General features: G+C 43.0%; 2 protein-coding genes across 4 annotated transcripts in view; one reads left to right on the top strand and one right to left on the bottom strand.

Annotated features, from left to right (window-relative positions):
- Nucleotides 1-217,374, top strand: part of CACNA1S (calcium voltage-gated channel subunit alpha1 S) — a 960,893-nt gene extending 743,519 nt beyond the window's left edge. The window contains exons 38-45 of the mRNA XM_075853532.1: nucleotides 2,057-2,153; nucleotides 84,468-84,570; nucleotides 103,462-103,563; nucleotides 161,198-161,322; nucleotides 161,414-161,545; nucleotides 184,093-184,295; nucleotides 184,449-184,539; nucleotides 217,178-217,374. Coding sequence (XP_075709647.1) covers nucleotides 2,057-2,153; nucleotides 84,468-84,570; nucleotides 103,462-103,563; nucleotides 161,198-161,322; nucleotides 161,414-161,545; nucleotides 184,093-184,295; nucleotides 184,449-184,539; nucleotides 217,178-217,207 — 883 coding nt within the window. The 3' untranslated portion in view covers nucleotides 217,208-217,374. The remainder of the gene's footprint in view (nucleotides 1-2,056; nucleotides 2,154-84,467; nucleotides 84,571-103,461; nucleotides 103,564-161,197; nucleotides 161,323-161,413; nucleotides 161,546-184,092; nucleotides 184,296-184,448; nucleotides 184,540-217,177) is intronic.
- Nucleotides 217,375-257,514: 40,140 nt separating this feature from the next.
- On the bottom strand, nucleotides 257,515-497,669 carry GGNBP2 (gametogenetin binding protein 2). Of its 3 annotated transcripts, none has more exons than XM_075853530.1 (13): nucleotides 497,332-497,667; nucleotides 460,125-460,205; nucleotides 435,856-436,109; nucleotides 397,735-397,833; nucleotides 392,724-392,837; nucleotides 388,221-388,424; nucleotides 386,107-386,281; nucleotides 370,550-370,744; nucleotides 361,426-361,585; nucleotides 317,886-318,011; nucleotides 317,625-317,764; nucleotides 258,634-258,840; nucleotides 257,515-257,776 (listed from the first exon to the last, which is right to left on the bottom strand). In XM_075853530.1, the coding sequence occupies exons 1-13, from the start codon at nucleotides 497,422-497,424 to the stop codon at nucleotides 257,573-257,575; spliced, it is 2,052 nt and encodes a 683-aa protein (XP_075709645.1). In that variant the 5' UTR covers nucleotides 497,425-497,667; the 3' UTR covers nucleotides 257,515-257,572. The 3 variants fall into 3 exon arrangements, with proteins under 3 accessions (XP_075709645.1, XP_075709643.1, XP_075709646.1); XM_075853528.1 differs by having other exon boundaries at nucleotides 388,215-388,424; nucleotides 497,332-497,666; XM_075853531.1 differs by lacking the exon at nucleotides 257,515-257,776 and adding an exon at nucleotides 284,323-284,387 and having other exon boundaries at nucleotides 258,749-258,840; nucleotides 388,215-388,424; nucleotides 497,332-497,669.
- Between the last annotated feature and the right edge of the window lie 79,047 nt (nucleotides 497,670-576,716).

Here is a 576,716-nt window from a genome sequence, read left to right as displayed (position 1 = left end):
GCGTTTTTCATAGTGTTCAATAGAAAATCAGCTCCAAAAAACGCCTCAAGAAGTGACATGCTACTTCTTTTTACGAAGCGTCTTTTTACACTCCGTTTTTTGACAGCGAAGCGTAAAATAAAGGCTCGTGGGAACAGAACATCATAATTCCCAGTGAAAGCAATGGGCAGATGTTTGTAGGCGTATTAGGGGCATTTTTTCAGGCGTAATTTGAGGCGTAAAACGCCCGAATTACGACTGAAACCACTGCGTGTGAACATACCCTAAGTGGTCATTAAACTATGTGTGGGACACTATGGGGGTATTATACTGTGTGGGGGTCACTATGGGGGCATTATACTGTGTGTGGTGAGGCACTATATGGGCATATACTGTGTGGGTGCCACTAAGGGGTCATTACACTGTGTGGGGGCATTATACGGTGTGGCGGCACTATGGTTCGCATTATACTCTGTGTGGGGGCAGCTATAGGGCATTATACTGTGTGAGGAGGCACTATAGGGGCATTATACTGTGTATGGGGCAGCTACGTAGGCATTATACTGTGTTGACAGGAACTATAGGGGCATTATACTGTTTGTATGTGTGTAGGGGGGCAGCTATGGGGCATTATACTGTGTGTGACGCAGCTATGGTGGTATTATACTGTGTGAGGAGTCACTATAGGGGCATTATACAGTTTGGGGGCATTAAACTGATTGGGGGCACTATGGGACATTATACTGTGTGTGGGGAGGCACTATAGGAGTATTATACTGTGTGGGCGCACTATGGGGGCATTATACTGTGCTGAGGCCACTAAGGGGTCATTATACTGTGTGGGGGCCAATATTGGGGCATTATATTGTGTCGGAAAGCAGGGAAAGGAAGTTAAATAAACAGCATTGTTCGCTATGCTACGCTGTTTCCATTATGCACATTCACTTCTATGAAAGTTTACAGAAACAGAGTAGCACAGCAAACTACACAGTTTATGTAAACCTGACCCTGCTGGATGCACCCCTGCAGTTGTAAACATGAATTGGGGGGCCCACCGGATTGGGGCCCACTCAAATGTGTTTTGCCCCCCATTGCTAAACCCCGAACTATGACAATGTCTGGAATTCTATGTAATTCCAAAGCATTATACAAGCGATTCAAGAATCTCAGCTTCAAGTCCAATAGTGGGCCAAAAACTTTATAAAACACAAAAAGGCTCTACTAAAAATTAAAAAAACAATTCTTCATTAATATTTTATTGTTTAAAAAATGTATACTTTTTTTTTTTTTTTTTAGATATATGTACTCAAAATTAGTACCAAAAAGCACTTTTTGCTTGGTTTTTAAACATTTCCCAGATTAGGTACCCTATACCCGTTTGACTATGCAATTGACATCATATTTTCTGATTACTGTGATATACTTTTGTATGTGATATACATCGTTGTGCTATTTATGACCTGTAGCCCCTATACAGTTAATCTTGTTTGGATCTCCTGTACATTTTATATTCCCAATTTTTGGTGATTCGATGAAATTGAGATTTTCTATTTTTCATACTAATAATAGTGCATGACTTCTTGTTCTCTTTTGTATGTATATGGTTGTTCAGAGTTTCTATTTTTGTTACTACCTTTTTATTATTGGAGGTGTAATACCGTATACAGGAATCACGAGCCAACAATTTACCTGTCCTGTGAGACATGTGTTTATGCTGTTTAGCATATAGTATTAATAATACGCTAACTTTATTATGGGGGTCAGTATGAATACTGTGATATCTAATTTATATAGTTTTTTTTTATGTTTTAGTACTTTTGCAGAAAAAGTCGACAGAAAAATTAAATAAAAAGTCATGGTTATTGAAATGCAACGATGCAAAAACTAAAAAACTACCTCGGTCCTGAAATCCCAAAATAGACTGGTACTTAAGGGGTTAAAGTACAATGTTAGAGCTGAATTTAATATTCAGACATTTTTTTAATTTTTTTTTCAATCGTTCACTAATAATTCGGAGAGGGATATGCAAGTGAGATATTCCAAAATGTAATGACTTTCTTTCCAATCCTTCACTAAGGGGACGAATCAAGCATTTAGATGTTGTTACTCTTCTGAGAAGAATTCAGCCCCCTCTAGGTTTTGGAAAATTCTGCCCTCATCGTGTAGCATGTAAGGTAAGAAAAAACCTTTTTTTTTTTTTTTAAATTGCAGCATAGATTAGGTATAGGAGGTGCGTATATATATGTATAATAATATGTGTACATAATTATATATTTGGAGCACTTATGATATCTACATGTTCTGAGTATTATTAATATCCACATATTTAACTAATGTGTGAGGTTAGTACTTTAATGCAAGTATATTTATGCATATATATATATATATATATATATATATATATATATATATATAATGTACGTATATTTACAAAGTAGTTTTGTCGTTTTGTTGTAATTCCGCTGTTACTTGGACTGATGGCTGTCGGGAGCTCTTGAAATCACTTTGAAACATTATAAACAATTATTAGATTCAGTATTTCTCGTACCTGTGTTGAAACTATCTTGACACATACTGGTGATGTGCGCATGCGCATACGTTGTGCCGGAAGCTGTGAGAGTTTGGGGGAAGTGTATATGATGGAGATTGTCTCCCATTGTACCGACGCTCATGATGTGGAAGGCACACGCGGGCCAGCTTTGTGAACCGCTATGTGCCATTGGTCACTGACACACAGGATTAGTATTTAAAACCCATGTCCACTACACTTTGTCTCTCCTGATGAAGGGTGCGAAACGCGCGTCGAGGCGTTTTTCTCTGAGACCACTGACAGCCATCATGCCAGCTACAGGTAATTGAGGTCATCCTATGTCTCTGATTATTGTGTGTATATACCGCCATCACAATATCATTGTATAAACTGTGGATTTTATTAGGGGGAGTTGGGATTGAGTCATATCACATGCTCTCTCTGGTCTTAAAGCTACTATTTTAAGTATGTTTTAAATTTTGTATGTACATTTGTTCGGTTTTTCTGGGGGGTATCCATATTTATGGAATAATAAAGTATATATCTCTTGGACAAATACCGTATTTTTCGAACTATAAGACGCAGTTTTTAGTAAGAATTAATCTTGCTAAAAAGTCCCTGCGTCTTATAGTCCGCAGTCAAGGGACCCAGCATCGCTATGACCGCTTCATTACTTAACCCCTTCCCGACCCATGACGTGTCAGCACATCATGGAGCAGGGGGGGGGATCATGTGTGGAGCGGGCTCATGCGCTGAGCCCGCTCCATACACTGCAGGTGTATGGAGTTTTTTAGGGGATACATGTGTGATCGATAAAGAGAACGGGGATCGAAAGTCACCAAGAGCGCTGCATAAGAAGTTTTGACTTCCGCGTTCTGTGTCCGGCAGCTTCATAGAGATCAATAGGATTCTTCTGCTCATGCGCAAAAGGCTCTCCATTGATCTCTATGGAGCTGCGGAACAGATAAGCCGGACACAGGACCGGGAAGTCCAGGCTTCTCATGTAGCGCTTTGGGCGACTTTCGGTCCCCTGTTCTCCTTATCGCTGGGGGTCCCAGCGGTCAGATCCCCAGCGATCTCACATGTCGTCATGGAGTTTAAAAAGAATAAAATATTAAAAGTTCAAAAAAACAACTTTTCAGATTTTTCCTGATGTCTCCTCTGCGGTCTGCTGTTGGACTTTATTTTTTGCATCAACCATATGAGGCTGTTGTCTGCTATGTTCATATGTAGAGAATGCCGTCTGTTTCTTTTCCTTTGTGCTAGGTGGATACTTCTGGATAACAGGTTGGCCACTTGCTGGTGGCCGATTGCTACCGATGGGCTATAAGATTTACTTCAAGATTCACTTTACTTCAGATTTACTTTATTTTTGTTTGCCTGTATGTACATTTATGCTGACAATGAATGTATTTAGGGTGGTTCTTTGTTGGGGTTTCTCTACGTTCCTGACCATGCCATATGCCATTTGTCATTTATCTTTGGATATAATCCCAAATATCTGGGTTTATTTTCCTTTTTTATTTTTTATATCTTTATTCAGCTATGTTTCATATTATTGCTGGGTTGGGGGGTGTGGGGCGCTGGCTAGACATTGTCCTGACACTTCTCCTCTTAGGGACACACTGGTTGTATCCGGTGTATATTGGATTGTTTCTCCTTGATTAGATCAGGGAGTGGGTGATCATTTCGCCCGTTTGTTTGTCTTTGCTGTCGTGGTTTCCCTTCCTTGTTCGTCTTGTGTTTTTCTTCGCTGCTTTAGTGCATATTATTGGCTTGATTATTCTGAGTGCAGTGGAGATGGCACAGTTGAAAGTCTGTACCTTTAATGTTAGAGGGCTTAATGTCCCTGAAACTTTATTCTTATGTCTCTGTAACATTTTCTACAGCTTGAATTTATTGCACTGCGTGCAAACTTTTGAAATTTCGTGAGATGTTTTATATGCGCTGTTTTATATTCTAATAAAATTGTTGATAAAGAAAAGAAAAAAATTGTGCTCCGTGTGACCTCTGCAGCCTACATGTATTCTAGTACTGTACATAGCGGCCTGCAGAATGCTGTTTACAGTAAAATCTGTTAGACTGATGGCTTGTTCTCTAGCCTATTTCTCACCTCTCCTGGACCAGCTGCATGACTGATTTATGAACAAATCAACTCAAAGTTGTCCATAGCCTTCAATATCCTCCTTCATTGCTATTCTGTCTCACATTGCAATCCAAACTGTGAGAAATATCCCCCAAAATTATCCTATTTGTATCTGAGATCATCAGCCATTCTCCCTCTTCAAGGGGTGTGTAATATCTCCATGAAAGGTAGGCACTTAGGCTGGATTTACACGAGCGTGTGCGTTTTGCGCGTGCAAAAAATGCGGCGTTTTGCGCGCGCAAGAGGCACTTAACAGCTCCGTGTGTCATCACCATATGATGCGTGGCTGCGTGATTTTCGCGCAGCCACCATCATTATGACACTCTGTATGTTTGTAAACAGAAAAGCACGTGGTGCTTTTCTGTTTTCATTCATATTTTTACTGCTCTTGCGCAAATCACGCGCGTCACACGGAAGTACTTCCGTGTGCTGCGCGTGATTTTCACGCACCCATTGACTTCAATGGGTGCGTGATGCGCGAGAAACGCACAAATATAGGACATGTCATGCGTTTCACGCAGCGGACACATGCTGCGTGAAAATCACGGACTGTGTGCACGGCCCCATAGATTAACATAGGTCCGTGCTAGGCGCGTGAAAATCACGCGCGTTGCACGGACCTATTATACGTTCGTCTAAATAAGCCCTTAGAGGTAAGATTTAAAGAGGCTCTGTCACCAGATTTTGCAACCCCTATCTGCTATTGCAGCAGATCGGCGCTGCAATGTAGATTACAGTAACGTTTTTATTTTTAAAAAACGAGCATTTTTGGCCAAGTTATGACCATTTTCGTATTTATGCAAATGAGGCTTGCAAAAGTACAACTGGGCGTGTTTACAGTAAAAGTACAACTGGGCGTGTATTATGTGTCTTACATCTGGGCGTGTTTACTTCTTTTACTAGCTGGCCGTTCTGATGAGAAGTATCATCCACTTCTCTTCAGAACGCCCAGCTTCTGGCAGTGCAGATCTGTGACGTCACTCACAGGTCCTGCATCGTGTCGGCACCAGAGGCTACAGTTGATTCTGCAGCAGCATCAGAGTTTGCAGGTAAGTAGCTACATCGACTTACCTGCAAACGCCGATGCTGCTGCAGAATCATCTGTAGCCTCTGGTGCCGATGTGTCCCCGCTCGTCTGACACGATGCAGAACCTGTGAGTGACGACACAGCGTGATCTCTCGAGAACACGGCTGTGTCTGCACTGCCAGAAGCTGGGCGTTGTGAAGAGAAGTGGATGATACTTCTATACACAACGCCCAGCTAGTAAAAGTAGTAAACACGCCCCGATGTACGCACATAATACACGCCCAGTTGTACTTTTACTTTTCAACACGCCCAGTTGTACTTTTGCAAGCCTCATTTGCATAAATACGAAAATGGTCATAACTTGGCCAAAAATGCTCGTTTTTTAAAAATAAAAACGTTACTGTAATCTACATTGCAGCGCCTATCTGCTGCAATAGCAGATAGGGGCTGCAAAATCTGGTGACAGAGCCTCTTTAACAGCAACTTTGTTAATTCCAGCTCACACATCTCAATATTCATCCATCATCTCTCAGTTTACAGTAAACCACAGTAAGCCACAACTCCTCTTCCTGTACGCTGCCCCATGTGCTCTCTTCTTAAAGAGCCAGGGATGCTTAGTATATAGTCAATTCACCACCTTTATTTTTTTTTTACATTTTTTTAACAAAAAAACATTGGTTAGAGAACACATGGAAAAAAAAACATCAAAATATCACAATCATCGATAGTCTTATAATCCGCAGTCAGGATCCCTAGAATGACTTTGATGGCTACTCAATTAGTCTTGATGGAGCTCTTTTTCTCTTACTGAATAGCATCTTGAAAAACTATTTTCTGAAGGGCGAGTTACTTCCTGTTGAGAACCACCACTCTCAGTAATGGCTCCATCAGACAAAGGGTTCAAAACCATTTTCTGTTGGTAGTGCTTTGAAGTGTGGGGCATTCCTGGTTATAGATTGTCCAGGTTGTTCAGCTGTAAACATATTTTCTTTCTTGGCTGTTACATAGTATTCTTTGGCTATCTCATTCACTGGACATGTCTTATTGTTTTGCCTGTATAAATAATGGCTGGAAATGTCGTCTCTTGTCTGCATACTGGTTAATTTTCTCCTTGTTGTTTGGTTCTGTTGGTCATACAGTGGACTCGACTAGTAGTGCATGAGAACTCACATCAGGAATACGCATACCGGGTGTTCTGTTGAACAGTAGCTGGGCAGGAGCAGTATTTGTTAATGAATGAGGCGTACTTCGGTAGTTGCGTAGCAATTTGGATAACTCTTCTTTCAGTGGAATGTGCTCCAAATGAGCTGCTTTAACTCTTTCCTAAAGTGTGCATGAATCTTCCCACGATTCCATTTGCTTGTGGCCATCAAGGTGTAATTTTCCTGTGGGTAAACCCAAGATATTCAGAAAATTGTGCAAATGCATGTCCATTAACCCCTTAATGACCAGCCTGTTTTAGACCTTAATGACCAGGCTATTTTTTATGTTTTTCCATCTTCGCATTCCAAGAGCTATAACTTTTTTATTTTTGCGTCGACATAGCTGTATAAGGTCTTGTTTTTTGCGGGACAAGTTGTATTTTCTAATATCACCATTTTGTTGTACATATTATTTATTGATTAACTTTTATTAACTTTTTTGGGGGGGGGAATATAAAAAAATCTGACATTTCGCCACTCTTTTTTGCGTCCTAAATCTACACCGTTTACCGTGTAGTATAAATAACACAATAAGTTTATTCAGCGGGTTGTTACGATTGCAACGATACCAAATTTGTATAGTTTTTGTATGTTTTACTACTTTTACACAGTAAAAACGCTTTTTTTTCAAAATGATTTGTTTTTGTGTCTCCATATTTGAAGAGCTGTAACGTTTTTATTTTTTCACCGATTCAGTTGTATGAGGGCTTTTTTTTTGCGGGAAGACTTGTAGTTTTTATTGGTACCATTTTGAAGTAGATGCGACTTTTTGATCACTTTTTAATCACATTTTTTTAAAGTCAGGATTCACAGAAAGCAGCAATTTTTCCGTCGTTTTTTTTTAAATTTTTTTACGGCGTTCACCGTGCGGGTTAAGTAATGTAATAGCTTTATAGTCGGGGTAGTTACGGACGCGGCGATACCAAATATGTGCAACTTTTTAATTTTATTTTGGTTTTTTAATAGTAAAGCAGTTTGTAAGGGGGAAAAGTGGGTTTTTTATTTTTTTCACATTTTTTTTATTAACTTTATTAAACTTTTTTTTTTACTTTTTGTTTAAAACGGACAGGCATCTGCTAGGTCATGCCTGCGGCATGATCTAGCAGGCATTCATTACAGGCAGAGTGCCAAACGTTGAGAAAATGTTTTCCAACTCTGGTATGACACTAGAAGCTGAGGTTGAAGTGATGAATGCAATTGCAGGGTTTCTTGAATATTCATCAATTGTCACCAGAATGCCCATTAGGCAGTGGACCATATAATTCAAAGGCTACTTTCTCGCAGACAGCTATAGGTAGAGGAGACATTTGTAAGGGCTGAGGTTTTGTTGAAGGGGTGAACAGCTGGCATGTTGTGCAATGTCTTATCATGTCTTCCACTAGCTGATCCAAGTTACGGTTCCAGCATTACCCAGATGGCCTTCATGAGCAATCTGTATTACTGGTTTACGCACTGCCTTAGAAACAACTAACTTGCTTCCTCAAAAGATGAGGTGCTCGTCAGTGACTGGCAGATCCAATCTCACACTTGAGAATTATTTTGACTCCTTAATGTTTGTTTCAATATCTGGAAATTTTGCTCTCTGAATCGCTTGCCCTTTTCCACGCTAGATAATTTGCACTAAGGCACAGAGTTTCTTGTCATTGAGGTTGCTGTCACAAACCGATCAGCTGAAAGTATCTTTACTACCGAATAACTTGTAACAAAATGGATGTGCTCTTCAGTTGATATTACTGTGATCTACGTTTGTCGGATGTCTTGAAGTGTAGTCAGCTGGATTTTCCAGGCCTGTGAACAATTTTGTAATCATAGTGTAAAATCCACGTGGAATGTGGACCCAGTGGGCTACTCCGTGTAATGAAGTAGCTGCTGGCCAGGCAAGCATATAACAATCACTGGTCAATGTTACCTTGATGGCAGGCTAGTCCCGAATTACTGGAAACTGGTTTGTACCGGATTATCGAAAGCTGTTTTGTGCCAGATTATCGGAATCTGGTTTGTGCCCGATTATTGGAAGCTGGCTTGTGCCAGATTATCGGAAGCTGGTTTGTTCTGGATTATCAGAAGCTTGCTTGTGCTGGATTCTCGGGGTGAACTGGTCACAGACATTGGACTTGTCACGGACACTGGACTTGTCACGGACACTGGGCACGGACACTAGGGTCGTCACGGACCCTGGGGTCGTCACAAACACTGGAGTCATCACGGACACTGGTCACGGACACAGGTGTCGTCACAGACACAGGAGTCGTCACGGACACAGGAGTCATCACGGATACTGGGGTCGTCACGGACACTGGGGTCATCATAAACACTGGACATGGATACAGTGCTTGGCACAGACACAGGACACAAAATACAGGACTGGACACGGATACTGGATAGTCACAGACATAGGTTTCAGGGAATTGGAAACTGAACATTCGCAGACTAACTCTGGGTTAGCACTAACATTGCTCAGTCACTGACAAAATGGGCAGAGTTCCTTAAAAAGTCCAGGGTGTGGTGGGATAGGCTGGGAGCAATATTCCTGGTGCATGCGCTGGCCCTTTAAGAACGGAGATGAGCACGCGCACCCTACTAGCATAGACAGGGGAAGTGGGAGAGAGAAGAGCGTGCTGTTATCCCTGAGGAGAGAAACTCCGACGCAGAGCACAGGTAAGCTGGTGGCCGCTGGGGTAAGTAAGACCTGCGGTCGCCGGGGCTACAATCCCCCCCCCCCCTTACACCTCTCTTCTTAGGTCCAGAGCGTAAGATTAATTTTTTGATGAGCGCAGCGGCTTCAATGTTCTCTTCGGATTCCCAAGATCTCTCTTCAGGACCAAACCCTTTCCAGTCCACAAGATAAAAGGTCCTCCTTTCCAACTTCTTGAGATCCTGGATTTCCTTGACCTCAAAAACATCAGCCACACTCCTATGTGATGTAGAAGAATCAGAAGACTTGCTGTAACGGTTGAGGACTACAGGCTTCAGGAGAGAGCGTAGGGTTCAATGGTAGTTTATATGACACAGGGTTGATTTGTTGCAAGACCTCAAATGGACCGAGGAACCTGGGAGCAAATTCATAGGAGGGGATTTTCAAGCAGATGTTCTTTGAAGATAGCCATACCTTAACCCCAGGAAGGAATTGATGAGGCGGGGTTTATGTAATAAAGTAAACTGGCCCCTGTTACTATAGTAATACCACTATACTGGATGGTGTCGGGACATCCGCTGCACCGAGCTGGGTAAATGTAACATCATTATTGCCTGCTGGGGTCCTGTATCTAAGCCTGCCTTGTAATAAGCTTAGATACAGGGTCCAACAGACAGCATCACACATGGGCTTAGATACAGGGCCCATGTGTAATACTGTCTGTTGGACCATGTATCTAAGCTTACCACAAGGCAGGCTTAGATACAAGACTCCAGCAGACAGTAATCTTATACTGTATAAGATTACTGTCTGCTGGGGCCCTGTATCTAAGCCTAACATGTGGTAGGCTTAGATACAGGGTCCAACAGACCGTATCACACATATGCCCTGTATCTAAGCCTACCACATAGTAGGTTCAGATATATGGCCATGTATGATACTGTCTGATGGGATGTGTATCTATGCCTGCCACATTGTAGGCTTAGATACAGGGCCCCAGAAGACAGTAATCTTGTACAGTATAAGATTACTGTCTGATAGGGTCCTGTATCTAAGCCTGCCTTGTGGTAGGCTTAGATACATGGTCTAACAGACAGTATCACACATGGGCCCTGTATCTAAGACTACCACCTGTGTTACTAATGGGTTTTTTGTATGATTGTAGTTTTTTACATATTTGGTTGTTGGACTACGTCGGATTCGAGGGCTACTTCGATGAGGGCTTTTTTTATTTTCAATAAAATGGTTAATGAGTGTTGTGTTGTTTGTTTGTTTTTTGTTTCAATGAAACATATTTTTTCTATGTCTTTGTATTTTCTTTTAAACTTCATTACTACCACCTTATAAATGGCCGGTGGCTGATTGACAGCGTCCATTACTAATGCAGGGCTTAGTGTTAGCCGATGCAGATACACTAACCCCTATTATTACCCTGGTACTCACCGCCACCAGAGATACCGGGAAGAGCCGGGTACGATCCAGTATCCGAACATCTGTAGCGATGGTCGAACACTGGGGCGGCCTCAGGCTGGTATTATTAGGCTGGAAAAGGCCAAAAACAGTGGCACTTCCCACCCTGGTAATGCTAGGCGGCTGCTGCTGTATTGTATCTGGCTGGTTTTCAAAAATGGGAAGGACCCCACGTCATTTTTTGTTTTTTTAAATGGAATAAACATTGTGGCCCCCCGATTTTCATAACTAGCCAGATACAACATAGCAGCAGCAGGTTAACATTACCAGGGTGAGAAGGGCCACTGTTTTTGGCCATTCCCAGCCTAGTAATACCAGCCTGCGGCCGTTCCGGTACCCAATCGTCACTACAGATGGTCGGGCACTGGATCATACCCGGCTGTTCCTGGTACCCCTGGTGGCGGTGGGTACCGGGGTAAGAATGGGGCTTAGCCTTTTCACCGGCTAACACTAAGCCTCACCTTAGTAATGGACATTGTCAATCAGCCAGCAGCCATTGCTAAGGCGGTAGTAATAAAGTTTAAAAAAAATCCAAGGACATAGAAAAAATATTTTATTGAAATAAAAAACCCACACATCCCTCATGAAACATTTTATTGAGAATAAAAAAGCCGTGAAGATTTTTATCTTGACTTTTACCGCATTAAATACAAAGTGTCAAGAAACTTTTTTTTTTTTTTTACCATCAATAATTTTTATTGAAAATTTTTTCAAGATAACAAATATAATACAATAACACAATAACCACAAACACACGGTTGTACAAAAACGCATTATAGCACATAATATACTTAGTACATAGAACTAGCCTAGTGTCGTAAATTGGCAACTCAGAATCATTCTAAGCACCCACACATTTATACAAAGTACTAACCATGTGGAGTGAGAAAATACATAAAATCATGTTGCATGTGGTCAACACACACAAAAAGGCCCTGAAAATAGGCAAAAGAATATGTACAGAAAACCAAAAATAGAGAGTTTCAGGTTTAAATATATCGGTTTCAAACATGTATTATGGGGATATACAATTTTGAGAAAAAAGATGCCAATTCTTCCAGGTCTCTACATACTGCGGGTATTTGTGATCTTTATATGCCATCATTTTTTCGTAAGCACATGTAGTATTTAGCATGTCATATATTTCCCCAACAGAGGGAAGGTTCACACTCTTCCAATACCTAGTTATCCCTAATTTAGTAGCCAAAAGGATATGTGCCACAAGTACCCTATTTTCTATAGGTACCTCATTTATTCAGAGAAAAAGAAGTGCTAAAGATGGTGATAGCGGAATGATCCTATTGCACAACCCGGAAAGCAGTTGAAAGATCGATGACCATAGAGGAGCAAGACAAGGGCAAGACCATATTATATGTATGAGAGTACCTCTGTGCCCACAACCCCTCCAGCAAAGATCAGAAGAACCCGGGTACATACGGCTCAATTTATCGGGTGTATAATACCATCTGAGGGCTGTTTTGATAGCGGCTTCATAATGAGATACACATTTAAAAGTAGAAACAAGGAATTTCAAGGAGTATGTCTATTGGGATACAGCGAAGGTCTGGCCTAGGTCCCTCTCCCAAGCAAGGAGGGGGGAGGTTTTAACAAACGAGGATTTAGAGCCAATTACAGAATAAAGGGGTTTAAGGCGGACCGGGGTATCTGATGGAGCTGGCCATATTCGGAATACGTCCGCATTGGCTAAAAGTACGCTCAGATCCATAGTAGGTAAGAAATGTCTAATTCGTAAGTACTTATAAAAAATCTCTACGTGAAATACCATATTTATGGGTCAGTTCCGAATACGGGACTAACTTCCCGCCATCCAATAGATCCGTTAAGTATACTATACCTCTCTCTTTCCAAGAGTCCAGTTTCATGTCTAGAAGAGCAATGTGAAATATCTCAATAGGCGTTACATGCTGCTAAGAAATTTGGGAAGATTCGCTACCAGAGTGAAATTTTTTCCAGTAAAACAGAGGAGTAGACAAAAAATAGGGAAGACGGGCTGGTAAAGCTATTGTAGTCAGAGCCGCTATCAATAAAGCCCTCAGATTTTGACCCGGAGCTAAAAAGGTCTCTGTGTATCCAATGTTGAGACACATCCCCAATCCACCAATTCCTTAATAACGATACTTGAGTTGCGTAATAATAGTCTGAAATGTTAGGCAAACTTAAACCGCCAAACTTTTTATCTCTGTTAAGGATTGAAGAGGCAATTCTAGGTTTGCCCGGTTTCCAAATGAAGTTGTTTAACATTTTCTGTATTTTATTAAAAAAGGAAGCTGGTAGACGAATAGGGACGGTTCTGAAGATATACAAAATTTTGGGCAGAATTAACATGACTGGCCTAAGTAGAGTCATGCCATGTTTTACCTAATGAACGTGTTCCCCTTTTTCCTGCCCATCTCCCAATAACGACACGTGACAACCGAGGTTGGATATGAAATTGGCCACAGCAGCCGTTTATTTATTTACATTATTTAAATGCAATTTAATCCGAAACATTCGGATAACTCCACTTCCAATTCACATGACCCAACATGGGTCAGAATCAGAATTAACCATAAACATATTTTAATACTTTAACAGAGCAGGGGAAGTCCTTGAAGCCATTTTAAAACCGAATCTTTTTCCTTTTTAAATTAGCCATCTGCAAACCACCACCAAACTCTTTACCTCCAGCCGTAAACCAGCTCGGAAGCACCGCTCACCTCTGCAGATGGCTCCAACCACCAGAAGACCACTTCAAAGGGATAACACCCGATGAAGTCTTCAAATGATATACTTTCCACCAGAAGACCACTTCAAAGGGGTAACACCCTATGAAGTCTTCAAATGAACCGTTTTGGGGGACGCATACCCCCGATGCGACCCCCCCACCATTTTGTACTGACCAACCTCAAGGACTCCCCCCGCCAGCTGCCATGACATCCGAACCTGCTCAAAAGAAAATGAGAAACACAAGTTATGAAATTATACAGCATAAATCAATAACAAAACATAACACCCCGATCCCCAGGCCAACCCCTACTTAAGGGCGGGAGGGTGGGAGCTCAGCTAACTACCTGTTGTTCCTCCCGCTGCTTCCGGCTCAATGCCGAAACAGCGGGAAGAACAGACAACTCCCCCCCGTCCCCTCCCCTCTCCCAACTACCTCATCCCCTATTGGTTCTCTTCCCTCCTATGGCAGTCATGGAGGCTTCCCCTTAAGCCCTCCGTGCTGCCGTCCAGCCTCTTCTTGACTGGCCTAAGTAGAGTCATGCCATGTTTTACCTAATGAACGTGTTCCCCTTTTTCCTGCCCATCTCCCAATAACGACACGTGACAACCGAGGTTGGATATGAAATTGGCCACAGCAGCCGTTTATTTATTTACATTATTTAAATGCAATTTAATCCGAAACATTCGGATAACTCCACTTCCAATTCACATGACCCAACATGGGTCAGAATCAGAATTAACCATAAACATATTTTAATACTTTAACAGAGCAGGGGAAGTCCTTGAAGCCATTTTAAAACCGAATCTTTTTCCTTTTTAAATTAGCCATCTGCAAACCACCACCAAACTCTTTACCTCCAGCCGTAAACCAGCTCGGAAGCACCGCTCACCTCTGCAGATGGCTCCAACCACCAGAAGACCACTTCAAAGGGATAACACCCGATGAAGTCTTCAAATGATATACTTTCCACCAGAAGACCACTTCAAAGGGGTAACACCCTATGAAGTCTTCAAATGAACCGTTTTGGGGGACGCATACCCCCGATGCGACCCCCCCACCATTTTGTACTGACCAACCTCAAGGACTCCCCCCGCCAGCTGCCATGACATCCGAACCTGCTCAAAAGAAAATGAGAAACACAAGTTATGAAATTATACAGCATAAATCAATAACAAAACATAACACCCCGATCCCCAGGCCAACCCCTACTTAAGGGCGGGAGGGTGGGAGCTCAGCTAACTACCTGTTGTTCCTCCCGCTGCTTCCGGCTCAATGCCGAAACAGCGGGAAGAACAGACAACTCCCCCCCGTCCCCTCCCCTCTCCCAACTACCTCATCCCCTATTGGTTCTCTTCCCTCCTATGGCAGTCATGGAGGCTTCCCCTTAAGCCCTCCGTGCTGCCGTCCAGCCTCTTCTTGACTGGCCTAAGTAGAGTCATGCCATGTTTTACCTAATGAACGTGTTCCCCTTTTTCCTGCCCATCTCCCAATAACGACACGTGACAACCGAGGTTGGATATGAAATTGGCCACAGCAGCCGTTTATTTATTTACATTATTTAAATGCAATTTAATCCGAAACATTCGGATAACTCCACTTCCAATTCACATGACCCAACATGGGTCAGAATCAGAATTAACCATAAACATATTTTAATACTTTAACAGAGCAGGGGAAGTCCTTGAAGCCATTTTAAAACCGAATCTTTTTCCTTTTTAAATTAGCCATCTGCAAACCACCACCAAACTCTTTACCTCCAGCCGTAAACCAGCTCGGAAGCACCGCTCACCTCTGCAGATGGCTCCAACCACCAGAAGACCACTTCAAAGGGATAACACCCGATGAAGTCTTCAAATGATATACTTTCCACCAGAAGACCACTTCAAAGGGGTAACACCCTATGAAGTCTTCAAATGAACCGTTTTGGGGGACGCATACCCCCGATACGACCCCCCCACCATTTTGTACTGACCAACCTCAAGGACTCCCCCCGCCACAGCGAAACAGGCCTTGACTACCTTAAGCCTGTGAGTTCCTCCACACCACCACCGCCCTCTCAATTCCTTCTGCTAAGGCCAAGCTCCACAGATCAATTCCAACCTCGGTCAAATGCACCCCATCACTACGCCAATAGTTCCCAACCCCGGACTCCAGATCACTGTGACGAACACAAATGCCCCCATTCTTAGCAACGAATCGTGACACCGCCCGATTCACCTTAATGCGGGCCTTGTTGACCCTTTCCACCGACCGTGCCAGGCGCCAAGCCTTCCTCGGAACTATGTCCGACCAAACAATCATCAAGGACGGATGAGACGCCCACAAACACAGCAAATCATGTTTTATATCCCGCACTAGCTCACGAAAGGGGCGTACCCCTAGATCATTCCCCCCAACATGTAACACCAAAACTTCCGGGACTCTATCCAGGCGAGCATATGTTTGAAACTCGGCCAATACCCGGCTCCATAACATACCTCGAAATCCCAACCAATGTAACACCGCATCCTGACGCGGAATGCGAAGCTGGCGGCCATCAGGGCGCACATCCGCCCGCAGTGCCCCCCAGTGCACAAAAGAATGTCCTAACAGCCAGACCAAACATGGGCGATGATCTGAAAGAAAGGCCAAGAAACTCACATATCATCAGAAACAACATACAAATTATAACAAATGAGGGCGCACGTAAGACCTAAACCTATTGGACTCCCAGCGGCCAATCCGTCGCACGCCCTCATCATCCAATCCCCAACGCCCAGCTTCCGTAGCCGCGCCAATTCTGAACGAGTGAGACGAGTAGCACCCGTCCCCCACCCCGACCACAGCCAAGCATTTTTTGAATATTGCATCAAATTGATACTTAGACAAAAACGCGCCATTCTCATGACGGAGCAATGGCGCCTCCGGCACCCCTCCCCCCGGCCTGAACGCACCCATGCAAGCGACCGGACACATCATTGAACCAGGGAGAGCAAACAACACTATCCGCTTACCGCGACCCAACTGATCAGTCTTAGACCGCCGCACCAACAACTCAAGTCTATCCCGATAGAGACCAACATCCGCCTGTCGCAACCCCCCAGCCTTAGCCTTACTAGGAGAGACCAACTCCCCTATTCGGAGCGCCCCAAAAAACGCAAGGGAAAAGGCCAACCTAAACAACTCTACCTCATAAGGTGACTTGCAAACCGCCCCCAGCGATGCGCCCAGTGAACCAAGGAGGGCAAAAGACACCGGTCGCCTCTGATCCGCTTCCGCCCTGCCTCTCCGCAATCCTTTCAACGCCTGCTTCACTAGAAAATGCTTGGATACATCATGGAAACCCCGTAATTTGAGACCGAACGCCAGACCTGCCACGAAACGATATACCTTAGCCAGCGAAAACCCCGCCTCCCAAGCATCACCCAACCAATACAACAATGCCACCAACCTGTCTTGCTCCGTACGTACGTTGCCCAATACTCTTACCCACTCCTCCCATTGCTGCCAACAAGCCGCATAAGCGTTCCAAGTCGCCTTAGCCAGCGACCGCTCAATCAACCCTTCCACGGGACCGAAACCAGCTCCCAGAGATGTTCCGGGCACGCCAAGCCGGACGCATCCGCTCCCGGTGCCAATTGACGAAAGCGATCCCACTGTGAGCGAGAAAGAGCATCAGCAATACAGTTGGACACCCCTGGCACATGCACCGCCACCACCCATGCGTTCAACGACAAGCACAACAACACTAGATGACGCAGCACCTGAACCACCGGTGGAGATGATGCCGATAAGTTGTTAATTGCTAACACCACTCCCATGTTATCACAATGAAAACGAACCTTTTTATCCCTGAGCCTGTCCCCCCAAATGGTCGCTGCAACCACGATGGGAAACAGCTCGAGCAGGGCCAGATTTCGTGTCAGCCCACTGCTCACCCAGCTGTCCGGCCAGCTCCCCGCACACCATTGACCCCCCGCATACGCGCCAAAACCCCCGGACCCTGCCGCATCCGTAAACAACTCCACGTCACTCATTTCTTGCACCGGGGACATCCACAACGATCTACCATTATACTGCCCAAGGAACTCATCCCATACCTGCAGGTCTGCCTTGTGTTCCCCACCAAGCCTCACAAAATGATGGGAAGCCCTGATACCCGCCGTCGCTGCCGCCAAGCGCCTACTAAAAATCCTGCCCATTGGCATAATCCTACAGGCAAAGTTCAACTTCCCCAGCAGCGACTGGAGTTCGCGCAACGTAATCTTTTTCAGTTGGCAGGCCCGCCTCACCTCCTGCCTCAATGGACGTAATTTATCCTCAGGCAGCCTGCACTCCATAGCGACTGAATCAATCGCGATCCCTAAAAAACAGATGGTGGAAACTGGGCCCTCAGTTTTTTCCGGTGCCAACGGAATCCCGAAATCCCCCGCAACCTTCTGCAAGCAATACAATAGGTTACCACACACCGCAGAACCGCCAGGGCCAACACACAAAAAGTCATCCAGATAGTGTATCAACGAGTCCACCCCCGCTACACCCTTCGTCACCCATTCCACGAAACTACTAAACGCCTCAAAGTATGCGCATGAAAGAGAACACCCCATTGGAAGACACCTGTCGACGTAAAACCCCCCGTTCCAGAAGCAACCAAACAACCGTTGGCTTTCTGGATGTACAGGCAGCAAACGAAAAGCCGCCTCAATGTCTGTTTTTGCCAGCAACGCCCCTTGTCCCGCCTCTCGCACCAACGCCACCGCTCTATCAAATGACGTGTACACCACCGAGCATAAATCATGATCAATCCCCTCATTAACCGATGCTCCCCTGGGAAACGACAAATGGTGAATCAAACGGAATTTATTTGGCTCCCGTTTCGGCACGATTCCCAAGGGGGATACAACCAAATCCCCAACCGGAGGCTCGACAAAAGGACCGGCCATGCGCCCCAACGAAACTTCTTTCAACAATTTTTCTGAAACCACCGACGAGTGCAAATAAGCCGACTTAAGATTACGCCGCGTAACCGGCACCTCATACGGAGGAGGGGGAATAACAAAACCAAACGAAAACCCCTCCCAAATTAACTTGGCCGCAGCCCTATCCGGATATTCAGCTAGATACAATGCCATTCTTTCCACCCTCACTGGGGACCGACCCTTGACCAGCGGAGGATGAATGAGGACCTGACCGTTTCCCTTTTCGCATAAATTTTGCGGCCCCATGATAGGACCCGTTACACTCCGAACAGACATGTTTACATTTGCATGCGGCCCCGAACTTACACTGGCCCTCATTGAACTGCCAGCAGAAACCCAGCTTTGAAGCTGAACCCTGTCCGGACTGACCCGACTGACCTCCTTGGCCAACGCTCCCGGGAAAGGACTGCTTAACTGGGGCCGTAACCCTTAACCACAGCGCAATATCTTTTTGATCCCACCGGATCGCCGGCCGAACCGCTTTTCGCTGCCGAAATTGCTCATCATACCTCAACCACGCCTGCCCACCATACGCCCTATACGCCTCTCCAATAGCATCGAAATAACAGAACAACGCCGAGCAGTTTTCCGGCGCCTTCTCCCCGATCACGCTCGCCAGAATAGCGAAAGCTTGCGACCAGTTCACGAACGTCTGCGGGATAAGCCTATACCGCCGGCGTTCCTCCTCCTCTTTTTTACTCTCGTCCCGCTTGCTTTTATCCAAATTGAACTTTGCAAGCGGCAGAAGAGAAAATATCTCCACATATTCATCATTCCAAATACGGTCCCTCACTTCCTGCTTCAAATGAGCACCTAACGGACCTTCAAAACAGACATACACCTCCCCCCGTGCGCGATCATCAAGCCTAATTCTAACCCCATCCTTCTGCGCCTCAGTTTGAACCGACACCGCTACCGCTTCTCTTGACACCCCCGCAACATTACTACCCACGGACCGCGGCAATACATCACGCTGACCTTCCCATACCACCGCCGGGGACACTACAGGAACTACAGGGGCCGCTGCCCTATCTAAACGCCCCACTAACTCGCGCAAACAGCCCACCAAATCAGCTAAGCCATCGCGCCCGACTACACCACTATCAACAGCCGCAACTTCCGCGCTTGCTAACCCCCCCTCACAACCCGACATGAAAATTGCTGGATACGGTAACGTTGGAGTTACACACTCACCGGGCTGCCCAGGCGCTGTATTCCCGCCAGCCGGACAATCCTGACCGCGCTGTGTCTCATCCAGCTCTCCATCTTCCAAATCTTCTCTTGTTGCTGACTGGTTCTCACACCGACATCTACGACATGGAGACCCCGACATGCTGACCGAAGGGCCGGCCACCTGCCGCCCGACTGTAGGGATCCAAACCTCCGACCGAACTTGTTGCCTCGACGTCGGCGTTGATCTTGTCGTCCTCCCTGATGATCTCGAAGCAGCCTGCCCCCTGGCCGGTACATCACCATGCGGGGCGGCCGTGGATTGCACACTGCATACTGTGGCTGAAGGCGGGGGTGTAATCGGGAGCCCGGCCTGCGGCTCCCTGTTAGCCGCCAAGCCCCGTCGCGGCTGGGGATTCCTGCCAGGACGCAGGCCCTGGGAAGAGGCGCCCATCCCCACAACCTGGCCTGCAGCGTCCTTAGAAGGGCTCCCCCTGCGACGCCGAGCCCGCGGGGCCATGTCTGGGCTCAAACGCTCTGGTGGACGGGACCGCCGAGAGCGGCGTGGTGACCTGGCCTGAGCCACCGCTCCCGACGACGCCACCTGCTTTATTATAGCAGGGGCCGCGGGGATTATCTCTCCCCCTGCTGTGGTGACATTACCGTCCGTTAAAAGAGTGGGGGAAGGGGGCGCCTCCCTGCCGGATGCCGACAAAGAGCGCGACGGGCCTGCCTGAGGGATCCGGGCCAGCCCTGCAACAGTTTCCTCCAACCAGCCCGGATCATGAAACGCTGCTGCAGCCTGCAGCTGCTCAAGCAATGCGGCCGGGGAAGCCATTCTAACACTGCCACGGGAGGTAAGAAAACTAACAGTGGGAGCTCAGCTAACTACCTGTTGTTCCTCCCGCTGCTTCCGGCTCAATGCCGAAACAGCGGGAAGAACAGACAACTCCCCCCCGTCCCCTCCCCTCTCCCAACTACCTCATCCCCTATTGGTTCTCTTCCCTCCTATGGCAGTCATGGAGGCTTCCCCTTAAGCCCTCCGTGCTGCCGTCCAGCCTCTTCTTTTTGAAGGCTGCTATACGACCCACCCATGAGATTTCAGATTTATTATACAATTGCATATCTTGTTCTATAGTTTTCAACAAAGGGATGTAATTATATTTAGATAAATCCTGTACCGAGGTAGTGACCTCTATACCAAGATACCTCACATGTTGTGACTGCCAATCCATCGGGAATTTACATTTTAGCGAAGCCAGTGCTTCCGCCTGGATATTAAAAGGCAAGATTTGGGATTTATGCTCATTAATTTTGTATAGGGAGAGAGATCCAAATTCCTTAATTACCGCCATTGCTACCTCCAAGGATGTCTCCGGCTGCTCCAGTGTCAGCAAGATATCATCAGCAAATAGCGAAATACAATGCTGTCTATCACCTATCCGGACCTCTCTAATTTCTGAGTGTGACCTAAGCGCTTGGGCCAATGGTTCTATAGACAATACAAATATCAAAGGGGACAAGGGGCACCCCTGTCTGGTTCCATTCGTTATATTAAAACTCTCAGATAGTGCTCCATTCACAAAAACCTTTGCAGAGGGTGTAGAGTATAGTGCCCTTATAGCTCTTAATATTCCATCCTGTATTCCTATTTTTTCCATCACCGAGAAGACAAACGACCATCGCACCCGGTCGAATGCCTTCTCCGCGTCAAGAGTCACCATTACCAACGCCCTACCTGAACTTTGTACAAAGTCCATAATGTTAAGAACTCTCCTGGTATTTTCCGTGATTTGTCAGCCTTTCACAAAGACCACCTGATCTCCTCCTATCAATGAGGGTAATAAAGGTGCCATACGATTAGCTAAAATTTTCGCATAAATTTTTACATCCGTATTTAACAACGAGATCGGTCTAAAATTTTGCGGGGCATCAGTAGATTTCTCAGGTTTTGGGAGCGTAACAATCATTGCTGAAAGCATTTCCCTTGGAAATGACCCTTCATTAAAAGCATGTACTAGAGTAGAATGCAAATGTGGGAGCAAAATATCCAGGAAGGTTCTATAATAGATATTTGTTAGTCCATCTGGACCAGGAGCTTTCTGCATAGGTAGGGCCTTAATTACATCCTCTATTTCTAGCTTTGTAATGGGAGAACTCAGGGTCTCCCGTTGTTGTTGGGAGAGAGTAGGGAGGCTTAGGTTACTCAGAAAGTGCACTAGAAGGCGCAGGGTCTCTTAGAGAACCATTCTGATCTAAATTATATAGGTCGGAATAAAATTCCATAAATTCCTTAGCTATATCCTGGGGGTCATATATTTTTGACTGGGAACATTGACGAAAAAGATACGGAATCCTAGTTTTGCACTCCTTTTTTAAATGTCTAGCCAACAACTTGCCTGCTTTATTATTTTGCGAATAGTATTGGGCCTTAACCTTGGTCAAGGATTTTTCCTAAGCATATAACAAGCAATCTTTCAACTGAATACGAAGGTCTCTAAGCTGTGACGATTGAGCAGGTAGGACAGAAGCTTTATTTAACGTTTCCAGAGATCTTATTCTCTGGAGGAGATCTCTCATTTTTTTCTCCCTTTCAACTTTAGCCCTATGCCCTAATTTAATTAAAAAAAAACTAATGAAGGCTTTGTGAGCATTCCGCAGTGTAAAGGGGCTAGTGACAGAATCCACATTCAGTTGAAAATACTCCTTCAAAGCTGATTCCAATTCCTCTTTATAGGAGGTATGGCCTAACAAATACGGATTACATCGCCAGAGAAACACATTGGGCGCCACATAAGACTCCTCTACGTGCAATGAGATGGCGGCGTGGTCCGACCACTTTATGATATCAATGGAGTTGTGTTTGATGTTCTGCAGCAGTGATCTATTTACCAGAAACATGTCTATCAGGCGAAAAGAAGGTATAATCTCGTTCTACATCATGATGAATGCGCCAAATATCATATAACTCATTTGAGTGCAAAAATTGCCCCAAAGTTTGGGAAGATAGTCTGTTTGCTGCTGTAATGTCAAGTGTACTGTCATGAATGTTGTTAAAATCCCCGCAGACCACTAGATGGCCCTGTTGCTCCTTCTTAATTTTCTGGATAAACCTACCCAAAAAGTTGATCTGACGTTGATTAGGAGCATACACCACCCCTATAGTATACAAAGTGTTATTTAGTTTACAAACATGAATGATATATCGACCATATGGGTCGACTACGGTCGATATAGAAGTATGAGCAACTGAATTTTTAATTGCCAATAGCACTCCACGCTTTTTTTTAATGTAGTGCGATTGTAAAATATATGGGAACTGAATATGCGTGAGCCTGTGAGCATCTGTAGTTAGAATGTGTGTCTCCTGTGCACAGAATATATCTCCTCCAGACTGAAGTGCTTCCCTCCACATAAAGGACCGTTTATGAGGACTATTCAGACCTTTAACATTTAATGAGACAAATTTAAGAACCATGGTAATATACAAAGCTTGATGTCATGAGGATGCTATGATGTCTATATATGATTATGGAAAATGCTAGGAGATCCGACTGTGTATTCTCGGATAGTACAAACTTTAGCAAATAAGAACCCTTCAGGAAAAATGAAGGTGATATCTCACTTTCACAAAAGCCCCCCAATGCATACATCCTAAAAAGAAAAACTCTCAATACATAATAAAAATAAAATAAAAATATAAACAAAAAAAGCACATACAGCTGAAAAAGCTGTATCCCGTTAAAGGGGTTACCACTCACGGTGTCTCACCGGGTGAAAAAGAGTTCCTAAGACACCATTCAAAGGTGTATCCATCAATGCTTGGTTCTCCTTCCAGGTGTAACAGTGCGCCATTCTGGGTCCACTTGAGATGAGACCCTAGGATTGTCCTCCATCTTCTCAGGCAAAGGTAGATTCCATCTTCGTAGCAGGTTAGTGCCATCCTCTAAAGACGACACAGAGTGCATAGTCCCATTACGCAATATCAGGATCTTCACTGGGAACCCCCAGCGGTATGCAACTTTCTGATCTCGCAGTATAGTCGTGATAGGAGCAAGAAGTCGTCTCAGACGTAACGTAGCAGCCGATAAATCAGCAAAAAGCTTCAACTGGTGGTATGGAGAAGGGAGTTCTTGCTTCCGCCTGGCTATATCCATAAGATATTCCTTTACGTGAAAATTTTTTATCCACGCCAGAACGTCTCTAGGTGTTGTATCCGGTAGATGTTTTGGACGAGGAACTCTGTGAGCCCTATCAATAATGATATCCTGAGGTAAACACATGGGCATCATAGCTTTAATAAATGCTTGTAAATAGGGCTGCAGGTCTGGCTGTGCAATATCTTCTGGAATACCTCAGAATTTGATGTTGTTCCGCCTGGAACGATCTTCCAAATCATTTATTTTCATGCGTATCTGCTCGATGTCATCCGTGAGATTATTGTGTGCGTCCACCAGGTTATTGTGAGAAGAGGCAAAATCCGTCATTTTAGATTCCACATGGTCAACTCTTAATGCAATCTCAGTGACTGTACTTTGTAGCGGAGATAACAACTGTGTGAACTCTGTGTGCATAGATGCACTAAATGCCAAGAGCATATCTTTCAATAAATTGCCAGAGGCTGGTGCTTCTGAGGTTTGAAAGCCTTGTAGGGCCGTAGTAATAGGAAGCGGGGGAGGGTTTACCTCATGTAGTGCACATGTTGAATCCTGAGATTTCTGCTTCACTGAACTCGTAGCAGCAGGTGATGCAGAGGAAGGCATCCCCCATCTCGTGTTACATGAATCTGTCTCTCGAGCAGAGACCTGTGTGGGAGAGTCAGCAGGAGTAACCTTCCTCCCCACTCCCTCCACGCTTGATGGATGCTGCTGTCCAGACGATGAACCTGACAAGGGGGAATGTGCCGTCTCTGATAGTGTGGAGGGGGGGGGATGGAGACGCTGCTGATTTTGCGCCTTTTACATCCCTTTCTTTATCAAAGAAAAATTCCAACTTCCCTTGCTTCTGGTGCTTCTGCTGTTTGCCTCGGGTCATCATTGGGTCACCTTAGGACGCTCACACGGAGAAGGTAAATGCCTGGAATGCGATAAAATTGCTGTCTGCAGTCGCTTAGTGCCGGAGCTCTCTGCTCAAGCAGCCATCAGTCTCGGCTTTAATTTGACATTTTCAATGGCGTTTGTTGTGTGATGGATACATCTGTAGTCCAACAACCGAACCTGTAAAAAACACAAATACACCCAAAAAATTAGTAACACATACAAAAGCAAAGCAATTCTTATACTTACAGTCCCTGGGTCTAGCGTTGGAGCCGCAATGTCAGCGAGATGGTCCCTATGTCTAATCCTATCATGTGTAATACTGTCTGCGGAGCCAATGTATTTAATTCTATCCATAGCTATAGGGTCGTAGTGCTATAGATATTCTGTCTCCTATATATGAATATATGTATATATATATATATACAGTGCCCACCAAAAGTGCGGGAACACCCTCATAAGTTTTGAACAGCTCGAGGTACAGGGTAGAGGGTTGAAATTTGGTGGGATTTAATGGGGTCATAAAATCTACCAGTTAACGCCAAAAAAACACCCCCACCCCCTTGGGGGCGGGGGCACCAAAATCTTAAATGGCACAGGGGGGGGTCGAGTGGGGGCTCATTTGAAAAGCTCTTTTTAATACAAAAACAATGCTGCAAATGATTTTAAGATAGGATCGCTGAGATATTTCATTTTAAAGTTATCATCTTCATTATCGGCTACCGCCGGTGTTAGCATTACCCAAAATGGACCGCGCAAGTAAAAGCGTAAATGTGTGTGGACCCGTGTGCGTGTGTCTGTGAGCTTGGGAATGTCACATCAAGGTGACTTTAAATTACGGATTATTACCATCGGCCTCGGCGATACAAAACGGACCATGTCTACGATTATAGCATGATTTTAACTGTACACATTTCGGTAGTCTCTTGTTGTGCACCATTCGAGACAAATGTATGAGGATTATCATGTACAGTGAGCAGAACATCTAAAGCATTTTCATCATTACTAGCATGTTTGGGTCTTCCGGATCTTGGTGCGTCTTTAATTGAACCGGTTATTTTGAAACGATGAACAGTTCTTTTAACAGTTGACAATGAAATTGGATCACGGATAGGATAAGTGGCATTGAATAAAGCCGCTACTTCTCAATAGGATCTTATTTTTTCTTCGCCATACCCTCTCATCATCAATAAAGTGATCCTTTCCGTTTCGGTCAAATGCATTTTGTGATATGACAATAGAAATGTACGAAAATGAAAATTACTCTCCGAATTAGCGCTCTCCAAAATTCACAAGCTTTAGATGTTCTGCTCTCTGTACATGATAATCCTCATACATTTGTCTCGAGTGGTGCACAAAAAGAGACTACCGAAATGTGTACACATGAAATCATGGTACAATCGTGGACAAGGTCCATTTTGTATCGCCGAGGCCGATTGTAATAATGCGTAATTTAAAGTCACCTTGATGTGACATTCCCAAGCTCACACACACTCACGCACACGCACCCACACACGTTTAGGATTTTACCCGCGCGGTGCAATGTGGGTAATGCTAACACTGGCGGTAGCCGATAATGAAGATGATAAATTTAAAGTTAACTATCTCAGCGGAAAAAAAATCCTATCTCAAAATTGATTGCGGCATTGTTTTCGTATTGAAAAGAGCTTTCAAATGAGCCCCCAATAGACCCCCCCGTGCCATTGAAGATTTTGAGTCTCTTTGCCTAACAACATTCCCCAAACTGCTACATATGGATGAAGACGCGGGCATCCTGTCTGCACTAGTTCTTGGCTGCTAGGAGCAACGACAGAAAGAAACACTTCCAAGAGCAAGCAGTGAATATATGTCCTGTTTGAAAGCTGCTACCCTGATGTCCAGACCATCCGCCAACATGGAGGAATTAATCCAGCAGCTGGTTCAGGCCAATGTGCAGCAACAACAGGCTCATTCTGATGCCATGCAGGCCCAACATCAAACCAGCAACCTGCTCTTGCAGCAACTGGCAGCATTACAAGTAACTGGGACTGTCCAACAGGCCTCCTCTCAGATCGTTGCTCAGAGCAACCCCAAGAAAGTGGTGCAGAGGGCAATGCAACGGATGGTGGAAGGAGAGGATGTTGAGGCCTACCTTTCCCTGTTTAAATGTACTGCAGAAAGGGAACATTTGCCGGAGTCTCAGTGGGCTGAAGTCCTGGCTCCGTTACTAGCAGGTGAGCCGCTGAAAGCTTATTGTGACTTGTCTGCAGAAAATGCAAAGGACTATGTGTTGCTTAAAGCCGAGATACTCGCACGGCTGGGTGTTTCTTTGATGGTTCGTGCACAATGGGTACACCAGTGGCAATATAATGGCAATAAGCCTCCCAGGTGCATTACCTGAGGAATCTGATCGATAAATGGCTTGAACCAGAGAGATTCTCTCCGTGGGAGTTGGTGAATGGGATCATCATTGAACGCCTGTTTTGCGCACTCTCCAGGGATTTACAATACTGGGTGATGCAAGCTGATTCCCAGGAATTGCAACCATTTTTCTACACAGCCTCCTCATTTCAGGGGCTCAATAGTAATTGGACAAATTAACATTACCATAAATAAAAGAGAATCCTTTGCAGGCAATGACTGCCTGAAGTCTGGAACCTATGGACATCACCAAACGCTGGGTTTCCTCCTTTGTGATGCTTTGCCAGGCCTTTACTGCAGCGGTCTTCAGTTGTTGTTTGTTTGTGTGTCTTTCTGACTTAAATTTTGTCTTAATCAAGTACAGTAAAAAATAGTGTAGTGCGTCTTAAGCAAGTGAAATGCATGCTCGATAGGGTTGAGATCTGGTGATTGACATGGCCATTGCAGATCATTCCACTTCTTTGCCTTAAAAAATTCCTGGGTTGCTTTCACAGTATGTTTTGTGTTATTGTTCATCTGTACTGTGAAGCGACGTCCAATCAACCCTGCTGCATTTGGTTGAATATGAGCAGAAAGTATATCCCTGAACACCTCAGAATTTATCCGGCTGCTTCTGTCTTCAGTCACATTATCAATAAACACTAGTGACCCAGTGCCTTTGGCAGCCATGAATGCCCATGCCATCATACTACCTCCACCATGTTTTGCAGTGGATGTGATGCATGAGCCATTCCAAGCCTTCTCTATGCTTCCTTACTCCCATCATTCTGGTACAGGTTGATCTTCGTTTCATCTGTCCAAAGAATGCTGTTCCAGAACTGGGCTGGCATCTTTAGATTTTGTTTGGCAAAGTCTAATCTGCCCTTTCTATTTTTGAGGCTGATTAATGGTTTGCATCTTGTGGTAGACTTAGATATTACATAGTTACATAGTTACATAGTTAGTACGGCTGAAAAAAGACACATGTCCATCAAGTTCAACCAAGGGACGGGAAAAGGGAAGTAAAAAATTTCTACACATAGGAGCTAATATTTTTTTGTTCTAGGAAATTATCTAAGCCTTTTTTAAAGCCATCTACTGTCCCTGCTGTGACCAGCTCCTGCGGTAGGCTATTCCATAGATTCACAGTTCTCACAGTAAAGAAGGCTTGTCGCCTCTGCAGGTTGAACCTTTTTTTCTCCAGACGGAGGGAGTGCCCCCTTGTTTTTTGAGGGGGTTTTACATGGAACAGGATTTCACCATATTTTTTGTATGTGCCATTAATATATTTATATAAATTAATCATGTCCCCCCTTAGTCGTCTTTTTTCAAGGCTAAATAGGTTTAATTCTTTTAATCTTTCCTCATAACTTAAATTCTCCATGCCCCTAATTAGCTTCGTTGCTCTTCTTTGTATTTTTTCCAACTCCAGGGCATCCTTTCTATGAACTGGAGCCCAGAACTGAACTGCATATTCTAGATGAGGCCTCACTAATGCTTTGTAAAGTGGTAATATTACATCCCTGTCCCGCGAGTCCATGCCTCTTTTAATACACGACAATATCCTGCTGGCCTTTGAAGCAGCTGATTGACATTGCATGCTGTTATTTAGTTTATGATTTACAAGTACACCCAGATCCTTCTCAACAAGTGACTCCCCCAGTGTAGCTCCCCCTAGGACATATGATGCATGCAGGTTGTTCATACCCAGATGCATAACTTTACATTTATCTACATTAAACTTCATCTGCCAAGTGGATGCCCAAACACTCAGTTTGTTTAAATCCGCTTGTAATTCATGAACATCTTCCATAGACTGAACTATATTTCATAGCTTGGTGTCATCTGCAAAAATAGAAATAGTGCTATTAATCCCATCCTCCATATCATTAATAAATAAGTTGAATAATAGTGGTCCCAGCACTGAACCCTGGGGTACACCACTTATAACCGGGGACCATTCAGAGCAGAAATCATTGACCACAACTCTCTGGATTCGGTCCTTGAGCCAATTCTCAATCCAATTACAAACTATATTTTCTAAACCTATAGTCCTTAATTTACCCATTAGACGTCTATGAGGGACAGTGTCAAATGCCTTTGCAAAGTCCAAAAACACTAAATCCACAGCGGCCCCTCTGTCTAGGCTTCTGCTCACCTCTTCATAAAAACAGATTAGGTTAGTTTGACAACTTCTGTCCTTAGTAAAACCGTGCTGGCTGTCACTTATAATGCTATTTATTGTCACATAATCCTGTATATAGTCCCTCAATAGCCCCTCAAACATTTTCCCCACGATGGATGTTAAGCTTACTGGTCTATAATTACCCGGGGAAGACCTAGAGCCCTTTTTGAAAATAGGCACCACATTTGCCCTGCGCCAGTCCCTTGGCACTATACCAGTCACTAGAGATTCTCTGAATATTATGAAAAGGGGGACAGAAATAACTGAACTAAGCTCCTTAAAGGAACAGTGTCATCACAAATATTTTATTTATATGTTAAAGATGTTAGTGCCTTAATATAAACGTTTATTTTCATTTGTGTGTTTGTGTTTTACTGTTTCTTTTTTTCACACTTTTTCTTCCCTATGGGGGCTGCCATTTTTTGTTCCATTTCTGTGTGTGTCGATTAACGACACACACAGACATGGAATACGGCAGCCACAGTCCCATAGGGACTGCGAACGGCTCCCGTCCCATTGACTGCCGTGTACGGCGTCTGTGTGGGAACTGCGCATGCGCCGCTCCCACACAGTCCTATTCGAAATTGGCGCCGTCCGGCCCCATTTTCCTGTGGACCGGAAGTCGCGGCCGGACAGTAATATTACTACTTCCGGTCGCGGCTTCCAAGTGCACATGGAACAGCGGCAGCAAAGGGAGCGGACGGGCCGCGGCGGCAGGAGCAGGTAAGCGATTTCAATGTATGTTAGTGTTTGTGTGTGTTTACTACTGCATGTAAACCTACTACACTGTGGGTTACCTCAAAAAATGGCGACACACAGTGTAGGAGGTTAAACCTTTCAAACCCCTCGTTTATCCCGGCACTAGCCAGGATAAAGGAGGGGGGGGATGCTGAGCGCTCACTAGAGCGATAGCTTTTAACCCAATGTTGCAATGCTGCAATTTTGGGAACTAGCTCCAAACAGCTCCATCTAGTGACCAAAAATGGGTAGTATTATAAATTTGAAAAAATTTATAATATTTCCTGACTCGCGAAAAAAATAAAAAAAATTTGAACAATGTTTTATCACCCACACACTAAATGTTTAAATTTTAAAAAAAAAACATGTTTTTGGGGCGACACCATGCCTTTAAGAACTCTAGGGTGTATCCCATCTTGTCCCGGGGCCTTGTGCACATTTATTTTATTTAATTTAGCTTGGACCATATCTACATTCATCCAATTCATTATATCAACTGATATATTAACAGCACTGGCACCGGCTACATCGGCTGCTCTTTCTTCTGTTGTATATACAGAGCTAAAGAACCCATTTAGTAACTCTGCCTTCTCTTGATCCCCTGTGACCAACTCCCCATTACCACTATCTAGGGGTCCTACATGTTCAGACCTTGGCTTTTTAGCATTTATATGCTTGAAGAATTTTTTGGGATTTGTTTTACTATCCTTGGCCACCTGCCTTTCATTTTGTATTTTTGCTAATTTTATTACATTTTTTCAGATTTTATTAAGCTCTTTATATTTTACAAAGGCTACAGCTGTACCCTCAGATTTGTATTTTTTAAATGCCCTTTTTTTGTCATGTATTGCCCCTTTCACAGAAGGTGTAAGCCATGTGGGATTTAATTTTAGTCGTTTATACTTGTTACCTGTAGGAATAAATTTTGCACTGTAATAACCCAAAGTAGATTTGAAAATCTCCCATTTATCATTTGTCCCATTATTTGACATTAGTTCTTCCCAGTCTATATCCTGAATTTCAGCCGTCATCCTGGGGAAATTGGCTTTCTTAAAATTAAATGTTTTTGCCCTCCCAGCCTGCGTTTGTTTTTTACAGTATAGGTAAAATGTAACTATATTGTGATCACTGTTACCGAGGTTTTCACGAACATTGACGTTCCCAACAAGCTCTGCATTATTAGAAATGACCAGATCCAACAGAGCTTCACCTCTACTTATAAACATATGTCTCAACAGGAAAATGGTTATAAGGGCTAGGTCACCAGCATGTGCGGATTTAGACCTCCCTATTGTCAGAATAGAAACTACAAAATAATTATGAAAAACACTAAGAACAAAAGGAGTCATGCACTATTGTAGTAGTTTAGAGGTAGAAAAAAACGGGACCACCGGCGCTGCTTGGATCTTAGATCAATATAAGTACACAACCAACATGGGGTTAAATGTATAGAGTATTTATTTGATAGGCTACGCGTTTCGACGTCGGACTGACGTCTTCCTCAGGCCAATACAGACTGTGCGGTTCCTGCCTTATTTAAGCATCTGGGCCAGGAAAAAGACCGCCAGTTGTTAAAGGTCAAAGGTCACATGGGTTACAGAAAAAAAAAAAAACAACACAGAAAAAAACAACACAGAAAAAAGAAGCAGCATTAAAAGCATTTTACAAGTATCATAATATAATACAAATAAACGGGATTAGTAGCATGTTGGAAGCTGTTTTTTTAAAAAACTCAGTTGTGCTGACAGATCGGTAACGTATTTTCAAAGTGAAATTTCTATAACAGCAAAAACCTTTATTTATGTATAGGACTGTGAATGAATAAACAATACTATATTAAATAATTACTTGTGTCTGAGTTTTTATGTGTTTTAACTAATGTTTAACGAAAGGACCAAATGGGGTCCACAAGATGCTGAGTCATAGCGTCCTTGGTTACTAGGAGTAAGAGAGGACTACGGGGAGCTGAAGGGGAACAAAAAGGTTTCAGTGGACCGCATATTTGGACCGCACGGGTTTACAATAATGGTTGGGAGCGTCCTTGGTTACCGGTTGTCATGAGTATAAGGATGTCAAGGGGGAAAGAAAGGGATTCTGCTGGATCGCACAATAAGCTGCATAGGGTTGCGGGACTTCGCGCTGGAGAACCTTGAAAGAGGCACCCGCAACGGAGCTGGTGAGTGACAGGACGTCATGTTAATGGGATATTGATTACTAGCAATTCTTATGGATCTCTTCTATTAATATCCGATTAGGTAGATGGTTATTATTTAAGAACCATCTACAAGGTTACTACGGTGGCAATTATGTCTGAGTTGGTAACAATTAGATTGATTTTATATGTCGCTCCCATATATTTTCTTTAAGAAAAGTTTGCAGATAAGCCGACAATTTCTTTTATACAATAAAATAAAATAAAATAGAACAACATAACCTTTTAAGAGAATTTGTGCGTACAATGAGGAACGGGGATCAGTCACATTAATATTATGGACTGAAGTTACTCTAATCATAGACGTCAGAGGTAGATAATTAAAACACCTCTTACTATTGCGGTAATGTTTGCTGATTGGTTTTTTATTTATTTTTATTGTAATTTTATTTTTATTCTAAAGATGACTCAGTAAGGTCATTCAGACCATTTGGATGTAGGGTTTCCAATTTAAAAATCCAATAATTCTCCCTTTGCTTAAGCTTAACAAATCTATTTGGTAGGTCCACTGATATCTGTTCGATTGGGGTGACTTTGATCTCGGAAAAATTGCACTTATGTTTATACAGACAGTGACGGGACACACTTTGTTTTATAAAGCCCCTCGTGACATTAAACCTGTGGTTATTTATTCGTTTCCTTAGGGTTTGCGTGGTTCGGCCCACATATTGCAGATTGCAAGTGCACTGTAGTAGATAGATGACATAGGAGCTACCGCAATTTAAAAACTCTTTGATCGTAAATTTTTCCCCTGTTTTTATTGAGTGATAATCCCTGCAATTGTTTGAGATGTTATTACAACATAGGCATCTATTTTGGCCGCATCTAAAGGAACCTTTAGGATTTGGGAGTAAACCGGGATTTATTATTTTGACATTCCGTAGTTTGCTCGGGGCTATTAAATTTTTTATTGTTTTAGCCCGTCTATATGTAATAATAGGTTTCTCTGGTATTAGGGGTTTTAGAAGAGGGTCGTTTGTTAAAATATGCCAATGTTTTTAAAAAAAGGTGGCTATTGTCTTACTCTCTTTATTGAATGTAGTTATAAAATTGGTTTTAGCCCTCTCACTACTCAATTTTGGCTTAGTATTTGTAAGTTTCGGTTCGATACAATCTTTCTGTGTTAGGCTTTGGGCTTTTATTTCAGCACCTTTGATAAGGCTTTTTGGATAACCTTTTTCATGGAATCTCTGCTTTAAAATCCTACATTCCTGGTTAAAAGTTGAAATATCTGAGCAGTTCTTTCTAATTCTTCTATACTGTCCGAACGGGATATTTTTGAGCCACGGGGGGTAGTGGGCACTTTTAAAATCTAGATAACTATTCACGTCCACCATTTTAAAATGTGTTTTGGTTGTAAAAAGGCCATTTTTCTTACCAATTGTCAGATCTAAAAAGTCAATATTTGTGTCTGAGAATTTATGAGTGAATGAAAGGCCAAAAACGTTATTATTTAAAGCCTCCATAAAATCATTGGCTGTACTGACGTCGCCGTTCCATATAAAAAACAGGTCATCAATGAATCTCTTATAAAATAAAATTCTGTCTCTAAAAGCATGTTTACTTAGAATGAGGGCTTCCTCGAAAGCCCCCATGTACAAGTTTGCATAAGAAGGTGCGAATCTTGTTCCCATTGCACATCCCTTTATTTGTTTATAAAATTTCCCATCAGAAATAAACGTATTATGGGTTAATATAAAATCTACGCATTCTATGATAAAATTAATTTGTGTATTTGGATACCGTAAATCGGTTGCAAGGTAGTCTAGGGTAACTTGTGTACCCTGTGTGTGTGGGATATTGGTGTATAAAGATGATACGTCTGCCGTAAGAAAGTTGATATTGGAAATATCGTAGGTTGACTGTAATTGGAAGAGATCTCTTATGAGGTGTGTTGAATCTTTTAAAAAGGATGGTAATTTGGAAACTAAGGGTTGGAGGTGGATATCTACGAAATGTGATAGGTTACTTGTCAAGGAACCTAGATGCGGCCAAAATAGATGCCTATGTTGTAATAACATCTCAAACAATTGCAGGGATTATCACTCAATAAAAACAGGGGAAAAATTTACGATCAAAGAGTTTTTAAATTGCGGTAGCTCCTATGTCATCTATCTACTACAGTGCACTTGCAATCTGCAATATGTGGGCCGAACCACGCAAACCCTAAGGAAACGAATAAATAACCACAGGTTTAATGTCACGAGGGGCTTTATAAAACAAAGTGTGTCCCGTCACTGTCTGTATAAACATAAGTGCAATTTTTCCGAGATCAAAGTCACCCCAATCGAACAGATATCAGTGGACCTACCAAATAGATTTGTTAAGCTTAAGCAAAGGGAGAATTATTGGATTTTTAAATTGGAAACCCTACATCCAAATGGTCTGAATGACCTTACTGAGTCATCTTTAGAATAAAAATAAAATTACAATAAAAATAAATAAAAAACCAATCAGCAAACATTACCGCAATAGTAAGAGGTGTTTTAATTATCTACCTCTGACGTCTATGATTAGAGTAACTTCAGTCCATAATATTAATGTGACTGATCCCCGTTCCTCATTGTACGCACAAATTCTCTTAAAAGGTTATGTTGTTCTATTTTATTTTATTTTATTGTATAAAAGAAATTGTCGGCTTATCTGCAAACTTTTCTTAAAGAAAATATATGGGAGCGACATATAAAATCAATCTAATTGTTACCAACTCAGACATAATTGCCACCGTAGTAACCTTGTAGATGGTTCTTAAATAATAACCATCTACCTAATCGGATATTAATAGAAGAGATCCATAAGAATTGCTAGTAATCAATATCCCATTAACATGACGTCCTGTCACTCACCAGCTCCGTTGCGGGTGCCTCTTTCAAGGTTCTCCAGCGCGAAGTCCCGCAACCCTATGCAGCTTATTGTGCGATCCAGCAGAATCCCTTTCTTTCCCCCTTGACATCCTTATACTCATGACAACCGGTAACCAAGGACGCTCCCAACCATTATTGTAAACCCGTGCGGTCCAAATATGCGGTCCACTGAAACCTTTTTGTTCCCCTTCAGCTCCCCGTAGTCCTCTCTTACTCCTAGTAACCAAGGACGCTATGACTCAGCATCTTGTGGACCCCATTTGGTCCTTTCGTTAAACATTAGTTAAAACACATAAAAACTCAGACACAAGTAATTATTTAATATAGTATTGTTTATTCATTCACAGTCCTATACATAAATAAAGGTTTTTGCTGTTATAGAAATTTCACTTTGAAAATACGTTACCGATCTGTCAGCACAACTGAGTTTTTTAAAAAAACAGCTTCCAACATGCTACTAATCCCGTTTATTTGTATTATATTATGATACTTGTAAAATGCTTTTAATGCTGCTTCTTTTTTCTGTGTTGTTTTTTTCTGTGTTGTTTTTTTTTTTTCTGTAACCCATGTGACCTTTGACCTTTAACAACTGGCGGTCTTTTTCCTGGCCCAGATGCTTAAATAAGGCAGGAACCGCACAGTCTGTATTGGCCTGAGGAAGACGTCAGTCCGACGTCGAAACGCGTAGCCTATCAAATAAATACTCTATACATTTAACCCCATGTTGGTTGTGTACTTATATTGATCTAAGATCCAAGCAGCGCCGGTGGTCCCGTTTTTTTCTACCTCTAAACTACTGCATATCGACAGCAAAACCTCGTTTAGCTGTGGTACGGACCTGGCTGCAGCTTCCTAAGTTTTGTCGACACCCCTTTGGTGTCCATCACCCGAGGTGAGCGGAATTGTCTCATTGACCCAATTTTATTACACATTTATCAGAACCTGATTTGCGGCGCCGTGTTTCTTTTTTCTACCTCACCTAGCAATCTGGCTGGACGGGGACACGCAGTCCTTTGAAGTGTCCGTGCCGGCAATCGAGTTTTCCCACATTGGACACAGTATCCTTACTGTTCGGGAACCTCGGACATTGGCTGCCCTACTACTCCCGTCATTTCTTTGCCACCTACTGGTGTATCGAATAGACACTCTAGACAGTGGTTACCACAAAGCTCTTCCCTACCTGTGTTAGTCATCTTACACACCAACGAGGATGGAATTAATATCGGAAAGGACTAAATCCCGTGAATCCCTGCTGTCTGAAATGACCAATAGGAATTCAGTAAAGGATATTCCGACTAGTCTGAACAACCCTTTTAATGAGGAACAGACTAGAACTATGACTGATCTATTTTTACGTTTGGAGGACGTCCTCAAAGAAGAAGCTTTCCAGAGCATTGATTGTCATTTTTTAAATGTCTATGTATGTGAGGGAATAGCCCCTAGAGGCCTCAGAATAATTTTTGATTCCCCCTTCCCAACAGATATTGATTTTAGCAATAATTGGTTCAAATATTTGGAAAATTGTAACCTAGGTTTTATTGACCGTTTAATCTATAAAAGATCAGAATTAATACTATCCCTAGCATCCACTATCGAAAGTCTCAATGACCAACTTACTCCTTTCCTCCCACACTCAGATTTCAAGAAACTTGAAATATCCACATTTGATCGTTTGAAACTATTTGAAAAAACAACCATCACCAAAAAATTGCGAAAGCTCACAAGAGATAGAAATGATTACACTATCAACAAATTTGGAGGTTGGACATCGATTCAACCTCAAAGTAACAGTAATACCAATTCGACTAAAACAACCTTTCTCCCACTACACTCTACTAGATTAACATCTAGGTCCAATGTATTACCCAGGAATCTCCTGGGCACACAATCCGCTATCCACACTCCTATACATCGTGGCCCAAACCCACCCATAAACAATGCTCATCCAATTACTTCCAACCCACTATTACCCACCCAATATAGGCCACCTACCAGAGTCCCTATCACCCCTTTACCTCCGACCTTCGATTCCCCCCAGATCATCACACATAAACCCCCAGGCCCTATCCCACAATTTGCCTTTAAATCCTGCGATCTAGATGCACATCTCCTTCTTCACAACCTCCTTCCCCCTTCCCCCCTGGATAGCTCCCTGAACCAGTCCTTTTTTAATGTATCTACCAACATAACCATTACTCCTGACCATTCACTCTCTCTTTTGGATCTAACCACCCATTTCGTTGGATCCTCCCCGGTCCTAACCCCCCAAATGCTTCCTCCTTCCCCAAGGTCCACTATTAGCAACCCCCTCCCTCCTTTTTTAGACTGTCCTCATGCCCCTACAATGCCTCCCATCACGTCCCTTCGCCAGTCCCAAGAGAAGAACCCCACTCCGTCCCAAACCATCCATTCTTATTTTCTACCTATACCAAGAACACAATCAAAAAGAAAATTAGGGTTAGATATAGAGGGTGTAGAGGAGGTAGACACCACACCAAAAATTCCACCGCCATCACTCAAGAAAAAACACAAAATAATCTAACCAAAATTTTTAATCTATCCAAATTTGTCCCGAATATAGACGAAATTAGCCTATTATCTAAGGGACTGTCCTTTTGTCCCACTTCATCACATGACAGTTTCGATCTATTTATGGATCTAAATAAATTCATAAGGAAAATAACCCTACTACGTCATTTTGCCATCACCCCACCAGCAACTGCACCAGATCAAATTATTTCAGATTGTGCTACACCAATTATAACTGATCTTCGCCCTAAATCCTCCTTCTATCCCCTCCATCATAGGGGTCCAGCCATAGAGACTTTTTCCAACCTGGTAAGCTCTGATTTAAAAACCATCCAACAGACTAACACATCAAAGGATAACCTATCCTTTTCCCAACGTAAAGCTCTAAAAAATCTACAGAACAACCAAGATATAGTAATTAGGTCCGCAGACAAAGGGGGAGGCATTGTCATACAAGACCGATCCGATTATTTGAAGGAAGCACAGAGATTAATATCAGACACTTTATATTATGAGGAACTTAAACATAACCCAATCCCTGAATTTGAAATAAAATACAAAACCTTGATCGAAACTGCATTCACCGAAAATTTGATATGTAAAAAAGAAAAAATGTTTCTGACCGTTCCGTTTCCATCCATCCCATTCATGTATCATCTCCCCAAAATCCACAAATCTCTTCACAATCCGCCAGGCCGACCAATAATTTCAGGAATAGGTTCCTTGACAAGTAACCTATCACATTTCGTAGATATCCACCTCCAACCCTTAGTTTCCAAATTACCATCCTTTTTAAAAGATTCAACACACCTCATAAGAGATCTCTTCCAATTACAGTCAACCTACGATATTTCCAATATCAACTTTCTTACGGCAGACGTATCATCTTTATACACCAATATCCCACACACACAGGGTACACAAGTTACCCTAGACTACCTTGCAACCGATTTACGGTATCCAAATACACAAATTAATTTTATCATAGAATGCGTAGATTTTATATTAACCCATAATACGTTTATTTCTGATGGGAAATTTTATAAACAAATAAAGGGATGTGCAATGGGAACAAGATTCGCACCTTCTTATGCAAACTTGTACATGGGGGCTTTCGAGGAAGCCCTCATTCTAAGTAAACATGCTTTTAGAGACAGAATTTTATTTTATAAGAGATTCATTGATGACCTGTTTTTTATATGGAACGGCGACGTCAGTACAGCCAATGATTTTATGGAGGCTTTAAATAATAACGTTTTTGGCCTTTCATTCACTCATAAATTCTCAGACACAAATATTGACTTTTTAGATCTGACAATTGGTAAGAAAAATGGCCTTTTTACAACCAAAACACATTTTAAAATGGTGGACGTGAATAGTTATCTAGATTTTAAAAGTGCCCACTACCCCCCGTGGCTCAAAAATATCCCGTTCGGACAGTATAGAAGAATTAGAAAGAACTGCTCAGATATTTCAACTTTTAACCAGGAATGTAGGATTTTAAAGCAGAGATTCCATGAAAAAGGTTATCCAAAAAGCCTTATCAAAGGTGCTGAAATAAAAGCCCAAAGCCTAACACAGAAAGATTGTATCGAACCGAAACTTACAAATACTAAGCCAAAATTGAGTAGTGAGAGGGCTAAAACCAATTTTATAACTACATTCAATAAAGAGAGTAAGACAATAGCCACCTTTTTTAAAAAACATTGGCATATTTTAACAAACGACCCTCTTCTAAAACCCCTAATACCAGAGAAACCTATTATTACATATAGACGGGCTAAAACAATAAAAAATTTAATAGCCCCGAGCAAACTACGGAATGTCAAAATAATAAATCCCGGTTTACTCCCAAATCCTAAAGGTTCCTTTAGATGCGGCCAAAATAGATGCCTATGTTGTAATAACATCTCAAACAATTGCAGGGATTATCACTCAATAAAAACAGGGGAAAAATTTACGATCAAAGAGTTTTTAAATTGCGGTAGCTCCTATGTCATCTATCTACTACAGTGCACTTGCAATCTGCAATATGTGGGCCGAACCACGCAAACCCTAAGGAAACGAATAAATAACCACAGGTTTAATGTCACGAGGGGCTTTATAAAACAAAGTGTGTCCCGTCACTGTCTGTATAAACATAAGTGCAATTTTTCCGAGATCAAAGTCACCCCAATCGAACAGATATCAGTGGACCTACCAAATAGATTTGTTAAGCTTAAGCAAAGGGAGAATTATTGGATTTTTAAATTGGAAACCCTACATCCAAATGGTCTGAATGACCTTACTGAGTCATCTTTAGAATAAAAATAAAATTACAATAAAAATAAATAAAAAACCAATCAGCAAACATTACCGCAATAGTAAGAGGTGTTTTAATTATCTACCTCTGACGTCTATGATTAGAGTAACTTCAGTCCATAATATTAATGTGACTGATCCCCGTTCCTCATTGTACGCACAAATTCTCTTAAAAGGTTATGTTGTTCTATTTTATTTTATTTTATTGTATAAAAGAAATTGTCGGCTTATCTGCAAACTTTTCTTAAAGAAAATATATGGGAGCGACATATAAAATCAATCTAATTGTTACCAACTCAGACATAATTGCCACCGTAGTAACCTTGTAGATGGTTCTTAAATAATAACCATCTACCTAATCGGATATTAATAGAAGAGATCCATAAGAATTGCTAGTAATCAATATCCCATTAACATGACGTCCTGTCACTCACCAGCTCCGTTGCGGGTGCCTCTTTCAAGGTTCTCCAGCGCGAAGTCCCGCAACCCTATGCAGCTTATTGTGCGATCCAGCAGAATCCCTTTCTTTCCCCCTTGACATCCTTATACTCATGACAACCGGTAACCAAGGACGCTCCCAACCATTATTGTAAACCCGTGCGGTCCAAATATGCGGTCCACTGAAACCTTTTTGTTCCCCTTCAGCTCCCCGTAGTCCTCTCTTACTCCTAGTAACCAAGGACGCTATGACTCAGCATCTTGTGGACCCCATTTGGTCCTTTCGTTAAACATTAGTTAAAACACATAAAAACTCAGACACAAGTAATTATTTAATATAGTATTGTTTATTCATTCACAGTCCTATACATAAATAAAGGTTTTTGCTGTTATAGAAATTTCACTTTGAAAATACGTTACCGATCTGTCAGCACAACTGAGTTTTTTAAAAAAACAGCTTCCAACATGCTACTAATCCCGTTTATTTGTATTATATTATGATACTTGTAAAATGCTTTTAATGCTGCTTCTTTTTTCTGTGTTGTTTTTTTCTGTGTTGTTTTTTTTTTTTCTGTAACCCATGTGACCTTTGACCTTTAACAACTGGCGGTCTTTTTCCTGGCCCAGATGCTTAAATAAGGCAGGAACCGCACAGTCTGTATTGGCCTGAGGAAGACGTCAGTCCGACGTCGAAACGCGTAGCCTATCAAATAAATACTCTATACATTTAACCCCATGTTGGTTGTGTACTTATATTGATCTAAGATCCAAGCAGCGCCGGTGGTCCCGTTTTTTTCTACCTCTAAACTACTGCATATCGACAGCAAAACCTCGTTTAGCTGTGGTACGGACCTGGCTGCAGCTTCCTAAGTTTTGTCGACACCCCTTTGGTGTCCATCACCCGAGGTGAGCGGAATTGTCTCATTGACCCAATTTTATTACACATTTATCAGAACCTGATTTGCGGCGCCGTGTTTCTTTTTTCTACCTCACCATGCACTATTGTAATAAAGTTTGCCAATGGCATAGAAAAATAAATTTTATTAGGACAATACAAAATACATAGAGTTAAAAAAGACTACAAATCCGAAGACTGTACACCTCCCAAGTGGCGAAGATGAACCTAAAGGAACCACTCCTTATATTGGCAGCTACAGGAAGAAAAAGCTTATCTGACAGATAATGAAATACCAGCTAGGACTAGGGTAGAAAATACAGTAAAGTAGCACTAGGCATAAGAGCCAAGGTGTGTAAATTTAAGTAAATTGCATCGTACATACAGCCAGAGTCATAGAGCTATTGAAGGTAAACATTGTGGGTGGATTTCAATCAGAGCAAAAGGTGCTCACAGAGAATCCCCACAGAGCAGACAGATCTTCACAGAGTTTTATCGCCACAGGAAAGGAGCAAGTAAAAGATGTAAAGCACAGCATAAAGTGTTACTGACCCATGTGGTTCCTGCAATTCAGTATCTTCCCGAGTACGGAGAGACCCCGACGCGCGTTTCGCGTAGATGGCTTTTTCAAAAGGGGTATACCTTACACAAACTGGCCCATAAAATTTTCCTGCAACAGGTTGAGGAAATGTCTCCCCTTTGCAGTTGACGCCAAACCATGACACCAATTAATAACCCGGAAATTAAAATCTCCCATTATCACTACAGTACCCGCCTGTGCAGCCCTCTCCATCTGTTTATATAGCTGACCCTCCATCTCCTCAGTTATATTGGGGGGTCTATAGATTACACCAAAAGTAATTTTTTCAGTGTTTACCTCCCTTTGTAATTCCACCCACAAGGTTTCAACCTCCTCACAATCTTCACCCACTATTGTCTCTTTCACACTTGCCTTCATATCATTTCTCACATACAGACATACACCACCACCTTTCCTATTTGTCCTGTCTTTCCGAAACAGTGTAAAACCCTGTAGATTTACAGCCCAGTCATGTGAAGAGTCCAGCCATGTTTCAGCAACACCAACTATATCTATATTTTCTTCCAGTACCAAGGCCTCCAGCTCCCCCATTTTGCTTGCTAGACTTCTGCCATTTGTGAACATACACTTTAACTTGCCTTTCAGTTTTTCACTTTTATTATCAGAAATGTGATTTGACATTATTTGGGCATTTTTATTTACACTGCTGTTCTGTAACAAAAGGATCTCCTTATCCTGTTGTCTAGTCCTCTCCCCACATTCTGTTTCTCCCCCCACCAATATAGTCTGACCCCTCTCTAACCTGGCTACCCCTTTTTTTTCTACATTGACCTCCCTCCTCAGCCCTAGTTTAAATGCTCCACCACCCCAGCTAGAATTCTCTCCCCCAGCACAGTGGCCCCCTTCCGTTTAGGTGCAAATCATCTGCAGATTGATACACCTACTTCCAGGAGAGTGTTCTTCACTTGAGTAAATGTTGTGATGGGGGTTTTCTTCATCAGGAAAAGGATTGTGTGATCATCCACCACTGTTGTCTTCCGTGGACGTCAAGGTCTTTTGGAATTCACGAGATCACCAGTGCGCTCTTTTTTTTCAAAAATGTACCAAACTGTTGATTTGGCCACTCCTAACATTTTTGCTATCTCTGCTGATGGATTTTTTTCATTTTTTTTCAGCCTAACGATGGTCTGTTTTATTTGCATTGAAAGCTCCTTTGACCTCATGTTGTGGATTCACAGCAACAGCTTCCAAATGCAAATGCCACAGCTGGAATCAACTCCAGACCTTTTAGCTGCTTAATTGATAATGGATTAACGAGGGAATAGCCAATGCAGCCCATTAAATAGCTTTTGGGATAATTGTCCAATTTCCTTTGGTCCCTTGAAAAAAGAGGCAGCTACATATTAAAGTTCTGTAAATCCTAAACTCTTCCTCAAATTAGGATGTGAATACATTAAATTAAAGCTGGGAGTCTGCACTTTAAGCCCATATTGATTATATAACTGTTGTAAACAGTCAGTAGGAAGACTGGTAGAGGGTAGGTATGTGCCACTGAGATTTGTTATCTCAGTGGTGTAAATCTCTGGGAAGTTCGTTGCTCAGCAAGGTTAGTTGGTGAGCAGGAGTATTTTTAGGCTGGATTTCAGGGTCCAGGATTTAGGAATGGCTGTAGAGATTCTGGGTGGGATGGCCATTCCCATACCTCCACTCCAGGTTTTGATTTCTAGAGGTTCTGAGTCTCAGCTGGCCCTGATTAAAAGGCAAGCTGACAGTGTGAAGAGAGAGAGAGTGAGGAGGAAGGAGGTTGTTATTCCTCCAGAGAGACTGCTATGACCGAAGCACCTAACAAAGGGGATTTGCACAATCAGGTGGTGGCTGCTACAGGGTGAGAACTTTAAAGATTATTTTTCAACAAAGTTATATTGTTATGTTGGTTGCTTTACCCAGTGGACGCAAACTCTGTACAAAAAGGATCTGTTTGTTTGGTGCAATTAAAAAGTACCCGCTGTATCTGTTTTACCCTGTTTTCGTGTGCGTGACTGCCCAATACAGCAACCCAAGGGGGACGCCAGCTCAGAAATGGTGGAGAATGCAGGCATTGCGCTAAGGGTAAACGCACAGTTCCTTAATTTGATTGGACTTCCCGTATGTCCTGGGTAAAAGCAGCAACAGGATTGGAAAAAGAGACTGTTATGGAAGAGTTGGTAAAACAGATGATGCAGGCAAACCTGCAACAGCAGCAAGCGATCACACAGGCTATACAGGTTCAACAGGAGACCAACCGCCTGCTGGGTGAGCAAGTTTCCGCCCTAAGAGAGACGGTCATGGCTCAATCACAGTTACCACGGGAAACAGCCACCACCCTGATAAATGTGCGCAAAACAGTGCAAAGCACCCTGCAGAAAATGACTGCTGCAGATGATGTGGAGGCATATATAACCATGTTTGAAAGGTTGGCCAAGCGAGAGAAACTCTCTGAAAGAGTGGGCAGTGGTCCTGGCACCATTTTTAGTGGGAGAACCACAAAAGGCATACTTCGACCTGACACAGGAGCAAGCCAGTGACTATCATCTATTGAAAGCAGAGATACTGGCTTGGTTGGGAGTTACCCTTTCTGTGCGGGCTCGTCGGGTTCATGCTTGGTGGTACGAGAGGACTAAACCACCGCGATCCCAGCTGTTCGATCTCCTGCATCTGGCACGCAAGTGGCTTCAGCCCAAAATCCTAAATCCCAGGGAGATGGTGGAAAGAGTGGTGATGGACCGCTACATGAGTAGCCTGCCAAGAGAGTTGTATCGCTGGGTTGCCCAGGGAGACCCCTAGACTCTAGACCAAATGCTTTCGGCAGTCGAGAGGTATACCTCTACTGAAGATTTTCTTGCCCCTGAACCAAAAGGGCGACCTCCTGAGCGAAGCTATGAGGTACACCCTGCTGCGGTCGGAGCGAATCCGGTCCCTAGGACCAGAATGGCAGAGTTGCCACGAGGAGGGAAACTAAAGTTTAAACCCCTAGCACCAGGCACCCGACAGTTCCAGTCTCCAATCCGGAGTAGACCTGACTTTCTCTGTTGGAGGTGCCAGCAGCCGGGCCACATTGCGGCCCACTGTCCCCAAAACACGGAACCGATGGATGGCAGTGCCACTCGACAATGCTCCCTGTTTGCCCATTTGGCCTGCAGTGCTGGTACCCGACAGGAGGAGGGACTACAGGAGCGACAAGTTCTTGTGAATGGGGCTGTTGTCACAGCCCTCCTGGACTCAGGGAGTCTGGTCACACTCTTGCGGGCCACCCTACCACATGTACTGGTTAACCCAGAAAGGCGGGTGGGGGTGATATGGGGACACCAAGGACTACCCGGTGGCCAACGTCACTATAGAGACTGACTGTGGGTCTCAGGCCCATGAGGTCACGGTTGAAAATAATTTGATTCATGCCTTTATCATTGGCCGTGACTTTCCCTTGTTCTGGGGGGGGGGGGCAGGATTAAGGTTGATATTTTGTCTTTGCACCCTGTTCCTTTAAATGAGGATGGGCCCACTGAGGCAGTAGCGGTAACAGAAAAGGGGGCCGACAATTTTCCTCTGGCGGTTTTAGCAGGAGAAGAGGGTGAGCCTGCAGGTCCCTGAGGCAAGTCCCCCTGATCTTGAGGTATCCCGGGACAACTTTGGAACGGCTCAACTGAGAGACCCCACCCTAAAAAATGCCTTCGGAAATGTGACCGTCATTAATGGTGTTCCACAGGGTCCTAATGCGGATAAATGTTTTCCCCATTTTGCTCTTAATGGGGATCTACTTTATCGGGTCACGCAAATAAGGGAGACCCTAGTTGAACAGTTGCTGGTACCCGCCCCATATAGACGTATGGTACTGGACATGGCTCACACCCATGTGCTATGTGGTCATTTAGGTACAGATAACACTCAGGAAAGGATCCTACAAAGATTCTACTGGCCAGGCTGTTATAAAGAGGTTGCGAACTATTGTAAATCATGCCCAACCTGTCAGTTAACTACTCCGGTAGCCCACTTTAGGAGCCCGTTAGTTCCCCTGCCTATAATTGAGGTCCCGTTCGAATGAATCGCGATGGACCTAGTGGGACCGCCCAGGGCCACCAGTATATTCTGGTGGTGTTGGACTATGCCACCAGATACCTTGAGGCTATCCCCCTGCGAAACACCTCCTCTAAATGTATTGCTCGGGAGTTGGTGCACATATTTTCGAGAACTGGCCTGCCAAAGGAAATATTGACACATCAGGGAACCCCTTTTATGTCTAAAATCATGAAAGAGTTATGTAGGATCTTGAAGATCAAACAAATAAGAACCACTGTCTATCATCCTCAGACTGAGACTGACACCCAATTGAGACACTTCCTTGCGTCCTTCGCTAATCCATCGGTGTACTCGCGAGATAGCTCCCCTTTTGAACTCTTATGCACGGGCACGGTTCGTCACGCATTGTCTAGACTCTATGCTCTCCTGATCTCTCCCTCCACTTTGTCCACACCTTCTTACCTGCTTAGTTGGGAAAGGGACTTGTTTCTCACATTCACCTCAGTACACAAGGATCGTTTGTTCCACATGACGCATAAATCCTCCATGGCTAGCAGATTTCAGGAGGCAGGGATTTTGTCTCGCTGGTATAGGGTGCCTTCCAGATTGCATGCGATGATACCGGCGGTTTCGCCGTTGTGTTGGAGATGTGGCGACCATGTGGGTACTCTCGTACACATTTTCTGGGACTGCCCCCTGTTGACGGATTTCTGGTCTGAGGTATGGCGCATTTCCTCTAAATTTACGGATTTCCCCCTCCCGCGATTACCGGGCCTCTTCCTGCTCCATCTGTGTGAAGTGCCTTTATCTACTTATCGACGGTCAGTGGTACGCCACCTAGTGAATGCAGCCAGAGCGTGTGTTCCCGCGCTGTGGAGACAATCTTGTCCTCCGTCTGTGGGCATGTGGTTCGGTAAGATCCAGGAGATCATGAGAATGGAGGACCTCACGGCATCAATGAGAGGATTCCACGCCACCTTCCTCAAAACATGGCGTGAATGGATTCGATTTCAATACCCCGTGGAATACAAGACCGTTATGGCCTCTTGAGCTTACTCAGTGGGTCCAGTGGGTCAGGTCAGTTCTTTCCCCTTTCTCTCTCTTTTCTGTCTTCCCTTCTCTTTCGTTGCTCTGTAACACTTTACTGTTCTTTCTTATGGTTTATATGCATGGCTGCGGGTTCAGGGTGCATACCAGAGCTTCTCTAGCCTTATTGATCTCAGCGATATGTGATATGTTTCCGTGATCTTTGTAATTTCCAGTTGTTGGCCTGTGAGCCGATGTTAGTGCTGCATTGGTCTGCACCATGATATTATGTTCTTTTGAAAACGGAAAATAAAAGAATTTAAAATAAAGACAAAACATTTTTATTAAAATTTTTTTACTTTTTACACTTTCTTTTTTTTACCTGCAGCTCTGATTGCTGCTAGAAAACATTACACTACCTAGATAGTGTAATGTATTCCAACTATCAGTGTGACATCACAGTCACTGACAGTAAGGGTATGTTCACACAGAGTGTTTTCAGACGTTTTTCGGGCTGTAAACGTCCCGAAAAACGTCTGAAATATCGGAAGCAGAATGCCTCCAAACTTCTGCCCATTGATTTCAATGGGAAAACGGCGTGCTGTTCCGACGGGGCGGTTTTTACGTGGCCGTTTTTTCAAAACGGGTGCATAAAAAAATATGGCCACGAAAAAGAAGTGCATGTTGGAGCCGTTTTTCATTGACTCTATAGAAAAACAGCTCCAAAAACGTCCGTTAAAAATGCTGCGAAAATCTCGAGTTTGATTAAAAAACATCTTGAAAACAGCTCCGTATTTTGAGCCATTTTTAATTTTGTGTGTGCACTTACCCTAAGTCTACGAGGACCAGTCAGAGGCTAGTCCTCATAGGCTTCCATACATGGCAGACCCGGAGGCCGTTGCCTGGCCTCCGGATTCCATCACAAGCATCAGCAACCCCCGCAACTGCACGGGCTCTGCTAATGTGCTACAAAACTCCTTAATGCGGCAATCGATCGCCGCATTAAAGGTGTTAATTGCCAAATTCAGCGGCGATGAGCAGCTGATCGGCAACACTGGAGTGTCAGCTATCGGGGATAGCTGACTTCCTGGTTCCCTCCCGATTTACACTCTCGGTGATAAGGGAACGACACAGTGACTTCCTGTCACTCTGACAGGAAGCCTATCAGGGCCAGCCAGAGGTTGTTCCTGATGGGCTTCCGTCCATGGCAGACACGGAGGCCAGGGGTCTGCCGATATGCTAGAAACCCCTAAAATGCTGTGATCGCAACCGATCTTCGCATTTAAGGGGTTAATTGCCAAAATCGGTAGCAAAGGACCGCTGGCCAGTAAAAGTGGAGTGTCAGCTGTCGGCGACAGCTGACTTACCGGTGCACACTGTCGCCGACAGTGTGCACCGGAAACAACTCAGTAACTATACGTCCTTGTGCGGGAAGTAACCTCCCACGACGACGTATAGCTACTGACTCGTGCGGATAGGGATTAATAGGAATAGGAAGAAAAGTGGTACGGATAAACAAAGTGCATGTATACTAATACCAGAAGCCTCAAAAACAAGATTGAGGAATTAGAGTTGATAATGCTGGAGGAGAATTATGACATACAGTAGTGGGAATAAGGGAGGCATGGCTGGATGATCGGTATGACTGGGCTGTTAATTTGCAGGGTTACAGTCTGTTTAGGAATGATCATGCTGATCAGAAAGTGGGAAGGGTTTGCTTATATTTAAAATCCTTTTATGTACCCATCCTGCATGATGTTATCTATGAGGGAAATGATCATGTGGAGTCCCTATCGGTGGAAATATGGAGGGGGAGAAAAAAATAATAAAATACTGCTTTAGATCCAACAACTTCTAGACCTAACTTTAACCCCTTTGGGACGAAGCCATTTTTTTTATTTTTGTTTTTCACTCCCCGCATTCCAAGAGCCATAACTTTTTTATTTTTCCTTCAATAGAATGGTGTGAGGGCTTATTTTTTGCGGGAGGTGTTGTAGTTTCTTTTGGTACCATTTATAGTTCCATATAATGTACTGAGAAACTGAGAGAAAATTATTTGCGGGCTGAAGTTGGAAAAAACTGTGATTCCTTAATTGTTTTTTGGGTTTTGTTTATACGGCTTTCCCCGTGCAGTAAAAACGACAACGTATGTTTATTCTGTGGCTCAATACGATTACGGTGATACCAAATTTATATCGTTTTTTTTTTATATTTTACTACTTTTATTGATAGTAAACTCTTTGTTAAAAACAAAATGTTTTGTGTCGCTAAATTCTGAGATCCATAACGTTTTTATTTTTTCACCGATTGAGCAGTATGAAGGCTGTTAGTCCCGGGTGTCCGCTGTGACACGCCCAGCGCGTGAGCATGCTCCAAAAACCAACCCCCGCACCCGGACGTAATGGCACGTCCGGGTCTGCGAAGGGGTTAACCAATGGACCAGACAGCATATCAAAAGTACAGGTTGGGTGTCACCTAAGTAATAGTGACCACAACATAATAAGTTTTCATGTATACTTTATTAAGATGTTTGGTAGTGTACCTAAAATAACTCTAAACTTCAAATTTTCATGGGCTAAGGCATGACCTTAAGGGCATAAACTGGGACAATGTCCTCAAAATAAAAATACACAAACTAAATGGGACGTTTAAAAAAACAAAAAACACGTAACTACATCTTATGAAAAATATTTATGCTATGGGAATAAAACAGCTAGGGTGAAACCGATGTTGTTAAATAAAACAGTAATGGGGCAATAAATTATAAAAAGAAAGCGTTCAAACTACCAAAGAAAGTTGGTAGTAACGTGGCATTAAATAATTATTATGAAAAAAAAGTTGTGCAAAAGACAAATAAAGGCAGCAAATATTGAAATAGAGAGACTCATTGCCAAAGAAAGTAGAAATAACCCAAAAATATTTTTCAAATACATAAATAATAATAAACTGAAAACTGAAAGTGTTGGCCCTCTCAAAAATAATCTGGGTATAATGGTGGAGGAGGATGAGGAAAAGTCCAATCTATTAAACGCCTTTTTCTCTACTGTATTTACACATGAAAATCCTATGTCAGACGATATGATTAGGGAAAAAAGTAAATTCTCCATTACATGTCACCTACTTAACCCAGCAAGAAGTGGAGCGCCGTTTTAAAAACACTAAAATAGATAAAGCATCGATGGTATACACCCCGCATTTTGCAGGAAATAAGTACCGTGATAGACAGACCCTTATGTCTGATATTTAAGGATTCTATCATGAAATGCTATTCTCGAGAATCTAAATGCAAATAAACAGCATCAGCATAGGTTTATGAGCGATCGGTCCTGTTAAATCACTCTGATTAGCTTCTTTAAGGAGCTAAGTTCTAGATTGGACCTGAGTTAGGCCTCATGCACACGAACGTATTTTTGTCCTCCCGTAAATACTGGCGTAAATACGGGTCCTTGTTCACCCGTATTCGACACGTATTGCACCAGTATTTACGGACCCGTGCCCATAAATACGGGTCCGGTGTCACCAGTATTCCACCTGTATTTACGGGCATGTTTTCGCTGCAAAATTGCACTGCACTAATTGGCAGCCCCTCTCTCTATCAGTGCAGGATAGAGAGAAGGGACAGCCCCTTCCGCAGTAAAAGTGAAAGAAATTCATACTTACCCGGCCGTTGTCTTGGTGACGTGTCCCTCTTTCGACATCCAGCCCGACCTCCCTGGATGACGCGGCAGTCCATGAGACTGCTACAGCCTGTGATTGGCTGCAGCGGTCACATGGGCTGAAACGTCATCCCAGGAGGCCAGACTGGAGGAAGAAGCAGGGAGTTCTGGGTAAGTATGAACGTCTTTTTTTTTTTTTTTACAGGTTGATCTATATTGTGATCGGTAGTTTCTGTCCAGGGTGCTGAGAGTTACTGCCGATTGTTTAACTCTTTCAGCACCCTGGACAGTGACTATTCACTGACGTCACCTAGCAATGCTCCCGTAATTACGGGTGCACACACGTAGTCACCCGTAATTACAGAAGCCCCATAGACTGCAGATGATTTGCACCTAAATGGAAGGGGGTCTGCTGTGCTGGGGGAGAGAATTCTAGCTGGGGTGACGGAGTGTTTAAACTAGGGCTGAGGAGGGAGGCCAATGTAGAAAATAAATGGGTAGTTAGGTTAGAGAGGGGTCAGACTATATTGGTGGGGGGAGAAACAGGCGGTGGGGAGAGGACTAGGCAACAAGATAAGGAGATCCTTTCGTTAAAAAACAGCAGTGAAAATAAAAAAGCCCAAATGTCAAACAATCACATTTCTGATACTGAAAGTGAAACATTTAAAGGCAAGTTAAAGTGTATGTTCACAAATGTCAGAAGTCTAGCAAGCAAAATGGGGGAGCTGGAGGCCTTGATATTGGAAGAAAATATAGATATAGCTGGTGTTGCTGAAACATGGCTGGACTCTTCACATGATTGGGTTGTAAATCTACAGGGTTTTACACTGTTTCGGAAAGACAGGGTAAATAGGAACGGTGGTGGTGTATGTCTGTATGTAAGAAGCGATATGAAGGTGAGTGTGAATGAGACATTAGAGGGTGAAGACTGTGAGGAGGTTGAAACCTTGTGGGTGGAATTACAAAGGGAGGTAAACACTGAAAAAATTACTTTTGGTGTAATCTATAGACCCCCCAATATAACTGAAGAGATAGAAGATCAAATATATAAACAGATGGAGCGGGCTGCACAGGTGGGTGCTGTTGTGATAATGGGAGATTTTAATTACCGGGATATTAATTGGTGTCATGGATCGGCTTCACCTGCAAAGGGGAGACATTTCCTCAACCTGTTGCAGGAAAATTTTATGGGCCAGTTTGTGGAAGACCCGACTAGAGGTGAAGCTCTGTTGGATCTGGTCATTTCTAATAATGCAGAGCTTGTTGGGAATGTCAATGTTCGTGAAAACCTCGGTAACAGTGATAATAATATAGTTATATTTTACCTATACTGAAAAAAACAAACACAGGCTGGGAGGGCAAAAACACTTAATTTTAAGAAGGCCAATTTCCCCAGGATGAGGGCTGCAATTCAGGATATAGACTGGGAAGAACTAATGTTAAATAATGGGACAAATGATAAATGGGAAATCTTCAAATCTACTTTGGGTAATTATAGTGCAAAATGTATTCCTACAGGTAACAAGTATAAACGACTAAAATTAAACTCCACATGGCTTACACCTTCTATAAAAAGGGCAATACGTGACAAAAAAAAGGGCATTTAAAAAATACAAATCTGAGGGTACAGCCTCAGGCTTTGTAAAATATAAAGAGCTTAATAAAATCTGTAAAAAGATAATAAAATCAGCAAAAATACAAAATGAAAGGCAGGTGGCCAAGGATAGTAAAACAAATGCTAAAAAATTCTTCAAGCATATAAATGCAAAAAAGCCAAGGTCTGAACATGTAGGACCCTTAGATAGTGGTAATGGGGAGTTGGTCACAGGGGATCAAGAGAAGGCAGAGTTACTAAATGGGTTCTTCCGCTCTGTATATACAACAGAAGAAAGAGCAGCTGATATAGCCGCTGCCAGTGCTGTTAATATATCAGTTGATATACTGAATTGGATGAATGTAGATATGGTGCAAGCTAAATTAAATAAAATAAACGTACACAAGGCCCCGGGACCAGATGGGCTACACCCTAGAGTTCTTAAGGAGCTTAGTTCAGTTATTTCTGTCCCCCTCTTCATAATATTTAGAGAGTCTCTCATGACTGGTATAGTGCCAAGGGACTGGCGCAGGGCAAATGTGGTGCCTATTTTAAAAAAGGGCTCTTGGTCTTCGCCGGGTAATTATAGACCAGTAAGCTTAACATCAATTATGGGGAAAATGTTTGAGGGGCTATTGAGGGACTATATACAGAAATATGTGACAATAAATAGTATTATAAGTGACAGCCAGCACGGTTTTACTAAGGACAGAAGCTGTCAAACCAACCTGATTTGTTTTTACGAAGAGGTAAGCAGAAGCCTACACAGAGGGGCCGCTGTGGATATAGTGTTTTTGGACTTTGCAAAGGCATTTGACACTGTCCCCAATAGACATCTAATGGGTAAATTAAGGACTATAGGTTTAGAAAGTATAGTTTGTAATTGGATTGAGAATCGGCTCAAGGACCGTATCAAAAAAAATGAGGTCAATGATTCCTACTCTGAATGGTCCCCAGTTATAAGTGGTGTACCCCAGGGTTCAGTGCTGGGACCATTATTCAACTTATTTATTAATGATATAGAGGATGGGATTAATAGCACTATTTCTATTTTTTGCAGATGACACCAAGCTATGCAATATAGTTCAGACTATGGAAGATGTTTGTGAATTGCAGGCAGATTTAAACAAACTAAGTGTTTGGGCATCCACTTGGCAAATGAAGTTTAATGTAGATAAATGTAAAGTTATGCACCTGGGTACGAACAACCTGCATGCATCATATGTCCTAGGGGGAGCTACACTGGGGGAGTCACTTGTTGAAAAGGATCTGGGTGTACTTGTAAATCATAAACTAAATAAGAGCATGCAGTGTCAATCAGCTGCTTCAAAGGCCAGCAAAATATTGTCGTGTATCAAAAGAGGCATGGACTCGCGGGACAGGGATGTAATATTACCACTTTACAAAGCATTAGTGAGGTCTCATCTAGAATATGCAGTCCAGTTCTGGGCTCCAGTTCATAGAAAGGATGCCCTGGAGTTGGAAAAAATACAAAGAAGAGCAACGAAGCTAATAAGGGGCATGGAGAATCTAAGTTATGAGGAAAGATTAAAAGAACAAAACCTATTTAGCCTTGAGAAAAGACGACTAAGGGGGGACATGATTAACTTATATAAATATATGAATGGCACATACAAAAAATATGGTGAAATCCTGTTCCATGTAAAACCCCCTCAAAAAACAAGGGGGCACTCCCTCCGTCTGGAAAAAGAAAGGTTCAACCTGCAGAGGTGACAAGCCTTCTTTACTGTGAGAACGGTGAATTTATTGAATAACCTACCGCAGGAGCTGGTCATAGCAGGGACAGTAGATGGCTTGAAAAAAGGCTTAGATCATTTCCCAGAATAAAAAAATATTAGCTCCTATGTGTAGAAATTGTTTACTTCCCCTTTCTCATCCCTTGGTTGAACTTGATGGACGTGTCTTTTTTCAACCGTTCAAACTATAACTATGTATCCTGCTCCCAGTATTCCCATGTCCCGTATCTCTATCTGTTCCTGAGCTGTATCTAATGTTGGAGTCGTGTTGTTCCATCTGCAACGTCCCATGTCATTTGCCCTGTCCCGTGTCATCTGCCACGTCCAGTGTCATCTACCACACCAAGTATTATCTGTGCCAAGTGTCTGCTACACCACATGCCTGCTTCTCCGAGTATCTGCCAGATCATCTTCCCAGGTACTCTTACCCCAGAGACTGGTATTGACTATTGTTTGGCCAGCTTCTACTCTGTTACGGCACAGCGGCCTAGTGGGTCCACATACCCCACAGTCGTGACAGTACGCTCAGGCCATGGGTCCCACTGGTCTACCTAAGGCGGCGATTCAGGTGATGCAATTGGAAATGCGTGACCTGCGGGCATGTCAAGATCAGCTCCTACAGGCTGTCAATTCGATAAGTACCCATTTGGATTATCCTACTGCAGCTCCTCTGGATGCTTCCGCTGTTCCACTTCCTGTTAACCCTCCTGCCTGCCCTGGATCTACAATTTTTACTGCCTCTACCTTCTTGCTACGACGGGGATCCTAGGTCCTGTAGAGGCTTCATCACTCAATGATGGACTTAGATTGTCCAACCAGGAAAGACAACGCAGACGATCGACTGGATTGTGTCTGTAATGTGGCCACAAGGGACATTTCGTGTGCCAATGCCCTCAGAAGCCAGGAAAATCCAGCACCTAGTTTTGATTGGAGAGACTAACCTAGGTGAATCACTCTCTACCTCTAAATTCTCTCCCAAATTGTCTATTTCTGTGTCAATTGTCACCAGTGAAGGAGCGGCTGCAAATTTTATCCAGCAGGACTTGGTTGATCGTCTCCATTTGACCACAGTTCCTCTGGAGAAACCCTTGGTGGTCGCATCTGTAGATGGACAACCTTAGACAGAATCGGGTCAGGCAATCACCAAACCACTGAGGCTATAGATAGGAGTCCTTCATTCTGAGCTGATTGCTTTGTATGTCTTGTCCAAAGCTATCAACAAAATCCTACTGGGATTACCCTGGCTCCGTAACATTCTCCAGTCCTTGATTGGATCTCCGGAGAGGTCCTTCAGTGGAGACCCTGATGTCTGCCTCAAGTTCATCCCATTCTTTCTCCACTGCCTCAGTCTCTCTATGGATTACCACCACAATATGCCAGCTATGTGGATGTCTTCAGCAAGAATAAGGCAGATGTCCTTCCTCCTTATCGTCCATATGACTGTCCTAAAGAGTTGGTTCCTGAAGCCTCTCTCTCCCTAGTGGACGGGTCTACCCGATTTACTTGCCTGAAACCCAGGCCCTGTCGGGGTACGTTAAGGAGAACCTGATGAGGGAATTCATCAGGAAGTCTACTTACTTCACCAGCCAGAGCTGGATTCTTATTAGAGGAGAAAAAGTATCCCTCTGAAAATGGGTCACTCTGACCGTGCATCGACTACTGTGGATTGAACCAAGTCACAGTAAAAAGTAAGTACAAAGCATTACCCCTTGCTGCTTATGTCTGAGCTCTTTGACAGAATTTGTGGAGTTAAAGTGTAGCTAAACGTTCGACAAATTTCTGACATGTCATAGTGACATGCCAGAAGTTTGGATTGGTGGGGGTCCGAGCACTGAGACCCACACCAATCGCTAGAACGAAGCAGCTGAAGTGCTCATGTAAGCACTCAGCTGCTTCGTTTCTGTTTGGCTTTTTCCGGAAAGCCGATGTATTGGAGTACGGGCTCATAGACTTTCTATTGAGTCCGTACACGATACAATTATTTCGGGGAAAAAGCCGAACATACACGAAGCAGCTGAGCGCTCACACGAGCACTTCAGCTGCTTCGTTCTAGCCATTGTGGGGGTCTCAGTGCTCGGACCCCCACCAATCCGAAATTCTGACATGTCACTATGACATGTCAGAAGTTTGTCGAACGTTTAGCTACACATTAAGGTGTTTACTAAGCCGGCTCTACGCGGCGCCTATAACCGCATTTAACACCCAAGATGGTCACTACGAGTATCTTATCATGCCCTTTGTTCTGTGTAACGCTCCAGCGGTGTTCCAGGAGTTCGTAAACGACGTCTTCCGTGATCTTCTGTATGTCTGTGTGGTGGTAGATCTGGACGACATCTTGATCTACTTACCTGATCTGACGACGCATCGGAAACATGTACGCCAAGTCTTGTTGCGGCTAAGGGGAAATAAATTATACGTAAAACTAGAGAAGTGCGTATTTGAAAAGAGTTCCTTGGCCTTCCTGGGCTATATTGTCTCCGATCTCAGTCTTCAAATAGACCGAAGAAGGTGAAGGCCGTCTTGGAGTGGCCACGTCCTCAGGGTCTTCGAGCAGGGCCGGCATTAGGAGGGGGGCAAACTGGCCAATTGCCCAGGGCCCTAATTCCCAAAGTGCCCCCTGCATCAGGACTGCTGTTCAGCTTCCCGTCCGAGGATGCGTGCAGCTTAAAAACAGTGAAGAGACTGTGAGCCCAGCACCGCGCTCTCTCCGCTGACATCACTGTATAGTAGCAGAAGAGAGGAGGTCCTGGCCACCGGCAGACTCGGCTAGTTGCTCAGTCTCTGTCAGGTCCTGCATCACCTCCCTCTCCTGCCTCAGCCTGGCCTGTAGTAAGTTGTTAGCATTTAGCAGTTGTTCCAGAAATGAGGGGGCGGGAGACTGCAGACACTCAAACACAAGAGGTTTCCTGTACTGTAATGTCAATGCTCTTCCACACACCAAACTTCATCTGCAGAAAAGGACTATGTGTAACGTGCATGCATAATGTGCAGATATGTTATGTGTGTAGGTGATTGTATATATGTGCTATGTATGTATGTATGTAATATAATGTGTTTAATATGTATGTACAGTATATATGTTTAATGTGTGTAATATGTATGTTTATACAGTATGTGTAATGTGTATGTATATATGTGTAATATAATTTGTGTTGTGTATGTAAATACTGTATGTGTATAATGTGGAAATATACTATATGCATGTAATGTGCACGTATATGTGTGTGTGTGTGTGTATCTATATAATATATAGACACACACACACACACACACACACACACACACACGCAGCACTCCAGACAGTGAAAAAAGTGATTCCTGGTGGGCCCAAAGTACCCCAGAGTAATTTGTTTCAGGGCCGATCCTATGGAATCAGCACAGAAATGTGTTTCGGTCCAAATGAAGTCACCATGAAAGGCCCTTAATAGCCCTGTCAGAGTCAAACAAAGAAATCGGGGCATTTGCGATTCCACAAAAATATAAATATAAAAAATACCACCTCCCCTAGTCTTTCGTAGCGACGTGTACCTGCCGGCAGGTGAGATGATGTAGCGGTCACATGGATCACATGGCTCACATGGATCACATGGCTCACATGGATCACATGGCTCAGCTACGTCATCTCACCTGCCAACCAGAACGCGTTGCTACGGAAGACCAGGGGAGTTGGTGAGTATGGTCTTTTCTACACTTTTTTGTTCTATAACCTACAAAGTGGAGGCTGATGATTTGTGCGCCGAGAACTTCAAAGGTCTTGGATTACGGCTACTCAGAAAAGTTTATACAATTTAGGCCAAATTGAATTTGTGCCAAATCGGTTCACTTATCTCTAATATTTACCCTCCTGGTTCTTATGTTTCAGCTTGGGTGCCGCTGTTCTGTGTTCTGACACTGTCGTACACAACATTGGAATTATTGATGGCGTCAGGACACAGTACAGTGGAGGCCGGAGCTAAAGAGAAGCCATAGCAGGGTAAGTAAGCAGCAACAGTTTGTGAAGTTTAATGAAATTTTAGTGCGCAAAAGCAGTCCACACTTGTGTGACATTACGGTGTATACAAGACCTATATCATACACTAATCGCCGTGTATAAATGAGAGGAGCTGAGTGGCAGTAGAGAGTAACAGGTCATGTGACCTCAGTCGCAAAACAATAGCGCCACTAGATTTGGACTTCCTCTCCTTTCTACATGGCAGTCAGTGTTTGATAAATGTCCTCTATAGACCGAAGCCTCACACACGTGTGGACTGATTATACAAAGTAAAACGTAGTCACTAAAATAAAAAGTTATGTGCATAGTTGTAATTTATATTCATAATAAGACAGAACCTCATGCCCTGAAAAAATAAATAATGAACCACAAAGAAAAGTAAGGAAAATATTAAAATGTAACCTCTAATAATACAAATAACAATTCTTATAAAGAAAGACTGTCCCTAATAGAGAGGGGGAAAGTGCTTACTTTAGTGGGGCAAGCTTCTAGTGTAATTTTATAAAAAGGTGGCCGTTGGTAAGGGTAATTATTCTGAAAATGTATTGCAGTGTGACCGTGGGGATTGTTGTTCCTGCAGAATATGACTTTGGTAATTGTCTGCAATATACCCTTGTATTAAAGGGGCATTCCTATCTCAGACATTTATGGCATATCCACAGGACATGCCATAAATGTCCAAAATATGGGTCCCGCACCTTTCTCTAGAACGGGGCCCCCGTCCTACCTTCTGCCACGGTTGCTGGGCTAAAGCCATTATCTGACGAGGTGGCTGGATTTTTTGGAGACAAGAGAGCACGTACTGCTACTCTGTTTCCAATGCACAGATCTCCTGCAGACAGTGGCCAGAGCCCAGTGAGCTGTCCTGTGGATATGCCATAAATGTCCAATAAGGGGATACCACATAAACATGTGTTCCACCTACATAGCGAAATTTGTCTTATCTGCCGCTGATGAAGCGGTAAAAAACAATACTAATACTTGTCCGTATAATATTTCCAGATTTGGGGCCCCACTTTTAATTTTGCCGGCCCTGAATCCAAGCTATACAAAAATTTCTGTCCGTTCATTCCAAATTTCTCGTCCCTTACTGCTTACATCTCAGCTCTCACCAGAAAAGGAGTAAACGCTAAGGAATGGACTCTTGAGGCAGAGTCCACATTCTCCACCCTCAAGAACGCCTTAACTTCTGCTTCTGATCTTCGTCACCGTGATATTACTTAGTGGGTATGTGGACTCACTAGGCCACGCCGCCGTATCAAAGTAGCAGCCGGCAAAACAACAGTATACCAAGTCTATACAAAGTCCAAGCACAAGGGTACCTGTAATAGTCCAGACCGTTGCAGAGGCTTAGGCACAGATGGAACTTTGATGGTAGATGACGCCACATGTGGCGGATACTAGGCGTGGCAGATGACACCAGACGTGGTGTATAACAGCAAGCGTAGCAGATGGCACAACATGACTCCAACACTAGAAAGCGCATAGAAAAATTTGGGAGATGGGGGAGATACTTGAGTTTCTGGAGACTATTCCATTGTCAAGACTTAAACAAGAACAAATGGATATGTAGGATGCCCCAATCACAATGATGGAATTAGAGGGGGTTATTAAGAACGCCCCTGGAGGTAAGTCCTCTGAGTTGGATGGGTTGCCCTTTGAGGTTTACGCACAATATATTGAGGCATTAGGGGCTAGACTTATGGATCTATGGAATAACTTACTAGGGGAAGGGGAAATGTCTGTTTCTATGAGGGAGGTGTTGATTGCACTTATTTTAAAATCAGGGAAAGACCCTATTAAAATGGAGTATTATAGACCAATCTCTTTCATTAATTACGGATGTTAAATTGCTGGCTAAAATTTTGGCAAATAGGTTGGTGAGGGTTAACCCTTATTTGATTCATAAAGACCAATGTGGCTTTATGCCAAACAAGTCTACGTCAGATAATATTAGGAGGTTGTGCGTGAATCTCCAGGTGGAGCCATCTAACACAGGGGAAAGGTCGATTTTGTCCCTTGGTGCTTGCAAGGCAGACACTGTAGAGTGAAATTTTATATGGGCAGTCTTCGAGAGGACGGGTTTTGGCTCCAGATTTATTTAGTGGATTAAACTTTTGTACGCAAACCCGAAAGCTCGAGTAATAGTCAATGAGGTAGTCTCCAGAGATTTTAAGATTGAACGGGGTACAAGACAGGGTTGTCCCTTTTCACCTTTGCTCTTCTCTTTGATTATGGAAACCCTGGCAGTAATCATACGTGAAGATAGGAGTATAGTTGGCTTTGAGTATGGAGACGTTGTCTTATAAATATCTCTTTACTCGGATGATGTTTTGTTATATATGGGTTCTTCCCACTCTATAAATAGAGTTATTGAGATATTTGAACGGTATGGATAATTTTCAGGGTTTAAAAATTAATTGGGACAAATCTGCATGTTTGATGATTGATAAAATGGATAATTTTTTTCTCGGGCAAGTGTCTGTTGTTCGAGATGACCAACATATAAAATATTTGGGGATTTATTTCACTAAAAACGTAATGGATTTTATTAAATTAAATATTGAAGGAGGCGTGGCTTGCTGAGCCTGTAGAGAGTCGCACGTTTCTGAGCTCCTGCAAGAACTCCTGAAAAATACCCGAATACTTTGCCTGAGGTGACATATACTTTCCTGAACTGCTGTATTACCTGACGTCCTCGCTTGCTGCGGTGGTTGCGGGTTGGAGGTGTGCAGAAATGACCAGAAGCAAGGCAAGATTCTCTCAGAGGCCCGCTGAGCGAGACTCACAAGATGGCGCCACGGAGGAAATGCTGGCTTTTTGGCTATCAACTACTGCAAGTCTACGCTTTCTACTTTGAATGTGAAGGTGGGAGCCATGAAGGAAGATATTGCCATTATTAGGCATGATATGCAAAAGGTCAACGAGCGACTTGGTGAAGTGGAGGGACGGGTCACAGACCTGGAAGATAATATGTTTACTACCATGAAAGACTCTAAAAAGTAGACTCATGATATTGTGGCTTTGTTGAACAAAACGGACGACCTAGAAAATAGGTTACGTCGTAATACTGTTAGACTGATTGGAATACCGGAAAAATCAGAAGGCTTGAATTGCACAGAATATATGAAGAAATGGCTGCGCACTTCTTTTGGGGAAGACACCTTCATCCCATTATTTGCTATTGAATGGGCTCATCGTGTGCCGACTCGCCCTTTACCACCTGGACACCCTCCGAGGCCTATATTGGCCAAATTACTGCACTATAAATATCGGTATATCATTCTATGAAAAGCACGGGAATGTCCGGATTTGGCTATAAATGGCGGGGAAGTCTCCATCTTCCTGGATTACTCAGCGGAAGTTCAGCGTAAAAGAGTGCGTTTTCAAGGTGTCGAGAAGCGACTGAGAAATTTGCAGGTGGCGTATTCTATGCTGTACCCAGCGAAGTTGCGTGTTGCAGCTCTAGGAAGAACTCCTCCTTTTTTTGAAAATCCGCACATGGCCATGCAGTGGCTTAATGGACATGAGAGGCAACTGCGTGTCAAGACACCCTGAAATATGGTTCATATGTTTTATCTTCCAGGTTATGTATTCTGGGACTTGTACTCTGATTATTGATACGTAAAGTAGTGAGTATGTGACCTGACTTGTTGTTATTCATTGGTTACTCAGGCAGCACTTATGGGCTTTATGCCTAGCAAGTATATTGTTATGTTGAAATGCAGGATATATGTTTTGACAGAATGGTGGTATGCTCTACACAACTTTTCTGTTGTTCTGTACATTGCACTAGTAGGAATTTCAACGCTCACTCTCTCAGAGAGAGAGGTTTACTATGTTTACACTGGCATAGCTATAGGGGTCGCAGTGGTCGCAATTGTGACCGGGCCCTGAAGCCAGGGGGGCCCACGGCCCCCCGCACCACATCAATAAAAAGTTACTATAGTAACTCGGGCCGTGGGCCCCTGTTACTATAGTAACATACTTTACTTACCTTCCTGGTTCCGGATCGCAGCATCGAGAGGACAGAACTCCCGCCGCGGCCGAAGAGGAAGGTAAGGTTAGCCCTGACTGGCGGGGTCCGACTCCCAGGACCCGCCAATCAGCTGTTTTGAAGGGGCCGTAGCACTCGTACGAGAGCTGCTCCCCTTCATTCCTGTCACTTCATTCCGGTCACACTGTGAATCTGTGTCGGCGATTCACAGTGTGAGCAAGTAGTGAAATGAAGGGGAAGCAACTCTCGTACGAGTGCTGCGGCCCCTTCAAAACAGCTGATTTGCGGGTCCCGGACGACACATCAGCTATTGATGGCCTATCCACATGATAGGCCATCAATGTTTAGGGACTGCACAACCCCTAAGCCTACGATGTATCAGGCTTAGGGGGCCCATGAGACAGGATCACAGATTGTGTGATCCTGTCTGCTGGGCCCTGTATCTAAGCCAATCACATGGTAGGCTTAGATACATGGCCCATGCGTGATCCTGTCTGCTGGGCCCTGTATCTAAGCCTACCACACTGTAGGTTTAGATACAGGGCCCCAGCACACAGTAATCTTATACTGTATAAGATTACTGTCTGCTGGACCCTGTATCTAAGCCTACGTTGTGGTAGGCTTAGATACAGGGTCCCACAGACCGTATCACACATGGGCCCTGTGTCTAAGCCTAACACATGTGTTACTAATTATTTTTTGTGTGTTTTCTTACAGGTTCGGTCGTTGGACTACGGCGGATTCCAGGACTACTTCGATGACAGCTTTTTTTTTATTATCAATAAAATGGTTAATGAGGGCTGTGTGGGTTTTTTTTTTATTTCAATAAAATATTTTTTCTATGTCTTTGTGTTTTTTATTAAACTATATTACTACCGCCTTAGTAATGGCCGCCGGCTGATTGACGACGTCCATTGCTAAGGCGGGGCTTAGTGTTAGCCGGTGCAGAGGAGAACACTAACACCTTTATTACCCCGGTACCCACCGCCACCAGGGGTGCTGGGAAGAGCCGGGTACGATCCAGTACCTGACCATCTGTAGTGATGGTCGGCCACTGGGGTGGCCGCAGGCTGGTATTATCAGGAGGGGAAAGGCCAAAAACAGTGGCCCTTCCCACCCTGGTGATGCTAGGCTGCTGCTGCTTTATTGTATCTGGCTGGTTATGAAAAATGTGGGGGACCCCACGTCATTTAAAAAAATAAAAAAATAAAAATAATTGGAAAGAACGATGTGGGGTCCCCCCCAATTTTCATAACCAGCCAGATACAACACAGCAGCAGTAGGCAGCATTACAAGGGTGGGAAGGGCCACTGTTTTTGGCCTTCCCCAGCCTAATACTACCAGCCTGCGGCCACCCCGTCACTACAGATGGTCGGGTACTGGTTCGTACCCGGCTCTTCCCAGCACCCCTGGTGGCGGTGGGTACCGGGGTAATAATGGGGGTTAGTGTAGCCTCTGCACCGGCTAACATTAAGCCTCGCCTTAGTAATGGAGGTTGTCAATCAGCCAGCGGCCATTATTAAGGCGGTGATAATAAAGTTTAAAAAGATACAAGCACATAGAAAAAATATTTTATTGAAATAAAAAAACACAACCCTCATTAACCATTTTATTGAGAATAAAAAAAACGCCGTCATTGAAGTAGTCCTCGAATCCGAAGTCCAACAACCGAACCTGTAAAAAAAACACAAACACACAAAAATAATCAGTAACACATAAAGAAGCAAAATTATTATTCTTACCTATCCTGGGTCCAGCGCTGGAGCCGCAATGTCAGCGAGCTGAGCCCTGTATCTAATCCAATCATGTGTGATACTGTCTGCTGAGCTGTGTATCTAATCCAATCATGTGTGATACTGTCTGCTGGGCCCTATATCTAATCGTGTCTTGTTTGATACTGTCTGCTGGGCCCTATATCTAATCCGATCATGTGTGATACTGCCTTCTGAGCCACTGTATCTAATCCTATCATGTGTGGTACTGTCTGCTGAGCCACTGTATCTAATCCTATCGTGTGATACTGTCTGCTGAGCCATGAATCTAATCCTATCATGTGTGATACTGCCTACTGAGCCACTGTATCTAATCCTATCATGTGTGATACTGTCTGCTGAGCCACTGTATCTAATCCTATCCATAGTGTATAGGGTCGTAGTGCTATAGATATGCTATGCTGTCTCATATACACACTTTTTTTTGGGGACGGACACATATGTATTGGGGCTATTTCCCTGACATTTTAAGCCCTGAGGGTATGTTCACACGGCAGCGTCCGTTATGGCTGAAATTATGGTGCTGTTTTCAGGAGAAAACAGCACCGTAATTTCAGCCGTAATGGCATGTGCAGGCGTCTTTCGCTGCGTCCATTACGGACGTAATTGGAGCTGTTTTTCTATGGAGTCAATGGAAAACGGCTCCATTTACGTCTGAAGAAGTGACAGGCACTTCTTTGACGTGGGCGTCTTTTTTACGTGCCGCCTTTTGACAGCGGCGCGTAAAAAAAAAATGACCGTCGGCACAGAACATCGTAAGACCCATTCAAATGAATGGGCAGATGTTTGCCAACGCTTTTGAGCCGCATTTTCGGACGTAATTCAATGCTAAAACGCCCGAATTCTGTCCGTAAATAGGGTGTGTGAACCCAGCCTTAGTGACGCCCCCGGCTGCTAGTGCTGCATTGTTGGGTCACTTAGGAGACCCAGCGATGCAGCTGACAGCTGCGGACCATCGGCCATGAGAAGGGGGGGGGGCCAGTAAGAATTTTGCATCGGGGCCCATGAGCCTTTAGCTATGCCCCTGTATGTTTATATGTGTTTTTGGGGGGGTTCTGGGGTTAAAGTTGGCACACACTTGGATTATATGTAAGTGTAAAATAGATGTACATCCTTGCTTAAAGAGGCTCTGTAACCACATTATAAGTGCCCTCTCTCCTATATAAGGAGATCGGCGCTATAATGTAGGTGACAGGAATGCTTTTTATTTAGAAAAACTATCTATTTTAAACCACTTTATGAGCGATTTTTAGCTTTATGCCAATGAGTTTTTACTTTAGACCAAGTGGGCGTTGTACAGAGGAGTGTATGACGCTGACCAATCAGCGTCATACACTTCTCTCCATTCATTTACACTGCACTAGCGATATAGTTATATCGTTATGTGCAGCTACATACACAAACATTAACATTACTGTAGCATCCTGATAATGAATATACATCACTACCAGCCCTCATACCACTACGTCTATGAAAAAATTAAATTAGTTAAGGCTTCCATAAGTCAGGAAATAAAAAATATGCAGTTGTGCAGATCAGAGGGGAACATTTAGTCTGTTTCAAGAGGCGATTTTATCGGGGCCCTAAAATTAGGGAACCAGGAAGGGGGGGCCTAAACATATCTGCTAGAAGCGAGGGTGTCCGTATTATACCAGGACAACACCTCCTAGCAAAATTACGCAAACTGCAAAGGTGCGGAGTGTGGACCAAAAGGGGGATAAGTAAAGACAACGTTTATCAGTGCGACACCGGCCTGTGCAAAAATTATTGCTTCACAGGGCAACATACATCTATGGATTATTTAATTTTTTTACCCCATTATTATACCCCCTGACTATGCCCCTGATGTACTCTATCCAGCTTACATATGCCCCACATTATAAACTGAAACACCAGTAAAACTCCAAACAAAACTACCACCAAGCAAAATCCACGCTCCAAAAGCCAAATGGCGCTCCCACCCTTCTGAGCACTACAGCGTGCCCAAACAGCAGATTACTTCCACATATATGGCACCGCCATAGCCTGGAGAACCTTTTTAACAATTTTTGGGTGTGTGTCTCCAGTGGCATAAGCTGGACATGACATACTTGCCACTGAATTGGCAATTCTGGGGAAAAATGTTAATTTTTACTTTGCACCATACGCATTTATTTATGGATGCTCACTACACCCCTTAATAAATACCTTGAGGGGTGTAGTTTCTAAAATGAGGTCACTTCTGGGGGGTTTCTTTTATTATTTCCCATCTGAGCCTCTGCAATTGTGAACCAATTCTGTGTAAATCGCCAAATTAGGCCTCAATTTCGCATGGTATTCTCTCCTGTGCCCTGTCAAATGTCCAGGCAAAAGATTAGGGCTTCATGTAGGGTGACTCTAAAGCCGGGAAAAACCGCATAATAATTAGAGAGCTGTCTTGTTATGGTGGCACAAGTTGGGCACCATATATTGGCATATCTATTGAAAAATCCCATTTTTATTTTGCAATATCGAGTGCACACTCATTTATGCAAAATACCTGCGGGGTTAACATGCTCACTACACCCCTAGGTGAATACCTTGAAGGGTGTAGTTTCCAAAATGGGGGTCACTTTTGGGGGGTGTCCACTGTTTTGGTCCCACAGGGGTTTTGCAAATGCTACATAGCGACCAGAAACCAATCCAGCAAAATCTGTAGTCCGAAAGCCAAATGGCACTCCTTCCCTTCTGAGCCCTGCCATGTGCCCAAAAATTAGTTTATAACCACATATGGGGTACTGCCATACTCGGGAAAAATTGCTTAACAAATGTTTGTTTGTTTTTTCTGCTTTATTTTTTGAGAAAATGAAAAAAATTTCACTAAAGCTACGTCTTATTGGAAAAAAAATTAATTTTAATTTTAATTTTTATTTTCACTGCCCAATTCAAATAAAATCTATGAAACAGCTGTGGAGTCAAAATGCTCACTACACCCGTAGATTAATTCAAGGGGTGTAGTATCACAAATGGAGTCCCTTTTGGGTAGTTTCCACTGTACTGGTACCTTAGGGGCTTTGCAAATGCGACATGGTGTCAAGAAACCAATCCTGCAATATCTGTGCTCCAAATGCCGCTCCTTCTCTTCTGAGCCCTGCCGTGTGCCCAAACAGCAGTTTATCACCGCATATGGGGTATTGCCGTACTCGGGAGAAGTTGCTTTACAAATGTTGGGGTTCTTTTTTTCCTTTATTTGTTGAGAAAATGAAAAATTTTGCGCTAAACCTACATCTTATCGAAGAAAAAGGATTGTTTTTATTTTAACTGCCCAATTCCAATAAATTCTGTGGGGTCAAAAGAATCACTACACCCGTAGATGCATTCTTCAAGGGGTGTAGTTTCCAAAAAGGGGTCACTTTTTGGGCATTTTCGTTGTTTTGTCCCCTCAGGGGCTCTGCAAATGTGACATGGCCTCCTCCAACCATTCCAGCTAAATTTGAGCTCCAATAGCCAAATGGTGCTCTTTCCCTTCTCAGCCGTGCCGTGTGTCCAAACAGCCGTTTATTACCACATATGGGGTACTATTTTATTCGGGAGAAATTTCTTTACAAATTTTGAAGTGCTTTTTCTCCTTTAGTCCTTGTGGAAATGAGAAACAATTAGCTAAACCTACATTTTCTTTGAAGGAATGTCATTTTTAATTTACACTGCCTACTTCCAATCATTTCTGCAAAAAACCTGCGGCGTCAAAATGCTCACTATACCCCTAGATAATTTCCTCAAGGGGTGCAGTTTCTAAAATGGGGTCACTTGTGGGGGTTTCCACTGTTTTGGTCAATCAGCGGCTTTGCAAATACGACATGGCCTCTGCAAACCATTCCTGCTAAATTTGAGCTCCAAAAGCCAAATGGCGCTTTTTCGCTTCTGAGCCCTGCCGTGTGTCCAAACAGCCGTTTATTACCACATATGGAGTACTATTTTATTCGGGAGAAATTGCTCTACAAATGTTGTGGTGCTTTTTCTCTTTTAGTCCTTTTGGAAATTAAAAAATTTAGCTAAACCTACATTTTATTTGAAAGAATGTAGATTTTCATTTTCATGGCCTACTTCCAAAAATTTTTGCAAAAAAACTATCCGGTCAAAATGCTTACTATACCCCTAAATAAATTCCTCGAGGGGTGTAGTTTCCCAAATGGGGTCACTTTTGGGGGGTTTCCACTGTTTTGGTACAACAAGAGCTTTTCAAAGCTGACATGGTGCCTAAAATATATTCTAATGGAAAGGAGGCCCCAAAATCCTCTAGGTGCTCCTTTGCCTCTGAAGCCGGTGTTTCAGTCCATAAGCACGCTAGGGCCACATGTGGGATATTTACTAAAACTGCAGAACCTGGGCAATAAATATTGAGTTGCGTTCCTCCGGTAAAGCTTAAAAATTAATTTCTGCAACAACAAAAAATGAAATTTGTAAATTTCACCTCTAGTTTGGTTTAATTCCTGTGAAACGTCTAAAGGGTTAAGAAACTTTCTAAATGCTGTTTTGAATACTTTGAGAGATGAAGTTTTTAAAATGGGGTTTCTTTTTGGAGGTTTCTAATATATAAGGCCCTAAAAGCCACTTCAGAACTGAACTGGCCCCTGTAAAAATAGCCTTTTGAAATTTTCTTGAAAATGTGAGAAATTGCTGCTAAAGTTCTAAGCCTCGTAACGTTCTAGATAAATAAAAGGATGTTCAAAAAATGATACCAATCTAAAGTAGACATGTGGGGGATGTTAATTAGTGACTATAATGTGTGTTATAACAGCCTGTCTTACAAGCAGATACATTTACATTTAGAAAAATGCTAATTTTTGCAATTTTTCGCTACATTTTGGTGTTTTTCACATTTAAATACTGAATGTATCGAGCAAATTTTGCCAGTAACATAAAGTCTGCTGTGTCACGAGAAAACAGACTCAGAATCGCTTGGATAGGTGAAAGCATTCGAAAGTTATTACCACATAAAGTGAAACATGTCAGGTTTGAAAAATGAGGCTTTGTCAGGAAGGTCAAAAGTGGCTAAAGAGGGAAGGGGTTAAAGTCCATAATAATTACTTTATTTATTTGCATTATAAGTTGATTTTGTGCTGCTTCCATTATACTTGTAGACTTATAACAAACACCTATCACAGGGGCGTAGCTAGGGGGGCAGGTGGGGCATGTGCCCCAGGCGCAACTAGGTGGTAGGGAAAGAGGGCGCCGAAGAGCAGCTGATCGCTGCTGATAGGCGCCCCGTATGTCGGACACCTGCAGCAGCTTTAGGAAGAGCCAGGAAATTACGGCGTTCTGACTGGGGTCTGTGACGTCCAGGGAGTGGACCAGTCCGGTCACCTTACCTGTCACCTGACCTCACGTTAGTGACATGAGGTCAGATGACTCAGGTCAGGGGACAGGTCCACAGCCCGTCCTGACCTGTCAGCAAGGAGACATGATGAGTGTCTGTGTGTGTATATGTGTGTGTGTATACAGTGTGTGTCTCTGTCTTTGTGTGTGTGTGTGTGTGTGTGTGTGTGTGTGTCTGCATGTGTTTGTCTCTTACATCTACTACATTATCTGTACTCGGAGAGTTATCACTGCGTTATCTGTGATGTTACATAGGACTGCAGGTAACATGACTACATTATCTGTACTCAGAAAGTTATTACTGTGTGTTATCTGTGGTGTTAGGACTACAGGTAACACTACTACATTATCTGTACTCAGAGAGTTATCACTGTGGTGTTACATAGGACTGCAGGTAACATCTACTACATTATCTGTACTCAGAGAGTTATCACTGTGTTATCTGTGGTGTTACATAGAACTGCAGTTGACAGAACTACATTATCTGTACTCATAGAGTTATCACTGTGTTAGCTGTGATGTTACATCGGATTGCAGGTAACATAACTACATTATCTGTGCTCAGAGAATTATCACTGTGTTAACTGTGATCTTACATAGGACTGCAGGCAACACTACTACATTATCTGTACTCAGAGAGTTATCACTGTGTTATCTGTGTTGTTATATAGGACAGCAGGTAACATCTACTACATTATCTGTGCTGTGTACTTATGTGCCTGTGTGCGTATATATGGGTCTGTTTGTGAATGTGTTTTTGTGCTTGTATATATGTGCCTTTTATGTATTTGTATATGTTCCTGTCGGTGTATTTATCTGCCGGTGTGTGTGTGTGCGTATATGTGTCTGTACGTCTATATATTTACCTGTATGTATGTATTCCAGAATGTGTGTATGTATATTTGCCTGTATGTCTAAATATCTGTCTTTATGTATGTAGAGTATATATGTTCCAGCATGTCCATATATGTGGTTCATTTTTGGTTTGTGTAGGGGGCGGCAATAGAGAGTCCCGCACAGGGTGCCATCAAAGCTATGGCCAGCCCTGGCTGTCACCAACCCTAGTCAGAAGGAACTCCGCCGCTGCCTGCGCCGCATGACCTCCTTGGCTCCTCCGGTAAGTCACACCAGGCAGAGCGGAGAGTGGTAGCAGTAGGCTACCGCTCACCGGTCTGTTCACTGTGTGGCGCTAAGTACAAGGGGGGGGGAGTGTGGCGCTATTTAAAAGGGGCTGAATGTGGCACTATTTACAAGGGGGGGAGTGTGTCGCTATTTACAAAGGGGCAGTGGGCTGTGTGTGGCACTATCTACAAGGGGGGGAGTGTGCCGCTATCTACTAGGGGGGAAGCGGGCTGTGTGTGTCACTATCTACAAGGGGGGCTGTGTGGCGCTATTTATAAGGGGGGCTGTGTGTGCGCGCTATCTACAAGAGAGGGGCTGTGTGTGGCACTATCTACAAGGGGGGCTGTGTGTGGCACTATCTACAGGGGGCTGTGTGTGGCGCTATCTACAAGGGGAGCTGTGTGTGGCCTCTTTAATTTATTTTCTTTTAATTTATTTTTATGTTAATTATATTATAGAACTATATCACTTGTAAAATGTAGAAATGCTTTTATACTCGAGTTACATTAAAAAAATTGTGAAAAAAAAACTTACACCTCATTGATTGGTAGAGAAAGCAAACATGGCGAGGGGGAAGGAGATGTCGGGAAATAAGTTGGGGGGCGCCAATCTGAATCTTTGCCCCGGGTGCAGGAGAACCTAGCTACGCCTCTGCATATCAGTATTTTATTATTCTTTCTCTCTCCTCTTATTTCTGCCCAAAGAGACCCTACATGATCGCTTCCTTCACATATATGATCACGCAGAATAGGCTTTAGGCAGAATTTTACACATAAGCATCTCTTTAACCTTTTCTTATTAGCACAATCATTTCTGAATAGACTGTAACCCTGCAAATTAACAGCATAGTCACAGCCGTGTATTGGATATGACCACTATGTCATAATTCTCTTCCAGCATTAGCAACTTTTTTTTTTTGTAAATTCTTTAGTTATGATTTTAAAATGGAAGAGAAAGGGAGGGGGGGTTACAGAAAGGAATGGTATGGGTAGGGAGTTATCAATGTGAGTAAACATAACATAAACAAATGTCTTTGCTGTCTGCTACATGTCAATGAAAATTGAAACATACATAGTTGTATTAGAAAATAAATGTCAGAGCAAGGTAAATTAACAATTAGGTGACCAAAAATTTTGGGGGTGTAAAAGGAGACTGGAACATATTATAATAATCATAAAAAAGAATCTGACGAAGGTTGCGAAACGCGCGTCGAGGTGCTCGGTGTCCAGGTGTATCATTTCCTCCATCATGTCCTCTGCAGGTATAGTCTACTCATTGTAGTTGATATTCCTTCCCTTTTTTGACACAGTGCTTTTTGCTTTACTTACATCATTGCATCATTGGCACTGGAGCGACTTGTTATTGCAGCACTATCCATATCAGTTCCCTTGTGCTCTGATGCTGGTCTTGCATATAGATATACACATGGATATGCATATAAGTACTTGCATATAGATATACATATAGATATGCATATAAGTGCTCTTATATCCTTCTTTAAGGGTACATGCTTTTCTGCATGAGGACTTGATACCATTATACTCACCATACTTACCATCTTTATTCATCATAAACCTGGCACATATTTTATGTTATTTTAATTGTCTATAGTATATACTTGGGAGGGGGGTTCAATTTTTGTATCTTTACTTAATTATTTTTGTATTTATGTGTAATTAATTATTTGTTTTGATTAAATAAAATTATTTTGATTAAATATTATTATATCAAGATTTCTTTTTTGGTTTAGTATACTAGACAAGTGGATGTCAAAGCCAGCGATTTTCCTCAGGTGGATCTACCTCAGCCTCTGACGCTGTGCTATCAGCATTAAGCTGCTTCAAAAACAGTCTGAGAGACTGGGGCTGGAGGGAAGGGGGATCTCTTAAAACAGCCATATCTCAGGGATATCTCTATCATCTGTGGACCACCTAGACCAATGGTTCTGGTGGCATATGAAAGATGAGATTTTACTCTTTCATATTGCACCAGGATCGCAGTTCTAGCTGTGAAAGAACCAGAGGTATCACCAGTTGAAACCACAGTTGGGAATGTACGCTGTATATTATATGATCAGGCTGTGTTGCTGGGCTGGGAAAAGGAGAACTGTATGATGCTGATTGGACAGCGTCATATAGAAAACATTACACCGCCCAAAGTGAAAAGAAAGCGTGACCTTCCCTTTGGCAAGTGTATCCAAATTAGAATATTCAGAAAAATGCACATAACTTTGCAAATAATGTTTTTGAAAAAAAAAATACACTGTAGTTATCAGCATCATAGGTGCCTATTAGATTAGTTAGGAGATAGGGCATTAATAAACTAGTGACAAATCCTCTTTTAATAACGTTTTTTAATATATATAAGAAAAAATATTAAAAGTTCAAAATACCCCCCTTTTCTCATTTTGCCATAAACACATTGTAAAAAAATAAAACATTAACATAACTGGTATCGCCTACATAAAAGTCGAATATAACATTATTTAACCTACATGGTGAATGGTGTTAAAGATAAAAATTAAAACGCCAGAATCGCTGTTTTTTAGTCACGTCATCTCCCACATAAAATGGAATAATAAGTGATCAAAAAGTCTCATGTATCCCAGAATGGTGCTAATAGAAACTACAGCTGGCCACACAATGAGCGCTGTCTTAAAGCTCAACCAACGGAAAAATAAAAAAGTTATGGCTCTTAGAATATTATATGGAATATTTTTAACAGTTCTTTTCCGTTTTAAAAGTAATAAAACATAAGAAAAACAGTATAAATTTGGTATCGCAATAATCATATTGACCCACAGAATAACGTTAACATGACGTATTTACTTCACAGCGAACGCTGTAAAAACAAAAGCTCCCAGAAAATGGAGGAATCTCTGTTTTTTTCCCATTCCATTTTCTCATTCTACCACGCAAAGATTTTTTTCCAGTTACCCAGTACATGATATGGTATATTTATTTATTTTTTTTCATTTTTCTCAGTACATTATATGGTACAATAAAATGTGCCGTGACAATCTACAACTTGTCCTTAAAAAAACAAGCCTTCGTATGGCTATATCGAGGAAAAACCTAAAAAAGTTATGGCTTTTGAAAGGTGGGGAGGAAAATATGAAAGTAAGAATCCGAAAAATGGCTGCTGAGGGAAGTGTTTAAACGGATTTTCTTCATCCATTCAAAAATAGATGGTGGTTTTGTCTCCCAGTGTCTTGTTGTTTTTGTTTTAGCAGCATTCAATAAGTAAGCGTTGCTGGATTTCTGATTTAAAATCTGGTAAGAGGTATCCAGGTTTACCCCTAAGCGCACCACCACATAATAGCATGTACTGGTGCAGGGGGTGATATATAGAGAGGGCTCACGTGCTGAGCCAGCTCCATGCGCTGCGTGTGTCAGCTGTGTATTACAGCTAACACCCAGGACTAACGGCCAGGAACAGCGATCGCGCTATTCCTGGCCTTTTAACACCTTAATTACAATTGCTGGGTGCCGATGGCTGTAACGGCAGCCCAGGGGCCTAATGAAAACCCCTAGGTCTGCCTTAACTCTGCCTCTGGTAAGCCATTCCTCTAGCAGGGCTTAACAGAAGCCTGTAAAAATGACAATATACTGCAATATATTAGTCACTTAGGCGTTTCATAAAATGTGTAATTAGCTCTCACATTTTTTTTTTATAAGAAGTGATCAAAAAGTTGTATATACCCAAAAATTGGTAGCATTAAAAACTACAGCTTGTTCCGCAAAAAATAAACACACACACTGCTCATTCGATGAAAAAATAAAAAAATTATGGCTGGAATATTTTTTTCTGTGTAAAAGTACTAAAATATAAAAAAAAACTATATAAATTTGGTATCACCGTAATTGTATTGAGCTGCAGAATAAAGTTACGTTGTCGTCACCGCACGGTGAAAGACGTAAAAACTAAACTCAAAAGACAATGGAGGAACCGCAGTTTTTTCCAATTTCAGCCCACAAATAATTGTTTTTCAGTTTCCCAGTACATTATATGGTACTTAAATGGTACCAATAGAAACTACAAAACCTCGCACTAAAAATAAACCCTCACACCACCCCATTGACAGAAAAATAAAAAAGTTATGGCTCTTGGAAAGCGGAGAGTGAAAAACGAAAACTAAAAAGCAAAAATGTTCTCAGTCCTGAAAGGGTTAAGTAAGACAAGTTCTAGGGTTAATGTAATTTTTCATTTAGTAATGTGATTATAATTGTCTGAGTCTTTATCCAAAAAGGTTGGGTTAGATCACACTTGAACCAGATAAGCGACAAATTTCCTATTTCTTTTATACAACGCAAGCAAATTGAAGAGTGATTAGGGTCAATTGTTTTTAATGCAAGTCCTTCTCAATGAATTAGAATATCATCAAAACGTTTAATTACTTCAGTAATTCAATTCAAAAAGTGAAACTCATATATTATATAGGGATTAATAGCACTGTTTCTATTTTTGCAGATGACACCAAGCTGTGTATAATTGTTCAGTCTATAGAAGATGTTAGTAAATTGCAAGCTGATTTGGACTCACTGAGTGTTTGGGCATCCACTTGGCAAATGTGGTTTAATGTAGATAAATGTATAATTATGCATCTGGGTACAAACAATCTGCATGCATCATATGTCCTAGGGGGAGCTACACTGGGGGGGATTCACTTGTTGAGAAGGATCTGGGTGTACTTGTAGATCATAAACTAAATAACAGCATGCAACGTCAACCAGCTGCTTCAAAGGCCAGAAAGATGTTGTGTATTAAAAGAGGCATGGACTCGCGGGACAGGAATTTAATATTACCACTTTACAAAGCATTAGTGCGGCCTTATCTAGAATATGCAGTTCAGTTTTGGGCTCCATTTCACAGAAAGGATGCCCTGGAGTTGGAAAAAATACAATGAAGAGCAACAAAACTAATAAGGGGAATGGAGAATCTAAGTTTTGAGGGAAGATTAAAAGAATGAAACCTATTTAGTGTTGAAAAGAGATGATTAAGGGGGGGGGGGCATGATTAACTTCTATAAATATATGAATGCCACATACAAAAAAGTATTGTGAAATCCTGGTCCATGTAAAACCCCCTCAAAAAACAAGGGGCCACTCCCTCCATCTGGAGAAAAAAAGGTTCAATCTGCAGAAGCGACAAGCCTTCTTTACTGTGAGAACTCTGAATCTGAGGAACAGCATACTGCTGAAGATGGTCACAGCAGGGACAGTAGATGGCTGCAATCGAGCGCGATACCGCTAGTTTAACTCGTTAAATGCTGCTGTCAATATTGACCGCAGCATTTAAATCATCAGAAAGAGGGGGGCGACCCCCTCTAACAGCTCATCGCGCCCCCCGCAACGCAATCGCGGAGGGGTGATGGTTGATATGGCTGCCTGAGGGCTTAATGAACGCCCCCAGGTCTGCCATCTTTGTGCACCTATTAAGCCCTGCCTCTGGCAGGGCTGAATATTTGCCTGTCAGAATCACGATATGCTGCAATACATTAGTACTGCAGTATATCGTGCAATCGATCTAACGATCACTGGTTGAAGTCTCCTAGGGGGACTAATAAAAAAATTGAAGAATCGCTGTTTTTTTCATTTTCTACCCCACAAATAATTTTTTCCCGTTTCCTAGTACATTATATGGCAAAATAAATGGTGCTACGAAAAACTACAACTCATCCCGCAAAAATCAAGCCCTCATAGTACTATATCGATGGAAAAATAAAGACGTTATGGCTTCTGGAATGTGGGGAGGAAAAAACGAAAATGAAAATCTGAAAGTTGTTTAAGACGGGAAGGAGTTAATATTGGGTAAAACTTCAAGATTGTAGACTCTCAAGCCACTCATGACCCAGAGACAACGTCAGAAGTGTCTTACCTGGGCTAAGGAGAAAAATAACTGGTCTATTGCTCAGTGTCCTGTTTTCAGATGAAAGTAAATTTTGCATTTCATTGGAAATCAAGGTCCCAGAGTCTGGAGGAAGAGTGGAGAGGCGTCTAAGTTGCTTGCGGTCGTGGAGTTTCCACAGTCAGTGATGGTTTGGGGAGCCATGTTATCTGCTGGTGTTGGTCCACTGTGTTATATCAAGTCCACAGTCAGCGCAGCCGTCTACCAGGAAATTTTAGGGCACTTCATACCTCCCTCTGCTGACAATCTTTATGGAGATGCTGATTTAATTTTCCAGCAGGACTTGGCACCTGCCCACACTGCCAAAAGTACCAATACCTGGTGTAATAACCACAGTATCATTGTGCTTGATTGGCCAACAAACTCGCCTGACCTAAACCCCATAGACAATCTATGGGGTATTGTCAAGAAGAAGATGAGACGCCAGACCCAACAATGCAGATGAGCTGAAGGCTGCTATCAAAGCAACCTGGGCTCCCATAACACCTCAGCAGTGCCACAGGCTGATCGCCTCCATGCCACGTCGCATTAATGCAGTAATTCATGCAAAAGGAGCCCCGACCAAGTATTGAGAGCATATACTGTCATGCTTTTCAGTAGGCTTACATTTCGGTTTTAAAAATCATTTTTGAAATTGGGCTTATATAATATCCAAATTTTCTGAGAGACTAAGTTTTGGGTTTTCATTAACTGTTAGCCATAATCATCAACATTAAAATAAATAAATGCTGGAAATGGATCACTCTGTGTGTAATGAATCTATGTAATATCTATGTAATATATGAGTTTCACTTTTTGAATTGAATTACTGAAACAAATTAACTTTCCGATGATATTCTAATTCATTGAGAAGTACCAGTATATGGCATACTGGGAGAACCCACTTAACAGTTTATGAGATATTTGTCTGCAGTCGCACAAACTTGGCACCACATATTGGGCACTAAAATCGCATATCAGTGGAAAATTCACTTTGCACCATCCGCTGAGCGTTTATTTCTAATAAATAAAAAACCCTGTGTGGTCAAAGTGCTCACTACACCGCTTATAGATAAAGTGGGCAATTGCCCTCCGAGTCAATACAATTTCATTATACTGTAGTAGAAAAAGCCACACTAGGTATACACCACCGATGATAATGTCAAAATATACAAGGGGAAGGGGAGAGGGGAAAAATTGTGTGACTATTGAAAGATAATGACAAATAAAATAAAAAAGGTTTATTAATAAAGTTAATTGAAATTCAATGTAATATACCCAAGGAGTGCAGATGTCCCCTATTTCTGCACTCTGGACCGATAGTTCCGTGTATGACAAGAGCCTGTTCTATAAGTAACCCTGTACGTCTGTTGTGCAAAAGGAGGTGCCCCCTTCCCTTATACTCTGTACAGAGAATTGGAGGCTGTCTAATCAGTTCCTATCTATTCAGTAAACTGCACCGGTGCTGTTATGAAAATATAGACCTGTTATGCAAGCACGATTGCCCAGAAAAAACCTCTGTTGTATTAACTGCTTGTAAAGATCGCTAATCCAATACTGAAATAATACACAATGTACCTACAACTGGTGCCTGCTATGAAACCAGGTCTCTTCACGGGACTGTAAATTGAAGCCCAGCATTGAAGAGGCCCCGCTAGACAGTGATAGGATACACTGCAATCATCAGTGTCGTCCGTGTTCGGACATGCATAGGAACAAGCAGATGACGTACCTCGCGACAGATGCCGACCAGCTCACCACCTGCACTGCTGTGAGAAGGTGGCCAGAAAACAGACAGGAGGAAAACAGGAGGAAACAGTGGTAAGTATTCACCTAGATGCCGTCAACCATGCTCCACGGAACCTGGTAGCGGCGGACGTGGAGAACAGTGAGTGCATAAGCCAGTGAGTTTAAAAAAACTCACAAACACGGTTATAGATGATAAACAATAATTGTGTGGTCACTATTCATATTTCCCTAATGAGTGGGGTAAAAACAGACTCTGAGAGGTATGTATTGGAAAGATAAAGTTGTTACCAAAAACCCAATGCCCATTTCAACTGCATTTCCAGCTTCTTCCAGGGGTGGCGACCGTCATATAGGCGGCCCTCATATAGGTGTAAAATTTGATTGACAGATCAATATGCCAATCACAAAAGAAAATGCTAATTGCATTGTGTCTGTGTTCTGTTTAGAAACTGAATGATTGACAAGATCTCTAGTCAATCAACGGGAATTCAGTTGCTAAGGTTGTATCTATGGAAAGACAACGTTGTATACAATTTATTCACTAAAACAATATATAGATATATACTGAAAAAATGTATTATAATCACCATACCAGTCAGTCCACAGGTTGTTCTTGTTCATAAAAGCATAAATACTTATTTAGGTATTGTGATACAGAAAGATTCCTTATAGGCTATATCCCAATAATCATTCCAAAAAATGATAATTTAAAAAAATGATATTTGAGAATTGGATAAATGAATCCATTTTAGAGAATTGTGAATAGCGAAATAAAGTGTTTACAAAAAACAGCCAAATTTAAAGCTTTCATTTAAACCGTATGGGTTGACGGAGTTCATGCGGAAAATAAACTGGCTCTCTCTTTTCAAGGGAACCTCATCCAGACTATTACCCCTAATGCCCAGGCTCATCTTACAGATACCCTAACCTCTGAGAGTGGTCCAATCCAAATTATGTCTCTTCTTAAAATGCCTGGCAATCGGTGTAGGGGTGAAGGATTTGTTGCGAATTTTGCTGTCATACTCATTTTTATCGAAGTTGATAATGGATCCCACGTGTTCCCTAATACGAACCCTGAGTTCTCTTGTTGTCTTACCCACATACTTTAGGCAACATGGACATTCCAGACAGATTTTTCCAAAGCCATCAGTAAATTCTTTTGTGCTGTTCAGGACTGTACATGCTTTGCACATTTTGCATGAAAAGAAACCAGGGGTCAACGTGTGTTTACTAATGTCATTACGAGAGAAATGTCTAGAGACAAGTAAGTCAGATATGCTTTTCCCTTTCTGATAGCCTGTTGGGACCTTATCACCTATAATTTTAGTAAGGTCTGGATCTGTTTTAAGAACGTGCCAATGTTTGTTCAAGATGTTTAACATAACATTCCATTCCGCATTAAAATTTGTTATAAACCTAGGTTGACTTGGGAACGGTTCAGCTCTATTCAATGATGGAACTTGGTTAGTTATGTCCTTATTTTTATTTTTATTTCGAATGAGCAAAGTCTCTCGATCAGTTTTAAGGGCTGCATTATATGCTTCCTTGATATTTCTATTAGAGTAATTTATATCTTGGAGTCTGAGTTTCAATTCTGCTGCTCTCTGTTTGAAAATAGGTAGTGTAGAGCAGTTGCGTCTCAAGCGTAGAAATTCTCCCTTAGGGATTGCTCTTATAATATCTTTTGAATGTGCACTGTTAGCAGCCAGTAGACTGTTTGTAGAGGTCTCCTTTCTAAACAGATCTGTGTGTATGTCTCCCTTCATATCGGTGTATATATTGACATCTAAGAATGGAATCAGATTATGATTATAGGTGAGAGTTAGTTTGAGATTAAATTCATTGTCGTTTAACTATTGGATGAATTTATGCAAATCTGGTATTGTTCCTCCCCAAATTACAAAGATGTCATCTATATAACGTCGCCAAAGGCTCATATTATCGGTAAGATTCTTCATGTCTTTAGCAAAAACAATTTCTTCTTCCCACCACCCAAAATAGAGGTTAGCAAATGTCGGTGCCACGGCTGACCCATGGCAGTATCCCTAATTTGCAGATAGTACCGTCCGTCGAAAAGAAAATAGTTACGCTTCAGAATAAATCTGAGGACCTGGAGCATGAAATCCTTCTTATTGGGGTTAAGAGTTTCATCCCTGGATAGGAAGAACTCCACTGCTGCGCAACCTATGTCATGGTCAATGCTAGTGTTTCATCTTCAAAGACTAATTCCAATAAATTTGCAAAAAAACCTGTGGGGTCAAAATGCTAACTATACCCCTAGAAAAATTACTTGAGGGGTGTACTTTCCAGAATGGGTTCACTTTTGGGGGGTTTCCACTGTTTTGGTCCCTCTAGTGCATTGCAAACGTGACATGGCACCAAAAACCATTCCAGCAAAATCAGGGCTCTGATATCCAAATGGCATTCCTTCCCTTCTGAGCGCCGTGGGTCTAAACAGCAGCTTATTACCACATATGGGATATGCCGTAATCGGAAGAAATTGCTTTTCAAATGTTGGGTTGCTTTTTCTCCTTTATTCCTTGTAAATATTTGACAATTCTATGTTTTTCTGAAAAAAAAGTATATTTTCATCTTCACAGACTAATTCCAATAAATTCAGCAAAAAACCTGTGAGGTCAAAATGCTAAGTATAACCCTAGAAAAATTCCTTGAGGGGGTAGTTTCCAAAATGGGGTCACTTTTGGGGGTTTCTTTTGTTTTTGTCCCTCCTCCAATGCGTTGCAAACGCGACATGGCACTGAAAAACCATTCCAGCAAAATCTGCGCTCCAAAATCCAAATGGCGCTCCTTCCCGTGCTGTGGGTCTAAACAGCAGTTTATGACCGCATATGGGGTATTGCCGTATTTAGGAGAAATTGATTTACAAAAGTTGTGGTGCTTTTTCTCCTTTATTCCATGTGAAAGTTTTTTCATAAAAAAAAATAAATTTCATTTTTACAGACTGATTAAAATAAATTTAGCAAAAAAACTGTAGGGTTAAAATGCTTACAATACGTCTAGATGAATTCCTTGAGGGGTGTAGTTTCCAAAATGGGGTCATTTTTGGAGGCTTCTACTGTTTTGGCACCAATAGACCTCTTCAAACCTGACATGGTGCCTAAAATATATTCTAAAAAAAGGAGGCCCCAAAATCCACAAGGTGCTCCTTTGATCCTGAGGCCTGGGCTTCAGTCCATTAGTGTACTAGGGCTACATGTGGGATATAAAAACTGCAGAATCTGGGCAATAATTATTGAGTTGCGTATCTCTGGTTAAAGTTTCTGTGTTACAGGAAAAAATGTATTACAAATGAATTTTGGCAAAAAAAATGACATTTGTAAATTTCACCTCGGCGTTCCTTTAATTCCTGTGAAACACCTGAAGGGTTAAAACACTTTCTGAATTTTGTTTTGAATACTTTGAGGAGTGCTTAAGGGGGTTTCAAATATTTGGGCCCCTCAAAGCCACTTCAGAAAAATAAAAGGATGTTCAAAAAATGATGAAAACATAAAGTAGACATGTGGAAAATATTAATTAGTAACTATTTTAGGTGGTATAACTATCTGTTTTACACGCAGATACATTTAAATTTAGAAAAATCATAATTTTTGCACATTTTCTCCAAATTTTGGTGTTTTTCACAAGTAAGCAATGAATTTATCGACCACATTTTTCCACTAACAAAGTACAATATTTTATGAGAAAACAATCTCAGAATGGCTTGGATAGGTAAAAGCATTCCAGAGTTATTACCACATAAAGTGACACATATTTCAGATTTGAAAAAATGGGGCCGATCCTGAAGGCCAAAATTATCTTGGTCCTGAAGGGGTTAAACTGGAAACAAACACCATATGCAGCCTCCTGTTCAGGAGTTTAATTGATGAATAAAGTTTTTTTTATTTTTTATGATACATAAATTGTAACTGACACAGTTTGTTTTTTTTTTTTGTTTTTTATGAAACTAGACAGACAAGAGATAGCTGTTTATGGTGAACAAATTTAAAAAGAAAATATACTTTATATAACGTTTCTGACTAGGGAGTAGATTTTCTTGGAAAACACAGTGACAATGGCTTAAAAAATTTAATGTGACTCGCATTTAAAATCTCACATTATTTGTACAACTTTCTGTGATGTCACATCACTTAAAGGCTATGTAAGGGTATATTCACACAACCTATTTTCAGCCATTTTTCAGGCCGTAAATGTCCCGAAAAACAGCTGAAAAATGAGAAGCAGAAATACGGCGTTCTGTTATTTTACGCCTCATTTTTAAATAACGGCGCGTAAAAAGGTGCCCCGTAAAAAGAAGTGCATGTCACTTCTTGAGCCATTTTTGGAGCCGTTTTTCATTGACTCAATAGAAAAACAGCCGTAAAAAAATATAAAAAACGCTGCAAAAAACGCTAGTTTGATTTTAAAAAACGGCGGAAAATCAGGAGCTGTTTTCCCTTGAAAATAGCTCCATATTTTCAGACATTTTTTGTTAAGCGTGTGAACATAACCTTAACCTTTGAAAGGCATTTTTTTTTTTCAATAAAAAGTTCAATCAGTGTGATTGGTGCAACTTTATAAATTGCTTTTATTAAATATAATTTTTACTTTTTGAGATGCAGCTGCTCCATATTCTCTATACAGAATAGCTGTATCGTTCGCAATGACCTGAATCCGTCAGTCTACGACACGCAGGATCCACCTGTAATCTATCGCATCTAAGTTATGAACTTAGATGTGATAGATTACAGGTGGATACTGTTTGACATGCTTTCACTGAACCTGTCAGTCCCGCTGACCTGATGGGAACAGGATTTAGCGAAATTAATGCGCAGCGGATGGTGCAAAGTGAAAATTGCAATTTTCCACTGATATGCCATTTTAGTGCACAATATGTTGTATCCAGTTTGTGCCACTGCAGACAAATACCTCATAAACTGTTAAGCGAGTTCTCCCGGGTTTTGGAATGCCATACATGTGGATATAAACTGCTGTTTGGGCACACTGTGTGGTTCAGAAGGGATGAAGTGCCATTTGGCTTTTGGAGCGCAGATTTTGCTTGGTAGTAGTTCTGTTTGTGGTTTTACTGGTATTTCAGTTTATTTCAGTGGGGGCATATGTGAGCTGTGCAGAGTACATTAGTGACTAATAAGAGGGTATAATAATGTGGTAAATCAATAATAATCCACAAATATGTGGCCATTGTCGCACTGATAATGGTGCCCAATCTTATCCCCCTTTTGGAACACACTGTGCACAATTTGTGTTATCATATTCTGAGAGCCAGAACTTTGTTTTCACCAACGGAGCTGTGTGAGGGCTTATATTTTGTGGAACAATCTGTATTTTGTATTGGTACCATTTTGGGGTAGATGTGACTTTTTGCTAATTTTTTTGAACATTTTTTGGCAGTGTGCACCGTGGGCTGTAAATGAAATTTTTTCTTTATTCTGTGGGTCGATACGATTACGGCGATACTATATATTTATATATATATATATATATATATATAATATTTTTTTTTATGTTTTACAGTGTTCATAATAAAATCACTTTTTTAAAGAAAAAACATTTATTAAAATAAGAGGAGTGAGGTCCCTGCTCGCAAGAGCTTACAATCTATGAGGAAATAGGGGTGACACAAAAAAGAAAAAGTGCTTGTGTTGTACAATGGTCCAGCCATCTTTTGCAAAAATAGGGTAGTCCATATAAAGCTGCATGAGCCAGTCACCAGCAAATATCTGTGAGTGACAGATATAAAGTGCTTTAGGGTGCAAGGAATGTGAGGGATACTGTTGAATGAAGGGGACAGGTTCTGATGACGAATGTAATAGGGGGCAAATGAAAAGAATCAGAAAATATTTTTTACTGCACATTTAAATCTATGTGGGGAACTAATTTGATTGTCTAAGGTAGGCCATTCCAGAGCAATAGTACAGCTTGAGGAAAGTCTTGAGACAGGTGTAATAGGTGTGGATTATGGAGGATGTTACTCTTAGATCGCTGGCAGAGCATAGAGCACGGGTAGGGTGGTAAATACAGATGAGGGAGGAGATATAAGGAGGTGCAGGACGGTGGAGAGCTTTTTGGGTGAAAGTAATAGGTTTAAATTGTATTCTAAAGTGAATGGGCAGCCAGTGCAGTGACTTCACAGGGTAGAAGCTTTGGTGTAGCGGTGGGTCAGAAAGATGAGCCTGATTGCTGCATTCAGGTTACATTGGAAAGGGGAAAGTTTGAGGGAAAAACTGATTAGTAATGAGTTACAGTAGTCAAGATGAGAGTGAATCACAGCGAGAATAAGATCTATTCAATAAGATAATTAGCAATTCTGGTACAACTTCTTTAAATTAGTTGCTATGCAGCTCGAGCCTAAGAATGAGAGCAGAACTGTGGTATGGAACTGATTTTATATCCCAGTTGTGTAGAAATAAAAATATGTACTGTATGTTTGATAGATATCATAATTAATAGCACATCAAGTTATTATAGTCTTAATTATTTGGTAATGTTTTAATAAGTCTTATTTGTTTATATATTAAAACTATCACACAATTTCTGTTTCTTTTGTAGCGGTTAGTCAGTATGAACATGCCTTTAAATAGTGATGGGACTGTTACATTCAATGCAACTTTATTTTCACTTGTGAGGACCGCTTTAAAGATAAAAACTGAAGGTAAGATATTTGTGGAAAACTTTTGTTCTCTTCTAGAACTTTTTTGCCATCTTCACTAACACCCCTCGACTATAAATTAACACAATTTTCCTTGGCATGTCCCTAAACACTTTGTCACTGTCCACTTTGTCACTTAGTCACTTTGTCACTGTCCATTCATGGTATGGTAAAATTTAGTTTTCAATTTATTTATACATTTCCATATGATAAGACTATAAAGGAAAGGGAGAGAATATCTATTCAGCTATAGATACCTCAGCTTGTCATGAGACATCTGAAGATTTGTTTTAAGGGCTGGTATTTAATGGAATTCACTGGCTACTGTCACCCACTCTTACAACCTCCTTTTATTAGGGTCACTAGGGTTATTCCTAACACCCCTACGCTTTCTTTGTATAACGCTTATCTATTTGCCTTGCTACTAAGTGTGTGTGTGTGTGTGCGCGCGCAGGGATTCACGACACAAGTATAGCAAAGATAGGTTTATCACCAACACAAATCACACTCGGTTATTATCCCCTTCCCGCTTCATGCCGTATATATACGGCAAACGGCGGGTGGGGGAGCATGGACAGTGGTGGATTAAGTAGACCATAGGCCCTGGGCTGTTCCACAAACTTGGGCCCCCCTTCCCCACCGCCGCTCTGCCGTGTCTATAGTGAACACCACCTTTTTGTGCGAGTATTTACAAATGGTTGTTACGATTCCTCTTGTTGAAGGGCTGTGTCCCTACATACTGACAGTCTTTAACCATCACTGATAGTATAAAACTGTGTAGGGACACATCCTCCTGACAATGGGAATGGTAACACACATTTGTCTATTAGTCCTGGGTAAAACAAAGACTTTATGTGGAATACAAGGATTTCCTACAACAGACATGTCCGGAGAGGGGACAGATCCTCTATAGATCCCGTGACTCACAGGTAGCGTCTTCTCTGATGGGAGTTGTTATCTTTTCTTCTCCATCTGACACAGACTAGTTTGGTGAATTCTCCTGATGAGACATCTTTGCTCCTCTCTTCTGCAGCCATTTCCAGCCTTTCTAGAAACACAAAAATTCAGACACCAAGGCCCAGGACCATACATTAAAGTCGTTGTCCGGGCATGGATTGTTTTTTAATAGTGATGACCTATCGATGTGCCCGGACAACCCCTTTTATTCAGACTAATAAATTAGAATACATACAGACCCAAGACCTTTTAAACTATTGCCGTCCCCAGACCAGGCCAGACCCCCCCTAAGCAAATACAGACCCCAGAACAAGCATTCTAAATACAGACCTCGGACAAGACCCCTAAATACAGACCCCCAGGCCAGACCCCTAAATACAGACCCCAGACCAGACACCCTAGATGTACAGACCCCAGTCCTCCTAAATACAGACCCCAGACCAGACCCCTAAATACAGTCCGCAGACCGATTAAACTAATACAGACCCCCTAAATACAGACCCCTTAAACTAATATAGACCCCAGACCTCCTAAATACAGACCCCAGACCAGACCCCTTGAATACAGACCCCAGAACAGACCCCCTAAATACAGACCCCCTAAATACAGACCCCAGACCCCTTAAACTAATACAGACCCCTAAATACAGACCCCATAAACTAATACAGACACCAGACCACTTAAATACAGACCCCAGACCAGACCCCCTAAATGCAGACTCCTAAATACAGACCCCCTAAATACAGACCCAGACCACTTAAATACAGACCCCAGACCAGACCCCCTAAATGCAGACCCCTAAATACAGACCCCCTAAATACAGACCCAGACCACCTAAATACATACGCCAGACCAGACCACCTAAATGCAGACCCCCTAAATACAGACCCCCTAAACACAGACCCCTTAGACAAATCCATTGTCCCGTTATACTTACCTCGCAGCTCACCTCACCTCACCTCACCTCGCAATCTTCTCTCTTGCTGCTGGTCTAGGAGAGCGGTCATGTGACCAGCAGGTCTCTAATCAGTAACAAGAACTGCAGACATAAGGTCATGTGACCTTTACGTCTGAAGGTACTTTACAGGACATACACAGTGCTGTTCTGTCACGGTTTTTGCCACGATTCACAGAAAAATCTCGGCAATCACGCATTGTACTTGGGGCGACCATGGGTCCCCCGGGATCCTCGGGCCCCGAGCGGCTGCCCAAAACGCCCAATGATGATCCACCATTGAGCATGGACTGGGCTCATAGGCTGAGCCTGCTCCGTAGGACGAGTGTGTCGGCTGTGTATTACAGCCGTCACTTCCGGGTAATGAGCGGGATCCCGCTCGCTTAACCCATTAAATGCCATGGTCAATAGCGAATGCGGCATTTAAATGACTGAAAACAAGGGGTCGACCGACGGTAAAGTTCCAACGGCCCCCCGACGGCAAGATCAGGTGGTGCCGTTGGTTGGCATGGCAGCCTAGGGGCCTGAGGAAGGCCCCCAGGTCCGCCGTCTTTGTACTCTTATAAAGCCCTGCCTCTGGGTATACCATTGCAGTATATCATCCAACGATTGCTGGTTCAAGTCCCCTAGGGGGACAAGTGAAAAACAAGTAAAAAACTGTGAAATAAAGGTTTTTTTTAACAAAATTACAAAAAATTAAAATGAAAAGTAAAAAAAAAAAAAAACCTTTTCCCATTTTCCAACAAGCACAATGTAAAAAAAATAAATATTAACATTACTGGTATCAACACCTGCGTAAAAGTCTGAACTATTAGAATATATCATTATTTAGTCCACCCGGTGAACGCCATAAAAAATAAAAATTATAAACCTCAGAATTGCTGTTTTGTGGTCATTGTGGCTCCCCCAAAAAATTAAATAAAAAGTGATCAAAAAGTCACATGTCCCCTAAAATGGTACCGATATAAACTACAGCTCGCCTTGCAAAAAATAAGTCCTCATACCGCTAAATCGACAAAAAAATTAAAAAGTTATGGCTCTCAGAATATGGCGACAAAACTCTAATTTGACTTTTAACAATCATTTATTTTCTTGTAGTAAAACATAACAAAACTATATACATTTTGTATCGCTGTCATCGTATTGACCTGCAGAATAAAGTTAACATGCCGTTTTTACCGCATGGTGAATGCTGTAAAAACAAAACCACCCAAAAGATTGAGGAATCGTTGTGTTTATCCTATTCCACCAACAAATATTTTGTTGGCAATATTGATGGAAAAATAAAAATTTACGGATAATTTAACGAGGGAAGGAAAAAACTAAAGCGAAAATTCAAAAAATGGCTATGGCGGGAAGGGGTTAAACACAAAATACACAACACGGTATAATATCAGTATACCGCAATACACATAGTAACTTAATATGTATTGAGTCCAGTGACACTACACGTGGCACAGTGTTACAACAAGATATCAACAGTACTATCTTAAAGTGAATGTGTCAGAAATTAAACATTTTTTTTTTAGTATATTATAACCCCTTCAAGGACGCAGTATTTTGTCATCTAATTGTGCCCGCACAGTATTATGCCCCCTAAGTGCCACACACAGTATACTGCCCCCTGTAATGCCCATATACAGTATAATGTCCGCTTAGTGGCCCCCACACAGTATAATGCCCCTATCCCCTGGCTGCCACACACAGCCCCTCTTATAGATAGTGCCCCCCTGTACATTGTACCATACAGCCTCCCTGCAGACAGTGCCCTAATCCCCCACCCCTTCCATGTAGACAGTGCCATTAAGCCCCCCACCTCCCCATATAGACAGTACCATAGAGCCCCCGACCTCCCCCTTGTAGACAGTGCCCCCAAACAAACTGAACTGCTCCACAACGCCGACAACGGATCCTTGTGTAGGCTGGCGTGATCCTGTAGCCTAGTACAGTTTCCCAACCTTTTCGGACTCAAGGTACCCCTGGAAAGAAAATCAGCCCCCGCTCACAGTAAAATGACCATCAGCCCGCTACTCACGTTAAAATGACCATTGGCCCGCCACTCACAGTAAAATGACCATCAGCCCCTCACTCACAGTAAAATGACCAGCAGCCTGCCACTCATAGATGCCCCCTGTAGATAGTGCCACACAGCCCCCAAGTATGTATGCAGTGCCATACTGCCCCTTGTAGGTAGTGCCACACAGGCCCCTTGTAGGTAGTGCCAGACACCTCCTTGTAGGAAGTGCCACACAGCCCCTTGTAGGTAGTTCCACATAGCCCCTTTGTAGGTAGTGCCACACAGCTCCCTTGTGCATAGTGCCTCACAGCCACCTTGTAGGTAGTGCCACACTGCCCCCATTTAGGTAGTGCCACACTGCCCCCATTTAGGTAGTGCCACACAGCCACCTTGTAGGTAGTGCCAGATATCCCCTTGTAGGTAGTGCCACACATCCCCTTTGTAGGTAGTGCCACACAGTCCCCTTGTAGGTAGTGCCACACAGCCCCCTTGTAGGTAGTGCCACACAGCCCCCTTGTAGATAGCACCCCTTCCTTCCTGTCGATAGCGCCACTGTAGCTCCCTGAATCAGTGTAATCCACCTGTGGCCGGGGATTCCGCTACTAGACGGTATAAGGACAGTGACATCCGGGGCTTCTCCTGGAGTGGAATCCCCGTTCACAGCGCCGGCAACGCTGTGGATGGGGATTCAGCTTTAGGAGTTGCCCCTGATGTCACTGTCCATGTATGGACAGATAATTCAAGCACTCCGTCCATGAGCGGAATCCCCAGTCACACGGGGATTCCGCTCCTTCAGGGAGCTACGTGGCACTAGTAGATAGCAGACAGGGAGATACCGACAAGCGGTATGGGCGCCCTCATGCCTGGTGTCGCCGCTGGCAGCCGCTATGGCTGCTACATCGGTAGCGACGCCATTGAGAGAAGAAGCGCCCAGGAAGAAAGGCAGCTGCTGAGTCGCCGGGCCAGGGCGCTCTTTCCCTTCAGAGCCCTGCCATGTGTCCAAACAGCAGTTTATGAACACATATGGGGTATTTCCATACTCTGGAAAAGTTGCTTTAGAAATGTTGGGTTGGGTGCTTTTGGGGGTTTCCACTGTACTGGTACCTTAGGAGCTTTACAAATGCAACAGGGTGCAGAGAAACCAATCCAGCAAAATTTGCTTTCCTAAAGCTAAATGGCACGCCTTCCCTTCTGAGTTCTGCCGCTTGCCGAAACAGGAATTTATGACCACATGTGGGGTATTTCTGTACTCTGGAGAAGTTGCTTTACAAATGTTGGGGTGCTTTTTCTCCTTTATTTGTTGAAAAAATGTAGAATTTTGAGCTACATCTTATTGGAAAATAATGTGTTTTTTTATTTTCAATGCCCAGTTCTAATAAAATCTGTGGGGTTGGGGGCGTGGCTAAGACAGCAGAGCGAGCGTACGCAACTTTCGCTGCGCTCCGGCTCCCACATAAAAACCCGCCGTCATCCGCCTACCAAGGACCTCCCCAGTTCGGGACGATCACTCCCATCACTTTTGGGGGTGGAATGAGGTGTTTCCCGTTCACGGCCTATACATGCGCCGGAGCCGCGGCCTAAATTTTCAGCTGGACGGAGGTCCAGCGCGAACAGAGGTGCTGCCCAGACAGGTAAGATCAACCCTCAGTGCCAATGACTGCTAAGGTCCCCTCGCTCTACCCCTCATCTGGACAGTCGAGATCTAGACTTACAGGCCTCTGAGGCCTACTTCACAGGCTAAAGCAGCGGCCTAGATTTTCAGCCGTCTACACGGCCGGGCCTGAGGTGGCTCCATACCGCTTTCTGAGTGCCCTGGACCCACCTTTATTGAATACATACAGCACCCTAAGGTAGGTGCAGAAAAACGGGCTTACACCAGTAGGATCCTCTTGGCCCTAGCCAAGATAACACGCCAACCCTGTTTGTGGGTCACCTGCAAACGTACTGTCCTTTGCCGACCTATCCAGAGGGCCCCCCTGCCTGATACAAACCCACTTGGGTCCCTGTCCCATATCCAATCCTGTGTGATGTAACTCTCTAACATTGTCTGGGTGCTGAATACCCTCCCAGTGGTCTAACTACACATTGGTGCTCCATACACCTGTACTCACAGCTACTTACCTTTTAGTCATGGTGCCCCCAAAATCGCAAACCAAATCCACTGCCAAGCTGGACCAGTTTTGCAGAGCGGAATCCTTGGCATCCACGCCTTCTTTCTCACAGGTCGCTTACCCAACTCTGCTGGATTCGTACCAGCCAGCTTCTGCTGTATCGGACTCTAATCCGAACACTTTGAAGGTATTGCCATTAATACATGTCAAACCACCCTCACCACACATATTGAGGAGATTAAGGTTGATATTTCTCTTCTACGCCAAGATGCACAGCACACCAGAGAAAGGGTGACGGAGGTGAAAAAAGTCAGTAATCTGGATGATCAAGCCCCGCCACTCACCAGATGTCTTGGTGACATTGAACAGGGCCTGACCAGATTACATCAGCACCTGGATGATCAGGAGAACAGACTGTGGTGCTGTAACTTTTGCTTTATAGGCTTGCCGGAGGGTTCGGAAGGTTCCTCTCCTGAATCCTTTTTGGAAAGCCTGCTTACTATCACCTTCGGCAGGAAATATTCTCAGTTATGTTTTCAGTGGAAAGGGCGCAACGCATTCTGTCCAAACCTCTGCTTCCTGGAGCTCCGCCATGCATGTTTATTGCTAAACTCCTCAACTGCCGGGTCAGGGACACTATCCTTAAACTCATAAGAGAAAAAGGATAAATCCTGTATCAGTTTACCCTGATTTCTCTATTGAGGTCCAGAAGAAGAGAGCCTTGTTCCTCACTGCCAAGAGAAAGCTTAGGGAACTGGATCCCAAATACGTAATGTTGTACCCAGCATGGTTGAAAGTTCTGGTGGATGGCAGATCACATTTCTTCACGACTCCACAGGAGGTCCTCGACTGGCTGGATACTCGTCCTCGTGATCAAGCAGGCTCTACTCATCGTCCGGATGCTTAGTTGCTGACATTTGTAGCTGTGTAGTTCCACTCTCCCACGGTTCCAAGCTGCTAGATCACTTCTTGTCTTTGACATCCTATGATGGATCTGTGGACTATCCGTTCTCCGTATGGACACCGTCATTCTTCAGTATACTTTTTCTACTGGGAGGGTAGCACCCTTCCTTTTCATGCTTTTTGATAACTACTGTTGGTAATTTGTACTATTGTTGTTACGACTATTTATATTTTTTTAAGGGTTCCAAGACTTCATGCGTTCATGGTGAAGGGATTTGTTTCCATCTGTTTTTTGTTTTTTTTGCTTGTTTGTTTCCACAATGCATATCTCACTGCTAATTTTTACAGGTTTCAGGTATATTATGCTGCTCATCTACTGATATGTCCTAAGTGGTCGGGCCTAGATTTGTACTTTTGCCTTCTGCCAACTTAGTGTCCTTTTTAACGTGGAATGTGAGAGGTCTTAACGACCACATTAAGAGAGCCCTTGTGTTACGGTATTTACAAAAGCATGACTGTGATATTATATGCCTTCAGGAGACACACATGATGGATGACAGGCTCTGTTTCCTAAATAGACCCTGGATTGGATGGTCATACCATTCCACATTCACTAATCTAGCTAGGGGTGTCTCACTATTGATAAAACACTCTATCCACTTTTGCCTGGTAGATATGTTTTTGGACCCGAGTGGTAAATTTGTTCTGATACACTGTCTCATTTATCATAAGCCATTTCTCCTGATAGGGCTTTATGTTCCCCCTTCTTTTTCACTTGCCACTATTCATGCCATCCTGTCATTTATAACCAGTCACCCGTCTGTGCCCAGTATCTGGCTGGGTGATTTTAACTCCAAATGGGATAAGCATTTAGATAAATTCCTTCACCCTGGCCAAGTTCTGGTAGCTCCAGGTCCCTCCTCCCTCCAGTCTCTCCTTTTAGAGTTCAATATTACGGATGCCTGGAGAACTACAAATCCTCTTGCCTGGCAATATTCTTGCTTTACTCCTCAATTTGAGGCTTTATCCCGTATTGACTTAATGCTAGTACACACCTTCCTCCTGACGGTTGTGGATTCTACAGAGTATCTCACCAGGTCTGTCTCGGATAACTCCCCTGGCTGTTTATGTATTAGACTCCCCAATATACCCCAAAAAATAGATGGCGATTGAACCTCTTTTGGCTGAAAATTCTTCCCTCACTTGACTATTTCCAGGCTAAGTGACATTCGTTTTTTTTTTTTAAATAACAGAAGCGCTTCTCTTTTAGTGGTGTGGGACTCCTTCAAGGCATATGCACAGGGGGGGGGGGGGGCACACTCGGTGGCAATTAATGACTTGAAAAGGGGTTTGGCATAACAAACTCCAACTGGCTAATGATGCTTTGGCGGCCGAACTCCAGTATATCAATGATCCGACTGGGGATCATAAATCGGAATGGCTTTGCCAGGTCCGATTGTTACACAACTTGAATTTAGAAGGCTCAGAAAAAAAAGCTTTCTTTTCCAAGCAATCATAACACGGTGAAAAATTTGATAAACTTTTAGCTTGTATAGCCAAGGGAGATAGGGAAGCCCCTGTGATATCATTTTCTTGAAGTTCCAGATGGTACCCAGTCTTCTGACCCACATGTAATATTATCGGCCTTTCGCTGATATTATGAAACATTATATTCCTCGGACATCTCTGCATCTTCCATGGAAATCTCTGAATATCTAGAGCAGATTTCCCTCCCCTCGCTAACGCCTGCCCATAGGGAATATTTAGATGGCCCCATTACTGTACAGGAGATTCTGGAGTCCATGGCCTTCTTCCAGATGTCTAAAACACCCGGTAGTGATGGCCTGCCTATTGAATTTTACAGGGCTCATGCAGATATTTTGGCTGCACGTCTCTGTGGGGTTAAAATGCTCACTACACCTCTACATTAACTCCTTGTTGGGTGTAGTTCCCAAAATGGGGTCTTTTTCGGGGGTTTCCTTTGTTTTGGCACCACAAAACTTCTCTAACCTGACATTGTGCCTAAAATATAATCTAAAAAATAAAAAAGGCCCTAAAATCCTCTAGGTGCTCCATTGTTCCTGAGGCCTGTGTTTCAGTCCAGTAGCACAGCACACTAGGGCCACATGTGGGATATTTCTAAAAGGAGTAAGGGCAATAAATATTCAGTTGTGTTTATCTGGTAAAACCTTCAGTATTACAGAAAAAAAATTAATAAAATGGAATTTCTGCAAAAAAAAAAAATTATTGCCAAATTTCCCTTTTCTTTAATTCTTGTGAAACGCCTAAAGGGTTAAAATAGACTTTCTAAAAGCTGTTTTAAATACTTTAAGGGGTGCCGTTTTTTTAAAATGGGGTGATTTGTAGGGGTTTCTAATATATGGGTCCCTCAAATTCACTTCAGAACTGTACTGGTCCCTAAACAAATAGGCTTTTGAAATTTTCTTGAAAATGTGAGAAATTGCTGTTAAACTTATAAGCCTTGTAAAAATAAAAGGATGTTCAAAAAATGATGCCAACATAAAGTAGACATATGGGAAATGTTAAATAGCAACTATTCTGTGTGGTGTACCTATCTGTCTTGCAAGCAGATACATTTAAATTTAGAAAATGCTAATTTTTGCAAATTTTCTCTACATTTTGGTAAATATTGAATTTATCTACCAAATCTTTTCACTAACATAAAATACAATACGTCACGAGAAAATAATCTCATAATCGCTTTGATAGGTAAAAGCATTCCAAAGCTATTACCACATAAAGTACCACATGTCAGATTTTTAAAAATGAGGCTCTGTCATTGTGGTCCAAAAGTGCCTACGGCGGGAAGGAGTTAAAGAGCTTAAGAGAGGCTATGGCCGTCGAGACTTCCGTAATAGTAACAGGGGCTGACAACACTTTGAGAGTGTTAGTGTCTATTGTGGGCAGGGGAATTGAGGCCAAAAATGAGGAGATCTCTTGCTGGGTGGTCTGGTGAACATTCGGATCCAAAGATAAATTGTATATACATTCATAATATTGACGAAAATGTTCTGCTATTTGTCTAGAGTCAATTATATTATCACCTCATTCTCGTTTCAGATAGGCTATTTTAGAATTATTCGAGAAACTTTTGAGTCCACGAGCCAGAAAGGCTCCAGCCCCATTGCTATGGAATGTATGGAGTTGAGCTGGTATATTTTCAAAACAAAATCATATTTGGATGCCAACTGTAGACGTAGTCGTAAACCATGGATGGCCCGTGAACGATCATTTAAAGAAGACTATTTGTTTAGGGATTCAAGTTGGAATATGTTAGCTATCGTGGCAGTTACTTCTCTCTTACCCTGGCGCGCTTGGCTTGTGGGTTAGAAAATGAGGGGGAATTAATCTCGAAGTATGACACCAGATCATTTTTTAAGCGTTCTTGTATGTCAGGTTGTGATAGGATAAAATCATGAAGTCGCCATTGAGATGGGGGGGACACTAAATTTTTCCGCAACTATAGATACAGGAATGGGGTCAGACCAAGTAATAACCCCTTAAGAAGAATACTTTGTTAGAAAGAGAGTATTCCTGTCCGTCAATAAGAAGTCAATTCAAGAGTATGATTGACCTGGCGAGGAAAAGAAAGTATAATCCCGTTCAGTACCGTGCTGGCATCACCGCGCATCAAACAGGTCCACATACAATATCTTTTGAGAGAGAGAATCATCATATCTTCTAGCATTGGTGAAGTCCATATCCCTGTCCAGTGTTGAAATGAAGGCAGGGAAGTCATGGGTCTCTGGTCCTTGTCTCTACCAGATAGGGTTCGCCCATGCAAAAGCCTTGCCAGTGAGGAGAGAGATGATAAAAGCAACCTAGCATACAGGTTGAAGTGGGTCTGGCATTGATTAAGAAAACCATGACAGGTACTTGCTTCTCCATCATAGCGGTCAGGAAGTGGCAAATAAACACGTGGGTCAATACTGCCAAGAGGTGTAGTCTGAGGATCAACATTACTAGGAGGTGTAGTAGGAGGAACGGCAGCTTGTGTTTCCTGCCGACGTGCACGAATGTTCAACGCCTGGAGGAGTTGGTCCTGTCGAGACCGGAGGTCCAGCATATCCGCTCGCATCTCCTGTGACGTCGTCATAGTCTTGAATCGACCAGCAGGGTCCATGGCCTGAGCGTACTGTCACGAAGGGTCTGTGGACCCACTTGGCCGTACCGCCTTGGTGGTAAGTCAGCTGGCCAACAGGGAGCAGGTGAGAGTCTATTAGTTCTATAGGTACCAGTGGCAGCTCAGACAACAGCAGGGCAGGCTTGGCTGGGACAAGGTAGCAGGTGGACATCAGGCGAGGTGAAGCAAGTCAGACGTGGATGAAGCACGGCATAACTTTGGCACAGCTCAGTGCTAGACCAGGAATGAATGGATTGCTAGGAACAGGAACTGGAAACAGGTATAGGTACAGGGACAGGGACTGGAACAGGGAACACACTAGGAGGCCATCACATAGACAAACTAGGGAACACAACAACGCTCAGGTTTAGAACTAGGAGGCTGGACCCCTCTTATAGTTCAGGGTACTCACGGGTCAAAGTTTATCAACGAGGTCCGGTGCGTGCGCTGCCCCTTTAAGAGTGGGCACGAGCGTGCGCACGCACCCTACGGGATCCGGCTGAGGTGAGTGGACACGAGCGCTGGCATCTCCTGAGGAGGAGACTGGGGCCAGCGCTTGCCGACTCGCGGCTGTCAGGGGGAGGTTGGAGCTGACAGCCCGCAGCCACAGATATTGCACATCTCTTCTTATCATGTTCTGTCTTATGTAACAGAAGGTTGTGGAGGGCGTGGTCTTGAGTCCCCTGTTTTTTCCTTAGTCATTGAAAAAGTCTTTTATTCTTGTCGAGTAAATTTTTTTGTTATTCAGCAAAGAATTCCCTTACACAACGCAGAAACACATTATTAATTTCTCTAGGCATCAATTTTATATTGAAGTTAAAATGGAAGATCAAACAACCAGACAAAAAGGTGGAATTAGTTAAATTCTTTTACAGTGGCTGCCTCCCGAAGAACAAAGATCAGTTTGCAGGAATCTATGATCTGCAAACTGTATTTGTTCTAGTGAATAGGCCAGCCACCTAGCAACAGCATTTACCTTCCTATCCCTGATGTTAGGCTAATAATGCGCTTTATTCTATGCGCCACTAAGAATCAGAAGCAAACATCTCTTCAAAATACTTTGTAGGTCAAGAAATGATGCCTTGAGGGATAGACCGCATGAGTTGATCAGAAAACTCATATGATGATTTCTGAAGTAAATTTTTTTTTTTAAATGTGTACATTTATTATGGTTATGATAAAATAACTACACAGTTGTAGTTTGAAATATCTCACAGCTATTAAAATTCACTTTGAAACATGATCTAGCCTGCAGAACACAGGGTGGTTCAAAAAGGCTGGTGCAAAAGTAAAGGCTTGTAGTTAAATGGCCAGTAACTAATAATCAAAGCAAAACTGGCTTAGTGCCCATAGCAATAAGTCACAGCTTCATTTTCAAGAGCCAAATTTGAAATGTGCTTACATAGTGTGACATAAGATGGCGACATCGAAGCAATAAAAAGCTTTTTGCATGTTGGAATTTGCAAGAACGGGATCTGTTGTGACAGTACAGCGAAACTTTCAGAATAAATTTGGTAAATGTGCTCCGCATAGAAAATGCATTTCATGTTGGGTGAAGCAATTCGAAGCCGCTGGGTATTTATGTCATGGGAAAAGTCCAGGATGACCAAAGACTTCACAAGAGATTGTGAACAGGATTCGTGTACAAGTGTAGTCCTAGAAAGTCGAAAAGGGAGACTAGTATGGAACTACAGGTACCACAAACCACGGTATGGTTTATCTTACAAAAACATCTGCGTTGTAAGCCATACAGATTACATCTTCTTCAGGAGCTGAAACCACACGACAAACCGAAACGCCGTGACTTTTGCATTGACTTGCAGGGCCAATTGGAAGAGGATGTATTCGATGACAGGCTGATATTCAGCGATGAGGCTACATTTCACCTCATTGGGAAGGTCAATCACCACACCGTTAGAATTTGGAGCTCAGACAAACCATGTGCCCTTATCGAGCACATGAGGGACTCACCTAAAATAAACATGTTCTGTGCAATGAGCAGGCACATAGTCTACGGTTTCTTCTTTTTTGCCAAGAATACTGTCACTGGCCACTCCTACCTGGACATGTTAAAGGAATGGCTTATGCCACAGATAGAGGAAGATCTGCCAAACGTAGTCTATCAGCAGGATGATGCACCTCCACATTTCCATTTGAATGTTCGCCGATACCTGAATGAAACTCTACTGAAATGTTGGATCTGCCACACTGGAAACAACAATTCACCAATATTGCGCTGGCCTCCAAGATCACTAGATTGTGGGGCTACATCGAGGACTCTGCCTCCCCCAGCCACAGGATCTGAACGACCTGAGACAACGCATCACTGAAACAGTTGAGTCCTTATCCAAGGAAATGCTCGTACGCATCTGGACAGAACTGGACTACAGCCTAGACATCTGCAGTGTCACCAATGGAAATCCCTTTGAACATTTTTAGTGTATGGATAAAACTTGGATAGATAGTGTGTCTTTACATGTTAATAACTTTGTATTATGTTCTCCCAGTTTGCACCATCGTTTTTGAAGCACCCTGTATTTTACCTTTTTGTGGAGATATAATTAGATATTTTACTTCTAGTAACGAAGTCTTTCCACCGAGCCTCTTTGAAAAATTCTAAGGTAATCCCATGAGCACGTGCAACGGGAGTACCCGATGTAACCACACTGCTACAACGCATCGGCACCCCCCGATCCCTGTGTAAACCACTTAGATGCTGCAGTCACTATTGACTGGGGCATCTAAGGGGTTAAAAAGCCGGTCATTGCCATGGGAGCCCAGCTGAATATTACAGCTGAAATTCACTGTGTGTAGTGCGGGCTCAATTCCTGAGCCCACGACACCCGCATGCCGTAACTGTATGGAAAATCATGGGAATTACTTCCCTTCCAGGTTGTACCCATACATTCTGGAACGGGAAGGGGTTAAAAGGACATGGCCCTTTTAAGACATTATGTCCAAAAAGTAAGTGAAAGAATGAGCGTGTTGGAGGATAAAGTGAGCTCCATAGAAGACAAGCTGCCCCCAAAAAAGGGCAATGCAAAATGTTAATATGCTACTTAGCTTGACAGGTGACCTGGAAAATAGGCTCTGTAGAAGTAACATATGACTGTTCAGAGTACCAGAAAAGGCTGATCAATTCTGTAGTCTTCTTTAAAGCCTGGTTACTGTAGCGCCCATGGCCATGGACCGTCGGGATTACTCACCCCCCGATAGCCGTAGCCATGGAACAGTGCTGGGCTGCATCTCCTCCCCTGGACCCAGGAGATGCCAGCGCTCACTTCCGTTCTGTTCGGCTGTGTCTCGTAGGGTGCGCGCACGCATGCTCACGCCCGGCCTTAAAGGGCCAACGTGTGCACATGAAAATAATTACCAGTGAACCCATGACCACCATGGACTTTAAGAAGGGCCCTGCCCCTTTACTCGTTGCCTGAGCGTTGTTGTGTTTACCTATGTTAGTCTTGCAAATGGTCCCTTAATGTTATCTTGTTCCCAGTGTTCCCGTACCTGCTACCTGTATCCTCTATCCCGTGCTACCGTTGTTCCTGTGCCTTTAGAAGTTGGAGTCGTGTTGTGCTTCTGGTCACGCCTCCTGTGTTACACCACACCTGGTGTCATTTGCCACGCTTTGCATCATCTACCAGCTGAATTACCATCTGTGCCTAGCCACTGCGACTGTCTGGACTATTCAGGTACCCTTGTGCTGGACTTTGTATTATTGGGTACTCTGTTGTTTGGCCAGCTGCCTCCCCGCTACGGCGTTGCGGCCTAGTGGGTCCACATACCCACAGATCGTGATCGATACAAAACACCTTTGGAAAAGACGTAGTTTCTCCTCTTTTTGCCATATAGTAGGGTGCCAACCCATCCTTTACCACCTGGTGCATTACCGCATCCTGTCTTGATTAGGTTACAACACTTTAAGAACGAAATCTCCATCTTGTGAAAAGCAAAAGACCATCCTACGCTTAGTACTGAAGGAAAATATCAATTTCTACAAACATAAAGCGTATTTTCTGTACATCAAGAGATAGTTAAGAGTACCATACTTAATGTTGTACCCGGCAAAATCTAGTGCGTCAGCCTTTGACAGCGTCAAGTGCAATTTTTTATGGGCTGTATTGAAAAAGAAGGGGTTTGGGTCACAATTCCTCTCATATGTTTTATTACCATACAAAATGTCAACTGCTATAATATGAGTTAATGGTCATCTATCCAGACCGTCTGCTCTAAGTAGGGCTACCCAGCAGGGTTGCCCTCTGTCGCCCCTTCTCTTCACCTTGACAATTGAACCATTGGCTTGACTGCTGAGATACTTCCCTGTAATAATTGAATTAAATGGGGTACACTGGAGGATCATGTATCTTTATACTATATGCTACTATTTATGGGGGAAATTTGGCAAATTGTCGGGACTATTAATTAACTGCGACAAGTCTGTTCTCCCAATTGACCGTCTTCCTTCCTCTTTTTCTTTAGAACATACGCAGGTATAATTAGTGAGACAATTTAAATATTTGGGTATTACAGTGACTGCTAGACCAGGATTATATCGCTTCCAAACTATCCCCATTTTTGAACAAAATCGTATTAAAAATAAAAATCTGTGTGACGTCTGCCAATGACGGTGATTGGGAAAGGTAACCTAATTAAAATGGTTCTTATGCCTCAGCTACTGTACATATCACATAACACTCCAATATGGATACCTCCATAAGATTCATAATCAGGGAAAGACTCCATTCCGAACACTTGGCTATATTACATTGCCTTGCAACTAAAACATCTGATGGGTTGGGGCAGCAGTACAGGGTTGGTCTCCCAATTGTCATGCTGGAACTATCCTATGTTTCTGCTTGTAGCTGTTATAACCATTTTACAAGGTTTAGCATAGAGGCAAAAGTATTCAGGATATTGTGGGCACAATCCCAAACTTCTCTGTTGTGTAAATTGAAAGACTTCGACTCTTGGGGAAAAAAAGGTATTTACACTATAGCCCGAATTAGAAATGGAAAAATATTTAGGACTTTTTAAACAGCTTCAATCTAATTTTGCTATTCCTCTCAGATGTTTTACCAACAGTTACAAATCAGACACTCACACATGGCTCAACTTAGGAAATTGTTGGTTTTCATTTGTCATGTCTCAGGTCTTGTTATAAGTTAATGAAAATGGAAAATGAGTCACAGTGTTTAGCTTATAAAAAAGAACTGATAAAAAAAAGTTAAAGGCATAGTCATCATTAGATAGCATCATACTATAATGGGTTTCACAAACTTGCACTAACCAGGATAGAAAGAGAAGTGGGAGGCCCTTTTGTTTCACAGGAATTAAAGCAAATTGGAGGTGAAATTTACAAATTAATTTTTTTTTAAGAAAATCTGTATAAATTCATTTTTATCTGTAACACAGAAGGTTTTACCAGAAAAACGCAATTCCGTATTTATTGCCCAGGTTCTGCCGATTTTAGAAATATCCCACGTGTGGCCCTAGTTTGCTAATGTACTGCAACACAGGTCTCAGAAGCAAAGGAGCACCTAGAGGATGTTTGGTCCTCCATTTTATTAGAATATATTTTAGGCACCATGTCAGGTTTGGAGAGGTCTTGTGGTGCCAACACAGTGGAAACCCCCCAAAAAGACACCATTTGACAAAGTACACCCCTCAAGGAATTTATCAAGGGGTATAGTGGGCATTTTAACCCCAAAGCTTTTTTGCTGAATTTAGTGGAATTAGGACATAAAAATGAAAATCTAATTTATTTCCAATAAAATCTCGAAATCTTCAATATTTACAAGTCATAAAGGAGAAAAACCACCCAACATTTGAAGAGCAATTTCTCCTGATTACGGCAATACCCCATATGTGGTAATACACTGCACAGCAGGACTCAGAAGGGAAGAAGCACCATTTGGCTTTTGGAGCTCAAGTTTTGCTGAAATGGTTTTCAGGTGCCATGTCACATTTTCAAAGCCCCTGTGGGACCAAATCAGTGGAAACCACCAAAAGTGACCCTATTTGGGAAACTACTCCCCTGAAGGGATTTATCAAGGGGTATAGCGAGGATTTTGACACCTCAGTTTTTTTTGCTGAATTTAGTAGAATTAGGCTGTGAAAAATGACAATTTACGTTTTTTCTAATAATATGTGGTTTTAGCTCAGGTTTTTCTGTTTTCACAATAAATAAAGGAAAAAAAAGCACCCCAACATTTGTAACGTGAATTCTTCTGGGTACAGCAATACCCCATATGTAGTGATAAATTACTAGTGCTGTTTGGACCTAGGGCAGGGCTCAGAAGGAAAGACGCACCATTTGGCTTTCAGTACTCAAGTTTTGCTGGAATGGTTTTCGGGTGCCATGTTGCATTTGCAAAGCCACTGAGGGACTAGAACAGTGGAAACCCCCCAAAAGTGACCTAATTTGGGAAACTAAAACCGGGAAGGTATTTATCAAGGGGTATAGTGAGCATTTTAGTGAATTTGTGATTTTGTGAAATTGAAAATTAAATTTTTTCTGACAACGTGGAAATTTTCAATTTTTACAAGGAATAAAGGAGAAAAATCACCACAACATTTGAAAAGCAATTTCTGCCAATTACGGCAATACCCCATATAGGGTCATAAACTGCTATTTGGACACACGGCAGGGCTCAGAATGGCAGGAGCGCCCTTTGGCATGCAGATTTTGCTTGCTTGGTTTTTGGGCGCCATATTGCATTTCCAAAACCCTGAGGTACCAGCGTACAGTGGAAGCCCCCAAGAAGTGACCCCATTTTAAACACTACACCCCTCAAGGCAGTTATCATTTGCCTGGACATATGACAGTACTCAGAAGTGAAGAGCACCATGCGCATTTGAGGTCTATTTTGGTGATTTTCACAGCATTGGCCCACAATTGCAGGGCTCTGAGGTTAATTAGTACAACAAACCCCCAAGTTCTTACTAGAACATGATCTGCAGCCACATACACAGCGATTCTGCTTGATTAACATTAATCCAGTGTCCTGATAATGAATACACATGACCATCCAGCCTGGACGTCATGTGTATTCAGAATCCTGACACTTCTGAATCTTTTCTGCGAGATTACAGCAACGGATACGAAATCTCACGAGATTACGGAGGTAAATGAGATTTCGTATCCGTTGCTGTAATCTCGCAGAAAAAATTCAGAAGTGTCAGGATTCTGAATACACATGACGTCCAGGCTGGATGATCATGTGTATTCATTATCAGGACACTGGAATAATGTTAATCAAGCAGAATCGCTGTGTATGTGGCTGCAGATAATGTTCTAGTAAGAACACGATTCTGCTGTCTAAATGAATGGAGAGGAGTGCATGATGCCGATTGGTCAGCGTCATACACTCCTCTGTACAACGCCCACTTGGTCGAAAGTAAAAATACGCCCACTTGGGCATTAAGAAACTCATTTACATAAACCAAAATCGCTCCTAACGTTGTGAAAATAGATAGTTTTTTTAAATAAAAATCATTACTGTCACCTACATTATAGCGCCCATCTCCTTATGTAGGAGATAGGGCACTTATAATGTGGTGACTGAGTCTCTTTAAGCTTTGCTTGGCTGGGGCTTCCTTTGCTTACACTGCCTCGCCATGTCTGGCACAATTTCTGATTTAACCATTGTTCCCTTTCCTTCCTATTTCCTTTCTGTACCCTATCCGAAAAATGTTTAATAAAAATAATTTTGAAAAACAAAAAAGTAATAGTCACATTGGTATGTGAAACCGAAAACAGATGCTCATTTTATTTAACTAATGTAATTTGGCCTCACATTTCTTTTAGGTAACTTTGAGCAGAGCAATGAAGAGCTACGAATGATTATAAAGAAGATTTGGAAAAGAACAAGCATGAAGCTCCTGGATCAGGTGATCCCACCAATTGGAGGCAAGTATGCTTACACTATTATATACTGTATCTCATGTGCAGTTGTTTTTTAAAAAAACAATATTTTAACATATATGGACATATCAATATTTGATCTTAATTTAACCAGTATAAAGGTAATGTCATTAAACAAATACAGACATTTCCTACTATGGAAAATGGAAATACACCCTTTTTATTGTTTTGTGGCATTTTTTTGGCTGTGATTGTACAATAATCAAAAGTACATATAAAGACACACTGCATTTTTGGTTGCGTAATTTAGCTGTGTTGTTTTGCACGATTTTTGGTTAAATATTCTGTGGTCAAATGTTAAATTAAAGTCCACATACACAGAATTTGGATTTTTGAAGTATTTTAGGGGTGAGTTGCATTTTTATAAAAATTCAGTATTTGTGGCATTTTTTTTTTTTATTGCATTTTTTTACAGGTTTTTTAACAGGTGTTCAAAAACACCAGGAAAAAAGGCATGTACAACATTTCTCAAAAAAAAAAACCACTACCAAAAAAGCTTGTAAAAAAAAAAACACCATTAAAGGGGTTTCCCAGGGACACAATTTTTTTTAACTAAAACTCTATGTAAATATTGAATAAGGTTCCTAATATACATTCTGTATTAAATCTGAACACATTTCTTCCTATTCATCTACCTCTGCCCGGCAGGAAGTTCTGCTTTTCATCTGTCTTTTTTATCTTGCACGAGAGTTAGAAAACACACAGCCCTGGGTCAATACTTCACTCACTTACGTAACGACACAGGTGTCACGATGCGGGGTGTGGACCCACTGGGCCGTACAGCGTAGCGGGGATGGCAGCTGGCCAAACCGGAAAGTATACAGTTCAATGGTTCAGCGAGAGTACCTGAGGCAATCGTAGGCAGTGGCGAGGCGGACACGTCCAGAACCAGGCGGCGGGAAGTCGTTCGGTGAGGCGTAGCAGGGCAGCGTAGACTGTAGCACAGCATGGTAGGTAGCACAGCACGGCTATAGCACTAGGTAGCACGGAAACAGGATACGGGATACGGGATACAGGAGCAAGGTACACTGGGAGGCTGGAAGACACTGGGAGACCATAAGCAAGACGAACAACGGGAAAACTAACAACGCTCTGACAAAGGGCAAGAGGGCAGAGCCCTTTTTATAGCCCAGGGCATCCTGGGCCAGATTGCAGTTTTTTTCAAAAACGCGCTCACTGGCCCTTTAAGGCCGTGCATGCGCGGGCGCGCACACCCGCTGGAGACACTCGGAATCCAGAAGAGAGTGCCGGCGCATGACTGGGGGACGACGCTGCAGGCAGGTAAGCTGTCCATGGCCACGGCCGTCGGGGTCAACGACCGATCGACGGGCCGTGGCCATAGACGTTACAACAGGGCTGTTTAGTAATTATTCCGCCCCCACTATCTGTCTATTGGCCCTCCCCACTAGTTCTCCCTTCCCCTTTTGTTTATCCCGCCCACCAGCTTTCTCTACGTGTGGTCACAGAATCACGTGACAGCACCTGAAATATGTAATGTGATCCCCATTGTCACGACGTGGGGTTTGGACCCACTGGGCCATACCGTGTAGCTGGATAGCAGCTGGCCGAACAGGTATAGGCAATGTCTATAGTTCTGGAAAGGGTATCTGAGGCAACGTAGACAGTAGTGGTGGTTTCAGGCTGAGATGAGGCTCCGGCAGTAGGCAGGCACCAGGCGGGGTGCAACATAGCAGATGCGGCAGAGATCACAACACGACTCCAACACTTTAAGGCACAGGGGTATGGGGTACAGGAAGCAGGAACAGAACACTGGGAACTGGGAAACACTAAGGGACCATTTGCAAAGACAGGCTTAGAGTAACACAACAACGCACAGGCCATGAATGGAAGGGCATAGGACTTTTTATTGTCCAGAGGCATTCTGGGCTAATTTGCAGATGTTCTGTATGTGCGCGTACTGGCCCTTTAAGATCGAGCACGTGCGTACCCTGTGGTAGCCAGTACCTAGGTGTGGATGTGACTCCCAGGAGGGACATGCCACCCGGCACTCACTCGTCCATGGCCACGGCCGTCAAGGGGTAAGTCAGGACGACGGTCCGCAGCCATACATGTTACAGTATCCCCCTCTTACGCCCCCCTCTGCTTTGGGCCAGAGCGGGAGAGAAACTTCTTCACGAGGGCAGGAGCATTGATGTTCTCCTCTGGCTCCCTGGACCTCTCCTCTGGACCAAATCCCCTCCAATCCACTAAATAAAAAGTTCTTCCTCCCACTCTCTTGTTGTCCAAGATTTCCTTCACCTTGAATGTCTCAGACGAACCGCTTATATTTTTATTAAAAAAAATTAAGGCAGGATTCACAGAAAACAGCAATTTTTCCATTGTTTTCTTATATTATTTTTTACGGTGTTCACCGAGCGGGTTAAAGAGACTCTGTCACCACATTATAAGTGCCCTATCTCCTACATAAGGAGATGGGCACTATAATGTAGGTGACAGCAGTGCTTTTTATTTAGAAAAACGATCTATTTTTACCATGTTATTAGCGATTTTAGCTTTATGCTAATTAGTTTCTTAATGGACAACTGAGCGTGTTTTTACTATTGACCAGTGAGGGTGCCGTTGTACAGAGGAGAATATGACGCTGACCAATCAGAGTCATACACTTCTCTCCATTCATTTCCTCAGCGCATAGGGATCCTGCTAGATCAGTATGTGCTGTCTTATAGTGACACATTAACGTTACTGAAGTGTTTAGACAGTGAATAGACATTCCTTCCAGCCAGGACGGGATGTCTATTCACAATCCCGACACATCGGTAACTCGGAATCCGGAAGAGAGTGCCGGCACCTGACTGGGGGACGACGCTGCAGGCAGGTAAGCTGTCCATGGCCATGGCCGTCGGGGTTAACGACCGATCGACGGGCCGTGGCCATAGACGTTACAGTATCCCCCCTCTTACGCCCCCTCTTCTTGGGACCAGAACGAGAGAGAAACTTCCTCACGAGGACAGGGGCATCGATATTCTCCTCTGGCTCCCAAGACCTCTCTTCTGGCCCGAACCTGTAATGGCAGGAAGGAGGTGAAGGGAAAGTGAGCCCTAATCTACCCACAGCCCTGTCCCTGCCTACTTGCAACGACCCGCCCTAGGCGACGGGGTACAACTGGGCGGCGGTCCCTACGCTGTCTAAGTGCACGGGAGAACAAACAGGGAACACGCAAGGGAAGGGGCAGAAGCCCACGGAACGCCGCGAGGAAACGGAGCGGTGAATGAGAGTCAGGACCAGGATGAAGTGGAGTATACCAACGTGACCACGGAGAAGGAAGCAAGCCAGGGGCAAAGCGAAGCAGGTTAAGCGGGACTGCAGCAAGGCAGAAGCACGGCAGAAGTAGGCTGGAGCAAGCAGCAGTGGGGCCAGGAATCCAGAAGAATTACAAGCACTGAGGAAGAGAACACGGCAGGTAATAATGGACAGGGGGCGGAGCTAACTCCGACTGACCAGGCCGCGATAGGCTCTCCCACTCCTGAGCCTGCCACCCTGGTTGGTGGGAGCCGGTGTCAGTCTTAGAGGTCTGGCCTCAGGTGTGGATTGATTAATCCCAGGAGTATACCTAGACGTAGTACCTGGCAGATCCCTAACAGAACCACCTCCAGTCCACCAAATAAAATGTCCTTCTTCCCACCTTCTTGGTAGCCAGAATCTCCTTTACCTCGAAAGTCCCAGATGGGCCGCCAGGAACCACTGTGGGACTAGGAGTCCTGGAGTAGCGGTTCAGGACCACCGGTTTTAGCAGGGAGACGTGAAAGGAGTTAGGAATCCTGAGAGTGGGGGGGAGCCGCAGCTTGTAGGATACCGGGTTAATTTGTAGCAGGACTTCAAAGGGACCAAGGAACCTCGGGGCAAATTTGCATGACGGCACCTTCAGCCGGATATTCCTAGAGGACAGCCAGACTTTAGTCCCTGGAAGGAACTGCGGAGGCACCCGTCTTCTTGTATCTGCCTTTCTCTTCATGCGGTCCACCGCCAAGAGGATAGAAGATCGGGTCTGTTGCCATATCTGTAGAAAGTCCCTGAAGGTGGAGTCGGCTGCAGGCACCTGGGACATTGTAGAAACAGGAAGAGGTATACGAGGATGTTGGCCGTAGACAATGAAAAATGGACTGGATGTGGTCGACTCACTGGTGTGGTTGTTATAGGAGAACTCTGCCCACGGGAGCAACTGCACCCAATCATCATGGCGCCTGGACACAAAGTGACGTAGGTAGTTCTCCATAATCTGGTTAACTCTCTCGACTTGCCCGTTGGACTGGGGATGATAGGCCGAAGAGAAGTCCAATTTCACACCAAGGAGCCCGTAGAGTGCTCTCCAAAACTTCGAGGTGAACTGGACACCTCTGTCCGAGACAATATGCAGGGGCAAGCCGTGCAGACGGAAGATGTGCTGTATGAAGAGGTCAGCCAATCGCGTAGCAGATGGCAGAGCGGTCAACGGGATGAAGTGAGCCATCTTGGAAAATCGATCCACCACCACCCAGATCACACTGCAACTCACAGAAGGAGGAAGATCCGCGACGAAGTCCATAGCGACATGTTGCAACAGGCACAGGCAGTGGTTGGAGCAGGCCCGCAGGTCTGGAGTGAGCAACAAAGTCCATGACATCTTTGGGCAGCGTGGGCCACCAGAACTGACGGGTGATTAGATCTTGGGTCTTACGAGCACCCGCGTGACCTGCCAGCTTAGAGCTGTGACCCCAGCGAAGAATTCTTCCTCGGTCAACCAGGCGCACAAAAGTCCTACCCGGAGGAATGTCTCTGACTTGCAGGGGATTCACAGAGAAGATACAGGATGGGTCAATGATATTCTGTGGAGATTCCATGGCGTCCTCGGTTTCGAAAGATCTAGACAAGGCATCGGCCCTCACATTCATGGGACGGTAGTGGAGTTCGAACCGGAACCGAGCAAAGAACAACGACCACCTGGCTTGACGAGGATTCAACCGCTGGGCCGTCTGTGTAGGTAGGTCAAATTCTTGTGATCCGTGAAGATCAGGATAGGATGAACCGCGCCTTCCAGTAGGTGTCTCCACTCCTGAGAGCCAGTTTGATGGCCAGTAACTCCCGGTCCCCAATCGAGTAGTTACGCTCTGCGGGAGAAAACAGCTTGGAATAGTAGCCACATACCACGGCCTTGCCTTTCATTGCACCAGCACCCACCGAGGAGGCGTCCACCTCTAACAAAAACTGTAAGGATACGTCCGGATGGTGCAGAATGGAGGCAGATGTGAAGGCTTTCTTTAAGGATTCAAATGCGGCTTCAGCCTCCGGGGTCCACATCTTGGCATTCATACCTTTCTTAGTGAGGGTGGAGATAGGTGCTGTCAAAGATGAGAAGTTGGGGATCAAGAGTCGGTAGAAGTTGGCGAATCCTAGAAAGCGTTGGATGGCCCTTAAGCCTTGGGGGCGTGGCCACTCCAGTACGGCCTTTACCTTCTGGGGATCCATCTTGAGGCCCTGATCGGAGATAATATAGCCCAGGAAGGATAGAGACTTCTTCTCGAACACACACTTCTCCAACTTGGCGTAAAGTCGATTCTCTCTTAGACGGAGCAACACCTGGCGGACATGACTTTGATGAGTTACTGGGTCTAGGGAAAAAATCAGAATGTCATCGAGATACACCACAACACAAACATACAGGAGATCACGAAAAATGTCATTGACAAATTCTTGAAATACTGCGGGAGCGTTACACAGGCCGAAGGGCATGACTAAGTATTCGTAATGCCCATCACGAGTATTAAAGGCAGTCTTCCACTCGTCACCTCGACGAATCCGGATCAGTTTTTAGGCCCCCCACAGGTCCAGTTTAGTAAAAAAATTTGCCCCCCCCGTATGCGATCAAACAGTTCAGAAATTAAAGGCAGAGGATACCTGTTCTTCACCGTGATCTGGTTTAAGCCTCGGTAGTCAATGCAAGGTCGTAATGATCCATCTTTCTTTTTAACAAAGAAGAACCCTGCTCCGGCCGGGGATGAAGATTTACGAATGAAACCCCTCTCCAGGTTCTCCTTTAGTAAACTTTCTGTTTTACTTTTTTACTAGTCCTACTAGGGGACTTTAATATGCGATCCTCCGATCGCATTTATAATATACTGTAATACTTTTGTATTGCCGTGTATTACTGCCTGTCCGTTTAAAACGGACAGGCATCAGCTACAGGCAGACCTGGGGGCCTTTATTAAACCCCCGGCTGCCATCGGAGACACAGACACTCGGCGATCTTATCGCCGGGTGTCGGTGGGAGAGAGAGGGAACTCCCTCCCTCTCTCCAAAACAACTCCGATGCGGCGCTCGCTATTGAGTGCCGCATCTGAGGGGTTAAATGTGTGAGATCGATACTAATATCGATCTCACCCATTCGAGCAGGGATGCTCCCAGCCCTCAGCTACCTCTGGTAGCTGAGAGCAGGGAGATTTAACGGCTCCCTGCACTGTTTATTTATTCTGATGCAGCGCCGTGAAAAAGCGTATGCATCAGAATAAAGCCTATTAGTGGCCGCCGTGTAAAGGCGTATTGGCGGTCACTAACGGGTTAAAACAATTGTGCTGGTTTCTATATGTGTTAACGATATGAGTATATGATGCATCTCACTTATATAATACTGATTACTTTCACTGGTTCTATCATGGCTTCACTGGTTACCCCAGTAACGCTCCGAGAGCATCATGTTTTTGGATCTTTGCATCCTGCTCTCTAAGAATTATTTGTTGTTTGGAGGTTGCATGTGAACATACACTAACTAGGTTCGGTTCTTGTGATCAATGTAAATGATAACCCTCCAATAGTTTTCTACACTCTTCTAGCGCTAACTTCATGGCTAGGAGCTCTCGATCTCCAATGGAATAGTTCCTTTCCGCAGAAGAGAAGAGTTTGGAGGAAAAGCCACAGAAGATAGCTTTTCCCTTAGAGTGTCTTTGGAAGAGAAGTACTCAAGCACCTATGGAAGAGGCGTCGACCTCCAACGAGAACTGTCGAGAGACATCTGGATGATGTAGAACAGAGACAGAAGTAAAGGATCTTTAAGCCCTGTGAATGCAGATTCCGCTTCAGGGCTCCAATTCTTTGCATTCGCTCCCTTTTTGGTGAGGGCAGAGATGGGAGCAGCAAGCGGAGAAAAATTAGGGATAAATTGTCGGTAGAAATTTTCAAAACCTAGAAACTTCAGTATAGCACGGAGACCTAGAGGACGAGGCAAATTTAGAATGGACTTTACTTTTCCCGGATTCATCTGGAGTTCATGATCAGAAACAATATAACCCATGAAGGGTAGTGATTTCTTTTCAAAGGTGCATTTTTCCAATTTGGCATACAGGTTGTTCCCCCTGAACCACGACAGGACTCGGTGAATATGCTTCCGGTGTCATCAGATCAGGTGAGTAAATGTCATTCAGATAAACCACCTCGCAGACATACAACATATCCCAGAATATGTCACTCACGAATTCCTGGAACACAGCTGGAGCTTTACACAATCCGAAGGGCATCACGAGATACTCATAGTGACCATCTCTGTTGTTGAATGCGGTTTTTCATTTGTCACCTTTACGAATACGCATCAAGTTATAAGCCCCACGAAGGTCCAGCTTAGTGAAAATCTTGGCACCTTGAATACAGTCGAAGAGCTCAGAGATCAGTTGTAAGCGGTACTTGTTTTTGACAGTGATCTTATTCAGACCACGATAGTCAATGCAAGGCCGGAAGGATCCATCAGTTTTCTCTACAAAGAAAAATCTGGCTCCGGCAGGAGAAGTGGACTTCCTAATAAGCCCCCTCTCGAGGTTCTCCATAACATATGCCAACATGGCTTGGGTCTAAGGTAGAGAGAGAGGATATACCCGTCCACAAAGAGGTAAAGTCCCAGCAAGCAACTTGATTGGACAGTCGTATGGACGATGCGGAGGCAAGGTCCCAGCCTCCTTCTTGCTGAGCATGTCTGCATAGCAGGCATACTGCGGAGGTAGACCGGGGAGAACTGAGACACTGGAGGTTGGGCAGGACGAACCAGAGGCAGACAGCTGTGTTGACAATGGTGTCCCCACTGAAGAATTTCTCCAGAATTCCAATCAAGGATGGGAGTGTGATTGCGAAGCCAGGGTAGTCCCTGCAGAATTGGATTAATAGCCTCAGGTAGAACGTAGAAAGCTATTTGTTCTGAGTGTAGAATACCCACTCGTAACTTCAATGGTTCCGTAATGGATATAATTGGGTCTGGCAACTGATTACCATTCAAGGAAGGCACCGCTGGAGGTTTCTTTGGAGGAGTCGTGGGCAAGTAGAATGGTCTACTAAGGCCTGGTGTATGAAGTTCCCAGCAGCTCCAGAATCCATATAGACTGAGACAGAATGCGAGGCTACACCAGCGAGGATTGAGACTGTAATCAGAGTTTAGGAGAGAATTTTACAGATGGCATTGGTTCACCTAGGGTAGTCTCTCCTATGCCTAGGCGCTGGAGTTTCCCAGCTAATGACACTGACAAACAAAATTACCCTTTCTCCCACAGTACATACACAAGTTAGCAGCACATCTATTCTTCCGTTCAACATCCAATATACTGACCCAGTTAACCTGCATAGGATCTCCAGATGCAGTAGTGGAAGAAGGAAGCAGAGGTCTTTGAAAGCTAGACGTCAGTTTAGGGGACTTTCTCTCTTGGAAGACTTCATGGTGGCCAACAGAATCAGGGCATCCAGAGTAGAGGGGAGATCACGACCTGCTAGCTCATCCTTGCCAGAAGGTTGCCACCAGAGCCTCGTTGTTCAAGGCAAGCTCTTGTGCTAGGGTCTGAAATTGTATGGCGTATTCTCCAACAGTCAAACCTTCTTGACTAAAGGACAGTAGGGAAGCAGTGGCTGAAGATATACGGCCAGGTTCTTAGAAAACAGTGCAGAAGAGTTGAAAATTAGTAGACTCTGGTCCCTCATGTTCCCAGAGGGGGTTCACTCATGCCAAGGCCTTGCCAGACAACACAGAGATGATGAAGGCTATCTTTGTCTGGTCTGAAGAAAACAGGTTGGCAATTTGAAGTGGATCTATCTTGCACTGATTGAGAAAACCTTGGCAGGCTTTAGAATCACTATCAAAGCGGGGTGGAAGAAGAAACTGGATTCCGGCTCCTGAACTAACTGGAGCTACTGCTGGCTGATGGGTAGGTGGAGCTTCAGCTTGTTGGGGCAGGAGTGATGTACAGAATATTAACAATTGCATTAACAGCTTGCATTAGCTGATCCTGGCGTAGACGGAGGACTCGCATATCCTCCTGCATGACCTGACAGCAGTCTAGTATTTGCCAGCGGGGTCCATGGCCTGAGCAAACTTTAACGTCCAATGGGGTTGTGGGACCACTGGGCTACTCCGCCGGAATGAGTAGCTGCTAGCCAGACAAGTTTTAAACAGTCACAGGTAGATCGTACCTTGGTGGTAGTTGGATACAGGCAGATAGAAGATACAAGCTGGTCCTGGACAACTGGAAGCAGGCTGGTGCCGGATTACTGGAAGCAGGCACAGGGTACAGGACACAGGATACCGACTGGTCATGGACACGGACTATTTTGCTGAACAATTTTTTGTTCCTGATAAATGGTGATACTTGTATTTTCCATAAAATTCTAGTTGACATGGATACTTAAAGATCTAAAAGTTTTTTTCAATTACTGGACTTTGGTCAGCTATACGGATGTAATATATTCTAAATTTCCAACTTGTCTAATGATATGTATAATCTGGGCATACTGTAAAATAAAAACAGTTAAATGTTGACTCCTCATTAGTGATAAATTCACTATGAGGTAATTTGGACCTTCAGACCCTAAGTCTTTTAGGCTGTGCTAAGGCCATGGAAAAAAATTGGAATGATATTAGTAAATGATCTCTGTACAGATGGTAAAATTAAAACATTAGGCGAAATGGTCCAGGATTATGTTGTACCGAAGATATGGTTTTTAAAGATATTTAGATTAGCTCTGCTTGCCGGGCACTTGGATATAAAAAGAAACTTAAAATCAGTAATTTTCCCGTTTTAAAACTTGTGTATAGACTTGTATAAAAACACTAAATTTATAAATTACTTTATTTGAGGTTTTTTACTGCAATATCCTCATAGATCTATGCACAAGTGGAATAGAGATATGGTTGGTCTGTCTAGAGAGTCAGGGATACAATGTCTCAGGGACATTTCTAAATTGTCACCTAGTCTAGTCCTCTAGCTATCACAGCTGTTCATTGTACAGCAATTCTATTTGACTCCTAAAAATCTTGTTAAAATGAACTATAGAGCGGATAGTATATGTCCTAAATGTAGGAGTCACGGTCTGTGGGTATGTAGACCCACTAGGCCGCACCGCCGTAGCGGGGAGGCAGCTGGCCAAACAACAGAGCACCCAATCAATACAAAGTCCCGCACTAGGGTACCTGGATAGTCCAGACAGAGGCAGAGGGTGGGTGCAGCAGGTTGCACCAGATGTGGCGGATGACAGCAGACCCAGCAGGTTGCGCCAAACGTCGGATGATAGCAGGTGCAGCAGGTTGCGGCAGATGTGGCGGAATGGCAGCAGGTTCAGCAGGTTGCGCCAGACGTGGCGGATGACAGCAGGTGCAGCTGGTTGCGCCAGGCGTGGTGGATGACAGCAGGTGCAGCAGGTTGCGCCAGACGTGGCGGATGACAGCAAGTGCAGTCGGACATGACTCCAAACACTAACTAGGCTCAGGAACAAGTTCACAGCACGGGATACAGGATACAGGTAGCAGGGCACGGGTGCAACAGGAACAAGGTAAACACTAAGGGGACACTAAGGGACAATTTGCAAAGACTAACATGGGAATACTAACAATGCTCAGTCAATGAACAAAGGGACAGGGCCATTCTTATAGTCCAGGTTGATCATCGGATAATTGCTGATGTTTTACATGTGCTTGCACTGGCCCTTTAAGGACTGGCGCAAGCGTGTGCGCGCGCACCCTACGGGACCCAGCAGAGTGGAGCGGAAGTGAGCGCTGGCTTCTCCTTGGGAGGAGATGTGGGCCAGCACTCACCAGACCATGGCTGCGGCCATCGAGGGGTGAGTAATCCAGACGGTCCGTAGCCATGGATGTTACAGTAGGACAGAGGAAGCAGATTGGATCCACCCTCTATGGAGAGGTCCAAAATTCTATTGTTTTTGGGTAGACTTTACGGAGGCTATTAATATAATGGTATAAATGGTTCTCTAAGTTTGATCTTCGGGGGGCTTATAACCTTATCCGAGTCAGAGAAGGGGATGAGTGGAAGACTGTGTTTAACACGCCCGAAGGTCATTTCGAATACCTCGTCATGCCCTTTGGGTTGTGTAATGCTCCCGCGGTCTTCCAGAATTTCATAAATGAGATTTTAAGAGACTACCTGGGGGTATTTCTTGTAGTGTACCTTGATGACATACTTGTGTTTTCCAAGGACTGGTCCTCCCATATTGAGCATGTCAGGAGGGTGCTTCAGGCCCTTGGGGAGAACAAACTCTTTGCTAAATCCGAAAAATGTGTGTTTGGGGTGTAGGAGATACCATTTTTGGGTCAAATCCTCACTCCTAATGAATTCCGCATGGACCCTGCCAAGGTTCAGACTGTGGCTGAATCGGTCCAATCTGCCTCCCTGAGGGCGTTACAGTGCTTCCTGGGGTTTGCTAATTATTACAGGAGATTTATTGCCAACTTCTCGGTCATCGCTAAGCCTCTTACGGATCTTACACGCAAAGGTGCTGATCTCCACTGGCCTCCGGAGGCGGTCCAGGCTTTTGAGATCCTTAAAGGGAATGTGTTGCCAGCAAAACATGTTTGTTTTTTTTTTAGTTAAACAATTAGTGTATAGGTGATTAAACATTGTTCTAATTTTTTTTATTTTTTCCAAGAGTCAGGAAATATTATAAATTGGATTCAATTTATAATATTTCTCAGCACTGGTCACTAGATGGAGCAATTCCCAAAATTGCAGCATTGCATGTGGTAAAGCAACCACATTGCTTTATGCTGAAAAATTGGGAAAAAATCTCTCGCTCTAGTGAGCTCTCAGAATCCCCCCCTCCTTTATCCTGGCTAGTGCCGGGAGAAACGAGGGGTTTGAACGGTCTAACCTCCTACACTGTGTGTCGCCATTTTTTGAGCTAACACACAGTGTAGAAGGTTTACATACACTAGTAAAACACACTGAAACACGAACATACATAGAAATCACTTACCTGCTCCAGTCGCCGCCGCTCCCTCCGGTCCGTCCGCTCCGTCTGCTGCCGCTGCTCCATGTGCACAAGTCCGGAAGCCGCGACCGGAAGTAGTAATCTTACTGCCCGGCCGCGACTTCCGGTCCACAGGAAAATGGCGCCAGACGGTGCGCATTTCAAATCGGACTGTGTGGGAGCGGCGCATGCGCCTTTCCCACACACACGGCGTACACCAAAGTGGATGGAACGGGCCCCGTTCGCAGTCCCTATGGGACTGGAGCTGCTGTATTCCATGTCTGTATGTGTCGTTAATCGACACATACAGAAATGGAAAAAAAAATGGCAGCCCCCATAGGGAAGAAAAAGTGTAAAAATAGAAAAAAAGTAACACACAAACACACAAATAAATATAAACGTTTTTAATAAAACCCTAACATAAAACTGATATAAAAAAAAAATGTTGGTGACTCTGTTCCTTTAAGAAGTGCTTTATCTCTGCCCCAGTGCTGATTCAGCCTAACCAAATGGAGCCATTCATCGTGGAGGTTGACGCCTCACCCAGGTCCCTCACCCATCTCCGTTCCTGTGCCTACTTCTCCAGGAAGTTCTCGCCCACTGAGAGTAACTATGACGTGGGCAACCGCGAACTCTTAGCCATTAAATGGGCATTTGAAGAGTGGCGCCACTTCTTGGAGGGGGCTAGGCACCAGGTAACGGTCCTTACCGACCACAACAATCTGGTCTTCCTAGAATCTGCCCGGAGGCTAAACCCGAGACAAGCTCGATGGGCCTTGTTTTTTACTACATTCAACTTTGTAGTCACCTATAGGGAAGGGTCTAAAAATTATAAAGCTGATACACTGTCGCGTAGCTTCATGGCCAGCCCTCCTTCGGAGGAAGATCCTGCTTGTGTTTTGCCCCCAGGTATAATAATATCCTCTGATTCTGACTTAGTCTCCGAAATTGTGGCCGATCAAGGATCAGCTTCCGGGAACCTTCCTGAGAACAAGCTGTTTGTTCCCCTGCAATTCCGACTAAGGGTACTCAGGGAAAATCATGACTCTGCACAATCTGGCCATCCAGGCATCCTGGGTACCAACCAAGCACCTCATTGCTAGAAACTATTGGTGGCCTGGGTTGCCTAAAGACGTTAAGGCCTACGTCGCCGCTTGTGAAATTTGTGCTAGGTCCAAGACTCCCAGGTCCCGACCAGCGGGCTTACTATGTTCTTTGTCCATTCCCCAGAGACCTTGGACCCATATCTCCATGGATTTTATCACCGATATGCCTCCATCTCAAGGCAAGTCGGTGGTGTGGGTTGTAGTAGACCGCTTTAGTAAGATGTGCCACATTGTGCCTCTCAAGAAACTACCCAATGCCAAGACGTTAGCTACCTTGTTTGTCAAACACATCCTGCGTCTCCATGGGGTTCCTGTCAATATTGTTTCTGACAGAGGGGTACAATTTGTTTCATTATTTTGGAGAGCTTTCTGTAAAAAGTTGGAGATTGATCTGTACTTCTCCTCGGCCTTCTATCCTGAAACTAATGGCCAAACTGAGAGTACTAATCAGTCTCTAGAACAATATTTAAGGTGTTTTATCTCTGACTGTCAATATGATTGGGTCTCCTTCATTCCCCTCGCCGAATTTTCTCTTAATAACCGGATCAGTAACTCGTCAGGGGTCTCCCACTTTTTCTGTAATTTTGGGTTTAATCCACGGTTCTCCTCCTTTTCACCTGGTGGTTCCAACAATCCCGAGGTAGATGTCATTCATCGGGAACTGTGCACAGTCTGGGCACAGGTTCAGAAGAACCTAGAGGCATCCCAGAGCATACAAAAGACTCAGGCAGATAGAAGACGTTCTGCTATCCCCTTGTTTGTGGTCGGGGATCTGGTGTGGCTGTCTTCAAAAAATTTGCGCCTTAAGGTTCCGTCCAAAAAATTTGCTCCCCATTTTATAGGGCCGTACAAGGTCATTGAGGTCCTTAACCCTGTCTCCTTCCGGCTGGAGTTACCCCCGTCTTTTAAAATACACAGCGTATTTCATGCCTCCCTCCTGAAACCCTGCTCCCCGTCCTTGGTTACCTCGAGGAAACCTCCGATCCCTGTTCTCACCCCTGAAGGGGTAGAATTCGAAGTGGCCAAGATTGTGGACAGCAAGATGGTCCAAGGCTCTCTCCAGTACCTGGTCCATTGGAGAGGATACCGGCCTGAGGAGAGGACTTGGGTACCCGCCCAGGATGTTCACGCTGAGGTATTGCTTAGGAGGTTCCATCTTCGGTTCCCCAATAAGCCAGGTCCACCTAGGAAGGGTCCAGTGGCCCCTCATAAAAGGGGGGGGGGTACTGTAAAGGATCTGCCAGACACAGCTTCTGTGTCGACGCCCGTGGTTAATCAGTCTGCATCTGCTCCTAGGTCTGATAGAGTGACTCGATCTGCTACCACTCAGGCTGGTAGGCTGAGGAGTGGGAGAACCTATCACAGCCTGGCCAGATGGTTCTAGCTCCCGCCCTCTGTCTATGTATACCTTCATTTGCTTCTTGTCTTTGCCTGTGATTCTGTCTTGTTTCCTAGCTCTGCTGTTCCTGCTTGTACAATTGACCTCTGCTTCAAATTGACCCTGGCTTTTCTGACTACGCTCCAGCTCTGCGTTTGGTACCTCGTACACTCCTGGTTTGACTCGGCTCGTTCACTACTCTTGTTGCTCATGGTGTTGCCGTGGGCAACTGCCCCATTTCCCTTAGCTTCTGTGTACCCTTGTCTGTTTGTCTATCGTGCACTTATTGAGCGTAGGGATCGTCGCCAAGTTGTACGCCGTCGCCTAGGACGGGCCGTGTAAGTAGGCAGGGACTGAGTGGCGGGTAGATTAGGGCTCACCTGTCTGTCTCCCTACCCCGACATTACAATTGCCCATGACTTTCAGGAGTTTGGGGCCCATTTGGGCATCCAGATAAATTGGGCTAAATTTATGCTTCTTCAATTCTCTCAAACAGGGTCGGTTATTGATTTGGCAGGAGGCCTCACGGTTACATAGTTGATGAGATTGAAAAAAAGACACTGGTTCATCAAGTCCAACCTATAATCCTACCAAGTTAATCCATAGGAAGGCAAAGCCCCATGAGGTTGATGCCAATTGCCTCATTAGGCAAAAAATTCCAACCTGACTCCAAATATGGCAATCAGAACAAATCCCCAGATCAACGCCTCACCTCCAGAATCTAGTTCTCATAACTTGTTCAGAGAATCAACCATCACAGCATGTGGCAGAGATTTCCATAGTCTCACTGCTTCCACAGTAAAGATTCCACGTCTGTGAGGATGGTGAAATTTTTTTCCTCTAGTGGTAGAGGATGCCTCGTTGTCCTTGTTACAGGCCTAGGTGTAAAAAAAATCACTAATGATCTCTGTTCTGTCTAATTATGTATTTGTACATTGTAATTAGATCACCCCTAAGACATCTTTTTTTCTAAACTGAAGCCCCAAGTTTGATAACCTTTCTTGATACTGCAATCCACCCATTCTCTTAATTACCTTGGTCGCCCTTCTTTGCATCCATTCTAGTTCAGCCATGTCCTTCTTATATACACGTGCCAAAAATTGTACACAATATTCCATGTGTGGTCTGACTAGTGATTTGTGTAGAGGCACTGGAGCTGGCACTGGTTCCTAAAGGTATATGTACTGTCCACCAATATCCCTAAGTCTTTTTCAGTAGCACTTTAACCCAGTGTTTTACCATTTAATGCATAATTGTAACATTTGTTTCCTCGGCCCTAATGCATAACTCTACATTTATCCACATTAAACTTAATTTAACATTTCTCTGCCCAATCCTCCAGCTTTCCCAAATCCCTCTGTAGTGTTACATTATCCTCCTCTGTGTTGATTACTTTACAGAGTTTAGTATCAACTGCAAATACTGAAATTATACTCTGTAAACCCGATACAAGGTCATTAACCTCTTCACGACTGCCATACGGCTATATACGTTCCAAGCAGCCTGGAACGGGGTTTAATGAGTGCAGTGCTGCTTCATTGTAAGATGCTCTGCAGTCTCATGTCTGTAGGGGCTTTGAGAGCCCCGGAATAAACACCCCCTATAGATAGCACCACAAACTCCCTCTAGGAGAAGAATCACCGGCACCACCCCTCCTGTAGATAGCACCCCCTCTAGATAGCATCACCCTCCCTGTAGATAGCGCCAACTAAGCTCCCTCTAGGAGCAGAATTCCTGGTCAGAGTGCTCTGGCTGGGGATTCTGCTCCTAGACGGAGCCCCTGACGTCTCTGTCTCTATATGAACAGTGACGTAAGGGGCTCTCTATAGGAGTGAAGTCCCTGGCCAGAGCGCTCTGACCGGGGATTCTCTTCTAGAGGGCGCTATATACAGGGGGGATGGTGCTATATACAGGGGGGGGAAAGTGATATCTACAGGGGGGAAAGTGCTATCTACAGGGGGGGGATAGTGCTATCTATAGGGGGGATAGTGCTATCTACAGGGGGTGGTGCTATCTACAGAGGGGATGGAGCTATCTACAGGGGGGATGGTGCTATCTACAGGGTGGATGGTGCTATCTACAGCGGGGATGGTGCTATCTACAGCGAGGATGGTGCTAACTGCAGAGGGATAGCGCGGTCTACAGGGGGTGTAATTAACTGCAGGGGGTGGCCCTATCTACAGGGGGTGTGGTGCTATCTACAGGGGGATGCTATATACAGGGGGTGCGTGGCACTATCTACATGAGCACTCACTGTAGCACTATATGGGCAGTACCTACAGGCAGGGCCGGCCTTAGGCTACAGGGTGCCCTGTGTGGAATTGCCCTTTGGTGCCCCCCACTTCCTTTCTCATTGTTATGTATTGTAGGCATTTGGTGCTTTTGTTTGTGCGTTTGTCACACCGAAAAACGCGTAAAAAATTATTGGTTTAAGCGTCCCATTGGCATCAATGGTATAGTGCGCCGTTAGTGCATACGACACGTTTCGTTTAAAAATGTGTCGCGTAAAAAAAGTAGTGTCAGGTCAATTCTTTGGCACGTAAAACGCACCGAAAATGCGCAAAAATCGCACCTAATTTCTATAGTCAGTGGGAGTCTGATTGAGCGGCAAAAAACGTGATGAATACGCGCCAAAAGCGCCTGTAGTTTAAAAAGAACTTTACAAAAACACTAGTGTTTTTAAGGGTATCTGCATGCACAAGATAAAAAATTTCTCAAAATACAGAGCTGTTTTCAGGGGAAAACAGCTCCTGATTTTCAGCCGTTTTTTATTCAAAGTCGCGTTTTTCGCTGCGTTTTTAGAGCTATTTTTCTATAGAGTCTATGAAAAACGGCCCCAAAAACAGCTGAAGAAGTGACATGTACTTCTTTTTCGTGGCCGTATTTTTCCGCGGCCGGTTTTTAAAACGGCCGCTTAAAAAACGCCCCGTCGGTACAAAACGCCGTTTTCCCAATGGGCAGATGTTTGGAGGCGTTCTGCTTCCGATTTTTCCGCCGTTTTTAGCACAGTGTGAACAAGGTGTAAAGGATCTGCCAGGCACAGCTTTGGGGTTAACTCCCAGAACTAATCAGTCAGCACCTGAGAATACATCCCTGAGACTGACTCCTGCTTCCACCATTCAGGCTGGCAGGCTTAGGAGTGGGAGAGCCTATCGTAACCTGGCCAGACTCAGCTAGCTCCCGCCCTCGGTCTATTTAAGCCTGCCCTTCCTGTCCCTCGGTGCTTGTGATTCTTTCCTTGTGGTTTCCTGGCCCAGCTACAGCTCCTGCTATTTTTGATCCTGCTCCATACAGACCCTGGCTCACCGACTACTCTTCTGCTTTTCGTTTTGTACCTCGGACACTCCTGGCTTGACTCGGCTCGTTCACCACTCTGGTTGCTCACGGTGTTGCCGTGGGCAACTGCCCCTTTTCCTTGCTCGTGTTCCTTTGTATGTTTGTCATGTTTGTCGTGCACTTACTGAGCGCAGGGACCGCCGCCCAGTTGTACCCCGTCGCCTAGGGCAAGTAGGCAGGGACAGAGTGGCGGGTAGATTAGGGCTCACTTGTCCGTCTCCCTACCCCCTGCCATTACACAAGGCCTATGTTTTGGTAAGGCTGTTTTCACATTACTTCCTGCCTGTCCATTTATCATATGCGGCGGAAAAGCTCCTGGCGCATACATTAAATGGACACAAAAAACATGCAGTATAATTTTTTTTTACTGGACGCCACTGCTTAAAATTGCGCAGTCCCACCCGAACTGAGGCTTTTTTTAACCTCCATCAGATGTATGGGACTGTTTACCATACGTTCTGGGAGCTTTCCCGGCGCATACATTACAGGGATAGGCAGGATGTAATGTGAAATTACCTTTATGCTGAGTTCAGACAAGCCGGATACGCTGCATAAAAGAACGCAGTGTATCCGCCCTGTGCACTGCAGGGAATTTGGGGCCAAAAACCGTACCAAACTGTGGGACAGTTTCTCGCCTGGAATGTCTGCTGCGAAAAACTGCAGCACTTAGCCAGCCTGTTTGCACGCCAGCCTCCTGGGATGACGTTTCATCCAGGAGGATAAAACACAGATTCCTAGGTAAGTATAATATATTGTTTGTTTTCTAAGTGGCGTATTTTGCGTCGGGATCGCTGCGAACCCGCCGCAAAAAACACAACAACTGCTATTTGTTGCGGAATTTACCTCCCATTAAATACAATGGGGAAAACCCTCAACAAATAAGACACGTTTACGCAAATACAACTAACATGCTGCAGAATAAAACTCTGCACCGCTGGTCAGTTTTTTTCCGCTCAGTATTTACGCAGCGTGTGGATGAGATTTATTTTATCTCATCCACTTTGCTGCTACTGTATTTGCTGCAGATTTTCTGCAACGAATTCCGTTGTGGAAAATCAGCAGTATTTACGCAACCTGTGAACTGGCCCTTACTCCGTTTACTCTAGTGGTAGAGGATGCCTCGTTGTCCTTGTTACAGGCCTAGGTGTAAAAAAAATCACTAATGATCTCTGTTCTGTCCAATTATGTATTTGTACATTGTAATTAGATCGCCCCTAAGCCATCTTTTTTTCTAAACTGAAGCCCCAAGTTTGATAACCTTTCTTGATACTGCAATCCGCCCATTCTCTTTATTACCTTGGTCGCCCTTCTTTACATCCATTCTAGTTCAGCCATGTCCTTCTTATATACACGTGCCAAAAATTGTACACAATATTCCAATATTCCAATATTCCAATATTAAACTTAAAGGGAACCTGTCACCAGCATTTCACCTATTGAACTTTACTTATCCCTCACTGGCCGCTGCTATAAAAAGTTCATTGCCGTTATCCCCTCTCCGAAACTCCTCCTTCGACTGTAAATAACGGTCTGCAAATGTTTCACGCCTTTTATCGTAATAATCCGGTGTCCCTTTGTGCGCACACACCAGAAGAGGACATCAATACACAAGCGCAGGATTTTGTGTGCTGGGGGAAGGCGAGGAGCTGTCAATCAAAAGTAAGAAGGTAAACTCGGAAAGACTTGAGGAATGAAGATATGACTCTTTTCAAACTAAGATTTGACTCTTTTATGCTCATTAGCATACGGTGTGGGAACACTAAAAAGCTGAATACTAAAGCTAAAGAGCCGACTAAGAATATAATTCTAGGTTATATAGAAATGATTTTTCACCCACTACCACCTGGTATTACTGGTTTAATAGGTGAAATGCTGGTGACGGGTTCCCTTTAATTTAACATTTCTCTGCCCAATCCTCCAGCTTTCCCAAATCCCTCTGTAGTGTTACATTATCCTCCTCTGTGTTGATTACTTTACAGAGTTTAGTATCAACTGCAAATACTGAAATTATACTCTGTAAACCCGCTACAAGTTCATTAACCTCTTCACGACTGCCATACGGCTATATACGTTCCAAGCAGCCTGGAACGGGGTTTAACCCCTTAAAGGGAATGTGTTGCCAGAAAAACATGTTTTTTTTAAAAAAATTAAACATTTAGTGTGTGGGTGATTAAACATTGTTCAAATTTTTTTTATTTTTTTCACGAGTCAGGAAATAGTCAGGAAATATTATAAATTAATTCTAATTTATAATACTACCCATTTTTGGTCACTAGATGGAGCTATTCCCAAAATTGCAGCATTGCAACAATGGGTTAAAAGCCCTCGCTCTAGTGAGCTCTCAGCATCCCCCCCTCCTTTATCCTGGCTAGTGCCGGGATAAACGAGGGGTTTGAACGGTGTAACCTCCTACGCTGTGTGTCGCCATTTTTTGAGCTAACACACAGTGTAGTAGGTTTACATACAGTAGTAAACACACACAAACACGAACATACATTGAAATCTCTTACCTGCTCCTGCCGCCGCGGCTCCCTCCGGCCCGTCCGCTCCGTTTGCTGCCGCTGGTCCAAGTGCACAAATCCGGAAGCCGCGACCGGAAGTAGTAATATTACTGTCCGGCCGCGACTTCCGGTCCACAGGAAAATGGCGCCGGACGGCGCCAATTTCGAATTGGACTGTGTGGGAGCGGCGCATGCGCAGTTCCCACACAGACGCCGTACACTGAAGTCAATGGGACGGGAGCCGTTCGCAGTCCCTATGGGACTGTGGCTGCCGTATTCCATGTCTGTATGTGTCGTTAATCGACACAGACAGAAATGGAACAAAAAATGGCAGCCCCCATAGGGAAGAAAAAGTGTAAAAATAAGAAAAAGTAAAACACAAACACACAAATGAATATAAACGTTTTTAATAAAGCACTAACATCTTTAACATATAAAAAAATAATTTGTGATGATACTGTTCCTTTAAGGAACGCAGCCTAGTTTGGGCCTTAAGGCTCAGATCCCATTTTTCAAATCTGACATATTTCACTTTATGTGGTAATAACGTCGGAATGCTTAAACCTATCCAAGCGATTCCGAGATTGTTTTCTCGTGACACTTTGGGCTTCATGTTCGTGGTAAAATTTGGTCGATATATTCAGTCTTTATTTGAGAAAAATTGCAAAATTTAGAGAAAATTTAGAAAAAATAGCATTTTTCAGAATTTAAATGCATCTGCTTGAAAAACAGACGGTTATACCACCCAAAATAGTTACTAGTTCACATTTCCCATATGTCTACTTTAGATTGGCATCGTTTTTTGAACATTATTTTATTTTTCTTGGACGTTACAAGGCTTAGAACATAAACAGCAATTTCTCATATTTTTAAGAAAATTTCAAAAGCCTTTTTTTTAAGGTACCTCTTCAGTTCTGAAGAGGCTTTGAGGTGCCTATGTATTAGAAACCCCCATAAAACACCCCATTATAAAAACTAGACCCCTCAAAGTATTCAAAACAGCATTTAGAAAGTTTTTTAACCCTTCAGGCATTTCACAGGAATTAAAGCAAAGTGAAGGTGAAATTTGCAAATTTCATTTTTCTTTCTGAATTTCAATATTATTCTATTTTTTTTCTGTAACAAAGAAGCTTTTACCAGAGAAACACAACTAAATATGTATTGTCCAGATTCTTCAGTTTTTAGAAATGTCCCACATGTGGCTCTAGTGCGCTCGTGGACTAAAACACAAGCCCCAGAAGCAAAGAAGCACCTAGTGCATTTTGGTGCTTCTTTTTTATTAGCATATATTTTAGGCAGCCTGCCAGGTTTGGAGAGGTGTTGAGGTGCCAAAACAGTAGGAATCCCCCAAAACTGACCCCATTTTGGAAACTGCACCCCTCAAGGAATTAATTTATGGTTATTGTTACCATTTTGACCCCGTAGTTTTTTCACAGCGCGTATTTGAATTGGGCTGTGAAATTAAAAGAATGACAATTTTTCCAATAAGATGTCATTTTTGATCAGAATTTCTTATTTTTACAGGGTACAAAATGCCCCATTTTGTTTCCCAATTTGTCCTGAGTGCGGCAATACCCCATTTGTGGTGATAAACTGCTGTTTGGGCCCATGGGAGGCCTCAGAAGGAAAGGAGCGCTATGTGTTCTTAGGAGTCCAGATTTTGCTGGATTGGTTTTCGGGTGCCATGTCGCATTTGCAGAGCCCCAAAGATATCAAAGCAATGAAAACCCACCAAAAGTGACCCCATTTTGGAAACAAAACCCCTCAAGGAATTTATTTATGGGTGTTGTGACCATTTAGACCCCACAGTTTTTTCACAGAACTTATTTGAATTGGGCTGTGAATTTAAAAAAAAATACTTTTTTCCAATAAGATGTAGTTTTGGCTCAAAATGTCTTATTTTCACAACGAATAAAATACCCCATTTTGTTGCCAAATTTGTCCTGAGTGCGGCAATACCCTATTTGTGGCCATAAACTGCCGTTTGGGTCCATGGGAGGTATTAGAAGGAAATGAGCGCTATGTGTTCTTTGGAGCCCAGATTTTGCTGGATTGGTTTTCGGGTGCCATGTCGCATTTGCAGAGCCCCAAAGGTATCAAAGCAATGAAAACCCACCAAAAGTGACCCCATTTTGGAAACAAAACCCCTCAAAGAATTTATTTATGGGTGTTGTGACCATTTAGACCCCACAGTTTTTTCACAGAATTTATTTGAATTGGGCTGTGAATTAAAAAAAAAATTATTTTTTCCAATAAGAGGTAGTTTTGGCTCAAAATTTCTTATTTTCACAAGGAATAAAATACCGCATTTTGTTGCCCAATTTGTCCTGAGTGTGGCTATTTGTGGTGATAAACTGCCGTTTGGGCCCATGGGAGGGCTCAGAAGGAAAGGACCACCATGTGGCCTACTGGGAATTTTCTGGTGCTAAGTCGTGTGTGCAGAAGCTCCTGAGGTATCAGTACAGTTGAAACCCCCGAGAAGTGACCCCGTTTTAAAAACGACACCCCTTAAGGAATTCATCTAGAGGTGTAGTGAGCATTTTGACCCCACAGGTATTGTGTAAAAGATAATGCGCAGCAGATGGTGCAGAGTGAGATTTGCAATTTTCTATATATATGCCATGTCAGTGTCCGATATATTGTGCCCAGCATGTGCCACCGGAGACATACACCACATAAACTGTAATGTGGGTTCTCCCGGGTACGGCAATACCCTACATGTGGCTGTTATTAGCTGCCTGGGCACACGGCAGGGCTCAGAAGGAAAGGACCACCATTTGGCCTACTGGAGCTTTTCTGGTGCTAAGTCTTGTACGCAGAAGCCCCTAAGGTACCAGTACAGTTGAAACCCCCAAGAAGTGACCCTGTTTTAAAATCTACACCCCTTAAGGCATTCATCTAGAGGTGTAGTGAGCATTTTGACCCCACAGGTATTGTGTAAAAGATAATGTGCAGCAGTTGGTGCAGAGTGAAATTTGCAATTTTCTATACATATATGCCAATTCAGTGTCCGATATATTGTGCCCAGCATGCGCCACCGGAGATATACACCTCATAAACTGTAATGTTGGCTCTCCCGGGTACGGCAATACCCTACATGTGGCTGTTATCAGCTGCCTGGGCACACAGCAGGGCTCAGAGGGGAAAGATGAGGAGGGGTAAGCTGTGCGAAGTGGATCAGAGCGAGTAAAACTGGGGTAAATTAAAAACAAAGGGATGGATGATAAATTTTAAAACACTCTTTCATACAGAGCTCTGGTTTTTCGGGACACGCGTCACATTGATATATTGTGTCCTTCCTTATCCCCCTCTTATAGCAGACTCTGCACCTCTTTTGACTTTTTCCCTTCTTGCCAGTTTGGGGAACTTCTCCTAAAAAGTGTTGCCCTGGTACGATGCCTGTGGCCCCGCTTCCAGAAGTACTGTAAGGCTTCAGGACTTGATCTGACAAGTCCACCCCTCCCATGTACCTATTGTAGTCCAGGATGCAGTCTAGTTTGGGGGTCCCTGTACTGGTACCTCGTACAGGTACATGGGTACTGGTGTGGCATCTCCCTGGTCTTGTACTTGACACACAATATGTTGCTGCTAGATTGTGCCCTGCTCTCACCCCTTCTGAGTGTTTGCCCAAGCAGAGTCTTAGGGAGGTCTCTCAGATTTCTTCTAGCTGTTCCACATGCCGCAGGACTTCTGTAAGCGAGGCAGTTGAAGAGTGGAACGCTGGTATAAAAATTATCCAGGTAGAGGTGGTAACCCTGGTCCAGCAGTGGGTGCACCAAATCCCACACAATTTTTGTATTAACTCCCAGTAAGGGGGGGCATTCTGGGGGCTGAATACTGGTGTCCTTCCCTTCATATATGCTAAATTTGTTGGTATACCCTGATGCACTCTCGCACAGCTTATACATCTTCACGCCATACCTTGCCCTCTTACCCGGCAGGTACTTGCGGAATTGAAGCCTCCCTTTCAAATGTACCAGGGATTCATCTATAGAAATACACTTCTCGGGGGTGAATGCTGGGAAAACCGGGCACTGAAATGGTCTAATAGGGGTCTCCGTTTATACAAACGGTCAAAACTGGGGTCATCTCCGGGTGGGCACGGCTCATTATGAGTATAATGTAAGAAGCAAAGTATTGCCTCATTTTTATTTTATTTTTTAGTTTCCAGCTCAGTTCTGAAGTTGCTTTGAGGGGCCTATATATTAGACACCCTTATCAAACACCCCATTTCAGAAACTAGACCCCTCAAAGTATTCACAACAGCATTTAAAAAGTTTATTAACACTTTAGGTGTTTCACAGGAATTTAGAGCAAAGTAGAGGTGACATTTAATTAATTTAATTTAATTTATTAGGCACCATATCCGGTTTGAAGAGGTCTTGTGGTGCTAAAACAGTGGAAACCCCTCAAAAGTGACCCCTTTTTGGAAACTAGAGACCTTGAGGAATCCATTGTAGTTTTCTTGGGGTGCATGCGACTTTTTGATCAGTTTTTATTCTATTTTTAGGTGGCATGGTGACTAAAAAAACAGCAATTTTACTATTGTTTTTTATTCAATTTTTTTTACAGCGTTCACCGTGCGCTATAAATGACATATTCACTTTATTCTGCGCGGCGATACGATTACGGCGATACCAGATGTTTGTAATGGGGGTACCAGCCTCCTGCACCCTCATGACATGATAGGGGTCGCAGCCCCCTCGCCTCCCACCATCTCCACGAGCCTTAGGTGTCCATTTGTGCTCTCAGCCCCTTCTGGGCCTCGTGTTTTCCCCCGTTTGTGTGACGTCAGGCCGCTTGCAGCAAAGGTTAGACATATGTCTTAGAAACAATGTGTAGAAACCGTAAAGTTAACAATGACCACTGGGGGGCAGTGGAACACAGCAGGAGTGAGAAAACAGACAGGCCATTAGGACAGAAAAAGGGAGGAACAAAAGCACAGATGAAGAGAGAGGGAAGGGGAAATTGGCAGGACCCCAGGAAGAGGAAGGAGGAGGAAAAAAGGGAGGAGACTTGGGGAGGAGAGAGGATGCAGAGCGGAGTGGGGACAAGAAAAGAGGACTTGCAGTGTGACAGAGAGAGAGCACAGTGACCAGGCTGCCGCCATTTGTAGGAGAAGTATCCTTGGCTCAACGTTCCTAAAAGAGGACTAGCTGGACATTCACTACAGCTCAGCGGTGTCAGGAGACACAAGGGAAAAGACGTCATCTTCATCAACAGAGGAGCAGAAATCGGAGGTAAGGGTGGTATGCCGCGTGGTAGTGAGTAGCTCTCACTCTGACCCGCGGAGGCGCACGCGGTAATATATCCGCCGGACTCACGCCGTAGCCAAAGGGCGAGGGGCATAGCTTCCACCTTTGGGGATTCCGCAGTGTGAGTGGTAGCACCACAGTGATCCGCGGAGACGGCCCATTCCTTCTTGAGACCCGCCGGGCCGGGTCAGTGAGCGCCAGGCGCAGCCACCCAAGGGCGAGTGGGACTCCCACGAGGGCGAGGGCCCCAGCTACTGAGAGACTTGATTTGAATACTGCATTGTTTCTATTTGGCCTGTTTGAAATTGTGATTTTTCAGTAAACCGTTGATTAGAAAAGAACTGAGTAGTGTTGTGGTGTCCACGTTTAGTCTTACCTAACATGTTTATAGTTTTATTTTATGTCTTATGGCGTTTGCACAATAAAATAAATTTTGTAAAATATAATTTATTTTTTGTGTTACCTTATTCTAAGAGCTATAACTGTTTTATTTTTCCATCAGGAAAGTCGTGCGAGGACTTATTTTTTGCGTAACGAACTGTAGTTTCGATCAGTACCATTTTTAGGTACATGCGACTTTTTGATCTCTTTTTATTCCATTTTTTGGGAGGTGAAGTGACCAAACAATTGTGATTGTGGTACGGTTTATTATTATTTTCTCTTACGGCGTTCACCGCGCGGGATAAATAACGACATCGTTTTGTAGTTCAGGACGTTACGGACGCAGCGATACCAATTATGTATAGTTTATTTGTTTATTTATATATTTTTATTAATAATAAAGAACTGATAAGGGAAAAGGGGGGACTTTTACTTTTATTACTTTTAAATCTTTTATTTTCTTATTTTTACACAACTTTTTTTTACTTTTTCACACTTTTTTTACTTTGTCCCACTAGGGGACATGAGGGCAGGAGGCTCTGATCGCTATTCTAATACACTGCACTACATACGTAGTGCAGTGTATTAGAGCTGTCAGCTGTTCGCTGACAGCAAGCATAGTGGGTCCTGACTTTGTCGGGACCCACTAGGCTTCCGTCGATGGCGTAGCCAGAGTCCATTGTTAGGATTCTGGTTGCCATAGTAGCCATCACAGCCCGCTATCGTGTAGCAGGCCGGCGATGGCAGCTTAACCCCTAAGAAGCCGCGATCGCTATTGAATGCGGCTTCTAAGGGGTTAATCGGCGGGGACCACCGCGATCGGTCCCTGCACACTAAGCTGTGATAGCCTGCTGTCGGAAACAGCAGTTATCACAGCTCAAGCACGCGCCGGGATTAAATGGCGCCGTGTTTACTCAGGTCAGTACTATTACTGACCTGAGCGCGAACGATGTACTTAGCGCGACGTAATAGTACTGACCTGAGCGCGAAGGGGTTAATGAGTGCAGTGCTGCTTCATTGTAAGATGCTCTGCAGTCTCATGTCTGTAGGGGCTTTGAGAGCCCCGGAATAAACACCCCCTATAGATAGCACCACACACAACCCCCCCCCTATAGATAGCGCTATCTAAACTCCCTATAGGAGCAGAATCACCGGCACCACCCCACCTGTAGATAGCACCCCCTCTAGATAGCATCACCCTCCCTGTAGATAGCGCCACCTAAGCTCCCTCTAGGAGCAGAATTCCTGGTCAGAGTGCTCTGGCTGGGGATTCTGCTCTTAGACGGAGGCCCTGACGTCTCTGTCTCTATATGAACAGTGACGTAAGGGGCTCTCTATAGGAGCGGAGTCCCTGGCCAGAGCTCTCTGACCGGGGATTCCCTCCTAGAGGGCGCTATATACAGTGGGGATGGTGCTATATACAGGGGGGGAAAGTGATACCTACAGGGGGGGAGAAAGTGCTATCTACAGGGGGGGATAGTGCTATCTATAGGGGGGATAGTGCTATCTACAGGGGGTGGTGCGATCTACAGGGGGGATGGAGCTATCTACAGGGGGGATGGTGCTATCTACAGGGTGGATGGTGCTATCTACAGCGGGGATGGTGCTATCTACAGCGGGGATGGTGCTAACTGCAGAGGGATAGCGGTCTACAGGGGGTGTAATTAACTGCAGGGGGTGGCCCTATCTACAGGGGGTGTGGTGCTATCTACAGGGGGATGCTATATACAGGGGGTGCGTGGCACTATCTACATGAGCACTCACTGTAGCACTATATGGGCAGTACCTACAGGCAGGGCCGGCCTTAGGCTACAGGGTGCCCTGTGTGGAATTGCCCTTTGGTGCCCCCACTTCCTTTCTCATTGTTATGTATTGTAGGCATTTGGTGCTTTTGTTTGTGCGTTTGTCACAACGAAAAACGCGTAAAAAATTCTTGGTTTAAGCGTCCCATTGGCATCAATGGTATAGTGCGCCGTTAGTGCATACGACACGTTTCGTTTAAAAATGTGTCGCGTAAAAAAAGTAGTGTCAGGTCAATTCTTTGGCACGTAAAACGCACCGAAAATGCGCAAAAATCGCACCTAATTTCTATAGTCAGTGGGAGTCTGATTGAGCGGCAAAAAACGCGATGAATATGCGCCAAAAGCGCCTGTAGTTTAAAAAGAACTTTACAAAAACACTAGTGTTTTTAAGGGTATCTGCATGCACAAGATAAAAAATTTCTCAAAATACGGAGCTGTTTTCAGGGGAAAACCGCTCCTGATTTTCAGCCGTTTTTTATTCAAAGTCGCGTTTTTCGCTGCGTTTTTAGAGCTATTTTTCTATAGAGTCTATGAAAAACGGCCCCAAAAACAGCTGAAGAAGTGACATGTACTTCTTTTTCGTGGCCGTATTTTTCCGCGGCTGGTTTTTAAAACGGCCGCTTAAAAAACGCCCCGTCGGTACAAAACGCCGTTTTCCCAATGGGCAGATGTTTGGAGGCGTTCTGCTTCCGATTTTTCCGCCGTTTTTTAACCTCCATCAGATGTATGGGACTGTTTACCATACGTTCTGGTAGCTTTCCCGGCGCATACATTACAGGGATAGGCAGGATGTAATGTGAAATTACCTTTATGCTGAGTTCAGACAAGCCGGATACGCTGCATAAAAGAACGCAGTGTATCCGCCCTGTGCGCTGCAGGGAATTTGGGGCCAAAAACCGTACCAAACTGTGGGGCAGTTTCTTGCCTGGAATGTCTGCTGCGAAAAACTGCAGCACTTAGCCAGCCTGTTTGCACGCCAGCCTCCTGGGATGACGTTTCATCCATGTGACCGCCGCTACAGCCTGTGATTGGCTGCAGCGAAGGTCACATGAGATGAAGCGTCATCCCAGGAGGATAAAACACAGATTCCTAGGTAAGTATAATATATTGTTTGTTTTCTGAGTGGCGTATTTTGCGTCGGGATCGCTGCGAACCCGCCGCAAGAAACACAACAACTGCTATTTGTTGCGGAATTTACCTCCCATTAAATACAATGGGGAAAACCCTCAACAAATAAGATACGTTTACGCAAATACAACTAACATGCTGCAGAATAAAACTCTGCACCGCTGGTCAGTTTTTTCCGCTCAGTATTTACGCAGCGTGTGGATGAGATTTATTTTATCTCATCCACTTTGCTGCTACTGTATTTGCTGCGGATTTTCTGCAACGAATTCCGTTTACGCAACCTGTGAACTGGCCCTTACTCCATTTACTCAAAGGCTATCTTTTGTATAACAGGAAAAAATCTTAAAACTGCTGTCCACGTGGGCAATGTTGATACTTTTCATTACGTCTTATTTAACTCAATGTGAAGGCCGTAAAAAAAAGTAAATAGCCAAAATCGCTGTTTTTTGTTCACATTAGCTCTAAAAAAAATCATAAAAAATTATCAAAAAGTTGCATGTACCAAAATATTGTACCAATAAAATCTACAGCCCGTCCCGCAAAAAATAAGCCCGCAAAAATATAAAAAAAGTTATGTCCCTCAGAATGTGGTGAAACAATTTTTTCTTTTTTTTTTTCTTTTAACAAATAGTTTTCTTTGTAAAAGTAGTAAAAAAAATATATATATATATATATATATATATATATATATATATACATATATATATATAAATTTGGTATCACCGTGATCGTATTGAGCCGCAGAATAAAGTTACGTTGTTGTAAAATCGAAACCCAATAAACTATGGAGGAATCCGTTTTTTTCTAATTTCAGCCCACAAAGATTTTTTTCAGTTTCCCAGTACATTATATGATACTTTAAATGCTACCAATAGAAACTACAACTCCTCCCGCAAAAAATAACCACCATCCTATTGACGGAAAAATAAAAAAAAGTTATGACTCTAGGAAGGCGGGTAGTGAAAAACTTAAATGAAAAAGCAATAAATGTCTCAGTCCTGAATGGGTTAAAATTAGAACGCAGCCCATGCTTAACTCTCTCTTCCCAGACGTTCCTGCGTTGGGGGCTCCCGTCACCTCTGTTCTCGGTTTATATACAGAGCGGCTTCAGTGGTGACATCACGTTGACAGTACATAACCGCTGCAGCACTGGCATAGCTATAGGGGTCGCAGCGGTCGCAATTGCGACCGGGCCCCGAAGCCAGGGGAGCCCACAGCCCCGCACCACATCAATAAAAAGTTACTATAGTAACTCGGGCCGCGGGCCCCTGTTACTATAGTAACAGACTGTACTTACCTTCCTGGTTCCGGATCGCAGCGGAGGTCCTGACGTCAAGCGCTGTGCGAGGCGCATGACGTCACAGCGCTATGCGCCGCGGACAACATCGAGAGGACAGAACTTTCGCCGCGGCTGAAGAGGAAGGTAAGATTAGTAGCCCTCACTGGCAGGGGACGGTCTCCCAGGACCCGCCAATCAGCTGTTTTGTAGGGGCCGCAGCACTCGTACGAGAGCTGTTTCCCCTTCATTCCAGTCACTTAATTCTGGTCACACTGTGAATCGGTGTCGGCGATTCACAGTGTGAGCGAGTAGTGGAATGAAGGGGAAGCAGCTCTCGTACGAGTGCTGCGGGCCCTTCAAAACAGCTGATTGGCGGGTCCCGGGAGACCGACCCCGACACATCAGCTATTGATGGCCTATCCTGAGGATAGGCCATCAATGTTTAGGGACTGCACAACCCCTTTAAGCCTACGATGTAGCAGGCTTAGAGGGCCCATGAGACAGGATCACAGATTGTGTGATGCTGTCTGCTGGGCCCTGTATCTAAGCCAATCACATGGTAGGCTTAGATACATGACCCATGTGTGATCCTGTCTGATGGGCCCTGTATATAAGCCTACCACACGGTAGGTTTAGATACAGGGCCCCAGCACACAGTAATCTTATACTGTATAAGATTACTGTCTGCTGGTCCCTGTATCTAAGCCTACCTTGTGGTAGGCTTAGATACCGGATCCCACAGACCGTATCACACATGGGCCCTGTATCTAAGCCTAACACATGTGTTACTAATCATTTTTTTTGTGTGTTTTCTTACAGGTTCGGTCATTGGACTACGTTGGATTCCAGAACTTCTTCGATGACGGCTTTTTTTTTATTCTCAATAAAATGGTTAATGAGGGTTGGGTGGGGGTATTTTTTATTTCAATAAAATATTTTTTCTATGTCTTTGTGTTTTTTTTTAAACTATATTACTACCGCCTTAGTAATGGCCGCCGGCTGATTGACAACATCCATTGCTAAGGCGGGGCTTAGTGTTAGCCGGTGCAGAGGCTTTATTACCCCGGTACCTACCGCCACCAGGGTTGCTGGGAAAAGCCGGGTACCATCCAGTACTTGACCATCTGTAGCGATGGCCCTTCCCACCTTGGTAATGCTAGGCTGCTGCTGCTTTATTGTATCTGGCTGGTTATGAAAAATGGGGGGACCCCACGTCATTAAAAAAATATATAAATAATTGGAAAGAACGATGTCGGGCCCCCCCCCCCCCCCCCCCAATTTTCATAACCAGCCAGATACAACACAGCAGCAGCAGGCCGCAATTACCAGGGTGGTAGCGGCCACTGTTTTTGGCCTTCCCCAGCCTAATACTACCAGCCTGCGGCCACCACGGTGTCTGACCGTCACTACAGATGGACGGGTACTGGTTCGTACCCGGCTCTTCCCAGTACCCCTGGTGGCGATGGGTACCGGGGTAATAATGGGGGTTAGTGTTGGCCTCTGCACCTGCTAACATTAAGCCCCGCCTTAGTAATGGAGGTTGTCAATCAGCCAGTGGCCATTACTAAGGCGGTGATAATAAAGTTTAAAACGATACAAGCACTTAGAAAAAATATTTTATTGAAATAAAAAAACACAACCCTCATTAACTATTTTATTGAGAATAATAAAACGCCGTCATTGAAGTCCTCGAATCCGAAGTCCAACAACCAAATCTGTAAAAAAACACAAACACACAAAAATAATCAGTAACACACAAAGAAGCAAAATTATTATTCTTACCTTTCCTGGGTCTAGCACTGGAGCCACAATGTCAGCGAGCTGAGTCCTGTATCTAATCCGATCATGTGTGATACTGTCTGCTGGGCCCTATATCTAATCCAATCATGTGTGATACTGTCTGCTGAGCCACTGTATCTAATCCTATCATGTGTGATACTGTCTGCTGAGCCAATATATCTAATCCTATCATGTGTGATACTGTCTGCTGAGTCACTGTATCTAATCCTATCATGTGTGATACTGTCTGCTGAGACACTGCATCTAACGGTATGTGCACACACACTAATTACGTCCGTAATTGACGGACGTACTTCGGCTGCAAGTACCGGACAGAACACAGTGCAGGGAGCCGGGCTCCTAGCATCATAGTTATATACGATGCTAGGAGTCCCTGCCTCTCTGCAGGACAACTGTCCCGTACTGTAATCATGTTTTCAGTACGGGACAGTAGTTCCACGGAGAGGCAGGGACTCCTAGCATCGTACATAAGTATGATGCTAGGAGCCCGGCTCCCTGCACTGTGTTCGGTCCACTACTTGCGGCCGAAATACGTCCGTCAATTACGGACGTAATTAGTGTGTGTGCACATACCCTAATCCTATCATGTGTGATACTGTCTGCTGAACCACTGTATCTAATCCTATCATGTGTGATACTGTCTGCTGAGCCACTGTATCTAATCCAATCATGTGTGATACTGTCTGCTGAGCCACTGTATCTAATCCTATCATGTGTGGTACTGTCTGCTGGGCCCTATATCTAATACAATCATGTGTGATACTGTCTGCTGAGCCACTGTATCTAATCCTATCATGTGTGATACTGTCTTCTGAGCCACTGTATCTAATCCTATCATGTGTGATACTGTCTGCTGAGTCATTGTATCTAATCCTATCATGTGTGATACTGTCTGCTGGGCCACTGCATCTAATCCTATCATGTGTGATACTGTCTGCTCAGCCACTGTATCTAATCCTATCATGTGGGATACTGTCTGCTCAGCCACTGTATCTAATCCTATCATGTGTGATACTGTCTGCTGAGCCAATGTATCTAATCCTATCGTGTGATACTGTCTGCTGAGTCATTGTATCTAATCCTATCATGTGTGATACTGTCTGCTGGGCCACTGCATCTAATCCTATCATGTGTGATACTGTCTGCTCAGCCACTGTATCTAATCCTATCATGTGTGATACTGTCTGCTCAGCCACTGTATCTAATCCTATCATGTGTGATACTGTCTGCTGAGACAATGTATCTAATCCTATCCATAGTTTATAGGGTCGTAGTGCTATAGATATGCTATGCTGTCTCCTATACACCCCTTTTTTTTTTCGGGCCGACACATATGTATTTCCCCTGACATTTTAAGCCCTGAGGGTATGTTCACACGGCAGCGTCCGTTACGGCTGAAATTACGGGGCTGTTTTCAGGAGAAAACAGCACCGTAATTTCAGCCGTAAAGGCATGTGCAGGCGTCTTTCGCTGCGTCCATTACGGACGTAATTGGAGCTGTTTTTCCATGGAAAACGGCTCCATTTACGTCTGAAGAAGTGACAGGCACTTCTTTGACGCGGGCGTCTTTTTTACACGCAGTCTTTTGACAGCGGCGCGTAAAAAAAAATTACCGTCGGCACAGAACATCGTAAGACCCATTCTAATGAATGGGCAGATGTTTGCCAATGCTTTTGAGCCGCATTTTCGGACGTAATTCGGGGCTAAAACGCCCGAATTACGTCCGTAAATAGTGTGTGTGAACCCAGCCTTAGTGACGCCCCTGGCTGCTAGTGCTGCATTGTTGGGTCACTTAGGAGACCCAGCGATGCAGCTGAAAGCTGCGGACCGTTGGCCCTGAGAAGTTTGTGGGGGGGCCCAATAAGATCTTTTGCATCGGGGCCCATGAGCCTTTAGCTATGCCCCTGCGCTGCAGCTCCTCTGTATACAAAAAGTGAACAGAGGTGGCGGGAGCCCCCAGCGTAGGAACGTCTGGGAAGGGAGAGTTAAGTATAAGTTAATCTTTATTTTAACTTCTCTACTGCTTCAACAGGATTTCTTTTTAACCACTTTAACGTAATGTGTACAGGATCTAAAAAGGCAACAAATGGCAAATGTGCACTATGGAGCAACTGAACAATGTGCCCATCTGCCATTTATTAACAGTGTCGTTCAGTGCCACCATTTTCCACTTATTTCCCCTTTAGTGTCCTTATGTTCAGTGCCCCCTTGATGCACATTTGCCATTTACTGCCCCTTTAGCACCCTCTGTCACAGAAGAATAAATGGGCAATAAATGGCAAATGGGCATTGAAGGGGCACTGAACAGGACAATAAGTGGCAAATAGGCACCAAGGTGGCATTGAATCCTCTGCCCATTTGCCATTTTTAGACCCCCCCATACAACCAAAGCCCACAGTCTGACTGACCTGCTGGGCTTCTTAGGGTATGTGCACACGATAACGACCATTACGGCTGAAATTACGGAGCTGTTTTCAGGAGAAAACAGCTCCGTCATTTCAGACGTAATTGCTCGTACTCGCATTTTGCGAGGCGTCATTGACGGCCGTAATTTGGAGCTGTTCTTCATTGAATTCAATGAAAAACGGCTCAAATTACGTCCAAAGAAGTGTCCTGCACTTATTTGACGAGGCAGTCATTTTACGCGTTGTCTTTTGACAGCAACGCGTAAAATGACAGGTCGTCGGCACAGTACGTCGGCAAACCCATTCAAATGAATGGGCAGATGTTTGCCGACGTATTGGAGCCGTATTTTCAGGCGTAAATCGAGGCATAATACGCCTCGTTTACGCCTGAAAATAGGTTGTGTGAACCCAGCCTTACAGTGCACTGTGCCCACTGATCCTGCTGGATCCCTGGGAAAATAGTCAGAGCAGGACCGCATGGTAAGATAGTCCGTTCCCTCTCTTGCGTCCTGAGTGATGTCATCACCCCTGATCATCACTGAGGAGGGTGAGCAGGGGAGCGGTAGTCGTGGCGCGGGGAAAGCAGTAGTGAGGTCAGTGAGTGACACCTGACCCGCTGGCGCCACCTTACAGCATGGCGGCCGGCGCCCTGTGAGACCGCACATGTGGCACGTAGCTAAGGCCGGCCATGCCTACAGGGGACACTGTGGCGATATCTACATGGGCATTGCGTGTGGCACTATGTGGACACTATCTACAGTGGAAACTGTGGCACTATGTGGGCGCTGTGGCGCTATCTATAGTGGGTACTATCTATGTGGGCACAGTGAGCAATGTGGAACTATCTACAGGGATATTGCGGCACTATCTACATGGGCACTGTGGTGTTTTCAGGTGGCTGGGACAAAAAAAATAGATTTTTAGTCGTTGGGGTTTTTTAATGGCCATGAAAAACAGACGGCAAATGGCAGTTAAAAATCATCAGATGGCCAGGAAATGGATTAAAATCTTGAGACACACAGCCATGAAAAACTGCCGGATGATCCGTTGTCAACTGCCCTTTTTTTCACGTCGTGTGAATATAGCCCTTTTCACTCTCCCCTCACAATGATCCAGGCTGACAGAGAGAGAGAAGATGACTGATTGTTATAGAGCTGCAACAGCATATAGATATACGGTATATATATATATATATATATATACAGTGGAGGAAATAAGTATTTGATCCCTTGCTGATTTTGTAAGTTTGCCCACTGTCAAAGTCATGAACAGTCTAGAATTTTTAGGCTAGGTTAATTTTACCAGTGAGAGATAGATTATATATAAAAAAAAAAAAAAAATCACTTTGGCAAAATTATATGTATTTATTTGCATTGTGCACAGAGAAATAAGTATTTGATCCCCTACCAACCATTAAGAGTTCAGCCTCCTCCAGACCAGTTACACGCTCCAAATCAACTTGGTGCCTGCATTATAGACAGCTCTTACATGGTCACCTGTATAAAAGACTCCTGTCCACAGACTCAATTAATCAGTCTGACTCTAACCTCTACAACATGGGCAAGACCAAAGAGCTTTCTAAGGATGTCAGAGATAAGATCATAGACCTGCACAAGGCTGGAATGGGCTACAAAACCATAAGTAAGACGCTGGGTGAGAAGGAGACAACTGTTGGTGCAATAGTAAGAAAATGGAAGACATACAAAATGACTGTCAATCGACATCGATCTGGGGCTCCATGCAAAATCTCACCTCGTTGGGTATCCTTGATCCTGAGGAAGGTGAGAGCTCAGTCAAAAACTACACGGGGGGAACTTGTTAATGATCTCAAGGCAGCTGGGACCACAGTCACCAAGAAAACCATTGGTAACACATTACGCCGTAATGGATTAAAATCCTGCAGTGCCCGCAAGGTCCCCCTGCTCAAGAAGGCACATGTACAGGCCCGTCTGAAGTTTGCAAATGAACATCTGGATGATTCTGAGAGTGATTGGGAGAAGGTGCTGTGGTCAGATGAGACTAAAATTGAGCTCTTTGGCATTAACTCAACACGCCGTTTTTGGAGGAAGAGAAATGCTGCCTATGACCCAAAGAACACCGTCCCCACTGTCAAGCATGGAGGTGGAAACATTATGTTTTGGGGGTGTTTCTCTGCTAAGGGCACAGGACTACTTCACCGCATCAATGGGAGAATGGATGGAGCCATGTACCGTCAAATCCTGAGTGACAACCTCCTTCCCTCCACCAGGACATTAAAAATGGCTCGTGGCTGGGTCTTCCAGCACGACAATTACCCGAAACATACAGCCAAGGCAACAAAGGAGTGGCTCAAAAAGAAGCACATTAAGGTCATGGAGTGGCCTAGCCAGTCTCCAGACCTTAATCCCATCGAAAACTTATGGAGGGAGCTGAAGATCCGAGTTGCCAAGCGACAGCCTCGAAATCTTAATGATTTACAGATGATCTGCAAAGAGGAGTGGGCCGAAATTCCATCTAACATGTGTGCAAACCTCATCATCAACTACTAAAAATGTCTGACTGCTGTGCTTGCCAACAAGGGTTTTGCCACCAAGTATTAAGTCTTGTTTGCCAAAGGGATCAAATACTTATTTCTCTGTGCACAATGCAAATAAATATATATAATTTTGACAATGTGATTTTTTTTTTTTTTTTTTAATATAATCTATCTCTCACTGGTAAAATTAACCTAGCCTAAAAATTCTAGACTGTTCATGTCTTTGACAGTGGGCAAACTTACAAAATCAGCAAGGGATCAAATACTTATTTCCTTCACTGTATATACATATATATATATATATATATATATATATATATATATATATATATATACATATATATATATATATATATATATATATATACCAAAAATTCCAAAAAAGTGTGTTTTTTTTCATTTTTTGGTGGTTTGTCTGCTAATAATAAAAATAGTTGTGATATTCAAAGCAGTTGCAAAGATATTATCGTTTAATCCGTTCCCGTCGTAAACAATTTTCAGATTTTCATTTCAATTTTTTCCTACCTACATTCCAAAAGCCATAACTTTTTAATTTTTTCCGTCTGTATAGTCCTATGAGGGCTTGATTTGTGCCGGACGAGTTGTAGTTTCGTGCCACCATTTATTGTGCCCTATAATGTACTAGAAAGCGGGAAAATAATTATTTGTGGGGTAGAAAATGAAAAAAAACAACGATTCCGCTATTGTTTTTGCACTTAGTTTTTATGGAATTCACCGTGCAATTAAAACAACATGTTAACTTTATTCTGTGGGTCAATACGATTATGGCGATACCAAATTTATATAGTTTTTTTTCTATGTTTCACTACTTTTACATGGAAAAATCTAAGTGTAAAAAATAAAATGTGTTTTGTATTGCCAAATTCTGAGAGCCATAACTTTTTTATTTTTCCGTCGATTAAATAGTATGAGGGCTTATTTTTTGCAGGGATAAGCTGTAGTTTTTAATGCTACCATTTTGGGATACATGTGAGGTTTTGATCACTTTTTATTTCATTTTTTGTGGGAGTTGAGGTGACCAAAAAATAGCGATTCTGGCGTTTACATTTTTTGTTTATTACGGCGTACACCGTGCGGGTTAAATAATGATATATTGTAATAGTTCAGACTTTTACGGATGCAGCGATACCAATTATGTTTATTTATTTATTTTTTACAATGCTTTAGTGGTAAAATGGGATAAGGGGGGTTTTTTGAACTTTTACTAATTTTTTTTTTTTACATAAAACCTTTTACTTTACAAATTTTTACCTTTTTTCATAACTCTCCCTAGGGGACTTCAACCAGCGATCGTATTGCAGTATGTCGTCTTTCTGACAGGCTTCTATTAAGTCCTTCATTAGGCCCCAGGCTGCCATAGCAATCATCGCCACCCCGAAATTGCATTGGGAGGAGCAATATCAGCTGCCAGGGGGGGTCGCCCCCTCTTTCTAACGATTTAATTGCCGCGGTCGCTATTGACTGCAGCATTTAATGGGTTAAACTAGCGGGATTGCGCTTGAGCTCGATCTCGCTTGTTACTGTGAATTGTCAGCTGTTACATATAGCCAACACCGTATCGTATGGAGCGTGCTTACTCCGTGAGCTCACTCCATACTTCCCCTACCCGACTATGTCGTATCCATACGTCAAATGTCGGGAAGTGGTTAAAGAAATGAATTTCAGAAATGGAAAATTTGACCTGTACACAGGGGCATCAATGACACTTGATCATGAAAGGTATTAAAAAGAGGTCCCAATAATGACCACTGTGGTACCCCACTGGTAAACGCGACCCACTCTGAGGATGTACCATTAATAACCACCCTCTGTTTTCTCTCACTGAGCCAGTTGTTAACCCAATTACACATATTTTCCCCCATTCCAAGAACTTTCATTTTATAAACCAACCTTTTGTGCAGCACAGTATCAAACACCTTTGAAATGTTTAGATTCACCACAGCCTTGCCCAGGTCCTGTCCAAAACGTATCTCTGAATCTGATCAGATTACTTTGACAGAACCGATCCCTCATAAACCCATGCTGATGCTGCATTATGTTTATTTTCATTGAGATACTCCAGGATAATATCTCTTAGAAAACCCTCAAATATTTTAACCACAGCGGAGATTAAATTTACAGGCCTATAGTTTCCGGGCTCACTTTTTGACCCCTTTTTGAATATTGGCAACACATTTGCTATGCGCCAGTCCTTGGAACAGACCCTGTCATGACAGAATCCTTAAATATCAGAAACAAGGGTCTGTCTATCACCGTACTTAACCCCTTCCCTCTTTGGCCACTTTTGACCTTCCTGACAGAGCCTCATTTTTCAAATCTGACATGTTTCACTTTATGTGGTAATAACTTTGGAATGCATTAACCTATCCAAGAGATTCTGAGATTGTTTTCTCATGACACATTGGACTTTATGTTACAGGCAAAATTTGCATTTTTCTAAATTTAAATGTATCTGCTTGTAAGACAGTCAGTTATACCACACAATTAACATCCCCATATGTCTACTTTATATTGCCATAGTTTTTTGTACATCCTTTTATCTTTCTAGGCTGTTACAAGGCTTAAAACTTTATCAACAATTTCTCACATTTTCAAGAAAATTTCAAACGGCTATTTTTGCAGGGGCCAGTTCAGTTGTGAAGTACCTGTTAGGGCCTTATATATTAGAAACCCCCATATTTGCAATGTATGGGAAGCGCTATGGGTAGCAAAATGTCACCCCAATATGCTAACCTGTTCATGGCCAAACTAGAGGAGGAGTTTTTATCAACCTGCGCAACTAAACCTCTAGCATATTTCAGGTACATTGATGACCTGTTGATAATCTGGACAGGCTTTGAACATGAACTAGGCCTCAATCCAACACCCGGATTTATGAGCCACTACATGGACACACGTCACATCCCCCATCAGACTGACTCCAGATGCCTTTACTCCTAAGTCATCACCCCTATAACCTCAGTTTTATTGCCCCGGCTTATCTTAATGATGTATCACCTCATGTACTAATTGTCTTTGTGTAACATCTAAATGTTGTGCTTTTTTCAAGACTGTGCGCATACCAGCATCATGTACAGGCCAGGGTGGGTTTACCTCAACCACCTTAAATAGTTAGACCGACACCAACTTAACTTTTAAACGTGAGTTGACACGAGGGTCAGCCACAGCTTTATGAATTATTTATTATTGCAATATTTTAAAATAAACTGTTGACCGCTTATACCCGTATGCCAGCCTGCCTAAGGCAGAGCATGTAGGTCCCTTCTTTTAATAGCAAAAATACTGCCACGAGGAGGATGCGCATCCTTAACTGCGCATACCTCCTCCCCCCGACCCCCGGTCAACCGGAAACAAATTCCATCCTGTAGTCCGGACAAAAAGATGTCCAACCCAATATCAGTGAGGTGTACCCCATCCTGCAAAAGTAAACACCTGTTATCTCCTTCCAATTGCCTATGCCGAATAACCACCCCTCCACCGGCTCTGACATACCTGGAGACCCTGGTGTTTAACAGGCGCCTCCTCCTTTCAATGGCATGTAGGTCACGTGCACCTTGCCACTCCGCCCGGGGAATTACTTCGGACCAAACTAGAACCAACTGCGAGAAAAACTAAGTGAACCTTTCCAGGTCAGATTGAATCAACGCTATCAATTCACCTAGACGGATGGAACACAGGTCGTTCCCGCCAACATGGATCACCAGCACCGTGGGAGTCGCGAGTTGCCTGCTAATAGCTACCACTTCAGGCAATACCTCCAACCATCTCAGGCCACGAACTCCCCTCCAATGAACATCAGCTCCCAACACACCCAACGAGAGACCTCCCGGTCGTATAGAAGCCCTTCGAGTGCCCGAGGATCCATATCACGGGTCGAGAACCTGCAATGAACAAACAATGTCAATGTAAAATCAAATCCAGACGAATATAACCAGCAAAACATTCAGAGCGCCACCGCCCAATGCGGCGGACCTCGCCGTCGGGCAAGCCCAATTCGCTGGCCGTAGTAGCAGCCCCAATACAAAAGGAATGGGTGCCAAACTCTTTGGGGCGGAAACCTGCACTAGATAGAGCGGACCTGAAAACCGCCGAAAACTGGAACCTAGTAAGAGGTGTCCCGTCTGCATGAGATAGAAATTGGGAACCAGACAATCGTGCCCGCGAATATTGTGCAACAGCCTGCACGGGGCAGGCCGGCCCGGGTACCAACAACCTTTACGAATACGTCCGTCTTGGACTTCCTTATGCGGAAACGGATGCCAGTGCTGGATAAGACAACATCGTTGACTAAAAGAACCCCTGGGCGGGCGGCTGACATGGGAACTAATTCGGAAATGCGTAGGGCACCGAAAAACGCCAAAACAAAAGCCGCTGCGAATGAAGAAATTTCAGAAGGGGAAGAACAAACCCGGGCTTACCCCTGTAACAACTTTAGGAGGATCGGATAAGAGACCGGGCACCTGGACTCCCGCCTAACTGCAGATTTCTTCCAAACCTTCAGCGCCTGGGTTATAAAAAAGGATTTAGTAACATCCGGCCAAGAGCGCAACTTAAAGAAAAAAGCCAGGCCTGAAAGTCGACGCTGTGCAACCGCTCCTGAAACCCCCCCGCTCAAATAACTTTGACAAGTAAGATAACACGTAAGAACTAAGGGTAGCTTCATCAGGCCCCAGGACCCGCTCGCCAACAACATCCAGCCACTCGTTCCACGCCTTACCGTACGTCGACCAGGTGGATGGGTCAAGAGATGATCTCACGAGGGGGACCAGTTGAGATCCAGCATCCTCCACAACGAATCCGGGCAGCTGGCCCCCACCATGTCCGCCTGCGGGCAAAGTGAACGGAACACCTGCCAATTAAAACGCGACAAAGCATCAGCAACGTTATTACGGACACCGGGGATATGACGAGACCTGAATAGAATGTTGTGTTGGAGACATCTTAACACCAGATGCCTGATCAACACAACCACGGGGGGGGGGGGGAGAAGAAGTTAAGTGATTGACTGCATGAACAACACTGGAATTGTCTGACCAGAACACCACTGATGAATTAGACAATCTTTCACCCCATAGCTCGATGGAAACTATGATAGGAAACCTTTCAAGAAGCGTCAAATTCTTACCCAGCCCCGGTCGCGCAAGGATTGTGGCCAGGGGGCCGCGCAGCACGAAGAGCCGAGTATAGTGCCAAAGCCAGCGCAGCCTGCCGCGTCCGTGAACAAATGAATCTCGTGGTTGGGCACCGGGGGTGCCCTCCAGCATGTTTGACCGTTATACTCGGCTATAAAATTAAACCACACCTGGAAGTCACACCTAAGGGCTGAAGTAATGCACTCGTGGTGCGCGGGGGACCAGGCGCCGGCCGTGGCTAATGACAAACGGCGCGAAAAATACAACCCATGGGCATAACTCTGCTGGTGAACACCAACAAACCCAATAATGACTGAACCTGCCGGAGCTGCAGCTTTTTGGCCACCATGGCCGAAGAGAGGTGAGACCTCAACTTTAAAAACTTGTCGGCCGGCAAACAGAACACCATTTGGACGGAATCAATCTCGATTCCTAGGAGAAACAAAACCGTAGTCGGACCCTCAGTTTTCTCTTCCGAAAGGGGGACGCCGAAACGGGCGGCCAAACTGCGAAAGGAATTAAGTAAAAATTGGCAACGTGTCGACGTGGAGGGGCCTACGAAGAGGAATTCGTCCAAGTAGTGTGTAGTGGTAGCGCAACCCGTTAAGTCCCTCAAAACCCATTCTAAGAAAGAACTGAAAACCTCGAAATAATAACAGGAAATGGAGCAACCCATGGGTAAACACATGTCATAGTACAATTGCCCCTCCAATTGGCAGCAGAGTAAGTGATAACAATCAGGGTGAACAGGTGACAACCGAAACACGGACTCCACATCCGATTTAGCCATAAGGGCTCCCCGACCAGCCTGGCGGACTAGCTCAACTGCAAAAGAGACGTATGAGACAGCGGACAGGTCCTTATCTATACCGTCATTAACTGAACTTCCTTTTGGGTATGACAGGTGGTGTATTAAACGGAATTTGCCGGGCTCCTTTTTGGGAACTACACCTAAGGGAGAAACTCGCAGGTTGGGGAATGGCAATTTCGAAAAGGGGCCGGCCATCCGGCCCAGCTCCAACTCCTTGGCCAACTTAGCTATGACCACCGCTGGGAAATCTACCACCGATATAAAATTTCCTGAAAATGAGGGTGACGGGTTGTAAACGAAAGGGATAAAGAAGCCAAATGAAAAGCCCTTTCTAAGCAGGGCGGCTTCCCCCATCTTGGGGTACCGGTCTAGCCATGGCAACATCTCTAACACGCATATTGGGGTCCTCAACCCTACCCGTATTATTGGGACGCGGGCCTTGGGAGCTACGACGGGTGCAATGTACGGCTGGGTGGGCAGGCCCGCAGGAAGAGCACTCGTGCTTAAACTTGCAGGATGCATAAAATTTACAGTGGCCCTCGTTGAACAGCCAACAGGAACCATTACGCTTAACGTTGTGGGCCCAGACCCCTGCGGGAGAACTGCCAAATGCCGGTGGGGAAGGAGCCGCTGGCTGAAAGGGGTGCTGCGACATCATAAGCCTCAGCCATACATTGGTAGCTTTAGTATCCCAACCCACCTCCGGCTTTTGCGCCATACGCCTACGAAACTCCTCATCATAACGCCACCAAGCTGAACCCCGTGGGACTTGTAAGCGCTAAAAACAGTATCTAGGTACACAAAAAGCTGGAAAGATTTTTCCGGTCAATTCTGGGAAGCTACGCAACCTAACACCGCAAAAGCCTGCAACCAGTTATTAAAAGTTTTTGCCACTTTTGGCTTAGCCGGAACACCCCTTTCGAAACGTCGTTCCCTGTCGACAGTCGCCGAATCCACTGACACCAAGAACCAAATATCGACGTATTCATTACCTTTATCTTTTCCCGGGTATCGTCGGACAAGTGAGCGCCGAGGGGGGGGATACCACAAAAATAAGTATCCCTGAAGGCAGGCAGGGAAGGACCTGCCATAGACGTCGACGCCTCAACTAGCGTTTTCCCAGCCTCCACCTGCGAGGCCGGGCTAGCAGAGGCAGCAACCTTGCCCGTCAACAGGGATCGTAACACATTAACTCAACGTCTGATGCAACCCCTGAACCCCAAGCCCGAAGGCAATCACTGCGTCCAGATGCCGTCACTGGGACCAGGGCCGTCGAAGGTGGAGGGGGAGGAGCAGGTGCAGGAGATGCTACTGGCACCTCTCCCATCCTTGATCTTGTGGACCAGCGGCGATCGGATGCCCGTGTGCTATGGCGACGCCCGTCATGGCTGCCCCTAAGAGTGCCGTGGTGGGATGACCCAGTGCGAGAGCTTGACGATCCTGAACTCGAGAATGAAGGTGATCTTCTACGTCACGGACGTCGACTGCTCGCACGCCACGAGGAGCGGCGTCTGGATGACCGCCGAGAGCGTGATCGAGCCAGGTTGGTGCCCCTGGAGCTTACTGATGAAGACCGATCCATGTTGTCCGCTACCACGAGACAAGGGCCTGAACCAGCTGGAACTACCAAAGTAGTAATGGATGGGGGAGGTGGGGGTGGAGGTAGTGGCGCCTGTTGCATCACCCTTGGCGGATCCTGGTCACACTGGAAGAAATCCTCTTCTCTATCTCCCAGTGATCCGTCCTCCCCCTCGTGTGATGGGGGAGGTGACGTTTCATGCAACCCTCCAGTAACTATACCTGGGGGGACGTGCTGTGGGACCGAGCCCCTGGTGCTGTTTCTAGTGCCCATCACGCGACCTGGTGGAAGGGGGACCGCTGCCGTACTATACTGAGTAGACACAACTGTGTTCCTTGCAGCTGCTGAGCGAAGCCTAGCTCTCCCCAGTCCGGTTGAAGTTGTCAGGCCAGGAGACGGAGGGATCACGTCCTTCTCAGGCCGGTCTCGCGAGAGTTGCGGCGCGGTACTAGACTGCGCATGCGCGACCTGTCTAGAGGTCTCGGAGCGGACTCGGTTGCTGGAGGGGGACAGCCGCACTGGCGGCCTAGAGCGGCGCACAGAACGCTGTGTGGGGAGCTGACAGGGCAAGGAAGATTCCGGTGCCACAGTCTCGTCCAAAAGAGACTGCAGCCATACAGAGCCTTCGCTCTGAAGACGGAGGCGGATAGTCTCATCAAGCTCTTGCCGGTTCATGCTTGCAACAGGTAAGTGTACTCACTGCGACACTGTGTATGAACTGTAGACAAGTAACGGCCAGAAGAGGAAGATGTCTGCCCGCCCTCAGCTTATAAAACCCAGAAAAGGGAGGGTGGGCAAGCCCGCCCACAAGACTGCCCCCCAAAACGCCCAGTGGGGCTCCTGCGCTCCTACTGCCTAACCTAGAAAGGCCCGCCCTAGCCATCAATGTCCCTCCTTTAACCCCTTCCGTGCCACACAGTCATGAGCCCAACGGCTAGTACGCCTGAGGGCTTCCAGAGACATTTATTTGTAAACTGCCTGAAGAAGGAGCCTGTGTGCTCTGAAAGCTTGCATATAGAACTTTTATGGTTAGTCAATAAAGGTATCATACCTTCTATACTTTCGTACCATACCCTCCCAAAAGTTCCCGAGGTTGCTGATTACAGCAGCACGCCTCTTAATTCCACTATATTGGAAGTCAACAGAAATCCCATCAGTACTGCATTGGGTTTCCAAAGTAGAACAAATATCCAGATTGGAGGAACTATCTTTTTGGGAACTCCGTATACATCATAAATTCACTCAGGTGTGGAAAGAATGGAAAATACAGAAACCCCATATACATAGATTGATAAGCGTCCGCACGCAGAGGCCCTGACTCTTGTCTGTCTCCACCACCCCTCATGTTTAGGGCAATTATCCTTTACCTTTACCTGAACAGTTTGTCGTCTTCTTTCTTGATGTTTCTTTTCCCATCCCAGCTTGTGATGTCATAACTGTTTTGTCAGAAAATAATTCTTTCAGCCGCAATCTGCGGAAGTATTCCTCCACGTCACTGCAAAACTGGGCTCTGTCAAGTGATTCTGTGTACAAGGTGCATCAATAAAGGAATCTACATTAGGGAAACCATACAGAAACTACAAACCAGGATGAATCTTCACAGACATACAATGCAACAGGAGGTGGATACACCCATGGGAAAACCTCATGTTTATGGCAATTATCCTTAGCCTTTACCTGAACGGCTTACCTCCAGTCATTAACTAGAATGCTGAGCATTTAGATATATTTACATATTGGTTTTAGTGCTCTCTTTTTCAAAAGTGGCTCCACTCTTTTGATTGACATTCCTATTGTTTCCCCCCTTTCTCTCTCATTACGTCTACTTATTAGGGTATGTTCACACACTAGACTAAAAACGTCTGAAAATACGGAGCTGTTTTCATTGGAAAATAGCTCCTGATTTTCAGACGTTTTTTAAGTCACTCGCGATTTTCGCAGCGTTTTTTACGGACGTTTTGGAGTTTTTTTCAATAGAGTCTATGAAAAACAGCTCCAAAAACTACCCAAGAAGTGTCCTGCACTTCTTTTTCACGGCCGTTTTTTTAGGTGGCCGTTTTTCAAAACGGCCGCGTAAAAAAACGGCCCATCGGAACAGAATGGCGTTTTTCCCATTGATTTAAATAGGCAGATGTTTGTAGGCGTTCTGCTTCCCATTTTTCGCCCGTTTGTCGGCGTTTACGGCCTGAAAAATGGCCGAAAACAATCTGTGTGAACATACCCTTACATTCATCTGTCGTGTCAGTACCTGATTCACTTTCACATGAGTGTTTTCACTTGAAGACTGCGTTCCTGCATTCCTCTGATTACATACTTATCATTTCATGTACTGAACGGTATTGTGCCTTATTTCTATGTGTATATGTCCTCTGATTAAGGGTATGTGCACACACACTAATTACGTCCGTAATTGACGGACGTATTTCGGCCGCAAGTAGTGGACCGAACACAGTGCAGGGAGCCGGGCTCCTAGCATCATACTTATGTACGATGCTAGGAGTCCCTGCCTCTCTGTGGAACTACTGTCCCGTACTGAAAACATGATTACAGTACGGGACAGTTGTCCTGCAGAGAGGCAGGGACTCCTAGCATCGTATATAACTATGATGCTAGGAGCCCGGCTCCCTGCACTGTGTTCGGTCCGGTACTTGCAGCCGAAATACGTCCGTCAATTACGGACGTAATTAGTGTGTGTGCACATACCCTAAGACTGTTTCAAACTGACTTGACCAGCTGAGTTTTTCTGTTATGTATTGTTGATAAAATTCAATAAAAAGATTTTAAATAGAAAAGAAGCAGACGAAATGTTCCCCTCTGATCTGCACAACCGCATATTTTTATTTCCTGTCTTATTGCACCTTAACTAATTTTATTTTTTTCATAGACATAGTGGTATGAGAGCTGTAGTTATTATTGGTACCATTTTTGGGTACATGCAACTTTTTGATCACTTGTAATCCTATTTTTTGAGAGGCAAGGTGACCAAAACATAGTAATACTGGCATAGTTTTTTAGGATTTTTTTATACAGCGTTCACCATGCGTTATCAACTACATGTTAACGTTATTCTGCGGGTCAGTACGATTCCGGCGATACCTAATTTATAGAACTTTTTTATGTTTTACAACTTTTTGCACAATAAAATTACTTTTGTAAAAAGAATGTATGTTGTGAGAACCATAACGTTTTAATTTTTTCATCAATGGAGCGGTATGAGGGCTTGTTTTTTGCGAGACGAGCTATAGTTTTTATAGGTTCCATTTTTGGATACATGCGACTTTTTGATCACTTTTTATTTAAATTTTTGGAGGGCAAAGTGACCAAAAAACAGAAATTCTTGCATTGTTTTTTGTTTTTTTTTACTCCGTTCACAACAACATAACATTTTTATAGTTTAGGCCGTTACGGTCGCAGTGATACCAAATAAGTATGGTTAATTTTATTTTTTTCAATAATAGAACACTTGGTGAGGGAAAAAGGGCGATTGTGTTTTATTTTATTACTTGAAACTAGGGATGCACTGTGCATCGAAACTTCGATACTGTTTCGATACTGTGCATCCCTAAACGGTTCGATACCGCTATTTCCTGTATTTCGATACTGAGCTGCGCAGCCGCACAGCTCAGTATAGTAATACATGAATGTATGGGAGCGCGGCTGCGGCTGTGTAATTCAGCCACAGCCCCGCTCCTGAGTCATGATAAGTGCGCGGGGTCAGGATGATGCGATGCGGCCGGCGCTGCACTAATGAGCGGCGGCACTGGAGACAGAACATGGCGGGCGCTCTACAAAACACCCCCATGTTCTGTCCTCAGTGCCTGAACTGCCGCTCATTAGTGCAGCGCCAGCCGCACCTCCTCATGCTGACCGCGAGCGCACTTCCTGTCAGGAGCGGGGCAATGGCTATATTACACAGCCGCAGCCCCGCTCTATAACGGCGGAGATCAACCTCTCATCTCCGCCGTTATTCCCCTGAATGCTGCGATCACAGCGGACTGCAGCATTCAGGAGAAAATGAGAAGGGGGGATGCCCCTGGCTCGCGTCACAGGGAATTCCTGTGATGCGATCGAGGGCCATACCATATATGGGCAGACAGCCCAGGGTCTATTGACAGACCCCAGGGCTGTCTTACCATATTTCCGGTTGTTAGGACATACCCAAGTATGTCCTAACAACTGCCTGTGTGCTATCTGTCCACAGGCTAATGTACTGGCACATATCTGATATATGTCAGTACATTAAAGTTTAAAAATAAAGTAAAAACAAAGTATTGTTAAATTTAAAAAAAAATACATACACCTTTTTTACAATAAACATTTAAATAAGTCTCAATACATAAAATATACACATTCAGTAATGGCGCGCACAACAATGTTTTTGCATCATTTATGATGTGTACGCTGTAAAAAAATGAAATAAACACGGCTTTCTATCACTTATTAATGTGAGGCGCGAGGTGCGATGAATTTAACCTCCATGTTCCTCACATTAATAGTAATTAACCCCATCATGTACCTCACACATTAACCCATTATGACTGAGAAACATGATGGGATTAATTACTATTAATGTGAGGCGCGTTCAAAATTCATCATCACACCTCGCGCCCCACATCAGAAAACTGAAGAATTTTTTTTTTTATTACTGTTGGCAAAGTATCGAAATTGGTATCGAAATCGCAATACTAAACGAAGTATCGGTATCGAAGTCCAAATTCTGGTATCGTGACATCCCTACTTGAAACTTTTATTATATTTTTTACAAGTTTTTTTAACTTTTTTTTTTTTACACTTTTCTTTAGTCGCACTAGGGGACTTGAAGGTTCAACTATCAGATTTTTTTTTTCTAATACATTGCACTACCTATGTAGTGCAATGTATTAGATCTGTCAGTCATTCACTGACAGCAAGCCGATTAGACTTTGCCTCTGGGCGGGACCTAATCGGCTTCCGTAATGGCAGACAGGAGGCCATTGTTAGGTCTCCTGTTGACATAATAGCAGTTGGCAGCCGCGCGATTGCAGAGCACAGCTGCCGATCTGCTAACAACCACAAAGATGCAGCGATCACATCCGATCGCTGCATCTGAGGGGTTAATGGCAGGGATCAGAGCTATTTCCGGTACCTGCCATTACAGGAGGATGTCAGCTGTAACATACAGCAAACATCCACCGCTGATGTCGGCTCAGCTCCTGTGACGGCGCCATCTTGCCGGCGGCTGCGGAAGCCTTTCAGGCCCCGCCTCCGGGCAGGGGGCTGAAAGCTTTCCGTGCTCGGCACGCCGGGAGGACAGTGTTAGGCCTCCGGATGCCATTGCAGCCACCGACACCCCTTAAATTTAGTTGCTGGGGTTTCGATGAGCTGCAAACACCTTAAATGCAGTGATCGCATTTGACGGCTGCATTTAAGGGGCTAATGGCGGGGATCAAAGCTAACTTCGGTCCCTGCCATTACAGCAGGCGGTCAGCTGTCAGATACAGCTGATATCCAGGGATGATGGCACCGTCTCAGCTTCTGAGCCGGTGCCATGCATTGGACGTAAGTATACGACATTTTGCGGGAAGCACTGGCCTTCCATGACGTATACTTATGACTTACTTAAGAGGTTAAGGTGTTTTCCCATCAGAGACATTTATGACATATCCACAGGATATGTCATATTTGTCAGATAGATCCGGGTCCCATCCTAAGGCCTCATTTACACAAACGTGATATACGTCCGTGAGACTCGCGTGCTTTTCACGCGGGTTGCACGGACCTATACAAGTCTATGGGGGCATGCAGACAGTCCGTGAGTTTTGCTCAGCGTGAGTGCGCTGAAAAAAACTCACGACATGTTCTATAATCGTGCGTTTTTCGCGCATCACGCACCCATTGAAGTCAATGGGTGCGTGAAAACCACGCATGCCGCACGGAAGCACTTCCGTGCGAACTGCGTGATTCGCGCAAGAGCTGTCAAACTGAATGTAAACAGAAAAGCACCACGTGCTTTTCTGTTTACAAACATCCGAACGGAGTGTCTTAGAGATGACCGAACCGAACTTCACCGGGTTCGGCCGAACTCGTTTTGACCGAACCCGGCAGGAGACAGTCACTGTCCAGGGTGCTGAAAGAGTTAAACTGTTTCAGCACCCTAGACAGTGACTTCCGATCCCAATATACGTGAACGTGTAAAAAAAAAAAAAAAAAGTTCTGACTTACCGATAACTCCCGGCTTCTTCCTCCAGTCTGACCTCCCGGGATGACAATTCAGTCACAGTGACAGCTGCAGCCAATCACAAGCCAAGCACAGGCTGCAGCGGTCACATGGACTGCCGCGTCATCCAGGGAGGTGGGGCCAGATGTCAAGAGAGGCGCGTCACCAAGGACGCATCACCAAGGCAACGGCCGGAAAGTTCTCGGTAAGTACGAACCTCTTTTTTTTTTAAACAGGTTACTCGATATGGTGATCGGAATTCACTGTCGAGGGTGCTGAAAGAGTTACTGCCAATCAGTTAACTCTTTCAGCACCCTGGACAGTGACTGACGTCGACTAGCCTCATCTCATCACGCAGCCGCGCATCATACACCGATGACACACGGAGCTGTCAAGTGCCTTTTGCGCACGCAAAACGCTGCGTTTTTTTGCCTGCGCAAAACGCACACGCTCGTGTAAATGAGGCCTAAACCCCAGTCTACCTTTTTCTGCTCCTTTGACCTTCCTGGCCACTTCCTCACTATATGGTCGGGAGTTAAAAAAAACAGCGTAGCTCTCTGAGCTATGTTGTTTCTATAACTCCCATAGTAGTGAATGGCAGTTACGGAAGCAGCATAGTATGTGAGATACGCTGTTTCCGTAACTACCGTTCAGTTCTATGGGACTTACGGAAACCACGTAGCTCAACGAGCTACGCTGTTTCCTAAGTTATGGTCGGAATTCACCTGATTTTGACGCAACACAGAGAGGTAGAACAGGGTTAAGAGGGCCCTGTTCTAGACATAGGTGTGGGTCCCAGAGGTGGGACTCACATCTATCTGACATTTATGACCTATTCTGTGGATGTGTCATAAATGTCTCCCACGGGAAAACCCCTTTAATTCCCGCAGAACGCGAGGGTGCATACCATCTGGACCAGGTGATTTGTCTATTTTAGTGTTTCTAAGGCGGCGCTGCACTTCTTGAAAGATTAAGCAGGTGGCATTTAATGAAGAATTTTACTTTATCCCTAATCATGTCGTCTGACATTACATTTTCATGTGTAAATACAGTAGAGAAAAATGCGTTTAATACGTTGGACTTTTCCTCATCCTCCTTCACCATTGTACCCAGATTATTTTTGACAACACTTTCAGTTTTCAGTTTCTTATTATTTATGTATTTGAAAAATATTTTTGGGTTATTTCTACTTTCTTTGGTAACAAGTCTCTCTATTTCAATCTTTGCTGCCTTTATTTGTCTTTAACACAACTTATAAGGAAAAAAATAATTACTTAATGCCTCGTCACTACCATCTTGTTTTAGTAGGGGTAATATTACAGTGCCCTAATACAATGCCAGCCACAGTGCCTCAATACAATGCCAGCCACAGTGCCTCAATACAATGCCAGCCATAGTGCCCCATAACAATGCCAGCCACCGTGCCCCATAGCAATTCCAGCCATAGTGCCTCAATACAATGCCAACCACAGTGCTCCAATGCCAGGCAGAGACCCAATACAATGTCAGCCACAGAAATACAAGATATTAGCTGCAATAGTGCCCTCACCCTCCCCTGAACTCACCAGACATCAGAGGTATGGAGTGGTAGGGGTTAATAGCAGAGGCGTAGCTAGGTTCTCCAGCACCCGGGGCAAAGATTCAGTTTAGTGCCCCCCCCCCCAAACCTCTTTCCCGACGTCTCCAAAAAAACAAATTTTATAACTGAGGCCAATGAGACTATATAGTGGCATAATGAACAGCCTCCCCATGTAGATAGTGCCACACACAGCCCACCTGTAGATAGTGCCATACACAGCCCCCCTGTAGATAGTGCCACACACAGCCCCCCTGTAGATAGTGCCACACACAGCCCCCCTGTAGATAGTGCCACACACAGCCCCTCCTGTAGATAGTGCCACACACAGCCCCCCTGTAGATAGTGCCACACACAGCCCCCCTGTAGATTGTGCCACACACAGCCCCCCTGTAGATTGTGCCACACACAGCCCCCTTGTAGATTGTGCCACACACAGCCCCCTGTAGATTGTGCCACACACAGCCCCCCTGTAGATAGTGCCACAGTGCCCTCTATAGATAGTCACCCTCCTTGTAAATAGTACCACACACACCCTCCTGTAGATAGCACTACACCCCCTCCTCCCTGTACATAGCGCCATTGGGTCTACCTAGAGAAGCCTCTGAAGTCACTGTCCATATATGGATAGTGACATCAGGGGCTTCTCCAGGAGCGGAATCCCTTGGAAGAGCATTGGCAACGCTTTGGCCGGGGATTCCTCCATTCCTCCCAACTTTCAAGTATCACAAAGAGTGACAACCGATGTGGCACGCGTAGCAACACAGTATAATGCCCTCTAGCTGCCCTCACACAGTATAATTCCCTCTAGCTGCCACCATAAAGTATAATGACCCCATAGCTGGCACCACACAGTATAATGCCCCCATACAGTATAATGCCCACACAGATGTCCCCATGCAGTATAATGCCCACACAGATGCCCCCATGCAGTATAATGCCCACACAGATGCCCCATGCATTATAATGCCCAATCAAATTCCCCCATACAATGCCCCTATAGCTGCTCCCATACCACATAATGCACCTATAGCTGCCCCATACAGCATAATGTCCCCATAGTTGCCCCATACAGTATAATTCCCAATAGTTGCCTCATACATCTTTATGCCCCCAAAGCTGCCCCATACAGCTTAATGCCCCCATAGCCGCCCCATACAGTATACTGCCCTATAGCTACCCCATACAGTAGAGTGCCCCCACAGCTGCTCCATACAGTATAATGCCCCTATAGCTACCCCCATACACTATAATGAGACCTTAGATGCCCCATAAAGTAAAATGCCCCCATAATTGCCCCATACAGTATAATGCCCTTTTAGATGCCCCTAGTGCCAGTGCCCACATAGATAGTGCCCACAGTACCCATGTAGATGGCACCAGTGTCCCCTGTAGATAGTGCCCCTGCATAGTGCCATAGTGCCACACCCACTTGAAGATAGCACCACCATCCCTGTAGACAGAGCTACCCCCTTCCTCCACCCCTTGTGGATAGCGCCATTGGGACTCCCTCTAGGAGTAGAATCCCTAGCCAGCATAGGCTGGGGATTCCGCTCCTAGATGCTACTGTTCATATATTGACAGTGACACCATAGCATCGGCAATGGGGATTCCGCTTCAGAGGAGCCACTGACATCACTGTCCATATATGGACAGTGCCGCCAAGGACTTCCCCGGGCACATCGCTGTAAGTAGCACTGTGCCCAGGGAGTCCTTGGCGAGCGAAGGAGCTCCCTCTGCTCTTCTGCTCCAAACTAATGCTGAAGCAGGGAGCTTACTGTTCCTTGCTTCAGCATTAAGTTCAACTGTATCTGCGTCCTGAGGACGCAGGCCCACCTGGGAAGGATAGGAGGTATGATTCCTCTCCTGGAGGAGGAGCACCTGTGTCACTGTCCATATATGCATAGTGGCGTCAGGGGGGATTCCGCTCCAGGAGGAGTAGTCAATTGTACCTGTGCCCGGCGACTCCCCCCTTCCAGCCTCTTCAAGTTGCACCCGGGGCACATGCCCCGCCAACAGCCCTAGCTACACCCCTGGTTAATAGTGATGAATCTGCTCTTGCTACTGCTTCGAATGGGGCGTGGTTAGAAGGTCCTTGCAGAATCCGTACCTGCACAGATTTACTGTGCTGTGTGTACAAATGTCTGAACAGTGAGATTTGACAGAATTCTGGGTGTAAGAAGTGACTGTTCAGTGAGCAGATAACCCAGAGATTTTTTTACACACGGCACAGGCCATGCTGTTTCCATTACACTGCACTGCAAGGACCTTTGAAGCTCGGAGCTCAGTCTCCTGCTTCTTCTTACACTGGCAGCTGCGTGCCTTCAGGCTAGAATATGCAGCACAACATTACAACACAGTTTCGACTACAAAAAGTGCATCTTATAGTCCGAAAAATACTGTAAGAGGCTTTTAAAAATGTCTTATTTAGTTTGTGTATTTTTATTTTTGTGAACACTGTCCCGGTTTATGCCCTTAAGGTCATCCCTCATAATAATAAACCCTTCCTGCAATTTCACGTAACTAAGTCTTGGGATGCGGTCTGTTGCCGCATCCCCATGTACGGTTACGTGATCGGTTTAAACTGCCGCCGCACTGGTATGTGCAGCGGGAGTTCAGTGAAGACAGTTGTCTGTGGCAGCCTAGTAACTAGGGATGCCTGCCGAGGACCAATCACAGCAGTGTACGGCCACCGATCGCTGTGATTGGTCCATCAGTGCAGATGGACCAATCACAGTTTAGCATGTCAGTTGGAAGGGGGGTTTATTATAGTCTCCATCTCTGATCGCTTCACTTCGGTCAGGGAAGCGATCAGAGACTGAGCTTGTGTAGATTCATAGCTATAAAAGTGCCACTGACAATTTAGTGCCCACAAAGTACCAAAATTAACCCCTGGATCACCTAGCAGCCAGACTCCTGTGCCCCATATACAGGTGTCCTGTGTCCTATATAGGTTTCCTGTTCCCTATACAGGTGTCCTGTGCCCATCACCAGCCATCTGTGCCAGAGAACAGTACCGTTGGTGCCCCATCATAAGACTGGCAGCCTCCTGTGCCTCATCCAGCCTCCTGTGCCTCATCCAGCTTCCTGTGCCAATGTTTCACTGCCCAGTGTAAAAAATGAAAAAAATTGGGCAATAAAGGGGTCAATCACCACACTCCTGTGCTGCTTACCAGAATCTTGTGCCTGATTGGCACCGATACCAGCCTACGGTGCCTCATCCAGTCCCATGTACCTAATTCAGCCTCATGTGAACCAAGGCGCCTGTCACTGCCCAGCATATATAGGATAAAAAAATAAAATAATAAAAATTAACCCCGTCATTGACCCATTGCCAGTCTCCGGTGCTTCATACCAGCATCCTGTGCCTGATTGGCACCTATACCAGCCTACGGTGCCTCATTAGCATTCTGTGCCTCATCCCCAGCCTCCTGTGTCACCTGTAATTCAATTCCCAGTGACGTGTGTGAGTAGTGGGCAAAAAATAAATTAACCCCTTAATTTCTTCATCGCTACCCTCCTATGCCTGATTGGCACCAATTAGCCTCATCAGCACTCCATTATGACCTGTAATCCCTATAATTCACTGCCCAGTGACATGTGTGAAAAGTGGGGTGTAAAATAAAAAACAAAAACCACAGAAAAGGTGTAGAATTTGTTCAAGTAAAGGAATTAGGAAAGACACCACTCACTACTCTGTGACCTGTCCCTCTAAACCGGGACACTGCATCAGAGAATGCTTCCGTTTATATCACACTTCTGTTAATATTCATTGTCTAATTTGTATTCCTCCGTTGACATCACACCCATTCCATTCATTTCTTAAATACCCCCTGGCCATTTATTTTCCAAATTAATTTGATATTCTAATAATACCACCCCCGCCCCCAAAGAAAAAAACTAAACATTCCCATTATACCCCTAGATGAATACAGTGCTTTGAAGGGTGTAAATTAACTTCCTTTATGTTCTGGAACCTCTGGAGCCTCTGCAAACATAAACTGTTGACAAAAAATCTGCCAATTAAAATGTAGACACTAAAAATCTTCTGGAACTGTGTAAGAGTCATACATGGAGTATTATTCCGCACAGAATGTATATCTCCAGTGGCACAAGCTGAGCATAGCATATTGGGCCCTGAAATGGCATAATTGTGGGAAATTTGAAATGTTCACTTCGCACCATCCCCTGCGCATTAAGCTCTTGAAAACACCTCTGGATTCAAAGTTCTCCCTACACCCCCTATATGAATTACCTGAGGGGTATAGTTTCCAAAATGGGGTGACTTTTTGGAGCTTTCTATTGTACGTGTACCTCAGGGGCACTTTTAAATGTGACATGGTGCTCACATAAAATTTGTGCACCAATGCCCAAATGGCAGTACAATTCTCCATTCTGAGCCCTACCGTGTGCCTAGACAGCAGATTACAGCCACATGTGGGGTATTGCCATACCCGGGACAACCCACATAGAAATAAACATGGTGTATGTCCCTAGTCGCACAAGCTGGGCACAACATATTGGACGCTAAAATGGCATAATGTGGGAAATTTGCAATTTCACTTTGCACCATCCAATGCACATAAAATTCTGGAAAAGACCAGTGGATTCAAAATGCCCACTAAACCCCTTCAAGAATTCCTTGAAGGGTGTAGTTTCCAAAATAAGGTCACTTTTTTGGACTTTCAACTGTACTAGCACTTCAGGTGTACTGCGAATGAGAGATGTGCTCAAAAACCATTTGTGCAAAATCCATGCTCCAAAAAACAAAGTGGTGGTCCTACCCTTCTGAATAACCTTGTGCCCAGGCAGCAGATAATGGCCACATATGGGGTATTGCCGTTATCAGGAAAAATTAACAAATTGTGGGGTGCTTTTTCTTTTATTACCTCTTATATAATTGAAAAATATGGGGATAAATCGATGTTTTATTGGAAAAAATGAAATTTTTAATTTTCACGGCCATGTTTATAACTTTTATGAAACACCTCTGAAATACAAATGCTCACTACGCCCCTAATGTCTTGACTATATTTTCTAGTCATTTTGCAACTCATTTGATAAATATAAGTGTGAGTTTTCATGGAAAACACAAATTTGTCTGGGTGACCCCAAACTTTTGAACGGTAGTGTGTATGTATGTATATATATATATGTGTGTGTGTTATTCAACATTTCTTTTTTTCCTTTACTTAAAAGATGATGAAGTGACTGTTGGAAAGTTTTATGCCATCTTCCTGATACAAGAACATTTCCGAAAGTTTAAGAAACGTCAGGAGGAATATTATGGATATCGACCTAAAAGAAATGACGTCGAGATCCAGGTAATTTAGTGGATTTACACCCTTCCTAGTTTCATGTTAAGATGTACAATAGAGGTGCTAAGACCTGTGTAACTTGTGTAATTTGCTACAGGCTGGTTTGCGCAATGTGGAAGAAGAGGGAGGAGAAAGTGAACTAAAACGTGCAATATCTGGTGATCTTACTCCTGATGAAGAATTGGAGAGGGCCATGGTTGAAGCAGTAATTGAGGATGGAATTTATCGGGTGAGAATTGCCTGTTTCAATTATTTCCAAAATTAGGAGGAAAAAAAGAATGTTAATTTGTAATTTTAGTGTTTCATTAACTCTTCTAAATATTTGTTCTTCTGTATCATACATGAGAAGCTGTAAAGTAATGTAGCAGTATTAAACCTAGACAGCAAGGAGAGGTGACTTACTTGCTGCTCTACCTGCTTACTTGCTTCCCAACCTGCTCTACATGCAGGTTAGAAGTGGCTCCGTTTTTGGATTTATGCCGTTTCAATACAATGATTTTTCACACGAAAGGCAATAAGAAAAATCTAGTAGAGATCTGAAACAAAGCTACAGTGAATAGATCATGTTGCCGTTTAAAAAAATGCCCTGGAATTTACCATAACATCCGGTCACTGCAGTAAATTACTGCAGCTTTTAAAAAGCTAAATATCTGATATGTAGGAACAAGGCAGGCCTTAGGGTGGATGGCGCCCTGTGCGGGACTCCCTATTGCTGCCCTCCACAAACCAAAATTTAACAACATATATAGACACTCGCATACTGGAACATAAATACTGCACATACAAAAGAAAGCATATTTAGACATACAGGCAAATATATACATACAGACATTCTGGAATATATACATACATAAAGGTAAATATATAGACATACAGACACACACACACACACACACACACATAAATACACTGAGGAACATATATAAATACATAAAGGCACATATGTAGGCATACCAGAACATATATATATATATATATATATATATATACATACAAAGGCACATATATACAGTGCGTATTCCGCAACAAATATTCAACGTACGAACCTGGTCTTGCTGATTAAGAATTGGATTGTTTTGTCCTCAAATGGGCTAAGTCTGTGTATATATTCTCACTGAATCTGCAGATACAGTACCTTCCAAAGCAAAAGCAGAGCTTTCTATATAACCTTCGCTCCTTTTCCTTTATCACCTTGCAGTAGATTGCCTCTACCTTTCTTTGGAATTAACACAGCTCATCTTCCACTTCCTAATCTGGGTTCACACACCCTATTTACGGACGTAATTCGGGCATTTTAGCCTCGAATTACGTCCAAAAATACGGCTCCAACGTGTCGGCAAACATCTGCCCATTCATTTGAATGGGTCTTACGATGTTCTGTGCCGACGGTCATATTTGTTACGTGCCGCTGTCAAAAGACGGCGCGTAAAAAAGACGCCCGCGTCAAAGAAGTGCATGTCACTTCTTGAGACATAATTGGAGCCGTTTTCCATTGACTCCATGGAAAAACAGCTCCAATTATGGCCGTAATGGACGCAGCGAAAAATGCCTGCACATGCCATTACGTCTGAAATTCCGGAACTGTTTTCTCCTGAAAACAGCTCAGTAATTTCAGCCATAACGGAGGCTGCCGTGTGAACATACCCTAACTCTGCAAGCCTTCAGTTTTGACCTAAAAACCTACCTCTTCAGACAAGAATACATTCTGTTATAACCTCCACTACCTAATTAGGTTAATTGTCCACATAGAGTTTGTACACCTCTAACCTCCTTTCTCACTAGTTACTCTGGATTGTAAATTTGTATTGAAAAGGGCTCTGTCTATTGATTCTTATTTCTGTTGAATTTAAATGGACACTAACTTTTCAAATAGCTTATGCTGATCTAATAGTATACCTAATATATATCGACTTTGTAATTTACTTAATGTTAATATTTAGTAGTTTTATCCATGCAAATGATGTGTGAAGTTACTGCCACTACTTGTCTCCCTTCCTGTAATCTGCTATCCACACCCTGTTGTCAAGCAACCTCTATCCCTAGTCACAGACAGACTGAAGAAAGTGGGGTGTGTCTCTTCACTGCCTGCAAATAGAAGTCTATGGAGGGGGAGGCGGGAGCAGGAAGAGAAAGAGACACAGACATGCTGCCTATTCAAGTCTAGGAAAAGGGGAAAAGGGAGCAGGAAGAGAAAGAGATAAATACACGCTGCCTATACAAGTCTATTGAGGGGGGAGCAGAGTAAGAATCCAGAGTGATTTGATTATCAGCTACACTGCTCATTACTGCTGTATAATGTCCTCCATGCTGCTGCATGTATAGAAGACATGTTAGCTGTTAGGCTCTGCCCACTAGCTCAGAGCACACTGAGAATTAGAATTAGAGCCTGCAAAGGGAAACTGCTAAAAAATGCAGAATACATGTCATATAATGGCCAGAAAAAGTGTTATTCCTCATGTACATACAGCTTAAAGGGAACCTGTCACCAGCATTTCACCTATTAAACCAGCAATACCTGGTGGTAGTGGGTGAAAAATCATTTCTATATAACCTATAATTGTTATCTTAGTCGGCTCTGTAGCTTTAGTATTCTGTTTTTTAGTGTTCCCACACCGTATGCTAATGAGCATAAAAGAGTCATATCTTCATTTGAAAAGAGTCATATCTTCATTCCTCAGTTCATTCCGAGTTTAACCCACCTCCTTACTTTTGATTGACAGCTCCTCTCCATTCCCCAGCACACAAAATCCCGTGCTTGTGCATTAATGTCCTCTTCTGGTGTGTGCGCACCAAGGGACACCAGATTATTACGATAAAAGGCGCAAAATGTTTGCAGACCGTTATTTACAGTCGGAGGAGGAGTTTAGGTGAGGGGATAACGGCAATTAACTTTTTATAGCGGCGGCCAGTGAGATATGTAAAGTTCAATAGGTGAAATGCTGGTGACAGGTTCCCTTTAAGTGCAGTGATAGAAAGACCCTTATTTCTAACATTTAAGGATTCTATCATGACAGGGTCTGTTCCACAGGACTGGTGCATAACAAATGTGGTACCAATATTCAGAAAAGTGTCAAAAAGTGAGCCTGGAAACTATAGGCCTTTAAGCTTGACCTCCATTGTGGGTAAAATATTTGATGGTTTTCTAAGAGATGCTATCCTGTAGTATCTCAATAAAAATAAACTCTTAAACTCATAAGCATGGGTTTATGAGGGATCGGTCCTGTCAAAATAATCTGATTAGGTTCTATGAGGAGCTAAATTCTAGAATGGACTTAGGTAAGGTTGTGGATGTGGTATATCTAGGCTTTTCAAAGGCGTTTGATACTGTGCCACATAAAAGGTTGGTATATAAAATGAAAATGCTGGGACTGGGGGAAAATATGCGTAATTGGGTCAACAACTGGCTCACTGATAGAAAACAGAGGGTGGTTATGAACCCCTTCCCGCCACAGCCCTTTTTCAGATTTTATCTTTCCGTCGATATCGTCCTATAAGGGCTTGATTTTTGCGGGACGAGTTGTAGTTTTTCGTAGCACCATTTATTGTGCCATATAAAGTACTAGGAAACGGGAAAAAAATTATTTGTGGGGTAGAAAATGAAAAAAACAGCAATTCCTCCATTGTTTTTTGCGCATCGTTTTTACGGAATTCACTGTGCAATTAAAACAACATGTTAACTTTATTCTGTGGGTCAATATGATTAAAGTGATACCAATTATATATAGTTTTTTCTATATTTTACTACTTTTCCAAGTACAAACCTAAGTGTAAAAAAAAAAAAATATTTTGTGTCGCCATAACTTTTTAATTTTCCAGTGGATTAAGTGGTATGTGGGCTTATTTTTTGCGGGATAAACTGTAGTTTTTAATGATACCATTTTGGGGTACATGCAACGTTTTGATCACTTTTTATTTCATTTTTTGTGGAAGATGAGGTGACCCAAAAATAGAGATTCTGGCATTTACAATTATTTTTTTGACGGCGTTCACCGTGCGGGTTAAATAATGATATTGTCACGGCGTGGGGTGTGGACCCACTGGGCCGTACCGCGTAGCGGGGTAGCAGCTGGCCAACTAGGTACAAAACAATGTCTATAGTTCAAAACGGGTACCTGACGCAATAGTAGACAGTGGCAGGATCACGACTTGGCTTACACAGCAGGTGACGCCGCGGATTCAGCGGGAAGGCACGACTTGGCTTTCACAGCAGGTGACGCCGCGGATGCAGCGGGAAGGCACGACTTTGCTCTCACAGCAGGTGACGCCGCGGATGCAGCGGGAAGGCACGACTTGGCTTTCACAGCACGTGACGCCGCGGATGCGGCGGAAGACACGACTTGGCTTTTACAGCAGGTAACGATAGTACGGGATACAGGGTGCAGGCAGCAGGAACGGGCAACACTGGGAACTGGAAAACACTGGGAGACCTTTAGCAAGACAGACTAGGGTATACAACAACGCTCAGGCAAGGAACCAGTGGGCAGAGCTAATTTTAATAGTCCAGCAGCCATTTGGGCTAATAACTGATTACTGGCAGCTGGACGCGTACTGGCCCTTTAAGGCCATGCATGTGCGGGCGCGCGCGCCCTGCGAGGAACGGCGTGAGGACCCGGAAGACAGTGCCGGCGCCTGCAAGAGGGAGGAGGACGCCGAGCAGAGAGGTGTCCATGGCCGGGATCGTCAGGGGGTGAGTTAGAACGGCGATCCCCGGCCATGGACGTAACAGTATCCCCCCTCTTACGCCCCCTCATCTTGGGACCAGAGCGGGAAAGACATTTTTCACGAGGACCGGGGCATCGATATTCTCCTCTGGCTCCCAAGACCTCTCCTCTGGACCAAATCCCCTCCAATCCACCAAGTAAAATGTCCTGCCTCCTACTTTCTTGGTGGCCAGGATCTCCCTCACTTCAAAAGTTCCGGATGAACTGCCAGGAGCCACTGCGGAACTAGGAGTCCTGGAGTAGCGGTTTAGAACCACGGGTTTTAGCAAGGAGACGTGGAAGGAATTAGGGATCTTGAGGGTAGGAGGCAGTCGAAGCTTGTACGACACAGGATTGATCTGCAGCAGAATCTCGAAGGGTCCAAGGAACCTGGGGGCAAACTTGCAAGATGGCACCCTCAGCCGGATATTCCTGGAAGACAGCCAGACCTTTGTACCTGGAAGAAACTGGGGAGGTTCTCGTCTTCTAGTGTCTGCCTTTCTCTTCATGCGGTCCACCGCCAGCAGAATAGAAGACCATGTCTGCTGCCATATTTGCAGAAAGTTCCTGAAGGTAGAATCGGCTGCAGGCACCTGAGACATAGTAGAGCCGGGCAGGGGTATTCGAGGATGTTGGCCATAGACTATAAAGAACGGGCTGGAAGTGGTGGACTCACTGGTATGGTTATTATAAGAGAACTCCGCCCACGGAAGCAGCTGCACCCAGTCATCATGTCTTCTGGAAACAAAGTGCCGTAGGTAGTTCTCCATAATTTGATTAATCCTCTCAACTTGCCCATTGGACTGAGGGTGATAAGCTGAGGAGAAGTCCAACTTTACCCCGAGTAGGCCACAGAGTGCTCTCCAGAACTTAGAGGTGAACTGGACCCCTCGATCCGAGACAATATGCAGAGGTAATCCATGCAGACGGAAGATGTGTTGCATGAAGAGGTCAGCCAGTCGAGCGGCAGAAGGCAGGCCAGTCAGGGGAACAAAATGAGCCATCTTTGAAAAACGATCCACCACCACCCAGATCACACTGCATCCTGCAGAGGGAGGCAGATCCGTAACAAAATCCATAGCAATATGCCGTCAGGGGGCCTCGGGCACCGGCAGTGGTTGGAGCAGACCGGCTGGTCTGGAGTGGGAACCCTTGTTGGCTGCACACACCGTACAGGAGGAGACAAAGTCTATGACGTCTTTGGGCAGCGTGGGCCACCAGAACTGACGGGCAATCAGGTCTCGGGTCTTACGGGCACCCGCATGTCCTGCCAGCTTGGAACAGTGACCCCAGCGAAGGATTCTTCCTCTGCCAGCCGTATGAAAGTTTTTCCTGGGGGAATGCCTCTAACCTGCAGAGGGTTGACAGGGTAGATGCAGGAGGGATCGATAATATTCTGTGGGGGCTCCACAGTGTCCTCTGTTTCAAAAGACCTAGACAAGACATCGGCCCTCACATTCTTGTCGGCAGGTCGGTAGTGGAGTTCGAACTGGAACCGTGCAAAAAACAATGACCATCTGGCTTGACGAGGATTCAGTCGTTGAGCCGTCTGTAGATAGGTCAAGTTCTTGTGGTCCGTAAAGACCAGGATAGGATGAGCTGCGCCTTCCAGTAGGTGTCTCCATTCCTGCAGAGCCATCTTGATGGCCAGTAACTCCCGGTCCCCAATCGAGTAGTTGCGCTCTGCAGAAGAAAACAGCTTGGAGTAGTAACCACATACCACCGTCTTGCCTTTCGAACCCCTCTGGTACAATAGAGCCCCGGCACCAATAGAGGAGGCGTCCACCTCTAATGAAAACTGCAGAGACACATCAGGATGGTGCAGAATGGAGGCAGACGTGAAGGCTTTCTTTAAGGTTTCAAATGCGATCTCCGCCTCTGGAGTCCATACTTTGGCATTCATACCCTTTTTAGTAAGGGTGGAGATGGGAGCTGTCAGAGAAGAGAAGTTGGGGATGAATAGTCTGTAGAAGTTGGCGAATCCCAGGAAGCGTTGTATGGCCCTTAAGCCTTGGGGACGTGGCCACTCCAGGACAGCCTTGACCTTCTCAGGATCCATCTTGATACCCTGATCAGAGATAATGTAGCCCAGGAAGGGAAGAGACTTTTCTTGGAACACACACTTCTCCAACTTGGCGTAGAGATGATTCTCTCTTAATCTAAGCAACACCTGGCGGACATGGCCCTGATGAGTCACAAGATCTGGGGAAAAAATCAAGATATCATCGAGGTACACCACAACACAGACATAGAGGAGGTCACGAAATATGTCATTCACAAATTCTTGAAATACTGCGGGAGCGTTACACAGGCCGAAGGGCATGACCAAATATTCGTAGTGTCCATCACGTGTGTTAAAGGCAGTCTTCCACTCGTCTCCCTGACGGATCCGGATTAGATTGTAGGCCCCCCGCAGGTCAAGCTTGGAAAAAAATTTCGCCCCCCGTATACGATCAAAGAGCTCAGAAATCAACGGCAAGGGGTACCTGTTCTTCACCGTGATCTGATTGAGACCCCGGTCGTCAATACATGGTCGAAGGGATCCATCCTTCTTTTTGACAAAGAAAAACCCGGCTCTGGCCGGGGATGAAGACTTTCGTATGAAGCCCCTCTCTAGATTCTCTTTAATGTAGGCCGACATAGACTGGGTCTCTGGCAAGGAAAGAGGGTATACTCTACCGCGAGGAGGAGAAGAGTCAGGAATCAAGTCGATAGGACAGTCGTATTCTCGATGTGGTGGCAATATCTCTGCCTCTTTTTTGTCGAAGACATCAGCGAACTGAGAGTAACAAGGAGGTAGCCCAGACAATGACTGAGGCGAAGAAGGCTGGGATGGAAGGACATGACCCAGACAGCGGTCTAGACACTTGGGACCCCACTAAAGAACCTCTCCAGAGTTCCAATTCAGGACTGGGGCGTGAAGACGGAGCCAAGGCAAGCCCAGCAGCACGGGGTTGACGGCCTTGGACAGGACATACAGAGAGATCAGCTCGGAATGAAGAGCTCCCACCTGGAGTCTCAACGGCTTGGTCACAGACAATACTGGGTCAGGCAAAGGCAGTCCATCTACCGAGGCAACGATCAATGGTCTCTCCAGCAAAACAGTGGGCAACTGAAGGAGATACACGAGGTCTTGACAGATTAAATTGGCTGCGGAGCCAGAGTCCAGGTAGGCAGAGACTGGATGAGGTATCCCGCCAGCGACAATGGTTACAGGAATGAACAGCTTGGACGAGAATTCTCTATCAAGTGCAGTAGCGCCCAGGGTTGTCTCTCCAACCAATCCCAGACATTGGGGTTTCTTAGGACTCTGGGGACACAGACGCACGACATGGCCAGCGAGGCCGCAATACAGACAGAGTCCAGAGGTGCGCCTGCGCTGTTTCTCCTGATCAGACAGTTTAAGCCGATCCACCTGCATCGGGACCTCGAATGCAGCAGAAGAACAGGGCAAGAGGGGTTGCTGGAAGTTGGGCGCCAGTTTAGGAAGCCGTCTCTCCTGAAGAATCTCTTGGGATCTCTCTCTGAGCCTTATGTCCACGCAGCTAGCCAGCTGAATCAGATCATCCAGGGCAGCTGGGAGATCTCGAGCAGCCAGTTCATCTTTGATCTCAGGCGATAGGCCATGCCAGAAGGATGCTACCAAGGCCTCATTATTCCAAGACAATTCTCCTGCCAGAGTCCGGAACTGGATGGTGTATTCGCCCACGGAGACGTCCTCCTGACGCAGGTTAAAAATAGCAGTAGCAGCCGATGAGGCTCGTCCAGGCTCCTCAAATACGGAACGGAACAACCGCACAAACCCCAGGAAGTCTCTGGTCAGGGGTCCCTGTCGTTCCCAGATTGGGTTCGCCCACGCCAGGGCCTTGCTGGTGAGTAGGGATACAATAAAGTCGATCCTGGCTCCGTCCGAAGGAAATGCTTGGGCGTGCAGAGTGAAATGGATTTGGCATTGGTTCAGGAACCCCCTGCACGAACTTGCATCTCCATGAAACCGTGGTGGCAATCGCAGCGAGAACAGAGAGTCCGAACTGGAGCTGCCAGGAGGTGTAGCTGGAGGGTTGATCGGAGGAGTTTCACTAGGAGCGATGACGGAAGAAACTAGTGCACCAAGATGCTGCGCCATGGAGTCTACTGCCACAATGAGTTGATCCTGTCGCGCTTGCAGATCCTGCAGGTCTGCCTGCATGGCTTGGTAGAATTACAGACTCTTGACTTGGCCAGCGGGGTCCATGGCCTGAGCGTACTGTCACGGCGCGGGGTGTGGACCCACTGGGCCGTACCGCGTAGCGGGGTAGCAGCTGGCCAACTAGGTACAAAACAATGTCTATAGTTCAAAACGGGTACCTGACGCAATAGTAGACAGTGGCAGGATCACGACTTGGCTTACACAGCAGGTGACGCCGCGGATTCAGCGGGAAGGCACGACTTGGCTTTCTTAGCAGGTGACGCCGCGGATGCAGCGGGAAGGCACGACTTAGCTTTCACAGCAGGTGACGCCGCGGATGCAGCGGGAAGGCACGACTTGGCTTTCACAGCAGGTGATGCCGCGGATGCGGCGGAAGACACGACTTGGCTTTTACAACAGGTAACGATAGTACGGGATACAGGGTGCAGGCAGCAGGAACGGGCAACACTGGGAACTGGAAAACACTGGGAGACCTTTAGCAAGACAGACTAGGGTATACAACAATGCTCAGGCAAGGAACCAGTGGGCAGAGCTCATTTTTATAGTCCAGCAGCCATTTGGGCTAATAACTGATTACTGGCAGCTGGACGCGTACTAGCCCTTTAAGGCCGTGCACGCGCGAGGACCCGGAAGACAGTGCCGGAGCCTGCCAGAGGGAGGAGGACGCCGAGCAGAGAGGTGTCCATGGCCGGGATCGTCAGGGGGTGAGTTAGAACGGCGATCCCCGGCCATGGACGTAACAGATATATTGTAATAGTTCAGACTTTTATGGACGCGGTGATACCAATTATGTTTATTTATTTATTTTTTTACTATGCTCTAGGGGGAAAATGGGAAAAGGTTTTTTTTTTTTACATAAGAAAAACACCTTTATTTTACTAATTTTTACTTTTTTTATTAGTCCCCCTAGGAGACTTCAACCAGCGATCGTTAGATCGCTTGCACGATATACGGCAATACTAATGTATTGCAGTATATCGTAATTCTGACAGGCTTCTATTAAGCCTGGCTTAATAGGAGCACAAAGATGGCGGACCTGGGGGCCTTCATTAGGCCCCCAGGCAGCCATAGCAACCATCACCCCCCCCCCCACACTGGCATCGTATGGAGCGGGTTCACCCCGTGAGCCCATTCCATACTTCCCCTACCCGACTTTGGCGCATGGATACGTCAAGTGTCAGGAAGGGGTTAATGGTACATCCTCCAAGTGGGTCACAGTTACAAGTGGATGTCCACACTTTGGAGATTGCATGGCTGTGTTCTTGAATTTTAGACTTATTAACACACAAGCCAGCCAATTAGACTCATTTACTTCACAGTAAGGCCTCATGCACACGGACGGACGTGCCCGTAATCATAGGCCGCGATTGCGGGTACGACCGGCCGCCGACTGCTGTGGACATCCGCCCGGATTTTTGGCCCTTGCTCCCATTCAAAGTATAGGAGCACGGCCCGTAAAAAGCAAAATATAGGACATGTTATATCTTTTGCGGTACACTTCTACGGCACGGACACCTATCCGTAGCAATACGGAAAGGTGTCCGCAGCCAATAGAACTGAATGGGTAATTGTGGACCGTATTATGGTCCGCAATTACAGAGATTTTTTACGGTCATGTGCATGGGGCCTTAATGGCACAAAAGAGACACTGAAAAGGTAAAAGATTTCCTTAACCCAAATGCCCACAAAGAAATATGTCAGAAATATATTTATATATTGTGATTACACTCCAAAAATTGGTGACAGATTCTTGTTAAAGAGGCTCTGTCACCACATCATAAGTGCCCTATCTCCTACATAATCTTATCGGCGCTGTAATGTAGATAACAGTGGTTTGTAGTTTGAAAAACGATAAGTTTAGACAAAGTTATGAACAATTTTAGATTTATGCTAATTAGTTTCTTAATAGACAACTGGGTGTTGTGAAGAGAAGTGTATGACGCTTGACCAATCAGCGACCAATCCGTGTCATACACTTCTCATTGTTTCAGCCCAGCCTCTTTCACTGCACAATCACAATGTAACAATGGGCTGGAACAATGAGAAGTGTATGACGCTGATTGGTCACTGATTGGTCAGCGTCATGCACTCACTCCTCTGTACAACGCCCAGTTGGTGAAAAGTAAAAACACGTCCAGTTGTCTATTAAGAAACGAATTAGCATAAATCTAAAATTGTTCATAACTTTGTCAAAAATGATCGTTTTTCAAAATAAAAACCACTGCTGTTATCTATATTAGAGCACCGATCACATCATGTAGGAGATGAGGCACTTATAATCTGGTGACAGAGCTTCATTAAGGCACTCAGTTTGTTAAAAGGACACTACTTATTTTCCCTTATTTTAGGCAAGTGTAAAATTTCTGTATATTATTTGAATGTAGTATATTATTCTTTGTATTTGGTCGATCTTCTGTGCAATAGTAATACAAGCAACTCCATTATCTATGTGTGTTTGGTGCAACTTTCTAATTACTGTTTTAAAAAAAATATTTATTTCTTATTTTTGAGATACAGCTGCTTTGTATCCTGTATACATAGAAACCTGTATCCGTCAGTTCAGTGGGACTGACACGCAAGATCGAGCTGTTACCGATCACATCTAAGTTCATAACTTAGATGTGATCGATAACAGGTGGATCCTGTAGGACCCACTTTCACTGAACACGTCAGGGCCGCAGACCTGAAGGATTCAATTCTCAACCCACGATACAGCTGTTCAGTATACCGGATACAATGCAGGTGTATCTCAAAAAGTAAAAATAATTTTTAATAAAAAGTAATTGTAAAGTTGCTCCAAACACACTGAGACACATTTTTATAAAAAGAAAAAGAAAACTTTTCAAAGGTTTACATATTTAATTTTATTTATGAAGCCATGAAGATATATCAGTATTAACCCCTTAAGGACGCAGCCTTGTTTTGGCCTTAAGGCTCACAGCCCATTTTTGAAATCTGACATATTTCACTTTATGTGGTAATAACGTCAGAATGCTTAAACCTATCCAAGCAATTCTGAAATTGTTTTCTCATGACACATTGGGCTTTATGTTAGTGGTAAAATTTGTTCGATATATTCAGTGTATATTTGTGAAAAATTGCAAAATTTTGAGAAAATTTTGAAAAAATATAATTTTTCTGAATTTGAATGCATCTGCTTGTAAAACAGATGGTTATACCCCCCAAAATAGTTACTAGTTCACATTTCCCATATGTCTACTTTGGATTGGCATCGTTTTTTGAAAGTTTTTTTTATTTTTCTTGGACGTTACAAGACTTAGAACATAAACAGCAATTTCTCATATTTTTAAGAACATTTCAAAAGCCTTTTTTTAAGGTACCTGTTCAGTTCTGAAGTGGCTTTGAGGGGCCTATGTATTAGAAACCCCCATAAACACCCCATTTTAAAAACTAGACCCCTCAAAGTATTCAAAACAGCATTTAGAAAGTGTTTTAACCCTATAGGCATTTCACAGGAATTAAAGCAATGTGGAGGTGAAATTTGCAAATTTCATTTTTCTTGCTGAATTTCAATTTTATTCAATTTTTTTCTGTAACACAGGAGGTTTTACCAGAGAAATACTACTAAATATGTATTGTCCATATTCTGCAGTTTTTAGAAATGTCCCACATGTGGCTCTAGTGGGCTCGTGGACCAAAACACAAGCCCCAGAAGCAAAGAAGCACCTAGTGCATTTTGGGGCCTCTTTTTTATTAGAATATATTTTAGGCAGCATGCCAGGTTTGAAGAGGTGTTGAGGTGCCAAAACAGTAGGAATCCCCCAAAAGTGACCCCATTTTGGAAACTACACCCCTCAAGGAATTCATGTATGGTTGTTGTTACCATTTTGACCACAAATTTTTTTTACAGCACGTATTTGAATTGGGCTGTGAAATTTAATAAATGAAATTTTTTCCAATAAGATGTCATTTTTGATAAAAATTTCTTATTTTCACAAGAAATAAAATACCCTATTTTGTTGCCCAATTTGTCCTGAGTGCGGCAATACCCCATTTGTGGTGATAAACTGCCGTTTGGGCCCATAGGAGGGCTCAGAAGGAAAGGAGCGAAGGAAAGGAGTTCAGATTTTGCTGGATTGGTTTACGAGTGCCATGTCGCATTTGCAGAGCCCCAGAGGTATCAAAGCAATAGAAACCCACCAGCAATTACCCCATTTTGGAAACTACACCCCTCAAAGAATTGATTTATGGTTGTTGTTACAATTTTGATAGCACAGTTTTTTCACAGCATGTATTTGGATTGGGCTGTGAAATTTAAAAAATAAAAATTTTTGATCAAAATTTCTTATTTTCACAGGGAACAAAATACACAGGGAATAAAATATTTTGTTTCCCATTTTGTCCTGAGTGCGGCAATACCCCATTTGTGGTGATAAACTGCCGTTTGGGCCCATGGGAGGGCTCAGAAGGAAAGGACCACCATTTGGCCTACTGGAGCTTTTCTGGTGCTAAGTCATATATGCAGAAGCCCCTGAGGTACCAGTACAGTTGAAACCCCTGAGAAGTGACCCCATTTAAAAACTACACCCCAAGACATTCATCAAGTGTAGTGAGCATTTTGACCCCACAGGTATTGTGTAAAAGGTAATGCGCAGCAGATGGTGCAGTGTGGGATTTGCAATTTTCTTTATATCTATGCCATTTCAGTGTCCAATATATTGTGCCCAGCATGCGTCACCGGAGATATACACCCCATAAACTGTAATGTGGGTTCTCACGGGTATGGCAATACCCTACATGTGGCATTTATCAGCTGCCTGGGCACAAAGCAGGGCTCAGAAGGGACAGATGAGGGGGATAAGCTGTGCGGAGTGCGTCAGGGTAAGTAAAACTGGGGTAGATTAAAAATCAAGGGATGTATGATACATTTTAAAACACTTTCATACAGAGCCTTAGTTTTTCAGGAAACATGTCACATTGATATATTGTGTCCTCCCTTATCCCCCTCTTATAGCAGACTTTGCACCTCTTTTGACATTTTCCCTTCTTGCCAGTTTTGGGAACTTCTTCTGGAAAGTTTTGCCCTGCATAAACCTATTGGTACACACAGGAAACGATCTTGCTGATATATGTAACAGAAATGAATAACGTTGACCGAATCAAGAGCAAGATCTTAGTAAAACCAAGTAAATCTTGGTGCATTGACCCTCAACATCTAATATATAACCTATAAAGTGTGGGGTACAATTAACACAACTCATATAATTGAAGAAAATACAAACTTTATTCGAAAATCGCAAAGATTAAAAGATGAGTCATGCAAAGCATGAATAAAAACGTTCATCCAATGCAGAGTATATGTGTACAAAATGAGTAGAATAACAAATATAGACAGTGTATAATTGTTTTACTGGAGCAAACAGACTAATTAAATAGATGATCGGAACTATTTATCAGAAAGTTTATTTGTTTATTTATCTTTTTTTATTAATAATAAAGGACTGATAAGGGAAAAAGGGGGATTTTTACTTTTATTACTTTTAAAACTTTTATTTTCTTATTTTTACACAACTTTTTTTTTACTTTTTTACGTTGGCCCACTAGGGGACTTGAGAGCAGGAGGCCCGGATTGCTATTCTAATACACTGCACTACATGTTACTCACTGACAACAAGCATAGTGGGTCCTGACTCTTTCATACAGAGCCTTCGTTTTTCAGGAAACATGTCACATTGATATATTGTGTCCTCCCTTATCCCCCTCTTATAGCAGACTTTGCACCTCTTTTGACTTTTTCCCTTCTTGCCAGTTTTGGGACGCAAAAACATTAAAATTTAGAAAAATGCTAATTTTTGCAAACACTGAATATATTGACCAAATGATACTACTAACATAAAGTACATTGTACTCGGCACACCTTGCTTGTGTTACAAAAATATATATTTTTATTATGGATGCCAGAGGCTGCATGTGCACATGCAGCCTCTGGCATCCATAATAAAAATATATATTTTTGTAACACAAGCAAGGTGTGCCGAGTACAAATTCTTAACCTACACCCGGGTTGGGACCCTACCTCGAGCACCCAAAGAAACCAGTGCCATCTGAACACAACCATATAAAGTACATTGTGTCATGAGAAAACATTCTCAGAATCGCTTGGATACATAAAAGCATTCCAGAGTTATTACCACATAAAGTGACACATGTCCGATTTGAAAAAATTGTCTGTGTCCTTAAGGCCAAAACAGGCTGTGTCCTTAAGGGGTTAAAATAATGAAAAAGTTTGAAAGAAACAAACAAAATTGGCATCGCCATATCATGTCCCCTGTAATTTTTTTATGTGTAAGGTGTCTTTTTTTACATGTAATGATGTCGATTTTATTCATACCATCACTTTTTACTCATTTTTTTTGTGTTGTTGAAGGGGCAAAAAAAGTGTGCCATTTTGACCTTTTCTCCTGCTATGATGCTCACCGTATTGGATAAATATTTTTACGTTTTTATAGTTCAGGCCTTTTCGGACGTGGAGATACCTAATGTGTTTATGTTTATTATTGTTTATTTTTATATGTGATCTAGGGAAAGGGGGTGATTTGAATTTTAATATTTTTTAAAAACTTTTTTTTACTTTTTTGAACTCTTATTTAGTTCCCTAAGGCTATGTTCACACGGAGTATTTTGGGGGAGGAATATCTGCCTCAAAATTCAGTTTGGAACTTTGAGGCAGATATTCCTCTCCCTGCACGCCGATTTTCGCGGCGATTATCGCGCCGTTTTTCGCCCGCGGCCATTGAGCGCCGCGGGCATAAAACAGCGAGATATACGCTTTTTCCTGCCTCCCATTGAAGTCAATGGGAGGTCGGAGGCGGAAGCGCCCGAAGATAGGGCATGTCGCTTCTTTTTCCCGCGAGGCAGTTTTACTGCTCGCGGGAAAAAGACGCCGACGCCTCCCATTGAAATCAATGGGAGGCGTTCTCGGGCCGTTTCTGCCGAGTTTTGCGACACGGTTTCCGTGTGAACATAGCCTTAGGGGGCTTGAACCTGCCATCATCACAATATTGCAGTCTATGGCAAAATTACGGCCATTTTGACCTTTTCTCCTGCTATGATGCTCACCGTATTGGATAAATATTTTTAAGTTTTTATAGTTCAGGCCTTTTCGGACGTGGAGATACCTAATGTGTTTATGTTTATTATTGTTTATTTTTATATGTGATCTAGGGAAAGGGGGTGATTTGAATTTTAATATTTTTTAAAAACTTTTTTTTACTTTTTTGAACTCTTATTTAGTTCCCTTAGGGGGCTTGAACCTGCCATCATCACAATATTGCAGTCTATGGCAAAATCAGTGCATTGCTATTGAGACCTGCAAGCAATCTTCCTATAGCAAGCATAGAAGCGTTCAGAAAGTACCCAGCTGCTATAGGACACCAGCTCCCGCAATCTCGCCGTACGGGCGCCGGTGTTCGCCCCCGAAGTGGAAAAGCATAGTTGCCAACGTTTGAATTTTTTTTCCAGAGACACTTAGGGTTTGGCGTATTTGGTGGGTGTGTCTTTATGGGGGCATGGTTTATCTGATGGGGCGTGGCTTTCCAGAATTTCTGCATACAAATAAACGAACAAAAATTTCTGCACTAGTTTGGCTGACAACTATTTTGGTAGTCAGTATCTCTCTCTGGTTTTCCGGTTGTATACAGGGAGGTGATGTCTCATTTTATCACTACGGCTAGGGCATATGTGCTTAGCCCTACTGGTAGTGTAAAAAACAGCGTAGATAGTGCCACACTCAGTGCCCTTTGTAGATGGTGCTCCACACTGCCCCCAGTAGATAGGGCCACGCACTGCTCCCTGTAGATAATGCCACATGGCCCCTTGTAGATATTGCTACACACTGCTCCCTGTAGATATTGCCACACACTGCTCCTTGTAGTTATTGCCACACACTGCTTCCTGTAGACAATTCCACACACTGCTCCCTGTAAATAGTGCCATATGGCCCTCCTGTAGATAGTGCCACAGTGCCCTCTGTAGATAGTGGCACACATCTCTTTTTTAGATAGTACCACAGTGCCCTCTGTAGATAATAGCACAATGCCCTCTGTAGATAGTGCGACACAGCCCCCCTGTAGATAGTGCCACACAGTCCCCTGTAGATAGTACCACACAGCTCCCTTGTAGATAGTGCCACACTGCCCCCTTGTAGATAGTGCCACGCAACCCCCTTGTAGATAGTGCCACGCAGCCCCCGTGTAGATAGTGCCACGCAGCCCCGTGTAGATAAGACCACGCAGCCCAGTGTAGATAGGACCACGCAGCCCCATGTAGATAGTGCCCCACATCCCCGTGTAGATGGTGCCACACAGCCCTGTGTAGATAGTGCCACACAGCCCCCTGTAGATAGAGCCACAAAGCCCCCTGTAAATAGAGCCACACAGCGCCCTGTAGATAGAGCCACACAGCCCTCCTGTAGATGATGCCAGACAGCCCCCCTGTAGATAGAACCACACAACCCCTTGTAGATAGTGCCACACAACCCCTTGTAGATAGAGCCACATAGCCCTCCCTGTAGATTATGTCACACAGTCCCCCTGTACTTGATGCCACACAGTCTCACTGTAGATGATGTCACACAGCCCTCTGTACTTGATTCCACACAGTCCCCATGTAGCCACGCTTTGGCCGGGGATTCCTCTGCTGGAGGACGTCAGTGACATCAGGGGATCCTCCTGGACCAGAATGTGATGTCAGGGGCAACCTCAGAGCAGGAGTCCTGGAGCAGAGCGCTACTAGCACGCTGCCTGGGACTCCTGCTCTGCTCCTGACATACTGTCCATATATGGACAGTGGTGTCAGGGGCTTCCCCAGAGCAGGAGTCTCGGAGCAGAGTGCTAGTATAATCTCTGCTCTGGGACTCCTTCTCTGGGGAAGCCCCTGACAACACTGTCCTTATATGAATCTGAGTCAGAGCATCGGCAATGCTCTGGCCGGGGATTCCACTGCAGGAGGTGCCCTGCCCTGACGTCACTGCCCTTATATGGACCGTGAAGTCAGGAGCTCAGTCTTTGAGCAGAATCCGAGGCAGAGCATCGGCAATGCTCTGGCCGGGGATTCCGCTGCAGGAGGTGCCGTGCCCTGACGTCACTGCCCTTACATGGACCGTGAAATCAGGGGCTTAGTCTATGAGCGGAATCCGAGGCAGAGCATCGGCAATGTTCTGGCCGGGGATTTCGCTGCAGGAGGTGCCTGCCCTGATGTCACTGCCCTTATATGGATATTAAAGTCAGGGGCTCCGTCTATGAGCGGAATCCCCGGTCAGGGCATCTGCAACGCTTTGGCCGAGGATTCCGGCACTCCAGGAGGAGTGAATGGCAGAGCAGGAAGCGGATAGTTTCCTGCTCTGCCATAGTATTCAATTGTATCTGTTTCCTGTTGAACTTGATGGACATGTGTCTTTTTTCAGCCGTACTAACTATGTAACTATGTAAGGACGCAGATACAATTGAATGTAGCAGTTGCCGGGACAAATCCCGGGACAGTAATATGCCGAGACTGTCTCTGTAAATTCGGGACATTTGGCAAGTATGGAAAAGGCCGTAAAAACGGCATCTGAGGGGTTAAATTCTTGCGATCAGAAATTTTTCTGATCGCAAGCATTGCTGCTGGGACCCTTCTGTGTAACAAAGCAGACCCTGGCGGCTATGGCGCCCACTGTGCTTCTAAAAAGGCGCCACCCATAAACACCCTTTTTACAACGTAAATCTACAGATCAACGACGTGAAATGATTAAGCAACGTTACCAGTCTGGGGAAAGGGAAAAAAATTCCCCACTTGTATCGCCACAATGTGACTTCTTCAGCGGTGTTTGTAATGTGGTAAAGTGTTAAGGCCAAATCACATGTTGCGTAAATACTGCAGATTTTGTTGCGGAAAATCCACAACAAATGCAGTACCAGCAAAGTAGATGAGATAAAACCGCTCAGAAATTGACCTGCCGTGTGGAGTTATATTCTGCAGCATGTCAATTGTATTTATGTAAACGCTGCTTATTTGTTGCGGGACTTCCCTACTGAATTCAGTGGGGATGTAAATCCCGCATCAAATAGCAGTTGTTCGATTTTTTGCGGCGATCCCGCCGCAAAAAAACACGTCAGAATGCAAAAAATATATTAAACTTACCTAGGAGTCTGTGTTTCATCCTCCTGGGATGACGTTTCATCCCATGTGGCCGCCGCTGCAGCCAATCACAGGCTGCAGAGGTCTCCTAGGATGAGACGTCATCCCAGGAGGCCGGCTAAGTGCTGCCGTTTTTATAATAGATTTTTCTTTAAACAAATCTTGTTTGTGTCAGCTAGCTGAATACATGCCTTGCCAAACACCTGCTGGTATCAACCTAAATCTCTAGAGAATATCATGTTGATTTATTCATAGTGTCATTTAATGGATAATACATACCCCATGGGTATAGCAATAAAGTAATAATATCAGCGACACAATTTATGACAACTGATCGACCATTGGGTTGCGATCCCCCATGTGATCTGAATGAAACAGAAAAAACAAAAAACAACAACACCCTTGTGCTAGTGCCAATTGTACATTAATAAAAGCCCTAAACGTGTTTTATTCAAAATAGACACAAATATGTGTATTTGCTACTTGCTCTCATAGTTGACACCCGCCGGGAGGGAAGGTGAGAGGCGCCGCACAATTGGCCCAGTGAGCACTACGTGGAAATAGAAAACATACATATATTATAGTACATATGCAATATCAAATTCTTTGTATATGGAGTTAAATCTTGCTTGGCTTCCCCGGTCTAAGAGGAGATGGTGTTTTCATCTACGGCTTTTCTTTCTTGTCTCTTTGTTTTTGAAGTGTGTTATTCAGAAAAGGTACTTCAGGAAAAGGTAATCGAGGCATAAAGCGTCCATATAGAGTTATTACCTAAGGGTATAGAATCATCTTCATTAGTTATTGTGAACATTTATTTTTACATTTCTAGGACATAAGATTTAAGAACCCTGTTTCATAAGTCTAATGTGCATGAGCCCCTGTGGCCAAGATATATTAAATGGCTGTGAATAGACAGGAAACGATAGAACCCTAAATGAGTGACCGAAAATATAAATATAGTTAAAAAAGGAAAAGTAACGTTTTTTGCATGTGGGTATGAAAGAAATGTATATGTAGTGTAGGAATAAGGGCTTGTCCACACATAGCGGAATTGCCGCGTATTTTACGTCCGGAATTGCGGACGGAAAATACACAGCAGAATACAGTAGCAGCAAAGTGGGTAAGATTTAGCAAATCTCACCCGCACGCTCCGCAAAATGTCTGACCAGAAATTGACCTGTGGTGCATTATTCATACCGCACCATGTCAATTCCTGCTGCAGAAAGTGGACTGAATTGCTGCGGAGAGGAGATGTCACCATCTCCCAACTTATGGTGCGGTTTTTCCACAGCGGAAATCCTGCTAGTTTCAGCAGAATTGCTGCAGAAATTTTCTGCAGAAATTCCGTAACATGTGGATAAGCCCTTAGAGACTTATTAAAAAATATAAAAAAGGAAAAAATATATATTTAACAAATAGGCTGTGGGGTAATCCAAAAATGTGTAAATACATTAGGGATGAGGGAATGGTTATTGCTTTTAGAATCCTGTGTACAAAAGTTCCTTTTTCATTCCCCTTGGGGCCATGCATTTCTGATTACAAATCCATCTGTACTCACATTGTAATAATTTAGAAGTCCACTCCCCCTCTTATATTGCAATGAATGAGGAACTTTTGTACACAGGATTCTACAAGCAATAACCATTCCCTCATCTCCAATGTATTTACACATTTTTGGGTGTAATACTGTAGTGTTAATAGTATCATACCTCCTAACTGCCCCGGATTCAGTGGGACAGTCCCAGATTCCGGGCGGTGTCCCGCTGTCCTGGGTGGCCGGTGGTATGTCCCGGTGTCAACTGTATCTGCATCCTCAGGTAGCGCTATCTACAGGGGGTGGCGCTATCGTTAAGGGGGTGTGGCACTATCTACATGGGTACTGTAGCAATATATGAGCAATATCTACATGGGTACTGTGGCACTATATATGTGGGCACTGGCACTTTAAATGTAGGCACCGGCACTAGGGGCAGCTAAGGAGACATTATACTGTACGGGGGCAGCTTTGGACATTATACTGTATGGGGGCAGCTAAGGGGGGATTATAGTGTATGGTGGCAGCTAAGGAGACATTACACTGTATGGTGGCAGCTAAGGGGGCATTATACAAGTATTAAACTGTGGGGGAGCATAAATGGGGGCATTATGCTGTATGTGACATCTCTGTGGCATTATAGTGTATGGTGGCATCTGTGTGGGTATTATACTGCATGGGGCAGCTATGTGGGTATTATACTGTATGGGGCAGCTATGGGGGCATTATTATGTAAGCGGGCAGCTATGGGGCATTGCACTGACTTGGGAGTGTATGGGCCAGGATTGGGCGGGATTAGAGGCATGGCTTAAATGGAGAAATGGAGAAAAGGCTGTACGTGCCGCAACAGTTGTCCCTCTTTGCGATACTTGAATGTTGGGAGGTATGAGAGTATTACCCCACAGGCTATTTTCTTATATAAATTTTTTCCTTTTCTATAATTTTTGACAAGTCACTTATTCTCACACTACATACTACGCATGCGTGGGGTGCCCCGTGGGAACCAAACGCCGTTTTTCCCATTGAAATCAATGGGCAGTTGTTTGGGGGCATTCAGCCTCTGTACTTTTAGCTGCAGAAAATAAGCCATGTGAACATACCCTAATGCTCGCACAGTAGGCGTGTCTGCAACTATTTTTCCCCCTTCTTTCTTCTGACCAGTCCTTGTCTTTATCAGGGCACTTTAAGGGTATGTTCACACGCTTAACAAAAAATGTCTGAAAATACGGAGCTGATTTCAGAGAAAACAGCCTCTGATTTTCAGGCGTTTTTGAAGCTGAAAATGAAATTTGGAGCTTCTTTTGAGGCTTCTTTTCAGGCATTTTTTTAGGCATTTTTCATAGGGTATGTTCACACGCACTGCTTTCAGACGTAATTCGGGCGTTTTACGCCTACAAACATCTGGCCATTGCTTTCAATGGGTTTTACGATGTTCTGTTCCCACGAAGTGTAATTTTCTGCATCGCTGTCAAAAGACGGCGCGTAAACAGACGCCCACGTCAAAGAAGTGTATGTCACTTCTTGGGACGTTTTTGGAGCCATTTTTCATTGATTCCATTGAAAAACAGCTCCAATAATGTCCGTAAAATACGCCACGAAAAACGCGAGTAGTTACAAAAACGCCTGAAAATCAGGAGCTGTTTTCAGGCAAAAACAGCTCCGTAATTTCAGACGTATTTTGCTACTGCGTGTGAACATACCCATAGTGTTCAGTGGAAAATCAGCTCCAAAAAACGCCTCAAGAAATGACATGCTACTTCTTTTTACGGAGCGTCATTTCAGGCTCCGTTTTTTAAAACAGAGGCGTAAAAAGACGCCCCATCTGAACTAAATGCTGTTTTTCCCATTGATTTCAATGGGCAGATGTTTGTAGGCGTTCAGCTTCCCTTTTTTCAGACATTTTTCGAGGCGTAAATCCCCCGAAATACTCCTGAAAACACTGCGTGTGAACATACCCTCAAGCAGGGTACATGTAAGTAGAAGAGACCAAAGCTCAGAAAGAAGATCAGATGTAGAAAAGAGTCGAACTGGCATATTAAATTAACTTTACATAAATGCAGAAGTAGCAGAGATTTTTGTTTCCACAAAAGGAAGTACAGCTCTATTTTACTTTATTATGGCCTAATGCATTCTGATATTTTTTATATGGTTTGATTATATATATCATTTGATTGTTTTGACTATAAATTCCCCTTTCATCATATTTTGTATTCCAGAGGACAGGTGGACTGTTTGGGCAAGAAGACAGTTTTCACACTGAACCTGTCAGCCCTATTCACACAATTATCACCAGCCAGCGACCTCTGCGCTTTTCTGAAGCTGGTGGCGAGGACCTAGATTCTCCTGTATTTCTACCGGATCCTGTATTTTTCCCACCACCAAGGAGAAATCGCAACACAAACAATAGTAAAATAACAAGGCAAGTATTAGTGGTTGATGTAGCCATTTTTATCTTGACATTTAACGCAAGTTATCAGAGTCAAGATAAAGATGGCTATATCCGTAGTTTTGTAATTCAACATATTTGCACAGCATTTAATAAAATAGGATAACACTGATTTTCATTTTCTAGTGGACTTGATCGCATCCTTATCACACCAAACTCTGTAAAAGCCCAGCAGAATGAAGATCAGTGGGAGACTTTCAGTACCACCAGTCAAGAGGTAAAGTCTTGAAATCTACAAATTGCAAAATAGATAGGTGATACTGTCTGAGACTATCAAATTTATTTAGCAGTCCTAAAAGTTTGTGCGGCCTCAGTAATAACAGTATAGAGGATGTAGTGTTCAATTTTTGCCCAACTTAACTTTCTAATTTATAGAGAAAATCCAGTCAAATATGCAAAATAGGTTGTATACATTGTAGAAGCTTTACTATTTATAAGGGGAAAAATTTCCTCCCCAACTCCAAATATGGCAATCCTATAAATCCCAGGATCAAGTTCTCATCTCCAGAATCTAGTAACCATAACTTGTAATAATATACTTTTTAAGAAAGGTGTCCAGGCCCTTCTTGAACTTGCTTAACCCCTTCCCGCCGCAGTCACTTTTGGACCAAATGACAGAGCCTCATTTTTTAATCTGACGTGTGTTACTATATGTGGTAATAACTTGGGAATGCTTTTACCTATCAAAGCGATTCTGAGATTGTTTTGTCGTGACATATTGTATTTTATGTTAGTGAAAAAATTGAAAAATTCAAGTATCTGCTTGTAAGACAGATAGTTATACCACACAAAATATTTACTAGTTAACATTTTCATATGTCAACTTTAGATTGGCATCATTTTTTTGAACGTAGGTTTATTTTTCTAGGACATTACAAGGCTTATAAGTTTAGCTGCAATTTTTCACATTTTCAAGAAAATTTCAAAATCCCATTTTTTTTAGGGAACTGTTCAGTTGTGAAGTGGCTTTGAGGGCCTTATATATTATAACCACCACAAATCACCCCATTTAAAAAACTGCACCCCTCAAAGTATTCAAAACAGCCTTCAGAAAGTTTCTTAACCCTTTAGGCGTTTCACAGGAATTAAAGCAAAGTGGAAGTAAAATTTGAACATTTCATTTGTTTTTTGCAGAAATTCCATTTTAATCAATTTTTCCTGTAATACTGAAGGTTTTAACAGAGAAACACAACTGAATATTTATTGCCCTGATTTTTCAGTTTCTAGAAATATCCCGCATGTGGCCCTAGTGTGCTAATGGACTGGAAAAAAAGGCCCCAGAACCAAAGGAGTGCCTAGTGGATTTTAGGGCCTTCCTTTTCTTTATATTACAGTATATTTCAGGCACCATTTCAGGTTAAAAGAGGTCTGGTGGTGCCGAAACAAAGGAAACACCCCAAAAAATACACCACTTTGGAAACCACACCCCTTGAGGAATTCATCTAGGGGTGTAGTGAGCATTTTGACCCCACAGGTGTTTCATAGATTTCATTAGAATTGGGCAGTGAAAAATAACATTATTTTCCAATAAGATGTAGCTTTACCTCAAAATGTTTAACTTTTTCAACAAATAAATGAGGAAAAGCACCCTAACATTTGTAAAGCAACTTCTCCAGCGTACGGAAATACCCAACATGTGGTCATAAACTGCTGTTTTGGCAAGCGACAGGACTCGGAAGGGAAGGCATGTCATTTAGCTTTTGGGGAGCAGATTTTGCTGGATTGATTTCTCTGCACCATGTTGCATTTGTAAAGCTCCTAAGGTACCAGCACAGTGAACCCCCCAAAAGTGGCTCCATTTGGGAAACTACTCCCCTCAAAGAATTTTTCAAGTTGTATAGTGAGCATTTTGACCCCACAGGTGTTTCATACACTGGGCAGTAAAAAAATAAAATTAGATTATTTTCAAAGAAAATGTTGCTTTAGCCCCAAATTCATAATTTTCACAAGGGGTTAACCCCTTAAGGACATAGCCTTGTTTTGGCCTTAAGGCTCAGAGCCCATTTTTGAAATCTGACATATTTCACTTTATGTGGTAATAACGTCGGAATGCTTAAACCTATCCAAGCGATTCTGAGATTATTTTCTCGTGACACATTGGGCTTTATGTTAGTGGTAAAATTTGGACGATATATTCAGTGTTTATTGGTGAAAAATTGCAAAATTTAGAGAAAATGTATAAAAAAATAGCATTTTTCAGAATTTAAATGCATCTGCTTCTAAGGCCTTATTTACACGAGCGTGTGCGTTTTGCGCACGCAAAAAACACGGCATTTTGCGTGCGCAAAAGGCACTTAACAGCTGCGTGTCTCATCAGTGTATGATGCGCGGCTGCAAGATTTTCTCGCAGCCGCCATCATTTTGACGCTCCGTTTGGATGTTTGTAAACAGAAAAGCACGTGGTGCTTTTCTGTTTACATTCAGAGAATGACAGCTGTTGCGCGAACCACGCAGTTCGCACGGAAGTGCTTCCGTTTTCACGCACCCATTGACTTCAATTGGTGCGTGATGCGCAAAAAACGCAGAAATATAGAACATGTCGTAAGTTTTACGCAGCGGACTCATGCTGCGCAAAACTTACGGACTGTCAGCACTGCCCCATAGCCTAATATAGGTGCGTACGACACGCGTGAAAAGCACGCGCGTCGCACGCGCGCATATTACGCTCGTCTAAATGATGCCTAAAACAGATGGTTATACCACCTAAAATAGTTACTAGTTAACATTTCCCATATGTCTACTTTAGATTGGCATTGTTTTTTGAACATTCTTTTATTTTTCTTGGACGTTACAAGGCTTAGAACATAAACAGCAATTTCTCATATTTTTAAGAAAATTTCAAAAGCCTTTTTTTAAGGTACCTGTTCGATTCCGAAGTGGCTTTTAGGGGCCTATGTATTAGAAACCCCCATAAAACACCCCATTTTGAAAACTAGACCCATCAAAGTATTCAAAACAGCATTTAGAAAGTTTATTTAACCCTTTAGGCATTTCACAGGAAATAAAGCAAAGTAGAGGTGAAATTTGCAATTGTCATTTTTCTTGCTAAATTTCAATAGTATTAAATTTTTTACAGAAGGTTTTACCAGAGAAACACTACTAAATATGTATTGTCCAGATTCTGCAGTTTTTAGAAATGTCCCACATGTGTCTCTAGTGTGCTCGTGGACTAAAACACAAGCCCCAGAAGCAAAGAAGCACCTAGTGCATTTTGAGGCCCCTTTTTTATTAGAATATATTTTAGGCAGCATGCCAGGTTTGAAGAGGTGTTGAGGTGCCAAAACAGTAGGAATCCCCCAAACGTGACCCCATTTTTGAAACTACAACCCTCAAGGAATTAATTTATGGTTGTTGTTACCATTTTGACTCCACAATTTTTTCACAGCGCGTATTTGAATTGGGCTGTGAAATTAAAAAATCAACATTTTTTCCAATAAGATGTCATTTTTCATCATAATTTCTTATTTTCACAGGGAACAAAATACCCCATTTTGTTGCCCAATTTCTCCTGAGTGCAGCAATACCCCATTTGTGGTGATAAACTGCCGTTTGGGCCCATGGGAGCGCTCAGAAGGAAAGGAGCGCTATTTGTTCTTTGGAGTCCAGATTTTGCTGGATTGGTTTTTGGGTGCCATGTCGCATTTGCAGATCCCCAGAGGTATCAAAGCAATGGAAACCCACCAGAAGTGACCCCATTTTGGAAACTACACCCCTCAAGGAATTAATTTATGGGTGTTGTGACCATTTTGACGCCATATTTTTTTCACAGAACTTATTTGAATTGGGCTGAGAATTAAAACAAAATATTTTTTTCCAATAATATGTAGTTTTGGCTGAAAATTTCTTATTTTCACAAGAAATAAAATACCCCATTTTGTTGCCCAATTTGTCCTGAGTGCGGCAATACCCAATTTGTGGCGATAAACTGCAGTTTAGGCCCATGGGAGGGCTCAGAAGGAAAGGACCACCATTTGGCCTACTGGGGATTTTCTGGTGCGGTCATGTATGCAGAAGCCCCTGAGGGACCAGTACCGTTGAAACCCCCAAGAAGTGACCCCGTTTTAAAAACGACACCCTTAAGACATTAATCTAGAGGTGTAGTGAGCATTTTGACCAGAGACATACACCCCATAAACTGTAAAGTGGGTTCTCACGGGTATGGCAATACCCTGCATGTGACTGTTATCAGCTGCCTGGGCACACAGCAGGGCTCCGAAGGGAAAGATGAGGGGGATAAGCTGTGCGGAGTGCATCAGGGTAAGTAAAACTGGGGTCGATTAAAAATGAAGGGATGTATGATACATTTTAAAACACTCATTCATACAGAGCCTTAGTTTTTCAGGACACGTGTCACATTGATATATTGTGTCCTTCCTTATCCCCCTCTTATAGCACCTCTTTTGACTTTTTCCCTTCTTGCCAGATTGGGGAACTTCTCCTGGAAAGTGTTGCCCTGGTACCTAAAAATTAGTTTCTTGATAACCGCCACTTGAAATTCCAGGAAATTTCCAGTCTGGCCTGTACATCGACGTAGCAAGTACACATTGTACAATGCCATCTATATGATGTGCATGGCCAGCTTCTAATACCACACCGCATGGCGCTGTAGGGCTCCAGGGCTTGATCTGACAAGCCCACCCCTCCCATGTACCTATTGTAGTCCAGGATGCTTTCTGGATTGGGGGTCTCTGTACTGGTACCCCTTACATGTACATGGGTACTGGTGTGGGCATGTATTGTTGTCATCTCCTCTTGTCCTTGTACTTGACACAGAATATATTGCTGCTAGAATGTGCCCTGCTCTCACCCCTTCTTGTTTGCCCAAGCAGAGTCTTAGGGAGGCCTCTCAGGTTTCTTCTAGCAGTGCCGCATGCCGCAGGACTTCCGGAAGCGAGGCACTTGAAGAATGGGATGCTGGTATAAAAATTATCCAGGTAGAGGTGGTAACCCTCGTCCAGCAGTGGGTGCACCAAATCTCACACAATTTTTGCATTACCTCCCAGTAAGGGGGGCATTCTGGTGGCTGAATACTGGTGTCCTTCCCTTCATATATCCTAAATTTGTAGGTATACCCTGATGCACTCTCACACAGCTTATACATCTTCACGCCATACCTTGCCCTCTTACCCGGCAGGTAGCGGTGGAATTTAAGCCTCCTTTTAAAATGTACCAAGGACTCATCAATAGAAATACACTTCTCGCTTTGAGGGGCCTATATATTAGAAACCCCTATCAAACACCCCATTTTAGAAACTAGACCCCTCAAAGTATTCACAACAGCATTTAGAAAGTTTATGAACCCTTTAAGTGTTTCACGGGAATTTAGAGCAATGTAAAGTTGAAATTTACATATTTATTTATTTTTGTCAGAAAATCCTTTTTATACCTTTTTTTTATAACACAAAAGGTTTTACCAGAGAAACGCAACTCAATACTTATTGCCCAGATTCTGCAGTTTTGAGAAATATCCCACATGTGGCCCTAGTGCGGTAATGGACTGAAGCACCGGCCTCCGAAGCAAAGGAGCACCTAGTGGATTTTGAGGCCTCCCTTTATTAGGCACCATGTCTGGTTTGAAGAGGTCTTGTGGTGCCAAAACAGTGGAAACCCCCCAAAAGTGACCCCATTTTGGAAACGAGACACCTTGAGGAGTCCTTGTAGTTTTCAAGAGGTGCATGCGGCTTTTTGATCAGTTTTTATTCTATTTTTAAGTGGCGTAGTGACTAAAAAACAATAATTCTACTATTGGTTTTTTTTATTCTATTTTTTTTACAGTGTTCACCGTGCTCTATAAATGACATATTCACTTTATTCTGCGGGGCAAAACGATTAAGGCGATACCAGATGTTTATAGTTTTTTTATGTCTTATGACGTTTGCACAATAAAATACTTTTTGTAAAAAATAATTTACTTTTTGTGTTACCTTATTCTAAGAGCCATAACTTTTTTATTTTTCCATCAAGAAACCCGTGCGAGGACTTATTTTTTTGCATAACGAACTGTAGTTTCGATAAGCACCTTTTTTAGGTACATGCGACTTTTTGATCTCTTTTTATTCCATTTTTTGGGAGGTGAAGTGACCAAACAATTGTGATTCTGGTACGGTTTATTATTATTTTCTTTTACGGCGTTCACCACGCGGGTTAAATAACAAAATAATTTTGTAGTTCAGGCCGTTACGGACGCGGCGATACCAATTATGTATAGTTTATTTGTTTGTTTATATATTTTTATTAATAATAAAGGACTGATAAGGGAAAAAGGGGGATTTTTACTTTTATTACTTTTAAAACTTTTATTTTCTTATTTTTACACATCTTTTTTTAACTTTTTTTTAACTTTATTACTTTGTCCCACTAGGGGACTTGAGGGCAGGAGGCCCTGATCGCTATTCTAATACACTGCACTACATGCGTAGTGCAGTGTATTAGAGCTGTCAGCTACTTTGTCAGGACCCACTAGGCTTCCGTCGATGGCATAGCCGGACGCCATTGTTAAGTGTCCGATTGCCATAGTCACCATCGCCGGCCGCTATCATGTAGCAGGCCGGCGATGGTAACTTAACCCCTAGAAAGCCGTGATCACTATTGAACGCGGCTTTTAAGGGGTTAATCAGCGGGGACACAGCGATCGGTCCCCGCTGTAGGAGCTGCGGCAACTGCTGTACAAGACAGCAGCTGTCACAGCTCCTGCATGTGTCGGAAGGCCGTTACTCCCGTGACGTACTATTAGGTCATGGAGCGCGAACGATACAGCTACCATGACCTAATAGTATGTCCAGGAGCGGGAAGGGGTTAAAGGAGAAAAAGCACCCACAGTTTGTTGCATATTCTCTTGAATATTTGTTGCAATTTCTCTTGAATACGGCAATACCCAATTTGTGGAGATAAACTACTGTTTGAGCACATGGCAGGGCTCAGAATGTAAAGAGCACCATGCAACATCTGAGGCCTACTACGATGGCTTTTACTGCCCTCTGTCATGAAAACAGAGGCTCTGGTGTAATGTCGGGGTAGGGAGACAGACAGGTGAGCCCTAATCTACCCGCCACTCAGTCCCTGCCTACTTGCAACGGCCCGTCCTAGGCGACGGCGTACAACTGGGCGACGGTCCCTACGCTCAATACGTGCATGACAGACAAACAGACAAGGGTACACAGAAGCTTTAGGAAATGGGGCATTTGCCCACGGCAACACAGTGAGCAACAAGAGTAGTGAACGAGCCGAGTCAAACCAGGAGTGCACGAGGTACAAATCGCAGAGCAGGAGCGTAGTCAGTAAAGTCAGGGTCAAAAATGAAGCAAGGTCAATAATCATAGCAGGAGCAGCAGAGCCAGGAAACAGAAAAGAATCACAGGCAAAGTAGGAGCAGGAAATGCAGGTATAAATAGACAGAGGGCGGGAGCTAGCTCCGTCTGGCCAGGCTGTGATAGGCTCTCCCAGTCCTCAGCCTCCCAGCCTGACTGGTAGACGATCGTGTCACTCTCTCAGACTTAGGAGCAGGTGCAGACTGATTACCCACGGGCGTCGACACAGAAGCTGTGTCTGGCAGATCCTTTACACTCTGGGGTGTCAAAACATTATAAACCCAGAAAAGTGACCCCATTTAGGAAACTAAACCCCTCAAATAATTCATCTAGCAGTATAGTGAGAAGATTTAGATTGTAATGTAACACCTTTCAAGGTATTCAACTAGGGGTATAGTGAGAATTTTTAATTTGTGAAGTGACAACCCTCTAGGTATTCATCTAGGAGTATAGGGAGAATTTTTAAATTGTGAAGTGACAACCCTCTAGGTATCCATCTAGGAGTATAATAAGAAATACTTTAATTTTAGTAACTAAGGAGGACAACCTGGAAAACCTGCAATGGAGGAAGAGGGAATAGCAGGTCCCACTACCAACCTACCCACCATTCCATAAAATCCAGCCCAAAAAATAAATCAAAGGCCTCAGCAAAAAAAGATTTGCTGAGACAACCTATCTCATCTGGATTTATTCTTCTTACCCGGATTTGCAACCTGGATGAGACAGACACTGCCTCGGGTTCTTGGTATAGTGAGAATTTGTAGTTTTGTTTTAGGTGTTATTTAAAAAAAATTAATTGAGCAAATAAAATTAAAAAAATTATTTTTCATGGCCAATATGGGAGACAGAAAAGGTGAATGAAAAATAAATAAATTAAAAATCCAAGGAGGTATGATATATTTTGAAACATTGTTTCATGCACAGGCCGGGATTTGTGGGACACGTCTCACATTGGTATGTGGTGTCACGGCATTTTTTTGTGGGCTTCTGTTTTTTTCAGTGGGGGGGATTTCTGTGGGGAAATGTTGGCAGGGAATTATCCTGCTGACGGAAGAGCCAGATGAACTGCCCTCTCCTATCTGGTCAGCAAATATCAGGGACTTGATGACCTTTTCCTGAAATTGCAGGAACGTATCCCTACTGCTAGCATATCTGCAAAGGACAAAGGCGTTGTATAAAGCCATCTGTGTAAGCTTTTTATACCATACCTTGGTCTTGCGCATGGCACTGTATGGTTTATGACTTGGTCAGACAGGTCAACGCCACCCATATATTTGTTGTACTCCTCTACACAAAATGGTTTGGGAACTTGGGTGGTGGATCCGCGGACAGGGACAAGGCTGCACTGCTGTCATGAATGCTGGTCAGTAGAAGGACGTCCCTTTTATTCTTATATTTCAGGAGCAGCAGATCGCCGCTGCAGACAGCTCTGCTCTCTCCTAATTTTAGTATCTGACCCAGCAAAGTTTTTGGGAGGCCCTTCTGATTTTTGCGGATTATTCCACACGCCAAGGTGGATCTGGACGAGAGAACTTTTAGCAATGGGACACTATTGTAAAAGTTGTCCAGATATACAGTAAATGATATCCTTTGCCGAGCAGAGGATGAACAAGATCCCATATGATCTTTCCACTAATTCCTAGGAAGGGGGGCATTCTGGGGGATCTATATGGGAGTCCTTCCCCTCATAAACCCAAAAAGAGTAGGTGTAACCGGTGGCACTTTTACATAGCTTGTACAGTTTTATGCCGTACCGGGCTCTTTTATTGGGTAGATACTGCCTGAAGTGCAGTCTACCCTTGAAGCTCACTAATGATTCATCTACTGAAATATTTTGTTGGGGGGTATAAACATGGGAAAAACTTTGGGAGTAGTGGCCAATTAATGGTCTTATTTTATAGAGCCTATCAAAATTTGGGGGTGGGCAGTGACTATTGTCATTGTAATGCAGGAACTTTAGGATAGCTTCGAAACGCATCCTTGTCATTACTGTGCGGTAAAGGGGGAGGTGTTAGATAAAATATAAGGGCAACAATAGTCTCTAATACTGGGCTTTTTTACGAGACCAACGCTTAAAGTCGAATCGAGGTTCTGGGAGATAAACTGTTCCACATAGATGTTGGTCTGCTGGACTATTAAACCTAAGGGTATGTTCACACGGCTTATTTACGGACGTAATTCAGGCGTTTTACGCCTCGATTTACGTCCGAAAATGCGCCTCGATAGCGTTGGCAAACATCTGCCCATTCATTTGAATGGGTCTTACGATGTTCTGTGCACACGGTCATTTTTTTTACGCCCCGCTGTCAAAAGGCGGGGCTTAAAAAAGATGCCCGCATCAAAGAAGTGCCTGTCAATTTTTCAGACGTAAATGGAGCCGTTTTCCATTGACTCCATGGAAACACAGCTCCATTTACGTCCGTAATGGACGCAGAGAAATAGCGCCTCAACATGCCATTACGGTTGAAATTACGGTGCTGTTTTCTCCTGAAAACAGCCCCGTAATTTCAGCCGTTACGGACGCTGCCGTGTGAACATACCCTAAAAGGGCATCCGAAAAAAAACTTTAAAACAATCAATGGGGCTGAAACCCGTAGTGTCAATTTGAATGCCTGAGAGGGCTGTAAATTCACACACTTCTGCGCTGACGGGGATGCAGACTCCGAGTCACTGGACACTGATGAAGATGAAAGCACGAACTGTGCTTCACCTTCACTTGCGCTGTCCGCATTGGAACACATAATTTGATACTCTTCCTTAGCTGCGAAGACTCTTTTGGCCATATTGAGTAATTTAGTTCGGCTACTAACTAACAAAAATTTTTAGTAACTTTTTTAAAATAAACTTTTTTTAACCAAAAATAAACAGCGCTACTCCCAACTGGGGAATGAGAACAGACCGGCGACCAACAACCATGTTGTATTCAATGAGTAAGGGTACCCTACCTACCTGGGGAAAAACTAAATGAGACGTGGCATTGCTACCTAACAGGAAACTTGGGCAGTGGGCAATCTAGGGACACAGCAGGGTGATGGCGACCGGGTACTGCGACAGGTGATAGCTGGGCACATATCACAGCATGGCAGAAGGACACTGTGGGTGACAATTATATATTTGATAACCAGAGGGCACCAAAGGGGTGATCACTGGTCAGTGGGCACAAAAGGGGCAGAAAAGGGGCTGATCGCTGGGTTTTGGGGTATTCTAACTCTTTTACTCTGTCTTTTATTCTGTCTTTTCACTGGCTTCCGACTCTGACAAGCTCTCTGACAGAAATTAGCTTGTCAGAGCCGGAGATGCCGGGAAAACAATCCTCCTGCGCTGTGATTGGCCAGTCAGTACTGACTGGCCAATTACAGCGCTTGCCGGCAAGGGACCATTCTGATTGGTCCTGTGCCGTGAGTACTGCTCGGCAACTGTCTATGACAGTTGCGATCAGGACGCTATCACCGTGTCTATTGACATGGTGACAGTTTAAAGCTTTGGCAAAGCTGTACGCCCTATTGCGGGAAATCACTTTGATCGCGGGAAGGGGTTAATGATTCAACCATTAAAACATCTTGTGGCAGAGAGTTCTACAGTCTCACTGCCCTTACAGTAAAAAATCCCTGTCTATGATTATAGGGAAACCTCCTTTCTTCTAGTTGCAGAGGATATCACCTTGTCATGGTTACAGATTATTAGAAAGCTCTCTGTGCTGTCCATTCATATATTTGTATATTGTCATTTGATCTCTCCCAAGCATAACCCCAAGTTTGATCATTTTTCTTGGTTCTGCAATCAGCCCATTCCATTAATTACCTTGGTCGCCCTCCTTTGCACCCGTTCTAGTTCTACTTTGTTCTTCTTATTCACAAGTCCCCAAAATTGTACAGAATATTCCAAGTGTGGTCTTTCTAGTGATTTGTATAGAAGAAAAACTATATTATTCTCATGTACATCTATGCCTCTTTTAATAAATACCATGATTTTATTTGCCAGGGCAGCAGCTACCTGACACTGTTACGTTTACTGTCAAAAAATATCCCCAAGTCTTTTTGAGTAGCACTTTTACTCAGTGTTTTACTATTTAACGCATAATTGTAGAATTCGTTTCCTAGGCCCAAGTGCATAACCTTACATTTATCCACATTAACCCCATAACGGCGCATCCTAGTTTGGGCCTTAAAGAGATTCTGTCACTACATTATAAGTGCCCTATCTCCTACATAATGTGATAGGCGCTGTAATGTAGGTAACAGCAGTGGTTTTTATTTAGAAAAATAATAAATTTTCACCAAGTTATGACCTATTTATGAGCTCGCGAGATCTCTCTGTAAAAGACAGCAATCGTGATCTCGAGTAAGTGATACACATTAACGTTACTGAAGCGTCGGGGTGTTTAATGGACATCGCGCCTTGGCTGGAAGCGATGTCTGTTTACTCTCAAGACACTTCAGTAACGTTAATGTGTGAGTAAGTGGCAGCACGCACTGTGATGAGTACATGAATGGAGAGAAGTGTATGACGCTGATTGGTCAGCAGAAAAAGGATTTTTGAAGCAACACTGATCCCGAGTATGGTGCGGTGCACGCTGTCAAGCCAGGCAAACCCACTCCGGCATGATGTAAATTTCAAAAAAGTAGTAGGACAACAGCACACGTCTTCAAATCATCAAAGTGGTTTTATTGTCAAGACATCCACAAACGACAGGCAACATTTCGACCCATAGTGAGTGAGGGGTCTTTGTCAAGCCTAACATCATGTCTAAAAACATTGTTATAAATAGGTGAATACAAGTAATCACATGGTCCGTTTCAACCAGTGAAAATCGTGAACCCGGTCTCCCAGGTGAAACATACATTAGTCTTAATGATATTCTTCAATTAGTTATATAATCCTCAAAAAGTGTAAAAATGCAACATACAATACATCTTCAATACATCATCAACATCAATATGTCAGTCACCGTTGTTATAATAGAAAAACAAAGGAGGGAAGTTCACCACACTCCAGGTTCCAGTTACGATCCTAAAGCGCTACTGCGCATGCTCCGCAATCAGTCGTCTCTGCTGCACAAATAGAAACCAGCATTTGATCAAAAAGAATCACAATCGGATATATGTAAATATAGTAATATCCTCAATCATGGTGAGAATCCATCGAAATGTAGCTATATATCTAAGTAACTTGAGCCAAACTCAATTCGTGCTATTTAGCTCGTTGTTAAGGACGCCTTCACTAGGTGAAGTCCAGGTATTATCTTATATTCTAGATTCAAGCCTTTGGGGTATAGGGAATCTAATTCAAAGATCCAACGTAATTCCTTCTTTTTCAATAGCTTCTGTCTATCCCCTCCCCTCCTGAGTATCGGTACACAATCTATTGCCCTAAATCTCAATTGATTTAACTGATGATTTTTCTCAATAAAATGCCTTGGTAATGGAAGGTCCATCATTTTCTTCCTGATTGTACTCTTATGCTTATTAATTCTCAATTTAAGCGGCATAGTCGTCTATGTAAATTAATGAACAGGGACATGTAATCATATACACAACGAAATCTGAATTGCACGTAAACCTATGTCCAATATTGAAAACCTTCCCAGTGTATGGGTGCTGAAATTTATTCCCTTTCAAAATGTTGTTGCAATTGCAACAATTTAAACACGGAAAATTTCCATTTTTGGGGGGGCAAAGTAGTGATTGTGTGTTTTTCTTTCTGCTTCCCACGTCTGACTTAACCAATGTATCTCTGATATTCTTAGTCCTCCGATATGACATAATAGGTGGTGTTCTCAACGTGTCGATCTCATTATGCCCCTTCGACACTATTGGCCAATTCTTACGCAGAAAATTGCCTATACGACCACTCAAATTGCCAAAGGTTGAGATGAACGGTATACGTTCAGCTTGTGTACTCTTGATTTTGGACTCCAAACTATTGTCTAGTCTATCCTTATGTTTCTGCACCAGATTCCTAGGATAACCTCTCCTCTTAAATTTATTGCACATCTGGGTCAACCTAATTTGTTTTTGTGTGGTGTCTGACACAATTCTATCAACTCTTAACAGTTGACTCCATGGTAAAGAGTCAATCATGTGTCTAGGATGGTTACTGCTATATAAGAGGAGATTATTTCTATCTGTGGGTTTCACAAATAAATCTGTGGAGAATATTCCATCTTTCCATTGTACCAATGTGTCCAAAAATTGTAACTCTCGGTCAGAACAAACCATGGTAAATTGAAGAGCTGGAATATGAGTGTTAAGTTCCAACAAAAATTGATCTAGACACAACCTATCGCTCTCCCATATGACAAAAATGTCATCAATAAATCTCCACCAGCGGCGGATGTGGCCCATGTAAGAGGAAGTGTAAACATGCTCCTCCTCAAAGGTGGACATGAAGATGTTCGCATACGTTGGGGCCACTTTAGACCCCATCGCCGTCCCCCTAAGCTGTAGATAGAACTGGTCACCAAAGACGAAATAATTCCTCCCTAGTACCAGCTCCAACAGCTGGAGGATGAAGCGTCTACACCCTGGGTCACATCCGGTGCTGGCGAGACATTTCTCTATTGCCCTTAAACCTCTATTGTGTTCAATGCTAGTATACAAGGATATAATATCGAATGATACAAGTAATATGGGACCTCTAGCCTCAATGTTCTGTAATTTATTCAAAAAATCTGTTGTGTCTTTGATATATGACGAGGCCTTCAAAACATATTCCCTCAGGACTTTATCCAGAAAAATTGCAATATTGTTAAAAATGGAACCTCTCCCCGACACAATTGGTCTACCCGGGGGGGGGGGGGCATGCAAATTTTTATGAATCTTGGGCAGTGTGTATAATATTGAAGTGATTGGTTCCTCTACCTTCAGAAACTTTCCTAGTTGTTGGTCACTTGTTCCACTGCAACATCAATAATCCCTTTAATCTCTCTCAGTAATTCTGACTTAGGGTCTCTAGGTAATAATTGATATATCTCACTATCTGCCAGTTGTCTATAAATCTCAGATTCATATTTAATGCTATCCAAAATGACCGTAGCCCCACCTTTGTCGGCCTGTTTTATAGTAATCTCCTTATTGCTCATAAATTCCTTCAAAGCCTTCCTTTCCTTATTTGTAAGATTCGAATTAATCCTTGTATCATGAATGGTGCTCTCTTTCAGTATCCTAATCTCATCTAGCACAATCTTGGAAAATGTGTCAATAACCGGGCTAGAGGGAGGCACTAATTGGTCTAAGACCTAATTTGTTAGACTGAAACATACAATTGGAATAAATGTTATCACAGACAGTATCATTTTCTTTAATCATGAGATCACGCTGTAAATGACAGCAAGCATGATCTAGAGCAGGGGTCCCAAACTCGGCCGGGTAAGTGGGCCGCATATAGAAAAAATGGGAAGTTGACGGGCCGCATTACTTTCAAATTTGATACAATACAAAATTATTGTTAATCAATTAGTTATTTGAACTACTATAACACTATATTACTAGAATAGTAATACTACATTACTATAATAATAGCGCTAGGTTTAAAATTTGAGATATTTCTCCACGTGCTTATTTCAACAATCCAGCTTTCCAGTTTAAATGTTGCTAAATGCAGTCCGGCGGCTCAGTTAGCACACATGTCAAGATTGGGCAGCCCCTTTTTAGATAGTGCCACAGTGCCCTCTGTTGATAATGCAACACACCCCTAGATAAGGCCACAGTGCCCTCTGTAGATAAGGCCACAGTGCCCTCTGTAGATAAGGCCACAGTGCCCTCTGTAGACAAGGCCACAGTGCCCTCTGTAGATAATGCAACACACCCCTAGATAATGCCAGTGTCCTCTTCAGATACTGTCACACACCCACTTGTAGATAACGCCACAGTGCCCTCTGTAGAGGCTGCCACAGTGCCCTCTGTAGAGGCTGCCACAGTGCCCTCTGTAGAGGTTGCCACAGTGCCCTCTGTAGAGGCTGCCAAAGTGCCCTCTGTAGAGGCTGCCCCAGTGCTCTCTGTAGAGGCTGCCCCAGTGCCCTCTGTAGAGGCTTCCCCAGTGCCCTCTGTAGAGGCTGCCCCAGTGCCCTCTGTAGAGGCTGCCCCAGTGCCCTCTGTAGAGGCTGCCCCAGTGATGTCAGGGGCTTGCCCAGAGCTGGAGTCCCAGGCAGAGCGCTAGTAGGCTCTTCCTGGGACTCCAGCTGTGCTCCTGACATCACTGGGACTCCTGCTCTGGGGAAGCCCCTGACATCATTGTCGATGTATGGACAGCAATGTCAGAGGCTTCCCCAGAGTCCCGGAGCAGAGCCGATAATAGCGCTCTGCCCGGGACTCCGCTCTGGGGAAGACCCTGACACACTGTCCATATATGGGCAGCGATGTCAGGGAATTCCACAGAGTCCCGGAGCAGAGCCGACACCAGCGCTCTGCTCGGGACTCCGGCTCTGGGGAAACCCCAGACATCGCTGTTCATATGTGGACAGCGATGTCAGGGAATTCCACAGAGTCCAGGAGCAGAGCCGACACCAGCGCTCTGCTCCACTCTGGGCAAGACCCTGACACACTGTCCATATATGGGCAGCGATGTCAGGGAATTCCACAGAGTCCCGGAGCAGAGCCGAAACCAGCGCTCTGCCCGGGACTCCGGCTCTGGGGAAACCCCAGACATCGCTGTTCATATGTGGACAGCGATGTCAGGGCATTCCACAGAGTCCAGGAGCAGAGCCGACACCAGCGCTCTGCTCCGCTCTGGGCAAGACCCTGACACACTGTCCATATATGGGCAGCGATGTCAGGGAATTCCACAGAGTCCCGAAGCAGAGCCGACACCAGCACTCTGCTCGGGACTCCGGCTCTGGGGAAGCCCCAGACATCGCTGTTCATATGTGGACAGCGATGTCAGGGAATTCCAGAGTCTCGGAGCAGAGCCGATACTAGCGGCTCTGTGTTCCGCGGGCCGCAGATGACAGCCCCAGGGGCCGCATGTGGCCCGTGGGCCGCGTGCTTGAGACCCCTGATCTAGAGTAAGTAACACGTCCTGGTTGGAAGCGATGTCTGTTTACTCTCAAGACACTTCAGTAATGTTAATGTGTGAGTAAGTGGCAGCACGCACTGTGATGAGTACATGAATGGAGAGAAGTGTATGACGCTGAATGGTCAGCGTCATACACTTCTCTCCACAATGCCAACTTGGTCAAAAGTAAAAACACGTCCAGTTGGGCATTAAGAAAATCATTAGAATAAAGCTAAAATAGGTCATAACTTGGTGAAAATTGATTGATTTTCTAAATAAAACACACTGCTGTTACCTACATTATAGCGCCAATCACATTATGTAGGAGATAGGGCACATATAATGTGGTGACAGAGCCTCCTTAAGGCTCAGAGCCCATTTTTCAAATCTAAGATGTGTCACTTTATGTGGTAATAACTCTGGAATGCTTATACCTATCCAAGCAATTCTGAAATTGTTTTCTCGTGACACATTGGACATTAAGTTAGTGGTATAATTTGGTCAAAGTATTCTGTGTTTATTTGTAAAAAAATAGCAACATTTAGAAAATATTTCGAAAAATTTGAATTTTTCTGAATTTAAATATATCTGCTTGCAAGACAGATAGTAATACCACACAAAATAGTTACTAGTTCACATTTCCCATATGTCTACTACACTGTGTTCCAAATTATTATGCACATTGGATTTAAGTGTCATAAACATTTAATTATTAGTTTTTCAATTAAACTCATGGATGGTATTGTGTCTAAGGGCTCTTTGGATCATTGTAATCAATCTCAGACACCTGTGATAATTAGTTTGCCAGGTGTGCCCAATCAAAGGAAAACTACTTAAGAAGGACGTTCCACATTATTAAGCAGGCCACAGGTTTAAAGCAATATGGGAAAGAAAAAGGATCTCTCTGCTGCCGAAAAGCGTGAAATACCTTGGACAAGGTATGAAAACATTGGATATTTCAAGAAAACTTAAGCGTGATCATCGTACTGTGAAAAGATTTGTGGCTGATTCAGAGCACAGACTGGTTCGTTCAGATAAAGGCATAATGAGGAAGGTTTCTGCCAGACAAATTAATAGGATTAGGAGAGCAGCTGCTAAAATGCCATTGCAAAGCAGCAATCAGGTATTTGAAGCCGCTGGTGCCTCTGGAGTCCCGCGAAGCACAAAACCATTCACCGTGAGAAAAGACAGAGAGAGAATTCCATTTTGATAAAAGACACTGTTAAAAAATATCTATACATATACAGTTAGGTCCAGAATTATTTGGACAGTGACACAAGTTTTGGCATTTTAGCTGTTTACCAAAACATATTGAATATACAGTTATATATATCAATATGAGCTTAAAGTGCATATTCTCAGCTTAATTTGAGGGTATTCACATTCTAATTTGAGAAAGGGTTAAGGAATTACAGCTCTTTAATACATAGCTGCCTCTTTTTCAAGGGACCAAAGGTAATTGGACAATTATCTTAAAAGCTATTTAATGGGCTGCATGGGCTATTCCCTCATTAGTCCATCATCAATTAAGCAGGTAAAAGTTCCGGAGTTGATTCCAGGTGTGGCATTTGCATTTGGAAGCTGTTGCTGTGAACCCACAACATGAGGTCAAAGGAGCTCTCAATGCAAGTGAAACAGATCATTGTAAGGCTTAAAAAAAATGAAGAAATCCTTTAGAGAGATAGCAAAAATGTTAGGAGTGGCCAAATCAACAGTTTGGTACATTTTTGAAAAAAAAAATCCACAACAGTGGTGGATGATCGCAGAATCCTTTCCATGGTGAAGAAAAACCCCTTCACAATATCTACCCAAGTGAAGAACACTCTCCTGAAATTAGGTAAATCAGTATCTGTCTACCATAAAGAGAAGACTTCATGAGCGCAAATACGGAGGGTTCACCACAAGGTTCAAACCATTAATCAGCCTCAAAAATATAAAGGCCAGATTAGACTTTGCCAAACAACATCTAAAGAAGCCAGCCCAGTTCTGGAACAGCATTCTTTGGACAGATGAAACTAAGATCAACCTGTACTAGAATGATGGGAGGAAGAAAGTATGGAGAAGGCTTGGAACGGCGCATGATCCAAAGCACACCACATCCTCTGTAAAACATGGTGGAGGCAGTGTAATGGCATGGGCATGCATGGCTGCCAAAGGCACTGGGTCACTAATGTTTATTGATGATGTAGCTGAAAACAGAAGCAGCCGGATGAATTCTGAAGTGTTCAGGGATATACTTTCTGCTCAGATTCAACCAAATACAGCAAGGTTGATTGGACGTCACTTCACAGTACAGATGGACAATGACCCAAAACATACTGCGAAAGCAACCCAGGAGTTTTTAAAGGCAAAGAAGGGGAATATTCTGCAATGACCAAGTCAATCTCCAGATCTCAACCCGATCGAGCTGCATTTCACTTGCTTAAGACAAAACTTATGTCAGAAAGACTCACAAACAAGTAACATCTGAAGACAGCTGCAGTAAAGGCCTGGGAAAGCATCACAAAGGAGGAAACCCAGCGTTTGGGGATGTCCATGGGTTTCAGACTTCAGGCAGTCATTGCCTGCAAAGGATTCTCTACAAAGTATTTAAAAAAAACATTTAATTTATGGTAATGTTAATTTGTCCAATTACTTTTGAGCCCCTGAAATGAGGAGGCTGTGTAGAAAAATGGTTGCAATTCTTAATCGTTTCACAGGATATTTTTGTTGAACCCCTTGAATTAAACCTGAAATTTTCCACTCCAATTGCATCTCAGTTGTTTCATTTCAAATCTAATGTGGTTGCATGCAGAGCCCACATCATGAAGATTGTGTCACTGCCCAAATAATTCTGGACCTAACTGTATCTAAACTTTATATAAATTATATACCTAGGCTAGGTTATCATTAGGGTATTCTAGGGTTAGGCAGCTTTTTGTGTAGTGTACGTGTGTGACGTCTGTTTTATTTTTTTGTGTCCTGAGATTTCTTCTGGATCATACTTTTTTTTTGTGCTACTGTGGGAGACGCCTGGGCCAGGTCGAGGTCCGTGCACTGGATCACTGAAGACTCGGAACACCGGTGTGCTGGAAAAATCTTTTCATTTTACTGGAAGAGGCATATGTCATATTCATTTCTGACTCTGATTAAATCGATACTGAAACCGCATCTCAGGTAGAAAGGTTATCTACCAGTGATAGCGACGATATGAATACGCTTTCTGCAAATGCAAGCGTCTCTGCAGAGTCCACAAGCACAGGGCAAGTCGCAGAAGTACCACAAAAGATGACCCACTCTATTCCCACAGAATCATTTTCCCCTAATATTCCAGAATGTATTGCCACACCAGGGATAAATATTAATGTGGAAAATGAATCGCAAATTTTTTGCTGAAAATGCAACGTCATCCTATTTCAAAGCAGTGGCACCCCACAAATACTGGCGAACGTAAACATTTTTTGAGGCTTACTCTCAACATGGGGTTAGTGAAAAAGCCCTTAATCCGGTCATATTGGGCAACAAGCCCTACACATGCCACACCTGTTTTTCCAGCCGTTATGACCAGTAGCCGATAAGAAGTGCTAATGCCCTTCCTTCATTTTAACGACAATCACCAGCCCCCCCCCCAGTAGTGATTCAGGCCGTGACCACATGTATAAAATAAGGCCCCTGATCAAAATTGTGTAGGCGTCATTTATGTCGGCGTACAACCCCAGAAAAAACCTAGCAGTAGATGAATCGCTGCTAAGTTACAAAGGCAGGCTCTCATTCCGCCAGTACATCCCCTCAAAGAGAGCAAAATATGGGGTTAAAATCTTCAAGCTCTGTAAGAGCGGTACAGGATACACATCTTCCTTTAGAATTTATGAAGGCAAAGACCGTGATATTAACCCCCCAGGATGTTCCAGTGAGCTAGGATGCAGTGGGAAAATAGTCTGGGACTTGATGCAGCCTCTGCTGAATAAGGGTTATCAGTTATACACTGATAACTTCTATACCAGCGTCCCCTTATACACGCACCTGCATGCCGCTGACGCAGGGGCTTGTGGAACAATCCGCAAAAACAGAAGGGGCTTGCCATAGGAGCTGGTGAGAAAACGCCTGAGAAGGGGGGAATCAAGTGGTCTTTGCAGTGGAAACCTTCTTGCAATAAAATGTAATGACCGCAAGGATGTGTTCAAACTAAGCACTGTTCACACAGACACAAAAGGGACAGTGAGGGAACGTGGTGCCACCTCTGATAAAGAAAAGCCGATCTGCATGACAGGTTATAATAAATTCATGGGGGCGGTGGATTTATCTGAGCAGGCTTTACAGCCATACCTGGTGCAAAGAAAATCCCGTGCCTGGTATAAAAAGTTGGCCATCCACCTTATTCAGATGGCAACACACTGCATTTGTAGAGATAACCAAAAGGTAGGGTTACTTTATGGATAATGTTTCACAATTTTTTTTTTCATGTTTAATCATTATATTTACTAAGCGACTCTGATGGACAATGAATTCAAGGACTTGGTCACTGACAAATATATGGAAGATGTCCAAAGGGGTATAATTAGCGACATCCACTTTAATTCCTGGTGTTTCTGACAGTTGCGGGACCTGGGGTGAAAATGAAATTGCAGGATCCCAGAACACGGGAGGGACTGCACCACCAGGCCCTGCAACACTAGGCCCTGCACCACTAGGCCCCACACGTGGGGATTCGACGGCGACGACTGACTCCACCACCATAGGGCAATGGGGTCCAGAGGTAGAAGTAGAACTTGAGTCGTCACTGTCTGAAAAAAGTTCTACCTTTGAAGCAGAGTTGGTGTCACTACCTGAACTGCCGGAGCATAGCAAGTTGTACGCTTGCTCCGCGATAAACATTCTCCGAGCCATTACTTAGGTTGAACTGTAACCGTTAGGCTACTAACTTTTATCACTAGGTAAATAAATAGCTTCCTAAAAGCAGCGCAGAAAAAATGACGTAAAACTGGCTAACAACAGGTAATAACCTGACGCTGCCAGAAAACGTACAGATCACTTGTGCTCACACAGGGGATGAGGGGGCACAAACGGGGTGATCAGGGGCCACAAATGGGGTGATCAGGGGGCACAGACTTGAAGTTTGTGTGTTTTTTCAATTCACTTAATTTATACAGCTCAGGATTTGGTTATAGTGTCTCTCCCTCTCCTCTCACAGATCAACTACAGTGAGGGGAGAGGAAGACACAGCCCGTGTCCTGGCTGTATTTGGTAATTATACTGACATAGATCACTGTGATTGGTATAGCACAGTGACTATGTCAGTAGGGACCACTCAGAATGGTCCCTAGCTGTAACTATTTGCCATATGCTGCCACAAGCAGCATTGGCAATGTGCTAACGGCACATTCGTGCGCCATTTTGATTATCAGGGACAGGGGGTGGGCGGGGTGTGTGATCGGAGGTCTAATAGGGGGTGCTGGCCCTTATTTTTACCATTTCTCTCTTCTCTCACAGAATATATTCTGTGAGAGAAGAGAGCGAACTAACCGCCGCTGTTTTTACAGTGATCGCCGTTATTCGGTGAATAACGGCGATCACGTGACTGGGGACTGGACAAAAAGGTCCTCGGTCTGTGCTCCGAGGCGTCAGCTACATCCGTAGCTGAGTACACAGACTTTAAGCACCTCCTGGGGGCGCTATCTTATGACAAAGTGCCACCATGAAAAGGCGGCGCTCTGGCATATGTAACCTTAATGGCGGACAGGAAAACATGTATAGGCGGTCATCAAGGGGTTAAATGGCGCCAATGGAAACTACAAAAAATAAGCTCTCACAACACTCTATTCACCACAGCTGAGTTGCTGTGGTGAATGACCAGCAGCCAGAAGTGACTACACAGCGTGATCTCGCGATTCAGGCATCATTTACATGAGCGTAATATACGCGCGTGCGACGCGCGTGCTTTTCACGCGTGTCGTACGCACCTATATTAGTCTATGGGGCAGTGCAGACAGTGCGTGAATTTTGCGCAGCGCGAGTTTGTTGCGTAAAACTCACGACATGTCCTATCTTTGTGCGCTGTTCGCGCATCACGCACCCATTGAAGTCAATGGGTGCGTGAAAACCACGCATGCCGCATGGAAGCACTTCCATGCGAACTGCGTGATTCGCGCAACAGCTGTCAAACTCTGAATGTAAACAGAAAAGCACCACGTGCTTTTCTGTTTGCAAACATCCAAACGGAGTGTCATAAAGATGGCGGCTGTGAGAAAATCTCGCAGCCGCGCATCATACACTGATGACACACGGAGCTGTTAAGTGCCTTTTGCGCACGCAAAACGCACACGCTCGTGTAAATCAGGCCTGAAACTGAGATCACGCTGGGCTGTGAAGAAGAGACCTGTATGACCCTGATTGGACAGCGTCATACAGTTGTCTTTACACCGCCCAGAGTGAAAATAAAATGTAACCTATTTGGCTATTAGAGCCAAATTAGCATACCGTATTTTTCTGACTATAAGACACGCCTGACCATAAGACGTACCCAGATTTTAGATAACAGAAAATAGGGAAAAAATTATTTGTTAAAAAATAATTTATTCTGTTTCACCACATTCTGAGAGACAACATTTTTACATATTTTTTTCATCGATTGAGCGGTGTGAGGGCTTATTTTTTGCGGGACGAGCTGTAGTTTTATTGGCACCATTTTTTGGTGCATACGATTTTTTTTGATCACTTTTTTTTTTATTTCATATTTTAAGCACTAAGGTGACCAAAAAACTATTTTGATGTTTTACACTTTTAAACTCACTGTGCACATTAAATAATGGTATATTGTAATAGATTGGACAGTTACGGGCACAGTGATACCAAATTATTTTATTTTTTACATTGTGCTTGGGGAAAAATGGGAAAAGGTTTTTTTTTTTACTTTAATATATATTTTTTTTATACTCCTGAAACATTTTTACACATTTTATTATTTCTCCTAGTGGACTTGAACCAGTGGCCACTTGGTTACATGTGGCGTTACTGAAACAGCGTAACTACCATAGTAGTGAATGGTAGTTACGGAAGCAGCGTAGCATGCGAGCTACGCTGTTTCCGTAACTACTGTTCAGTTCTATGGAAGTTACGGAAACAGCGTAGCTCAGCGAGTTACGCTGTTTCAGTAACTCCACATGTAATCAAGGGGCCGGGAGATCACAGAAAGCTAGAATGGAGTTTAAGGGGGCCCCGTTCTAGAAATAGGTGCGGGTCCCAGAGGTAGGACCTGCATCTATCTGACATTTATTATGTATCCTGTGGATATGTCATAAATGTCCTTCATAGAAAAACCCCTATAAATGCCACAGTCGCTATTGACCATGGCATTTAACTAGTTAAAGGGGTTTGCCATAAAACACATTTATCCCCTTTCCACTGGATAGGGGATACATGCGAGATCGCCGGAGGTCCGACCGCTGGGACCCCCAGCGATAAGGAGAACAGGGGAGCGAAAGTCACCCAAAGCACTACATGAGAAGCCTGGACTTCCGGTTTCTGTGTCCGGCTTATCAGTTCCACAGCTCTATAGAGATCAATGGAGAGCCGCTCGCGCATGCGCAGAAGAATCCCATTGATCTCTATGAAGCTGCCGGACACAGAACGCGGAAGTCCCAGCTTCTCATGCAGCGGTCTTGGGAACTTTCGGTCCCTGTTCTCCTTATCGATCACACATGTATCCCCTATCCTGTGGATACCCCTTTATGTGTTAATAACGCTGGAATGCTTTTACCTATCCAAGCGTTTATGAGATTTTTTTCTCGTGACATACTGTACTTTACGTCTGTGAAAAAATTTGGTTGATAAATTCAATATTTATTTGTGAAAAACACCAAAACACACAATAGTTACTAGATAACATTTCCCATATGTCTACTTTATGTTTGCATCGTTTTTTGAACGTCCTTTTATTTTTCTAGGACGTTACAAGGCTTCGAACTTTAGCAACAATTTCTCACATTTTCAAGAAATTTCCAAAACCAATTTTTTTATGGACCAGTTCATATCTGAAGTGTCTTTGAGGGCCTTATATATTAGAAACGCCCCATAAATCACCCCATTTTAAAAACGTTACCCCTCAAAGTTTTCAAAACCGCATTAAGAACGTTTCTTAATCCTTTAGGCGTTTCACAGGAATTAAAGCAAAGTAGAGGTGTAATTTACAAATGTAATTTTTTTTGCAGAAATTCATTTGTAATAGAAGAATTTCAAAGAAGGTTTTACCAGAGAACACACAACTCAATATTTATTGCCCAGATTCTGCAGTATTTAGAAATATCCCACATGTGGCCCTAGTGTGGTAATGCACTGAAACACCGGCCTCACAAGCAAAGGAGCACCTAGTGTATTTTGAAGCCTCCTTTTTAATACAATATATTTAAGGCTCCATGTCTGGTTTGAAGAGGTCTTGTGGTGCCTAAACAGTGGAAACCCCCAAAAAGTGTCCCCATTTTGGAAACTACACCCCTCAAGGAATTTATCTAGTTGTATAGTGAGCATTTTAACCCCACAGGTTTTTTACTGAATTTATTAGAATTAGTCTGTGAAAATGAAAATCTACATTTCTTCTGAAGAAACAGAGACATTTTTAATTTTTGCAAGGAATAAAGGAGAAAAAGCACCCCAACATTTGTAAAGAAATTTATCCTGATTACGGCAATACCCCATATGTGGTCATAAACTTATATTTGAACACATTACAGCCCTCAGAAGGGAAGGAGCACCATTTGGCTTTAGGATTCAAATTTTGCTATAATGGTTTTCAGTGCCATGTCGCATTTGCAACGCCCTGGAGGGACCAAAACAGCGGAAACCCCCCAAAAGTGACATTCACATCAGAATCCAAGAGAGCAAATGCCTCTTCAGCGGTATATAACTTGCGTGCCATTTTTTTATGTTTTTTTTAAACTTATTTTCTGTAACAATTTTAAGAAAAGTAACAAAGAAAAAGTCCACTAATCAATTGATTAATAAATTTATAAACGACCCTAACAATTAATCAATTAGTATCTTGAATTAATAGAACAGTAAAATATAGGAATAAATTATTTTATCTAAATGTGTGTGTATATGTATATATTACGTATACATATATAATCAATTGAATCTTTACAACTAATCAATTGTTGAACGACTAATAATTAACAACTTTATGAACGACCCTATCAATTATTTGATATGTAGAATTAATAAAATTAATAATTTATATGAATGTTTGCATGTGTATATATATATATATATATATAAAACGTGTGCATATATCTATACAACATTATAGATATATATGTAATTAATTAAATCACAACTAAATTAGGACAACCCTAATAAATAGTAAATTTATGAACAACCCTAACAATGAATCAATGTATTTAGAATTTACAGACGTGTAAAATATATGAAGGGATTTATATAAGATTATGTGTGTATACGTATATATTACATGTACGTATATATCTATATGATGTTATAGATATATAACATCCCTAATTATTAATTTTTAGTATTAACAAATTTCAAATATATGTCTATATATAATATATATTGTGTGTGTGTGTGTGTGTGTGTGTGTGTGTGTGTATGTATGTGTGTGTGTATATATACACACACACACACACACACACACACAGTATATAAATATATATATCTATATGATTTTATAGATATATATACATTTATTATAAGCCCTAATTGATTATTAATTAACTAATTAATTGCCCTAATCTTAGTACTATCTACCTAACAGACTACCTAAACTATAGTTAGCTGCCTACACTAAACTATCTATGTGGAGGTGTTTTTTGTGTTTCACAGTCATTGTGTCTTTATATGAGACACACAGCAGCAGCTCGGCACAGCTTCTTCTCCCCCACTGTCTCAGAACAATCTGACAGGGAGGGAGGAGAAACATTGTAACGAACAGCACAAAAGTTTGTTGCTGCAACAAACTTTGCTGTCAACACCATGATAGCTTTATCATGGTGTTCACGTCATCAGCACCGGCATCAATCCGGTCCTGATGTCTTCTCTCAGCACTTAGACTGCTAGTAGCAGCGTGTGCGGAAAGATTCAGAGCATAGGGAGAGCACTGTGCACTTTGTTCTGACAGCACGTAGATTAACGGGCTGCAGGACAAAAGCCCAGCACTGCAGCCCGTTAGTCTACATGGGCTGGTCGTGAAGGGGTTAAACAAATCACACTGTAATTATCAGCATCAAAGTGCCAATTAGATTGGATAGGAGATAGTGAATTAATAAACTGGTGACAGAGCCACTTTAAATGTATAAAAATGCACATTTTTGCACATTGTCTCAAAATTTTGGTGTTTTTGACAAATAAATACTGAATTTATCGACCAAATTTTACCACTAACATAAAGTACAATATGTCACAAGAAAACAATCTCAGAATTACCTGGAGAGGAAAAACATTCCAAAGTTATTATCACATAAAGTGACACACGTCATATTTGGATGTGCCCACAAGTCCAAAACTGGCTGTGTCCTGAAGGAGTTAAATAAGGGGAGAAGTATTATCTGTCCTTTATACTTTTATGATTCACACCTAGCTTTAGCTCCAAAAACTGAATAAAAAGACATTGGAGAAAATCTGCAGCGTATTAGAGTAGCAGCAAAGTGGGTTCGATTCAAACCATTCTCACCCACATGCTGTGGAAAACACCTGCTGAGAAAACACGCATAAATTGACTTGCGTTGCAGAATTTTTATTCACTGCATTTAAATTTATGCGGCTGAATCATTGCACTTTCGTTGCAGATTTTCCCCATTGACCCGTTAGTGACCGCCAATACGCCTTTTCACCGCGGCCACTAATGGGCTTTTACTACGATACATAAGCCTTTTCACGGTGCTGCATCAGAATAAATAAACAGAGCAGGGAGCCGTTAAATCTCCCTGCTCTCAGCTACCAGCTAGTATCGATCTCACCCGTTTAACCCCTCAGATGCGGCGCTCAATAGCGAGCGCCGCATCTGAGTTGTTTTGGAGAGAGGGAGGGAGCTCCCTCTCATCCCACCGACACCCGGCGATAAGATCGCCGAGTGTCTGTGTCTTCTATGGCAGCTGGGGTCCTAATAAAGGCCGCCAGGTCTGCCTGTAGTGAATGCCTGCTAGACCATGCCAGTTTTAAACGGACAGGCAGTAATACACTGCAATACAAAAGTATTGCAGTGTATTATAAAAGAGATTGGATGATTGCATATTAAACTCCCCTAGTGGGACTAGTCAAAAAGTAAAAAATAAAGTTAATTTAAAAAAAAATTAAAAATCCACTTTTTCCCTTACAAAAGGCTTTACTATTAAAAAAACTAAATAAAGTAAAAACATTGCACATATTTGGTATCGCCACGACCGTAACGACCCCAACTATAAAGCTGTTACATTATTTAACCCGCATAGTGAACACCGTAAAAAATAAAATAAAAAACATTGCAAAAATTGCGGTTTTCTGTGAATCCTGCCTTAAAAAAAATGTGATAAAAAGTGATCAAAAAGTCGCATCCACTCCAAAATGTACCAATAAAAACGACAAGTCGACCGGCGAAAAAAAAAGCCCTCATAAAGCTGCATCAGTGGAACAATAAAAAAGTTATGGCTCTTCAAATATGGAGACACAAAAACAAATAATTTTGAAAAAAATAAGTTTTTTTACTGTGTAAAAGTTAAAACATACAAAATCTATACAAATTTGGTATCGTTGCAATCGTAACAACCCGCTGAATAAAGTTATTGTGATATTTATACCACACGGTAAACGGCGTAGATTTAGGACGCAAAAAAGTGTGGCGAAATTTCAGGTTTTTTTCTATTCCCCCCAAAAGAGTTAATAAAAGTTAATCAATAAATTCTATGTAACCCAAAATGGTGCTATTAAAAAATACAACTTGTTCCGCAAAAAACAAGACCTTATACAGCTATGTCGACGCAAAAATAAAAAAGTTATAGCTCTTGGAATGCGAGAATGGAAAAACGTAAAAAATAGCTTGGTCATTAAATGGTTAAAATAGGCTGGTCACTAAGGGGTTAAGGGGGGGGCGCGAATATCATGAATAGCAATGGACTCATCACCTTCAGCACTGGCATTAAGCTGCTAAGATAAGCTGTAAGTTACTCCTAAACTACTGCACTATAACAAATAAGTGACAGACCGCTGGTATTATTAAAGGGAATGTGTCGCTAGAAATTTTTTATTTTTTTTTAGTTAAATAGTTAGTATATACATGATTAGACATTGTTGCAATTTTTATTTTTTTCCACAAGTCAGGAAATATTATAAATTAGATTCTAATTTATAACATTTCCATGTGCTGGTCACTAGAGGGAGCAATTCCCAAAATTGCAGCATTGGCATGTGGTAAAGCAACCTCATTGCTTTATGCTGCAAAATTTTAGAAGACACACTCACTCTAGTGTGCTCAATTAATCCCCCTCCTTTATCCTGGCTAGTGCCAGGAGAAAGGAGGGGGTTGAATGTTCAAACCTCCTACACTGTGTGTCGCCATTTTTTGAGCGAATGCACAGTGTAGTAGGCTTACATACAGTGGTAATCACACAGTAAAACACGAACATACACAAACATAACTTACCTGCTCCTGCCGCCGCCGCTGCTCCGTCCGCTCCCTCCGCTCCTAGTCCTTGCTTCTGAACACATGTCCGGAAGCCGCGACCAGAAGTAGTCATCTTACAGTCCGGCCGCGGCTTCCGGTCCACATGAAAATGGCGCCTGATTTCGCTCGGCCAAAGACCTTCCTTTTGGACTGTGTGGGAGCGACACCTGTCCTTTAAGTGATTAGTCCCACTGATGAAAAATAATTTTTCATTAGTGATAAATGTTACAGTTGCGTTAACTTTACTAGTGTCCAAGAATAGGACATGAGGTGCAATGCAAATGCAAGCTATTTCCTACCATACAAACCTTTTTCTACATGAAACATAATTTGTGTTGTAATAAATACTGTATATTTTTGTTTATGTCCTGAAGAATGTTTGGAATGTGTGTTTAACCCCTATCCGCACCAGGACGTAACTGTCCGTTCCTCGGTTACTGAGTTTTTCCTGGTGCACACTGTCGGCGACAGTATGCACCGGGAATCGGGAGGTCAGCTGTCGCCCACAGCTGACACCCCCCTCTTGCCGGCCAGCGGTCCTTTGCCGCTGATTTCGGCGAATTAACAGCTTAAATTCAGCGATCGGGTGCAATCGCCGAATTTTAGGGGTTTCTAGCATATGGGCAGACCCCCGTCCGAAATCGTGGGGTCTGCCGATAGATAGTATGGCAAACGGAAGCCAAACAATGGCTTCCGGGTCTGCCATGGACGGAAGCCCATCTGGACCAACCTTCGGCTGGTCCTGATAGGCTTCCTGTCAGAGTGACAGGAAGTCACTGTGTCGTTCCCGATGCACACTGTTGGCGACAGTGTGCATCGGGAACTTGGAGATCAGCTGTCCCTGACAGCTGACACTCTCCAGTGTTGCCGATCAGCGGCTCATCGCCGCTGATTTCGGCAATTAACCCGTTACATGCGGGGCTCGATTGCGATCTCCGCATGTAGCGGGTTTGTAGCGCATCAGCAGCCCCCATGCAATCGTGGGGGCTTCTGATGCTTGTGATGGCACCCGGGGGCAAGACAACGGCCCCCAAGTCTGCCATGTATGTCAGCCTATGAGGATCAGCCTCTGCTGATCCTCGTAGACCAACTGTCAGAGTGACTGTGATGTCACACTGACAGTTGGAATACATTACACTACCTAGGTAGTGTAATGTATTCTAGCAACGATCAGAGCTGCAGGTAAAAAAAAGAAAGTGTAAAAAGTAAAAAAAAGTTAATAAAAATGTTTTATAAAAGTGTAAAAATAAAAGGTTTTGTTTTCCTATAATAAGTCATTTATTATAGGAAAAAAATGAAAACGTTAAAAAAAAGTACACATACTTGGTATCGCCGCGTTCGTAATGACCCAAACTATGAAACTATAATGCTAATTTTTCCGCACGGTGAACGCCGCAAACAAAATAAACTGAAAACTGTCAGCATCGCTATTTTTTGGTCACCACCCCTCCCAAGATATAGAATAAAAAGTGATCAAAAAGTCGCATTTACCCCAAAATGGTACCAAGAAAAACTACAACCCGTCCCGCAAAAAAATAGACCTCCCACAGCTTTTTTGACTAAAAAATAAAAAAGTTACGGCTCAGAATAGCGTGTCTCAGAAAATAAATAATTTTATAGAAACTTAATTTTATTGTGCAAACGCTGCAAAACTTAAAAAAAACATATGTGTATCGGCGTAATCGTACCGACCGGCAGAATAAATTAAAACGTAATTTATTGCGCACGGTGAACGCTGTAATAAATAAAGAATTTAAAGCCCCAAAATCGCTGTTTTTTGGTCACCTTAGCTCTAAAAAAGATCCTGAGGGGCCAAAATGCTCACTATACCCCTAGAAAAATTCCTTGAGGGGTGTAGATTCCAAAATGGGGTCACTTTTGGGGGGTTTCCACTGTTTTGGTCCCTCCGGGGCGTTGCAAACCCGACATGGCACTGAAAACCAATCCAGCAAAATCTGCGCTCCAAAATCCAAAAGGCGCTCCCTCCCTCCTGAGCCTTGCTGTGGGTCCAAACATCAGTTTAAGACCACATATGGGGTATTGCCGTAATCGGGAGAAATTGCTTTACAAATGTTGGGCGGCTTTTTCTCCTTTATTCCTTGTAAAAATGAAAAAATTCTATGTTTCCACAGAAAAATAGGTGATTTTCATCTTCACAGACTAATTCCACTAAATTCTGAAAAAAAACTGTGGGGTCAATATGCTAACTATACCCCTAGAAAAATGCCTTGAGGGGTGTAGTTTCCAAAATGGGGTCACTTTGGGGGGAGTTTCGACTGTTTAGGTACCACAAGACCTCCTCAAACCTGACATGGTGCCTAAAATATATTCCTAAAAAAAGGAGGCCCCAAAATCCCCTAGCTGCTCCTTTGCTTCTGAGGCCTGTGCTTCAGTCCATTAGGACACTGGGGCCACATGTTGGATATTTCTTAAATCTGCAGAATCTGGGCAATAAATATTGAGTTGAGTTTCCCTGGTAAAACCTTCTGTGTTACAGATTTTTTTTATTACAAATGAATTTCGGCAAAAAAAATGAAATCTGTAAATTTCACCTCTACTTTGCCTTAATTCCTGTGAAACGCCTAAAGGGTTAAAATACTTTCTGAATGTGGTTTTGAATACCTTGAGGGGTGCAGTTTTCAAAATGGGGTGATTTATGGGGACTTTCTAATATATAAGGCCCTCAAAGCCACTTCAGAACTGAACTGGTCCCTGAAAAAATAGCCTTTTGAAATTTTATTGAAAATATGAGAAATTGCTGCTAAAGTTCTAAGCCTCGTAACGTCCTAGAAAAATAAAAGTACGTGAAAAAAAATGATGCAAACATAAAGTAGACATATGGGGGATGTTAACTAGTAACTATTTTGTGTGGTATTACTATCTGTTTCACAAGCAAATACATTTAAATTTAGAAAAATGCAAATTTTTGCAAATTTTTGCTAAAATTTTACGTTTTTCACAAATAAATATTGAATTTATCGACCAAATTTTTTCACTAACATAAAGTACAATATGTCACGAGAAAATAATCTCAGAATCACTTGGATAGGTAAAAGCATTCCGGAGTTATTACCACATAAAGTGACACATGTCAGATTTGAAAAAATCATCTGTGTCCACAAGGCCAAAACAGGCTGTGTCCTGAAGGGGTTAATGGCTGGATCTTTAAGTCAATTACTTTATGACATACAGATGTGTACTTAACTTTTCTCCTACTGTATCTCAACATATCCTAAGATGCGTGACACAAGATTACCAGCTTTGAAAATAAACATGATTTTACCATACTTTGTCACAAGATGTCTATACTATGTGTTTATGTCTGGCCACCCAGTGGCTATAAGGTGGATTGCAGCCTGTCATGGGTTTGCTAGAATGTTGTGATACTGTATTGAATTAGTTTCATGAGAAATTTAAGTCCCTTACCAAATTCAAGCAAAGGCAAGGGTGGACACATGTGAATAGCCATATTTACTTTCTAGAATTACTCTATTAATACCATTGATAGAATTAAATGTTAACTAAACGTTCAAGAAACTTCCTGCATGTCATAGTGACACGTCATAAGTTTTGATTGGTGGGGATCCCACCACCAATCACTAAATCGAAAGTGACAGAATCGCTAAGCCGCTTAATTTCTGTTCGGCTTTTTCCGGAAATTGACGTAGCGGTGTACGGGCTCAATAGAAAGTCTATGAGCTCGTACACTGCTACATCGGCTTTCTGGAAAAAAATTAACAGAAACTAAGTGGCTCTGCGCTCACACGAGCACTTCTGCCGCTTCTTTTTAGCGGTTGGTGGGGGTCTCAGTACTTGGACCACCACCAATCAAAACTTCTGACATATCAGAAGTTTGTTACCCTTTAAGATGAGTTTTGCAAATTGTTTAAAAGGAATTCTTAAACATTAATGCAAATCATATTTTTCTTTAGGAGCTGAATCATCATTTCTTGAAAATGTGAAATTACAACTACGCCCTGATTGAAGAAGCCTTGAGATTTACAAACCGACTTTCATGTTTACCATTTTCTCTGCACTGGACTTGCATTTTGTATCACATACCAGTAAATTATTTCCATGTGCTTTCAATCCAGTAGTTAGGTAATAAAATAAAGCATTTTCAAATTCATTATATTTGTTGTGTTTTTAATTTCATTTTGGTGCTATTTAAATCCCTTTGAAAATTAAAGGGCTATTCCCAACTTACACATTTATGGAATATCTACAGGATATGCCATATATGTGTGATAGAGCAGTGGAACGGGAGTTGCCGCATTCAGGCTGAGAATGAATGGAGAGGTGGCCACGCATGTGTGTGGCTCTCTCCATTCAGTTTCATGGGACTTATGGAAACCGTTTTGGTAACTCCCATGGAACTGAATGAAGCATGGCCACCTCTCCATTTGTTTTCTGCTTGGATGTGGTGGCCACATAGGTGAAGGTCTTAGGCCGGGTACCTACAGGTTGGATAAGCTGCGTAAAACTGCGCAGCGTATCCTACCTGGAACCCACAGTACATTCTGTCCGAAAAACTGCACAACATTGTGATGCAGTTTTTCGAGTGGCACTTCGGTAAAAAAAAAACTTTCATGCTTACCACGGCTGTCGTCATGGTGACGTGTCCCTCCTTTGCCGTCAGCTCAGGCCTCCCTGGATAACGCTGCATTCCATTTGACCGTTGCAGTCTGTGATTGGCTGCAGTAGTCACATGGGATGAAACGTCATCCCAGGAGGCCGGAAGGAGGAAGAAGCAGGGAGTTCTGGGTAAGTATGATTCCGCTGCAAAAGTTGCTACATTTGGCCATTCATTCATTCATTCATGCGATTTTGAATTCAATGGGGAAACCTGCAACAGGCATGCTGAAGATTTAATTTCCACACCGCAAGTCAATTTATTAACCTTAGAGATACCTCCCTGCTCTGCCAAGGTGTTCAATAGTATCTGCGTCCTATGGACACAGATAATATAGAATGTGGCGTCACCACCACTGTAGCAGTCATAGTGTCTGCTAGCGGCGCCCCTGGACATAGGGGGGCAGTGCCGGCCCTCATGTCGCAGGCCCCGTAGCAGCCGCTATGGCTGCTACAGCGGTAGTTACACCACTGTACATAACCTTACATTTATCCTCATTAAACTTTTTTTGCCATTTCTCTGCCCAAAACTCCAGCTTCCTCAAATCCCTCTGTAGTACTACATTATCCTCCTCTGTGTTGATTACTTTACAGCTTAGTATTGTGATCGCAATTTGAGTCACGTTACGCCTTGATCTCCATGCAGGTTCAAATCAGGTGGGGGGGGGTGCGAGCTCGGAGAAGCAACAGATACACTGAGACGTTTCTCAAGGTAAAAATCCTTCTGACTTTATTTGCAGAGACACAGAGTTTATATAGTAAAAATATCCCATGAATACGTGCAGACACACATTAATCATTTACATTCTTGTGGTTTCTTCCCTTGTGATTTATGTCACAATGTACATTGTTCTTATATCTAGTTGTTAATCTGGTGTCTAGTCCTTATCTTATCTTGGCTGTATGCCCGAAACTCAAACATCATATAAACAGACTCCTTTGTGTCTGGTAAGTCCTTGTAGGGCCCCAATTTCTACTATCTACAGAATGTCTGCAAATCTATTCCATTACCTTTCAATAATACCCAACATATATTCTAATACATGTTCTTCTCTTCAGCATTGCACTCATTGAGGTCCCAGATACATTATACATATATTTATTCCATAACAATCCCTCCTTTTGTGATTTTACCAACACCTAAATTCCAATGCTACTTCTATCTCCTGATAGCAAGGCTTCGATCCATTTCTTCACTTGATTCACACAGGTATGTAGGTGGGGTAATCTCACAACATTCTTTCATCATAATGTATAGGCCTCTGATTGAATGCTTCCCTTATTTTGCAAAATGCATAACAATTGAAACATGTAAGCAATATAAATAATATCATTAAACAAATCAATGGTTGGAAAAGCACATGCAGTATCTTAGTGGCAGTGGGGGAAAATCCTGTAAAAACGTCATACCAGTGATGGGCACTAGCATCTTTTATTGCTGACGATAAATTTATTACTTCCCTAGCTGCTATTGTAGGCAATATTTTCACTTTACTTAGAGTTACATTATGGGCTGCTATCAATTTCTTTACGTCTTTAGACTTTTGTAACACTTGTTTTAACTCTTCCAGTGGCAAACTAAAATTTCCATAGGGCAAAGGTTCAGGTACCCATACAGTGGACATTATTTCTTCTAAAGTAGGCAAGAACACTATAGTTTGGTTCCCCCAAGTCAAATGCGTCACATTGTATAGACATCCTGAAAATGGTCCTATGAGATTAAACTGGCTAAGGGTCTGCTTGTCGTTAGTTATTAAGCATACATGCTGTGGACCTACTTCAATATAAACCTGTAGGTTAGCTTCTGGGATTATAGTGAGTGCACATACATTATCCTGGTGCTGCATTAGACAGGGTTCATATATCCCTGACTGTTGATTACATACATATCCTTGCTCTGTTAACTGGCACAAATCTATATTCCTTGTCTTATTGTGAGAATCTATGTGTGTTCCTTTCATTTCCGGCATCCAATATTGTCCTAATAATGTCACCGGATCAATCATTACCATTGGCATAACAATAAATTTGCATAAGAGAGTAGGATTTTTCACATGAAATGCTATTAGTCTTCCTGCACACCATTTAGGTGCACACTTAGGCTGTAACAATAACCACGTATCATTTCTCTTTCCTATGGGCAGAACGTCTGTCCATTGCCTAACATGACTACTAAACAATTTATTCTTACAATTATTTATCTGTTCTTGTTGCCACATCGTTTTAAGCGTACATACTGTCCAATTTACAAAAGTTAATACATTCTGTAATGTTCTATATTCGGTTAGCATACTTTCATTAAAAACATTTAGAAATAGTTCATCTATAGCTAACCCTTTTTGCTGTACCTCAAAGGTAGTAGGTAACCATGAGGCACCTATCCTTAATGCAGTAGATGTGTCATCTCCACTGAGTTTAATTTGTTCATAACTGTTTCTAACTGTATACCATTCAATACTCCTAATCCCGTTCCTACCCCTCCTAATAGCGGGTCATACCATTCTCTTTTTTGTCTATGACAGCTGGGGGATTCAGGGAAGGAAATATTGAAGTGTACATTCTTTTTCCGCTGTTGGGTTACAGCGCTCTTACAAGTGTGTGGGATTCTTTCCAGACTTTGTACTGTTATATGTGGCTTAAAACTACCTCTTCAAATTGTTATCAAGAATACAAAATATATTCTATTTCTTATTTCGCTATTATTCATACATAATATCATCCCATCAGTCTCTTTTATTACAATCGTAGAGTTGAGCCTCTCCTTGTTGCATCTTTCATAAGTCTTATTTATCATTTTGTTTCTATTTTTACTGGTTGTATATTTCTGTAGATACTGTAAATCTGGTTCATAACAACAAAACAACAGCCGTCTCTTCTTGTATGTTAATGTTGGCTGTTTTGTCTATGTGAAGGTACACAGTCCCTCCATGTGGTCCTTTTCTCCAAGTCCCTTCGGTTGTAGTCACATTTGTAGTATAACACGGGGCATTGGCCTTACAGGTGTAGTTACCCTGCTTTCTATCACTGTGGCATTCGCCCACCCTGTCCTGAACTGTTCCAGTGATTCTGTACTGATTACGTGTACAGGAGTAGCAGTTCTGCCTTTTTGTATAAGAGCACACGCAACAACCGCCGCAACAACCGCAAAGATCTTCATTCTTCTGGCTGAAGAACCTTTTTACAATGACTGGCGTGAATCCAGCTTGCCTTTCCTTCGAGCTTCACTGAGGTGCTTGTAACGAGTAGGACTTGAAAAGGACCATCAAACCGTGGCTCAAGGCTCTTCCTCACGTGTCTTTTGACAACGACCCAATCTCCTGGTTCTAGCTTATGCGTCCCTTCAACTGAATCAGGATCTGGAATGGAAGCAAAGACTTGTGCATGCACCTTGGTCAATTGTTTGTTCAGCGTTTATACATAATCTGTTAGTCTACCATACTGCATTTGGAGCACCTGTGGAAAATAACATCCTAATCTGGGAGCCGACCCAAATAAGATCTCATATGGGCTGAGACCTGTTCTTTTTGTGGGCGTATATCTTACTGAGAACAAGGCTAATGGTAGACACTCGGTCCATGGTTTCCCGGTTTCTACCATTGCTTTTGGATTTTCAATTTGAGAGTCCCATTTAGTCTCTCAACCTTCCCACTACTTTGTGGATGGTATGGTGTATGTAGGGCTTGACTTATGCCTAGAGCTGACAACACATGGTTCATGATTTCACCCGTAAAATGAGTTCCTCTGTCGCTCTCGATCACCTCTGGAACTCCATATCTGCACACCACCTCGTTGATCAGTTTCTTTGCTGTGGCTACGGCTGTAGCTTTGGTTACTGGAAAAGCTTCTGGCCATCCTGAAAAGAGATCAATACAAACAAGCACATACTCCTAGGTACCAACTTTGGGTAGTTGAATATAGTCTATCTGTAGTCTCTGGAACGGATATATAGGTCTGGGTGTGTGCTTCTGTGGTACTTTTTCAGTTCTTCCAATATTATGTGTTGCACAGATCATGCATCCTTGTGTAAAACTGCTTGCCATCACACTAAACCCTGGGGCATACCACACCTTGTTTACCAAGTCCATCATTGCCGTTTTTGATTGGTGAGTCGCTCCATGTGTTATTTGGGCCATCATTGGGAACATTGTCTTAGGCAGGCACGGTTTATTCTTGCATTGCCAGAGGCCATCTTTTCGTAGCGTTGCTCCTTGGGCCGTCCACTTGTCTTTTTCTTCTTTTGTTGCTTGTCCTTGAAGTTTTTGCAGTAGTTCCGGGCTTACAGCTGGTCTTGTTTCCTCTGGATCTTTTATCTGACATACGGCTGCTAACACAGGTAGCTTCTGTGCTGCTTGCTTTGCTGCTTCGTCTGCCAGGGCATTTCCCCTTTTGTCTCTGGTGAACTCACCTTAGTGTGAGCTTTTATCTTTATTACTGCTACCTCAGTGGGTAACATCAGGGTCTCCATCAAGTATTTTACAAAGTCTGCATTCTTTACAGGTGTACCTGCAGAGGTCAAAAATTGTCTTGCCCTCCATATGGGGCCATAATCGTGTGCAATCCCAAATGCATATCGAGAGTCAGTGTATATATTTGCTGTCTTTCCTTCTGCATGTTGGCATGCTGCTGCCAGGGCCTTAAGCTCCGCTTCTTGTGCTGAGCGGGACGCTGGTAAGGAGGCTGCTTCTAGGACTACATCTTCGGTGGTTACTGCATATCCTGTAAGAAAAGATCCTTCTACACAATACCTTGAACCATCCACAAAGAGTATTAGGTCTGGGTTTTGGAGTGGGGTATCTTTTACATGTGCGAACCCCACTGTTTCCTGGGCCATAAGGGCCATACAATCATGTTCATCAGTTTCAGGCAAAAATTGTGACCATACTTTACCTACGTCTTCTCCCCCTTGCTCCAAAGGCAGTAAGGTAGCTGGGTTCAATGTAGTACAGCGGTGTAAAGTAACCTGCTCAGGAAGAAGAAGTGCACAGGTTAATCTCAAATGTCTTGCTGTTGACAAATGCTTTGGCTGTACTTGAGTAAGAATAGCAGTAATATCATGTGGTGCAAAAACTTGGACTGGAAATGCCAGGACCAAATCTGAGGCCTTGTTTAACATTGAATTTACAGCAATGATAGCCCTCACACATGATGGGGAACCTCGGGCCACAGGGTCTAGTCTAGCTGAATAATATGCTACCGGGCGCTGCTGTAGTCCATGACTTTGTGTGAGAACTGCAGTGGCATGTCCATTTTGTTCAGTACAGTACAAAGTATATGCTTGCGTAGAGGTACTCCGTGGATTGGTGTCACAAGCCGCTACCAAACACAACTCCTCCTCATTCAGCTGATAATCCAGAATACTTTGAGAATCTCACTTTTATCAGGTTCTGCAAATACTTGATTAATAAAAATAAAACATTCCTAAAAACTTTACATCAAATTAACAATGTCCAGACAAGTTTTGTTTTGCCTTCTCCCTCATCTAAATCCATAAAGACTTGTGTGAGTGATGTCACATCGCCTCCTGTGTAACTTTGCTGGAGGGGGATGGTCTCTTACACATAAACCACAATTGTACCTCATCAGTTCCTTCACCCTTCCCCCCTTTGTGGACTCTGCGAGAGTAATGTAGCAGAGTTCAAAACTACATCTCAACATAACACTAATTTAACCCCCTGTAATGTACAACAGCCTGAAACAAAAATGACTTTTTCCTGACAAACATTTGATCTTTACAATGACATAATTTCTATGTGAAATCAAAAATAGAACAATTGTAGTTAGTTATTCAATAAAACAGAAAATATTATCTCTGATAACATTAATTACTGCAAACCAATAAACAGTATATAAAAATTGGGAACGGTGGGGGCACATACATTTTCAAAACCCCCGTGTCTCACAGTATCTGTAGGTTAATACATCTGAATTATCATCAAAACACATGAAATCTGATCACATCATAACACAAATATCGTAACTTTTATAAACAACAGCGCATGCGCAAAAGAGAAGAAATTTATTTCGGTTTGTACACATTACTGATATATATATATCTCAGCAGTGCATATTGAAATCCCTTGGTCTCATCAGCCCTGCAGACTGCACCCAGTCAGCCCCCCTCCTCCTCCCCCCAAACACAGCACACTTTAGGGGGGAGGGAGGGGGGTCACAAACTCACAGCTTCTCACAATCTTAACACTTTCAATGCCGGCAAAACAACATACGTATCTGCAATCATTCATCACACCATTGTATAAGAATTATCTACGTTAATGTTTAACAGTACAATCTGACGGCCACCATCTCTATATTATGATGACGTGTTGTTTCATCAGTGAACTAGACTGGAACTTCTGTAAATAGAAAAAACACTACAAATGACAAAATTAACAAGGTGATTATTTCATACTGATTTGGTTGGGCCGGGCGTGGCCACATCAGGGGCAGGGGGGGCAGCCTCTCCCATTGGAAACACAGTACGCAGGGGGTTTCCCACCAACAATGAGGACACACTCAACATGAGGTACGGACGCCATTACCGGGCGTCGGCTGGTCCTGTTTTCTAATACATACAATATGACACAAAGTCATACAAAATATCTATATCAGCATTTAATGTTGTGTCCATTCATTTCAAGAACAAGATTACATTTCTTATCTCACTAGCAGCTGTTCTTCACCTCCCCCTTCTCTTATCACACTAGTTGATTCTAAATTATACCATATGGGAATTTACTATAAGGTCATTTGCAACATTAAAACAACTACTACTTCTATAATTTCCTTTGCTTTAAACTTTACTTTATAAAATATGAATTTCCTCTGACAACCTCCTGCACTTTTACTTCAGTGTATTAACATTACATACATTTGTCTCTAAAAGATACTAAAAAGATCTATGAAGATAATGAATATACAAAATAACTGAAATTATTAAAGTATATATTCTATACTGACTACTATAAAGATACATTAGGCTCTTTGTTGCTTTCTAAAGATGCTACAATCCATCTACTCCAATCTGCTTTGTCATTTGACTCTGTGATTCTGGATTTACAATCCCCTAGTAAACTTACACCATTTCAACAGGTGCTTGCTCACCCATATGCCATACCTCAAAATTCATCTTCTCCTGTGGGGTCAGAGAAGCCTGAATCTGGTGATCGGCCAGACTCTCGTTTGCCGTGACTGTTGCCCATAGCCCTGCTATGATGGAGGGGACTCATACCCTTCTCTCTCAGTTTTTATCTTCACTAACAAACACTATGGCTATTGGCTGTTAGGGAAAGTCCCACACTACCTACGTACACTCTGTATACACTATCCAACTGAGCCAAATTACAACCAACTAAACAATAATCCCACAAAGGATCTGCTCATTATATCATCTATATTTTTCCAGATCTAATCTTCCCGCTTTTCCCATTCCACATGCCTTCATTAACTGATTCGTTCCTTGCATTGCCTTTTTACCTTCTCTTTCTGCTACTACCTGTTTGGCTGTCAGTCCTTGTGGGTGCTCATCTCGTAATAGGAACACCAAGTTCCCCATTGTTCACTAGTTATAAGTGGTCGCCTATGGGCAGACACTAAGTTACGTAGGGGGTAATTTTCCTGATAGGTGAATTTCTTTCTCACCTATTTTAGACAGTTACTTATCCCCTCGAAACTTCTTAATAGGAACACCAAGTTCCTCATCTTGTGACTGTAAGTGGTGGCCTTTTTTGGCACACCCTAAGTAATTCAAGGGGTAGTTTTCCTGATAGACAAATTTCTTTCTTGCCTATTTTCGACAGTTACTTATCCCCTTGATACTTCTTATTTTGTTACAGATTTTAGCTACTGACAGATGAATTTCTTTCTCATCTATTTTAGACAGTTCTAGTTTCCGTACTTACTTTTCTACTCTGGCCAGAGAATCTTCCCCTTTCACAGTCCTTTTATAACTAGCTTACTTTCCTCATCTGAGACACCACTCAAGGAGATATCCTCCACACCATAAGAGTAATATGACAAATATTCCTAATCCAAATAACAAGGCAAACGTAAAATCAAGCTGTTCATTTGACATGCCGGATTATCAGATTGCAGAAAATTCTGGAATTTTGAGCTGAAAATCAGTGCATGATAATCTCCGCAAGTACCTCAATGCTGTACGCAAATTTTCGGTATTTTGCCGGATTATCAGATTGCACAAAATTTTCGATTTCCGGGCTAAAATTTAGCCTATCATAATCCCCGTAGTCACCTGAAGCATGTACACATGTTTCTGGTAATTTGCCGGATTATCGGAAGTTTTTTCCCAAAAACAATTTCCTTATTCTAAAATGCATTTGTGACACAAAACTGGGTTTCTACAACATTCATACAAATACTGTCATGGAGATCAGGCACTTTATCCTGAGGGTAGGATTACATATAGACTTGACCAGATTTTTACACTAAAAACACCCTCATGTGGCCCCTCTATTCCTCAGGAGTACTACCGGGAAGGTGACCTACCAGACAGGAAGGTGCAGAGCAGAGTTTGTAAGAATTAAGTCTTCCTACCTTGCTGCAGCAGTGGTCTGCACGTTCCTTCGTCCGGGTGGTCGCCATTCAAGTCCCGGGAGATCCCCTAGGTGGGGTGCCGTCCTTCTGGTCAAGTCCCTGTTTCGGGCGCCAATTTCTGTGATCGCAATTTGAGTCACGTTACGCCTTGATCTCCATGCAGGTTCAAATCAGGTGGGGGGGGGGGTGCGAGCTCGGAGAAGCAACAGATACACTGAGACGTTTCTCAAGGTAAAAATCCTTCTGACTTTATTTGCAGAGACACAGAGTTTATATAGTAAAAATATCCCATGAATACGTGCAGACACACATTAATCATTTACATTCTTGTGGTTTCTTCCCTTGTGATTTATGTCACAATGTACATTGTTCTTATATCTAGTTGTTAATCTGGTGTCTGGTCCTTATCTTATCTTGGCTGTATGCCCGAAACTCAAACATCATATAAACAGACTCCTTTGTGTCTGGTAAGTCCTTGTAGGGCCCCAATTTCTACTATCTACAGAATGTCTGCAAATCTATTCCATTACCTTTCAATAATACCCAACATATATTCTAATACATGTTCTTCTCTTCAGCATTGCACTCATTGAGGTCCCAGATACATTATACATATATTTATTCCATAACAGTATCATCTGCACATACTGAAATTATACTCTGCAAACTCTCTACAAGGTCATTTATAAATCTATTAAAAAGAAGAGGGCCCAATACTGACCCCTGTGGAACCACACTGGTAACTACGACCCACTCTGAGGATGTACCATTAATAACCACCCTCTGTTTTCTATCACTGAGCCAGTTGTTGACCTAATTATATATATATATATATATATTTTTTTTTTCCCCCAGTCCCAGCATTTTCATGCGGCACAGTATCAAACGCCTTTGAAAAGTCTAGATACACCACATCCACAAACTTACCCAGGTCCAGTCTAGAACTTACCTCCACATAGAAGCTGATCAGATTGGTTTGACAGGACCGATCCCTCATAAACCTATGCTGATGCTGCGTTAACAGTTTATTTGTCTTAAGAAACTCGAGAATAGCTTCTCTTAGAAAACCCTCAAATATTTTACCAACAAAGGAGGTTAAATTTACAGGTCTATAGCTTCTGGGATCACCTTTTGACCCCTTTTTTAACCCCTTCCGATCACCCCACGTAGATTAATGGGCTGCTGCACTGGTCCTTGTGCCTACAGCCCGTTAATCTACATGTGCTCCTAACAGAGCACACAGGCGCTCTCCGCAGCCTGGAATTTCCCAGTACAGGCTGCTACTAGCAGCCTTAGTACTGGGGGAAAACATCGGGTCGGATCACAGTGGTGATCCGAACCGATTAACCCCTTAAATGCGGCAGTCAATAGCGACCGCTGCATTTAAGTTGCTATAGCAATATCAGCACCCCGCTACGCGATTGCGGGGGGCGATTGCTACGGGGGCTATTGTTATGGCAGCCAGAATCCTAACAAAGGCTTCTGGTCTACCATCTATTGAAGGCGATTTGTCATACAATACAATAGAAGTTTTGACTGCCTAATTACACTAAATTCAGCAAAAAACCTATGGGATCAAAATGCTCACTATACCCCTAGACAAATTCTTTTTAGGGCTGTAGTTTCCCAAATGGGGTCACTTCTGGGGGGTGTCCACAGTTTTGGCCCCTCAGGGGCTTTGCAAATGCGACATGACACCTGAAAACCAATTTAGTAAACTTGAGCTCCAAAAGCCAAATAGTGCTCCTTCCCTTCTGAGCCCTGCCGTGTGTCCAAACAGCCGTTTATTACCACATATGGGATATTGCTGTAATCGGGAGAAATTGCTTTACAAATCTTGGGCACTTTTTCTTCTTTATTCCTTGTAAAAATTAATAATTTCTAAGTTTTATTGAAAAAAGATTTTAATTTTTCCGGACTAATTCCACTAAATTCAGCAACAAACCTGTGGGGTTAAAATGCTCACTATACCCCTTGATAAATTCCTTGAGGGGTGTAGTTTGCCAAATGGTGTCTTTTTGGGGGTGTTTCCACTGTTTTGGCACTACAAGGCCTCTTCAAACCTGACATGGTGCCTAAAATATATTCTAATAAGAAGGAGGCCCAAAAATCCTCTAGGTGCTCTTTTAATTCTGAGGTCTGTGCTTCAGTCTATTACCACACTAGGGCCACATGTGGGATATTTCTAATAACTGCAGTATCTGAGTAATATAATATTGAGTAGCGTTTCTCTGCTAAAACCTTTTGTGTTACAGAACAAAATTGACTAAAATGGATTTTCCAACAAAAAAAAGATATTTGTACATTTCCCCTCTACTTTGCTTTAATTCCTGTGAAACACCTAAAGGGTTAACTTATGGGGGTTTCTAATATATAAGGCCCTCAGAGCCACTTCAGAACTGAACTGGTACCTATAAAAATAGGTTTTGGAAATTTTCTTGAAAATGTGAGAAATTGCTGCTAAAGTTTTAAGCCTTGTATCGTCCTAGAAAAATAAAGGGATGTTAAAAAAACAATGCCAACATAAAGTAGACATATGGCAAATGTTAATTAGTAACTATTGTGCGTGGTATTACTATCTGTCTTACAAGCAGATACATTTCAATTTAGAAAAATGCACATTTTTGCAAATTTTCTCTATATTTTGGTGATTTTCACAAACAAATACTGAATTTATTGATCACATTTTTCCACTAACATACAGTACAATATGTCACGAGCAAACAATCTCAGAATCGCTTGGATAGGTAAAATCATTCCCAAGTTATTACCACATAAAGTGCCACATGTCAGATTTGGAAAAATTTTCTGCGTCCACAAGGCCAAAACAGGCTCAGTCCTGAAGGGGTTAATATTGGCACCACATTTGCTATGCGCCAGTCCTGTGGAACAGGAGACTCCTTAAACATCAGATATAAGGGTCTGTCTATCACGGTAACGAATTCCTACAGAACGCGAGAGTGTATACCATCCAGAACCTGTGATTTGTCTATTTTAGTATTTTTACGGTAGCGCTGCACTTCTTGCTGGGTTAAGTAGGTGACATTTCATGGAGAATTTATTTATCCCTATACTGTAGAGAAAAAGGCGTTTAATAGATTGGACTTTTCCTCATCCTCCTCCAGCATTATACCCAGATTATTTTGAGAGGGCCAACACTTTCAGTTTTGAGTTTTCTATTTATGTTATTGAAAAATAAATTTGGGTAATTTCTATTTTCTTTGGCAACAAGTCTCTGTTTCAGTCTTTGCTGCCTTTACTTGTCTTACCTTCAGAACCAAGCTCAGTGCAGATGTTGTATTTATGTACTGAGCTTGGTTCTGTAGCTGTATATATGTACTGAGCTTGGTTCTGAAGCTGTATATATGTACTGAGCTTTGTTCTGGTATTGTATTTATGTACTGAACTTGGTTCCAGTGTTATACATATGTACTGATCTTGGTTTTGGTGCTGTATATATGTACGGAGCTTGGTTCTGGTGCTGTATATAAGTACTAAGCTTTGTTATGGTGCTGTATATACACTACCGTTCAAAAGTTTAGGGTCACTTAGAAATCTCCTTATTTTTGAAAGAAAAGCACAGTTTTTTTCAATGAAGATAACATTAAATTAATCAGAAATACACTCTATACATTGTTAATGTGGTAAATGACTATTCTAGCTGCAAACATCTGGTTTTTAATGCAATATCTACATAGGTGTATAGAGGCCCATTTCCAGCAACCATCAGTCCAGTGTTCTAATGGTACATTGTGTTTGCTAACTGTGTTAGAAGGCTAATGGATGATTAGAAAACACTTGAAAACCCTTGTGCAATTATGTTAGCACCGCTGTAAACAGTTTTGCTATTTAGAGGAGCTATAAAACTGACCTTCCTTTTGAGCTAGTTGAGAATCTGGAGCATTACATTTGTGGGTTTGATTAAACTCTCCAAATGGCTAGAAAAAGAGAACTTTCACGTGAAACTCTACAATCTATTCTTGTTCTTAGAAATTAAGGCTATTCCATGAAAGAAATTGCCAAGAAACTGAAGATTTCCTACAACGGTGTGTACTACTCCCTTCAGAGGACAGCACAAACAGGCTCTAACCAGAGTAGAAAGAGAAGTGGGAGGCCCCGCTGCACAACTGAGCAACAAGACAAGTACATTAGAGTCTCTAGTTTGAGAAATAGACGCCTCACAGGTCCTCAACTGGCAGCTTTATTAAATAGTACCCGCAAAACGCCAGTGTCAACAACTACAGTGAAGAGGCGACTCCGGGATGCTGGCCTTCAGGGCGGAGTGGCAAAGAAAAAGCCATATCTGAGACTGGCTAATAAAAGGAAAAGATTAATATGGGCAAAAGCACACAGACTTTGGACAGAGGAAGATTGGAAAAAAGTGTTATGGACAGACGAATCGAAGTTTGAGGTGTTTGGATCAAACAGAAGAACATTTGTGAGACACAGAACAACTGAAAAGATGCTGGAAGAGTGCCTGACGCCATCTGTCAAGCATGGTGGAGGTAATGTGATGGTCTGGGGTTGCTCTGGTGCTGGTAAAGTGGGAGATTTGTACATGGTAAAAGGGATTTTGAATAAGTAAGGCTATCACTCCATTTTGCAACGCCATGCCATACCCTGTGGACAGCGCTTGATTGGAGCCAGTTTCATCCTACAACAGGACAATGACGCAAAGCACACCTCCAAATTATGCAAGAACTATTTAGGGAAGAAGCAGGCAGCTGGTATTCTATCTGTAATGGAGTGGCAAGCGCAGTCACCAGATCTCAACCCCATAGAGCTGTTGTGGGAGCAGCTTGACCGAATGATACGCAAGAAGTGCCCAGCAAGCCAATCCAACTTGTGGGAGGGGCTTCTGGAAGCATGGGGTGAAAATTAACAGCTAGAATGCCAAAGGTCTGCAATGCTGTAATTGCTGCAAATGGAGCATTCTTTGATGAAAGCAAAGTTTGAAGGAGAAAATTATTATTTCAAATAAAAATCATTATTTCTAACCTTGTCAATGTCTTGACTATATTTTCGAGTCATTTTGCAACTCATTTGATAAATATAAGTGTGAGTTTTCATGGAAAACACAAAATTGTCTGGGTGACCCCAAACTTTTGAACGATAGTGTATGTATTAAGCTTTGTTATGGTGCTGTATATATGTACTGGGCTTGGTTCTGGTGTGGTATTTATATGCTGAGCTTGGTTCTGGAGTTGTTAATATGTCCTGAGCTTTTCTTTGGTGCTGTATATATGTATTCGGCTTGGTTGTTATAAAGTATATAACTCCAGAACCAAGCTCAGTAAATAAATACAGCTCAGTACATAGAGCATTTGCAAATTCAGTTTAACCCCTACCATATAAGTTTGTACAGCATAAAACTACAGCTCTCAGTACAGCCAGAACGATGGTAAGGATATGCTGGGAGTTGCTATTTCACATAAAAGAACAATGCAGATCATACAGTGACTACAGTACTGATTAGTCACAGGGAGAATAAACATTTATATTTAGTGACTCACCGGTGATGTCTTCTCAGATTCGAGTCACTCTTTTTCTCTTTTCTTTTCCATCTGGTCCAGACTTCTATGATAACGCCCCTGTAGATAGTAGCGTTCCCTGTAGATAGTGCCTCCTGTAGCGTCCCCTGTAGATATGGCCCCCTGTAGTGTTCCCTGTAGATAGTGCCCCCTGTGGCAATCCCTCTAGTGCCCCCTGTAGATAGAGCTCCCTGTGGCATTCCCTGTAGTTAGGGATCCCTGTGGCGTTCCCTGTAAATATGGCCCCCTGTGGCGTTTCCTGTAGATAGGGCCCCCTGTGGCATTCCCTGTAGATTGGGCCCCCTGTGGTGTTAGGGCCCTTATATAGTCACCTATAGTTAGGGCCCCTATATAGTCCCCTGTGGATAGGGGGTCCTATATAGTCCCCTGTATTTAGTGCCACCTATAGTTCCCTGTAGATAGTGTCCCCTGTTTGTCCACTATTGTTAGTGCCCCCTATATAGTCCCCAGTAGTTAGTGCCCCATGTATAGTCCCCTGTAGTTAGTATCCCCTATAGATAAGGCCCCCAACACTGGCCACAGTAAAAGGAAAAAAAAAATGATATGCTTACCTGTCCCGTTCCCGCGCTGTCCTCCAGCGACGCCAGGCCTCTTCCAGCGGAACAACACAGCGGCGCTATGATGACATCGCGCTTACTGCATCATCGCTAAAGCGCCAAATAGCGAGGCATCCTGTGCCTCACCAGGGCAGCGCTAGTCAACTCAATTGAATCCACGTCCTAAGGACGCGGTTACAATTGAGTGCAGGGAACCAGTTCAGGTTTTCCCGCTTCACCCCGATTCTGCTAACTGGCTGTAATTTGGGCAAACCGGCCGGATCCCACCCCTGTGTGGACCCACTAGGTTACTCCACCATAATGGAGTAGCTGCTGGCCAGACAGAAGTTGGACAGTCACTGGTAGATATTAGTTTGATGGCAGGCTGGTGCCAGATTGCTGGAAGCAGGTTGGTGCCAGATTATCGGAAGCAGATTTATGCTGGATAGCTTGGAGTAGGCCTGTGCCAGATTACTGGAAGCAAGTTGTTGCCGGATTATTGGAATCAGATTGGTTCTGGATTACTGGAAGCAGGCTTGTGCTAGATAACTAGAAGCATACTTGTGCTGGATTACTGGAAACTGGCTTGTGCTGGATTACTGGAAACTGGCTTGTGCTGAATTACTGGAAACTGGCTTGTGCTGGACTGGTCACAGACACTAGATTCAGGATACTGGACTGGTCACGGACACTGGACTGGACATGGATACAGGATAGTGACGGACACTGGTTACAGCGAACAGGATACAGAACCTTCGCAGACTAACACTGGGTTAGAAAGAACATCGCTAAGGAACTGTGGAAGTTGGCAAAGCTCCTTAAGTTGTCCAGGGTATGCTGGGATAGGCTGGGGTAATGTTCCTGGTGCGTGTGCTGCCCCTTAAGAACTGGGACGAGTGCGCGCATGCCACCTATGGGCACTGGCCGGGGAGGAAGAGAGAGCAGAGTGCGCCGGCATCTCCGGGCAGGGAGATGCCAGCGATGAGGATTAGAAAGCGGGTGGCCGCTGGGGTGAGAAAGACCCGCTGCTGTCGGTGCTACATTATCCCTCCTCTTAAGTCCAGAGCGTAAGAGGAATTTCTTGTGGATAGCTGGAGCATCAATGTTCTCTTTAGGTTCCCAGGATCTCTCCTCAGGACCAAAACCTTTCCAGTCCACAAGATAAAATGTCCTATCTCCAACCTTTTTGAAATCCATAATCTCTTTAACTTCAAAAGATATCAGCCGAACCTCCAGAAGCAGTAGTAGAATCAGAGGGCTTGCTGTAACGGTTCAGGACCACAGGTTTCAGAAGGGACACATTAAAGGAATGGGGAATTTTGAGAGTAGGAGGCAAACGTAGCTTGTATTGTACACAGGATTGATCTGTTGCAAGACTTCAAAGGGATCAAGGAACCTAGGAGCAAATTTGTTGGTAGTGAATTTTCAGGCGTATAGTCTTGGAAAATAACCAGACCTTAACAACGGGAAGACACTGGGGAGGCGGCCTTCTTTCCTTATCGGCTTACTTCTTCATGCGAATCACTTCCTGCAAGATCACAGATTTGGTTTGCTGCCATTTGAAGAAAATTTCTGTAAGAAACATTAGCTGTAGGAACTTGAGAAGAAGCAGGCACCAGAAGAGGGACACGAGGGTGTTGGCCTTTACACAATAAAAAATGGAGAAGTAGCAGTAGATTCACTTGTGTGATAATTGTACAATATTTCAGCCCATGGAAGATGTACCCAGTTGTCATGTTGTGAAGATATAAAATGACGGAGATAATTTTCAAGCACTTGATTCATTTGTTCAACTTGGCCGTTGGACTGCGGGTGGTACGCAGATCAAAAGTACAATTTCACGTCCAGAAGTTAACACAGGACTCTCCATAATTCGGATGTGAATTGGACTCCCCGATCAGACACAATATGCAGAGGCAATTAATGCAGACAAAAGACATTTCTGAACAAATAGACCTGCCAGACGAAGGCTGAGGGAAGGCCGGACAGAGGAACAAACTGTGCCATTTTGGAGAAACGTTATCAATAACCCAAATAGGGGTGCAGACATCAGAGGAAGGAATATCAGTAATAAAATCCATGCCAATGTGTTGCCAGGAGCTGTTTGGAACTGGCAGAGGTCGGAGATGAAAAATTAGCATACAAAAAATTTAAACATAGGTTCGCTCACCACGTTTTCAGATCCACTTCAAACCATGCTGTAATCTTGCTGGTGCTCATAAATACAGGATATTTTCTGCGCCAGCAGCAGATGCAAAAAGTAGTAGTATTTAGAAGAGGATGTATCTAGCACTCATTTGAATAAAACGTCCAATTTATTGAGTCATATTAAAAAACAAAAGGATTAAAACAATCCTGGGAGAACGCCAACGCTCACGCATTTTGAACCACTGGGGTTCTTAATCAATAAATTGGACGTTTTATTCAAATGAGTGCTTGATACATCCTTTTCTAAATACTACTACCTAGAGGTTGGAGTAGGCCCACGGGTTTGGAATGAGAAATCTTAGTTTGGGCACACTTGGTACAAGAAGTGACTTAGTCCAAAACATCTTTGGGTAGCGTGGTCCACCAATAATGTCTTGAGTCTTGCGAATGACCAGTGACCTGCAAACTTGGAGTTGTGACCCCAGGCAAGAATTCTCCCTCTATCTGTAGGACGAACAAAAATGTTTCCAGGAGGAATGTCTTTGATCTACAAAGGATTAACCGGAATAATACAGGAAGGGTCGATGATATGCTGAGGATCCTCTTCTAGGTCATCTGTTACAAAAGAACGTGATAGTGCATCCCCTTTTAAAAAAATTTCGGCTGAACAGAAAGAGTTGGAAAAATAATCTGGCGAAGAAGAGTGACCACCTGGCTTGACGTGGGTTAAGACGTTGTGACGACTGTATGTGAGGTTCTTGTGATCAGTGTAGATGACTACCGAATGTTTCAGAATCTTCTAACAAATGCCTTCACTCTTCGAAGGCCAATTTTATGGCCAAAAGATTTCCATATCCAATGGACTAGTTCCTCTCTGCTGCAGAGAAGAGTTTAGAGAAGCTACAGGGAACAGCTTTTCTTTTCGCGTTTTCCCTGAAAGAGATTTCTCCAGCACCAATGGTAGAGGCATCAACCTCCAAAGAGAACTGCCTGGAAACATCTGGATGATGAAAAACAGAGGCAGAAGTAAAGGACCTTTTAAGCTCAATGAATGAAGATTCTGCTTCAGGGGTCCAACTTTTTGTTTTCACCCCCTCTTTGGTGAGCAGTCAGTGATGAGAAATTAGGGATAAACTGAAGATAGAAATTAGCAAATCCTAGGAACCTCTGTATAGCACAGAGACCTTGGGGACGAGGCCAATCTAGGACAGACTTTACTTTTTCTGGATCCATCTGGAGTCCATGATCAGAAATGAAATAACCCAGGAAGGGCAAGGATTTATTTTTGAACATGCACTTTTCCAATTTGGCTTAAAGGTTGTTTCCCATTAACTGCAACAGGAATTCGTGCACATCGCGTGTCGTCAGATCCGGTGAGTAGATCAAGCTATCATCCAGATACACCACCACACAGACATACAAGAGATCCCAGGGTCCCCACTGAAGAATTTATCCAGAATTCCAGTCAAGGATGGGTGTGTGCTTGCGAATCCAGGGTAGCCCCAGCAGGACTGGGTTAATAGCCTCAACTAGAACATAGAAGGCTATTTGTTCTCTATGTATCGCCCCCACTTGTAACCTCAAAGGTACTGTAATGGAGGGAATTGGATCCGGCAATGGATGTCCGTTCACTAAAGCCACTGCTAGAGGTTTCTTTAGAAGAGACGTGGGTACATGGAGATGGTCTACTAAGGCCTGGTGTATGAAGTTTCCTGCCGCTCCAGAATTAAGATAGGCTGAGAGAGGATAGGATGTTTCACCCGTGAAGATAGACAGTAATCAAGAGTCTAGGAGAGAATTTTGCAGAGGTTTTTGGTTCTCCTAGGGTAGTCTCTCCTATCAACCCTAGGTGCTGGAGCTTCCCAACTTTTGATAACACTGACGCACAAAATGACCCTTTCTTCCACAGTACATACACAGGTTAGCAGAACGTCTGTGCTGGCGTTCTTGGTCTGATAGTCTGACCTGGTTAACCTGCATAGGCTCTTCGAAGGCACTAGGGGTCTTTTTCTCTTGGAGGACTCCTTGAGAGCATTCCCGGAACCTCAGGTCTATGCGGGTGGCCAATAGAATCAGGGCACCCAGAGTAGAAGGGAGGTCACGACCAGCCAGCTCATCCTTGATCCTACTGGCTAATCCTATCCAGGAGGTTGCCACCAGTGCCTCATTATTCAAAGCAAGCTCCGCTGCAAGGGTACGGAATTGGATTGCATATTCCTACCCTTGAACTTTCTTGACGAAGTGACAGGAGTGAATCAGCGGCTAAAGAAGCACGGTCAGGTTTCTCGAACACAGTGCGTAAAGTGTCCATAAAAACTGCAGATTAGATGACTCTGGACCCTCACGTTCCCAGATAGGATTTGCCCATGCTAGTGCCTTGCTAGACAACAGGGAGACAATGAAGGCTATTTTGGTCTGATCTGACGGAAATAGATGAGCATGTAGCGTGAAATGTATTTTGCACTGATTAAAAAAACATTGACAGGTCTATGCTTTTCCATCGTAACGGTGTGCAAGTGGCAAGGAAATTCCATCTCCGGAGCTGACTGGAACTACGGCTGGCTGAGGGGTGAATGGAGCTGTTGGTGGAAGGGACAGGAGCAATGTCCAGGCAGTTGGCTAAAGTGTTAACTTCCTGCAAAAGCTGATCGGTGTAATCGAAGGTCACGCATATAGTCTTGCATGACCTGAATAGCAGTCTTAGGTTTGCCAGTGGGGTCCATGGCATGAGCAAACTGTGACGTCCACAGGGAAATAGACCCACTAGACTACTCCGCCATAACAGAGTAGCTGCTGGCCAGACAGGAATTGGACAGTCACTGGTAGATAGTACCTTGATGACAGGCTTGTGCCGGATAGCTGGGAGCAGGCTGGTGCCAGATTACTGGAAGTTGGCTTCTGCTGGACTGGTCACGGACACTTGACTCAGGATACAGGATAGTCACGGACACTGGACTCAGGATGCAGGATATAGACATGGACACTGGACTCAGGATGCAGGATAGTCACGAACACTGGCCTCAGGATGCAGTATAGTCACAGACCCTGGCCTCAGGATGCAGGATAGTCACGGACCCTGGCCTCAGGATGCAGGATAGTCACGGACCCTAGCCTCAGGATACACGGTAGTCACGGACCATGGCCTCAGGATGCAGGATAGTCACTGACCCTGGCTTCAGGATGCAGGATAGTTACGGACACTGGACTCAGGATGCAGTATAGTTACGGACACTGGACTCAGGATGCAGGATAGTCACGGACCCTGGCCTCAGGATGCAGGATAGTCAGGGACCCTGGCCTCAGGATGCAGTATAGTCACGGACCCTGGCCTCAGGATGCAGGATAGTCACGGACCCTGGCCTCAGGATGCAGGATAGTCACGGAGCCTGGCCTCAGGATGCAGGGTTTTCACGAACCCTGGCCTCAGGATGTAGGGTAGTCATGGACCTTGGCCTCAGAATGCAGGGTAGCCAGGGACATGGCCTCAGGATGCAGGATAGTCTTGGACACTGGCCTCAGGATGCAGGATAGTCACGGACCCTGGACTCAGGATACGAGATTGTCACAGACACTGGACTCAGGATACGGGATAGTCACGGACACTGGACTCAGGATACGGGATAGTCACGGACACTGGACTCAGGATACGGGATAGTCACGGACACTGGACTCAGGATACGGGATAGTCACGGACACTGGACTCAGGATACGGGATAGTCACGGACACTGGACTCAGGATACGGGATAGTCACAGACACTGGACTCGGGATACGGGATAGTCACGGACAATGGACTTGGGATAGTCACGGACACTGGACTCGGGATAGTCACGGACACTGGACTCGGGATAGTCACGGACACTGGACTCGGGATAGTCACGGACACTGTACTCGGAATAGTCACGGACACTGGACTCAGGATACGGGATAGTCACGGACACTGGACTCAGGATAGTCACGGACACTGTACTCGGAATAGTCACGGACACTGGACTCGGGATAGTCACGGACACTGGACTCGGGATAGTCATGGACACTGGACTCAGGATACAGGATAGTCAGAACAGCTGTATAGTTCGCTTTACACCAAATCCGTCAGTCCCGTGGACCTCACAGATTTAGTATCAGCGGGTCCTGCGTGTCTGACACGCAGGATCCAACTGTAATTTAAAAGTTAAAAATTTAGATGTGATTGATTAAAGGTGGATACTGTCCCATCGACACTAAACCCGTCAGGTCCGCGGAACTGACGGATTTAGTGTAAAACTAACGATACAGCAGTTCTGTATAGAATACAGAACATCTGTATCTCCAAAAGTAAAACAATTTTTTAATAAAGACTAAATACAAAAATACACTAAACAAACTGACTGATCTATTTTATAATTTTTCAAAAAGGTGCCCATACCCTTTAATAAATAACAAAAAAAATAGTTCATCAGTGCAATACAGCCATTAACCCCTTAATGCTCCTCTCAGTACTATTAAAGAGGCTCTGTCACCAGATGATCAAATCCCTATCTCCTATTGCATGTGATCGGCGCTGCAATGTAGATAACAGTAAAGTTTTTTTGTTTTTTTTTAAAACGATCATTTTTTGCCAAGTTATGAGCAATTTTATATTTATGCAAATGAGCCTTTCTAATGGACAACTGGGCGTGTTTTCTCTTATTTCCAACTGGGCGTGTATTGTGTTTGTAATATCTGGGTGTGTTTACTTGTTTTACTAGCTGGGCGTTGTGATTAGAAGTGTATGATGCTGACGAATCAGCATCATTCACTTCTCATCGTTACCACCCAGCTTCTGGCAGTGCACAGACACACAGCGTGTCCTCGCTCGTCCGACGCGATGAAGTTCCTGTGGGAGGAAGTGACGTCACAGCGTGATCTCGCGAGATCACGCTGTGTGTCTGTGCACTGCCCCTCTGTAATGGCGGAAATAAAAGAAACCTCTTGTCTCTGCTAGTAATCCCTTGAATGACACGATCAAAGCCGTCTATGGGATTAGAGAAAAAAGTTAAATTGATAAAAAAGAAAAGTAATGTTAAATAAAAAAATCTGTAAAATAGATACACACAAATTCACATTTTTCACAATTATTAACCCCTTCCCGACATTTGTCGTATGGTTAAGTCATGGAAAGCTAGTGCTTCCTGCATTTTGTCGGCAAATGGATGGCACCGGCTCAGAAGCTGACTCGGTGCCATCATCGCTTGATGTCAGCTGTGTATTACAGCGAAATTAGCTTTGATCCCTGCCATTAACCCCTCAAAAGTGATCGCTGCATTTAAGGAGTTTGCAGCTCATGGGCACCCCAGCAATGGAATTGCCGGGTGGAATTGGCGGGGTCTAAAAGTCTTCTTTAGCCGATGTCAAGTTGACGCCGGCTCAGGAGCTGAGCCGGCATCATCAGCGGTGGATGTCAGCTGTATGTTATAGCTGACATCCAACTGTAACAGCAGGAACCGGAGCTATCTCTGATCCCTGCTATTAACCCCTTAGATGCAGCGATCAAAAGCCATCGCTGCTTCTTAGAGGTTGCTAGCAGATCTGCCGATTGCAAAAAACAAGCCCTCATACAGATCCATCGACGAAAAAATACATTCTTTTTACAAAAGTAATTTTATTATGCAAAAATTTGTAAAACATAAAAAAGTGCTATAAATTTGGTATTGCACTGACCCGCAGAATAAAGGTAACATGTAATTTATAACGCATAGTGAACGCTGTATAAAAAAAAGTATGCCAGAATTGGCACCTGGCTTACCAAGAAATACGATAAAACATGATCAAAAAGTCGCATGCACCCCAAAATGGTACCAATAAAAACTACAGCAAAAAAAACACATATTGGCATATCTATGGAAAAATTCCCATTTTCACTCTGCAAAATCGAGTGCACACTAATTTCTGCAAAACATCTGCAGGGTTAACATGCTCACTACACCCCTAGATGAATACCTTGAGGGTTGTAGTTTCCAAAATGGGGTCACTTCTGGGAGGTTTCCACTGTTTTAGTCCCACAGGAACTTTGCAAATGCGACATAGCGACCAGAAACCAATCCAGCAAAATCTGCACTCCAAAAACCATGTGGCACTCCTTCCCTTCTGAGCCCTGCCGTGTGCCCAAACAGCAGTTTATGACCACAAATGGGGTATTGCCATACTCGGAAGAAATTGCTATACAAATGTTGGGGTTCTTTTTTTTTCCTTTATTTTTTTGAGAAAATGAAAAATTTTGAGCTATAGCTATGACTTATTGAAGAAAAGGGATTGTTATTATTTTCACTGCACAATTCTAATAAATTCTATGAAACAGCTGTGGGGTCAAAATGCTCACTACACCACTAGATTAATTCCTCGAGGGGTGTCTTTTCCTAAATGGAGTCACTTTTTTGGCGTTTTCACTGTTTTGGTCTCTCAGGGGCTTTGCAAATGTGACCTGGCCTCCGCAAACCATTCCTGCTAAATTGGAGCTCCAAAAGCCAAATGGCGCTCGTTCCCTTCTGAGCCCTGCCCTGTGTCCAAACAGCTGTTTATGACCACATATGGTGTATTGTTTTACTCGGGAGAAATTGCTTTACAAATTTTGCAGTGCTTTTTCCCCTTTAGTCCTTGTGGAAATGAGAAAAAAAATTGCTAAACCTACATTTTCTTTGAAAAAAATGTAGATTTTAATTTTCACGGCATAATTCCAAAAATTTCTGCAATAAAGCTGTGGGGTCGAAATGCTCTCTTTACCCCTAGATAATTTCCTTGAGGGGTGTAGTTTTTTAAAAAAAAAAACACGTTACTGTTATCTACATTGTAGCGCCGATCACATGCAATAGGAGATAGGGATTTGATCATCTGGTGACAGAGCCTCTTTAAGTCGAGCTGCCAGAGGCAGGACCTAATAGGTATATATGTTACTAATCTTTGTTTGTTTGTTTAGTTTTCATTTTAGATTCCGTCTTTTTGAACTCTTACTGGCTCCAATCAAGCGCTGTCCACAGGGTATGGCATGGCGTTGCTAAATGGAGTGATAGCCTTCGTTATTCAAAATCCCCTTTACCTTGTACAAATCTCCCACTTTACCAGCACCAAAGCAACCCCAGACCATCACGTTACCTCCACCATGCTTGACCGATGGCGTCAGGCACTCTTCTAGCATCTTTTCAGTTGTTCTGCGTCTCACAAATGTTCTTCTGTGTGATCCAAACACCTCAAACTTCGATTCGTCTGTCCATAACACTTTTTTCCAATCTTCCTCTGTCCAATGTCTGTGTGCTTTTGCCCATATTAATCTTTTCCTTTTATTAGCCAGTCTCAGATATGGCTTTTTCTTTGCCACTCTGCCCTGAAGGCCAGCATCCCAGAGTCGCCTCTTCACTGTAGCCGTTGACACTGGCGTTTTGCGGGTACTATTTAATGAAGCTGCCAGTTGAGGACCTGTGAGGCGTCTATTTCTCAAACTAGAGACTCTAATGTACTTGTCTTGCTGCTCAGTTGTGCAGCGGGTCCTCCCACTTCTCTTTCTACTCTGATTGGAGCCTGTGTGTGCTGTTCTCTGAAGGGAGTAGTACACACCGTTGTAGGAAATCTTCAGTTTCTTGGCAATTTCTCGCATGGAATAGGCTTCATTTCTAAGAACAAGAATAGACTGTCGAGTTTCACATGAAAGCTCTCTTTTTCTAGCCATTTTGAGAGTTTAATCGAACCCACAAATGTAATGCTCCAGAATCTCAACTAGCTCAAAGGAAGGTCAGTTTTATAGCTCCTCTAAACAGCAAAACTGTTTACAGCGGTGCTAACATAATTGCACAACGGTTTTCAAGTGTTTTCTAATCATCCATTAGCCTTCTAACACAGTTAGCAAACACAATGTACCATTAGAACACTGGAGTGATGGTTGCTGGAAATGGGCCTCTATACACCTTTGTAGATATTGCATTAAAAACCAGACGTTTGCAGCTAGAATAGTCATTTAGCACATTAACAATGTATAGAGTGTATTTCTGATTAATTTAATGTTATCTTCATTGAAAAAAACTGTGCTTTTCTTTCAAAAAGAAGGAAATTTCTAAGTGACCCTAAACTTTTGAACGGTAGTGTATATATATATATACAGTGAAGGAAATAAGTATTTGATCCCTTGCTGATTTTGTAAGTTTGCCCACTGTCAAAGTCATGAACAGTCTAGAATTTTAGGCTAGGTTAATTTTACCAGTGAGAGATAGATTATATAAGACAATATCAAAGGTGTTAAAGGTGAAATATAATCACTTACTCAAAGTAAATTATTTTAATAACATGACATATAATGTGATATAGAATATATATGTGTAACTCAAGCATTGTTGCTACATAGTGTGAAACACCAACATACTAGTGTCATTTATTTATATATATATTAAATTTACATATATATATATATATATATATATATATATATACAGTGAAGGAAATAAGTATTTGATCCCTTGCTGATTTTGTATGTTTGCCCACTGTCAAAGTCATGAACAGTCTAGAATTTTTAGGCTAGGTTAATTTTACCAGTGAGAGATAGATTATATATATAAAAAAAAAAAAAAAGAAAATCACATAGTCAATATTATATATATTTATTTGCATTGTGCACAGAGAAATAAGTATTTGATCCCTTTGGCAAACAAGACTTAATACTTGGTGGCAAAACCCTTGTTGGCAAGCACAGCAGTCAGACATTTTTTGTAGTTGATGATGAGGTTTGCACACATGTTAGATGGAATTTTGGCCCACTCCTCTTTGCAGATCATCTGTAAATCATTAAGATTTCGAGGCTGTCGCTTGGCAACTCGGATCTTCAGCTCCCTCCATAAGTTTTCGATGGGATTAAGGTCTGGAGACTGGCTAGGACACTCCATGACCTTAATGTGCTTCTTTTTGAGCCACTCCTTTGTTGCCTTGGCTGTATGTTTCGGGTCATTGTCGTCCTGGAAGACCCAGCCACAAGCCATTTTTAATGTCCTGGTGGAGGGAAGGATGTTGTCACTCAGTATTTGACGGTACATGGTTCCATCCATTATCCCATTGATGCGGTGAAGTAGTCCTGTGCCCTTAGCAGAGAAACACCCCCAAAACATAATGTTTCCACCTCCATGCTTGACAGTGGGGACGGTGTTCTTTGGGTCATAGGCAGCATTTCTCTTCCTCCAAACATGGCGAGTTGAGTTAATGCCAAAGAGCTAAATTTTAGTCTCATCTGACCACAGCACCTTCTCCCAATCACTCTCAGAATCATCCAGATGTTCATTTGCAAACTTCAGATGGGCCTGTACATGTGCCTTCTTGAGCAGGGGGACCTTGCGGGCACTGCAGGATTTTAATCCATTACGGCATAATGTGTTACCAATGGTTTTCTTGGTGACTGTGGTCCCAGCTGCCTTGAGATCATTAACAAGTTCCCCCCGTGTAGTTTTCGGCTGAGCTCTCACCTTCCTCAGGATCAAGGATACCCCATGAGGTGAGATTTTGCATGGAGCCCCAGATCGATGTCGATTGACAGTCATTTTGTATGTCTTCCATTTTCTTACTATTGCACCAACAGTTGTCTCCTTCTCACCCAGCGTCTTACTTATGGTTTTGTAGCCCATTCCAGCCTTGTGCAGGTCTATGATCTTGTCCCTGACATCCTTAGAAAGCTCTTTGGTCTTGCCCATGTTGTAGAGGTTAGAGTCAGACTGATTAATTGAGTCTGTGGACAGGAGTCTTTTATACAGGTGACCATTTAAGACAGCTGTCTTTAATGCAGGCACCAAGTTGATTTGGAGCGTGTAACTGGTCTGGAGGAGGCTGAACTCTTAATGGTTGTTAGGGGATCAAATACTTTTTTCTCTGTGCACAATGCAAATAAATATATATAATTTTGACTATGTGATTTTCTTTTTTTTTTTTTTTATATATATAATCTATCTCTCACTGGTAAAATTAACCTAGCCTAAAAATTCTAGACTGTTCATGACTTTGACAGTGGGCAAACATACAAAATCAGCAAGGGATCAAATACTTATTTCCTTCACTGTATATATATATATATATATATATATATATATATATATATATGTAAATTTAATATATATATAAATAAATGACACTAGTATGTTGGTGTTTCACACTATGTAGCAACAATGCTTGAGTTACACATATATATTCTATATCACATTATATGTCATGTTATTAAAATAATTTACTTTGAGTAAGTGATTATATTTCACCTTTAACACCTTTGATATTGTCTTATTTTTTTCTTGTGACTCATATTTTTAGAAATGAGATGTTGTCGGTCAGAACAATATACATTATATAATTTTTCTTCTTTATATTTACTCTTTTTCTTTTCATTTCATATGACTTTTCTAATCATATTAAGTACACATAATATTTTGAATATTGATACGTAGTACTTCTGGCCGTGCGTTACTTTGTCATGCGATCACTCTCTGGGTTTTTCGCCCTGGCTGTCAATCGTACCTTTCTCCGCCTGTGTGGTTTCCGGAGACGCGCGTGCGCAGTATGGTCTTGACGGCTTGGGGTTCTGCTCTCGCTATATTTCGTATGGCACGCTTGCGCCGCTGATCAAGCATCTTATTGGTTCTCTAGACACCACCTGATTTATCTCACACTGTATTTAAACTGTTCTATGAACACTGCTTTAGTACCCCTTGATAAAGCTAACCACACGAAACACGCGTCGGGCATCTCCTGGGCATACAGGAATAATACAGGAATATGGGTAAGCTACTCTATTCATGATTGTTTTTGAAGTGTGAGGGGTTACTCTCCCTATACGATAGTGCACATAGATGCTTATTTAAGCATGTTATTCAACGTGATCTATTCAGGTGCACGCAATACTTATAATACCACTTCATCTCCTTTATAGACTTACTCTATATGCACAGTCTCTCCTCCGTTTGGTAACTACCTGCCATATATAAATCTTGTATGGCTAGGCACCATATATATGCTTTGAGAATTTTTTTTATAATTACAGCTAAACCTTATATGATGCACTAGCCTCTTATATGTGAGATTCTGTTGCTTTTTTCATGTATTATTGCGCTATATGCAGTCCTTATACAGTTATTGATTCGAATTCTGTTTGTGATATTCCTCCTGCAATATTTTAATAAGTGTTGATATTTCATAAAATTGTGATTTTTTTTCTACTGGCAATAGTATATGACTCCTCTTTTCTGTGTATATACATTAAAAACTATAGATTGTCCTGCAAAAAAAATAGCCCTCAGACAGCTCAGTATAAAAAAATAAAAAAAGTTATGGTTATCAGAATATGGTGACTGAAAAGATGCAGAGTGTGTTCCAAAAAAGGAATAAGATCTAGCAAAATTTATCACTGCGACACTGGCCACACATCTGTGGATTATTATTTATTCACCCCATTATTATACCACCTTATTATGCCTTGATGTACTCTGCCCAGTTTACCTATGTCCCCAGATTATAAACTGAAATACCAGTAAAACGCCAAAACAGCAAAATCCACGCTCCAAAAGCCAAATGGCGCTTCCTCACTTCTGAGCCCTACATTGTTCCCAAATAGCAGTTTATTTTCACATGTATGGCATTCCCATACTCGGGAGAACCGCTTAACAGTTTATGAGGTATTTGTCTGCAGTGGTACAAGCTGGGTAAAATATATTACGCACTAAAATGGCATATCAGTGGAAAACTGAAATTTTTGCACCATCCGCTGCACATTCATTTCTAGCTAAAAACACATTTTGGGTGGAAACACTCACTGCACCCCTTAATGCGCAGGGGTGTAGTTTCCAAAATGGGGTCACTTCTTGGGGTTTGTTTTACTATTTGACCTCAGAACCCTGCAATTTTGGGCCAATGCTGTGAAACATCAATAAAATAGACCACCTAAAATGTGCATGGTGCTCTTTCACACATGAGCCCTGCCATATGTCCAGACAAATGATAAATGCCTTGTGGGGTTTAGTTTCCACTAAATGTGTGACTTCTCAGGGGCTTCCATTGTACTTTACTACCTCAGGGTCTTTGCAAATGCGACATTGTGCCCGAACACCAATCCAGCAAAATCTGTGCTCAAAAAGCCAAATGGCGCTCCTTCCCTTCTCAGCCCAGCCAGGTAATTAAATAGCAGTTTAGGGCCACATATGGGGCATGGCCGGACTTGGGAGAAATTGAGTAACAAATTGTGTTTTTTTTCCCCCTCCTATTACCCCTTGTGAAAATGAAAGATTGGAAGCTAAAAGTACATATTTTTGGAAAAAATTTTTTTTTTCATTTTCACTGCCTAATTCTAATTTCCAAAATGGAGTCACTTCTTAGAGGTTTCAACTGTACTGGTACCTCAGGTGTTCTGCAAATCCAGAAAAATCCAGAAAAAATTTGCTTACCAAATAGCACCCCTGCCATTCTAAGCACTCCCGTGTGTCCAAACAGCAGTTTAAGATCAATTACACATGTTGGGGTACTTTTTCTCTTATATGCCTTGTGAAAATGAAAAAATTCTACATTTTAGTGGAAAAAAAATGAAGATTTACATTTTCACGGCCAAATTCCAATAGTTACATATGTCCATCAAGTTCAACCAAGGGATGGGAGAAAGAGAAGCAATGGGAGAAATTACATAACTTTGTTTGGCCCCTATTTATCCAAAGGAAGGTTTAAAAAAATAAATAAAAAAAATAAACGGTTTAGTGCATGTCAGACATCTTCATCATTGTGCGGGTAGTACCACCGCAAAGTCTACAGGTCTAGTAGCTAGTGGAGTATAAGACCAGGTAAATTACACTTGGTTATGAAGGTTGTATAATACAATTGTCACATAAGAAACTTGCAAGGAACCAGATATGCATGGCGAGGAACACTGCAATAAACGTTATGGGTATGAAAGAAATCCAGTTGAAATATTGAGATGTAGAGAAAGTCCAGAATACACAGTAAATCACTTATCAGAGAGGTGATTCAATAAAAGGAAACAGCAGTGTAGGCCTCCAGTATGATCCTCAGTTTACAGTGAACCAGGTATAGGCAGTTTTAAAATGACGCTCTCTGTACTCAGTCCGATCAGCAAAGAATGTCAGATTCAAACAGGGAAAATCGCAAGAAAAGTAATTGCAGGGTATACAGGGGGGGTTTCCCACTAGCTGTTCGGAACAATAAGCTGGAGTTGCTCACCTCAGTCAACTGATGCAGTCCACGCGGGTCTGGGCCTAAGGTGGTGGGTCCTGTCTAAGATGGCGGCCAAGGCCTGTTCTTTTCTCGCCGTAACACACACATGCCCTACCAGGGATGCCTGAGTGGTAAATCAGGAGCGCGGATGTCAGATCTCAACTCCTCTGGTCCATAATGTGTACACCAGGATCCGGGCGTCGTCTGGCTGATACCGTTTACTTGAGCAGCCCCTTACAGCGGGATGGGGGCTCAATAAGGGATCTCTGTCGATCCTAAGGCTCTGAAGAAGCAGTAACTCGTCACCTTCTTCTCTGTCAAGAAGCAATCAGTGATGGTGTGGCCTCGGTTCTCTAGGTTTTGTCAGGGGAGAGCAGGAGCACCTCTAAAAACGTGGCCACTCTAGTTGCCCAGTCTCAGAAAGTCCCAACACATATTGGGTATTGCCATACTCCGGAGAAATAGAATAACAAATTGTAGGGTGCTATTTCTCCTATAGTCTTTGTTGCAATTAAAAGTTTGAGCTAGGACTACATATTGGAAAAGAAAAATAATTAGCCATTTTCATTATTATAAATTACCTTAAATACCTGTATGGTCAAACAGCTCACTATACCACTAGAAAATTTTCTTAAATCGGTGTACTTTCCAAAATGGGGTCCTTTTGGGGTGTTTCTTATGTTTTGACACCTCAAGGACTTCTTCAAAAATTAAACGGTGCTTAGAAAACACAGAGGAAAAAAAGGGAGGCCCCAAAATCCACAAGGTGCTCCTTCATTTTGGAGGCCTGTGGTTCAGTCAGGTAGCACAATAGGGCCACAAACCTGCAGAATATGGGAAATATGGAGTTGTATTTGCAGTGTTACAGAAAGGTCTTAAAAAAGAATATCTGGGAAAAAAAAATAATTTGTAAATCCCCCCTCCACATTGCTTTTATTCCTGTGAAACACCTAAAGGGTTATACTACATAAATACAGTTTTAAATACGTTGAGGGGTGCAGTTTTTATGAGGGGTTTCTAATATTTTTAGGCAAAGTTACCTCAGGATTGAATTGATTGAAAAATCAGATTTTGCAAGCTTAGTTTAATATTTGAAAACCTGCTATTAAAAACGTAAGACTTATAACGTCCTAAAAAAAGCAAAAAATTAAAAGAATGATGCCTACTTAAAGAAGACCTACGGTAAACCTTATTTTTGTACTAATTTGTGAGTAAGATAAGTGATTTAAAATGAGGGCACTTAGACTCCATATAGAATAAGGGGGTGTAAAATTTTTGTTTCATCCCTTCCCTTTTCCCCATCCCTTGGTTTAACTTGATGGACATGTGTCTTGTTTCAACCGTACTAACTATGTAACGTTATCGTCCTTGAGGATCAATGAAACGGGAGCATGGTCTGACCAAGTTATCCACCCCCCAATAACTTCAAGTAATGCTCTGGTTAGAAGAACAAACAAATAATTTCTAGGTAGTTCGTAGTGGTGAGAAATGTGTGTAACCCCTCTCAGTGTCATGTACACATCTCCACATATCATGTAAATCTTTTTCCGAGAGAGTTGCCCTAATGGAATTGCGTGGTCTACCTCGATAAGACGTGTCAAGGATTGAGTTAAAATTGCCACTAATGAGAAAGGAGCCTACACAAAGTGATCTACCAATATTAAACATTTTGTTAATAGAGGATTTCTGTTTCCTATTCGGAAGGTATACTTTTAATAAAGAATATTTTACGTCATTCATGAGAAAATGAAAAATAAATAGCGGCCTTCTGGATCTGCTAGCTCTGAGTGTAGTTGCAATTCCACAGAATCCTTAAAATCAATAAGGAGCCCTCTCTTCTAAAGCCAACACAAAAAAAAGATTTGAGGAAATGTTAAATGTTTACAATTAGGGGCATTTTTCAATACGAAAGCGAGTCTCCTGTGCAAAGATGATGTCACACTTTTAGGCTAGAATTTCTTTCCACCTAAGAATACGCTTGAGGGCTTATTCAGACGAACGGGATATACGTCCGTGCAACGCACGTGATTTTCACGCGCGTTGCACGGACCTATATTAGTTTATGGGGCCGTGCAGACATGTGCGTGATTTTTACGCCACGTGAGACCGCGGCGCAAAAGTCACGACATGTTCGCTCTTTCTGCGTTTTTCGCACATCACACACCCATTGAAGTCAATCAGTGCGTGAAAACCACGCATGTCACACGGAAGCACTTCCGTGGGACAAGCGTGATTTGCGCAACAGCAGTCAAAAGGATGAATGAAAACGGAAAAGCACCATGTGCTTTTCTGTTTACAAACATCCAAATGGAGTGTCATAATGATGGCGGCTGCGCAAAAACCACACAGCCGCGCATCATATGATGCTGCCACACGGAGCTGACAAGTGCCTTTTGCGCAGGCAAAACGCAGCGTTTTTTGCGTGCGCAAAAGGCACACGCTCGTGTGAATCCAGCCTAAATGGGCTTTTTTAGGCCCTGAACACTAATAGAAGTTTTAGTGTCATGGTAAGAGGTGAGGCGTGGAGCTAAATGTTGTAGAGACAGCCCCTATGCACGGAAAAATAAGTGTGGCTAGATCTGAGGTGGTGGAAACAAAAAAATTTGTATTGTCGAGAAACATGCCATAATCTTCTCCCCATTGGTCTTAGTGTATGTGCATAACTCTAAAAAAGAAGGTAAATACAGAACTAAAAAGGTAGACATAAATAACCAGTACAACCGCTAGGTAAGGGGTTGACAAACCTATTCACTCCAGCTATTGTAAAACTACAAGTCCCATCAATTGCCAGGGTATGCTGGGAATTGTAGTTTTGGCACCCTAGCTTTTGTGAAGGTTGCTTACCCCTGCGTTAGGTTGTTATCAAGTAGGATAAGAGCTCCAGATCACCGGAACATTACAAAAAGTCTCTAAGTTGTAAGATCCTAAGTTAGGTGCTAAAACAAAAATTGGAAAGCAGTGTACACTTTGCCGTTACAGCATTACTCACACTGGGGGAAAGATTCAGCGATCATATAGCGAATACAAAGGAAAAATTGGCTGGGGCTCTAGGACCGTTTGGAGTAGGGTCAAATCCAGGTCTCTTGAACCATTGGAAGATGTCTTTCGGTGTAGAAAGCACATTGGACGAGTTGTCGTAGGTGATTACCAGCTTGGGAGGGAATCTCAATTTAGAGTTGGCACAACAGTCCCTCAGGGATCTGGTGATATCCTGCAAATTGTCTCCTTTGCTGAATGACAGCTGACAAGTTATGAATATGGAGATATGAGAATATAGGTTGGAACGCAGGGTAGATTTGCGTGCCACTTCCATCAGTTGCACTTTTGCCTGGAAATAATGAACTCGTGCATGCACACATCTCTATATCTTTTCCGGTAGTGACTTGGGTATTCTGCGAGTCCTGTAAATGCCCTCGGTGACAAGGAAGAGACCAATTGCCTACAGAGCTTATAATAGTAGCGAGTAAGTCCTGCAGGCAGGATACATTCAGGTATGCCTCTGAACTGGATATTGTTCCTGTGGGACTGTTCTTCGAAATTAGTGAGAAATCTAATATCATCTATCAAAGCAGATGGCCATTGACCAGGTCATTGTGTCCGTGACGTACTCTACAATTTAAGTTTCAATGTGCGCTGTCCTAGCAACAAGCTCGTCCAAATCACTTCGAAATTTGGATCTGTACCTGTGGACATCATTACTGATAGATGTGTAGAGTGTGAAGCATATGCTTCAGAGTTCTCAGTCGCAGGGTTATCAGAGGAGGGTAGCTTGCTCAGGTGACATTCCCCTTCTTGGTAGGCCACACATGGTGTGCCAGGCTTTGGCTTATGACCTGTACTGCGCTTTTTGGTCTGGAGCCCTAGAGGTCGGGGATGTCTCCATACAGTATTGACCACAGGTTCTCAATGGAATTGAGATCTGGGGAGTTTCCAGACCATGGACTCCAAAAATCTATGTTTTGTTCACCGAGCCACTTCGTTAATCACTTTTGCCTTGTGGCATGGTGCTGTATTATGCTTGCTAAAGTATTGTTCATCACCAAATTGCTTCTGGATCGCTGGGTGAAGATGCTCTTGGAGGATGTTTAGATACCATTCTTTATTTATGAAACTGTTCTTAGACAAAATTGTGAAAGAGCCCACACCCTTGGATGAAAAGCAACCCCACACACGAATGGTCTCAGGATGCTTTACTGTTAGTATGACAAAAGACTCATGGTAGCACTCACCTTTTCTTCTCCGGACAATCATTCTTCCAGATGTCCCAAACAGTGGCTTCAGCGCAAATAACTTTACCCCAGTGCTCTAAGGTCAAATCCCAGTACTACCTGTAGAATGTCAACCCATCCTTGGTTATTCTTCTAGTGAAGTGGTTTCTTTACTGCCCTTCTTGACACCAGGCCAGCCTCCAAAAGCCTTCGCCTCACTGTGCGAGCAGATGCACGGACACCGGCCTGCTGCCATTCCTGAGTAACCTCTGTACTGGTGTTGAACCAATCCCATAGCTGAATCCTCTTTAGGAGACGGTCCTAGCCCTTGCTGGACTTTCTTGAGCCTTCTTCACAACATTGTCCGGTTTGCGGACAATTTCCTCATGTCCAAACCGGTTACAGAACTTCCGGTTGTTGTCATTTTTTCCGAGTTTAGCACCCTCTCCAAACGACAAAATTAATTTGGAGATGTCGGAGGCCCGAGGGATCAACGCATCTACCGCCGTGGTTTACCTCCTTGAGTCCAGGTATCCCTTCAAATTACCCCCAAAATGTATCACATACCTGGGAATTACACTTTGTAAACACTAGCTGGATCATCTAGCCTTAAACTATCATCCAGGCCCAGTAGCCTCTAAAATTATTATAAAAGGTCTGATCCTCCCCAAATTCATATACTTATTCCAAATGTTACCCATAGCGGTTCCGCAAGTTCTTTTCGAAATTACGATCCATGCTTTTTCATTATTTATGGAACAATACGCATCCTAAAATCAGTGCAGCTGCACTATCCATACCCAAGTCATTAGGGGGTATCGGGGCCCCTGACTTCAGAACCAACTATCATGCAGCTCTCCCACGCACAGTAGACTGGTTCAGTAAACCAGAAGATAAAATATGGATCAGTTTAGGAATCCCTAACTCCTGTTCCTCTTAGAGCTATGTTACTCGCATCCCCCAAAAAGTTTTTCTGAGCTCACAGTTAAGAATGAGCTCATGAAAACTTTAAATCAACGTCTTTACTTTAAGTAGGAATAAATTAATCTCGTCCCCTTCTCGATTAACCTTGATATCTGACTTGATTGACCTATATCTAAAAGGACCAGGGAGGGGGCAATCCCTCCATTAGGCTTCACAACTCTTTAGACTCACTTTTGATAGATGGTAAATTTTTTGACATTTCAAGATTGGACAGACAGCCATAATCTCCCGAATCTACATCTTCTACAGAACATGTCCCTGAAATAGGCTGTTTCCCCATTCCTTAAAGGTGGATCCCTGGATCGATCTTTGACTGCCTTTGAGTCTATTTTAGGACAAACCAAATGTCCAAAGAAATCCTGTCCCAGGTATATCAAATATTACTGACTGGTGACGTACTGTTGAAAAGTTCCTATGTATCGCTATGGGAGAAGGACCTCTCTCTAACTATCTACACCTGAAATTAATACGCTCTACAGAAACTCACATAGTCCGTCCCAATGTATTAGAATACAGGAAAACTCTTACAAAATCATATCCAGATGGTATACGACACCGGACAAAACACACCTCTAGTATCCATCCATTCCAGACATCTGGAGACACATTTGGTGACTCTGCCCCGAGATAAGAAATTTATGGGAATCTGGTCTAGACCTCATCAGATCTATACGCAACATAATATACCAAATTTCACCAACCACTTTATTTTTTAATATTCCTATTTCGAATCTCTGTAAACGGTCCAGTAAACTGATCCAACATCTATCCGGAGCCAAACTTCTAATCCCCCCCAAACTGGAGATTGACGCATTCGCTTACATTAACACAATGGGTGATTTAAGTAGATCAAATCTATTATAAAGAAGAGAGACAGCTGCCCTTTCTAACCGCTCCCATACTCACTTCTCAGCGTTATGTGAACCATGGACTTCTTTCCAAACCTCAGAACAATTTATCAATTCAGATTGCTTCAGATTCCCAGTGATTTCCTGGTCTTCGGATGTACTATGACTATTACACGCTAATGACATAACTCCCTGTACTAGAAACTTGTCGTTTTAATTATACTTGAAAAACCCCCTCTCCCTCATTATTCCCACCCCTGTCCCGCCCTCTTGCTCTTCATAATTAACTTTACTTAAGGACATTTCAACACTGCTTTGCATACAGACTATGCTAATCCTCTTTGTTTGTTTTCTATATACCTGTGAAGATAGGCGAGGCTTCATTCACATCTGCGTCAGGGCTCCGTTCCGTCAGAGCTTTCCGTCAGAATAGGACCCTGACTGGCACAAACGGAAACCATAGGTTTCTGTCTCCATCACTACTGATTTCAATGGTGACAGATCCGGAGCCAATGGTTTCCGTTTGTCTCCGTTATGCAAGGGTTCTGCCGTTTTGAAAGAATCAATAGCGTAGTCTACTACGCTAAGGATTCCGTCAAAACAACGGAACCCTTGCATAACAGAGACAAACGGAAACCATTGGCACCGGATCAGTTACCATTTAAATCGATGGTGATGGAAACGGAAAACTATGGTCTCCGTTTGTGTCAGTCAGGGTCCTGTTCTGACGGAAAGCTCTGACGGAATGGAGCCCTGACGCAGATGTGAATGAAGCCTAAGAACTTAGTAGGCTGCACAATGTTTATTTTCCTTGTTTACGTTCATTGAAAACTATTTTGAACAAAATGTTTGATTCTTTGAAATGTCTGTAATCCAAGTTTTTTTTTTCTTTTCGTGTTTGAAAATAAACAAACAACTGAAAAGAAAGATTTTAGGGGCAAGCTTACAAGCAACAATGTCCTTGCCTGTAAAGATATTTTGATGCAAAGCAATGAAGACTGCGTGTGTTTCCTTGGAGGTAACCATGGTTAACAGAAGACCATGATTTAAAGCACCATCCCCATTTTAAAGCAACCAGTCTGTTCTTATAATTCAATCAGCATGACAGAATGATATCAGCTGCCTTGGCCTCATTTACACTTTTGCCTGAGCTAACGAGAGGATCACTGAAATTATGTTTTCCCTTCCCTTTCTCCCTCCCATCCCTTGGTTGAACTTGATGGACATATGTCTTTTTTCGATCATACTATGTAACTATGTTAGCAGGTCATTTTGTGGCAAGGCTGAAATGCAGCGGAAATGGGGTTTTTGTGATTTAAGGCTACAGTATGCACACATTTGAGAGCATTTTCTTTTACAATAGTTTAGTCAGTGTATTTAGTGTAACTTTGTAATTAGTCTTTATTAAAAAAAAAATAGTTTTACTTTTGGAGATACAGCGGTTTTGTATTCTCTATACAGAACAGCTGTAGCGCTAGTTTTACACTGAATCAGTCAGTCCCCCGACCGGACGGGTTCAGTGTCGGCAGGAAAAAAATAAAATAAATATGGGAAAAGTATTTTTTTCCTGAAATTTAAAAAAATTAAAAAAAATAATAATAAAAAAAAAATTCACTACTAAGGCCGGATTCACACGCGCAAAAGGTCCATAACCGCTCCGTGTGTCAGCAGCATATGATGCGTGGCTGCGTGATTTTCGCAAAGCCGCCATCATTATAACACACTGTTTGTAGGATTGTAAACAGAAAAGCATGTGGTGCTTTTCGGTTTTCATTCATAGTTTTGACTACTGTAGCGCGCGGCACACAGAAGTGCTTCCGTGTGCGGTTTACACGCACCCATTGACTTCAATGGGTGTGTGATGCGCGAAAAACGGGCAAATATAGGACATGTCGTGAGTTTTACGCAGCGAACATACGCTGCGTGAAAATCACGGACAGTCTGAACGGCCCATTGACTAACATAGGTCCGTGCGAGGCGCGTGAAAATCACGCGCGTTGCACGGACGTATTATACGTTCGTCTAAATAAGCCCTAAAAACAAACTTTTTTTTTTTTTTAGACAGTCTATTAGATCCTCTATGGGACTTGAACCAGCGATTGTTTAACAGACGCAGAGTGAAGGCAGGCCCCTGCCATCACAACCATCGGCACCCCATGACGACGATGTGGGGGCGCCAATGAGCTGTCAAAGTGGGCTGCCCCCTCTCTATAATGCCTCAGATGCTGCGGTCGTGATTAACCACAGCATTTGAGGGGTTAAACTGCCTGGAACAGCGCGATCGCTGTTCCTGGCCGTTAGTGCCGGGTGTCAGCTGTAACACATAGCTGACTCCCGCAGTGCATGGAGCGCACTCAATGCGCTCCATACTTATCCCCCTGCATCTTGACGTGCACTTATGTCAAGGTGGGTTAAGGGGTTAAATAGTGACATGAAAAATACCTTAGTTTTTTTTTACAGAAACTTTAACTCCTTAAGGTCCTTTTACAGTGGCCAATATTCACAAGGGGCAATTGGTTATGTATGGGGACGAGCGATCGTTACTACGATCACTCGTCCCTATATATTTCCATCATGTCGGCAGCACAATCTCTGTTTATCAAAGGTGGCGGGTGCCGGCTGTTTTATACAGCCGACACTTGCCTGCAATGGCTGGGATTGAAGATTACTCCGATCCTAGCTATGTAACCTCTCAGAAACCGCAGTCAAAAGCGTTCCCCGGCATCTTGGCAGTTAAACGGAGGAAGGGGGCTCTTTCTGTTCCGCGATAGTCTAAGCCCCCGACCGCAACAAAATCACGCAATGCTGAGTGGCTGCTATGGCAGCAGGCGGACAAGTGAAGGTCTCCAGGTCTTCCTTCTGTACTTAATTACCAAGCCCTGCCAGTGCTTAAAAGAGGAATTTCCATCTTGGACATTTATAGCATATCCACCCACAGGACATGCCATAAATGTCCGATATATGCGGGTCGCTCCGGGACCCACACCTCTCTCTATATAGGGCACCCTAACCCTCGTGTCACTGATTGACAAGATGGCCTGGTCTCCAGGATTTGGGAATTCCCACAGAAGTAAATGAAAGTTCCAGAAACAGCGTAACACAGCGACCTGTGATGTTTCTGTAACGAAGCACCCGTTGTGTAGGGAAAATTTTAATTTTGTGTTTGGTAGTGTTATATACTTTTTTCTGACCTTTGAAAAGGTGAAATATTAAGTCGACTCTTGATATGCATATTAATAAATATTCTTTATTTTTCAGTTCTGCACATTGAACTTATACATTATCACATCCAAACATTCAGCAACTGGATGTCTTATTTATTAAACTGTATATTCTGTTCATTGCGGATTGGAACAAAAATTACTATTACAATATTGTTTCTTATCTTAAACCTTGTAAGCCTGAGGTTTTAAAGGAATCTTTGAAATAAACCAAAAGAAAAAAAAAAAAAATTGTAAAAGGGTTAAGTTACTTAAGAAAATGACAAGTCCAAAAGTCAAAATGTGCTTTGACCTATGACATGAATAGTACAAAATTAAAGATGAAAAAAAAAAAAATCTGGTAAAATTCTAATTGCAGATCAAATTGTTAAACAAAAAAAAACAAACAAAGTAAACACAGAAAAAGCCAGAAAGTAGTTTTAATAGTTTCAACAAAAAAAGACAGCAGTAGTTTATTTTGTTTAAAATGCTCCGGCTGTTGCCAACCAGCTGCTACATAGAGAATTCCTGTGATCATGTAGAAGACAGTATTTGTTAAATTTCTCCTTTAGATACTGTCTGAACTGCTGACGCTTGATGTAAAATGATTGGTTGTTTGCCATAAAGGCTTGGATTTCATCCTGAGAAAGCCCATCTTCCTCTTCTGATGTGCATTCTGATTCATCCTGATGACAAACATTAAAAAACAACATTTTAAAGTGGATCTCCAATACCCGCAATTAACTACCACTAATTCTACCAGGAAGGTTTATCCTGGGAAATGTTTTGTATAATACATATAAAAGGAGTCAGTACTAGTGCTAAATGCTAGTATTTGACTCTTTGGTGGATGAATTGGGTTATATTCTGCCTACTAAGGATGAGAGATAAGGAACCAAAATGTATTAAATGCATTAAAGGGGTTTTCCCATCAGAGACATTTAGGACTTATCCACAGGACATATCCACCTCTGGGACCCACACCTATCTCTAGAACGGGGCCCGCTAAACCCCGTTCTACTGCTCTGTGTTGTGGCTGAAGCGTGTGTTTGACCATAAATTACAGCGTAGCCGTTTCTGGAACTCCCATAGTAGTGAATGGCAGTTACGTAAACAGCGTAGCATACGAGCTACGCTGTTTCCATAACTCATGGTTTGGAATCACACGAGTCAGCCACAACACCGAGCAGTAGAACATAGTTTAGGGGGCTCTATTCTAGAGATCGGTGCGGGTCCTAGAGGTAGGACCCGCATGTATCGAACAGTTATGACATATCCTGTTGATAGGTCATAAATGTCTCTGATGGGAAAACCCCTTTAATTCGCACAGATTGCTAATTTGCATCATATGCCCTCCAATCAGATAACAGACATTGCATTTTGATGTTTTTTGTTTTTTTCTAAACCAAAAGTTGTAATAGCTATATTATAACAGCCTATATCGCAGTCCTGATAATTAAAAATGCTAACCGATTCCCATATTATTTGTAGACAGCGTAAACAATTCATAATTTCTATGAAAAATGTTTAAGGGAACACTAACCAGGAGTTCTTTCAGGCTTTTTGGTTCTTTTGCTACTGCAGAGCGGTGTAAGGTGCGTGCAGATTCTGATACCCCTCTTCTGTGTTCTGTACAGGATTGTCTGGGGCTTTCGAAAGAACAGCAGCAACGGTCAACCGCAGAATTTTTGGACTGATCAATGTGCACGTTGCTTGATGTTTCGCAAAGACAGATATCTTGTTTTATAGTCTGAAGGAAAAAAAAAATTTGTACAAGTTTAGTGGTTACATCAGTTAATTATAAGTTTAGGTTACATGCAATTAAACAAATCTCAAGGAAAGAGGACAGAACGTGTGGTTTGCGGTGTAACAATTTTTATTTAAATTATTTTGAACAGTTACAAATCTGAGTTTCCTGGGTCTACAGACATAGTGTGAGTGGCCCCCAACTTCACTCCCTGACTGCCACCTAGTGGTCTGTATGGTGTTGTATAAATATAGTACTTTATGGATGTGTATAATTTTTTTAATCAATCACAAGCTTACCACAGGCTGCAAATGGAATGTATTCTGCAGACCGTACACATATAGTATATGCTTGGACAACATTGGAGAAATCCATTTTACTGTAACATTGTTTTACAGAATGTGTCAAATCCACATTTGTGTATTACTGCAGTATGAATAGTACTACATTCATAGCCCACATCATGTAGCACCATGGCTTAATATCTACGGACATACTCAATGTTGCCGAGATGAGCAAACCGAAACAGCCCATAATGTCTTGCAAACAGCTCTCCCAGCAAATTAGGAGGCAGTTTAGGGGTGAGGTCAGAGCAAGTGTAAAAGGCTATGAACCATGCTCCAGCCGCCATTTTAGGCAGAGAAGCTGGGAAGAATATCTCTGTGACGGAGAGAAACAGCGTGAACCACAATCCACAAAACTGACAGATAGGACCAGTGCTGAGCAGGAGAACAGTGAAACAAGCTATTGTAAGGAGAGTTCGCTAGCAGCTAGGGTCTGACAGTGTGTGAGTGTGTGTGTGTGTGTGTGTGTGTGTGTGTGTGTGTGTGTGTGTAGTCATTGCTGCGCTGGCTTTTGTGCACTCACTGACCGTGTATCGCACACAGATTGAAAGTCACATACACATCACACAGCAAAGATACTTTTTCACAACTAGTGTACAGTAATTTCAGTACAGTAATTGGCAACTGCACTGAAAAGCAGTGGACAGAGCGTTCATCGGTTCATTGCCCAATCAATCAATTTCAGCTTAATTTTTACTGGGCAAAATTTAATATTTTGGACTGTTATGCCCATTTGTTTCAAAGACTATACAGAAATCGCAGTAAAAAGCAGTCGCATTGGACATTGTGCGATGTACAAACCACACTAATCAATTTCATATCAATTGTTTCTGCGCAAAATTAAATCTTTCGGCCTGTTGTGTGCCATTTAAAAAAAAAATACTATACAGAAATCGCAGTTAGCACTGCACAGAGCGTTGTCGGTTTTATTTATTTTTTTTAATAAAAATGTATGGTAAAAAACAATGGGCGAGAAAGGACAGAGTATAGGAAAAAACAGTGCTGCCATGTCCAATGCTAGTAAGGATGTTTGTGCCAGTACCACCGCTGTTGGCACCAGCCATGTGCCCAGGCCCCGTACTAATAGCAGCAGCTGTGTGCCCAAGCTTATTCCTAGTAGTTGCAGCAGTCATGTTCCTGGTAGTAGTAGCAGCAGAATCAGTAGCAAGTCAGAGTTGTCCATCTCCTCCAGAGGGTGTGTTATTTCAGAGGATACGACCATTGTGGACTGGTTGGCTCGTGCTCGGTCATCTCAGGAGGAAGTCTGACACTATGGCTTTGAGCCAGTTTTCAGTGGTTTCCTACTCCTCTACAGTTAGGCTGGGTTCACACGACCATGTTACGTCCGTAATGTACGGAACGTATTTCGGCCAGAAGACCCGGACCGAACACAGTGCAGGGAGCCGGGCTCCTAGCATCATAGTGATGTACGATGCTAGGAGTCCCTGCCTCACTTGGCACACTAACAGAGGCCTTTCCCTTCCATCATCTCTGTCTTCACTACACTCCCCCAAGTGGAGCGCCAACTTTTATCCTAAGAGCCAGCACCCCGGATGCTAGAGATAAGGAAGATACTCCACATAGTGAGGACAGTCAGCTTTTGTCGTGTGTTGCGGAGGTGGTGGCCGGGATGCATAGCTGTGGTAGTGGGGGTAGCAGCAGTTATGGAGGTGGAAATGGTGAGGGGGGCAAGGAGCCCATGAGATATCAGAACAGACAGAAGTGGCGGAGATGAGGAGGACAATTATGATGAATTGGTTTTGGACAGGACATGGGAACCAGGTAACGAGGACAACATGACGTTGTCAGACGGCACTGGCAGTGATAAAGTGCTGAACACAGATAGGGCCAGAACATCTGCAAAACATTCCAGGGGTAGGCCTGCTGGTATGGTCCGCTCAGGAGCAGGTGCCTGGGCACTACTGCTGCCGCTGTAGGTTCTAGAAAAAAATCCTGCCAGAAGCTCTGGTAGTGGTGGGAATACTAGCTCTTCCCGGGAATCTGCCGTGTGGCAACTTGCCTGTACCTTCCCGGTGGAACAAAATACGGCACAGTGCCAGATCTGCAAGCAGAAAGTAAGGCGTGGCCAGGGCACACATGTATGAACTACTGGTTTACGTAAGCACATGGAGCGGCATCACAAGGCTACGTGGGAAGTCAAACTGCCCTACAACATGATCAAGACCTTTCTGCTGCTGCTGCTCCGAATCCCTGTCTTCTATATAGTAGCCAGGCCTCATCCATAGGCAGTACAGTCTCTCTGCTCACTGTCAGTGATCCTCCTCCATCCCATCAGTTATCCATAACTGAATCTATGGCCAACAAACGCTTTGTGCCAAGTCATGCAGTTGTCATCCGACTGAACTCCCGCCTTGCCAATTTGTTGGTGGTGCAGTCGCTGCCATACCACCTGGTTGAGTCTACCGCGCCTTTAGGTGACTGATTGTGTGTGTTCAGCCTAGGTGGCGGATATCTAGCCACCATTACTTCTCCAAGAAAGCCGCCCCTGCCTTGCACAATCACGTGGAGAACATCGGCTACTTGTTGCAATTGTCTGTCTGCAGCAAGGTGCGCGCCAGTCGACACGTGGAGCAGCAACTACGGGCAGGGAGAGTACATGTCTTTCACGGCCCACTGGGTCAATATTTTGCAGTACGATGTACCACCACAAAAAGGCCAGGCATAACGAATACTGACACCTCCACGGTTGCGCCGGTCTGGTTAAACTCTGGACACCAGGCGCCTATCCTCCTCCACCTACTCAACGGAAGTCTTCTGGTCCACGACTGGGCAGAGAGAGTAGCCAACATTCCTCCTCCTTCCTTTCACAGGTGCAAAGTGAAGCTCTGCACCTAGATTTGCTGAGCCTGGGCGAGAAAAGCCACACAGGGGAGGTGCTACTGCTCTGCATGAAGTAGAATTCTCAAACTGGCTGTCTCTTTGCAAACTCACACTGGCCAATGTGGTCACTGATAACGGGAAGAACATTGTGGCTGCACTGCGTCCAGGTTACATGACACATGCTCCGTGCATGGCACATGTGATCAATCTGGTTGTAACACGTTTCTTAAGAAACATGTTAGTTTGTTATAGGGTTCTAGTTTAGGGGGGGTAGGGAGGGTACAGGTCTTCCTCCGCTCATGGGATAACTTATTCCCCTTCTGTCACACTATGTGAATTTTGCGCTATTGCTTCCTCTGTAAAGTTTGTATCGTGGAATGCTAGGGGCGCTCTAGGTTTCCAGATGCTGTACCTGCTACTCTGCCAGACATGGAACTGTCCCGCATCGATTTGGTCCCACCAGCTCTGAGTATATTGGGAGAAGTACAGTACTTGGTAAGTTGATTATCTGATCACTCGCCACTACAGGTGTCCCTGGTGTGGTCTCCCTTTAGTAATAGACCGAACGGCCTCTGGAGGTTCAACCCTTACTGGTTAAAACTCTGGGATCAGCATCACCTCTTGTGATATGGGACACCATGAAGGCCTTCCTCTGAGGTACCCTAATCAGAGAAGTCAACTAAGTAAAATCATCCTCTAGGGCCCTTGAAAAAAGCTACGGGGAAGAAGTGCAGGGAGTGGAACAGAGATTAGTGCATGATCCAGGAGAGATGTCAACTGGGACTCAGAGGCTCAAGAGAAACTCCACCAGTATTTGCTGACAATGGCTAGACAAACGCTTGTTACAGAAACAGCATTTTTTTGAAGAGGGAGAAAAGGCAGGATGCTTCTTAGCGGTAATCTCTAGAGAACGGCAAGATCTCCCATATATTAAGGAATTGTACTCGGATATCGGCAATGTGGTTCATACCTCCATAGAGATACTTGAGGTTATGAACACTTTTTATGCAAATCTGTAAAGCTCCAAGACGGACCCCTCCAATGGAGTTAATGGCTTTTTGCAGGGACTTGACTGTCTCCAGAGGATACAAACGTGTTGGATGCTCCGCTTACCTTGACATAATTAGAAGAAGCCCTCGAATCTATGGCTAATAAGTCCCCAGGTGTGGATGGCCTCCCATCTGAGGTATTTAGAACATATAAAGAAACGCTACTGCCACCAGAGCCGCTTGAAGTTTACCAGGAGGCACTCCTTGGGACGCCCCCCCTGCATCAATGACTGATGCGATTATTGTCTTGATTCCTAAAACCGGTAAGGATGTCAGTCAACCTGAATCATACAGACCGATATCCTTATTGATGCTGGATGTTAAGATTTTTGCTAAAATCTTAACAAAACGAGTTTCCAGAATAGTTACAAAAGTGGTACAACAGGACCAGGCAGGCTTTATGTCCAATAGGTCTACAGCCGTTAACCTCAGGAGACTGTTTTTAAATCTTCAGATGACTCAATCAGTTGAGGGCACTAAGGCATTGGTGTCGCTCGACGCAGCTAAGGCCTTCGATAGAGTGGAAGTACCTCTGGACCACATTGAGATGTCTAGGTTTTGGGGATACCTTTATTAAATGGGTCCAGCTTCTGTATGATTCTCCTAGGGCTAGACGTAAAGCTAATGGGCCATTTTATTCTTTCGCACTACATAGACGGACGAGGCAGGGCTGCCCCTTTCACCCCTATTGATTGCCTTGGCTGTTGAGCCTCTGACAGCAGCCATTAGAAAAGATGAAGAGGTGAGGGGCATCCAATATGGGATTCTAAATGAAAAAACTGCCTTATGCTGACGACATATTGCCATTTCTGAACGGTTGGCACATATCACTAGGCAAGGTTATTCAACTTATCAGTGACTTTGGTAGGTTGTCTGGTCTCTCTATTAATTGGACTAAGTATCCTCTCCTTCGGGGGGAGACCACCGACGGGGGACGACCCGGTTTGCTGATAATTTAGAGAAGGCGGGACAACTGCAAATACTTCCTCAATTTAAATATCTGGGTGTCCAGATCAGTGCTAGGGTTCAGGACTTTGAAACTCTGAATATTGACCCGCTAATAATGAGGATGCAAACGAAGACAGCGGCATGGTGCAAACTACCTCCTGGTGTAATAGGTAGGGTAAATCACGCTAAAATGATTTTTATGCCACAAACCTGGTATATCATACACCGTGCCCTGGTGTGGTTACCTCTTAAAATCTTTCATAAGTTTAATGCTATCTTCCGAGATCTCATATGTAAGAAGGGTGTGACAAGGATACGGTTAAAACACTACAAAGATCTAAAGCGGATTGGGGACTCGCTGTACCGAATCTTTGGATATACTACCTGTCAGCACAGCTCCTGCACCTTAAGGGATGGGGTGCGGAAACGTCTGCTGGCTCGGCGGGCCATTTAATTGGATATGTTGTGGGGGAACTGCTACTGGGAGAGGTGGGTCGGGCTCTACCCACTTTACTACTAATAAACAAAATCTGGAATAAGGTGAAGGCCATGATGGGTCTGGTGGGGTACACCAAGTATTCTCCTATTTGGCATAACTCAGGTTCGAGGTGTGAGGGTTATGAGTCAGCTCATTAAGAGCAATGTATTTAGAACATTTGAAGACCTGCAATCGGAAATTTGCCCTTGCCCAACACTATGGATGTTGAGGAGGGACCTGAGGAGATTAATTTGGAAATGGAATCGGTCCAGTTATAAGAAAGGATGGGGTCGAGGCAGACATCCAACATGAAGACCGTGATGATGACCGACCATGGCAGTTTGGGGCAGAGATACAACCAACTAGTCCCTCAGAAACTATGGCTAGGATGGTGAGCTGTATGCTTAGCTGCTTGTGCGCCGACAGCTGTATTGTTAGCATGAAGCAAACAGATGAATACTGGATAGCCACACTTTTAGACCCTCAGTATAAAACCAAAATGGGGGAATATTTTCCACCTTCCGAGAGAGAGGCAAAATTAGCTTATTATTGAGAGAAGCTATGCAGCCAGCTTGCCACAACTTTCAAAACGACTGCCGCAAGCATGTCTGACCGGGGCGGCCACTCTCCGCTCCACACTTCACCAACACTCCACTGCCTCTGTCAGCACTACCACTGCAACAACAGGTAGCAGCAGCAGCTGTTTGTAGAACATGACAAAGTTTTTACATGCAATATGCCGACCTGACAGACATTACCAAAGGGATGTTCACGGCCACCTGAACAAGCAGGTACAGCCCTACCTGGGATGTACCCTTTCTCTGGCAGATATTCTGAGTCCAAACCCCATGGAATTCTGGGCCAGTAGATTAGACCATTGCCAAGAACTGGCCCAGTTTGCAATGGGTCTAAAATCTTGTCCATCCTCCAGTGTAGCATCAGAGAGGGTATGAAGCACGGCAGGTGGCGTAGTCAACCCTAAGCAAACAAGATTGTCCGCCAAAAGCCTGGTAAAACTCACATTTGTTAAAATAATTCAGCCATGGATCGGTGACTATTTTCAAACCCCTGTGCCAGATGCCACTGACTAGATCTGTGGTTAACTCGTTAGTACTACCACCAGTCCTCCACCCCAGTTGCCGACTACTACCAGGCCTGTACAACCACAGATCTCCTGTGCAGTCCATTGTTTTATAACCTGCTGCTGCTGCTCGCAAGCAGATCTCGCAGGATTACATTTGCCTTACTGGAAATCTGACAGAAAAGATTCAGACGTGTCAGGAGTCTGAATACACATCACGTCCTGGCTGGAGGTAATGCATATTCATTATCAGGACACTGCAGTAATGAATGTGTGTGTGTGTGTAGCTGCAGATAGCGATATAGCTATATCCCTAGTGCAGTGTACATGAATGGAGAAGTGTATGACGCTGATTGGTCAGCGTCTCACACTCCTCTGTACAACGCCCACTTGGGCAATAAGAAACTAATTAGCATAAAGCTAAAATCGCTCCTAACGTGGTATAAATAGATCGTTTTTCTAAATAAAAAGCAGTGCTCTCACCTAAATTACAGCGCCGATCTCCTTATGGTTTCAACTGTGTTTTTATTGAAAATTTTTCAACAATATACATATAACTTAGAGCAGCATGAAGGCCCATGCAATTCACATAGTAAGACAGTAACTTTCAATAGACAGACAAAACATCTGGGAAAAAACACAGGGGTTTAAGGGGGTGAGGAGGGGGGGGATAGTCGGAGCTCCACCTACCACCTAATCTTGAGTTCCCTGTATCCAATACTTGTCCCACGGGTCCCACACCACTCTGAACCTGTCCAGTTCATTGTCAATAGAGGCCGTCATATGCTCCATTGTACGTATTTCCCTAATTCTAGTTACTAAGTCGATGTGGGAGGGAGGGGTTGTCTGTCTCCATTTCCATGCTATCAACGTCTTAGCGGCTGTAAGAAAGTGTCGAAAGAGTCGAGCTGGTGATTTCCCCAAAGACCTAGGGGGAACATTTAGGAGGTAATGAAGAGGGTCTAAGGGAATATCCTGCTGCAACACCGCCAATGCCAAGTTCTTAACTTCCAACCAATACTGTTGTACCAGTGAACAGCTCCAGAAAATATGGAACAGATCACCTCTCTGACCTCTACATCGCCAGCAATCCGACGGAATACCCGGATTGAAGCTATGCAGAAAGGCAGGGGTATGGTACCAAAACATAAGGATTTTATATTGGTTTTCCTTATATGCAGTGCAGATGGAGGTTTTAGCTGCTTGCGACCAAATAATCTGCCACAATGAGAGCGGGATGGATTTATTCAGTAAGGCCTCCCACTTCAACATGTATCTATGCCCAGGCGGAGGGGAACCCTCCGGGGATAGCAATAATGCATAAATGGCTGAGATAAGCCCCCTAGTGGTGGTAGCATACCGACATAACCTTTCGAAGCTTGTAGGTGCAGTAACCCGCGTGGATCTAAAAGTTTGCTGCATGTAATGTCTAACCTGAAGATAGTGAAAGAACGCAGCGGAGGGAATATTATGATGTTTTTGAAAGTATGAAAACGGGTGAAGCTCTTGCGTGTGGGGATCAACCATATCAGCCAGGTGAAATACCTCAATTCCCGTCCACAATCGGACTATTCGGGAGGTAGTGCCCCCCGGGATAGTGGGAGTGTAGAGTACCGAAGTCAAGGGCGGGCAACCCGATGCCAAATGGAAGCGGTTTTTACAGGTTTCCCACACCTCCCTTTGAAATCTCATGGGACCCAATAAAGATGCAGTCGGCATTACCAGTGGGTCACCCCATAACAGGGAGTTTGGGTGGACCGGGGCCATCCATAGCTTCTCTATTTCGGTCCATTTATTGTACGCCCTTAAAGACACCCAGCTGGGTATGCGACGGAGGTGTGCCGCCCAGTAGTACTTCACCACATCAGGGACCGATAGCCCACCCGCAGATCGACCCGATAATAAAACTGATTTCGGAATTCGATGTCTGCCGGAGTGCCATATGAACCTGAGGATAGAAGACTGCATGGCCCGCAATTCCTTCATAGGTACTGCTACCGGCAAAGTCTCAAAGTAGTACAGTAATTTAGGGAGCAAGGTCATTTTGACCGCTGCTATGCGCCCAAAAAATGACATGGGAAGAGGATCCCACCTGGCCATTAGCTGACGTAGCTCTACAAACAGAGAGGGGAAATTAGCCTTGTAAACCGACGTATAGGAGGGAGTGAGTTGAACTCCTAAGTAAGTCAGGGAGGTTTCCTTCCAGTTGTAGGTGTAGTTGTGTTTGAGTAGCTGGAGCTCCTGGTGTGGGACATTAAGAGGGAGCGCTTCCGTTTTAGATGTATTAGTTTTATATCCTGACAGCCTCCCATACCTACGGAGAACTGTAGTAAGGTTAGGGAGGGAGGTATGAGGTTTAGTGATAGTCAAGAGGACGTCATCTGCAAACAGGGAAACCTTAAACTCTTTATCTTGTATCTGGACCCCCGCTATATCCCTGGATTTCCGTATTTGAGCTGCTAAAGGTTCTATGCATAGCACAAATAAAAGTGGGGATAGGGGACACCCCTGACGTGTACCATTCCAGATTTGAAACGGAGGGGAGGTGGAGTGTGGGAGTTTAATTGCCGCTGTTGGTTTGGAGTAGAGACCACGCAGTGCTGTCAAATAAGGGCCCGAAATCCCAAATGAATTTAGAGTTTCGAACATAAATGGCCATCCCAAGCGGTCAAACGCCTTCTCTGCATCTAGACTAAGAAGGATCGCCGATTCCTTTTGCTTTTGGAGGGCATCAATGAGGTCAAGGGCCCTTCGTGTGTTGTCTCCTCCTTGCCTAAGAGGCACAAAGCCCACTTGGTCTTTGTGAATCAAAGAAGGGAGCCAAACATTGAGTCTATTAGCTAGAAGACGGGTGAAAATTTTTAGATCCGAATTCAGAAGGGCTATGGGTCTGTAATTGGAGCACTCTGCGTGGTCTCTACCCGGTTTAGGGATCAGCGTGATATGAGAATGCAGGAATGTTTGAGGGATGGGAGAACCCTGTAGGAATTCATTAAATAAGGAAGCCATCCGTGGAACCAAGATCTCTGCAAAGGTCTTATAATACCCATATGTAAAGCCATCTGGTCCAGGGGCCTTACCACTAGGGAGGTCCTTCAATATATCAAACAATTCCTCCGCAGAGATCGGGGCACTCAGGGATGAAAGCTCCTCATCTTTCAGTTTAGGGAGAGCACAGGAAGAGAGATATGCTTGCAGCGTTTCCCTCCGACGAGCCGGATCAGGTGGTAAGGTATTTGGCAGGTGGTATAAGGATTTATAATAGTCATGAAAAAGTGTGGCTATCGTGTCTGGGTGATGCTGGAGTATGCCCGCCTTATTCCGAACCGCCTGTGGAGTACGAACAGTCGCCTGATCCCGCAATAGTCTGGCCAGAAGCGAGTGCGCCTTATTACCTTTGTCGTAATATTTCCTTTTTGTGTATAGTAATGACTTTTCTACCCCCTTCATAGCTAAGTCCTTGAGTTGTGCTCTAGCCTCTATCAATTTCCGTAGTGTCGGGACCGCCGGTTTAATCCCCATTTCTCTCTCCAACTTAGTAATTGTCCGATGGAGAGCCACCCGCTTGGCCCGAGAGTCTCTTTTCAATCTAGATCCCATTACTATGCATTGCCCTCTCATCACCGCCTTATGCGCCTCCCAAAGAGTGGATACTGAAGGAACCGATCCCTCATTAAGTGCATAAAATTCCCGCATATGTCCGGCCAGGCTGTCCCTAAGAGCAGGGGACTTAATCAAAGTTTCGTTTAAGCGCCAATGACATACTCTCGTATTTGGTTTCCCTATCTGTAGGGACACAGAAACTGGTGCGTGATCTGACCAAGAGATGGGGTCTATATTCGCCCCCTGGAGCGCACGGAGGGCAGGGACATTACTAAAAAAGTAATCTAAGCGTGTATGAGTGCTGTGCGTATGGGAGAAGAAGGTATAGGACCTATCACCTGGGTGATCCACTCGCCACAAATCATAGAGCTGGTGCTCTCTAATTAGTTGCCTAAAACGTGTAGAAAGTCCTGTAAGGGTGGGCGTCGGAGTAGAGTGTGTAAGAGAGACCCTATCCATGGACGTGGAGAACGGGACATTAAAATCTCCTCCCACCAGCCATGCCCCCCTAGGAAGCTTCTGGAGTTTAGAAAGGAGTCTACGTAGGAATGGAATCTGTGCGGTATTAGGAGAGTAAACGTTACATAAAACAATGGGCTGTCCAAGCAAAGTCCCCTCTATTATAACATATCTGCCTTTCGGATCTAGATGTGAGGTGTGAACTTGTATGGGGCAGGAAGCTGCTATCAAAATGGCCACCCCCTCCCTTTTGCGACCTGACGAGGCAGAGTACACAGCAGGATACGCCCCTCGGGCAAATTGGAAAGTTCCGGATGAATCTAAGTGTGTTTCCTGCAGAAAAGCAACTTCCGCTCCAAGCGATTTCAACTCCCTGAGAAGCAAGCGTCTCTTCACATTGGAGTTGAGACCCTTGACATTAAGTGTGACAAATTTAACCATGGTCAAAGATGTATGAAAGAGCAAAGAATGATGTGGAAAGTGCGGATGTATACAGCTCACAGTTATGTCGGGGCCAGTCCCATGTCGGTTTCAAAGCAAGCAGTGTTCTACGGCGTCCTTCTACCTTGGAGGTTCTTGGAGGATTCACTGTCGTCTCAAGTGTTATTTCGGATGAAAGTAGGAGGGGAGGGAAAGACACTGGGGTAAAGACGTACCAGGGAGACAATACACATATCTGCAGTGAGAACAAAGAGAAATGCATGAGATCAATGAATTTCAAACACACTCAGAAAATACTACCAGGGAGAATACTATACCCTGGGGCGGGTGATATTAAAGCAAAAGAAAACTGGTAATACAATATTACCCTTTGCAACTCTCTCTAAAAACAGAGGGAGAACTGCAAAACAAATTACCCCTATCAAAAAAGGAGGTCGGGTCTCAACAGTCGAGGAACCTAGTACAAAAGTACGTATAAATACGTACAGGCCGAGAAAAAACAAAAAGGGGGTGAAAGAGCCAAGTGTATCCCGGGCAATCGCGCCCTGCCACAATTTACGTTAACGAATTAAAGAGAAACAACATAAAATCAGAAATATAATCCTAAATGCATTTTTAGCCTAGGATAGTGCAACTGGCGAAGGGAGCAGCTGGTATGGGTGACCAGGCTCCTTCACATATATTACGGAGGTGCCGTGTATCTGCGCAGCGTCCATCAATTCAAATCAGGTCTTGGTGAACTTCGGGTAGACTGTCGTCTTGGAGAGGTCCTCCGCTTATTTCGGACCGACTGCCAGACTGGAGGTGGAGACGAAGGCGGCAAAGGAGTCTCCCAATTCTGCATCTTGGGCGTTGGTATACCAAGGGAGTCACAGAAATGAGGCAAATCCCCTGGGTACCTCAGGGTTGCAGAAACACCATCTCTTCGGGCTGTAAGGGAGAACGGAAACCCCCATCGATAAATAATATTGTGGTCCCGTAGGGCTGCGAGAAGTGGACGAAGCAGACGTCTTTTCTGTAACGTAATCCAGGAGAGATCCGGGAATAACTGAATCGGCATACCGGCATACTCCAGGTCTTTACGCTGACGGGCTTTAAGCATAATGTCCTCCTTAGTGCGGAAATCCTGGACACAGCAGATGATATCTCTGGGCTGAGATGTAATGGATTTTGGTTTCAGTGCTCTATGCGCTCTGTCAAGCGGTATCCGATTAGACGGGGGTGCACCCAAAAGGTCGTTAAAGATAGTCTCTAACACGATGGGAAGATCTTCAGACCCCGAGGGCTCCGGTATGCCCCTTATCCTTATATTATGACGGCGACCTCCGATCTCCTTATGTAGGAGATAGGGCACTTATAATGTGGTGACAGAGTCTCTAAACTCTTCAACTGCATCGATGGAAGTATAAAATCAAAATTTTTAGGTCCAAAATTCTGTGCTGATTCATTTCCTTATAGATATTTTTAGCAATTATACAGAGCTACAAATTCCATGCATAGACATGAATTTAAAAGATAAGTTGGCTACCTGCTGCTGTTGCAAGTGGAAGCCTACTGCATACTGAATTATTATTGACCTCAATGTATAAAAAAAAGGATTTTTGTACTCATCGCAAAACCGCCCGTTGAATTCATTGGGACACACAGCACCTTGGGACTAAGCCCTTGCCACAAGGAGGATGACACTAGGTAAGAAAAGCCTTGGCTCTGCCCAGGCAGGCCATGCTCTTCCCACAAACTGGCTAAATAAGTTTATACAGAAGAGGTAGAAGACAAAAAACAATGTCCTCAGTCCCAAGAGGAAAAAAAAACAACAAAACAGATCCCGGGTGTCTAGAACAAACAAAAAAAGGGATGAATGAGTGTCACCCAACTTGTGTAATTTTTTTTTATGTAAGGTACAAAAATACTTTTTCGCTCCTTAATCCCTTGCCAATATTTGTCGTAAGTATACGTCACGGAAAGCAAGTGCTTCCCGCAAAACATTGTATACGTATGACAAATAGGGAAGCAGTTACTGTGTTAAAATACACAGTAACAAAGTAAAGATGGCTGCCATCACGCAATCCCACCATCAGCAATCACCACAATTGGCCAGTCAATTTAGACCGGCTAATTGCTTCTTTTACCAAATTACTGTGCCAAATGAAATGACCGTGAAATTATGGAGATTGGCGCCATCTAGGACAGCACCAAACCCTGCCATGTATTCATGAGGTGGTGGTGCTAGCCCCATGATCGCTGTGATCGGACAGTTTCTATAGATCGACCAATCATAGCCATGGTGGGTGTCTCAAACACCCTGCACCAGCTCAGACCGCCTCATTCTTGTTAGGAACAGTGAGCAGAGATGGTGCATAACTACTTTGTCATACGGACAGCTTTCCTTAGCCTCTATGCGAGGATCCTTCTCCATCCTGCAGTCTGCTGTCACGCTGTGTGTGTGTGTGATCATAATCAACTGTGATGCCGCGGTTTTATTATTTTTTTTATAGCAGCAGCACCAGATCGGTCTCTAAATTTCCCTGTCCCAGTCCCCACCCGTGCACGTCTAGCGGTCTCTGCATGCTGATCAGTAACCGCCGTAAAGTTTGTTTTTTCTGAACCATCTCCCTCTGTGTGCCCCACGGCCACGGAGTGCTGATCAGTGCCCGCCATTACTGGTTAGCATCCGTGGCGATTTTATAGATGCAGGTTATTTTTTCTTTTTCAACCCACAACTATTTCCTGTGTGGGTCCTGCGGCTGCTGAGAACTGATCAGGGACCGCCATCACTGATCGGATCTGTGCTCATTTTTTGGGGTCTTTTTTTGGCAGAGATTTTAGTTTGTGTACGTTTACAGCGTTATAGTTAGCTTCAGTTAATGATGAACGTTCAGGTTTTTTTTATTTTTCTTCAACTGCGTTTTTATTGAAGATTTTTTTCAATTACAGAAATAGAACGGAGAAAAAAAAGAAACATGTTTTTGACAAATGTATAGACAAAATAGAATAGTAAATGCAGTACAATAATTAAAACCAGCAGGACATGCAGAAAGGCATATAAGCACAGCATAACCAGTACCCCAATACAGCATAAGCAAGTTACATTTGATATGTGGATAGTGGTAGCATATCAGGTGGCATTTAATCAAGGAAAAATGAACCTTGAAAAAGGTACAAAAATGCAACACAGAAGACAAAAAAAACACAAGACACAGGACCCAAAAAGGGGAGGGGGGGGGGAGTGCACAGTTTGAGGCAATTCTATTAACATGGGGACACGTTGAGGAGAGATGTCAGTATTCACAGATGACAAGTAAGTGAAAATACATCCCAAGCATCCCATATATTCAGGAAATAATCCAATTTGTCAAGGATCGCTGCTGTAAGATGTTTCAAGCATCTAATATCTTTAGTTCTAGAATATAAATCTGCAAGTGTTGGAGGATTAGATTGTATCCATGAACTGGCTATGAGGCATCGGTTAGGATGTGTAGGAGGAGTATCAGCGTGGTTTTCCCTAACGGGGAGGGAAAAACATTCAGTAGATATTAAAGGGGATCTAGTGGTAGATGTAAGTGGAGGGTATCAGAAATTAGGTATTTAAAGAGGCTCTGTCACCAGATTTTGCAACCCCTATCTCCTATTGCAGCAGATCGGCGCTGCAATGTAGATAAGAGTAACGTTTTTTTGTTTTTTTTTAAACGAGCATTTTTGGCCAAGTTATGACCATTTTTATATTTATGCAAATGAGGCTTTCTAAAGTACAACTGGGCGTGTATTGTGTATGTACATCTGGGCGTTTTTACTTCTTTTACTAGCTGGGCGTTGTGAATGGAAGTGTATGATGCTAACGAATCAGCATCATCCACTTCTCTTCGTTACCACCCAGCTTCTGGCAGTGCACAGACACACAGTGTGTTCGAGAGATCACGCTGTGACGTCACTCACTTCCTGCCCCAGGTCCTGCATAGTGTCGGACGAGCGAGGACACATCGGCACCAGAGGCTACATTTGATTCTGCAGCAGCATCGGCGTTTGCAGGTAAGTCGATGTAGCTACTTACCTGCAAATGCTGATTCGTGCCAAAAGGGGTGTATTCTGGGGCAGGTCTAAAAAATTTGGAATAGAGACCCCCTGGCGGTTTGACATCTCAAGCACGTAGGCGGTATTGTAGGGTTCAAATGGTGGAGGAATTCAAGAGTATGGTACCAGTGCATAATCACTTTAGATTGGAGAAGGGCTGCCAAGACTTCAGTATGCACAATATACAGGGAGAACCAAACAGTCTTCCACGTAGAATCTGAGATCGGCCTTCCCAGATATCCTTCCCATCCCTGCATGTAAGAGTGTCTGGACGGGTGATCAGGTGTTGGGTTTAGCAATATGTGGTAGATAGCAGAAATAAGTCCTTTGGTGGAGGTGGCCAGCCTACAAAGCCCCTCGAACGCGGTAGGAATAGATACTGGTTGACCCTGGAAGAGGGAGTTGGCATAATGCATGTAGTGGAATTTGCTCTGAACAGGCAAGGAAAATTTGTCTTGGAGCCAGTCAAAAGGATGTATCTTTCGGGTGGTGTGATCTACTATGTCGGCAAAATTAAACAGGCCCTTGTTAAACCAGGGTCTAGATAATGGAGCGGTCTGGCCTTCGGAAAAGTGTGGATGATATAGAAACTGTGTGTCAGGGGGGGGGGGGGGAGTTCGTTGAACTGAGGAGGAATCGTCTAGAGGATGTCTTGCAGATATCGCGGGTGTGGCACATAGGACCTAACAGGAGAGTTTGAGGAGGGGACTATGGGTTGTTGCAGAATAGCGAATTCGGGTGTGTAGGGGCTAACCATAGTTTTTCAATTTCCATCCATTTGATATAGGCCAGAAATGTAGACCAAGCTGGGATACGCCGTAGATGTGAGGCCCAATAATAGAGGATGTTCGGAACTGCAAGGCCCCCTGACTCCCTGTCAGCCATCATGGCCGATCTTGCAATGCAATGTCTCTTTCGCACCCATATGAAACGCAGTAGAGCCGCTTGTATAGCTTTCAGATCTCCCATGGGCACAGGCATAGGAAGCGTTTCAAATAGGTAAAAGTAGTTTTGGTAGCAGTCATTTTGACCGCAGAAATACGGCCAAAGAGAGACAGACAGGCAGTTTTAGCAATTTGTCCAACAAGGAATGTATATTCCTGTACACAGGAGGGAAATTGGAAGCATAAAGTGAGTGATAAGTGGGCTTCAGCAGGACTACCAAATAATTAAGAGAATTGGTTTGCCAGTGAAATAAAAAATTGGCCTTCAGTCTTTGCAAAGACTCAGGAGGGATGTGCAGCGGAAGAGCCTCAGGCTTTGCTGGTATTAACCTTATACACGGAAAGACGGTCAAAATCACGCAATTGGACATGGAGATTAGGGAGAGTGGTATGCAAGTGCATAAGAGTAAGCAAAATATTGTCTGTAAAAAGGGATAATTTAAACGCTTTCTCGGAACTTCACGCCTCTAATGCTTGAATGAGGTCGTATGACAGCAGTTAGAGGTTCAATAGAAAGGGAATAAAGTAATGGGGAAAGGTGACATCCATGACGTATGCCATTTCGGATATGAAATGAACGAGTGGAGATATGTGCAAGCTTAATCAATGCTGTCGGGTTAGAATAAAGTTGTTAGGTCAGACAGGATAGGACCAGACCTCAGGCAAGAGAACACGAAAGGCCACCCCAGGCGATCAAACACCTTTTCAGTGTCAAGGTTCAATAATAAGGTGGGCTCTGAAACTCTATTAGTGACTTCAATAAGGTCAACAGTTCTCAGAGTATTGTCCCCTCCTTGCCGGAATGGGACAAACCCCACTTGATCTTTGTGGATACAGGACGGTAGCTAAACGTTAAGGTGTGCGGCTAGAATTTTTGGTGAAGAGTTAGAGATCAGCATTCAATAAAGCAATGGGTCTAGTTTTTGCAGTCTGTATGGTCCCTTCCCGGTTTAGGGATGAAGGTAATGGAGGAATGTAGCATAGTAGAGCGGATAGGGTCCCCAGACATGGAGTTAAAAAGAGGTAATAGACCAGGTTATAATTCAGAGCTAAATTTTTTGTAGTAAAGATAAGTCAGTCCGTCAGGGAATGGAGATTTCCCATTGGGTAGGTCTTTGATGGCAGAGTCGATGTCCTCAATGGCGATGGGCTCATTAAGGAAAGCCAGCTCCGAGGGTAAATTGCAAGACTCAAGGAAAGAGTTCAAGCGGTCCTCCCTCCCCTCCCTTTTGCCAGGTAGACAGTCAGGCAAGGAACATAGCTTGGAGTAGTAATCCGGGAAGATGCTAGCAATAGCGTCCGGATCATACGTAACCTGGCCATCACCTCCATGGTATTGATTGTTCAGTTTGATCACATAGCGGTTTGGCTAAAAGGGTATGGGGCTTATTGCCTCTTTCATAGTACTTTTGTCTAGTGTAGAGAAGCAGTCTGTTCACTTTGCGAAGTAGTAGATCTTTAATGTGGGCACGAGTGTCTATTAATTGTTTAAGGGTACGTTTGGTAGAGTTAAGTGCCATATTAAAGTCTAGGGACCGCAGCCTAGTTCGAAGCTCAGTCAGTTTAAAGGGTTGAATCTTTTTTAAGACGAGAGGACAAAGCAATAGTGTCCCCTCATGACAGCTTTATGTGCCTCCCAAAGGGTGGATTTCGCTGGGACAGATCAGACATTTAAGTCAAAGAACTGTCGTAGATGGGTGATTAATTCCTCCCTAGACTGCGGTCTCTTGGGAGAGTCGCGTTAAGCCTCCAATGGCACACCCTAGCGTGGGCCTGTGAGGTCTTAAGGGATGCAGTGACTTGAGCATGATCCGACCATGTCACAGAACCCATACGGGCATCCATCATTCGCAGAAGTGCGGTGTTTCCCAAAAAATAATCTATGCGTGTATGGGTTCCATGCACTGGAGAGAAAAAGGAGTATGACTTGTTAGTGGGATTATTAATTAGCCAAAGGTCATAAGTAGAATCTACGTGTACATTTTCTGAAGTCTGAAGTAAGTATGGATTGGTTAGGGTGTGGGGTTCTGCCAGTCAGGGAAAGTCTGTCTACAAGGTCAGAGAATATTACATTAAAGTCACCCCCAAGTAGAAGAACTGCAGAGGGGAGGTTAGCAAACTTATAGAGTAATCTAGAAATGAAGCGGATTTGGGATTTGTTAGGTGCATATAAATTGCAGAGGATGATCGGGAGCCCCGGAGTGTCCTTTGGAGGATGACATATCTGCCTTCAAGGTCAAGTTGTGAGGAGGTAATTTGCAGAGGGCACGTAGCGGACAATAAAACGGAAGTGCCTGCCTTTTTGCGGGCATTGGTAGCGGAGTATGCGGTCGGGTAGTATCTTCTGGCAAAGTTAAACGACTCTGTAGAGTCAAAGTGGGTCTCCTGAAGTAAAGCCACATCAGCTTTCAGAGCCCTAAGTTCATTAAGTCCCAGACTTCTCCTCGCATTGGAGTTAAGGCCTTTGACATTCAATGCAACAGTTCAGCATGGTGGAAATGTGTGCAAAGGACTAACAATGTACTCACACTAGCGACAGTCCACAAGCAGTGAGGAAAACCAGTCTCAGCGAGGGAAGAGGTAGATGCTCGGTTTGCAGTCTGGAAGTATGATGGGAGAACCAATATTCAGGGGATGATGAGAGGAATGGGTCACAATAGGAGCAGGGTAGAGACCGGACCAACACAAGACAAAAAACAGGACAGTTCGACACACATGGACTATGTAACTCTGTACCTGGATAAGGAAAGGAAAGAAATCAGTGGAGTTAAATGTAAAAATAAAAATGTGTATAATGTAGGTGCATATAATATAGGTGCAGGAGCACCAGAGAACAAGAGATTCAGTACTCCTCCAGTTGTGGAGGGAAAAGTAAAAAGAAACTCCTCTGTTGTGGAGGGGTGCCAAAATATAAGAGCACAAACAAATGTAAAGTAAAAAAGAAAATTAAACTTTAGCAAAAAAGTACTTAACCTGTAAAAGAAGATCTATAAACTCTCCAGGGCATAAAACACAATGATGTAGATTCAGAAAGTCCTCTTGAAGGAAAATAAAAGTGGTAGCCATTGGGTGGCTTCGTGGGTACTAGAAGGTAGCATAATGGCTGCGCCATTCTTCAGGGTGGGAAAGTCAGCGCTTAGGTGACGGCCCAGATGATCCTACAGAGGGGGGGGGGGGGGGGGGACGTCGTTTGCTCTGGCCTGGTGTACATTCAGGCGGAGTAGGAGGCGGTGGAGAAGCTATCACCCAATCCGAGATATCTGGAACAGGAATATCAGTATCAGCACAAAAGGTGGATAAGTCTTCATAGGATTTCAGGGTTGCCGAATGACCATTTTTCCAAGCCGTTAGAGCAAATGGGAAGCCCCAGCGATACAAAATTTGGGAGTTCCGCAGCATAGTGAGGAGTGGGCACAGAGGTCTGCGTTTGTTCAATGTAATACAGGACATATAAGGATACAGGTGCAATGGGGCACCATGAAACTCGAAATTGTGGGGGCCACGGGCTTCGGACATGATGCGCTCTTTGGTTTCATAACCATGAACACAGCAGATAACATCTCTAGTATTAGTAACAGTCCCTTTAGGTTTGAGGTCACAGTATGCTCTGTACAAGTTTATACGGTGGGAGGTAAGTTCTCCCATAACGAGAATAAAGATGGTTTCCAGAGTGACCCAAAGGTCTTAGTCTCCCGGTGCCTCAGGCAGGCCGCGTATTCTGATGTTTCTATGGCCTCTATGGTCCAAGTCCTCCAGGTGACGATTAGTGACAAAGTGCCACCGCATGAATGTGCACAGTCTCTTGAAGTTGAGAGCTGTATTGACTGTTATCAGTGTGAGCCTTATCCAGGGCGTCCACCTGGGTAGGGAGTTGTTTGAGATCCTTGCGAACCACCGCTATATCTGATTTACATGCTTGGGTGACCCTAGTCACTAAATTGTCGAAGTCCATCTCTGTGGGTAAGTCATGGAGAAATGCCAGCCAGGGGGGCTGGCAGAGGGAAGTTGGCAGGAGAAGGAAGGATCAAGGGTCTGGTTCAGTGGAGGGACATACCATGTGTCCTTTTCAGATCCATACCTGCTAAAGGATGGAGTAGCCCTGAGTTCGGCCTGCGAATTTGACCACTGCAGGGGGGCCAGTAACGGAGGAGGCAGTTCATGTGAGGGAGAACAAGGGCATACCAATGCAGTACCTGTGGGATCGTTCGGGAGTGGCCATAATGGCGGCTGTGAGTCAGACTCGGATGACTGAAGAGGTGGTGAAATGGCAAAGTGTACCTGGTCTTATGTGTCTTACCCCGCCAGATGGAAGGCTGCTGTTCTCAGAGAGCCAATGCGCGAGCCCCGACTCTCGTAGCAGTGTCTCGGGGGACTCATTCCCAGAGAGAGAGGATGTAGATGCCGCCGGAGATAAATAAGTCGACAGCAGGGAGTTGTTGCTCGCACAGCCGATGTGCAGGGCAAGTCACATGGCAGGGAGCCATGGTGGGCAGGTGCTGCTGAGCGGGGAGATGCTGGTCCCGGAGTGCGGGCCGCTCGTTGCGGCAATAGGTAAGGCTCCATGGAGGAAAAACCACCCGGAAATGCAGCAGGTTGTGAGAGGTTTCTGGCCACTTTTCTTCCCTAGAGAAGCGTAGGAGGACGGCTATGCCCAAGTGTAGAAAGGTTGAAGTGAAGAGCTGAGGTCTCAGGTATCCATGCGCTTAGTCTTCCGGCCACGGAAACACCCTATTTTACCACATAGCAATGAACGGGACACGTTTTGAAGTCATTCTGAAATTTTTGCATCATAATGATAATGCACAATGCCCGTCTAGTGATGACCCCACATATGACCACTTATTCAAAATCAAGCCGGTAATTTATAATTTCTGCACTAAATTTGAACAAGCTTACATTCCCAAAATGAACATTGCAATAGACAAGTTTCTTGTACATTTTAAAAGGTAGACTAAAACTCCACCAATACCTATCCAGTAAGAGGGCGTGGTTTGGAGTTAAAAATGCGCAAGCTGTGTGAGAGTAGCTCAGGGTACATCTACAGGTTTCGGGTTTATGAAGGGAAGGACTCCATAAAAGAACCCCTGGAATGCCCCCCGTCCTGGAAGTTGGTGGGAAAAACACTTATCAGGACAGGAATCCTGAGGAGATAAAAAGCTTCATACCCCCTCCACACCTCGGTGATTTGCAAGAAAGGAAGTACCAAGAGGAATGAAACAAAATAAAGAAAAACGGCATCTTGAAAAATAACACAAGAGGCAGAGATAAAAGGGATATATATATATATATATATATATATATATATATATATATATATATATATTTATTTATATGGTGCGGTCATGGGTTCCAGAAAAACAATTATTGGTAAGTAATTGTTGTTTTATCATCGCCTATGAAAGAACACATGCGAGACTAGACTAGTAATCATCAGGGAGGCACAACAGCCTGCAGGACCTTGCAACCAAAGGAAGTATCCGCTCCAAAAAAGAAATTGCAGACGATAACATCTAAAAAAAAAAATCCACGTAGCGGCCTTACAAATTTGAGAAAGAGAGGCTCATGCTTTCCCAGCTCAGGAAGTGGCCACTGACCTAGTTAGAGGGAATGTGTCGCTAGAAATTATTATTATTTTTTTCAGTTAAACAATTAGTTTTTAAGTGATTACACATTGTTTAAATTTTTTCACAAGGTCAGGAAATATTATAAATTAAATTCTAATTTATAATATTTCCATGTGCTGGCCACTAGAGGGAGCAGTTCCAAACATTGCAGCATGGTCACTGTGGTAAAGCAACCTCATTGATTTATGCTACAAATTTGGGGTGGACACACTCTCCTCTAGTGTCCCCACACAATCCCCCCTCCCTCCTTCTAGCTAGTGCCAGGAGAAGGAAGGGTTTCAATGTCTTCAAACCTCCTACACTGTGCCACCATTTTCTGAGCGACTGCAGTGTAGGAGGATTAGATACAGGGCTCAGCAGACAGTATCACACAAACATACACGCACATAATACACACATCATACACGAACATAATACACACGAACCTACACGAACATAAATTACCTGCTCCTGCCGCCGCCTCCGCTCCTCTTCCTTGAACATATGGCCCGAAGCCGCGGCCGGAAGTAGTCATCTTACTGTCCGGCAGCGGATTCCGGTCCAAATGAAAATGGCGGCGGATTTCGCTCTACGAACAAGCTTCGTTTTGGTCTGTGTGGGAGCGGCGAATGCGCCGTTCCCACACAGACGGCGTACGCTTCGGAGAATGGAATGGCTCCCGTTCGCATTCTCTATGGGGTTGTATGTGCCGTATTCCATGTCTGTATGTGTCGTTAATCGACACATACAGAGATGGGAAAAAAAAAATGGCAGCCCACATAGAGAAGTAAAAGTCAGAAAACATTAAAAAGTAAAACAGGAGAACACAATTAAATAAATTTTTGGGAAATATTATATTAAAAGCAATATGATAAAAAAATAAAATGATTAACGACACCTTTAAATGAGCTCAAATGTATAGCCTGATTGATCAATCTGGCAATGGATACTGTAGAAGCCTCACTACCTCTACGAGGTCCCTGAAACTGTAGAAGAAGAAAGCTGAAAAAGCCTGAATTTCAGAAATCCTCCTGGCAGATGTAATGGCCATAAGGAAAGTAAATTTTATGGTTAGTAATCTGACAGAAATATTTTATGAGTGGGATTCAGAAGTGATGATGCTCGTATAAAGCTCTTCACCCATGGATATTCGGCTAGCCTAACATCAAGAACGGCACTCAATGCTTCGATCTGGACCTTCAGAGTGCTGGGTCTAAGTTGTTTGTCTATACCAGCCTGTAGGAAATCTAGAATGACTGATATGTTAGGATCTGGCAGAGGATCTTGTTCTGAACCTACAAACTTAGTAAAGGTGTTCTAAACTCTCAAGTAGATGTTAGAGGTCACTTTCTTCTTATTGGCTTAGAGGGCCTACTACCTTGTCCAAAAGACCTTTCCTAGGGAGAATTAACCTTTCAAATTCCATGCCATCAATTGAAGTTTTTTAAGATGCGGACGGAGAAGGGGACCCTGAAAGAGAAGATCTTCCTGATGGGAAGGACCCAAGGAGGAGCTAACGACAGGGACATGAGCCACCTCGGCGCAATCATCACTGTTGCCCGGTCTTCCCTGATTTTCTTTAATACCCTGGGAAGAAGACAAAGGGGTGGGAAGGTAAATCTCAATTCCTGACCTCAGGACTGACTCTGGCGTCCACAGCTACAGGATGATCTAGAGGGTTCAGAGAGTTAAATTTGCCTACTTGCTTGTTCTCCCTGGTGGCAAATAAATCTATCAGAGAAAGACCCCATCTGGAAATAATCTGCATAAAAATATCCCTGTTCAAGCACCACTCGCCTTGCCGGATTCTGACCCTGCTAAGGAAGTCTGCTACATAGTTGTCCTTTCCCCTGAGATGAGCTGCAGATAAGCTGTTGAGGTGGAGATCTGCCAAGAGGAAAATTTACTGCGTTAGTATTTAGAGGTGAGGGCTCTTGTACCTCCCTGGTGATTTATGTAAGCCACTGATGTATTATTGTGTGAGTAAATTCTGTAATTTTTTCCCTGTAAAAGTGGACTTGCAGCTAGGAGACCCTTCTTTATGGCCATCAGTTCCTTGAGATTTGAGGAGGATCTGCTCAAAATATCCAATCTTCCCTGCCAGATATCCTTCCAACCCAATGGACTTGAGTCTATGACTAGGTTGACCAGGTTGTGAACTGACCACGGCATCCCAGATTGGAGATTCTCTACCTTTGTCCACCACAGAAGAGAGAGTCTCACTTCTGAAGAAAGGTGAATTTTGGTGTCTAAAGAGAGGGGGGGAACCATCCACAAGGCCAAAAATCTCCCCCTGAAGTGGTCTGGAGTGATGCTGAGCCCACCTTAATGCTGGGATAGCTGAAGTCATAAGGCCTAGAATGGAGACTGCTTACTGGAGGGAGCACTGGTGGGAAAGAAAGAGATCCATTACCCTGTTCTTCAGGGACTGGACTTTGTGACAGGTGATAAAGCAATTCTGACTAATGGAGTCTAGCTGAACCCCCCCCCCCAAAAAAAAATCTTTATTTTGGAGGGGGCTAGAGCAGATTTTTCCCTTTTTATATTCCACCCCAAGTCCCAGAGGGTAGAGAATAGGCGTTGACAGTGGTTGATGAAAGATTGGTGCGAGGACAAAATGAGTAGAAAGTCGTCTAGATAGAGAACTAGAAGTAACACCTGGATTCTGACGAAGGCCGCTATTTCTGAAATTACCTTTGTGAAAAATCTCAGGGGCCTGAGAAACCTCAAAAGGGAAGAGCCTTGTACTGGAGATGGAGAAGGCTTCCGTTCATTCAGACAGACCACCTTTTAAACCTCTGGGAGGATGCATGTATCGGCATATGGTAACATGCATCCTCTTATGTAGCCATTATAACAACAGAATGTTGAGGCAATAGTTTCCACTCTCAATTTCTTGTATGTTAAAAAGTTTTTCAGGGACCGGACGTTGATAACCCTGAACTAGCCATTGGATTTCTTTACTAGAAGTGGGGGGGGGGGGGGAGAGTAAATATGCTTAAAAAAAACAAAAACACAGTTTGCAGCCTTCGCAAAGGAGGGAAAATAGTAGAATTTGTTCCCTTGCGGCCTTATCATTTAGGTGTCCCTTTAATTGCCCCAGCCAAACCTCCATAGACCTAGCCAGACAAGTAGCCGCAATGCTAGGTCTAAGGCTACCTCCCACAGATTTCCAAGACCTCCTAAGGTATGCATCTGCTTTTCTATCCAGGGGGATCTACTAAAATCCCCAAATCTTCAAAAAGGTAAGGACCCCTATTCTCAACACTTTAGCTACTGGGGTGTCCAGACTAGGGACCTTATCCCAAGGATAAATAAACCAAAAAATGTCTTCACATAACCATCAATCATTATAGACACAAAAAGTCCATAAATCTACTTTATTACTCCACAATTGTGGACCCTCCAATATACATACAAAAAAATAGATTTAAAAAACAATTTAAAAAAAACGGTACCTCTGAGACTATAAACTAGACAACACAATGCCGTATAAACACACAATAGTGCAGAAAAGCGTTCGTAAACACAATCCTAAATATCCATATGAAAAGTGCACAGGTTACACTAAGGTAAGCCTGGACAATATAACAAGTAACAGAGAGAGTACAAGTTACTTCAATTACCTGTAGCTGGCATTGTGGCTGCTCATGGTCTCGAAGGAAAAACGCCAAGATTTGAGGTGTTTTTCCTATAATGATATAATGTCAAGAGATTTTTGGTTTATTTACGTTTGTAGTATGTCTTGGTATTATATATAAGCCTTAAAGATATTATAGGTGCTAATGCCTTATCCCAAGGAGTCCTTTTCACCAAAGGGATATTTCCTGTCTATGGAGGAAGCAATGAAGAACTTTGCCGGGATTCTTCCATACTCTGTCAATGAGAGCTTTCACATTCAGATGTACCGGAAATACCCCCTTCCATCTAGGAACTAATCCTCCAAACATTAAATTGGATACGGATCTAGATTCCCTGACATACTCTAACCCCATTGTCTCGCTGACTGCCTTTAACAATTGTTCGGTATCTTCTGCCCGGAAGGAGGTACTACCAGACTGTTCATTAGAAGAGTCTGATCCAGAGGCTACGTCGCCCTCATCCAAAGCGGTGCCGGAGTCACCAGCACTAAAAAGAGAAAAGGGTGCACTCGAGGTACCAGGCTGAGAACTATTCCTCTTGTAAGCTTCTAATGAGGAAGCCACTTTATCCTTCACAATCTGTTTGATACGGTCTATTAAAAGATGGCGTCTGCTGAGCAATGACCCTATTCAGGCAGACCTGACAAAAGGGGTTAGAGTAAGAGGAGGATAAAGTCTTTTTACAGATTCCACAACTCCTGGCTTTGCTAGAGCTGGACTTCTTAACCACTTTAGTCTATAGAAACATAAAAAAGGCATAGAAAAAAAACCAAACCATTAAGATAACTGAAAATGCATCTTACCAAATGTTCATTGGATCCAAATCATCAGACAGGACAAATACCAGACTGGTCAGCACTTCTTGAATGGACATCACCTATATCAGACATATTCACCACTAATGTCTCTGGTTTTACAGCTCACAGTAATTACAGGCTGAAAACCTAGTTATGCAGATGATCTGCGGTAGCTGGCTGCCTTTTTATATAGTGCCCAGCAGTGCTGTGATTCCTCCCACCAATCTAGCGCCCGGAAGTACCCAAGCCGTCACTGGAAGATCCAAGACGCATCCCAGACACTATCCAGTTCACACTGATAATCCTACTTGCCCACAGTGATTTCATCCCTTCCCCAAGAAGAGAAGAGAGTCGCCGGACAAGCATGCTGCCCGATCCAGCCGACAAGCACATGCAGCACACCGGGAAGGAGACTAGGCAAATAGGCTGCCTTTTACAAGTGCTTACACCATACAAAGGAAGGAAGGCAAATTCATTCCAGCTTCCAGTCCTCAGCCCAGAGTGTGAAAAAAATAAAAAAAAAATAGATACATATATCAAACGGGAGCAAAAGCTCTCCAGAACTACATATCCAAAAGGACAGGAAACATGAAAACTGAGGTGTGGAGGCGGTGTGAAACTTTATCTCCTCAGGTTTTCTGTCCTTAGAGATGGGAGGTCTTCTCGCATGGGTGCGGTCATGGGCGATAATAAATTAATAAATATAGTGTGGGATTTGGTGCACCCACTGCTGGACCAGGGTTATCACCTTTTCATGGATAACTATTTAAAGAGGCTCTGTCACCACATTATAAGTGCCATATCTCCTACATAATGTGATCGGCGCAGTAATGTAGGTAACACTGTTTTTATTTTGAAAAACTATGAATTTTGAGCAAGTTATGCACTGTTTTAGATTTATGCCAATTACTTTCTTAATAGACAACTGGACGTGTTTGTACTTTACCAACTGGGCGTTGTAATGTGAAGTGTATGACGCTGACCACTTCTCTCCATTCATTTTTAGCAGTACTCGCAACACAGCGTGATCTCGCGAGATCATGCTGTACTGTCACATACTCACACATTAACTTTACCGAGGTGTCGGTAAACGCCCAGTTGGTAAAAAACACGCCCAGTTTTCTATTAAGAACGTAATTACCATAAATCTAAAAATGTGCATAACATGCTCAAAAGTGTTTTTTATTTTGAAAAACAATAAATTATCTACATTACAGCGCCAAATCACATTATGTAGGAGATATGGCACTTATAATGTGGTGACAGAGCCTCTTTAACCCCTTAAGGATGCAGCCACTTTTGGACCATATGACAGAGCCTCATTTTTTAAATCTGACGTGTTACTATATGTGGTAGTAACTTGGGAATGCTTTTACCTATCCAAGCGATTCTGAGATCGTTTTCTTGTGACATATTGTACTTTAAGTTAGTGAAAAAATTGTCGATATATTCAATATTTGTGTGTCAAAAACCCCGAAATTGAGAAAATTTGCAAAAAATTAGCATTTTCTAAATTAAAATGTATCTGCTTGTAAGACAGATAGTTATACCACACAAAATAGTTACTAGCTAACATTTCCCATATGTCTACTTTAGATTGGCATCATTTTTTTAACATCCTTTTATTTTTCTAGGACGTTACAAGGCTTATAAGTTTAGCAGCAATTTCTAAAATTTTCAAGAAAATGTCAAAAGCCTATTTTATTAGGGACCAGTTCAGTTCTGAAGTGGCTTTAAGGGCCTTATATATTAGGAACCCCCACAAATCACCCCATTTAAAAAACTGCACCCCTTAAAGTAGTTAAAACCGAATTTAAAAAGTTTAACCCTTTGTGTTTCACAGGAATTAAAGCAAAGTGGAAGGTAAATTTGCTAATTTCATTTTTTTTTTTTTTTGTAGAAATTCCATTTTAATCCATTTTTCCTGTAATACTGAAGGTTTTTAACCAGAGAAACACAACTGAATATTTATTGCCCAGATTCTGAAGTTTTTAGAAATATCACACATGTGGCCCTAGTGCGCTACTGGACTGAAACAAAAGCCCCAGAAGCAAAGGAGCACCTAGAGGATTTTTGGGCATTCCTTTTCTTAAATTATATTTCAGGACCATGTCAGGTTAGAAGAGGTCTTGTGGTGCAAAAATAAAGGAAACACCCCAAAAAAGGACCACATTTAGGAAACTACACCGCTTGAGGAATTCATCTAGGGGTGCAGTGAGCATTTTGACCCCACAGGTGTTTCATAGATTATTAGAATTGGGCAGTGAAAATGAAAAATGACATTATTTTCCAATAAGATGTAGCTTTACCGCAAGATTTTTATTTTTTTCAACAAATAAATGAGGAAAAACACCCCAACATTTGTAAAGCAACTTCTCCAGAGTACGGAAATACCAAACATGTGGTCATAAACTGCTGTTTGGGCAAGCGGCAGGACTCGGAAAGGAAGGCACACCATTTAGCTTTTGGAGTGCTGGATTGATTTCTCTGCACCATGTCACATTTGTAAAGGTACCAGTGCAGTGGAAACCCCCCAAAAGTGACAATTTGGGAAACTACACCACTCAAGGAATTTTTCAAGTGGTATAGGGAGCAGTTTGACCCCACAGGTGTTTCATACACTGGGCAGTAAAAGAATAAAATTTAGATTTTTCAAAGAAAATGTTGTTTAGCCCAAAATTCATAATTTTCACAAGGGGTTAGAGGAGAAAAAGCACCCACAGTTTGTTACGCAATTTCTCCTGAATATGGCAATACCCCATTTGTGGAGATAAACGGCTGTTTGAGCACGTGGCGGGGCTCAGAAGGTAAAGAGCACCATGCAACATCTGAGGCCTACTAAGATAGCATTTACTGCCCTGTGTCATGAAAACATGAGGCTCTGGGGTGTCAAAACATTAGAAACCCAGAAAAAAAAAAGTGACCCCATTTAGGAAACTACACCCCTCAAAGAATTCATCTAGCGGTATAGTGAGAAGATTTAGATTGTAATGTAACACCTTTCAAGGTATTCATCTAGGGGTATAGTGAGAATTTTTAAATTGTGAAGTGACAACCCTCTAGGTATTCATCTAGGGGTATAATAAGAAATACTTTAATTTTAGTAATTAAGGAGGACGACCTGGAAAACCCGCAATGGAGGGAGAGGGAATGGCAGGTCCCACTACCAACCATTCCATAAAATCCAGCCCAAAAAATAAATTAAAGGCCTCAGCAAAAAAAGATTTGCTGAGACAACCAATCTCATCTGGATTTATTCCTCTCACCCAGATTTGCAACCTAGGTGAGAAAGACACTCCCTCGTGTCCTTGGCATAGTGAGAATCTTTAGTTTTGTTTTAGGTGTTTTTTTACACATTTAAAATCATCAAATTTTAAATGGGGCTGGTCAGTAAAAAAAAATGAATAATTGGTCATGGCCAATATGGGAGACAGAAAAGGTGAATGAAGAATAAATTAAAAATCCAAGGAGGTATGGTATATTTTGAAACATTGTTTCATGCACAGGCCGGGATTTGTGGGACATGTCTCACAATGGTATGTGGTGTCCTTACGAATGCCTCGCTTGGCGCACACACGGCATTTTTTTGGGGGCTTGTTTTTTTTTCAGTGGGGGGGATTTCTGTGGGGAAATGCTGGCCGGGAATTATCCTGCTCATGGAAGAATTGGATGAACTGCCCTCTCCTACCTGGTCACCAAATGTCAGGGACTTGATGACCTTTTCCTGAAATTGCAGGAACGTATCCCTACTGCCAGCATATCTGTAGAGGACAAAGGCGTTGTATAAAGCCATCTGTGTAAGATGCACAGACAGATTTTTATACCATACCCTGGTCTTGCGCATGGCGCTGTATGGTTTTATAACCTGGTCAAACAGGTCAACGCCACCCATATATTTGTTGTACTCCTGTACACAAAATGGTTTGGGAACTTGGGTGGTGGATCCACATACTGCCTCTGCTGTCGTGAATGCTGGTCAGTATAAGGACGTCCCTTTTATCCTTATACTTCAGGAGGAGCAGATCGTCGCTGCAGACATCTCTGCTCTCTCCTAATTTTAGGATCTGACCCAGCAAAGTTTTGGGGAGGCCCTTCTGATTTTTGCGGATTGTTCCGCATGCCAAGGTGGATCTGGACGAGAGAACTTTTAACAATGGGACACTTTTGTAAAAGTTGTCCAGATATAAATTTTATCCTTTGCCAAGTAAAGGATGGATAAGATCCCATACTATCTTTCCACAAATTCCTAGGAAGGGGAGGGGGGCATTCTGGGGGATCTCTATGGGAGTCTTTTCCCTCATAGACCCTAAAAGAGTAGGTGTAACCGGTGGCACGTTCACATAGCTTGTAGAGTTTTATGACGTACCGGGCTCTTTTATTGGGTAGATACTGCCTGAAGTGCAGTCTACCCTTGAAGCTCACTAGTGATTGATCCACTGAAATATTTTGTTGGGGGGTATAAACCTTGGAAAAAATTTGGGAGTAGTGGGCAATCAATGGTCTTATTTTATATAGCATATCAAAATTTGGGTCCTGTGGTGGTGGGCAGTGACTATTGTCATTGTAATGCAGGAACTTCAGGATGGCTTCGAATCGCATCCTTGTCATTACTGTGCGGTAAAGGGGGGCATAATATAAAATATATGGGGACCAATAGTCTTTAATAGTGGGCTTTTTTTATGAGACCAAGACTTAAAAATAAGCCCCAAAACTTCCGCAATTCCACTGGGTTTGTGGGGGTCCAATTTTGGCCTCTCCCATAAAATTAGTCGGGATTCTGGGCGATAAATTGTTCCGCATAAACGTTGGTCTGCTGGACAATTAATTCTAAAAGTGCGTCTGAATCAAAAAAAGCTTAAAATAATCAATGGGACTGAAACCCGTAATTTCTATTTGAATGCCTGAGGGAGCTATAAATTCAGGCACCTGGGGGGTATAATTATCCGCAGCTTCCCAGGTCAGCTCAGGCAGAGCAGGACCTACGGCTTTTCTGCGCCGACTGGGGGGTGCAGACTCAGTCACTGGCTGCAGAGGAAGATGGAAGCACGAACTCTGCTTCACCTTCACACGCACTGTCCGTATCGGAACACAGCATTTCATATGCTTTCTCGGCTGAGAAGACTCTTTTGGCCATACTAACGAACTCTTGCTACTTAACTAACAAATATTTTTTGTAACTTTTTTAAAAACGTATTTTATCAAAAAATAAACTGCCACTCTCAACTGTGGAATGAGAACAGACCAGCGACCCTGCTGTATTCAATTAGTAAGGGTACCCTACCTACCAGCGGAAAAACGAAATGAGACGTGGCATTGCTACTTAACAGGGAACTCGGGCAGTGGGCAATATAGGGACACAGCAAGGTGATGGCGACCGGGTACTGCGACAGGTGATAGATGGGCACAGATTACAGAACGGCAGGGGGACAAATTATATATATATATATATAATTTATTTATTAATTTTTTTCTTAACCAGTGGGCACCAAAGGGGGTGATCCCTGGTTAGTGGGCACAAAAGGGGATGATCGCTGTTTTTTTTTTTTTTTTCCTCACAATCTTCAATGTATTTGTACTTGCTTCAGACTGACAAGCTCTCGGACAGGAATGAGCTTGTCAGAGACTGAGATGCCGGCAAAACACTGCTCCTGCGCTGTGATTTGCCTGTCAGTACTGACTGGCCAATCACAGCTCGTGCCGGCATGGGACATGGTGACAGTTTGAAGCTTGGGCGTAACTGTACGCCCGAATGTGGGAAATCACTTTGATTCCGGACGTACAGTCACGCCCAATCGCAGGAAGGGGTTAAAGAGGCTCTGTCACCAGATTTTGCAACCCCTATCTGCTATTGCAGCAGATAGGCGCTGCAATGTAGATTACAGTAACGTTTTTATTTTTAAAAAACGAGCATTTTTGGCCAAGTTATGACCATTTTTGTAGCTATGCAAATGAGGCTTGCAAAAGTCCAAGTGGGTGTGTTTAAAAGTAAAAGTCCAAGTGGGCGTGTATTATGTGCGTACATCGGGGCGTTTTTAATACTTTTACTAGCTGGGCGCTCTGAAGAGAAGTATCATCCACTTCTCTTCAGAACGCCCAGCTTCTGCCTGATCACGCTGTGACGTCACTCACAGGTCCTGCATCGTGTCAGACGAGCGAGGACACATCGGCGCCAGAGGCTACAGTTGATTCTGCAGCAGCATCAGCGTTTGCAGGTAAGTCGATCTTACCTGCAAACGCTGATGCTGCTGCAGAATCAACTGTAGCCTCTGGCCCAGATGTGGCCGACACGATGCAGGACCTGTGAGTGACGTCACAGATCTGCACTGTCAGAAGCTGGGCGTTCTGAAGAGAAGTGGATGATACTTCTCTTCAGAGCGCCCAGCTAGTAAAAGTATTAAAAACGCCCCGATGTATGCACATAATACACGCCCACTTGGACTTTTACTTTTAAACACACCCACTTGGACTTTTGCAAGCCTCATTTGCATAACTACAAAAATGGTCATAACTTGGCCAAAAATGCTCGTTTTTTAAAAATAAAAACGTTACTGTAATCTACATTGCAGCGCCTATCTGCTGCAATAGCAGATAGGGGTTGCAAAATCTGGTGACAGAGCCTCTTTAAGTGCCTTTCCACCAGAAGCATGTTGAACCGTGTGCAAAAACCAGAGAGGTCACACTATAGCTGTGATTGGGCAACCACTAAGAAAGGGAGATAGCAGGGCAATAAACCGCAAGAACATGTTTCTCAAGTATAAGGACAAGAGGGATGTCCTTATGTTGACCACAATGCATGGTAACTGTAGCACCTCTGTCCCTCACCGAGGTACCACTGCAAGGACCCCCAAGCCAGATTGCATCCTAGGCTATAAAAGGTTTATGAGTGGTTGATAACGTACTAAAGCTGTACAGTGCCATGTGGAAAACAGATGTGGTACAAAATGCTTCCGTGCACGTGGTAGAGGTGGCATTGTATAACGCTTATGAGCTATCCCGAAGTGCAGGCCACACAGGGACATGCCTTCAGTTTCAACAGGTGGTTAAGGCCCTTGTATTTGGGAAACAGGAAGGGGAGGGCCCAGTATTTCTTGAAGCAACAGTCCACGTATTGTACCAGGGAAACACTTTTCCAGCGAAATCCCCTCCTCCGATAAAAGGGAAAGAAACCAAAAAAGGTGCAAATAGTGTTACAAAGGGGAAGAGATGCCATTTATCAGTGCGACACCTGCCCCGGTAAACTTGGCCTGTGCATAAATGATTGCTTCAAAGTATATTAGACATCCATGGATTATTAATAGTATCATTCATTTAACCTACTTTTTTTTCAAGGCGTCTTGCGCCCATAAACCTATTCAGCAAAATCCTTGCTCCAAAAGCCAAATGGCACTCTTTTCCTTCTGAGCCCAGCCACGTGTCCAAACAGTAGTTTATGACCACATATGGGGTATTGCCATACTTGGGAGAAATTGCTTTACAGATGTTGGGGTGCTTTTCTCCTTTAGACCTTGTGGAAAATTAAAAAAAATTCTACTTTCTAGTGGAAAAAAAAATAGATTTAAATTCAGCAATACACCTGTGAGGTCAAAATGCTTGCTATACCCCTTGATAAATTACTTTAAAAAGGTGTCGTTTTCCAAATGGAGTCCCTTTTGGGGGGGACCCCACTGTTTTGGCCCCTCAAGGGCTTTGCAAATTCGACATTGCAGGGCCTTTCTGAGCCCTGCCATGTGTCCACACAGCAGTTTATGACCACATATGGGGTATTGACATATTCATGAGAAATTGCTTTACAAATTTTGGGGGGTGTTTTCTCCTGTATTCCCTGTGGAAATGAAAAAATTCTATGTTTATTTGGAAAAAAACAAAAACTGGGTTAAAATTACATTTCTGCAAACATAAAATTTTTAATTTGCACCTCCACTTGAACGCCCAAAGGGTTAAAATACTTTAGATGTTTTGAGGGGTGCCGTTTTTGAATTGGGGTGATTTATGTGGGTTTCTAATGTATGTGCCCATCAAGGCCACTTCAAAACTGAACTGGCCCCCAAAAAGGAGATTTTTTCAAATCTGACGTGTTAGTTTATGTGGTAATAGCTTGGGAATGCTTTTACCTATCCAAGCGATTCGGAGATTGTTTTCTCGTGACATATTGTACTTTACGTCTGAAAAAATTTGGTCGATAAATTCAGTATTTATTTGTGAAAAACACCGAAGTTTGAGAAAATTTTCAAAAAATAAAAATAAAAATCCCCCATATGTCTACTTTACGTTTGCATCGTTTTTTGAACATCCTTTTATTTTTCTAGGACGTCACAAGGCTTAGAACTTTAGCAACAATTTCTCACATTTTCAAGAAATTTCCAAAACCTATTTTTTCATGGACCAGTTCAGTTCTGAAGTGGCTTTGAGGGCCTTATATATTAGAAACTCCCCATAAGTCACCCCATTTTAAAAACTTCACCCCTCAAAGTATTCAAAACAGCATTCAGAAAGTTTCTTAACCCTTTAGGCGTTTCACAGGAATTAAAGAAACGTAGAGGTGTAATTTACAAATGTAATTTTTTTTGCAGAAATTCATTTGTAATAGAAAAATTTCTGTAACACAGAAGGTTTTACCAGAGAAACGCAACTCAATATTTATTGCCCAGATTCTGCAGTTTTTAGAAATATCCCACATGTGGCCCTAGTGCGGTAATGTACTGAAGCACCGGCCTCAGAAGCAAAGGAGCACCTAGTGGATTTTGGGGCCTCCTTTTTATTACAATATATTTTAGGCTCCATGTCTGGTTTGAAGAGGTCTTGTGGTGCCTAAACAGTGGAAACCCCCAAAAAGTGACCCCATTTTGGAAACTACACCCCTCAAGGAATTTATCTAGTTGTATAGTGAGCATTTTAACCCCACAGTTTTTTTGATGAATTTATTGGCGTTAGTCTGTGAAAATGAAAATCTACATTTCTTCTGAAGAAACAGACATTTTTAATTTTTGCAAGGAATAAAGGAGAAAAAGCACCCCAACATTTGTAAAGAAATTTATCCTGATTACGGCAATACCCCATATGTGGTCATAAACTTATATTTGAACACATTACAGACCTCAGAAGGGAAGGAGCGCCATTTGGGTTTTGGAGCTCAAATTTTGCTATAATGGTTTTCGGTGCCATGTCCCATTTGCAACGTCCTGGAGGGACCAAAACAGCGAAAACCCCCCAGAATCCAAGAGCGCAAATGCCTCTTCAGCGGTATAGAACTTGCCTGGCATTTTTTTACGTATTTTTTTTTTTACTTATTTTTTGTAAGTTTTAATAAAAGTAACAAAGAAAAAAGTCCACTAATCCATTGATCAATTAGTTTTTTTTACAAGTTTTTCGGCGCGGAAACCGCTCCGCAAAACTCGTCAAAAACTGCCCGAAAATGTCTCCCATTGATTTCAATGGGAGTTGGACGAGCTTTTTTACCGTGAGCAAAAAACTCTGTGTGAACACAGCCTAACAATGAAGCAATGTATTTAGAAGTTACAGACGTGTAAAATATATGAATAGATTTATATAAGTATATGTGTGTATACGTATATATTACATGTACGTATATATCTATATGATGTTATATTCGTCCAATAAGAGACAGCACTCCAATTTGTGATAGAAAAAACGGCTTTTTATTAGCCCCTGTGCGACGTTTCGGCTCTTTACATGGAGCCTGCTTGAGAAAGGCTCCATGTAAAAAGCAGAAACGTCGCACAGGGGCTAATAAAAAGCCGTTTTTTCTATCACATATTGGAGCGCTGTCTCTTATTGGACGAATATTGAGGATCTGGGAGCAGTGATCGGGCTCCTGGGACGTGCACCCACCTATATTCCTGACTGGTGCTGCTGGATGGTGGACATTCTATATGATGTTATAGATATAGAACATCCCTAATTATTAATTTTTAGTATTAACAAATTTCAAATATATATATATATATATTAAAAAAAAACACACATTATAAGCCCTAATTGATTATTAACTAACTAATTGTCCTAGTCTGAGTACTATCTACCTAACAGACAGGGGCGTAACTAGGAAAGACTGGGCCCCATAGCAAACTTTTGACTGGAGCCCCCCTCCCCTGGGTGTCACACAACCCCCCCTTGTAGATAGTGCCTTTTTTAGAGCCCCCCCGTAGATAACGCCATACAGCCCCCCATAGAGAACGCCATACAGCCCCCCCGTAGAGAACGCCATACAGCCCCCTTTGTAGAGAACGCTATACAGCCCCCACTGTAGATAACGCCATACAGCCCCCTTTGTAGATAACGCCATACAGCCCCCACTGTAGATAACGCCATACAGCCCCCTCTGTAGATAACGACATACAGCCCCCTTTGTAGATATCTACAAAGGGGGCTGTATGTCGTTATCTACAAAGGGGGCTGTATGGCGTTATCTACAAAGGGGGCTGTATGGCGTTATCTACAAAGGGGGCTGTATGGCGTTCTTTACTGGGGGGGCTGTATGGCGTTCTTTACTGGGGGGGCTGTATGGCGTTCTTTACTGGGGGGGCTGTATGGCGTTCTTTACTGGGGGGGGCTGTATGGCGTTCTTTACTGGGGGGGCTGTATGGCGTTCTCTACTGGGGGGCTGTATGGCGTTCTCTACTGGGGGGCTGTATGGCGTTCTCTACTGGGGGGGGCTGTATGGCGCTCTCTACTGGGGGGGGCTGTATGGCGCTCTCTACTGGGGGGGCTGTATGGCGTTTTCTACGGGTGGGCTGTATGGCGTTTTCTACGGGGGGGGCTGTATGGAGTTTTCTACGGGGGGGCTGTATGGAGTTTTCTACGGGGGGGGGCTGTATGGCGTTTTCTACGGGGGGGGGGGGGGCTGTATGGCGTTTTCTACGGGGGGGGGGGGGGCTGTATGGCGTTTTCTACGGGGGGGGGGGGGGGCTGTATGGCGCTTTCTACGGGGGGGGGGGGGGCTGTATGGCGCTTTCTACGGGGGGGGGGGGCTGTATGGCGTTTTCTACGGGGGGGGGGGCTGTATGGCGTTTTCTACGGGGGGGGCTGTATGCCGTTTTCTACAGGGGGGGCTGTATGGCGTTTTCTACAGGGGGGGCTGTATGGCGCTTTCTACAGGGGGGCTGTATGGCGTTTTCTACAGGGGGGGGCTGTATGGCGTTTTCTACAGGGGGGGCTGTATGGCGTTTTCTACAGGGGGGGCTGTATGGCGTTTTCTACAGGGGGGGGCTGTATGGCGTTTTCTACAGGGGGGGGCTGTATGGCGTTTTCTACAGGGGGGGCTGTATGGCGTTTTCTACAGGGGGGGCTGTATGGCGTTTTCTACAGGGGGGGCTGTATGGCGTTTTCTACAGAGGGGGCTGTATGGCGTTTTCTACAGAGGGGGCTGTATGGCGTTTTCTACAGAGGGGGCTGTATGGCGTTTTCTACAGAGGGGGCTGTATGGCGTTTTCTACAGAGGGGGCTGTAGGGCGTTTTCTACAGGGGGGGGCTGTATGGCGTTTTCTACAGGGGGGGGGCTGTATGGCGTTTTCTACAGGGGGGGCTGTATGGCGTTTTCTACAGGGGGGGCTGTATGGCGTTTTCTACAGGGGGGGCTGTATGGCGTTTTCTACAGGGGGGGGGCTGTATGGCGTTTTCTACAGGGGGGGGGCTGTATGGCGTTTTCTACAGGGGGGGGGCTGTATGGCGTTTTCTACAGGGGGGGGCTGTATGGCGTTTTCTACAGGGGGGGGGCTGTATGGCGTTTTCTACAGGGGGGGGGCTGTATGGCGTTTTCTACAGGGGGGGGGCTGTATGGCGTTTTCTACAGGGGGGGCTGTATGGCGTTTTCTACAGGTGGGCTGTATGGCGTTTTCTACAGAGGGGGCTGTATGGCGTTTTCTACAGAGGGGGCTGTATGGCGTTTTCTACAGAGGGGGCTGTATGGCGTTTTCTACAGAGGGGGCTGTATGGCGTTTTCTACAGAGGGGGCTGTATGGCGTTTTCTACAGAGGGGGCTGTATGGCGTTTTCTACAGAGGGGGCTGTATGGCGTTTTCTACAGAGGGGGCTGTATGGCGTTTTCTACAGAGGGGGCTGTATGGCGTTTTCTACAGAGGGGGCTGTATGGCGTTTTCTACAGAGGGGGCTGTATGGCGTTTTCTACAGAGGGGGCTGTATGGCGTTTTCTACAGAGGGGGCTGTATGGCGTTTTCTACAGAGGGGGCTGTATGGCGTTTTCTACAGAGGGGGCTGTAGGGCGTTTTCTACAGAGGGGGCTGTAGGGCGTTTTCTACAGAGGGGGCTGTAGGGCGTTTTCTACAGAGGGGGCTGTAGGGCGTTTTCTACAGAGGGGGCTGTATGGCGTTTTCTACAGAGGGGGCTGTAGGGCGTTTTCTACAGAGGGGGCTGTAGGGCGTTTTCTACAGAGGGGGCTGTAGGGCGTTTTCTACAGAGGGGGCTGTAGGGCGTTTTCTACAGAGGGGGCTGTAGGGCGTTTTCTACAGAGGGGGCTGTAGGGCGTTTTCTACAGAGGGGGCTGTAGGGCGTTTTCTACAGAGGGGGCTGTAGGGCGTTTTCTACAGAGGGGGCTGTAGGGCGTTTTCTACAGAGGGGGCTGTATGGCGTTTTCTACAGAGGGGGCTGTATGGCGTTTTCTACAGAGGGGGCTGTATGGCGTTTTCTACAGAGGGGGCTGTATGGCGTTTTCTACAGAGGGGGCTGTATGGCGTTTTCTACAGAGGGGGCTGTATGGCGTTTTCTACAGAGGGGGCTGTATGGCGTTTTCTACAGAGGGGGCTGTATGGCGTTTTCTACAGAGGGGGCTGTATGGCGTTTTCATACAGCGTCCCCCCTCTGTAGGGAACGCCATACAGCGTCCCCCCTCTGTAGGGAACGCCATACAGCGTCCCCCCTCTGTAGGGAACGCCATACAGCGTCCCCCCTCTGTAGGGAACGCCATACAGCGTCCCCCCTCTGTAGGGAACGCCATACAGCGTCCCCCCTCTGTAGGGAACGCCATACAGCGTCCCCCCTCTGTAGGGAACGCCATACAGCGTCCCCCCTCTGTAGGGAACGCCAGACGGCCCCCCCTTGTAGGGAACGCCATACAGCGTCCCCCCTCTGTAGGGAACGCCATACAGCGTCCCCCCTCTGTAGGGAACGCCATACAGCGTCCCCCCTCTGTAGGGAACGCCATACAGCGTCCCCCCTCTGTAGGGAACGCCATACAGCGTCCCCCCTCTGTAGGGAACGCCATACAGCGTCCCCCCTCTGTAGGGAACGCCATACAGCGTCCCCCCTCTGTAGGGAACGCCATACAGCGTCCCCCCTCTGTAGGGAACGCCATACAGCGTCCCCCCTCTGTAGGGAACGCCATACAGCGTCCCCCCTCCGAAAAAAATGCGACCTACAGTGTGTCCTACAAAAGACATGTATCCCCAATCCACAGGGGGGGCTGTATGGCGTTTTCTACAGGGGGGGGGCTGTATGGCGTTTTCTACAGGGGGGGCTGTATGGCGTTTTCTACAGGGGGGGGGCTGTATGGCGTTTTCTACAGGGGGGGGGCTGTATGGCGTTTTCTACAGGGGGGGGGCTGTATGGCGTTTTCTACAGGGGGGGGGCTGTATGGCGTTTTCTACAGGGGGGGGCTGTATGGCGTTTTCTACAGGGGGGGGCTGTATGGCGTTTTCTACAGGGGGGGGGCTGTATGGCGTTTTCTACAGGGGGGGGGCTGTATGGCGTTTTCTACAGGGGGGGCTGTATGGCGTTTTCTACAGGTGGGCTGTATGGCGTTTTCTACAGAGGGGGCTGTATGGCGTTTTCTACAGAGGGGGCTGTATGGCGTTTTCTACAGAGGGGGCTGTATGGCGTTTTCTACAGAGGGGGCTGTATGGCGTTTTCTACAGAGGGGGCTGTATGGCGTTTTCTACAGAGGGGGCTGTATGGCGTTTTCTACAGAGGGGGCTGTATGGCGTTTTCTACAGAGGGGGCTGTATGGCGTTTTCTACAGAGGGGGCTGTATGGCGTTTTCTACAGAGGGGGCTGTATGGCGTTTTCTACAGAGGGGGCTGTATGGCGTTTTCTACAGAGGGGGCTGTATGGCGTTTTCTACAGAGGGGGCTGTATGGCGTTTTCTACAGAGGGGGCTGTATGGCGTTTTCTACAGAGGGGGCTGTAGGGCGTTTTCTACAGAGGGGGCTGTAGGGCGTTTTCTACAGAGGGGGCTGTAGGGCGTTTTCTACAGAGGGGGCTGTAGGGCGTTTTCTACAGAGGGGGCTGTAGGGCGTTTTCTACAGAGGGGGCTGTAGGGCGTTTTCTACAGAGGGGGCTGTAGGGCGTTTTCTACAGAGGGGGCTGTAGGGCGTTTTCTACAGAGGGGGCTGTAGGGCGTTTTCTACAGAGGGGGCTGTAGTGCGTTTTCTACAGAGGGGGCTGTAGGGCGTTTTCTACAGAGGGGGCTGTAGGGCGTTTTCTACAGAGGGGGCTGTAGGGCGTTTTCTACAGAGGGGGCTGTATGGCGTTTTCTACAGAGGGGGCTGTATGGCGTTTTCTACAGAGGGGGCTGTATGGCGTTTTCTACAGAGGGGGCTGTATGGCGTTTTCTACAGAGGGGGCTGTATGGCGTTTTCTACAGAGGGGGCTGTATGGCGTTTTCTACAGAGGGGGCTGTATGGCGTTTTCTACAGAGGGGGCTGTATGGCGTTTTCTACAGAGGGGGCTGTATGGCGTTTTCATACAGCGTCCCCCCTCTGTAGGGAACGCCATACAGCGTCCCCCCTCTGTAGGGAACGCCATACAGCGTCCCCCCTCTGTAGGGAACGCCATACAGCGTCCCCCCTCTGTAGGGAACGCCATACAGCGTCCCCCCTCTGTAGGGAACGCCATACAGCGTCCCCCCTCTGTAGGGAATGCCAGACGGCCCCCCCTCTGTAGGGAACGCCATACAGCGTCCCCCCTCTGTAGGGAACGCCATACAGCGTCCCCCCTCTGTAGGGAACGCCATACAGCGTCCCCCCTCTGTAGGGAACGCCATACAGCGTCCCCCCTCTGTAGGGAACGCCATACAGCGTCCCCCCTCTGTAGGGAACGCCATACAGCGTCCCCCCTCTGTAGGGAACGCCATACAGCGTCCCCCCTCTGTAGGGAACGCCATACAGCGTCCCCCCTCTGTAGGGAACGCCATACAGCGTCCCCCCTCTGTAGGGAACGCCATACAGCGTCCCCCCTCTGTAGGGAACGCCATACAGCGTCCCCCCTCTGTAGGGAACGCCATACAGCGTCCCCCCTCTGTAGGGAACGCCATACAGCGTCCCCCCTCTGTAGGGAACGCCATACAGCGTCCCCCCTCCGAAAAAAATGCGACCTACAGTGTGTCCTACAAAAGACATGTATCCCCAATCCACAGGGGGGGCTGTATGGCGTTTTTGGCGACCGGTGCTCAATTCATTTCTACGGAGCTGCCGACACAGACCCCGGAAGTCCGAGGTTTGTGATGGAGAACTTCAGGGGACTTTCAGTCCCCCGTTCTCCCTATCAATGCCAACGATCACACATGTATCCCCTATCCTGTGGAGAGGGGATACATGTCTTTTGTTTAATGGCAGAGCGGGGAGATACCTCCCTGATCTGCCGTAGTGTTCATTGGCGTCCCGCTGTAGCAGACATAGCGGCTGCTAGCGGAGCCTCCAGCCATGGTGGGGGCCCTCATGCCGCGGGCCCCGTAGCAGCCGCTACGGCGGTAGTTACACCACTGCTAACAGACTACCTGAACTATTTCTAGCTGCCTACACTAAACTATGTGGAGGTGTTGTGTGTTTTTCACATTCATTGTGTCTTTATAGGAGACACACACCAGCTGCTCGGCACAGCTTCTTCTCCCCCACTGTCTCAGAACGATCTGACAGGGAGGGAGGAGAAACATTGTAACAAACAGCACGTAAGTTTGCTGTTGCAACAAACTTTGCTGTGAACACCATGATTAGTTTATCATGGTGATCACGTCATCAGGACCGACACCAATCCGGTCCTGATGTCTTCTCTCAGCACTTAGGCTGCTAGTAGCAGCGAGTGCTGAGAGATTCAGAGCACAGGGAGAGCGCTGTGCACTCTGTTCTGACAGCACATAGATTAACGGGTTGCAGAACAAAAGCCCAGCACGGCAGCCCGTTAATCTATGTGGGCTGGTCGTGAAGGGGTTAAGTTATAAAAACTTATTTTTTCAAACATCCAATTTCACTGCAGTTTTTTTTTGTACAGCATACATCAATTATAAATGTCACTAAACATTTTGTGCAGATTGTTATGGTCATTACGATAACAAATGTGTATATTATTTGTTGTTTTGGGACTTCTATTTAATAACATTTATTGTAAAAAAAAACAAAAAAACTTTTTGGTTTTTATTTATTACTTTATTTTTTAAAATTCATTTTACTTTTTTTTTTTTTTAAATATCCGATAGGGGGATTTTTAATTCTGACTTATTTTTCAACTTTAATGTACTGGCATATATGTATATGCCAGTACCTTAGGCTGTGTACTGATCATACAAAGGCAGTTGCTACGGCATATCTAAGTATGCCCAAACAGGAAATATGGTCAGACAGCTCTGGGGTACTTTTAATGGACCCTTGGCTGTCTTTCCATATAAGGCTTGTCCCTCGATTGTGTCAGAGATTCCCTGTGATGTGATCAAAGAAGGGTTTCCCCTTCATCATTTTCCCTTTGAATGCCACGATCAGCTTTAAACATCTTTTAACTACGGAGATTAAAGGTTTCACTGATCTGTAAGAGAAGGGCTGCGGCTGTGTATTGAGGGTATGTTCACACGCTTAATAAAAAAAACGTCTGAAAATACGGAGCGGTTTTCAAGGGAAAAATACTTCCTTGGGTGGGGGATGATGCGAGAACTTTATCTTGTAACCGGTTGACACCACCTCCTGAACCAAGGCGTCGTCCACAAGAAAGCCATATCTCCAGAGGGGAGTCATATCTCCAGTGCAACGGTTTCTCCAAAGCCAAGCAAGAATTACTCTAAGCGGAAGCAACAGCTAGGCCACAAAGCAGAACCTGCAGCCATAAATGCAGACTTGGTTTGGGAATCTAAATTCTTGTCAAGAGGTTCACTGAGTGATGTCGTATCAGACAGTGGGATGGGGTTGCTCTTTAACAAACGCGAGAAAGGCGGATCTACAGAAGTAGAAACAGACCATTTTTAAATCAAGTTCACCAGAAAAGGAAACTGCAGTAACGCTTTATGAAACAGCCAGTTAACTGTCAGGATATTTCCATACTTTGCATAACATTTTCTCAAACTTGCTTTGGTTTGGTTTGGAAAGTAGAGCATTAAGCTATGTTCACACAGAGTATTTTGCCGAGTTTTTTGACTTCAATGGGAGGCGTCGGCGTCTTTTTCCCGCGAGCAGTAAAACTGCCTCGCGGGAAAAATAAGCGACATGCCCTATCTTCGGGCGCTTCCGCCTCTGACCTCCCATTGACTTCAATGTGAGGCAGAGAAAGCGTATTTCACGGTGTTTTATGCCCGCGGCGCTCAATGGCCGCTGGCGAAAAACGCAGCGAAAATCGGCGTGCAGGGAGAGGAAAATCTGCCTCAAACTTCCAAACGGAATTTTGAGGCAGATGTTCCTCCTGCAAAATACTCCGTGTGAACATAGCCTAAGGGTGCTTTTTCCTGAAAAGGGGTGATAAGGTCATCCATTACATGAAAAATGTCCCTCACAGCACGAATAAACGCCTGCATGGCAGCTGACAATTGTAAATCCTGTTCTAACTCTGAATCTGAGGATACACTGGAGAAAAGACTAATCCTGATTAAGATTAAATTAAATATTGATATAGCCCCTGGCCCAGATGGCATTCATCCACGTTTGTTAAGGGATTAATACAGGTATTAAGGCCTTAACAGTATTATTGAGCTCAGTAATGGGCAGACCATTGTATCCCATCTTCTTATACTCTCTTGTAACAGGATCAGTGCCACAGGATTGGAGGACGGCTGATGTCATACCAATATTTTAGAAGGGTATAAAGGTGGAACCGAGTAAATACGTCCAGTAAGTTTGACATCTGTGGTATGCAAAACATTTAAAGGGAAGGTGTCGCGAAAAGTTTTTTTTATATAAATTTGCTTACAGTATGTTATTAAAATAAATTTTATTTGTGTTTTACTTTTTTCTTACTTTTACTTCACTATGGGGCTGCCATTTTTTTTTTCATCTCTGTATGTGTTGATTAACGACATATACAGAGATGGAATACGGCACATACATCCCCATAGAGAATGCGAACGGGAGCCGTTCCATTCACTATAGTGTACGCTGTGTGGGAACGGCGCATGCGCCGATCCCACACACAGTCCAAAAGAAAGGTCGAGCGACATCCGGCGCCATTTTCATGTGGACCGGAAAACGGGGCCGGACAGTAAGATGACTACTTCAGGTCGCGGCTTCCGGACATATGTTTCAGGCAGCGAAGACGCGAGGAGTAGGATCGGAGGCAGCAGCGGCAGGTAAGTTGTGTTTGTGTATGTGATGTGTGTATTATGCTCGTCTTATACGGTCTGATTGCCACTGTATCTAATCCTCCTACACGGTGTGCCGCCATTTTCTGAGCGAATGCACAGTGTAGGAGGATTAGAAGATTCAACCACCTTGTTCTCCTGGCACTAGCCAGGATAAGGGAGGGGGGGGGGGATTGTGTGAGCACACTAGAGCGTGTGTGTCTACACCATATTTGCAGCATAAAGCAATGAGGTTGCTTTACCACATTGCAATGCTGCAATTTTGAGAATTGCTCCCTCTAGTGACCAGCACATGGAAATGTTATAAATTAGAATCTAATTTATAATATTTCCTGACTTAAATTAAAACAATCACTTAAATACTGTGTAACTGAAAAAAAAAAAAAATTATAGCGGCACATTCCCTTTAAGGGCATTATAAGAGTTGAACTGTCACAGTATATAGTGGAGAATAGTCTAATAACCAGCATGGATTCATGAAAAACAGGTGGTGCCTAAGACCTTATTCAGATTAACGTATTTTAAGTCTGTGTGCTTTCCGTTGAAATAACGCACAGCACACTGACCCATGCAAATAAATGGGGCTATTCCCGCATGCGCGATTTTTCAAGCAGTGTGCGTCCATTGCATGAAATTCACTGCATGTCCTATTTTAGTCTGTTTTTGCGGATCATGTTGCCCAAAGAAGTCTATGGACGTGTGAAAAACCCAGACAGCACACGACGACGTCCGTATTTCACATTCCAATTGCTAAAGAAATTCTGAGAAAAAGAAACAAGCCAGGAAGTGCAGAAACGCGGACGTGAAAAACTGATGCCACACGGAAAGCATACTGATGTCATAAGGAACTGAAATTAATAAAATACGGTGCGCGTTGCAGATGCCAAACGGACACGCTTGTTTGAATAAGGCATAACTAACATGCTCGATTTATATGAGGAGGTAATGCAAATCTGGCTGTTGGTCATGCTGCTGATGTGATATATTTCGATTTCACAAAAGCATTTGATACTGTTCCACACAAGTCTGGTTCTGAAGCTACAGACGTAGTGACTGGGGTCCACGTATGCACATGAGTAAAGAATTGGTAAAGGGACAGAACACAAAGTCGTTATAAATGGTACTTAGACAAAATGGGCTTAAGTCAGCAGAGGGGTACCACAAGGAATGGTGTTAGGCCCAATTCTTTTTAATCTCTTTATTAATGACCTTGTGGATTGATAGCATGGGGTCAGTTCTTGCTGACTATACAAAACGTTGTAGGATACTTAAATCAGCTGGATTATAAAATGCGACAGAAAGACCTAGATAAACTGGCAGCATGGGCAAAAACATGGCAGATGAAATTTATGGTCGATAAATGTAAAGTAATGTACCTAGGACCAGTGTTCCCTATAAGGTGCGCAGCTGCGCACCTTCCACGGTCCCCCGCTCACTGAACTTTAAAGCCCGAACACTGTCACGGGCGAAGGGCGGAAGTTTCTCAATATTCTCCCTCATTCACCTACACGGAGAGGCCACCCAATGAGAAGTCCCGGAAGGTGATAGAGGGAGGAGATAGCCCGGAGTATTAGAGACAGCATGCAGGCCGTCCCCTGGCAAGTGAAGTTGGTGCCGGGTGGGAACAGATCCAGTCACCAGAGGTCAGGGGACTGTACCAGTCCTGTGCCGTCACCGACCCCAGTCAAAAGTGATCCTTCGCCGCATGACCACCTCCTCCTCCTGACGGTGAGTCGTGTCAGGCAGAGCAGAGTGTGGCAGCAGTAGGCTACCGCTCTCTGCTCTTTTTGCACAAAGTACAAGGGCGCTATCTACATGGGGGGGTCTGTGCGGCGGCGCCAGCTACAGGGGAGTCTGTGCGGCGGCGCCAGCTACAGGGGAGTCTGTGCGGCGGCGCCAGCTACAGGGGAGTCTGTGCGGCGGCGCCAGCTACAGGGGAGTCTGTGCGGCGGCGCCAGCTACAGGGGAGTCTGTGCGGCGGCGCCAGCTACAGGGGAGTCTGTGCGGCGGCGCCAGCTACAGGGGAGTCTGTGCGGCGGCGCCAGCTACAGGGGAGTCTGTGCGGCGGCGCCAGCTACAGGGGAGTCTGTGCGGCGGCGCCAGCTACAGGGGAGTCTGTGCGGCGGCGCCAGCTACAGGGGAGTCTGTGCGGCGGCGCCAGCTACAGGGGAGTCTGTGCGGCGGCGCCAGCTACAGGGGAGTCTGTGCGGCGGCGCCAGCTACAGGGGAGTCTGTGCGGCGGCGCCAGCTACAGGGGAGTCTGTGCGGCGGCGCCAGCTACAGGGGAGTCTGTGCGGCGGCGCCAGCTACAGGGGAGTCTGTGCGGCGGCGCCAGCTACAGGGGAGTCTGTGCGGCGGCGCCAGCTACAGGGGAGTCTGTGCGGCGGCGCCAGCTACAGGGGAGTCTGTGCGGCGGCGCCAGCTACAGGGGAGTCTGTGCGGCGGCGCCAGCTACAGGGGAGTCTGTGCGGCGGCGCCAGCTACAGGGGAGTCTGTGCGGCGGCGCCAGCTACAGGGGAGTCTGTGCGGCGGCGCCAGCTACAGGGGAGTCTGTGCGGCGGCGCCAGCTACAGGGGAGTCTGTGCGGCGGCGCCAGCTACAGGGGAGTCTGTGCGGCGGCGCCAGCTACAGGGGAGTCTGTGCGGCGGCGCCAGCTACAGGGGAGTCTGTGCGGCGGCGCCAGCTACAGGGGAGTCTGTGCGGCGGCGCCAGCTACAGGGGAGTCTGTGCGGCGGCGCCAGCTACAGGGGAGTCTGTGCGGCGGCGCCAGCTACAGGGGAGTCTGTGCGGCGGCGCCAGCTACAGGGGAGTCTGTGCGGCGGCGCCAGCTACAGGGGAGTCTGTGCGGCGGCGCCAGCTACAGGGGAGTCTGTGCGGCGGCGCCAGCTACAGGGGAGTCTGTGCGGCGGCGCCAGCTACAGGGGAGTCTGTGCGGCGGCGCCAGCTACAGGGGAGTCTGTGCGGCGGCGCCAGCTACAGGGGGGTCTGCCATGCTATCTACAGTGGGGCGGCTGTGTGTGACGCTATCTACAGGGAGAAGAAGCTATCTGCAGGGGGTCTGTGTGGCACTATCTACAGGGGGTCTGTGTGGCTCTATCTAGGAGGACAGTGGTGTAATGAGGGATTCTTTCATTGATGCCAATAATTGGTGTTTATAACAGTATTTTACTGGTGGACTTGTAATATTACAGTATGTAAAAAAGTAATTAAAAACGTATTTAAAATAAGTTTACTTATTCTCTTATTCCGTCGCTATACTCGTTTACTGGAGGTATTACTTTTGGTCATTAGATCACCCAACATTGATGGAGACTCGCCCTGCTCCCTAACTGCCCCGCTCAGGAGCTGCCAAGACTTCGAGGGAACGTTGCCTAGGACGCAATAATAGTATTAATGCATATACATGAACCCCTTAAGGACACGGCCAATCTTCGTCTTTTCATTTTAGTTTTTTCCTCCCCACCTTCCAAAAGCCATACGTTTTTTATCTTTTAGTCGACAAAGCCGTATGAGGGCTTGTTTTTTTACGGAACTGGTTTTCGTTTTTCATAGCACAATCTATTGTACCGCATAATTAACTAGAAAACGGAAAAGTAAAATTTGTGGGATGAAATAGGCAAAATACAGCGATTACGCCATTTTGGGGGGGGGGGGGGGGGTGTTTTTACAGCCTTCATCAGGCAGTAAAATAACCAAAAAAAAACAACAAAAACACTATTTTTGTACTTACCAGTACAACACTAGGTAAATATAAAAAAAAGTGGATGAGCCCAGTGGGCTATACCATCTGCTGAACACGCAGCTCCCCAGTTTGTACCAAGAGCAGTAGGAGAGCAGAGAAGGTTTAACACAATGTGTTTCCAATGCGAAAATCAACCTCAAGTAACACAAGTATAACCATAAAGAAATAGGGCAGGATCTGTCTCCCCAGTGAATTCATCGAGAAAGGGATTTTACTGGCAAGTACAAAAATCCTGTTTTCTCGTTAAAGTATTCACTGGGACTCTGTACATCCTAAAGTAGTCCCTTAAGGTGGGGGAAAAAAAAAAGAATCATAGCCATGCAAGCAGCCTATACCACGGGAAGCTTGCAACACCATCAAACCCGAACTAGCATCGGCAGAGGCCAAAGAATGGATCTGGTGAAACCTCAAAAAAGCATTTAACGAGGACCAGAAGGCAGCTTTACAGACCTGAAGGACAGAAGCCGGTTCCCGAACCACCCAGGAGGCCCTAACCGCCCTGGTAGAATAAGCAGTGAATCGGAATAGAGGGTCCCTACCCTTAGAGTAGGCCCTTTTAACAGGCAACCAGCTAGCAACGGGTCCACCCTTATGAGTACACTCTGGAATAATAGGGAGTCCGACTTCCGGGAAGGACTTCGTAGCTGCAATGTGGCTCTAACGACATCCAAGCACTGTAAGGCACGTTCACGTGGATGAGAAGGTTTAGGACAATACGAAGGAAGGACAATGTCCGCATTAAGATGGAAGGAGGAAACCACCTTAAGATGGAAAATGTAGCACCACAATGTCCCCATAAAAAAAAACGTAAGCAGAGGTTTGCAAGACAAGGCTGCCAGCTCAGAAACTCTACGGATAGAGGTGATCGCGACAAGGAAAACTACCTTCCAGGATAAGATCCTGAGAGAAAAACGTCCCGCAAAGGTTCGAAGGGTGCAGCCTGGAGAGCACAAGGACCAGATTAAGATCAAGGTTCCAGAGGGGACCGATAAAAAGGAGCACAATGTGTGACTCCCTGCAAAGAAGTCTTAATTGGAGTGCGGAAGCCAAAACGCATTGGAAAAGAATAGGTAGGGCTCAAACCTGGCCCTTTAGAGTAGCCAATCTGAGTCCCTGATCCAAACCGATCTAGAGGAAGGCCAGAATTTGCGGGATGGAAAAACGGAGGGGGTGGAACGGATTGGATTCACACCACCTAAAATAAGCCAACCAAGTGCAATGGTAAATCCTTCGGGATGGAGTCTTACAGGCCTTAATCATGGTCTGAATGACCGGATCGGACAAATCTTTGATCATCAAAACTGAGGTTACAACAGCCAAGCCGTCAAATGCAGCCGAGGTAAAGCAAGGTGGAATACTGGACCTTGGGAAAGGAGGTCGCGCAGCAGAGGAAGCGGCCACGGGGCGTCTGCTAACAGGAGCATGAAATCAGCGTACCAAGCTCTGCAAGGCCAGTCTGGGGCCATTGGAATGACTGGGATTTCAGCATCCTTAACTGTTTTCAGCACTCGAGGAAGGAGAGAAAAAAGAGAATAGGTGGTTGAGGACGACCAGGGGAGAACGTTGGCTCCTATGGCCCTGTTTCTGGTAGTCCAGGCACTTGTGATTAAGGTGAGAAGTGAAGAGATCCACGTCCGGGAAACCACACCGTATACAAATGCATTAAAAAAATCTCTGGATGAAGAGACCATTCTCCGGGATCCTGGCCTTCCCGGCTCAGGTAATCTGCCTCCCAGTTGTCTACACCTGGGATGTGCACTGCTGAGATTGCTGGGACATTTTGTTCCACCCAGCAAAGGATCTTGGCGTTTTCCTTCCATACAGTCCTGCTACTTGTACTTCCCTGATGATTGATGTAGGCCACTGCTGTAGAGTTGTCTGTCTGTATCCGCACTGGAAGACTCTGTAGACGAGACATCCAGTAAGATAGGGCCAGCAAGATGGCTCTCAGCTCCAAGATGTTAAGCTGGAGATGAACTTCTGGGTCCGACCAGGTGCACAGGACTGTGAGGCAGCTGAAGGCCGCCCCCAGCCGGACAAACTTGCGTCCATTGTGGGGATATGAAGATTTTTTTCCTGAGATATGTTGGGGAAAGACATCCATCAGCTCCTTGACTGAACGGTGCAGACGGATCATCAGATCCAAGGTGTCCGGAGACTTGTCCCAACAAGATAAAAATGCCAGATTTAGAGATCGGGAGTGAAATTGGGTAGATGGGACTGCCCCGAAGGTGAAGACCATCGTCCCTAAGACTTTCATGCAGAAGCGGATGGAGCAAGCAGCATTCCTACATAGTACGGTCACTCCCTGTCATAGTGGAGATTTTGTCCCTGGGTAAGAATAAGTGTGTATCCAGTACCTTCCCTATAAACTCCGTTCTCCGAGAACGAGGGATGATTTGGTGCTGTTGATCAGCCATACGAATCTGCAAAGAAAATCCAATGTAATGCTGAGGCTGTCCAAGTTGTCCTGTTTGGAAGGTGACTTCACCAGAAGATAGTCAAAGTATGGGACAATCGCTATCCCCCTGAATCTGAGGAGAGCCATGGGCGCTGCCATGACCTTCGTGAAGAACCTTGGAGCCATGGCCAGCATGAAGGCAAGCTTTCAGGCTGTGGAAGCCCACTGTGCAGGAGCGGGTCTGTTGCAGGGCTGCCAGGAGTTTCTAGACCAGAAGGAAGATCTCTGCGCTCAGAAGCGAAGGGAGTCACGAGAGTTCTGCCTCGGATGTGGGGCCGAGTATCGAAATTAACGAAACCATCTTTGTCTTCGGACTGAGGGAACTGGGCATGGTCTTTAACGACGTTGTGGAAGAAAAGTGCTCCTTCCGCATGTAGCCTCAGAAATAAGTTGGAACAGGTGAAATCCATAAAAGGAGATAATGGGCAAAAGGAAGGGCGAAAACCTTCCCAAAGGCACTATCTATATCCCAGTTACTAGTCTAAGTGGCCCTGTGGACAGCTATCGTATTAGCCATGGCCTTTGCTGACCTTTGGGAAACTTGGAGAGCCCCCTGAATCAATTGCATCCTGTAGTTGAGAAGCTAGTTCAATACTAGCCAAGCTAACCCAACATGCTGAAAAAGAGGGTCTGACTGAAGATGCGGCTGCACTGAAAGTTGCCTACCATTTGGCAATATACTCATCAGAGAAAGGAAACATAGTCCGCATTCCTGGACACATGCATAGACCTGTCAGGGTGTTTAAATGCATCAGAAAATAACTTTTCAAAACCCATATGATCTGGAAAGATTAGAGGGGGGTCACCTTTGGTGATGCAATAACTCATTCTGAGGGGATTTAGCAGGATCATCCTCAATCTTAATTATATCTCTCACTGCCTGAATGAGATCCTCCACAGCAGGAAGAGTGGATTCGCTTCTATTCACCTCAAACTCCAAGACGAAGAGAGGGACGTTCCCTGAAGAAGATGGTTCAGATATATCTCTTGAATGAAAAGGATGAAGGACGCCTGCAGCATTTTTGTCCAAAGAGAAATCAGAGGTAGATGCATTAGGAGAACTAGAACGAGTGCAATCCAGGGTAGAATGTCTAGGGCCCGAATGGACTGTGGTGCCCGAGAGGGGTCAGACAATTGGCACGCAACCTGCTGAAAAGGGAGTTGTAAGGCATCCGTGGTGGCCTGAGAGAGGCGGCGAGATTATATACCGCCTGGGGGAGGGAAGACACACATTGGGGGTAATATGCTTACTAACCGTGGGAGCCGAGGAATCCTGTGGGGGTTTAGGCGGTGGGCATTGAACACAGACCAGGTTAGCCTGGCCGCAAGGAAACTGTAACGAACTTTGAGTGTACGCGGTGCAGTATGAAATGGCGGGGGGAGGAGTTAGGGATCTTAAGAGCTTTGCCCTTTGAAGACATATGAGCCTTTTACAAGACCCCGCAGGTGTTGTCCCCCCATGAAGCAGGAATGTTTCTAGCGGTGTATGACTTCTGTACAGTGTACTACGGCGTTCACTACTGGTGATAGAGGGAAGCGTCTGAGGAGAACAGAATGACTCCTCCCCTCCAGCCAAAAAACCCTGCGCCGTGCTGGTTGGACAGGGCGGGCACGTGACTTCGGTCAAGCCTGGTGATCAATAAGAAAGCGAAAACGGCACAGGCGGAGCAAGGAGATCGGGTGGGAGCGAGGGGGTGTGGTCAGCCTAGGAGAGAATCAAAGTCATGGCCTAAATTAATGGCGAATGTCGGCAGAAAACTGACGTTTATAGTTAAAAGAACAAAAACAAAAACAAAAAAATGATTAAGTATGTCTGCCATAACAAAGAAGTGTTAGAAAAACCACCGATACAAAGAGGCTCCCTATATAAAATGTCAAAAAGCCCGCTGACAGTCTGAATGCTGCACCACCACAACAGCACCCAATGGCGGGGGGACTTACTTGTTAATAGTCTTCAGACGCAGCCTGTCACCCCTTCGGAAAACGCACACACGTATTGTGGTTGTCCGGCATCCCTAACCACCGATGCAGTAATAGAGAACTGGGTGACCAAGGCGGGAAACATCCACCAGAGTGGTGGGCATCCACTGAGGTGGGAAAAGTATCCGCCAAAATGGTGGACACCCACTAAAAAAAGTGGGATTTCCTTCCACCCAGTGCCTGCAGGGGAGTCAAAAATGAGGATCTGAGTGCTCAGCAGAGGGTATAGCCACACCTTTTATTTTTATACTTACCTAGTGTCCGCCTCCTAGTAACAGCGGCCTATATCCATGGTACTGTATCCCCCAGTGAATACTTTAACGAGAAACCAGATGTTCAACTTATTCTACAAGTTGATCCGATTACGGCAATACCAAATTCATGTTTTTTTCTTATGTTTTAGCACTTTGGTCAATACATTCCGTATTTAATTGTGAAAAACACCAAAATTCTGTGAAAATCACAAAAATGTGCATTTTTCCAAATTTAAATGTACCAGCTTGTAAGAGAATTTAGACTGGTTCAGCTTGGAAAAATGAGGCCTTAGAGGTGATCTTATTAACATGTATAAATATATGTGTGGTCAATACAAGGAACTAGGACATTATCTGTTCTTTCCAAAGGCTCTACAACTTACATGGGGACATTCATTGCATGTGGAAGAAAGAGGTTTCATACTAAAATATATGAAAAGGATTCTTTACCGTTAGCGTAGTCAAACTATGACATGCTCTACCCAAAGAGGTAGTAAGGGCAGCTACTATGTCAGCATTTAAAAAAAGGCTATATGATGATTTACGGACAACCGGCATTGAGGGTGATAATGGATGACTGCCATATGGCTATATACGTTCTAACTGCCGATGCCCCGTGCAGTTAGCACGTGTATAGACATTGATAGCCTGGAACGGGTACAATGAGTGCAGCGCTGCACTCATGTCGGATAGGGCTTTGAGAGCCCCGGAATACACCACCCCCCCCACATCGATAATGTTTCTATACTGTGCATCCCAAAATGGTTCGATACCGTTGTTTCATGTATTTTGATACTTATCTGTGCGGCCGCACAGCACAGAATAGTAACACATGAATGTATGAGCTGCGGCTGTGTGATACAGTGATTGTCCTGCTCCTGACAAGTGCGCGCCGTCAGGACGATGCTATCCGGCCAGCGCTGCACTAATGAGCGGCGACACTGCAAAACACCCCCATGTTCTGTCTTCAGTGCCTGCGTCGCCACTCATTAGTGCAGCGCCGGCCGCATCACCTCATGCTGACCGCGCGCGCACTTGTCGTCAGGAGTGGGGCAATAGTTGTATTACACAGCCGGAGCCCCGCTCTATAACGGCAGAGATCAGAGAAACCTCTCATCTTCACCGCTATTCCCCTGAATGCTGTGATGAAAGCTGACTGCAGCATTCAGGAGAAAATGAGAAGGGGGGATGCCCCTGGATTGAGTAACAGGGAATTCCTGTGACGTGATCAATTTTTTTTTGCGTTTTCTATGATGAGTACCCAGTAAAAAAATAAAATAAAAACTTTTCGCTTATTAACGTAAGGCATGAGGTGTGATGAATTAAACTTCCATGTGCCTCACATTAATGTACCTTACACATTAACCAATTATGACTGAGAAACATGATTGGGTTAATTACTATAAATGTGAGGCACAATTCATCATCACACCTCACATCACAAAATGGAAGAACTTTTTTTTTTTTATTACTGTTGGCAAAGTATCGTTTTGGTATCGAAATCGCAATACTACACGAAGTATCGGTATCGAAGTCCAAATTCTGGCATCGTGACATCCCTACCACAACCCCCTGTAAACAGCCAAAACCTTCTGTAGATCGCGCCACCTAAGCTCCCTCCAGCATCGGAATCTCCGGCCATCACTCTGGTTGAGGGTTCCCCTTCTAGTGGGAGCCCCAGCCGTCTCTCCATCCTCGCTGTAGATAGTGCCACCCCCCCTTGCAGATAGCAACCCCCCCCCCACTGTACATAGCACCATCTGAACTGATTCTAGGAGCGGAATCCCCGGTGTCAGATCGGACTGAACAGGGATTCCACTTCTAGAGAGCCCCTGACGTCACTGTCCATATATGGACAATGACGTCAGCGGCTCTCTCTAGGAGCGGACTCCCCGATATCAGATAGCTCTGTGCCAGGGATTCCGCTACTGGCGAAGCCCCTGGTGTCACTATCCATATATGGACAATTACGTCAGCGGCTCTCTCTAGGATCGGAATCCTCTGGGTCAGTTTGCGGATAGTGACGTCAGGGGCTACTTCTGGAGCGGAATCCCCGCTCTGGCAGGGGATTCCGCTTTTAGAGTTAACCCCATAGATGGACAGACACATCAGGGGCTTCCTGTAGGAGCGGAACCTTCGCCTAGAGGGATTCCGCTCCTACAGGGAGCTACAGTGGTGCTATTTACAGGAAGGGGGTGCGCTATCTGCAGCGGGGATATTGCTAAATACAGGGGGGATGTTGCTATCTACAGGGGGTACTATATACAGGGGTTGTGCCACTGTCTACATGGGTACTGTGGCGTTATATTGGAACTATCTACAGGGAACACCGTGGCGCTATTTACAGTGTGCAATATGTGGGCACTGGTACTATGTGGGCAATGTGGCACTATCTACAGTGGTATTGCTTCACTATCTACATGGGCACTGTGGTGTTTTCAAGGGGTTGGGACAAAAAACAATTTTTTGTTTTTTTCAACGTCCATGAAAAACGGATGGCAAATGCCGGTTAAAAACTGTCAGACGGCCGAGAAATGGACTCAAATTCTGAGACCCATTGATGCAAAACTGCCATGAAAAACTGAGTTGACTGCAATTTTTTTTCACGGTTGTGTGCATATAGCCCTCTTCACTCTCCCCTCACAGCAATCCAGGGTGATGGAGAGAGAAGAGGACCTGGACACAGGGGCATCAATGACCCTTGGTCATGAAAGGGTTAATCAAGCAATAAATGATGTGAAATTTATTGAGAAAGGTTGGACTTCATGGACCGGTGTCTTTTTTCAGCCTATGTAACTATGAAGCAGCTGCTCCACTGATGGCCCTAATAGGGGAGCCTTAGTGAGAATCTGATGAGATGCAAGAGCTCCCTGGCAATAACGCGTTACTTTTATTCTATGGGTCGGCACGATTAAGACTATACCACATACACCACATTGTTTGGGGTCAACCAGACAATTTTGTGTTTTACATGAAAACTCACACTTATATTTATCAAATGAGTTGCAAAATGACTAGAAAATATAGTCAAGACATTGACAAGGTTAGAAATAATGATTTTTATTTGAAATAATAATTTTCTCCTTCAAACTTTTCTTTCGTCAAAGAATGCTCCATTTGCAGCAATTACAGCATTGAAGACCTTTGGCATTCTAGCTGTTAATTTGCTGAGGTAAATCGGGAGAAATTTCACCCCATGCTTCCAGAAGCCCCCGCCCCCCCCCCCCCCCCACAAGTTGGATTGGCTTGATGGGCACTTCTTGCGTACCATACGGTCAAGCTGCTCCCACAACAGCTCTATGGGGTTGAGATCTGGTGACTGCGCTGGCCACTCCATTACAGATAGAATACCAGCTGTCTGCTTCTTCCCTAAATAGTTCTTGCCTTAATTTGGTCATTGTCCAGTTGTAGGATGAAATTGGCTCCAATCAAGTGCTGTCCACAGGGTATGGCATGGCATTGCAAAATGGAGTGATAGCCTTCCTTATTCAAAATCCCTTTTACCTTGTACAAATCTCCCACTTTACCAGCACCAAAGCAACCCCAGACCATCACATTACCTCCACCATGCTTGACAGATGGCGTCAGGCACTCTTCCAGCATCTTTTCAGTTGCTCTGCGTCTCACAAATGTTCTTCTGTGTGATCCAAACACCTCAAACTTCGATTCGTCTGTCCATAACAGTTTTTCCAATCTTCCTCTGTCCAATGTTTGTGTGCTTTTGCCCATATTAATCTTTTCCTTTTATTAGCTAGTCTCAGATATGGCTTTTTCTTTGCCACTCTGCCCTGAAGGCCAGAATCCCGGAGTCGCCTCTTCACTGTAGACGTTGACAATGGCGTTTTGCGGGTACTATTTAATGAAGCTGTCAGTTGAGAACCTGTGAGGTGTCTATTTCTTAAACTAGAGACACTAATGTACTTATCTTGTTGCTCAGTTGTGCAGCGGGCCTCCCACTTCTCTTTCTACTCTGGTTAGAGCCTGTTTGTGCTGTCCTCTGAAGGGAGTAGTAAACACCGTTGTAGGAAATCTTCAGTTTCTTGGCAATTTCTCGCATGGAATAGCCTTCATTTCTAAGAACAAGAATAGACTGTCGAGTTTCACATGAAAGCTCTCTTTCTCTAGCCATTTGGAGAGTTTAATCGAACCCACAAATGTAATGCTCCAGATTCTCAACTAACTCAAAGGAAGGTCAGTTTAATAGCTCCTCTAAACAGCAAAACTGTTTACAGCGGTGCTAACATAATTGCACAAGGGTTTTCAAGTGTTTTCTACTCATCCATTAGCCTTCTAACACAGTTAGCAAACACAATGTACTATTAGAACACTGGAGTGATGGTTGCTGGAAATGGGCCTCTATACACCTATGTAGATATTGCATTAAAAACCAGACGTTTGCAGCTAGAATAGTCATTTACCACATTAACAATGTATAGAGTGTATTTCTGATTAATTTTATGTTATCTTCATCGAAAAAAACTGCTTTTCTTTCAAAAGTAAGGAAATTTCTAAGTGACCCTAAACTTTTGAACGGTAGTGTATGTATAGGTTTTGTGTGTTTTACGACTTTTGCACAATATAAACACGAACTAAAATGATTTGTTTTTTGCATAGTCGCTTTCCAAGAGCCGTAATTTTTTGTATTTCCGTAGTAGTGTAGTTTTAATGTAGTGATTTTTTGGGTTTGTTTTTTTGCGGGACAAGACGTAGTTTTGATTGCTACTGTTTTGCGGTACATGGGGACTTATTGATTAATTTTTAGTATAACATTTGAGGAGCAATGGAAAAAAATGCCAACTTCGCAGTTTTTTGCGGTTTTTTTTTTAATGGTGTTCACCTTACGGCTTAAATTACATATTAACTTTATTGTTTGAGTCGCGGCGATACCATATATGTGTACTTTTATTTCTTTTTTACACTTTTACTAAATACAACCACTTATGAAAAATTTTTTTTTTTTTACTGTACCTTTTAACAACATTTTTTTATTTCACATTACTTACTTGTTTTTTTAGTCCCACTAGGGGACTTCACGGTGCGATCTTTAGATCGCTGCTATAATACTTTGGTATACCTAGTATACCAGAAAATTAGTGTCTGTGAGTGTAAATCTGAGAGGCAATTAGGACGTGCCGCATAAACCCAGGGGCTTTTATCAGGCCCCCGGCTGCCATGGCACCCCATCGGAGGCCCGCGATTGCAGGCCCCCGATGGGTGAGAGGCAGTTCCAAGTTAAATGTTTACCTGATTGATGGGGCCGTGGAGTTAAACGGGTAAAACGGCCGCGATCGAAGTAAACTTTGATCGCGGTTGTTGGAGCCGGAGCCTAGCTGTCATCAGACAGCCGATCCCCGGCTACAGCCTGCACAGGACACCTGTGCAGGACTTAGACTGGGCCGCCGTGAAAAGGCAACGCCAAAGCCTAAAGCCCCATAGTGACCGCCGTGAAAAGACGTATTGGTGGTCACTAAGGGGTTAATACCAAATATGTAAATACTTGTCTATGAATAAAAACCTAATATTTGATAACTCACACTCTCATTCCCACACTTTAATAGTTTGCATTTCTGCTTTCTATTTTTATCCTTTAGACGGTCTTCAGCTGAATTGGCCCAACATTCCACACAACTGTCACCTTCTTCCTCCTTATCACAGGCGACACATGGATCCTCCCCTGCACAAGAGAGAATATTTTTTTATTTAGGCAGATTGTCAACACACACACACACACACACACACACACACACACACACACACACACACACACACACACACGCAATAACATTTGCAAATACCTGCTTCATTGTGGTTGCAAATGCCTTCAGTACAGGCCACATCAGATCCTTCTCGAGAGCCACACTCACTACCCTCCATACTAGATGAATAGCCACAATCACTGCCATTAAAACGAACAGTTAAGCCTGATATTGGAAAAAAAAAAAAAAGAAAAAAAGAGAAAAAATATGAAACACCAATAAATACCTCACGGCAAATCCATGAGTTGTAGGAAATATTACAGGGTTTGAGTAAATGCTTGAAATATTTTCTCAAACTTAAAGGGTTTCTACAGGCATTTTATATTGATGGCTATCCTTCAGCTAGGCCATCAATATCAGATCGGTGGGGTTCTGACTCCTGGCACCCCTGCCGATCAGCTGATTGGAGGAGCCGTGGTATTCATTGCCACAGCCTCTTCAGTGTATACCAGGCACAGCGCCGTACACATCTGTAGTGGTTGTGCCTGGGATTGCAGCTCAGTCCATTTCACTGGAATCGGATCGGAACTGCAATCCCAGGCGAAGCTGCAATTAATGTGTACAGCGCTGTGCCTGTAAACTGGCAAAAGGCAGTGGCGACGAACTCCACGGCCCCATCACTCATGTGATGCCTGGAGTAGGCCCCCCACCAATCTGATATTTATGACCTATTCTAACGAAAGGCCATCAATATAAAATGCCCAAAGTATCACAATAACGCCTTCAGTACTGTTTTGGCCTTCAGGACTAAGCAGATTCTTAAAATCTGACATGTCACATTATGTGGTAATAACTTAGGAATGCATTTACCTATCCAAGTGATTGACATTGTTTTCTCGTGACATTGTACTTTATGTTAATGAAAAAATTTGGTCGATAAATTCTATATTTATTTGTAAAAAAAACAACCAAGATTGAGAAAATTTGCAAAAATTTGCATTTTTCTAAATTTTCATTTATCTGCTTGTAAAACACATAGTAATACCACACAAAATAGTTACTAGTTTATATTTCCCCATATGTCTACTTTATGTTTGCATCGTTTTTTTGAACATTCTTTTATTTTTCCAGGACGTTACAAGGCTTAGAACTTTAGCAGCTATTTCTCATATTTTCAAGAAAATGTCAAAAGCCTATTTTTTTCCAGGGACCAGTTCAGTTCTGAAGTGGCTTTGAGGGCTTTATATATTAGAGTCTCCATAAATCAACCTATTTTGAAAACGGCACCCCTCAAAGTTCTAAAAACAGCATTCAGAAAGTGTTTTAACCCTTTAGGCGTTTCACAGGTATTAAAGCAAACGAGGTGAAATTTACAAATCATTTTTTTTTTTTGCCAAAATTCATTTGTAATAAAAAAAAATCCTGTACACCAGAAGGTTTTACCCGAGAAATGCAACTCAATATTTATTGCCCAGATTCTGCAGTTTTTAGAAATATCCCACATGTGGCCCTAGTGTGCTAATGGACTGAAACACAGGCCTCAGAAGCAAAGGGGCACCTAGTGGATTTTGGGGCCTCCTTTTTTTAGAATATATTTTAGGCAGCATGTCAGGTTTGAAGAGGTCTTGTGGGGCCAAAACAGTAAAGACCCCCAAAAGTGACCCCATTTTGGAAACTACGCTCCTCAAGGAATTTATCTAGGGGTAAAGTAAGCATTTGGAAACCAAATTTTTTTTTTTTACAAAATTTATTTGAATTAGTATTTGAAGATGATTTGAAATTTTTACAAGGAATAAAGGAGAAAAAACACCAACATATGTAAAGCAATTTCTCCCAATTATAGCAATACCCCATATGTGGTAATAAACTGCTGTTTGGACCCACAGCAGGGCTCAGAAGGGAAGGAGCACCATTTGGATTTTGGATTTCGCTGGAATAGTTTTCAGTGCCGTGTTGCGTTTGCAAACCACTGGAGGGACCAAAACTTTGGAAACCCCCAAAAGTGACCCCATTTGGAAACTACACCCCTCAAGGAATTTTTCTAAAAGTAAAGTTAGCATTTTGACCCCACAGTTGTTTTGCTGAATTTATTGGAATTCGTTTGTAACGGAAAAATGAATTTTTTTTCCCCGAAAAAACATAGCCATTTTTAATTTTTACAAGGAATAAAGGAGAAAAAGCAGCCAAACATTTGTAAAACAACGTCTACAGATTACGGAAATACGCCATACGTGGTAATAAACTGCTGTTTGGACCCACAGCGGGGCTTAGAGTGGAAGGAGGGCTTTTGGAGCTCAAATTTAGCGGAAATTGTTTTTGGGTGCCATGTCGCAATTGCAAAGCCCGTGAGAGGCCAAAACAGTGGAAACCCACCAAAAGTGACCCCATTTGGTAAACAACACCACTTAAGGAATCTATCTAGGGGTATAGTGAGCATTTAGACCCCACAGGTCTTTTGAAGAATTTATTAGAATTAGGCCAAGAAAAAATATCAACATTTCCACTAAAATATTGAATTTTTCAATTTCACAAAGGCTGAAAGGAGGAAAAAGCACCCCAACACTTATAAAGCAATTTTTCTCGAGTATGGCAATACCCCACGTGGTCATAAATGTTTTTTCATTAGAAAGTATTTAACCCTTTCCTTACAGAACCATTTTTTGCTTTTTTGTTTTTCCCTTCCCGCTTTCCAAGAGCCATAACTTTATTTTACCGTCAATAGAGCGGTGTGAGGGCTTATTCTTTGCGGGACGAGCTGTGGTTTTTATTGGTACCATTTTTTGGTACATACAACTTTTTGAGCACATTAAATTTTTTGGTAGAGCCAAGGTGACAAAAAAAGACTGATTTTGCCGTTTGAAATGCTTTAGTTCACCGTGCGAGTTAAATAATGGTATATTGTAGTAGTTTGGACTTTTACAGATACAGTGATACCAATTTTGTGTATTTTTTTTATTACTTCAGGGAAATTTTTTTGAAAAGGGTTGTTTTTGGACTTTTAATATTTAATTTTTTTCACTGTTAATAACTATTTCGTTTTGTTTTTACACATTTTATTAGCCCCCCCTAGGGGACTTGAAACAGCAATCAGTAGATAGCTGGTACAATACACTGCAATATTAATGTATTGCAGTATATTGTAATTTTTCCAGGCTCCTGTAACAGCGCAACTGCTGTTCCTGTCCGTTAGTCCTGGGTGTCAGCTGGAATACTTTTTTTTTTTTTTACAGTCTGACATGTGTCAATTTATGTGATAATAACTTTGGAATGCTTTTATTTTCTCAAGCGATTCTGAAATTTTTTTCTCCTGACACATTGTACTTGAAGTTAGTGGTAAAATTTGGTCGATACATTTAGTGTTTATTTGTAAAAAAAAAAACAACAAAATTGAGAAAATTTGCAAAAATTAGCATTTTTCTAAATTTAAATGTATCCACTTGTAAAACAGATAGTAATACCACACAAAATAGTTCATAGTTAACATTTCCCATATGTCTACTTTATGTTGGAATTGTTTTTTCAACTTTAGCAGCAATTTCTCACATTTTCAAGAAAATGTCAAAAGGCTATTTTTTCAGGGACCAGTTCAGTTCTGAAGTGGCTTGGAAGGCCTTATAGATTATAAAACCCCTATAAATCGCCCGATTTTAAAAACTGCACCCCTCAAAGTATTCGGAAAAGCAGTTAGAAAGTTTCTTAACCCTTTTGGTATTTCAGAGGTATTAAAGCAATGTGGATGTGAACTTTTACAAACTGAATGATTTTTTTTGCAGAAAATCTGTTTTAAAAGGGCTCATGATTTTTTTTTAAATTAGTGTTTTTATTTAATAATTGTATATGTACTTTAATTTTTTGGGAAAAAAAATGGTTTTTTTAAATAATTTTTTTGAATATCCAAGTAATTCTGACTGTTTTTTCGTCACGTTGTACTTTATTTTAGTGGTAAAAGTAGACTGATACGAAGAAATGTAAGAAATTTTGTAAAAATTTAAATTTTTTTCGTTTTTAACTGCAATATGTCACATATGTACATACTGTAATTTTTTTTAATTAAATATATATTTCCATCTCTTTACTCTATTTTGGCAGCACTTTGGACCAAAAAATTATAATTTTTGAGCAATTTAGAAGACTTACAAATGTAATAATAATTTTATACATTTTGAAGTACATTGTGTTTTCCAAGCAAGGTTTTCAGAGGCTCATAGGTGTTAGAATGATGCAAAACCCCACAAGTGACCCCATTTTGAAAACTACACCCCTTAAGGTATTTATTAAGGGGTGTTGCAAGTATTTTGACCGCACAGTTTTTTGTAAGAATTCATGCAAAGAAGGCGTATAAAAATATAATTAAAATTTTTTCACAAATGTGTCATTTTTAAGACAGATTTCTTTTAAAGCGAACATGAGAATAAAGAAACATACCCCAAAATCTATCACCCTGTTTCTCCTGTTTTCAAAAATACCCCGATTGTGGCCCTAATGCGTTGCCTGGACACACAGCAGGGCCTGAAAGGAAGGGAGCAACCGGAAGCCTTCAGGACTCATATTTTGCTTGAAAATGTTGTAGGTCCCACTGTACATTTGGAGAGGCTTTGAGCTGCCAGAAGGATAGAAACTCCCCATAAACGACCCCATTTAGAAAACTAGACCCCTTAAAGAGGCTCTGTCACCAGATTTTGCAACCCCTATCTGCTATTGCAGCAGATAGGCGCTGCAATGTAGATTACAGTAACGTTTTTATTTTTAAAAAACGAGCATTTTTGGCCAAGTTATGACCATTTTTGTATTTATGCAAATGAGGCTTGCAAAAGTACAACTGGGCGTGTTTAAAAGTAAAAGTACAACTGGGCGTGTATTGTGTGCGTACATCGGGGCGTTTTTACTACTTTTACTAGCTGGGCGTTCTGACGAGAAGTATCATCCACTTCTCTTCAGAACGCCCAGCTTCTGGCAGTGCAGACACAGCCGTGTTCTCGAGAGATCACGCTGTGTCGTCACTCACAGGTCCTGCATCGTGTCAGACGAGCGAGGACACATCGGCATCAGAGGCTACATTTGATTCTGCAGCAGCATCGGCATTTGCAGGTAAGTCGGTGTAAGTCCCGGGTATCTCGATGCCATATATGTGGGCGCAAACTGCTGCTTGGGCACGCTGCAGGGCTCAGAAGGGAGCGCCATTTTGCTTTTGGAGCACAGATTTTGCTTGGTAGTAGTTCTGTTTGGGGTTTTACTGGTATTTACTGTGGGGGCATGTGTAAGCTGGGTAGAGTACATCAGGGCATAATAAGAGGGTATAATAATGGGGCAAATAAATATTTCATAGATATGTGGCCGGTGTCGCATTGATAAATGGCGCCCGATCTTATCCGCTTTTGGAACACTCTACACATCTTGCATCGCCATATTCTGAAAGCCAGAACGTTATTTTTTTCACCACCAGAGCCATGTGAGGGCTTATTTGTTGTGGGACAATCAGCAGTTTTCATTGGTACCATTTTGGGGTAGAAGCGATTTTTTTTTATCACTTTTTATTCCATTTTTTTTGCAATCCTGACAAAGTTTTTTAGTTTATTTTTTTGGTACGCATTGACATTTTTACTTTATTCTGCGAGTTGGTATGATTACGGCGATACCGTACGTATATTAGGTTTTTTCCCCTTTTTTAGCGTTTGCACAATAAAATCACTTATTTATAAAAAAAATAAAAACAAAAAAATTCTGTGTTACCACATTCGTAGTCAAAAAAGCGGTGTAAGTTTTTTTTTTGCAGGACGGATTGACGTTTTTATTGGTACTATTTTTGGGTACATGCGACTTTTTGATCACTTTTTATTCTTTATTTTGGGAAGGGTGGTGACCAAAAAAATTGCGATTCTGTCGTAGTTTTTGATTGATTTTTTTGGGGTGTTCATCGTGCGGGAAAAACAACATTATAGTTTTATAGTTGGGGTCGTTACGAACGCAGTGATACCAAATGTGTACTTTAACGTGTTCATTTTGTTCCCATAATAAAAGTCTTATTGTAGGGAAAAAATAAAATTGTGTGTTTATATACCTTATAACTCATTTTTACACTTTTTTTTTTGTTTAAAAAACATTACTTATTTTTACTTGTCCCTCTAGGGGACTACGAGACTTGCAGCTTTGATCGCTGTTAGAGTACATTACACTACACACGTAGTGTAATGTACTCTAACGGTCATTGTGACGTAACGGTCACTCTGACAGGAAGCTGAGGACCACCGGCTGGAGGCTGTTCCTCCGAGGCTTCCGTACATAGCAACCCGGAGGCCATTGTCTGGCCTCCGATTGCAACAAGCATCGGCAGCCCCCACAATCACTACGTGGGGGCTGCAGATGTGGTTCAAACCACTTAAATGCAGCGACTGCAATCCGTCGCCGCATTTAAGGGGTTAATTGATGAAAGCAGCAGCAATGGTCCGCTGACCGGCAAGACTGATGTTTCAGCTGTCTAGGACAGCTGTCAGCACGGCTTGTCACTCAGTATTTCAAACTGTCACTGTGTAAACACAGACGAAAATGATCATGGTTCGCGATCTAGCAGCCGACCATGACGTTCATTTTCGTCATAGGTCGGGAAAGGGTTAACTGGGGGCTGACATTTTTTATTTCATCTGTGTATCTCATATCTATCTATCTCTATCTATATAGAAATATCTACCTCCTATCGATCCATGTATCTCATATCGATCCATCTATGTATGTATGTATGTATCAGATGTATGTATTTTTCTATCTATCTAGCTCTCATATCTATCGCCTATCTCATATCTATCTATCGCATACCTATCGATCTGCATAACTCATACCTATCGATCTATGTATCTCAAATCTATCTCTCTCTCGCTCATATCTACCTCCTATATATCGCCTATCTATGGCTCGAATATCTATCTATTATCTATCTAGAGATATAGTATAGGGTTTTGGTATTGGGGTGTGGTGTGTTGTGTTTTTCTTTGGAGCGGCTGCATGTTTGGGGGGAGCTCCATGATGCTCCAGAATTATTACTAACTTAATATTTCTGCTGCATCTCTAGTTTCCATCCCAGTTCATTGACCTCTAGTTTTTTTGCGGTGCAAGCGGAAGACAGACGTCTGCTGTAGGGGAGTATAAGTATTTATATTTATCATATTACTAACTTTTTATTTTTTTATTTTGCAGATTCTGCTGGACCTATTGGACTACATCGTAGATTCGTTGGACTACTGCGATCTACGTTTTTTTTTCTCTTTAAAATATATAAAATGGTAAATGTTTGTTTTGTGGGGGGAGTTTTTATTTCAATAAAAATTTTCATATCTTTTTTTAATACTTTATTAGCGCCTTAGTAATGGCAGTTGTCTGTTTGACAGCATCCATTACTAAGGCGGTGCTTAGTATTAGCCAGTAAAAAGGCTAGTACTAAATACCCATTATTACCCCGGTACACGCTGCCACCAGGGGTATTGGGAAGAGCCGGGTACAATACAGTATCCGACCATCTGTTGTGGTGGTCGGGCACTGGGGCGCCGCAGGCTGGTATTATGAGGCTGGGAAGGGTCAAAAACAGTGGCTCTTCCCACCCTGGTAATGCTAGGCTGCTGTTGCTTCATTGTATCTGGCTGGTTATGAAAAATGGGGGGGACCATACGTAGTTTTAAAAAAAAAAAAAAAACAATGGATAATTGACGAAAATTACAGCGGGTTTTCATAACCAGCCAGTTACAACATTTTCATAACCAGCCAGTTACAACATAGCAGCAGGCTAGCATCATCAGGGTGGGAAGGGCCACTGTTTTCGGACATTCCCAGCCTCATAATACCAGCCTGCGGCCGCCCAGATACCCAACCCTCGCTATAGATGGTCGGGTACTGCATTATACCCGGCTCTTCACGATACCCCTGGTGGTGGTGCGTACTGGGATAAACTGCCATTTGGACACACGGCAGGGGTCACAAGAGAAGACGCACCATTTTACTTTTGGAGCTTAAAGTTTGCTGGAATGATTGTCGGGTAGTCACAAAAAAAAAAAAAAAATGGGGAATATATAACATTTTTACAAGGAGAAAAAGGAGAATAAAAAAAAAAAGGACCCCACAGTTTGAAATGCAATTTCTGCCGATTACAGCAATACCCCACATGTGGTAATAATCGGATATTTGGCCAAACAGCAGGGAAGAAGCACCATTTGGCTTTCGGAGCTCAAGTTTTGCTGGAATGGTTTTCGGGTGCCATGTCTCATTTGCAAAGCTCCTGAGGGACCAAAACAGTGGAAACCCCCAAAAAGTTACCTTATTTGGGCAACAAAAGTCCTTAAGGAATTTATCGAGGGTCATAGTGAGCATTTAGACCCCACAAGTTTTTGGTGGAATTAGACCGTGAAAATTAATATAAATTTTTTTTCCAATAAAATGTTTACATTTTTCATTTCTACAAGGGTTAAAAAGAGAAAAAGCACCCCAACACTTGTAAAGCAATCTCTCCCAAGTACAGCAATAGCCCATATGTGATCATAAACTGCTGTTTGGATACACAGCAGGGCTCAAAGGCAGGAGTGCTACTTGGCATGCAGATTTTGCTGGAATGATTTTTAGGTGCCATGTCGCATTTGCAAAACTCCTGCCGGACCAAAACGGAGGAAACCCTCAAAAATTACCTCATTTAGGAAATGACCGCCCTGAAGGAATTTATCAAGGGGTATACTGAGCATTTTGACCCCACAGGCTTTTTGCTCAATTTAGTGGAATTATGCTGGGAAATTGAAAGCTACATTTTTTTTCTGACAAAACATGGAAATTTTTACAAAGAATAAAAGAGAAAAAGAACCCCAACATTTTAAAAGCAATTCCTCAGAAGTGAAGAGCACCATGCGCATTTCAGGTCTATGTTGTTGATTTTAACAGCGTTAACCAACAATTGCAGGGCTTTCAGGTCAAATAGTAAAAGAAGTAGTGACCCCTACTTTGGAAACGACACCCCTTACGGCATTTACCATATTTCTTTGTATGTGCCATTAATATATTTATATAAATTAATCATGTCCCCCCCTTAGTCGTCTTTTTTCAAGGCTAAATAGGTATAATTATATTAATCTTTCCTCAAAACTTCGATTCTCCATGCCCCATATTAGTTTCGTTGCTCTTCTTTGTATTTTTTCTAACTCCAGGGCATCCTTTCTATGAACTGGAGCCCAGAACTGAACTGCATATTCTACATGAGGCCTTGCTAATGCTTTGTAAAGTGGTAATATTACATCCCTCTCCCACGAGTCAATGCCTCTTTTAATACAGACAATATCTTGCTGGCCTTTGAAGCAGCTGATTGACATTGAATGCTGTTATTTAATTTATGGTTTACAAGTACACCCAGATCCTTCTCAACAAGTGAATCTCCCAGTGTAGCTCCCCCTAGGACATATGATGCATGCAGGTTGTTGGTACCCAGATGCATAACTTTACATTTATCTACATTAACCCCTTCCCGACATGCGCCGTACATGTACGGCGCAGTGATTGTGCGGGCTCAGAAGCAGAGACGGCACCATCACCGAGGGGTGACAGCTGTATTATACAGCTGGCACGCTCCTGAAACTGCCAGGACCGGAGCTATTCTCCGATCCGGCAGATTAACCCCTCAGATGCTGCACTCAATAGAGCGCAACATCTGATAGGTTTTCACCCTACCGGCAACCCAGTTATGCAATCGCTGGGTTGCTGTGCCAATCGGACGCCAGAAAATGCCGTCCGAGTCTGCCTTGTACGGGAGCCGATGAGGACCCGCCTGCGGCGAGTCCTCATAAGCTTGCTGTCAGTGAATAACTGACAGCGCTAATACACTGCACTTCGTATGTAGTGCAGTGTATTAGAGTAGCGATCGGGGCATCAGGCCCTAGTGTCCCCTAGTGGGACAAGTCAGAAAAGTAAAAAAAAGTTAATAAAAATGTGGTAAAACAATAAAAACACACACATTTCAAATAAAAATAAAGCTAAACTGACTTTTTTCCCATAGTAAGTCTTTTATTATGGGAAAAACCGTAAAAATTAAAAAAACTATACATAATTGGTATCGCCGCGTACGTAACGACCCAAACTACAAAACAATTATGTAATTTATCCCGCACGGTGAACGGCGTAAAAAAAAAAAATGAAAAACAACGCCAGAATCTTTGTTTTTAGGTCACATCTCCTTCCAAAAAAAATGCTATAAAAAGTGATCAAAAAGTCACATTTACTCCAAAATAGTACTAATAAAAACGACAATCCGTCCCGCAAAACATAATCCCCGACACCGCTTTGTGCACGCAAAAATAAAAAAGTTATGGGTCTTAGAATATGGCGACACAGAAAACAAATGATTTTATAAATAAAGTGATTTTATTGTGCAAAAGCCGCAATACATAAAAAAAACTCTATAAATTTGGTATCGCCGTAATCGTATCGACCCGCAGAATAAAGCGAACATGTAATTTGGGGCGCACTGTGGATGCCGATAAAAAAAACCAATAAAAAACGATTCCAGAATTGCTTGTTTTTGGTAATTTCCTTTACCAAAAAATGAAATAAAAAGTGATCAAAAAGTCGTATGTGTTCTAAAATGGTACCAATAAAATCTACAGCCCGTCTTGCAAAAAACAAGCCCGCACACCACTCAATCAACTGAAAAACAAAAAAGTTACGGCACTAGTAATGCGGTGATGAAAAAACATCTCAATGCGCAGGCCAGAGGGGAACATTCCTTCAGTTTCAGGGCCCTAGTATTTAGGAACTAGGAAAGGGAAGGGACATAGCATATCCGCTGGAAGCGAGGGCGCCCGTATTATACCAGCGCAAAACTTTCCCAGCAATATTTCCCAAACTACGAAGGAGAAAAAGTCCCCAAAAGGTGCAGAGCGTTACAGAAGGGGGATAAGAAAGAAAACCGTTTATCAGTGTGACACCGGCCTGCGCATAACGGATTGCTTCACATCGTAACACGCATCTATGGATAATTTTATTATTTACCCCATTATTATACCCTCTTATTATGCCCTGATGTACTCCGCACAGATTATATATACCCCTGATATACTCCGCACAGATTACATATGCCACCACATTATAAACGGAAATACCAGCAAAACTCAAACAAAACTACCAAGCAAAATCCATGCTCAAAATGGCGGTCTATTCCTTCTTAGCCCTACAGCGTGCCCAAACAGCAATTTATGGCCACAAGTAAGGCATTACCATACCCGGGAGAACCCGCTTAACAATTTATGGGGTAAGATTCTCTAGGGGCACAACATCTTGTGCGGTGAATGGGCAGATCAGTGGAAAAATTGCAATTTTCACTTTGCACCATCCACTGCATATTCATTTCTGAAAAACACCTGTTGAGTCTAAATTCTCACTACACCCCTTGATAAATGCCTTTAGGGGTGTAGTTTCTAAAACGGGGTCACTTTTGTTTGGTACATCAGGGCTTTTGCAAATGCAACATGGCGTCCGCAAACCATTCTAGAAAAATCTACGCTCCAAAAGATAAATACCGCTCCTTTTCTTCTGAATGCTCCCATATACGTAAACAGCCTATTATAACCACATATGGGGTGTTACCGTACTCGGGAGAAATTTCTTTACAAATGTTGGGGTGCTTTTACTCCTCTATTCCTTGTAAAAATGAAAAATGTTGATCTAAAACTACATTTTGTTGGAAAAAAAAATTATTTTTCATTTTCATAGCTTAATTCTATTTAATTCAGCAAAAAACCTTTGGGATCAAAATTTTCACTATACCCCTAGATGATTCCTCAGGGGGTGCAGTTTTCCAAATGGAGTAAATTTTGGGGTGTTTCCACTGTACTAGTACTACAGGGGCTCAGCAAATGTGACATGGCGCCCAGACACTATCCAAAATCCAAATGGTGCTAGTTCCATTCTGAGCCATACCGTGTGTCCAAACAGCCGCTTATGACCACATGTGGGGTATTGTTTTACTCGGGAGAAGTTGCTTTACTAATGTTATGGTGCTTTTTCTCCTTCAGTCCTTGTGGAAATGAAAAAAAAATACCTAAACCTACATTTTATTTGAAAAAATGTAGACTTTCATTTTTACGGCCTACTTCCAACAAGTTCTGTAAAACACCTGTGGGGTCAAACTGCTCACTGTACTCCTAGATAATTTCCTCATGGGGTGTAGTTTCCAAAATGGGGTCACTTGTTGGGGGTTTCCACTGTTTTGTCCCCTCAGAAGCTTTGCAAATGCGACATGGCCTCCGCAAACCATTCCTGCTAAATTTGAGCTCCAAGAGCCAAATGGCGCTCTTTCCCTTCTAAGCCCTGCCGTGTGTCCAAACAACCGTTTATTACCACATGTGGGGTATTGTTTTACTCGGGAGAAATTTCTTTACAAATTTTATGGTGCTTTTTCTCCTTTAGTCCTTGTGGAAATGAAAAAAAATTAGCTAAACCTACATTTTATTGAAAAAATGTAGATTTTCATTTTCATGCCCTAGTTCCAAAAATGTTTGCAAAAAAACTGTCTGGTCAAAATGCTTGCTACACCCCTAGATAAATTCCTCGAGGGGTATAGTTTCCAAAATGGGGTCACTTTTGGGGGGTTTCCACTGTTTTAGTTCCACAAGACCTGTTCAAAGCTGACATGGTGCCTAAAATATATTCTAATAAAAAGGAGACCCAAAATCCACCAGGTGCTCCTTTGCTTCTGAGGCCGGTGCTTCAGTCCAGTAGCACACTAGAGCCACATGTGGGATATTTCCTAAAACTGCAGAACCTGGGCAATGAGTTGCATTTCTTGGGTAAAACATTCTGTGGTACAAAAAAAATGGATTCAAAATGAATTTCTGGAAAAAAATAATGAACTTTGTAAATTTCACCTCTACTTTGCCTTAATTCCTGCGCAATGTCTAAAGGGTTAAGAAACTTTCTAAATGCCGTTTTGAATACTTTGAGGGGTGCAGTTTTTAAAATGGGGTGACTTATTGGGGTTTTCTAATATCTAAGGACCTCAAAGCCACTTCACAACTGAACTGGCCCCTGTAAAAATAGCATTTTGAAATTTTCTTGAAAATGTGAGAAATTGCTACTAAAGTTCTAAGCCTTGTAACGTCCTGGAAAAAGAAAATGTTCAAAAAACGATGGCAATCTAAAGTAGACATATGGGGGATGTTAGTTAGCAACATTTTTGTGTGGTATAACTGCCTGTCTTACAAGCAGATACATTTAAATTGAGAAAAATGCTAATTTTTGCAATTTTTCGCTAAATTTTGGTGTTTTTCACAATTAAATACTGAATGTATCGGGCAAATTTTGCCAGTAACATAAAGTCCAATGTGTCACGAGAAAACAATCTCAGAATCACTTGGATAGGTAAAAGCATTCCGGAGTTATTACCACATAAAGTGAAACATGTCAGATTTGAAAAATGAGGCTCTGTCAGGAAGGTCAAAAGCTGCCAAAGAGGGAAGGGGTTAAACTTCATTTGCCAACTGGATGCCCAAACACTTAGTTTAAATCCGCTTGCAATTCACGAACATCTTCCATAGACTGAACTATATTACATAGCTTGGTGTCATCTGCAAAAATAGAAATAGCGCTATTAATCCCATCCTATATATATCATTAATAAATAAGTTGAATATAGTGGTCCCAGCACTGAACTCTGGGGTACACCACTTATAACCGGGGACCATTCAGAGTAGGAATCATGGACCACAACTCTGGATACGGTCCTTGAGCCAATTCTCAATCCAATTACAAACTATAGTATCTAAACCTATAGTCCTTAATTTACCCATTAGACGTCTATGAGGGACAGTGTCAAATGCCTTTGCAAAGTCCAAAAACACTATATCCACAGCAGCCCCTCTGTCTAGGCTTCTGCTCACCTCTTCATAAAAACAGATCAGGTTAGTTTGACAACTTCTGTCCTTCGTAAAACCGTGCTGGCTGTCACTTATAATACAATTTTTTTGTCACATAACTGTATATAGTCCCTCAAACATTTTCCCCACGATGGATGTTAAGCTTACTGGTCTATAATTACCCGGGGAAGACCTAGAGCCCTTTTTGAAAATAGGCACATTTGCCCTGCGCCAGTTCCTTGGCACTATACCAGTCACTGGAGAATCTCTGAATATTATGAAAAGGGGGACAGAAATAACTGAAATAAGCTCTTTAAGAACTCTAGTGTGTAACCCATCTGGTCCCGGGGCCTTGTGCACATTTATTTTATTTAATTTAGCTTGGACCATATCTACATTCATCCAATTCAGTATATCAACTGATATATTAACAGCACTGGCACCGCACCGGCTAGATCAGCCACTCTTTCTTCTGTTGTATATACAGAGCTAAATAACCCATTTAGTAACTCTGCCTTCTCTTGATCCCCTGTGACCAACTCCCCATTACCACTATCTAGGGGTCCTACATGTTCAGACCTTGGCTTTTTTGCATTTATATACTTCAAGAATTTTTGGGGATTTGTTTTACTATCCTTGGCCACCTGCCTTTCATTTTGTATTTTTGCTAATTTTATTACATTGTTACAGATTTTATTACGCGCTTTATAATTTAAAAAGGTTACAAATGTACCCTCAGATTTGTATTTTTTGAATGGCTTTTTTTTTCTCATGTATTGCCCTTTTCACAGAAGGTGTAAGCCATGTGGGATTTAATTTTGGTCATTACCTATAGGAATAAATTTTGCACTATAATTACCCAAAGTAGATTTGAAAATCTCCCATTTGTACCATTATGGTACAAATGATAAATGGGAGATTCCATATATGTGGACATAAAGTGCTGGGCACGATGTAGGTTACAGAAGGAAGGGAGCGCCTCTTGGCTTTTGGAGCGCAGATTTAGCTCGGCAGTTCTGTTTGTAAACTGAAATACCAGTAAAAACCAATGCGGGGGCATATGTAATCTGTGCAAAGTACATATAATATAATAATGGGGTAAATAAACAATCTGCAGATGTGTGGCATGTCGCACTGATAAATTGTGCCCGATCTTATCTGTTTTTGGAACTATCACATTTGTGTTGTCATATTCTTCGAGCCAGAACGTTATTTTTTTCTCTAAGGCTTTGTTCACATTTGCGCTAGGGTTATCTGAGCTTTCCGTCGGAACGGGACCCTGACTGACACAAACGGATACCAAAAGGTTTCCGTTTCCATCACCATTGATTTCAATGGTGAAGGATCCGGTGCCAATGGTTTCAGTTTGTCTCAGTTGTGCAGGGGTTCCGTCGACTATGCTATGGTTTCCGTCAAAATGACGGAACCCCTGCACAACTGAGACAAATGGATAAGTCACCATTGAAATCAATGGTGATGGAAACGGAAACCTTTGGTTTCAGTTTGCGTCAGGATCCCGTTCCGACGGAAAGCTCCGGCTTGTTTTTTGCGGGAACGGTTGTAGTTTCTATTGGAGTACATGCGACTTTTAGATCACTTTTTATTCCATATTTTGGGAGGGGTAGTGATAAAAAACAAATAGCAATTCTGGCATTTTTTGCGGTGTTCACCGTGCAGGAAAAGTAACATTTTAGTTTTATAGATTGGGTCGTTACAGGCACGGCGATACCAAATGTGTACTGTTAGGCCTATAGTTGCCATAGTAACGATAGGAATCCTCACGATCACATCCTGTTGATGCCAATTGCTACAAACCACTAAGATGCCGCGATTACTTGATTGCGGCATCTAAGGAGTTAATGGCAAGGATATGAGATAGCTCCGTGCCCAGCATGGTGTCAGCTGTAACATACAGATGACACCCACGGCTCATGTCACAGGCTCAAATCTTGAGCCTTCCTCCTTATGCGGCCGGAAGCCTTTTAGGTTGCGCAGGCTTCCGTACTTGGCAGACAGGAGGACATTTTTAGCCAGAGCAGTCATCGGAAGCCCGCAATTGCATTATGGGGTTCCGATCTGCTAGGAAAACATGGATGTAGCCCTCGCTTTTGAGAGGTTATCGTTTAGGGGTTAAATCGGCCGGTTCGTAGGCTAGCTCCGGTCCTGGCCATGCAGCAGGTTGTCAGCTGTAACATACACCTGACACCCGCTGGCGATACTGCGGGCTCCGCTTATGATCCCGTATCAGCAACACAACGTACCAGTACGTTGTATTGCGTTAAGTCTTTATCGACAATGTACTAGTACGTTGGATGTCGTTACGGGGTTAAGTACCCCCCAAAACACACTTTCCACAAATACAGTAAGTTCTCTATTAACCCCTTCCCGCTGTGGCAACTTTTCACCTTCCTCATAGAGCCTTTTTTTTTCAAATCTGACGTGTTACTTTATGTGGTAATAACTTTGGAATGCCTTTACCGATCGATGCGATTCTGAGATTGTTGTCTGGTGACATATTGGACTTTAGGTTAGTGAAAAAATTGTCGATAAATTCAATATTTATTTGTTAGAAACACCAAAGTTTTAGAAAATTTAAATTTTTCTAAATTTAAATGTATTTGATTGTAAAACCGATAGTAATACCACACAAAATAGTTACAAATTAACATTTCCCATGTCTACTTTATGTGTGCATCGTTTTTGAAACGTCCTTTTATTTTTCTAGGACGTTACAAGGCTTAGAACATTAGCAGCAATTTCTCATATTTTCAAGAAAATGTCAAAAGGCTATTTTTTTCACGGACCAAATCAGTTCTGAAGTGGTTTTGAGGGCCTTCTATATTAGAAATCCCACATAAATCACCCCATTTTAAAAACTGCACCGCTCAAAGTATTCAAAACAGCAATTAGAAAGTTTAACACTTTAGACGTTTAACAGGAATTAAAGCATAGTAAAAGGTGAAATTTACAAACTTCACTTTTTTTTTTTTGCAGAGTCATTTTTAATAAAAAATAATTCTGTAACAGAAAGTTTTACAAGAGAAACAACTCAATATTTATTGCCCAGATTCTGCAGTCTTTAGAAATATCCCATATGTGGGCCTAGTGTGGTAATGGACTGAAGCACAGGCCTCAGAAGCAAATGAGCACCTAGTGGATTTTGGGGCCTTATTATTAGATTATATTTTAGGCACCATGTCAGGTCTGAAATAGTCTTGTGATGCCACAACAAAGGAAACACCCCAAAAGAGACACCATTTTGGAAATTACACCCACAAGGAATTCATCTAGGGGTGTAGTGAGCATTTTGACCCCACAGGTGCTTCTTAGTTTTTATTAGAATTGGGCAGTGAAAAGAAAAAAATATATTTGGTAAATATATTTTCAGTAAGACGTCGCTTTAGTTCCTAACTTTTCATTTTTCTCAACAAAAGAGAAAAAGCACCCCAACATTTGTAAAGCAAATTCGCCCAAGTACGGCAATACCCCATATGTGGTCATAAACTGCGGTTAGGGTACACAATAGGGCTCAGAAGGGAAGGAGCGCCATTTGGCTTTTGTAGTGCAGATTTTGAATTGGTTTCTGGGCGCTATTTCGCATTTGCAAAGACCCTATGGGACCAAAACAGTGGAAAACACCCAGAAGTCACCCCTTTTTGGAAATGACACCCCTCAAGGTATTAACCTAGGAGGGTAGTGAGCATGTTAACCACGCAGGTGTTTTCCAGAAATTTGTGTGCCCTCGATGTTGCAGAGTGAAAATGGAAACTTTTCAGTAGATCTGCCAATATGTTGTGCCCAGCTTGTGCCACCATGAAAAAGACAATTCTCTAAGTATTATGCTGTGTTTCCCGGTTTTAGAAACACCCTACATGTGGCCCTAATCTTTTGCCTGGACAATGCACAGGAGTGAGAGAGTATTATGCGAAATTACAAAGTATTGGTTCACAATTGCAGAGGCTCGGATGTAAAATATTATAAGAAACCCCTGAGAAGGGACCCCATTTTTGTCAATACACCCCTCAAGGCATTTATTAAGGGGCATAGCGAGAATTTTCACCCCACGTCTTTTCCATAAATGATTGCTCTGCGGATGGTGCAAAGTAAAAATATAAATTTTTCCCTAGATATGCCATTTCGGTGGCAAATATGTCATGCCCAGCTTGTGCCACTTGAGGAATACACCCCAAAAATTGTTAAAAGGGTTCTCCCTGGTCTGGTGATGGCATATGTGGAAATAAACTGCTGTTTGGGCATGCTGTGGGGTTCAGAAGGGAGGGAGCGCCATTTTTTCTTTTGTAGCGTGGATTTTGCTTGGTAGTACTTTTGTTTGGAGTTTTTTCTGGTATTTCAGTTTATAACATGGGGGCATATGTAAGCTGGGCAGAGTACATCAGGGGCATAGTGAGGTGGTACAAGTCTATGGATTATTTTACTCCATTATTATGTTAGTCTGTGAAGCAATCCTTTCTGCACAGGCCAGTGTCGCACTGATAAACCGTGTCCTCTCTTACCCCCCTTTTGGTACACACTCTACACCTTTGCAGTTTGGGGAATTTTTCTGGTAAAGTGTTGTCCTGGTATAATACGGCCACCCTCGCTTCCAGCAAATATGTTGGAGTCCTCCCCTTCTTCATTCCCTAAATTTAGAGCCTTGATAAATCGCCTCTTGAAACAGAAGAAATGTTCCCCTCGGGTCTGCACAACTGCATATTTTTCTTTCCTGACTTATTGGAGCATTAACTTATTTTATTTTTTCGTAGACGTAGTGATATGAGTTTTTTTGCGGGACGAGCTGTAGTTATTATTGGTACTATTTTGGAGTACACGTGAATGATCATTTTTTTATCCTTGTTTTGGGAAGCATGGTGACCAAAAATCAGCAACTCTGGCATCTTTTTTTTTAAATATATTGTTCACCACGCATCATAAATTATATGTTAACTTTATTCCGCGGGTCAGTACAATTCCGGTTATATTAAATTTATAGCACTTTGTTTTACAACTTTTTGGACAATAAAATTACCTTTGTAAAAAGAATGTATTTTTTCTGTCGCCATGTTGTAAGAGACATAACGTTTTAATTTTTTCATCTACGGAGCTGCTTGAGGGCTTGTGTTTTGCGAGACGCGCTATAGTTTTTAATGGGTACCATTTTTGGATTCACACCACTTTTTGATCACTTTTTATTTTAGAAAGATAAAAGGGACCAAAAAAATAAAAAAGCAATTTTGGCAATATTTTTAGGTGTTTTATCTACAGCGTTCACTACGCGGGATAAATAAAATATTTTTATAGGTCAGGTCATTACAGACGAGGCGATGCTAAATATGTATGATCTATTTTTTTTAAATAATAAATGACTTGATAAACGGAAAAAGGGCGATTGTCTTTTATGTTGTTACTTGAAACTTTTTTTTTTTTTTACACTTTTTTTAGTCCCACTAGGGGACTTGAAGGTCCAAATGTTTGATTGCTGTTCTAATACATTGCACTTCCCATGTACTGCAATGTATTAGAACTGTTAGTTGTTCACTGACAGCAAGCCGATCAGGCTCCGCCTTTGGTCGGGGCCTAATCGGCTTCCATAATTGCATACCAGGAGGCCATTGTTAGGCATATCCAATAAAGCAAGCCTAAATATACCTTTTTTTTAAATTCTAAAATATTTATTTAACCCCTTCCCGACATTTGACGTATACATACGTCAATAGGCGGGTAGGGGGAAGTATGGAGCGGGCTCAGCCTGCTCAATACAATGCGGGTGTCAGCTGTATGTTACAGCGGACACGTCACATTAACTAGCTGGGTCCCACTCGAGCGCGATCAAGCTAGTTTAACCCATTAAATGCGGTGGTCAATAGCGCCCGCGGCATTTAAATAGTTAGAAAGAGGGGGGCGACCCGCTCTAGCAACTGATCACGCCAACCGCAATTCAATAGCAGGGTGGGGATGTTTGTTATGGCAGCCTGGGGGCCTAATAAAGGCCCCAAGGTCTGCCATCTTTGTGCGTACAATAAAATAATTAAAATATATATTAAAAAGGAAAAAAAAAAACAACCTGTTTTTATTTCCCCCCCTAAAGCATTGTAAAAAAATAAACAAACATAATTGGCATCGCTGCATCTGTAATAGTCTGAACTAAGAATATATCATTATTTGACCCGCATGGTGCACGCTGTAAAAAAAAAAACAAAAAAAAAAAAAAAAACACATTTCAACGTCAGAATCGCTATTTTTTGGTCACCTCATCTCCCACAAAAAATTTAATACAAAAAGTGATCAAAACCTTGCATGTACCCCCAAAAGGTAGCATTAAAAAATTACATCAAGCAAAGAATAAGCCCTCATACCACTTAACGGACGGAAAAAAAAAAAAGTTACGGCTCTCAGAGTTGACACAATATTAATTTTTCAGTTTTTCCCTTCTAAAAGTAGTAAAATATAGAAAAAAATAAAAAATACTATAAAATATGGTATTGCCGCAAATTGTATTTACCCACAGAAACAAAGTTAACATCTTTTAATTGCACAGTGAATTCCGTAATTACGAAGCGCAAAAAACAATGGAGGAATCACTTTTTTTCATTTTCTACCCCACAAATAATTTTTTCCCTAAAATAATTTATATGGTACAATAAATGGAACTACAAAAAAAACTACAACTCGCCCCGCAAGAACCAAGCCCTCATAGGACTATATAGACGGAAATATTAAAGAGAGTTATGGCTTTCGGAATGTAGGGAGGAGAAAATGAAATGTTGAAAAATTGCTGCGGCGGGAAGGGGTTAATTATACAGAAACTATGCAATTATTAAAAACAGTTCAACAATTTAGATATTTGTGTAACATTAGTAATGAAGAGGCACAAAACATTAAAATTTCTTTGAAATCTAAGACCGCACTCTTGGGTAGACTACATTTGCGGTCTTGTACTTTGATGCATGTATGTAAAGGTTTCTGCCTGAGCCAACTCTCGAGCTGGCAACAAACAGTTGTCTGTGAGAGAGACATGGTTCTTCCAAGTTGACACAATCAATTTTCGTGGACTGGTCTTGTGCCTTGCTAATGGTCATCTCAAAACAAAACTCGGACAAGAAACTGTAGTCTCTTAAAATGAAAGTCATCGTGGATTAGAGGCATCCGATGAATAAAGACATCTTCATTCCGAGAACCCGCCAGTGAGTTGTAGCCTCAATCACATAAGGAATGCATTGTTTAACACAGAGTTGGGTTCCATTGCAAAGTCGCAGTGCATCATCTAAATTTCTTGACCGTATTATCGGAGCTCGAACGTTCAGTTCAAAGCGATGTGGCAGCATTCCAGTAGATTCCAAGGAATTCCAACACAACAGGGTATTCTACGCTATCCTCAAACATTGATAGTGGTGTCAACAGCAGTATGTGAAAATTTGTCCTGGTATCGCTCTCAAAATTGAGCATTGATCTCATTCACTGTATAGTTCCTGCGAGCCTCGTTCGTAAAGCCAAGGATAGTAAACGTCCCTCCCTCTTGCAAATATCTGAGCAACGCCTGATGCGTTGTTCTTTAAAGGGGTTGTCCCAGATTTAATACTATGTTAATGCTTGTAATTTATAAATGTAAATACATTTGTAACATACTTACATTTTCCAAAATGGCCCAGTTTCCAGATCCTGCCGTGGGGTACTTGACGGGTGATGTCACACTCTGCACTGGCTCTGGCCTCTTTGTTGATCTTGAATTAATTTGCGGGTATACGACATCACTTGTGACGTGGTGTATATCGGCTTGTTCGGTTGTAACGCGCATGAGCGGCCCCTGCTGTTATCGCGAGAACAGCAGTGACAGCGCATGCGCGTTACGGGATGTAAAGCAGAACAAGCAGATACACACCACGTCACAAGTGACTTTTTGAATACCCGGCAAACAATTCAAGATTAACAAAGCGGCCAGAGCCAGTGCAGAGAGTCACGTCACCAGTCAATTACCCCACAGCAGGATCTGGAAACGGGGCCACTTTGGAAATTGTAAGTATATTACAAATGTATTTAAATTTGAAAATTACAAGCAGTAACACAAAGTTATTAATTCTCGGACAACCCCTTTAAGTCAGCAAATGATGAAACCGCTTGGCAGAATTTCACAGGAAAAGACACTTTTCCACAGGCATCATTGACTTTGCTGCTTCTGAGCTGTAGAAGCATCTGTGACTTCTGGCAATGATACTGCATGATAATTTTCAGTGTACGCAGGTTTATACGGAGTGTGAGCTTCTTAACAAGACGCCAAAGTAGGGAAGCTTTCAGTCAAACATTCAGCTCATCAGCTACCGTACCTCTTTGCAATATCTGCAACGTCTGCCTAAAGTCCCCAGCCAGTAATACTCCTCCCATCGGTCTCCGATATTGCCCAAAGTCTTGTAAGTGTTTTGTTGACCTTCTAAACCATGCTTGTGCGCCATGGTGCATTCATCCCACACAATAAATTTGCACAGTCTGAGAACACCGCCCATGGCGGATTCTGAATTCAAATTGCTAACAGGTGCTTCCCCCCTCGTCAGATCAAGGGCAACTTGAAAGTCGAATAGGCAGTACTGCCACCATTCAGTAGTCGCAGCTATGAAAGATGAAGCAGTTGCATGAGCACCATGCCAAGAAGCAGATTAACCCCTTAATGACCAGGCCATTTTGCACATTAATGACCAAGGATTATTTTTTGTTTTTTCAGTCGCATTCTAAGAGTCGTAACTTTTTTTTTATTCCGTCGACATAGCCGTATAAGGGCTTGTTTTTTGCGGGACGAGTTGTATTTTGTAATTATACAATTTTTAGATGCTTATAATATATTAACTTTTATTAACTTTATTTTAGGAGAGAATTGAAAATAAGCAGCTATTCCAGCATTAATTTTCACATTATAAATTTACACCGTTTACTATGCAGCGTAAATAACATGTTAACTTTATTCTATGGGTCGGCACGATTACGGGGATACCAAATATGTAAAGGTTTTATATGTTTTCACAATAAAAAGCCTTTTAGAAAAAAAAATCTTGTATTTGCATCGCCGCATTCCAAGAGCCGTCATTTTTTTATTTTTCCGTCGATGTGGCCTTGATTTTTGCGGGCCAATGTGTAGTTTTCATTAGTACTATTTTGGGGTACATAGAACTTATAGATTAACCTTTATTTTATTTTTTATGGGGGGGGGGAAACGGGAGGAGAGAGAATTTTGCTGCAGTTTTTTTTGGGATGCTGTTCATCCGGCGGTTTAATTAATGTGTTCATTTTATTGGTCAAGTTGTTCCAATCGTGGGGATACCATATATGTGTATGTGTTATTGGTTTTGACACTTTTACTAAATAAAACCATTTTTTGGACAAAAAAAGTTTTATTTGATGGCCTAACAGGCAGATGCTGAAGGCAGACCCACAATTTCTTTGCGGTGGCGCTGATGGGGTGACAGAGGGAGCTCCCTCTCTCTGTCAAACACATTAGATGTCGCTGTCACTATTGACAGCGGGATTTAATGGATTAAACTGCAGGAATCGGAGCGCGCTTTGATTCCGGTAGTTGCAGCAGGAGCCAGGATGTGTATAACAGCAGTGCTCCTGCCGCTGATCGCGTGGGTACAGTGTCAGTACTCGCACCGTCACAGGACAGATATCTCCTTCCTCCTGCGCGAACTAGCAGCTGCAGAGGACGGATATATCCGTCCTTCGGCGTTAAGGGGTTAAATGAGAATCGTTTTTCTTGTTCTTTCAGGAGCATCGAGGAAATAGATGCCTCCTTTGTTGCTTTGAATATCTTGAAGAATTGTTTCATAAACTTTTTGTTCTGGTACATCAAGATTCGGCTCATATACAGCAACATATTGTCTCAGTTGGGTGAGATCATAAGTTGTGTCTTTACTAAACACATGGCTCACTTGTTGATGACCAAGTCGTTGTGGCCATTGCAAATCAACTTTGACAAACGTAAACCGGTCATTTGCAGGACTTTGTCTTCCAAAAAAAATCCAGTGCCTGATTCTCCATTTGAGGAGTCAACTGCAGCGAGTTACCACTTACTTGAAAAATGCAGGACATCTTCAGCCATTTCTTGTTTGCATCTTTCCCAGAGCTCCTGAGGTTTGGAAGGGTGGCAGCATGTGAGAATGACCGCAAACAGCTCACTGCCTGCTGAAGGCAATCATGCCAATGTTGGTCATTCTCGAACAAGCCAAGTCTCAAACATGCTTCTTTGTATGAACGAGAAGGAGTATCGTTAACCGTCAAGAGTGCTTTAAAGGATGTTGGACCTCAAACAACATGAAGCAGAATACAAAGATAAAAGTACTCTTCAAAGTTAGGATTAACAGTGTAGACAGTAGAAATAGCATCTTCGCCTGGAACGTGTGTGCCTTGTTTGGGAGATTGCCACGTCTTTGCAGTAGTCCACGTGTAATAAGTCGGACCTCGACAGCGCAGCATACTTGCAAATTCATCTGAATGTTGTTGTGTCAGGGATCATTACCATGTATATTGTTTGCAAAAACATTATTACTTTATATAAACTAAAAATCAGTATATTACACAAAGATTTGTAAATGAAACAAGATGGCGTCTGTATGAGAAACAAGCCTATGGAGAAACCGCCCCTGGAATGCAAGAGGAGTGTACAGAAGAACTCACAGCTGAGGAGCCAATGGGGCTTAAGAACGTCGCACATCTCTAGGCAGGGAACTTGTGTTTCTTTCTTTTGTTCAATAAAAAAGTTCAGTTCACTTCCTACTCGACGGAGGCAGGATCTATACCAACTTGTCTCGTGGTATATTTTCTACATGCATGCATGCTCTCAGTTTTCAATTTACAGAAGTGGTTATTCGGTGTGAGATAACAGGGAAAAAAGGACGTTTTACCCTGACATTTTGGCGCCCAACGTGGGGCCACACTTGAGTGGATTTCGGAATCCGGACAACCGACAATCACAGGGTGAAACAGACGACCCAGGACTGCCCACTGAAGGAGCCTGATCACCTCCACAATCACACGATAAGTCAGTTGATTTTATAAATCTTCGACTTATCTGTGTTAGTGGACGGTCTTGTGGGAATCTGTAGAACCCTGGTCGACTGGCTTGATTATCTCAGGCGACAGAGGCGACATCCCCGCTGTGTGGTCATGAACCCGTAAGAAATTAGTCGCGCCCAACTAACCATCCTCTGGGTAATTAGGGACTAGATAGGAAATATAACCTGTTTTAAACAGGGGCACGATAAGTCGTGAGTAATTTTCCAGCAAGACTACCTGTGAGTTGCAGACTGGGGGATTGTTATATTCCAGCGAGATTTAATAAAATTGCAGACTGGAAGATAATATTTCGGCGAGAGCTAGAGCGAGTTGCAGACTGCGAAATTGTAATATTTCCGGCTAGACCTAGAGAGCTGTAGACCGAAAATTGTTATAGAAATTACGTGTATAATATAGAATGTTAAAATGGATGGTTTACGGTCCATATTCAAATCATCAGGATCACCCGTAGCCGGACGATCCTATTCGTATGATTTGGTGAAGCGAATGGAAGTTAGGAATAAGAAAGGTTTTGTATGTTATATGTAAAAGAAAACACAGGACCAGCCGCCGCCCTGTAATGGCGTCCGTACCTCATGTTGAACGTGTCCTCATTGTGGGCAGCAAAACCCCCTCACAGCTGAGCACTGTGCTTCCTGTGGGAGAGGCTGCCCCCCACCCCCTGATGAGGTCACGCCCGGCCCAACCAAATCAGTATGAAATGATAGCCTTGTTAATTTTCTCATTTCCCTCAGGCTGGGTTCACACGAGCATATTAATGTCCGTAATGGACGGACGTATTTCGACCGGAAGTCCCGGACCGAACTCAGTGCAGGGAGCCGGGCTCCCAGAATCATAGTTATGTACGATGCTAGGAGTCCCTGCCTCTCTGCAGGACAACTGTCCTGTACTGTAATCATGTTTTCAGTACGGGACAGTAGTTCCACGGAGAGGCAGGTACTCCTAGCGTCGTACATAACTACGATGCTAGGAGCCCGGCTCCCTGCACGGAGTTCGGTCCGGGACTTCCGGCCGAAATACGTCCGTCCATTACGGACGTTAATGTGCTCGTGTGAACCCAGCCTTAGTAACACATGCTGCAGTGTTTTTTTTCTATTCTAGATTCCATCCTGCACACTGTGCACTGGTGAGAAGACACGTCATCATAATATAGAGATGGTGGCCGACAGATTGGACACTGTTACAGATTATGTGTTTGATGTTTTGAACGTAGAAAATTCCTATACAACAGTGTGATGAATGTTGCAGATAAGACGTTGTTTTGCAGGCATTGAAATTGTTAAGATTGGGAGAATAGAAGCTGTGAGTGAGTGAGTGTGTGTGTGACACCCTCCTGTAAAATGCGGTTGGGAGGGGGAGGTGGGCTGTGTGCTGTGTGAAAAGCAGACTGACTGGTATACAGGGCGTGGACTGATGAGACAAGGTGATTACAATATTGCACTGATTTTAGATCTATATTGTATGCTCTTATTTTTAACAGCAGTAATGTCTAAAAACAAAAATTCTTAGTGTTTTGGGTATGGGGTTAAAATCAGTTTCTTTTTTTTTGTGTACAGGAAAGTTTCTTATCTTTGCGCATACGCTGTTGATAAAAGTTACGTTGCATATTTATGTGCTATGATGTGATAAGATTTAATGTGTTTTGATGTTAATTCAAATGTATTAAACTACAGATATTGTGCGTCTTGAAAATGTATGTGCCCCCACTGTTCCCTATTCTTGTATATAGTTTATTGGTCTGCAGTAATTAATATTACCAGATATAAAATTTTCCGTTTTATTGAATAACTAATTACAATAGTTTTGTTTTTGTTTTCACACATGAGGCGCGTGCTATAGTGCTGCCTAAATGTTATTTTGGAAAATGTGAAATGTTTTACAGGTAAATGGTTGCAAGTCATTTTAAAGATAAAATGTTCTTGTCAGGAGAAAGTCATTTTTGTTCCAGGCTATTGTGTATTACAGGGGGTTAAACTAGTGCCCCCCAGATAGTGCCCAACCTTATTATGTTGACATGTAGTTTTGAACCCTGCTACATTACTTTCTCAGAGTCCACAAAGGGGGGAATGGTGAAGGGACTGATCAGGTATAATTTTGGTTTGTGTTGAATTAATGAATTTGGTTCCAGGAGATCTACAAAATGTGTAAGAGACCATCCCCCTCCAGCAAATTTACACAAGAGGTCGAGGTCACTCACAGATGAGTCTTTACAGATTTAGGGGGGGAAGGAGGTGGAAATTATCTGAACATTGTTAATTTTATGTAAAGATTTTAGTAATTTTTATTTGTTTTTGTATTAATCAAGTATTTACAGAACCTGATAAAGTGAGATTCTCAGTGTTCTGGATTATCAGATGTGTGGAGTAGTGTATAACATTTGTTTTTATTTTAGAGGATGAAAACGCCACCCCTTTGAAAGGTTCTACCTGTATGTGACATGGGTTTTTAATGTACATTTGTAATGTAGAAATTCTTGATCATATACAGTATGTACAATACAGGATACGAGGCACCAGGTAAATCATCCAGAAACCACTCTCACCTTCTTGTTCATCTCAAGGAGCGGAGCTGGAGGTGCTCGCTGAGGATGTAACCTGGCAGAAGGTAAGACGGCCGACATTTACACTGACACTAGGTACGCTTTTGGCATCGCCCACAATTAGGTGCCCATTGGTAGTAGGAACTTTATTGGATCATCGGGTAAGCCAATTGAGAGAGCAAGAGAAGACAGAACTGACAAGGGTATGTGCGGCCAGGTATCAGTAAATTGGCTTGTCCCTGGATACAATAATGCCACCGCTAGGTTTGTAGCAGCCGGCATGATGTGCGCACGGCATGACATAGGTAAAACTGCAAAGGTACCTGTGAAAAGTGCAGCCCGGCCAGATTACCCGTCCCAGTGACTGCAGAACATACAACTACCCGAGGTAGAAGTGTATGACGCGGTGCTCGTGTGTGTAGACCTGTTCTCAGGGAGGCCTGAAGCCCGGCCGTTCTCTTCCTCACTGCAGAACATACACTTCTACCTCGGGTAGTTGTATGACAATGTGCTCGTGTGTGTAGACCTGTTCTCAGGGGGGCCTGAAGCCCAGCCAGCATCTTCCCCACTGCAGAACTTGTGTGTAAGTGACGGGAACAGTGTTATCCCAAGTATTGACCTGGTGTTTGTACAATGATAAGAGGTCAGCAGTTTTCCAGATGTTATTCCAGAGTTTGTTTAATAACGATATTCAAGAAGTGTTGTGGGAATATTAAATACTGAGGTTAAGTTTTATGTAAAGTTCTGGACCAGCTTTAGCATTGGACTATTGTAGGCGTCAGTATTATGTTTGTGTAAATGAGAACTTCTCAGTGCAAGTAGATTCCCATTTGAAAATATTTTTGTTGTGAACGGAAAATTTTAGAGCAGAGAATTCTGTGCAGTGTGTATGTATATATATATATATATATATATATATATATATATATATATATATAGAGAGAAGTAAAATGAGTTTGCATGTATCACTTCTAGTTACTGCTCAATGTGAACGTTTAATGTAAAGATTTTATTTGTTAATGTTTTTCTTCAAATTAATTATCTGATTAAGATCAATTACTGATTATGCGATGAAAAGCTTGTTCTCCACAGGAAGAGTCCAACTCCAAATGGAGGCGTAAGAACCAGATTCTGACAGAATGTGGACGGATAAAAGGAAAGTAAACCGGTAGCACCCAAGGCATTCTTGATAGTGTATGACCTCACATATGCCCCAAGACTGCAAGGATCGATGTGGTAAGATCTAATTGGTATGTCCCAGGCCTTACAGCGGATGCTGCTAAATTCTGTTAGAGCGGTTTGATTTGCCTACAGAACAGTCCTGGCAGACCGGTCGCAACCTTATCATACCCGCCTCCAACGAAGAGAACAGACCTTGAGAGGCCTTCCTAGGTAGAACGAGCCAGAGTAGGGGGGAAAAATTGGTTTGAGACACTTGTCAGATAAACATGAGGAATCTGTGTATATTTCTGTGAATAGGAGATGTTCCAGGTAATCAGCTAAGAATAAGGTACAAATCCTGCTGGAAAGTGTAAACACCAAGTTCAAATATAATGTACCCAGTAATCACACATCTTCTAGGTGTCCTGTCCAGTGGAATAGAGAAGATTTTCTTATATAATAGGTGTTTGTTTGATGTCGATTAAGGGCCTGTCATTATTACTGTATGTACTTAGAACGTTTATAGTGTATGCGGATGAGGTTATCACCAGATTAGTATTTATTTTAACAATTGACAAGGGTTGGGGGTCCCCGGCAAGTGCCAGTAAACATGAACTAGAAGACTTTTAATATGATTAACTCCATCACGGAGATGCGGTAGGCGCAGCCTGAGCCAGTACAACGCGTTTGTCATGAACTGACGGCAGTGTCACAATTCTAAGCAGCCGCCCAGACAAGTAACTTGCCAGAGGAAGAGGATAGATACGGAGGGTTTGTGATAGTCACAATAAAACTCCACTAATCCGTCTACGTGGGATCTCACCCCAGGCTCACAGCATGAGGTGCTATGTACAGCCCGGTGACGTATACTAAAAGTGACGGTGTCTGACAGATAAGGACCAAACCAAGTCCCGATGACATCAGCAAAGATCAAAGTAAAGACCAAAGACCTGAGTGAATCCGTCAGCAGTATCAAGTGTTTTAATAAGTAAGTGACCAGGTGGAGGATAGTAATAAATCCCCCACTGGACACCACTGTGCTGTTTGACTCCACAGAAGACAGAAGAAGAAGAGGACGATGAGATACAGGACTGGCAATGAACTGATGGGACTCAAAACCTGAGGGTGATAGCATGAGATTGGTGATAGCATTATTTTATTAGTTGAGGCTCTATTGTTTATATTGTTTGAGGTTTATAATTATAATGTGTGTAAATATGCCACGGCACTGCAAATTACAATCTGAGGAGTTTTATGTGGAGGTGTGAGGTGAAGGTCACTGGTTGTCACTCATATGTAAGAAGTACATGGCAGCATTGAGAGCCCGGAGGTTGTTACCCGGGTGTATCTAGGTTTGGGGAAGATGCTGCCCATGACCTGTTATATCTGCAGGGGTAAAAGTCCCATTAGGACAGTGACAGTGCGACAATTATTACCATTAATAAAAATGTAGATTGAATTATATATATTACAACCAGCAGCGGTTTGTAGATTATACCAAGACAACCATCCTGTATCCTGAGGAGAATAGGGACAGTTAGGACCACTCTGAAACCTTGGAAGTCCAGGTACAAAGGGGGGTTTACTCATCAGGAGTAGCTCGTCTCAAGCTGGTGAAGAAAGCCAAAACCCCTACCCGCCAGGTTCGTATGGTCAGTGGTATGTTGCTAGGCAAGACTCAGGGATAGAGTAATAATATTTTTAGGGGGGACTGTCCGGGATCATTACCATGTATATTATTTGCAAAAACATTATTACTTTATATAAACTAAAAATCTGTATATTACACAAAAATTTGTAAATGAAACAAGATGGAGTCTGTATGAGAAACACGTCTATGGAGACACCGCCCCTGGAATGCAAGAGGAGTGTTCAGAAGAACTCACAGCTGAGGAGCCAATGGGGCTTAAGCACGTCCCACATCTCTAGGCAGGGAACTTGTGTTTCTTTCATTTCTTCAATAAAAAAAGTTCAGTTCACTTCCTACTCGACGGAGGTAGCATCTATACCAACTTGTCTTGTGGTATATTTTCTACATGCATGCTCTCAGTTTTCAATTTACAGAGGTGGTTATTTGGTGTGAGATAACAGGGAAAAAAGGAAGTTTTACCCTGACAGTTGTAGGCTGATTCTGATCTTTGTGCTGCAGTGTCAGCAGTAAAATACCCTCTCTAGCCATTTTCCAAGTGAACAGAGAGATGGTGAACGATCGGATGCCGCTTGTGAATGGGGAATCTGAGAATTAGCCAGACCGCTTCATTGCTACTTATGTAACTGCCGTGTGTGTTGATACTGTTGAACTTCTTCTGCAACAGTTTCATAATTTGTAATGCACAAATTGACTGATCGGAACCCTTGCAATTGTATTTGCAGATGTGTTTGATTGCCAAGACTGAACTGCAGGATGCCACATTGATGTGGGCATTAAATACCTTTCACAGAAGTGGCAAATATGGGACTACGAATTTGTTGTCAATTTCAACATCGGCCATGCACATAACCTGCCAAACATTAGACGGTGAGCACTTTAACCCTTTTGACAAATTATAAACCACCTTCGCCAGGCTTTCTACGCTGGTGCAACGGATAGCCATCACTATCGGCATGCATTTTAGCTAACAGCTGCCTTGGGTATCTCTTGATTTTTTGCTCTGGTCCATGCAGCCTGCATTTGGGTAACCTCATCTACAGGGGCCATAAATCATGTGCTTGATGATGGTCTAAAAGAGTGCAGGATCCACTTTGTTGGGTATTTCAGCACTAATGATTGAATGAATCTGGTTTGGCGGAATCTCTTCCTTTTGCCACAAAAAAAAAAAATGTGCTGTGGGGCAATCCTCGCTTTTGCCATTCTATCGTGCAGCACCAACACTGGGGTTCTCAAAAAACGCAACCCTTGGTGAGAAATTCCATTAGCTTGGTCACTTTTAGCTTAAAGACTCGTGCAACCAAGTCATGTCGCACAATGTTGCTCTGTCTGGGGAATTGCATGATCTTATTTTCCAACCAATCTGGATTTCACATGGTAGTAATGAAGAGGTCTGGCCGACCATATTTGCAGACATAGGTCATGCAATCTTGGGCATACTCCTGCATGTGTCTCTGGCTACCGATAAATGGAAGGCAGGAAGACCTGTCAAGCAACAATGTCAGGTTTCCTATCAGCACAAATTGCATCCAGCAGGTTGATTTATTCGGTTGCACGCAGTTGTGCCTGATGTGTTGCAATATAAGTTAGTATTTTTCAGATTCAACCGTGACATAAACGTCGACTAACACTTGGTGAGTCAAGTCACCAAAGGCCAGCAGCCAATTTATGCCTGGATCACTGCTGCGAATCATCATGGAGACATAGAAGCCCATGCATGATACCATCTTATCCTGTAATGGTACCCCATTTATCATCTGACTAATGTAAAAGTTATTCCAGAAAACCAGCGGATACTGCAGAGTATCATAGGACCTGTGAAATTAGTTTATCCTTTGCAGCACATTGTCTCTCTTGTACAGGACAATGTCCTGCCGATCAGAATGGTCCCTAACCATGATTATGGCAACTTCATTGATGGTTGGTGAATTGAATGTTCCAGGATGTTGGACTCTCAGTGCTTTGTCATTTCGAAGGACCAATTTGTACGCAAGCGACGGCATTCTTTCAATGGCAGTATTGAACAATCGTACGTATGGATTGTGCCGGTGCAACGTTTTGCAACATGCGGACAATGTGCGGCTTAGTAAGGGGATTGTTTCTATGGTGGGCATCTACTTCTGCAGTGCTGTCACACATGATTAACCCGTTTGTGACCGGCCCATAGGGTTTCTACGTCGGTCACTAACAGGCCTTATTCCGTTGCCATAGACTTTTTACGTCGCGGCATCGGAATAAGTAAACCGAGCAGGGAGCTGTCAAATCTCCCTGCTCTCAGCTACCAGAGGTAGCCGAGGGCTGGGGGCGTCTCTGCTCTACCGGGTGAGATCGATATTAGTATTGATCTCACCAGTTTAACCCTTAGCGTGCACCACATCTGAGTGGTTTTGGAGAGAGGGAGGGAGCTCCCTCTCATCCAACTGACACCCGGTGATAAGATCGCCGAGTGTCTGTTTCTCCGATGGCAGCCGGGGGCCTAATAAAGGCCCCCAGGTCTGCCTGTGGTGAATGCCTGCTAGGTCATGCCGGAGGTTTTACACAAACAGGCATAATACACTGTAATACAGAAGTATTGCAGTGTATTATAAATGCGATCGGATTATCGCATAGTGAAGTCCCCTAGTGGGACTAGTAAAAAAGTGGAAAAAAAAAAAAAAAAAAAAAGGAAAAACCCACTTTTTCCCCCCTTACAAACTGCTTCATTATTAACCTCTTCCCGCGCTGCGCCGCAATAGTACGTCCTGCAGCGGGGTTAGTTCCCGCATCCAGACGTACTATTGCGGAGTAGTTCCCGGCGCACACTGTCCTAACGGACAGTGTCCGAAAACCGGGAGGTCAGCTGTCCCTGACAGCTGACACTCCAGCCTTGCCGGTCAGCGGACCATCGCCGCTGATTTCGGCAATTAACCCCATAAATGCGGCGACGGATTGCCGTCGCCGCATTTAAGGGGTTTGAAGCACATCGGCAGCCCCCACGAAGTGATCGTGGGGGCTACCGATGCTTGTCACGGCAATCGGAGGTCAGACAATGACCTCCGGGTTGCCATGTACGGAAGCCTCGGAGGAGCAGCCTCCACCGGTCCTCCGAGGCTTCCGGTCAGTGTGACGGTCACGTCACAATGACAGTTGGAGTACATTACACTACGTGTGTAGTGTAATGTACTCTAGCAGCGATCAAAGCTGCAAGTCTAAGTGTCCCCTAGTGGGACAAGTAAAAAAAGTAAAAAAAAGAATAAAAAGGTTTTAAAAAAAGTGTAAAAATAAAAGTTATAAGTTATAAGTTATATAAACAAGCACTGCATATTTTTCCTATAATAAGTCTTTCATTATAGAAAAAAAAGAACACGTAAAAAAAAGTACACATATTTGGTATCCCCGCGTTCGTAACGACCCCAACTATAAAACTATAATGTTATTTTTCCCGCACGATTAACAACCCAAAAAAAAAATCAATTAAAAAACGACACCAGATTCGCTATTTTTTGGTCACCACCCCTCCCAAAATAGAGTATACAAAGTGATCAAAAAGTCGCATGTACCCGAAAATAATACCGATAAAAACTACAACCCGTACCGCAAAAAACAAGCTCTTACACAGCTTTGACTGAAAAATAAAAAAGTTACGGCTCTCAGAATATGGTGACACAGAAAATAAATTTTATAAAAAAGTGATTTTATTGCGCAAATGCTGCAAAACTTAAAAAAACCCTATATACATATGGTATCGCCGTAAACGTACCAACCCGCAGAATAAAATATAATGGTCATTTATTGTGCACGGTGAACGCCACAAAAAATAAACTAAAAAACATTGTCAGAATTGCTTGTTTTTGGTCACCTGGCTTGCAAAAAAATGTAATAAAAAGTGATCAAAAAAAAATCGCATGTATCCCAAAATGGTACCAATGAAAAGTACAGATTGTCACGCAACAAATAAGCCTTCACACAGCTCCGGTGGTGAAAAAATAAAGAAGTTCTGGCTCCCAAGAATATGGCGATGCAAAATGTGCAGTGTTTTCTAAAAGCGGGTAACATCCGACACCATTTATCAGTGCGACACTGGCCACATATCTATGAATTATTATTTATTTACCGCATTTTTATACCCTCTTATTATGCCCTGATGTTCTCCGCACAGATTACATATGTCCCCACATTATAAACTGAAATACCAGCAAAACCCCAAACAGAAAAACTACCAAGCAAAATCTGTACTCCAAAAGCAAAATGGCGTCCCTCCCTTCTGAGCCCTGCAGCGTGCCCAAACAGCTGTTTGCGTCCACATATATGGCATCGCCATACCCGGGAGAACCCGCTTAAAGCTTTGAGGTATTTGTCTTCAGGGGCACAAACTGGGCACGACATATGCACTAAAATGGCATATCAGTGGAAAATTGCAATATTCACACCATCCGCTGTGCATTAACCCCTTTGAGCACTATGACTTAATAGCACGTCATGGTGCGGGGGTTGAAGTATGGAGCTGGCTCACGTGCTGAGCCCGCTCCATACGCTGCGGGTGTCGGCTGTGTATTACAGCTGACACCCGGGACTAACGGACAGGAACAGCGATCGCGCTGTTACAGGAGTCTGTAAAAATAACAATATACTGCAATACATTAGTATTGCAGCATATTGTACCTGCGGATCCAATGATCGCTGGTACAAGTACCCTAAGGGGACTAATAAAATGTGTAGAAGAATTAAAGTTATTAGTAGTGAGAAAGAAAAAAGTTTAGTTAAAAAAAAAAAACCTTTTCCCATTTTTCTTCAAAAGTAATGTAAAAAAATAAACAGAATTTTTATCACTACGTCCGTAAAAGGCCGAACTATTACAATATACCATTATTTAACTTGCACGGTGAACACCGTAAAAAACTTAAATTTAAACCACCAAAATCGCTGTAGTTTTCGTTTTTACCGCACGGCGAAAGCTGTAAAAACGAAAACCCCAAAAAATGCAATCAGATTTTCTTCCTATATTTTCCTATTTTTTTCCAGTTTCCCAGTACTTTTTATTTCACTTTAAATGGTACCAATAGAAACTACAATTCCTCCCGCAAGAAATAAGCTCTCACATCACTCTACTGACGAAAAAAGAAAAAAAAGTTATGGCTCTTGGAAGGCGGGTATTGAAAAATGAAAAGAAGAAAGCAAAAAATGGATCAGTCCTGAAAGGGTTAATTCATTTCTAATGAAAAAAATGTATGACCCCATGTGGGGTATTTTCGTAGCCGGGAGAAATAGCTTCACAAATATTGGTTGTTTATTTCTCCTTTATCCCTTGTGAAAATGAGAAAATTCAACATTTTAGTGGAAAAAAATTGTGATATTAATTCTCTCCGCCTAATTCTAATAAATTCTGCAAAAGACCCGTGGAGTCTAAATGCTCACTATACCCCTAGAAAAATTCCTTGAGGGGTGTTTCCAAAATGGGGAAACTTGGGGGGCTTCCACTGTTTTGGTCCCTCCAGGGAGTTGCAAAGGCGGCATGGCACCGAAAAACAATCCAGCAAAATCCGTGCTCCAAAATCCAAATGGCGCTACTTCCCTTCTGAGCGCTGCCGTGGGTCCAATCAGCAGTTTATTACCACATATGGGGTATTGCCGTAATCATGAGAAAATGCTTTACAAATGTTGTGGTTCTTTTTTCCTTTATTCCTTGTAAAAATGTAACATTTCGATGCTTTTTCAGAAAAAAAATTGATTTTCATTTTCACTGCCTAATTCCACTGAATTCTGCAAAAAACCTGTGCGGTCAAAATGCTAACTATACACCTAGATAAATTCCTTGAGGGGTGTAGTTTCCAAAAAGGGGTAACTTTTGGGGTGTTTCCACTGTTTTGGCACCACAAGACCTCTTCAAACCTGACAAGGTGCCTAAAATATATTCTAAAAAAAAGGAGGCCCAAAATCCACTGGGTGCTCCTTTGCTTCTGAGGCTGGTGCTTCAGTCCATTATCACACTAAGGCCACATGTGGGATATTTCTAAAAACTGCAGAATCTGGGCAATAAAATATTGAGTTGCATTTCTCTGGTAAAACCTTCTGTGTTACAAAAAAAAATGTATTCGAAATGAATTTCGGCAAAAAAAATGTAATTTGTAAATTTCACCTCTACTTTGCTTTAATTCCTGTGAAACGCCTAAAGGGTTAAAACACTTTGTGAATGCCGATTCGAATACCTTGAGGGGTGCAGTTTTCAAAATGGGGTGACTTCTGGCGATTTTCTAATATATAAGGCCCTCAAAGCCACCTCAGAACTGAACTGGTCCCTGTAAAAATAGCCTTTTGAAATTTTCTTGAAAATATGAGAAATTGCTGCTAAAGTTCTAAGCCTTGTAACGTCCTAGAAAAAGAAAAGGATGTTCAAAAAACGATGCAAACATAAAGTAGACATATGGGAAATGTTAACTAGTAACTATTTTGTGTGGTATTACTATCTGTTTTACAAGCAGATACGTTTAAATTTAGAAAAATGCAAATTTTTGCAAATTTTTTCTAAATTGTGGTGTTTTTCAGAAATAAATACCAAAATTATCGAGAAAATTTTTTCACTAACATAAAGTACAACATGTCACGAGAAAACAATCTCAGAATCGCTTGGATAGGTAAAAGCATTCCAACGTTATTACCACATAAAGTAACACATGTCAGATTTGAAAAAATTGGCTGGGTCCTGAAGGCCAAAACAGGCTGGGTCTTGAAGGGGTTAACAAAATAAAGTAAAAAAAGTTACACATATTTGGTATCACCGCGTCCGTAACGACCCCAGCTATAAACTGATTACATCATTTAACCCGCACGGTGAACGTCGTAAAAAATAAAATAAAAAAATCATGCAAAAATTGCTGTTTTCTTTGAATCCAGCCTTAAAAAAATGTGATAAAAAGTGATCAAAAAGTCGCATCTACTCCAAAATAGTACCGATAAAAACTACAAGTCATCCCGCAAAAAAAAAGCCCTCATACAATTGTATCGGCGAAAAAATAAAAACGTTACGGCTCTTCAAATATGGAGACACAAAAACAAATAAATAATTTTGAAAAAAAAGTGTTTTCACGGTGTAAAAGTAGTAAAACATACAAAAACTATACAAAATTTGGTATCGTTGCAATCGCAACAACTCGCTGAATAAAGTTGTGGTATTTAAACCACACGGTAAAACGGCGTAAATTTAGGATGCAAAAAAGTGTGGCGAAATTGCGGGTTTATTTCTATTCCCCCCCCCAAAAGTAAATAAAAAAGGTTAATCAATAAATTCTATGTACCCCAAAATGGTGCTATTAAAAATGACAACTTGTCCCGCAAAAAACAAGACCTTATGCAGCAAAAATAAGAAGTTAGAGCTCTTTGAATGAGACGATGGAAAAACGTAAAAAATGGCTTGGTCATTAACGTTTAAAATAGGCTGGTCATTAAGGGATTAAAACTTTAAGATATAAAGGCGATGCTTTCAGATGGTCTTAAATAGTTAAATAGTGGCAAAAGACATCCGATCGTGTGGTAGACCTGCCCCTGGATCTTGAACGTTGGCATGTATCCTGGTTCCAGCACACGTTTTCCACACCCAAATGAGGTCATATATACTACATTGTTTCACCATTCGGCCAAGCAGAAGAAACGGAGCTTAACCATATTTGGATTTTGAATTGTAATGGAAAGCAGCATTAACCCCTTCCCTCTTTGGCCGCTTTTGACCTTCCTGACAGAGCCTCATTTTTCAAATCTGACATGTTTCACTTTATATGGTAATAACTCCGGAATGCTTTTACCTATCCAAGTGATTCTGAGACTGTTTTCTCGTGACACATTGGACTTTATGTTACTGGCAAAATTTGCCCGATACATTCAGTATTTAATTGTGAAAAACACCAAAATTTAGCGAAAAATTGCAAAAATTAGCATTTTTCTCAATTTAAATGTATCTGCTTGTAAGACAGGCAGTTATACCACACAAAAATGTTGCTAACTAACATCCCCCATATGTCTACTTTAGATTGGCATCGTTTTTTGAACATCATTTTATTTTTCTAGGACGTTACAAGGCTTAGAACTTTAGCAGCAATTTCTCACATTTTCAAGAAAATTTCAAAATGCTATTTTTACAGGGGCCAGTTAAGTTGTGAAGTGGGTTTGAGGTCCTTAGATATTAGAAACCCCCAATAAGTCACCCCATTTTAAAAAATGCACCCCTCAAAGTATTCAAAACAGCATTTAGAAAGTTTCTTAACCCTTTAGACATTGCGCAGGAATTAAGGCAAAGTAGAGGTGAAATTTACAAAGTTCATTATTTTTTTCCAGAAATTCATTTTGAATCCATTTTTTTTGTACCACAGAAGGTTTTACCAGAGAAATGCAACTCAATATTTATTGCCCAGGTTCTGCAGTTTTAGGAAATATCCCACATGTGGCTGTAGTGTGCTACTGGACTGAAGCACCGGCCTCAGAAGCAAAGGAGCACCTGGTGGATTTTGGGTCTCCTTTTTATTAGAATATATTTTAGGCACCATGTCAGCTTTGAACAGGTCTTGTGGAACTAAAACAGTGGAAACCCCCCAAAAGTGACCCCATTTGGGAAACTACACCCCTCGAGGAATTTATATAGGGGTGTAGCAAGCATTTTGACCGGCCAGTTTTTTTGCAAAAATGTTTGGAACTAGGCCATGAAAATGAAAATCTAAATTTTTTCAAATAAAATGTAGGTTTAGCTAATTTTTTTTCATTTCCAAAAGAACTAAAGTAGAAAAAGCACCACAACATTTGTAGAGCAATTTCTCCCGAGTAAAACAATACCCCACATGTCGTAATAAACGGTTATTTGGACACACAGCAGGGCTTAGAATGGAAAGAGCGCCATTTGGCTCTTGGAGCTCAAATTTAGCAGGAATGGTTTGCGGAGGCCATATCGCATTTGCAAAGCCCCCTAGGGGACAAAACAGTGGAAACCCCCAACAAGTGACCCCATTTTGGAAACTATACCCCTCGAGGAATTTATCTAGGGGTGTAGCAAGCATTTTGACCAGCCAGTTTTTTTGCAAAAATTTTTGGAACTAGGCCATGAAAATCTACATTTTTTCAAATAAAATGTAGGTATAGCTAATTTTTTTTCATTTCCACAAGGACTAAAGGAGAAAAAGCACCATAAAATTTGTAAAGAAATTTCTCCCGAGTAAAACAATACCCCACATGTCGTAATAAACGGTTATTTGGACACACAGCAGGGCTTAGAATGGAAAGAGCGCCATTTGGCTCTTGGAGCTCAAATTTAGCAGGAATGGTTTGCGGAGGCCATATCGCATTTGCAAAGCCCCCTAGGGGACAAAACAGTGGAAACCCCCAACAAGTGACCCCATTTTGGAAACTATACCCCTCGAGGAATTTATCTAGGGGTGTAGCAAGCATTTTGACCGGCCAGTTTTTTTTCAAAAATTTTTGGAACTAGGCCATGAAAATGAAAATCTACATTTTTTCAAATAAAATGTAGGTATAGCTAATTTTTTTTCATTTCCACAAGGACTAAAGGAGAAAAAGCACCATAAAATTTGTAAAGAAATTTCTCCCGAGTAAAACAATACCCCACATGTAGTAATAAAAGGCTGTTTGGACACACGGCAGGGCTGAGAAGGGAAAGAGCGCCATTTGGCTTTTGGAACTCAAATTTAGCAGGAATGGTTTGCGGAGGCCATGTCACATTTACAAAGCCCCTGAGGGGACAAAACAGTGGAAAACCCCAACAAGTGACCCCATTTTGGAAACTACACCCCATGAGGAAATTATCTAGGAGTACAGTGAGCAGTTTGACCCCACAGGTGTTTTACAGAACTTATTGGAAGTAGGCCATAAAAATGAAAATCTACATTTTTTTAAATAAAATGTAGGTTTAGGTTTTTTTTTTCATTTCCACAAGGACTGAAGGAGAAAAAGCACCATAAAATTAGTAAAGCATCTTCTCCCGAGTAAAACAATACCCCACATGTGGTCATAAACGGCTGTTTGGACACACGGTAGGGCTCAGAATGGAACTAGCACCATTTGGATTTTGGATAGTGTCTGGGCGCCATGTCACATTTGCTGAGCCCCTGTAGTACTAGTACAGTGGAAACACCCCAAAATTGACTCCATTTGGGAAACTGCACCCCCTGAGGAATCATCTAGGGGTATAGTGAAAATTTTGATCCCAAAGGTTTTTTGCTGAATTAATTAGAATTAAGCCATGAAAATGAAAAATTATTTTTTTTTCCAACAAGATGTCGTTTTAGATCAACATTTTTCATTTTTACAAGGAAGAGAGAAGAAAAAGCACGCCAACATTTGTAAAGTAATTTCTCCCGAGTACGGTAACACCCCATATGTGGTTATAATCGGCTGTTTACGTATATGGGAGCATTCAGAAGAAAAGGAGCGGTATTTATCTTTGGAGCGTAGATTTTGCTGGAATGGTTTGCAGACAGCATGTTGCATTTGCAAAACCCCTGATGTACCAAACAAAAGTGACCCCGTTTTAGAAACTACACCCCTAAAGGCATTTATCAAGGGATGTAGTGAGAATTTAGACTCCACAGGTGTTTTTCAGAAATTAATACGCAGTGGATGGTGCAAAGTGAAAATTGCAATTTTTCCACTGATCTGCCCATTCACCGCACAAGATGTTGTGCCCCTAGAGAATCTTACCCCATAAATTGTTAAGCGGGTTCTCCCGGGTATGGTAATGCCTTACTTGTGGCCATAAATTGCTGTTTGGGCACACTGTAGGGCTAAGAAGGGAAAGACCGCCATTTTGAGCATGGATTTTGCTTGGTAGTTTTGTTTGAGTTTTGCTGGTATTCAGTTTATAATGTGGGGGCATATGTAATCTGTGCGGAGTATATCAGGGTATATGTAATCTGTGCGGAGTACATCAGGGCATAATAAAAGGGTATAATAATGGGGTAAATAATACAATTATCCATAGATGTGTGGTACGATGTGAAGCGATCCGTTATGCACAGGCCGGTGTCACACTGATAAACGGTTTTCTTTCTTATCCCCCTTTTGTAACGCTCTGCACCTTTTGGGGACTTTTTCTCCTTCCTAGTTTGGGAAATATTACTGGGAAAGTTTTGCGCTGGTATAATACGGGCGCCCTCGCTTCCAGCAGATGTGCTATGTCCCTTCCCTTTCCTAGTTCCTAAATACTAGGGCCCTGAAACTGAAGGAATGTTCCCCTCCGGCCTGCGCATTGAGATGTTTTTCCTCACCGCATTACTAGTGCCATAACTTTTTTATTTTTCAGTTGATTGAGCGGTGTGTGGGCTTGTTTTTTGCGAGACGGGCTGTAGATTTCATTGGTACCATTTTGGAACACATACGACTTTTTGATCACTTTTTATTTCATTTTTTGGTAAAGGAAATTACCAAAAACAAGCAATTCTGGAATGGTTTTTTATTGTTTTTTTTATCAGCATCCACAGTGCGCCCTAGATTACATGTTAGCTTTATTCTGCGGGTCGATACGATTACGGCGATACCAAATTTATATAGTTTTTTTTATGTATTGCGGCTTTTGCACAACAAAATCACTTTTTTTATAAAATCATTTGTTTTCTGTGTCGCCATATTCTAAGACACATAACGTTATTATTTTTGCGTGCACAAAGCGGTGTCGGGGATTATTTTTTGCGGGACGGATTGCCGTTTTTATTGGTACTATTTTGGAGTAAATGTGACTTTTTGATCACTTTTTATAGCATTTTTTGGAAGGAGATGTGACCTAAAAACAAAGATTCTGGCGTTGTTTTTCATGGTTTTTTTTTACGGCGTTCACCGTGCGGGATAAATTACATAATAGTTTTGTAGTTTGGGTCGTTACGGACGCGGCGATACCAATTATGTATAGTTTTTTTAATTTTTACGTTTTTTCCCATAATAAAAGACTTACTATGGGAAAAAAGTCAGTTTAGCTTTATTTTTATTTGAAATGTGTGTGTTTTTATTGTTTTACCACATTTTTATTCACTTTTTTTTACTTTTCTGACTTGTCCCACTAGGGGACATGAGGGCCTGATGCCCCGATCGCTATTCTAATACACTGCACTACATACGTAGTGCAGTGTATTAGCGCTGTCAGTTATTCACTGACAGCAAGCCTATGAGGACACGCCGAAGGCGGGTCCTCATCGGCTCCCGTACAAGGCAGACTCGGACGCCATTTTCTGGCGTCCGATTGCCACAGCAACCCAGCGATTGCATCACTGGGTTGCCGATCGGGTGAAAACCTATCAGATGCTGCGCTCTATTGAGCGCAGCATCTGAGGGGTTAATCTGCCGGATCGGAGAGTAGCTCCGGTCCTGGCAGTTACAGGAGGGTGGCAGCTGTATAATACAGCTGTCACCCCGCGGTGACGGTGCCGGCTCTGCTTCTGAGCCCACACAATCACTGCGCCGTACATGTACGGCGCTTTGCGGGAAGCACCTCCCGACAGCGCCGTACATGTACGGCGCATGTCGGGAAGGGGTTAAGCATATCAGCTCAGTTAGTAGCTTGTTGATTAGGATATCGCACCTGGACAGCCTGTATATGGGCTTGGGTCTGCTGGGGAGTCTCTGCTGTTAGTCTGTCTCGCTGAGACTGCAGTCGTGACAGTCTGCAACTGAGTATCAGCAGCTTGCTGTTGGCCGTGATGCATCTTGTTAGCTTGGAGACTGGCTTGGGTCTGCTGAGAGGTTTCAGCAGCTCAGGCAGCAGCCATGTTCTTTGCTGTAGGAGTCTTTCATCCAAGCGCAGGATTCTTTATTTTGGAGGCATGACGGGTATGAAAAGGTTTCAATTTATGAGCATGATCAAAACCAGTATAAGTACAGTCCGTTCACGTAGCGTAAAAAAAAATGACTGGGTTGTTACGGAAATTTTGTCTAAAACTGTGTGTATGTGAGTGAGGCGAAGAATGAAGGACTTGCAAGCTTCTACTGGTCAACACGGGTCATCTGAGCCGATATGGAGGACGGTCCTTCATGTGGAAGCCAGTATAGGTACAGTATAGATGCAGTCAAGACATTTATGGTTCACGACTTCAAGGCAATTTTTACCTTGATAAAGAGTCAATAAGAGTTTAACACCCATGTGAAGACAAAATCTGATATTTTCATATCTCTGATAAAATGTATGCATAACAAAACAAACATTAAATAATTTTATCATTAAACCTAAATTTTCCTCCATGGATTTCTTACTGTATACAAGACCAGACAAAAACAACAGGGAGATCATGTTGGATTATGCACGGCAAGGCAGGTGACTATTACTCACCATACCGCCATAGACATCGTAACCTTACTGTTGTCTTTAAATATGTGTTATATCATTACACACAAAAACAAGTTACATACCCTTTTTCATGTTTGGAGAGGTCAACAGGCCACTGTGACTTTGACATGTGCACGAGGAACATGGAGAATGTTCATTTACTATTGTAACTTCCACAAAACCATTGTTATTTTCAGAGCCACTGCAGGAATTACAACCCATTGCCATATATCCTGGAGGATCCTTTAGACAAAACAAAATATATGTATACATTAATGAAAATATACACCGTTCGAACTCAAAACTGTAAAACTGCACAACAAAGCACAGGGTAAGAAAAACACGTCACCAAAATGTTATTGTAGACATCAGGATTTATAGTGCTTACTGATATATTGTCAAGAGAAAAACAGTACACCCTCTTTGAATTCTATGGGTTTTACGTATCAGGACATAAAAAAATAATAATTTGGTCCCTAGAAGGCCTTAAAATTAGGTAAATAGAACCTCAGACGAATACCACCACATAACAAATTACACTGTCATTAATTAACAAGAACTAGCCCAAAATTTAAAAGCCATGAAAAACTAAGTACACCCTTACTGCTTTCATAGGAATTAAGAGGGTAAGTAGCAGCTAGGTGCTGCTAATCGAATGCCCTTGAGCAGAAGTAGATTTGGCAGTTTGCGGTTCTGGAATTCAAGCGTGTGTCAACACAATGCCAAGGAGGAAAAACATCAGAAATGATCTTAGAGGAAGTAATTGTTGCTGCCCAACAACCTGGGAAGGGTTAAGTCTATTTTCAAACAATTTAAAGTCCATCATCCTACTGTGAGAAAGATTATTCACAAGTGAAATACATTCAAGACAGTTGACAATCTTCCCAGGAGTGGACATCCCAGAAAATTCACACTAGAGAAATTGCAATAAAACTAGTTAGCATGTTACATGTTCAAGTCCATGAAAGTACAATTAGAAAAAAAAAGACTGAACAAGTATGGCTCCCCTGGAGGGGAGCAGCACGGCTTAAAGAGGCTCTGTCACCAGATTCTCAAATCCCTATCTCCTATTGCATGTGATCGGCGCTGCAATGTAGATAACAGTAAAAAAAAAAAATTTTTTTTTTTAAAAACGATCATTTTCGGCCAAGTTATGAGCAATTTTATATTTATGCAAATGAGCCTTTCTAATGGACAACTGGGAGTGCGTTTTCTCTTATTTCCAACTGGGCGTGTATTGTGTTTGTAACATCTGCCCGTGTTTACTTGTTTTACTAGCTGGGCGTTGTGAATAGAGCACAGAGTGCTCGCTGGCCTGGTGAGTTGCAAGAGGTGAGGGGGGTGTACATGGTTTTAGGTGTCATAATAACACAGAAACCCTTCCACATGCAGCAGAAAAAAAAAACACCATTCAAATAAGCAGGACATATTTTCAGTCACAGAAATTTCTTCAACAAATCTGAAGCATGTGAATATACCTAGACTTATTTGCTTCCAAGGATCATTTCCTGAAGAAAACATCACTAATTTTATGGTGTGCGCACATGTAAAATCTCCCCTGGTATGTAAAATGTCAGCCACAGAAAACACGATTGAGTACTTACTGTAAAATCTTTTCTCAAATTCATTGAAGGACACAGACCGTGGATATATGCGGTTGCCACTAGGAGGCTTGACACTAATACAAGATATACCCTGACTGCAGACACTGAGCTTTTCAGTCTGTCCGCAAGCAGGAGATGCAGATAGTAGGTAAGAAAAGGCATGTCAAACAATAGAGGCGAATCCCTAAAACGGACAACTGGCCAAGAACAAAAACTTAAAAAAGACACAATGGGTGGGAGCAGTGTCCCCCCAATGAACTGGACAAGATAAAGATTTTACGGGGAGTACTCAAAATATCCTGTTTTTCTCCTTCGTTACATTTGGGGACACAGACCGTGGGACGAACTAGAGAAGTCCCCAGGGGCGGGAACACAGAGACCTTGCGAACCAGGGAAGCGTCTGCAAAGGCAAAAAATGTGCATCTGATAGAATTTGACAAAAAGTGTGTGAAAGAATTGCACAACAGAAGGGCAGAGGCCTGATGGTGCACAGCCCAGGAAACTCTAAACGCATAGAACACAAAAAGCCTTGTGCAGACCGCATCCAGGTTGTAAAAGGAACCTCCCTCGGATGACAGGGAGGAGATGGACAATAGGACATTAGACCGATATCCTCATTCATGTGAAAAGCCAATACAACCATTAGACAGAAAAGAATGCACCATGCGAGCACCGCTTTGTCCTGATTAAGATTCAGAAAAGGACGAGAGACGGAGGGCACCGCAACCAGAAAAAAACTTTTTCATGACAGAAGAGGGAGATTTCTCGCAAGGGCTCAAAAGGAGTTGACTGTAAGACCTCCAACACCAAATTGAGATCCCAAGAAAGAATTGGAGGAAGATAAGGGGTAACCGTATAAGCCACACCCTGCAAAAAAACCTTGACGTCAGCATTATAAGTCAACGGCTGACTGACCGTACAAGATGGGTATTGCAGACACCTGCCTCTTCAAGGAGCTGAGTGCCAAACCTTGATTCAGGCCAGCCAGTAGAAAGGAAGGAATTTGGGATAGATAAACGCAAGGGAGGAAGATTGCGATCCTCACACCAACAAAGGTAGGACTTCCAGGTAGGATGGTTACTGCAGGCTGAAGTCTTCCTATCCTTGAGCATACTGAGAATGACACAAAAACTACAAGAACATCGGAACGGCAGCCTCAGCCATGTTAAATGTAGCAACCTTGAATTTTGGAGAGAGAGGTCCCGGACAGAGACGGTCGGGTAGCAGAGGTAAGGCACACGGGATGTAAGCAGGCAGAGACACGAGGTCGGCGTACCAACAACGACATGGCCAATCTGGGGAAATCAGGATTGCCAGAATCCCTCTCAGCCTTTAGCCATCGGAAGGTCCGAGGCAGAAAAGGAAAATCGTATCGGAGATTGAAGCCGGACCATGGCGCCATGAGAGTGCCCACAGCACAGGTCTCCGTATCCTAAAGTTCGAGAGATGTAGCAGGGGAACTGATGGAGTCTGAAAGCCATGAGGTCCACATCTAGAGAGCCCCACCTGCGGTATATTAGGTCGAAGACCACCTGGTGAAGAGACTACTCCCCGGGATCCACCCTTTCATGACTGAGGAAGTCCCTGACCCACTTGTCGACCCATTAAGGTATACTGCCGTTAGAACATCAGGTTTTGTTCAGGCTTAGAATTGTGGCCTCATCCATTACCGCCACGCTGCGAGTGCCACCCTGGTGATTTAGCATTGTCCATTTAACCCTCAGCTGATGTCCGAACAGGGACATTGTTCAGTGCAGAAGGCAAAGAAATATGGCTATCATTTTCAGGAGGTTGATGGAAAGGAATGATTCCTGTGCAGACCACAGCCCGTGAGCCGTAAGGTTCTGAAAGTTGCCCCCCGGCCACTTAGGCATCCGTGGAGGGGGGGGGGGGAAATGAGCTAGTTCAGTGGAATGGACAGCACGGTGGCTCAATGGTTAGCACTATTGCCTTGCAGTGCTGGCGTCCTAGGTTCAAATCCAACCAAGGACAACATCTGCATGGAGTTTGTATGTTCTCCGTGTTTGCGTGGGTTTCCTCTGGGTACTCCGGTTTCCTCCCACACTCCAAAAACATACCAATAGGGAATTTAGATTGTGAGCCCCAATGGGGACAGAAAAGAAAGAGGACCTCTGTACAGCGCTGCGTAATATGTTGGCGCTATATAAGTAACTGAAATAAATAATAAATAGTAGAAGGTAGGAACGGCTGGGGAGAAAATTCACCACCAAAACGAATACCGGACTGCGAGGGGTAGGATGAACTTCAGATCCAGGGAATCCAGTGAGCAGTTACACTGCGAGAAGATCACCCACTTAAGAGGGCGCATGCGGAATGGTGCAAAGAGAATGGTCTCGTTTGAAGCCACCATGGTCCCGATTGAGGCTGCCATGGTCCAAAGAACCTTCAAGTAGAGGGGAAGTGAAGTCAGAGCAGCTGTCCGCAATGAACGAATTCCGTCCCAAAGGATCGATGGTCACTCTGGAGGAAAGAAAACTGTATGTGGTGACTAACAACCCCCTGGTCACGATGGAGAGAACCTTTGTAAAGACCCGAGTCATAGCCAGACAGAAGGGAAGAGATGCAAATTGATAATGATGGGAACAACACTGCAAAGAATAGGAAGCACTGTAGAATCTGGCAAATAGCGTTTTGCAGATACGTGTCCTTGATGTCCACGTAGAAAAGAAACTCCCCCTGTGCCATGGAACAGATGACAGACCAGAGGGATTTCATCCGAAATGGACCTTGAAATGAGCGTTTAGGCACTTGATATCAAAAACAGGCTGAACCGAGCTGGCCTTTTTCAGTAGGACAAATAGAGGTTGGAGTACAACCCCCGAAACATTTGGTTAAGGGCAACCGGAATGACGACCCCTCGAAGGTACGTAAAGTCGATTGCTCGAAACAGGTGGCCGCCATAGAGGGCAACTGAGGAAGGCTGATAAATTCGATCCTTTTAGCACAGAAGCCTGCCCCCACTAGAAACCGAGTGGGGGCGCACCTTCAGGCGAAAGTGGCCTTGTCGGCACAAGCCTTTGCAGGTGGAGGTCGGGGTTGCCAGGACTGGTGTTGGAAAACCTGTCCTCTTGACAGTAGTCCGTTTGACAATTTTGGGGAAGATAGTCGGTCTTACCACACGTAACCTCTGAGATAATTTCAACCAATCTCGTTCCAAAAAGACATAAGCCTGAAAAAGGGAGCGCAGTCAGGGACTGCTTTGAAGCTGTATCAGGGGGCCAAGCTTTAAGGCAGGCACTCACACGGATAGAAACGCAAGAGGTCAAGGCCCAAGCTACCACACGGGCAGCCTCACACAGATATTTGGACGCATTGGAAAGGTGAGTTAGATCCACCAGTACCTCGGGAGGAGGGCCAGAGAGTAGACCATGACCGAGTTTGTGTACCCATTCAGTGATGGCTCTAACCCAGAGAGAGGCAAAAATCGAGCGAAGAGCTTAGCCAGAGGCCTCAAAAGTGGTTTTAGCAAAGGCATACACAGGGTGATCCAAAGGATCTTTAAAAGTAAGTGGAGTCCGCCATAGACCAAATAGTAGTTTTGGCTAAACGAGAAACAGGAGGATCCACCGCCACAGACCTAACCCATTTGGAAGAATTCCCTTCTTGAAAAAGGATTGAAGACATCCAGATGGCTAGAGTGAGAAAGTCTTAACTGGGTGTTTTCATTCCTTAACCCCTTAACGACCGCCAATACGCCTTTTCACGGTGGCCGTTAAGTCTACTTATGCCAGAGCGCTGCCTTTTCACGGCGCTCTGACATAAGCCCGGCGCGGGTGTCCTGTGCCGGCTAAAGCGGGTGTCGGGCTGTCTAAAGACACCTGCACTAATGGGCGGGATCAATTTCAACATCGATCTCACCCGTTTAACCCCTTAGATGCGACGCTCAATAGCGAGAGTGGTTTTGGAGGGATCTCCCTCTCACCCCATCGGCACCCTGCGATCGCAGGGTGCCAATGGCTTCTATGGTAGCCGGGGGGCTAACAAAGGTGGATGGATGCCTGCTAAGCCATGCCTGAGGCATGACCTAGCAGGTGCCTGTCCGTTTTACACTGACAGGCAATCGTACGCTGCAGTGCAGAAATATTGCAGTGTATTATAAAAGCGATCAGAAGATAGCATAGTGAAGTCCCCTAGTGGGACTACAAATGAAGTTAACAAAAAGTTGAATAAAGTTAATAATAAATAAATAAATAAAATTTCCATATAAAAAAAAAATGAAAAACCCACTTCTTCCCTTATAAGATACTTTAATATGAAAAAAACAAAATAAAACATTACACATATTTGGTATCGCCGCGTCCGTAACGAGCCCACCTATAAAGCGATTACGTTATTTATCCTGCACGGTGAACGCCGTAAAAAATAAAATAAAAAACAATGCCAGAATTGCTGTTTTCTGTACATCCTGCCTTCAAATTTTTTTTATAAAAAGTGATCAAAAAGTCGCATGTACTCCAAAATTGTACTAATAAAAAATAGAGGTCGTCCCGCAAAAAACAAGCCCTCATACAGCTGCATTGGCGTAAAAGTAAAACAATTATGGCTCTTAAAACATGGTGACACAAAAACAAATAATTTTGAAAAAAAAAAAAAAAAAAAAGAGTTTTCTACTGTGTAAAAGTAGTATAACACAAGAAAACTATATAAATTTGGTATCGTCACAATCGTAATGACCCACTGAACAAAGATATTATGTTATTTATACCACACGGTAAACGGCATAAATCTAAGATGCTAAAAAGTGTGGCGAAATGTATGGTTTTTTTTCCATTACCCCTACAAAAAAGTTAATATAAGTTAATAAATTATATGAACCCCAAAATGGTGCTATTAAAAAATACAACTTGTCCCGCAAAAAACAAGACCTTATACACATATGTTGACGCAAAAATAAAAAAAAAGTTATAGCTCTTGGAATGTGACGATGGAAAAACGCAAAAAATAGCTTGGTCATTAAAGTTTAAAATGGGCTGGTCATTAAGGGGTTAAAGACTATACCTTCAAGTTCCGAATGGGCTTGTAAAACCGCTTGGAAACTTTGTTCCTTCTCCTTTAACTGGCTGCATTTCTTCTCAGAATCAGTGACCTGAAAGGTGTCATGGACAGCTCTAATAAGTACCTCCACCGAAGTGGGAAGAGGGGTAGAACCCTTACTGAAGTCAGAATCAAACCATTTGCCCTCCGAGAAAACCATTCTAGGGGGAGAGGAAGAACAGGACCTTATCTCCTGTGGGTGAGGTGAGATAGGAGATGACCGTGAAAGTAAAGGCAGGTCACCTGGTCCGCTTTCCGGGTCTGCCACAAGAGAAAAGACATGGACAGAAAGTCCAGGTGAAGACGAGTAGACATCCCGCCCAATATGGACTGAGTGATGTTCACTAGGTTATCAACAGTTCTGAAAATGAAATGGGCCCCAATCTGGATCAAGACCCATCATAACAGGGGTAAGCAATACTGGAGGAGGTGGGGGTGCAGGAGCCACAGGCATTTAACCAGGAGGCCAGAATGCATCACATAAGAAAGTAGACGCACCACAGGGAAATTTAGTATTGCACATGAAACATGCATAATAATAAATAATGTTTGTCAGGCGTGAGGGTTCTCTCTTCTGGTCAGATATCTCAGTAGAGGGGGTTAAACCGCACACTTTACTAGGGAGGGTGAAGAAACCAATAGAACCACTCAGGACTGCACAGCAATACATAATCCTCTTTAGGGAGCAATGGCTGCCTTCACATAGTTCTGCTAGGATAAGCACACCACACACTCCTACAAGTAGTAAGCTCAGTGACTGTGCCTAGTGCACATGTAGGTGAAGTAGAAAAAGTCCAAGGGCCGGTACTACCTAGTTTCAGAGTGCCTGAAAAGATGCAGCAGAACTAATCAGGAGGTTCTGTGTCCCCAGGAGCGCCCGACCAAACATAGGAGAAAATAGAGGGGAAACATAGGCTGTGCCCCACGATTGGCCGCTTACGGTCATGTGAGGAGACTGGTCAGTCAGAGGAGGATGCTGAGTAACCATTGGGGATAATGAAATAAGCTGGAGCGTGATTGGAAGAGAGGGAGGTAGAACCACCCCTCTGCTTGAGCCATGTTGTGAAAAATAGCACCGCCGGCTTAATGACGTGAGGTGGCCCGGGGGAAGGGAATACCACTCACCATCATCTCAGCGCTTTCCTCCATCTCCCAGACGAACAATAAGCAGGAGCACCCCCCTCAGTGTTACATCCTTTACAAAGGGGAAACCGATGGGAGAAGTGAGAGGTGCACCTTAGGCTGGTGCGTGACAGAGGAGCTGATGGTCTTGTCCCACTTGTCTTTTCAGACAGGTTGGGCAACGGTGGAGTTACAATATGACACCGTAAAAAACGAACAGAGACCCTGGGTAGTCGGCAGGTATAATATATATAGTCAATAGAAAGAATGCCTGCAGGCAAACAAACCCTTTTTCCCAACTACCCCAACAAGCGATAAAAGATATATTTTATTGTGCTATGTATAGCAAAACAAGACAGACCACAGATATTATTAAAATTGTCACTGCCAGAAGCCGGACATGAAAGTGAACTGCTGATATAACTACAGCACTGTGTCAGCAACCATGAGGCCGTAATGAATAGCGTTAGCAAGTTAAATTGACTAAGTGAAAAGGCAGTCGATACGGCTTAGGCAGGAATTAAAACAGACAGAGCCCCCCCCCCCCCCCCGACATGTTTCGCTAAATAGTAGCGTCCTCAGGTGTACACGGGGCTAATGGCAGCGCAGCGAAAAAACTACTCCCAGTTGGAATAGACCTTGCTGCATTAGCAGAAGTGTCTGCCTTCTACGGACACTAAGCGGAGGCCAGATTCAGACGAACGTGTGCATTTTGCGCGCGCAAAAAATGCTGCGTTTTGCGCGCGCAAAAGGCACTTGACAGCTCCGTGTGCCCTGTTCATATGGATGCGCGGCTGCGTGCTTTTCGCGCAGCCGCCATCATTATGACACTCCGTTTGGATGTTTGTAAACAGAAAAGCACATGGTGCTTTTCTGTTTACATTCATTCTTTTACTGCTGTTGCGCGAATAACGCTTGTCCCACGGAAGTGCTTCCGTGGGGCATGCGTGATTTTCATGCACCCATTGACTTCAATGGGTGCGTGTTGCGCGAAAAACGCAGAAATATAGAACATGTCGCGAGTTTTACGCAGCGGACTCACGCTGCGCAAAACTCACGGACAGTCTGCACTGCTCCATAGACTTGAATAGGTCCGTGCGACCCGCGTAAAAACCATGCGGGCTGCACGGACGCAAATCACGTTCGTGTGAATCCGCTCTAAGCCTGAATAGCTCAGTATCTGTGGGGAGGTTATATCAGGTAGAAGGAGCCACTTTTTAAATTGCATAGTGTCAAGTCTCCTATTGGCAATAGCACACATTCACGGTCTTTGTCCCCCCATTTAACTAATGAGAAACATTACTTATGTTGAATTTTTAGAGAACTACAATCTGCTGATTGACTACTCAAACAAAAGGAACGCTACGCTCCCCCCTAGTATTTACATATCTAGACAATATATGTGTGTAACTAAACAATTGCTTACATCCTTTTCACTTTCAACTGTCAATTCCTTAATGTCTGCCGATACTGGTATAGCACAAACACATTTATTTTTTCTCCGATTTTTCTTTTTTTGACGTTTTTTTTCTTGCTTGAGCTCTTGTACTCTCTCCTCTTCCAAAAATTCCTCACACAGCTGTTCCAGACGGCTGATTCCTTGCACTTTCTCAACAGTCATCTATATTTAAAAGAAATGACATCAGTGCATATAAAAAAAAAAAACACAAAAACACTAATCAAACACACAAGTAGGCTGGGTTCAAACGTAGCATAAATACCACGGATTTTCTGCAGCACGGAAAATCTGCAGCATAATACACTAGCCACAGAGTGGATGAGATTTGAACAAATCTCATCCACAAGCTGCATAAATGATAAGAGGAAAGAACGATCAGAAATTCACCTGTTTTTTAATCTGCAGCATGTCATGTCAATCGTATTTGCATAATCGCTGCTTTTTTGTTGCGGGTTATCCCCCATTGAATTTAATGGGGAGGTAAAACCCGCCAAAAATAGCAGATGTTGCGATTTTTGCAGCGGAAAAGCTGTGATTCCCCTGTAAAAATCGCAACTCAGAAAAAAAAAATATATATCTTATTCTTAACCAAAATTCTGTACTTCTTAGTCTAGGCCGGTCTTCTGGAATGACGTTTGATCCCATGTGACAGCTGCAGCCAATCACAGGCTGTAGCGGTCGCATGGGATCAAACGTCATCCCAGGACGTTTTACGTGCAGGTTTTCCACAGCGGATAATCCAGCTTATATACGGAACCACAATTTGGCCTGGATTTTTGGCCAGAATTCCATGTGGTGACCAGGGCTGTTTGCTTTCAAGCCGCGTATCCGCCCTGTATCAACATACACTTAAGTGATCTTCTGAGATGCAAAGATCTACAAACTGAAAGTGCGGTGCTTGGATAAGCACTTCAGGGCATGAACGCATCCCTATACAAAGTAAACAAAGGGGTGGGGGGAATGGAGGTACACTAATAGTCTAGGAATGTTCGGAACTTTTTTTTATTTTTTATAAACAGTGCCACTCCTGTCCACGTACTGTGTAAAGTTGAAGTCATAAGTTCACATACACATTCGCCACATTTAATAAAACAAATTTTTTTACAATTCCTGACATTTAAAAGGGGTTTTCCCATCAGGCACATTTATGACATATCCACAGGATATGCCATAAATGTCAGATAGATGCGGGTCCTACCTCAAGGACCCACACCCAACTCTAGAACGGGGCCCCTTAAACCTCGTTCTAGCTTTGTGTTCCTGCTGACATGTGATTTTCGACTATGTAAAAATGCGCTTTCCGTAACGGACATTCACTACTTTGAAAGTTACAGAAACCGCTTAGCTGAGCTAGCTACCCTGTTTTTTTGTGCATACTATTTGCATACTGCCACGCCCCTCTATGGTCACATGGTCCTTCCCTGCTCTAATTACAAATTACAGGCAGACAGCTCCCTCCCTGCACACTCTCGGAGGCCGAATTTACACGAGCGTGTGCCTTTTGCGCGCGCAAAAGGCACTTAACAGCTCCGTGTGTCAGCTGCGTATGATGCATGGCTGCGTGATTTTCGCGCAGCCACCATCATTATGACACTGTTTGTTTGTAGGAAAAAAGACAAGACCAAGATCCAGCGCTGGGTGTGCGTTAAAAAGGAACTCCTGTTCCAATTTTATCGGTATAACAAAGGTAAAAATAATAGAACTATATAGAGTAGTTCTGTGGCAGAGTACAGGAATGAATGTTAGGTGAAGGCATGCCATGAATAAGGACACAGACGTGTCAAACACGTAGGCACATTTGAACAGGGCTTACTGCTATCCTTCACCTAACATTCATTCCTGTACTCTGCCACAGAACTACTCTATATAGTTCTATTATTTTTACCTTTGTTATACCAATAAAATTGGAACAGGAGTTCCTTTTTAACGCACACCCTGCGCTGGATCTTGGTCCTGTCTTTTCTTCCTGTTTACCGCTGGCCACGCGGGAATCCGGGCGCTGTCTGTACTCAGAAACAACTAAACGGTGAGCTGGAGGTCTACCTCCCCCTCTTCCCCATTCATACATTTTGTGACGGTTTGTAAACAGAAAAGCACGTGGTACTTTTCGGTTTTAAGTCATACTTTTTACTGCTGTTGCGCGAAATTACGCGCTTCACACGAATCACGCGTTTTCAAGAGAAAACAGCTCCTGATTTTCAGATGTTTTTCACTGCGTTTTTTGGAGCTTTTTTCACTACAGTCTATGGAAAACTGCTCCAAAAACGTCTCAAGAAGTTTCCTGCACTTTTCGCTTCCGCATCAAAAAAACACTCCTGAACAGAATGCCGTTTTCCCATTGAAATCAATGGGCAGATATTTGGAGGCGTTCTGCTTCCGATTTTTCGTGAGTTTACGGACGAAAATAGGCCGTCTGCCCACTCCACCTAAGTCAGACATCATGGTACACACAATCCAGTCAGCATATTTACCTCACCTGCTGCTGGATCTGTTCCAAGAGATCCTGTATTAGGCCCTGTTCACACTGAATTTTTTTGCTGGCAGAAAATTCTGCATCAAAAATCTGTCTTGAATTTGGAGGCAGATTTTGACCGGCCTGCACGCCGTTTGCCACGTTTTTTGCCCACGGCCATTGAGGGAAAAAGCAGCATGCCCCATCTTCGAGCGTTTACTCCTCTGACATCAATGAAAGGCAGAGAAAATGTTTTTCGCAGCGTTTTTGCCCATTGCGCTCAATGGCCGCGGGTGAAAAACGTGGCAAACGGCGTGCAGGCAGATCAAAATCTGCCTCAAAGATCAAGCGGAATTTTGAGGCAGAATTTTCTGCCTGCAAGAAACTCTGAACAGGGCCTTACAGTGAAGCAAACTTCCGACTGTGTAGAGACACGGCGCGTCATCAACTACCTTTAGGCTCTATTCACACGACAGGGTCCGAGTTTCGGCCGATAAAAACGGCGGATTTGTTGCATTTTCTCGGCTGTTTTGCATCCATTTCCGTTCCGGGCCATGCTTCAGTATTTAACCCGTTCTGCTCCTTGTCCGTTTTAAAAACGGATGAATTTCATTTGTCAATGTGGTGCCCCAAAGCCAGGCCCCCCGCCGGTAGGTGGTGCCCCAAAGCCAGGCCCCCCCCCGGTAGGTGGTGCCCCAAAGCCAGGCCCCCCCCGGTAGGTGGTGCCCCAAAGCCAGTCCCCCCCCGGTAGGTGGTGCCACACAGCCCCCCTTTAGGTCATGCCACACAGCCCCCCTTTAGGTCATGCCACACAGCCCCCCTTTAGGTCATGCCACACAGCCCCCTTGTACATAGTCACCTCCTACCCTACTTTCCTGTAGGGGACTGCTCTCGGAAAAATCCCTCACTTTACTGTCCATATATGGACCGTGAAGGCAGAGACTTCTCCTGGAGCGCAATCCCCAGCCACATCGATGGGGATTCCGCTTCATTAGTCCCCGACGTCATTGTGTCCATATATGGACAGTGAAGGCAGAGACTTCTCCTGGAGCGGAATCCCCGGCCATATCGCCGGGGATTTCACTTTAGAAGTCCCTAATGTTACTGTGTCCATATATGGGACTTCCCCCTGGAGCGGAATCCGCTCCTACAGGGAGAAAGAAAACACCCTCACATGCGCTTCGCACTGTGAGGAGGAGGAGGAGGAGAGAGCGAGCGACGGAAGACACAGCCGTCACACTACACACTGACACCACATTGTTCCATTGCGCATGCGCACATTTTAACTTACACGGCTGCTGAAGACACAGCCATATCATTTAACAGAGCATGTGTGGTGGAGTGTGTCAAACACGCATGCTCTAAGCAGAAACACGTGGTACAGTTACGTCATTTGTGACATAACCGTACATTGTGAAAGCCGGAAACCGGAAGTTAGGTAGCGGAGCGAATGGACGGGTCTGCACAGGAAGTGCAAATTTTACATTACCAAGCGGTCACGTGACGGAAGACAGGATACGCTACATTCATCTAATCAAACGTAAGTTACAAAGTTAGATGTTTTCCATTGTTTAGTTTAACTAAAAGTAATTTTTTGCTTCCGGAAAACCCCTTTAAGCGGGTTCTCAAGAATACAGTAATACCCCATATGTGGGCATAAACTGCTGTTTGGGCACACGGTCAGGCTCAGGAGGACTCATTTGGAGCGCAGATTTTGCTTGGGGTTTTACTAGTATTTCAGCTTATAATGTGGGGACATATGTAGGCTGGGCGGAGCACATCAGGGTCGATGTAGGCTGGGCGGAGCACATCAGGGTCGATCTAGGCTGGTCGGAGCACATCAGGGTCGATCTAGGCTGGGCGGAGCACATCAGGGTCGATCTAGGCTGGGCGGAGCACATCAGGGTCGATCTAGGCTGGGCGGAGCACATCAGGGTCGATCTAGGCTGGGCGGAGCACATCAGGGTCGATCTAGGCTGGGCGGAGCACATCAGGGTCGATCTAGGCTGGGCGGAGCACATCAGGGTCGATCTAGGCTGGGCGGAGCACATCAGGGTCGATCTAGGCTGGGCGGAGCACATCAGGGTCGATCTAGGCTGGGCGGAGCACATCAGGGTCGATCTAGGCTGGGCGGAGCACATCCGGGTCGATCTAGGCTGGGCGGAGCACATCCGGGTCGATCTAGGCTGGGCGGAGCACATCCGGGTCGATCTAAGCTGGGCGGAGCACATCCGGGTCGATCTAAGCTGGGCGGAGCACATCAGGGTCGATGTAAGCTGGGCGGAGCACATCAGGGTCGATGTAGGCTGGGCGGAGCACATCAGGGTCGATGTAGGCTGGGCGGAGCACATCAGGGTCGATGTAGGCTGGGCGGAGCACATCAGGGTCGATGTAGGCTGGGCGGAGCACATCAGGGTCGATGTAGGCTGGGCGGAGCACATCAGGGTCGATGTAGGCTGGGCGGAGCACATCAGGGTCGATGTAGGCTGGGCGGAGCACATCAGGGTCGATGTAGGCTGGGCGGAGCACATCAGGGTCGATGTAGGCTGGGCGGAGCACATCAGGGTCGATGTAGGCTGGGCGGAGCACATCAGGGTCGATGTAGGCTGGGCGGAGCACATCAGGGCATAATAGGATGATGTAATAATGGGGTGAATGAATAACAACATTAATAATCCATGGATTGGTGGGAGAATTATTCTAAAGTTTCCTCATCTCCGCTGCATCTACGGGGTCCACATGTGGGGTCTGGCAAATGTTGAAACTACGGACCCGCAAAAATTGGTCTGGGCAGTCATTTAGCATGATTTTGAATCATTGCATTTTGGGAGTCAGAACGTGTTATTGTTCCGTTGACAGAGCAGTGTGAGGGCTAATATTGTGTGGAACGAGCTGTAATTTTTATTCGTTCCATTTTGGGGTACATGCAATTTATTTTTATCACTATTCCATTTTTTGGGAGACGAGGAAACCAAAATACAGCAATTCTAGCACGGCTTTGTTTTTTCTTTTTTACAGTGTTCACCGTGCACAAAACAACACGTTAATTTCATTTTGTGGGTCGATACAATTACAGCGATACCAAATTTATATCTTTGACGTCTTACTACTTTCCCATAATAAAAACGCTTTTTTTTCTATAAAAAAAATAAAAAAATCATGTTGCGATCGCTGTGGGTTGGCTTTTTTTATTTTGCGTGACCAACTCGTTTTTGTGGGTACCATTTTTGGGTACTTGCGACTTTTTGATCACTTTTTATTAATTTTTTTCTGAGATAAGGTGACCAAAAAAAAGAAATAGTCATTGTTTTTTTATTGCATTTTTTTTTACAGCGTTCACCGTGTGGTAAAAATAACATGATATTTTTATAGTTCAGGCCGTTCCGAATGCGCTGATACCTAATATGTATAATTTTTCTTTTTTCATATTTTTGTAATTATAAAAAGGCCTTGATCAGGGAAACAGGGCGATAATTATTTTTATTACTTAAAACTTTTATTTATTTATTTTTCCTCTTAAACATTTTTTTTTTTAACTTTTTTCACACTTACTTGAGGACTTTAAGAACTGATCTTCTGATCCCCGGTACAAAATACTGCACTACTTATGTGGCGCAGTGTATTGTAAGGGTATGTTCACACAGCAGCCTCCGTTACGGCTGAAATTACGGTGCTGTTTTCAGGAGAAAACAGCCCCGAGATTTCAGACGTAATGGCATGTGCAGGCGTCTTTCGCTGCGTCCATTACGGACGTAATTGGAGCTGTTTTTCCATGGAAAACGGCTCCAATTACGTCTCAAGAAGTGACAGGCACTTCTTTGACGCGGGCGTCTTTTTTTACGCGCCGTCTATTGACAGCGGCGTGTAAAAAAAATGACCGTCAGCACAGAACATCGTAAAACCCATTCAAAAGAATGGGCAGATGTTTGCTGACGCTTTGGAGCCGTATTTTCGGACGTAATTCGAGGCTAAAATGCCCGAATTACGTCCGTAAATAGGGTGTGTGAACCCAGCTCAACGGTCATTTTTCATCTGACAGTTAAAGAGGCTCAGTCACCAGATTGTATGTGCCCTATCTCCTACCTAATCTGATCGGCGCTGTAATGTAGATAACACTGTTTTTTATTTTGAAAAACGATCATTTTTGAGCAGGTTATGAACAATTTTAGATTTATGCTAATTAGTTTCTTAATACCCAACCGGGCATTTCATTTTTACCAAGTGGGCGTTGTAAAGAGAAGTGTATGACGCTGACCAATCAGCGTCATACACTTCTCTTCACTCATGGCCATGGCTTCCAGCCAGGATGCGAGGTCTATTCACACTCCCGACACTTTGGTAAAGTTTCTGTGGGACTTACTCATGCAGCACAGCGTGATCTCACGAGATTACGCTGTGAGTACAGATGGACATGAATGACAGCACAGCATGATCTTACGAGATCACGCTGTGCTGTGAGTAAGTCCCACAGTAACTTTACCGAAGTGTCGGGAGTGTGAATAGACCTCGCATCCTGCCTGGAAGCGATGTCTATTCACTCTCAAGACACTTCGGTAAAGTTACTATGGGAGTAAGTGACAGCACAGCGTGATCTCGCGAGATCACGCTGTGCTGTGAGTACAGATGAACTGTATGGACATGAATGAAGACAAGTGTATGACGCTGATTGGTCAGCATCATGCACTTTTCTTTACAACGCCGCCCACTTGGTCAAAAGTTAAAAAACGCCCACTTGAGCATTAAGAAATAAAATAGCATAAATGTAAAATTGTTCATAACTTGCTCAAAAATTATAGTTTTTCAAAATAAAATCCAGTTATCTACATTACAACGCCTATCAGATTAGGTAGGAGATAGGGCATTTATAAACTGGTGACAGAGCCTCTTACAGCAGAGCAAGCGTAATCTCACAGGATCATACTGTAAATGACAGGTTACAGCGGGATTACGCTTGCTCTGCTGCAAGTACCACAGAAACGTTAGCGAAGTGTCGGGATTGTGAATAGACATCCCGTCCTGGCTGGAAGGAATGTCTATTCACTGTCTAAACCCTTCAGTAATGTTAAAGAGGCTCTGTCACCAGATTTTGCAACCCCTATCTGCTATTGCAGCAGATAGGCGCTGCAATGTAGATTACAGTAACATTTTTATTTTTAAAAAACGAGCATTTTTGGCCAAGTTATGGCCATTTTTGTATTTATGCAAATGAGGCTTGCAAAAGTACAACTGGGCGTGTTGAAAAGTAAACGTACAACTGGGCGTGTATTATGTGCGTACATCGGGGCGTGTTTACTACTTTTACTAGCTGGGCTTTCTGAAGAGAAGTATCATCCACTTCTCTTCAGAACGCCCAGCTTCTGGCAGTGCAGATCTGTGACGTCACTCACAGGTCCTGCATCGTGTCGGCCACATCGGCACCAGAGGCTACAGTTGATTCTGCAGCAGCATCAGCGTTTGCAAGTAAGTAGCTACATCGATTTACCTGCAAACGCCGATACTGCTGCAGAATCATCTGTAGCCTCTGGTGCCGATGTGTCCTCGCTCGTCTGACACGATGCAGGACCTGGGGAAGTGACGTCACAGCGTGATCTCTCGAGAACACGGCTGTGTCTGCACTGCCAGAAGCTGGGCGTTCTGAAGAGAAGTGGATGATACTTCTCGTCAGAAAGCCCAGCTAGTAAAAGTAGTAAAAACGCCTTGATGTACACACATAATACACGCCCAGTTGTACTTTTACTTTTCAACACGCCCAGTTGTACTTTTGCAAGCCTCATTTGCATAAATACAAAAATGGTCATAACTTGGCCAAAAATGCTTGTTTTTTAAAAATAAAAACGTTACTGTAATCTACATTTCAGCGCCTATCTGCTGCAATAGCAGATAGGGGTTGCAAAATCTGGTGACAGAGCCTCTTTAAGGTGTCAGTATAAGACAGCACATACTGATCTAGCAGGATCCCTATGCGCTGACTAAATTAATGGAGAGAAGTGCATGACGCTGATTGGTCAGCGTCATACACTCCTCTGTACAACGCCCACTTGGTCTAAAGTAAAAATACGCCCAGTTGGGCAATAAGAAACGAATTAGCATAAAGCTAAAATTGCTAACGTGGTAAAAATAGATCGTTTTTCTAAATAAAAAGCACTGCTGTCACCTACATTATAGCGCCCATCTCCTTATGTAGGAGATAGGGCACTTATATTGAGGTGACAGACCCTCTTTAAAAAAAAAAGTCTGAAAATCAGGAGCGGTTTTCCCTTGAAAACAGCTCCGTATTTTCAGATGTTTTTGAGTTTGTGTGTGCACATACCTTAATACTGAGGTCTGCTAGCCTCCTGCTGGACATATACAGTTTGTGAGGTAACACGATTTTGGATCTTATTTCGGGTGGTTAGTAGTATGTCACTCATATAGTGAGGGAAAAACGTGTTTAGTTAGTGCTCAGCTGAGCAGAGTTTATTTTGTTGTTTTGTGCCTGAATGTAAGGCTTTACGTTTATTTTGTATTCTGCCACCAAAAAAAGAACAGGGGAAAAACCCGCCTAGTTGAATCAAACTTCTTTGTCAGTCTCTGACTGCAATTTGGACTAATTTTGCTTCCCACTACAGAGCGAATTCCCATAATATATAAAAACAAACATTTTAGATGGTAAAACATGATTTAGGTCAAGGCTTCTGTTCATTAGTTTTCAAGCGGGTCCTAAAAAATCTTGACAGATCCCAGATATATTATGGGGTCTGTCAAATTTCTGTCCAGGCTCAGGTATTTTCGCAAGTCAGACTAGCAGTGCAGACCGGGCTATTCTGCTATAAAAAAAAAAAAAAAAAACAGAACCCCAATAGAGAGCAAATAAATTCAGTATGAACAGAGTTGTATAGCTATAAAAAAATCTGCAAGATTGAAGGACATCTGCATGTATGCCTGTGACAATGTTTTAAGTTTTTTTTTTTTACACCAGCCAATATGGGCTGTGAAAACTAGCAATGATCAACGAGACAGCTCGTTGATCGGCGCTGGTTTGCTCCTTTCACCAGGCGCAATGATTGGTTATGTATGGGGACAAGCAATTGTTACCATACATTTCCATCACGTGGGCAGTACAGCTCCCTGTTTACACAGGGAGCTGTGCAGCTGATAATAGCAATTAGACCTACCGGTAATTGTATTTCCAGGAATCCATCATGACAGCACTACAGGAGGTTGCCCTATTGACCTCTGCAGGGACAGGAAGACAGAGAGGTTAAAAGGCCCCTCCCACCACCCACTTGCCAGTGTTTTTCAATTACTACACCAGGATGGATGCAACCCTATTTTATTTCTAGGGATAATAACTGACATGTTAAATGCACAAATCAGAATTCAATCAGGGAGGGATGTAATGGTGCCATCATGATGGATTCCTGGAAATACAATTACCGGTAGGGCTAACTGCTATTTTCCAGTACATCCCTCATGACAGCACTACAGGAGCAATACCAGATTATAATGCTCAGGGCGGGACTATGGATTGAAGGACTTTCCGTCCAAAACTTAAATCCGTCTCGGACAGAACATCGAGCCTATAATGTTTGCAAAACGTATGATGGCTTGACCAAGTGGCAGCTCTGCAGATTTGGTCCATAGAGGCTTCTCTTCTTTCTGCCCAGGATGCCGAAACTGCCCTCGTTGAATGGGCTCTGATGCCTTGTGGGACACATAGTCCTTGGGACTTGTAGGCTTCTTGTATGGTGGTTTTTACCCATCTCGCTATAGAGCCTTTCTTTCCTCTATTCTTTCCCCCAAACAGGACAAATAGATTTTTATCTTGTCTCCAGGAGGAGGTTCTATCCAGATACTGAAGAATTGTTCGCCTGACATCCAGGCAATGGAATTTTTCTTCTTGTTGGTTTTTTGGATCTGGATAAAAGGAAGGTAGAATTATTTCTTGTTCTCTATGGAAAGCAGTAGATACCTTTGGAATAAAGGAGGGATCCAGCTTTAGGGTGATCTTATCCTCTTGTACTTTTAGGTACGGTTCTATGACTGACAGAGATTGGATTTCTCCAATCCTTCTTGCTGAAGTAATAGCGACTAAGAATGCAGCTTTTAGAGTTAAAAAATGCATACTAAATTGTGTCGAGCGGCTCAAAGGGGGGCTCACAAAGAGTCGTTAACACCACATTCAAATCCCAGGTAGGAACTGATTTCTTTAGGGAAGGTTTCAGTTTAGAGACCGCTTGGGTGAATCTTCTGATCCACCGATGTTCAGCCAGAGGAGTGTTAAAAAAATTACCTAAGGCTGAAATCTGTACTTTTAAGGTACTAGGACTAAGCCCTTTCTTGAATCCCGATTGTAAAAAAATCTAGGATTTTCGCAATGTTGGGAGAAAAGGGGTCTGGTCCTGGGTTTCCATGCCAGGAACAGAATTTCTTCCAAATTTTTTGATAGATTTTAGAGGTAACTTCTTTATGACTTGATAAGATAGTTGAAATTACCTCATCTGACAGACCGTGGTTCCTCAAGATCTGCCTTTCAAGATCCAGGCTGACAATGTCAGAGTTTCTATTCCCTGAAAGAATAAGGGACCATGGGAGAGAAGATTCTCCTTGACTAGGAGCATGATAGGGTCTTCCAACGCTAGGTATTTTACAATTGGAAACCAACTTCTTTTTGGCCAATAGGGAAGAATAATGATGAGCTTTGTCAAATCTTCCTGGATTTTTCTTAATACCATTGGTATTAGAGGAAACGGAGGAAAGGCATAGGCCAGATCCATGTCCCAGGGTTGGGACAATGCATCTACTCCCAATGGGTTGTCTCTTAGATTTAGGGAGAAGAATGTCTCTATTTGAGAGTTTTTCCTTGTGGCAAACAGGTCTATTTGTGGATAACCCCAATTTTGGGTTATGGACAGAAAGACTTCCCTGTTTAGGGACCATTCTCCAGGGTCTATTTTTTCCCGACTCAGGAAATCTGCTGATAGGTTCTCTGAGCCTTTTAGGTGGACTGCAGAGACTGATAGGACATTTTCTTCTGCCCAACTGAAAATTTGTGTAGAGAGGGCCTGAAGAAGAGTGTGTCTTGTTCCCCCTTGATGGCGAAGAAAGGACACTGCTGTCGTGTTGTCCGATAAAATTCTTATATGCTTCCCTTTTATGGTGGGTGAAGCTCTTATAAGTGTCTCCCATACGGCTCTTAGTTCTTTGAAGTTTGAGGACATCATCTTCATTTGAACAGGCCATGTGCCCTGAAAGTGCTGGTCTTGCATTACCGACCCCCAGCCGTGTTTGCTGGCATCTGTAATAATTACTACATAAGGAGAAGTTCTCCAGGGGACTCCCTTGTCTATGTTGTTTGTGCAGAGCCACCACAGGAGGGATGATTTCACAGTCTCGGAAATATGAATTTTTGAATTCAGGGAGTTTTGTTTTCGATCCCACTGGGACAAGATCAGATTCTGTAAGGGTCTGGAGTGAAAGTGACTCCATGGAATAGATTGGATGCAAGACGTCATCATTCCCAACATCCGCATACATTCCCTTATGGAACAGGCGTCTTTCCCCCCAAAATTTCCTTACTTCTGCCAGTAGGAGTATTTGTTTCTCTCTTGGGAGGAAGGAATGTTGAAGGGAGGAGTCCAGCAGTACTCCTAAGAAGACCTTCTGTTTCTGGGGAGGAAGACTACTTCTGAAAGTTGATTATCCATCCCAATTCCTGTAGTAGGGAAAGAACCTGTTACCGATGACTGACTAAGATAGCCGGAGTATCTGCTGTCAACAAGAAGTCGTCTAGATATGGGATAATTACTATACCTTGACTTCTTATGAATGCCATGATCTCTGCCATAATTTTTGTAAAAATTCTGGGGGCGGAGGAAATGCCAAAGGGGAGGCAGACAAACTGGAAGTGGAGAATGGAAGGACCGTGCTGAACTGCGAATCTGAGGACTCTCTGGTACGCAGGGTGGATAGGAACGTGATAATACGCATCCTTTAAAATCGATCGTACACATTGATGCCTCTTGTCTTATTAGAGGAATCGTTGATCTGATGGACTCCATCTTGAATTTTCGATATTTCACCCATTTGTTTAGGACCTTCAGGTTGATTATTGTCCTGTAGGAACCGTTTGGTTTTTTAACTAAGAAGATTTTTGAATAGTGGCCTTTGCATATTTCGTTGTGGGGAACTGGAGAAATGGCTCTCAATTTGAGTAGTTTCTGGACGTCCTGGATAAGGATCTGATGAAGGTCTTTTGCTTGGTACTGGGTTATTAGAAATTTCTCCGGAGGAATGGAGGAAAATTCTATTTTGTACCCTTCTTCTATGATCTTTAGAACCCAGGGGTTCTGGGTTATTCTCGACCATTTGGGATAAAATTGTAGGAGTCTTCCTCCTATGCTCTTGGCGTCATTGCTTTGAGGGCTGGAATGAATTCTTTGGGTTAAGGAGATATCCTCGACCCCTTTTTCCTTTGGGGTAACTCCAGCGACCGGACTTTCCTTTCCCGCTGTAGTTCTGTAAGGTAGGATCCCTCTGTTGGCGAAATCTTCCAAACTGAGGGGGTTTTTTTTTGTTTCTCTTCAGGAAACCCCTTTTTCCTATCTGTTGCACTCTCCAGCATGTTATCGAGGAGAGGACCAAACATCAGAGACCCTGTAAACGGGATAGAACACAATTTGTTCTTGGACTTCGTATCTCCTAACCACATTTTGAGCCATAATGCTCTTCTAGCAGCATTTGAGAGAGCCCCATTCCTGGCAGCAAATCTAATAGATTCCACTGAAGCGTCTACCAAGAATCCGGTTGCCATTTTTAGTAAGGGTAGAGATTCTAATAGATCTTGTCGTGATGTCTTCATCATCAAATGGGTCTCTAGCTGGTTTAGCCATATAAACATTGCTCTTGCTACTGATGTGGCCGCGATAGTAGTTGAGATCAAGGCAGAGGAAGATTCCCACGCTCTTTTCAGTAGTCCGTCTGCCTTTCGGTCCCTCAACTGCGAGGAATCTTCAAATGGGATTGCGTTTTTTTTAGCAACCCTGGCTACTGGGACATCTACTTTTGGGATCTCATCCCAAGGCTTAGTGTCCTCTGGATCAAAGAGAAGTCTGTCTCTTGAAATGAAGAGCCTTTTTTCTGAATCTTCCCATTCAGTTGTCACCATTCTTTTGAGATTTTCGTTTACCGGAAAAACCCTTGTTTTCTTTTCCGTTAGACCTCCAAACATCTCATCCTGGATGGTATGTGGTTGGTCTTCTTCGGGAATATCCATGGTTTCCCGTATTGCTTGAATTAAGGTATCCGACATCTCGGAAGAGAAGAAGAATTTTTTCTCTTGAGTGGAAGAAGTTGAAGACAAGAGTTCATCTCCTTCTTCTAACTCACCCTCCGATAGGTAATAACACTCCTGCTCAGTCAGACCCCTGAGAAGGAGGACAATATTTTTGATCCACTTCAATCCGTGGTCTTTTTGCCCGGGAGTGTGAGGGAGTTTCTTGCGGAGGGGCGAGGGAGGCTACTGACTGACCCACTTCTTCACGAATCATAGCCCTAAGTTCAGACATGAACGTTTGTTGTTCCTCCTTTAGTATTTTTGCAATACATTCCTGACACAATTGTTTCCTATGGGACTCTGGCAATTTTTTTGCACAAGTCGCACATTTTTATAACCTTCTTTTTATCAGTTTGTCTCTGAGAGGAATCTTTTTCCTAGAGAAAACAGAAGGTAGGTAAAGTATGGTGTACATACATAAGGGGTCATACCCTTCCAAGGGTGAGACTCACGTGACCCTGGGACATATTTGGTGTTCCATCAGGATGAGGAAGTTCCATACCGCGACAGGTAACTGGCAATGTAATATGCAATGCACAAAAATAATCCAAGTTAGAGTTATCAGCTCTAACTACATACCTGTGCGTGTCCCTTTAAATGCGGGCGTTTTGAAATTCCCGCCTTCCAAGATGGCCGCGGACCGGAAGTAGCCCGACGTAATTTCCGGTCGGCTATTCGTCTCCAGCGTGTTTCCTTTGGAGTGCAGCCGCCATATGCTATGCGGTGCAGCAAGGATCCCCTGCCGGTGCGTCCACGTTTATGGAGCTACCGGTCCCCGCCTGGTCCGCGGCCAGGCCGAAGCCTGCTTGGGAAACCCCAGCCCCCACACACTACCAGAACCCTGCCTAGGATTCCTCCGGTAGGTGTCTCAGGGTGGGAGCTAAGGGACCCCTCGTTCGAGGGGTGTTAGCCTGGGCTTTAGGGGGAAGAGAAGGGGGAGTGCACAGACCCCCCGATCTTGCCCCCTGCCCGAGTTTCTTTCCTGCACTAACACAGGAGCGACGCTCTCTGCTCCTGACCCTGTGGGGACAGGAAGAACACTGGCAAGTGGGTGGTGGGAGGGGCCTTTTAACCTCTCTGTCTTCCTGTCCCTACAGAGGTCAATAGGGAAACCTCCTGTAGTGCTGTGATGAGGGATGTACTGGAAAACTATATTTATTGCTGCATAACCTATACGATCAGCCGATGAATGAACGTTTGCTCGGCTGACTGTTGCCCTAATTACACATGAACACTCGCTTATCCAATCTTTGGGCCGTGTAAAAGTCCCTTTCCAGTAAGTAAAGGAATCTACAAAAAGCGAACTAATGCCCTATACAGGATGTTCAATATGGGGTTGCCTCAGACGGCGTTAACAATTTGTGCCACTAAATTTTATATGGTGGCTTTGTGGATTATCTAATGGACGCAGGAGATAAGGATGCGAGATCTAGGAGATTAAAAAGAATGGTCTTCTGACATATTAGGGCATATGAAAGAGAAGGTGCTCCCCGCTTAGGACCCCCTGATGAGCCAGAATGTAAAGCCGTTGCAAGGGAAATGTATGGCCAGACACCGCTTCCGCAGACAAAAAAGGCTGATCACCACGGGTCGAAAGCTGGAGCCTAAACGATCAGCTTTTCATTAGGCCAGCATCATATTTACAAAGTGATCTTCATGAGTCCAAAGCGGTCTTATGCACTGGATACACGTGTGAGCCTGTTACGGGCTCTATCACGCTTGCTTGGATTTATTCTTAATTGCAAACTAATTATTTACCTCAAAGCTTTTGCGTAATGCATCAACTCCGAGGTAGAAAACCATCTCCCATGTTTGCTCTTCAGCTCGCAGTTTTTGCCAGATTCGGTGGAGCCTCTCATAAAGATGGATTCCAAGGCATGTTAACACTTCTTCCTGGGCTATATCAATCGTCTTTGCATGTCTTTCCCTACGACTTCAGAAAACAGAGGATGGAAAAGTTAATACAGTCACAGACAGACTATAAAATATGTAAAATTAAAATATTGATATTACAAGAACACAAAAAAAAAAATGAAATGTTAATACCGAAAGGAGTACTGAACTTTAAGTCAGCCTTCCAACTGACTGGTCGGTTATGAACTTTGGACTCTATTCTGGGTTCAACAAAATACCCAGTATTCTCCAAGAGATGTGTTAAAGAGGCTTTGTCATCACATTATAAGTGCCCTATTTCCTACATGATCTGATTGGCGCTGTAATGTAGGTAACAGTGGTTTTTATTTTGAAAAAAAACGATCATTTTTTTAGCAAGCTTTGAGCAATTTTACATTTATGCTAATTAGTTTCTGGGCGTTTTTTACAGTTTGACCAAATGGGCGTTGTAAAGAGAAAAGTCTATGACGCTGACCAATCTTGAGAGTGAATAGACATTGCCTTCAGCCAGGACGTGATGTCTATTCACACTCCCGACACTTCGGTAAAGTTTTTGTGGGACTTACTCACACAGCACGCTGTGCTGTCATTCACATCGTGATCTCGCGAGATCACGCTGTGCTGTGATTAAGTCCCACACAAACTTTACCGTAGAGTCGGAAGTGTGAATAGACATCGCGTCCTGGCTGGAGGCAATGTCTAGTCACTCTCAAAACACTTCGGTAAAGTTAATGTGGGTGTATGTGACAGCACAGCATGATCTCGCGAGATCACGCTGTGCTGAGTACAAATCGGCATGACTGGAGAGAACTGTAGGACGCCGATTGGTCAGCGTCATACACTTCTCTTTACAACGCCCACTTGGTCAAAAGATAAAACGCCCAGTTGTCGATTAAGAAACTAATTAGCATAAATCTAAAATTGCTCAAAACGTGCTTAAAAAAATTATCGTTTTTCAAAATAAAAAACCAGTGTTACCTACATTACAGCGCCAATCAGATCATGTAGGAGATAGGGCACTTATGTGGTGACAGAGCCTCTTTTAGTAACATAATGAGGAGATTACTTTGATCTGCATAAAGCTCACAAAAACATGTGGTTCCTGATACCAAATAACCAAGGACAGGATTTATTAAGCCATTCTGCACTCCTAAAAAGGCACCACTCACTGGTTGCCTTTAGAAAACTTCAGCCAGTATTACTACAGTGTCCTGATAATGAATACACATGACCATCCAGCCTGGACGTCATGTGTACTCAGAATCCTGACACTTCTGACTCTTTTCTGTGAGATTCCAGCAACGGATACGAAATCTTGCGAGATCTCGGAGCTAAACGAGATTTGGTTTCACTTGCCGGAATCTCACAAAAAAAGATTCAGAAGTGTCAGGATTCTGAGTACACATGACGTCCAGGCTGGATTTCATGTGTATTCATTATCAGGACACTGTAGTAATGTTAGAGCTTGTGTATGAGGCTGCACATAGCGATATAACTATATCGCTAGTGCAGTGTAAATGAATGGAGAGGGGTGCATGATGCCGATTGGTCAGCGTCATGCACTCCTCGGTACAACGCCCACTTGGTCGAAAGTAAAAGTACGCCCACTTGGGCATTAAGAAAGCTCATTAGCATAAACTTAAATCCTAACTTTGTGAAAAAAGATCGTTTTTAAAAAAAATAAAAAGCATTACGGTCACCTACATTACAGCGCCCATCTCCTTATGTAGGAGACAGGGCACTTATAATGTGGTGACAGAGTCTCTTTAAAGAAATTGGCAACATCAGTGCTGCCCAAGTTTTAAGGAATAGAAAGAGCCACTAAAATTGTATAAAAGAAGAGTAACCAAATTAGATGCACCCCCATACACAATAAATATATTAAAATACATAAAATGACTCTATACAAGTGTATATTGTAAACATAAAATAAACAAAAAAGGCTAGAGAGCCAACTCTAGCAAGTTACATACTCATACCCTCCGGCAAATTCTGGCTCTGCTCTACCAAGGAGATGAGCAATGAAATCGGTCTCACAACAAACATGAATATGTCGCTCGTGCGGACAGCAGCGAAGACCTTCATAAAGTGCTGCACAATAGCCCTTTTCCTTACTACAGTCCACATCACCAACTAAAATGTTGTAGGCTCTAAGTACTTTATTCTTGCAGTCTGCACAAAACCTGTTGATAGAAAATAAAGTTGGACTATAATAAGAAAACATTCAGACAGAGGATAGCACAAAACATGCTTTTCCCATGTCTGTAAAATTCCTGTAATGTTCCATATTTAAATCCTAAAGGACAAGGCATGAATATTTTAACTCTGAAAACTCGTTTAAAAACAGTTCTGTTTAAATGTAAAGTTTTATTAATGTATAAACCAAAGTCATACATCTTTCTAATAAACGGTTAATTTGTCATGTTTGAGATATTTGTTTGCGGTCAGTGAATCAGAACACTTGTTTATATTCTAAGGGTGTGTTCACATCAGCGTTCGCTGTCAGATAATGGGTTCCATCTCAGCTTTCAGTCTGAGGAACACATCAACGGAAATCATAGAATCAGTTTGCATTACAATGGTAATGCTTTTGGTGTTAATGGTTTCCGTTTGTCTCCAATCCGTAACGGTGCCGTTGTTTTGACAGAATCAAAAGCGCAGTCAAGCAGTGGTTTGCATTTGCCTTTCCGTTGATGGGTTCCTCCGACAGAAAGGTCTGACAGAACCCCAACGCTGATGTGAACAGTCCCTTGCTCACAGAACTGGGCCTAGACTGTATACAATTGGATTCACTTCTCAGCTGAGAGCAGGACTAGCTACGTACAAGTTTGCTGACGATGAATGTATACAGTGTTCCAAATTATTATGCACATTGGATTTAAGTGTCAAACATTTAATTATTAGTTTTTCAATTAAACTCATGGATGGTATTGTGTCTTAGGGCTCTTTGGATCATTGTAATCAATCTCAGACACCTGTGATAATTCGTTTGCCAGGTGTGCCCAATCAAAGGAAAACTATTTAAAGGGAACCCGTCACCAGCATTTCACCTATTAAACCGACCATACCTGGTGGTAGTGGGTGAAAAATAATTTCTATATAACCTATAATTATCTTCTTAGTCGGCTCTGTAGCTTTAGTATTTAGCTTTTTAGTGTTCCCACACCGTATGCTAATGAGCATAAAAGAGTCAGATCTTCATTTGAAAAGTCAAATCTTCGTTTTGAAAAGAGTCAAATCTTCATTCCTCAAGTCTTTCCGAGTTTTTCACCTTCTTACTTTTGATTGACAGCTCCTCGCCTTCCCCCAGCACACAACATCCCGCGCTTGTGCATTGATGTCCTCCTCTGGTGTGTGCGCACAAAGGGACACCGGATTATTACGATAAAAGGCGCGAAACGTTTGCAGACCGTTATTTACAGTCGGAGGAGGAGTTTAGGAGAGGGGATAACGGCAATTAACTTTTTATAGCAGCAGCTAGTGAGGGAGAAGTAAAGTTCAATAGGTGAAATGCTGGTGACAGGTTCCCTTTAAGGACGTTCCACATTATTAAGCAGGCCACAGGTTCAAGCAATATGGGAAAGAAAAAGGATCTCTCTGCTGCCGAAAAGCGTGAAATAGTGCAATACCTTGGACAAGGTATGAAAACATTAGATATTTCAAGAAAACGTAAGCGTGATCATCGTACTGTGAAAAGATTTGTGGCTGATTCAGAGCACAGACGGGTTCGTTCAGATAAAGGCATAATGAGGAAGGTTTCTGCCAGATAAATGAATAATTAGGAGAGCAGCTGCTAAAATGCCATTGCAAAGCAGCAAACAGGTATTTGAAGCCGCTGGTGCATCTGGAGTCCCGCGAACCTCAAGGTGTAGGATCCTCCAGAGTTTTGCAAGTGTGCATAAAGCTATTATTCGGCCACCCCTAAACAATGCTCACAAGCAGAAATGGTTGCAGTGGGCTCTGAAATACATGAAGACTAATTTTCAAACCGTGTTGTTTACCGATGAGTGCCGTGCAACCCTGGATGGTCCAGATTGATGGAGTAGTGGATGGTTGGTGAATGGCCACCATGCCCAACAAGGCTGAGACGTCAGCAAGGAGGTGGCGGAGTCATGTTTTGGGCTGGAATCATGGGGAGAGAGCTGGTAGGCCCCTTTAGGGTCCCTGACGGTGTGAAAAGGACTTCTGCAAAGTACATCGTTTATGACTGACCACTTTCTTCCGTGGTACAAAAAGAACCGTGCCTTCCGTAGAAAAATTATCTTCATGCATGACAATGCACCATCTCATGCTGCAAAGAATACCTATGTGTCATTGGCTGCTATGGGCATAAAAAGGTGAGAAACTCATGGTGTGGCCCCCATGTTCCCCTGACCTCAACCCTATTGAGAACCTTTGGAGCATCCACAAGCAAAATATCTATGAGGGTAGGAGGCAGTTTACATGAAAACAGAAGATCTGGGAGGTTATTCTGACATCCTGCAAAGATATTCAAGCAGAAACTGTCCAAATACTCACAAATTCAATGGACGCAAGAATTGTGAAGGTGATATCAAAGAAGGGGTCCTATGTTAACATGTAACTTGGCCGGTTACATTTTTTTTTTATTGAAAGAGCTTTTGATTTCTGTAAATATGACCTGATGCTGCAAATTCAACAAATTACCATTTTCGTTCTCTTTACAGCCTTTAAAATGTTTTGATCTCTGTTGTGCATAATAATTTGAAACCGTGCATTTTGAGTTTTTTACTTCTAAAAAAAAAAAATCTTGTCATTAGGAGATTTGTTCAATAAAATTTGCATTATACTCCAACGGTTGATGGCTTGAAGATTATACTGACTGTCATTTGCATCGACTATTTAGGAACATCAGCGAAAAATAACATTTGCATAATAATTTGGAATGCGGTGTACAAGAGTTTTCTTATTCAAAAGACCGCAAACCAATCGAATGAAAAAACACAGGCCCAGTTCATACAGAATTTTCACGTGGATTTTGTAGCAGAAAGTGCACCGAAATCAGAGACAAAAACTGCCCAAATCTACCCCCATTGATTTTGATGGTAGGCAGGTGTGTTTTTTTTTTTTTCCCGGGCGGGTTTTTTATCGCTATCTTGGATCAGTCTCCGCCTTTGAACCTCCATTGAAATCAATTGGAAGCAGAAAAACCAGTGTCGATCATGCTTTTTTTTTCCACGCAATTTCAATTTGATTATTCAAAAAAAAAAAAAACACAGTTAACATTTGCTTTTTAAAATCTGCCTTAGGCTTCTTTCACACTAGCGTTAACATAAGTTTACATTTCTTCCGTCAGAGGAAGAGTGGATCGAAACATTAAATGGAAAGCAACAGTTCCATTAGAATTACAATTTATTTTTAATAGTAATTCTTTTGTTTCAGTTGCTTTCGGTTTGTCTCCGTTCGCTAGGTTTCAGTTTTCTTGAAAGGAAACAAAAAGTTCAGCGAACTGCACTTCTGTTTCCATTCATAAAAACGGAAACCTAGCGAACGGAGACACGGAAAGCAACTGAAACAAAAGAATTACCATTAAAATCAATGGTAATTAACGGAACCGTTGTTTTCCATTTAATCTTTCGATTAATCGATAAAATCTTTTCCTGACAGAAGGGAGGTAAACTTATACTAATGTTAGTGTGAACACAGCCTTTACAATCCTGAAAGAGTTTGGACGCTGATTTCTTTTCTGCCTGACAAAAAACAAAAAGCAAAAAAAAAAAAAAAAACACTGACAAACTATAAAAAAGTTGTAATACAGGTTTTATTTATACATTAAAGGGAACCGGTCACCAGCATTTCACCTATTGAACTTTACTTATCCCTCACTGGCCGCTGCTATAAAAAGTTCATTGCCGTCGTTATCCCCTCTCCTAAACTCCTCCTCCGACTGTAAATAACGGACTGCAAACATTTTGCGCCATTTATCATAATAATCCAGTGTTCCTTTGTGTGCACACACCAGAAGAGGACATCAATGCACAAGCGCGGGATTTTGTATGCTGGGGGAAGGAGGAGCTGTCAATCAAAAGTAAGGAGGCGGGGTAAACTCTGAAAGACTTGAGGAATGAAGTTATGACTCTTTTCAAATGAAGATTTGACTCTGATGCTGATTAGCATACGCTGAGGGAACACTAAAAAACGAAACACTAAAGCTACAGAGCCAACTAAGACGACAATTATAGGTTATATAGAAATTATTTTTCACCCACTACCACCAGTCTATTGCGGGTTTAATAGGTGAAGTGCTGGTGACAGGTTTCCTTTAAGTACTTTTTACATAAAACCCAGAAAAACTTCTTATAGGCTGTGTTCACATCAGTGTTGCTTTCCGTTGAGATGCTCCCCTGATGGAAAGCTCAGACGGAACCCCCTCAACGGAAAGAAACGCTGATGTGAACAGGCCCCAAGAAACCATAACCTAAAATATTTTTGTGTCGAAACGTGTAGAAACTACAAAAACACACCTGTGCTTACGAAGGTAATTTTCCAAAGTTTCCAACAGACAACTGGAATCAATTAAAACAACTTCATCACGGCATTCCTGGGACATTACTTCCCAGATATCCATCCAGTTTCCTCTGCAAGAGGGAAAAAATAAAAATAAACAAGGCCAACATTTTGCACATTTTAACCCCTTCCATCTCTGGCCACTTTTGACCTTCCTGACAAAGCCTCATTATTCAAATCTGACATGTGTCACTTTACGTGGTAATAACTTTGGAATACTTTTACCTATCCAAGCGATTCTGAGATTTTCTCGTGACATATTGTACTTTATATCAAAAAGGTAAAATTTGGTTGATTAAAATTAAGAGAAAATGTGCAACAAACTAGCATTTTTCTAAATTTAAACGTATCTGCTTGTAAGACAGATAGTAATAACATATAAGATAGTTTCTGCATACGTCTACTTTAGGTTGGCATAGTTTATTGAACATCCAATTTTCTAGGACGTTACAAAGCTTACCCGAAATTTTTCACGTTTTCAGGAAAATGTCAAAAGACAAATTTATTTTTTTTTACGGACTGGTTCAGGTATAAAGTGGTTTTCAGGGGCCTATATTTTAAAAACTGCACACCTCGAAGTATTCAAAACCGCATTTAGAAAAAAAAAAAGGTGAAATTTACATATTTAATTTATTTTCCAGAAATTTGATTCACGACTTTAAACATTCCAACTGGCGATGCACTGTGCAGTTGTCACGTATATAAACGTTGGCAGCCTAGAAAGGGATTTAATGAGTGCAGTGCTGCTTCAAGGTGAGCAGCGCTGCACTCATGACTTTAAGGACACAGAAATACAGCCCCCACAACAGATCGCACCAAACACACTGAAAAACAAAAGTAATGTTAAATTAAAAACACACATTTCTTTACAATAAACATTAAAGTAAGTCTCAATACATAAAATATACACGTTTTCGGTATCTGCACGGCCGTAATAACCTGCACAACAAATTTTTGGCGTCATTTATGATATGTACGCTATAAAAAAATAAAAACAAACTTTTTTTCTCTCACTTATTAATGTAAGGCACAAGGTGTGATGAATTTAACCTCCATGCACCTCACATTAATAGTAATTAACCCCATCATGTACCTTACACATTAACCCAATGTTGTCCATTATAAAATGTGAGACAAATAATGGGGTTAATTACTATTCATGTGCTCAAAATTTTCCATTATCTCAACAAATAAAAGAAAAAGCAACCCAACATTTGTAAAGCAATTTCTTCAGTACAGCAATACCCCATGTGGTCATAAACTGCTGTTTGGGCACATGGCAGGGCTCAGAAGGGAAGGAGTGCCATTTGGATTTTGGAGTGCAGATTTTACTGGATTGGTTTATGGGCGCGATGTCGCATTTGCAAAGCCCCTGGGGAAAATTGCTGGGAGAGTGTTGTCCTTGTATAATAGTCACCCTCGCTTCCAGTAGGTGTTTGAGCTCTCCCCTTCCTGGTTCCAATATTAGGACCTTGATAATCGCCTCTTGAAAGAGAAAAAAAAAAAAAAAAACCTTCCCCTCGGGCCTGCATAACTGAATATTTTTTCTTTCCTGACTTATGGGAGCCATAACTTTTTTCATAGACTTAGGCCCCATGCACACGAACGTGTTTTTTGCGGGCGCAATTCACCCGTAAATCTGTCTAACCATCCAGATATCCCTCCATCAGGGATGTCACGATACCAGAATTTGGACTTCGATACCGATACTTCGTTTAGTATTGCGATTTCGATACCAATTCGATACTTTGCCAACAGTAATAACAAAACAAAAAAAAATAAAATTCTTCCATTTCCTGATGTGGGGCGCGAGGTGTGATGATGAATTTAACCTCCACGTGCCACACATTAATAGTAATTAACCCCATCATGTTTCTCAGTCATAATGGGTTAATGTGTGAGGTACATGATGGGGTTAATTAATATTAATGTGAGGCACGTGGAGGTTAAATTCATCACACCTCGTGCCCCACAATAAGTGATAGAAAGCAGTTTTTTTTTTGTTTTTTTTTACAGCGTACACATGATGCAAAAAAATTTGTTGTGCAGGTTATTACGGTCGCGCCAATACTGAATATGTATATGTTTTATGTATTGACTTATTTTAAGGTTCATTGTAAAAAAGGTGTACGTGTATTGTTTTTTTTATTTAACATTAATTTATGTTTTTACTTTATTTTGTAAACTTTAATGTACTTGCATATATCTATATTACAGTACATTAGCCTGTGTACTGATAGGTTTGTACTAACAACTGCCTGTGTACCAAGTATGCCCCAACAAGAAATATGGTAGGACAGCCCTGGTCCTTCTTCAGTGGACCCTGGGCTGTCTGCCCATATATGGTATGTCCCTCAATCGCGTCACAGGGAATTCCCTGTGACGCGATCCAAGGCGCATCCCCCCCCTTCTCATTTTCCCCTGCATGCTGCAGTCCGCTGTGATCACAGCATTCATGGGAATAACGGCGGAGAGGAGAGGTTTCTCTGATCTCCGCCAGCGGGGCTGCGGCTGTGTAATACAGCCATTGCCCCGCTCCTGACAGGAAGTACGTGCGCGGTCAGCATGAGGAGATGCGGCGGGCGCTGCACTAATGAGCGGCGGTTCAGGCACTGAAGGCAGAACATGGAGGTGTCTTGTAGTGCGCCCGCCATGTTCTGTTTTCAGTGGCGCCGCTCATTAGTGCAGCGCCGGCCGCATCGCATCATCCTGACGGCGTGCACTTGTTATCAGGACTCAGGAGCGGGGCAATGACTATTACACAGCCGCAGCTCCGCTCTCATACGTTCATGTGTTACAATACTGAGCTGTGCGGCCGCAGAGCCAAATATCGAAATACATGAAATAGAGGTATCGAACCGTTTGGGGATGCAGAGTATTGAAACCGTATCGAAGTTTCGATGCATCGTGCATCCCTACTATATCGCTATCTATATATCTAGATATTTAGATCTAGATCTATCCATCATGCAACGTGCATTATAAGAGACATGCTAACTTTATGATGCGGGTCAGTGCAATCCTGGCGATGACAAATTTATAATAGCTTTTTACGTTTTACAACTTATTGCACAAAAATTACTTTTGTAAAAAAAAAAAATGTAAATATTTTCTCTGTCACCATATCTTAATTTTTTCGTCAACTGAGCTGTAGGAGGGCTTGTTTTTTGAGAGACTAGTTGTAGTTTTCATTGGTACAAATTTTGGATACATGCGAGTTTTTGGAAGGCAAGGTGACCAAAAAACAGCAATTCTGGCATGTTTTTTTAATTTTTTATTACAGCATTCCGTTCTCCGACGGAACCCCGGAATGGAAATGAACGGTGATGTGAACAGGCCCTAATATACACAACACTCATGCAAAAGAGGCATCAGGTTGAATTTACATCTAAATTCTTAGGCTGGGTTCACAGTTTTTTGCAGGTGGAAAGTCTGCCTCAAAATTCCGTTTGGAATTTTGAGGCAGATTTTCCTTTGCCTGCACGCCGATTTTTGTGGCATCTTACGCCCGCGGCCATTGAGCGCCACGGGAATAAAACGCAGCGAAATACGCTTTCTCTGCCTACCAGTGATGTCAATGAGAGGTCAGAGGCGTAAACGCCCGAAGATAGGGCATGTCCCTTCTTTTTCCCGCCAGGCGGTTTTTCCGCTCGCGGGAAAAATAAACGCCTCCGCTTCCCATTAAAATCAATGGAAGGAATGTTTGGCAGTTTTTGGGCGCGTTTTCGGACGCGGTTTCCGCGTCCAAAAACTCTGAACTGGCCCCTAACAGAACCTCCAAAGCAGATAGGAATATAGCCTTAGGCCCCATGCAAACGAACGTGCTTTTGCGGCCGCAATTCCCCCGAAAATTCACGGGAGAATTTGCGGCACCATTCATTTCTATGGGGCCATGCACACAACCGTGGTTTTTATGGTCCGTGCATGGCCCCGGAGCCCAGACCGCATAAAGAACGGACAAGCCTTTTTACGGCCGTGTTCTGAGGTCCGGGCTCATTGAAAATAATGGCTAGGGTCTTGTGCATGAGGCCTTACACTAACATTCTGTATGTCAAGTGTACATCCCAAAAACCCATTACAGTAGGGCTGGGCGATTATTACTAGTCATCGAGGTTACATGTTCAATTAATTGTGATTTTGATCATAAACTATTTTAGGTCATACACATTTTTGCATGCCACACCCTTTATTTGCGTGCTACACCATGAATAGCCTCTGAGCCTGCTGTATACTACAGTGTATAATATACCCCCCCCCGACACTGCTCCCGATGCAGTATACTTGCCCCCATAACTGCCCCCCCCACGCAGTATACTTGCCCCCATAGCTGCCCCAATAAAGACTAATAAAACTAACAAATTCCAAAGAGGAGTGGAGGAGATCCCTATGCTCCTCCGGTCTGTGTGGCACGGCGCAGACAGACGCGATGACACCACAGCCTTGCGCCTTTCTGCACCAAGCTGCATACAGATCGGTACAGACAGGCGCAAGACAGTGACTTCATCATGCCTGTCTGTGCCAAAATTCTGTTTGATGTGAGGGGGGGGGGGGGGATTTTTTTTTTTCAGATTAAATTGCCCAGCCCTACAATACAGAATATGTTTCGGTATGTTTTGTTGACAAAAAAAAAAAAGAAAAAAAAAACAGTTTATCCTATTTTTGGCTACCATTTATTACATTTGGAATGGATAGTTACACCAGATATGCGACAACAGATTATCCCTGTAGAAATGCCTCAGGATCACAATGACAAGATCACACTTTTTTTTGGCATACATACACCCCCATAAAAGCCCACAGAAACTGTATGGCATAGGTCGAAATAGTTTAGTTTTCTTTTTCTTACAGACAAACCGAGAAGTATGGCCAAAAATGGTGCCAACCTATTCTTATCTAGCTTCAGTGGAGATCGAGGAATCAAGCTATCGAGAGATCGATCAATATAGATAATCAAATTTAAGGACTTACCCCAAAGGTTTGGGCTTGTGCGTGTCTAGAGAATGTAGTGGACACCTTTTATTCTTCTTACTTTTTGGAATTGCTGCTAGCATACTGCTGAGTTTAGTCCTACAAAATAATAATATACATTTACACTTCAGGAGGCTTGCAGACCTTAAGAGATATTTATATATACACACACACCTTTATGTTGCATCTAGAAGGTTTAAACAATGTACAAATGAATTAATAAGAACAAGAGCTTGTGTTTTAGGGGTTATTTTACCCCTTATCAACCAATAACTGTCAAATTATATATCAGTCATTGAAATCTTGTGGGTATCCCCACAAGATCAGCGGCAGAAGAGAAAAAAAATAATGTATGGCTCTTGGAATGTAGCGACACAGACTATTTTTTTTCCAAAGAATATTTTATTGTGCAACAGTAAAACTTAAAAATCTGTGGTATCGCCAAATGTGTACTGAATAGTAGAATAACGTTAACGGCGAAGAAAAACCCTGCAAAAACAAGAGCTAAATTGCATTTTTTATAAAAGTTATTAGATGAACCCCAAAATGGTGCAATTGAAAAATACAAAAAACAAGCCCTCAAAGATACATTCAAGGAAAAATAAATAAACTATTGCTCTTAGAATGTAAATATGAAAAAAAAATGGTTTGGCGATTTACAGCATAAACTGACCTGGCCGTTAAGGGGTTGAAGGGAAATCGGTTAGCTCAATTTTGCCTGCCAAACAAGTAACAGCATTTGGTAGGACTTTTAATACCAGGTGCACACATACTTTTGTATGGCTTCCTATCATCTTCTTTGCAGAGATAATCTGCTCTATTTCAATATATAAATGAGGTTGGGTCACTCGGGCGATTTGAATCTCGGCAAGTGCTCCTGGTCTCGGAATCTAAGGGTTTTTTTTTTTTCTTTTTAAACTAAGCAAATGAAAAAAAAAACATGGGCTGTTGGCTTTTCAATAATGGTTCAGAAGCAGAAATCACTCCAGGATAAGAATGACACTTTTTTTTCTATTACGTGAGCAGACAGGCTGGCCAAAAACAACAAAAAAGCCTCTACCTCCCGTTAAAATCAATAGAGGGAGTTTTGGGGTGTTTTTTTGGCACTGATTCAGACACTATGGTGGAGTCACTGTTTCCTTTACTGAACTCACTTTCCCTAGGCCTGTGAGGACATTACACAACCGCAGGTAGCACAAGGTGCAGGACATAATGCAAGTGACGCATGCGTGAAAGTTTAATCCATTACTGACCACCCATTAGTGTTTTTACAGCGGCCACTAAGGGGCTTTTTGCCGATGCAGTAGACTTTTTACAGTGCTGCATTGGAATAAACAAAGCAGGGAGCAGTTAACCCCTTCCCGCTTTGGCCACTTTTGACATTCCTGACAGAGCCTCATTTTTCATATCTGGCATGTTTCACTTTATGTGGTAATAACTCTGGAATGCTTTCACCTATCCAAGCGATTCTGAGACAGTTTTCTCGTGACACATTGGACTTTTTGTTACCTGCAAAATTTGCTCGATACATTCAGTATTGAATTGTGAAAAACGCCGAAATTAAGTGAAAAATTTCAAAAATGTGCATTTTTCTAAATAAAATGTATCTGCTTGTAAGACACAGGCAGTTACACCACAAAAAATGGTTGATAATCAACATCCACCATATGTCTACTTTAGATCAGCATCGTTTTTTTTGAATATAGTTTTATTTTTCTAGGACGTTACAAGGCTTAGAACTTTAGCTGCAATTTCTCCCATTTTCAAGAAAATTTCCAAAGGCTATTTTTTACAGGGGGCCGTTCAGTTGTGAAGTGGATTTGAGGGCTTTATATATTAGAAACCCGGAATAAGTCATCCCAATTTAACCCCTTCAGGACTGAGCCCGTTATGGCTTTCAGGACGAAGCCGAATTTTCAAATCTGACATGTGTCACTTTATGTGGTAATAACTCCGGAATGCTTTTGCCTATCCAAGTGATTCTGAGATTGTTTTCTCGTGACATATTGTACTTTGTTAGGGAAAAAATTTGGTCGATAAATTCAATATTTGTAAAAAAAACACCAAGATTTAGAGAAAATTAGCAAAAAATTTAATTTTTCTAAATTTAAATGTATCTACTTGTAAAACAGATAGTAATACCACACAAAATACTTACAAGTTTATATTTCCCATAGATGTACTTTAAGTTGGCATCGTTTTTTGCACATTCTTTTATTTTTCTAGGACGTTACAAGGCTTAGAACTTTATCAGCAATTTCTCATATTTTCAAGAAAATTTCAGAAGCCTATTTTTTCAGGGACCAGTTCAGTTCTGAAGTGGCTTTAAGGGCCCTATATATTCGAAAGTCCCCATAAATAACCCCATTTTGAAAACTGCACCCCTCAAAATAGATTTCTGAAAGTGTTTTAACCCTTTAGGTGTTTCACAGGAATTAAAGCAATGTAGAGGTGAAATTTACAAATTTCATTTTTGTTCTCGAAAATTCATTTGTAATAAATTTTTTCTGTACCACACAAGGTTTTACCCAAGAAATGCAACTCAATATTTATTGCCCAGATTCTGCAGTTTTTAGAAATATCCCACATGTGGTCCTAGTGCGGTAATGGACTGAAACACAGGCCTCAGAAGCACCTAGTGGATTTTGGGGCCTCCTTTTTTTAGAATATATTTTAGGAACCATGTCAGGTTTGAAGAGGTCTTGTGGTGCCAAAACAGTGGAAACTCGTAGACAAACATGTAGATAACAGTAGTTAACATGTAGATAACATTTTTGAGCAAGTTATGAGCACTTTTACATTTATGCTAATTTGTTTCTTAATCGACAACTGGAGTGTTATTACTTTTTACCAACTGGGCGTTGTAAAGAGAAGTGTATGAGGCTGACCAATCAGCGTCATACACTTCTCATTGTTCCAGCCCATTGTTACAGCGTGATTATGAAGTGAAAGAAGTTGGGCTGGAACAATGAGAAGGGTATGACACGGATTGGTCACTAATTAGTCAGCGTCATACACTTCTCTTTACAACGCACAGTTGGTAAAAAGTTAACACGCCCAGTTGTCTATTAACCCTTTCAGGACCAAGGGTCATTGATGCCTTAATGACCAGCCCCATTTCTTCAAATCGGACATGTGTCATTTTATGTGGTAACTCTGGAATGCTTTTAACTATCCAAGCAATTCAGAGATTGTTTTCTCGTGACATTGTACTTTGTTAGTGGAAAAATTTGGTCAATAAATTCATTGCTTATTTGTGAAAAACACCAAAATTTAGGGAAAATTTGCAAAAATTATAATTTTACTAAAATTAAATGTAATTTACTTGTAAAACAGATAGTAATACCACACAAAATTGTTGCTAATTAAACATCCCCCATATGTCTACTTTATATTTGCATTGTTTTTTGAACATTTTATTTTATTTTTCTAGGACGTTACAAGGCTAAGAACTTTAGCAGCAATTTCTCACATTTCCAAGAAAATTTCAAAAGGCTATTTTGTCAAGGACCAGTTCAGTTCTGAAGTAGCTTTGAGGGCCTTATGTACTAGATAGACTCCATAAATCACCCCATTTTACAAACTGCACCCCTCAAAGTATTCAAAACAGCATTCAGAAAGTTTATTAACCTGTTAGGCGTTTCACAGGAATTAAAGCAAAGTAGAGGTGAAATTTACAAATTTACTCTTTTGCCGAAATTCATTTGTAATAAAAAAAATTCTGTAACAGAAGGTTTTACCGGAGAAATACAACTGAATATTTTTTGCCCAGATTCTGCAGTTTTTAGAAATATCCCACATGTGGCTCTAGTGTGATAATGGACTGAAGCACCGGCCTCAGAAGCAAAGGAGCACCTAGAGAATTTTGGGGTCTCCTTTTTTTAGAATATATTTTAGGCACCATGTCAGGTTTGAAGATGTCTTGTGGTGCCAAAACAGTGGAAACTCCCCAAAAGTGATTTTGGAAACTACACACCTCAAGGAATTTATCTAGGGGTATAGTTAGCATCTTGACCCGACAGGTCTTTTGCTATATTTATTGGAATATGTCTGTGCAAATGAAAATCTACTTTTTTTCAGAAAAAATATAATGTAATGGATAAAGAATAAAAAGCACCCCAAAACTTGTAAAGCTATTTCTCACGATTACGTCAATACCCCATATGTGGTAATAAACTGCTGTTTGGACACACGGCAGAGATCAGAAGGGAGGGAGCGCCATTTGGCCTTTGGAGTGCAGATTTTGCTTGGTAATAGTTCTGTTTGGGGTTTTGCTGGTATTTCAGTTTATAATGTGGTGGCATATGTAAGCTGGGCAAAGTACATCAGGGCATAATAATGGGGTAAATAAATAATTCATAGATGTGTGGCCGGTGTCAAACTGATAAATTGTGCCCAATCTTATTCGCTTTTGGACACTTTTTTTTATCTTTTCTCCACCGCAGCCGTGCGAGGGCTTATTTGTCACGTTACAATCGGTAGTTTTCATTGGTACCATTTTAGGGTATATGTGATTTTTTTGATCAATTCTTATTCTATTTTTTTGTCAGTTTTGACAATGTTTTTGTCCTTTTTCTTTTACAGTAATCAGTGTGCGCTATAAATGTCATTTTACTTTATTCTGCAGGTCGGTACCATTACGGCGATACCATATGTATATAGTTTATTTTACGTTTTGTTGCGTTTGCGCAATAAAATGACTTTTCTATAAAAATTTATTTTTTGTGTCACCATAGTCTGAGAGCCATAATTTTTTTATTTTTCAGTCAATAAAACTGTGTAAGGGCTTGTTTTTAGCGGGACGGTTTGTAGTTTTTATTGGTATTATTTTGGGTACATGCAAATTTTTGATCATTATTTTGAATTATTTTTTGCAGTGTTCACCGTGCGAGAAAAATAATATTATGGTTTTACACAGTGTTCCAAAATTATTATGCACATTGGATTTAAGTGTCAAACATTTAATTATTAGTTTTTCAATGAAACTCATGGATGGTATTTTGTCTTCGGGCTCTTTGGATCATTGTAATCAATCTCAGACACCTGTGATAATTCGTTTGCCAGGTGTGCCCAAACGAACGAAAACTACTTAAAGAGGCTCTGTCACCAGATTTTGCAACCCCTATCTGCTATTGCAGCAGATAGGCGCTGCAATGTAGATTACAGTAATGTTTTTATTTTTAAATAACGAGCATTTTTGGCCAAGTTATGACCATTTTCGTATTTATGCAAATGAGGCTTGCAAAAGTACAACTGGGCGTGTTGAAAAGTAAAAGTACAACTGGGCGTGTATTATGTGCGTACATCGGGGCGTGTTTACTACTTTTACTAGCTGGGCTTTCTGATTAGAAGTAACATCCACTTCTCTTCAGAACTCCCAGCTTCTGGCAGTGCAGATCTGTGACGTCACTCACAGGTCCTGCATCGTGTCGGCACCAGAGGCTACAGTTGATTCTGCAGCAGCATCAGCATTTGCAGGTAAGTAGCTACATCGACTTACCTGCAAATGCCGATGCTGCTGCAGAATCATCTGTAGCCTCTGGTGTCGATGTGTCCTCGCTCGTCTGCCACGATGCAGGACCTGTGAGTGACGACACAGCGTGATCTCTCGAGAACACGCTGTGTGTCTACACTGCCAGAAGCTGGGCGTTCTGAAGAGAAGTGGATGATACTTCTCATCAGAACGCCCAGCTAGTAAAAGTAGTAAACACGCCCCGATGTACGCACATAATACACGCCCAGTTGTACTTTTGCAAGCCTCATTTGCATAAATACAAAAATGGTCATAACTTGGCCAAAAATGCTCGTTTTTTAAAAATAAAAACGTTACTGTAATCTACATTGCAGCGCCTATCTGCTGCAATAGCAGATAGGGGTTGCAAAATCTGGTGACAGCCTCTTTAAAGGGAATGTGTTGCAAATTAAACCTTTTTTTTTTTTTTTTTAAGTGTCGTTACTTATTTCTATTATATTTTTTACGTTTTTTGCTGTATTTTTTTTTTTTTTTTAAATTAAATAATAATTTGACATGTTTTCCAATGTTGGCAACCAGGGGGAGCACTTCCCAGAATTACAGCAAGGTGAATAAGGCAAAGCAACCTGACTCACAGCTGCTGTAAATGTGGGAGGGAACCTAACCCCCCCCCCCCTCTCACAAGCCAGGTAAAGGTGTCTTCAAATTGCTAAGCAGTGTCTGGCAGCCATATTGGGTGTGATTCTCCAGCTGGAAGAAGTTATAGGACACACCAAAAGGCTAAGTGTATGTTCACACGCTTACTAAGAAAAGGGAAAACTGCTCCCGATTTTCAGCCATTTTTTAATCAAACTCGCGTTTTTTAACGTCCGTTTTTGGAGCTGTTTTTCTATAAAGTCAATGAAAAACTGCTCCAAAAATGTCCCAAGAAGTGATGTGCACTTCATTTTGGTCGGGCGTCTTTTTACGTGCTGTTTTTGGAAAACTACCACGTAAAAAACGCCCTGTCGGAACAGAACGCTGTATTTCCCATTGAAACCAATGGGCAGATGCTTGTAAGCGTTCTGCTTCCGAATTTTTCAGCTGAAAACATTGTGTGTGAACATACCCTTAGGGTATGTGCACACGCTAACTGCATTTACGTCTGCAATGACGGAGCTGTTTTCAGGAGAAAACAGCTCCGTAATTTCAGACGTAATTGCTCGTACTCGCGTTTTGCGAGGCGTCATTTGGAGCTGTTCTTCAGTGAATTCAATGAAAAACGGCTCAAATTAGGTCCCAAGAAGTGTCCTGCACTTCTTTGCCGAGGCTGTTATTTTATGCGCCGTCTTTTGACAGCGACATGTAAAGTTACAGGTCGTTGGCACAGTACGTACGTCAGATGTTTGCCGACGTATTGGAGCCGTCTTTTCAGGCGTAAATCGAGGTGTAAAACGCGTCGTTTACGCCTGAAAATAGGTCGTGTGAACCCAGCCTTAGAATGATGAAAGTGAATGACTTTTCAGTTGACCGGTTCACACGCCGTGTATTTGACATGTTTTTTTTTTTGCACATTTTACGTGCAAAAAAAAAAAAACAGAAAAACCGCTTGATTACACTTGATTTTGCGTGTTTGGGGGATTTGTGTGTGTGTGGGGGGGGGGGGGTGCTCGCCGCTGATACTTCAAAACAGCCGATAAGCGGCTATGAAGTATCAGCGGTGCCCGTGCACACTCCGCTCTGCCACACACACAGTCTTAAAGGGGTCGTCCAGGAAAACATGGCGCCGCACCTGTCCTCAGGTCGTGTGTGGTATTACAACTCTGTCCTATTCACTTCAATGGAGGTGAACTGCAATACCAGACACAACCTGAGGACAGGTGCGGCGCTGTGTCTCCAGTCCAGACACCCCTTCTGTCCTGAGATGACCCGACGGGGGAGGCGGGTGTCAGAGCCACCCACCGCCATCACTGCAGACAGAACCACACAACTACGGCATGAGGGCAGGGCTTGTCTTGAGTGCACGGTCTCTTGTTATGGACAGATTTAGGGTATGTTCACACGCACTAATTACGGACGTAATTCGGGCGTTTTTGCCCCGAATTACGTCCGAAAATAGCGCCTCAATAGTGTTGACAAACATCTGCCCATTGAAAGCAATGGGCAGACGTTTGTCTGTTCACACGAGGCGTATATTTACGCGCCGCTGTCAAATGACGGCGCGTAAATAGACGCCCGCGTCAAAGAAGTGACCTGTCACTTCTTTGGGCGTAATTGGAGCCGTTATTCATTGACTCCAATGAATAGCAGCGCCAATTACGCCCGTAATGGACGCGGCGTTCAAGCGCCTGCACATGCCGTTACGGCTGAAATTACGGGGATGTTTTCAGGCGGAAACATCCCCGTAATTTCAGCCGTTACGGACGCTGTCGTGTGAACATACCCTTATAGTCACATGAACCCAGTCTGATGAACCGGTAACCTAGGTCCGATCACATGACAGAGGGGGATCACGAAAAACCCTGTGCACCCTCAGCCCGTCCATCCAGCCCTTTCCTGGTTATATCTGCGTCTGGGAAAGCTGGGTGACCACCATTACCCCTCATACTGGAGTGTGTTTAGGGATGTGACTAATGAACCTCTCACACTCCAGTGGGAGGGGTAATGGTTGTCACCCAGCTTTCCCAGACCCCTGAACGGTAAATCTCTCTAGTTGTGCTGAGACTGAGAGGTTCATTAGTCAAATTCACAACTAGAGAGATTTATCATACAGGGGTCTGGGAAAGCTGGGTGACCACCATTACTCCTACTGGAGTGTGTTTGGGGATGTGACTAATGAACCTCTCATACTCCAGTAGGAGGGGTAATGGTGGTCACCCAGCTTTCCCAGACCCCTGAACAGTAAATCTATCTAGTTGTGCTGAGACTGTTTGGGAATGTGACTAATGAACCTCTCAGTCTCAGCACAACTAGAGAGATTTATCATTCAGGGGTCTGGGAAAGCTGGGTGACCACCTTTACCCCTCCTAGTGGAGTATGAGAGGTTCATTAGTCACATCCCCAGTCTCAGCACAACTAGAGATTTATCGTTCAGGGCTTTCCCAGTAGTTTCTTCATGTGTCCTTCACACAAGGGGGGGCCGTTAGGGGGGGCCGTCGGGGGGGGGGGCCATCGGGGGTGACCAGAGCGGCGGTCTGTGAGACAGAGAGTGGGACATGCAGAGACACACATCTTACCTGCAGTGCAGCTGGTCTTCAAGATGGCGCCTACTCTCTCCCTGCAAACAGTTGCTCTGCTCTGTTAGACTCTGACCTGCATCTGCGCAGTACAGAGCCATAGAGCAAAGTCAATGGAACGGGTCCCATTCATTGACTCCTATGCACTGTAGCTGCCGTATGCCATGTCTGTATGTGTCGTTAATCGACACATACAGAGATGAAAAACAACATGGCAGCCCCCATAGTGAAGTAAAAGTTAGAAAAAAGTAAAACACAAACACACACATAAAAGATTTTATAATAAAACACTAAATGCAAATTGATATCAAATTATTTTTTTTCGTGACACTGTTCCTTTAAGAAGGACGTTCCACATTATTAAGCAGGCCACAGGTTTCAAGCAATATGGGAAAGAAAAAGGATCTCTCTGCTGCCGAAAAGCGTGAAATAGTGCAATACCTTGGACAAGGTATGAAAACATTGGATATTTCAAGAAAACTTAGGTGTGTTCATCGTACTGTGAAAAGATTTGTGGACGATTCAGAGCACAGACGGGTTCGTTCAGATAAAGGCATAATGAGGAAGGTTTCTGCCAGACAAATTATTAATAATAATTATGAGAGCAGCTGCTAAAATGCCATTGCAAAGCAGCAAACAGGAATTTGAAGCCGCTGGTGCCTCTGGAGTCCCACGAACCTCAAGGTGTAGGATCCTCCAGAGGTTTGCAAGTGTGCATAAAGCTATTATTCGGCCACCCCTAAACAATGCTCACAAGCAGAAACTGTTGCAGTGGGCTCAGAAATACATGAAGACTAATTTTCAAACCGTGTTGTTTACGGATGAGTGCCGTGCAAGCATGGATGGTCCAGATGGATGGAGTAGTGGATGGTTGGTGAACGGCCACCATATCCTAACAAGGCTGCGACGTCAGCAAGGAGGTGGCGGAGTCATGTTTTGGGCTGGAATCATGGGGAAAGAGCTGGTAGGCCCCTTTAGGGTCCCTGACAGTGTGAAAATGACTTCTGCAAAGTACGTAGAGTTTATGACTGACCACTTTCTTCCGTGGTACAAAAAGAAGAACCGTGCCTTCCGTAGCAAAATTATCTACATGCATGACAATGCACCATCTCATGCTGCAAAGAATACCTCTGTGTCATTAGCTGCTATGGGCATAAAAAGGAGAGAAACGCATGGTGTGGCCCCCATGTTCCCCTGACCTCAACCATATTGAGAACCTTTGGAGCATCCACAAGCAAAATATCTATGAGGGTGGGAGGCAGTTCATATCAAAACAGAAGCTCTGGGAGGTTATTCTGACATCCTACAAAGATATTCAAGCAGAAACTGTCCAAATACTCACAAATTCAATGGACGCAAGAATTGTGAAGGTGATATCAAAGAAGGGGTCCTATGTTAACATGTAACTTGGCCGGTAACATTTTTTTTGATTGAAAGAGCTTTTGATTTCTGTAAATATGACCTCCTGATGCTGCAAATTCAACAAATTACCATTTTCGTTCTCTTTACAACCTTTAAAATGTTTTGATCTCTGTTGTGCATAATAATTTGAAACCGTGCATTTTGAGTTTTTTTACTTCAAAAAAAAAAATCTGTTGTCGTTATTAGGGGATTTGTTCAATAAAATTCGCATTATACTCCAACGGTTGATGGCTTGAAGATTATACTGACTGTCATTTGCATCAACTATTTAGGAACATCAGCGAAAAATAACATTTGCATAATAATTTGGAATGCGGTGTATAGTTTGGGTCGTTACGAACGTGGTGATACTAAATATGTGTACTTGAACGTTTGTTTGTTTTTTCCTATAATAAAAGACTTATAGGGAAAAAAGCATTTTTTGTTTTTACACTTTAATAAAACATTATTACTTTTTTCTAGTAGACCTGCAGCACTGATGGCTGCTATAATACATTACAGTACCTAGGTAGTGTAACATATTATAAACTGTCAGTGTGACGTTGTGTCATACTGACCGTAAGCCTATGAGGACCAGCTGGTACTCATAGGCTTCCATGAATGGCAGACCTGGAGGCTGTTCTATGGCCTCCGGTTTGTCATGCAACCGACGGCAGCACCCGCAAATCGGTCCCCGGGAAAGTGTGTTGTAGCAACAAGCTTTTCAGTTCGTTGCTACAACGAACTTTCTCTGAGATCACATGATCGGGACCTGAGCCAATCAGCATAATTAGCATAAATCTAAAATTGCTCATAACTTGCTCAAAAATAATAGTTTTTCAAAATAAAAACCACTGCTGTTATCTACATTACAGCGCCGATCACAATATGCAGGAGATAGGGCACATATAATCTGGTGACAGAGCCTCTTTAAGCCTAAATGACCAAGCAATTTCTCAATGCGGAGGTGATTTTTGCGGGATGAGTTGTATTTTTTGGAGAACATTTTTTTTTAGTGACAACTTTTTTTAAAAGGGAAAATAAAAAAAATTAAATTCTGCAACTGTAGTAAAAGTTTTACATTTACGCCGATGACTGTACTGCATAAATAACATGCAAATTTTATTCTATGGAGGACGACGATTGTGGCGATACCACAGGTGTATAGGTTTTATTACTTTTGCACAATAAAAATACTTTTAAAACTACAATTATTAGTTTAACCCCTTCCCGCTCCTTGACGTACTATTACGTCATGGCAGCTGTATCGTTCGCGCTCCATGACGTAATAGTACGTCACGGGAGTAACGGCCGTTTCGGCCGTCCTCCCGACACATACAGGAGCTGTGACGCTGCTGTCTTGTTCAGCAGCTGTCACAGCTCCTACAGCGGGGACCGATCGCTGTGTCCCCGCTGATTAACCCCTTAAAAGCCGCGTTCTATAGAGATCGCGGCTTTTTAGGGGTTAAGCTGCCATCGCCAGCCTGCTACGCGATAGCGGCCGGCGATGGTGACTATGGCAACCGGACACCAAACAATGGCGTCCGGCTATGCCATAGACGGAAGCCTAGTGGGTCCTGACAACGTCAGGACCCACTATGCTTGCTGTCAGTGAGTAGCTGACAGTTCTAATACACTGCACTACGCATGTAGTGCAGTGTATTAGAATAGCGATCAGGGCCTCCTGCCCTCAAGTCCCCTAGTGGGACAAAGTAATAAAGTAAAAAAAAAGTTAAAAAAAGATGTGTAAAAATAAGAAAATAAAAGTTTTAAAAGTAATAAAAGTAAAAGTCCCCCTTTTTCCCTTATCAGTCCTTTATTATTAATAAAAATATATAAACAAACAAATAAACTATACATAATTGGTATCGCCGCGTCCGTAACGGCCTGAACTCCAAAATTATTTTGTTATTTATCCCGCACGGTGAACGCCGTAAAAAAAAATATTAATAAACCGTACCACAATCACAATTGTTTGGTCACTTCACCTCCCAAAAAATGGAATAAAAAGAGATCAAAAAGTCGCATGTACCTAAAAATGGTCCTGATGGAAAATACAGTTCGTTACGCAAAAAATAAGTCCTCGCACGGCTTTATTGATTGAAAAATAAAAACGTTCTGGCTCTTAGAATAAGGTAACACAAAAAGTGAATGATTGTTTACAAAACGTATTTTATTGTGCAAACGCCATAAGACATAAAAAAAAACTATAAACATCTGGTATCGCCGTGATCGTATTGCCCCGCAGAATAAAGTTAATATATCATTTATAGCGCACGGTGAACGCTGTAAAAAAAAAAAAGTATACAAAAACAATAGTAGAATTGCTGTTTATTAGTCACCACGCCACCTAAAAATGGAATAAAAACTGATCAAAAAGCCGCATGCACCCCATGAAAACTACAATGGATTCCTCAAGGGGTCTAGTTTCCAAATTGGGGTCACTTTTGGGGGGTTTCCAATGTTTTGGCACCACAAGACCTCTTCAAACCGGACATGGTGCCTAATAAAAAAGAGGGCTCAAAATCCGCTAGGTGCTCCTTTGCTTCGGAGGCCGGTGCTTCAGTCCATTACCGCACTAGGGCCACATGTGGGATATTTCTCAAAACTGCAGAATCTGGGTAATAAGTATTCAGTTGCGTTTCTCTGATAAATCCTTTTGTGTTATAAAAAAAATGGTATAAAAAGAGTAAATTTCACCTCTACTTTGCTCTAAATTTCTGTGAAACACCTAAAGGGTTCATAAACTTTCTAAATGCTGTTGTGAATACTTTGAGGGGTCTAGTTTCTAAAATGGGGTGTTTGATAGGGGTTTCTAATATATGGGCCCCTCAAAGCAACTTCAGAAATGAACTGGAACCTAAAAAAATAAATAAATGAGGCAATACTTCGCTTCTTACATTATACTGATAATGAGCCGTGCCCACTCCGAGATGACCCCAGTTTTGACCGTTTGTATAAACGGAGACCCCTATTAGACCGTTCTAGTGCCCGGTTTTCCCAAGCATACACCCCCGAGAAGTGTTTTTCTATTGATGAGTCCCTGGTACATTTTAAAGGGAGGGTTCAACTCCGCCAGTACCTGCCAGGTAAGAGGGCAAGGTATGGCGTGAAGATGTATAAGCTGTGCGAGAGTGCATCAGGGTATACCTACAGGTTTAGGATATATGAAGGAAAGGCCACCCCCAAACCAGACTGCATCCTGGACTACAATAGGTACATGGGAGGGATGGACTTGTCAAATCAAGTCCTGAAGCCCTACAGCGCCATGCGGTGTGGTATAAGAAGCTGGCCGGGCACATCATACAGATGGCTTTGTACAATGCGTATGTGCTACGTCGATGTGCAGGCCAGAGGGGAACTTTCCTGGAATTTCAAGATCTAATCTTTAGGGACCAGGAAGGGGGGGCACCCAGTACTTCTGGAAGCGAGGCCACACGCATCGTACCAGGGCAACACTTTCCAGGAGAAGGTCCCCAAACCGGTGGAAAGGGAAAGAGTCAAAAGAGGTGCAGAGTCTGCTATAAGAGGGGGATAAGGAAGAACACAATATACCAATGTGACACGTGTCCCGAAAAACCAGGGCTCTGTATAAAAGATTGTTTTAAAATGTATCATACATCCCTTGATTTTTAATTTACCCTGATGCACTCCGCACAGCTTACCCCCCTCATCTTTCCCTTCTGAGCCCTGCCGTATGCCCAGGCAGCTGATAACAGCCACATGTAGGGTATTGTCGTACCCAGGAGAACCCACATTACAATTTAAGGGGTGTATATCTCCGGTGGCGCATGCTGGGCACACTATATTGGACACTGAAATGGCATATACATATATAAAATTGCAAATCTCACACTGCACCATCTGCTGCGCATTATCTTTTACACAGTACCTGTGGGGTCAAAATGCTCACTACACCTCTAGATGAATGTCTTAAGGGGTGTAGTTTTTAAAATGGGGTCACTTCTCGGGGGTTTCAACTGTACTGGTACCTCAGGGGCTTCTGCACACATGACTTAGCACCAGAAAAGCTCCAGTAGGCCAAATGGTGGTCCTTTCCTTCTGAGCCCTCCCATGGGACCAAAGGGCAGTTTATCACCACAAATGGGGTATTGCCGCACTAAGGACAAATTGGGCAACAAAATGGGGTATGTTGTTCCTTGTGAAAATAAGAAATTTTGATCAAAAATGACATTTTATTGGAAAAAATATAAACAAAAACCATAAATGAATTCCTTGAGGGGTGTAGTTTCCAAAATGGGGTCACTTCTGGTGGGTTTCCATTGCTTTGATACCTCTGGGGCTCTGCAAATGCAACATGGCACCCGAAAACCAATCCAGCAAAATCTGGACTCCAACAAACACATAGCGCTCCTTTCCGTCTGAGCCCTCCCATGGGCCCAAACGGCAGTTTATCACCACAAATGGGGTATTGCCGCACTAAGGACAAATTGGGCAACAAAATGGGGTATGTTGTTCCCTGTGAAAATAAGAAAATTTGATCAAAAATGACATTTTATTGGAAAAAATATCATTTTTTTCATTTCACAGCCCAATTCAAATAGGTGCTGTGAAAAAACTGTGCGGTCAAAATGATAACAAAAACCATAAATGAATTCCTTGAGGGGTGTAATTTCCAAAATGGGGTCACTTCTGGTGGGTTTCCATTGTTTTGATACCTCAACGCCTCTTCAAACCTGGCATGCTGCCTAAAATATATTCTAATAAAAAAGAGGCCTCAAAATGCACTAGGTGCTTCTTTGCTTCTAGGGCTTGTGTTTTAGTCCACGAGCGCAGTAGGGCCACATGTGGGACATTTCTAAAAACTGCAGAATCTGGACAATACATATTTAGTAGTGTTTCTCTGGTAAAACCTTCTCTGTTACTAAAAAAAAAATTGAATAAAATTGAAATTCAGCAGAAAAAATGAAATTTGCAAATTTCATTTCCACTTTGCTTTAATTCCTGTGAAATGCCTGAAGGGTTAAAAAACTTTCTATATGCTGTTTTGAATACTTTGAGGGGTCTAGTTTTTAAAATGGGGTGTTTTATGGGGGTTTCTAATACATAGGCCCCTCAAATCCACTTCAGAACTGAACTGGCACCTTCAAAAAAAAGGCTTTTGCAATTTTCTTAAGAATATGAGAAATTGCTGTTTATGTTCTAAGCCTTGTAACGTCCAAGAAAAATAAAATAATGTTCAAAAAACGATGCCAATCTAAAGTAGACATATGGGAAATGTGAACTAGTAACTATTTTGGGTGGTATAACCGTCTGTTTTACAAGCAGATGCATTTAAATTCTGAAAAATGCTATTTTTTGTAAATTTTCTCTAAATTTTGCAATTTTTCACAAATAAAGACTGAATATATCGACCAAATTTTACCACGAACATGAAGCCCAAAGTGTCACGAGAAAACAATCTCAGAATCGCTTGGATAGGTTTAAGCATTCCGACGTTATTACCACATAAAGTGAAATATGTCAGATTTGAAAAATGGGCTCTGAGCCTTAAGGCCCAAACTAGGCTGCGTCCTTAAGGGGTTAAAAGTACTTTAAAGAGGCTCTGTCACCAGATTATAAGTGCCCTATCTCCTACATAATCTGATCGGCGCTGTAATGTAGATAACAGCAGTGGTTTTTATTTTGAAAAACTATTATTTTTGAACAAGTTATGAGCAATTTTAGATTTAGTTTCTTAACCCCTTCAGGACCAAGCTCATTTTGGCCTTCAGGACCAGACCCATTTTTTCAAATCTGACATATTTCACTTTATGTGGTAATAACTCCGGAACGCTTTTACCTATCAAAGCGATTCTGAGATTGTTTTCTCGTGACACATTGGACTTTATGATAGTGGAAAAATGTGGTCGATAAATTCAATATTTACCAGTGAAAAACACCAAAATTTGGTGAAAAATTGCAAAAATTAGAATTTTTCTAAATGTAAATATATCTGCTTGTAAGACAGGCAGTTATACCACACAAAATTGTTGCTAATTAACATCCCCCATATGTCTACTTTAGATTGGCATCGTTTTTTGAACATCATTTTATTTTTCTAGGACGTTACAAGGCTTAGAACTTTAGCAGCAATTTCTCACATTTTCAAGAAAATTTCAAAAGGCTATTTTTACAGGGGCCAGTTCAGTTGTGAAGCGGCTTTTAGGGCCTTATATATTAGAAACCGCCAAAAAGTCACCCAATTTTAAAATCTTCACCCCTCAAAGTATTCAAAACAGCATTTAGAAAGTTTCTTAACCCTTTAAGCGTTTCACAGGAATTAAAGCAACGTAGAGGTGAAATTTTCAAATTTCATTTTTTTTTGCAGAAATTCATTTTTATTCTATTTTTTTTGTAACACAGAAGTTTTTACCAGAGAAACGCAACTCAATATTTATTGCCCAGATTCTGCAGTTTTTAGAAATATCCCACATGTGGCCCTAGTGTGGTAATGGACTGAAGCACCGGCCTCAGAAGCAAAGGAGCACCCAGTGGATTTTGGGCCTCCTTTTTATTAGAAAATATTTTAGGCACCATGTCAGGTTTCAAGGGCTCTTTCGGTGCCAAAACAGTGGAAATCCACCAAAAGTGATCCCATTTTGGAAACTACACCCCTTGAGGAAATTATCTAGGGGTATAGTGAGCATTTTGACCCCGCAGGTTTTTTGCAGAAATTATTGGAAGTAGGCCGTGAAAATAAAAATAGTCATTCTTTCAAAGATTATGTAGGTTTAGCTAATTTTTTCTAATTTCCACGAGGACTTAAGGAGAAAAAGCACCACAACATTTGTAAAGCAATTTCTCCCGAGTAACACAATACCCCACATGTGGTTATAAACGGATGTTTGGACACACGGCGGAGCTTAGAAGGGAAAGAGCGCCATTTGGAGCTCAAATTTAGCAGGAGTGGTTTGCGGAGGCCATGTCGCATTTGCAAAGCCCCTGAGGTACCAAAACAGTGAAAACGCCAAAAAAGTGACTCCATTGAGAAAACTACACCCCTTGAGGAATCCATCTAGGGGTGTAGTGAGCATTTTGCCCCCACAGGTGTTTCATAGATTTTATTAGAATTGGGCAGTGAAAATAAAAAAAATCTTTTCTTCAATAAGACGTAGCTTTAGCTCTAAATTTTTAATTTTCTCAACAAATAAAGGAAAAAAAGAACCCCAACGCTTGTAAAGCAACTTCTGTGGAGTACGGCAATACCCCACACGTGGTCTTAAAATGCTGTTTGGGCACACAGCAGGGCTCAGAAGGGAAGGAGCGCCATTTGCTTTTGGTGTACAGATTTTGCTGTATTTGGTTTCTGGTCGCTATGTTTCATTTGGAAAGTCCCTGTGGGACCAAAACAGTGGATCCCCCCCAGAAGTGACCCCATTTTGGAAACAACACCCTCAAGGTATTCACCTAGGGGTGTAGTGAGCATGTTAACCCCACAGGTGTTTTGCAGAAATTCGTGTGCACACGATGTGGGAGAATGAAAATGGGAATTTTTCCTTAGATACGCCAATATGTGGTGCCCGGCTTGTGCCACCATAACAAGACAGCTCTCAATTATTATGCGGTGTTTCCGTTTTAGAATCACCCTACATGTGGCCCTAATCTTTTGCCTTGACATTCGACAGGGCTCAGGAGTGAAAGAGTACCATGTAAAATTGAGGCCTAATTTGGTGACTTATAAAGTATTGGTTCACAATTGCAGAGGCTTTGATGTGAAATAATAAAAGAAACCCCTGAGAAGTGACCCCATTTTGGAAACTGCACCCCTCAAGGCATTTATTAAGAGGTGTAGTGAGCATTTTCACCCCACGTGTCTTTTCCATAAATGATTGCGCTGCGGAAGGTACAAATTAAAATGTTTCCCTAGATATGCCAATTCAGTGTCAAATATGTCATGCCCAGCTTGTGCCACTTTTTTTTTTTATATACACCGTTCACCGTACGTTATAAACTACATGTTACCTTTATTCTGAGGGTCAGTACGATTCCGGCGATACCAAATTTATAGAACTTTTTTATAACTTTTTGCACAATAAAATTACTTTTGGAAAGAGAATGTATTTTTTCTGTCGCCAAGTTGTGAGAGCCATAACTTTTAAATTTTTTCATCGATGGAGCTGTGTGAGGGCTTGTTTTTTTGCGAGACGAGGTATAGATTTTATCGGTAACATTTTTGGATACATGCGACTTTTTGATCACTTTTTATTTCAATTTTTGGAAGACCGTGACCACAAAAACAGTAATTATGGCAGTGTTTTTGAGGTTTTTTTTTACGGCGTTCACTGCGCTGGATAAATAACATAATATTTTTATAGTTCAGGTCGTTACGGTCGCTGTGATACCAAATATGTATGGCTTTATTATTTTTTTCAATAATAAATCACTTATAAGGGAAAAAGGGCGATTGTGTTTTGTGTTATTATTTGAAACTTTTATTGTATGTTTTCTAACTTTTATTTTTACTTTTTTTACACTTTTCTTTAGTCCCACTAGGGGACTTGAATGTCCAACTGTTTGTTTGATGTTCTAATACATTGCACTACCTATGTAGTGCAATGTATTGGAACTGTCAGTTGTTCACTGACAGCAAGCCGATCAGGCTCCGCCTCTGGGCGGGCCTAATCAGCTTACGTAATGGCAGACAGGAGTCCATTGTTAGGGCTCCTGTTGCCATGGTAGCAGTCGCCAGCCTTGCCATCGCATGGCAAGGCTGCCGATTTTCTACAAACCTCTAGGATGCAGCGATCACAATGGATCGCTGCATCGAAGGGGTTAATGCCAGGAATCGGAGCTAGCTCCGGTTCCTGGCGATAGATCGGGGTGTCCGCTGTAACATACAGCGGACACCCACTGCTGATGACGCCGGCTCAGCTTCTGAGCCGGCGCCATCTTGCCAATGTTACCGGAAGCCTCCTGGGCCCCGCCGACGACGGGGCATAGGAGGATTCCGTTACAGGCTGATCGGGAGGTAAGCATTAGCCCTCCGATCGCCTTTGCAGCCACCGGCAACCCAGCGATCACGTTGCTGGGGTGCCGGTGGCTATAAACTCCTCACATGCTGCGATCTCTATTGAACGCAGCATGTGAGGGGTTAATCGGTCGGATCGGAGGCTAGCTCCGGTCCTGGCCGATACCTTAGGGTGCCAACTGTAACATACAGCTGTCACCCGGTGGTGATGTCGCTGGCTCAGCTCCTGAGCCAGCTTCATCTCCATGACGTACATTTACGTGAAAAGGCGGTAAGCCACCGATTTTAATGACGTTTATATACGTGATCCGGCGGGAAGGGGTTAAAGACCAACTGGGCATGTTTTTACTTTTGACCAAGTGGGTGTTGTAAAGAAGTGTATGAGGCTGACCAAAGTAAAAACACGCCCAGTTGGTCTTTAAGAAACTAAATCTAAAATTGCTCATAACTTGTTCAAAAATAATAGTTTTTCAAAATAAAAACCACTACTGTTATCTACATTACAACGCCGATCAGATTATGTAGGAGATAGGGCACTTATAATCTGGTGACAGAGCCTCTTTAAAGTACTTTTAAACTAATAATTGTAGTTTAAAAGTATTTTTATTGTGCAAAAGTAGTAAAACATTAAAAAAACCTATACACCTGTGGTATCGCCGCTCTGCCACACATACGGGAAAAGTCTTAAAGGGGTCTTCCAGGAAAACATGGCCCCGCACCTGTCCTCAGGTCGTGTGTGGTATTACAGCTCTGTCCTATTCACTTCAATGGAGGTGAACTGCAATACCAGACACAACCTGAGGACAGGTGCGGCGCTGTCTCTCCAATCCAGACACTCCTTCTGTCCTGAGATGACCCGACGGGGGAGGCGGGTGTCAGAGCCGCCCACCGCCATCACTGCAGACAGAACCACACAACTACGGCATGAGGGCAGGGCTTGTCCTGAGTGCACTGTCTCTTGTTATGGACAGATTTATAGTCGCATGAACCCCGTCTGATGAACCGGTAACCTAGGTCCGATCACATGACAGAGGGGGGTCACCAAAAACCCTGTGCACCCTCAGCCCGTCCATCCAGCCCTTTCCTGGTTATATCTGCGTCTGGGAAAGCTGGGTGACCACCATTACCCCTCATACTGGAGTGTGTTTAGGGATGTGACTAATGAACCTCTCACACTCCAGTAGGAGGGGTAATGGTGGTCACCCAGCTTTCCCAGACCCCTGAACAGTAAATCTCTCTAGTTGTGCTGAGACTGAGAGGTTCATTAGTCACATCCCCAAACAGTCTCAGCACAACTAGATTTACCGTTCAGGGCTTTCCCTGTACAGTTGCATCATGGGTCCTTCATAGAGGGGAGGGCCGTCGGGGGGGGGGGGCCCATCGGGTGTCATGAGAGCGGGGGTCAGACAGAGACACACATCTTACCTGCAGTGCAGCTGGTCTTCAGTATGGCGCCTGCTCTCTCCCTGCAAACAGCTGATCTGCTGTGTGACTCTGACCTGCGTCTGCGCAGTACAGAGCCAGAGAGCAGAGTCAATGGAACGGCTCCCGTTCATTGTGCCCTATGCACTGTAGCTGCCGTATTCCATCTCAGTATGTGTCGTTAATCGACACATACAGAAATGAAAAACAAAATGGCAGCCCCCATAGAGAAGTTAGAAAAAAGAAAAAAGTAAAAACACAAAACACATATAAATAAAATTTATTTTAAATAACATACTAAGAGCAATATTATATAAAAAAAAAAAATATACGCGACACCTGTCCTTTAAAGAGGCTCTGTCACCAAATTCGAAGTGCCCTATCTCCTACCGAATCTGATCGGCACTGTAATGTATATAACAGTGGTTTTTATTTTGAAAACCAATAATTTTTTAGCAAGTTCTGAACAATTTTAGATTTATGCTAATTCGTTTAATAGACAACTGGGCGTTTAACTTTTGACCAAGTGGGCGTTGTAAAGACAAGTGTATGACACTGACCAATCAGCATCATACACTTCTCTTCATTCCAGCCCAGCTTCTTTCACTGCACAGCGTGATATCGTGAGATCACACTGTGCTGTCACATACTCCTACAGTAACTTTACCGAAGTGTCTTGAGTGAATAGACATCGCCCCCAGCCAGGACGTGAGGTCTATTCACACTCCCCACACGTCTGTAAAGTTTCTGTGAGACTTCCTCACACAACACAGAGTGATCTTGCCATTTCTATAAGGAAACATTCACCAACTAAAATGGATTAAATATTCTGCCACATCTCCCACTTCTTCCTATATATGTCTTCCTGCTATTTGACACAATAGATTCATCCCCTCAACAGTGGATAATTAAAGGTCTTTCATTAGAATGTGACTTCTGGTCTATGGATGGGGCATTCACTTTTTCCACATTGCAAGAAAAAAGTAGAATTAGCCTTACCGGTGATATGGTTCTCTTAGAATCCTCCATGACAGAAGCACAGGAGTAGTCTATTGGTCCTAATAGGGACAGGAAAACACGAAAGAGGTTAAAAGCCCCTCCCCCATCCCACCTTCACCAGGGTTTTATAAAGAACTACTCGGCCACCTATATGATGCTCAAGAAGAAAATATACTTACTAGTGAAAGAAATAAAGGATAGGGAGGGAAAGTCAGTGCTGTTATGGAGGATTTGTAGAAACCGTATTACTGGTAAGACTAATTCGACTTTTCTCCCTTCACCTCCATGACAGGACAACAGGACAATAAACAAAACAAAAGTCTAGGGAGGTACAACCGCTTGAAAAACCTCTCCCAAAAGACATTTCAGAATTCGAACCCAAATCAAAAGGGTAGTGTTTTGTGAACGTATAAAGATTCGTCCAAGGAGCAGCTCTGCAAATCTGTTCTATGGAAGAATAAACTACTTCCACCCAGGAAATGGACATTGATCTGGTAGACTGAGCTTTTAAGTGTAACGGTACGGTTTGTTTTTTTGGGTTCTGTAAGTTTCACAAATGGCGTTTTTAATCCAACATGAAAGGGTATTTATGGATACCTTTTTGCCTTTATCTACACCGAGACTGATTGAATAGATTTGTCTTTTTACTATGGTAATTTTGATATATTCCAAAAGGACTTTTAAGTCTAGCGGATAAAACACTTCCTCGTCTGGACTTTGGGTTTTGGCAGAAGGCGGGTAATTTGATATCCTTGGATTTGTGGAAGTCAGATATGACCTTTGGCAAAAAAGATGGGTTTAATATAAAAGTACTCTACCGGCTAAGATTCTTAGGAATGGTTCACGAAGAGATCGAGCTTGGAGCTCACATACCTGTCTCTGAAGTGATTGCCATTTAGAAACACTGTCTTCCAGGATAGTGCCTGGACGTTGGATTCTAGTAGCGGTTTGAATGATTATTTAGCAAGGCCTTCCAAGACAGTCTCTAAATCCGATTATGGAAGTTTAATATCCTTGGTTTAATAGAGATGCTGCTTTCATTTAACGTTTTATCCATCCATGTTCATACAGATTTGTGTAAAAAAAATTGCTGACACCTGAACTTTTAAAAGGTACTTGGGTTTAAGGCCTTTTACCAGGCAGGCCTGCTTAAAGAAACCCTAACAGGTTAGGAATATTGGGTTTAAAAAAAAAAAAAAAAAGGGGGAGAATCATAGCCATGCACGCCGCCTAAACCACGGCTGTTTGCGACACCATCTGATGCAAAAATGGCATCGACAGAAGCCAAAGAATGGATTTGATAAAACCTCAAACAAGTATGTAACGAGGACCAGGTGGCGGATTAACAGACCTGAAGTACAGAAGGATACCGCACCACCCAGGAGGCCAACTATCCTAGTATAAGTGACCCGGAAGAGAGATTCCCTACCCTTAGAGTAGGCCTTTTTTTAAAAAGCCAAAACCTTACGAGGGCCCTCAGGAACAACAAATAGGGAGTCAGTCTTCCAGAAGGACTTCGTAGCTGAAATGTAGACCTGAAAAGCTGTAACGAGATCCAAGCAACGTAAGGCACATGCTCGTGGATGAAAAGGTTTAGGACAAAACGAAGGAAGGTCTTAATTCAGGAAACCACCTTAGGAAGAAAGGATGGCACCAGACGTAGCACCACCTTGCCCCTATGAAAAGTCATAAACTGAGGTTTGCAGGATAAAGCTGCCAGCTCAGAAACTCTACGGATAGAGGTGACCACCACAAGGAAAACTACCTTCTAGGATTCGATCCTGAGAGAAAAAAGTTTGAACGGTGCAGCCTGGAGTGCGCCAAGGACCAGATTAAGATCCCAAAGTTCCAGAGGAGACTGATGAGCACAATGTGCAACTCCCTGCAAAAAAGTCTTACATCGCGGAAAGCCAAAATGCGTTGGAAAACAGGTAGGGCTGAAACTTGCCCCTTTAGAGTAGCCAATCTGAGTCCCTGATCCAAACCAACCTAGAGGAAGGCCAGAATACGCGGGATGGAAAAACAAAGGGGGTGGAACCGATTGGCTTATTCTAGGTGGTTTGAATCCAATCATGGACGATCCTTTGTGATGAAGTCTTTATGGTCTGAATGACCGAATCAGAGAAACCTTTAAAAAACTTCAAAACCACGGTTTCATCAGCCAAACCGTCAAACACAGCCAAGGTAAAGCAGAGTGGAAGAGTGAACCTTGGGAAAGGAGGTAGTGCTGCAGAGGAAGCAGCAGCGGGGCCTCTCTGTTAACAGGAGCATGAGATTCACGTACCAAGCACTGCGAGGCCAGTCTGGGGCCACCAAAATGGCTGAGATTCCTGCGTCTTTCTCAACACTCGAGGCAGGAGTGGAAGGAGAGGAAAGAGATAAGAGGTTGAAGGACGACCAGGGGAGAACTAGTCCGTCGACTCCTATGGCCCTGGGATCCCTAGTTCGGGAGCTTGTAATTCAAGCCAATGACCTAGTAAAGAACCGAAGCCGGGGGCCTAAATTAATGGTGCCGCTATAAGAAGTGGGAGAAGTCTGCCAGCACATGTGTTAGGAGCCCCTCAGTAATGACAACACCTCAGAATAAGAACCCACTCAATATATAATGCTGTACAGTATGCTGGTATAGCCTGAATTGCTGCTTCCCCATCCGCAGCAGCTCCCAAAGGTGTCTCCAGCCCTTCGGAAAACGCACACACGTAGTGTAGCTGTCCAGCACCCTCAAAATGCCGGAGCGGTAATAGGGGACTGGGTTACCGAGATGGGGAACATCCACCAGAGAGATGGGCATTCACGGAGGTGGGAAGAGCATCCGCCAAAATGGCTGGTATTCACTGAAACCATGGGAAATCCTTCTGCGCAGGGCAGTCACCAAGTGCAGAACTTGTCTGTCTCCTATGGACACTATTTTAGCCTAGAGGAGCGGAGTGCTCAGAGGGTATAGCCCACTTGGCAGAGCCACACTTTTTAATATTTACCTTTTGTCAGTCCCCTGCTGACAGCAGCCTATACCCGTGGTACTGTATCCCCCAGTGAATACTTTAACGAGAAAACACTCAAATTTTTTTGTCTCCTTGTTATGCGTTGCAAACAAGTCTATGTCTGGGATTCCTAAAAGGAGGACTAGGGACTGAATTACCCAGTTGTCTAGACACCGATCTCCTGGGTTTAGGTTCCTTCTCAGAAAGGTTTCCGATCCTTCCAGATGGGTAGCCGAAAGAGACAAGAGTTGATCTTCTGCCCACTGAAAAATCTGTGTGGATAAAAGTTGGAAGGAAACATGTCTTGAGCTCCCCTTATGTCTTAGATGAGCTGCCACCGTCACGTTGTTATAGTACTAGGACATGTTTTTCCTGAAGTAAATGTCCTCCGTGCTTCAGTGTTTCCCACACTGCTTTTAATGCTCTGAAGTTTGATGAGCAGGTTCTTATATTTAGTGCCCATTTCCCCTGGAAGGTGTAATGGAGGATTTGAGCTCCCCAGCCTCTTGCACTGGCATCCGTAGTGACAACAGTCTTTGGTGGTTGAGGCCATTCTACAGCTTTTGAGATTTCTTTTAAATGCAGCGAAGGGATTTTTTGATCTGCATCAAATGGTTTATCTTTATTCCAGAACATGTGTGCTTTTGTTCCAGCTAGTCTCTGCAGGTCCATTGAGTGGGGCTGACTCCATGGAACTGTCAGAATGCATGTGGTCATGGAGTCAAATAGAGACATTGCTTGTCTTATTGTACAAGATGTTTTTTTTTTTTTAAAGTGAATGAATGTGTATCAGATCTATTCTTTTTTGTGAGGAAAGAGATTTGTGCCTGTGAGTCCAGAAGGATCCCTAGAAATACTATGTGGGAAGCAGGAAAAAGGTCTGATTTTTCTCAGTTAACAATCCATCCCAGGCTCCGTAAATGTTGGCCTTTTATACGGAGATGGTTTGAAAGAAGAAATGTAGAATCTGCTATGATCAGAAAGTCATACAGCACAATGTTTATCCCAAGTCGATGTAGGAATGCTATTACATCAGCCATGAGCTTTGTAAAGTTTGCGGAGCGGATTAAATTCCACATGGGAGTGCTTTAATTGGAAGTGGAGAAGTTTTTGATTTAGAACACAAATGAATCTGAGGAAATTATTGTAATCTGTAAGAATCAGGACATTAGAATACGCGTCCTTGGAGTGTATTGCGGCCACGACTATCTTTTGGAATGAGAGGAGTTGTGAAGCGAAGAGTCCATTTTGAAACGTTCGTATTTTATGAACTTGTTCAGTACCTTTGTTTACGATGGTACGGTAGGTTGAATCTGTCTTTAATATTAATAACATCCCGATCTCTCTTATTGTTCGAGAACTGGAGCAATTACGTTCATGCGAAAATAAATTAAGACTCCTCTTAGCTCTGTCTGAAGAATCAAGGATGATTGTCTTGTAATCCTAAATTTTGTAGGAGGGGGAAGACAGAAATTCTATTTTGTATCCCATCTGGACTGTGTTCAACACCCTAGGATAGGAGGTTATTCTGCACCAGTCTTGGAGAAAATAGGAGATCCTACCTCCTACTTGATAGAAGTCATTGCTTATCCTGAGAACCTCTTCTGTGATTGCAAAATATGTTCTGGTCTCTTGCTCCTTTCGGATAACTCCATCTACCCTTCTTTCCCTTATCTCTGACGTTTTCTTGGTTTCTAAAGGGACAAAAGGACTCCTTCCTTTTAAATCTAGCGACACAAGCTGCAGAAATATTTGTCTTCAGTAAAGGCGATTAAATTTTAAGCAGACTTTCAGCTTTTCTGTCCATTGGGTCTTTCAGCCGTAATAAAAAAAAAACGTAAAGACAGCAGTGTAGTCTTTTTTGCGACATTAGCTACCTGCCTATCGATCTTAGGTACTCCTACCCAACCTTGAACATCCTCAGTATTAAAATGGAAAGTTTTCTAATTTCACCTGAAATGGATAATTTCCTTTCCGGCTCATCCCATTCGTTTCAAAATAAGGGACTGAACATTTTTGTGAATTGTGAATAGACCGGCAAACATTTCATCCTGCACGGATTTCTGTTGCCTGATTTCTTCAATATTCATCGTATTTCTTATTGCTCTTAAGAGACTTCGTGTGTTCAGAGGAAAAATATTATTACCCAACATCCAATGATCAGATTCTGAATCTGAGGAGGTTAAATATTTGTTTCCTTGATTTAGAACCAGATGTTTTTCTGCTATAGGTGGAGGAGATAAAGCAGACATAGAATTTAAAATTTACCACCGTACCATCTGTCTTAATACCTGAACTTGAGTTCTCTTCTGGAAAGCGTCCTTGTCTGCCTAACAATAGAAAGCAAAGGAAGGACTATAGGTAAACACCACCCAATACACAGAATAAATCTCCTGTCCAGAATACTCACTGGGTTGGGTGTTTCGCTGGGCTCTGCTAACTCAGAGTGTGGAGGTCATGACAGTCTCAGGCATGTTAAATACAAACAAGCAGCAGCAGCGAGAAAAAAATAATAATTACCTTTATACCAGACATTCGATACAGGGCATCCATTTGAATTTGCCGCCGAGAAGCACGACTTCCGATTCTTTTGCCGGGTAAGCGCAGGTCACTGTCTGTGATGTTATTTCCGCCGTAAGTGGGGTGCACGCCTAGAAGGACTAAGGTAGGGAATACCCGAGATGGAGACCGAATCCCACATGCTGAAACCACCAGCTTAACCCCCTAGGAGAGCAGAAGGATAGTTTGTAGGGGACCCGCTCTGGAGAACGAGCCCCCCGGCAGGTAATCAGGAGGTGATGCGATCGCCCTTCTGCCCTGTGAGTAGGGATGAGGAGGGAATATCACTTGCCTCCTCACCGCTCTCTCAACCCCTGGTAGGGACAGGAAAACACTGGTGAAGGCGGGATGGGGAGGGGCTTTTAACCTCTCGTGTTTTCCTGTCCCTATTAGGACCAACAGACAACTCTTGTGATGCTGTCATGTAGTTTAAGGGAGAAATACCAGGTTCCAGCAAATGAAATATTTGGTTATTTACAAATAAAACATTCTTGAATCCCAAATCAAAATACTGATGGCCCATTAAATCTTACCTCCTTTGAATATAGAGGTTGCTATGCTCCTCATACTCCAGGGCTTCTTCCTTTTTATATTCCTGACTTAATAACAGAGTAAATAATACCTCTCCTCCATATGTAACTAAATGGGAACTGAATGGTAGTTACGGAAACAGAGTAGCTCGCATGCTACACCGCTTCCATAAATGCCATTCACTACTAGGTCGCTGACCTACGTGTTTTCCGTAATTCATGGTCAGAAATCACACTTTTCAGCTACAACACAGAGCGGTAGAACAGGGTTCAGGGGGCCCTGTTCTAGAGATAGGTGCGGGTCCCACAGGTGGGACCCACATCTATCTGACATTTACTGTGATGTATGTCTCAAATGTCTAATGGGAAACCCCCTTTAACAAAACCATGGAAAAAGTTACTGGGACCAAGCAAAAGTTAATGTCATTCATTTTTTTAGCTGTGAAAAACCATAGCAGAAGCTTGGAAACCGCGTGCTCTTGACTTTTGAGACTAAAATTCTATATGTGTGTGTGTGTGTGTGTGTGTGTGTGTGTGTGTGTATGCATGTATGTATGTGTGTGTGTGTGTGTCGTTTTCATTGGCACTAATTTGGGGTGCATGGGTCTGATTAACTTATTTATGGGGGGGGGTACAATGGAAAAAAAACAACTCTGCCATTATATTTTAATCTTTTCAACAGCATTCATCTTGTGGTCTAAATAGTATGTTAACTTTATTGTTAGGGTGATTACGATTGCGGCATTACCGTATACGTGTATATATTTGTTATCTTTTCCGACACATAGGGCACTTCACTATGCCATCTTTTGATCGCCTATATAATGTATGGTATACTTAGGCATACACTGACAAGACCATAATGGTTTGAAATACTATTTGGCATGGCCTAATAGACATACAACCAGGTTAGGCGCCCAGGCGCTCGGCTGTCATAAGAAATATGAAAACAAAGCAGTATCAGCATGGATTTATGAGGGATCGGTCATGTCAAACTAATGAGATTAGCTTCTATGAGGAGGTAAGTTCCAGACAAGTTCTAGACTGGACCTGGGTAAGGCCTCACGCACATCACCGTAGTGGTGTGCATGGGCATGGATTTTCGGCAGACAGCCGCGGAGTGTCACTTGAGGCCGCCCGCAAATCACGTGCCGTGTGCATTCATTTCAACAAGCCTGGACCATTAAATGCGCCCGTAATAAGGACAGGTCTTATCTTTTCTGCGGGTGGCCTGCGGGTGAGACTCGGCGGCCGCCGAGCCAGAAATCACGGCCCTGCACACAACTACGGTCACGTGCATAAGGCTTTAGGCTGTGGATGTGGTGTATCTAGACTTTTGTAAAGGCATTTGATACTGTGCCACATAAAAGGTTGGTATATAAAATGAAAATGCTGCAACTGGGGGAAAATACGTGTGATTGAGTAAAAAACTGACTAGGTGATAGAAAACAGAGGGTGATTATTAGGGTATGTGCACACACACTAATTACGTCCGTAATTGATGGACGTATTTCGGCCGCAAGTAGTGGACCGAACACAGTGCAGGGAGCCGGGCTCCTAGCATCATACTTATGTACGATGCTAGGAGTCCCTGCCTCGCTGCAGGACAACTGTCCCATACTGTAATCATGTTTTCAGTACGGGACAGTAGTTCCACGGAGAGGCAGGGACTCCTAGCATCGTACATAAGTATGATGCTAGGAGCCCGGCTCCCTGCACTGTGTTCGGTCCGGGACTTGCGGCCGAAATACGTCCGTCAATTACGGACGTAATTAGTGTGTGTGCACATACCCTTAATGGTACATCCTCAAGAGTGGGTCGCAGTTACCAGTGAGGTTCCACAGGGGTCAGTATTGGGTCCTCTTCTATTTAACCCCTTCAGGACTAAGCCATTTTCTTAATTTCCGTTTTCCACTCCCTGCATTCCAAGAGCCATAACTTCTTTATTATTCCGTCAATAGAGTGGCGTGACCGCTTATTTTTTGCGGGAGGAGTTGTAGTTTCTATTGGTACCATTTATAGTTCCATATAATGTACTGGGAAACTGAAAAAAAATCTTTGCAGGCTGAAGTAGGAAAAAACCGGATTCCTCAATTGAAAGTCGCAAAAACGAAACCCAAAAAACAAAGTGCGGTAAAAACGACAACTTATCTTTATTCTGTGGCTTAATACAATTACGGTGATACCAAATTTATGTATATTTTTTTTTATATTTTACTACTTTTAATAAATTAAAAAAAAACGTATTAAAAAAATATATGTTTTGCGTCGCCACATTCTGAGAGACAACTTAATTATTTCACCGATTGAGCGGTGTGAGGGCCTATTTGCGGGACGAGCTGTAGTTTTTAATCGGTACCATTTCTTGGTACGTAGAACTTCTTAATCACTTTTTATTAATGGGTTTTTTAGAGCGAAGTTGGCCCAAAAAAAACGCAATTTTGGCGGTTTACATTTTTTACAACATTCACCGTGTGTGCTAAATAACGCTATATTGTAATAGTTCAGACTTTTACAGACGCAGTGATACCAATTTTGTTTACTTTTTTTACTTTAGGGGGAAAATGGGTTGTTTTTTTTCACTACTAAACTTTTTTTTTTTTTTTTTACACACTTTATTAGCCTTCTTAGGGGACTTGAACCAGCGATTGTTATAAAGTGTATATGGTCATATTTACAGGCTTAACTGAGGCAGAGTGACGGCAGTCCTGTGGGCCTTCATTAGGTCCCTGGGCTGCCATGACAACAGAAGTCACCCCCTGATCTCGTTGCAGGGGGGGTGACGTACTGCCGGAGGGGGCTGCCCCCCTCTTCAACGCCTCGGATGCAATTGCAGTATTTGAGGAGTTAAACAGCCAGGAACAGCACGATCGCTGCTCCTGGCTGTAAGTCTTCATGCACACCGTGCCTGTAATTACGACCCGTTTTTACAGGCAATGCTCTCATTATCAAGTATAGGAGCACAGCCCATAAAATAAAATAAAAATAGGACGTCCTATTTTTTCGGCATGTTTCTACGGTACGGGCACCCTCCCGTAGACATACGGGAAGGTGTCCACCTGCCAAAGAAATGAATGGGCAATTTTACAGTCATGTGCATGGGGCCTTAGTCTCAGGCGCACTGTAAACACACCCCCCCCCCCCCGTACCCGAACGTAATAGCACATCTGGGTGCGCGGAGGGGTTAATATGTTTATAAATGACCTTGTAGAGGGTTTACAGGGTATAATTTCAGTATTTGCAGATACGAAGCTCTGTAAAGTAACCAACACAGAGGAGGATAATGTAACACTACAGTGGGATTTGGGGAAGCTGGAGGTTTGGGCAGAGAAAAGGCAAATTAAGTTTAAAGGGGTTATCCGGGGATCAAAAATTGCATTGCAATAATATATTTGTGTGAAGCGAAGTAACTTACGTATATACTTTAATTAAAAATTCTGTGCTAAATGGTGCAGTTCAAACCTCATGAATGACTGAGAAAGTGCTGGAGCTTTTCTAAAAGTGATGACGCTCCGACACTGCCCCACGTGACGGAGCTCTTGCTTCATGTGCGGTTCGTGAACATGACAGCAAGGGGATGTCACACTGCCTATTGCTTGACTCAGCTAGCACTTTGCTCGGGACTGCAGCACTTCTCCTGACGTCCATATTTGGTCAATTCAGGGGCTTGCTATTGCTGGAGTTCCCGAGCAGAGCATCAGCTGTTGCTCTGCCTGGGGACTCCAGCATTTCTGCCGACGTCACGGTCACTGTTCATATATGGACAAGGACGTCGGCAAGAGCAGTACTGGAGTCCCCGAGCAAAGCATCAGCTGATGCTCTGCTCCAGGACTGTTGCCGACGTCACTGTCCATATATGGACAGTTACAATGACGTGGGCAGAAGTTGTGGATTCCCCAGGCAGAGCATCAGCTAATGCTTTGCTCGGGGACTCCAGTTCTACTCTGCCAACGTCATTGTCCATATTTGGACAGTTACAATGACATGGGCAGCAGTTGTGAAGTCGCCAGGCAGAGCATCAGCTAATGCTCTGCTCGGGGACTCCAGCGATAGCAAACCCCTGAACTGACCAAATATGGTCAGAAGTGCTGGAGTCCCGAGCAAAGCGCTACCTGATGCTCTGCTCGGGGCTCAAGCAATAGGCAACGTGACAGCCCCTTGTGGTCATGCTCATGAACAGCACATGAAGAGCTCAGTCACGTGAGGCAGTGTCGGAGCGTCATCACTTTTAGAAAAGCTTCAGCACTTCCTGAATCATTCAGGAGGTTTGAACTGCACCATTTAGCACAGAATTTTTAATTTAAGTATATTAGTAAGTTACTTAGTTTCACATAAATATATTATTGCAATGCAATTTTTGATCCCTGGATAACCCCTTTAACGTCGATAAATGTAAGGGTATGCACTTGGGCCCAGGAAACAGATTCTACAGTATTAACCCCTTAAGGACGGAGTCATTTTTTTATTTTTCATTTTATTTTTTCGCTCCCTGCCTTCCAAGAGCCAGAACTTTATTTCTCTGTCAATAGAGTGGCGTGAGGGCTTATTTGCGGGAGAAGTTATAGTTTCTACTGGCACAGTTTAATGTACCATATAATGTACTGGGAAACTGATTACCGTAAAACGAATGTACCGGAAAACTAATTACATTGTTTTTTGGTTCTCGTTTTTACGGCTTTCACCGTGCGGTAAAAACAACTTTATTCCGCGGCTCAATACGATCATGGTAATACCAAATTTATATAGGTTATATAGTTGTTTTTTTTTAATATGTTGCTACTTTTAGAAAGAAATGTGATAAAAAAAAAAAAGAGGGTTTAAGGTCATCACATTCTGATGGCTATAACTTTATTTTTTGGTCAATTGAGCGGTTATTTATTTTTTGCAGGAAGAGCTGTAGTTTTTATCGGTACACGTGACTTTTTGATCACTTTTTATTAACTTGTTTGAGAGCGAAGGTGGCCCAAAAACTTGCCATTTTAAAAAAATTTACGCCGTTCACCGTGCGAGTTAAATAATGGTATATTGTAACAGTTCAAACTATTACGGACGCAGAGATACCAATTTTGTTTATTTTTTACATTACTTTAGAGGAAAAAATGGGAAAAGGTGTTCTTTGAAATTAATTTTTTTTTCCACTACTAACAACTTTAATAAAGAGGCTGTCACCAGATATACATGCCCTATCTCCTACATAATCTGATTGGCGCTGTAATGTAGATAACAGCAGTGGTTTTTATTTAGAAAAATGATCATTTTTTAGCAAGTTATGAGCTAGTTTAGATTTATGCTAAGGAGTTTCTCAATGGACAACTGGGCGTGTTTTGACTTTTTACCAACTGGGTGTTGTACAGCGTGTATTGAGGCTGACCAATCAGTGACCAATCAGCGTCATACACTCCTCATTGTTCCAGCCCAGCTTCTTTCACTGCACAATCACACTGGGCTGTGGATCATGCTGGGCTGGAAAAGTGAGAAGTGTATGATGCTGATTGGTCAGCGTCATACACTTCTCTGTAAAACACCCAGTTGGTAAAAAGTAAAAACACGCCCAGTTGTCCATTGAGAAACTTATTAGCATAAATCTAAACTAGCTCATAACTTGCTCAAAAATGATCGTTTCTCAAAATAAAAACCACTGCTGTTATCTACATTACAGCGCCAATCAGATTATGTAGGAGATGGGGCATTTATAATCTGGTGACAGAGCCTCTAAACTTTTTTTTTTTTCTTCTTCTACACATCGTTTGATCGCTGGTACAATACACTGCAATACTAATGTATTGCAGTATATCGTCATTTTTACAGAGGCACGGCTTAACAGAGGCAGAGTGAAGTTAGTCCTGGGGGCCTTCACCAGGGCCCTTGGCTGCTATGGGAGCCTTCGGCACCCCTTGATCGCATTGTGGGGGAGCCGACGAGCTGTTGGAGGGGGCCGCTCCCCACTTTTCAACGCTTTAGATGCTGCAGTCACGATTGAACGCAGCAGTTTAGGGGGTTAAACGGCCAGGTACAGCGCGATCGCTGTTCCTGGCCGTTAGTCCCGGTTGTCAGCTGTGAATCACAGCTGACACCTGCAGCGTATGGAGCGCGCTTCATACTCTCCTATAACGCTCATCACGTCCATGATAATGCGTCAAGGGGTTAAATGGTAAATTTTTGGGTAAAAGACGTCGGGATATTGGTGGACAGTAAACTTAACTTTAGCCACCAGTGCCAAGCAGCTGCTGCCAACCCAAATAAAATCATGGGATGCATTGAGAGGAAAAGATGCACATGATAAAAATTTTGTTTCGTGTCTATACAAACCACTAGTCAGGCCACACACAGACTATGGTGTACAATTTTGGGCACCTGTGTTTAAGAAAGACATGGCTGAACTAGAGCAGGTGTAATTGCAGTATCAAGAAAGGTTATCAAACTAGGGGCTATTCCGTTTATATTAAAAAATAAAATAAAAAAAAGATCGAATTAAACTGTAAAAATAAATGTAAAAAAAAGGGACAACACAGGGATCGGTCTAATGATCTTTTTATGCCTAGGACTGTAACAATAACAAGGAGGCACCCTCTGTATCTACAGCAAAGAGTGTTTTATCATAATCTTTATGAGCAGTGAGACTGTGGAACTCTGCCACAGGATGCTGTAATGTTTTTTTTTTGTTTTTTTTAAGCAAGTTCAAGAAGGGTCTGGATGCCTTCCTTGAAAAATCTTATATATAAAATAAGGAAGGACGTGGTGTCCGAAGTGCAGTTAAAGGGAATGTGTCGCTAGAAATGTATTCTTTTTTTTCAGTTAAACAATTAGTATTTAAGTGATTACACATTGTTTTAATTTTTTCACAAGTCAGGAAATATTATAAATTAGATTCTGATTTAGAACATTTCCATGTGCTGGTCACTAGAGGGAGCACTTCCCAAAATTGCAGCATGGTCACTGTGGTAAAGCGACCTCATTGATTTATGCTGCAAATTTGGCATGGACACACTCTCCTCTAGTGTCCTCACACAATCCCCCCTCCCTTCTTCTGGCTAGTGCCAGGAGAAGGAGGGGTTTGAATCTTCAAACCTCCTACACTGTGTGCCGCCATTTTCTGAGCGACTGCACAGTATAGGAGTATTAGATACAGGGCTCAGCAGACAGTATAACACGAACATACACGAACATAAATTACCTGCTCCTGCCGCCGCCAGCTCTGTTGGTCTACACTCCTATTCCTTGCGCCTTCGCTTTGTTGAACATGTGGCCGGAAGCCGCGGCCGGAAGTAGTCACCTTACTGTCTGGCAGCGGTTTCTGGTCCACATGAAAATGGCGCCGGATTTCGCTCTACCAACGAGCTTTGTTTTGGTCTGTGCGGGAGCAGCGCATGCGCCATTCCCACACAGACGGCGTACGCTTCCGAGAATGGAACGGCTCCCGTTCGCATTCTCTATGGGGATGTATGTGCCATATTCCATTTCTGTATGTGTCGTTAATGGACACAGAGATAGAAAAAAAAATGGCAGCCCCCATAGAGAAGTAAAAGTAAAAATACATTAAGTAAAAAATGAGTACACAATTAAATAAAAATTTTATTATATTAAAAGCAATAGTCAAAAAATAAAATAAATCATGGCACCTTCCCTTTAAGAAACCACGTGGTTTCCGAGGCACAGTTGATTGGACACAACGTCCTCGCTTCATATCACTCTAGTGGCCAGGGATTCCGCTCTAGGATATGGACAGTGACGTCAGGCACTTAAAGGAACAGTGTCATCACAAATTATTTTTTTATATGTTAAAGATGTTCGTGCTTTATTAAAAACGTTTATATTCATTTGTGTGTTTGTGTTTTACTTTTTCTTATTTTTACACTTTTTCTTCCCTATGGGGGCTGCCATTTTTTGTTCCATTTCTGTATGTGTCGATTAACGACACATACAGACATGGAATACGGCAGCCACAGTCCCATAGGGACTGCGAACGGCTCCCGTCCCATTGACTTCAGTGTACGGCGTCTGTGTGGGAACTGCGCATGCGCCGCTCCCACACAGTCCAATTCGAAATTGGCGCCGTCCGGCGCCATTTTCCTGTGGACCGGAAGTCGCGGCCGGACAGTAATATTACTACTTCCGGTCGCGGCTTCCGGATTTGTGCACTTGGACCAGCGGCAGCAAACGGAGCGGACGGGCCGGAGGGAGCCGCGGCGGCAGGAGCAGGTAAGAGATTTCAATGTATGTTCGTGTTTGTGTGTGTTTACTACTGTATGTAAACCTACTACACTGTGTGTTAGCTCAAAAAATGGCGACACACAGTGTAGGAGGTTACACCGTTCAAACCCCTCGTTTATCCCGGCACTAGCCAGGATAAAGGAGGGGGGGATGCTGAGAGCTCACTAGAGCGAGGGCTTTTTACCCAATTTTGCAATGCTGCAATTTTGGGAATAGCTCCATCTAGTGACCAAAAATGGGTAGTATTATAAATTAGAATTAATTTATAATATTTCCTGACTCGTGAAAAAAATAAAAAAAATTTGAACAATGTTTAATTACCCACACACTTAGGCCTCATGCACACGACCGTAAAAACTCCCGTTATTACGGGTCGTAATTACGACCCGTAATAACGGGCTCATAGACTTCTATTGGCGACGGGTGCCTTCCCGTTTTCTTACGGGAAGGTGCCCGTACCGTTGAAAAAGATAGAACATGTCCTATTTCAGGCCGTAATAACGGCACGGACAGTCCATAGAAGTCTATGGAGCTCTCGTAATGACGGGTGGCTACGTGTGTGCACCCGTCATTACGGCAGCGTTGCTAAGCGACGTCAGTAAATAGTCACTGTCCAGGGAGCTGAAAGAGTTAACTGATCGGCAGTAACTCTTTCAGCACCCTGGACAGTGACTACCGATCAGTATAAACCTGTAAAAAATAACAATAAAAGACGTTCATACTTACCGAGAACTTCCTGCTTCCTCCAGTCCGGTCTCCCGCCCGTTGCCTTGGTGACGCGTCCCTCTCGACATCCGGCCCGACGTCCTGGATGATGTTTCAGGCCATGTGACCGCTGCAGCCAATCACAGGTCAATCACAGGCTGCAGCGGTCACATGGACTGCCGCGTCATCCAGGGATGTCGGGCTGGATGTGAAGAGAGGGAAGCGTCACCAAGACAACGGCCGGGTAAGTATGAATTTCTTTAACTTTTATTACAGAAAGGGCTGTCCCTTCTCTCTATCCTGCACTGATAGAGAAGGGGCTGCCGATTAGTGCAGTGCTATTTTGCCGCCAAAAACGTGCCCGTAAATACGGGTGGAATACGGGTGACACCGGACCCATATTTACGGGCACGGGTTCGTAAATACTGGTGCAAAACGGGTCGAATACGTGTGACACCGGACCCGTATTTACGCCAGTATTTACGGGTGGGAAAAAATACGGTCGTGTGCATGAGGCCTAAATGTTTAATTTAAAAAAAAAACAAACATGTTTTTCTGGCAACACATTCCCTTTAAGCTGGAGCAGTCCCATACTCCTGAAACAGAATCCTCGGCGCTGTGGCCGGTGATTCCGCTCCAGGAGAAGTCCTGACTTCACTGTCCGAATATATTTCCTGAAGCGGTCCCCAAGAGGAAAGTAGGGGGGGGTGGCATTCGTTACAAGGGAGGACTGTGGCAGGCATTCGCTACAAGGGGGGACTGTGGCAGTAGCTACAAGGGGCAGTGTGTGGCATTATATACAAGAAGGAAGTGTGTGGCAGAAAATTAACGCCTCGTGCACAAGACTATGTGCGCCGGCCGAGTCCAGTCAGTGATCAGAGTTAAGATAGAACATGTCCCATCTTTCCTCGGATCGGAGACTGATCATTTTTCACGGACCCAATTCACCCGCTAAAGTGAATTGGTCCGTGAAGACTATCGGGTGCCACTCAGAGCAGCACAACTGTTGTGTGCATGAGGCGTTACAAATGAAATTCAGTTTTTAAAATGGACAGGGAAAAAAACTGATGCAAAACGGGCCAAAATCAGCCATTAAAAACGGAAACAATGGATGCAAAATGGCCGAGAAAAACAGACCAAATAGGACTGCCGGTAACTTTCGGCGTACAGATAGTGTAGATGTTATCACTGTGTTACATAGGACTGCAGGTAACATCTACTACATTATACCTTTACCCTGGGTGAATAATCTAATTATTCAGCAAACGCTTCCGCATTTTTCTTAGGTTTCACATTTTGGTAATAATTTTTAAAATACACTTACATTTTTTAGAATATCTTTTACAAATACTGAGCATTCCTTTTGCTAGCAATCCAGTGTAACAGGTTTTCTATACTAGTATAATATTACAGGCTATGGGTACTAAAATCTGAAGATGGGGTTTTGATCCAGGGATATTTTCTGATTGCCATATTGGAGTTGTGGAGGAATTTTTCCCCTAATGAGGCAATTAGCATCCACCTCATGTTTTTTTTTTCCTTCCTCTGGATCAACACAGTAGGATTATGGGTTGGACTTGATGGACCTGTGTCTTTGTAGCCTTATCAACTAAGTAACTATGTAACTATCAGTCATAAAAAGACAGAAACTTACCCACAAATATAAAATAGTGTGTACAACTTTGATGCATCAGTCATGCAACTGTGTGAAAGTGTAAGTATGCCCTTCGCACCAAGCGACAATGGATCCAATGCTGGATTTCCAGACTCCACAAGCTGTGTGAATAGACGCTCCACACTTCTCCGACAACCGACACATGGGACCAACTGAGACAGGGTATTGAAGACTTCTCGGGAGGTTACCATCATGGCAATACTCAAATCATGTTCTTTCAGCATGCTGTGGCGCTAGGAAAAAGGATAGATACATAAATTACAATGTTTGGTCTTGGACCTCATAATAATTTACTCAAAAATAATATATATATATATATATATATATATATATATATATATATACATATATATATTTAAAAAAAATATATATATACACACACACACACACACACACACACACTTCATACAAAAATCATGGAGTTTTAGGCAATTGATTGACAAATTAAGGAATGGCACTACTCAATTGAAGTCATTAGGCAAGAATAAAAAAAAAAAGCAATACAAGTGGCATATAAAAAAAATGCCTCAAACGAACATTGTATGATCAAGACCTAAGGACCCATTTACATGACTGTTTTGCGATAAAGAGCTAGAACTGCAGTTAGATCTGTACATTGCTCTCAAGTTGTGTGTCTCCATGCAGAATTTGACAATTTTGAGCAGAGCATGCTGCTCACTGTGCATGCAGTTACTGGGATAGATCTCATGGGTGAAGACATGGGTCAGTAGAACCAGGCAAGTAGCTGGGTTAATGTAGTAGAAAGGGTCCAAGAAAAGTAAGGCCACTTCTGTTTGTTATTCGGAGCAAAATGGTCAAGTTGGGTCATGACGCGAGGGTGTCTGTCTCAGAAACAGCAGCCCTAGTGAATACCGATCTCCCTAACAGCCGGGAAAACAGCACAGCTAGTAGTTGGGGGTCTGCTAATGCAGGTATGTCAAGGCAAATAGTCGTTGTAGTGTATTCTATTATCAGGAAGGTTTGCCGTCTGCCTTCAGCATGTGGTGGAACAAGTGGATAAATTACTGGGAGGGGCTGGTGATGATCCAACGGTCGTTGTCCATGTGGTAACCAATGACCGAATACATGGTAGGTGGAGGTTAGTGTTATATTTTACCTTAACTGTAAAAAACAAAAAAACAAAAAAAACACAGGCTGGGAGGCCAAAAACTTCATTTTAAGAAGGCCAATTTCCCCAGCATGAGGGCTGCAATTCAGGACATAGACTGGGAAGAACTAATGTCAAATAATGGTACAAATGATAAAGGGCTAGGAGATCTTGAAATAGGGTTGTCACAATACCAGAATTTGGATTTCAATACCGATACTTTGTGTAGTATTGCGATTCTCAATACCAAAACGATACTTTGCCAACAATAGTAGTAAAAAAAAAAAAAAGTTATTCCATCTTCTGGAGGCATGTGGTATGATATATTTTGAACCTTCATGTGCCTCACACTAATAGTAATTAACCCCATCATGTTTCTTAGTCATAATGGACAACATTGGGTTAATGTGGGAGGTACATGATGGGGTCAATTGCTTTTAATGTGAGGCACACGAAGATACTGAATTCATAAACACACGTACCTCACATTAATAAGTGACAGAAAGCAAATGTTTATTTTTTTTTACAGCGTACACATCATAAAGGACGCTATAAATTTGTTGTGCAGGTTATTGTGGTCGCGACGATACAGAATATTTTATGTATGGAGACTCATTTTAGTGTGCGTGCGTGCTTTCGATTTAACATAACTATTACACTTTTTTTTGTTTTAAACTTTGCCTGTGTACTGATAGGTATGTCCTAACAGGCAATCTGGTCACACAGCCCTGGGTCCTTCCATGGACAATGGGATGTCTGTCCATGTCACCACATTCTCTGTCTTCAGTGCCACCGCTCATTAGTGCAGCGCAACAGCTGTATTACGCAAATTCAGCCTCACTCGGACTACATTCGTGTGTAAAAATAAATAAATACTAAGCCGTGCGACCGCACAGCTTAGTATCGGAAAAACATGAATTAACAATATTGAACCGTTTCAGGGTGCACGGCATCAAAATAGTATAGATATTTCGATGCATCGTGCAACCCTATCTTGAAAACTATCTTGGGTAATTATAGTGCAAAATGTATTCCTATAGGTAACAAGTATAAACGACTTATAACATAGCTTACACCTTCAGTAAAAAGGGCGATATATGACCAAAAAAACAAAAACAAAAAAAAACTATCAAACTAGAAAAAATACAACATGAAAGGCAGGTGGCCATGGATAGAAAAACAAATCCCAAAAAGTATATAAATCCAAAAAAAGGAAGGGCCGGACCTGTAGGACCCCTATATAGTGGTAATGGGGAGTTGGTCACAGGGGATCAAGAGAAGGCAGAGTTACTAAATGGGTTCTTCAGCTCTGTATATACAACAGAAGGAAGAACAGCTGATATAGCCGGTGCTGTTAATATATCAGTTGATATTCTGAATTGGATGAATGTAGATATGGTCCAAGCTAAATTAAATAAAATAAATGTACACAAGGCCCCGGGACCAGATGGGTTACACCCTAGAGTTCTTAACTAGGACGTAGCCTAGTTTTGGTCTTAAGGCTCAGAGCTCATTTTCAAATCTGACATATTTCACTTTATGTGGTAATAACTTTGGAATGCTTATGCCTATCCAAGCATTCGGAGATTGTTTTCTCGTGAGAAATTGGGCTTTATGATTATGGTAAAATTTGGTCGATATATTCAGTGTTTATTTGTGAAAAATAACAAAATTTAGAGAGAATTTGAAAAAAATAAAATAGCATTTTTCTGAATTTAAATGTATTTGCTTGTAAGACAGGTAGTTTATACCACCCAAAATAGTTACTAGTTCACATTTCCCATAAGTCTACTTTATGTTGGCATAATTTTTTTTAACATTCTTTTTTTTCTTCTGGGACTTTACAAGGCTTAGAACAGAAGCAGCAATTTCTCTTATAAATAAAAATTCAAAAGCCTATTTTATTTTTTAGGTACCAGCTCAGTTTTGTAGTGGCTTTGAGGGGCCTATATATTAGAAACCCCTATCAAACCCCCCATTTTAGAAACTAGACCCCTAAAGGTATTCAAAACAGCATTTCGAAAGTTTATTACCCCTTTAGGTGTTTCACAGGAATTTAAAGAAAAGCAGGTGAAATTTACAAAATGTATTTTTTTTTGACAAAAAATCTTTTATTCCATTTTTTCTTTAATACAGAAGGTTTTACCAGAGAAACGACACTCAATACTTAATTCCCAGATTCTTCCGTTTTGAGAAATATCCCACGTGGCCCTAGTGCGCTTATGGACTGAAGCACCGGCCTCCGAAGCAAAGGAGCACCTAGTGGATTTTGAGGCCCCCATTTTATTACGCACCATGTCCGGTTTGAAGAGGCCTCGTGGTGCCAAAACAGTGGAAACCCCCAAAAGTGACCCTATTTGGTAAACTGCACCCCTCAAGGAAATTATCGAGGGGTATAGTGGGCATTTAATCCCACAGGTTTTTTGCTGCAGTTTGTGGAATTCGGCTATGCAATTGAAAATCGAATTTTTCTGATAAAAGGAATGAATTTAAAATTTTGAATAAAAAAAATACCCGAACACTTGTTAAGAAATTTCTCCCGATTACGGCAGTACCCCACATGTGGTGATAAACTGTTGGTTGGAGAAACAGCAGGGCTCAGAATGGCAGGGGCACTATTTGGAATGTAGATTTTGCTGGATTGGTTTCTGGGCGCCATGTCGCATTTGCAGAGCTTCTGAGGTACCAGTACAGGGGAAACCCCTTAAACGAGACCCCCTTGGTTTATTAGGATTTTCTTTTATGGCGTTCACCGCACGAAATAGATAATGAAATACTTTTGTAGTTCAGGCCATTACAGACACGGCGATAACAATTATGTAAAGTTGGTTTATTTTTATTAATAATAAAAGTACTGATAAGGGAAAGAGGGGGATTTTTACTTTGTTACTTTATTTTTACACAAATTTTTTTTTTTTTTTACTTTGTCCCACTAGGGGACTAGAAGGCAGGAGGCCCTGATCTCAATTCTAATGCACTGCACTACATGCTACTCGCTGGCAGCAAGCATAGTGGGTCCTGACTGTCAGGACCCAGTAGGCTTCCGTAGATGGCATAGCCAGAGGCCATTATTAGGCCTCCGGTTGCCATAGCAACCATGCAGCGGGGCGTCTATGGTGGTTTAACCCATAAGAAGCCGCGATCGCTATTGAACGGGGTTAATCAGTGGGGACACCGCGATTGGTCCCCGCTGAAGGAGCTGCGGCAACTGCTGTACAAACCAGCAGTTGTCACAGCTCCTGTATGTGTCGGGAGGACGGCTGAAATGGCTCTCCCTCCCGCGGCGTACTATTCCGTCACCGATCGCGAACGATGCACTTACCATTACGGAATAGTACGTCGTGTAGCACAAAGGGGTTAGAGAACTTAGTTCAGTTATTTAGGTTCATAATATTCAGAGATTCTGTAGTGACTGGTATAGTGCCAAGGGACTGGCACAGGGCAAATGTGGTGCCTATCTTCAAAAAGATCTCTAGGTCTTCCCCGTGTAATTAAAGACCAGTAAGCCTAATATCCATCATGGGAAAATGTTTGAGGGGCTATATACAGGATTATGTGACAAAAAATAGTATTGTAAGTGACAGCCAGCAGGGATTTACGAAGGACAGAAGTTGTCATACCAACCTGGTTTTTATGAAGAGGTGAGAAGAAGCCTGGACAGAGGGGCCGCTGTGGATGTAGTGTTTTTGGACTTTGCAAAGGCATTTGACACGGTCCCTCAAAGATGCCCAATAGGTAATTACGATCTATAGGTTTAGAAAGTATAGTTTGTAATTGGATAGAAAATTAGCTCAAGGATCGTATCCAGAGAGTTGTGGTCAATGATTCCTACTCTGAATGGTCCCCGGTTATAAGTGGTGTACCCCAGGGTTCAGTGCTGGGACCACTATTATTCAACTTATTTATTAATGATATGGAGGATGGGATTAATAGCACTATTTCTATTTTTGCAGATGACACCAAGCTATGCAATATAGTTCAGACTATGGAAGATGTTTGTGAATTGCAGGCAGATTTAAACAAACTAAGTGTTTGGGCATCCACTTGGCAGATGAAGTTTAATGTAGATAAATCTAAAGTTATGCATCTGGATACCAACAACCTGCATGCATCATATGTCCTAGGGGAAGCTAAACTGGGGGAGTCACTTGTTGAGAAGGATCTGGGTGTACTTGTAAATCAAACGAAATAACAGCATGCAGTGTCAACCAGCTGCTTCTAAGGCCAGCAAAATATTGGGCTCCAGTTCATAGAAAAGATGCCCTGGAGTTGGGGAAAAAAAAAAGCAACTACACTAATGAGGGTATGTTCACATGCAGTGTTTTCAGGTGTAATTCGGGTGATTTACGCCTTCGAATTACGCCTGAAAAAAAAACGGCTCCATTACGCTTAGAAACATCTGCCCATTGCTTGCAATGGGATTTACGATGTTCTGTTCCCACGAGCCTTTATTTTACGCTTCGCTGTCAAAATAGGGCGCGTAAAATGACGGCTCGTCAAAAGTGTAGGACACTTCTTGGGACGTTTTTGGAAGCATTTTTCATTGACTCCATTGAAAAACCGCTACAAAAACGGACGTGAAAAACGCGAGTTGCTACAAAAAAAAGTCTGAAAATCAGGAGCTGTTTTTGCCTGAAAACAGCTCCATATTTTCAGACGATTTGGTCACTACGTGTGAACATACCCTAAGGGTCATGGAGAATCTAAGTTATGAGGAAAGATTAAAAGAATTAAACCTATTTAGCCTTGAGAAAAGACGATTAAGGGGGACATGATTAATTTATAAGAATGGCCCATACAAGAAATAGTGAAAACCTGTTCCATGTAAAACCCCCTCAAAAAAACAAGGGGACACTCCCTCAGGCCCCATGCACACAACCGTAAAAAACCTCAGATTTTGCAGACCGCAATTGCGGTCCGCAAAAACGGACCAATTCACTTTCATTGAACACGGACACCTTTCCGTAGTACTACGGAAGGGTGTCCGTGCCGCGGAAATGTTCCGTGAATTATGGAACATGTCCGTTCTTTTGCATTTTGCGGGCCGTGCTCCCATGCTTTGTATGGGAGCATGGCCCGAAAATGCGGCTGTCAGTCGGCGGCCGGCCGTGCCCGCAATCGCGGGCCGCGATAGCGGGCACGGTCGTGTGCATGGGGCCTCAGTCTGGAGAAAAAGAAGGTTCAATCTGCAGAGGCGACGAGCCTTCTTTACAGTGAATCTATGGAATAGCCTACCGCAGGAGTTGGTCACAGTAGGGACAGTAGATGGTGTTAAAAAAGGATTCGATAATTTCCTGGAACAAAAAAATATTAGCTCCTCTGTCAATGTGCAGAATTCTTGTTGAATGAGTGATCCAGAACCTTTCTCTGGATCAAACAAAGCTCTATTTCTCCCGTCCCTTAATTGAACTTTATGGACATATGCCAGTTTTTGACCGTACTAATGAAGTAATATTTTCTTTTCATCTGTATTGCTATCAGTATAAGATCACATATGTACATAAGTGTGAAATACTGTTTTATGGAGAAAATAATTAGGTCATCCATGGAAACGTCCTGTTTATAATTAGGATGTGCCAGGACAACTTCTTTACATAGTCATTAGTCAATCTCTGCTGTGGAGGCGACTGTAAACTGAGAAAACTGCAGAATTAATATTTTTGTGAATATATTGAAATATATATTTCTTTGTCTAGGACTGCCTTGAATTCAGCTGTTTCAGTCACACCCATTGCAACCAGGTGCATAAAATGAAGCAAAGAGCCATGCAATATCCATAGATAGATATTGGTAGTAGTAAGGGTATGTGCACACACAAACTCAAAAACGTCTGAAAATAGAGCTGTTTTCAAAGGAAAATTGCTCCCGATTTTCAGAAGTTTAAGCCACTCACGATTTTAGCTGCGTTTTTACGGGCGTTTTTGGGGTTGTTTTTCTATAGGAGTCTATGAAAATGGCTCAAAAAATGGCTGAAGACACATGCACTTCTTTTTTGCGGCCGGTTTTAAAAAAAAGTGCGCGTAAAAAAAAACAAAAAAAAACCCTTCGGAACAGACCGTTGTTTTCCCATTGCAATCAATGGGCAGATACTTGGAGGCATTCTGCTTCCGATTTTTTGTCCGTTTACGGCCTGAAAATAGGACATGTGAGCACACCCTAAGGGTCATATTGAAGAGCTCAGCGACATGGAGGCCTTCTTGACACACAATTTTTCAGGCAGTTAAACTGCATCAAAAAAATGCTTCTATGAGACACTACAAGTTTTCAAATGTAATATGCACCTTCTTTAACCCCTTAAAAACACACCACGTACATGTATGCGACAGCCGTTAAGAGAACGTATGGAGCGGGCTTACGGGCTGAGCTCGCTCCATACTAAATAACCAATTGTACACAAAGTGCAACAGGGAATGATTAGGTGTGGTGATATAGGGTATTACATTATATCAACACAGGTTATAAACAGAATTATTAAACATCTATATCACTTAGTGACATCCACAATATGAAACCAAGCATGACTTGGTGCATTGACCGCAAATGGAATTGGGAAACCTAGACAAGACATGACCCCCGGACGAAGGCATCTGCCGAAAACGAGCGCCGGGCGTCTTTTAGCAGGACTATGAGCCCTGGTATGTACATCTCTCTGGACATGTGTCGGTTGTTCATCTTTTAGGCTCGTGGACACCATTGTTGAGTTTCTTTTGGCCTTGTGATTTCGCTGCGTGTGCTTTACAAACTCTTTACCTATGCACATTGCAGTGACTTACTTTCTAATATTCCTTCCTACCTGCATCCAGCACTTTACATTACATTGCCATATAACATTTATTAACTTGATGTAATCCAGAAACAGCCAGCGTTAGAGATATATATATATATATCCTTATATACGTATGTTCATGCCTTGATCATATCACATCCTGTCCTGCACTAGTTGACGCCTCTCTTCATTGTGTGACTCATCTTTTTAAATGCATTTCTATCTATTCATAATAAAATATATTTTTTATATTCATCATGTCTGTGCTAGTATTGATCTTCTTGTCTAGGTTCCCCTCGCACCATACTAAGCAGACGACTGCTGTATAATACAGCCAACACCTCACTGCAAAGGGCGGAATCAATGATCACTGATTCCACCCATTTAACCTCTTTAACGTCGCTGTCAATCGCGACCACTGCATTTAAATAGTTAGAATTAGGGCGACAACCCCCCGCAGGCCGAAATCACGGGGTGCAGACGTCTGCGAAAAATAATGCCTCACATCGACTGAAATATAAAACCGTTCTGACGCTCAGAATATGGCGACACAAAATTTTGAAAAGTGAAAAAAGATTGTACCTAAAGTTTTGCTCACCTCATAACCAAGTTGCGTTTTTCCAATGCGTTTTTTTCAATGCGTTTTGTGTAAAGCTTGATTGATACCTAAATAGGCATAAAAATCCAAGAAGCTGTGGGTGCTCGTAGATCCTCCTGAGCTTAATCCTGTGTCGACAGCAGGTTGTAGTAACAAAAATAGTGTGAAGGAAAGGCAGATCCAGCACTCAATTGATAAAAAATTCAATTTTATTAGGTCATGTTAAAAAAAGGGGATAAAACTCAATCCCGGGACCACGCTTACGCGTTTCAGACCGCTAGGGTCCTTAATCATAGCTTGCTCTAAGCAGATAAAATTCACAAATATATAGTCAAGAAAATCTATCATGTGGTTAGTTTGGGCTGGGTTTAAACATTTTAACCCTGTCCAGTCAGTACCAAAACTTGTGTCGTAATTTTCTCTTGGTGTTTGAAATCACAGAATTATACTATAGGAGTAGTGTAAATTCTCACAGATAGCGCATGAATAAATCACTGTCACAAAAGAAGGAAAAAATACATATATCAAACGAGTGTATATACATCTCTTAGTTACATTTCCTTGACAAAGGCCTGGTATATTAGTGGACTAATTAATTAGATATCAGGTGTGCATTGACGTCAAACATGATTGTAGGGTGTTTTACTTATAAGCGGTTACAAGAATGTAGATATATGTTCGTAAATGACAAACTGTTACCATACTATTATACTGTTAAGAATGAAAAAACATCAAACATCAAGAACAATTAACAATCATTATTGGTATGGAGTTAACTTTATATATAAAAAAATGTTATTCTGAATGAATGAACCTCCTAGTTTTTCAAAAGCAAAGAAGCAAAATTAACGCACCTCCGTTTTGTCTCGATCATTATTTACAGTAATAGATGCATGATATCTGCTGAATAAATGTGTGATACAAATAGAAGAAATGTTAGTAAAAAAATGGAATAACTACCGCAGACAGTGGAATTAACCAAGGTGTCGTACATGTGTGTATATGTCCTATTTGTGTGAACTCCGTGGTGCTGAATGAACAGCTCCAATTATTCTATTTAAATGTATTTGTAAAAGTACTGTTTTTGAAATGGAAAATAAGAGATGGATTTTATTTTAATAGCTATGTATAGATATCCTCTTATATGATTTGCTTAAAATGTGATGTAATTGAGAAATGTAGAAATGGCTTTTCTAAATAATAAACAATCATTTTAACTGTGTCGAAGGTGCATTATTACGGTTACAACAGAAGTATGTCATGCAACAGTAACAATTTACAACTATTAGTGATCAATATAATACAATTTACAGCCATTAGTGATCAATATAATATAAATTTGCTAGTGTACCAAAGAACAGAGATTTTTCTGATATTTCGATCAATGGAAATGTATATATAACAATTATTTAGCATTATTGAACAGAACACTAATTAGGTGTATTCTAAATGCTGAGACATATTTATGATCTGAAATTAAATTGATTTAAACATATTAATTTATTATTGTTAGAGCAATTAGTTCAAGTATTATACATGTTTTTGAATTGCCTGTCACTGCTGTCTCCGTGGTGCTGAAAGGACAGCTCCCCTGTGAGCTTATTAACAGAGGTGCTGACAATAGACGAAAAAACGGGGTGTACTCTAATAAAAAGAATATAGATATTATTCAACATAATATAGTTTAACTAGAGTGAAGTATTTTAGTCCATGATGTTAAAAAGAGAGTTTCACTTAATAATTCTTTTGAAACTAGCTTTTATAAAAAAGAGAACTGAAACAGTTTTTGTTATGATACATTTTTTGTACGTTGGTGTTTATTAGTATACTTTAGTTTGACTTGGATATAATATTGATCTAGATAATAAGTTGGTAGTGACACTGTTTATAATTTCATCATTGGTTTAGAACTTTGGTGAATTTAAGGATATGTTTTGAGAGAGATATGTTCCGGATTGTTTTAGTAGATATACATTAAATCATTCCTATAATTCATGCCCTCGGGAAAGCGAGTGTCTAGTTTCAAAATCCATAACGCTTCTCTATTGAGCAAAAGTTTTCTCCAATTTCCCCCTCTTTTTGGACAGTATACTCTTTCCAAGCCACAAACTTTAAATGCACTAATATTTCCTTGATGTGTCTCTCGGAAATGTTTTGCCGCTCCTGAGATATTGATTTTATTTAGGTTCTTGATGTCTGCTATATGTTCAGCTATTCTCCTTTTTAAGGGTCTTATAGTGCATCCTACATATTGCGTATTGCAAGTATTACAAGATATGACATATACCACATAGGTAGTGTTACAATTAATGAAAGATTTTATAGGAAAAGAGATTTTAGTTGAAAAGGATGTTAAATTGTTAGAAATCATCATGTATTGACAAATGGTGCATCTACTGCCTCCACATTTACAGGAACCTGTGTATTTTAGCCATGTGTTTGTTTTATCAGAGGTTTTTGGAAAAATGCTAGGTGAAATTTTATTACCTATTGTGGTTGAATTTTTGGCCACAAAGTTACAACCTGTTTTTAAAATTTTCCTGAGATCCTGATCTTTGTCCAAAATAGGTAAATATCGTTTCATAATAGATATTATTTTATTGTACTCATTACTGTAAGGAGTGGAGAAAGTTAAAGATTTAGTTTGGTGATTGCTTCTTTTAGGGTTTTTCATTGTGGGACACAATAGTTCGGATCTAGATTTGGCTGTTACTTTATTTTTTGCAATATTTGTTTGGAATAGCCACGTGTCATGAGTCTATTGTCAATGACATTGCATTCAGCAAGAAAATCAGAACTATGGGTGCAAATTCGTTTTGCACGTGTATATTCTCCTATTGGAAGATTGTTAATGACATGTTTTGGGTGTGCACTCGACGCATGTAAGATTGAATTACCAGAAGTAGTTTATACCGTAAACCTACTAACAATGTTAGGTTCTGAAGAGTCACCCGTTAGTGTGATATCAAGGAAGGATAAAGATGTTAAATTTTTATTGTATGTGAACTTAAGATTATCTTCATTATTGTTTATATATATTACAAAGTCCTCAATTTCTCTATATGGACCTGACCAAATGATTAATATATCATCAATAAAACGACCGTAGTAGTGTATATTATTTGCAAGTAGATTAGAATTATTATAGATATAACGTTCTTCCCACCAAGTTACATATATATTAGCTAATGAAGGGGAAAACTTAGCCCCCATAGAGCATCCCAAACTTTGTAAATAAAAGGAACTATCAAACAAAAAATAATTATGTTTTAATAGATGGAAAGTGACACTAAGAATATACTCTTTAAGATCGTCTGAATAGTTGGTATATTTTTGTAGTTGATCACTAAGGGCTACAATGGCTTTATCGTGTGGAATGGATGAGTATAAAGCACTGATGTCACATGTAACCCAACTAAAAGTATCCGACCACTTAAGTTTATCCATTATTTGAAGGACATTCGTACTGTCTTTAATATAACTCGGCGATCTTTTGACAAGAGGTTGCAGTAGATTGTCTAACCACTCCCCCAAACGTTCATTTAATGAGTCTATACTAGAAACTATTGGTCTTAAAGGTGGTGGAAAAATTTCTTTATGAATTTTGGGGAGAGCGTGAAAGATAGGTATTACTGGAAAATTTTTATTCAGATATTTGCTCTCTTTTTCTGAGATAATACCCAAAGAAAAGCCCTCCTGAATAACTTTAGTTAATTTGCTTTTAAAAATGTTAGTGGGATCTGTATCTAGTTTCTTATATGTGTTTGTATCTTTTAATAATTCCATAACCAATTTTTTGTAGAGTTCAGAATCCATGATGACTACTGACCCTCCCTTATCTGCATTTTTTATTGTTATGTTTTTGTTTTCATGTAATTCCTTTAAGGCTAAATTTTCCCCTTTCGAGAGATTATAAATAGGAATCTTTTTCTCTTGGTATAGAGATTTTAGAGCTTCCTCTATAGCCATTTGGAAGTCATCCATAGCATTGGATCTGCATGTTAAAGGATAAAAATCACTGTTAGATAAAGAAATTTGGTTAGTGGGAGAAATTAACAGTTCCATGGAAGTAGAGCTTTCTTTTTCCAAGGTTTGCAGATTCATTATCGTCATCTGTTCTTTGAATGTAAAGTCGTCAAAGTCATTTGTTGATGATATATTACTTTTCATTTTCGATGGTAGAATAGTATCTTCTTTCAAAAAATATTTTTTGACAGTTAGTAGTCGTACAAATCTATTGACATCAATTAAAGTCTGGTATAGGTCAAAACTTTTGGTAGGTACGAAGTTGAGTCCTCTTTTTAATACCTTTAATTGGTTAGGATTGAATATGAATGCTGATAAATTCACAACTGTAAAATCATTGTTGTGATGTGCAGATGTAGTAATATTCATATTTTCTCCATGCATATTGATATCATGATTAATGTGATGAAGATTTGAGGATCTTATGTTTGTATCTGTATTTTCTTCATGTGTACTGATATCTTGATTACTGTGATGAGGAATTGGGGATCTTATGCCTTTGTTCACACTTGTCATTTGTAAATTCTCCTTTTCGGATATCTGCTGTTTCCTCTTGAAGGTTCCTCTAGATCTTCTCGTACGCGTCCGCCTGGCTCTAAAAAAGTGGTTGTACGTGTGTCTCCAAAATCTCGTGACTGGATCTTTGCCCTTGATGGGGGCAGAGACCCCCTCGGGGTCGCAGTTATGGTGGTTCCCGGATAACCATCTGAATCTGATGCTACATCCGTGGAGTCATGGTCGGAGGACGAGAAATTCACTCTGTTCGTTTGTTTTTTCCATTTTATGTCTTGATTTCGTTTTTTCAGAATGGATTGCAGTCCTGCATTATGTCTGCGGAAATTTTTCCAGGTGTAAACACCGTTTTCCTTGTAATCTCTAGTGTCACGTTCAAATTTGTTACGCTTAATTCTCATTATATCTTCTTCCAAATTATATATGTTTTCCTTAATTTTGTTATTTAGATCGTCATAATTACTAAGATGGTTCAGTTTAATTAAACTGTTACGAATTTCTTTTATGGTGGATTCAACATCATTCAATTTGTCTTTCTCATGTTTTATAATGAGATTCATGAGTTTAAGTGAAGCGTCACTGAGAATATCATCCCAATCTGAAGTGAATTGAGAATTGTAAATAGTTGTAGGGGATTTATGGATACGCAAACCTCTTGGGACCATCTTCTTGTCCACGTACGATTGCAGTGTTATACTATCCCACCATATTTTAATTTGTTGGCTGAGATTTCTTTCCAAGTCATGCATTAATTTCGTTAGATTGTAATCAACATCATTAGTCAGCACATGTTTGTCAGAGAAAAGGGTGGCAGCCCGATTGAGTCTTGACTATTGATATCAATTAATTCAAAAGCTCTCAAGCTTGTGGATATCGGAATGTTCGTTTCCATTGTGTAATATAAAAGAAAAAACAAGTCTGTGTAGACTATCGGATGTAAAAAACTTAGTCCGATTTGACCATATAGTAATAGATGATACAGCTGGGATTACAATTAGTTTTAGCTTACAGCATTGGTTTATCGTTTTTTCGAATTATGAGAAAAAAATCCTAGATTAGGATTGTGGTATGGGGAGCATTAAAACTTAGGTAATGACGACCAACAAAGTGAAAAGTGAAAAAAGATTGTACCTAAAGTTTTGCTCACCTCATAACCAAGTTGCGTTTTTCCAATGCGTTTTTTTCAATGCGTTTTGTGTAAAGCTTGATTGATACCTAAATAGGCATAAAAATCCAAGAAGCTGTTGGTCGTCATTACCTAAGTTTTAATGCTCCCCATACCACAATCCTAATCTAGGATTTTTTTCTCATAATTCGAAAAAACGATAAACCAATGCTGTAAGCTAAAACTAATTGTAATCCCAGCTGTATCATCTATTACTATATGGTCAAATCGGACTAAGTTTTTTACATCCGATAGTCTACACAGACTTGTTTTTTCTTTTATATTACACAATGGAAACGAACATTCCGATATCCACAAGCTTGAGAGCTTTTGAATTAATTGATATCAATAGTCAAGACTCAATCGGGCTGCCACCCTTTTCTCTGACAAACATGTGCTGACTAATGATGTTGATTACAATCTAACGAAATTAATGCATGACTTGGAAAGAAATCTCAGCCAACAAATTAAAATATGGTGGGATAGTATAACACTGCAATCGTACGTGGACAAGAAGATGGTCCCAAGAGGTTTGCGTATCCATAAATCCCCTACAACTATTTACAATTCTCAATTCACTTCAGATTGGGATGATATTCTCAGTGACGCTTCACTTAAACTCATGAATCTCATTATAAAACATGAGAAAGACAAATTGAATGATGTTGAATCCACCATAAAAGAAATTCGTAACAGTTTAATTAAACTGAACCATCTTAGTAATTATGACGATCTAAATAACAAAATTAAGGAAAACATATATAATTTGGAAGAAGATATAATGAGAATTAAGCGTAACAAATTTGAACGTGACACTAGAGATTACAAGGAAAACAGTGTTTACACCTGGAAAAATTTCCGCAGACATAATGCAGGACTGCAATCCATTCTGAAAAAACGAAATCAAGACATAAAATGGAAAAAACAAACGAACAGAGTGAATTTCTCGTCCTCCGACCATGACTCCACGGATGTAGCATCAGATTCAGATGGTTATCCGGGAACCACCATAACTGCGACCCCGAGGGGGTCTCTGCCCCCATCAAGGGCAAAGATCCAGTCACGAGATTTTGGAGACACACGTACAACCACTTTTTTAGAGCCAGGCGGACGCGTACGAGAAGATCTAGAGGAACCTTCAAGAGGAAACAGCAGATATCCGAAAAGGAGAATTTACAAATGACAAGTGTGAACAAAGGCATAAGATCCCCAATTCCTCATCACAGTAATCAAGATATCAGTACACATGAAGAAAATACAGATACAAACATAAGATCCTCAAATCTTCATCACATTAATCATGATATCAATATGCATGGAGAAAATATGAATATTACTACATCTGCACATCACAACAATGATTTTACAGTTGTGAATTTATCAGCATTCATATTCAATCCTAACCAATTAAAGGTATTAAAAAGAGGACTCAACTTCGTACCTACCAAAAGTTTTGACCTATACCAGACTTTAATTGATGTCAATAGATTTGTACGACTACTAACTGTCAAAAAATATTTTTTGAAAGAAGATACTATTCTACCATCGAAAATGAAAAGTAATATATCATCAACAAATGACTTTGACGACTTTACATTCAAAGAACAGATGACGATAATGAATCTGCAAACCTTGGAAAAAGAAAGCTCTACTTCCATGGAACTGTTAATTTCTCCCACTAACCAAATTTCTTTATCTAACAGTGATTTTTATCCTTTAACATGCAGATCCAATGCTATGGATGACTTCCAAATGGCTATAGAGGAAGCTCTAAAATCTCTATACCAAGAGAAAAAGATTCCTATTTATAATCTATCGAAAGGGGAAAATTTAGCCTTAAAGGAATTACATGAAAACAAAAACATAACAATAAAAAATGCAGATAAGGGAGGGTCAGTAGTCATCATGGATTCTGAACTCTACAAAAAATTGGTTATGGAATTATTAAAAGATACAAACACATATAAGAAACTAGATACAGATCCCACTAACATTTTTAAAAGCAAATTAACTAAAGTTATTCAGGAGGGCTTTTCTTTGGGTATTATCTCAGAAAAAGAGAGCAAATATCTGAATAAAAATTTTCCAGTAATACCTATCTTTCACGCTCTCCCCAAAATTCATAAAGAAATTTTTCCACCACCTTTAAGACCAATAGTTTCTAGTATAGACTCATTAAATGAACGTTTGGGGGAGTGGTTAGACAATCTACTGCAACCTCTTGTCAAAAGATCGCCGAGTTATATTAAAGACAGTACGAATGTCCTTCAAATAATGGATAAACTTAAGTGGTCGGATACTTTTAGTTGGGTTACATGTGACATCAGTGCTTTATACTCATCCATTCCACACGATAAAGCCATTGTAGCCCTTAGTGATCAACTACAAAAATATACCAACTATTCAGACGATCTTAAAGAGTATATTCTTAGTGTCACTTTCCATCTATTAAAACATAATTATTTTTTGTTTGATAGTTCCTTTTATTTACAAAGTTTGGGATGCTCTATGGGGGCTAAGTTTTCCCCTTCATTAGCTAATATATATGTAACTTGGTGGGAAGAACGTTATATCTATAATAATTCTAATCTACTTGCAAATAATATACACTACTACGGTCGTTTTATTGATGATATATTAATCATTTGGTCAGGTCCATATAGAGAAATTGAGGACTTTGTAATATATATAAACAATAATGAAGATAATCTTAAGTTCACATACAATAAAAATTTAACATCTTTATCCTTCCTTGATATCACACTAACGGGTGACTCTTCAGAACCTAACATTGTTAGTAGGTTTACGGTATAAACTACTTCTGGTAATTCAATCTTACATGCGTCGAGTGCACACCCAAAACATGTCGTTAACAATCTTCCAATAGGAGAATATACACGTGCAAAACGAATTTGCACCCATAGTTCTGATTTTCTTGCTGAATGCAATGTCATTGACAATAGACTCATGACACGTGGCTATTCCAAACAAATATTGCAAAAAGCAAAAAATAAAGTAACAGCCAAATCTAGATCCGAACTATTGTGTCCCACAATGAAAAACCCTAAAAGAAGCAATCACCAAACTAAATCTTTAACTTTCTCCACTCCTTACAGTAATGAGTACAATAAAATAATATCTATTATGAAACGATATTTACCTATTTTGGACAAAGATCAGGATCTCAGGAAAATTTTAAAAACAGGTTGTAACTTTGTGGCCAGAAATTCAACCACAATAGGTAATAAAATTTCACCTAGCATTTTTCCAAAAACCTCTGATAAAACAAACACATGGCTAAAATACACAGGTTCCTGTAAATGTGGAGGCAGTAGATGCACCATTTGTCAATACATGATGATTTCTAACAATTTAACATCCTTTTCAACTAAAATCTCTTTTCCTATAAAATCTTTCATTAATTGTAACACTACCTATGTGGTATATGTCATATCTTGTAATACTTGCAATACGCAATATGTAGGATGCACTATAAGACCCTTAAAAAGGAGAATAGCTGAACATATAGCAGACATCAAGAACCTAAATAAAATCAATATCTCAGGAGCGGCAAAACATTTCCGAGAGACACATCAAGGAAATATTAGTGCATTTAAAGTTTGTGGCTTGGAAAGAGTATACTGTCCAAAAAGAGGGGGAAATTGGAGAAAACTTTTGCTCAATAGAGAAGCGTTATGGATTTTGAAACTAGACACTCGCTTTCCCGAGGGCATGAATTATAGGAATGATTTAATGTATATCTACTAAAACAATCCGGAACATATCTCTCTCAAAACATATCCTTAAATTCACCAAAGTTCTAAACCAATGATGAAATTATAAACAGTGTCACTACCAACTTATTATCTAGATCAATATTATATCCAAGTCAAACTAAAGTATACTAATAAACACCAACGTACAAAAAATGTATCATAACAAAAACTGTTTCAGTTCTCTTTTTTATAAAAGCTAGTTTCAAAAGAATTATTAAGTGAAACTCTCTTTTTAACATCATGGACTAAAATACTTCACTCTAGTTAAACTATATTATGTTGAATAATATCTATATTCTTTTTATTAGAGTACACCCCGTTTTTTCGTCTATTGTCAGCACCTCTGTTAATAAGCTCACAGGGGAGCTGTCCTTTCAGCACCACGGAGACAGCAGTGACAGGCAATTCAAAAACATGTATAATACTTGAACTAATTGCTCTAACAATAATAAATTAATATGTTTAAATCAATTTAATTTCAGATCATAAATATGTCTCAGCATTTAGAATACACCTAATTAGTGTTCTGTTCAATAATGCTAAATAATTGTTATATATACATTTCCATTGATCGAAATATCAGAAAAATCTCTGTTCTTTGGTACACTAGCAAATTTATATTATATTGATCACTAATGGCTGTAAATTGTATTATATTGATCACTAATAGTTGTAAATTGTTACTGTTGCATGACATACTTCTGTTGTAACCGTAATAATGCACCTTCGACACAGTTAAAATGATTGTTTATTATTTAGAAAAGCCATTTCTACATTTCTCAATTACATCACATTTTAAGCAAATCATATAAGAGGATATCTATACATAGCTATTAAAATAAAATCCATCTCTTATTTTCCATTTCAAAAACAGTACTTTTACAAATACATTTAAATAGAATAATTGGAGCTGTTCATTCAGCACCACGGAGTTCACACAAATAGGACATATACACACATGTACGACACCTTGGTTAATTCCACTGTCTGCGGTAGTTATTCCATTTTTTTACTAACATTTCTTCTATTTGTATCACACATTTATTCAGCAGATATCATGCATCTATTACTGTAAATAATGATCGAGACAAAACGGAGGTGCGTTAATTTTGCTTCTTTGCTTTTGAAAAACTAGGAGGTTCATTCATTCAGAATAACATTTTTTTATATATAAAGTTAACTCCATACCAATAATGATTGTTAATTGTTCTTGATGTTTGATGTTTTTTCATTCTTAACAGTATAATAGTATGGTAACAGTTTGTCATTTACGAACATATATCTACATTCTTGTAACCGCTTATAAGTAAAACACCCTACAATCATGTTTGACGTCAATGCACACCTGATATCTAATTAATTAGTCCACTAATATACCAGGCCTTTGTCAAGGAAATGTAACTAAGAGATGTATATACACTCGTTTGATATATGTATTTTTTCCTTCTTTTGTGACAGTGATTTATTCATGCGCTATCTGTGAGAATTTACACTACTCCTATAGTATAATTCTGTGATTTCAAACACCAAGAGAAAATTACGACACAAGTTTTGGTACTGACTAGACAGGGTTAAAATGTTTAAACCCAGCCCAAACTAACCACATGATAGATTTTCTTGACTATATATTTGTGAATTTTATCTGCTTAGAGCAAGCTATGATTAAGGACCCTAGCGGTCTGAAACGCGTAAGCGTGGTCCCGGGATTGAGTTTTATCCCCTTTTTTTAACATGACCTAATAAAATTGAATTTTTTATCAATTGAGTGCTGGATCTGGCTTTCCTTCACACTATTTTTGACACAAAATTTTGTTTTGTTTTAGGAAATAGTAGTGTTTATAAAAGTGGTAAAACAAACATTTGGTATCACCGTAATCGTATCAACCCATAGAATAAAAGGTAAACATGTAGTTTTAGTTTTTTGCCTATTTCACCCACAAATAAAAAAAATCTCAGCTTCCCAGTACATTATGCGGTACAGTACATGGTGTCATGTAAAACTACAACTGGCCATGCAAAAAAAAAAAAAAAAAAAGTTATGGCTTTTAGAATACAGAGGAAACAACTAAATAAAATAAAATGAAAAAAAAACCCAAAAAACAAAAAGAGGTCATGTCCAAAATGGAGTTTTTTTTCATTTGGTGTCATTCTGTACATGCTTTTTTTTCCTGCATTCTTGAAGTTTAGGTGCCGATGGTTGCTATGGAAACAGGAGGCCTTACAATGGCCTCCTAGTACTGAAGCCTATTAGGCCCCACCAGGAGGTGGAGCCTAATAGGCTTGCTGTCAGTGAATAGTGACAGCCCTCATACACTGCACTATGTAGGTAGTGCCGTGTATTAGAATAGCGATAAGGGCTTCCTGCCTTCAAGTCCCATAGCGCATGTAAAAAAAAAAGTTACAAAAACAATAACCGCCTTTTTCCCCATAAGTCTTATTACAAGAAAAAAATTAAAAAAAGAAGTACACATATTTAGGATTCACCACGTCCCTAACAGAAAAACTATAAAAATATCACATGATCTGCAGGGTGAATACCGTAAAAAAAAAAAAAAAAAACACGGAATAAAAAAAAAAAAAAAAAAATCTTACAGACTCGCTGGTTTTTGGTCACTACCCCTCCCAAGACAGAATAAAAAAAAAAAAAAAATAAGTGATCTAAAAGTTGAATGGACGCAAAAATTATACGATTAAAAACTACAGCCCGTCCCACAAAAACCAGGACCCACAGCTTTGACGGAAAAATAAAATGGCTCTCAGAATATGGTGACACAAAAAACGAAGGCTGGATTCACACGAGCACATTACGTCCATAATGGACGGAACGTATTTCGGCCGCAAGTCCCGGACCGAACACACTGCAGGGAGCCGGGCTCCTAGCATCATAGTTGTGTACGACGCTAGGAGTCCCTGCCTCTCCGTGGAACTACTGTCCCGTACTGAAAACATAATTACAGTACGGGACAGTTGTCCGGCAGCGAGGCAGTGACACCAAGCATCTTACATAACTATGATGCTAGGAGCCCGGCTCCCTACAGTGTGTTCGGTCCGGGACTTGCGGCCGAAATACGTTCCGTCCATTACGGACGTAATGTGCTCGTATGAAGCCAGCCTAATTATTTGAAACAGAAGCAATTTTTTGTGCAGATGCTGCAAAATATAAAAAAACGACATACACATGGGTATAGTTTTAATCATATCGACCTGCAGAATAAAGTAAATATATGTCATTTATATTGCACGGTGAACGTAGTAAAAAAAATAAAAAATAAATAAATTTAAGAATTAATGGTTTTTGGTCACCTTGCTTGAATTGAATGAGCGATTAAAAAAAAAACAAAAAAAAAAAAACAACGCATATGCCCCAAAATGGTGTGAATGAAAACTATACCTTGTACCACAACAAAGAAGCCCTCACACAGCTCTCAGAATATAGCGACGTAAAATGTGCAGTGTGTGTTCCAAAAGTGAATAAGATTGGGAACCATTTATCAGTGCAACACATCTCCGGATTATTATTATTTTATCCTCTTATTATGGCCTGATGTACCCCGCACAGAACACACATCACCTGATGTACTCCGCACAGCTCACATATGCCCCAACATTATAAACTGAAATAACAGTAAAACCCCAAACAGAACTACCAAGCAAAATCTTATTAGAAAAAAAAAACTTTCGATTCTCAATTTCACGGCTTAATACCAATCAATTCTGCAAAAAAAAACTGTGGGTTCAAAATGCTAACAATACCCCTAGAAGTATTCCGTGAGGGCTGTACTTTCCAAAACGTGGTTACTTTTGGGGGTTTCCACTGTTTTGGTCCCTCCAGGGCATTGCAAAAGCGACATGGAACTGAAAACCAATCCAGCAAAATCTGCTCTCCAAAATACAAAATGACGCTCCTTCCTTTCTGAGCCCTTCCGTGGGTCCAAACAGCGGTATGTACTTCCGTAATCTGGAGAAATTGCTTTACAAATGTTAGAGTGCTTTTTCTTCTTTATTCCTAAAAGTAGATTTTTACAGACTAATTCCAATAAGTTTAGCAAAAACAACTGTGGGGGTCACAATGCAAACTATACCCCTAGATAAATTCCTTGAGGGGTGTTGTTCCCAAAATGCGGTCACTTTTGGAGAGTTTCCACTGTTTTGGCACCACAAGACAAACCAGACATGGTGCCTAAAATATATATTTTAAAAAAACAAAAAAAGGAGGCCCCACAATAAACTAGGTGCTTCTTTGCTTCTGAGGCCGGTGTTTCAGTCCATTACCGCACTAGGGCCACATGTGGGATATTTCTAAAAACTTCCGAATCTGGGCAATAAATATTGAGTTGCGTTTGTCTAGTAAAACCTTCTGTGTTACAGAATTTTTTTTTATCACAAATAAATTTTGCCAAACAAAATGAATTGTAAATTTTCACCTCTATTTTGGTTTAATTCCTGTGAAACACCTAAGGGGTTAAGAAACTTTCTGAATGCGGTTTTGAATACTTTGAGGGCTGCAGTTTTTAAAATGGGATGATTTATTGCGACTTTCTAATATATAAGGCCCTCAAAGCCACTTCAGATCTGAACTGGTCCCTGAAAAAATAGCCGTTTGAAATTCTTGAAAATGTGAGAAATTGCTGCTAAAGTTAAGCCTTGTAACATCCTACGTAACGATGCCAACGTCAAGACATATGGGAAACGTTAACTAGTAACTATTTTGTGTGGTATTACTATCTGTCTCATAAGCAAATACATGTAAAGCGTAACTAAATGTTGGATCAACTTTTTATTTTCTAGCAGCATGTGTAATATAAATATATTTTGTAATATACTTTATTAATGGATTTGGGCTCCTTTTTGTGTTATATGTGTTTTAAATGGCCACTGACACTTTTCTACCACATTTTATTTCTTGTATTTCTCCTGTTGCTAGCAGAAATCCGTACACCGTTTGAATGTATCGGTGTACGGATTCTGCTGCCTATGCGTACGGGTGGGTGGTGGCCCCATCCGGACGTCAGATGTGCACGCCCCCATCGTGACTTCAGGAAGTTCTCTTTGCCTCTGTACACTGCAGTTCTGTTTAGTGTAACCTGCAGCAGCAGAGCGCATGGAAGAGACTGTGTGCACTGGTCTCTGTGCCTGGATGATTCTCCCCCTTCCCTCTGGCAAAAAGTCTCAGGACACTGAGCTGCTAATTAGCATACTGCTCCGTTGTCATCCTCTTCTGCTTCTGTTCCGTGGTCGCACGCTCTCCTCTCTTGTCAGACAGTGAAGGAAAGACTGATCTCGCGAGAGGAAGTGTTTAAGAGTAACATTACAGCCACAAAGCAGTATACAAAAACAAACTCAGAGTAGTGCCACCAAGTGTGAAAGCATGTGGTGTGTACAAACCACCTATCCTCTTTTGCATGACTCACATCAGAGTTCCAAACTGCCTCTGGAAAGGACAACAGCACAAGAAATTTGTTCTGAGAGCTTTAAGAAATGGGTTTCCACTGTCAAGCAGCTGCACACAAGCCTAAGATCACCATGCACAATGCCAAGCACTGGCTGGAGTGGTGTAAAGCATGTCGCCGCTGAACTCTGGAGAAGTGGAAACGGGTTCTCTCGAGAAATTAATCAGGTTTTACTTTTAGCCTATGGAAGTATCTGGGTTTTGCAGATACCAGAACAGTAAATTTTAGAATGCATAGTGCCTTCTGTAATATTAAAGGAGAAGGCTTAACGCTCTGGGGCTGTTTTTCAAGGTATAGACTAGTCTTATTTCCAGCGAAGGGTAACGTTACAGCATACAAAGACTAACAATTACATGCTTCCAGATTCGTGGGAACAGTTTGGGGCAGGCCCTTATTTATTCCTGGATGACGGCGCTCTTCGGCACAAAGCAAGGTCCAAAGGCATAGTTAGGAGAGTTTGGTTGTTGATTAAGACTGGCCCACACAGAGCACCGACCTCAATCCAATCGAACACTTGTGGGATTAATTGCATCACTGCTTGCGAACCAGACCTTACCTCACAAATGCTCTTTTGACTGAAAGGGAACATATCTCTACAGACACTCCAAAACCTTGCGGAAAGCCTTCACAGAAGTGTGGGGGTTGTTTGAGGCACAAAACAGCGTTTAACTCCATATGGTTTTGGAATGTGATGACCAACAAGCTCATATAGGAGTGATGTCAGGTGTCCACATACTTTTAAGCATACAGCGTATTAAAAAAAATATATATATATATGTTTAGGATTGCCTGCTATTTGTTAGTAGGACCGTTCCAATAATATGAAGTACCTATAGCCCAAAATACCTGTGTAAATTTTTTTAGTTGCAAGTTGTCTATTTGTTGTTTGTCAAGAGTCAACATGCTGTCTGAAAACTCCATCACCATCTGAAAAAGAAAATTAAAAAAAGTTAAGAATTTGAAATACCAAATTAACTTCGATAAATTCTATTGTTACGTTTTTCCTCCTCAAATTAACCCTCTTTTACCCAAATGTAATTAGCCATTTACCCTCAGCCTATTTTGGCCTTATGGACCAGGCCAGTTTTTGTTTTTTTTTTTAAATCTGACATCTGTCACTTTAGTGGTAATAACTTTGATATGCGCTTATTTTTTTTCCAAGCGATACGGAAATAGTTTTCTCGACACATTGTACTTTGAGTTAATAGTAAATTTTTTGTTTATTTGCGGAAAACCCCAAAATGTAGAGAAAATTTGCGAAAATTTGCATTTTTCGAAATGTAAAATGTATCTGCTTGGAAGACCTAGTAATACCACACAAAATAGTTGCTAGTTAACATTTCCCATACGTCTACTTTAAAAGGAACAGTGTCATCACAAATTATTTTTTTATATGTTAAAGATGTTAGTGCTTTATTAAAAACGTTTATATTCATTTGTGTGTTTGTGTTTTACTTTTTCTTATTTTTACACTTTTTCTTCCCTATGGGGGCTGCCATTTTTTGTTCCATTTCTGTGTGTGTCGATTAACGACACATACAGACATGGAATACGGCAGCCACAGTCCCATAGGGACTGCGAACGGCTCCCGTCCCATTGACTGCAGTGTACGGCGTCTGTGTGGGAACTGCGCATGCGCCTCTCCCACACAGTCCTATTCGAAATTGGCGCCGTCCGGCGCCATTTTCCTGTGGACCGGAAGTCGCGGCCGGACAGTAATATTACTACTTCCGGTCGCGGCTTCCGGATTTGTGCACTTGCACCAGCGGCAGCAAACGGAGCGGACGGGCCGGAGGGAGCCGCGGCGGCAGGAGCAGGTAAGAGATTTCAATGTATGTTCGTGTTTGTGTGTGTTTACTACTGTATGTAAACCTACTACACTGTGGGTTAGCTCAAAAAATGGCGACACACAGTGTAGGAGGTTACATCGTTCAAACCCCTCGTTTATCCCGGCACTAGCCAGGATAAAGGAGGGGGGGATGCTGAGAGCAAACTGGAGCGAGGGCTTTTAACCCAATGTTGCAATGCTGCAATTTTGGGAACAGCTCCATCTAGTGACCAAAAATGGGTAGTATTATAAATTAGAAATAATTTATAATATTTCCTGGACTCGTGCAAAAAAATAAAAAAAATTTGAACAATGTTTAATCACCCACACACTAAATGTTTAATTTTTAAAAAAAAAACATGTTTTTCTGGCAACACATTCCCTTTAAGTTTGCATGATTTTTTGCTTTTTTTAATTTTTTTAATCTTTTTAGGACGCTACAAGGCTTATAACTTTGGCAGCAGCAATTTCACAGATTCAAGAAAATTTCAAAAGCCTTTTAAGGTTAGGGACCAGTTCAGTTCTGAAGTGGCTTTGAGGGGCCTATATATTAGACACCCCCACATAAAATCACCCCATTCACTGCATACCTCAGGTTATTCAAAAACGCATTTAGAAAGTGTCTTAACCCTTTAGGCGGTTCACAGGAATTAAAACGAAGGTAAAATTAACAAAATTTTAATTTTTGCAGAAAATCCGGTTTAATTCATTTTTTTCTGTAACACAAGGTTTTACCAGAGAAATGCAACTCAATATTTAGATTCTGCAGTTTAGAAATATCACACACGTGGCCTTAGTGTGGTAGTGGGCTAATGCAACGTTCTTTGTTGTTTTTTTAGAATATATTTAATGCACCAGGTCTTGTGGTGCCAAAACAGTGGAAACACTCTCAAATGGACACCATTTGGCAAACTCCACTCCTAAAAAGAATTTATCTAGGGGTAGTGTGAACAATTTGACCCCACCAATTTTTTTGCCGAATTTAGTGCACTTAAAGAGGCTCTGTCACCAGATGTTGCAAGCCCTATCTGCTATTGCAGCAGATAGGCGCTGCAATGTAGATTACAGTAACGTTTTTATTTTAAAAAAACGACCATTTTTGTCCAAGTTATGACCATTTTTGTATTTATGCAAATGAGGCTTGCAAAAGTCCAAGTGGGCGTGTTTAAAGTAAAAGTCCAACTGGGCGTGTATTATGTGCGTACATCGGGGCGTTTTTACTACTTTTACTAGCTGGGCGTTCTGACTAGAAGTATCATCCACGTCTCTTCAGAACGCCCAGCTTCTGGCAGTGCAGACACACAGCGTGTTCGAGAGATCACGCTGTGTCGTCACTCACAGGTCCTGCATCGTGTCGGACGAGCGAGGACACATCGGCACCAGAGGCTACAGTTGATTCTGCAGCAGCATCGGCGTTTGCAGGTAAGTCGATGTAGCTACTTACCTGCAAACGCCGATGCTGCTGCAGAATCAACTGTAGCCTCTGGTGCCGATGTGTCCTCGCTCGTCCGACACGATGCAGGACCTGGGGCAGGAAGTGACGTCACAGCGTGATCTCTCGAGAACACGCTGTGTGTCTGTGCACTGCCAGAAGCTGGGTGTTAACGAAGAGAAGTGGATGATGCTGATTCGTCAGCATCATACACTTCCATTCACAACGCCCAGCTAGTAAAAGAAGTAAAAACGCCCAGATGTACACACACACAATACACGCCCAGTTGTACTTTTACTTTAAAACACGCCCAGTTGTACTTTAGCAAGCCTCATTTGCATAAATATAAAAATGGTCATAACGTGGCCAAAAATGCTCGTTTAAAAAAAAAAAAAAAAAAAACGTTACTCTTATCTACATTGCAGCGCCGATCTGCTGCAATAGGAGATAGGGGTTGCAAAATCTGGTGACAGAGCCTCTTTAAGCTGTGAAAATGAAAAACTAAATTTTTTTCCCAATAACAAACTTTTAATTTTTACAATAGATAGAGAAAAAAGCACCCCACCATTTGTAAAGCAAACTCTTCTGAGAACAGCAATACCCCATATGTAGTAATAAACTGCTGTTTGGATACACGGCAGGGCTCAGAAAGGAAAGAGCGCCATTTGGATTTTGGAACTAAAATTTAGCTGGTATGGCTTGCAAAGGCCATGTTGCATTTGCAAAGCGCCTGAGGGGCCAAAATGGTAGAAACCCCCCAAAAGTGACCCAATTTGGGAAACTACACCCCCTTGAGGAATCTATCTAGGGGTATAGTGAGTATTTAGACCCCACAGGTTTATTGCAGAAATTATTGGGAGTAGGCCATGAAAATCGACATTCTTTCAAAGAAAATGTAGGCTTAGCTAATTTTTTCTTATTTCCGCAAGGACTAAAAGAGAAAAAGCACCGCAACATTCGTAAAGCAATTTCTTCTGAGCAAAACAATACCCCACATGTGGTCATAAACGGCTGTTTGGGAACACAGCAGGGCTTAGAAGGGAAGGAGCGCCATTTCGCTTTTGGAATGCAGATTTTGCTGGATTGGTTTCTGGTCGCTATGTCGCATTGCAAAGCTCCTGTGGGACTAAGGCCCCATGCACACGAACGTAACGACGCACGTAATTACAGGCCGTAATTACGGCACGTTTTTTACGGGCCCATGGACTTCTATTGGCCACGGGTACCTCCCCATATGCTTACGGGAAGATGCCCGTGCCGTTGAAAAATATAGAACATGTCCTATTTCAGGCCGTAATTACGGCACGGGCAGGCCCATAGAAGTCTACGGGGCTCCCGTAATTACGGGTGACTACGTGTGTGCACCCGTAATTACGGGAGCGTTGCTAGGTGACATCAGTAAATAGTCACTGTCCAGGGTGCTGAAAGAGTTAAACAATCGGCAGTAACTGTTTCAGCAACCTGGACAGTCACTTCCGATCACTATATAGAGCAACCTTTTATCAAAAAAAAAAAAAAAAAACGACGTTCATACTTACCGAGAACTCCCTGCTTCTTCCTCCAGTCCGGCCTCCTGGGAGGACATTTCAACCCATGTGACCGCTGCAGCCAATCACAGGCTGCAGCGGTCACATGGACTGCTGCGTCATCCAGGGAGGTCGGGCTAGATGTCAAAAGAGGGACGCGTCACTAAGACAACGGCCGGGTAAGTATGAATTTCTTTTACTTTTTCTGCGGAAAGGGCTGTCCCTTCTCTATCCTGCACTGATAGAGAGAAGGGCTGCCGATTACTGCAGTGTAATTTTGCAGCGAAAACGTGCCCGTAAATACGGGTCGAATACGTGTAAGGACCCGTATTTACGCCAGTATTTACGGGAGGACAAAAATACGTTCGTGTGCATAAGGCCTAAAACAGTGGAAACAGCCCAGAAGTGACCCCATTTTGGAAACTACACCCCTCAAGGTATTCACCTAGGGGTGTAGTCCGCATGTTAACCAAGCAGGTGTTTTGCAGAAATTGGTGTGCACTCGATGTTGCAGAGTGAAAATTGTATTTTTTCCATAGATCTGACAATATGTGGTGCCCAACTTGCGCCACCATAACAAGACAGCTCTCTAATTATTATGCAGTGTTTCCCGATTTAAGAATCACCCTACATGGGGCACTAATCTTTTCCCTGGACGATCGACAGGGCACAGGAGTGAAAGAGTACCATGTGAAATTAAGGCCTAATTTGGCAACTTACAAAAGTATTGGTTCACAATTGCAGAGTCTCTGATGTGAAATAATAAAAGACACCTGAGAAGTGACCCCATTTTGGAAACTACACCTCTCAAGGCATTTATTAAGAGGTGTAGTGAGCATTTTCACCACACAAGTATTTTCCATGAATGATTGCGCTTCGGATGGTGCAAAGTAAAAATGTAAATTTTTTACCGATATGCCATTTCAGTGGCAAATATGTCGTGCCCAGCTTGGGTATGGCGATGCTATATATGATGAAGTAAACTGCTGTTTGGGCACGCTGTAGGGCTCAGAAGGGAGGGAGCACCATTTGGCTTTTGAAGTGTAGATTTTGCTTGGAGTTTTACTGGTATTTCAGTTTATAATGTAGGGGGGTACATGTAAGCTGGGCATAGTACATCAGGGGCATAGTCAGGTGGTATAATAATGAGGTAGTAAAAAAATAAAAAATAAATAAATAAAAAAATCAATGAAAACCAATAAGATAATCCATAGATGTGTGTTACGCCGTAAAGCAATCCTTTCTGCACAGGCCAGTGTCACACTAATCACATACAGCTGACATCCACCGCTGACGACACCGGCTCATCTCCCGTGCCATTTTGTAGAAGGTTGCGGAAGCCTTTTAGGCCCTGCCTCAAGGCGGGGGCTGGAAGTTTTCCGTACTAAGCAGACCGGGAGGCCACTATTAGGCCTCCAGTTGCCTTTGTAGCCGCCCCGGCGATTTCATTGCTGGGGTGCCGATGAGCAGCAATCTTAAATGTAGCAATCGCTTTTGACCGCTGCATTTAAGGGGTTAATGGCATTAAAACAGGGTGTCAGCCTTAAGATAAAGCTGACACGGACTCTGCTTCTGAGCAGGTGCCATCCATTTGTCGTAAGTAACATTTTGCGGGAAGCACCGGCTTTTCATGACCTATATTATTCTGATGCAAAAGCCTTTTTACGTCACTGCATCAGAATAAATAAACAGTGCAGGGAGCAGTCAAATCTCCCTGCTCTCAGCTGCCAGAGCATCACTGCGAGAGCGAGAGATATCACACAGTCTTGATGTTCTGGTCTGCCGAGGAGAGCTGAAGTGCGAGTGAGTGAGAACGATGTTTATTTATCTGTACAGATTTTATTTCTATTTTACATGCAGTACCTCCATCTATCAGACAAACATAAGGCCAATGAGATCTGGAATATAACATGTGTATGTTGTTACATTTAACAATACATCTATTCCATCCTTGAGTAATATAGGCCAATATGTTATTTATCTGAATACTACACTGCAGTTTTCATTTTTTGAAATGGTATCACACCAAATCTCACTGTTTGCACCCCACCCATTCTCTAGACCAGGGGTCTCAAAAACTCAGCCTGCATTTCAGGCACAGCTAAGTATAGTAACACATGAATGTATGAGAGCGGGGCTGCGGCTGTGCAATACAGCCATTGCCCCGCTCCTGAGTCCCGACATGTGCGCGCGGTCAGCATGAGGTGATGCGGCTGGCGCTGCACTAATGAGCGGCGGCACTGAAGACAGAACATGGCGAGCGCACTAGAAAACACCCCCATGTTCTATCCTCAGTGCCTGAACCGCCGCTTATTAGTGCAGCGCCGGCCGCATCTCCTCATGCTGACCACATGCGCACTTACTGTCAGGAGCGGGGCAATGGCTGTATTACACAACCGCAGCCCTGCTCTATAACGACGGAGACCAGAGAAACCTCTTATCTCTGCCGTTATTCTCCTGAATGCTGCGATCACAGCTGACTGCAGCGTTCAAGAGGAAGGGGGATGCTCCTTGGATCGTGTCACAGAAATTGGCTGTGACGCGAGTGAGGGGCATACCATATATGGGCAGACAGCCCAGGGTCCATTGAAGGACCCCAGGGCTGTCTGACCATATTTCATGTTAGGGCATACTGAGGTATGTCCTAACAACTGCCTGTGTACTATCAGTACACAGGCTAATGTACTGGGATATAGATATATGCCAGTACATTAAAGTTTAAAAATAAAGTAAAAACAAAGTAATGTTAAATTTAAAAAAAAAAAAGAATACATACACATCTTTTTTACAATAAACCTCAATACATAAAATATACACATATTCAGTATTGGCGTGGCCGTAATAACCTTCACAACAATTTATTTGCATCATTTATGATGTGTACGCTGTAAAAAAACAAAAAAACTGCTTTCTATCACTTATTGTGAGGCACGAGGTGTGATGAATTTAACCTCCATGTGCCTCACTTTAATAGTAATTAACCCCATCATGTACCTCACACAATAACCCATTAGGACTGAGAAACATGATGGGATTAATTACTATTAATGTGAGGCACATTCAAAATTCATCATACCTTGCGCCTCACATCAGAAAATGGAAGAACTTTTTATTATTACTGTTGGCAAAGTATCAAAATCGCAATACTAAACGAAGTATCAGTATCGAAGTCCAAATTCTGGTATCGTGACATCCCTAATAGGTTGGAAGTCTGGGCCGTCCTTTGAGTAGGGGTGTTGCTCTGTTTAGGCAGGGTGACCTGGTATGGTTTGGCTTTGAGGACACATTCAATATTTTTTTAAATCTGACACGTGTCCCTTAATGTGGACTTTGGAATGCTTTTACCTATCCAAGCGATTCTGAGATTGTTTTCTCGTGACACATTTGGTCGATAAATTCAGTAATTTGTAGAAAAACACCAACATTTAGAGAAAATTTGAAAAAGTTACTTTTTAAAAAAAAATGTAAACGTATCTGCTTGTAAAACAGATAGTAATACCACACAAAATAGTTACTAGTTAACATTTCCCGTATGTCTACTTTATATTTGCATCGCTTTTTGAACATTCTTTTATTTTTCTAGGCAGTTACAAGGCTTAGAACTTAAAGGAACAGTGTCATCACAAATTATTTTTTTATATGTTAAAGATGTTAGTGCTTTATTAAAAACGTTTATATTCATTTGTGTGTTTGTGTTTTACTTTTTCTTATTTTTACACTTTTTCTTCCCTATGGGGGCTGCCATTTTTTTTCCATTTCTGTCTGTGTCGATTAACGACACATACAGACATGGAATACGGCAGCCACAGTCCCACAGGGACTGCGAACGGCTCCCGTCCCATTGACTTCCGTGTACGGCGTCTGTGTGGGAACTGCGCATGCGCCGCTCCCACACAGTCCAATTCGAAATTGGCGCCGTCCGGCGCCATTTTCCTGTGGACCGGAAGTCGCGGCCGGACAGTAATATTACTACTTCCGGTCGCGGCTTCCGGATTTGTGTACTTGGACCAGCGGCAGCAAACGGAGCGGACGGGCCGGAGGGAGCCGCGGCGGCAGGAGCAGGAGTTTGTGTGTGTTTACTACTGTATGTAAACCTAATACACTGTGTGTTAGCTCAAAAAATGGCGACACACAGTGTAGGAGGTTACACCGTTCAAACCCCTCGTTTATCCCGGCACTAGCCAGGATAAAGGAGGGGGGGATGCTGAGAGCTCACTAGAGTGAGGGCTTTTAACCCTATGTTGCACTGCTGCAATTTTGGGAATAGCTCCATCTAGTGACCAAAAATGGGTAGTATTATAAATTTAGAATTAATTTATAATATTTCCTGACTCGTGAAAAAAATAAAAAAAATTTGAACAATGTTTAATCACCCACACACTAAATGTTTAATTTTTTAAAAAAAAAACATGTTTTTCTGGCAACACATTCCCTTTAAGCAGTAATTTCTCACATTTTCAAGAAAATGTCAAAAGGCTATTTTTAGGGACAAGTTCAGTTCTAAAGTGGCTTTGAGGACCTTATATAATAGAAAATCCCCATAAATCACCCCATTTTAAAAACTGCTCCCCTCAATGCATTCAAAACAGCATTGAGAAAGTTTAACCCTTTAGGCGTTTCACATGAAATAAAGCAAAGTACGGGGGAAATTTACATACTTCATTTGTTTTGCAGAAATTTGTTTGTAATACAATTTTTTTCTGTAACAGAACATTTTACCCGAGAAATGCAACTCAATACTTATTGCTCAGATTCTGTAGCATTTAGAAATATCCCACATATGGCCCTAGTGTGGTAATGGACTGAAATACCGGCCTCAGAAGCAAAGAAGCACCTAGTGGATTTTGGGGCCTCCTTATTTTAGAATATGTTTTAAGCACCATGTCAGGTTTGAAGAGGTGTTGTGGTGCCAACACAGTAGAAATCCCCCAAAGGTGACCGTTTTGGAAACTACACCCCTCAAGGAATTTATTGAGGGGTATAGTGGGCATTTTGACCCCACAGGTTTCTTGCTGAATTTATTGGAGTTAGTCTGAAATGAAAATCTATTTCCTTTTTAAAAACACATAGAAATGTTTCATTTTTACAAGGAATAAAGGAGTAAAAGAACCCCAAAATATGTAAAGCAACTTTTCTCGATTATGGCAATACCCCATATGTGGTAATAAACTGCTGTTTGGACCCACAGCAGGGCTTAGAAGGGAAGGAGCGCTATATGGCTTTTGGAGCTCAAATTTAGCTGGAATGGCTTTCGGGTGTCACGTCGCATTTGCAAAGCCCGAGAGACCAAAACAGTGGAAACAAGCCAAAAGTGACCCCATTTGGGACACTACACCCCTTAAAGGAATATATCTACTGGTATAGTGAGCATTTAGACCCCACAGATCTTTTGCAGAATTTATTAAAAATAGGCCGTGAAAATAAATATCAACATTCTTTCCACTAAAAAGTAAAAAAAATTATTTTCACAAAAGGATAAAGGAGGAAAAAGCACCCCAACATTTGTAAAGCAATTTCTCCCAAGTATGGCTATACCCGACATGTGGTGATCATTTTTTTCCTTAGAAATTAATAAACCCTTTCAGGACTGATCCATTTTTGCTTTTTCATTTTAGTTTTTCCCCTCCCGCTTTCCAAGAGCCATAAGTTTTTTATTTTTCAGTCGATAGTGGGGTTAAGGCGTATTTTCTGCGGGAGGAGCTGAAGTTCCTTTTGACGCCATTTAAAGTACCATATAATGTACTAGGAAACTGCAAAAAAAAATAAAAAATTATTTGCAGGCTGAAATTGGGAAAAAACTGGATTCCTCCATTGTTTTTTGGGTTTTGGTTTTTACGATTTTCACTGCGGTAAAAACTACAAACTTTATAGATTTTTTTTATACTTTACTACTTTTACAAAGTAAAATCAATTTGCAAAATAAAAAAATAAAAAATGTTTCACCACATTCACCACTTTTTATTTATTGGTAGATGGAGCGGTGTGAGAGCTTAATCTTTGCGAGACGAGCTATAGTTTTTCATCACTTTTTATTTCATTTTTTTTAGGGTTAAGGTGACCCAAAAACAGCGATTTATGCGTTTTAAATTCTTAATTTTTTACGGTGTTCACCGTGCGAGTTAAATAATGGGATATTGTAATAGCACGGACTTTCACGGACCAAACAATACCAATTTTATTTATTTTTTACATTACTTTAACCCCTAGGCACACCACGACGCAACTGTACGTCCATGTGGCCAGTGTCTTAGCACACAGGGACGTACAGTTACTGCGTGGTTTCCGGTGCACACTGTCGGTGACAGTGTGCACCCGGAACCGGGAGGCCAGCTATCCCTGACAGCTGACACTCCACTGTATGCCGATCAGCGGCTTATTTCCGCTGATTTCGGCAATTAACCCTTAATTGCAGTGATCGATTGCAATCACCGCATTCAGGGGTTTCTAGCACATCGGCAGACCTCACAATGAAATCGTGAGGTTTGCAGATGGCTAGCATGGCAATCGGAAGTCAAGTAATGGCCCCCGTGTCGGTCATGTACAGAAGCCTATCAGGACCAGCCTCCTGATAGACTGACAGGACGTCACTGCCGTTCGCGATGCACACTGTCGATGACAGTGTGCATCGGGAACCGGGAGGTCAGCTGTCCCTGACAGCTGACACTCCACTGTTGCCGATCAGCGGCTCATTGCCGATCAGCGGCTCATTGCCGCTGATTTCGGCAATTAACCCGTTACATGCGGGGCTCGATTGTGATCTCCGCATGTAGGGGCTTTGTGGCACATCAGCAGCCCCCATGCAATTGTGGGGGCTGCTGATGCTTGTGATGGCACCCGGGGGCCAGATAACGGCCTCCGGGTCTGCCATGTATGCAAGCCTATGAGGATCAGCCTCTGGCTGTTCCTCATAGACTAACTGTCAGAGTGACTGACGTCACACTGACAGTTGGAATACGTTACACTACCTAGGTAGTGTAATGTATTCTAGCAGCGAACAAAGCTGCAGGTAAAGAAAGTGTAAAAAGTAAAGAAAAAAGTAAAAAAAAAGTTAAGAAAAATGTTTTACACAAGTGTAAAAATAAAATATTTTTTTTCCAATAATAAGTCTCTTATTATAGGGAAAAAAATGAAACCGTTAAAAGAACAGTACACATATTTGGTATCACCGTGTTCGCAACGACCCAATGTATAAAACTATAATGTTATTTTTACCGCACGGTGAACGCCGCAAAATAAACAAACTAAAAACAATGCCAGAATTACTATGTTTTGGTCACCACCCCTCCCAAAATATAGCATAAAAAGTGATCAAAAAGTCCCCGAAAATAGTACAAATAAAAACTCCAGCCCGTCCCGCAAAAAAAAAAAAAAAAAAAAAAAAAAGCCCTTACACCGCTATTTTGATTGAAAAATGAGTGATGGCCCGGTTTTTCGTCGCTTGCGCTCTATCTCCTCCTCCTCACAGCGCAGAGTGCATGTGAGGAGGAGGAGTTGATGCCATTCGGACTGTGTGGCAGGGCCAGGGTGTACAGCAGGTGGAAGGGAGCGCTGCGCTGGCTCCCTTCCCCTGCTTGTTTTAAAAGCACCCTGGCCCGGCGACGCCTTCCATGGCGCCGCTAGCAACTGCTGCGGCTGCTACTACTGTAGCGACGCCACTATAGCAGAGCAGGGAGGTATCTCCCCGCTCTGCTATGTGCTAGCCCCACTTTAGCTCCTTGAAGGAGAGGAATCCCAGTGTTTTCGGGGATTCCGCTCCTGGACAGAGAGCTTGATGTCTCTGTCCATATCTGGGCAGTGACATCAGGGGAAACTCCTGAAGCGGAATCCCCGAACACATGGGGATTCCCCTTCAGGAGTTGCCACGGATGTCGCTGTCCAGATCTGCCCGGCCCGGAACGGATGCAAAACTTTATGCAAACCGGCCGGGCAAAACGGCCGACACTCGGGCGGGACCCTGTCGTGTGAACCCAGCCATATGGTATCGCCGTAATCATACCGACCCGCAGAATAAAGTAAAATTGTCATTTATAGCGCATTGTGAACGCCGTAAGAAATAAAGAATTCAAAACGCCAAAATCACTGTTTTTGGTCACCAAAGCTCTAAATAAAATGTAATAAAAAGTGATCAAAAAGTTGCATGTACCAAAAAAATACTACCAATAAAAACTACAGCTCGTCCTGCCAAAAATAAGCCCTCACACCGCTCAATTCATGGAAACATAAAAAAAGTTATGGCGTTTGGGAGGCGTGGAGTGAAAAACCAAAATGGAAAAGCAAAAAAGGATCAGTCCGGCAAAGGCTAATTAATTTCTATTAAAAAAATAAATTATTACCACATGTGGGGTATTGTCATACTCGGGAGAGATTGCGTTACAAATTTAGGGCGACTTTCTCCTTTATCCCTTGTGAAAATGAAAAAATGCAACATTTTAGTGGACAAAAAGGTTTATAGTCATTTTCACGGTCTAATTATACTAAATTCTGCAAAAAACCTGTGTAGTATAAATGCTTACTATACCCATAGAAAAATTCCTTGAGGGGTGTAGTTTCTCAAATGGGGTCACTTTTGGGGTGTTTCCAGTGTTTTGTTCCCTCCAGGGCATTGCAATATGGCACTAAAAACCAATCCAGCAAAATCTGCTCTCCAAAATCCAAATGGCGCTCCCTCCCTTCTAAGCGCTGCCGTGGGTTCAAACAGCAGTTTACTACTACATATGGGGTATTTCCGTAATCGGGAGAAATTGCTTTACAAATGTTGGGGTGCATTTTCTTCTTTATTCCTTGTAAATAGTAAAAAACTGTTATTTCAGAAAAAAGTAGATTTGCATTTTCACAGACTAACTCCAATAAATATAGCAAAATACCTGTGGGGTCAAAGTGCTAACTATACCCCTAGATAAATTCCTTGAGGGGTCTTGTTTCCAAAATGGGGTCACTTTTGGGGAGTTTACACTATTTTGGCACCACAAGACCTCTTCAAACCCGACATGGTGCCTAAAATATAATCGAAAAAAAAAAAAAAAGCAGGCCCCAAAATCCACTAGGTGCTCCTTTGCTTCGGAGGCCGATGTTTCGGTCCATTAGGGCACTAGGGCCACATGTGGGATATTCCTAAAAACTGCAGGACCTGGGCAGTAAATATTGAGTTGTATTTCTCTGGTAAAACCTTCTGTGTTACACAATTTTTTTTTATTACAAATGAATTTCTGCAAAAAAAAAAAAAAAAAAAAAAAAAAAGAGAAATTTGTAAATTTCCCCTCTACTTTGCTTTATTTCCTGTGAAACGCCTAAAGGGTTAAGAAGCTTTCTGAATGCGGTTTTGAATACTTTGAGGGGTGCAGTTTTTAAAATGGGGTGATTTATTGGGGGATTCTAATATATAAGGCCCTCAAAACCACTTCAGAACTAAACTGGTCCCTGTAAAAATAGCCTTTTGAAATTTTCTTGATGTGAGAAATTGCTGCTAAAGATCTAAGTCTTGTAACGTCCTAGAAAAATAAAAAGGATGTTCAAAAAACTATGCAAATGTTAAGTACACATGGGAAATAGTAATACCACACAAAATAGTCACTAGTTACCATCTGTTTTACAAGCAGATACATTTAAATTTAGAAAAAAAACAAATTTTTGCAAATTCTCAAAATTTTGGTGTTTTTCACGAATAAATATTGAATTTATCGACCACATTTTTCCACTATCATAAAGTACAATATGTCACGAGAAAAACTCAGAATCGCTTGGATAGGTAAAAGCATTCTGGAGTTATTACCACATAAAGTGATACATTACAGATTTGAAAAACATCAGCTGTGCCACAAGGCCAAAACAGGCTACGTCTTAAGGCCCCATGCCCACTTCAGTTTTTCCTTCAGGGTGCTAGCAGTTTTTCTGACGGCTAGCACCCTGACCCATTCATTTCAATGGGGCCATGCACACTTCGATTTTTTTGGCGGTGCCGTTGCTCCGTTCCGATCCAAAGTAGAGCATGTCCTACTTTGGTCCAAGATCGTGAGGCCCATGCAAGTCAATAGGGCCGTCAAAAAAACTGAAGGCACACAGTAGGCATCCGTGTGCCGTCCGTGTGTGACGGAGCCGTTGCCTAGCAACGACCGGGTGGGCAGAAATACATTACAGAAATATTACACTAATCGGCAGCCACTTGTCTCTATCAATCACTGATAGAGAAAAGAGGCTGCTGATTAAAAATAAAATAAAAAGCAGTTCATACGTACCCGGTCGTTGTCTTGGTGACCTTCCTTTCTGACGCGGCAGCCTGTGACAGGCTGCAGCAGCCTCTGCAGCCAGTGATTGGCTGCAGAGGTGGTCACGTGGGATGAAGTGTCATCCCTCGAGGCCGGCATTCTGACGTCATCCTGACGTGCGTGACCGCCACTACATCCTTTGATTGCCTGCAGCGGCGACATGGATGAAACGTAATCGCTGGAGGCCGGGCAGGAGGAATGTAAGTATGAACTTATTATTTATTTTTTTATTACATTAAAATTGTATTTTCCCAGTGTGGAGCATGGTACTGTCCATGGTGCTGAAAGAGTCACTGCCCATTAACTCTTTCAGCACCCTGGACAGTACCATGCTCGGCGCTAGGAAACAGAAACACGGAGTGCACACGGCCGCTAAAACGGGCACACGGATCCGTCACAAACGGCCATGAAAACTGTGTCGGAAGTGTGCACGAGGCCTAAAGTGGTTAAAAGGAAAAATGGAAATAGGGCAGGGTTTTTGTGGACTTTTTTTTTTATTACTAATAACTTTATTTACTTTAATGTATTGCAGTATATTGTCATTTTTACAGGCTTGTGTTACAGCACGATCGCTGTATCTGTCCGTTAGTCCAGGATGTCAGCTGTACTACACAGCTGAGCCCCGCAGTGTATGGTGTGGGCTCAGCACGTGAGTCCACTCCATACATCACCCCCCGCACCACAACATGCTATTAAGTTGTGGTGCGCGAAGGGGTCAATATGTAGCGGATGGTGCAAAGTGAAAATTATAAATTTTCCACCGATATGCCATTTTAGTGCACAATATGTTGTGCCCAGATTGTGCCACTGAAGACAAATACCTCCTGAAATGTTAAACGGGTTCTCCCCTGTATGGAGATGCGATATAGGTGGACGTAAACTGCTGTTTGTGCACGCTGCAGGGCTGAGAACGGAGGGAGCGCCGTTTGGCTTTGGCAGAAAAAAAAGATTTTGCTTGGTAATAGTTCCATCTGGGGTTTTACTGGTATTTCAGTTTGTAATGTGAGGGCATATGTAATCTGTGCGGAGTACATCAGAGTATATGTCAACTGTGCGGACTACATCCGGGCATAATAAGAGGGTACAATACTGCGGTAAATAATAATCCGCAGATATGTGGCCCATGTCGCATACTGATAAATGTCGCCCAATCTTATCTGCTTTTGGAACGATCTGCACATTTTGGCAAGCACGGCGACCAAAAACCATCAATTCTGACGTTTTTTGGTTTTTTTTACGGCGTTCACCCTGTGCCATAATTGACAATTTTATTTTATTCTGCAGGTCGATACGACTACGGAGTAACCACATGTATATAGTTTTTTTTAATGTTTTGCAGCGTTTGCACAATAAAATCACTTTTTCTATAATAAATTATCTTTTGTGTCACCATATTCGGAGAGCCAAAACGTTATTTTTCAGTCAAAAAAAGCTGTGTACGGGTAGCAACATAAAAAGCGTATTCCAGGCAGACGCACTGCGTCAAGCTTTGCAGCGTATCTGCCCTGAACACCGCAGGGTATGCCGTCCGAAAACTCGCACCACGCTGTGGTGCGTTTTCGGCCGTAAATTCCGCTGCGTATATTATCGCACACACTCCCTCCTCGGACAGCCACACCGGCCACCCTGGATGACGTTGCGGGCCATGTGACCGCGGCAGCCTGCAACGGTCACATGGCCTACAACATCATCCAGGTAGGCCGGACTGGAGAAGCAGGGAACTCTGGGTAAGTAGAACTATTTTTTTTCAAACATCGCAACACACACCACTTTGTTGCGGGTTTAAGCACCCTATTGAATTCAACAGGAAAACCCGGTACAGAAGAGCTGCGATAGCGCAGCATTAATTGACATGCTGCGGTTGAACAATCGGAACCGCAGGTCAATTTTCGGTTGCATTGTTCCGCAGTGTTGACGAGATTTGTTGAAATCTCACCCACAATGCTGCTACTGACATACAGTGCAGATAATTGGCAATTTATCTGTTGGGGAAAATCTGCAGTGTTCACGCGGTGTGTGTTCCCACCCCTAAGGGCTTGTTTTTTTGTGGTACAGTTTGTCGTTTTTATTGGTGCTATTTCGGGGTACATACCACTTTTTATTCTATATTTTGAGAGGCGTTGTGTCCAAAATAAAGTTATTCTGGCATTGTTTTGACTTTTTTTTTTTTTTTCAGTTCCGTGTGGTAAAAATAATTAGTTTTATAGTTTGGGTCGTTACGAGCGTGGTGATACCAAATGTGTACTTTTATTATAGTAAAATAATGAAAGCGTTACAAAAAAAAAAAAAAGTCTTATTCTAGGACATTTAGGCTTTTTTTGTGACTTATAAGGCCCTGTTCAAACAGAGTTTTGACACGTTATTGCCGCGGAAATCGCGGCAAAAAGGCCAAGATTGCCTCCCACTGATTTCAATGGGAGGTTGAGGTTTTTTTCCAGCGAGCAGAAAAAAACGCTTGTGGAAAATAGAAGCGGCATGCCCTTTTTTATGGCGGTTTCCGCTTCAAAATCCCCATTGTAGTTAATAGGAGACGGAAAACCCGTCGCGAACGGCTGCTGCGTTTTATGGCAATAACTGCTAGAGTTTTTTTCCTTTGCCTGAAGGAAAAAAAAGGCGCCCGAAAACGTGCTGTCATTCGCAGCACGCCTGTGGTGCAAAATCACTTAAAAAAAATAACATTTATTTTACGGCCAGAATTTTCTGCCTGAAAAAAAATCTCAGTGTGAACAGGGCCTAACTTATTTTTACACTTTTATAAAATATTTTTATTAACTTCTTTTAAATAGTTTTTTTTTCCCACTAGGGGACTTGAAACTCTGATTGCGCTGTCGGTTTTTTCTGTGACTTTACGGTTTTCTTATATAACCGCTGGCTATTATCTGGCCTACCAAATCCGTTACGTTTGTTTGGCTCTGTGAAAACCTAATAACTAGTTGTGCCATCCTTGGCAGCAATAACTACAATCAAAATGTTTGTGATAACTTGCAAAGAGTTATTTACATCGCAAATTTTTGCCCACTCTTCTTTACAGAATTGTTTTAGTTTAATTAGGCTACGTTGTAGGATTTTTTTTAGCATAATCTGTCCTTTTAAAGGCTATGTACACCTTCGAGAGAGGTTTATAAATAAAAAAAAGGCTGTTTGGTGCAACTTTCAAACTAGTTTCTATTAAGTTATTTTTACTTTTTGAGATAGAGCTGCTTTGTATTCTGTATACAGATCAGCTGTATCTTGAGCGGAATCCTTTATCAGTCAGGTCAGCGGACTGATACAGGACTGACGTATTCAGTGTCAGCAGGTCCTGCTTGTCGGACATGCAGGATCCACCTGTAAGTGATCACATCCAAGGTCATGAACTTACCTTATTTTTAGGACTGTATGACGCAGTTTTTAGCAAGAATAAATCTTGCTAAAAAGCCCCTGCGTCCTATAGTCGGCAGTCAAGGGACCCGGCAGTGCCGGGCCCGCTGACCCCTTCTTCCTTAATCCCTTCCCAACCCATGATGCGCCGGCACATCATAGAGCAGGGAGGGGATGATGTTTAGCGTGGGCTCACGCGCTGAGCCCGCTCCATACACTGCAGGTGTCAGCTGTATTTTACAGCTGACACGCTGCGCTAACGGCCAGGAACAGCGATGGCATTGTTCCTGGCCGTTTAACTAGTTAAATGCCGAGGTCAACAGCGACCGCTGCATTTATAGGGGTCTTCCCATGAAGGACATTTATGACGTATCCACAGGATACATCATAAATATCAGAAAGAAGCGGGTCCCATACCTATATCTAGAACAGGGCCCACTAAACCCCGTTCTAGCTTACTCGCTCCGCTGTATCCCGGCCACTTCCTGGTAGCTCCGAAAACAGCGTACATGATCGAGTTACAGAAACAGCGTAAATCGCTGAGCTACGCTGTTTCCATAACTGCCATTCACTACTATGGGAGTTACGGAAACAGCGTAGTTCAAGGAGTAACACTGTTTCCGTAACTCATCAATGTATTGCAGTGTATTGTACCAGCGATCTACTGAAAAAAGTTAGATAAACTTTCAGGAGTGTAAAAAAATATGAAATGTTAAAAAAAAAAATATATAAAAAAAATTGATAAACAAAATGGCTCTCAGAATGTGGTTCTAATAGAACAAAATTATTTTTTTGCTTTTAACCCCTTCCCGACATCCGCCGTATATATACGGCGCTGTCGGGAGGTGCTTCCCGCAAAGCGTCGTATATGTACGGCGCAGTGATGGTGCGGGCTCAGAAGCAGAGCCGGCACCATCACGGCGGGGTGACAGCTGTATTATACAGCTGTCACCCTTCTGTAACTGCCAGGACCGGAGCTATTCTCCGATCCGGCAGATTAACCCCTCAGATGCTGCGCTCAATAGAGCACAGCATCTGATAGGTTTTCACCCGACCGGCAACCCAGTGATGCAATCACTGGGTTGCTGTGCCAATCGGACGCCAGAAAATGGCGTCCGAGTCTGCCTTGTACGGCGTGTCCTCATAGGCTTGCTGTCAGTGAATAACTGACAGCGCTAATACACTGCACTACGTATGCAGTGCAGTGTATTAGAGTAGCGATCGGGGCATCAGGCCCTCATGTCCCCTAGTGGGACAAGTAAAAAAAGTTAAAAAAAGATAATAAAAATGTGGTAAAACAATAAAAACACACACATTTCAAATAAAAATAAAGCTAAACTGACTTTTTTCCCATAGTAAGTCTTTTATTATGGGGAAAAACCGTAAAAATGTAAAAAAAAAAACTATACATAATTGGTATCGCCGCGTCCGTAACGACCCAAACTACAAAATTATTATGTAATTTATCCCGCACGGTGAATGCGGTAAAAAAAACCATAAACATGAAAAACAGCGCCAGAATCTTTGTTTTTAGGTCACATCTCCTTCCAAAAAATGCTATAAAAACTGATCAAAGTCACATTTACTCCAAAATAGTACTAATAAAAACGACAATCCGCCCGCAAAAAAAGAATCCCTGACACCGTTTCGTGCACGCAAAAATAAAAAAGTTATGGGTCTTAGAACATGGCGACACAGAAAACAAATGATTTTATTAAAAAAAGTGATTTTATTGTGCAAAAGCTGCAATACATTAAAAAATAAAAAAACTCTATAAATTTGGTATCGCCGTAATCGTATCGACCCGCAGAATAAAGCTAACATGTAATTTAGGGCGCACTGTGGATGCCGATAAAAAAAAACAATAAAAAACTATTCCAGAATTGCTTGTTTTTGGGAATTTCCTTTACCAAAAAATGAAATAAAAAGTGATCAAAAAGTCGTATGTGTCCAAAATTGTACCAATAAAATCTACAGCCCGTCTCGCAAAAAACAAGCCCGCACACCGCTCAATCAACTCAAAAACAAAAAAGTTACGGCACTAGTAATCCGGTGATGAAAAAACATCTCAATGCGCAGGCCGGAGGGGCACATTCCTTCAGTTTCAGGGCCCTAGTATTTAGGAACTAGGAAAGGGAATGAACATGGGACATCCGCTGGAAGCGAGGGTGCCCGTATTATACTAGCGCAAAACTTTCCCAGCAATATTTCCCAAACGACGAAGGAGAAAAAGTCCCCAAAAGGTGCAGAGCGTTACAGAAGGGGGATAAGAAAGAAAACCGTTTATCAGTGTGACACCGGCCTGTGCATAACGGATTGCTTCACATCGTAACACACATCTATGGATAATTGTATTATTTACCCCATTATTATACCCTCTTATTATGCCCTGATGTACTCCACACAGAATACATATGCCCCCAGATTATAAACTGAAATACCCGCAAAACCCCAAACAAAACTATTACCAAGCAAAATCCATGCTCAAAATGGCGGTCTTTCCCTTCTTAGGCTATGATCACACGGAGTATTTTGGGGGAGGAATATCTGCCTCAAAGCTCCAAACGGAATTTTGAGGCAGATATTCCTCCCCCAAAATACTCCGTGTGAATAGCAATGATCGCGCCGTTTTTCGCCTGCGGCCATTGAGCGCCGCGGGCAGAAAACACGCTTTCTCCTGCCTCCCATTGAAGTCAATGGGAGGTCGGAGGCGGAAGCGCCCGAAGATAGGGCATGTCGCTTCTTTTTCCCGCGAGGCAGTTTTACTGCTCGCGGGAAAAAGACGCCGACGCCTCCCATTGAAATCAATGGGAGGCGTTCTCGGGCCGTTTCTGCCGAGTTTTGCGACGCGGTTTCCGCGTCAAAAAACTCGTCCAAAGACCCCGTGTGAACATAGCCTTAGCCCTACAGCGTGCCCAAACAGCAATTTATGGCCACAAGTAAGGCATTACCATACCCGGGAGAACCCGCTTAACAATTTATGGGGTAAGATTCTCTAGGGGCACAACATCTTGTGCGGTGAATGGGCAGATCAGTGGAGAAATTGCAATTTTCACTTTGCACAATCCACTGCGTATTCATTTCTGAAAAACACCTGTGGAGTCTAAATTCTCACTACACCCCTTGATAAATGCCTTTAGGGGTGTAGTTTCTAAAACGGGGTCACTTTTGTTTGGTACATCAGGGGTTTTGCAAATGCAACATGGCGTCCGCAAACCATTCCAGCAAAATCTACGCTCCAAAAGATAAATACCGCTCCTTTTCTTCTGAATGCTCCCATATATGTAAACAGCTGATTATAAACACATATGGGGTGTTACCGTACTCGGGAGAAATTTATTTACAAATGTTGGGGTGCTATTTCTTCTCTATTCCTTGTAAAAATGAAAAATGTTTATCTAAAACTACATCTTGTTGGAAAAAAAAAATATTTTTCATTATCATGGCTTGATTCTAATTAATTCAGCAAAAAACCTTTGGGATCAACATTTTCACTATACCCCTAGATGATTCCTCAGGGGGTGCAGTTTCCCAAATGGAGTCACTTTTGGGGTGTTTCCACTGTACTAGTACTACAGGGGCTCAGCAAATATGACATGACACCCAGAAACCATTCCAAACTCCAAATGGTGCTCCTTCCATTCTGAGCCCTACCGTGTGTCCAAACAGATGTTTGTGACCACATGTGGGGTATTGTTTTACTCGGGAGAAGTTGCTTTACAAATATTCCTTTTTCTCCTTCAGTCCTTATGGAAATGAAAAAAAAATACCTAAACCTACATTTTATTTGAAAAAATGTAGATTTTCATTTTTACGGCCTACTTCCAACAAGTTCTGTAAAACACCTGTGGGGTCAAACTGCTCACTGTACCCCTAGATAATTTCCTCAAGGGGTACAGTTTCCAAAATGGGGTCACTTGTTGGGGGTTTCCACTGTTTTGTCCCCTAGGGGGCTTTGCAAATGCGACATGGCCTCCGCAAAACATTCCTGCTAAATTTGAGCTCCAAGAGCCAAATGGCGCTCTTTCCATTCTAAGCCCTGCCGTGTGTCCAAACAACCGTTTATTACCACATGTGGGGTATTGTTTTACTCGGGAGAAATTGCTCTACAAATGTTGTGGTGCTTTTTCTACTTCAGTTCTTTTGGAAATGAAAAAAAAATTAGCTAAACCTACATTTTATTTGAAAAAATGTAGATTTTAATTTTCATGGCCTAGTTCCAAAAATTTTTGCAAAAAAACTGGCCATTCAAAATGCTTGCTACACCCCTAGATAAATTCCTCGAGGGGTGTAGTTTCCCTAATGGGGTCACTTTTGGGGGGTTTCCACTGTTTTAGTTCCACTAGACCTGTTCAAAGCTGACATGGTGCCTAAAATATATTCTAATAAAAAGGAGGCCCAAAATCCACCAGGTGCTCCTTTGCTTCTGAGGCCGGTGCTTCAGTCCAGTAGCACACTACAGCCACATGTGGGATATTTCCTAAAACTGCAGAACCTGGGCAATAAATATTGAGTTGCATTTCTTGGGTAAAACATTCTGTGGTACAAAAAAATGGATTCAAAATGAATTTCTGGAAAAAAATAATGAACTTTGTAAATTTCACCTCTACTTTGCCTTAATTCCTGCGCAATGTCTAAAGGGTTAAGAAACTTTCTAAATGCTGTTTTGAATACTTTGAGGGGTGCAATTAAAATGGGGTGACTTATTGGGGGTTTCTAATATCTAAGGACCTCAAAGCCACTTCACAACTGAACTGGCCCCTGTAAAAATAGCATTTTAAAATGTTCTTGAAAATGTGAGAAATTGCTGCTAAAGTTCTAAGCCTTGTAACGTCCTGGAAAAATAAAATGTTCAAAAAACGATGCCAATCTAAAGTAAACATATGGGGGATGTTAGTTAGCAACATTTTTGTGTGGTATAACTGCCTGTCTTACAAGCAGATATATTTAAATTGAGAAAAATGCTAATTTTTGCAATATTTAGCTAAATTTTGGTGTTTTTCACAATTAAATACTGAATGTATCGGGCAAATTTTGCCAGTAACATAAAGTCCAATGTGTCACGAGAAAACAATCTCAGAATCGCTTGGATAGGTAAAAGCATTCCGGAGTTATTACCACATAAAGTGAAACATGTCAGATTTGAAAAATGAGGCTCTGTCAGGAAGGTCAAAAGCGGCCAAAGAGGGAAGGGGTTAAAGTCGTAAAATATGATTTTTTGTCCTATTTTCTGTTGTCTAAATCCCGGGTGCATCTTATAGTCCAAAAAATACGGTAGATGTGATCGGTAACCGCTCTGACCCGCTGTCACTGAACCCATCACTCCCGCTGAACTGACGAATACAGGATTCAGCGCAAGGTACAGCAGCTCTGTATACAGAATACAAAGCAGCTTTACGTCAAAAAGTAAAAAAAATAATATTTTTATATAAACTAATTAGAAAGTTGCACCAAACACACATACACATTTAATATATATATATTTATTTATTTTTTAAAACTATTTCGAAGGTGTAGATAGCCTTTATGGTCTTGCCACAGCATCTCAACGTTAACTCAGCCACTCCAGAACCTTAACTTGGTTACCTTTGAGGCAGAGGTGGATTTGCTGGTATGCAGCAGGACAGTGATCCGAAGCACAACTCAACTGGGCTTGAGCTTCAGGTCACGAACTGACGGGCAAACAGTATATTATTATAATATTTTCTGTTAGAGCGCGAAATTCATATTTCATCAATTATGACAAAGAAGCAAAGCAGACCCAGACCATCATACCACCACCACGTTTCACAATTGGTATGATGTTCTTATGGAGGAATGTGAGCTTAGCTTTACGCCAGATATAAGGAGAACCAGGTCTTCCAAAAAGTTCCAACTTTGACTCACCGTACCCAGGATATTATTCTAAAAGTTTTCAGCGTCCACAGGAGGTGATTATTGTCTAAACCCTGGACCCCCACAGATTGTGAGGAGCTTGAATAGAGCAGCAGTCAAGCGTACGCCCTCTGCTCCATTCAATGACTGAGGTGGGACAGTGGGTTTGGGTCGCCCGTTCTTGCGATCAGTGGGGGTGCCATCGGTGGGGCACTCAGCGATCAGACACCTAACATGCGCATAGGTGATAATTGTCGATTGTGGGAATAACCCTTTAACCCCTTCCTTCCCGCTGCAGCGACTTTTTACCTTCCTGACAGAGCCTTATTTTTCAAATCGGACGTGTTAACGTTGGAATACTTTTACCTATCCAAGCGATTCGGAGATCGTTTTCTCGTGACACATTGGACTTCAAGTTAGTGGTAAAATTTGGTCGATACATTCAGTATTTAACTGTGCAAAACACCAAAATTGTGCGAAAAATTAAAACAATTTGCAATTTTCTCTATTTAAACGTATCTGCTAGTAAAACAGATCGTAATACCACGCAAAATAGTTGCTAATTAACATTTCCTATATGTCTACTTTAGATGGACATAGTTTTTAAAAATCCTTTTCTTTTTCTAGGACTTTACAAGGCTTGGAACTTTAGCAGAAATTTCTCACATTTCCAAGAACATTTCAAAAGGCTATTTTTTTAAGTGGCTTTGAGGGGTCCATACAATACAAATCCCCATAAATAACCCCATTTTAAAAACTGCACACCTCAAAGTATTCAAAACCACATTTAGAAAGTTTCTTAACCATTTAGGCGTTTCACAGGAATTAAAGCAATGTAGAGGAGAAATTTACAAATTAAATATTTTTTGCAGAAATTAATATTTAACATACCGTATTTTTCCGACAATAAGACGCAGATTTTAGGGAGAATAAATCTTGCTAAAAAGTCCCTGCGTTTTATAGTCCGCAGTCAAGGGACCCGGCATCTCCGGGCCCCCTGACCGCTTCATTACTTAACCCCTTCCCGACCCATGATGTGCCGGCACATCATGGAGCGGGCGGGGGATGTATGGAGCGGTAGGGATGCACGATGCATCGAAACTTCGATACGGTCTTGATACTCTGCATCCCCAAACTGTTCAATACCGTTATTTCATGTATTTCGATACTTAGCTGTGCGGCCGCACAGCTCAGTATTGTAACACATGAATGTATGAGAGCGGGGCTGCCGCTGTGTGATACAGTCATTGCCGCGCTCCTGAGTGCTGATAACAAGGTCAGGATGATGCGATGCGGCCAGCGCTGCTCTAATGAGCGGCGGCACTGAAAACAGAACATGGCGGGCGCACTGCAAAACACCTCCATGTTCTGTCTTCAGTGCCTGAACCGCCGCTCATTAGTGCAGAACCGGCCGCATCTCCTCATGCTGACCGCGCACGCATTTCCTGTCAGGAGCGGGGCAATGACTATTACACAGCCGCAGCCCCGCTGGCGGAGATCAGATCAGAGAAGCCTAATCTCCGCCGTTATTCCCGTGAATGCTGCGATCACAGCGGACTGCAGCATTCAGGGGAAAATGAGATGGGGGGGATGCGCCTTGGATCGCGTCACAGGGAATTCCTGTGACGCGATTGAGGGACATACCATATATGGGCAGACAGCCCAGGGTCCATTGAAGGACCCCAGGGCTGTCCGACCATATTTCCAGGGCATACTTGGCTATATCCCAACAACTGCCTGTGTACTAGCAGTACACAGGCTAATGTACTGTAATAAAGATATATGCCAATACATTAAAGTTTAAAAAATAAAGTAAAAACAAAGTAATGTTAAATTAAAAAAATACACATACACCTTTTCTACAAAAAACATTAAAAATAAGTCTCAATACATAAAATATACACACATTCAGTATTGGCGCGGCTGTAATAACCTGCACAACAATTTTTGTGCGTCATTTATGATGTGTACGCTGTAAAAACAAAATAAAAACTGCTTTCTATCACTTATTGTGGGGCACGAGGTGTGATGAATTTAACCTCCATGTGCCTGGCATTAACAGTAATTAACCCCCATCATGTACCTTACATATTAACCCATTATGACTGAGAAACATGATGGGGTTAATTACTATATAATGTGAGGCACGTGGAGGTTAACCCCTTAAGGACGCAGCCTAGTTTGGGCCTTAAGGCTCAGAGCCCATTTTTCATATCTGACATATTTCACTTTATGTGGTAATAACGTCAGGATGCTTAAACCTAGCCAAGCGATTACGAGATTGTTTTCTCGTGACACATTGGGCTTCATGTTCGTGGTAAAATTTGGTCGATATATTCAGTGTTTATTGGTGAAAAATTGCAAAATTTAGAGAAAATTTTGAAAAAATAGCATTTTTCAGAATTTAAATGCATCTGCTTGTAAAACAGACGGTTATACCACCCAAAATAGTTACTAGTTCACATTTCCCATATGTCTACTTTAGATTGGCATCGTTTTTTGAACATTCTTTTATTTTTCTTGGACGTTACAAGGCTTAGAACCTAAACAGCAATTTCTCATATTTTTAAGAAAATTCCAAAAGCCTTTTTTTAAGGTACCTCTTGAGTGCTGAAGTGGCTTTGACGGGCCTATGTATTAGAAACCCTGATAAAACACCCCATTTTAAAACTAGACCCCTCAAAGTATTCAAAACAGCATTTAGAAAGTTTTTTAACCCTTCAGGCATTTCACAGGAATTAAAGCAAAGTGGAGGTGAAATTTACAAATTTTATTTTTCTTGCTGAATTTCAATTTTATTCAATTTTTTTTCTGTAACACAGAAGGTTTTACCAGAGAAATACTACTAAATATGTATTGTCCAGATTCTGCAGTTTTTAGAAATGTCCCACATGTGCCTCTAGTGCGCTCGTGGACTAAAACACAAGCCCTAGAAGCAAAGAAGCACCTAGTGCATTTTGAGGCCTCTTTTTTTATTAGAATATATTTTAGGCAGCATGCCAGGTTTGAAGAGGTGTTGAGGTGCCAAAACAGTAGGAATCCTCCAATAGTGACCCCATTTTGGAAACTACACCCCTCAAGGAATTCATTTATGGTGGCTGTTACCATTTTGAGCACACATTTTTTTCACAGCACGTATTTGAATTGGGCTGTGAAATGAAAAAAATTTCATTTTCTCCAATAAAATGTCATTTGTGATCAAAATTTCTTATTTTCACAGGGAACAAATTACTCCATTTTGTTGCCCAATTTCTCCTGAGTGCAGCAATAACCCATTTGTGGCAATAAACTGCCGTTTGGGCCCATGGGAGGCCTCAGAAGGGAAGGAGCGCTGTGTGTTCTTTGGAGTACAGATTTTGCTGGTTTGGTTTTCGGGTGCCATGTCGCATTTGACGAGCCCCAGAGGTATCAAAGCAATAGAAACCAACCACAAATGACCCCATTTTGGAAACTACACCCCTCAAGGAATTCATTTATGGGTAATGTGACCATTTTGAGCCCATAGTTTCTTCACAGAACTTATTTGAATTGGGCTGGAAATGAAAACAAAATTATTTTTTTCATATAATATGTAGTTTTGGCTGAAAATTTCTTATTTTCACAAGAAAAAAAATACCCCATTCTGTTGCGCAATTTGTTCTGAGTGCCGCAATACCCCATTTGTGGTGATAAACTGCCGTTTGGGCCCATGGGGGGGCTCAGAAGGAAAGGACCACCATTTGGCCTACTGGGGATTTTCTGCGAAGTCATGTATGCAGAAGCCCCTGAGGTACGAGTACAGTTGAAACCTGCAAGAAGTGACCCCGTTTTAAAAACTACACCCTTAAGGCATTCATCTAGAGGTGTAATGAGCATTTTGACCGCAGACCTACACCCCATAAACTGTAATGTGGGTTCTCCTGGGTACGGCAATACCCTACATGTGGCTGTTATCAGCTGCCTGGGCACACAGCAGAGCTCAGAGGGGAAAGACGAGGGGGGATAAGCTGTGCGGAGTGCATCAGGGTAAGTAAAACTGGGGTAGATTAAAAATCAAGGACTGTATGATACATCTTAAAACACTTTCATACAGAGCTCTGGTTATTCGGGACACCTGTCACATTGATATATTGTGTCATCCCTTATCGCCCTCTTATAGCAGACTTTGCACCTCTTTTTACTTTTTCCCTTCTTGCCAGTTTGGGGAACTTCTACTGGAAAGGGTTGCCGCCCTGGTATGATGCGTGTGGCCTCGCTTCCAGAAGTACTGGGTGCCCCCCCTTCTTGGTCCCTAAAGATTAGGTTCTTGATAATCACCTCTTGAAATTCCAGGAAAGTTCCCGTCTGGCCTGCACATCGACGTAGCACGTACGCATTGTACAATGCCATCTGTATGATGTGCCCGGCCAGCTTCTTATACCACACCACAAGGCGCTGTAGGGCTTCAGAACTTGATCTGACAAGTCCATCCCTCCCATGTACCTATTGTAGTCCAGGATGCAGTCTGGTTTGGGGGTGGCCTTTCCTTCATATATCCTAAATCTGTAGGTATACCCTGATGCACTCTCGCACAGCTTATACATCTTCACGCCATACCTTGCCCTCTTATCCGGCAGGTACTCGCGGAATTGAACCCTCCCTTTAAAATCTACCAAGGACTCGTCAATAGAAATACACTTCTCGGGGGTGTATGCTTGGGAAAAGCGGGCACTGAAACGGTCTAATAGGGGTCTCCGTTTATACAAACGGTCAAAACTGGGGTAATCTCGGGGTGGGCACTGCTCATTAGCCGTATAATGTAAGAAGCAAAAGTATTGCCTCATTTATTTATTTTTTTAGGTTACAGTTCAGTTCTGAAGTTGCTTTGAGGGGCCCATATATTAGAAACCCCTATCAAACACCCCATTTTAGAAACTAGACCCCTCAAAGTATTCACAACAGCATTTAGAAAGTTTATGAACCCTTTAGGTGTTTCACGGAAATTTAGAGCAAAGTAGAGGTGAAATTTACATTTTTTGTTTTGTCAGAAAATCCTTTTTATAACACAAAAGGATTTATCAGAAAAACGCAACTTAATACTTATTGCCCAGATTCTGCCGTTTTGAGAAATATCCCACATGTGGCCCTAGTGCGGTAATGGACTGAACCACCGGCCTCCTAAGCAAAGGAGCACCTAGTGGATTTTGAGGCCTCTTTTATTAGGCACCATGTAAGGTTTGAAGAGGTCTTGTGGTGCCAAAACATTGGAAACCCCCCAAAAGTGACCCCAATTTGGAAACTAGACCCCGTGAGGAATTCATTGTAGTTTTCTTGGGGTGAATTCGAGGTTTGATCAGTTTTTATTCTATTTTTAGGTGGCGTGGTGACTAAAAAACAGCAATTCTACTATTGATTTTTTATTCTATTTTTTTTACAGCGTTCACCGTGCGCTATAAATGACATATTCACTTTATTCTGCGGGGCGATACGATTACGGCGATACCATATGTTTATAGTTTTTTTAATGTCTTATGGCGTTTGCACAATAAAATACGTTTTGTAAACAATCATTCACTTTTTGTGTTACCTTATTCTAAGAGCCAGAACGTTTTTATTTTTCAATCAAAGCCATGCGAAAACTTATTTTTTGCGTAACGAACTGTAGTTTCGATCAGTACCATTTTTCGGTACATGCGACTTTTTGATCTCTTTTTATTCAATTTTTTGGGAGGTGAAGTGACCAAAGAATTGTGATTCTGGTACGGTTTATTATTATTTTCTTTTACGGCGTTCACCGAGCGGGATAAATAACAAAATTATTTTGTAGTTCAGGTCGTTACGGACGCGGCAATACCAAATTATGTATAGTTTATTTGTTTATCTATTTTTATTAAGAATAAATGACTGATAAGGTAAAAAGGGGGATTTTTACTTTTAAAACTTTTATTTTTACACATCTTTTTTTAACTTTTTTTTTTACTATATTACTTTGTCCCACTAGGGGACTTGAGGGAAGGAGGCCCTGATCGCTATTCTAATACACTGCACTACATGCGTAGTGCAGTGTATTAGAACTGTCAGCTACTCACTGACAGCAAGCATAGTGGGTCCTGACGTTGTCAGGACCCACTAGGCTTCCGTCTATGGCATAGCCGGACGCCATTGTTTGGTGTCCGGTTGCCATAGTCACCATCGCCGGCCGCTATCGTGTAGCAGGCCGGCGATGGCAGCTTAACCCCTAAAAAGCTGCGCTCTCTATAGAACGCGGCTTTTAAGGGGTTAATCAGCGGGGACACAGCGATCCGTCCCCGCTGTAGGAGCTGTGACAGCTCCTGTACGAGACAGCAGCTGTCACAGCTCCTGTATGTGTCGGGAGGACGGCCGAAACGGCCGTTACTCCCGAGACGTACTATTAGGTCATGGAGCGCGAACGATACAGCTGCCATGACCTAATAGTACGTCCAGGAGCGGGAAAGGGTTAAAATCATCCCACCACGCGCCTCACATCAGAAAATGGAAGAACTTGTTTTTTTTTATTAGTGTTGGCAAAGTATCAAATTGGTAACGAAATCACAATACTAAACGAAGTATCGGTATCGAAGTCCAAATTCTGGTATCGTGACAACCCTATGGAGCGGGCTCACGCTCCATACACTGCAGGTGTCTGGAGTCTTTTACAGCTGACACGCTGCACTTTAACGGCCAAGAACAGCAGTTTCGCTGTTCCTGCCAGTTTATACGGGTTGTGCCATAAAACACATGTATCCTCTATCCACAGGATAGGGGATACATGTGTGATAGATAAGGAGAACGGGGACCGAAAGTCACCAAGAGCGCTGCATGAGAAGCTTTGACTTCCGCGTTCTGTGTCCGGCAGCTTCATAGAGATCAATGGGATTCTTCTGCGCATGCACGAGCGGCTCTCCATCGATCTCTATGGAGCTGCGGAACAGATAAGCCGGACACAGAACCCGGAAGTCCAGGCTTCTCATGTAGCGCATTGGGTGACTTTCGGTTCCCTGTTCTCTTTATCGCTGGGGGTCCCAGCGGTCGGACCCCCAGCGATCTCACATGTAGCCCCTATCCTGTGGATAGGGATACATGTGTTTTATGGCAAACCCCTTTAACTAGTTAAATACAGCAGTCAATAGCGACGGCAGCATTTATAGGGGTTTTTCTATGAAGGACATTTACGATATATACACAGGATTAGGGATGTCACGATACCAGAATTTGGACTTCGATACCGATACTTCGTTTAGTATTGCGATTTCGATACCAATTTCGATACTTTGCCAACAGTAATAAAAAATAAATAAAAATCTTCCGTTTTCTGATGTGAGGCGCGACGTGTGATGAATTTTGAACGCGCCTCACATTAATAGTAATTAATCCCATCCGGTTTCTCAGTCATAATGGGTTAATGTGCGAGGTACATGATGGGGTTAATTACTATTAATGTGAGGAACATGGAGGTTAAATTCATCGCACCTCACATTAATAAGTGATAGAACGCCGTGTTTATTTCATTTTTTTACAGCGTACACATCATAAATGATGCAAAAACATTGTTGTCCGCGCCATTACTGAATGTGTGAATATTTTATGTATTGAGACTTATTTTAATGTTTATTGTAAAAAACGTGAATGTGTATTTTTTTTTAAATTTAACAATACTTTGTTTTTACTTTATTTTTAAACTTTAATGTACTGGCATATATCAGATATGTGCTAGTACATTAGCCTGTAGACAGATAGCACACAGGCAGTTGTTAATGAAATATGGTAAGACAGCCCTGGGGTCCGTCAATAGACCCTGGGCTGTCTGCCCATATATGGTATGGCCCTCGATCGCGTCACAGGAATTCCCTGTGACGCGATCCAGGGGCATCCCCCCTGCTCATTTTCTCCTGAATGCTGCAGTCAGCTGTCATCACAGCATTCAGGGGAATAACGGCGGAGAAAAACGTTAGATAACTTTTCAGGTGTGTATAAAAAAAAAAAATAAATAAGTAAAATAAAAACACCTTTTCCCATTTTTCCCCAAGCAGAACGTAAAAAATAAAATAATTTGGTATCACCGCGTTCTGAAAAGTCTGATCTATTACAATATACTGTTATTTAACTCGCACGGTGAGTATAAAAATTGAAAACATTAAAATTGTTTTTTGGTCACCTTAATGCTTAAAATAAAAAAAAGAAAATAAATAAAAAAAAGACAAAAAAATTAAAAACAAAAATTGTATGTACCAACAAATGGTGCCAATAAAACTACAGCTCTTCCCGTAAAAAAAATAAGCCCTCACACCGCTCAATCAATGAAAAGAATATTTTAAAAAAATGTATGACTCTCAGAATGTCGTGAAACAGAATAAATAATTTAACAAATAATTTTTTTCCTATTTTTGGTTGTCTAAAACCTGGGGAGTCTTATAGTTCGAAAAATACGGTATTTTTTTTCTGTAACACAGAAGGTTTTACCACAGAAACACAACTCAATATTTATTGCCCAGATTCGGCAGTTTTTAGAAATATCCCACACGTGGCCCTAGTGTGGTAATGGACTGAAACACAGGCCTCAGAAACGAAGGAGCACCTAATGGATTTTGGGGCTTTCTTTGTATTAGAATATATTTTAGGCACCATGTCAGGTTTGAAGAAGTCTTGTGGTGCCTCTTCAAACCCACAAAAAGTGACACCATTTGGGAAACTACACCCCTCAAGGAATTCATACAGGGGTGTAGTGAGCATTTTGACCCCACAGGTGTTTAAAGAGAACCTTTCACCTCCCCATACATGTGCAGCTGAGTGCATGTAATGAGGAGGGCTACGGACAGTGTCACAGCAAGAGCTGGAGAGAGGAGAGCAAGTGCGTTCTCAGCCATGTTACACGTCCCATTGACAGTTCAGGGGTATTTAAATATCGGGCACCAAATATAATGGCACTAATATCTAAAAAACGGATGAGGGTAGAAACATTTTTTATAAAGTTCCCCAGGGTTTGTGCAGCCCTGCCCATTACATGCAGCACATGTATGGGCAGGTGAAAGGTTCTCTAAGAGAATTTATTAGAATTGGGCAGTGGAAAAAAAATAAAAATTCTTCAATAAGAAGTAGCTTTAGCGCAATTTTTCATTTTCTCAACAAATAAAAAGGAAAAAAATAAAATAACCCCAACATTTGTAAAGCAACTTCTACGTAGTACAAAAAATACCCCATATGTGGTCATAAACATCTGTTTGGGCACATGGCAGAGCTCAGAAGAGAAGGAGCGCCGTTTGGCTTTTGGAGTACAGATTTTGCTGGATTGGTTTCTGGACGCTGTGACGCATTTGCAAAGCCCCCATGGTTCCAAAACCGTAGAAACCCCCCAGAAGTGACCCCATTTTGGAAACGACACCCCTCAAGGTATTGACCTAGGGGTGTAGTAAGCATGTTAATCCTGCAGGTGTTTTCCAGACATTAATGTGCACTCGATGTTGGAGTGAAAATGGGAATTTTTCCATTGATATGCCAATATGTGGTGCCCAGCTTGTGCCATCATAACAAGACAGCTCTCTAATTATTATGCTGTGTTTCCCGGTTTTAGAAACACCCTACACATGTGGCACTAATATTTTGCCTAGACATTTAACAGAGCTCAGGAGTGAAGAAATACCATGCGAAGTTGAGGCCTAATTTGGCAACTTACAAAGTATTGGTTCACAATTGCAGAGCTCTGATGTGAAATAATAAACCCCTGAGAAGTGACCCTATTTTGTAAACTACACCCCTCAAGGCATTTATTAAGGGGTGTAGTGAGAATTTTCACTCAAGTCTTCATAAATAAATGCGCTACGGATGGTGTAAAGTAAAAATTTCAATTTTTCCCAAAATATGTTATGTCAGTGGCAAATATGTCATGCCCAGCTTATGCCACTGGAGAGACAACCCAAAAAATTTTTAAAACTGTCTTCGCCGAGTGTTACCTGTTAACTTTATTCCATGGGTCAGAAAGATTCCGGTGATACCAAATTTATAGCACTTTAGGTTTCACAACTTTTTGCACAATAAAATTACCTGTATAAAAAGAATGTTGTAAGAACCATAACTTCTTAATTTTTTTTGTCTACGGAGCTGTATGAGGACTTGTTTTTTCGAGACGAGTTATAGTTTTTATAGGAATTTTTGGATACATGCGACTTTTTATTCCAATTTTTGTAGGGCAAAGTGACCAAAAAAAACCTGAAATTCTGGCATTGTCTTTGAGGCTTTTTTTTTACGGTGTTTATCGCATGAAATAAATAACATTTTTATAGTTTAGGGAGTTACGGTCGTGGCAATACCAAATATGTATTGTTTCTTTTTTTCAATAAAAAAGGACTTGATAAGGGAAAAGGGCGATTGTGTTTTATTTTATTATTTTAAACTTTTATTATATGTTTTAGAGCTTTTTTTTTTTTCAGTCCCACTAGGGACTTGAAGGTCCAACAGTCTAATTTATTTTCTAATACATTGCACTACCTATGTAGTGCAATGTAATAGAGCTGTCAGTCTTTCTCGGACGGCAAGCCGATTAGGCTTTCGATCGCTGCATCTAAGAGGTTAATGGCAGGGATCGGAGCTAGCTCCGGTTCTTGCCGTTACAGGAGGATGTCAGCTGTAACATACAGCTGACATCCACAGCTAATGACACGGGCTCAGCTTCTGAGCCCACGACATCTTGCCGTCGGCTACGGAAGCCTTTTAGGCCCTGCCTCCTGGCGGGGGGCCTGGAAGGGATCCGTACTAGGCAGACAGGGAGGCCAGAATTAGGCCTCCGGTTGCCATTGCAGCCACCAACACCCCAGCAATTTCGTTATCGGGGTGACTATTAGCTGCAAACACCTTAAATGCAGCGATCACTTTTGACAGCTGCGTTTAAGGGGTTAATTGCAGGGATCAGAGCTAACTTTGGTCCCTGCCATTACAGCAGGGTGTCAGCTGTAACATACAGCCGACACCCGGGGATGATGGCACCGGCTCAGCTTCTGAGACGGTCTCCACCATTTATCGTATGTATACAGCAATTTGCAGGAAGAACTGGCTTTCCATTACTTATCCTTACGACAAATGTCGGGAAGGGGTTTAACTGAGGCCTGCGGTTGTTTAGATTTTCGTCTGGGTTCTTTTGTGAACTCCTGGATGAGTCGTCGATGCACTCTTGGTAAAATTTTGGTAGGCAGGCCACTCCTTGGGAGGTTCACCACTGTTCCAAGTTCTCTCTATTTGTGGATAATAGCTCTCACTGTGGTTCGCTGGAGTCCGAAAACCTAACAATGGCTTTGCAACCCTTAACAGACTGGTAGATTATTTATTTTGTTTCACGTATGTAACTGAATCTCTTCATAACATGGCATGATGTGCTACCTTTTAAGGTCTTTCTAGCCTAGTACTTTCAAAAAAACTTTTGATATTTGAGACAAATCAGAAGTTTGATTGGTGGGGGTCCAGGTTCTTGAGAGAAACCCCCACCACACTGCACCTTCAGCTATGATTGTAACTCCTTGTTAGGGCGTGAATCTCGTGGAAGTTACGCACAGCACATGGGGCACAATAACTCCAATGGGGCCATTCACACATACAGGAGTTTTCACGCAGCGAGTGAAACTCACTGCATGTCCTATATTGGTGCGTTTTCACCTGAAGTCCATGGGTGTGTGAAAACTACTCACAGCACAAAGATGAACATCCGTGTGCAGTGCTCAATTTGCAAATAAATTTCATTAAAAAAAAAAAAAAAAAGTTAAAGGGAAGGTGTCGCGGAAATTTTTTTATATAAATTTGCTTTTAGTATGTTAGTAAAATACATTTTATTTATTTGTGTTTTTGTGTTGTACTTTTTTCTCTCTTACTTCTCTATGGGGGCTTCCCTTTTTTTTTCATCTCTCTGTGTGTCGATTAACGACAGAGATGGAATACGGCACATAGAGACTGCGAACAGGAGCAGTTTCATTCACTATGCTCCCTCTAGTGACCAGCACATGGAAATGTTATAAAATTAGAATCTAATTAATAATATTTCCGGACTTGTGAAAAAATTCAAAAAAATGTAAACACAATGTGTAATCACTTATATACTAACTGGAAAAAAAAAAAATTCTAGTGACACATTCCCTTTAAGTGCAAGTGGGTGAAAAACATGCCACTCGCAACGCACACGGACCAGATTTACATGGGTAAGGCCTCATGCACACGACCATATTTTTTCCCACCCGTAAATACTGGCGTAAATACGGGTCACACGTATTCCACCCGTTTTGCACCAGTATTTACGAACCCGTGCCCGTAAATATGGGTCCGGTGTCACCCGTATTCCACCCGTATTTACGGGCACGTTTTGTGGCAGCAAAATAGCACTGCACTAATCGGCAGCCCCTTCTCTATCAGTGCAGGATAGAGAGAAGGGACAGCCTTTTCTGTAATAAAAGTTAAAGAAATTCATACTTACCCGGCCGTTGTCTTGGTGACGCGTCCCTCTCTTCACATCCAGCCCGACATCCCTGGATGACGCGGCAGTCCATGTGACCGCTGCAGCCTGTGATTGACCTGTGATTGGCTGCAGCGATCACATGGCCTGAAACGTCATCCAGGACGTCGGGCCGGATGTCGAGAGGGACGCGCCACCAAGGCAACGGGCGGGAGACCGGACTGGAGGAAGCAGGAAGTTGTCGGTAAGTATGAACGTCTTTTATTTTTATTTTTTACAGGTTTATACTGATCGGTAGTCACTGTACAGGGTGCTGAAAGAGTTACTGCCGATCAGTTAACTCTTTCAGCTCCCTGGACAGTGACTATTTACTGACGTTGCTTAGCAACGCTGCCGTAATGACGGGTGCACACATGTAGCCACCAGTCATTACGAGAGCTCCATAGACTTCTATGGACTGTCCGTGCCGTTATTACGGCCTGAAATAGGACATGTTCTATCTTTTTCAACGGCACGGGCACCTTCCCGTGAGAAAACGGGAAGGCACCCGTCGCCAATAGAAGTCTATGAGCCCGTTATTACGGGTCGTAATTACGACCCGTAATAACGGGAGTTTTTACGGTCGTGTGCATGAGGCCTTAATCTGTCACGCTCATGTGAATACAGCCTTAGAATGGCTCACACTGAACCATCGCAGACCTGGTGAAAAACGCCAGACAATATTACGGACACCATGACGGAAACTCGGGAAAACCCATTAAATTTGATTCCGTAACGCGACAGATCCTGCAGTTGTTTTTTTCATGTTCCGTTCCTATGACAGAGCAACGTAAAGCCCGGACGCAGATGTCAACTATGCCTTAAAAGGGTCACTATGCCAATTTTATCACAAGAAATTTGAACTTAGTGCCCGGCTGCAAAGCATTATGGCCACAAACCTGATGATACTAATGCAATTAATCTAGGGTGTCTTTCACATCACAAGCTGTACACACAGAAGCGATTTTTTCTTTATTAGTGTGGAGCAGTGTTGAACTTTGAAGCTACGGTACGGGACTCGTGTACAGGCCACAAGGCGAATAACCGAAAGTATGAAGCGTCAAACATCTATACCAACACGTCTCAGAGCGGACACCTCACGGCACGTATCGTATCGTTCTGGAGACAATTCTCACACATAAACCGCAACAAGCAAGCCAAATAGCAGCGAGTCAATTAGGTTGAGGCAGAGGCCTAGACGTCAGGCCAACGACTTGTTCTAGTTGTGAAGCCCGAGCCTGATTGACGACGACGCCGCTTCCCCCCTTCATTAACCTCTGCCTAGCTAGCCCAGGCAAAGAACAAGATAAAAAACAGGTCACTCACGGTCAATGTGTCATCGATGTATAAAGGGATTTGCCTCGTATCGAAAGGAAATTCCTCCTCTCCGTCTCTGCAAACTGCAACCAGACGCGCCATCTCACTCTACCACTTTTCGCAGCTCCTGCATAAAACAGTATCGTACACTGTCGTAAACAGTAGGCGGACCCCGCCCTCGGCTCTTAGTACGTGAGCACTTCCGTAGAAATCAGCAGATTCCGTAACTTCCAGTGTCCTTAGTCCGCAGTGCGTGGCCCAGTGACAGTGAAACAGCTTAACGTTATTACAGGTTGTTTTTCAAAAAGAGCGGTTAGGGGAATGGCAAACTTAAACACACGGACTTACGTGAAACGCTCGTTGGCGAATCTGCCAGAGCAGAATTCCCTGCTGGAACAAATAAAACTTTATTATTACCACTTCTGGGTGACACTGACACAAAGTTCTAGGACAGTGGCAGTAGTCCTGCTGATCTCTGGAACATCTGATAAGCGTTTGACAATGATAATCAAGTGCCTAAGGCTCTATTCACACGATAAAGTCCGAGTATCGGCCATTTTGGTCCGTCTTTCTCGGCCGCTTTGCATCCGTTTCCGTGTCGTGTCTCCGTTTTTAACGGCTGTTTTTTTTTCTGTTCGTTTTAAAAACGGATGAATTTCATTTGTACATTTTTTTGCCACACACTTTCCTCTATAGATAATGCCACACAGCCCCCTCTAAGTAGTGCCACACAGCACCCCTGTAGGTAATGACACACAGCCTCCTCTAGGTAATGCCACACAGCTCCCTGTAGGTAGTTCTACACAGGACCCTTTTACATAGCACACAAGACCCCCCCCCCCCCCCCCCGATACCTTTCTGTAGATAGCGCCACCGTTACAGGAGAAGGCCCATGTATGGACAGTGAGGTCAGGGACTTCTCCTGGAGCGGAAACACAGGCCACAGTGCCGGGGATTCCACTTCAGAAGTACCTTGCGTCACTGTGTCCATATATGGACAGTGAAGTCAGGGACTACTCCTGAAGCGGAAACACCGGCCACAGCGCCGGGGATTCCACTTCAGAAGTACCTTGCGTCACTGTGTCCATATATGGACAGTGAAGTCAGGGAGTTCTGGAGTGGAAACACTGGCCACAGCTCCGGGGATTCCGCTTCTGAAGTCCCTGACATCACTATGTCCATATATGGACAGTGAAGGACTTCTCCTGGAGCGGAATCCCCGGCCACAGCGTTGCCGAAGCTGTGGCCAGGGATTGGGGATTCCGATCAGGGAGCAAAAAAATACCCTCCTCCTCACATACATTTTGCGCTGAGAGGAGGAGGGAGCACGCGACGGAAGACACGGCCGTCACTCGGAACACATTCCAGTGATGGCCATGTATTACCCGGCCCCATAGACTTTATGGGAGCAGGGAGAACGGCCGAAAATAGGGCATGTCCCATTTTTTGACGGCCGGGTTTTCCGGGCCGCCAAAAAATCGGCCTTGTGAATAGTTGTTCCTACTGCGGCCATGTGACGGGAAACCCTGTCGTGTGAATAGGGCCTAAGGTTGACCGCAGTCTTATCCCATTCTTCTCCCCTTTGTGGCCAGCCTATTAGGTCTTAAAGAGACTCTGTCACCACATTATAATTGCCCTATCTCCTACATAATGTGATTGTCGCTGTAATGTAGATTACAGCAGTAGTTTTTATTTAGAAAAACGATCAATTTTGACCAAGTTATGACTTATTTTAGATTTATGCTAATGTCTTTCTTAATGTCCAACTGGGCGTTTTTTAGCTTTTGACCAAGTGGGTGTTGTAAAGAGAAGTGTATGACGCTGACCAATCAGCATTATAGACTTCTCTCCATTCATGTACTCAGACATCGTGATCTTGCGAGATCACGCTGTGCTGTCACATACACCCACATTAACGTTACTGAAGTGTCTTGACAGTGAATAGACATAACCTCCAGCCGGGACGTGAGGTCTATTCACAATACCGACACTTCGGTAACGTTTGTGTGGGACTTACAGCACAGCACATCGAGATCACATTGTGCTGTCAATTACAGCGTGATCTCGCGAGATCACGTTGTCATTTACAGCGTGATCTCCCAAGATCACGCTTGCTGTCATTAAATCCCACACAAACGTTACCGAAGTGTCGGGATTGTGAATAGACTTCGTGTCTTGGCTGGAAGCGATGTTTATTCACTCTCAAGACACTTCAGTAAAGTTAATTTGTGATTAAGTGACAGCACATCGTGATCTCGCAAGATCACTATGTGCTGAGTAAATGAAAATGGAGAGAAGTGTAGGTTAGCGTCATACACTTCTCTTTACAACGCCCACTTAGTCAAAAGCTAAGTCATTAACAAAGTCATTAGCAGAAATTTAAAATCACTCATAACTTGGTCCAAATTGATCGTTTTTCTAAATCTGGTGACAGAGCCTCTTTAACCCCTTAACGCACCATGACGCAACTGTACGTCATGGTTTGCCCTGCATTAAGGCACCATGAAGTACAGTCACTGTGACTCGTCGGGGGAACAATCGCGGCATGGCGCCGCCAGCAATCACTGTGATTGGTCAGTCAGTAGAGACTAACCAATCACAGTATTGCAGCATGGTTACCCGGCTAAAAGAGCCGGGTAGCCACGCTAGCCAATCGGCTGTTGGCAACAGGAGGCCTAACAATGGCGCCCCCGTCTGCCAGGTATGGCGGCATGTTAAGCCCCGTCTGGAGGCGGGGCTTACAAGGTTTCCGGCCGCAGATGAAAGATTTTTTTTTTGTTCAAACGCTGCAAAACATAAAAAAACCTATATACATATGGTATCGCTGTAATCATATCGACCCGCATAATAATGTAAAATATAATTTATAGCCCAGGGTGAACACCGTAAAAAAAAAAAAAAAACATTGTCAGAATTGATGGTTTTTGGTCCCCTTGCTTGCCCAAAAAATTAATAAAAAGTGATAAAAAAAAAACGCACGTACCCCAAAATGGTACCAATGAAAACTACAGATTGTCCCGCAATAAATAAGCCCTCACACGGCTCCGGTGGTGAAAAAATAAAAAAGTTCTGGTTCTCAGAATATGGCGATGAAAAATGTGCAGAGTGTCCAAAAGCGGATAAGATAGGGCACCATTTATCAGTGCGACACTGGCCACACATCTGCGGATTATTATTTATTTGCCGCATTATTATACCGTCTTATTATGCCCTGATGTACTCCGCACAGTTTACATATACCACCACATAATAAACTGAAATACCAGCAAAACCCCTAACAGAACAAATACCAAGCAAAATCTACGCTCCAAAAGCCAAATGGTGTTCCTCCCTTCTGAGCCCTGCAGCGTGCCCAAGCAGCAGTTTACGTCCACAGATCTGGCATTGCCATACCCGGGAGAACCCGCTTAACATTTTATGAGGTATTTGTCTTCAGTGCCACAAACTGGGTACAACATATTGTGCACTAAAATGGCATATCAGTGGAAAATTGCAATTTTCACTTTGCATCATCCACTGGGCACTAATTTCTAATGTAAAATCACCTGTGGGGTCAAAATGCTCACTACACCCCTTAAAATGCCCTAAGGAGTTGTAGTTTCCAATATGGGGGTCACTACTTGGGGTGTTTGTGTTACTATTTGACTTCCGAGCCCTTCAATTGTGGGCTGATGCTGTGAAAAATCACCAAAATAGACCTTAAATGCACATGGTGCCCTTCACTTCTGAGCCCTGTCTTGTGCAGGCAAATGATAAATGCCTTGAGGGGTGCAGTTTCCAAAATGGGGTCACTTCTTGGGGCTTCCACTGTACGCTGGTACCTCTGGGGTTTTGCATATGCGACATGGCGCCCAAATACCAATACAGCAAAATCTGCATGACAAATCGTGCTCCTGCATTTCTGAGCCCTGCCGTGCGTCCAAACAGCAGTTTATGACCACATGTGGGGTATTGCCGTAATCGGGAGAAATTGCTTTTCAAATATTGGGGTTCTTTTTCTCCAGTATCCCTTGTGAAAATGACATTCTACAATTTAGTGGAACAAAATGTAGATTTTCATTTTCACAGCCTAATTTCAATAAATTCTGCAAAAGACCTGTGGGGTCTAAATGCTCATTATACCCATAGATAGATTCCTTGAGGGGTGTAGTTTTCCAAATGGGGTCACTTTTGTGGGGTTTCCACTGTTTTGGCCTCTCAAGGTCTTTGCAAATGAAACATGGCACCTGAAAAACAATCAAGCAAAATTTGAGCTCCAAAAGCCAAATGGTGCTCCTTCCCTTCTGAGCCCTGCTGTGGGTCCAAACTGCAGTTTATTACCACATATGGGGTATTGCCGTACTCAGAAGAGTTAGCTTTACAAATGTTGGGGTTCTTTTTCTCCTTTATCTGTTGTGAAAATAGAAAAATCTGAGCTAAAATGACATTTTATTAGAAAAAATTTAGATTTTCAATTTCACTGCATAATTCCCATAAATTCAGCAAAAACCGTGCAGGGTCAAAATGCTAACTATACCCCTAGAAAAATTCCTTGAGGATTGTAGTTTCCAAAATGGGGTCACTTTTGGGGAGTTTCCACTGTTATGGTCCCTCCAGGGCTTTGCAAACACGACATGGCACCGAAAACCATTCCAGCAAAATCTGCGCTCCAAAATCCAAATGGCGCTCCTTCCCTTCTGAGCCCTGCCATGTGTCGCAACAGCAGTTTATTACCACATATGGGGTATTGCTTTAATCAGTAGACATTACTGTACAAATGTTGGGGTGCTTTTTCTCCTTTATTCCTTGTAAAAACTAAAACATCGTATGTTTTTTTCAGAAAAAAAGTAGATTTTCATTTTCACAGACCAGTTCCAATAAATTTAGCAAAAAAACTGTGGTCTAAAAATGCTAACTATACCTCTTGAAAAATTCCTTGAGGGGTGTAGTTTCCAAAATGGGGTCACTTTTGGGGGGTTTCCACTGTTTTGGCACCACAAGACCTCTTCAAACCTGACATGGTGAATAAAATATATTCGAATAAAATAAGGCCCCAAAATCCACTAGGTGCTCCTTTGCTTCTGAGGCAGGTGTTTCAGTCCATAAGCACACTAGGGCCACATGTGGGATATTTATAAAAACTGCAGAATCTGGGCAATAAGTATTGAGTTGCGTTTCTCTCGTAAAACCTTCTGTGGTACAGAAAAAACTGTATTACAAATTAATTTCGTAAAAAGAAATTGACATTTGTAAATTTCACCTCTACTTTGCTTTATTTCCTGTGAAATGCCTAAGGGTATGTGCACACACACTAATTACGTCCGTAATTTACGGACGTATTTCGGCCGCAAGTACCGGACCGAACACAGTGCAGGGAGCCGGGCTCCTAGCATCATAGTTATATACGATGCTAGGAGTCCCTGCCTCTCTGCAGGACAACTGTCCCGTACTGTAATCATGTTTTCAGTACGGGACAGTAGTTCCACGGAGAGGCAGGGACTCCTAGCATCGTACATATGTATGATGCTAGGAGCCCGGCTCCCTGCACTGAGTTCGGTCCACTACTTGCGGTCGAAATACGTCCGTCAATTACGGACGTAATTAGTGTGTGTGCACATACCCTAAAGGGTTCAAATAATTTCTGAATGCTGTTTTGAATACTTTGAGGTGTGCAGTTTTTAAAATGGGGTGATTTATGGGGACTTTCTAATATATAAGGCCCCAGGGGCGTAGCTGAAGGCTCATGGGCCCGGGTGCAAGAATTCAGCTTGGGCCCCCCTACCCCTCCCCAACACCACCATCATCATCAGACCCCTGCGCGCGCCTATGCCCAGACGCCTTGCCCAACAGCCCCCATAGTATAATGCCCCCACACAGTATAATGCCCCATAACGTATAATGCCCCCCCATAACAGCCCCATAGCGTATAATGCTCCCCATATCAGCCCCCCATACAGTATAATTCCCCCCCCCCCCGCGCAATATCCGTTCCCCATACAGTATAATGCCCCCATATGCGCATAATATAAAAATAGCATAATTACTTACCTATCCCCGTTCCCACGTCGAGTGGAGGATCCTTCGCCTCCTCCGGTCTGTGCTATGAGTGACTCAGCGCAGGCAGGCGCGATGATGTCGCTACATCCCGCCTGCCTGCGTCGAGCCGCTCAGGGCACAGTGAATGCTGGATCAAGGAGACGTCAGCTCCTTGCTCCAGCATTGATTGGAACCGGGACCTCTGTGAGTGACTCACGAACCCCCAGGGGGACACGACCCACAGTGTAGGGATGTCACGATACCAAAATTTGGACTTCGATACCGATACTTCGTTTACTTTGCCAACAGTAATTTAAAAAAAAAGTTCTTTCGTTTTCTAGTGTGAGGCACAAGGTGTGATGAATTTTGAATGTGCCTCACATTAATAGTAATTAACCCCATCATGTTTCTCAGTCATAATGGGTTAATATGTAAGGTACATGATGGGGTTAATTACTATTATTGTGAGGCACATGGAGATTAAATTCATCATCGAACCTTGTGCCTCACAATTAGGCCCCATGCACACGACTGTAAATAACCTCCATGTTTGCGGACCGCAATTGCGGTCCACAAAAATGGACCCATTCACTTTCATTGAGCGCGGACTCATTTCCGTAGCGCTACGGATGGGTGTCCGTGCCGTAGAAATGTTCCGAAAATTATGGCACATGTCCGTTCTTTTGCATTTTGCGGGCCGTGCTCCTATACTTTGTATGGGAGCATGGCACGAAAATGCGGGTGGCAGTCGGCGGCCGGCCGTGCCCGCAATTGCGGGCCGTGATTGCGGGCACGGTCGTGTGAATGGGGCCTAAGTGATAGAAAGCAATTTTTATTTTATTTTTTTACAGAGTACACATCATAAATGATGCAAAAAAATAGTTGTGCAGGTTATTACGGCCGCGCCAATACCGATTATGTGTATGTTTTATGTATTGAGACTTATTTTAATGTTTATTGTAAAAAAGATGTATGTGTATTTTTTTTATTTAACATTACTTTGTTTTTACTTTATTTTTAAACTTCAATGTACTGGCCTATAGCTATATTCAATGGACCCTGGGCTGTCTGCCCATATATGGTATGTCCCTCAATCGCATCACAGGGAATTCCCTGTGATGCGATCCAGGGGCATCCCCCTTTCTCATTTTCCCCTGAATGCTGCAATCAGCTTTGATCGCAGCATTCAGGAGAATAGCAGCGGATATGAGAGGTTTCTCTGATCTCCGCCATTATAGAGCGGGGCTGCGGCTGTGTAATACAGCCATTGCCCCGCTCCTGATAGGAAGTGCACGCGTGGTCAGCATGAGGTGATGCGGCCGGCGCTGCACTAATAAGCGGCGGCGCAGGCACCGAAGACAGAATATGGGGGTGTTTTGTAGCGTGCCCGCCATGTTCTGTCTTCAGTGCCGCAGATCATTAGTGCAGCGCCGGCCGCATCGCATCATCCTGACGGCGCGCACATGTCAGGACTCAGGAGCGGGCAGTGACTGTATCACACAGCCGCAGCCCCGCTCCCATACACTCATGTGTACTATACTGTATTGTGTTGTATTGTGCAGTTTGCGGTGGAGGAGGGGGTGCTGTGATGTAACGCCCCCCCCTCTCCACCGGAAACAACACAATACAACACAATACATTACAAGGCATCACAACACAATACATTACAACACAATACATTACATTACACTGCAGCTTACCTGGAGTCCTCCGCACCGACTCTTCTGCTCTGTCTGGAAGACGTGTCACATAACAACATGGTCACATGGTACACTAAGTGTACCATGTGACCGTAACCATGAAGTGCCGGCTTCACGGCACAGAAGATTTAGTTAGGAAACATGCTGCATGGCAACGGGGGCCCGTGGGCCCCCCAGGCTTAGGGGCCCGGTCGCAACTGCGACCGCTGCGACCCCTATAGCTACGCCACTGTAAGGCCCGCAAAGCCACTTCAGAACTGAACTGGTCCCTGAAAAAATAGCCTTTTGAAATTTTATTGAAAATGAGAGAAATTGCAGCTAAAGTTCTAAGCCTTGTAACGTCCTAGAAAAATAAAAAGACGTTCAAAACATGATGCAAACATAAAGTAGACAGACCATGGAGGAAATAAGTATTTGATCCCTTGCTGATTTTGTAAGTTTGCCCACTGTCAAAGTCATGAACAGTCTAGAATTTTTAGGCTAGCTTAATTTTACCAGTGAGAGATAGATTATATAAAAAAAAAAAAAGAAAATCACATTGTCAAAATTATATAGATTTATTTGCATTGTGCACAGAGAAATAAGTATTTGATCCCCTACCAACCATTAAGAGTTCAGCCTCCTCCAGACCAGTTACACGCTCCAAATCAACTTGGTGCCTGCATTAAAGACAGCTCTTACATGGTCACCTGTATAAAAGACTCCTGTCCACAGACTCAATTAATCAGTCTGACTCTAACCTCTACAACATGGGCAAGACCAAAGAGCTTTCTAAGGATGTCAGGGACAAGATCATAGACCTGCACAAGGCTGGAATGGGCTACAAAACCATAAGTAAGAAGCTGGGTGAGAAGGAGACAACTGTTGGTGCAATAGTAAGAAAATGGAAGACATACAAAATGACTGTCAATCGACATCGATCTGGGGCTCCATGCAAAAGCTCACCTCGTGGGGTATCCTTAATCCTGAGGAAGGTGAGAGCTCAGCTGAAAACTACACTGGGGGGAACTTGTTAATGATCTCAAGGCAGCTGGGACCACAGTCACCAAGAAAACCATTGGTAACACATTACGCCGTAATGGATTAAAATCCTGCAGTGCCCGCAAGGTCCCCCTGCTCAAGAAGGCACATGTACAGGCCTGTCTGAAGTTTGCAAATGAACATCTGGATGATTCTGAGAGTGATTGGGAGATGGTGCTGTGGTCAGATGAGACTAAAATTGAACTCTTTGGCATTAACTCAACTCGCCATTTTTGGAGGAAGAGAAATGCTGCCTATGACCCAAAGAACACCGTCCCCACTGTCAAGCATGGAGGTGGAAACATTATGTTTTGGTGGTGTTTCTCTGCTAAGGGCACAGGACTACTTCACCGCATCAATGGGAGAATGGATGGAGCCATGTACCGTCAAATCCTGAGTGACAACCTCCTTCCCTCCACCAGGACATTAAAAATGGCTCGTGGCTGGGTCTTCCAGCACGACAATAACACGAAACATACAGCCAAGGCAACAAAGGAGTGGCTCAAAAAGAAGCACATTAAGGTCATGGAGTGGCCTAGCCAGTCTCCAGACCTTAATCCCATCGAAAACTTATGGAGGGAGCTGAAGATCCGAGTTGCCAAGTGACAGCCTCGAAATCTTAATGATTTACAGATGATCTGCAAAGAGGATTGGGCCAAAATTCCATCTAACATGTGTGCAAACCTCATCATCAACTACTAAAAATGTCTGACTGCTGTGCTTGCCAACAAGGGTTTTGCCACCAAGTATTAAGTCTTGTCTGCCAAAGGGATCAAATACTTATTTCTCTGTGCACAATGCAAATAAATATATATAATTTTGACAATGTGATTTATTTTTATTTTTTTAATATAATCTATCTCTCACTGGTAAAATTAACCTAGCCTAAAAATTATAGACTGTTCATGTCTTTGACAGTGGGCAAATTTACAAAATCAGCAAGGGATCAAATACTTATTTCCTTCACTGTATAGGAAATGTTAACTAGTAAATATTTTGTGTGGTATTACGATCTGTTTTACAAGCAGATACATTACAATTTAGAAAAATGCAGATTTTTGCAAATTTTCTCAAAATTTTGGTGTTCTTTACAAATAAATATTGAATTTAATGACCACATTTTTTTAGTATCATAAAGTACAACATGTCAAGAGAAAACAATCTCAGAATCGCTTGTATATGCAAAAAGCATTCTGGAGTTATGTGGTAATAACTCCAGAATGCTTTTGCATATCCAAGCGATTCTGAGATTGTTATATTGTTATATTGTTATATTGGTGATTTTTCACAGCATCAGCCCACAATTGAAGGGCTCGGAAGTCAAATAGTAACACAAACACCCCAAGTAGTGACCCCCATATTGGAAACTACAACTCCTTAAGGCATTTTAAGGGGTGTAGTGAGCATTTTGACCCCACAGGTGATTTTACATTAGAAATTAGTGCCCAGTGGATGATGCAAAGTGAAAATTGCAATTTTCCACTGATATGCCATTTTAGTGCACAATATGTTGTACCCAGTTTGTGGCACTGAAGACAAATACCTCATAAAACGTTAAGCGGGTTCTCCCGGGTATGGCAATGCCAGATCTGTGGACGTAAACTGCTGCTTGGGCACGCTGCAGGGCTCAGAAGGGAGGGACACAATTTGGCTTTTGGAGCATAGATTTTGCTTGGTATTTGTTCTGTTAGGGGTTTTGCTGGTATTTCAGTTTATTATGTGGTGGTATATGTAAACTGTGCGGAGTACATCAGGGCATAATAAGACGGTATAATAATGCGGCAAATAAAGAATAATCCGCAGATGTGTGGCCAGTGTCGCACTGATAAATGGCGCCCGATCTTATCCGCTTTTGGAACACTGCACATTTTTCAATCGCCATATTCTGAGAACCAGAACTTTTTTATTTTTACACCACCGGAGCGGTGTGAGGGCTAATTTGTTGCGGGACAATCTGTAGATTTCATTGGTACCATTTTGGGGTACGTGCGGTCTTTTTTTTATCACTTTTTATAAATTTTTTTGGCAAGCAAGGGGACCAAAAACCATCAATTCTGACAATGTTTTTTTTTTTTGTTTTATTTTACTGTGTTCACCCTGGGCTATAAATTATATTTTACATCATTATGCGGGTCGATATGATTACAGCGATACCATATGTATATAGTTTTTTTTATGTTTTGCAGCGTTTGCACAAAAAAAAAATCCCTTTTTTTTAAAAAATAATATATTCTTTGTGTCACCATATTCTGAGAGCTATAACTTTTTTATTTTTGCGTCGACAAGGCTGTGTAAGGACTTGTTTTTTGCAGGACGGGATGTAGTTTTTATTGGTACTATTTTGCGGAACGTGCAACTTTTTTATCATTTTTTATTCTATACTTTAGAAGGGATGGTGACCAAAGAAATAGTGATTCTAGCATTGTTTATTATTTTTTTTTGCGGTGTTCACCGTGCGGGAAAAATAACATTATAGTTTTATAGTTTGGGTCGTTACGGACGCGCTGATACCAAATATGTGTACTTTTTTAACGGTTTTATTTTTTTCCTATAATAAAAGACTAATTATAGGAAAAAGGTTTTAAAAGTTTTTAATTTTTTAATTTTGAACTTTTTTATAACTTTTTTATTTGGCCTTGTGGCCAAAATAGGCTTAGACACTAAGGGGTTAATGACCAAGCTATATTTTAAGTTTTTTCCATCGTGTCTTTCAAAGAGCTATAACTTTTTTATTTTTGCGTCGACATAAGGTCTTGTTTTTTGCGGGACAAGTTGTACTTTTTAATAGCACCATTTTGGGGTGCATATAATTTATTGATTGACTTTTATAAAAAAAAAATTGTGGGAGAATAAAAAAAAAACAGCAATTTTGACACATTTTTGCGTGTTAAATTTTCGCCGTTTACCATGTGGTATAGATAACACAATAACTTTATTCAGCGTGTTGTTACGATTGCGCCGTTACCAAATTTATATAGTTTTCTTGTGTTTTACTACTTTTACACAGTAAAACCACTTTTTTTTTTCAAAATTATTTGTTTTTGTGTCTCCATATTTGAAGAGCCATAACTCTTTATTTTTCCGCCAATGCAGCAGTATAAAGACTTTTTTTTCCATTTTGGAGTGCATGCGACATGACTTTTTATCACATTTTTTTATTTTTTACGGAGTTTGCAGAGCGGGTTAATTATGTAATTGCTTTATAGTTGGGGTCGTTACGGAAAAAAAAAAGTGGGTTTTTCTTTTTTCTTTACTTTAGATTTTTATTTATTTCTTATAAACTTTTATTAAACTTTTTTAAACTTTTTTATTAGTCCCACTAGGGGACTTCACTATGCCATCAGCCGATCGCTTTTTATAATACACTGCAATACTTCTGTATTGCAATGTATTACTGCCTCTCAATGTAAAACGGACAGGCATCTGCTAGGGATTAATACTGATATCGATCTCACCCGTTCGAGCAGGTCTGCTCCCAGCCCTCAGCTACCTCCGGTAGCTGAGAGCAGGGAGATTTAACGGCTCCCCGCTGTGTTTATATATTCCGATGCAGCGCCGTCATAAGGCTAATGCATCTGAATAAAGCCCGTTAGTGGCCGTCATAAAAACACAAATGGGCGGTCACTAATGGGTTAAAACAACTGAAAGTAGCTGAGTAGCTGTATTTATGTAAAAATATGTGTTAGGGTATGTGCACACACAAAATCAAAATCATCTGAAAATACGGATCTGTTTTCAAGGGAAAACAGCTCCTGATTTTCAGACGTTTTTTTAATCAAAGTCGCGCTTTTCGCTGCATTTTTAACTGCGGTTTTTGGAGCTGTTTTTCTATACAGTCTATGAAAAACTGCCCCAAAAACGGCTGAAGAAGTGATATGCACTTCTTTTACGCGGCCGTTTTGAAAAACAGCCGTGTAAAAAAACGCCCCGTCAGAACAGAACGCCGTTTTTCCCATTAAAATCAATGGGCAGATGTTTGGAGGCGTTCTGCTTCTGATTTTTCAGCATTTTTTCTGGAGGTCTACTTACCCCTTAGGGTATGTTCACACGCTTAACTAAGAACGTCCATAAAATACGGAGCTGTTTTGTGAAAATCAGCCTCTGATTTTGCGGCGTATTTGAAGTTGAATTGCGAGCGTTTTTCATTTTGATACGTATTTTGCAGCGTTTTTTGACGCGTATTGGTGACGTTTTTCAAGGTGTTGTTCTAGACATTTTTTGAGGCATTTTTTCAAGCGTTTCAAAAACCAGCCCACTAGGGGCTGTACTTCTGTCCTAGGCCTACAAAAACTCCTCCCAAAATCATCCACTACCCTTTTTTGGCTTAGCAGTGAGTACTACATTTTCCCTTGTCTTTTTGTGGCAAAAAATAAGTTCTCAAAACTTAGCAGGGTCATCCCATCAAGAGCAGTTTGGAAAGGCGCATTAAAGTACGTCGCCGCCATATGGCGGAATTAATGCAAATTGTCAACGTAATCTGACGGCGAAGAATGCGTGAGGTATGTTTCCCAATTTTTGGATAATGTTGTGAATATTTAAAAAAAAATGTTTATTTAAAGGAACAGTGTCACCAAATTTTTTTTTTTTATATCAGTTTTATGTTAGGGTTTTATTAAAAACGTTTATATTTATTTGTGTGTTACTTTTTTCTATTTTTACACTTTTTCTTCCCTATGGGGGCTGCCATTTTTTTTTCCATTTCTGTGTGTGTCGATTAACGACACATACAGACATGGAATACGGCAGCTCCAGTCCCATAGGGAATGCGAACGGGGCCCGTTCCATCCACTATGGTGTACGCCGTGTGTGTGGGAACGGCGCATGCGCCGCTCCCACACAGTCCAATTTGAAATGCGCGCCGTCCGGCGCCATTTTCCTGTGGACCGGAAGTCGCGGCCGGACAGTAAGATTACTACTTCCGGTCGTGGCTTCCGGACTTGTGCACATGGAGCAGCGGCAGCAGACGGAGCGGACGGACCGGAGGGAGCGGCGGCGACTCGAGCAAGTAAGTGATTTCTGTGTATGTAAGTGTTATACTGTGTGTTTACTAGTGTATGTAAACCTTCTACACTGTGTGTTAGCTCAAAAAATGGCGACACACAGTGTAGGAGGTTAGACCGTTCAAACCCCTCGTTTCTCCCGGCACTAGCCAGGATAAAGGAGGGGGGGATTCTGAGAGCTCACTAGAGCGAGGGATTTTTTCCCAATTTTGCAGCATAAAGCAATGTGGTTGCTTTACCACATGCAATGCTGCAATTTTGGGAATTGCTTCATCTAGTGACCAGTGCTGGGAAATATTATAAATTGAATCCAATTTATAATATTTCCTGACAAGTGAAAAAAATAAAAAAAATTAGAACAATGTTTAATCACCCACACACTAATTGTTTAACTAAAAAAAACAAAACATGTTTTGCTGGCAACACATTCCCTTTAAAGAGGCTCTGTCACCAGATTTTGCAACCCATATCTGCTATTGCAGCAGATAGGCGCTGCAATGTAGATTACAGTAACGTTTTTATTTTTAAAAAACGAGCATTTTTGGCCAAGTTATGACAATTTTTGTATTTATGCAAATGAGGCTTGCAAAAGTCCAACTGGGCGTGTATTATGTGCGTACATCGGGGCGTTTTTACTACTTTTACTAGCTGGGCGTTCTGACGAGAAGTATCATCCACTTCTCTTCAGAACGCCCAGCTTCTGGCAGTGCAGACACACAGCGTGTTCTCGAGAGATCACGCTGTGACGTCACTCACTTCCTGCCCCAGGTCCTGCATCGTGTCGGCCACATCGGCACCAGAGGCTACAGTTTATTCTGCAGCAGCATCAGCGTTTGCAGGTAAGTAGCTACATCGTTTTCTCGTGACATATTATATTTTATGATAGTGGAAAAATTTGGTCGATAAATTCAATATTTATTTGTGAAAAACACCAAAATTTAGAGAAAATTTGCAAAAATGTGCATTTTTCTAAATTTAAATGTATCTGCTTGTAAAACAGATAGTAATAACACACAAAATAGTTACTAGTTAACATCCCCCATATGTCTACTTTATATTTGCATTGTTTTTTGAACATCCTTTTATTTTTCTAGGACGTTACAAGGCTTAGAACTTTAGCAGCAATTTCTCAAATTTTAAAGAAAAATTCAAAAGGCTATTTTTACAGGGACCAGTTTAGTTCTGAAGTGGTTTTGAGGGCCTTATATATTAGAATCCCCCAATAAATCACCCCATTTTAAAAACTGCACCCCTCAAAGTATTCAAAACAGCATTCAGAAAGTTTCTTAACCCTTTAGGCGTTTCACAGGAAATAAAGCAAAGTAGAGGGGAAATTTACAAATTTCTCTTTTTTTTGCTGAAATTCATTTGTAATAAAAAAAATTGTGTAACACAGAAGGTTTTACCAGAGAAATACAACTCAATATTTACTGCCCAGGTCCTGCAGTTTTTAGGAATATCCCACATGTGGCCCTAGTGCCCTAATGGACCGAAACATCGGCCTCAGAAGCAAAGGAGCACCTAGTGGATTTTGTGGCCTGCTTTTTTTTTAGATTATATTTAAAGAGGCTCTGTCACCAGATTTTGCAACCCCTATCTGCTATTGCAGCAGATAGGCGCTGCAATGTAGATTACAGTAACGTTTTTATTTAAAAAAAACGAGCATTTTTGGCCAAGTTATGACCATTTTTGTATTTATGCAAATGAGGCTTGCAAAAGTCCAAGTGGGTGTGTTTACAGTAAAAGTACAACTGGGCGTGTATTATGTGCGTACATTGGGGCGTTTTTACTTCTTTTACTAGCTGGGCATTGGGAATGGGAGTGTATGATGCTGACAAATCAGCATCATCCACTTCTGTTCGTTAACACCCAGCTTCTGGCAGTGCAGACACACAGCGTGTTCTCGAGAGATCACGATGTGACGTCACTCACTTCCTGCCCCAGGTCCTGCATTCTGTGTCGGACGTGTCCTCGCTCGTCCGACACGATGCAGGACCTGGGGCAGGAAGTGAGTGATGTCACAGCGTGATCTCTCGAGAACACGCTGTGTCTGCACTGCCAGAAGCTGGGCGTTGTTTAGAGAAGTGGCTGATACTTCTTTACACAACGCCCAGCTAGTAAAAGAAGTAAAAACGCCCCGATGTAACGAACACAATACACTCCCAGTTGTACTTTTACTGTAAACACGCCCAGTTGTACTTTTGCAAGCCTCTTTTGCATAAATACAAAAATGGTCATAACTTGGCCAAAAATGCTCGTTTTTTAAAAATAAAAACGTTACTGTAAACTACATTGCAGCACCTATCTGCTGCAATAGCAGATAGGGGTTGCAAAATCTGGTGACAGAGCCTCTTTAACCCCTTCCCGCTCCTTGACGTACTATTACGTCATGGCAGCTGTATCGTTCGCGCTCCATGCCGTAATAGTACGTCTCGGGAGTAACGGCCGTTTCGGCCGTCTTCCCGACACATACAGGAGCTGTGACAGCTGCTGTCTTGTTCAGCAGCTGTCACAGCTCCTACAGCGGGGACCGATCGCTGTGTCCCCGCTGATTAACCCCTTAAAAGCCGCGTTCTATAGAGATCGCGGCTTTTTAGGGGTTAAGCTGCCATCGCCGGCCTGCTACGCGATAGCGGCCGGCGATGGTGACTATGGCAACCGGACACCAAACAATGGCGTCCGGCTATGACATCGACGGAAGCCTAGTGGGTCCTGACAACGTCAGGACCCACTATGCTTGCTGTCAGTGAGTAGCTGACAGTTCTAATACACTGCACTACGCATGTAGTGCAGTGTATTAGAATAGCGATCAGGGCCTCCTGCCCTCATGTCCCCTAGTGGGACAAAGTAATAAAGTTAAAAAAAAGTTAAAAAAAGATGTGTAAAAATAAGAAAATAAAAGATTTAAAAGTAAAAATCCCCCTTTTTCCCTTATCAGTCTTTATTATTAATAAAAATATATAAACAAACAAATAAACTATACATAATTGGTATCGCCGCGTCCGTAACGGCCTGAACTACAAAATTATTTTATTATTTATCCCGCACGGTGAACGCCGTAAAATAAAATAATAATAAACCGAACCACAATCACAATTCTTTGGTCACTTCACCTCCCAAAAAATGGAATAAAAAGAGATCAAAAAGTCACATGTACCTAAAAATGGTACTGATGGAAACTACAGTTAGTTACGCAAAAAATAAGTCCTCGCACGGCTTTATTGATGGAAAAATAAAAAAGTTCTGGCTCTTAGAATAAGGTAACACAAAAAGTGAATGATTGTTTACAAAACGTATTTTATTGTGCAAACCCCATAAGACATAAAAAAAAACTATAAACATCTGGTATCGCCGTAATCGTATCGCCCCGCAGAATAAAGTGAATATGTCATTTATAGCGCACGGTGAACGCTGTAAAAAAAAACAAAAAAAAAAACAATAGTACAATTGCTGTTTTTTAGTCACCACGCCACCTAAAAATAGAATAAAAACTGACCAAAAAGCCGCATGCACCCCAAGAAAACTACAATGCATTCCTCAAGGGGTCTAGTTTCCAAAATGGGGTCACTTTTGGGGGGTTCCCAATGTTTTGGCACCACAAGACCTCTTCAAACCGGACATGGTGCCTAATAAAAAAGAGGCTTCAAAATCCACTATGTGCTCCTTTGTTTCGGAGGCCGGTGCTTCAGTCCATTACTGCACTAGGGCCACATGTGGGATATTTCTCAAAACTGCAGAATCTGGGCAATAAGTATTGAGTTGCGTTTCACTGATAAATCCTTTTGTGTTATAAAAAAAATGGTATAAAGAGGATTTTCTGACAAAAAAAAATGTACATTTCACCTCTACTTTGCTCTAAATTTTTGTGAAACACCTAAAGGGTTCATAAACTTTCTAAATGCTGTTGTGAATACTTTGAGGGGTCTAGTTTCTAAAATGGGGTATTTCATAGGGGTTTCTAATATATGGGCCCCTCAAAGCAACTTCAGAACTGAACTGGAACCTAAAAAAATAAATAAATGAGGCAATACTTCGCTTCTTACATTATACTGATAATGAGCCGTGCCCACCCCGAGATGACCCCAGTTTTGACCGTTTGTATAAATGGAGACCCCTATTAGACCCTTCCAGTGCCCGGTTTTCCCAAGCATACACCCCCGAGAAGTGTATTTCTATTGATGAGTCCCTGGTACATTTTAAAGGGAGGGTTCAATTCCGCGAGTACCTGCCGGGTAAGAGGGCAAGGTATGGCGTGAAGATGTATAAGCTGTGAGAGTGCATCAGGGTATACCTACAGGTTTAGGATATATGAAGGAAAGGCCACCCCCAAACCAGACTGCATCCTGGACTACAATAGGTACATGGGAGGGATGGACTTGTAAGATCAAGCCCTGAAGCCCTACAGCGCCATGCGGTGTGGTATAAGAAGCTGGCCGGGCACATCATACAGATGGCATTGTACAATGCGTACATGCTACGTCGATGTGCAGGCCAGACGGGAACTTTCTTCAAGAGGTGATTATCAAGAACCTAATCTTTAGGGACCAAGAAGGGGGGCACCCAGTACTTCTGGAAGCGAGCCCACACGCATCGTACCAGGGCAACACTTTCCAGGAGAAGTTCCCCAAACTGGCAAGAAGGGAAAAAGTCAAAAGAGGTGCAAAGTCTGCTATAAGAGGGCGATAATGGATGACACAATATATCAATGTGACACGTGTCCCGAATAATCAGAGCTCTGTATGAAAGTGTTTTAAGATGTATCATACAGTCCTTGGTTTATAATTTACCCCAATTTTACTTACCCTGATGCACTCCACACAGCTTATCCCCCCTCGTCTTTCCCCTCTGGGCCCTGCTGTGTGTCCAGGCAGCTGATAACAGCCACATGTAGGGTATTGCCATACCCGGGAGAACCCACATTACAGTTTATGGGGTGTAGGTCTCCGGTCAAAATGCTCACTACACCTCTAGATGAATGCCTTAAGGGTGTCGTTTTTAAAACGGGGTCACTTCTTGCGGGTTTCAACTGTACTGGCACCTCAGGGGCTACTGCATACATGACTTCGCACTAGAAAATCCCCAGTAGGCCAAATGGTGGTCCTTTCCTTCTGAGCCCTCCCATGGGCCCAAACGGCAGTTTATCACAACAAATGGGGTATTGCGGCACTCAGAACAAATTGCGCAACAGAATGGGGTATTTTGTTTCTTGTGAAAATAAGACATTTTCAGCCAAAACTACATATTATTTGAAAAAAATAATTTTGTTTTCATTCCCAGCCCAATTCAAATAAGTTCTGTGAAAAAACTATGGGGTCAAAATGGTCACAACACCCATAAATGAATTCCTTGAGGGGTGTAGTTTCCAAAATGGGGTCATTTGTGGTGGGTTTCTATTGCTTTGATACCTCTGGGGCTCTGCAAATGCGACATGGCACCCGAAAACCAATCCAGCAAAATCTGTACTCCAAAGAACACACAGCGCTCCTTCCCTTCTGAGGCCTCCCATGGGCCCAAACGGCAGTTTATTGCCACAAATGGGGTACTGATGCACTCAAGAGAAATTGGGCAACAAAATTGAGTATTTTGTTCCTGTAAAGGATCTGCCAGGCACTGCGGGGTTAACTCCCAGAACTAATCAGTCAGCACCTGAGAATACATCCCTGAGACTGACTCCTGCTTCCACCATTCAGGCTGGCAGGCTTAGGAGTGGGAGAGCCTATCGTAGCCTGGCCAGACTCAGCTAGCTCCCGCCCTCGGTCTATTTAAGCCTGCACTTCCTGTCCCTCGGTGCTTGTTATTGCTTTTGTTTCCTTCCTTGTGGTTCCTGGCCCAGCTACAGCTCCTGCTATTTTTGATCCTGCTCCATACCGACCCTGGCTTACCGACTACTCTTCTGCTTTTCGTTTTGTACCTCGCACACTCCTGGCTTGACTCGGCTCGTTCACCACTCTGGTTGCTCACGGTGTTGCCGTGGGCAACGGCCCCTTTTCCTTGCTCGTGTTCTTTGTATGTTTGTCGTGTTTGTCGTGCACTTACTGAGCGCAGGGACCGCCGCCCAGTTGTACCCCGTCGCCTAGGGCGGGTCGTTGCAAGTAGGCAGGGACAGAGTGGCGGGTAGATTAGGGCTCACTTGTCCTTCTCCCTACCCCCTGCCGTTACATAATAACAAGCGCATACCTAGTCTACCCCTGGTCCCTGACACCACTATGGATCCCCGTGAGACCCTGGCTCAGCAAATGCAGGGTCTCTCCCTACAGGTCCAGGCCCTGGCTCAGAGGGTCAACCAGCCTGATGCTACCCTGGTAGTTACCCGCACCGCACCTCTTGAACCCCACCTCAAGTTGCCCGACCGGTTCTCAGGGGACCGGAGGACTTTTCTCTCCTTTCGGGAGAGTTGTAGGCTTTACTTTCGTTTAAAGCCTCATTCCTCAGGTTCTGAGAGCCAGCGGGTGGGTATAATTATGTCCCGGCTCCAGGAAGGGCCCCAAGAGTGGGCCTTCTCCTTGGCTCCTGACGCCCCTGAACTTTCCTCCGTTGATTGTTTCTTTTCTGCTCTCGGACTTATTTATGACGAGACTGACAGGACTGCCTTTGCCGAGAGTCAGCTGGTGACCTTAAGTCAGGGTAAGAGACCTGTTGAGGAGTATTGCTCTGACTTTCGGAAGTGGTGCGTAGCTTCTCGGTGGAATGACCCTGCCTTAAGGTGCCAGTTTAGGTTGGGTCTGTCGAATGCCCTGAAAGACCTGCTAGTTAGCTATCCCTCTTCTGACTCCCTAGACCAGGTTATGGCTTTAGCGATACGACTTGACCGACGTCTCAGGGAACGACAACGTGAACGTTTATGTGTTTTCTCCTCCGACTCCCCCATGATGCCTCCCGAAGCTCCGTTGCTTCGTTCCTCCCCGAAAGATTCAGAGATACCTATGCAACTCGGGGCCTCCGTGTCCCCCCAACAACGTAGAGAATTCCGCAGGAAGAATGGTCTCTGCTTCTACTGTGGGGACGACAAGCATCAAGTGAACAACTGTCCTAAGCGTAAGGTTGCAACCAGAGAACTTCCGCGTCTAAGTGATCATCGGGGAGGTCACTTGGGCGCACAGGTATTTCCCATAAATATGAAACGTACTAAGATCTTGCTTCCCTTTCAGGTCTCTTTTGGTGGTAGGTCTGCTACCGGCAGTGCTTTCGTGGATTCAGGGTCCTCTACTAATATCATGTCTGTAGAATTTGCTATGTCCCTTGCTATGCCTCTTATTGATTTGCCTAAACCTGTCCCGGTAGTGGGTATCGACGCCACTCCTCTTGCTAATGGTTATTTTACACAGCATACCCCTGTTTTTGAACTCCTTGTTGGCTCCATGCATTTGGAGCAATGCTCTGTACTGTTGATGCAGGGATTATCGTACGATTTGGTGCTAGGTCTTCCCTGGTTGCAGTTGCATAATCCTACGTTTGACTGGAATACTGGGGAGCTAACCAAATGGGGTAATGAATGTTGTACGTCATGTTTTTCTGTTAATTCTATTTCTCCCCCTAAGGAGGCGAATACGCTACCCGAGTTTGTTCAGGACTTCGCTGATGTTTTCTCTAGGGAGGCCTCTGAAGTGTTACCTCCTCATAGAGAATACGATTGCGCTATCGAATTGGTACCAGGAGCTAAGCTTCCTAAGGGTAGGATATTTAATCTTTCTTGTCCCGAACGTGAAGCTATGAGAGTGTATATCCAGGAATCCCTGGCCAAGGGTTACATTCGTCCCTCTTCTTCTCCGGTAGGTGCTGGCTTCTTCTTCGTGGGGAAGAAGGATGGTGGTCTTAGGCCATGCATTGACTACCGTAGCCTGAATAAGGTCACGGTAAGGAACCAGTATCCCCTTCCTTTGATTCCTGATCTCTTTAATCAGGTTCAGGGGGCCCAATGGTTTTCTAAATTGGATCTACGGGGGGCGTATAACCTTATTCGCATCAAAGAGGGGGATGAGTGGAAGACTGCGTTTAACACGCCCGAAGGCCATTTCGAATACCTCGTCATGCCCTTTGGGTTGTGTAATGCCCCTGCGGTCTTCCAGAATTTCATAAATGAGATTTTGAGAAATTACCTGGGGATTTTTCTGGTAGTGTACCTTGATGACATACTGGTGTTTTCCAAGGACTGGTCCTCCCACGTGGAGCATGTCAGGAAGGTGCTCCAGGTCCTTCGGGAAAATAAACTGTTTGCCAAAACCGAAAAATGTGTGTTTGGGGTACAGGAGATTCCATTTTTGGGTCAAATCCTCACTCCTCATGAATTCCGCATGGACCCCGCCAAGGTTCAGGCTGTGGCGGAATGGGTCCAACCTGCCTCCCTGAAGGCGTTACAGTGTTTTTTGGGGTTTGCTAATTATTACAGGAGATTTATTGCTAACTTCTCGGTCATCGCTAAGCCCCTTACGGACCTCACTCGCAAAGGTGCTGATCTCCTCCACTGGCCTCCTGAGGCTGTCCAGGCTTTTGAGGTCCTTAAGAAGTGCTTTGTCTCGGCCCCGGTGCTGGTTCAGCCCAACCAAATGGAGCCATTTATCGTGGAAGTTGACGCATCTGAGGTGGGAGTGGGGGCTGTCTTGTCCCAGGGTACCAGGTCCCTCACCCATCTCCGCCCCTGTGCCTACTTCTCCAGGAAGTTTTCGCCAACTGAAAGTAACTATGATATTGGCAACCGCGAACTCTTAGCCATTAAATGGGCATTTGAAGAGTGGCGCCACTTCCTGGAGGGGGCTAGGCACCAGGTAACGGTCCTTACCGACCACAAGAATCTAGTTTTCCTAGAATCTGCCCGGAGGCTAAACCCGAGACAAGCTCGATGGGCGTTATTTTTTACCAGATTCAATTTTTTGGTTACCTATAGGGCTGGGTCTAAAAATATTAAGGCTGATGCACTGTCGCGTAGCTTCATGGCCAGCCCTCCTTCGGAGGAAGATCCTGCTTGTATTTTGCCTCCAGGTATAATCATTTCCTCGATCGATTCTGATTTAGTCTCTGAAATTGCTGCTGATCAAGGTGCAGCTCCCGGGAACCTTCCTGAGAACAAGCTGTTTGTTCCCCTGCAATTCCGGCTAAGGGTACTTAGGGAAAATCATGACTCCGCACTATCTGGCCATCCAGGCATCCTGGGTACCAAGCACCTCATTACCAGAAATTATTGGTGGCCTGGGTTGCCTAAAGACGTTAAGGCCTACGTCGCCGCTTGTGAGGTTTGTGCTAGGTCCAAGACTCCCAGGTCCCGACCAGCGGGCTTACTGCGTTCGTTGCCCATTCCCCAGAGACCTTGGACACATATCTCCATGGATTTTATCACCGATTTGCCTCCATCCCAAGGCAAGTCGGTGGTGTGGGTGGTGGTGGACCGCTTCAGTAAGATGTGCCACTTTGTGCCCCTCAAGAAACTACCCAACGCCAAAACGTTGGCTACCTTGTTTGTCAAACACATCCTGCGTCTCCATGGGGTCCCTGTCAATATTGTTTCGGACAGAGGGGTACAATTTGTTTCATTGTTTTGGAGAGCCTTCTGTATGAAGTTGGGGATTGATCTGTCCTTCTCCTCTGCCTTCCATCCTGAAACCAATGGCCAAACGGAGAGGACTAATCAGTCTCTAGAACAATACTTAAGGTGTTTTGTCTCTGACTGTCAATTTGATTGGGTCTCTTTCATTCCCCTCGCCGAATTTTCCCTTAATAACCGGGTCAGTAACTCGTCTGGGGTCTCTCCTTTTTTTTGTAATTTTGGGTTTAATCCACGGTTCTCCTCCGTTTCACCTGGTAGTTCCAACAATCCTGAGGTAGAGGTCATTCATCGGGAACTGTGCACAGTCTGGGCCCAGGTTCAGAAAAACCTAGAGGTGTCCCAGAGCGTACAAAAAACTCAGGCTGATAAAAAACGTTCTGCTAACCCCCTGTTTATGGTCGGGGATCTGGTGTGGTTGTCGTCTAGGAACTTGCGTCTCAAGGTTCCGTCCAAGAAGTTTGCTCCCCGGTTTATTGGGCCGTATAAGGTCATTGAGGTCCTCAATCCTGTCTCCTTCCGGCTGGAGTTACCCCCGTCTTTTCGGATACACGACGTGTTTCATGCCTCCCTCCTCAAACGCTGCTCCCCGTCCTTGGCTCCCTCGAGGAGACCTCCTGTTCCCATCCTCACCCCGGAGGGGGTGGAATTCGAGGTGGCCAGGATTGTGGACAGCAAGATGGTCCAAGGCTCCCTCCAGTACCTGGTCCATTGGAGAGGATACGGGCCCGAGGAGAGGACTTGGGTACCCGCCCGGGATGTTCACGCTGGGGTATTGGTCAGGAGGTTCCACCTGCGTTTCCCCAGTAAGCCAGGTCCACTTAGAAAGGGTCCGGTGGCCCCTCATAAAAGGGGGGGTACTGTAAAGGATCTGCCAGGCACTGCGGGGTTAACTCCCAGAACTAATCAGTCAGCACCTGAGAATACATCCCTGAGACTGACTCCTGCTTCCACCATTCAGGCTGGCAGGCTTAGGAGTGGGAGAGCCTATCGTAGCCTGGCCAGACTCAGCTAGCTCCCGCCCTCGGTCTATTTAAGCCTGCACTTCCTGTCCCTCGGTGCTTGTTATTGCTTTTGTTTCCTTCCTTGTGGTTCCTGGCCCAGCTACAGCTCCTGCTATTTTTGATCCTGCTCCATACCGACCCTGGCTTACCGACTACTCTTCTGCTTTTCGTTTTGTACCTCGCACACTCCTGGCTTGACTCGGCTCGTTCACCACTCTGGTTGCTCACGGTGTTGCCGTGGGCAACGGCCCCTTTTCCTTGCTCGTGTTCTTTGTATGTTTGTCGTGTTTGTCGTGCACTTACTGAGCGCAGGGACCGCCGCCCAGTTGTACCCCGTCGCCTAGGGCGGGTCGTTGCAAGTAGGCAGGGACAGAGTGGCGGGTAGATTAGGGCTCACTTGTCCTTCTCCCTACCCCCTGCCGTTACAGTTCCCTGTGAAAATAAGAAATTTTGGTAAAAAATTACATCTTATTGGAAAAAATGAAATTTTTTTAAAGTCACAGCCCAATTGAAATAGGTGCTGTGAAAAAACTGTGTGGTCAAAATGCTAACAACAACCATAAATGAATTCCTTGAGGGGTGTAGTTTACAAAATGGGGTCACTTTTGGTGGGTTTCCATTGCTTTGATACCTCTGAGGCTCTGCAAATGCGACATGGCACCCGAAAACCAATCCAACAAAATCTGGACTCCAACAAACATATAGCGCTCCTTTCCTTCTGAGCCCTCCCATGGGCCCAAACGGCAGTTTATCACCACAAATGGGGTATTGCCACACTAATGACAAATTGGGCAACAAAATGGGGTATTTTGTTCCCTGTGAAAATAAGAAATTTTGATCAAAAAATGACATTTTATTGGAAAAAATGACATTTTTTTCATTTCAGAGCACAATTCAAATACGTGCTGTGAAAAAACTGTGCGGTCAAAATGGTAACAACAACCCTAAATGAATTCCTTGAGGGGTGTAGTTTCCAAAATGGGGTCACTATTGGGGGATTCCTACTGTTTTGACACCGCAACACCTCTTCAAACCTGGCATGCTGCCTAAAATATATTCTAATAAAAAAAGAGGACTCAAAATGCACTAGGTGCTTCTTTGCTTCTAGGGCTTGTGTTTTAGTCCACGAGCGCAGTAGGGCCACATGTGGGACATTTCTAAAAACTGCAGAATCTGGACAATACATATTTAGTAGTGTTTCTCTGGTAAAACCTTCTGTGTTACAGAAAAAAAAATGAATAAAATTGAAATTCAGCAAGAAAAATGAAATTTGCAAATTTCACCTCCACTTTGCTTTAATTCCTGTGAAATGCCTGAAGGGTTAAAAAACTTTCTAACTGCTGTTTTGAATACTTTGAGGGGTCTAGTTTTTAAAATGGGGTGTTTTATCAGGGTTTCTAATACATATGCCCCACACAGCCACTTCAGAACTCAAGAGGTACCTTAAAAAAAAGGCTTTTGAAATTTTCTTAAAAATATGAGAAATTGCTGTTTATGTTCTAAGCCTTGTAACGTCCAAGAAAAATAAAAGAATGTTCAAAAAACGATGCCAATCTAAAGTAGACATATGGGAAATGTGAACTAGTAACTATTTTGGGTGGTATAACTGTCTGTTTTACAAGCAGATGCATTTAAATTCTGAAAAATGCAATTTTTTCAACATTTTCTCTACATTTTGCAATTTTTCACCAATAAACACTGAATATATCGACCAAATTTTACCACGAACATGAAGCCCAATGTGTCACGAGAAAACAATCTCAGAATCGCTTGGATAGGTTTAAGCATTCTGACGTTATTACCACATAAAGTGAAATATGTCAGATTTGAAAAATGGGCTCTGAGCCTTAAGGCCAAAACTAGGCTGCGTCCTTAAGGGGTTAAGGCACCATGTCAGGTTTGAAGAGGCCTTGTGGTGCCAAAATAGTGGAAACTCCCCAAAAGTGACCACATTTTGGAAACTGGAGAGAAACAAATGTGCCAGGGGCACACTGAAAACCAATTACCCAACTGCTAATCGATATTATTAGAATATAACTTTTATTATTTTGCCATTAGAAATGTCCATGAGGACATGAACGATCAGTACGAACAGTTAAAATTACTAGCCAATATTGCTTTAGCACACGCTCTGTTTTCACTCTATATGCAATTTTTTTGCCAGACAGAGTGTGAAGTGCTCAGATTGCAAAGTGTCAGAACAGCAGCTGCAGACTGCCGAGCTTTGTTAGATGCAATGTGGTGTGCGTGCTCGGATTGCTAAGCAGATTAGGCTCTTTAAAATAATAAATTTAGCCCCCCCGACAGGTTTCGCTGTCAACACAGCGTCCTCAGGGGATCAAAACGGGGCTAGTGAGCGCGCGTACAGGTTGTCGCTCCCTTTAAAGATTTCGATTTACATCACACTCGGTTCACCTGTGTGGGAACCAATAGGGGCTCTGTACAGAGACCGAGCCTCCATATTGCAGAATTGGCATATGAATTAGCCAATGTGTGAAACGTATGTGTGACCAATTGAGATGCGCCGAGTGCACATGGGCACTAGCGTCACGACTGGACTCAGTCAGTTTTTTGAGACTTAACTCTGTTTACGTTGCCTGCGCATATTAGACCTAACTGCTCTTAGTCGATTTTAGCCTAAGTAGTAGAATGTGCGCATGTCAGGGCTCTTAGAAAATAAGCGATGGATAAGTCTCCATACTGTAGAAATGACATATATATTAACTAGCATAGAAAAATTGTGTATGGCCAATTGAGGTGCGCCGAAAACGCATGGGCACCAGGGTCACGGTTAGACTTAGTACGTTTATATATATATATATATATATATATATATATATATATATATATATATATATTGGTGATTGGACTGTCATAGCAGCGCATGCACATATCGAAGCCGGCTAGACTCAGCCTGCCTCGACATTTGTACTAGTGTATATACGCATGTCTAGGTGCTTAGAAAAATTAGATGAGAATCGGTAGGGCGCGCTTGCGCATTAGAGTCTCAAAGGGACTTAGTCGATATTTAAAGTAAAAGTCTGGATATGTTAACGGTGCAGGCATACCACATTCACAGTGGAACTTAACTAAGTACTGCGGATGTCAAGGTCAGTGCGCATGTCTGGGCACTTAGAAAATGCAGCAGCAGAGAATTCTACTACGGATAAGGTAAGTGTTTACAATATGTATATGCTATCTCTGCTGTAGGTCAACACATGCATTACTTTATTTACCACAAATGAGCAAGAGATATGTCTTATCATGCAATATATTGGTTCAGTTAGAAAGGGTGAAAGAGACGAAAAAAGGGGGGGAGGACAACTAGTCCAATGGACAATGAACATATTTAGTAAGTAGATTATCAATGTAGAGATATCTTGTCACTTTACAATGGAGATTGTTAGGGATCTGCCAGGTACTACGTCTAGGTATACTCCTGGGATTAATCAATCCACACCTGAGGCCAGACCTGTTCGACTGACACCATCTCCCACCAACCAGGGTGGCAGGCTCAGGAGTGGGAGAGCCTATCGCGGCCTGGTCAGTCGGAGTTAGCTCCGCCCCCTGTCCTTTATTACCTGCTGTGTTCTCCTCCTCAGTGCTTGTAATTCTTCTGGATTCCTGGCCTCACTGCTGCTTGCTCCAGCCTGCTTCTGCCGTGCTTCTGCCTTGCTGCTGTTCTGCTTAACCCGCTTTGCTTTGCCTCCGGCTTGCTTCCTCCTCCGTGCTCACTTGGGTATACTCCACTTCATCCTGGTCCTGACAACTCATTCACCGCTCCGTTTCCTCGCGGCGTTCCGTGGGCTACTGCCCCTTCCCTTGCGTGTTCCCTGTTTGTTCTCCCGTGCACTTAGACAGCGTAGGGACCGCCGCCCAGTTGTACCCCGTCGCCTAGGGCGGGTCGTTGCAAGTAGGCAGGGACAGGGCGGTGGGTAGATTAGGGCTCACTTTCTCTTCACCTCCTTCCTGCCATTACATAATTACAAGCCCCTTACCTAGTCTACCATTTCCCCTACGCTGACGCTATCATGGACCCCCTTGAGACCCTGACCCAGCAGATGCAGGGCCTCTCCCTACAGGTCCAGGCCCTGGCCCAGAGGGTCAACCAGGGTGACGCTGCCGTAGTAGTTCCCCTCACCTCACCTCTAGAACCCGACCTCAAGTTACCTGACCGGTTCTCAGAGGACCGTAAGACGTTTCTCTCCTTCCGGGAGAGTTGCAGACTGTATTTCCGCCTTAAACCCCACTCCTCAGGTTCCGAGAACCAGCGGGTGGGTATCATCATATCCCGACTCCAGGAAGGGCCCCAAGAGTGGGCCTTCTCCTTGGCTCCTGACGCCCCTCTGTTGATCGCTTTTTCTCTGCCCTCGGACTCATTTACGACGAGACTGACAGGACTGCTTTAGCCGAGAGTCAGCTGGTGACCTTACGTCAGGGTAGGAGACCGGTTGAGGAGTACTGTTCTGATTTTAGAAAGTGGTGCGTAGCTTCTCGGTGGAACGATCCGGCCCTAAGGTGCCAGTTTAGGTTAGGATTATCTGACGCCCTGAAGGATCTGCTGGTTAGTTACCCCTCTTCTGACTCCCTTGACCAGGTTATGGCCCTAGCAGTACGACTTGACCGACGTCTCAGGGAACGTCAGCTTGAACGCTTCAATGTGCTCCCCTCTGACTTTTCTGCGATTCCCCCCGAGGTCCCGTCTCCTCGCCCCTCCACGGAGGACTCTGAGGTACCTATGCAACTCGGGGCCTCCATGTCCCCTCGACAACGTAGGGAGTTTCGCAGAATGAATGGTCTCTGCTTCTACTGTGGGGACGACAAGCATCTTCTGAACACCTGTCCCAGGCGCAAGAATAAAAAGCCGGAAAACTTCCGCTCCTAAGTGATCATCGGGGAGGTCACTTGGGCGCACAGGTATTTCCCGTTAATGTGAAACGCAATAAAATTTTGCTTCCCTTTCAGGTCTCGTTTGCTGGCCGGTCTGCCACTGGCAGTGCCTTCGTGGATTCTGGCTCATCTGCTAATATCATGTCTGTGGAATTTGCTATGTCTCTAAAAATGCCTTTTATTGATTTACCTTATCCTATCCCTGTAGTGGGTATCGACTCAACTCCCCTTGCTAATGGTTATTTTACTCAGCATACTCCTGTTTTTGAACTCCTGGTTGGCTCCATGCATTTGGAGCAGTGCTCTGTACTGGTGATGCAGGGATTATCGTCTGATCTGGTATTAGGTCTTCCCTGGTTGCAGTTGCATAATCCCACGTTTGATTGGAATACTGGGGATCTCACCAAATGGGGTAGTGAATGCCTGATGTCATGTCTTTCTGTTAACTCTATTTCTCCCCGGGAGGAGGTAAACACGCTTCCTGAGTTTGTTCAGGACTTCGCCGATGTGTTTTCTAAGAAGGCCTCCGAGTTGTTGCCCCCCCATAGAGATTACGATTGCGCCATCGATTTGGTGCCTGGTGCCAAGCTTCCTAAGGGTAGGATATTTAATCTTTCATGTCCTGAACGTGAAGCTAAGAGGGTGTATATCCAAGAATGCCTGGCCAAGGGTTTCATTCGCCCCTCGACTTCTCCTGTAGGTGCTGGCTTCTTCTTTGTGGGGAAGAAGGATGGTGGTCTTAGGCCGTGCATTGATTATCGTAACCTGAATAAGGTCACCGTAAGGAACCAGTACCCACTTCCTTTGATTCCGGATCTTTTTAATCAGGTTCAGGGAGCCCAATGGTTTTCTAAGTTCGATCTACGGGGGGCATATAACCTTATCCGCATCAAAGAGGGGGATGAGTGGAAAACTGCGTTCAACACACCCGAGGGTCATTTCGAATACCTGGTCATGCCCTTTGGGTTGTGTAATGCCCCTGCTGTCTTCCAGAATTTTATTAATGAAATCCTGAGAGATTACCTGGGTAATTTTCTTGTTGTGTACCTTGATGACATACTGGTGTTTTCCAAGGACTGGTCCTCCCACGTGGAGCATGTCAGGAAGGTGCTCCAGGTCCTTCGGGAGAATAATCTGTTTGCTAAGACTGAAAAATGTGTCTTTGGGGTACAGGAGATACCATTTTTAGGGCAAATCCTCACTCCTCATGAATTCCGCATGGACCCTGCCAAGGTTCAGGCTGTGGTGGAATGGGTCCAACCTGCCTCCCTTAAGGCGTTACAGTGTTTTTTAGGGTTCGCCAACTATTACAGGAGATTTATTGCCAACTTCTCGGTCGTCGCTAAGCCTCTTACGGACCTTACTCGCAAGGGTGCTGATGTCTTCCGTTGGCCCCCTGAGGCCGTCCAGGCCTTTGAGACCCTCAAGAAGTGCTTTATCTCGGCCCCCGTGCTGATTCAGCCCAACCAAGAGGAGCCATTTATTGTGGAGGTTGACGCATCCGAGGTGGGAGTGGGGGCCGTCTTGTCCCAGGGTACCAGCTCCCTCACCCATCTCCGCCCCTGTGCTTTCTTCTCTAGGAAGTTTTCGCCCACGGAGAGTAACTATGATATTGGCAACCGCGAACTTCTAGCCATTAAATGGGCTTTTGAAGAGTGGCGGCACTTCCTGGAGGGGGCCAGACACCAGGTAACGGTCCTTACGGATCACAAGAATCTGGTTTTCCTAGAATCGGCCCGGAGGCTTAATCCTAGACAAGCTCGGTGGGCACTATTCTTTACCAGATTTAATTTCTTGGTTACCTATAGGGCTGGGTCCAAGAATATTAAGGCTGATGCCCTGTCACGTAGTTTCATGGCCAATCCTCCTTCCGAGAAGGATCCTGCTTGTATTTTACCCCCTGGTATAATCGTTTTTGCCACGGATTCTGATTTAGCTTCTGATATCGCGGCTGATCAGGGTGCAGCTCCCGGGAACGTCCCTGGGGACAAACTGTTTGTTCCCCTGCAATACCGGCTTAGGGTACTCAGGGAAAACCATGACTCCGCTCTATCTGGTCATCCTGGCATCTTGGGCACCAAACACCTCATTACCAGAAACTATTGGTGGCCTGGGTTGCCTAAAGACATTAGGGCTTACGTCGCCGCTTGTGAGGTTTGTGCTAGGTCCAAGACCCTTAGGTCCTGACCTGCGGGCTTACTACGTTCTTTGCCCATTCCCCAGAGACCTTGGACCCATATCTCCATGGATTTTATCACCGATTTGCCTCCATCTCAGGGCAAGTCGGTGGTGTGGGTGGTAGTAGACCGCTTCAGCAAGATGTGCCACTTTGTGCCCCTTAAGAAGCTACCTAATGCCAAGACGTTAGCTTCTTTGTTTGTGAAACACATCCTGCGTCTCCATGGGGCCCCAGTCAATATCGTTTCTGACAGAGGGGTACAATTTGTTTCCTTATTTTGGAGAGCCTTTTGTAAAAAGTTGGAGATTGATCTGTCCTTCTCCTCCGCCTTCCATCCCGAAACTAATGGCCAAACGGAGAGGACTAACCAGTCCCTGGAACAATATTTAAGGTGTTTCAACTCTGACTGTCAATTCGATTGGGTCTCATTCCTTCCCCTTGCTGAATTTTCCCTGAATAACCGGGTCAGTAACTCGTCAGGGGTCTCCCCGTTTTTCTGTAATTTCGGGTTTAACCCAAGGTTCTCCTCCGTTTCCCCTGGTTGTTCCAATAATCCTGAGGTAGAGGATGTTCATCGGGAACTGTGCACTGTCTGGGCCCAGGTTCAGAAGAACCTAGAGGCGTCCCAGAGCGCACAAAAGATTCAGGCGGATAGTAGACGTTCTGCTAACCCCCGGTTTGTCGTCGGGGATTTGGTCTGGTTGTCGTCCAGGAACTTGCGCCTTAAGGTCCCGTCCAGGAAGTTTGCTCCCCGATTTATTGGGCCTTATAAGATCATTGAAGTCCTCAACCCTGTATCCTTCCGTCTGGAGCTGCCCCCATCCTTTCGCATACATGACGTCTTCCATGCCTCCCTCCTTAAACGCTGCTCCCCGTCCTGGTCCCCCTCGAGGAAACCTCCTGTTCCCGTTCTCACCCCTGAGGGGGTGGAATTCGAGGTGGCCAAGATTATGGACAGCAGGATGGTCCAGGGCTCCCTCCAGTACCTGGTCCATTGGAGAGGGTACGGGCCGGAGGAGAGGACTTGGGTACCTGCCCGTGATGTTCACGCTGGGGTATTGATCAGGAGGTTCCACCTTCTCTTCCCTACTAAACCGGGTCCTCTTAGTAAGGGTCCGGTGGCCCCTCATAAAAGGGGGAGTACTGTTAGGGATCTGCCAGGTACTACGTCTAGGTATACTCCTGGGATTAATCAATCCACACCTGAGGCCAGACCTGTTCGACTGACACCATCTCCCACCAACCAGGGTGGCAGGCTCAGGAGTGGGAGAGCCTATCGCGGCCTGGTCAGTCGGAGTTAGCTCCGCCCCCTGTCCTTTATTACCTGCTGTGTTCTCCTCCTCAGTGCTTGTAATTCTTCTGGATTCCTGGCCTCACTGCTGCTTGCTCCAGCCTGCTTCTGCCGTGCTTCTGCCTTGCTGCTGTTCTGCTTAACCCGCTTTGCTTTGCCTCCGGCTTGCTTCCTCCTCCGTGCTCACTTGGGTATACTCCACTTCATCCTGGTCCTGACAACTCATTCACCGCTCCGTTTCCTCGCGGCGTTCCGTGGGCTACTGCCCCTTCCCTTGCGTGTTCCCTGTTTGTTCTCCCGTGCACTTAGACAGCGTAGGGACCGCCGCCCAGTTGTACCCCGTCGCCTAGGGCGGGTCATTGCAAGTAGGCAGGGACAGGGCGGTGGGTAGATTAGGGCTCACTTTCCCTTCACCTCCTTCCTGCCATTACAGAGATATAATATGGTCATAGTAACTAAATGACAAATGTCAGTATATATATACGAGGTATGACATTATGAGTCGATGTGGGGTGAGGCAATTATAAGAAGGCTACGAAAGTGAAGCCCTCATTTAATCCATTCGGGCTTAGGGATCTAAGCCTATGAATCCATTTGGCTTCTTCTTGCAGTAGTTTTTTATCTAGATTGCCAGCTCTGGGACCCAATTTTACTTGGGTGATGCCCCAAAATTTGAGGGCATTGATGTCGCCTTGGTGGCAATCTCTAATGTGTTTAGAGAGAGGTGTGTCCTCTTTCATATTAATCGTACTTTTATGCTTCGAAATTCTTCTACTGAGTTGTTGAATGGTCTTGCCCACGTATAATTTTGGGCAAGGACACTGTGCAGCATAGACAATACCGCTACTTTGACAATTCATAAATTGTTTGATGGTGAAGATCTTACCATCAACTGGGTTGGAGAAAGTTTTGGTCGTCGGCATTAAAGGGCAAAAAGCATCTGCCACAGGGAAAAGATCCCTGTATTGGCGGCGGAAGCCAGGTTTTTTGTGAGGTTAGTGGTCTAGAATAATGGCTGTGTGTCAGGTGTTCACGGAGGTTCTTGCCTCTCCGGTATGTAATGTTGGGAATGTTGAAATTGTGTCACAAATGTCACTATCTGTTTGTAGGATAGACCAGTGTCTCTTTAAGATATTTTTAATTTGATATGAGCAATTATAGAAATTCCCTATGCATCTAATAAGGGGAGATTGTTTGCTATTATCAGGATTAGATTTATCGTTCTCCTTTTTTCCATGGAGTAGGTCATCCCTGGATGTTGCCCTAGCCCTCGCATAGGCTCTATGCAGAGTTTTCTTTGGGTATCCACATGCGAGGAATTTTTTATATACCGTGTCACATTCTAGTTGGAAGGTGAAGAACGATAAATCTAATCCTGATAATAGCAAACAATCTCCCCTTACTAGATGCATAGGGAATTTCGATAATTGCTCATATCAAATTAAAAATATCTTAAAGAGACACTGGTCTATCCTACAAACAGATAGTGACATTTGTGACACAATTTCCAACATTCCCAACATTACATACCGGAGAGGCAAGAACCTCCGTGAACACCTGACACACAGCCATTATTCTAGACCACTAACCTCACAAAAAACCTGGCTTCCGCCCCCAATACAGGGATCTTTTCCCTGTGGCAGATGCTCTTTTTGCCCTTTAATGCCGACGACCAAAACTTTCTCCAACCCAGTTGATGGTAAGATCTTCACCATCAAACAATTTATGAATTGTCAAAGTAGCGGTATTGTCTATGCTGCACAGTGTCCTTGCCCAAAATTATACGTGGGCAAGACCATTCAACAACTCCGTAGAAGAATTTCGAAGCATAAAAGTACGATTAATATGAAAGAGGACACACCTCTCTCTAAACACATTAGAGATTGCCACCAAGGCGACATCAATGTCCTCAAATTTTGGGGCATCACCCAAGTTAAATTGGGTCCCAGAGCTGGCAATCTAGATAAAAAACTACAGCAAGAAGAAGCCAAATGGATTCATAGGCTTAGATCCCTAAACCCGAATGGATTAAATGAGGGCTTCACTTTCGTTGCCTTCTTATAATTGCCTCACCCCACATCGACTCATAATGTCATACCTCGTATATATATACTGACATTTGTCATTTAGTTACTATGACCATATTATATCTCCATTGTAAAGTGACAAGATATCTCTACATTGATAATCTACTTACTAAATATGTTCATTGTCCATTGGACTAGTTGTCCTCCCCCCCTTTTTTCGTCTCTTTCACCCTTTCTAACTGAACCAATATATTGCATGATAAGACATATCTCTTGCTCATTTGTGGTAAATAAAGTAATGCATATGTTGACCTACAGCAGAGATAGCATATACATATTGTAAACACTTACCTTATCCGTAGTAGAATTCTCTGCTGCTGCATTTTCTAAGTGCCCAGACATGCGCACTGACCTTGACATCCGCAGTACTTAGTTACGTTTCACTGTGAATGTGGTATGCCTGCACCGTTAACATATCCAGACTTTTACTTTAAATATCGACTAAGTCCCTTCGAGACTCTAATGCGCAAGCGCGTCCTACCGATTCTCATCTAATTTTTCTAAGTACCTAGACATGCGTATATACACTAGTACAAATGTCGAGGCAGGCTGAGTCTAGCCGGCTTCGATATGCGCATGCGCTGCTATGACAGTCCAATCGCCAATATATATATATATATATATATATATATATATATATAAAAAAGCGTACTAAGTCTAACCGTGACCCTGGTGCCCATGCGTTTTCAGCGTACCTCAATTGGCCATACACAATTTTTCTATGCTAGTTGATATATATGTCATTTCTACAGTATGGAGACTTATCCATCGCTTATTTTCTAAGAGCCCTGACATGCGCACATTCTACTACTAAGGCTAAAATCGACTAAGAGCAGTTAGGTCTAATATGCGCAGGCGCCGTAAACAGAGTTAAGTCTCGAAAAACTGACTGAGTCCAGTCGTGATGCTAGTGCCCATGCGCACTCGGCGCATCTCAATTGGTCACACATATGTTTCCCACATTGGCTAATTCATATGCCAATTCTGCAATTTGGAGGCTCGGTCTCTGTACAGAGCCCCTATTGGTTCCCACACAGGTGAACCCAGTGTGATGTAAATCGAAATCTTTAAAGGGAGCGACAACCTGTACGCGCGCTAACTAGCCCCGTTTTGATCCCCTGAGGACGCTGTGTTGACAGCGAAACATGTCGGGGGGGCTAAATTTATTATTTTAAAGAGCCTAATCTGCTTAGCAATCCGAGCACGCACACCACATTGCATCTAACAAAGCTCGGCAGTCTGCAGCTGCTGTTCTGACACTTTGCAATCTGAGCACTTCACACTCTGTCTGGCAAAAAAATTGCAGATAGAGTGAAAACAGAGCGTGTGCTAAAGCAATATTGGCTAGTAATCTTAACTGTTCATACTGATCGTTCATGTCCTCATGGACATTTCTAATGGCAAAATAATAAAAGTTATATTTTAATAATATCGATTAGCAGTTGGGAAATTGGTTTTCAGTGTGCCCCTGGCACATTTGTTTCTCTCCATATTCAATATATACCTGCCAACTGCTAGGGTCTACTTAGGATTGCATTTTGGAAACTGGACCCCTCAAGGAATTTATCTAGCGGTATAGTTAGCACTTTGACCCCACAGGTATTTTGCTATATTTATAGGAGTTAGTCTGTGAAAATGAAAATCTACTTTTTTTTTCTGAAAAAACATAGAAATTTTTAAGATTTACAAGGAATAAAGAAGAAAATGCACCCCAACATTTGTAAAGCATCTTCTCCCGATTACGGAAATACCCCATATGTGGTAATAAACTGCTGTTTGGACCCACGGCAGCGCTCAGAAGGGAGGGAGCGCCATTTGGATTTTGGAGCGCAGATTTTGCTGGATTGGTTTTTAGTGCCATGTTGCGATTGCAACACCCTGGAGGGAACAAAACAGTGGAAACACCCCAAAAGTGACCCCATTTGGGAAATTACACCCCTCAAGGAATTTTTCTAGGCGTATAGTAAGCATTTATACCACACAGGTTCGCAGAATTTAGTAGAATTAGGCCGTGAAAATGAATATAAACATTTTTGGCCACTAAAATGTTGAATTTTTTCATTTTCACCAGTGACAAAGGAGAAAAAGTCGCCCTAAATTTGTAACGTAATCTCTCCCGAGTATGACAATACCCCACATGTGGTAATAATTTTTTATTTTTTATTTAAATTAATTAACCTTTGCAGGACTGAACCTTTTTTGCTTTTTCATTTTAGTTTTTCACCCCCCGTCTTCCAAACGCCAAACTTTTTTATTTTTCGATGAATTGAGCGGTGTGAGGGCTTATTTTTGGCAGGACGAGCTGTAGTTTTTATTGATACCATTTTTTGGTACATGCAACTTTTTGATCACTTTTTTATTACATTTTATTTAGAGCTTTGGTGACCAAAAACAGTGATTTTGGCGTTTTAAATTCTTTATTTCTTACGGCGTTCATAATGCGCTATCCGTCCCTGTGCGCTAAGAAACTGGCCACATGGACGTACAGTTGCGTCGTGGTGCGCCTAGGGGTTAACAGTATGGTGGATGTGAATCTATTTGAAAGTCATGTATGTTTTTGTAATATTAATGTGAAAGTTATGATGGTGTTACTAGTTATTAGTTGATACTAATTTCTTTTCTTCACAGATTTCTTGCAACAGGGGAGAGTTATTCATCCCTGCAACTGCAATTCCCGGATTGGAAAATCAACCATTTCCGGAATTGTCAGGAGCTCATGCCAGGTGATCCCATCACTTCAACTACAAGAAGTATTTTTCTGTGGTCCTGATGGCAGTGGCTGATGCCTCGTACAAGTTTGTGGCTATTGACGTCGGCGCATATGGAAGCACTGGTGACTCACGGGTGCTACTAATATTGGATTTAAGGAAGCAAATCCTGCTAGATCAGGTAACTCTACCTCCTCCCCAACCTCTTCCGGGTACCACGCATCCAGTCCCCTTCGTGATGGTATCAGATGAGGCTTTTTCACTGATGCCCAACCTGCTGCACCCATACCCACGGAGGAGACTAGGTGCCCAGAGGAGTCTTCAATGAGAGGCTGAGCTGGGCACGACGCTTCGTGGAGTGCACCTTTGGGATCATCGTGAGTAAATGGAGGGTCTTCATCTGTGCACTTCAGTTGGATGCGTCCACAGTTGATGGGGTCATTAAAGCTGCCTGTGTTCTTCACAACTATGTTTGTGATCTTTAGAGAGCTGACGTGGAGGTGGAGACACAGACATCTTTCCGTGACCCCCACATCAACTGGGGCTTTGGAAGACCATCCAACCGTGGAGTACAGGCGAGAGATGCCTTCACTACTTCATGACTCCAGAAGGTGCAGTGCTCCGGCAGAATTCCGGAAACAGTGTTTAGTAGCCGATCCAGGACTAGGAAAAAATTTGCATTGTTTTGACCCGGACTGGCTGGCATGTCCTGCCTATTGGATTCTGAGTGTGCCAGCCAAATAAAATTTATTTTCAATTTTGTCCCCATTGCAAAGTGTGTATCCTTCCCCCCTTTGTACCCATTATGTGTTGTATATATTTGCCATGTGTTGTGTTACTTTCAAAGTGAATACATTTGTTGTTTTCTTTACTTTTCCATTTTTGACCAAATGCAGTAAATTTCAACACAAATCAAAATGTATGCGGTGTGTCAATTGTTTTTTGGACGTTACACATAAAACAAAACTCACATGTTTAAGAACGTAAATATTTTAGTGACCTGTTAGGGATCTGCCAGGTACTACGTCTAGGTATACTCCTGGGATTAATCAATCCACACCTGAGGCCAGACCTCTTAGACTGACACCGGCTCCCACCAACCAGGGTGGCAGGCTCAGGAGTGGGAGAGCCTATCGCGGCCTGGTCAGTCGGAGTTAGCTTCGCCCCCTGTCCATTATTACCTGCCGTGTTCTCTTCCTCAGTGCTTGTAATTCTTCTGGATTCCTGGCCCCACTGCTGCTTGCTCCAGCCTGCTTCTGCCGTGCTTCTGCCTTGCTGCAGTTCCGCTTAACCTGCTTCGCTTTGCCCCTGGCTTGCTTCCTTCTCCGTGCTCACGTTGGTATACTCCACTTCATCCTGGTCCTGACTACTCATTCACCGCTCCGTTTCCTCGCGGCGTTCCGTGGGCTACTGCCCCTTCCCTTGCGTGTTCCCTGTTTGTTCTCCCGTGCACTTAGACAGCGTAGGGACCGCCGCCCAGTTGTACCCCGTCGCCTAGGGCGGGTCGTTGCAAGTAGGCAGGGACAGGGCGGTGGGTAGATTAGGGCTCACTTTCCCTTCACCTCCTTCCTGCCATTACATGACCATAACAAAAATGTATTATTATGACTGATTATTCTTTACAACAATTTCCCCCCACCCCCTCACAATCACCATTTAAAACAACAAACCAATTATTAACCCCTTAATGACGAGCCTATTTTAGACTTAACTCCTTCAGGACCTAGCCTGTTTTGGCCTTCAGGACACAGCTGATTTTTTCAAATCTGACATGTCACTTTATGTGGTACTAACTCTGGAATGCTTTTACCTATCCAAGTGATTCTGAGAGTGTTTTATAGTGACATATTGGACTTTATGTTAGTGAAAAAAATTGGTCGATAAATTCAGTATTTATTTCTGAAAAACACCAAAATTTTGCGAAAATTTGCAAAAATTAGCATTTTCTAAATTTAAACGTAATTGCTTGTAAAACAGATAGTAATACCACACAAAATAGTCACTAGTTAACATTTCCCATATGTCTACTTTATGTTTGCATTGTTTTTTGAACGTCCTTTTATTTTTCTAGGACGTTACAAGGCTTAGAACTTTAGGAGCAATTTCTCATATTTTAAAGAAAATTTCAAAAGGCTATTTTTTCAGGGACCAGTTCAGTTCTGAAGTGGCTTTGAGGGCCTTCTATATTAGAAAGTCCCCATAAATCACCCGATTTTGAAAACTTTACCCCTCAAAGTATTCGAATCAGCATTCATAAAGTGTTTTAATCCCGTAGGTGTTTCACAGGAATTAAAGCAAAGTAGAGGTGAAATTTACAAATGTTATTTTTTTTGCCGAAATTCATTTGTAATAAAAAAAAATTTTGTACCACAGAAGGTTTTACCCGAGAAATGCAACTCAATATTTTATTGCCCAGATTCTGCAGTTTTTAGAAATATCACAGCTCTGGCCCTAGTGTGCTAATAGATTGAAACACAGGCCTACGAGCAAAGGAGCACCTAGAGGATTTTGGGACTCTTTTTTTAGAATATATTTTAGGCACCTTGTCAGGTTTGCAGATGTCTTGTTGTGCCAAAACAGTGGAAACACCCCAAAACTTACCCCATTTTGGAAACTACACTTCTCAAGGAATTTATCTAGTGGTTTAGTTAGGATTTTGACTACACAGGTTTTTCGCTAAATATATTGGAATTAGTAAGCTTGCAACACCCAGGAGGGACCAAAACAGTGGAAACCCACCAAAAGTGACCCCCATTTTGGAAACAACACCCCTCAAGGAATTTTTCTATGGGTATAGTGAGCATTTATACCCCACAGGTATAAAATTAGGCCGCGAAAATTAAACACTAAAATGTTGAATTTTCCCATTCTCACAAGGGATAAAGGAGAAAAAACACCCCAACGTTTGTAAAGCAATTTCTCCCGAGAATGGAAATACCCCACATGTGGTCATACAGTTTTTTTCATTACAAATTAATTAACCCTTCCAGGACTGATACATGTTTTGCTTTCTTATTTTAGTTTTTCACTCCCCGCATTCCAAGAGCCATAACTTTTTTGTTTTTCCATCAGTAGAGTGGTGTGAGGGCTTATTTATTGTGGGAGGAGTTGTAGTTTCTATTGACACCATTTAAAGTACCATAAAATGAACTGGGAAACCGCAAAAAAAATCTTTGCAGGCTGAAATTGGAAAAAACTGTGATTCCTCAATTTTTTGGGCGTTTAGTTTCTATGTCTTTAGCCGTGTGGTTAAAAGCAAAAACTTTACTTTATTCTGTGGCTCAATACAATTACGGTGATACCAAATTTATACCGTTCTTTTTATATATTTTACTACTTTTACAAAGAAAAAACTAATTGTTAAAATAAAAATTGTTTTGATTCACCACATTCTGAGAGCCGTAATTTTTTTGTATTTTTTGTTCGATTGAGCGGTATGAGGGCTTATGTTTTCCGGGACGCGCTGTAGTATTTATTGGTACCAATTTTTGTTACATAAAACGTGATCAAAAAGTTGTATTCCATTTTTTTGAGAGCTAAGGAGACAAAAAACAGTGATTTTGGCGGTTTAAATTATTTATAAATTTTTTTACTGCGTTCACCATGCGAGTTAAATAATAGTATATTGTAATAGTTCTGACTTTTACAGACATAGTGATACCAATGCTGTTTATTTTTTGACATTACTTTAGAAGAAAAATGGGAAAAGGTTGTTTTTTTTTACTTTAAAAAAACAAAAATTCTCACTACTATGGGTAAGGCCACACGGTGCGCCGTTGACGCGGTTTTGTGGCATTTGAAAACCGTATGCGGTCATCTGCATGCGTTTTTTGTCTCTGTAATGCTGCAGTTCTGTTGTGTTTTTAAAGGAAATAATTGATGGACATAGTTCTCACCCGTGTTGAAGTTTGTTAGGTGCTTCCTGTATATAGTTCATTACAATGCATTCCAGAACTGTTAGCAAAAACACAAGCAGTTCAGCAACAAATTTGGCAGCGCGGTCATTAACTCTATGGACATTATGAAGATGCAGTTAACTGCACTAAAAACACAGTGTAATATAATAGCAGCAGTCTGTCCATAACCAAAATTTCACCATTGACTTATATTTAAAAACGTAACATAAATGTACCGTGACCGCACCGTGTGGCCTTACCCTAATAACTTTAATTCTTTTACACATTTTATTAGTCCCCTTAGGGGACTTGAACCAGCGATCATTGGATCGCTGGTACAATACACTGCAATACTAATGTATTGCAGTATATTGTTAATTTAACATGCTTCTGTAACAGCATGATTGCTGTTCCTGTCCGTTAGTCCCGGGTGTCAGCTGTAATACACAGCTGAGACCTGCAGCATATGGAGCAGGCTCAGCACGTGAGCCGGCTCCATACATCAACCCCCGCACCATGATGTGCTATTAAAGAGGCTCTGTCACCACATTATAAGTGGCCTATATTGTACATGATACGATCGGCGCTGTAATGTAGATTACAGCAGTGTTTTTTATTTAGAAAAACGATCATTTTTGACGGAGTTATGACCTATATTAGCTTTATGCTAATGAGTTTCTCAATGGACAACTGGGCGTGTTTTACTTTTTGACCAAGTGGGCGTTGTGGAGAGAAGTGTATGACGCTGAACAGTCAGCGTCATACACTTCTCTCCATTCATTTACTCTGCACATAGCGATATAGCTATATCGCTATGTGCAGCCACATACACACACACTAACATTACTGCAGTGTCCTGACAATGAATACACATTACCTCCAGCCAAGACGGGATGTGTATTCAGAATCCTGACCACTTCTCTGCACCTCTCTGTGATTTACAGCACAGCAGGCATAGTCTCGCGAGATTACGCTGTAAACTGTCAATTACAGCGAGATCTCGCTGTATAAGTTCTTGTTTTTTGCAGAACAAGTTGTAATTTTTAATAGCACCATTTTAGAAAAAATAACAGCAATTTCTCCACACTTTTTTGCGTCCTAAATTTATGACGTTTACCGTGTGGTATAAACAACACAATAACTTTATTCAGCGGGTTGTTGCTATTGCATTGATACCAAATTTATATAGATTTTGTATGTTTTACTACTTTTACACAGTAAAAACACCTTTTTTTTCAAAATTATTTGTTTTTGTGTCTCCATATATGAAGAGCCATAACTTTTTTCTTTTTTCGCCGATTCATTTGTATGAGGACTTTTTTTTAAAAATTCTTTTATTTTCCATTTTTAATAAACACACAAAGAAAAAGGTGCTTACATGAGAGGCACAAACATCGGCACAAACATCGGCACGCAGGCCAATATATGCAGTTACAATAAATGCGAAAAAACATTTTCGAGCAACTGAAAAAGTTACCAGAAAAACCATCCTATGCATCCTGAGACCAGCAGTCATGCACAGCGACCTGTATGAGACAGGGCAGAAAGAGAAAGAGAAGTAGAAGAAGAAGGGAAGCTGAGGGAAGGGAGGAAGGGTAGGGAACTGACATAACACGCAAGGCCAGAAGAATTAAACTCAAGAGGCAATAATGGTCCTAAACTCCACAGAGGTTTGAAATCGAATCCAATGATGCCAGGTTTTAAGGAGAGGACTTTTTTTTTTTGCGGGACGACTTGTAGTTTTTATTGGTATTATTTTGGAGTAGATGCAACATTTTGATCACTTTTATCATATTTTATTTAAGGCTGGATTCAAAGAAAACAGCAATTTTTGTATTGTTTTTTATTTAATTTTTTACGACGTTCACCGTGCGGGTTAAATTATGTAATAACTTTATAGTTGGGGTCGTTATTGACACAGCGATACCAAATATGTGTAATTTTTTTACTTTATTTTGCTTTTTAATAATAAAGCAGTTTGAAAGGGGAAAAAGTGGGATTAAAAAAAAAAAAAAAAAATTTTTTTTTATTTTTATTAAACTTATTTTTTACTTTTTTACTAGTCCCACTAGGGGACTTCACATTTATAATACACTGCAATACTTCTGTATTGCAGTGTATTAGTGCCTGTCCGTGTAAAACGGACAGGCATCTGCTAAGCCATGCCTCTGGCATGACCTGGCAGGCATATACTACAGGCAGACCTGGGGGCCTTTATTAGGCCCCCCTGGCTGCCATAGAAGACACCGGCACTCGGCGATCTTATTGCCGGGTGCCGGTGGGATGAGGGGGATCTTCCTCCCTCTCCCCAAAACCACTCAGATGCGCTATTGAGCGCCGCATCTGAGGGGTTAAACAGGTGAGATCGATACTGATATCGATCTCACCCGTTAGAGCAGGGATGCCCCCAGCTACCTCTGGTAGCTGGGAGCAGGAAGGTTTAACGGCTCCCTGCTCTGTTTATTTATTCCGATGCAGCTACGTTATTTTACGCCTCTCATTGACTTCAATGGGAAATCGTTCTGTAACAAACGCCTGAAGAAGTGACATGCACTTCTTTTTACTATTCACTTCTTTTATGTGCCGTTATTTGAAAATGAGGCGTAAAATTATGCCCCATCAGAACAGAACATTTTTTTCCATTGAAATCAATGGGCAGATGTTTGTAGGCGTTCTGCTTCAGTTTTTTCAGGCGATTTCGAGGCGCACACGCCCTGAAATACACCTGAAAACACTACGTGTACACATACCCTTAGAGAATAGTCACACAGTGCAGTTTTTGAAGCCACAACCAGGAGGCATAAAGGTAGGTTTACCCATGTTTAACCGTTTGAGGACACATGACATCTATGTTTGTCATGAGCGGCTGGACATCATGCTGATCGTGCGGGCACAAAAAGTGCATGCGCGCAATCAGGATCAGGGCAACTACTGCAATACACAGCCACAGCCCCTCTCTAATGGCGGAAATAAGAGAAACCTCTTTTCTCTGCTGGTAATCCCTTGAATGCCGCGATCAAAGCCGTCTATGAGATTAGAGAAAAAAGTTAAATTGATAAAATAGAAAAGTAATGTTAACAGGTTCCCGACCGCTGTCAGGGTCTCTAAAGTCCGGCGTATAGTATATATACGGCCGCACTTCAGAGACTGTGCACGCGCGATCGCGTGCACACAGCTCTGTGCCCTGGCTGTTGCTAACAGCCATGGGCACTGGGCAGAATGTCAGGGGTCAATCTTTTGGCCCCTGAACATGTGATCGCTGTGACAACCAATCACAGCGATCACATGCATTTCTGCATAGAAAACAGTGTGCACGCGATCGCGTGCACACAGCCCTGTGCCCTCGCTGTTACCAACAGCTCTGGGCACTGGGCAGAGTATCAGGGACCAATCTGATGGTCCCTGAACATGTGGTCGCTGTGACAACCAATCACAGCGATCACATGCATTCCTGCTTATAAAACAGTGTGCACGCGATCGCGTGCACACAGCCCTGTGCCCACGCTGTTACCAACAGCTCTGGGCACTGGGCAGAGTATCAGGGACCAATCTGATGGTCCCTGATCATGTGGTCGCTGTGAAAACCTATCACAGCGACCACATTTGTTTTATTTTGACTTTTCTGGCAGTAAGGGCGGGTTCACACGTGGCGGAATTTCACTTAAATTCCGCTGCGGACACTCCGCAGCGTTAATCCGCAGCGGTGCCGTTTGTCCATTGACTTACACTTTAATTTAGCAGTGTTCGTTTAGACGAGGCGTAAAATTCCGCTGCGGAGCAAAGGCTGCGGAGCGGAATTTGGTGTCCGCAGCATGCTCTGTCTGTTGCGGAGCAGTGGCGGACTCATGGCGGAATTTCTCCATTGACTTCAATGGAGAGTCAAAATTCCGCAATGAAGTCCGCAGATCTTATGTGTGCTGCGGAGCGTATTGGTTTTACTACCATGACATTTCTTCATTCTGGCTGGACCTATGTATTTCTAGGTCTACAGCCAGACTGAAGAAGTCAATGGGGCTCCCGTAATGACGGGAGCGTTGCTAGGAGACGTCTGTAAATAGTCACTGTCCAGGGTGCTGAAAGAGTTAAGCGATCGGCAGTAACTGTTTCTGCACCCGGGACAGTGACTACCGATCTCAATATACATGTATCTGTAAAAAAACATATAAGTTCATACTTACCGAGAACTCCCTGCGTCTGTCTCCAGTCCGGCCTCCCAGGATGACGTTTCAGTGTAAGTGACGGCTGCAGCCAATCACAGGCTAATAACAGGCTGCAGCGGTCACATGGACTGCCGCGTCATCCAGGGAGGTCGGCCTGGATGCCGAAAGAGGGACGCGTCACCAAGACAACGGCCGGTAAGTATGAAAATCGTTTACTTTCACTAGGGAAAGTGCTGTCCCTTCTCTCTATCCTGCACTGATAGGGAGAAGGGAAGCACTTTTACCGCAGTCCGCAGCAGCTAGTCCGCATCAATGTACTGCACATTTTGTGCAGATCCGCAGCAGAATCTGCAACGCAGATTCTGTGCGGCATTGATGCGGACAGTTGCGGAGGAAATCCGCCACGTGTGGTCATGCCCTAAATCTCCTGCCTCTTTTCTTCTCCTCAAACATTGTTTCAGTTTGAGGAGAAGAAGAGACTCGGGAGAATTGCTGCCAGAAGATTACAGTTACAGTTACAAAAAAATACAGTTACACTCTAAAACATTCTCTGTATAGATAGATTTCTATCTATCTATACAATCTATCTATCCATCTATCTTTTTTTCTATCTATCTATCTATCTACCTTTCTTTCTTTTATTCTATTAGAATAGGCAGGTAGGGAGTATATAATTATATATATATCCACATATATATAATATATATAGCAATAGCGGTTTATTTTTTTGTTAGCGGTAGTGTAGATATATATAGCAGTTAGTTTGTGTGTTTTATAAAAAAAATAAAAAAAAAATAAATTTGTTTAGTTAGTGTTAGTGTTAGTTACGTTATGGCGAGGAAGTTGTTTAGCGCCGAGGAGGCATACGCCATGCTGTGGTCTGAGTCGGAGACCGCATCAGAGATGGCGTCCGAGATGGAACCTGTTTTGGGCAGTGACGATGACAGCGTCACTTCAGGTTCATCTTCAGGGGACGTTGTCCCTGATGCAGTCGAAACTGCAGAACATGAAAGCGCAGGGCCAAGTAGCGCTGTAGCACGGGACAGCCTGGTCCCTCCAGTCCAGGCTCTTGTATGGGCACCTGCCCCATCTTTTGGGCCTAGAATCCACGGATTTATGGCCACTCCTGGCATAACCGTGGACAATACAAATTTTGTCCAAATGGATTACTTCCATTTATTTATAACGGACGACATCCTAAATCAGATTGTCCACGAAACAAATTTATATGCCACGCAATATATAAGGCAGAAACCTTCATCCACCCATGCCAGAGATTGGACGCCCACCAATTTGCAGGAATTAAAAATTTTTTTGGGGCTCACCCTAAATATGGGTATTGTCAAAAAGCCCTCCATTAGGTCTTACTGGTCAACAAGACCCGCCCAAGCCACCCCAGTATATTCTGCAGTAATGCCCAGGTCTCGTTATGAGACAATAATGAGGTTCCTCCACTTCAATGACAACGCACAGGCCCCCCCAAGTACCGATGCAAACCGGGATCTGTTGTTCAAAATAAGACCGCTAATAAATTCCCTGAATAATTTATTTCTGCAACTCTACACCCCTGAGCAGAATGTAAGTGTGGACGAATCCCTCCTCAACTTTCATGGCAGACTTAGCTTTCGCCAATATCTACCTTCCAAAAGGGCAAGATATGGCGTTAAGCTCTACAAATTGTGTGAAAGCGGGTCAGGATATACCACCGCCTTCAGGATTTATGAAGGGCGGGACCGCACAATAAATGTTCCTGGATGCCCCCCTGATCTTTCCACCAGCAGTAAGATTGTGTGGGAGATAATGCAGCCTCTGCTTCACAAGGGGTACCACCTGTACTGTGATAATTTTTATTCGAGTGTGCCCCTGTTTAGGCATTTGCATGCTGCAAGGACTGGGGCATGTGGTACCATGCGCAAAAACCGAATTGGTTTTCCACAGCAATTAGTGGGGAAGCGCATGGTAAAGGGGGACTCCTGTGCTTATGCATCTGAAGAATTGCTGGCGGTCAAGTTCAGGGATCGCAAAGATGTGTATGTGCTAAGCACGATTCATACCGCAGGAACAGTGGCAGTGAGGGAAAGAGGGGCAACATCGGACAAGCACAAATCAGTGAGCGTGTCCGAATATAACAAGTACATGGGGGGGGGTGGATTTAAGCAACCAGGTTTTACAGCCCTATTTAGTAAAACGCAAAACTAAAACCTGGTACAAAAAGGTGGCCATTTATTTGTTACAGGTGGCCATCCACAACTCATTTGTGCTCTACAAAAAAAACAGAGGCAGAGACACATACCTGGATTTCCAGGAAAAAATTATTGAAGGCCTCATTTTTGATGTTCAGGACACCCGAGAATGCCCCCAGTCTGAGGATGTCACGCGACTGACTGAAAGACACTTCATCAGTCGGATTCCCCCAACAGCAACCAGAAGCAACCCCCAGAAAAAGTGCCGCGTCTGCAGAAAAGACGGGCACCGCAAAGATTCCCGATATTTCTGTCCCTCATGTCCCTCGCAACCAGGCCTGTGCATTGAGCCATGTTTTAAAAAATACCACACTGTTCTGAATTATTAGATTTTAGTTAATTTGTTGAAAATATATTTGCCCTACATTACGTTTTTATTTTTCCCCTGATTTTACTCCAAGGGTGAGGGAGGGAATGGGTGGGGGGTGGATGTCATGTTTGATGTTTTCTAAAGTTCATCTGCTGGAGAGCTCCATTTGCATTAACCTGCAATTTCTTATTTTAGAAAACCCCAAAAAATCAATTCCCATTATACCCCTAGATGAATATTTTGGGATTTCTGCTTCAAGAGCAGATATTTTGGAAGTGTTATAGAAACTCTGTTGAGTTTTGTAAAACCAGCTTTGAAAAAAAGCGATTTGTGAAATAATCTTCTTCTATCCTCCGCCCTCCTACATCTCTATGTGATAAATAAGGCCACATATTTGGTATCCCCGTGCACGGGAGAAGTGGCAGAATGTGAACGGAGATTAATTTTGACCGTGGTCTATACCGTGTGTGAAAAATGCTGGTATAAACTGACGCATTTGCTAAAAAATTGCTAATTTTATTTTGATCCATCTTATTCAAGAAACTTTCAGAAGAAAACTGCACTGTCTAAAAATATGATAAACCCCTTGAAGGAAACCTTGTGGGGTCTACTTGTGTGAATGAAGTCATTTATGGGGTGTTTCTAATGTTTCAGCAGCATTAGGCCCCCCAGAAAACAGTATGCGGCTCTAAAATCAAATGCAAAATTCCTGGACCAAAAAGACTCCTTTTATGCCAAGCCCTGGCACATGCCCGCACAGTGAATAAGGCACACATATTTGGTATCCCCATGCACGGGAGTAGTGGAAGAACGTGAAAGGAGATGAATTTTGGCCGTGGTCTATACCATGTGTGAAAAATACTAGCCTAAACTGACACATTTGCTAAAAAAGTGCTGATTTTATTTTGTTCCATCTTATTCAAGAAACTTTCAGAAGAAAACTGGACTTGCTAAAAATATGATAAACCCCTTGAAGGAAACCTTGTGGGGTCTACTTGTGTGAATGAAGTCATTTATGGGGTGTTTCTAATGTTTCAGCAGCATTAGGCCCCCCAGAAAACAGTATGCGGCTCTAAAATCAAATGCAAAATTCCTGGACCGAAAAGGCCAAAAAGCCTCCTTTTATGCCAAGCCCTGGCACATGCCCGCACAGCGAATAAGGCACACATATTTGGTATCCCCATGCACGGGAGAAGTGGAAGAACGTGAAAGGAGATGAATTTTGGCCGTGGTCTATACCGTGTGTGAAAAATACTAGCCTAAACTGACGCATTTGCTAAAAAAGTGCTGATTTTATTTTGTTCCATCTTATTCAAGAAACTTTCAGAAGAAAACTGGACTTGCTAAAAATATTATAAACCCCTTGAAGGAAACCTTGTGGGGTCTACTTGTGTGAATGAAGTCATTTATGGGGTGTTTCTAATGTTTCAGCAGCATTAGGCCCCCCAGAAAACAGTATGCGGCTCTAAAATCAAATGCAAAATTCCTGGACCGAAAAGGCCAAAAAGCCTCCTTTTATGCCAAGCCCTGGCACATGCCCGCACAGCGAATAAGGCACACATATTTGGTATCCCCATGCACGGGAGAAGTGGAAGAATGTGAAAGGAGATGAATTTTGGCCGTGGTCTATGCCGTGTGTGAAAAATACTAGCCTAAACTGACGCATTTGCTAAAAAAGTGCTGATTTTATTTTGTTCCATCTTATTCAAGAAACTTTCAGAAGAAAACTGGACTTGCTAAAAATATGATAAACCCCTTGAAGGAAACCTTGTGGGGTCTAATTGTGTGAATGAAGTCATTTATGGGGTGTTTCTAATGTTTCAGCAGCATTAGGCCCCCCAGAAAACAGTATACGGCTATAAAATCAAATGCAAAATTCCTGGACCGAAAAGGCCAAAAAGCCTCCTTTTATGCCAAGCCCTGGCACATGCCCGCACAGCGAATAAGGCACACATATTTGGTATCCCCATGCACGGGAGAAGTGGAAGAACGTGAAAGGAGATGAATTTTGGCCGTGGTCTATACCGTGTGTGAAAAATGCTAGCATAAACCGACGCAATTGTTAAATTCTTGCATTTTTTTCCAATTTTGCCCACTTTAGAGAAAAAAAAAAAATGATATATACTGACAAATGCCACTAAAACAAAGCCCTATCTGTCCTTTAAAAAGAGTGTAAAATTCAAAGATGAACTTTATTCACCTGCTGAGTTATAGTCATCTAAAGAAGCGCATAGCAAAATTGTGAAATTTGCTCTGGTCATTTAGCTGTAAAACAGCCTAGTCCTTAACCGGTTAAATAAAAAAATCTGCAAAATAAATACACACAAATTAAAATTTTTTACAATTATTAACCCCTTCCCGACATTTGTCATATGGTTAAGTCATGGAAAGCTAGTGCTTCCTGCATTTTGTCGGCAAATGGATGGCACCGGCTCAGAAGCTGAATCGGTGCCATCATCGCTTGATGTCAGCTGTGTATTACAGCAAAATTAGCTTCGATCCCTGCCATTAACCCCTCAAAAGTGATCGCTGCATTTAAGGAGTTTGCAGCTCATGGGCACCCCAGCAATGGAATTGCCGGGTGGAATTGGTGGGGTCTAAAACTCTTCCTTAGCCGATGTCAAGTTGGCGCCGGCTCAGGAGCTGAGCCGGCGTCATCAGCGGTGGATGTCAGCTGTATGTTATAGCTGACATCCAACTGTAACAGCAGGAACCGGAGCTATCTCCGATCCCTGCTATTAACCGCTTAGATGCAGCGATCAAAAGCCATCGCTGCTTCTTAGAGGTTGCTAGCAGATCTGCCGATTGCAAAAAACAAGCCCTCATACAGATCCGTCGACGAAAAAAGACATTCTTTTAACAAAAGTAATTTTATTATGAAAAAATTAGTAAAACATAAAAAAGTGCTATAAATTTGGTATCGCACTGACCCGCAGAATAAAGGTAACATGTAATTTATAACGCATGGTGAACGCTGTATAAAAAAAAGTATGCCAGAATTGGCACCTGGCTTACCAAGAAATACGATAAAACATGATCAAAAAGTCGCATGCACCCCAAAATGGTACCAATAAAAACTACAGCAAAAAAACAGCCTATGTCTATCAAAAAATAAATAAATAGGCTCCAATAAGTCAGGAAATAAAAAATATGCAGTCGTGCCGGCCCGAGGCGAACATTTCTTCTGTTTCAAGAGGCGAATTATCAAGGGCCTAAAATTAGGGAACCAGGAAGGGGAGGGCCCAAACATATCTGCTGGAAGAGAGGGTGCCCATATTATGACAGGACAAAACTTCCAAGCAAAATTCCCCAAACTGCAAAGGTGCGGAGTGTGGACCAAAAGGGGGATAAGGAAGGATATTGATCAGTGCAACACTGGCCTGTGCAGAAAGGATTGCCCCACAGCATAGCACACATCTATGGATTATTTTACTGGTTTTTTTGCCCCGTTATTATACCACCTGACTATGCCCTTGATGTACTCTGCCCAGCTTGCATGTACCTCCACATTATAAACTGAAATACCAGTAATACTCCAAACAAACTACTACCAAGCAAAATCCACGCTTCAAAAGCCAAATGGCGATCCCTTTCCTCTGAACCCTACAGTGTGCCCAAACAGCAGTATACTTCCACATATATGGCATCCCCATACCTTGGGAGAACCCTTTTAACAATGTTTGGGGGGGTGTCTCCAGTGCCACAAGCTGGGCACGGCATATTTGCCACTGAAATGGCATATCAGGGGAAAAATTTTAAATTACAATTTTTATTTTGCACCATCCGCAGCGCAATCATTTATGGAAAAGACCTGTGGGGTGAAAATGCACACTACACCCCTTAATAAATGCCTTGAGGAGTGCCGTTTCCAAAATGGGGTCACTTCTCAGGGGTTTCTTTTATTATTTCACATCAGAGCCTCTGCAGTTGTGAACTAATACTTTGTAAATCGCCAAATTAGGCCTCAATTTTACATGGTACTCTTCCACTCCTGTGCCATGTCAAATGTCCAGGCAAAAGATTAGTGCCCCATGTAGGGTGATTCTAAAACTGGGAAACACTGCATAATAATTAGAGAGCTGTCTTGTTATGGTGGCACAAGCTGGGCACCACATATTGGCATATCTATGGAAAAATTCCCATTTTCACTCTGCAAAATCGAGTGCACACTAATTTCTGCAAAACATCTGCGGGGTTAACATGCTCACTACACCCCTAGATGAATACTGTGAGGGTTGTAGTTTCCAAAATGGGGTCACTTCTGGGAGGTTTCCACTGTTTTAGTCCCACAGGAACTTTGAAAATGCGACATAGCGACCAGAAACCAATCCAACAAAATCTGCACTCCAAAAGCCATGTGGCACTCCTTCCCTTCTGAGCCCTGCCGTGTGCCCAAACAGCAGTTTATGACCACAAATGGGGTATTGCCATACTCGGAAGAAATTGCTGTACAAATGTTGGGGTTCTTTTTTTTTCCTTTTTTTTTTGAGAAAATGAAAAATTTTGAGCTATAGCTATGACTTATTGAAGAAAAGGGATTGTTATTATTTTCACTGCCCAATTCTAATAAATTCTATGAAACAGCTGTGGGGTCAAAATGCTCACTACACCACTAGATTAATACCTCGAGGGGTGTCGTTTCCTAAATGGAGTCACTTTTTTGGCATTTTCACTGTTTTAGTCTCTCAGGGGCTTTGCAAATGTGACCTGGCCTCCGCAAACCATTCCTGCTAAATTGGAGCTCCAAAAGCCAAATGGCGCTCGTTCCCTTCTGAGCCCTGCCCTGTGTCCAAACAGCTGTTTATGACCACATATGGTGTATTGTTTTACTCGGGAGAAATTGGTTTACAAATTTTGCAGTGCTTTTTCCCCTTTAGTCCTTGTGGAAATGAGAAAAAAAATAGCTAAACCTACATTTTCTTTGAAAAAAATTTAGATTTTAATTTTCACGGCATACTTCCAAATATTTCTGCAATAAAGCTGTGGGGTCGAAATGCTCTCTTTAGATAATTTCCTTCAGGGGTGTAGTTTCCCAAATGGGGTCACTTTTGGGGGATTTCCACGGTTTTGGCACCGCAAGAGCCCTTCAAACCTGACATGATGCCTAAAATATATTCTAATAAAAATTAAATTTGTAAATTTTACCGCTACTGTGCTTTCATTTCTGTGAAACTTCTAAAGGGTTAAGAAACTTTCTAAATGCTGTTTTGAATACTTTGAGGGGTGAAGTTTTTAAAATACGCTGACTTATTGGGGGTTTCTAATATATAAGGCCTTCAAAGCCACTTCACAACTGAACTGGCCCCTGTAAAAATAGCCTTTTCGACATTTTCTTGAAAATGTGAGAAATTGCTGCTAAAGCCTTGTAACGTCCTAGAAAAATAAAAGGATGTTCAGAAAAATTATGCCAATCTAAAGTAGACATATGGGGGATGTTAATAAGCAACAATTTTGTGTGGTATACCTGCCTGTCTTACAAGCAGATACATTTAAATTTAGAATTTGCAAAATTATAGTGTTTTTCACAATTAAATACTGAATATATTGAGCAAATTTTGCCAGTATCATAAAGTCCAATGTGTCGCGAGAAAACAATCTCAGACTCTCTTGGATATGTAAAAGCATTCTGAAGTTATTACCACATAAAGTGAAACTCTGTCAGGAAGGTCAAAAGTGGCCAAAGCAAGAAGGGGTTAAACTTTACAAAGTATAAATACCAAAACATAAAATAATATACACATATTTGGTATCACTACGACTAACAATCTGAACAACAACCATATAGCGTAATTTATGATGATTAGTGTATGCTGTAAAAAAAAAAAAAACAATTAAACCTGCAGCGGAACTTCTTTTTTTTTATTTGCATAGAACTAAACGATAATGTAAATGTACCAAAAAATGACACCTACATAAAGTACAACTTGTCCCGCAAAAATCTCCGTCAGCTACGTCAAACACAGAATAAAAAAAGTTATGAGCTCCAGGATCAAAAAATAGTTTTGTCCTTAAAGAGGCTCTGTCACCACATTATAAGTGGCCTATATTGTACATGATGTGATCGGCGCTGTAATGTACAGGGTGGGCCATTTATATGGATACACCTAAATAAAATGGGAATGGTTGGTGATATTAACTTCCTGCTTGTGGCACATTAGTATATGGGAGGGGGGAAACTTTTCAAGCTGGGTGTTGACCATGGTGGCCATTTTGAAGTCGGCCATTTTGTATCCAACTTTAGTTTTTTCAATGGGAAGAGGGTCATGTGACACATCAAACTTATCGAGAATTTCACAAGAAAAACAATGGTGTGCTTGGTTTTAACGTTACTTTATTCTTTCATGAGTTATTTACAAGTTTCTGACCACTTATAAAATGTGTTCAAAGTGCTGCCCATTGTGTTGGATTGTCAATGCAACCCTCTTCTCCCACTCTTCACACACTGATAGCAACACCGCAGAAGAAATGCTAGCACAGGCTTCCAGTATCCGTAGTTTCAGTTGCTGCACATCTCGTATCTTCACAGCATAGACAATTGCCTTCAGATGACCCCAAAGATAAAAGTCTAAGGGGGTCAGATCGGGAGGCATTTCTTCTGCGGTGTTGCTATCAGTGTGGGCGTTGTACAGAGGAGTGTATGACGCTGACCAATCAGCATCATACACTTCTCTCCATTCATTTACACAACACATAGCGATATAGTTATATCGCTATGTGCAGCCACATAAACACACTATAACGCTATAACGTTACTGCAGTGTCCTGACAATGAATATACATTACCTCCAGCCAGGACATGATGTGTATTCAGAATTCTGACCACTTCTGTAGCGCCTGTGTGATATTTACAGCAAGGCAAGTGTAATCTCGTTTTAAATGACAGGTTACATCGTAATCTCGCGAGATTACGCTTGCCTTGCTGTAAATATCACAGAGACACTACAGAAGTGACAGGATTCTGAATACACATCACGTCCTGGCTGGAGGTAATGTCTATTCATTGTCAGGACACTGCAGTAATGTTATAGTGTGTTTATGTGGTTGCACATAGCGATATATCTATATTGCTATGTGCATAGTAAATGAATGGAGAGAAGTGTATGACTCCTCTGTACAACGCCCACTTGGCCAAAAAGTAAAACACGCCCAGTTGTTCATTAAGAAACTCATTAGCATAAATCTCAAATAGGTCATAACTCCGTCAAAAATGATGGTTTTTCTAAATAAATAACGCTGCTGCAATCTACATTACAGCGCCGATCACACCATGTACAAGATAGGGCACTTATAATGTGGAGATAGAGCCTTAGGAGGTTAAGATAAAGTATTCCAGATGAAACACCTTAACCCCCGTGGTTTTACTGAGCCAGACTAAGGGTATATTCAGACGTTGCGATTAAGGTGCAATAGAAACCGCATCTGAAAAACACAAATATGCATTTTTACCATAAATTGGCGTGTTTTTTTGATGCGGTTATGCTTTTTAATGCAACTGCGTCGAAAAATGCACCAAATCGTGGTAAAAACGTTTGCTGTTTTTTAAATTAGTGTTGAGTAGTGTTGAATGAGTGTTTTTTAATCGCACCTCAAACAGAACTTCTGAATATACCCTAACAGCACCGTATGGATCTATGGTGTCAGGACTGCATGGAAAGGAAGAGAAAAAATATATTTTTTAAAAAGTCGTTTTTTGTTTGTTTTACCCAACCTTGGATTTAGCCCAAATTTTGACATGTCAAAATGTATTTCATAAATATTATTAATGTCATATATACATAGTAGTGATGATAGATGATAGATAGATAGATAGATAGATAGATAGATAGATAGATAGATAGATAGATAGATAGATAGGTAGACACTTTATCTCTGGTTATCATACTGTAAGGCCTCCTTATTGGACTCTTTAACCCCTTCAGGACACAGCCGTTTTTTAAAATCGGACATGTGGTACTTTATGTGGTAATAACATCGGAATTCTTTTACATATCCAAGCGATTCTTAGACTGTTTTCTCGGGACATGTTGCACTTCATGTTAGTGAAAAAATTTGGTCAATAATTTAGGTATTTATTTCTGAAAAACACCAAAATTTAGAAAAAAAATTCAAAAATTAGCATATTTCTAAATTTAAATGTATCTGCTTATAAAACAGATAGTAGTACCACGCAAAATAGTTACTAGTTAACATTTCCCATATGTCTACTTTATGTTTGCATCATTTTTTGAACGTTCTTTTATTTTTCTAGGACGTTACAAGGCTTAGAACTTTAGCAGCAATTTCTCATATTTTAAAGAAAATTTCAAAAGACCATTTTTTCAGGGACCAGTTCAGTTCTGAAGTCGCTTTGAGAGCCTTATATATTAGAAAATCCCCAGAAGTCACCCTATTTTGTAAACTGCACCCCTCAAGGTATTCGAATCAGCATTCACAAAGTGTTTTAACCCTTTAGACGCTTCACAGGAATTAAAGCAAAGTAGAAGTGAAATTTACAAATGTTATTTTTTTTGCCGAAATTCATTTCGAATACACTTTTTTTTGTAACACAGAAGGTTTTACCAGAGAAATGCAACTCAATATTTTGTTGCCCAGATTCTGCAGTTTTTAGAAATATCCCACATGTGGCCCTAGTGTGCTAATGGACTGAAACACAGGCCTGAGAAGCAAAGGAGCACCCAGTGGATTTTGGGCCTCTTTTTTTTTTAAAATATATTTTAGGTCTTGTGGTGCCAAAACAGTGGAAACACCCCAAAAGTCACCCCATTTTGTAAAGTACACCTCTCAAGGAATTTATCTTGGGGTATAGTTAGCATTTTGACCACACAGGTTTTTAGCTAAATATATTGGAATTAGTCTGTAAAAATGAAAAACTACGGTTTTTCGGAAAAAAACATAGACATTTTTAATATTTACAAGGAATAACGAAGAAAATGCACCACAACATTTGTAAAGCAATGTCTCCCGATTACGGCAATATCCCATATGTGGTAATACACTGCTGATTGGACCCACAGCAGGGCTCAGATGGAAAGAGCGCCATTTGGATTTTGGAGCACGGATTTTGCTGGATTGGTTTTCAGTGCCATGTCGCGTTTGCAACACCCTGGAGGGACCAAAACAGGGGAAACCCCCCAAAAGTGACTCCATTTCGGAAACTACACCTCTCAAGGAATTTATCTAGGGGTATAGTTTGCATTTTGACCACCACACAGGTTTTTCGCTAAATATATTGGAATTAGTCTGTAAGAATGAAAATCGACTGTTTTTCTGAAAAAACATAGACATTTTTAATATTTACAAGGAATAATGAAGAAAATGCACCCCAACATTTGTAAAACAATGTCTCTCGATTATGGCAATACCCCATATTTGGTAATAAACTGCTGATTGGACCCACAGGGCTCAGAAGGGAAGGAGCGCCATTTGGATTTTGGAGCACAGATTTTGCTGGAATGGTTTTCGGTGCCATGTCGCGTTTGCAATGCCCTGGAGGGATCAAAACAGGGGAAACCCCCAAAGTTACTCCATTTTGGAAACACCCCTCAAGGAATTTTTCTAGGGGTATAGTGAGCATTTAGACCTCACGGGTCTTTTGCAGAATTTATCAGAATTAGGCCGCGAAAATTAATATCACAATTTTTTTTCCACTAAAATGTTGCATTTTCTCATTTTCACAAGGGATAAAGGAGAAAAAAACAACCAATTTTTGTAAAGCAATTTCTCCTGAGTACGGAAATACCCCACATGTGGTCACAATTTTTTTTTCATTAGAAATAAATTAACCCTTTCAGGACTGATCCATTTTTTGCTTTGTTATTTTAGTTTTTCACTCCCCACGTTCTTAGAGGCATACATTTTTTCTTTTTCTGTAAGTAGAGCGGTGTGAGGGCTTAATTCTTGCGGGAGGAGTTGTAGTTTCTATTGACACTATTTACAGTGCCATAAAATGTACTGGGAAACTGAATTTTTTTTATTTGCGGGCTGATATAGGAAAAAAAATCTGATTACAATTTTTGGGGTTTTCATTTTCACAACTTTCCCCGTTCAGTAAAAACAAAAACTTTACTTTATTCTGCGGCTCAATACAATTACGGAGATACCAAATCTGTATAGTTTTTTTTTTATATTATACTACTTTTACAAAGAAAAATCTAATTGTTAAAATAAAAATTGTTTTGTTTCACCACATTCTGAGAGCCATAACTTTTTTATTTTTCGGTTGATTGAGTGGTGGGAGGGCTTATATTTTGCCGGACGAGCTGTCGTTTTTATTAGTACCATTTTTTGGTACATAAAAAGTGATCCAAAAGTTGTATTTCATTTTTTTTAGAGCTAAAGTGACAAAAAAAGACAGCAATTTTTGCGGTTTCAATTATTTAACTTTTTTACGGTGCTCACCGTGCGAGTTAAATAATGGTATATTGTAATAGTTCGGCCTTTTACGGACGTAGCGATACCAATTTTGTTTATTGTTTTACATTACTTTAGAAGAAAAATGGGAAAAGTGGGGATTTTTAACTTTAAACTTTTTTCTTTCTCATTATTAATAACTTTAATTCTTCTACACATTTTATTAGTCCCTTAGGGGACTTGAACCAGCGATCATTGGATCGCTGGTACAATATACTGCAATACTAATGTATTGCAGTATATTGTTATTTTTACAGGCTTCTGTAACCGCACGTTCGCTGTTTCTGTCTGTTAGTCCTGGGTGTCAGCTGTAATACACAACTGACACCCGCTCCATACATCAACCCCCGCACCATGACGTGCTACTAAGTCATAGTGCGCAAAGGGGTTAATGCACAGCGGATGGTGTGAATATTGCAATTCTCCACTGATATGCGAGTTTAGTCAATAATATGTTGTGCCCAGTTTGTGCCACTGAAGACAAATACCTCATAGAACGTTAATCGGGTTCTCCCGGGTATGGCGATGCCATATATGTGGGCGCAAACTGATGTTTGGGCACGCTGCAGGGATCAGAAGGGAGGGACGCCATTTTGCTTTTGGAGTGCAGATTTTGCTTGGTAGTAGTTCTGTTTGGGATTTTGCTGGTATTTTCAGTTTATAATGTGGGGGCATATGTAAGCTGTGCAGGGTACATCAGGGCATAATAAGAGGGTATAATAATGCGGTAAATAAATAATAATTCATAGATGTGTGGCCGGTGTCGCACTGATAAATGGTGCCCAATCTTATCCGCTGCACTCTGCACATTTTGCATCGCCATATTCTGAGAGCCAGAACTTTTTATTTTTTCACCACCGGAGCAGTGTGAGGGCTTTTTTTTTGCGGGACAAGCTGTAGTTTTCATTTGTACCATTTTGGGGTACATACGATTTTTTTTATCGCTTTTTATTCATTTTTTTTGCAAGCCGGGTGACCAAAAACAAGCAATTCTGACAATGTTTTTTAGTTTATTTTTTGCAGCGTTCACCGTGTGCTATAAATGATAGTTTTACATTATTTTGCAGGTCGGTACGATTACGGCGATACCATATGTATATAGTTTTCTTTATGTTTTGCAGTGTTTGCGCAATAAAATCACTTTTTTATAAAATAATTTATTTTCTGTGTCACCATATTCTGAGATCCGTAACTTTTTTTTTTTTTTGTCAAAAAAGCCGTGTAAGGGCTTGTTTTTTGCAAGACGGGTTGTAGTTTTTATTGGTACTATTTTCGGGTACATGCGACTTTTTGATCACTTTTTATTCTCTATTTTGAGAGTGGTGGTGACCAAAAAATAGCGATTCTGGTGTAGTTTTTTAATTGATTTTTTTGGGGTGTTCATCGTGCGGGAAAAATAACATTATAGTTTTATAGTTTGGGTCGTTACGAATGCGGCGATACCAAATATGTGTACCTTTTTTAATGTATTCATTTTTTTCCTATAATGAAAGTTTTATTATAGGAAAAAAAGCATTTTTTGTTTATATAATGTATAACTTTTATTTTTACACTTTTTTAAAAACATTTTTATTACTTTTTTTACTTGTCCCACTAGGGAACATTTAGACTTGCAGCTTTGATCTCTGCTAGAATACATTACACTACCTACGTGTATTGTGTTCTAACTGTCATTGTGACATGATAGTCACACTGTCAGGAAGTCTCGGAGGATCGGCCGGAGGCTGCTCCTCCGAGGCTTCCGTACATGGCGACCCGCAGGTGATTGTCTGGCCTCCGATTGCCACAACAAGCATCGGCAGGCCCCACAATCACTTTGTGGGGGCTGCCAATGTGCTTCAAACCACTTAAATGTGGCGAACGCAATCCGTCACTGCATTTATGGGGTTAATTGCCGAAATCAGCGGCGATGGTCTGCTGAACGGCAAGACTGGAGTGTCAGCTGTCGGGGACAGCTGACCTACCGGTTCCCAGACACTGTCCGTTAAGACAGTGTGTGCCGAGAACTACTCCGCAACTGTACGTCCTGATGCGGGAAGCAAGCCCTCTGCAGGATGTACAGTTGCGGCGCAGCGCGTGAAGAGGTTAACCAATTGGAGACACAGACAGTTTTGGCCTTGTGGACACAGCCTATTTTTTTTAAATCTGACTTGTGTCACTTTATGTGGTAATAACTTGGGAATGCTTTTACTTATCCAAGCAATTCTGAGACTGTTTTCTTATGACATATTGTACATTATGTTAGTGAAAAAATGTAGTCGATAAATTCAATAATTATTTGTGAAAAACACAAAAACTTAGAGAAAATTTGGAAAAATGTGAATTTTTCTAAATTTAAATGTATCTACTTGTAAAACAGATAGTAATACCACACAAAATACTTACTAGTTTACATTTCCCATAGGTCTACTTTATGTTTGCATCGTTTTTTGAACGTCCTTTTATTTTTCTAGGACGTTACAAGGCATAGAACTTTAGCAGCAATTTCTTGCATTTTCAAGAAAATTTCAAAAGGCTATTTTTTCAGGGACCAGTTCAGTTCTGAAGTGGCTTTGAGGGCCTTAAATATTAGAAAGTCCCCATAAATCACCCATTTTAAAAACTGCACCCCTCAAAGTATTCAAAACAGCATTCAGAAAGTGTCTTAACCCTTTAGGCGTTTCAAAGGAATTAAAGCAAAGTGTAGGAGAAATTGACAAATGTAATTTTTTTTTTGCCGAAATTCATTTGTAATACATTTTTTCCTGTAACACAGAAGGTTTTACCAGAGAAACGCAATTCAATATATATTGCCCAGAATCTGCAGTTGGTAGATATATCCCACATGTCGCCAGGGCCGCCATCAGCACAGTAGTAGGGGTATTGCTCTAAGAGGCCCGGACCAAACCTTACTGAAGGGGGGCCGCCAGCAGCTGCTGCTGCCGACTGCCACTGCTTTCTAAAGCCACTCCGAACGCCCGACTTGCCATTGGTAGAAAAAAACAGGCCCCTGCAATGGGGCCCGTTCTTTTCACCAAAAGTAAAGCGGTGGGCTGCGGGTTCCCCCCCCCCCCGCCCTGATTTTCGATGCTGCTGTGCGCTTCTCGTCATGGGGGCCTGGCTGCCAAGCACAAACTCCCCCTGCGCGCACCCGCACACACCTGTCCGCTAGCTCCTTTGATCTGCAGAGTACGTCCCGCACTTTCTCTTTTACTAACCTCCTCCTCAACGTAAAGGCTTATTCAGACGAACGGGATATACATCCGTGCAACGCGCGTGATTTTCACGCGCGTCGCACGGACCTATATTAGTCTATGGGGCCGTGCAGACAGTTGCGTGATTTTTACGCAAAGTCCGTTCTTTGTGCGTACTTCGCGCACCAAGAACCCATTGAAGTCAATGGGTGCGTAAAAATCACGCGCGCCACACGGAAACACTTCCGTGGGACGCGCGTGATTCGCGCAACAGCAGTGAAAAGGATGAATGAAAACAGAAAAGCACCACGTGCTTTTCTGTTTACAAACATCCAAACGGAGTGTCATAATGATGGCGGCTGCGCGAAAAGCACGCAGCCGCGCATCATATAGTGATGACACATGGAACTGCTAAGTTCCTTTTGCACACGCAAAACGCAGTGTTTTTTGCGTGCGCAAAACGCACACGCTCATGTGAATCCAGCCTAAGAGCGTAGCTGCGTGAGGAGGAGGAGTCAAGTTATAGAGCGGTGGTGGGCGTTCTCAGATCCTCGCTATATTCTGGAGGTGGAGGACTGGACCTGGAAGACGTGGGATAACGAGGACTGGAGTGGGAGCCAGCAGCTCTTCTGACACAGTAAGTAAAGTATATAATCAAAAAGATATAGTGGTGATAACCCACCAAATGTAAGTAATTTTTACATCAGACCAATATAGTTTTGTTAGGAGGGTTGATTAAAGGGAATCAATTTAGTAATGTTTGCCTGCATCGAACCAATATATTTTATATTTGATACAACACCATTGCGTTTTGCATCTCTTTTTCGTTTTTTGGTCTGAACAGTAAGTAAAGTGTCTGAAAGTGCTGATTATGCACACGACCGTAGTGGTGTGCACGGCCGTGATTTGCAGCTCAGAGGACCGCGGAGTGTCATCCGCGGGCTGCCCGCAAATCACGGGCCATGCACATGGCTACGTGCATTCATTTCTATGAGCCTGGACAGCAAAATACGGCTGTAATAAGACATGCCCTATCTTTTTGCAGTCCAGGCTCCTTGGCAATGTGGACCTTTTTATATGCTCTATTTTAGTAGTCTCAATAAAATGTATTTTATATTTGATACAACACCATTGCGTTTTGCATGTCTTTTTCGTTTTTTGGTCTGAATAGTAAGTAAAGTGTCTGAAAGTGCTAATTAAGGCCTCATGCACACGACCGTAGTGGTGTGCACGGCCGTGATTTGCAGCTCAAAGGACCGCGGAGTGTCATCCGCGGGCTGCCCGCAAATCACGAGCTGTGCACATGGCTACGTGCATTCATTTCTATGAGTCTGGACAGCAAAATACGGCTGTAATAAGACATGTCCTATCTTTTTGCAGTCCAGGCTCCTTGGCAATGCACGGACCATGGAAACCACGGTCGTGTGCATGGTCCCATAGAAATGAATGGGACCACAATTCATTCGCAGATTTGTGGGGGAATTGCGGCTGCAAAAACACGTTTGTGTGCACGGGGCCTAAGAATTAGGCCCTGTTCACACAGAGTATTTTGCAGGCAGAAAAAATCTACCTCATAATTCCTTCAGGAATTTTGAGGCAGATTTTGACCTGCCTACACTTTCTTGCGTCGTTTTTTGCTCGCGGTGATTGAGGACCACGGGCAAAAAACGCAGCGAAAATCGCTATTTTTGCCTTAAATTGATTTCAATAGGAGGTCAGAGGCAGAACTGCAGAAAGAAAGAACATGCTGCTTTTTTTTCCCCACAAGGTTCCCATTGATTTCAGATGAAATCTATGGGAGGCAGTTTCGGATATTTTTTGGCGCTAATTCCGATGCTGTTTCCGCATCAAATTCAACGCCAAAAAACTCACTACAGGAATAGGTCAAGGCAGGTGGCAGGATAGTCAAGTTCAGGCAGAGGTCAGCAACGGGAAATCCAGACAAAGGCAGAAGGGAAGGAAACAGAGAACCAGGGCACAGGGAAACTCACGGGGAACTTGGTTGAACAAGCATGGATGAACGGAAGGAGGAACCTTAAATAGGAAGTATTTAGAATTAAGGTGCGCGCTGGCCCTTTAAGACAGAACGAGTCAGCGCGCGTGCCCTCTAGTGACTGCAGCCGCACATCGAGGATGACGGCCGTGGAGGGAGGTAAGGGATGCACTAACCTGATGCCACCCAGGGCCAGCAGAGCGTCCGGCTCGGGTAAGTGGAGCTCGGGATGAGCATGCGGTAATGGATGGCGAAGGAACCGGAGCAGAGGCCGTGGGGAAGTCGGGAAACGGCGCGGCAGGCGTTACAGTACCCCCCCCTTTACGCCCCCTCCTTTTTGGCTTGCTTGGAAACCTTTGCTCATAGTCCTTGATGAGAGCTGGGGCGTTGATCTTCTCCACGGGCTCCCATGATCTCTCCTTAGGACCATAATCTTTCCAGTCCACTAGGTACCATAATCTCCCCAGTGATCGTTTGACATCCAGGATCTCTTGAATTTCAAATTCGACATCAGCCGCAGGATGAACAGGAATTTTTTTTGAAAATCGGTTGAGTATAGTAGGTTTCAGCAGAGAAATGTGGAAGGAATTAGAGATTTTCAGAGACTGAGGAAGGCGAAGTCTGAAAGTTACTGGATTGATTTGTTTTGTTAGCTCATAGGGACCCAAAAACAGAGGAGCTAGCTTGTAACAAGGGGTCTTCAGACGTATGTACCGGGTGGACAGCCACACTTTATCCCCAGGAAGGAGCTGCGGCGGTATCCTGCGTCTTTTTTCCACGTCTCTCTTAAACTTGGCTACGTCTTTCTGCCATATCCGTACAAAGTCACGGTTGACCATGTTAGCAGCTGGAACCTCAGAAGGCGCAGAGACAGGTAGGGGAATTCCTGGGTGCTGGCCATACACCAAGAAGAAAGGAAAAGAGCGGGTAGATTCCCCCGTATGGTTGTTGTAGGCCCATAGAAATAGACTTTCCCTTGTCGTCTTGTCGTGGAGACACGAAATTCCTGAGGAAACTTTCAAGTATTTGGTTTTTCCGCTCTACTTGACTATTGGATTGAGGATTGTAAGCGAAAGAGAAGTCTAGTTTGACCTCCAGCAGTTTGCACAAGGCTCTCCAGAACTTGGATGTGAACTGAACTCCCCTGTCAGAAACAATATGCTTAGGAAGACCATGAAGGTGAAAGATGTGCTTGATCAACATCATTGCCAGTCGGGAAGATGACGGAAGGCCTGAGAGGGGTACAAAGTGCGCCATCTTGGAAAAGCGATCCACTACAACCCAGATCACGGTACACCCAGCAGAACTAGGCAGGTCGGTGATGAAGTCCATGGCAATGTGCGACCAGGGAGAGTCAGGCACGGGTAGAGGCTCTCGGTCTGTGGGGTCAAAACAGCGAGATAAAGCGTCAGCCTTGGTATTCTTTCCAGCGGGTCTGTAGTGAAGCTGAAAATTGAATCTGGAGAAGAATAATGCCCACCAAGCTTGACGAGAGTTTAGGCGTTGAGCAGTCTGCAAGTATTTGAGGTTCTAATGATCTGTCTAAATGATGATAGGATGTCGTGCATCCTCAAGCAAATGTCTCCATTCCTTCAGGGCCAATTTAATAGCTAAAAGTTCTTTATCTCCAATACCATAATTATTTTCAGCGGATGTGAATGATTTGAAGAAAAAAAACACAGGCCAACAGTCTCCCTCTACAAGTCTTTTGTGAAAGAATAGCTCCGACTACCACAGATGACGCATCAACCTCCAGAACAAAGGGTTCGGTGGAATCCGGTCTATGTAGGACTGAAGCAGAAGAGAAGGCACTTTTAAGGGCTTGGAATGCGGCTTCAGCGTCCATGGTCCAGTCTTTAGCATTAACCCCCTTTTTGGTCAGTGCTGAAATAGGAGCTGTCATAGAGGAGAAATGAGGAATAAACTGGCAGTAATACTTTGCAAATCCCAGCAGGCGTTGGACAGCTTTGAGTCTTTGCGGACGAGGCCAGTTGAGAATAGAAGATAGCTTGGCTGGATCGATTTGAAGTCCCTGGTCGGAAATGACATACCCCAAGAAAAGCAGGCTGGTTTTCTCGAAGAGGCATTTCTCTAGTTTGGCAAACAGAGTGTTCTCTCGCAGACGTTGTAACACTTAGCGCACATGCACACGATGAGTTTGAAGATTGGAAGAAAAGATGAAAATGTCATCTAGGTATACCACCACACAGCTGTACAACAGATCCCAAAAAATGTCATTAACAAAAGCCTGGAAAACCACAGGAGCATTACAAAGTCCAAAGGGCATGACGATGTATTCGAAATGCCCATCACGAGTGTTGAATGTGGTTTTCCATTCGTCTCCCTCGCAGATACGGATGAGGTTATAAGCTCCACGAAGGTCTAGTTTGGTGAAAATTTTTGCCCCCTGTAGGCGGTCAAAGAGTTCTGAGATCAATGGTAATGGGTACTTGTTCTTTAGCGTGATATTATTCAATCCTCGGTAATCAATACAAGGACGCAGGGAGCCGTCTTTTTTTCCCCACAAAGAAAAACCCTGCGTCGGCATGAGAGGAGGACTTACGGATGAATCCTCTCTCCAGATTTTCTTGGATATACCGAGACATGGCCTCCGTCTCAGGCAAGGACAAAGGGTAGACTCTACCTCTGGGAGGCGTGGCGTTGGGGACCAGGTCTATGGCACAGTCGTATGGCCTGTGAAGAGGCAGCGATTCACCTTGTTGTTTACAGAAAACATTGCAGAATCTTTTGTATGGAGTAGGAAGTCCTGCTGAGTTAGGTGCTGTAGAGGCATGGGTGGGCGAATAGATTGTAGACAATGTTGGTGACAGAAGTCACTCCAGCGGGTAATTTGACCTCCAATCCAGTCAATAACAGGAGAGTGCTTCTGCAACCACGGTAGACCCAGTAGCAAAGGGCTTAGAGAGTTCTTTAACCCCTTCCCGCATTTTCACATACAGTTACGTGATGGGAGCTGGCGTTTTCCCTCAATTCCACGTAACTGTACGTGAAAGAGATGGAGCTGGCTCAGGAGCTGAGCCAGCGACATCACTGCTGGGTGATAGCTGTATGTTATAGCTGGCACCCTGAGGTATCGGCCAGGACTGGAGCTAGCCTCCGATCCGACCGATTGATCCCTCACATGCTGCATTCAATAGAGATCGCAGCATGTGAGGAGTTTATAGTCATCGGCACCCCAGCAACTGTGATCGCTGGGTTTCCGGTGGCTGCAAAGGTAATCGGAGGCCTAATACTAACCTCCTGGTCAGCCAGCAACGAAATCCACCTATGCCCCATCGTCGGCGGGGCCCAAAAGGCTTCCGGTACCATCGGCAAAATGGCGCCGGCTCAGCTTCCGGCTCAGAAGCTGAGCTGGCGTCATCAGCAGTGGGTGTCCGCTGTATGTTACAGCTAACATCCCACTGTAAAGGCAGGAAACGGAGCTAGCTCTGATTCCTGCCATTAACCCCTTCAATGCAGCGATCCAATGCAATTGCTGCATCAAAGTGGTTTGTATGAAATCGGCAGCCTGCCATGCGATGGCAAGGCTGGCGACTGCTACTATGGCAACAGGATGCCTAACAATGGCTTCCAATCTTCCTTTACGGAAGTCCATTAGGCCCCGCCCGGAGGCGGAGCCTGATCAGCTTGCTGTCAGTGAACAACTGACAGCTCTAATACATTGCACTACATAGGCAGTGCAATGTATTAGAACATCAAACAAATAGTTGGACCTTCAAGTCCCCTAGTGGGACTAAAGAAAACTGTAAAAAAAAAAGTGGAAAAAAAATAAAAGTTGTAAAAAATACAATAAAAGTTTCAGGTAGTAACATAAAACACAATCGCCCTTTTTCCCTTATCAAGTCATTTATTATTGAAAAAAATAATAAAGCCATACATTTTTGGTATAGCTGCGACCGTAACGACCTGAACTATAAAAATATTATGTTATTTATTCCGCACTGTGAACGCCATAAAAAAAAAACTAAAAAATACTGACATGATTGCTATTTTTTGGTCACTTTCTCTTCCAAAAATGTAAATAAAAAGTGATCAAAAAGTCGCATGTACCCAAAAATGGTACCTATAAAAACTCGTCTCGCAAAAAACAAGCCCTCATACAGCTCCGTCGACGAAAAACGTAAAACCGTTATGGCTCTCACAACTTGGCGACAGAAAAAATCCATTCTCTTTATAAAAGTTATTTTATTGTGCAAAAAGTTGTAAAACATAAAAAAGTGCTTTAAATTTTTAAAGAACATGTAATTTTTAACGAGTGGTGAACGCTGTATAAAAAGAACTAAAACAATATGCCAGAATTGCTGTTTTTTGGTCACCTTGCCTCCCAAAAAAAAAAGGATAACAACTGATCAAAAAGTCGCATGTACCCCAAAATGGTACCAATAAAAACTACAGCTCGTCCCGCAAAAAAAAAAACAGCCTTCATACCACTACGTCTATGAAAAAATAAAATTAGTTAAGGCTCCAATAAGTCAGAAAAGAAAAAATATGCAGCTGTGCCGACCCGAGGGGAACATTTCTTCTGTTTCAAGTGGCGAACTATCAAGGCCCCTAAAATTAGGGAACCGGGAAGGGGGGCCCAAACATATCTGCTGAAAGCGAGGGTGCCCGTATTATACCAGGACAACACTTTCTCCTGCAAAATTCCCCAAACTACAAAGATGCCGAGTGTGGACCAAAAGGGGAATAATTAAGGACGATTTATTAGTGAGACACCGGCCTGTGCATAAAGGATTGTGTCACAGCGTAACACACATCTATGGATTATTTTATTGTTTTTTTTTACCCCATTATTATACCACCTGACTATGCCCCTTATATGCTCCGCCCGGCTTACATGTACCCCCACATTATAAACGGAAACACCAGTAAGACTCCAAACAAAACTACTACCAAGCAAAATCCACGCTCGAAAAGCCAAATGGCGCTACCTCCCTTCTGAACCCTACAGTGTGCCCAAACAGCAGTTTACTTCCACATAAATGGCATCGCCATACCCGCGAGAACCCTTTTAACAATTTTTGGGGTGTGTGTCTCCAGTGGCACAAGCTGGGCACGATATATTTGCCACTGAAATAGCATATCTAGGGAAAAATTTAAATTTTTACTTTGCACCTTCCACAGCGCAATCATTCATGGAAAAGGCCTGTGTGGTGAAAATGCTCACTACACCCCTTAATAAATGCCTTGAGGGGTGCAGTTTCCAAAATGGGGTCACTTCTCAGCAGTTTCTTTTATTATTTCACATCAGAGCCTCTGCAATTGTGATCCAATACTTTCTAAATTGCCAAATTAGGCCTTAATATTACATGGTACTCTTTCACTCCTGAGCCTGTTCGAATGTCCAGGCAACAGATTAGGGCCACACGTAGGGTGTTTCTAAAACCGGGAAACACAGCATAATAATAAGATTGCGGTCTTGTTATGGTGGCACAAGCTGGGCACCAGATATTGGCATATCTATGGAAAAAAATCCCATTTTCACTCTGCAACATCGATTGCACACCAATTTCTGCCAATCACCTGTGGGGTTAACATGCTCACTACACCTCTAGGTGAATACCTTGAGGGGTGTAGTTTCCAAAATGGGGTCACTTCTGGGGGGGATTCACTGTTTTGGTCCCACAGGGACTTTGCAAATGCGACATAGCGCCCAGAAACCAATCCAGCGAAATCTGTACTCCAAAAGCCAAATGGCACCACAGCAGTTTATGACCACATATGTGGTATTGCCGTACACAGGAGAAGTTGCTTTACAAGTGTTGGGGTGCTTTTTTTAATTTATTTGTTGAGAAAATGAAAAATTTCCAGCTAAAACTACGTCTTATTGAAGTAAAAGGATTTTTTTTATTTTCACTGCCCAATTCTAATAAAATCTATGAAACACCTGTGGGGTCAAAATGCTCACTGCACCCCTAGATGAATTCCTCAAGGGGTGTAGTTTTGTGAATCGAGTCACTTTTGGGGAGTTTCCACTGTACTGGTACCTTAGGAGCTTTGCAAAAGTGACATGGTGTCAAGAAACCAATCCAGCAAAATCTATGCTCCAAAAGCCAAATGGCGCTCCTTCCGTTCTGATCCTTGCCGTGTGCCCAAACAGCAGTTTATGACCACAAATGGAGTATTGCCGTACTCCAGAGAAGTTGCTTTAAAAATGTTGGGGTTCTTTTATTCCTTTATCTGTTGAGAAAAATAAATATTTTCAGCTAAAGCTACATCTTATTGGAAAAAAAGGATTTTTTTAAATCTTCACTGCCCAATTCTAATAAAATCTATGAAACCCCTGTGGGTTCAAAATGCTCACTACACCCCTAGATGGATTCTTCAAGGGGTGTAGTTTCCTAAATGGAGTAACTTTTTTGGCGTTTTCACTGTTTTGGGCCTTTAGGGGCTTTGCAAATGCAACGTGGTCTCCACAAACCATTCCTGCTAAATTTGATCTCCAAAAGTCAAATGGCGCTCTTTCCCTTCTAAGCCGTTTATGACCACATGCGGGGTATTATTTTACTTGGGACAAATTGCTTTACAAATGTAGTTGTGTATTTTCTCCTTTAGTCCTTGTGGAAATTAGAAAAAAATTAACTAAACCTACATTTTCTTTGAAAGAATGTAGATTTTCATTTTCACGGCCTACTTCCAATAATTTCTGCAAAAAACCTGCGGGGTCAAAATGCTCACTATAGCCCAAGATAATTTCCTCAAGGGGTATAGTTTCCAAAATGGGGTCACTTTTGGGGGATTTCCACTGTTTTGGCACCGCAAGAGCCTTTCAAACCTGACATGGTGCCTAAAATATTTTCTAATAAAAAGGATGCCCTAAAATCCTCTAGGTGCTCCTTTGCTTCTGAGGCCTGTGCTTCAGTCAATAAGTGCACTAGGGCCACATGTGGTGTATTTCTAAAAACTGCAGAATCTGTGCAATAGATATTGAGTTGCGTTTCTCTGGTAAAACTTTCTGTGTTACAAAAAAATAGATGAAAATCTATTTCTACAAAAAAAATAAAATTTAAAATTTCACATCTACTTTGCCTTAATTCCAGTGAAACGTCTAAAGGGTTAAGAAACTTTCTAAATGCTGTTTTGAATAATTTGAGGGGTAAAGTTTTTAAAATGGGGTGACTTGTGGGGGGTTTTTAATATATAAGGCCCTAAAATCCGCTTCACAACTGAACTGGTCCCTGTAAAAATAGCCTTTTGAAATTTTCTTGAAAATGGGAGAAATTGCTGCTAAAGTTCTAAGCCTCGTAACGTCCTAGAAAAATAAAAGGATGTTCAAAAAACAATGGCAATCTAAAGTAGACATATGGGTGATGTTAATTAGCAACAATTTTGTGTGGTATTACTATCTGTCTTACAAGCAGATACATTTAAATTTAGAAAAATGCTAATTTTTGCAATTTTTCACTACATTTTGGTGTTTTTCATAATTAAATACTTAATGTATCGAGCAAATTTTGCCAGTAACATAAAGTCCAATGTGTCATGACAAAACAGTCCCAGAATCGCTTGGATAGGTAAAAGCATTCCGAAGTTATTACCACATAAAGTGAAACATGTCAGATTTGAAAAAATTGTCTGTGTCCTGAAGGCCAAAACAGGCTGCGTCCTTAAGGGTATGTTCACACGTAGTCAACAAAAACGTCTGAAAATCCAGAGCTGTTTTCAAGGGAAAACAGACCCTGCTTTTCAGACGTTTTTTTACCAACTCGCATTTTTCGCGGCGTTTTTCGCGCCGGTTGCGCGGCGTTTTTTACGTCCGTTTTTGGAGCTGTTTTCATTGGAGTCTATGAGAAAACAGCTCCAAAAACGTCCAAAGAAGTGTCCTGCACTTCTTTTGACGAGGCTGTATTTTTACGCGTCTTCGTTTGACAGCTGTCAAACGACGACGTGTAAATAACAGGTCGTCTGCACAGTACGTCGGCAAACCCATTCAAATGAATGGGCAGATGTTTGCCGACGTATTGGAGCCGTATTTTCAGACGTAAAACGAGGCATAATACGCCTCGTATACGTCTGAAATTTGGCCGTGTGAACATACCCTAAGGGGTTAAAACATAGAAGGAGATACGTTCCTGGTGCAGCGCCCCTGTTAACAAGAGAATGGGTTCGGTGACGAGATAGATAGTTTCCTGTAGAAGCCTCCCATCTACAGAAGCAATGGACAACAGTTTGGTTAGTTTTTGCACTGGGATTTGGTAGCGATTTACCAAGGACTGGCACAGAAAATTCCCAGCGGATCCGGAATCTAGGAAGGCTTGAATGCAGAAAGTGGTTCCTGCAAAGGACAGTTTTGCTGGAATGGTCATCTTCTGAGAGGAAGGTATTCCACCTAGGGTAGCCTCTCCTACTTGCCCTAGGCGTTGGAGTTTCCAGCCTCACTGGACAGTTCTTGAGGAAGTGCGTTTTACCACCACAATACAAAAATAAATTCAACTTGTGTCTATTTTGGCGCTCCTCAGGCGTGACTCTTGTTCTCTCCATCTGCATGGTTTCATCTGACCGAAAGGAAGATGAGGCCAGAAGAGTTCTCTGGAAGGTTGGTGCCAACCGTGATGTCCGATTGCTTCGAGCAGATTCTTGTTGTCTCTCACGGAAACGTATATCTATGCGATTAGCAAGAGTAATCAAGTCATCCAAGGACGGTGGAAGGTCTCGGCCAGCAAGTTCATCCTTGATTCGGCCCGCCAGACCCTCCCAGAAGGTAGATACCAATGCCTCATTATTGCACTGGAGTTCTGTAGCCAGGGTGTGAAATTGAATGGCGTATTGGCCTACTGTGGAGGTTCCTTGCCGGAACTTGAGTAGAGAGGAAGCTGCAGAAGAGGCTCGACCCGGTTCTTCAAACACACTTTTAAAAGTGGAGAGAAAGTTCTGAATGTTGTACATGATGGGGTCGATTCTCTCCCACAAGGGCGATGCCCAAGCCAGCGCTTCACCAGACAGCAGGGACAGGATGTAGGCCACCTTAGCCCGGTCTGAGGAAAATTGATGCGCCATTACTTCGAAGTGGATGGTGCATTGGTTAACAAATCCCCTGCAGGTCTTGGGGTCTCCCTCATAGCGGGCAGGCGTAGATAAATGTAGTCCAGGACTGTAGACAGGTGCTTGCTGTGGTGGTGGTTGTGGTGGTGGTATCAGAGGCGCCGGAGGCGCTAGTTCGTTCAAACAAGTGGACACATTTTGCAGTAGCTGAAACAGCTGATCTTGGCGGACTCATTGTCTAGAAAGCTCCTGAGCCATATCAGCCGTGTCAGGCAGGGCTGTGTCAAGGGGATCCATGGCTTGTTCAACCTATAACGGTTCTCATCGGTTTGTTTGTGGATCCTCGGTGTCGTCTGGGAAATGGAGCTTGGAACCCAGGCAACGCTTGGCACAGCGGGTAGAGGCAGTCGGATGGAAAGGCAGAAGTCAGGACAGGCAGCAAACGTCGTAACGGGTAGGGAAGCAATAGGTCAAGGCAGGCGGAAGGCGGTGTAACGGGTATGGATAGCAATAGGTCAAGGCAAGCGGCAGGCAAGGATAGTCATTTTCAGGCACAGGTCAGCAACGGGAAATCCAGACAAAGGTAGAAGGGAAGGAAACAGAGAACCAGGGCACAGGGAAACTCACGGGGAACTTGGTTGAACAAGCATGGATGAACGGAAGGAGGAACCTTAAATAGGAAGTCTTTAGAATTAAGGCGCGCTGGCCCTTTCAGACAGAACGAGTCAGCGCGCCCTCTAGTGAATGCAGCCGCACATCGAGGCTGACGGCCGCGGAGGGAGGTAAGGGATGCACTCACCTGACGCCGCCCAGGGCCAGCAGAGTGTCTGGATCGGGTAAGTTGAGCTCAGGATGAGCATGCGGTAATGGAGGGCGCAGGAACCGGAGCAGGGGCCGCTGGGAATGCGGGGAACGGCGCGGCAGGCGTTACAGATCCTGTCAGCAAGGAGAGATGGTGAGTAGTCTGTGTGTATATGTGTGTGTATACAGTGTGTGTTTCTGTGTGTATATGTGTGTCTGTGTGTATACAGTGTGTCTCTGTGTGTATACAGTATGTGTCTCTGTGTGTGTCTGTGTGCATACAGTGTGTATCTCTTTGTGTATAGAGTGTTTGTCTCTGTGTACATACAGTATGTGTATGTGTGTAAATGTGTATATGTTACAATGTGTGTCTCTCTGTCTCTGCATGTATTTATGTCTCTTTGTAAAAGTGTTCCATATTAAAGTAGAACAGATAAATGAAGATATCTGTGCTGCCTCCTATATACCCTGCTACTCCCTATATACCCTGCTGCCCCTATATATCCTGCTGCCCCTATATACTCTGCTGCCCCTATATACCCTGCTGACCCTTATATACCCTGCTGCCCATTATATACTCTGCTGCCCTTATATATATATGCCTCTGTGTGTGTGTTTATGTGTCTGTGGGTATAGTTATCATCTACGATATCACTGTATGTTATCTGTAGTGTTACATAGGATTGCAGGTAACACTACTACATAATCTGTACTCAGAGAGTTATCACTGTGTGTTATCTGTGCTGTTACATAGGACTGCAGGTAACACTACTACATTATCTGTCATCAGAGTTATCACTGTGTTATCTGTGGCGTTACATAGGACTGCAGGTAAAATCTACTACATTTTCTGTACTCAATGAGTTATCACTGTGTTATCTGTGGTGTTACATAGGGCTGCACATGAAATCTACTACATTATCTGTACTAGGTATATATGTTTGTAAATGTGCTTTTTATGTATTTGTAAAGGTTCCTGTCTGCATATTTATCTGCCGGCGTATGTGTGTGTGTGTATATGTGTCTGTACATCTATATATTTACCTGTATGTATATATTCCAGAATCTGTGTATGTTTATTTGCCTGTATGTCTAAATATCTGTCTTTATGTATGTACAGTATATAGGTTCCAGTATGTGTGTGTCCAAATATGTGGTTCATTTTTGGATTATGTAGGGGGCGGCAATAGGGAGTCCCGCACAGGGCGCCATCCAACCTGTGAAAGTGATTAGAATATGTTTAAAAGATGACATTTTGCATGGACTCCATCTTCTATGGTAGGGGTACATTTTGGATCGTTGGAAACCATCTGTTGGCCTGAAGGAGCCATCTTGAGATAAATAAGTAAAAAGTAATATATTAATCTAAGTCAGAAGTTGCCTTGAAACAATTCTATGTTATGTGTTCTTGAATTGAATGTTTTTATTATTCTTATAAGGAGCAAATCAATCATCCTTGGGAGAATGGAGAAGGACATTGTTTACCATAAGGGAGGGGGTCAGCCTTGAAGAAGGGCTCTGTTTAAATGATTTCATGTTGTGTCATCTTATCTGCAGTCTCCATTCTCTAGTGAGATAAGAAGTAGAAACACATTACCGTGTGTATCTGAAATGTGTGTCTTCCCCATGTGACAAGGGACAGGGCACCTGGGAGACCTTGAGGGGTGAAGAATCATTATAATGCATTGAAATATTCTCATTGACTGAATTAGGGCTTATTCAGACGGTCAGGATATACGTCCGTGCAACGCGCGTGATTTACACGCGCGTCGCACGGACCTATATTAGTCTATGTGGCCGTGCAGACATGTGCGTGATTTTTACGCCGCGTGAGTCCGCAGCGAAAAGTCACGACATGTCCGTTCTTTCAGCTTTTTTCGCGCATCACGCATCCATTGAAGTCAATGGGTGCGTGAAAACCACGCATGTCACACGGAAGCACTTGTGATTCGCGCAACAGCTGTGAAAAGGATGAATGAAAACAGAAAAGCACCACGTGCTTTTCAGTTTACAAACATCCAAATGGAGTGTCATAATGATGGCGGCTGCGCGAAAACCACGCAGCCGCGCAGCATATGATGCTACCACACGGAGCTGTCAAGTGCCTTTTGCGCAGGCAAAACGCCGCATTTTTTGCATGCGCAAAAGGCACAAGCTCATGTTAATCCAGCCTTAGGCCAGATTCACATGAACGTGAGCTTTTTGCGCACGCAAAAACCACGGCGTTTTGCTTGCGCAAAAGGCACTTGACAGCTCCGTGTGCCCTGTTCATATGGATGCGCAGCTGCGTGCTTTTCGCGCAGCCGCCATCTTTATGACACTCCGTTTGAATGTTTGTAAACAGAAAAGCACGTGGTGCTTTTCTGTTTACATTCATTCTTTTACTGTTATTGCGCGAATAACGCTTCTCCCACGGAAGTGCTTCCATGGGGCATGCGTGATTTTCATGCACCCATTGACTTCAATGGGTGCGTGATGCGCGAAAAACGCCGAAACATAGAACATGTCGCGAGTTTTACGCAGCGGACTAACGCTGCGCAAAACTCACGGACTGTCTGCACTGCTCCATAGACATGTTTAGGTCCGCGCGAGCACCGTGAAAACCACGCGGCCGGCACGGACGCAAAACACGTTCGTCTGAATCCGCCCTTAGTGTCATTATCATATTGTAGATGATTGCCTGAAATCAAAGCCTACACCTTTTCTGTCATCATACTTATATACTTGTTTGGATCAATAAAGACCAGAGAAGGATTTTAAGCATACAACCATGGTCTCTAGTGTCATCTTTTCTCTCAGAGATATATATATATATATATATATATATATATATATATATATATTGATCACCTATGATTTGGAAACTGGATAATTCACTGGAGGGCGGGTATCGGTTGACATACCCATTACAAATTTCAGTCTAATACATTTTGGCCCATGACTGCGTTAACAAACCTAATGCCGGCCCTGGCTGCAGGTCACGTTAGGCCTGCAGCCTATAAGGATAAGGCGCTAGGAGTCACACAGGCCAGGGTGATGACGTCACATCATCATGCTGGTCTGCGCATGCATCCTGCCGGAGAGGCAGTGTAGCGCTCCGTCTGTTGCTGGAACGGGGCAAGGTAAGCACAATCTTATTTTTTTTTAAGGACTTGTGTGGCAGTATAAACAGGAGGAGGGGTGGCTGTGTAGCGCTATATACAGGGGGCTCTGTAGCGCTATATACACTGGGGCTCTGTAGCGCTATATACAAGGGGAGGAGGGGGCTGTGTAGCGCTATATACAAGGGGAGAGAGGGCTGTGTAGTGCTATATACAGGAGGGAATTGCTGTGCAGCAGCGCTATATACAAGGGGAGGAGGGGGGCTGTGTAGCACTATATACAAGAGGGAGTTGCTGTGTAGCACTATATACAAGGGGAGGGGGGTTGTGTAGCACTATATACACAAGGGGAAGAGGGGGGCTGTGTAGCACTATTGTAAAGGATCTGCCAGGCACAGCTTCGGGGTTAACTCCCAGAACTAATCAGTCAGCACCTGAGAATACATCCCAGAGACTGACTCCTGCTTCCACCATTCAGGCTGGCAGGCTTAGGAGTGGGAGAGCCTATCGTAACCTGGCCAGACTCAGCTAGCTCCCGCCCTCGGTCTATTTAAGCCTGCCCTTCCTGTCCCTCGGTGCTTGTGATTCTTTCCTTGTGGTTTCCTGGCCCAGCTACAGCTCCTGCTATTTTTGATCCTGCTCCATACAGACCCTGGCTTACCGACTACTCTTCTGCTTTTCGTTTTGTACCTCGCACAGTCCTGGCTTGACTCGGCTCGTTCACCACTCTGGTTGCTCACGGTGTTGCCGTGGGCAACTGCCCCTTTTCCTTGCTTGTGTTCCTTTGTATGTTTGTCGTGTTTGTCGTGCACTTACTGAGCGCAGGGACCGCCGCCCAGTTGTACCCCGTCGCCTAGGGCGGGTCGTTGCAAGTAGGCAGGGACAGAGTGGCGGGTAGATTAGGGCTCACTTGTCCGTCTCCCTACCCCCTGCCATTACAACTATATACAGTGGGAATTGCTGTGTAGCTCTATATACAGGGGGCTGTTTGGCAGTATCTATAGGGGCAGTGTGGCACTATCTACAGGGGGTCTGTGTGGCACTATCTACAGGGGGTCTGTGTGGCACTATCTACAGGGGGGTCTGTGTGGCACTAACTACAGGGGGTCTTTGTGGCACTATCTACAGGGGGTCTGTGTGGCACTATCTACAGGGGGGTCTTTGTGGCACTATGTACAGGGCATAATAAGAGGGTATAATAATGCGGTAAATAAACAATAATTCATAGATGTCTGGCCAGTGTCGCACAGATAAATGGTACCCAATCTTATCCGCTTTTGGAACACTGCACATTTTGCATTGTCATATTCTTTATTTTGTAAATTTTCATTTTATTAAAATAATTTTCATATACAAACAAATAAAACCAAATAAACAAATGCATGATCCTGACAAAAATCAATCATGGAGTATCACAAGGTCAAAAAACATAAAACAGTAAATGTAAGATTGTCAGTGTAATAATAATAGTACACAGTGAAAATAGGACCTATTTAGCCCTGAATGAGCAAACCGGACCTTGACGTAGAAAGGTAAAGTTAGGAACAAGCATGTAAACAAAGAACGAAATTACAATATTCCATGTCATATAGAAAAGGAATACTAGATATGACACAATAAAATCAAGTATACAAAAGGAAAACCGACATCACTATTCCTAGAGTAAAAGGAAAAGCAGGTCTATGCTAGGTGGGTAGTAGTAGGAGTGATGAGAGGAGGTTGAGGAGGAAGGGATTGAGTTTGTCGTCATATTCTGAGTGCCGGAACTTCTTTATTCTTTCTCCACCGGAGCTGTGTGAGGGCTTATTTGTTGCGGGACAATCTGTAGTTTTCATTGGTACCATTTTGGGGTAGATGCGATTTTCTAATCACTATTTATTCAATTTTTTGTCAAGTAAGGTGACCTAAAACGAGCAATTCTGACAATGTTTTTTATTTTCTTATTTTTACAGCGTTCACCATGCGCTATAAATGACATTTTATTTTATTCTACGGGTCGATATGGTTACGGCGATACCATATGTATATTGTTTTATGTTTTGCAGCGTTTGTGCAATAAACAGAACCCACACCCCCTTGGCAATGAGCATATTAGGGACATTACCACCAGTAGCCACCCCTCCCCTTGGCAACGAGCACATTAGGGACATTACCACCAGTAGCCATCCCCACTTGGCAACGAGCACAATAGGGGCATTATTACCACCATCAGCCTCACCCTTTATATTAGCGGCACACAGTAGCCAGCTCTCCCTGGCAACGATCACATTAGGGGTATTATTACCACCATAAGCCAGCCCTCATGCCAACAAGCACATTAGGGGCATTATTACCACCATCAGCCATCCATCCTTGCCAATGAGCACATTAGGGGCATTACCACCAGTAGCTATCCCGCCTTAGCAATGAGCATATTAAGGGTATTGCCACCAGGAGCTATAGCCCTTGGCGACGAGCACATTAGGGGCATTATTGCCAACATCAGCCAGCCCCCATGGCAATGAACACATTGGGCTCTTCTGGCAACGAGCACATTAGGGGCATTATTACCACCACCAGACATCACACCTTAGCAAAAAGCATATTAGTAGCATTACCACTAATAGCCCTTTCCCCTTGGCAAGGAGCATATCAGAGGCATTACCACCATCAGTCTCCCCCTGGCAACAAGTACATTAAGGGCATTACCACCAGCAGCCAGCCCCCCTGGCATTAAGTATATTAGTGGCATTATTACCACCATCAGCCATCTGTCATTTGCACTGAGCATATTAGGGGCATTACCACCAGTATCCATACACCCAGGCAACTAGCATACTAAGGGCATTATTACCACCATCAGCCATCTCCCCCCTTGGCAACGAGCATATTAGTG

Source organism: Rhinoderma darwinii, chromosome 2 (assembly GCF_050947455.1).
Source record: "Rhinoderma darwinii isolate aRhiDar2 chromosome 2, aRhiDar2.hap1, whole genome shotgun sequence".
Classification (NCBI taxonomy): domain Eukaryota; kingdom Metazoa; phylum Chordata; class Amphibia; order Anura; family Rhinodermatidae; genus Rhinoderma; species Rhinoderma darwinii.
This window is presented reverse-complemented; position numbering and strand designations above follow the sequence as displayed.

Excerpts from the sequence above, each read along its gene's own strand:
- GGNBP2 (XM_075853528.1), bottom strand. The coding sequence starts at position 497,424 with ATGGCGCGTCTGGTTGCAGTTTGCAGAGACGGAGAGGAGGAATTTCCT. Across the intron at positions 436,110-460,124 it reads AACTAAAAAAATTTACACAG|CGCCACAGCATGCTGAAAGA; the intron begins GTATTTTGGGCT and ends CCTTTTTCCTAG. Across the intron at positions 397,834-435,855 it reads ACACTATTTTATATTTGTGG|GACTAAACTCAGCAGTATGC; the intron begins GTAAGTTTCTGT and ends ATTATTTTGTAG.